The following is a 461,059-nucleotide window of genomic DNA, read 5'->3' as shown; positions in this document are numbered from 1 at the left end:
TGTATTTTTTAAATTATTATTTTAACTGGGCTTCGTGTGTTTTCAGCAAGTAGAATTTCCCCCATAATTTTGATGGGTGGACAGCATAATCCCACTCACCATATTTGGCTGCAAAAATCCACACTGTTGAGCCAATTCAAAGCTCCTCAGCCGCCACTATAATAGGGTTGCCATACTTCCGGAATTTCCCAGACATATTCAGAATACCGCAATCAGAAGAAGTGTCTGGGCGGAAATCGAAAAAATGTCCGGAAAAATCCAGACATATGGCAATTTCCCTTAAAAATTCCTGTCCTGCTTTTCACTTTTTGAAATACGGCAACCCTACACTATACTGGTAATCCCCAGTCCTACTGTAAAGAATGGCACAGCTTTGTGCCAGTCTCCATGACTCCTCTGAGCCCTAAGGCAAGGCAAAGGAAATTCTGCTCCTTGTGGGCATCTGGAAATCCTCACGGAGGAGGCAAGTGTAAAGAGGATGATACAGGGTAGGGCTGCCCATAAGCCTATCTGATGGACTCTTGTGATGGTCCACTGTAGCAGATCCTGTGATCTTCTAGATCAGGGGTCGGCAAAGTTTTTGTGGCTTGGGCCAGTTCACGGTCCCGCAGACGCTGCGGTGGGCCGGAGGGTGCGTGCATGCACATACACATGTGCAAACGTTATTTCCGGTGCTCCTTCCAGCGCGGAGGAGGCGTGCACAGCTTCCCATTGGCTGCAGGGCTTCCTGCAGCCAATGGGAAGCCGGCCAGCATTGTGGAAGGCCGTCCCCACTCTACTCCGTGCCAGTTTAGCACGGTGCACAGGAGCCGACCGAGCGGGCGGCAGGGGTCCATGGGCCGGTTAAACAACCCCCAAGGGCTGCTTGTGGCCCATGGGCCTTAGGTTGCTGACCCCTGTTTTAGATTGCCACAGTGGCTCATAGCAACTGGCTATAAAAGGTGAATCTGAGATTAAACAGGGATGGCGTAACTCAAAGATCCATAAAACAACTGATGTTGCACTATTACGTTGCACATAATGAGGATGTGTAGCAGTTTAAAAAGTGGTGGGTATGCCCATAATGGATTGATTGGGATTTCCATGTTACATTACCCCTTTACAAGCTATTATAAACTAAAGCCAGGTACATGCAAGTACCTAAATGCATGTTTAAAGTGCATCCAGCACCAGCTTATTAACCTTCTAGCACAATCTTGCAAATAATTATCATCAGGGTTCTTTCTATATAGCTATTAAAAAAGAGATGGCGAAACCTTTCCTAAAATAGGAGAATTCCGTATGCAGTGTGCACTTTATACAAGTTCTTGTGAGAAATGAGAAACCAGCAGCTATGCAAAGCTTGAAACTTTCCTCACTCACCAGCAAATAATTGGTCCAAGAAAAAAATATCATAATTTCAGGGTAGTGTACACACTTGTCAATTTCATTGGCCTTTCCTCTTTGCTCCCCACTTAAAGGAGGCTGGTTTCAAAGACAGAAGCGGGGGCAGGATCTGTGTTCTGGTTCTGTCCCTTTTATGTTTTGCATTGAGATATCAGCATATGCTTTTATTCAAATGAGACAAAAGCCTTGTTTTAATCTAGAGTGGTGAGATGGAAACAGGAAAAGGATCCTTCTTAAATTGCAACATCAGTGTTGGCGATGAGTTTCATCTTTGAAGCTGATGGTCTCAGTATCCCAGTTCTGCCAAACACAAGTTGTATCCAACTAAGGCCGCATTCACACCATACTTGTAAAGCACTGTGATGCCACTTTGACCAATCATGGCTTCCGCCTAAGAATTCTGGAAACTGTTGCTTGTTAAGGAAACCACAGGAGGAGGAAATGCTCTTGTGCTCCAATCCTGCTTGCTGGTTTCCTACAGGCATTGTGAGAACAGGATGCTGGACAAGATGGTCCATTGGCCTGATCCAGCAGGCTCTTTTATGTTCTGAGGGTGCTGAGAGGCGACCCCAGTCCCTTCCCAGAGCCACAGTTCCCAGAGTCATTTAGCAATCCCTCTTCACAAGGTACTCTGGGAATGGCAACTATGGGAGTGAAGAGGGGTCTCCTAACAATTTTCAGCACCCTTAACAAACTGCAGCTCCCAGAATACTTTGGGAAACACCCTGACTGTTTGAAGTGCTTTAAATGTGTGGTGTGTATACAGCCCAAGTCATGCTCAGAGTAAATTAGATAAATTAGTTGTGACTAGCTTAAGTCCATTTATCTGAGTATGACTTAGTCAGAGACCATTTGGGAATGTTGCCTACTAGTGGGGAAAGTTCATCCGTACAGCATCAGTAGCTTTTCCGATATCCATATTCAACTTGGGCCATCATAACATCAGTGAGAAGGGGAAATAAAGAGCAGCTTCACAGCAACCTGCCAGCTATGAAGCTTTGCAATTTTTCTGTTCACTGTTACTTCCATACCTTAGGGTGTCTGGAATAGTGGCGTCACAAAGTGGGGGCGGGGGAGCGGGTCGCCCCGGGTTCCATGTCTGAGAGGGTGACAAGAAGGCACCCCGCGGGGTGCTTGCCCTGCCGGCCCAGGCGCGGCGGCACAAGCAGCCATCGCACTGCCACAGCTGCATGTGGAGGATCCTCTGTTCGCGGCTGCAGCCGTGAGCAGAGGATCCAGCCACCGTCTGTATGGTGTTTGAGAGGTGCCGGCAGCAAACCGCTACATACAGCGCATGTGCGGTGTTGAATGCATGCACTGTACATAGTGGTTTGCCGCCAGCGCTGCCCAAGCACCATACAGACAGCGGTGGGATGCCTCTGTCGCCGCTGCAGCCGCAAGCAGAGGATCACACTACCGTCCGTATGGCTCTCGGGTGGCAAAGTGCTACGTACAACCCATGCACGGTGTCGCACATATGCACTATGCATAGCACCGCCGCACATGCACTGTATGTAGTGATTTGCCACCGGCGCCACTGAAGCGCCGGACGGACGGTGGTGGGACCCCTCCGCCGCCAACAGGAGCCGCTTACGGCAAGCCGGGGCCCCCCCTCCCAGCCTCCCTCCCTCCCTGGCTCGTTGTAAGCAGCTCCCGCTTTGCTGCTTTACAGCAAGCCGGGGAAGGAGGGAGGGGCATGGACGGGAGCCGTGGCTCCTGCGAGGACGCAGCTTTGCCAGCACCCCTGCAAAGTGGCATAGCTCCCCCCCCTTCCCCTGACGACTCGGCGTACTTGGGAGTCGGTATGGGTATGAGTGGCTATGGTGGGTATGAGTGGAGGTGTAGGAAGGGGTGGACATTCGGCGCCCACCCGCGACTCCCAAGCCTACCCCGAGCTGTCAATGTGGGGGGGGGGTGACAAAAAAATTTCTGCACCGGGTACCACCTGGGCTTGCTATGCCACTGGTCTGGAAGGTAAATAGAGCTTACAAAACCCTAAATGACAGCATTAGCACACATCTTTGCTTCCTGCAGGATTGTCATTATTTACTAAGCTTTTCTTTAAGAACATGCTGTGGTTATACACTTCAACGCAAAATTTGTTCTTATGTTTTATGGCAGTGATGCTTTAATGTGCATGTCTACTCAGAGGTAAAGCCCATTGTGTCGTGGGACTCACAGAGATGTGAGTATAGACTGTATCCACTACCCCAGGAATAAGTACTATTTAACTCTCGGCCTTACCTCTGAGCAGGCAAATATAGGGTTGTGCTACTAAGTCTTTGATCTGGCGAAGGAGGGAGGGGGGATTTTGACTGCCAAAAGCAGGTTTAAATTGGTGGGGCTGCAAATTAAATTCAAAATTCCTTATTTTCAAGGCTATTTTTGCTCAGGTGCATTTGTGTAACAACAAATTTGTGTAACAAGAGCCAGTATGGTGTAGTGGTTAAGAGCGGTAGTCACGTAATCTGGGGAACCGGGTTCATGTCTCCGCTCCTCCACATGCAGCTGCTGGGTGACCTTGGGCCCTTCACACTTCTTTGAAGTCTCTCAGCCCCACTCACCTCACAGAGTGTTTGTTGTGGGGGAGGAAGGGAAAGGAGAATGTTACCCGCTTTGAGACTCCTTCGGGTAGTGATAAAGCGGGATATCAAATCCAAATCCAAACAATTTGGAGCACAGAATAAAAAAGGAGTAATTGAATGGGAATTGAAGAAATTAAAGTATCAAAGATGGTCTTTTTCTGAATGATAGCTTTTGTAAGTTATCTTATACTTCCTTCAGTATTTCAATATTTATGCAAATATATTTAAATGCATATGATTGGTTAAAAATTAGTTGACTGCCATAGTTATAATACAAAGGGATCTACCCACCAGCATTTTATCACTACCTGCTATTTAGACCGGTCAACAAGATTTAGGAAATCAATTATAACTTGGGTGACCAACCCTATGAAACAAATTAGACTTTATGCAGATTGATGATTGAAGGTCCTACTGATTTATGGGCAGTAGGTTTAGTCCACAGTGCTCCATGAGTGTTCTTATGACAAGTCACATAATATTCTTCCTGATATAATAAATGCAATCATGTGACTTAAAGTGTCCATTAATAACATACAATTCTTGACTTTTGGGAGGAGGATGACACTTTGAAAGCAAAGAGATTCATTCATCTTGATTAGAGGAAGTGAGCAGAGAGAAAGCCAGGCCTAAAAACGTTTCACATTACAGTTGTGCTGTATCATGTGAAATCCGTACAGAGTCTTTCCATCACCTCTGTTTTTATTTTGGAATCCAGGAATAGCATTAAAAAAAGATGTCTGAATCTCTTTCATCCTTGTGCCATATTATACCAATTAGAGGCATAAAGTCCCATCCCCCTCATGTCCACTGCCAAACCCCCACAAATGTTTGATTGTTGGCTTATGTTTTATCAGCACCAACTCTCTAAAACCTTTTAGAAGTCATTCCTCGATCCTAATAGGATGTGCTTTGAATTTTCAAAATCCCTAAATCAAGTGGTTCTAACATTCTCAATGCAGGCTGCTGAAATGTTCAACACCAAAACTGAATTTTTAAAGTGCAAATGATTACCTGAAGTATGAAATTTGTGCTGTAAATCAGTTGAAAAGTTTTCATGTCTAATGTCTGGGTTTTGTTACACAAGTATGTAAGTCGCCATTTTAACTTTAGCATTTTTGTACAGTCTGTTCATAACATGACGAAATTCAACAACAATTAATTGATAAGGGATTTTAGTTAATATATTGGATTAACTAGAAACCATGTTGCCACTTGAGATTTACTTTCTGAAGTCCTATATCCATGTTTCTTACTTGATCACAGAAACTTCAAGGCTGGATCCTGATGAAGCTAGCTGACCTTTGCTCCCACTGAAATCAATGTAGATTAGCTCAAATCATGACTAATCTGTCCAACTGATTTTAGTGTGACCCAAGTTCAGTTTACTTACTCAGGAAGCAAACCCAGGTGATTAATTGCATGTGTGACAGAGGTTTCATATAGCTTCAAATGCAATATTTTTCAATGGAGGCCATTCAGACAACCAAGAATATGCTGAATGTTGAGTGATCAAGTGAAATTTGTGTGTTATACTGAAGCTAACAACGAGCGGCACTTGACTTCACATTCCTAGCACAGCTCTGGATAGCAAGTCATGTTGGTGGCTAAATAAAATATCAAGGAAAACAGGTCTGAACTGAATGTGTGTAACATGTCAACTTTACACGCATTGTTACATGACACAATATCATAACCAAAGTAATATAATAATAATAATTTATTATTTTTACCCCGCCCATCTGGCTGGGTTTACCCAGTCACTCTGGACGGCTTTCAACGGAACATTGAAAACAGAATAAAACTTCAAATATTAAAAACTTCCCTAAACAGGGCTGCCTTCGGATGTCTTCTCAAGTCAGATAGTTGTTTATTTCCTTGACATCTGATGGGAGGGTGTTCCACAGGGCGGGCGCCACTACCGAGAAGGCCATCTGCCTGGTTCCCTGTAACTTCACTTCTCGCAGTGAGGGAACTGCCAGAAGGCCCTCAGCACTGAACATTGGGTGTGGAGATGCTCCTTCAGGTATACTGGGCCGAGTAAAAAAGAAAAGCCCTTCCTACAATGAGGGCTCTCAATGTCCATTGCATTCTGAGTTGTTCCAAATCAGGTTGAATCTTACTGATATAAATCAGCAATCCATTTACCAAATACAAATTTGCTAGCTCTTTTTTTAAAATAAAAACAAATAAACATTGCTTACCTGTACTCAGAGGGTTAACACAAAAGCACAAGGCATGCCAATCAGACTTGGTGTTTTCAAACTGCTTTGCTCTTTTAGCCAATGTTTCTACGTACTTTCTTTGTTTCATTTTGTTTTGTTTTGTTTGGAACGTTCTTGGAATCTTTCAAGTTGAAAATTAACTTGCGTCGTGGTGTTTGAGGATTTCTATAACCAAATTGATCTTATTTTTAGTTATGATTTTTCACGAATAATATGCATCATTAATGCAGTGTAAGTCTGTAGTTATAAATCTGATTAATACCACAAGTGACTCCAGATATCTTTTTTTTTTATAAAGTATTTAAAACACATGGTGGCATAGGTGGCAGCCTGAAGATGAGCATGTTTACACTGAAGTGAGGTTCATAATGTTCTCTGGGGTTCCTCACAAGTAAATATGCATACGATTGTAGCCTGGTACAGACGTTTCCTATTGATAAGACAGCAGCACATTGTATTTTTCAAGAGAATCCTGAAAAACAGTTGGTTTTTTTTGGTTGGGTATTGCTACTAGTTAGGAAAAAGCTATATCATTACATGCATTGTGTATATCATCTGTGTAGATGAAGACTGTCCAGGCTTCATATTTAATTATCCCCCCCCCCTTTCCTTGACATTGTAGCAGAAATTTGTTACTGATTAACCAATACATAAATTTGCTTCAGACTGTTAGAGGGGAAAGTAAGACTCAAATCATCGGCAATGTTACTGCGCTGCAAGTAGCCATCTAATTTCAATGTGGCACATAATACAACATGCAAAGCCAAATCAATAAAGCTACTGAAAAAAAAATACCTGGTGGTTCCGTATTCAGTAAAAGACTCTTGCTATGAAAGACTCCGGCAAATGAAAGTTGGTTTGGAAATCCATTTAAAGGAAAGCAAGAAGCTTCTGTGGTTAAAGAAAAATTGGATCAGGATGGTCACAATGCTACTGTATGACCACAGGTCAAGTACATTAAAGCACTGTTGTTTTTGCTGGCCTGCAGTATGTTTCTCTGTTGTATTTTCTTTAGATGGCCTGCTGGGGCTTTCCTTCAAATTTATTGCTGCTCAGGTCCTCTTGGTATTTCCATTATAAACTCCTATTCTCAAAGGTTGCCGGGGTTCTTTTTAATAGTGTAAAAATGTGCCACAGGCAAATGTCTGGCATGCAATGCCTCAGCCCAGAGTGGTTCTTTTCATGAAATTCGAGGCAAATCAGCTTGGTCTTTCTGACATTTATGCTCTGCAAATACAACAGCAGAGAAACAGTGTGGGTGATGTCGCACTGCGAAAGCAATTCTTTAAAAATAATAACAACAAATGGCTTGGCTCTTACATAAAACTGACAATGGAAAGCTTTGAAGACCCATTTATTGAGAAAATGTTAATGCATCTGAAGAATGCTTGAACTTTGGAACACATGTTTTGGGAAGCATTGCTCCCTTTGTGTTACTGGGCTGCCGTCCGCAGATGGGAATCAAATAAGTATCAGCCACAGCTATGTCATTGGCACAACTGGTTTTCTGTTTTGAAAGAGCCAGATCATGGACTGAAGTTGGACAGTACTGTACATGTAGCGGAGCAGCACACCTATGTCCATGCGCCCAACAAACCTCCAGTGTAATGTGGGACATGGACACGCCAAATGTTATGTTGCACATGTGTTAGAACTGAGGCCACATCCTCACCACCCATTAGATTTCCAATGTGCAAGCCATTCCAAAGCAGGGAGGGGGGATTGTATCCAGGTGTTTTTCTGTTTTCCATTTCAGCACGGATGTGCTAAATAGTTCAATTAGCTTGTCGTAAGGAGTTGTCTTAAGAGGTTGGGGGTCAAAAGACTTGATCCTGTTTGCAACCTCGGCAAACTCCTCCATAAGCTGGTGGAGCTACTACTGATCCCTGTCTCCTAACATGGAACACGAGGGTGTGACTCCTATGATTCTTCCTTCTGTGCAAGGAAGCTGCATGAAATGGGCCAGTACATATACAGTGCTACCTCTGGATACGCACACCTCTGGTTGCGAACGCGGCAAACCCGGAAGTATTTTTCTGGGTTTCACTGTGCGCACATGCGCAGAAGTGCTCTATGTGCCTCGTGCATGCACAGAAGCACTCTATGTGCCATGTGTATGCACAGAAACACTCTACCACGCCGCGCACATGCACAAAAACAGCACCTCTGGTTGCAAATTCCTCGGGATCCGACTGGAGCTCCAGAACAGATCCCGTGTACAACCGGAGGTACCACTGTACATTTGTGCAGAGGAAGCTCTCATGTCATGTGCATTTGCACATTACTAAAATGAGGACAAGAGACAGCATAATAATAATAATACAGTGGTACCTTGTGTTGCATAACCGTTCCAGGTTACGGAATCTTCGGGTTACAGCCACAGCAAATGGTTTCGCCGCTCACGCATGCACAGAAGCACTCTATTGTGTCGCGTGTGTGCGCAGAAGTGGCGCCTCTAGTTACAGATTTTTTTGGGTGTGCACGGCAACCCAAAATGAATTAAATCCCTAACCAGAGGTACCACTGTAATAGTAGTAGTAGTAGTAGTAGTAGTAGTAGTAGTAGTAATTTATTGTTTGTACCCCCGCCCATCTGGCTGGGTTTCCCCAGCCACTCTGGGAGGCTCCCAATTGAATATTAAAAACATGATCAAACATTGGGGGTGGAGACTATCCTTCAGGTATACTGGGCCGAGTCCATTTAGGGCTTTAAACACTTAGCACCAACACTTTGTGCTTGGAAACATACTGGGAGCCAATGAAAGTCTTTCAGGACCAGTGTTGTATGATCTTGGCGGCCACTCCCAGTCACCAGTCTTGCTGCCGCATTCTGGATTAATTGCAGTTTCTGGGTCACCTTCAAAGGTAGCCCCACATAGAGCACATTGCAGTAGTGCATTAAATTTGCATGTTTGCTAAGCTGTGATTACACATTAATTGACAATAATTTAAACTGAAATAAATATATAAATATATATCACATCAAAATGGGGCAGACTGTGAGTAGGTGACTTGTTTGCTTGCTCAGTCCATCGTCCAGGTTCTCACCATTGATCTCTTTAAACCAGACATCCCTTTTAAAGAGAGGACTAACAGAATCATAGCATTATGAGTCCCCAAGGCTCATGTTGTCCACCCTCCTGCAATGCCGGAATGTCAACTAAATCATCCATAATAATCTAACCTCTGCTTCAAAACCTCCACAGGAAGGAGGGTTCACCACCTTCCGAGGGAGTCAAAGAGCTTCTATACTCAGAAAGCTTTTCCTGTTGTTTAATCGGACTCTACTTTCTTGTACTTGAAGACATGGCCCTGATAATTAAGAGACTCATGATCTACTGACTGAGCTATCCATCATGAGCCATCTTGCAATAGATGGGCACAAACATAATCTCTTCTTTTTTCCCTTTTTCTTGATACTGAAGAGGGTTTCAATATTACCATTCCAAGAACACAGGAAGCAACAGGTCAGTTTCTTGTCTTTTGTTTTTTGTCTTTCAGAAATGTGTGATTAATTTCTCTGCAGTGGCGTTTGTGTCCAGGGACGGAGAAACACACTCTCCACTTGGAGGATGAACTATTGTGTTTGTAGGTCTTTCCCCGCTTTTACTGTGGTATAAAAGTCATTTATATGTTGCAACTCTTAATTAAATCAAGGCTGCATAATATCCCTGTGTGAGTACCATTTTCATATCAGAATCTGAGAAGCAAAATCTGTTGAATGAATGAGTGGTTTTAAAAGGTGATTCATTTCCACTGCAATGTGATGTGAGAGTGGCAGAATAACCCCCCAAAGGGTAATTTATCACTAACTATCAACACTGATATCTGCTTATGTTCTCAGGGGGAGAGAGAGAAAATGGAAGACAGTCCAAGGTTCAAGATAACAGTCTCTCTAACTTATTTTTTATTTTATTATGGACCTAATAGACTTTTCCATTCTGTGCGGAAGAAAATAATTAAAGGATTAGCTGAGTGTGAAATTAAATAGCTCTTTTTTTCTGCTGCGTGTTAAAGAGTCTTCTGAGGAAGGGGCTGAATTGAAACAAGCTTCCAAATGGTTTTGATTCTGTACGGGAAAATGAATTCAGTGTTTTCTTTAAGCAAAAAGAAACAAAAACTCACACCAGTCTTATATCATTGATGTGGCTTAAATGACAGAGGGTTAATCTCTAACATTCAAGGTAGTAATTAAATAAACTTTCAAAGTGATAGGCATCCATATCCATATCAGTGTGAGGCCAATATGGTATTTTAGAAAAATCCTACCAGTCTATGTTCATAAATTGAGGTTAATATGAAAGGAAATCTGATATGGTATGGTAATTCATTTGCAAAGTCCTTGAGCACAAAGACACAAACAAACACAAGGGGCTGCTGACCCTGCTCTCATTGTTCTCCAACCCCACCAACCATGGCCCCTTTCCAAACACCAAAAGGGCGGGGTATAAATAATAAATTATTATTATATTATTATTATTTTCACAGCTCTTTCCACCCCCAGTTATTTATCTCCTTGACATCCGATGGGAGGGTGTTCCACAGGGTGGGCACCACTGCCCAGTTCCTAATCATCATCATCATCATCATCATCAGTGCTTTTTTAAAAAATATATATTTAGGGGTACTCTCATTTTCCTGTTGTTGTTGTTGTTTAGTCATTTAGTCGTGTCCGACTCTTCGTGACCCCATGGACCAGATCATGCCAGGCACTCCTGTCTTCCACTGCCTCTCGCAGTTTGGTCAAACTCATGCTGGTAGCTTTGAGAACTACTCCTTTTGAAATACTGCCCCTCAATGAGGCCAAACTTAGATTCACAAAATGTTTAGGGGTATGCATACCCCTGCATCCCCCCAGAAAAAAGCACTGATGATAATAATAATAATAATAATAATAATAATAACTAGAGCCTGAAGCACATTTAAAAGGAGTACCATCAGATTCAAAGGGGTTTGCTTCGGACTACACAAGCACAGGATCACACAGCAAAATGTATCTCAATGTACAGCCTGGAATACTAAGGATTCACATCCAGCTGGATTGGCAAGGGATTTATTTATGTAGCATTTAAAAAGGAAAAAAATTAGTCACAAAACCACATTGTTTGCTCACACAACCCTTAGATCAAAGGGAATCCTTGACAAACATGATTTGAAAAGCAACTATACTAAAAAAAATATTAAAAAATCCCACTTCATGTATTAACTTTCCAGCACAGGAGGTGGACTTGAATGAGCATGTGGAAACTGAATAAAGCCAGTGACTTTTGACAGTCTTTGTGATCTCTCATGAGAAATCTGAGCAGTCTTTTTATGGTCAAAAGCCCGTTTAAATCCCCAGTGAGTCACTGACAGATCCACTGAGAATTACTGGATTTGTGGAATGACTAAGTGGGGGAAATATATAAAACATCAAGCGCACTAAACTTCCCCACCCCAACTAATTATCTTGTACTAATATGTAACTTTATTAATATGGGGAGAAGGGGTTGGATGCAATGAGAATGTGCTTTTTAAAAAATAAAAAAAGAAGCTACGAAGTTCTGAAGGCTGTGACCAAGAGACCTGGTTGCCTGCCCAGTCTGCTATCAAGGGGCTAAAGGATGATGGGCAGCTTCAAGGCCACTCCTGTCCTCCCTTCTTACGGATGCTTATCTTTATACCAGGCTTGGACTAAACTACCTTTCAAACAGAGAATGCCTTCAAACAGAGGGCTGTGCTCTCACAGGGAGGGGGGAGAAATTAAATTCTGTTTGCATTTTACCGAGAAATGACATAATTCGCACCTCTCAAACTGAGCACGAGCAAATTGAAACCCAGCTACCCTTTGAAATCCAAACTTCTCTGGATTTTGCAGTGCAGTTTCTCAACCAAGTAGTGTGAACTAAAATTCATATGTTAGGGGAAAGTGTGCATAAAAATGCAATGATCGTTATTAAAAAAAAAGATACAAAAATAAACTATGTTAGCAACGATCATTTGCAAAATAATTAAGTTAATCTCTATTTGCCAGAACTGCACACAAAAATGTGAGTACTGGGGGGGGGGGACTGCACTTACGTACTGAACCATTTTTTGAGGATTTAAAAAAAAATAAAACTGCAAATTGTTGCAGAAATGTGGCAAACTGAATTTGAGAGTGGAAAGATTAGAAACCCAAATGACATGTTTGTTCATCTTTTCACCAGAACTCTTTAAATAGAGTACTGCCCCTTATAAAGTAGGACACATGGCCTTGCAACAGTGCACCATTTGTACCAGCCCCTAGTAAGGAATACCTAGATTCCAATGAATGAGTCACAGGCCCCCAACTGCTTGCATAGGCCTAAGCCCCTTCTAAAATCAGAGTCACTTAGTATCTTTGAAATACAAGGATGCACATAGTCCACAGCCTGCCTCATATTTGTTCTCCACAGCAACCCTAACCATTGGCTTCCCTGTGTTTTTTTATTAGATTTTTGCATATCTCAAAGCACATATGAGTGCTAGTGGTAGAGAGATGCCCCCCCCCCTTAATACAGGAAATCTTTTTTGCAGTCATCTTTTTTTGCATAGGTTCACCAGGAGGAGACACTATTAAGATTTGGTATTTTCATCTTTAGGGATGAAGCATTTATGCATTTGCAAAAGAAAAAGATGAGGAAACAGATTGCCAACGAAACAGCATACAGGTTAGAATGAAATTTATAGGTGTATAGGCACAAATTGAGAAGTCCGTATTAAAATTTAAATAGAAATACATCTCACCATTATGGGGACAGAGGAGGATTTAGAGCAGCGCGACTAGTTCCGTCACACTGTGTGTCGGGCCTAGGGGGCGCCACAGGGCATTGCAATGATGACAGAGTGAACTGAGGGGAATGGGAGGTAAGAAGAGGCAGGTGCAAATTTTGGCCTTGCACAGGGCACTACTGAAATTGGAAAGAGCAAAGTATGCCCCAATGGGGAAGACTGCAACCAGGTGGGTGTTATGTACTGAGTTGAATAGGATCCAAAAGGCAGCAGTCTGATTGGTCCTAGAACAATAGGATTCAGAATGCAGCAATCTGATTGGTCCACAGGAGCCACCCAATTCAGCTCCAGGTGGAAGGGAATCCGCAACCTGATTGGCCTACAGGAGAATCCGGAATTAGCCAATCACGTGGAGCCCATTGTGTAATTAATGTATATAAGGCAGACATTCAGGGGGAACTTCCATTCCTCCTCACCACTATGAGCTGAAAAAAGAGCATGAAATCCACTCTCGATTCCAAGTATATTTCAGTGGGTCTGCTGATTGGCAACCTATCAACACTGGGCAAACCTTCTGAGGATTGTCCTCACCCACTCTGGTTGAGTCAGCAAGAGCAAGGAGGTTCAATTCACCCAACACCTTCCTCTCCCCACAGTTTCACAGACAGGCCTGCTCTACTCCCATATACTCTGCCAAGCCTAGGGTGTTTTCCTGTACAGTAGATGTAGAGAACCTCTCTATATGGACTCTCCCCAACCCACGCCCAGAGGCAGCACCATGCTGGAGTGCATTTGTTTGGCTGGTATGTGTTCTTAGACTCTGATAACATCTCTTGCTTATCTGGAAAGAGGATGGACGTTTGTGCGTGTAAGTGTAGAATAATAAATAAAGACTGGAATAAAAACTACTGTACAAAGATCCATTGTTCTGCCCACTTTTGCACTGGGCCACTGTTATGCAACCCCTCCAGAGAGATGCCCACAAGAAAATGTGACACTTCGGCTGAAACTGATTCCCCACCCCTGCTGTACAGCAGGAGAGACTATCCTTCCATTCACTCAGATCAAATCCCTGGATGCACTCCCTTGCCTTCTGCTCTCCAGGGTTCCCAAGATAGGTGGGAAGAGAAAATTCCTCAGTGTCCCCCCCCCCAAGATCTCCTAAGTGTTAGAAAAACACTGAGGTCTCATTTGAATAGTAGAATGTCTGGCATCTTGTGGGCGGGGCTTTTGAATTGTGCTCCGGAATTGGCCCCTCCCTTCGTGTGTTCAGAGGCCAACTGTCATTCTTGCTTCTTGCCTCATTCTTGCCTCAGGATGTTGTTTTAGTTTCTCTCAGAGTGTATGTTATTGTGTTACAGTTTTTCTTTATTATTAAAGCTTTGTTTGACATATAAGTGAGCCGCTTACTTTGCTGAAAGAAAAGAAACTCTGCTGAAGAATGGTGGAATATCCTAAACTGCGTGACTGAGGGGATATTCCCAGTCTGACAGGAGGATTGAATTTTTTAATCCCCTCCCCCACCGCCCACCACACTAAGTGCTGCAGGCTTCTCATCCTTTAAGGCCTTCTGTGTCAAAGTGTACCCTACATTGATCACCAAAGGCAAGAGAAAACATAGTGGAAGTTCAGCTCAGTAGCAGAGTAGCTGAAGTAACAGAATCTCCAACTTTCTTCCAAAATACTTCAGTTTGCTCACATTAAGGGCTTGACAGGATTTTGGAGGGGCTTAACAAGTGACACCAGAAATATCAGCAATCAGAGTGTGGGGAGTAAATCCTGTCAGCCATTTTCAGCTAATTTTACTGTTTAATGAAAACTTTTACAGCTAGTGTGATGGTTCTTTAGCTATTGAGAGAGTAACTGTTGACAACATGGCGGCCGTGTTGAAATCTAGGAATCCCTGCTAGAACTTAGGGTTGCAAATGATGGTGTTGGGGTTGTTGTTATTGTTTGTTTTTGGCCCCAGTAGGATCATTAGGCTTAGTTCAGTGCTAGCCAATAGGCAATTTAAATTTACTATGTGCAACTTTAAATGGGTCACTGTATGCAAATGTATAATAACCACCGTTTTCTTTGGAAGACTAGAAATATATTTGCATAATGCCATTTGGTGGGAATTTATTGGCACAGGAAGCTGAATACTTTGATATGCATTGAAGGCGAGGCCATTAGGCACATGATAGAAGTCTAATATTGTGACAAAGAGTTGTTACATTGCTTATTAAATTTTTAGCAGTTCTTAGGATTTGGTAACACAATTTTTGTGTTTCTTCCAGAAGACTCACTGTCCACATGAATGTTGGGAGAGAAAGTTACCCTATGAAGATTCTTCCAAAGCAACCAGCTGAAGTGTTCCTCTGACTTCTGGACCACATGGCCTTAGATATGCATACCAAAAGACATTATTCTCATTTGTGGAAAGATAAACCCATTGACCCTGAAAATAGATCTCTTACTTCTGGCCCACATTCATAATCCAATTATTCTTGATCAGCGAAATGTAAGTCCATAATTAATCTGCCACCTGAGAGGGTTTGTTATTTTCTTTAAATTGCCTATTAATTTATTAAATTGTCCCGATTAAGTAATGTATTTGACAGTCTTGGTTTCTTGTTAAGAATATTAAATATGTACTTATATGGAACATGTGATATTAAGCTGAGGCCTAAACAGCTAAGATATTTTTGAATGTATTATCCTTCAAGACTAGGCCTTCATATTACTTGCTGATGATCAAGCTTGGTTGGCAAGCGGGGGGGGGGATATTTGAGGAGGGTGAATGAGGAAAAGGTTTGAAAATAAGAAATACTGCAGGTATGATCCTTCCATGCTTGTATGGTTGTGGGTAGAAAACCATTCTTCAGTGTTAGAGCATGCAGTTTGTATGTGAAAGTTCCTCATCAGTCTTTGGTACTAACAGTGAAAAGGGATCTCAGGTTGCAAGGGATGGGATAGACTTCTGCCTGAGACCCTGGATGGCTGCTGCCAGTCAGAGGCAAAGAGAGGTCATAGTCAAGAGACGAGCACCACACACCCTACCAGCCACTTCTCTGATGAGCAGAGAAAAGCGACATAAATATGTATCAACAGTTATAGATAGAGCACTTCCATATTAAAGTTCTGATCAGCTGAGGACACATGGAGTTCCACACTCATGCATCAGTGTGTATGTACACTCACCCACACCAAATATACAGGGGTGCAGGCATGTGTACCATGTGTGCTGGCCCACTGTCTCAGTCATGCTTTTAACTTATGAGGAGGTTGGGGTGAGTAACCAGAAGAAAAGGGACCCAGATGGAGGGGGTGGGGAAGCTGGCAACATGCAATATAGCAAGTGTTAAACTCACATATACAAACCAGTTCCTATCTACCCTTCTGCATCCTCAGCCTCAACCTACATGCTGCATAGATGATGCCCTGCCCCTCAACCTCCTCTTCCCCAATTTCTAATATTTAACCTAAATTTTTTCGCTAGTATCATGGACTACAAAGAACACACAGGAGGAAACATCCTGGGATCGTTGTTATTTAATTATTTTTTTTAAAAAAGAAAACATAGAAAGCTCTCTCACTACCGTAACTTGGGGTTTTTACTTTGTTCCTCAAAGAATTCCACCACATTCCTCTTCCCCTGCTCCAAACTATACAGCCTTGCAGTTGTATTTATTTATTTATTAAATTTATATCCTGCCCTTCCTCCAGAAGTTGCTTCACCTATTTTCTTTTGAAATGTTCATTTACTTTACTTGCTGAAAATCCTCTGTACAGGATTCTCAGTGTTAATGATCTGTTTCCTTGCTTCCTGTGATGTCAAGGGTGTTGCTCTCCTTCCAAAAAAAGAAATGTATCAGGAAGATCTTCTATTGTTTCCACTTTTATCTTTAAATTATTGCAATGTGGTGGTCTGGGGGTTTAAAATATTTTTTTAATTGAAACAACTGCAGACATCTGTGGGATGCCCAAATATTGTATTGTATGCTTCCAACATTGTGTCTCTATAGATTAGGCATCATCATTCTGCTTTCATTATAAGCCAGAGGAATATTTCCTCATATTTCCTGTTCTCATTCAGATTCCTGCAGAAAAAGAAAAGTAAATTTGTAGCCCCTTTCAAATCTATGTGTGTTGATTTGAGGGTCTAAATATAGAGCAGGGTTGGCTAGCCTGATGCTACTGATTGACAGCTCCCACCATGCCTGTCAGCTGGGGCTGATGAGAGTTGGAGGACCACAGATTAGCCACCTCTGATATTAAGCTGATGAACATGGTGCCATAGGAGGATAGAAGGAGCCCCGATGGATCAGACTGAAGGCCTATCTAGTGCAGTATTCTGTTTCCTGCAGTGACCAATCAGAGGCCCTTAGGAAGTCCACAAGCAAGAGAAGATATCTCTGATCCTACAGCATGGGGAGCCAACATGGGGCTTGTTAATTATTGTCAAAATACAATTCCCATAAGCTCCATCCAGCAAGGCGAAATGTAAACAACTGCCCTGTGATTTTTGGTTGAAGGGTGATATAGAAATTTTCATAAATAGTAATATTATCCACAGATAGATTTCAAGGGTGTGTGTGTGTGTGTGTGTGTGTGTGTGTGTACGTACTCAGGCTGGACCTAGACCTACAACAAAATGTTGCAGTGTTCTCTTCACCACCTTAGTGGTGCCAGCCCCAGCCAGCCAGGCAGCCATGCTAACCTAAAACAATATTAGCAATATGAAACCTAAAACAATATAAAATGCTCATTTAAAAAATACTGATAAAAATCAAGCATTAAGAACAAATTGAAGTAAGATTTGTGAGAATATAAATAAAAACCAGCAGGGGTTTTTTTTTAATAAAAAAGATACACAATAAAATTACATGCCTGAGAAGTTTTGCCTAAACAAGCACAGTTTTTAGCAGGTGTCAAAAACAATACAGTGTTGAGCTGGGGTGCTGCATGGTGACAGGACTGTCAGAATACAGTTCTTCCCCAAAGGTGTTATGTCACTATCATACAAATGGCTACTTTAGTCTCAACTCGTATTCTGCATTGTATATTGTACTTTAGGGAAGGGCTGTAGCTCAGTGGAAGGGAGTCTGCCTTGCTTGCAGAAAGTGCCACTTTCAACCCCCAGCTTATTCAGGTAGGGTTGGGAAACCCTAAAATCTCTGAAACCCTGAAGATCTGCTGATCAGTATAGGCAATGCTGAGCTAGATAGACCAATGGGGTATGATAAGGCAGTTTCCTGTGTTCAATCACACTGCTGTATTAGCTGCTTCTAGACCACTTACTGCCTCTCATATTCCTACCCTTTGACTCTACACACTGATTCAAACAGCAACAGCAAGATGGTCATATACCTTGTGCAGCTGACACGTTTTTGTTGTTTTAGAGCACCTAGAGCCAGTTGCAGTATCTAAATGCCGGGAATAAAACCCTTGAATTTATAAGTTAGTGGAGGAATATTGGTATTTGAAACTAGAGAGCGAGTGAGAGCGCCAAGCCACAAATAACCATGTGATGCAGATTCTTTTCTGCAAACAGTTCACAAATCAAAGGAATTTATCTAGCCAGCATTGAGAACCTCAGAAGGCAGAGGCAATCCCCACCCCCCACCCCACTCCCACAAACTGAAGATGGAATTCCAGTCTTGCCGCAGAATCTGTGAGGTTTGTGAAATTTAGGCGTCTGTGGAAGGATGGGTTCTAGCTTGAGAGAAGCTGTCTGTGACTCACAGGCTTTAATGCTGAGGCATCAGCTTTGGCATTTTCGAGCAATCTCAGTTGCTAACATGATCCTGTATTTTAATGTCACTTTGCAGATGTAAATATGCTTGTTTCAGTTTTCAGAAAAAGTTTAGCCAGTAGGTTAAAAGATGGTAAAGAGAAGCAAGTCTCCCTCACTATTTATGTACAATCAGCTACATTATGTGTTTGCTTCTCGTGCTGTGGGATGTCTCTCAGCATTTCACTTCAGGAGCTCTGAGCCAACTCAATGACAAACTTTTTTCTCCTTTACAGGTCTACTCAGCCCCATTGAATTCAAGGGGGCTTACTCCCAGGAAAGAGTATAAAGGATTGCAGACTATGTCCCACTGAAACCAATGGAATTTAAGCTAGTTGCTATTAATCTCTTCCACTAACTTCAGTGGGATTTAGTAATGATCAGATGGATTAGGGACATCGGAAACTGCCTTCCTGTATATTGAGTCAGGCTATTGGACCATCTAGCTCAGTATTGTTTGTAATGAATGACAGAGGCTCTCAGGGAGGTCACATCCCATCCTACCAGAGACCTTCTGCATGCAAAGCCGATGCTCTACCACTGACCTACAGACTGGACTCCATCTATAAATGTAGTTTGGGAAAGGTTTATGCAGGATACATATTGACCTCAGTCCAGGGAATGCTGGTTGCATTTAAACCCCCTGGAGATAAGTGGGATTTAAATATAGAGTCAAACTCTTGGGCAGAGATCCAAAGATCTATATTAGGTACAACAAAATGTATGGGGCTACCCCTCTGAATTTTGCCTTTTGATAGCTCACCCCGGTGCGATGCCACAAACAATCTGCCTTTGAAAGCTCTTTTTAAAAGAGATTTGCCTACTAGGATGGGTTACACTCAGGAGTTATTGACTGGATCTCCCACTGGAACTGATCCCTGCCAATATGGGGTTTGCAGCCCACCCCAATTAACTGAGCAGTGGGGGCTACAAACACCACATTCCTCAGGGCTCTTACTTTGCAGCCTAGCTCGAGTTTGCCATTGCAGCCTGGCTGCAAAGGCATAAAGGAAAGGCTCTCAATTCTTTCCTTCGAAATAGGGTTACCTCAGGCAAATAATCAGGTGACTGGCAGGTGAGCTTTCTCACCTACCTATCAAGGTGGCCCACAGTGTGTGGTGGGGGAGAGCTTACAGCTCCAGGGTGGAGTGAGATCTTGTTCACCAAGCCTGGCCTGTACTGACCAGAAGTGGATCTCCAGGGTTTCGGACAAGAGGCATGACCAGCCCTAGCTGAAGATACTGGGTATTGAACCTGGGGCCATCTGTGTGCAAGGCAGATGCACTGCCATTGTGCTACAGCTCTTCTCCCTGGTAACAAGCAGCTCCGCTGATGAGGAACATCTATTTTTTTTTTTTTACTCAGACTTGCATTTGTTCTCTATTCCAGAAAGCTGGCAGAAGTGAAATTCTATACAACAGAGATGGCCAAGGAGCACCTGCACAAAATTTACTCTCCTTCCCCACAATCAGTGCCCTTAGCAAATTTTAATCTATGTGTGGGGTTGTTTTTTTTAATGCTTCTGTTTTCTTTATTTCATTTTTGCTTTGTTTTTGTTTTTGTTAGCTATTAGCTTGGGTGGTTTGCATCTGGAAGTTTACAAAATATTGCAGAGGAGACCACATTTAAGCTGAACTTGACCCCATAAGATCTACTAACATCATACTTAATTATGCCCAAGACATCTAAATAAGTGGTTAAAAAAAATCTCAGGGGGATTCATTCAGTGCTCTCATGTGCACTGCATTTCATGGTATGTTACAAGTTTAAACAAAACCATATTCCATAACATACTGTGCTGACATCTTTCTTCAGACTGGGTACTTTGGCCTGGGAGCCATTAGTTCCAGTTTCCCTACTGAACGGTGTTTGTGTTCTTGCGCATTTCCCCTACTCACCATGATTTCACATTCTTCCTTTGATTCCTTCAGGATTCAAAGTGTTGTGCCGGACAGACATTTTTATTTTACTGGGGGGGGGGCTGCAAGGAGGGTGTTGGGGAAATGTGAGTAAAAATAGCACTTGTGGGGAACCTTTGGCTAACTACAGCTCCCATCAGCAGTTGCCATTGACCATATCTGCTACTGTTGATGGGACTTGTAGTTCAGCAGTATCCAGCAAGCCAAAAGTTCCCCGCACCTGGTGTAGGATGTTATTGACACCTTTCCACATCAGCTCCCTAGTGGTAGCATTTTGCCGCAGTTGACATTTCTGAATTTCATAGGGAGCACATTTTTACTTTTCTCAGTTGAAACTGTGTTTGCTACCACAATACCCAATTTCTCTCACATGCACTGACAGCTTACTGTTGACACATCACCCCAAACCTCCCAATGACCTTACTCAGGGGCTTCAGTAGTTCTTGAAGAGCAAGTAAAAAGTAGATCTCTGTAGAACACCAGATTATAAATACTATGGAGCAAAGCAGCAGTTTCTCAAATGACTTGTCAAGTAGCACTTGAACCCCCAGAGCATGGTTCCTGTTTCCATTCTAAGGTTTGGGTCCACAAATATACCCAAATGATGCTGGGAGAATTAAATTTAAAAGCAGTGTACACATTGAATGGCTAACTTTGAAAATGTGGACCTGTGACCATTTGTATATCTGCATGGGTTGAGTTTTGCAGTTTTTAAACAAAACCTTGTCCATCCATGCTTAAAATGAATTTGCCAGGAAAATACTAATAATTGCTTTCTTTTCTTTCTTTTCTTTTAAAAAGAGAATACTTTGGGCAAATTTAAAAATAAACCACCCAGAGTGAGGAGGAAAAACAACACAGTTTTCCAAATCTGCATGAACAGTCATTTGGAGAAAGACCACTCCATCTTATAAATGACACCACTCAGCCAGGAATCAGCCAAGCTGCTTTGTCCCCCTCAGCCATATGGCAGCAGAAACTAATATTTGAGTCTGGCATCCGGATCAGAAAAGCAATTTGAACCTGCTCGCTAGGCATGGCTGGGATAATTCTGCATTTATGACCTTTAATGATGCATACCAAATAATGGCAACATAGACTGCTGTACAGACACAGACACAGACACACAGACACACACACACACACACACACACACACACACACCACTTTGTTGATGTACATGATGTACACACATCTCCTAGCACTTGTATGGAAGACACATATATCTAGGTTGGGAACATTCTGTTTAATGATATATTCTAGTGAAAGGGGGTTCTTGATGTAGGAAAAAAAGGGAAGAATGTAGTATCTCCAACTCGTCAACTCTGCACCCTGTGGGCTCGGAGGAAAACGTCCTGAGCAAATATATTATAAGAATCCAGAGAGAATCATAGTTTTGGTCATTTTAGTTGGATTGGAATACAGTTATAGTACCAAGCACTTTAATGATTTTTGTGGTCCAGTCTTGGCAAAAAAATTTTTTTAAAAAATGCATAGTAGGGAAAATGAATACACAAATGTATGTTTTAAGGGAAATTCATACCAAGTACATCCTTTAGGAGGAAAAGAATACAATTTAAATGCTATTTTTGTGCAGCATGGCCAATGGTCAAGGCTGATGAAAGCTGTAACCCCAAGAACATAGATTACCCCATCCTTGCCCTAGTAGTGAACTGTCAATCTGACCACTTGTGTGCCTGGACAGAGAGATTTTCCAGACTTGTCCTGCTCAGGCTGTGCTTTTGCCTTTTACAATGATAAAATTGGCTCCAGCTCATTCTCTTGCTTGTTCCTGGTCTCTGCTTAGCAGCTGCCTACAGCTTAACCCTGACACTCTGCATGGCTCATTCTACATCATCTCCTGCAATCCCTTTACACATTCTTTTCCCTTGTCTATCCCATCCTGTGCACAATCACCAATTTGCATTAACTCAATCTCTGCATCTTCTTGTGATGAGTTACATAAATTAATGATGCCTCGTGTGAAGAAATACTTTTTTGGGGATGCCCTGAATCTCCTACCATTCAGTTTTGCTGGACAACCCAATGTGTACAGCTTTGAGAGAATATTTCTCTCTATCCTTATCTTCAGAATGTTCAAACTTTTCAGAATTTTATAAAAGGATGTCCTTCCTACTTAGTCATCACTGGAACACTGCAAAAATTAGGCCCAGGACTACTCTCAAGGATTTGGCCAGGACTACTCTCAAGGATTTACACACACGCTCTCTCTCTCTTTGTAAATTAATGATCTATTCTGCACATATTGGAAGCATTGCGCCAACAAAGTCTTAGGGAGACAAAGCATTGCAAGAATAAGCTAATAGAATCCTATTCTTTCCATGATTGGGACGCAGGTGGCACTGTGGCCTAAACCACTGAGCCTAGGGCTTGCCAATCAGAAGGCCAGCGGTTCGAATCTGCGCGACGGGGTGAGCTCCTGTTGTTCGGTCCCAGCTCCTGTCCACCTAGCAGTTCAAAAGAATGTCAAAGTGCAAGTAGATAAATAGGTACCGCTCCGGCAGGAAGGTAAACAGCGTTTCCGTGTGCTGCTTTTTTTCATGCTGGCCACATGACCCGGAAGCTGTCTGCAGACAAAAGCCGGCTCCCTCAGCCTATAGAACAAGATGAGCGCCGCAACCCCAGAGTCATCCGCGACTGGACCTAACGGTCAGGGGTACCTTTACCTTTACCTTTTATTCTTTCCATAATTCTGTTAGCTTTTTCAGTATGTCAGGACAACAGAGCCTTAGCAGCCCAGTTCCACAAAATAAGCTTCTGAAGCGCAATGTGGCTTGCATATAATAATGTGGTAAGTGAATGGTAAAATCTGGAGTGAGTTAAGAGTGACTGTGGATCTTGCAGAAATTCCCTTGGCTTGAACAGGCTGCTTCTGCCGTTTCTTCAGTGAGTCAGCTAAGAAGATGCCAAGCTAAAAGCTTGCTATCACCCAATGAGCGGCAGCTGGCCAGTGTCTCCAATTATCTCCTCTTCTTTGCTAGCTGGGTTAGGTTGCAGACACAGAGCCAATGGGAAGCAACGGGACCTGAGAGTTTTTAAAGCCACAGTCCCAGGACATACATTCAACCATAAACAAAGTAAATTGACAATTCTGCTTGGCCTTCTACCCCCACTAAGCCTCCCAGATCGATCACCTTTTATGCACTGCATTGAAAATATATCAGATTCTTCACAAATATGCAAACAGCTTTGAGTGCAACAGTGTTTGTGCAGCAACTTTTAGAGGCGCAATGTAACTTCCCTGCCCTCTCTCCTCCCTGCATGTTTTCATGGGTCTCCTGAATCTGCTCCCTAAACTGAATCTGGAACCACAGATAGGAAATAAACTTGAGGGTTACCCTACGAATGCCGCTTTGAGTTCCATCATTGAAGAAAGGCAGGAGGCATACCCAATCCAACAAACTTGGAGACGTCTTAAGCCTCAATGAGCAGATCCGTACTCAATGAGCTCGCCTAACTTTCTCTATATAGCATACCCATTCTCATTTGCAGGCCACTTTCTCATTCATGAAAACAACTTTTTAATCCTAGCACTGTATTTTAAAGTGCAGTGGAAAGGTGGGGGAAGATTAAAAAAATAAATTATGGGCAGTTTCCAAGTAGCTCTTTCCATCAATGCAAGGATTTCCAATTGGGCAATAGAAATCCCTCCACTTCTGCTCCCCTTGTGTACCCCCATAAATATGTTCTGAGGTTTTTTCCCTAACCCTCTGGAGCAGATTTGGGGAGGGTGCACACAGGGAGAGGAGGGAAGTTCCTTTGCACGAACAGAAACCCCTGTACTGATGCAACAGCCTAGAGCCAGTGTGGTGGGATGGTTAGAGAGTTGGACTAGGACCTGGGAGAAGAGGGTTAGTAATCCCCACTTAGTAACAAAGTTCACTGCCCTTGGGCCAGTCACCAGCTCACAGGGTTGTTGTGAGGATGAAATGGGCAGGAGGAGAACCATGCACACTACCTTGAGATCCTTGGAAGACAAAGATGGTATATAAATGTAATAAATAAATGAATTGCGGGATACTGCCCTATGACACCCAGAGAACCTTTTTGCGATTGGATAGCTCCTCAGTTGGATAAACAATAAATAACTCATCTTTTGCTAAACCATTCTATCCCACATCTTTCTGTCTCCCTCTTAATAGAACACTTTTCAATTAAAGGAATGAGACTTTGGTATGACAAAGTGGCCTCTAATGGTGAATAAAATGAGTATCATTAACAAGAGAAATAGTTCCTGGGCACAATTTGTACGATAAAATGCATTTTTGTGAAATATACAGCATGGAAGTGTTTGATGCTTCTTCTTTTATTATTATTTCACCTAAATGAAGTAGACGTAAAGATTTTTTGTGTGTGTGCGTGTGTATTTTAATTTAAAAGACACTGGATTTCAAGACGTGATCTCAAAATCAATCTAGGAATAGCATCTTGGTCATATTCACCCTAGAGATGTGTTCTGCCCTGTCAGACAGTTAATTAATATACTTCAGTTCTGCTGTAAAGTTAATCTCTTTTCCGTATTTATCTAGGCTGATGCTGAGGAAGCATTTGACAGTGAATGGTGCTTTTCTATTTATAACTTTTTAGGCCATTTAATTTCAGAGAAATGTTTTGTTACATGGAGGGCAGGCCCATCAATAGCTGCTGCAGACAGCTGGCCCTGAGTCCCCATCTGTTATTCAGAATTTACGTCCTTGGTGTACAAATGCCAAAAAGTGGGAGCAAATAACTGGGCATATAATATTCCCTAACTTTCTTGGTTTTCCCTCTGAAACAGCCAATGCTGAGATGTTTGAGGAATATAAGAAAAGCCCTACTGGATCAAACGAAAGACTCATCCAGCCCAGTACTCTGTTTCTAGCAGTGGCTAGCCAAATGCCTCTCTGACGCTTAGAAAATAGGCCATGAAGGCAATAACTTTCCGCTTCTTCTTCTTTCATTTGTAGACTTCTCCTGAACATGAAAGTTCTACATAGCTTTGATGAGTGATAACTGCTGAGAGGACTGTCATCCATAAATTTCTCCAATGCCTTTTTCTTCAAAATATATCCAAGTTAATTACACATTGCGTGAGGAATTACTCTCTTGTCCTAAATGTTGCCTATTTCATTGGGTAATCATGAGTTCTAGGATTCTGAGGGAGGGTGGACAACGGCATTCATTATTCTATAAACCTCTATCGTGTGTCCACTCCCTCAGCCTTAACTACCTTTTATCCTAAACTTAAATACCCTCAATCTGTTCATCTTTCCTGAAGGAACCCTTTAATCACAACAGTTGCCCTTCTCAACCTCTAGAATATGGAGATGGGATACTGAGCAAGACTAAACTTGGCTGAACAACATCACAGGGTCCCCCCACCCTTCTTGACTTGCTATTTAAAATAAATGATTAATCTATATTAGAATTATATCTTGAGCATCATCGGTTGATCCAGATATCACAATGAAAGAAATGTTCAGAAAGATAAAACTTGTTTTATAGCAGATATTCTGACTGGGGTGCACAGAGAAAGGCCATAGGTCAGTGGCAGAGAGAGCATTAGCCTCACATTTAGATGGTTCCTGTTTCCTCAGTATCTCCAAGTAGAGTTGGGAAAACTCCTTACTGAGACCCTGGACAGCCTCTGCCACTCAGTGTGGGTAATAATGAGGTAGGTAGACCAATAAAAACAGCCTCCTCTGTTCCAAACCTAACTGATAGATGAGGAATCATAAACAACTAGAAAGCTAGGAATGCCATATGCTTAAAAAATTCAGAGCTGAGTCAGGATAGTTAGATGTGTTTGAATAACCCTGACTTCTTCTGTTCATTGAGTAACTAACTTTATTTTATTTCCTGAAGCAGGTCCCTGTAGAACCTTCCATGGTCTGATTCACTATCTAGACCTACATTTATGTATGTAGCATAATTGACTATACCCATGTCAAGTAATTTGCTGTGTAATGCTTAAGAGTTTGGCTGAGGTTTTTAAAATAGGTGCAGCAGGGGAAATCCACAACTGTTCTTTATGCTGCAAAAGATGTGGCTAGGAGCAGTTATAAGAATGTTGATTAGCTCACAGGACTATTCCATTTTTCTTCATCAAAGGGGGATATTCACCATACGGATCCTACCTACATTAGCTTGAAGCAAATATTGACAGCAGCACGAGGAGGTGATTTTAAGGAAGGTTGATTGACTGATTAGGAAACACATGAACACAGGTTGAAGAGGCAGCTGGATGGATGCATGAATGATTAGTGGGATGGAAGAAACTGATTTGGGAAGTGGCTCTTCAGAGAAACACCACAGAAAGTTTTACTTGTTTTTATTCAATGAAAATTTGTAGGCAATCCCAGGCTGATCTGTGAAAACAAGAAATAGAAAAAGCGGAAGTAAGAGGATGTACCGGTAGATATCTCTATGGCAGGTGTGTGTGTAAATTGCATTCTATAAATATTTCAACTTCTTTTTTATTTTAACTTCTGTTGTTTAACTTCTTTTGCTAACTTCTTTTTGTGAAATGTGGATTGCATCCCAATAGGTACTTACCTGGGAATAAATCCCACAGAACTTATCATTTGAAAACCACCACCTTGGGAGGGCTTTGTCCTGAAAGGCAGTATAAGAGCAGGGCTGGTCCTACCATAAAGTAGAGGAAGGCAACTGCCTAGGTGACAGATAAATCATTTTATTCCAAAGCTACAACCATGCTCAAGGTGGCTTACAACATATTTGAAAAATGCATTAATACAAACATATCAAAAGTAGCAATAAACAATAAGCAAAATTTCAAAAAGCCCACAATGAAATTGAACAATTTTCATATAAATCTTGAAATCCAAACTAAATAAACTAAAAATTAACAGCTACAACAGCAACAACTCCCTTCTTCAAAACCCTCTCTAAACAGTACCCCAAGCAAATAGTCTTCTCAGCAGCCACAGGTTTTGCAGCTGGAGTCAATCAGGGCCCTGCTCTCCTAGGCCAGGTGGAAAAGGCAAGGAGCAGGCCTTCCTGGTCTCACAGCCAAGATGGTCTCAGACGCTCAAGAACAATTCCCACGAATTGCCCTCTGCTGCCCCATCGCCTGCCAGGAGTACTCCAGTCTGGCCTGCTGCCTCTGGTGTGGTGGAGAATGTCATCCCATCACCAGCATTGAAGTAAGATTTAAATGTAATGTGTTGAGCTTATTATGTATGGGGATGTTTTTACTGTTTTAATTGTGTTTTTATATGCTGTAAACACATGTGACCTTCAGGTGCAGGTCAGGTAAAAAAATACAAAATAGTAATAATTATTAACTCCAGTCTGGCTGGCTTTTGTACATGAAACTAGAAGGCAGAGCCTCTTTGTCCTTTGCGTCAGGCAGCAAAATGCCTTGGGCCAGCCCTTTATTTTTTTATTTATATAGCAATGAAAACTCTAAAGTGGTGTCTTAAACCAATAATATAAACTCAGTGGGGCGTATTTCTGAGTAGACATGTATAGCATTGGTAGAAAATTAAAGGATTCCATTTTGGAAGAACAAAACCCCAAAGCTTTAAAGATCAATAAGTGCAAGGTAACTTCCAAGCATTGTGAATAAGAGAATTGATGGTCTCCTTCAGATAGCTCAGCAGGCAATTAGAAATCAGTGGAAGAGTACACTCCAATAGTACATAAGTTGAATTTATTTCCTGCATCTATGTTCACTGCAGAGGTTTCTAGAGAGTCTTGTTCCAAGGGCACACACTATGAGAAATCAGTGTCTGGCCTTGAGAGAGAGAGAGAGAGAGAGAGACTGAGAGAGAGACTGAAGTCTCTGTGGAGGAATTAACTTGAGAAAGTAAAGAGCAGTAAATTGCCAGGAGCATATGGTATTCATCTGAGGACCCCGAAGGAAATAAAGTGTGAAAGAGCCCTGGGATTCTGATGAGCCTGTACAGTGTATGTCAGCCATGCTAAAGTGATGTCTATCTTCCAGAAATCAAAGGAGATACCTGGAGAGGCTCTGCTCCAGCTTGGCATTCTCAATCATTTGAAAGCCTGAACGAAAATTATCTATGAACGTAGGGCACTTTCCCCCACCCCCACCCCACACCCTGGGAAACCTGGAAAAAGCCAAGTGAAATTTATGAGAGCCTGAGAGGGCTTGTCCATCTCAACCCAGAAATAAGTTCCACAGTTATCAGTGTGGCTTACTTGCAGGTACGTGAGCAAAGGGTTGCAGGCTAAGGGAATCAATACCAATAAAAGTTTGTACTGTAGTTCACTTCCAGCAAATTTCATGTAAACTTTTTGAGGGGAAACTAACATAGCAGCATAACTCGCTCTCCACTCTCCACTATGCTTGCAGTATTCAGCAACTGGCTGTAGCCCCCATGAGAACTGCCATCAACCTCCCTTGCGATCACTACAATAAGACTCTCTTGGGATTGCGGGTTCACCCCCTTGAAACGCTGTAAATAAATAAAAAAGCATGCCTCAGTGGCTTGTCTGGAGTGAGGGAACTTGGAAAAGAAAAAATGCACAACAATGACTCTTCCCTTCATCCGTCTGTCATTGCCTGTTACATTCGTGTAACCTTGGGCCCAGGATTTAAGGGGTGGGCAATTTACCTTGCACTTCGTCCTTCTGTGGCTGCTGCTCATGCTTGAAGTTTTCTGTCCATGGTCCATGCTTGCTGAGTTGATGGAAGTTGGAACCCAACAATATATGGAAGTCTCTTGCCTTGGGTGGAGGGGCTGTACTGCACAGCTATGCCTCACATGAGAGTAACATGTGAATAGGGTTTTTATGATCCACTGCTGTGCCTTGTCTATTTCCAATTCACTTGCAGTGAGATGGGACAACCCACTACATCTTTGCAGTACGTGTGATGGATCAGTCAGTCAGTCAGTCACTACTGATGCAGAGGCATAGCAGAATGACTAATCCTCAGGGGAGATTACCCAGCTTGGCATTCCCACACATCATTTTTGCATAGTTGCTAATGTCCCAGCACCCTGGCAGGGAACATCACCAATGCCTGCCCTGTGCTCCCTTAAATATGATGCTGCATTCAATGGCATTGTGGGAAATTAAACTGGCAGGTGCCTGGTGCTGCCAATCAGAGGAGCACCAGTGCCATTGCTCTATAAGCCACCAGGAAATGTACTGGCATAGGAGCTAGTCCACCAGGGCACTTAGACAAAGGTCCCTGCCAACCTGAGACTACTACCTGTTCCATCTTTGCTTGAATCATTACTTTAGGCACACCTGCTTGGAAGCAGGACAATGCAGAAACTAAACTGGCAGGTTCATTTGCGTGTGGACAGTTTTAATATTTCATGCTACGAAAACCAACTTTTTCAGGTGCAGGAGTGATGAGTGCTTTCAGTTATAATTCAGAAAAAAGTATCATAAGATTACCCTGTTCCATAAGAATTCCACAAGCACCCAAAGAACTTGATTAGAGCCAAGGCAAATATTTTTCTGGCTCTAGTCTGGACATAACTAACAAACAAAAGTGAAGTTAAACTAAAGCAACATGTTCAAATTCCCAACTGCCAAGAACAAATATCACCCACACTATAACACATTACTTGTCTCCTGGTACCACCTTAAAAAATAACTTGACTGCCTGCCCCACATTGTACTTGATAATGCATTTTTGCTTTAGAGAGCTGGTGGGAAAAACGGCAGAAAGGATGTGCTAATTCTACCCCAGGAATGTTATTTAAATGATACAGTTCTTAAGGACTGGAAATTTTTCCAACCCTTCTATCCAATCTTAGTGTTTGCTTTTTTAAAGAAAAAATATATCTAGCATCAAAAAATAAATAAATGCTTGAATATGTCAAGAAAGTGGCTTTATTGTTGCTACAGACGATATAAAGCATCAAGGATGTGAGCAAAGCTGAATTAAGGATCCTGCAAGCGACGCTGCACAGCACAAACCAGCAATGTAGATTCGTAAGCCTGTACCTTGAACTCTAAGTGGCTGCCTTGTAAACCTCTGGAGTAAGAGCTGACCTGAGGCTGGATGCTGTCACTGCCACAGATCTGGTTGAATGAGTTCCAATTTGACCCTCAAGTGACAATTCTACAGGGAACGGCAGTGAGAAATGCAGGAAGACAACCATTTTAATATAGTTCTCTTGGACACAGGCAGATCTAATGTGCTGGTGTCACAAGAAATAAAAGATGGATGGACTTTCTTAAAAGGCTTTATGTTCTCTGGATCAAAGCTAAAGACCTGTTTAGATGCCATTGGAGACGGAAGGAGCCATGCGAGCTACACAAAGATTGTTTGGGAAGGGCTGGGATAATTGTCTGAATTGGAAGTCCATTTCTGTGCATTGTGCCAGCACGCCAGGTTCAGTTACAGCCCCCTTGTTAACACTGTATTATTGCTAATCTCGCAGTCCCTCCATGGCCTCCAACCTTCCCACTAATCTCTTTTTGGTAGCCACAAGTGTTAACTTGCTGTGCGAATGTTGACAGAAGCATCACTGCCATCATATTGAAGGACCACTCACTGGGAGTGCAAAAAAGAAAAGAGGAAGAAGTAATAATATCACAATTCCCCTGGAGACGACTGTATTGTTAATATCTTAGCAATTTTATCAGTTACAGCCTCGGGAAGCATTTGGCCTGAGATCAGCATCAAATCCATATATTCCTCCTTGCGTTGAATAGTATATAGGTGCAATGAAATCTGGACAGCCATTCCCGCTGCACCTGTTGTCAAAGAAATGTCTGGTTAATGGCTCGAAATGCCGGTAAATGTTTCCAGCGGGAGTTAATGGTAAGGAGAAGGTCACACAATTGCCCACCCCTGTGCATGAAGAAAATGCACACAATTTTAATTTATTTACATACCTAAAATATTTACAAGGTAGCTGATTCTTTTTTGGTAACTACCCTCACAAGGCTGCTTCCAGACATTAAAACGTGATTATAAATCCAGTATCAACAAGCGCTTTGCAAAAATAATAATACCACATCAACATACAAACCAGTCTTGGCAATAAAAGTATAGTATCAAGCTTCTAAAGAGACCCCCGACCATTAAGTCCAGTCACGGATGACTCGGGGGTTGCGGTGCTCATGTCACTTTACTGGCCGAGGGAGCCGGCATACAGCTTCCGGGTCATGTGGCCAGCATGACTAAGCCGGTTCTGGCCCGGAAATGCCGTTTACCTCCCCGCTATTTATCTACTTGCACTTTGATGTGCTTTCAAACTGCTAGGTTGGCAGGCTTCTACAATCCCATTAAAAACCAGCTAAGCCTTAACAAATTTTCATTAAAACAAAACAAAAGAAGCTGCCAGCCAGTTAAAGCCCCATTAGATGCACAGCTTCTTTTTACATAGAAGCCATTGGAAATAGGTGAGTCTTAAATGCCATAGGAGAGTCTTAAGACATGGGGCCAGCACTGAAAAAGCCCTCCCTGCCGTACTCCGTGGGCTAATTTATCTCACTGTTGAGTGTACAAGGAGGGCCTCCTAGGCCAATCTAAAGACATGGGCAGATCAGTTTTTTGAGGCAGAGAAACAAAACAAAACAAATCCTTCCAGTAGCACCTTAGAGACCAACTAAGTTTGTTATTGGTATGAGCTTTTGTGTGCATGCACACTTCTTCAGAGATTGAGGCAGAGAGTTAAGTGAAGACTCAATGCATCTTTGATTGGAGGACGTGTCTCCCTTTCACGCTCAATGATGCAGGGCAATGGATCATTTGCCAGGCAGGAGCGTAGTGCTATCAGGCTTGCCTCCACTTATGCTCTATTCTGCATATTTGAAAATGAGACAAACATTGTAAAAATAAAAGCTAGAACAGGGGTCAGCAAACTTTTCCAGCAGGGGGCCGGTCCACTGTCCCTCAGACCTTGTGGGGGGCCGGACTATATTTTGAAAAAAATATGAACGAATTCCTATGTCCCACAAATAACCCAGAGATGCATTTTAAATAAAAGGACACATTCTACTCATGTAAAAATACACTGATTCCCGGACCGTCCGCAGGCTGGATTTAGAAGGCGATTGGGCCGGATCCACCCCCCGGGCCTTAGTTTACCGACCCATGAGCTAGAACATCTCCAGTGTTCAATCTCCAAAAGAAGCCAAACCTTAGTAGTGGTTCCCCACGGCATGGATAACCAATGTGGCGCCCTCCAGATGTTTTGGACTATAATGCCCATTGGTGTGGCCAATGGTTAGGGATGAGGAGAGATGTTGTCCACAACATCTTGGCGGCACCACATTAGCTCCCTCAGCCCTGGAACTTCTCACTGTTCAGGGAAGTGAGGCAAGGTTAGCATAAGCCGCTTTGTGGCACTGAGGAATTCAATACTTTTGCCACCTCATGAGAAGACTCCCTGGAAAAGACCCTGGTGTTGGGAAAGATTGAGGACACAAGGAGAAGGGGATGACAGAGGGCGAGATAGTTGGACAGTGTTCTTGAAGCTACAAACATGAGTTTGACCAAACTGCGGGAGGCGGTGGAAGACAGGAGTGCCTGGCGTGCTCTGGTCCATGGGGTCATGAAGACACGGCTAAACAAAACAAAATAACATAATGAGAGAAACTAAATACAACATGAGGCAAGTCTGAGGCAAGAAACAAGGAGAGACAGTTGGTTCCTCTTAACGGAAACTTAACGGAACACACACTGAAGGGAGGGGCTGATTCCAGAGCAGACACAAGCCATGCCCACCAGATACTAAGCACTCTACTATTCAAATTAGGGCCCAGTGTTTTTCTTATAATCACAGCCTTCCCTATTATGGTGGAGTAAATCTTATTTCTATTTAAAATATAGCAGTTATTTCTAAATTTCCACCTATATATAAAAATTAGCATATGCAACAAAAGTATTTCCTCATTTTGTCCTCTGTATAGTGATCAGCTTCTCCTAAAACAGAAAAATGTAAGTTGTCAGCTAATGTTAGATGAAAATATTGCTTCTCATTAGACACTAGGCACTAAAACATCAACCCTGTAGCATTTCAATTATGTAATTGTATTTTATTGTAATTTCTTACTGTAAAGCTTCTGGGATATATTTGTATGACAAGTGGGATGTAAATATCTGAAATAATAAAAATTAAATAAAAATTGCAGTACCTTGGTCAGATGAAGTGGGAATACTGAGCTGAAGTTAATTAGCATGTTGACAACGGATATTTCATTGTCTACTTTTGTTGCTGTTCTTGTTTAATACTCTGAGGAGAATTCAGCAGCCCCCTTCCTACTGGTTGGGAAGTCAGGGCATTGTACAAGTTTCTTATGTTGATAATGACTGGCATTTGTGTGTCCTGTATGGTTTGTATGTGCTGTATGGTAAGTTGCCACTGGGTAAATTTACTTAGTAAGTGGCCATCAATAGTCATCATATATCTTATTAATCTTAGTGGAATTCATTAGTGTGGATGGATCCAACAGTGTCTGCTGTACAATGCAACAGACATTTTTCAGGGCATCAATTTCTGCTCCCTCTATAGCTCTCTATTTTTGGATAAAAGCAAATGCATGTCCTTCTTTTGAGTTTGTTGTTAATGCATGTGTTTAAACCACACGAGGGCACTGTTTGTGTAGCAATCTAGCCAGCACATGCTTGTAAGCCTCTTTGTCTATGTTAACTCCGCCCCTAAAAGCAGAACAATTTTGTTCTTCTCTACAGACAATATTTATGCAACTTTCTCTCATCTCTACTCATTTATAAATAGTTACTGCATGAAAAAAGCCTTTGAACTCCAGAAACTGTAAGAAACTTAATCAAATTCATTCAAGGTGCAAGGTCTGCTAACACCTACCACACCCGAAATCTGCTCCAGTGGATTGGAGGAACCTCTGAAGTAAAGTTGGGAAGTGGAATTCCTGTTGTGTGCGCAGAAGTTTGCTTGTGTGCTGTTGCACGTCACCTTCTGTAATTTATTTAGAGCCAGGATATGCATCTAAAGCAAGCCTTAACTTACATTATTTCTTCTTATTCTGCAGTAATAAACAAATACAGTGGTACCTCTGGGTGCGAATGGGATCTGTTCAGGAGCCCGGTTTGCATCCTGAAGCGAACGCAACCCGTGTCTGTGCATCTGCCCATGTGCAGGTCGCGATTCGCCACTTCCGCGCATGCACGTGACGTCATTTTGAGTGCGTGCTCCGTTACTTCCGGGTCGCTGCAGAACGTAACCTGAAAATGCTCAACCTGAAGCGCATTTAACCCGAGGTACGACTGTAATGGATCATTGTTGCTAATCTCCCAGCAGCTGGGAAAGAAAAAATACAGTAAAACTAAGATATTCTCTTCTACATTGGCTTTTATTCTCTTCCCCCTTTACTTCAAAATATCGAAATCTTAAGCTGATACTGTGTATAATATTAGGCTTTGTTTTTCTGTGTATGCCTTTTGGAATTTTGTTTTAGTAATTTTGTTTTATACACTAACTTAATTACCTCATGCACACAAAGGAATTTGTGGTTGGCTATCTACGTGCTTGCAACAGGGATCCAGCATAATTAAACAGAATTCCCTTGCTTGAAGAGTTGCAGATGCTTTGTGCACATGGGGCTGGAGTTATTTTTTGAAACAGAAACTGAATCGTCACAAGAGCCCTTCGTTAAACAAAATTATGTGGCTGCACAGTGCTCACTCTCTGCCCACACCCGTTTTTGCTAATGGCTTGCTTTTGCATTTGCAAATTCATAAACTGCATTAAAGTAGTAACGTTTAAAGTATTTCTCTGGGACATAGAAGTTCACACTCTGGAGACGCAGAAAGGGGGCATCCCTCACTGGCCACGCGATGGGCAACATTGGAGCGGAAAGCGAGTTTTGTGCCTTTATAAATGGCTGCCTCTTTCCCAGTATCTCTGTTCTGCTTCCTCCATGTCCTCCTTTGTGTAATTTTAAAGTGAAAACATACGAGTGCCGGCCAGCCCCCTCTGAATTTATTCAGCTGCACCTACTTATTCAATTTAAATTGGAAGGAGGGTTTACCAACTTTCAAAAATAAATCCTGGACCAGGCAAAAGACTGTATAAACATAGGTCTAATTTCATTTCTACTTGTTTTTAAAGAATCCATGTAAGCTGGGGAAATGGGTGGGGTGGAACAGGGAGAAAGTTACAAGTGACCTTTTTCTACTTGGGGGTGGGTGGGCAGAGGAGGACGCTTCCCCTTCCTTCTAAGGGCACAGCCAAATTAACAGGCCCTGAAACAAAACTGAGAGATTAAATTAATGGCTTCTGGCAAACTGTCATGTGGCATTAAGTCTATCATTCAACACAATGTCAGTTTGAAAAAGCTTCAGATAGGGCATTTGAATGTTAGAATCCTGATTAACTGATTAAATGAATTCCACTTTTATCGTTGAACATGCCCCCCTAAGACCAGGATAGCTGGCTGGCAAATCCTTTGTTAGCCACACCTGGCTTTACTTTCAAGTAGGAGGAGATAATCATAATGAAAACCAAAGGATTAATGCAGATTATATTTCGGGTGCAGCAATTTAAAACTTAAATTTTTATAGGCTAATTTAAATCTCATGGTGTTGTAAATGTCTCAGTTCAGAGTGACCTGGATCTGGACTTTTCCCACCTGATGTACATATTTTATTTTATTTTAATTTATTTTTTAAATGTAGGGTGATTTCTTCGGCTGCTAACTTTTCCTGAAAGAGCCTCTGTTCCTTTAAGAGCTGAATAAGAGGCCAGAGCTTTGCCTATCAATCACCATGCTCAAAATAGTCAGCTGCTAACTTTTAAAAGTTGCTTGTGAGACTTTCTGTGGATGATCTTCTCCCCAAAAAAACTAATTTATTTTGTGTTGAGGTTGTTACAGAAGTGCTCTTTCTTATCCTTTCATACGTTCTCATTGGCACCATGTTGAAAACAAGAAAGACATCTTAGCTCCCTCTGTACAAACAGTCAGACATGGCCACGTGGAGCCATGGATTTTGCATTCTTAAATAGATGCATAATCACGTAATCTTTCTCATACATGTATATTTTTCTTGAGGTCACACTATGGTAAACAGCTTGTAAGAATTCTTCTGACTAGGGGCACAGCAGAACTGAATGAGGGGATAAATGTGCATAATTTTAAGCAGGGCTAGGCTCATGAAAGTGACATTTGTTGCTGCAGATTCAAAAGAAGCAATGCATATTTAATTATGGTGGTCCATAGTTTCAGAATAAAATTCTGCTTTAAAGCATAAAATTAATTCAGTGTTAATGAAATTTCCTAGAATCGAGCTGTGTACTAATTGCTGGTCCTCCAGTATTTGGCTTAAATGCTCCTCAACAATCTGGAAGTGTATGAAACATCAAGTGATGACAACTGTATTAAGCAGCTATCAGGGGTCAAAGAGCAATAGAAAGAGCTCCTGGATTGCCTTAAACAGAATATGGAATGGAGGCATGCAACAGAGGCTTCAAGACTTCAGATGATCAAATTATGAAATGCGGCACATCTATATGCTAATCAGCCCATAATCCTCTTGTTCCTCTGATGAAGGGTGATAGATAAATTTAAGAAATGTTGAAATAATTTTGGAAGCTCAAGATCACTGTGTGTTAAGGGACAACCCCCAACTTCCCCACCACCATAATCAGGGCTTTGTGGAGTTGTGGGGCTACAACAGTAACTGCAATCCTGTTGCTCAAGAGTAGCCATGGCAGATGGTGGGACGCAGGACAACTGGGCCCAGTTTGGACTCCTTGCTGGCAGGATCCAGTGGCAGGATCCAGTGAATCCCAGGCTGGCTCCATCCTTCCAACGCTCCATTTCAGGGCTTCCTGACCAGCAGGCCTATTACCCTCCCGCACATTTGTTGGGCACAAGGGGTTGCAGTGCTAATGGAGGAACATCTCTGCAACCAGAAGGGAGGGTTTTAGTGCCCTTTTATGTACTGGAAGTACTTGGTGGATAGCATGGTAAGTAACTGCAAACTGCAAAACGAAGAGACAATTTCAGAGATGCTTTGCATTTCTCCTACATACATCCTGAAGTCGTCAATAGGGAAACAAGAGGCAAGTTTTAAAATATTGGCATGTCGGAGATGACATGCAGCTGTTGGTGAATCAGTTTCAGGGAGCTTTGCCAGTTGCATGGATCTGGCTGTTCCAATACATGAAGACCGGTTCTTCAGATTGGTTTCCTGCCAATTCCCTGTAAGTGAGTAGGAAACACTAACACTGAACTCTGTTCCAAAACAATCATCCTCCCTGTAATAAATCTGGGGCTGTGCAAACTGTACTAGGCTCTCCTTTCTGATGGACAGCTACTTTATATTTTGATATGCATTGTTATCCCTTATATTAATATATGCTATTTGAACACATTTTTGGTCAGAGAAATGTGTCCAAAAACGTGTATGTTAGGGATAAATATGCATATATTAAAATGATATCTAAAAATGAATTATATCAGGAAATATAATCGATTCACAGAATCATAGAGTTGTAAGGGAACCCAAGGGTCATCTAGTGCAATACAGAAATCTCAACATATGGTCCCCCATCTGATTTAAAACTATACCAGACCTTGCTTTGTTTTGCAAATGTGCCAGCAGTTGCTTTTTTATTGCTGCACCACTTCCTTGCAAAATATTAGGCAAAATTGCATACACAACTGCTGGTGAATTTTTGTGAGGTCTGGGGTGGGGAAAGAAACTGATTTGGAAGTGCGTTGAATTGAATTTAAGATTGGAAAAGCAAGAAACCGAGTGAAACCCATTTTGACTGATCTGCCCATCTCTACTTCAGAGATTCATCCATCCCTAGTTCAGTAACACAGAAAGATAATTTACTACCATCTGAACATGGATAATTCTACATAACAGATAAGCCAACACAATTTGGCTTCAATACAGTAGATTCTTTCAGCTAGCGCACCATCCAAAATAATAATATAATATAAAAATGGCTATGTCTCCCTATCCAGGAATCTGCGTGTTTCACATAAGGCATGGGACAGATCTAGGTAACACAGATAATGAATGTTTTCAAGAACTGAGTCCACTTATTGCTTCTTTATTCCAGAACCCTAGGTGTGTACCTGAAATCTCAAATATCAGCTGTATCTTAGATTCAGTATGCAATCTCCTTCCTAGAACGTAGTCTGAAATATTTTATTGTTAATTTTTTGGTGATAATGCTATTGTTTTATCTTTTTTGTAAATCACTTTGAGTTTTTTTCAGCAATCAAATGGTTAACAACAACAACAATTTTATTATTTATACCCCATCCATCTGACTTGGTTTCCTATGTAAATTTAATGGAATAAATAAAATGAACTAAGCTACACTGTGGTTACAACATCCAGACTAATATTTGTACGCCCCACCCCGCTCACCCACCCTTCCAGAATTTTGGAGAATTAGCACCTGGAATAGCTCAGTTGTTAGAGACTCTTGGATGTTGGAGTTCCTGAGTGATGCCACTGGGCCTATTGAGTACAATACAAGATTCTTATCTTGCCTCCTTGGCAATTTTCCTGTAGGCTTGGCAGAACATCCCATTGTTTAAGAAAACAGAACCTATATTTTCACCAAAGTGTCAGCAGTAAACAGATAGCCGCTTGTTATGTCACCAGAAAACTTCTGCTTCTCAGATCTCCATTTTGTGAGGAGAAAAGTGCATTTAAGAATATGAGTGAGGTACAAAGATGGAAATCTGAGCTCCAAACTTTCTGTATGCTCTCACACAATGCACTGCAGGAGAGCAGGACTTTGGGAAGGTGAAACCTTGAGGCAAAGAGATTCCTTCCTGATTTTCACTTAAAGGTCCTGCACATCAGAGCTGTATTCCTAGAATATGTAATTTCTGCTACTTGTTATTCCCTGTAGCAGTAGGGACCTCTTATCTCTTTAGTTTAGAGTTATGAATGGGTCAGGGTGCTAATAATTGATGCTGCCTTGCACCATTCCCTTTTCTTGTAGTAAAAATGTTGCTTTAGTCTGGTCTGGATCTAAATTTGTGAGCTTTACACACTTTCTTCAGGTACATTCAGGGCAGCACCTGGTTTATTTCCTCCAGAAAAAGATCTCTCTCTTATCTAGGAGGCATTTTTCAAGTGATACGTGAGTGGAAGGTTCACACAATTGAGGGTACACAGTAGGCATGTGTGTGGCACTGTTCCACTCAGAAGCATCTTGTGCTTCTTTCAGGACCTTTCCATTTGTAGATAAACTTCTCCATATTCTAGAGATGACTTTTGTGTGTGCAGTTGTCTTAGTACTGTACCTAGGTCCCAAAAGCTTGGTGAACAAGATAGATTAATAACTTGGGAATCGTTGTGGTTAAAGACATCCCTGCACTTTTGCTAAGGCAAATACTTTGATCTTGACTAGATAATCAAAGTTTCTTCTATATGTCTGAATAACTTCCACCAGCTCATAAATCTGAATAAGCCTTGGCTTCTTCCACCTCTTTTACGATCCCTTAATAGTTTTTCTCTTTAGCTCCAAGTATTCATCCAAATTTTTCTCTTTGATGGCCAAAACTTTGGTATAGGAAACCTGAAATCTGTATCTAGTCATATATGTGTGTGTGTGTGTGTGTGTGTGTGTATGTGTGTGTGTGTGTGTGATACACACACACACACACACACACACACACACACACACATATATGACTAGATACGGATTTCAGGTGTCCTGTATAAATTTTCTACTGAAAAAGTCCAGGTTTTAGAGCATCCCCTGAAACTTCTCACTGCTTGAAAGTGGGGTGTTTGTGCATAACAATATAAAATGTCTTTCATTGTTAGGCTTTAGTATTTTAAACCTCTCACTACTCCAGTTCTTTATTGTTTCAGTTCTCTAATTATGGAGAGGGGGGCTCCAGAATTCTATAAATATAAAAAGGATCCGGTCTACAATTCTATGATTCTGGGCGAGAGGGGGAAGCTGAGGGGAGATTTACCTTTTAGTCAAAAATGCTGAATGAAAGTCTTTTTATTACGTTATATATCAACGAAGTAAAATTGCCTCTGAAATCTGACCCCAGTATCTATTGCCACTCTCTTTTCAGAAAAATTTAAAGAGGCTGGCATGGGGTTACCTAAAGCCAGAGGGAATGTGACTTCAGCTGAGGCATTCATGGCTGGGCAAATATTGATGGTTTGTTATGCTAGGAAAGAAGCTTTATGAGCCCCTCTGGTGACTGGTGTTGTGACCTGTGCTCATATAAACTTGGAGTTAGATGTCGACTGCATTATGTGGCTTTGCTATAGAATTTCCTTTAGTGAGTGCCTGAGGTAATTCTCAGATGGAAGAGCCAAATTGTTCCTCCTGAGCTATAGCTAATAAAAGGACCTCATCCTGGCTTCTTGTCTACCAAGCATTTACCAGCTGGGTTCATTTAATAAATTGTAAGTTGTTGTGTGTGACTGTGACCATATTCGGTAATGTTGATGAATTATCCTTTGTTGATGACATATTAAGACCACAATCCTACCCTGGATTAGATTCAGTGAATTTAGTTGCATTAGCAGAGGGTAAGTGGCCTCAAGAGTGGAAGACAAGTATGTGAGATTGATGAGAGTGTTGCCGTTGTAATATTTCCATGAAATTATAATCTGTCAGAGCTAACTATGTGACAGCCATTATTACAATGATGATACAGACATTTCTGATCTGTTTATGTGGTTGCCTGTTTTGAGGTAACAACCCATTGACTCATTGCTGCCTTGAATTTGTGTTCACAGAGTGAGAAAAATAACTTTAAAATAGCCAGCATCTCTTTTCTCACCTGTTTTTTACTTCAAGATCAATGAACAGAAAAGCCCAGGGCCTCCCTCCAATATTTTTTGCCATTTTCTCTCATACCTTTAGGCACTGCTACAATATGAATTCGCTCTTTAGTCCCTTCTGTTGTCATTGCCTCTGTGTTGGCTCCCATGCAACTTTTGATATAAGGTATGGGTCAGAAACCCATGACCCTCCAAATGTGGTTGGATTAGTTACGTTGTTGTTGTTGTTGTTGTTTGTTGTTTGTTGTTGTTGTTGTTGTTGTTGTTGTTGTTGTTGTTGTTGTATATTTATTTATGCCCCACTTTTCCCCCTGATGGGACTCAAGGTGGCTTGCAAATAAAAACAAGAACTGCTAAAAACTTAGGAAAATGAACCCCAAAATACAATTAAGCATTGATATAAATAAAACTAGGCACATATATAAAATCTGTTTAAACATATCAGTAATAACAACAAAAACAGCACAGCACCAGTCATTTCATTGAAATCAGTCAGTTCCCAAAAGTCTGTTGGAACAAGAACTTCATCTGCCACTGGAAGAATAACAAGGAGGGAGTCTATGTATCTTCTCTTGCGAGAGAGAGTCAAAGTCTGGGTGGAGCCACCAAGAAGGCTTTCTCCCACGTCCCCAGCCTGTGAGGGTGGCGGCAGGACCAAAAGAAGGGCCCACCTGAAAACTCAAACCACATTACATCCCATTTAGATTAGCGGGGTGCCCAAACTTTTTTCAAAGAGGACCAGATTTGATGAAGTGAACATGCATAAGGGCCCACCAAAGTTGTTGAGCTTTTTTTACGATTTTACCCCAGTAAATAAACTGCCACAGGGGCAGGGAAAAACAGGCGGACTTTGGACATGCCTGGATTACTGTAACACACTGTATGTAGGACTGCCTTTGAAAAGTGTATGGAAACTTCAGTAGATCCAAGACGCTGCTGCCAGATTGCTGACATTCCTTGTTGCAGCAGTTCCATTGGAAAATGCTCCATTTCCAGGTACAGCTCAAAGTTCTGATTGTGACCTACAAATCCCCATACAGCTTGGGTCCATGCCATCTGAAGGGCTATATCTCTATAGATGAACCTTCCAAGGCTTTGAGATCTTCTGATTTAGGCTCCAGTCCTAAGATGAGGAGAAGTGGGTAGTCCAATGGCAGGTCTACTGCCTTAAGTCAGCAGGGTAGGAGGGAGAACAGGGGAACAAACATTGACTCCTCTATCTGTTTCTTATTAATTCAATAAGAATTATTATTATTATTATTTATTATTATCCTTCTCATGATCTGATGTTGGATCTTCCCTCCCCAGCGTTGGAGTTCTGAGGAGGGAGTTTCAGTCAGTCCTATGTCCCCTAGGACACTTACTCCATATATGCATATCCAGCTGCTTCAGTTTGTGGAGAAAGAAAGCAATATTTTAGTGCAGCAGCACCTTACACTTTGGAACTCCCTGCCTTTTGATTTCAAGCAGGCACCTTCACTGCACTTGGTCTGGCGTCTGCTAAAATCATTTTTGCTTAGCAGGCCTACCCAGCTATCTAGAATGTTGATGTGAGTTTTGATCTGTTTTTGTTTATCACTGGTTTTATTTTTTTAAAAGGTTTTAAATAGTTTCATACTGGTTTTACCATGAATGTCCTTGTTTTGTTCTTTAATAAACCACCTTGAGAATTTTTACAAATCATGCGGTGTATAATTTTATGAAAATAAGAGACCAGAGACCATAAGATTGCAACTTTGGGAAGATTTTTATTAAGCCCAAAAGTAGCTATTGTAGTATACATCTCTGGTTCACATTGATAAGACCGTTTGATACTTTCAGTGTTTTATCCCAAGCTATCTCGTTTCAGACCAATCCTTTAAATAGATTTCTTATGCAGAATTTTGTTTTAAGTTTCTGAGCAGCCTGCCTACCCGTGAAAGAGATGAATTCCATATTTGCCAAGCAGTTTGTGAGAGACTATGGTTCTTCTGCTTCCCCTTCCCTAAGTTCTTTATTGAAAGATTGCACATTAAGCCCATTTATAATCATAACCAACCCTACAATTAGCAAGCAAAATGCTTGTTTGTCAAAGCCTTTATGAATGCGCTCAATTAAATCGATGAATAGTGTTAATGAACGTATTTTCCCACACACTGAATGCTAAAGCCTGAAGAGTGTATCTGGTTTTTAACGTAAATATTTTAACAGAATGTTTTTATAAGTTGAGGGGATTTGGGGAGGACTGTTTAATTTACAGCCCAAGAACGTAGTGTGAGAATTTGAAGAGTGTTGTGCCTTGTCACCCCAGGCAAGATGATCAAGTGTTATGGTGTGGTATGACATGTGCAAGGTCAATGCCAACAGCCAGCCTCCTCAGGCACTGGCTGGGGCTCTTATGCTCTGGGAGAGACCACAGCACTGACACCTTCCCTGGACTGGCCCATCCTGCCATGTCCACTGGCTCAGACTTGCAGAGCAGAAGGGGTGAGCGGGTGGGAAGCTGCCATTTTTATATTCCCACAGTGCTCTGGATCAGCATCATGTGAGTCCACTTGAGGATTATCAAAATGGTGGGTGGCTCACAGGCAGAAGAGCAGTGTCTCCTGGAAATAATTTTACACTTCTAAAAATACCATTATACTTGAGGGAAGGCTGATAGTATACAGAAAGCCCCAGGTTCATCTTCAGTTAAAACAATCAGTGCACAATTTGCAAGGCTTGTGCCTTCAACTGAGGAGAGGTACTGCCAGCCTGAGTTGGATAAATAGACTGACCAGCTGCCTAAATAAGCTCATAATGAGCTCCAATTTATCCCACCCTCTGATGTTGCTTTGTGCTCATTGGTTTCTGTTGGCTCAAAATAATAATAATAATAATAATAATAATAATAATAATAATAATAATAATAATAGTAGTAGTAGTAGTAGTAGTAGTAGTAGTAGTTTACATTGCCCATCTGACTGGGGTACCCCAGCCACTCTGGGCAACTTCCAACAAAATTCAGAGGGGGGAAAGACAAAAACAGATATAACGTTAAAAGCTTTGTGAAGCAGAACTGCCTTCAGATGGCTACCTATAGATACCCAGGTCAGTTTATATATGGTTGCCTTAACAAATCAACTCTCTCTTTGTGACTCTCCATTTCTTTCTTTCCTTCCTTCTTCCTTCCTTCCCTCTCTCTCTCTCTCTCTCTCTCTCTCTCTGTGTGTGTGTGTGTGTGAGAGAGAGAGAATTATTGAGATTTGAGGAAGGAGAATGGTGACCTCTGGTATCTACCACCTCACACATGCTGCATTATGAAAGGAAGAATGTCTCCTAGACTATAGGGAATTTATCATCTAACACTCAGTGGAAAAAGCAACAGCTACAAACTAACTACCTCTGCATTTTGGAAGCATTAAAATAGAAAAATAAGTCATATGGTGGTTGCCCCACGCTAATTATGTTTTTTGGCTGAGAATGGTTTCTTCTATTAAGCTGAAAGTGAGACATGCCATGTGATACGCGGTGGTCTAGCAATCGTCCAAATATTTATTATCCACTGCATGGCTGTTGTGGTCAATATAAAAGAGCATTCCTTTTTGTCTAAACATAATAAATGGTGTATAGCACAGGTTTTTGCATTTCCAGTGTGTATTTTTCCACAGAATGAGGAATTCTATGGGTCCGTTGTTAAGGATTAATGGTCAGATCACTTCATAAATATAACGCACACTCTTCAGGAACACAACAGCTAGCGCTGAGACTATGATGAGTGCTGATTAGAAAATTTGTGTAGTTGGTTCATTGCTCCAAGCACTAATTAGGCCCGCGTCACTGAACATTCCTATTTAGTTTCTCTATTTTTATTTATTTATTTTGCACAAAAGCCATGTTTTATTTGCACTGAGTTCTGACAGCATAAATTGCTACCATGCTGAATTGGTCTATATGGGATAGAGGAATGATGGTAAATCACATTTTAATTCACTGTTCTTGGGGATATGAAAAAGTAGGAACATAATTTCCTGCTTTTGGGGATATGAGAAAGTAGGAACACAAGAGCTACCTTACTGATTTAGAACAAAGTGCTATCTACTGCTGCATTCTTTGGCCAAATGAGGCCAGGCAGTTGCTTCTGGGCAGCTCATGAGAAGGGCATGCCAGCAACAGCCATCTACCCCCGCCTCACCCTGCTAGCAGTTGATATTCAGAATCATGCACTCTGAATAAGTATTTTTGTCTGTCCCGAATCTATTACGAATCAGCCTCTATCAAGTCCCACCCACCCCCCAGTCACCTTTTTTTTTAAATCAGAAAGGGCTTTCCTTTATATTACAGGCAGCAACCATTTTAGGTGCATCAGATATGTGTGCAACCATATATGCGTGCATTGTGCCAAACCTGGAAGTGATCAGAAAACATCAGAAAAGTGGCACAAAAGGTTCTCAGCTAAAGAAGTCCGTTTTAGTGGCGATTTGTCTTAATTTTGTTTCTAAGATCAACAATTTTACATTTGAATTTTTGCAAGGTCCCGGTCTGAACTTTGTGATTCATTAATTTTGAATTTGTCATTTAACCCTTGAACCCACCTCTTAACACTTCTGTGGTTTGGTTGTGTGCTCCTGCGGGGAAGAGACATACAAAGAATTCATTCAGGGTTTAACTTTCATTACTTATGTTTCTATGAAAGCCATGGCACCATGCATGTGCTTCCCAGGAAGTCACCCATCCAGCACTGGCCAGAACCAGACATGCTCAGCTTCAGCCAGGTGATGCCCTCAAGTGCCTTCAAAGCACATCTTGCTTCTCTGCGGTCTCCCTCTTCTGCTTCAGTAACTCACCTTTGAACATGTGTATTGTCCAAAGGACCTACCACCTTGTTGTATTGAAAAACATGTTTGTTTTCCATTGCAAACATTGTAGCATTTGCACTCTTGCCTATCTCTTGCCTTTTTGCCAGCAATACATGACTTTTGCTGGACTCTTTGCTCCTATTTATTTTTTTCCTATTCCAAACATGTCCACTTTTTAAGGAAGAACATCTCAGTTCCATGCTGGACCTGGACTTTGTATCTTTCTGGCATTTTCTCCTATGAAATTAAATATGACCATATTGGACTTTCCAGGTAGCTTTCCAATTACTTGTAGTTTAAATTGCTTAGATAATTTAGAAGCAGAGATTGCAAAAGCAGTTGATAAGAGATGGAAAGACAACTTAAGCTTTCACAAATGAAGGGAAAATATATTGTATTTGATAGACTGGTAGATGTTGGGAGGAGGGTAAACCAAGCCCTGTGCGAACCACTAATACCCCACCCTGCCAGTTATTTTGCTACACCTTGCGTGACTTTTAGCATCACTCTGTGTCCAATGTTGCAGCTTTGGTATGTGTGGAAGCATAGACACAAGTGGGCCAAAATAAATCACATTTAGTAACTCTCATTTATTGCACTGGAAGAGACTTACGCACCTCCTGAAAAACAGGAGTTAAAATACTTGGGCTAAATCACAATTCCAGACACATAAAAGCAGTATGTATCAGCTTCTGCTTCACAACAAAACGCATTGGAAAATGTAGCTATATGCTGCATACCAAGCTCTACATTTAAAAGATGTTCTTTTTTTATATGTAAGGGCGGGAGTAAGTTATGTATTTATATGCAACCATAGTGCGTTGGTGGTTTTTTTTTTTTGTGTGTGTGTGTGTTTGCAGGGGGAAGAATGTCTCTTGAAGTTATCAAAACTCCCCTTTATCTCAGGAAGTCTGTTACAGATGCTGTTATCCCTGCCGCATAAGGACTTGCTTCAAACACTCTACTTCCCTGTCAGCAGGGCTGATACACTGTATTATAACAAGCCTCCTCCATAACAACTGTTCACTGGCAGTGCTTGTAGCTTTACACGTGCAGCCTGCAAGATTCCTTGCCAGCATTAGGATGCTTCTGCTTCTGGGTCTCTAATTAGACCTTCTCCCCTACACTAAGAGTCTCTCTCTCCCCCCTTTTCTTCTGGGTGGAGGGTGCCTTAGGGAGGAAATAACAGGGGGAGGGCTGTGCAAAGGGGGTGAACAGTAGAAAGGACTAGGTCACCTGCATTTCAAAATTAGAAATTAGCTATAGATACATAGATAGATAGATAGATAGATATAGATAGATAGATATAGAATAAAGGTTCATGCATCTTCCCCTTGGTGTTGGTGGAAAAGCAGTGAGTACATTCAGAATATGTTTCATTACTGTTTCAGGCACCTTTTAGCTGCATAATACAAAGTAATATAACCTTCATTGTTATAGCAATGTTTTTCAGGCTAACTTGTCAAAGGGATGAAGTATAGTTTGTTTGTACCCAATGAAACAGAAAGACTTATGTAGTGTTAATGAGTTTCTATAGGAATCGTAGCAGTGGAAAGACAGGGTTTTTTTTCTTGCTAAATTAGCATTGTGCCTCTGAATTTAGGAGCACAGCGATTTGCCTTTATCTTGTCTGTTGTTTTCCCCCCAAATTAGTTATAAGGAAATTCAGATTGTTCACATTGCAGTTTAGTTTGCTTTATAATTAAGAGTTGTTAATCTGTTATTTATTGGACTTGCTTTTAGGAATTCTGCAATGTTTTAGTTACTTTTTTCCTATATATTTTTATTATTTTATTTCATTGTTTCCACTTGGGGGTTGAAATGTTCCATGAAAACACTTGTGTGGGTCTGGAGTCTGGCAGTCGCTCTGGGAGTTCTTAGCCAGGGTCCTTCTCCATGGACCAACCACTCCTGAGCTTATGGATGGATTGCATTTTTCTGATTTAATTTTGCAGGCAATGCATCTGACTAAAAATTTGAATTTCCTTTTCCACCAGCAACATGACATTTGGGTCAAATGTTCAATAAAAAGAGAAGCAATCCATGAATTCTTTGCATATTTTATTTTTCATTTTGATTTCCAACTCACACACATCTGGCATATTTTACATCTTTGCAATAAAACATGGTTACAATAGCTTAAGGAATTTATATATCCAAAATATTTCACCATGATCTTGAGATGAAATGAACTTATCTTCCAGATGTTCAATATTCTCCCAATTCTAAGCTACAAACTCAAGATATTGCTTACAGACCAATGATGAATAACTTAATCATTACATTGATTCCCCATGATTTCAGAATTTTATAAATACAAACAACAATGAAGAAGGTATTTAGTGCTAAAACTTACTAATACAAGGTGGAGAACAAATAAGAATCACATCAATAAATAATGATATGTTTCTGGTGCCAGTACAAAGAATCCGTTACCTTGTTTTTATCTTTTTTAAATAAATGACTGCAAGTGAGTGTAAAGTCTGAGAAAATTACATTCCTGTTACATGCCTCATAGCCCTACCGACACAATATGTACATCTATGACAATACAGTCACCAAATATACAAAGAAGAAACATGAAGTAAAGTGTATATACCCCTGGGTGTGTTACTTGATCCGTAGAATGTGCGGCAAATTATCCTGATAGTCATCGTTACAGTATTGTCAGACATGAAGTACCGTCAACAGAGAATGTGGCTTAATGCGTGACTTTCAGAAGAATGTAAAAGAACAACCCCAATGAAGCTAAGGTCCTTTTTAACCAAGCTTTATTTCCAAGGAGATGAAGAGAAAATCTTAATTGCTCTCTCCCTGCAATGTACAGTATGCCAAATGTGATGAATCTAGAAGTCTAGCACTCTTGCTTTGGTGGGAGTCATTAAGCACGCGAGCATCCTCTCATCTCTCTTACGTGCTCCTGCCTTTCTATCACGGTACTAAATTAATAAAGGAAGGATTTTCTCTTCCTCTTACAACGCATAAATATGGCAAACAATGGCTTCATATCCAAACGCTTCATGTCATAAGCAAAAACTCCACTTAGAAGGGGGGGTGGGTTGAGATTGAAAAGAGCAAACCATATTTCAGTGGCAATGACAAAACTGCGGCTTGTGCCCCATTTCAACCCTTAAATGCAAGCTGGGCCATTAGGCAGTTCACTTCAACCTGTGAATGTCGCCGTTTCATCAAGACATTCAGGTTTAAAGTACATGCAAGTTGTAACTCCACAATAAAGTTAAGAAACATTTTTTTGTTCTTTATACAAGGTTTTACTTTTACAAAAGTATCCCTTTAAAGTTAAGATGTGCATCTGATGTACAAAGTATCAAACGTAGTTTATTTTAATCCTTTTAATTATTATTATTTTCAGCTTGAAAAGAGGCTGGAAATGGGAAATGTATGCTAGGTTCATGGCCCCAAACAATGTAACAACCGGACACAAGTTTCCTCAGAATATTCAAAAGTCTCTTGTGACGTGTTCTCCACTAGCTTTTCTCAGTAAACAAAGGTATATGAAATAATTACCAAAACATCTCCTAAGTCATTATAATTTACATGATACAAGCTCATTTCTGCAGCAGCTGGTGTTCGGTTGTGAAAAAACACACAAAGTAAAATGGTTGCTGACTACAATGGACAGCTATTGCTGGGTGTAATGGAATGTACAACGGAGGTCGATGCAGACTTGTTTTTCCACCAGAGATTATGCCTTTCAGTAGCACTTGTGCTCTCAATTTCGCCTTTGCTTTCAGTTCTTCACTCCGGTTCAATATCTATTCTGATGCTCATAATGCCACCGATTAAAATCTATATTAAAAGCTACAATGCTACCAGAAGCCATGCCAGTAATTAGAGTCCTGAAAGAGAGACAGAGACACAAACTGTACATACTGAGTTATTTCTTTAAAAAATGTTCACAGCAGTCAGGTTTTTCCACCCTCAAACTATACTTATGCTGATTCCAAAGATCATAGAATCATATTAGACATACAGTGGTACCTCGGGTTACATACGCTTCAGGTTACATACGCTTCAGGTTACAGACTTTGCTAACCCAGAAATAGTACCTCGGGTTAAGAATTTACCTCAGGATGAGAACAGAAATCGTGCTCCGGCAGCGCGGTGGCAGCAGGAGGCCCCATTAGCTAAAGTGGTGCTTCAGGTTAAGAACAGTTTCAGGTTAAGAACAGACCTCTGGAATGAATTAAATACTTAACCCTAGGTACCACTGTACAAGAACAATGATGGAAATGTGATATTCTGCTACTGCATCTAACAATCTGCATAACACAGATGTATTTCTGGGTAGGCAAGTGAGTGAAATTAGGGATTTTCATTGAGCCATGGCTGCCTCCATCTCCCCTCCCGTGTGCTGCTAATGAGAAGCCTTGGTCAATGAAATCTGAAACCATGCCAACAATGAAACATGGTGAATGCTAGCCAGATTTTTCTTTTTTTAAATTAAAATTACACATGTATATCCTGCCCTTCTCCAAAGGAAGTACAGTGGGATAGTCCCATGACCATCTTCACAACAACACTGGGAACAAGGCTGGCTCAAGATATTTAGGCATCTGAGGTGAACCACAAAATCTCCCCCTCCCAGAGAAAAACGGGTGAGTGAAGATCTACATCAGGAACAAGGGGGCTTGGAATCAAATCAACCTTACCCAGTGGTTGAACTAGGAATAAAAAGCTGTTGCAGGGGGAAAGGGGCCTACTCAGAATCATGCTGGGCGGGTGCAGAGCTCAGGAGACCCCAGAGTGCAGCACTCATCATTTCTCCCCTAGGGTGGGAGAAGACCAGCAGATCCTCTCATTTGCCAAGAGACTGCTGTAGAGGCAGCATTGTGGGGGCTACTGAGGAGGGAACAGATCCGGCCTCCAAGGAGCATGCCGCAGCCATCAGTGCTACCGCAGAAGTGGCAGGCGATGCATTCCTTGGAGGCTGGATCTGCCCCTGTGGATCCTGCCACCTGAGGTGGTTGCCTCACCTTGCCTAATGGGTGGGCTGGCCCTGCCGGGGAAGGAAGGTAGAAATAATGAGTTGCTGACACATACAAAAACCTGGTACTGCTGCTGCTTACCTGAAAGGTGTGGAGGTGGAGCAGGGCAGATGTGAGGTGAGGTCAAAGCTGTGCAGGTTCACTAGCAGAAATGCTGGATTGGCTGTCAGTGTTTGCCTGCACATCCATGAACTCACCGCCATCCTGCTGCCACGCCATCCAGGTAAGCAGCAGCGATACCAAGTGGCTCCATGGCATCAGCTGCTCATGAAATTAATGCTTGGCTCTTCTAACATGCATCATAGCTGAGGAGGGGTTTGAACTCGGAACATCCCAAGGGGGTCCAAGCGTGAGAATCTATCTGGTACCCCACATTACTATCTACAATCCTGACCGTGGGGGTCACAACTTTATAGCATTAAACCAAAGTTTCACAAGTGGGTAAGCTGGCTCTTCACACTCCATTTTGTGTTTGGGTGTAGGGAAAGAAACAAATGCATACAGATTCAGTAGTGGAGAGAGTATGCATATGTAGAATCACCCCAGAGAGGTTTGCCTGGTGCCTTCATTATAGATTTTTAGGCACCAGGTGAAAACGTCCCTCTTCAACCAGGCCTTTGACTGATTACTATTCTACAGCCTTTTAAATGTGTCTGTGGGAAGGGCGGGGTATTGTTTTTAATTATTTACATGTGTTTTTATCTTCTATTTTATTCTGTGAACCGCCCTGAGATCTTACGATGAAGGGCAGTATATAAATTTAATAAATAATAATAATCTCCGCCTTTAAAACGTAAGGAAGTAGGAGCCCAGTCGAAAATGCAGCATGAGGAGTCTACCGTAATGCAGCACAATTGAGTAAGAAAATTAGAAGCTGTACTGCTTAATCCAGAAATCATGGAGAGGTGAATTGTATTGTGTGTTTCAAAGAGAGGCTGAATTACTGGGGGGACAAATAACATGTACAAGTTTGAAGAGGCTCACTGCTTCTCTTGGGTTGCAACTTACCTCTGATCATGAGACAGGTCCATTGCCCTAATGCCAGCATCACAGCCAGGGTAAATGTAGAGCTGCTTGAAGTCACAAGCCTGCCATACTTCCACGACTCCATTATCGCCACCCGTAACCAGATTCTGCCCATCGCTGCTCAGGAGGATAGCCTACAGATGAGCCAAAATGACATTAAATGCTGTGTAGACTAACACAAACAGCTTCTGTGAGAGGATATTTCCTTGTCCAGCCTAGGACAGGAGCAAAGAAGGCTTTGCTGGAAGTCACCATGGATCATTTCTGACTTTGCCCTGCAACAAAGGTGCCATCAGTAACACCTCAAGAACTCCCTTGACTCTCTCTGAGGTCTCAGTGATGGATTGGACTCCTCAGGGCCCCGTATCCATGTCTTGGCTCCTAGTCAAGGGAGGACAGATGTCAAGCCATGTAAACTTTTAAAGCACAGACACTTTAAAATCTGTATGTCTAAAACAGATATACAGGAATCATCAAGTGCTCAGTTTTAAAAACAGAGAGTTCAATTCTAGATTGAATTAGAGCCGAGACGTTTTTCCAGTAAATGTGATCCCTAATTTTCCAGTGATCACTAATTTCTCATGAGACTTCTTCAAGCATTACTGTTGTTGTACATCATAATAAGTTCTGAGAGGAAACACTTACCCTGGTTGAGTCGTTGATCTCCATCTGTGCCAAGAGTTTTCCATTAATGCTAAAATTGCTGAACCTGCCTCGTTCGTAGTAGATGATGCAGTGGCCTTCACTAGACACTGAAATTAAGCGAGGATACAAGCAGTTTTCTGTTCCTTCAAGTGCTCTCAGCAAGTCTCCAGTAATTGTGTGCACCAGGCAAGGTCCTTCTGTATATTGACAAATAATACAGTATATATATAACAGAGAGGCACATAATTTAGTTAAATTATGCCAAATGCATGCAGAGATGGCACATAGTGGTATATAAACAGTGAAAGAATGTGCAGGGGAAACAATGTCTCTGATCTAAAGTGGTGCTTCAGCAAAGTGAAATATACATTTAAACAGTGAATCGCTTTCAAGTAATGTGCACATGTGGGTGTGTGTATTTTCACATTTCCATTGCTGAGCAGAACAATCCCAGCCCATAAATCTGCTGGCTGAAAGAGGTTAGGAATCAGGTGGCGGTTCCTTCCAGCCAACAAACAGGAGAAAAGCTGCTGGGGAGGCTACATCTAGCACAGAGGCTTCCAATACACCCACAGAAACATCCACCAGTGGTGTTTCTGCAGGCAATAGATGCTACTATAGCTGCCCCCCAGTGCTCTAAGGATGAAGTAGATGTGGTTTGGGATATATTTCATTTCCGCAAGAGGCTCCAGGACTTGGCTCATTAGCCATGCAAGTCTGGAGCTGGTCTAGGCAGTTTTCCCACTGGTTACAAATTAATTGATTAAAAAAAAATGGGGGTGGAGAGACACATTGTTTCCCTTACCCTGGTGCGTAATGCAAGCCAGGAGGTCTTTGAAAGTGGTGGATCACCCACCACTTCATTTTCCTACCTCACTTACAATTGTGGCATGAATGTTTAAAATATTTTTCTGAAGCAAGTCAGCGGTCTAAGTCATTTCACCCTGTCCATATTTATCAAACATTTCGTATCTGTACAGCAGGGACAATTTTTAGCTGAAGTTTGGTGCTATCTTAAATAGTTGTGTTTGTGACTCTGAATGTAAGAGGATGACATACTCCTTTTCGTACCCTACTGTGGCAAGAGATTTGTCATTCTGATACAAAACTCGAGATATTCAATGAACAATACATCCTTTCAGCCACATCTTGGATATCATTGTATGAAAATTATCGAGGAAGTAAACTGTAACACAGTTTTGTCTTGCTTTTAAGTATACTGTGAAGCAGATTAGCTTTTTTGAGACAAATGGTCATGTGGTGATAAATTAGTTGGATTTTAAGGTGCCACAGGACTTTTTTGTCCCTTTGGCATCAACAGAAAAGCACAGCAGCTCTTCTGGAATCATGCATACAAATTCAATACACAGAATGACTGAGGCATTTTCTTAGATGCATCCATTAAATTTGTACACACAGTTTACAGCACGTGGGCAAACCCATTTACTGCCTTCCTGCCTCTGGTCCTTCCTTCACTCATAAGCATCATTGATACTCAATTTTCCACACCTCAAAAACTATTCCCATCCCTAGGAGTTTTTAAGAATAAAACTTTCCACTTTCACCAGACCAGCTGAAACTATTCACAAGCAATTAATTATTGAATTTTCAATTCAGCAGCTTGGATGCTTGCAAACCTGCATGGGCTCATAGCAGCCCATGGCAGCTGAGGGCAGTGGTGGAAGTTTACAAGCAGGCCGGCTGGTGGCAGATGAAGCTCTGCAGAGGATACAGAAATTAAAATATATAGCATGTAGGATAATGGGCGGAGGATGGATTTATACTTATCCTGAGGCAAATCTTACTGATGAGGAAGTTTCAAATTTGTAAGACTAAAATTGACAACTGACCTTTAGCACCACTTATGACAAGTCCCAGTTCGGCACACACTGATACGCAGACAACTTCGTGGTCGTGACCAGTCAGAACGGCTCTGGGAGCAGGATAATCACCTAAAACAGATGCCACACAAAAAGATGCCACACATCTCACGTAAAATATAATCCATCAGCAACAAATCAGATTCAAACTGGCTTTGTAACTTTTTATCTTTCGTTGAACCCCTGTTTCTCCACCGATTGGCTCACTCTTTGTTGGGCTTGAGCTAAGAGTTCATAATGTCCTTTTCTATATTCTCAGAAGCAACATAAAAACAGTAGGCTTTGTAATACCTTCTGGGGGAAGGATCTCTCTGGTATTAACCTTCTGTATAGTCAAGAATAATAAAATCTTTGGGGCAAAACTAGAGATGGCCAGATTTGTCCATTTCAGTTTCTTTTCCCAGTCCTGAGTTCAGTTCCTCACATTTCCACATCAATTTGCAAAACATTTTTTAATAGAATTTCATAGACTCACACAATCAGAGAATTGTAGAGTTGGAAGGGTTACAAGGGTAATCTAGTCCAGGAATCTTTTGCCCTGCATGGAGCTAGAACCTATGACCCTGAGATTATGAATCTTGTGTTCTACCAACCGAGCCATTTTATGCATCTTTGCATATAATTTTGCCTAACATACACACTTTTGCAAAGCAATTCCTTCATCTACATTCCCCCAATCTATGCTTTTTAATGCACACTTTACATGCATTTTCATAGACATTCCTTGGCTGGAGAACTGAATCGCAAAATTCAGAGAAATGTGAAATTTGAAGTATAGCTGTGTTTCAGTTTCTGTATTGTTTCAGGAAGTGGTAGATTCACCTTCAAGTGCAAACTGAACTGAATTTCTCCTACATCTCTGGGCAAGACTGACATTTCCTTCTTGTTTTCCTTCCTAAGATTGGATTAGACATTATGATCCCTGCCAAGGTGAGTTGTTACGGTCTTCTCCATGAGAACTCACTTGCAGCAAGGAAACAATGAGAGAGTTCCTTGGGTAATGGCCAGCAGTGGCCAGCTGCTATATTCTTAGAAGCTGGAAGAGAGGTTTTGAATTTTGATACTGGTTAGTAACTATATTTCTTTTGTTTTTATACTATGCTTCTTCATGAAGCACAAAACTAACTAACTAACTAACTAACTAACTAACTAACTTACTATAATCACTTATAAGACATGTGGTGTGTTCTAATATTTTAAAGTCCAGCCATGAGATTTAGAAATGTAAGCATGGTTTGAAAATAAGCTTTTAAAATAAATATTGGATTGCAATGTACATTCATATGACACTAGGACCAGAGGTTTTAGGGAAACACCTTTTTTAAATAACAAAAAAACAAAAAAAATCACAATAAAATGCTAGGTACTATAATTTGCACCAAAAAGAAAAAGAATAGATTGAAAATAATTATTTTAAGCGGCACAGTCAACACACTTATATTTATGATGCAGGCAGGATTAGTCTGCAAGACTTTGCCACTCCAAGCAACTGCAATTTTCCAGAGGATGTGGGTGCAAATCTAAGCTCACTTGCAACAGAGCACACCTGTTACTTTGCCCAATATATTGGTGTGACCACTTGTGTCCAATGTGCTGTCTAACCAGGCTGCCTAATTATGGATGGTGCCTACCCTGGTTTCACAGCACCTTGGTTGGTGCTTATTTAGTGCTATTTAGTCACTTATAGACTGCCTTTCATTGCAAAAGCAAGGCGATTTGCAAAATAAAACCAGTTTTATAAATAACAATAAAACATAAACCAGAATATTCAGAGTTCAGTAATGCAACTAGAAAGGAAATTCTGTTCACATTTTTGTGTGTGTGTTTCACATTCTTTCTTACTTAAGCTCTACAGGAATATGTTGGCAGTAATATTATGAAGGGTCAAATTACTATGAAAACCATGAAAGTTTTTGGCCAAGATGTGGGTCAGGCTCTGTCAAATGTTCCCAAGCAGGAATAACTGTGTTGGGTTTTCCTGCTTTCTATTAAACTTTGTCATGTGTGGGTTTCTTGGCTCAGTCTAGCCTCTTGTTCAAAGGTCCCATAGGGTGTGGACTGATCTTTCAAGGCTTTGGAATATGGAAGATCTTGCTTCAATGAAGTGAGTTAGAAAAGCCAAAAGGCAGGATCCTTTCAGAATGGGTCAGTTTTGACATTAGGTCAATAGGTGACTTGGGAGGGACTCCTTGTGTTAGTACTCCACCTGCATGAGCAGTATAACATTAAAGTTATGCACTCAGGTGAAAGGTCAGCTCTTCTGTGAACCCACCACATCCACATGCTACAGTTTGATCAGGTCTCCCACTGTCCTCCCATTTCTCTTGATACCGGAGAACTTCAGCTTTGTACATTTTGAATATGTTATTTGGGTCATGACTGCAATTAGCATGCTCTATTTGGTTATGTAAATAGCAGACTCAAGGAAGCTTGAACAGCCCAGGGCCATGGGGATAGAAGGGAGAAACCACCTCTCTCTCTCTCTCTCTCTCTCTCTCTCTCCCCTTGACAAGTCTCCCATTTTTGAAGCTGCTATTTGCATTTCAGTGGAAGCTTCCACTGAGATCAAAAGAGCCTTCTCTTGAAATGTAAATAGGAACTTCAGAGAAGCCCTTTTTTTGTAAAACCATGCAGGAGAGAAAGAGTTAAACCTTCTCTGCCCACCTCTTCATAATCCTAAGGTTGTTCAGACATCCCCACAGCTGTTACTTAAACAACAACAACAACAACAACTGTTCTAGTTACAGGTAGGTAGCCATGTTAGTCTGCCGTAGTCGAAACAAAATAAAAAAAATCCTTCCAGTAGCACCTTAGCACACAAAAGCTCATACCAATAACAAACTTAGTTGGTCTCTAAGGTGCTACTGGAAGGATTTTTTTTATTTTGTTTCAACAACAACTGTGCATGTTAATTGCACATGCACAATGTCATGTGGTATCTAGTTTGCTGTTTGATCCATGCTTTAGAGTTGATTTAAATGTACATTAATTGATGTGCAGAAAGAAATTATGATTTTTGAAGTACTGTACACTAAAGACATAGGAGAGAGTGTAAAGGAATGTCTAAAAACATGATTACTGATACTATGCCGCTCCCACACTGCCCCCTGACAGCTTTCCAGTCATATGTTAATTGTAAGCATAATTCTGAAAATGGCCACTTTCAATGTGTTCCTATGTGCACTTTGGGAAGCATTCTGGGTGGTATGCAACTAAGTTTTACTCAGAATAAAACCATTAAAATTACTGGACATGGCTAAGTTACAGCCATTAATAACAATAGGTCTACTCTGAGTAAAACTTAGTTCAATACCACCCCCCAGGTTGAAAAAAACCTAAGATTTCTCCACATGTGTAATAAATGCACCCATAGCTGACATCACTTGCACAACAGGATTAAGTTTGCAAGGGGAAGCATACATTTGGAATTTCTTAAGTCTCAATGTATCACTTTTCAAGCAAAAAAAGAGTTGTTTAGAAACAGGTTTTGTTGTATGTCTCAGATTATCCACCACTTGCAATAAATTAAACTCAGTCCAAACCTCCTTTTCAAAATAAACAGATACATATTTGCCATGGAGAACAAAGACCCATATGCGCATAGAAAAGAGCCAGAGAAGAACAAGGTTATTACAGAATTTGGGGTGTACAGGGAGACGATAAGGAAAAGTGAGAGTAGTTTCCCTGTTGTGAAAGAGTATACAGGACTGGCACCAACATTGTCTGAAAGGATTGTGTGTGTGCGTGACAGTGAAAACGAGAAGGAAGCTAGGAAAGACTCTGCAATACATCTGTTCTGTGTCTCTGGGCAGGATGTGCAAGGTTTTGATAGGAAGGGGCCGTTTCTGTGGTTTACTGCATGTTTTGTTGACTCTGTATTGCTAGCATAAGGGAGATGGAGGTGAAAAATAGAAATTATGTAAAGGAATGATGCAATCCTCCGAAAGATGTTTGCATCCTTTCACCTTTCCTGACACAACAGCCCGTCACAGAGAACGACTACAATGAATGACTGCAATTTTTAAAAGTCTAGTGGCATTTGTGCATATGCTACGTGAAGCATTTGATTAGAGATGGGCAACTTGTTCAGCACAAAGAGTCATATAGGAAACACATCAGGAGACAAAGAGTCTCGGCTCAATTGCATATTTCAGAAAGATGCTAAACTACAGCTGGCAGAGGGCTTGAACTTATTCTACAATATTCTTATTTTGAAATTGCTATTCTCAAATGTGAATTACTTGAGTTGGCCCTTGAAAAACCTTGAGAGTTTTTTTGACAGTTGAAAGGAAAGCAAAGAAAGGCAAACCAGCCCATTATCTCTATTATGCATGATTCTGGAATACCAAACACACAGTTCTCACTGAAGCTGCAGGTTATCTATAATTAAATTGAATCTGTACTGTGATCCACTTCATTTGCCAAGGCAAGAGCCCACGAGGACCAATATGGTCCTTGAAAACAAATTTTTAAAGAAATCCTAGCTATACTTTGCTTTCCAAAGCCTTTAGAATCAATCATAGCTTTGCAATAACAGTGAGTATCATTTCACCCTTTAGGGACAAATGAAAGAAAATACAGTTTTAATCAGAGATATATTCTTCCAACAAAGCCACTGTGTGGGGGAGGAAATCTCACCCCACATTACATTTCACTGCAAAAGGCAGAATGTCATGGACCTTAGCAATCATTCACAATCCAGTAAAATATTCTGTCACCAGCACATCACCACTGATAGATGTAGCGAGAGGTTAAAGGCTGTGGCACCAGGGGAGCTGCAGGTGAAACTTGACCACTGTGAATTGAAACAGCATCACTTTGAACTCACAGTAATTTCCCCAACGTGGCACCTCTGTATCTGCAGTAGAATCACTTCAGGGCAAAATGATAAAATATACGAGACCAAGCTACCAAAACAGTTCCCTCAATGTAGTTTAAAATAAGATGCTCGCTTTTGTTCTCCGCAATGGACATAATATGTGATTTGATTTCTGTGGAAGACCGAATGTCTTCCAATTCTAAACAGATAAATATTATTAATCTTTTTTTTTATTCTGAGATGTGCTTGTTTCCTTGCAACCTAATATTTCAGGTGCAATGGAAACCTCTCTCTCTCCTGCCGCATCCCAGTTTTAGAAAGCACAGTAGCACACTGCCAAAAGTACTATGGGAACCGTTGTTTTAAAAAGCAGGAGTCATCAAAGCATCTCATCATTGGCAGAACAGTTTTCTTATCTGAAGGAAACCAGAGCACTGAAAACTAAGCATTTATACAATCACCTATAGACCAGGTAGAGGCAACAAAAGATCCCGAGGATCAAATCCCAGGGAAGAAGCACTGTTCCTTACTTTTCTCTACAACAGCCTACCTGTGGGTAAGCAGCCTAGGTCTTTCTGGGCTGGAGATAACCAGCAGGCCTGACATTGCTATTCCTATTCTAGTTCAGGAAAGTGGAGGCTCGGACACATGAAAGCACTTTAAAAATGCAGCATATAGCAAACAGGTGTGTGTTCCTGGCTCCCTCCATTCCCCATGTTTCTTCTGCTCCATTGCTTCCCACACATGCAGAATGGGCAGATACCCATTCCCATGCCCTGTGCTGTTTTTTGGGAGAAGAGGGAGGTCACAGCAGGATTTGCTGCCGCCGCCACCTCTCCTCTAGGAATTTCATTCCTATTTTCATTGTGAGTGATGGGCTGGAAGAGAAGCTATTCTGACAAGAAATCCAACAATGAATGCTGGGAATGGCATCTTGTGCCTTGTTACAAGCCATGGCCTGAAGTGGGTTCGCACCTGCCCTATGACTATTTCTTGGGCTCTGATAGGAAACTCCCTTAGGCCCTGGGGAGGTAATTTCTGTGTCCCTGCTCTTGATAAACAGCTGAAAGGTTGCACCAAACCTGGGGTTGCATCTGTCCCTCAATAGACAGGAAATAAGGCATACAAAATTCACATGGCTATATTTTTGTGGGAGGAAACGGTGAAATACATGGGGCACAAGCATGTATGCAAGTCTGACTGCAAACACAGATATGTGAGTCTGTGTGACCTTTTTATTAAGCAATCAAAAGTCATTTTACCCCTGAGTTGGCCTAACACAGTTTCAATGTGATTTTGAAGAAACTACACTGCAAACAACAGATCTGAGTGTGCAAACAAAGCCTGCTGTACTAGCCACCTCTCAAATAACATAAAGTCAGAAGAAATAAAATGTACGAATGCAGGGGATGTTTTAAGTCTAATGATCCTCTCCTTCCAATTTATTTAGAGAGTCTTTTAGATTTGAAATATTTACTTACAAGTGACTTAAAATACCTTGAAAAGTGTTATTCAAAAAAAATCAATGTTGCTCTCTCCCTGGAATTCTTTATAGACACATTTAGTATTTCCAATGCATGGGGCTGTTTACTACAGTCATTTATTGAAGTACTGAACTTTCCCTTTAAGCATATGTAAAATGTGTCAAGTGATACAAAATGCACTTCAGTGTCTTTAAGGGATATTTCCTATAATTGGTCCACAAACTGAGCTTTGGGCTGGCTGACACAACACGCTCATAGTGCTCAATGCAAACACGGCCAGGGAAAGCAACGTTAACTAACACCTCTGGTGACTATCTGGTATGTAATGAGAAATGTCAAGTCCCAAGATCAATGAAGTTTCAGACTCTGGGGACACAACAGGAATAGCATTGATCCTTTTAAAGAAACCAGTCAAAGGCTGAACGCAATATATTGCACAGATAGGCTCAAGAGGATAAGCGGCCAAGTCCAGCATACCTACATGACAAAAAATTCAATCAGCTCTTAGCACAAGCTGCTGGCTCCATTCTCCTTCTTTTCATGCAAGGAGAAGGTTCCAATTAAAGTGTGCAAATTAATTTTTATCACTTCCAAATTAGTTTCTGAATTTGTGTCGGTTTCAGAAGAAAACATCTGTCCTTCACTTTCGTTGTTGCAATTTCAGCTATTTGGGTATTTGCTCAAAGATTCAGATTTTTTCCTCAACCTTTGTTTTTTGTTTTTAAATGTTTGTGTGTCTGTATGATATAGCAAGTCATCTATTTAGTGCAGGCTAGAGATGCAAATGAAACGATGCAAATTCATAGTCAGAATTAGATTCACCAAGTTATGGAAATGGTTTAGGTGGAACAGTTTAGTAAATGGTATAATAAACACCTGTTTTCTCTAACTATTACTTTGCATAGCCTGATCCAAAACAGTATCTGGTACAGTGATCCAGGATATCAGCACTTCACATGCTCCAACTTTTACAGGCAGTAGTAAAGGTAAAGGTAAAGGGACCCCTGACCATTAGGTCCAGTTGTGACTGACTCTGGGGTTGCGGCGCTCATCTCGCTTTATTGGCCGAGGGAGCCGGCGTACAGCTTCCAGGTCATATGGCCAGCATGACTAAGCTGCTTCTGGCGAACCAGAGCAGCGCACAGAAACGCCGTTTACCTTCCCGCCGGAGCAGGACCTATTTATCTACTTGCACTTTTGACGTGCTTTCGAACTCCTAGGTTGGCAGGAGCAGGGACCGAACAACAGGAGCTCACCCCGTCGCGGGGATTCGAACCGCCAACCTTCTGATTGGCAAGTCCTAGGCTCTGTGGTTTAACCCACAGCGCCACCCGGGTCCCTTACAGGCAGTGGACCCTACTCCAAATACTGTACCCTCCTATCATGAAACCTCAAACTGCAGTCTGCACACAAGGGCAAAAATGAATGGGGCTGGGGCATGGAAGGTGCTGAGAATCTATAGAGAGCAGCATATTACAATAGTTCAGTGCTGTAACAGATTTGACTGTCCTGTTGTGGCAAAAGCCAATACAGATTCCTAGTTGCCTAAATAGCTTGCAGCTTCCATGGAGGCCCAACTCCCTCCATGTGCTACACAGTCCAGAGCATCAAATTTGTTACTTTAAAAAATGTAAACTCTTTTCTGCTGGAAATTTTCAGAAGTAAGAAGCTTTCAGGGGTTCCAGCTCCAGGGAGCCAAGCCTCCCCCCCATATGTTTGCGTAGGAGCCAGCCCCACAATGTCCGCAAAATGTGGAGGTGAAGCATGGAGCTGATCTCAACACAAGTCCAGTGGGCTGCTCCTTCCCCCCTCCTCCTGCTGTGGCCCTCCACAGGTTTGAAATAGCCTTCTGCTGGTGGTGGTGGTACCACGAGGAGGAGGAGGAGAAGCTGCCAGCCATGAAGCCACTGGCTTGTTGTTGTTGCTGGTTGTTGCGCACATTAACTGGCACATGCTAATACCCCTCACAGTGTAATTCCATATATGTCTCTTCGGAAGGGTTCAGTGGGGCTTGTTCCCAGTCCCAGGTAAGTATTGTGCATAGGATTGCATCCAGTCTCATGAATAGCAGAAGAACTAGCAATGGGGCGTCTTAACAATGTATATGCTACTAATTTAGTTTCTCTTTTAGAAATAATCATAACCAAAAATGTGGAGGTGAAGCATGTGTCATGTATGTGAAATTTCAAAATACAGGTTTACAAGTGCTGATTTACCAAAATAAGGAAAGGAGAGACCCTCCTTTATATGATTTTCTGAAACAACTGAAGTTCCTTTTAGTAATTGGATGCACTGAAGCTGAAATTGATAATTAACTGTCTTTCAGCTTAAAGGATCATTAGAAAGTCAAGCACCTAGCCCACATAATTACTGTAACCTGACATTTTTCTTTTGAATTCCTTACCTCCTTATGCTCTGTGATATAAAATATCTTATCTGTGTCTCCAGATGACAGCTTTTGAGAAACTAATCCTTTTCTGAAAATATCATCTGCATCTTCCTAGAGATTCATTTTAAAGATGTTAACTAATTGGATTTAACCTACACTGTACATCTCACTTTCATTTTTCTTACAAGATAAGCCCTAATCTCCTGGCAGTAAATGTACAGGAACTGTAAATGTTACAAAGAAATATTTCTTAATATAACTGCTCTGTTGACTTAACACTGTGTTGCCCAGTTTAAATATAAGATCTGGGGCTGACCATACTGCCATCACAAGTGGTGGATACAGTCACTAGTAAAATAAGTGGGGAAACCCAGTGAATTTACAGTCATACGTCAACAATGATGGTATCAAGGAAGTATGATGGAATTAGTTGGGTAGCACTACAACCTTCATGAAATATCAACAGATCACCTTGCTGGTTCTGTGGCATGGCAAATGAAGAGGGCCATATATATTGTTCCTGCACTCGTGGCCAGATGTTTTGGACTACAACTCCCATCCACTACAGCCAGCATGGCCACTGATCAGGGATCATGGGAGGTGTAGTCCAACAATATCTGGAGAGCACCAGTTGGCTATGCCAGCTCTAGAGAAAAGTGCACACCTTTTAGGGGCCCTGCGACGAAGGTTAAAATATATTGATTTGATCTTGAAAGAAAATTACAATCAATGTGATCCCACTAGAGCACAGGTGTCAAACACAAGGGCCGCGGGCCGAATCCGGCCCGCCAGACCTCGTCATGTGGCCCGTGTAGCCGCCGCCGGCCGCCAGCCTTCAGCTTTTATTCTCGCTTTTTTTTTTTGACACAAGAAAGCCGCCTCTTCTGCGCAGCAGCCTACAAGCCAGAGAACGTCTGCCCTCTAGCGGCGCTGGCTGTTCTACACAGGAAACCTCCACTTTACATGTCCTTTACATAGTCCTACAGATACAACCGGCCCTTTGAGGGTGACCAAACTGCTGATGCGGCCCCCGATGAATTTGAGTTTGACACCCCTGCACTAGAGTGTGCGCATGAGGGGGACCCCAAGATTTTGACTGCCTAGGGGCCTCCACAGGGTTTAATTTGGCACTGCTGGAGAGATCATGATGGCTGAGGTAGTAAACACTGAGGGGATGGGAATAGAACAAAGCCACAAGAGGAAGAAGATGAACAGTCCATGTATTTTCAACAAACCTCTGCAAATAAGTAACATTCATTGTTGGATTTTGCCTGTAAAGTCAAGTGGATGACTCAAATATTTAATTTTACATATATGTGTGTCAACGTTATAAGAAATTCAGCAAAATACAAAGTTATATGACTTATACTTGGGGACAATTTGAAAAAGCTACTTAAAATGTTATTTAGGCTTTAAAACTGCTTGCTCCGTTCTTTCCAAAGTGGCAAGCTATCTAGTATATGCATATTATTTTTCCTATTTGATTTTTAACTTTTTAACAAACATGTAGCCCACAATTTATGATTACTATAAAACAGTGCTTACAGAATGTGTACAAAGTTTTACTGTCATTCTAAATGTAAAAATTGATGATTAAAGGCAAACACTACATACATGCATACATACACTACAGAAATTTATGAACTTACTGCTATTTGGATTGTCACCAATGATATGATGTCGGCCACTCCAGTACCACAGCAGTAATGTAGCATCACGAGAGCCAGAGACTATGTAGCAGTCTCCGCCGATATAAGATTCTGATCTTGCAAGGCAAGTGACTACATCCCAGTGGCCAAACACAATCTGAGTTAGCTTGCCTACAACAAAGAAATCTTGTGTTACTGATGTTTTTGTTTTAGAGCATTACAAATAGAATTGCAAATAACTGTAATGTAAGGCCTACCTGTTTCTGTGGAATAAACTCGAAAGCTCTTGTCCCAGAAACCACAGATAAGAATGTAGCGATTATCGGCTGTGACCACAAAACAATGAGCATTGATCTGAATGCTTTGATCCACAAGATCTGTGATTTGCCGTTTGTTCACACCAGAATTATTAGCTGCCGAAAAAGAAAAAGCATTTTCACCATTTAATTTGGGGAAGATGGACTTAATGGTAACATGGTTGTCCCAAGCTTTTAGAAATCTGAAACTAATAGAAGTAGAAAGAAACATCATAAAACTGGGAAGACAAAATGGCCATAGACTCACAACTAACCTCACAATCCAGAAAAGATTAACATGCCTTCAGACCAAATAGTTCCTGATGATGCATGTCTCAGGCTCCAAGGAAGGCAAAAAGACTTCTAGGGCTACTGATCAATCTGTCTCAGAGGAAATTGCTTCCTTATCTCAAAACCCACCCTTAGTTTATTTCGAAAATTCCCCTCTGAGCTACCCCAACCTCCTGTCTCCAGGGCTGGAATCATATGACAGCTAAGTTTATAGTGGCTAATTTAAAGCATTCTGCAGGCAATTCTAACCATATGAAGGTTTGTCCATTTGTAGTCCTTGGCCAAGTGGTAACATGGAAGCTGAGGGCATCATAATGACTGGCTCACTGCATGGCCATAGGGGAGAAAAGATGATTGTCTTTCCTTCAGGTCAGAACCAGAACATTAGCACTTTTTATGTATCCACTATGGGGTAACAGTTCTGTGATTCCACCCCATATGTGGTAGGTTTTGATTTCCAGATGAAGTGGGATGTGGAGAAGAAGCCTTAATTTGTCCCATGTAGAAGGCATCCAACAGGCTTTATAGAATGCAAACATCCCCCCCCCCATTTCCAGCTCATACTGCAATACAGTTTCCCTACCCCACCCCATCAACTCCTCTAGTGAATTATCCTAAAGTAAAAGAAAATACACCAAGGAAACATGTAAGTCTTTATTGTTGGGTCAGCTCTGTGCAACTTGGTTCATAAGCTGAGGGAGTAGGGTGATGATTGAGAAAGATTGCTTCATTGATCTGTTGCACATTGTATCTTGCTGACTGGAGAGGTTTCTTCACTGACACCTGCCTTTGTTTTCTTACACCTACATACCTATACGATGGGGAACCAACTCAAGCAGTTTACATTTTAGATTTGGTTTGTTTATATGGTCCATTGCCCCTCCCCCCTTGCATTAGTTGCATATCTTGCCTTAGCTTTAATAAGATTAGGGAAGCTTTAAATGTTTGATGTATTACAGTATTTTAATGTTTTTTGGGAAGCCGCCTAGAGTGGCTGGGGAAGCCCAGCCAGATGGGCGGGGTATAATTAATAAATTATTATTATTATTAAACACTAGCAATCAGAATGTGGCATAAAAAAGTTGCTTCCTGCCTCACTGCTATTATGCACACTTCAATTCAAATAAAAAGTAGTTTGATTGTCACTACTTATGGCCAGAGTGACTTTCATTGCAGAAAAATTAACACCTGCTGCTGTGCCAATCTAAAACCACTAGGCTAGTGCAACACCTTTAACGTAAATTGATGCAATTGTTAATTTCAATTATCAATTATTGTGCCCCATCCTATAAATGTTTTGCCAATTTCACAAATGTGAAATTGTTCATCTTCTAACAAAATTAGGCAGCTTTGTGGATTATACCAAATTATTCAGCTAAAATCCCAGGAAACTGTACTGTTTTCTCAAACAGGGTGCATAACCAACAAATGAGATTTGATGCATACTAGAACAAACAATGAATAAATTCTAACTTCAAGCGCACATAGCTGAGATCGAAAAATGGCCATGCCAACCAGAAAAGAGTTCTTGGTCTTATGGCAGCTCAATGAAAATGCCATTTCAGTATGCAGCAAAACAGATGGGCCACAGATTTAGGGCAGCCTTCTTCACACAATGCATAATTAATTTGCAGAGCACACAATGCAGTGATGGCTACTACATTTGATAGATTTAAACAGGGAATTTAACAGATTCATGGATGATAGGACTATCACTGACCACTAAAGCGACAGGTATATGGAACTTGCATATATACTTCTGACACCAGTTGTTAGAGGCAAGGAAGCAGGGATAGCTGTTATTTCTTTGATATTAAAAACTGCAGTGTTTTTCATTCTTTAAAGTCAGGGGTGGACAGTAACAAAGGACACTTCCTTATACTGAGGCAAACCACTGGTCCATCTAGCACAGAATTGCCTGCTCTGACTGGCAGCAGATCTCCAGGGTTTCAAGCAGTAGCTTTTCCTAGAGAAAGGAGGAATTGAACTTGGGACCTTCTGCATGCAAGGCAGATGGTGTATGGTCCTTCCCTCCTCCCTGAAGTCTTCTAATTCATTATGAAGCACATTCAATATGTTTTGAACACATCACGTTCTAATAAACAGATACTTTATATTCGCTGACATACCAATCAATGGGTCCATTTCAATGGGAAGATGATGAGCTTGATCCAAAGAATATCCTGGGGCTCCCCTGAGGCCTACATAGTAAAGGAGAGAAAAAAGCCAGTGAGGACTGTACAAGTATTATTTCACTTCGCTTTTATGGGTCTGCACTGCAGGGTGATCATGTTCCTATTTTTTACCTCTTCAGGTTAAAAAGATGGTTGTCCTACTTCAAACAGCAAGAAACCAAGGGAAGATGCACAAATATTTCAAAGTAGAAAAATGGACAGCATTTTGCACTACCTTCTGGCCCTGAGCCCACTATGGCCTCCTGGTTTCTTACTTGTTCCTGGAATGTTCCACTTTTCCTTAGGACATCCCTATTTTCATTGGAGAAATGTTGGAAGGTATGGAGTTATCCGACCCTCAAGCCGTCTGAAGGCAATCCTATACAGGGAAGGGTTTTTTTTAATGTTTAATGCTTTATTATTATTATTTTATATATATTGGAAGCTGCCCAGAGTGTCTGGGGCAACCCAGTAAGACGTGTGGAGTATAAATATTAAAATTATCATTATGAAATGATGACATTACCCCCTAGGCTTTGAGAGAAGAGGGAGGCCATTTGCTACCAGGCCACTGAAAAACAGTGTTCTGGGCTCCCTTTCCCAGGGAAGTGCTGCTTAAAGCAGAGGCAGGGAATCCTTTTCAGCCTAAGGGCCACATTCCCCAGTGGACCATCCTCCAGAGACAAAAGTGACTCCTAGTAGACTACATTGCAGCTGGGCAAAAGTCAGAGGTTGCCTCACTCACATACCACAGATCTCTCCATCCTCGTTCTAGGTAGGTAAGAAGGACTGTCACTGTTTGAAGAGACATTTAGTCAGGCAAAAGCACTCAGAGGGATTGGCCTGTGGGAGAATAGGCAGCCTGGAAGTGTTCTCAAGGAGGGTCTCCCAAACCTGAGGGTCTCCACCCTTGGCCTACAGCAAAGGTGTTGTGGTGTTCTGGACAAAACGGCTTAGAAAATCAGGCAAGAAGGGGACGGTTGGGCCAAGGATACAATAATGTTTTGTTACAAGATGGAGTGGTTCCAGGTAACCTGAGAGAGTGGCAAGACCGTTCCTGAAGAAAACTACACTGTACCCAAATATCTAATTTTTTTTAAAAAGATATTTATTAAAGTTTTCAATTTTAATACAATAAAAAAGAATCAAAAAAGCAAAAGCAAAAAAGTTTAAAAACACATAAAGTTCCCAGTACTTATTTTTCTTTCTTTTTTTTATTAAATATTTATTAGCATTTTCAAGAATTAAACAAGAACAAAAAATAAACAAGACAAAAGAAAAATACAAAAATACATAACAAAATTAAACAACAAAAAAAGACAAAATAGAAAAAAAACACATAAAATTACTAATACTTATTGTTCTTAACCTTATTTCTCAGACCTCCTCACACCTCCCCTTCTTGTATTCCAATTTAAATTATCAGTTCAGCAAGTCCTTAACTTATTTCTTTACCTTAATTTATACATTTATTCTAACATACCATTTTTTTACTTTGCTTCTTTTTTCCATTTCCTCCATTTGTTTTTTACAATCTTATTTTCAATTAGTTTAAAAAAGAAGAAACCAATTTTACCTTATTAAAAACACACATCAATACTTATCCCTCATTAATTGTTCTTAAACCTTTTTCCTAAAGTCGACCAAAATTTCCCTTCCACGATTTACCCAATTTCCTTACCACTAATTAAAAATGAAAAGAAAAACAAATTATCCTTATGTACCCTTTGGATTCCCAACCTCCACCCGCCCTTTTTCCCGGTTCCAGTCCCCGACCAATGTCCATCAGTCTTTATGTTATTTATTTAGCCTGGAGACCTCACATCTGAGGCCCTTTTATTTCTCTCAGTTCCTTTCTGCCGGTCTCTTTGATGGTCCTTAATGTTGAACCCCAAGTCTCGAAGGGGCTCCGGCCCAGCAGAATCCTTGTTACTTCCAGCCAGTCTTCCATACTTGAACGCAAAGCCTATGGGGGGCTCCAACTCTTGTTTCAAATTTCTTACAGATCCAGATGTCCCCAAGGCTCCAGCTTTCACCTTCCGCAGATTTATAATCTCCCATTCAGACCAGGCTTTCCACATCCAATTTTTATTGTCCTTTTTTATCATCATGTCAGGCCTCATATTGTAACTCTCCTTTAACTCCTGCACATCTCCTGCTTCTCCTTCATTTTCTTCAAAAACAGCACCTTGCTCCATCATTTCTGCACTTTCAGTTTCATTTACTTGTTCAGTTAAGTAGGCTTCCTGTTTCAAGTCCTTATCAGGCTCAAAACTGTTGTTTACTGTCCAGTGTAGTAGTGATATCTTTGTAGACATAACATTGTATTCATCTTTCAAGTTTCCCAAGAGAGCGAGTGTTCTATCCAGTTCTGCTTGAAATTTACGTACTCCAGCCATTTTTGTAATGTAGTATCCCTATTACCCCTCTAGGGGGATTTTAGTTCCTTAATGTTCCTTTCAGCTCAAAACCAAAAGTCCAGTTATTTTGTATCAGCCCTCGTTATTTTCAAATAAAACAACAAAAACAGCAGAAACAATGTTCTCTTTTTCCAGCTGGCAACTAGCTGACTCGCAGCTCTCTTGACAGCTGTCAAAATCTTCCATGCAACAGACTTTCTCTTAGGACGTTCCCGGGTCTCGGGGGGGGGTGAAATTTCAGTCCCCAAATTCTTTTTATCCTCCAGTAAATCCTTATAGTGTCAAAACCGTGAAATCAAGATCTTTTCACTAAAAAACAGGTTCTCTCGACCTTAGTTGCCCAGTCCTTTGCTTTAAATTGTTTACAAAGAGGGGGGGTGACTTCCTTTTTAGCCCCTTCCCGCTCGTTCCAAATCCAGAATTAAGTTTTTTAACGTTCCAATCTCCGTATTACTCACGGGTTTATATTTTAGAGTCCAGTCGGTCTTGGAAGAAGTTGGCGCTCTCTGTCTATGGCTTGCGGCTTCACTCCGTAGGCGAGGGAGTACTCTCAGCACCACGCCTCACCCTGCCTCCGTTCCGAAGCCTTTAAAAAGGCTCCGGCGCGGATTGGGGGGGCGCAAATGGTGCCCGCCGAGTCTCTGTGTTCACAGGCATCCGCGCCTGTGATTTTAAGGGTCCCCGCTTCGCCGCAGCGGCCAGACCCAGACGCTACGGAGCCGATTCCCTCCGGAGCTCGGAGGGAATCCGCCATTAAACAATGGCGCCAACCCGGAAGTCCCCCAGTACTTATTTTTCAATAACATATTTCCTTGACCTCCTCATACCTCCCCTTCTTGTATTCCAATTCAAATTGTTAGTTCAGCAAATCCTTATCCGTAGTTTTTAACCTATTTCTATTTAGTTCATTTTAAAAAACCAATTTTGCCTTATCCAAACTTAAACATCAATACTTATACATCAATACTCATTCTTAAAACGTTTTTTCTAAGGTCGACCCAAATTCCCTTCCACGAATTCCCCAATTTTCATACAAATAAGAAAACAAAATAAAAACAGAACATATTGAAATTATGTACCCTTTGGATTCCCAAACTCCACCCCCCCCTTTCCCGGTTTCAGTCCCCAACAAATGTCCATCAGTCTTAATCTACTATCAGCCTGGAGATCTCACATCCGAGGCTCTTAATTCTTTCTCAATCCCTCTCTGCCGGTTTTTTTGAAAGTCCTTAATGTTGCACACCAAATCTCGGAGAAGCTCTGGCCCTACAGGATCCATGTTTCTTCCAGCCAGGCCTCCATACTTAAAAGTGGAGCTTGAATCTTGTTTCTTACTTCTTTCAAGTCCAAATGTCCCCAAAGCTCCAACTTCCACCTTAGGCAAATTTGTAATCCTTAAGTCTTCAGATCTCCACATAAGGGGATCTCTCCATTTTTCAGTCTCCATTTCAGGCCAGATTTTCCACATCAAGTTTTTATTTTCCTTTATTACCATCGTGTCAGACCTCAAGTTCTCCTTTGTCCTCTGCAAAGTTGCAGCTCCTCCTTCCTTTTCTTCAGGGACAGCATATGTCTCCTTCTCCAAATTCTCAAAGCTCTCAAGTTTCTCTTTTTGTCCAGTTGAATAGACTTCCTGATTCAAATCCTTATCAGATTCAATAATGTTGTTTACCGTTGAGTCCAGAGTTGTAACATTTGTAGCCAAAACATCAATTTGGCCTTGTAACTTTCCCAAGAGAACAAAGACTCTGTCCAATTCAGCCTGGATTTTCCCTCCTCCAGCCATTCTTGTAATGCCCCAAAACCCTCTCTAGAGGGATTTTGGTTCCTTAATATTCATTCCAGTTCAAATCCAAAAATCAAATTAGTTTGTATCAGCTCTTCCTTGTTTTCAACAAATTGTAACCAAATTGTAACAAATATAACCAGCAGAAGCAACAGAAACAAAGTTCTCTTTTTCCGTCTTGACAGCTAATTTGACAGCTGTCAAACTCTTCAGTACCTCATCAACAGGCTCTCTCGCGGAGCACTCCCGGGTCCGGGGGGGTGGCACTTCAGCTCCCAAACTTAGCTCTTTATCCTCCAGTTAAATTTCTTATACTGCCAAATCGTGAAATTAAAGTCTTTTACCAAAGTAGAAAAAAGAAGGTTCTCTCGACCTTAGTTAGCAGGTCCTTGCTTTAGATTATTTACAAGACGGGGAGACGGACTTCCTGTTTGCGCCTTCCCCGGTCGTGCCTGATTCAAATGAAAATTTTCTTTACAATTCCAATTTCCGTACTACTCACGGGTTGTTACTTTAAAGTCCAATTGTTCACAAGAAGAAGTCAGCGCTCTCCGACCATGGCAGTGCGGCTTCACTCCGCAGGAGAAGCAGTCGACTCTCAGCACCGCGCCACTCACCCCGTCCCCCGTTCCGAAGCCTTTAAAAAGGCTCCTTCGCAGGTCAGGGGGGGCACAAATGGTGCCCGCCGAGTCACCAGGTTCACAGGCTTCACCGCCTGTGATTTTTGAGGGTCCCCGCGTCGCCGCAGCGGCAAGACCCAATCCTGCGGAGCTGATTCCCTCCGGAGCTCAGAGGGAATCCACCATTAGTCGATGGCGCTAACCCGGAAGTCCCCAAATATCTAATTTTAGACCAGTGGAGTTCATTGATAGCAGTGCTGCTGGTGATATGTACTTCTGATGAGGCAGTGAATGTGCTGAAACAGTGTCTGATTGTGATAGTGGACTGGACAACAGCCAACAAACTCAGGCTTAATCCACAGAACACTGAGATGGTGCTAGAGGGGTGTGCAGCCTGCTCTAAACGGGCACACAATCACTCAAAAAGCTTGTCTGTAGTTTGGGGATCCTTCTGAAGCAACTGCTGTTGCTTGAGGCACAGGTGGCCTTGGTGGTGAGGAGTGTCTTAAACCAGCCTAGGCTGGGGGCTCAACCACAACCCTGTCTGGACAGGCATAACCCGGCTGCAGTAATCAATGCTCTGGTAACCTTAAGATTGGATTACTGCATGTGCTTTATGTGGGAGTGCCTTTGAAGAAGTTACAGCTAGTGCAGACAGGCTATACTGCCGACAAGCTCAGGGAAAATTGATCATGTAACATTGCTTTTGGCGCAGCTGCACTGGTTGCCTGTACATTTCCAAGCCTCATTCAATGTGCCTCTCCAAATATGAACCTTTGGTTGTTATGTGAGGCCCTCCCCTGGGTGCATTCTCAGAGGGTGGAGACCACTGGAAGGTCTTTTCAGTTGTAGCTCCCTGCTTGTGGAATGCTCTCCCAAGTAAGGTCTGCTTGGTGCCAACATTGACATCCTTTCAGTGCCAGATAAAAGCTTTTCTCCCAGGCATTTGACGCATCACAATAAATGTTCTGATGTTTATTGATGAAATGTTTTCTGCTGCTGACGTTTCTGCTGTTTTGATGTTTCTGTGTATGGATTGCTGTTGTGGTTTTATTCAATAAATAAAAAGTCAGTAAATGATAATAATAAAGTATTTACTTGAATGTATTGTTTCTGATTTTATGCTAGGTTTTTGGCTCTAAACTGTGGACTAGATATAGATAACCCTTGGGGTCCCAACTCTACAATTCTATGATCCTAAGTTGCTTAGAGAGGTTTTGTAGTAAGTAAACAACAACAACAACTAAAACAACTGAAGTATAGCAATAGTCCAAATAACATCTATTTGCAACTAAAAGAATTATTTGTGGAAAGTTCAAGACAAACTCTCTTTAGGGAGACATACCTACTGTGTTGTGCCATCTATTCACTGCAAAAAGTCGGCTGCAAGTCACAGTTACCACGGCAGGAATAGTAAGATGCGGAAGCGTGTTGGCTGCCACATGTGTGACAGGAGAATTTGATGGAAATTTGAGAACCATTATAACATCCTGCTGCATCTGATCTTTAAACATAAGTGGACTCTGTGGAAGGAAACACTGTTGAGTAGAAAGGAGAAGAGAGCAGAAGAAAACAGAAGGGATAACACAATTAGTGAAGAGGTCTGAGGGGAAAATAAGGTTAAGCGAATCAGGAAGCATTTGCACATACAGGGGGAGCAATGTTATATGCACATCTAAGCTACAAGAACAGGACACCAAAACCAGCAAAGCTATTGGTGGAGCATTACACAAGGGGAAATAGAGAAGAGGTATGGTTAAGGTCCATTGGGTTATCATTACAGGGTGTGAAATGATAAAGTCAGCATTAACAGAAAGAATATCTCAATAGGTACAGCACTTCATATAGTGACAGTGTCAATCAAACAGAAGCACCACTTACATCTTTCATAACGTTTACATTATCTATAATGCAGCGGCTGAAAAAACAACCAGTTAACAGTTTCATAGAAGCCAATGGCAACACTGATTTTAATGGCACCCACAGGACAAAAAAACCTACACATTTTAAGAAGAAATATTGGACTGTTGAAAATGGCAGCCCCATGTGCATTATGTGGTAAGTATGCATGCATGTGTGACTACTGTTTCAAAAATATATTTTTTTAAAGAAAATTCTAGTGTGGCTCCCCAAGCCCATGGAAACCCATGGACATCCCTTGGCTATTTGGGTTGGAGGCACATGTATGGATAAGTATATAAACAGCTATTTTTGTCTTTGAATAACAAATAAATAAAATGTTTGAAAACTAAGAGTGATGAGAACACTGCTAATGAAATTTGTTTTCAGAAGCATTATGCATTCTAAGGACATACAGGATTTTTAACAATCTTGTCCTTAATCTAACAATGTAAACTGCTTTTTATATTAAATAAAAGATTTCAGACAGCCTTGATGACTGATATTAACTGCCTTCAATTTTAACCTGAAGATTGCCACTTGTCCAGTTTTAATTGTAATTTGTTTGAATTAATTGTGGGATGTATCTTAATTTATTGATCGCTTGTTTTATGCATTGTCTTACTTGTATGATGTTAGCCGCTCTGAGCCCAGCTTTGGCCGGGGAGGACGGGATATAAATAATTTATTATTATTATTATTATTATTATTATTATTATTATTATTATTATTATTTAAAAAGGGGAAAGTTCAGTGCTGCCAAAATTATTACTTATACTATGTTTCCTCTAAGTTTTTTTTTAAAAAAACTGTCAAAAACACTATACTTTGGAATTTACTGAAACTTTATTTAAAAAATCCTGATAGTTATGATGTTCCAAACAAAGAGCAAAAATAAAAACAGATCTCATTGTTTCCAGTTTTAGGTGAATAATGGATTTCTTCTTCTTCTGGAATAAATACACAAAAGAATGGATAGGAATGATTTGGGAGTTCAAACTGAAGTTAAAAGTGCAGACTGTGTCCTCTCCAGAGAGTGGGCTGGAGGTTTCCCACATGATTTGAACTACAATTCCTCACTTCTGACAAGTAGCCAGTGTTCATAAATCACATAAATCATTTCCTAATGCTGCATTCTCTTCTTGCAATATGATCCCCACCATAAGAAAATCTTCTGGGCTTTTTTATTTTGCACAATAGTATTCATCAAATACATATTCATGATGATAGGGACTTGTTAAAAGAAAACCAAGGAATTGGGGAAAACAAAATCTGTGACTGTCAAGCCACAAATTTACCATTATACTATAATCATGCCATTTATCTGCACAGAGTAAAACATACAGTGTTTGTGGGGAACTCAGGGCACATAAAGAGAAAGTGTTACTTAAATTGGTATTTTATGACCTATAAAGGATCCTCCGAATCAGAGGAAATAAATTCCCAACAAGCAGTTATATCTCACCAGGTGCATGGCAGAGCTCCGAGGCGGATGTGGCTCAATAAGCAACTGAGATGGCGTCTGTCCAAAGTTCTGTATCTGTGCCTCCATGGCCTGCAGGGAAAGGAGAGTGATTGTCATAATCAATATGCATCAAAGAGATAGGTCAACACACTCCTTGACAATGCAAGCATATCCCAAGTCAGCCATGAAAAAAGTCCAGAAAATTCACCGGGTGCTCTTCTCCCAGGCTGCAGACTCATCCAAGTGTTAGTATTTTGTAGACAAGCTTTGCTTCTCCTTTCAAGCATGCTTCAGTTAACCAACTAACCATTCCTATTTCAAGTAGCTGGAAATGCACGTGAAAATGTTAACCTGTGAGGACATGCAGTTAAGGTCTTGTGAGATTTCTCTGCACTAAATACAGCATGTATACCTTAATAAAGGCCTTTGTAAGGAGGAAAGTTTGAGGATCCCTAATAAAATAAGCTTCTGGAATCTTAAATGAAAAAAGAAAAGAAAATGTGAAATGATTTTTTGGGGAAAACACAAATCTAAAAAAAAATAATACAACAATTTACAACAAAACTAACAATTACAAATGATTCATCTATCAACAAGAAGGCATAAGTGTGGAAGATCAAGTATGCTACGAAAACTATTTAACGCGGCATGCTTATATGAGTAATTTTGATGTGCTTTGTTCTCATTAAGTGCATGCTTTTCTAACTAAGAATATTTAGCTGTGCCCATGATAAGGTCCACATTGTTATTAAATTTATTTTAGAAATTAAAAGGAGAAATTTAAAGCAGAAGTAGAACTTGTCATTCAGACAGAAATCTTTCCAAAAAAATATATTTATTCCAGAACAAAACCTAGAAAACTGATCTTAAATCATTTTTTATAGTGGCCATTCCCACTTGGCTTCAGACTTGGATTTAGTAGCAAAACACCCAGGGATTTGAAGTGTGATGCCATCAATATGCTGATGACACTCAGCTAGCGCTCTCTCTCTCTCTCTCTCTCTCTCTCTCTCCATTTCACATGAATCGGAAGAGGCTGTGCAGGTGCTACACTGGTGCCTGGAGGCTGTTATGGACTGGATGAAGGCCAATAAATTGAGCCTGAAAATACAGAGGTGCTGTGGGTGAGTGGTTCCTTTATGTGGATTAGGGAAATGATCTGTTTTGGGTGGGGTTGCATTTGCCCCGAAGGATCAGGTATGTGGCTTAGGGGTACTACTTCCTTGATTCTAAGCTGGTGTTTGAGGCTCAGGTAGCTTCAGTGGCAAGCTACACCTGGTTCCCCACCTATAGCCAGACCTGGCTTCAGAGACTCATGCTCTAATAAGCTCCCTATTGGACTCCAATAAGTGCTCTATGTGGGGCTAGCCTTGAAAATGGTCCAGGAGATGCAGCTGGTGCAAAATACAGGACAATGTGCCACCACTTCTTAAAGCATTGTAGTGGCTGCTGGTCAGTTATTGGGCTAAATTCAAGGCTTTGGTATTGAAGCACAAAGCCCTGAATGGCTAGGGGCTGGAGCTGCCCCTCTTGCAAGACTTACTATGAGATCAGTGGGGGAGGCCTTGCTGGTGGCACTGTTGATGGGCAAGGAAAAGTCTTATCCATGGCTGTTGCTACATCAAGTGCAGGGCCAAGAAACACTAGGGAGGGGGACTCTTAAAATAATGTTAAATTCAGGATCAGTGGGACCCCACATTTGCCTAAATGCCAGTTGCTGATGCTGGGCTCTCCTCCTCCTCCAAGTCATTGGTTGTTTTTAACACCAATGGTTCCAATTAACAACCTGCATATGTTGAACATAGAAAACTAGATGTACTCTTTTTGTCCTTGTGTAGTAGGATCCATTCCTTCTGCACTGTGTGTGTTTTGCGAGCATTGGATTTGGCCTTTTACCTCATGACATCTATTGGGGAAGTCAAACACTGATACAACAATATATTCTCCAGAACTTAAATAACTTAAATTATTAAAAAAATATATTTTTCAGAAACTTCTTTTTTAGACACCAGCATTTTATCATGCACATTCCTGTGGAACCAGACTGCTCCCCCTCTCTGTGTTAAATATTTAATCATAAGAGTGTGTGAGGAATAATACAAATGTTTAATGCCAAACAATGTCTGTTGAGGATGCAAAGGTTTCCAGAAAAAGCTCTTTTGATAAACAATTCAAGCAAATAACCCTTATTTTCAGTAGTCTGACAACATTAAGGCAATTTTCTTGTGCTTTTAAAGCATCATTTTGAAATAAAAATGTTATATTGAGTATCTATATTAATCATGGACATTCATCTGCCACTTTTTATAGTAATGGCTTAAATAATGTTTCTTTTCTTTTGCAGATGCAGCAGAGAAATGAATTAAATCTTGCAAAGTGCTGCTGGGCTTTAATTTACACATTTGCTTTCATGTTGACCAGTCTTTGGCAAATTCTGATTATACAGCTACAACTTCAGTTTACACCAATGCTATTGATTTTGCCTCCCTCTTCAAACAGATTTATGTTAACAAAGAGGGAGGTTGAAAACAGCAGTAACTTCTAAATAAGATGGGTTGTTTAGATTATAAGAGATGGGCGCTTAAATTTATTTTGTCAAAGGCAACCATTATTTTACAGCTAAATACATCTTATTTAGTATGTACTCAGTGGCTTTTTACCACCTGATTTTCTATACAGAGGAGTCAATGGTAACCCTCTTAATTTTCAATACCCATATAGGCTGCAAATCAGGCCTAGCTATCAGCTTCTACTTGCCAAGCTATTATATGCTAATATAAAGATAGCATCAGATATTACTGTTTATGTTGGTCCAACTATTATTATATATTACAAGTCTCAAAATACTTTTGAATTAACATGGAAGGGAAAATGCCAGAGAGGTGATCTCAAGTTTACATATACCTGTCAAATTAGACAAATACAGATTTCTTCCAATTCCTACATGGACTGGATACAGAGAAGGTATTTGTAATTCAGAAGGAAATTGTCCCCTTAAGTTACACTAATTAATTAAAGACCAGATATTCCCATAGCTTTGTGATCTTAAAAGTAAACTAACCTACATCTTTAGTACAGTTATCATTGACATTTCAAGTCACAATCAAGAGTTTTTTCACATGCTTAAATTGGTTTTGTTACATGTCTGATTGCTGTTAACAGTGTTAGACCATGTCTTTGACACCTAAAATACAGCAATTGTAATCATCTTGACACATGATAACTGATAATGATTCCAGAGCCTTTTTATTGTCCATTATTTCATAGAATTGGCTAAAGGAAACATCATAGATGCAATCAGTTCTGAACCCACATGATACATGAAATGGAAAACATATGCTATGCTAATACATTATGGGTTGGGTCCTGACTAAGTTAATTGCTCCTAAGTTTCACGGAAATCAATGACCAAGTTAGGTGCTACTTCAGTCCCATTGCCTTAAATGGAAATGAAGGCTGCATACACACCACACATTTAAAGCAAATGGCTTCCCCCAAAGAATCATGGGAACAGTAGTTTACCTCCTGCAGAGATATAATTCCCAGCAGTTCCCAGGGTTCTTTGGGGGAAGTCATGTGCTCTAAATGTGTGGCGTGCACAAGCACTTTAGTCTGGCTCATTTAGACATACTTTAGCATGTCTTTTGGTATACATATAAATTAATCTACAATAAGAATGAACTGCAACTCCCATAATCCTTGACCATCAGCCATGCTGGTTGAGGCTGATGGGATTCCACTCTGCTCCACTGGTATGTCTTACAAATATGGGCGTTTGTCACTTATACATGTCATTTGGGGGCTGGTTTCTTTCTCCTTTCTTTTTCCACCTGCCAAGTGAGTTATCAGGGCAAAGTCCCACTTAACAAACCCTCGTTATAAAAAACAACAACAGAAGTTGGCACTCATATGGGTGTCCATTCAGCACTGACATTATATCAAAACCCCATACAGTGGTACCTCGGGTTAAGTACTTAATTCATTCCGGAGGTCTGTTCTTAACCTGAAACTGTTTTTAACCTGAAGCACCACTTTAGCTAATGGAGCTGCGCTTTAGCTGCGCCGCCGGAGCACGATTTCTGTTCTCATCCTGAAGCAAAGTTCTTAACCCGAGGTACTATTTCTGCGTTAGTGGCGTCTGTAACCTGAAGCGTATGTAACCTGAGGTACCACTGTATATAAAATGCAGCTTTGGTGTTATTCAATAAGGAATAGCAGGAAATCTATCTGGCAAACAGAGCTCCAGATGCTTTGTGGTTATACCACACCTAAGACAACATCTGCACTTCAAGCACTTCAGGGAACATTCTGGTTTACCTCAAGAAAAAAAGGGGGTAGGAAGGTTCATCTATCTTTCTTATCCTCTGCATTTGTCAGTCCTCCTCCCCTCTTAACGGCCTGCTGTCCTTCCCTCATCCTGCTTTTCATTTTTCTCCCTATGCTATCTGATGGCTCATTCTGACAATGATATTTCTGAAATGGATACAACACCTCTGTAGCCTCTTAAAAATTATGGAACACCTTCCCTATGTCATATTCACAGCCAGGTAGCAATAGAAAGATAATGCCAGGCTCACAAAATCCCCGTGGCACTAGTGAGAACCATAGCAACATCTTTTTTATTTCTCCCACGGTATTTCATGTGATCTCCATCTGGCCCTTTTGAAAAGTCTGATCACAATGTAAAAAAATCTCATTTTATTCACCCTGTAGCTACAAAAAGAAACTGTTTTCAAGAATTAAGTGTGAGTTGCACCTCAAGAAAAACAAAACCAGCTGACTACAATCAGTAGTGGATTTATAGGTATGAACAGCAGTAGGAACCCGTATGGCTGGGGGCACTCAAGATCTCAGTATACATCATTAACTGACAGGATACCCTTGAAATGTCACTACAAACAATTGCCATGTCATTGCTGGATTCTAATTTGCTGTGGTTTCCACTCTTCATTTTTCCTACTTCCTGATTAAAACATAGCTGCTGTAGAACACAGACATGTTCTTTACTAGAACTTGCCAGAACTTTCTCCTGTTCATGTTATCTTAAGAAGTGTCTAGAAAATCCAGTAGTAACTAGGGGTATTAAAGCAAGTGAGAAATCTGGCTGTGGTTTATTTCACCTGTTATTTATGTGTTATGAAAAAAATACTGTTTGATAATGTAAGAGTGGAAAGGCAGCCTGTGTTATTAATTAACTGGTTCTTATGCATTTAGCTCTGTCATACTTTTAGTCATGCATAGGTGAACCAAAAGGGCTCCTCAAAAGGACTGCATAAACCATAAATCCAACACTAACTACAATCCACTGAAGAGTATGTGTGTCATCTAATCTGAATGGGGGCTTACATAGAAGAAGTGCTTAATGGCTTGTTCCTGCTGTTTTGTGACCATGAACGCTGGAAACACTTGTAGATGAATGCTGACACTCCTCGCAATCTTTTGTGGATTTCTACATTTTAGCAAAATATTAGTAAAACATCCTAAAGATAAGAGCTCGTATATCATTGCCTTGGGAGGCGGTGGGCTCTCTTTCCTTGGAATGATAAGCACTAAGCAGAGGTTAGTGGCCATCACTGGGTATGCTGAAGATGCTAAAATTTGAGCAATGAATTGGACTTGAGGATTTCTGACTATAAGTCTATGTATGAAAATGCAGATATCATACCCTCCAACATTTCTCTGATGAAAATAGGGACATCCCGTTCCATAATGATAATGTTACTATTTATGCCTCATACATCTTGTTTCCCCAGGCACTCTGGGCGGCTTCCAACATATATAAAAACAATAAAACATTAAACATTAAAAAACCTTCCCTATACAGTGGTACATCAGGTTACAGAAGCTTCAGGTTACAGATGCTTCAGGCTATAGACTCTGCTAACCCAGAAATAGTACCTCGGGTTAAGAACTTTGCTTCAGGATGAGAACAGAAATTGTGTGGCGGCAGCACAGCGGCAGCAGGAGGCCCCATTAGCTAAATTGGTACCTCAGGTTAAGAACAGTTTCAGTTTAAGAACGGACCTCCAGAACGAATTAAGTTCTTAACCTGAGGTACCACTGTATGGGGTTTTGATATAATGTCAGTGCTGAATGGACACCCATATGAGTGCCAACTTCTGTTGTTGTTTTTTATAACGAGGGTTTGTTAAGTGGGACTTTGCCCTGATAACTCATCCTATATGCACTTGGCCATCCTATTAGAAAACCAAAACATAATCTTGCATTAAAGCAGCAAAATGAAAAATATTGTAGGAGATTGAAGAGCTATTTCCTTAAGCACATATGATAATGAATTGAAATTATTTTCATGTTTTGTCTCTTGTGCTCAATAAGTAACACTATTAATTTTAATGCTATTTCTCCTTTTAATGCTATTTCTACAAAGCCAGCATGATTAATAGCCCATAAGCACTCTGTTCTTTAGACAGGCAAGACTGACAACCCTCTGGGTAGAAATCATATGCAGTTTGAAGATGTTATTGTTTCATACTAATGATATGAGATCCTGCTTCTTTATTTGTGCTTACAGATGTTAAAATAGCATCAAAATATTTGGTACTTGTGACAAGCTAGGTGAAGAATATTGATTTCAGTTTGGCTTTGGCATCTTTAAAAGCATGGAAGAGTTTCACTGAAAAGCAAAAATGAGTCTTCAGCTGGCACTGCTGGGAGATGAAGACCAAAATGAAAATGGTGTAGAAGCTAAAAATCCTGCTTCACAAGTCCTAACAAAATCAAATATTTAAAATGTGTTTTCAGTGTAATGTATATAATGGTAGTGATTTAAGTGGTACATCTGTATGGAAGAATATATATACTATGTATATGTATATTACCCCATTGTAGGTTTTCATAATTTAATTTTTCCCCCTCCAGGTATAAAAGGAGATATAATCATTGAACCACATAAGCCTAGTTATTCCATAGTTCTGGGGCACTACTGAAATTCTATTGTCTTTAAATGACAATCTATGATTACATTAGTACTTTTCAAGAGTCACAACCTAAAAGCAACATTAGTCAAGAACCCTCAGTTCCTACAGTTCACCTTCAACTTCTCATCTTTATCTTCTGTAGCACTGACTCTTCTGAAGGGGCTGGTGGCTTTCTGCAATCCAGAATGGTGACTGTTGGCACCTGCAAGTTTAGGAAGCGGTGTGTATCCAGCCTAATGGTCCATCTAACAAAGTGATTTCAACCTTAAGTGGCGATGGATTTCCTTCCTAGCTATGGTCTCAGTCTCCAGCTGCCTGTGACCCATTACTGGATAGGCTGAATATGATATCGCACATACTAATCATATACTTCACCACTTCATTAAAAAGTAACTGGCCAGCCCACCCAGCAAAGATCATGTAACCTTCTAACGGAAGTGCTCTTAAAAAGAGATCAGGAATGGTAAAATAATTTAGGAGAGCACAAGGTATTAGAAAATATTTTTAGGGAAGCCAAGATTGCATGGTCTTAAACTACTAGGGTACAACTGGAATGAAATGGCAAGAAGGAGGACATTAGGGATAAAATTGCTATTGGTGCACCAATAAATGAGCAGGTACCAACACAGTACTGGTGAACTAAGAAAGGCATCCATTTTGAAAAGGCAGAGATGCTGCTAGTGGGAGCTTCAGCCCATCATTTGGGCAAGTGCTTCTGAGTACTTGCTGGCAGAGTTGGGAGCGCCCTGACACATGGAGGCTGGTGGAAGGATTTCCTCTTCATCCAAGCCCTCTGCAGCACAGTGGATTGGGGGTTTGGATTGCTCTGTTAGTATTTCTTTATTTTTAATATTTATATACTGCCCACTAACCAATATTCTCTACGTGGTTTACAAGTAAATAATAAAAACCATAATAATGCAAATGTCTTCAGGCAAGTCTCACATATTTTCCATCATGCTTTTCAGGAGTTACTAATGGAACTGCTTCTCATGAATGGGTCTCATATATTTCCGCCTGACCACCCACCATGAGCTCAGCAAGCCTCACTTTTTTATTTGTATAAGAAAAAGCACTGGATTTAATTATATTTTTAAGGAGCCTAGAAGCCATTGGCTGAAAAGAATTTCATCCTCATCTAAATTAAATGCTAAGATTCTGAATAACTTGAAAGGAGAAAGCTTTACTGTGAATTTGAAACTGCCCCGTCTCCTGATAAAAATGCTTTTTGGTGCTCATGAAATTTAACAGCAATTGCTTACAGCTGCCTAGTTCAGTTTTTATTTAAAGAGCTCAACAGTGGGCTTTAAAAATTATCAGCCTAAAACAGGCTTGATGCATGCCATGTTTACTTGTGAGGATTTCACTTTTCAGGCATACTTTCCATCAATGTTTGGGTGGATGCTCTGTTTGGTTTTCCTTACACTTGGGAAATCTTTACACCTCTTCTCATCAATTCTGCTGCCCCTCACATTTTATCAAGTAGTGGGCACAGCTTTGGATAACAACAACAACAATTTATTTATACCCCACGCATCTGGCTGGGTTTCCCTAGTCACTCTGGGTGGCTTCCAACAAAGTATTAAAAATACAATAAAACATCAGACATTAAAAACTTCCCTAAACATGGATTATGGCAAGAGGCTCTAATATAGTCCATAATGGCTTTTGTAAGAATATTTTTCCTGAAATATCTGATAAAATATAGCAGAGAAAAGCATGCAATATAGAATTTCAGTTAGAATAAAGATTATATTACAATATCACATTTATATAGCCATGCATAACCCCACAGCTCCTGTGATTGCTTACTCATGAAATACATGTATATTAATGGTAAACAATAAACCTACAAACTACCAGCCTTACCAGTCTACAGTCTTGTTTGTAATTTCAGTATAATGAGATTCAAGGTCTTTCAAATATTCTTTTATGGGATACTATTCAACAGAAACTGAAGCCCTTTGGTTTCAGCGGCACTTAACTACTTACAACTGTGAACTGGGCAACAGCAGCCATAGAGAATTTATAGTCTTTATTTGCAACCACCTAAAACTCATGCTCTTCCACAATTTTCTTTGAGAGATAATGATTTACTCTAATACAGTCCAACTGAAGTGTGTCTGAAACACTCAACCCAATATTTCTATCTAGAATATATAGATCCTGCCTTTCAATTTGAATAAAATTCCAAAATGTGTAACAGCGACATTACAATACAAACAATGATTTAAACAAAAATATAATGAAACAAATGATTAAAATAGCTAAGGCCTAGAGCAAACAAAGAAGAATGCTGGAAGGAACTGTGAAACAGGAAAAGCCTCCTCATACTAGGTTCGCAAAAACGTGTTGTGGTTGTAAATTTTACTTGTACTAATCTAGATTGCTACATGCAATGCCATCCTACTGTTTTATTTTGTATTGTTTCCTGGGGGAACAATATTTGAATGGTTGATTATGATACTTATTTAACTATTCTTACTGGCAGTGCTATTTTTCTAGAAAAAGAGGTGCCAGAACTCACCATGAACACCTCCCTTCTCTTAGAATGGCAATGGCGCCCACCTGAGAGGTGTCAGAACTGGGGGGGAAGCCCTGCTTACTGAGAAATCCTTGGAGGGGTTGTGCTTTGGGGGGGTATCTTCTTTCTTGAAATATACATATTTTTAAATCTAAAGAAACAGGAAACTGTTCTAGTTTAATTTTTGCTTTGGATGGGTTCATAGAGCTATTGCTAGAGCTATTTATATTAACATACTGTTAAACTTGCCACTGTCCAAGCCCATCTCTTGGGAAGAACTATTGGCTTGGAGAAATCTAAATCCCTACACTTCAGCAACCTGATCCCCAGAGAGGCTGCATGAAAGCCTCTCATCTAACTTCCTTATAAAACACAGAAGGGAGCCGTCGAGAAGAGCTGATGATAAAGGCTGTAGCCAGTTCAACTATAGAGTATTTTCACAGTCCTGTGCTGGTTCCCACAACTATAAACTTACGACAGCAGTTCTTACCATTGTTGCTTCATAGAAATCAACTAACCAGGTTCTTAAGCATTTGGAGAGTCTTTGGGAGTCATCCCGACTGTCAGATTATCAGGTAAGCCTCCTAACAACTGAACTGCAAGTAAATAAAACGTTCAGAAGTGGAGATTATAGTTCCCAGGCCTATATATATTTTTTTCTTGACTTCACTGCCTAATCCTAAAGAAAATGGAGAAAGAAAGAAAATCCATTCTTTGAAATGATCATACCCAAGAAGTAAACTAGACCAGAAATGGCAGGTGTGTGAATGTTGTTGTTTTAAACAACCCTGAAATGCAGTGATAGAATTCACTATATCTTTTCCCCAACAGGTTGGAAAGCAACTGGGAGGCAACTGATTGTAAATGCATGCTGCTCTAGTCAGATTTTTAGGCCTGGCTCCTGAGATTGCCATGCCCTGTCTAGTTTGGCATGGGAGGATTTCTGGTCACATCCTTATCAGGAAACGTGTGGTAGCCATTTCCAACTTTACAACACATGGTCCTCTATTTGAAGGGCTATCCAGTCCAAATCTAGTTTGACGATAAAGAACTGTAAAAATTGCAGAGCAGGTTCCTTGAATCTGCCTGTCAACAAGACCTGAACAGCAGACTGCACAGGTACACATGTCATCTGGTTACAATCTGCTCGACTATGGTGAAATGTATTTCATTTATAGTCAAACTGTTTTATTTTTAATAGCGCCTTTTTGTTGTTGTGGCTTATTAAATACAACATGACCATGTAAAGCATTATTTCTACCTTTGCAACCCTATATAAATTAACATATGTGAATTTCATGCAAACCAATGTCTTCTTTTGACTTCTTTTTTGGTGATGAGATGACTCCCTTACATAAATATCAGGGCATTGTGGTCTAAACCACTGAGCCTCTTGGGCTTGCTGAATGGAAGGTCAGCGGTTCGAATCCGTGCGACAGGGTGAGCTCCCATTGCTCTGGCCCAGCTTCTGCCAACCTAGCAGTTCAAAAGCAAACCTTACATAAATAATATATTTCTCAGAATGCATTGAAAGTGCATTATACAGGGTTGTATCCAGCACAGCATTCTGTTAACGCTCCATCAGCAAAAGGACTTCTGCTTGCACAACACAACATTCTCGCCCTCTCCTCCTCCCTGCACCCCTCCCAAATTTGTTCTAGAGGTTCTTCCAAGCCTCTGTGGCAGATCTGGGGAGGGTGTGAGCTGCACACAGGAGGGGGGAGGGGGGAGTCCCACTGTGGAAGTGGAAATGTTTGTGCTAACCGAATGTGGCGGGTGAGTATGAGAATCACCCACAGTGATTATTTTGGAGGGGAAAGATACTACAGCCAATAGCCAGAGGTCTTGAGTAGATGCACAAGTTGCATATTTCACTGGATCCTGGCCTACAAGGATAAAATTAATTCAATTCAATTCATTTAGAAATTAATTGAAAATAAAAATGCTAGCCATTAGATGCAAAAGCCATGTTACATTCCTCTGACTTCCACCAGAAGTCGAAGAACCTGGGCAATCTTCTTATGTATCAATAACTACGAACAGGAGAAAAGCAGACAGTTGTCACTAACAAAAGAAATACCTCACAAAGCAGAAATAAATTAATAGCGTATGTTCTAATTTTCTTTTCCTGTACAAATTAATTCAACCTACATATTTATAAATGTTTTATATCAGAAACCAATGTGATGTTTTGTTCCATTTGCTTAATAGCAAAGAATAGTTTTGTGAGACATGACACAGAGGAAACCTGGGGAGGCAGACAGAAGAAAATAACCAAGCAAACTCTGGAGAAAACCTGATGTTGAAGGAATGGCTTTTAATGGTATTGTTTGTTGTGGTGGTAGCTTATTGTAGAAATAAAGCACGATCATCTAAAGCATTATTTTTAATGCCTAGGATATGGAAACAGACACACTCAGTAAATCCAAGTATGTAATAGCCATATTTTTCTTAGGTTATATACACAAAGCTGTATTAAAAATTTAAATGTGATTTTATGTTCAGTTAGTTCACAAACCAACCTAGAAAAACATTTGACCATCTAGGACAAAGCATTTTATATAGTGGGAGGCAGTGGAAGACAGGAGTGCCTGGCGTGCTCTGATCCACGGGGTCACGAAGAGTCGGACACGACTAAACAACAACATAGTAAAATAAAATTTTGTATTCTACAAATTCATTGCACATTTGCCTGCTAAATATCTTATCAGTTCTGCTTACACAGAAATGAAGCCACCCTATATATTGCTATACAGTGGTACCTTGGATTAAGAACTTAATTCGTTCTGGGGGTCCGTTCTTAACCTGAAACTGTTCTTAACCTGAAGCACCACTTTAGCTAATGGGGCCTCCCGCCGCCGCCACGCGATTTCTGTTCTCATCCTGAAGCAAAGTTCTTAACCCGAGGTACTATTTCTGAGTTAGCGGAGTCTGTAACCTGAAGCGTCTGTAACCCGAGGTACCACTGTACTTTACTAGCCTGGACTTGGTGCATTTTTTTAAAAAAAATGCAGCTTTATTCCATTTTTTAAAATTAATTTGAAGGTATAAGTATTTGTATAGGTGAAGCACACTATTTGTTTATTAGATTGTTTAAAACTGTCCTTTCATGTGCGATCCCAAGGCGACTTACAAATACATAAAATGAAAGCAATTAAGACTCATTAAAATTGCACACAAATACCCTCACAGCAATAACAGAACACAGTGAAATTTCCAATTCCAATTCATTAATTATATTTATTATTTGCTATATTGCTCTGGTATCTATGCTAAAAGAGGGGGGAAAGTGTCAGAAACCCCACTCATTGGAGCCTTGTACCTGTTTCCCCAGCTGTGTGTATCACACAATCACAGGAACCCAGCACTTCATAATCCAACCACCACATAACTGCACTTTGGTACTTTGCCAATAACTTAATGGAAAAAACAAAAGCAGATGGCCACACCATCAGTTACTCTGAACAAGGCTCAGTAGCTAGTCAGCCTAGGAATACATGTTCTGTACAACCTCAATTCATATTTGTTGGCTGAGGTAAAAAACTACTTCTTGCTCCACCTTTCCTTGAAGGAGCCACCAACTTTGTGAAGCCTTGGATTCAGGTCTTGTGTTTGAGTCACTTCTGCTGATTATCTAGATTGTATCTATTTGCTGGCTCAAGACATTTTGCTACCTGAGGCGAAGGACAAAATAGTGCCCCCATTCCATGGACAGAAATCTGATTGGACTAGCAGCTGGATATTATTTAAACACTGGTGATAGGACAACATTCTACACCATACTGAGTGCAGTAGGCCTGTTTAGGAGGTACTTGGCAGACTAGCATAGAAGATTCAGGGAAAATAGTGGGTGACTGCAGCTGCCCTCTGGCACCTGTTGTCTGAGGCAGCTATCTCACTTTTCCTAATAGCAGGACTGGCCCTGCTTGTTTGCCTGTGTTGATCAGATCTTTAACTGCTGAGTTCTGGGTCTGATATAATACATACATTTGTCTAGAACAATTGTCACCTCTGGCTTGAACCTCAAAATCTCTTATTAATATCACAAGTATGATATGGCATGTTATGTAATCATCTATATATATACAGTGGTACCTCTGGTTGCGAATGGGATCCGTTCTGGAGGCCCATTCGCAACCTGAAAAGAGCGCAACCTGAAGCGCCGTATCTGCGCAGGTGCGCGGCGTGATTTAGCACTTCTGTGCATGCGCAAGTGGCGAAACCCAGAAGTAACCCTTTCTGGTACTTCCGGGTTGCCGCGGGATGCAACCTGAAAAGACGTAACCTGAAGTGTCCATAACATGAGGTATGACTGGATTGTAGGCAAGAAGAGATAGAGGTTGTTGCCCACACAATTCTGAATCCTCTGTTACCTGTTAGAGTCATTGTTTCTCCCTTTCTCAGGATTCCTAAACCTTTGCTTCCATTTGCCCTTTTTTCTGCCTGCACTATTGTACAGTGCAGACAAATGCTGACTTCACGCTAATTGTGCTTAACAAATTGGAAGCCAGGCGTAGAAGTGCAGTAAAAGAGTTTATCAGCAGTTAGCTACAGTTATGGGTAAGAAGGATTTCCCCTAAACTTGTCATGTGGGCATTTACTCCTGGCGAGAGTGGGAGTGCAGGTCCCCGAAACTGGCTCCCAGTTTGCAAATTGAAATTTGGAGTGTTACAACTACAGGGATTCTTCAGGCCATTGTTGAAGTTCCAAGAACAAGAAGCAGCCAACCTTGCCAAGGTCATTTCAGTCAAAGGAGCTGTTGAATTCAGCTATTTTGTATCCTAAAAATAAATCCAAAATTATTTCAGGGAATTCAGATAATGGAGCACTCCGCTGTATATTACAGCAAAAAACTTGAATCTATTGTTCATGCTGTCTTTAAAAGACAATTAAAGAGGCACATTATCAATATGTCGAATATTGTTAAGATGATCAGCTCTGCTATTTTCTAAGAGAACTATCTAAATTGTTCAGCAGTCTTTACTGCAAAAAGTTGAAGAATGCAAAACATTGTAGAATAATAGGTAATTTATTCTAAGGTAATGACTGCAATATAGCTGAAATCTGTGCTAATAGAGTAAAAAGGCTCCCAGCTATTTCTGCTATAAACAGCAGTCAAGTAATTTTCATTTTTCTTCCCTACAGTAAAATACTACTTTAAAATCAATGCTAAAATGTTTGCTACTAATTTCTGAAGTGCAAAAATTACTACCTGTAAACAGAATGTACTGGCAAATAAAAGAAAGAAGCAGCTTTCACAAATGGCATTCCTCCTACTTTTCAAATTGCAGATGGGGAAAACACAACAGCACTGGAGTATGTACAGGCCTTATTGTCTACAAAAAAAAACAATTTAAAACAATGGTCCCAGGTGAATATATAAGAAATAAAAATGTGGAGTCATATTTGAATAGATAAATATCTACAGGGAAATGGCAGGTGTTTATACAATATACTGGAGTGTAGGTCCCTAACGAAATTCCTAGAAAAGAGGATCAGGGCCCACAAAAGAGAGGACTTTCCATTGCTCATAACTAACTTGTGGAATTTGCGGCCACAAGACGAAGTGATGGGTCACAGAATCACAGAGCCTGAAGGGATCTCAACAGCTATCTAGTCCACCCCCCTTTTGATGCAGGAAACCACTGCCATAGCATCAGTGAGAGAAGTGCTGAGCACAGAGCTTGCTAAATGTCATTTGGACAGTGCTTCCAAAGCGCTTGACAATCAGGAATTTGGGAAGTGCTCCACAACTGGCAGCAGCTGCCAAGCCCCATTTGGCCAGACCTCACCTTTGTCTGCCTCACGCTTAATGCCATGTCTGATGACAGGTGTAGAGTAGGTGGCCGTGATTTGGCCAGCATGGCTGTGCAGACCAAATGGGAAGTCTTGGCATTAGGCTTGTGGGTCAGAGGTTCACCACCTCAATCTAAGCAGTGCTAGTGACCATGTATACAATAATTTCTGCTGTGAGAGCGGCATGAGTGCTCAGTCAGCCAATGTGTTTCTGTGATGGTGCTTGTGTGGCAGTAGGGATAGGATGAACTGCCCACCAGTTGGCTGGGTGGGGAAAGGATGGTACCATGAGGAGCTATTTCTCTTCCCTGCCGGTTTGCAAACTTGTATGCTAAGACAAGTCTTTCTCTGCACAGTTCTAAAACTGGAAGAGTTGGCTGTCACGGCTAATGCTGCTAGTTGCTTTATCTGTGCTGGGATCTTCTGATGTAGGATCTTTGCTGGAGTTTGCCTGCCTACTATATAGACTGAAAGTTGTGTGGGGTTTGAGGTGGGTGGGCCCATCTCCTCAGGTAATGAGGAGATTGCTTGCCTGGGCCTGGAACAGGGGACTTTTCACCACTGCTAGCTGTCCTCCACTTAAGGAGAGAACTTCTGGTCTTGTAAATTCTTCACAATTATCCATAAATTCTTCGTAGAACCATTATTATGTGGGAGAAAGCTAGTCTCTGTATATTGAGACATGTGGGAACTAACATTTAAGTGATCAATTCTGTAGATACAATTAGATCAATGGAGATCTAGAGGGATGAATTTTGATATTCCTGTCAGATTAAGAAAAGTGATTGTAAGTCAGGAGGATCAAATATGTGAATTCAAAATGTGAATAGCTTTCTTAACAATTAATACAACATAGGTCTCCTGCCTGTTAAATATCGCATTGTCTTTTTATGAATGAGTGTTGATATTTTCCACATATATGTTTCTAGGCCTTACTAGTCACTATGTAAGGCTAGCATTCCGTCTATTTTGTTAAAGATATATCTGTCTTGTTGGGTCTTGACAGCCCTATCATGTCAACCCCCTGTAGCAGCATAGAGTTTTTCAGCAAGGGGAAGAAAAAGTAAAAACTATGCTTCCAGTGGGCATATTTCACTATTGCCGATCCTGAGGGATGATTTGTTATTCCTGTCAGATCAAAGAAAGAGATAAGAGAAGAAAATAACATCTAAAAACTTGAACCCAGAAATGAGGGTGACGGCAAAAACGTCAAGACCAAAACATTATGATGCCACTTAAAATAATTTAAATATGCTGGATATCAAACACTTTCAAAAGAAATAAATGTTGCATAGGCCATATGCTCTGCTAGCTGACAGGAGAACTAGTTTTTAAGGTTTAGGAATTGGTCATAGAAACCAACTGTCAAATGCTATTCATTTACTGATTTTTTTTTCCAATTGGCCATGTGTGTTGTCAGTAAGATGAGGTCTTTTGACAGGCAACTGCTTGAAATGTGACACATATGTCACTAGGAAGTTCTTCTGCAAAGGCCCATTTAAAGATATGGAAGCTGTGCAGAGGCATGCTCATTTCATTGTGGACTTGTGCAGGAGAACTGCCTAGTCAGTTGTGTCATGAACTTATCAGTGCCTGGTTTTGTGCAAACTTACACTTTTGGCTCCAGATAGCTATTTTGACTGAATCTGCACCATACCATGTTTTGAAATTGTACAGCACAGGCTTGTAATATGTAGAATTGAATATGAGTAAGACAGCCCAGAGGTATAATACAAAGAGCAATTGTCCAATATAATCCTTCACTAGCTTTTAAAAACATTACTAAGGATAAACAGACTGCATCTAACAAACATAGATGAGGGGTTGGCAAATATTTGAAATAAGAATAAGTAAATAAAATAAACAATGTACTTGAAATCCTGACTTCTTGTAAGTGTACACAAAAAGTCTGTTTTCAATGTTGCGTCTGACAAATTTAATTACATTTGGGAGATCAAACCAACTAGTGCCATTTAGCCTCTCTAATTTTAACTTGTGCAGAAGTAATAAACCATTACTTATGTATTCACATCACTGTGTTAAATTAGTTTTGTGTAAACAAACGTCATGTCTGGTTTTTCTAGAAAAACACATATCACAATTTGTAGGAACGGTATTGTAGGAACAGGCATAACATTTGCAAAAGTGACCCAATTTCTTGAAGCCCAGTTTGTAAAAACTGGGTTTTAAAGAACAGGTACACAGGAAAACAGCAAATATAAGCAAACATTCAGCGTACCTCATGCTATTTTATATTCAACAGGACACCCAAAATCATTTGAACACAAATAAACAATCAACCTTTACAGCTGCAGAGGGTCACATTTCTATATGTGAGAGTGTGAAAAGCACATGACAAAAATTATCTTTTTTTAAGCTGTAAGGTTTTGAAATGAAATAATAGGAAAAACATTTAGAAATGGGTTTTGGAGGGATAATAAGTTTTAAATGCCTTTGTTCTGTGAATGAGTACCCTTAACACAAGTCTTGGAAGACAGCTTAAAAAGTCTGGAATAATAGGTTTGGATTATGATGTACACCAACAGTAAAGACAATTCCAAATAACATCTAGAGTCCAATATAACTGCTGTTTACATATTAAAAAGAGATACAGGCTTTGTACCAGGGATGTTCTGTCATGTTTCTCCACAGGAGAAGGCTGTCATGGTAAAGTTCATTATCAATTACTGCTTTACAAGTGCAAGATGAGTTAAGCTGTCATAATTTTCTCAGCTAGAGATCCTGTGCTGTCAAAGAATGTCAATTTTTAATCTGACACAAGGAAGAAAATTATCTCTTATTCTGACCTCTAATTTCTTGACATTTTAATGCAATAATTGCTGTGGTTAGTGCTGCAACCATGATTTCACCTGTCAAGGAAGAATGAATCAATATCCTTGAGCTGTTCATTAAATTTCTAGATTTTGCTTTACTAAATTTCTCCGTTTTTGAGGGTGGAAAGAAAAGAAACCATTGATAGGCATGCCTGAAAATGTGATATACCGAAACTACACCTTGCAACATTTTCCATTTGTTTTCACACTGACAATTGCTCCCCCCCCCCATAAAATACAATCACACTACACCAGGGGTCTGCAACCTTTAAGACAAAAAGAGCCACTTGGACCAGTTTCCGAATAAAAAACAACTGGGAGCCGCAAAACCATTGCGACATTTAAAACAAATATAACACTGCATATATTTGTTTCTTACCTTAATGTCCGATCTGAGAGCGGGCGGGAAGGTGACGTCGGGACAGTGCGTGACTAACGCACGCACCGCCCCCATGCGACATCACAGCCAGTACAGTGCCCGCCACAGTGGGGAGTGTCGGGGCGCACAATGCGCCTCCTCCCCTCGCTAGTATCCGCCTCGGAGCCGCGGCAAAGGTGTAAAAGAGCCACATGCGGCTCCGGAGCCGCGGGTTGCAGACCCCTGCACTACACTATGAATAAAGGTTTGACACTAGCAGAAGTTACTTTGTTTGGACTGAGTTCTGCATTTGGAATATGGTGCAAGTCCTAATGAAAAGAAGGATAAACGTTAATCTGGCCTATCAGAGATCTGTGCATGTATAATAGGGATGGGCATACTCATGAAAGCTTCTTTCCAGCTCTGTATGAGGAACAAAGTTGTGTCCCATCCCATTTCTGTGTGGATTTTAAAGGGGAAATTATAAAAAAAAAATCCATAGAGGAATGCACACTGTCTTGAAATCAAAGGGCAGCCATTCTAGGAAGGACACTGTGCTTCAGAGCTCTCTCTCCCAGAACAATTACTTGAATGGGGCAGTGGTGTAGCTAACAGAATGGACACTGGTGTAGCTAAGAGGTTTGATCCATTGTTTCTTCTAATACAGTGCTACATATACAGTGGACGCTCGGGTTGCGAACATGATCCATGTGGGATGCACATTCGCAACCCGCAGCATTTGCAACCCGCGTCTGCACACGTGTGGGTTGCGATTTGGCGCTTCTGCGCATGCGCGACCGCCGAAACCAGGAAGTAACTCGTTCTAGTTCTTCCGGGTTTTGGTAGTCTGCAACCCGAAAAAACGCAAAAAAAACCTGAAGCATCTGTAACCTGAGGTATGACTGTATATTTAAAACCCTATTAAAACTAGTAAAGTATTCAAAAACAAGCATAAGCACAATATTCTTGTAGATGTGTCTGAATTGCTTTCACTTCTTTGTAGTTTTCCCTCAACCAAATAATACGGGACTTGAACACAAGCACAAGGTTTTATAGTTATAACCTGTCCCAAAAGCAATGCAACACATGTACAGCTATTGCATCTTAATATGTTTTCACCAAACCTTAGTAAATGGCATATACAGTCGTACCTCGGAAGTCAAACAGAATCCATTCTGGAAGTCTGTTCGACTTCCAAAACGTTCGAAAAGCAAAGCGCGGCTTCTGATTGGCTGCCGGAAGCTCCTGCAGTCAAGCGGAAGCTGCAGAAGTCCCATTGGATGTTTGGCTTCTGAAAGAATGTTCAAAAACCAGAGCTCTCACTTCTGGTTTTTTATTGTTCCAGAGCTGGAACGTTTGACTCCCAAGGCGTTTGGGAGCTGAGGTACGACTGTAGCTGCAAATGGAATAACAAACGGCTTACAAGAATATATCTACAATTCCATGTTGGGTGTCCATTTTCGAAATGGTGCAGTATACCTGAAGGAGCGTCTTCACCTTCATCGTTCTGCCCGGACACTGAGGTCCAGCGCCGAGGGCCTTCTGGTGGTTCCCTCACAGGGAACCAGGCAGAGGACCTTCTCGGTAGTGGCGCCTGCCCTGTGGAATGCCCTCCCATCGGATGTCCAAGAATGTGAATGAGATAATAGTGGTCTACATCACAGTGCTGTTGTGGGTATTGTTAACTGTTGTGAACTACATGCATTTTTTTAAAAAAGGATTTCCGATTATTCTTATAATTACTATTGTATTTATTTATTTCTTAAATTTTTATCCTTCATCCAAGAATCAGAGGGCGGTTTACATTATAAAAGCACAAAAATAAATGAAACAATAACCCTCCAGTTTAAAAGGCCACAGACTGTATAAATAGTCAAAGGCCTGGGAGAAGAGGAATGTTTTTGCCTGGTGCCTAAAGATATGTAACAAAGGTGCCAGGTGAGTCTCCCTGGGAGAGCATTCCGCAAGCGAGGAGCCACTGCAGAAAATGCCCGTTCCTGTGTTGCCACCCTCCCAACCTCTCACAGAGGAGGCAGACGAAGAAGAGATGATGATCTCAGGCTCAGGGTCTGGCTCTGTTCATATGGGGAGAAGGCGGCCCTTGAGATATTGCAGTCCTGAGCCATTTAAGGCTTGATAGGTCAAAACCAGTGCTTTGAATTGGGCCCAGAAATTAATTGGCAGCCTGTGCACTTGGGCCAGGGTTTGTGTTATATGCTCAAACTGTCTTGCCCCAGAGAGCAACTTGGCCACTGAATTATCTCCACATGCTTTAAACTACAACTCCTATCAGCCAGAGTAAGTATGGTCAAGTGTACATATGCAGGGCGCCAGTTCCCGTGCAACTGTTTACTATTATTACAATTTCTTGGATTATATTAGTACCCAGATTATTAATGATTGTGAATGGAACAAAAGTTTTAAATACAAATGAAAGAGAAAGAGAAAGCAGTCTTCCTACATTTCTCTAAATGGAATAAAATCAGCTCATATTACTATGAAGGGGGTTTCTAATATCAAATGATGTATCAAACCACATATAAACTTTACAGATATCCTAAAAGCATTTATAATGTAAGGAATATATTTGCAAAGGTTGCAATTAAGCAAGATATAAGTTTTCAGTTTTTAAAGTTCAATCAAAAAATGCCACAAGTATTCTATTGCTTGGCAATGTATAAATTATTACTTGTTTTGCATACAACAGATGGCAGATATCATGGGGCAAGGAAGCTTGTGTATGCAGCTTCACCACAGCAACACTCATCTTGCAGCTGTTGCATCTTCACACTTTTCAACCAAATTAAATCTTTCAGAGAACGCTTTAATACTCATAGCTGTAATCTTTTAATAATTATTTTATTATGATGGGCTGACAAGACTGGAAACAAAACATGGAAGAGTAAGGTGTGCCCTATATAAACCACAAACCTTTAAAAAAATCCCGTATGAGGCAAACACTCAAGTAACTAACACAAAAGAAAGAAAATGAAATCCTTGTATTGTTTTGTTCTTTAAACATTTCATTTGTTAACCAATAAAATAATCTCATTTGATATTATGATTATTATAGGCATATTTATGAATGGATAGGGAGTTTAGCTCTTTTACTCGGTAATTCATTAGATACCCATATGTTCATATAGTCAGTAAATATACATCATATATAATTTTAGTGAATTATTCTGTATAGTTTAGTTTGCAATCCTATACACAATTATCTAGATGTAAGACCCTGTAAGCTTACTGCATAGGATGGTGCTGTCAATTTAACTTGTTCATTAATTAAATGCACTGACCAAAATCCAAAGAAGTACTTAAGACTGCCTGCAGAGTTCATTCAGAGCTGGCTTTGAAATGATTTGGGGGAGATTTTTAAAAAGACTGCCTCAAAGTGGATTCAAGTTTCTAAGCTATTCCCACACCCACCTAATTCAAAATGGAGACAGATTCCCAGTTCCCCTGTTCATCTCAGTCAACTATCCCTTAACTAACCCATCACCCGGTTTAGCTACTAAAAGTCAGTTTAGGCATATTCAAAGACCCTAAGGTACATACAATGCAAGCCTCTGTTCCATATCATAAACATTGGAACTGTATCATAAACATTTGGAAATGTATGCTATGAAACAAGGGATTTTGTAAGATAGATACAGTCCAAGGAACATCCAAAATCATTTCCATGATTCTTTGTACCTTGATCATTAATCTATTCCATTTATTTCTTATTAGTGTTTACAGAATTTGATATGGTTGGCCTGTTCTTTGGAAGAATAAAAAATATCCTATGCTCCAAATGAAGAATGCAATATATGGAGGCATTTTGCAATGAAACTTAGTAGCCCGTAAACAGGGAGCCAGAAATACCTACCTCCCTGAGCACAGGATCAGTGATACTGTCAAGGTTTACAGAACCTTCATATGTCAGGTAGTGGAAAACATTAAGTGCTCGTACTGCTTCCGGTCCTCGTTGCTTGTAGCCAAATATAAGATCAATCCACTGATGAAGCTGGCAGGATACAAATTCACTTTCCAAAGCCTGGTAATGAAATTGAGAGGATGAAAGAAATTTTGTTTCTCAGCTTTTGTATTCATTCATTCGGCATTTCATCATTTTATTCAAAAAAAGGAAATGGAATATTATGATGGTCTTCTCCACGGTGGCCCCCAAATCATGAAACTTTCTCCCAAGAAATGTTTACCTGGTGCTGTTGTTATTATTATTATTTATACTACAGGGGAAGACCATCCTGTTCTCTTGAGCTTTTAAAGTTATTTAATTACATTTAGGCTATTTGCATGTTTATTTGTTTTTATGGATTACTGTTATTGCATTTCTGGTATCTTTTGTATTGCTGCTGATCTTGGTGAGAAGGCATGACAACATGGAAATAAGTAAAAAAAGTAAAAAAATAAGTAATGTTGGAACACACTTTTGTTTTCTTTTAAGATTTATATACCCCCTTTTCTGAGAGTGTTTTAAGGCAACAAAGAGTAAAACCAAACTATAGAAGCAGCATAATAAAACATACACACAAAACAGACTATGATACATTCCGTTGGTACTGTTACAGGGTTTCTACAGGAAGTTTATTTTATGCATTTATTAAATACCTCTGTATATACAAAAAAGAAACTATTTTCCATGCCTATTTGTTATTTAATGGATTTCTAACCTGTCTATTTTTAAAATTAAAAAGGCAGCAATTGCATGTTTATCATAACATTTAGGGATGTGGTTTCTTACTTTTCCATAAAATCCCACAAAAGAAGCAAACACCATGTCCTAGTCATCCATTTAATTTGCATTAACATATTAGAATATTTGTCAAAACCAGCCAGCTGAATCAATGGGTCTAAATCAGCTTAAAACCTACTATGTCAGATTAACTAGGTTGTAGATCAAGCTGTAAGATTGTGGCTCTTTTGTTCCAGTAGCAGATTAAAATTTTCCATTTGTGTTGTTTCAAACTGGCAACATGCAGTCTTTCTGCTCTTAAAGACAGGGATTGTGTATGTAAACCAAGCACTGCTTTATTATACGGTCAATCTTTAAACTTTTATATAGAATTTTAAACAGTACCAATATTATCCAGTTATGAATATCACAACAGAGAACTTAGGTGCACAGTGGACAGCAAGATTTTGAATTCTTATGTTTTATTCCTGCCTCAGCCATTTTTTTCCAATATTTGAAACATTTTATTAACTATTCTATACATAGAACATGAACTTACTGGGGCTTCAAATGGAAATTATTTAGAACACTTCAATAAAATTGCCTTAGGTCCAGCTTATCAGTGGAAATATAACTTCCAGGGTTCTATTTAAATTCAAAGCTGGGTGAATTTATCTTTCAATACCTTTTGAAAATAATGGTACCAACCAAAGAGAAAACCAGTTAAAAGAATTGTATTCTTAAAGTAGCTCCCACAGGCCAAAAACTTACAGAAAGCTCTTAAAACATTAACAGTGCTATCCTCCACATCTATGCAAAAGTAAGTTTCACTGAGTTCAACTAAATTGACTGCCAGGTAAGTGTGTGGGAAACATTAAGCCCTCCAGATGTTGCTTAACTATAATTCCCATCATCCCTGACTTTTGGCCATGCTTGACTGGTGCTGATGGGATCTGTAGCAACAACTGGAGGGTTCCCCATTCCTGGTGTACATAAGTGAAGTCCAAGGCATAGTGGGATGCACGTTAAATGAACATGTATAGACTTCTGAAAGGCTGCAGTCTTATACTAGGGATGGCTAGCCATACTACAGCCAGAAAAACACAGATTGCTCCCTCTCACGTCCTTGCTGTGGGGTACAGTGAGCCAACACTCTGCCTTTCCCAAGGTGGAATTATATAAGCCTTGTGGCAATTCATCAACTAAGCAGAAAATGAACTAAACATCCTGGATTTGAGCGAGCAGTGGAGGCACCCATAGGCTGCCAAGAAAATAAAATAAAATAAAATAAAATTGACTTTTGTAGGAGATGACTGTGATGTTGCAGTCACATCATAAGGTCAAGCAAGGTGTTATAGTCAACTGTGATGCCTCTGCTGATGCACACTTGGTCCAGGAGCTGGGCACTCTAAATGAGACATATGTGAATGGGATATTATATCCATATTGCAAGAATGTGTTAGTGTTACACTTGGGATCCTGGTCATATCCACAGATTTGCATATTAATATTTTTATGCCTACTTATTGTAAAAGAGCCTCATTAGCTGCACTGTGGATATTTACCGTTCTATAGCAAGGGTAACTCAAGACAGAGAACTCTGAAGTTGGAGAAAATACTCTTTTTACCACCTTGTTGAATTGTGAATTCTTCATCTGCAAGATGCTTTAGTATTTATGTACACCACCACATTTACCTGATAATACAATGCCATCTAATTACAGTGGTACCTCAGGTTACAGACGCTTCAGGTTACAGACTCTGCTAACCCAGAAATAGTACCTAGGGTTAAGAACTTTGCTTCAGGATGAGAACAGAAATCGTGCTCTGGTGGCGCGTCGGCAGCAGGAGGCCCCATTAGCTAAAGTGGTGCTTCAGGTTACGAGTAGTTTCAGGTTAAGAACGGACCTCCAGAATGAATTAAGTTCTTAACCCGAGGTACCACTGTATATTTATTCTGGATGCCTTTGGATGGGGATTTTATGCTGTGCAATCCTTTCAATTTGTGGCAATTTTAGTTAAACCATGCAATACAGGTACACTATTGCTAACAGAAAAATACTGGGAAAGGGACCGTCTAACTTGCATAGACCCAGCTGTGCAGCCAAAATTAAATTAACATAGGATTAAGGAAGGGACATGGTTCCCACTGCCTCCTCCAAGTACACCCATGGATTTCATAGTCTATGGGGAGCCAGTGTGGTATAATGGTTACAGTGTCATACTAAGATCACAGAGACAGGGTTCAAACCTCCACTCAGCCACAAAGCTTACTGGCTTACCATCGCTCAGTCTGACTTACAGCTTTGTGAAGACAAAATAGTGGGGGCTGAATGCTGCCCTGAGGAAAGGCGGGATAAGAATATAATACATAAATAAACAAATAGCTGTTTGGGGCAAATTGGGGGGAAGGTAATTTGCTGAAATGTGGGCACCAGCTTTTGTGCTGGTGTAATATATCTGCAAATGTGTGAAAGCTGTATCCCTGTTCCCCCAAGCAACATAGAAACCAAGTAAACAGGGTTTTTTTAAATCTAAAAGTATAATTTGTGTTATATGTTTCACTCAGCGTTATAATTTGTAATGCACTACAATGTTTTGTGCTTAATAATCAAAATATTATTATAGTTAATCTTGGATTGTGGCAGATCGCCTCTTCAAATTACAGAATGCTTATTATACAGGCTGTGCTCTCTTTTTCCATGCTACAGTTTTCTGCCTCAATTTAACATGCTTGGCTTGTTGGCTGAATGCGTTCTATTTTTGGCTCTCAGGACCACCACAAGTCTGCTGGGATCAAAAAGCTCAGCAAGACTACGAAGTCACATCTGTGGAAAGCTTTTTTCCTGTTTTTGTAAACTGGTAGATTATGATTGATGAACCTAGCATTAGGGTAATGTTAGCAGGGACACTTACGGCTTCTGTCCTCTGTGACATCACTGAGGTCAGACCATAATCATGTTAGCATTGAACACAATGCTTTATTAATGTTTCATGGGTATGTCAGTAGTAATCAGTCTAGCTTGCTATGGATAAATTAAACTGGGCCAACAATCACTGATGTATAAATTGAATGCTCTTAAAATCTACTGAAACATCTCCTAAAAGTTACCAGACTTAATCACTTCCCCAGTCTTTCTAATGAGACCAATTTTCACAGGAATTTCTTTCAATGAAAGGCTATTTCTCTCTCAGAGCATATATTTATAAAACACAGAATATCCTCCCACTTCCTTGCCAGTAAAATGCCAGATACCTGTTTAAGCCTGAATTAGATGGGTGTAATTTATCATCTAGTGACTACAGTGTTTCTATTATATAAAACTTCTATGAATGTATAAACAGGTTGAAGATAAAGATTTACAGACTGATTAATTTATGAATGGGGTACTGAGTCAATAATCATCAACATGTGCTATATTTTACATGCAATGGTCTGCAAAATCACAAAGGTCCCAAATGAATATTTAAAATGGCTTGGGAAACATTGGATTGTGTGCACTATACCTTTTTATGTTCTGTATTTAGTAATGGTACTTAAATTATACCTATTTTCCCCTAGGTCTGTTATCAACATTTCAGCTCATAACAGAAAAGTAATGAAATTTATAATAAGTAACTCTACAGTTAAATTCATTTCATTTGTACCTTCTCCCTCTTTAAAATGGATTTCATGTGACTTTTATTGCATTATTGTTAGGTCAAGCATACAAAGCACCACGGATAGATTGTATCTGACAACAACAGTTGCTATTATTATTTGCAACAACGACTGTTGTTGTTAGCAGGGGGATGTGAATGTTTTGCATTTAGAGCATTTCAAGTCAGTTGAAATATGAACTTCTCTAGTATGAAAACCCAGGACATCCAAGGGAAAGAAAAGAACAAGAAGATGTTTTTACATGTGATTTTTTTTTTATCCCTGTCTGTACCTGTACTGGAATTGAAATTGCTTTTCTTTCTTTCGTTTTTATGCTATGGGATGTTTAATGGGAAGCGATTCATGGATGCTAATCACTGCACTGTGAAACTAGGCTTGCCTCAATAATGCAATTATTTTATATTGGGAGGGGGGAAGATAGGTATTAACAAAATGAAGAGTATCCAAGGGAATATTAGGTATGTCTTGCAGTGCAAACCCAGTGCGGAACAGAGGGTGGCTGACATTTTTAAGCCCAATGGCTGTATTAATGCTCAGATGCCCAGCCTCCAAGGATCACCTGTCAGTGGTGGTCATATCCAAAGCACAGCCATGTGTTCATGAGCATACAACTACACAAACAGCTCCTACACACACTGCACTTGTACATTCACGTCTGTGCAAAGTAGACTGATGGATAAATTGTGAAGAGCCTCTCATATGCGTTGATTTTTGCAGAGCGAGGGCAGCTCTGGGTTGTGGAAATGCATCTTAATGAGTGTCTCTAAATATTCTTATTAAAACACTAATGCCCACAAGTTCAAATTAAGATTTTTAAAAAATAACGAATATATAAATAAAATGCTACTAATCATACAAGTTTTCAATCTAAGCAGGGTGATACTGAGCTGATTTTAAATGCATCAGTTACTTTTTTATTGCTGCAGTGTCTATTCTATTGTACTTTCTACTCAGCTTTAGATATTTGAGTTAAAAATACAGTCATTAATCTGAAACAGATAAAATTCAACAAACATGCTAATGGTGTATCGTTTCAGATGGTGTAAGATAGCAGCTAGGAAAGTATGCTTGATCCCAGTGTAATCAGTTAATTCCTTTCAAAGGAACCAGTTTTGCAAGGCACTAATTTCTCTCTTTCAGTGCTCCTATATACCTTTGGCTTTTCAGAAAATTTAGCATTTTGGTGGTTCTTAAAAGCCTTCTGCTAGGGAGCAAAGAACAGATTTTATTTTATTTATTACACTAATCTCCTGTTCTTTATTTAGAAAGTTCAGAGTGGCATACAAGGGACATCCAAGAAGTGATCACAGTTTCATTATGAATCCCTGTTGAAGGGAAAGTATATAAAATCTACTGCATAAAATGTATATGCTGTCAAATATAGGGTGGATACAATCTTTCATTTGCTTTTTTCTTCCTCCCATTTTCAACTTCTGCCCTGCGGAGGTGAAAAGCTAGTGATGTGCCAGCTTGTTAAATCGTGGAACTTGTTACTCAAGCTTAACTAAAAGCCTTCTTACCATCCTATTGATGCGCACAAAGTCTTCGGGCTTCTTTGCCCAAGGGGGAAGCTCAACATCATTCACAACAACTTCATCTTCTCTCACTCCAAGGTTATATCCGTTACTGTTGACAAACATTTCTGGTAGGTAGTAGAATTCTGGAATTAACTCCTGTAGTGGAAGAAATAAATACACTGTTTCTGTAGACAGAATGTATTCAAGAACTTTTGCAACCTTGTCCTTATGCTTCATTTTCAATGCTATTATACCTTTAAGTTAATTTTTAATACAAATCATTTAATTACTCAATAATAGATGCAGCAACCGTCTCAGTTCCATTCTGCTGCAGAGGCCATTGCTTAGATAACCTTCCTTAAAATAAACTAATACAATCAGAAATATTGCTGTGTGCAGAGGCATATCAGAATATGATGCTGCCTTACCCTGACCCAGGCTGCTGCTTGATCTAACTTTCCTTTTATTGTGTACAACAGATTTCCACAGGTAATAGCATGATTGCCTGTGGACTCCCAGACTTCAAAGGGTGAATGAATGGGGAACCTGCGGTACTCCAGAGCCTGCTGGGCTCTAGCTCCCATGGGAACTAGCCAATGGCCAATGGCCAGAAATAATGGGATCTGTTGTCCATCAACATCTGGCTAGCACAGATTCCCCATCCCTAATGTACAATAATAAGGGTGTATAAAGAATTAGCCAACAATAAAACTTTTCAATAAAGATATCACATTCTACAACCTTACAAGGTTCCTAAAATATGTAAGACTAGGGACTGTGCAGTGTGTATACTATTAAACTTGGGTTTATTTGAATGTGAGAGATGTAAGCACATGCGAGATTTTAGCTCAAGTTTTCTAGAAAAATAGCTGGGACTTTAAAGTGCCTAAATTTCAATGGATCTTGCCAAACTATAATTTCAGTGTCCATGTGATATGTCCTACTTATTGTTAAAGTACATACTCCAGAAGCTGAAATGTTTACAGAACACTAAAAGTTCCTGGACAACAACCCGATAATTCTATGTGACTTTTCACAAGATGGAACCTTTCCTGTCCCCCTTGAATTCTCATATCCACTCAAATAACTTAAGATTTCTGTTACTTAATAAGCAGCTACTTTTCCTGTGGTCTTAGTAGCTTAGCCTTCTTTATTTCTTCTGAAATAAAGAACAATGCAATAAAGCTACCAGGAACTTTTAAAAGGACAAAAATGAATATTATACCAGACATTTTATGTCTTTAAATATGATCTCTAGTTTATTTTAATAGCTATGCTAAAACCCAAAGGTATTGTTAATAGTATTACATGTGTTATGTCTTTGTATGAGGTAAAAAATGCCAAACTACATTTTCTAATTTACAAGCTTTGGATAAATTCAAGCTGCTGAAAAATTAAACTTTAAAACTTGGTGTTATAGAAGGCCACTATTAACACTAACATAATAGGATACTATAAGCCTCAAAGATGACATTTCAGTTTAATATGTTTTGCCAGGAGTACACCATTTTATGGCCTCCCTCTGAAATAAAATCCAATACAGACGTTTTCAGTTTTCTAATGTAATTCACTGCAGGGTTTTAAAGCTGTTTCCCTCACCACCCCCACCTCTGCCAGTTTCCTTCTTTTCCCAAAAAAAGCTGATCCCTGGGTATCCATTAATTCAACAATCACCTTATATTGGGGGAGGAGGGGTGGTCATTCAGTTATAAGAACCTCCATTAACTATATTAATTTACAATCTGTCACCTTAATGACATTTTGTCATAGCTACCTTTTTTGACATCGACATACTCTTGTCCAAGTGCAATGTAACATGTTTGAGAAGCATTAGAGAAGATTAGTTCTTGAGCACTCTATTCTTTGGATGCCAAAATTATACAAATTGAAAGGAGTGGGGGGGAGGTGCTAGCAAATGTGAAAAATGAAATGGTCAAGTTAGGGTCATTTTCAAGTGGGGTGTTTGCTAAAGGATAATTCCACTAGTATTCATTTTTTGCTTTGTACTGATTACTACAGGGAAAGGTCAATGTTTCAAGAAAGGCAAAAATAAACCCTTTTTGGCAGCATTTTCCTTTCTGTGCTGTTACACAAATTTGTCAAATATGGCATCTTTTAATACCTGTATTTGAAAATTAAGCAGTGCAAACACACTGACCCAGTTCAGATGTAACGGTTTGTTTTTATAAGAACAACCATGTGTGGGCCTCGGGATCCTTTCTCCCCTCCCACACAAAGGGAGTAGAATAGAAGTGGTTTGCAACAAACAGTAGTTTGCCATTTTGTTTACATGTGGCAGAACAGTAGTTTCAGCGCATTATAGTTCTTAAGCGAGCTTTCTGTTTTGTGAACTAACCATAGCTTTTGACAAAACTGCAACTGATATTTGTTGTAAAGCATAATGAAAAGCTTCTTATTTTCTCCCCCTGGTTTGGAAGGGAGGAGTGAAGGTATAAGACTGAGGTGTAGGCGTACTTCTTCTCATGACAGCAAACCATTGCTTGTTTTTTTTTTTAATATCTAGATTGGGATAGTAAGCTTTCACTGTTTAATTTTAAACATGGAAATTCACCTCTCATGAATAATAGGGGGTGGGATGGAGGAAGAAGATCTTTTCCCACCTGAAGATAGTGCCTAACTACAGGGTCAACATGCCTTCCAAATACTAGGCAAAACTACAACATTTGGCATCTATTGTCACTTTACATTCTGTACCAATGGAACAAGATGTCTGGTGCTTGCAACAGCCACAACAACTATCATACATCTACAAGCATCCAGTCTAACCTTACAGTCTGGATGCCTTTCAGGGTAGATATTCAACAGGCTTTTGTGTCCTTGGAATGTAGAGAAGATGAAAGTTGACAACAACTTTGGAAATTAAGAAAGCCTATATAGCCTATATAGGGACGCGGGTGGCGCTGTGGGTAAAACCTCAGCGCCTAGGACTTGCCGATCGTATGGTCGGCAGTTCGAATCCCCGCGGCGGGGTGAGCTCCCATCGTTCGGTCCCAGCTCCTGCCCACCTAGCAGTTCAAAAGCACCACTAAGTGCAAGTAGATAAATAGGTACCGCTTTATAGCGGGAAGGTAAACGGCGTTTCCGTGTGCGGCGCTGGTGCCGGCTCGCCAGAGCAGCTTCTCTTAAGTGAGATGGGCGCGCAATCCCAGAGTCGGTCACGACTGGCCCGTATGGGCAGGGGTACCTTTACCTTTATACAGCCTATATAGCCTGCCTCTCTCTCTCTCTCTCTCTCTCTCTCTCTCTATATATATATATATATATATATATATATATATGAACAAAAATAATAATCTAGTCTTTAATTATCTTATTTATTTGATTTTTTGCAATCTTGTCCAGTATGCCAATCGCATATCGGGTCAGTATCCCAATATACTAAAGATCTATAATACATAGATCACAAAGTTGCCTTTGAGTACTTCAAACATATATTTATACATTTCAAAACCAAATAGCACAATGTAAGTGCATCAAAATGGCCTGGCAAAGTGGTCTGGCAGATACTATGGAAGTTTATAGATTCAGAGACATTTCAACTAAAACAATAGAAAGGGAAACAAAAAGTTCTGATGAAAAAACGATGCATTTCAGTCTCAGCAAAACTGCACATTTTGAAAGCAAACAAAACTTAGGGCTTTTAGCCCAAAGAAATATGCATAAGTGAATTATTTAATGTGTCAGCTGATCCTGATCAAAAAGCATTGTTTTCTTTACAATGTTGATGACATACCAAATGACATTGGTTTCCAATGGAATCAAAATCATGGCAAGTACCTGGTAAGAGTTTATGAGTTTACCAGTGGTTTTTTGTTCAACCAATTATTTCTCTCTCCTAAGTCAAAGCAGAAATTCAATACATAAATAATGTAACTCTTAGTAACATCAGTATAAATGGATTTTGAGATCGTAAGTGCCTTTAAAAAGACTCCAGCAATGTGCTTTTTAAAAAAGAAAGAAATAGTAACCAAGTTTCTATTCTTGTTTCAAATAAGAGTGAGTGCCTTGTGATAATATAAATTTGATTTCTTTTGTAAATATTTAATAGCAAGACACAATCAGAAAAGATCTAAAATCAAACAATGTGCTACTAGCACTTTTCATGTAGTTTGGAATCTATCATATTAACTGGTAATCGAGGACACTTCTTAAAATAAAGCAAGAATGTAGGATTCAGTATTCAAACATAAAAAACCTTTCTATAGAACAATGGAGGTATAATCACAATTGCGAAATTACCCTGCTCGCTGGCTGTTTCTACGTATTGTGTAGATACTGGTTTAATCTAATGTGTACTGTTGCATAATATCCCCAGGCATCGTCAAGTAAAAGCTAAGGCTTACAGAAAAGCATACATTTTAAATGTGTCTTGTCATTAATGCTTTATTAATTGCCCCAGGCAATGCAAAGCCAGAGCTCAGCAAGCTATAACAATATGACACTTTAAGGTCAAATGCAATCTTGCTCTGTTTATGGAATGGGCCAAATATTGAGTTAACAGCAGGAAAGAAAATTTATTGGGCTTTTCTCTATCTTGTGATTATTTGATTTAAATTAGAATGGTTGTGGGGTTTTTTGCAAGAACAAAAGATCTTTTGAGCACTCAAATATTGGAAGAGTCTTTATTTCTCATTGTATATAAAAATGGCATTTTAGAGAAGTGAAGTATAAAGCAGCCATTCTTTTTGCTCTTACGTGAAACAGAACTTCAGGAATGCACGAGTCGATTGTTTATTTGTAGCATGTAATAACAATAACAGTTACTCAATTATTTTGCATGCATATGTAGCAAAACAATAATCCTACCTTCACATCTGAAGTGTCTCTTTGGCTAGTTCTCCAAGATCTTGCCACTGAAGAAAAGGTTCGATCTGGGTGATCAAATTTTCCATCATTTGCATTGAGGAAGAATGTTGTAAAGGGTTCCTACCACAAAATTAAAATAAAAAAATAAAAAAATGAATACAAGTGTAATAAGCAAAGGAATCCAAAACAACTTCATAATTTGAGTGCCTTCTAGGCTTAATATTTAAAATTAATTAAGAGAAGAATTAATAAAGAATTAATCAGCACTTCACACTAATACATTGCTTATGCTTAATCTCTTGATGCAACTATTGCTACTAATAACCCAAAAGCATCTGAATCCTAGAATGGAAGGATTACAACAAATGATGTGCTAGCTCTATATTAGAATAATGTCATCAAGAGACTGGAGTATTACAGTCTATTTCACACATACCAGTCTTCCAAAATACTCCAGTAATATCTCTATCTATTTCATTGACTAAACTCCACTGCTCTTTGGAGAACTTCCCATATATTTTATTTTGTGTGTGATATTATATATATATGATAAATATATTGATAAATATGATGAAGAGTAAATTATACCAAGCCTTCAACAAAGAAATGATTCATAAAAATGAAACATGTTAAAGTTCCATTGTTTTCAGGATGAGAGATGTAAGCCTCCACTCAACTCCCTAATGAAGGAAAAATGAGAAGTGCTTAATTTTGGCAGGATGCTACTCAAACTAAATATGTTCAAACAAAATATGTAATTAAGTGCATTTTAAAAAATCAGCATAGAACTGTATCATTAAAACCTGTTTGTTTAGATGTTCAATAAGAAATTAAAGCTAAATCCCCATACCATTTCATATGTGGTAGCAGGCTGCCTTCCACCATTAAAAATAAAATAAAATAAATAAGGCTCTTTCTAGCTAGCTCTCACAAGTGTTGACTTTTGCCTACAAGGGCTACATGTGGAAAGAGCCGGCAAAAAACTCCTACGCAATGAGTAACACACACAAAAATTGGCGGGGAAGATGCAAAGCTTTACTAGATTATGGTGCCTTTAGCTCATTGTGTAGAATCAGATGATAAAGACTAGAACTTATATTTAAGCCACATACAACCATTTGACCATCAGAAATTAAAGCAGCAATGTTTTTGCCCACACTCTAAAGGAAGTAGATATCTCAATTCCGATCTGAAATGCAGCAATAATGCTGAATGGAATTTGTTCCCAGTAAGAAGAAGAACTGTTGATATGTTAGTTTCAGACTTGAAATCAGGGAACAACCACATTGTGGTGCTCACCTGACTTCCTGGCAACCAAGTCACTGTTGCTTACCTGGAAGGAGGGCAAGGGAGGGGGGTCAATGTGGTGCAAACACACTGGCAGGAGCATGGGATTGGTTCCAGCAGTGTGTTAGCACCACATCAATCTTCCTTCTTCTCTGTAAGCAGCAGCTGTCAAGAGATTCAGTGAGTTCTGCCACCCCACTCTACCGTGCACTACTGACTTCAATGATGATATGTATCCATGTCTACAATATAAACAATTTTACCCATATGGTCCTGATGGTCCCAGTAGACCAGGGATATGGAGCCTATGGTTCTGTTGATGTTGAACCCAAACTCCCATCAGACCTTGCCAGCCTGGTCAATAATCAGCAATGCTGGGAGTTGTAGTCCCCACCACTGCAGCGGACTATGTTTTCACTGCTTGCATAAGCCATAGAATTCACCTTAAATCCAGGATTGCAATCCTAAGCACGCCCACAAAGGAATGAACACCATTGAACACACTCAATAAACATACATAGGATTATCCTTAATCTCAGAATGAAATGTTTTAGAATGAATTAGCAGAGCCCTAATAGCATTTCTTTTATATAGTTATGTGAATTAATTCACAATGATATACTCCAAAGCATTCCTTATATGAAAAATTCCTCATTGAGAAGAATTGAATAATTGCAATTTTAATATCACTGCATTAATTACCATGGCAACTATTAAGTTCTGTTAATAACAGCTATGGTCATTAACTAATGAAAAGTATCCCCTAAACATTAGGCAGTTCCAGTCAAAAAAATGTATAGTCTGGAAGGTTGGATTTATAACGAACATGAAATACAACACCAAGCAGGAAGTAACATGGAGAACATGACTGTGTTTGAGCAGTGTGAGTCTAGGCAGAGGACTTCATTCCAAGTGAATACCAAATATGCAACTTGGTGATGGTTCATGTTTTTAATTATATCTCCTTTGAATAAATAAGAAAATATTTTGTATATGCCACAAATGGCAAGCTTTAAAAGAACAATTAATCTGTTCAATAAGAGTAAAATTTATATCCCATTAGTGTTAAAAAACCCCCCATTAATCTGAATACTTGACATTTATGTTGTACTTTTAAAAACCCAATAAAACTCTGTGCACCTTTACTTTGATTTGAAGATTGTTTTGAAGGTGCTTATTGGGGGAAGCTGAGATTCTAAAATCAGAAGCAACTGGGGATTAGGAAAAAGCAGTAGGAAAAAGGTAATTATAGTCAATTATGTTACAGTATAATCCTAAATTCCATGACAACATTATTTAAGAGTCTGAGACAAACACAAAAGCAAGAAAATTCATAGTCAAGGATTAAGCCTTTCATAGTTGAACACTACGGGGTGCCCCATTAGACCAACATATGGTGTCTATCTTTTGGATTTTTAATCCTTAGCCTCAACGCATAGGCTCTTCTACATTTATCATATAACCTCGGCATTAGTTCTTACCTTCAAAAATAATTTCATATCAACACACACTATATTTCTTCTTAATTTTTCTCATTTAATTATAATTACGTTCAGGTAAAGATGGCTACGTTTGAAAGAGATTAAAAGAAAACCATGGCTTTAAGAGAAAATCACGCCTGCCTTGCTCTTCCCCCAATCCTGTTGTTGCGCTTCCAGGAGCTAAGTCATGGCTTGGCTTAGCATTACATGTGAACCCAGGCTTGTGATTTGTCTCCCCTAAATAGAGCATGAGTGGTACGTCAAGAACCTTGTCCTCCAGGCTATTTAACATCCACATAAAGCTGCTGGGAGCTGTCATCAGGTGTGTGTGACCAATATGCAGATGACACCCAGCTCTAGCTCTCTGTTCCACCCTGCTTGATTACAAAATGGGGTGCTTCAAAGTTGGAATCAGACTTCATAATTATAATTGGACTACATTTTATTGCATTTTCAAGGTGGCATCCACATGAATAAATTGTGCCAATAGTGGTTTCCCACCTTCAAATATAGTGGACATTATGGTTTAAATGCCTATATTTTTAGGAAGCTGGACAACTCAGGATGGCGTGAACATCCCAAAAGACAATGGCTGCACTGAACAGTTATGCTACCACAAGCACTTTTGGCTCAGCAACAGAACTTCCCTTCCCTCTCCTTTCTCCCCCGAGTACCCATTTTGTCCCCCAAATCTGCTTTGGAGTGTTTGGGGAATCCCCTGAACATATTTAAGGGGTGCATGGGGGTACAAAGGGAGAGGCAAGTTCCAATCCACAGCAAAAAGTGCTTGCAATAGGGAAGCTGGTGATTTGGAAACTGCCTATTACTTCCTATTAGACCTAGATCTAGAGTTGAAACCCTGGCTTAAGTCTAGGGGTCTAGAGGGTCTAACCATCTTGCCTGGAACATGAGAACATAAGAAGAGCCTGCTGTATCAGGCCAATGGCCCACCCATCAAGAACTGGTAGGGCCTGCTACCACTGATGCCAAGAGAACGAGCAGATACAACGACAGAAATCATTTCTGTGGGTGACACAAGGACAGAAAACCGCAGTTGCAATATGCTTCATATTAACTGTTTTGTCTGTCCAACTCAAATGTAGTAATCATGCATAGTCTGATGAAGTAGTGTGTGATTTCCTCCCTATCAATGAAGATGTATTTTTCTTGCTTTTCCCCCTTCCTTGTCTGTTCACAGTGGATACATCCACCATGCAGTAGAGCACTGGGATTCACCTGGCTGTTCTTCAGAATGGCTTGTTTATTTATTTGCATTTCTAAGCCACTTAATATTTTTAAAATCCCTAAGCTGTGTACATTATCCATTAAAACAAAAAGGTAAAGGACCCTGGATGGTTAAGTCCAGTCAAAGGCGACTATGGGGTGTGGCGTTCATCTCGTTTGAGGCCGAGAGCGCTGGCATTTGTCCACAGACAGCTTTCCGGGTTCATGTGATGAGTGCCAGAGCCCACGGAAATGCTGTTTATCTTTCCGCTGCAGTGGTACCTATTTATCTACTTGCACTGGTATGCTTCTGAACTGCTAGGTTGGCAGAAGCCTGGCCAGAGCAACGGGAGCTCACCCCATCGTGCAGATTTGAACTGCCAACCTTCCGATTGGCCAGCCCAAGAGGCTCAGTGGTTTAGACCACAGCTCCACCCTAAATACACCCTAAAGCCAATAAAAAAGATATCAAAGTTAATAAACCAGGAATCCACACACATAAATCAGGGTCCAATCTTATGGATCAGGGGAAAGCCTTGTTGATTTGGTGACTTGATCTACTTGCTCCACTGCAATTTCACTTCTATCATGGTTACCCAGAAGCAGGGAGCCATCTAAGTGGTTACAGCAGAAAAAATTACATGGATGAGGATTCTGTAATTCCACATTTTATGAAAGTAAAAAATGAATTTGGCTTTACAGGTGAAAATACTGAATGAATAGGAGGCGACAAAAATACTTACAATGCGAACGAGCCAGCATAAGGTACAAGTAGATGTTGAATAATGAGTGTTATAATGATAAGGTGGAGTCTGGTCATCTTCCCATGTCTCATAGCGCTCTGCATAAAAGACTGCTCTCTTTGGATTCAAAGCACCGATGGGCTGCAAAGGGAATACATATACATCACTATATGAACAGCTGGAGAATGCTTTGGAAATCTATATCACACTTTTAGTTTGCATCCTTTAACAAGGATTCACCATATATGACATTCAGCAGCCCGAATGTTGATAATTCATATTGCAGTTTGTTCAGACTGCTTGAGAAGGGGTGGGAATTTTATTTCAGAGGCTTGAGTTACTAAACACATGACTGCTTTAAAAACCAAAAAAATGTATATGGCATAAGTCTGCAAAAGTTCAAGACCATTTCAAATGGGGTGGGGGGTAGTTTCCCAGTGAATTTAACAATATATTCTGGAAATATACATCTAAACCTACATTTCAGATGCTTTCAAACCAAAGTAACGTTACTCTTGTCATTCAACGTAATGACACAGCTAATGAAATGTGACTTCTGTTCAGGCAGGGTACTTTGTAATGCGCATTTCATGATGAAAAGATTTTACACAGAAGGCCTTGTGGTGTTTGGTGATCTTAAGCAGAAATTCTTGAATATGTACACAGTACGAAAAGGCAGCAGCCACTTCCAAAGACGGCCAGTTTTCACATAAAGAAACGTTCGCAAGAGGGAAAGGGGGCAGCAGACACTCCCCCTTTACTTGCCTATTTGTGCTAAACAGGAAAGGCCCAATTCTAATTCTTCCTATAGCTATTGCTGCAGTGATATACTATATAAGGCAAACAGTGGAAGATTCCCTCCATCCCTAGAAGCTCAATTCAAGTTACCAAACTTTTCTTTTCTTTTCGTTTCTCTCGCAAATCCTCCACGTTTTCTCCCAAAGGGAACAACCAAATACGCAACTCTACTCACATGCTTTTCCTTTTCCTTTGCTAGAGTCATCTTACCACTTTAGCAGTTTGAGTGTCATAGGAGGAGGCTCTTAATAAAAAGCTAAGAAATTAAGTGGGAAGTGATGGATCTAACCTGCCCCCGGCACATTCAGAGTCCCACCAGCTGCTCATCTCCTTTTCTGCTCATGGACCTGCCTCTTTGCTCTCAGACAAGGAGATCCCTAGGATCCACTGGTCCCTCAGTTGGCTTTCCCCAGAACTTAGGATTCCTCCCTAACTTAGAAGTCAAATGAATACAAATAAAAAATATATTTCAAAGGACCCATAATACATCACAGGTGCACTACAAGTGCACACCTCCAGAGCGTTACAAATTGCAGACCCAGGCGTCGTGCGCCTCTATGAAGTGCCAGAGCTACTGATGCAGATGCACCCTAGCCAATCACTGCCATAGCCACTGGACTTGGATTGGGCCTGATGCCAGCTGGCTGGGAGAGCAGCTTGGGATCCAGCAGATCCTAGGCCAGCTCCATCCCACCCTGTCCTCGTGAGGTCCCCTTTGGGGGAGCTGATGCTGTGTTCTGCCGGCAGGGATACCACAAGAGCACTGAAGGAGAAGGTCTGAGTCACTGGTGAGGCTCAACTGGCAGAAACAAGCTGAGGGGTTCCTCCACTCAGTCCGAACCCGATTCCTAGCCCAGCAGTAGCGTTTCATAATCAAAATATAAAATAGCCATTTGGTATAGATATTTTTTTCCTTTTATCATTTTTACACAATAATTGCTTTCTCATATTTTAAATATGTGTGCCTCTTCTTATTATGTTTAGCTCAGAACCATAAATGTGTTTCATAGTGCAAACTCCATGTTGGGGTGCATGGTGACTTATTCATGCCTTAAGTTCATAGTAGCAATGTGTGTATATCCCCCAACCTAAATCAAGGTGAATACTAAAAAAATAGGGAAATAAAAGATATTGACAATAGAGAATGAATCAAATGTTTATTCCTTTAATTCCAGATTATTTTGAGGTAGGTATCTGTTAAATAAATAAAATAAATAAAAATAATAGAATTGCCTACCATTTTATAGGGGTTCTACTTTGTGGATAATTATAGCTTAAGTCAATGTTGTACCAAGATTTTGGCGTCGCTAAACATTTTGATTGTTTAATACTTTGCTTTGTCAAGGGTATGCTAACAGCTTTCTCATGTGTGTAAAATATTTTAGTAATCCCTCAGGATCTAGCTTATCTGATGCAGATTGCACTGCAAGACCTCACAAAACATTCATGAAAGGAAAGCATGACCCATTTCTTAATCTTTTCCAGGCATCTTCCCAACTACTGGAACAACAATAAAATAAATATTTACATTTTTTATTTTACTCAGGTTTCATAGGCTACTCAACCTTTTCGGTCTTTTATAGTTCAGTATGGGGTACGGTAAAGGCAGGCCAGAATTATTTGGGTTGTTTGCACAAGATACCTTCAGTAAAAATATTTGCTTAAATAATTATTTAGTGTAGAAATAATAAATTGGCCGTCCTATTGATATGACAAGGTGCAAGATAGGTATGAAATGGTGTGATAAGATTTTGCAGTTTTCGCTATAGCTGCCAGAACAGCTGCTGAATTTGGAATAATACGGCTTGAAAGAACAAACTAACATTTTATTTAAATATGTTTGTGATTAGTCTTAACAGGAAAGGAATGCTGTCTAGTGATCACAGCAGGGATCGGAATCATGAGAGGAGAGGTTCACTCCTGGCTTTGATGGCACGTAGCCTTGCACACAAAAAATACTAGCATGTTTCCCTGTTTCATGACCTCTACAAAAAAGATACAAGTTCTGGGTATGAACTTGTTTTCACTGCTGCTTTTAACTGCTGCCTTTTATTGTGATAGGCCTTAGTTCAGCATTTCCCAAAGTACTTCCCCCATGGACCACTTGAAAATTGCCAAGGATCTTGGCAGACCCCTTCTTCTGCATACTGTAGCAATTGTAATGTGCTATGCTAGATGCTGTATAATTTTATTCTATTTTATTTGGCTTCTTGTATTTATTTTATATTGTGTTTTGTTGCATTCCATAGAATTCACAGTGTAATGCAATGAAATATAATGTGAGAATTAAAGGAAGCAATAAAAATACAATTTAAAAAAATCATTATGACTATTCAATGCGATGGATGTGCCGCTCCCCAACTTCAACCTCTGATCTACAGACCACCTAAATGAAGCTTGTGGACCACTGTGGTCCACAGACCAGAGTCTGGGAACCCTGCTTTGGTTGGTTTTATTGTACTGGGAAATTGCCGTGGGATACATTTTGACTAGAAAGCGGAAGAGACATTTTCTAAATAAATAAAATTAAAATGAACACGTAAAGTATTTATAGACAAGTATTGTGAAATCTAATGTCAAGTCAGAAATGTAGGGAACGAGGTCCAATACCCTCACTGAAGTACTTCAAAGATGGATGTTAGATTTATAACTACTGTGGATTGCCATTGATTATTAATTATTATCATTATTAAATTTATTACCTGCCCTTCACCAGCAGGTGCCAGGGCACATTACAACAATAACTAACTAACTAACTAACTAACTAACTAACTAACTAACTAACTAACAGGAATAGGAATAGAGTGGTTGTCCATTGTCCTCACTGTTGTTTATTATGACATTGGAAATATTGCTTCAGAATATGAGAAACAGGGAAATCAAAGGTATTGGGGTGGGACGTAGCGACTATAAATTAAGGGCATTTGCTGCTGATGTGCTGTTGATATTAGAACAACCTTTGGAGAGCGTTCCCAAAGCCTTAGAAGAAATTAACAGGTTTGGAGAAGTGGCGGGTTTCAAAATACATTCAGATTAAACCAAAATGTTGGTTAAAAGCATGGATGAGCAGCGGAAATATTTTTTAGAAAGGATGTCTGGTTTAAAAATAGGTTAAAAAGTTAAGTATTTGGGAATTTGACTGACAGTAAGAAATCTTAACCTTTTTGAAAATAATTATATTAAATTGTGGAAAGAGGTTAAGAAAGAGTTGGAGATATGGGGGAGAATGAAACTCTCCCTGTTAGGTAGAATCTCAGCCATTAAAATGAATTTACTGCCTAGAATGCTGTTTTTATTCCAATCAATTCCAATTGTAAACAATTTAAGCTGCTTCAAAGAATGGAAAAATATATTTCTAAATTTATCTGGCAGGGAGGAAAGCCAAGAAATAAATATACAATTATGATAGATACAAAAGAAAGAGGAGCTTTGCTCTGCCAGATTTGCAAATGTATTGTGAGACAGCCTGTTTGTGTTGGTTAAAAGAATGGATTGTATTGGACAATGTAGAAATCTTAGGGGGTCATGACTTAAAATTTGGTTGGCATCCATGTCTCTGGTATGGGAAGGCTAAAATCTATAAGAGTTGTATGAACCACATTATTAGGAAGAATTTGAATAGAGTTTGGGAGAAATATAAAAAATCTGCTGGAAATAAAAACACCTTTATGGCTATCTCCCATTGAAGCAATTACAATTAAGAGAGATAATATGGACAGACAATGGGTGACTTACAGGGAATTGCTGAATTTTACGGGGGGGGGACGGGACCCAAACTGAAATCAATGGAAAGCTTAAGAAGTCAAGTTAATGACTGTTTGCAATATCACCAGTTACACGAAATATTAGATAGAAAAAATGGATTTCTGGAGCAAAGCTCACAATTTGAAAAAGAACTCTTACAAAATAAGGATAAACTTTTGCCTAAAATGTATTATTTTCTACTAGAATGGGAAACAAAGGACGAGCTTGTTAAGTAATCTTATGGGGTCATTCAAATGTATTCAAATAAGCGTAGGATCTCCCAATTTAGTTGCTCACATTTCCCCTTAGTGACAGGCACAGTAGAGAATGCACAGAGGCTTACCCCTGAGCAATGTCTAAACAGGACCACAGTATGATTTATTTTTTCTGTAGAAGCAATTCTTATGACTCTTCTTCATTAAGGAGAGGTTCAATTTTTATTATTATTATCTAAAACTGTGATTTGCTATTACTTATTGTGATAACCATATAATGGTGAGACCGTTCAGATGTTCTCCATGTGTAGAAGCTATGCATGGATAACGGGACAGTGTGACTGTCTTGCTAGCCCCACCTGGCACTGGCCCTGCCCTCTGGACATCCATGAATAGGCATCCTAAGAATCAGGAAACTGCATACGCTCGGCCAACTAAAAATGGCTGCTAACACTGAGAAGTTGATGCTTCCCCTCCCCACAATATTCCCAGAAGAATGTAGCACCATGACATAATATGCTTCTGCAGTGGCACTATGGGTTTGCATACCTCCAGAGAGCCCAGGAAGTGCCAAATCTGTTTTAAAATATGCTTTATAAGCTGAGGGAACGAGAAGGGGAGAGCGGAACCTCTGCCGCTGGCTTTGTAAGTCTCCTCCACAAGGTTTAAAGACACTGTCCACTGAAAATGTACTGTTTCTTTCCGCCCCCTAAAAATGTGCCTGGAAATATTCATTCAGGACTTGATTATTCACCGTAGGCAAAGTGTTTCTAAAACATAATGCTATTAGACTAAGAGAGTGTTACTTCTTACAAATTATATGTTCCAGGCATTGTAGAGTCATTTTGTAATTTATGTACCATACTGCAATTAACAATGATTGCTGAAACTAGAGCTGTCAGCTGCTTCCCCCACCCCGAAAAATCTTCCTACCGATATGACACCAGAAGATTGCTGTTATTTACTTCCTGACATTCCATTTGCCCAGACTCTATAGTCTTCTGCAGAGAAATTCAGAAAACACTGCATAGATGTACTTGTTTACCATTTCGCTGGCCAATTTATTGTAGGATCAGTTGACCCCACTGCATAGTTCCTCAAAGTCAGCATTCTGCTACCAACAGGGGCAAGTGGATGCCTAAAGGCACTCATTGGGAAGGCAAGGAGACTGCCTTCATAGAATTTTATAGAGTTGGAAGGAACCCAAGGGTCATCTAGTCCAATCCCCTGCAACATTCTGCTGTTGAATGTTCCCAGCATCTTGTATTTAGAGAAATACTGCTTCTGTACACCTGTAATTTCCTTTCGTAGAGGCCAGCTAGCATCTCTGTTTGGGGACGGCCACTTGCTTGATTACTTTCAGAATGGAATCTCATGCAAACAGGGTAGCAGGAGATTTCCTCACTTTAGAATCAGCGACTTAACATTTTCACATCTAGCTCATATCTGTTGTCACTGAAATACTGTCCAAAGCAATCACCATTAGATAGATAGATGATAGATAGATAGATAGATGATAGATAGATAAATACAGTGGTACCTTGGGTTACATACTCTTCAGGTTACATACGCTTCAGGTTACAGACTCCGCTAACCCAGAAATAGTACCTCGGGTTAAGAACTTTGCTGCAGGATGAGAACAGAAATCGCGTGGCGGCAGTAACGAGAGGCCCCAATAGCTAAAGTGGTACCTTAGGTTAAGAACAGTTTCAGGTTAAGAATGGACATCCAGAATGAATTAAGTATTTAACCCGAGGTACCACTGTGTGTGTGTGTGTGTGCGCGCGCGCGCGCACGCGTGTGTATATATATATATGGAGCTTAGACAGAATTTCTGCTTAGTTCCCAATTAAAAACAAAAGCTCATTTAAAATAAAAGGCTTCAGCATCGCTGCAGCCAGTCTGTTGCCTGATCAAAAACATTTGCTTATATTAAGAACTGCTTGCTTGGAAAAACTCATACTTCCAGGCATTCAGCTGTGTTATTACATTTATAAACCTTAAGGCGGTATCACTTCCTTCTCTTTAAAGCAGCACAGTAATTTAAGAAAGTGGTTATGCTTATCTTCTGCCAGTCAAGCACTTTGTGCATTAACAAAATATAATTTTTCCCTTCGGCAGATGGGCGTGTGTGATGTACTTCACATATGTCAATATTAGTAGTCCTCCCCAGTAGGTGATGGAGCTACTTTATTTAGCAGGGTGCATGACTGGAAGTAAAAAGGGGGGGAAACCCATTTACACTTTAATGAGTAGCGACAATGCAGCATGTCAAAGTCATGTACTCATTGCACTTTAGGAATCAGCATTATACAATTTTGCACAGGAAAACCACATTAAAGTACCACTCTTAAAGGAAATCTAGCATACCATAAAGGTTGCAAAAATACTCCTTGTATGAATGCCTAGTGGCATTTTGTACAGGAAGGTCCAATCAAGGTGAAAAGAAGCAGATCACCTGATGGTTTGTTAGTGCAGAGATAATATATGTATCTATGACAGTCTCTTTCATTAGCTTTTCAACTTGTCAAACAATAAATGCAACCTTTGACCTCGTGTATGTCTTGAATAAAGCTTGAGAAGTCTGAAATATCTCACTGATAGAACACCTTGATCGATATTTTGGCTAACTTTTTAAACTTTCAATTAAATTACATAATTAAATATGAAGGAAGGAACTTTGACAAATGCTGCATTGTAAAGAAAATACAGTGCAGTAATTGTTCGCTAAAACACTGTTGGTTAAAGTGGGCAATTGGATATATTGAACAAAAAACAGAAGCCACATTTTATAGCTGTCAATTTTGGGCTTTTCTTTAAAGCAACAGTGAAATGCCTTGTATATTGTCCTGATTTCTAGGTCCTTAATGTTCCAAAGCACTATTCCCGGGGCTGTTTTGACTAATTATAGAAATAATTACCTACTTTGAAAGTACATTTATAGGTCACTTCCTAGAAAAAAAAGAGGGAAGGAAATTCCTTATTTTAGGGCAAAAGTGCACAAAAAAGAATACGTTGTGCGCATGTCTGTGTAGTCTAAACCTTTTCTTTTAAGCATTTCTAAATCACTTAATAGATAAAAATCCTAGCTTTGTACAGAAATACAATAAATAAAACCCAGTAAAACAGTGTTATAAAAACAGATAAAAAGAGGAATTCAGTAATAACAAGTTCAATCTTAAATTGACAAGGCAGATGACTGGATATTTGTTGGATTTTAACGAATTATTCCTTCAAACTAAACTTCAAAAATTGCCAAGAACTGTGAAAGCATTTAGCTGTCGCCTTATTCACTGCTGTGCTTTTTAGCCCAAACAGAGTAGTAAAAATGAACACTCCTCTTTATACAAAACTAGAATCCCTTGCACTTAAGAGTACATAACTAAACATCTCTGTTCAGTTCAATGGACCTTTACTACCAGATAAGTGTATATATGATTGCATCCTGCTTTGAAGTGTCTGTTTTAAAATATGATTTAAATTAAGCTGCAGCCATTTAACAAATAATTGCCAATTAATTCAGTACTAGCAATAGTCTATTGAAGTTATTAGTCTAAATCCAAAGAACTGGATCCCAAGGGTACTTTAAACTTCAAATTTTTGTCTCTTGAATTGCAGTCCTCCATGCTACATTGTCACCAACTGGGATGTTCCGGGGGGGGGGCGGTCTGCCCTGGATGCCATTCCAAAGGAGGGCTGACAAAATGCTGACCCCTGATCGGCAGCACCTCCCAGGGTGCGTGCCACGCCCCCTCGGACGCACGCCAGTTGTTCCACCTCTGTCACCAATAGGGATCCCCTCCCCCCGCGCCCAAGGCTCTTGGCCCTGTAGGAGTAGGAAGAATTTCCATTCCAATTTTGGTGGGGGACTGAAGCCTTTTCCCTTCTTGCAGTAAGCATCTGGCTCCCTAAACACTGCTACGCATACATCTATTTTGGATCCAACTTGACTTTGAGATTGGGTGTGGTGTGGTAAGTAAAATTCCAATGGTGCACCCAGCCACAAGTAATTTTCTGGAAGATGACCAATAATATGATAATAACTTCTGCATTCGTATAGTATTGTTTAATTCCCAAAGTACAACACATAGCATCACATCGTAAACTAGGCCAAAATCATTATACCCATATAGGGATTGAGGACTAAAGCAAATGAGCGCATGGCTAAAATGAGGTTTGAACTGGGGATTTTCTGGTGCACAACTCATATTTGTAGCCATACACTTTCACCATTTTAAACGCAACGTAAGAGTTGCAATGCATTTAGGCATGCTTTAAGCCTATTGAAATTCATGAGCATAAATGGACTTTGATTATGTTTGCAGTATTTTAAGAATGGTTATCGCTAGAACAGAAACATTCATAGTTCTATATAGGAATGACAACTACACCTCTTGGCACTTTTACATGTGCTTCTCCTTGCATGTGCTCTGTGCCATGTAATGGCATTTACACATCTCTGATAGGTGCATATTTGCAACAGTTTCTTCCAGTCAGCAGTTTGCTAGATATTGGACAGGACTTTAGCAGCAGCAGCACAAATCACTCTGTGTACCTTTAAAATTGGCTGAAGCTGATGTTATCAGTACTAGTATCATGACATAGTATCACACTTGAGATATTTTAATAGAATCAGCCTATTCTATTGCAGTGAGAGGAGTTTATCTTCCCAGAGATATACGTATGCATGTAAATTAAGGTTACCAGATGTCCCCGTTTCCTGGGGACAGTCCCCAGATTTACACATCAGTCCCCTGACAAAATCCATCCCCATCAACTGAAGTTGAAAAGTGTCCCCGGATTCATTGAAAAAAATCTGGTAACCTCAATGTAAATGTATATGGGTGTGGGGGTTTTTGGTTTGTGTGCTAAACACAAACACACATATACACACACATACTCTCTTTCTGCCATAAGCTAACAAGATGGGAAATTAAATTCTAACCTAAGATCACAGTGCAAATGAAACAATACAAATACTATTCATTGTATTATCCTTATATACGATATAAAGATATCGTATATTGTATATAAGGATAATACAATGAATAGTACAATCCTATTGTACTACTGTAATTTATTTCACTGATAATTAAGGTACCCCTGCCTGAAGGCCAGTCGTGTCCGACTCTAGGGTTGTGCACCCATCTCACTTAAGAGGCCGGGGGCCAGCGCTGTCTGGAGACACTTCCGGGTCACGTGGCCAGCGTGATGAAGCTGCTCTGGCGAGCCTGCACCAGCTCAGCACACGGAAACGCCGTTTACCTTCCCGCTAGAAAGCGGTACCTATTTATCTACTTGCACTTTAGGGGTGCTTTCGAACTGCTAGGTGGGCAGGAGCTGGGACCGAACGACGGGAGCTCACCCCGCCACGGGGATTCGAACCGCCGACCATGCGATCGGCAAGCCCTAGGCGCTGAGGATTTACCTACAGCGCCACCCGCGTCCCTTTCACTGATAATTACTCCCTAGTTAAATGTACACAGGAGAGAAGCCTAAACAGAGCAACAACAAATCAACATCAACAAAATGAAAAGCTGCAGAGGAAGGGTAATAAATATTTTCTGAAACTTTTTAAAAACATAAATTGAGCAGGCTTGTTGGATCTTGCTGGTGAGAGAATACAGTAGCACAGAGTGATCCTCAAAAAAGCCCTATTCTTGGTAGACTACAATCCCATAGCAGATAGTGATGGCACCTGATTTTTAACGCCATAATGAAATTAAGTATCAGATGGGGAAAATATATTAAACTTCATTCAAAAATTATTAAAACAATAGGAAACTTTATCTGCCTTCTATATGATAGACTATTTGGTACAGTAGATGTGCTGCAGATGTAGCAACCATAACTTCATTTACAACGTATCTTAGGTTATTTTTTCATAAAGGATATTAATTTAAGCAAATCAATGCTTTACATGTACAAGAAGCAACTACCAAAATGCAGAACTGTTTGGGACCTTTCAGTGAACTCAGGTTCTTACAAACAGCAGTAACTCTTTAGGAAATACAGGGAGTTAAATGTTCTGGTGGACCACATTCCTCCAAAGGAACAGCACATTACACTGAGTATTCTTGGACACCTGCACACATGCCAATTCAGTGAGTCAAAGCTGACTCATACATTACCAAACTTTCTATTTCCTCTTACACCTATCCACTTTTACTTGGTTTCCATCCAATTTTCAGGATTGGCAAGTCTCATTAGCTTATGAAAACTTATGAAACCATAATCAGAAATACAGTTAGGGAACCAAATTAATTTATCTGTTTTTATAAGAAGGATTTTATTTCCCTCTATCCCTAACAGATTATGAATTAATTTCTATTTGTTTTTGTGTGGTCTAGGAAAGCACATGAAAAGTGTGCTTCTCTACACAGTTGGGTCTAATGAAAAAATTCCTTATGGATCCTTTATAACTTTTTCACATTGAACTTAATGCAACTGTGATACTTCAGTTGGTAGAAATCTCAGGGTCATAGGTTGAAGCCTTACATTGGGAGAAAGTTTCCCGTGCTGTAGGGATTGGCCTAGATGACTTCATGATCCCATCCAACTCTTCAAGTCTATGATTCTTTGAATATTCACACTAAGTGATTACTGCTATGAGCAATTTTGCTTAATGATAGTATGTCTTGTGTTGATGACACTGTTGTCGTCATTTAAAAGGTACAAAAAGAATATGCATTCTCAAAATCTACTGTTTGGTTCCCCTCAACCCAATGTTTTAAAACAATTGATTAAACTCAAGTGCATGCCATTAAAACTTGCTAAAAATCTTGCTGTACAGACTGACATCCACCGCTTAACACCAATATCCTTGCCGTGTCTTTGGGAATCTTGCATAGGCCTCCCCAAGCAATTACAAACAGGTGTACTGGGTTTTGGAGCACCATCATCTTCAAAAACATACATGCTGCTTGAAATGATGTTGTGCTTTCATTGTGGGCCTAAATAATAGAGATCCTGCCACAGATCCTTTTATGTTGCCATCCACTTGTCTTGGGAGACCATAGAGGAGTGTGCCTTGGGGAGCGAAGTCGAACCATTGGAAAATTACAGTGTATGCTGTGGCTGTGGAGACCGAAACAGGAGAGGCACGTCCCCTTACATAGTAACAAGTAATGTTACTTTTCCTCCAAGAAGGGTGCTTTTTCCTTTCGTAAAAATAATTCTGACAAACAAGTAGCTGAAACATACCTTTGAAAGATCTCTGAAGTTTCCTGGCAAGGTTAGATCCAACTCCTCCGATTCATAATTTGTTAATACCCATGGAAATACAGGGTATTGGTTTAGATCATTATATGTACGTCCTGAAAATGGTGGAGGGAAAAGTGGAAGATATGGAATGGTTATTAAACAGGACAACTGAACAACTGAGAAAAAACAGAATACACCAATCAAAGATTTTTCTTCACATCCGTGTAATATCACATTCTGAATTTCACCTATTTTGAGAAAAATAGCTACACAAAACAATGGGTCAGTGTGTCTGGACTAGATGACCCTCAGAATCCCTTCCAACTCTACAATTCCGTGATTCTATGAAAATTATAGCATAAGCAGGCTACCATTTACATGTATTTTATTTGCACGCAAGTTATTTTCATGCAGAATAAACATGTGTTGGGGGGACGTAGAATCACAGTGGCACACACAATATACATGTGTAAACTTTCTCTCCTCAAGCAGGAATCCTGACCCTGGGGTACCTGGTTGTGCAAAGAAAGAACCTACACACAAACAAATTATATACATGTAAGCCCTGTGCAAAAGATCCAATGGACACGTGGAGATCAGAATGAGACCACTCCCTCCTCCCTCAACAGCCATTCACTCTACCCTGTTTGGTCACTTGCAAAGGACTTGAATGCAAATCTCAGATGCAACACCCTAAGACCTGTGAGCATTTCCAAGCTTAATGCAGCTCACAACCCCTGTTTTGCAGCCTGTCATGTATATTAGACACACACACACCCTTTTCTCAATCCTAGGGAGGCATAAAATCAGACCTTTCCTTTCCAAGGTAAGCTTAACGAATTGCAGGTTATACAACCTTGCATTCTTTAGCAACACCTCACACATTTAGGCAATGCAAACGTTTTAGCACTCTTGATATGATGTAGTTCAAATGTGCTGGCTGGATCAACCTGCAATAAACTCTGCCATCAGAAGAAAGAGTTGGAGAGCCCATGTTCAGGACCAGCACGCAGACAACGGAATCTGCACAGCTTACTCTGTGTGTGCATCTGTTGGGGGAAAGGAACTTGCTTCCCTTACTCTGTGAGTATCAGGCATTGCAGTTGCCTGCTGCACAGCACTAAGCCAACCAGGAGAGGCTTAAAAAGGAATTTGTTTTTTCCCCATGCAGTCCTTAGTTGTTTGTACATAAGACTTTTCATAGATGTATTCCTTATCCAAATAATGAATTGCAGAAATGCGAGCCTCTATTGGTGTATGTCTTACCTTTACTGAAGGAGCAGATTTTCCTTCAACTAGGCTTATAGAGATTAATGTTAAAGGCTGAATATTAAATATTGCAAGCCTATGACACTAATCTACTTGAACAATAAAAACTGAGGCACAGAAAATGAGATCTCAGAAATACTGGAATATGTTTCTTCATTAAAAATAACTTTTTAATTAAACCATCCAATTTAATGTTTTTATATGGCACTTCAGTCTTGAAGGTAAAGTGATGTAGAGACAGCTGACAAAGAAATTATAACTGCAATTCCTTGGTGAAAATGTTAATGACAGCAAAATATTGTTTAATTAGATGATTGCAGCATCTGGATTAACACTCTTTAAAAGCGATGTTCCTGTGCTTGTCTACTTCTTCACACTTTACAGACATTTTGTCATCTCTAGGTCATTAGGAAAGAATTTTTAATGGTTTTTCTAGATGCAAGCAGTTCAAGTTACATCTAATTAGATGACAATAATAAGCCCAACACATGCAGTAGCTAAATATATACATAATTAACCAGTGAGGGCTTGTACATCACAGAGTAAAAAAGTGGAAAATGCTAAATGGAGAGGGAAGAAGTAGGGCTGAATTCGTTACCTGAATATGTCAATTTTCTACTAACATGATAAAAATACTTTCCATCCGAAATAAAGAGAATATTGCTCACCCTTTTTAGTGTATGATTTTCAGCTAACTATATGTGTGAATATTCATTTTTACTAATTAGAGCTTTAACATTTTATATGTTTTAGTTAAGAAATACTTTCCACTTCTTATAGAATATCATTTACAACCAAGTCTGCATGCTCTTCTTTCTCATTCACTATTTTCTGTTTTGATATATGAGGTATATTATTTTTTATTTTATCTATATCTATATCTGAAGCATGATTAATCTGCTACCTAAAAACAGATGCAAGTATTGCAGTGAGACATAATTCTGGCTGCTAGACTGAACCACCTGACTCTTCCATCTTTTCCAGTGGAAGGATGTTTTATTAATATTATAGTAATTAAAGTGAGAGTGTACTGCTTCCAGTTCTGTTCTTTTTAATTGCTTATTACATATAGCATCTTTCATTTTCTAGTGAGAAAAGTGGTTCTGAATCAGTAAAAGTAGTGATTTCTCCTCCTCCTCTCTATAAATCAGGGGATTCCTGAGAATTGTGCAGAGTCAGAATTTTATAAATAATTCTGACTCTGCTCAATTCTCAAGAATTCCCAGTCAGGAAGTCCTACGTCTACAAAATGAAGACAAAAGCCAGGGGCAGGCAGAGTATAAAACTTAGACTGACTGATAAGTAGCAGAGTGCCATGTTTACCTTTGGAAAAAGAAAAAGAAACCACACAGCGCTGTAAACATGATGAAATATGTCCAGTGACAAGAGGGGCAGAGAAGAGGTGAAGACCTTGGGAGCAGAACGAAGTAGAGAGAAAGCAACTGGGTATGCTTGTCAAAAGAAGAGACAACCATTTTGACTGCAAACTACAGATACAGTTATGGAAGCGATGAGATGTTCGCCTTACTTTTATAGCAACTTCCTTGCTGGTTTGTTATTATTATTTTATTAGTGAATAGATTTTGCAGTTCTTTGATTGATTTAGAGCATTATTTTAAAATGGATGAGATTAGTATATGAGGAACGTCTGCAAATCCGTTAAGATTAACTAGAGTGCAATCCTATTCTTATTTAGGCAGAAGCAAGCCCACAATGGGGCTTACTCCCAGTTAAATATGTATAGGATTGCAGCCTAAGTCCCTCTAAACTCAGTGGCACTTACTTCTGAGTAGACATATACAGGATTACACTGTATGTAATCTCCTAAAGCTCTAATCTGTAAATGTATTATTATATTCCTATTCTGCTTTGTGAACAGATTAAGAAAGACTCATGTAGTGAATCTCATTTATGCATCAATAACTTCTATTGAGCTCACTGAATACAGATTTAGATCTGGTCCCTAACCATTATTACCATGCATGACAGCTATGTTACTTACTCCTTTATCATCAAAACTTTATTTGATGAGGACTGTAACTGCATCAAGCAAGGTGCTTATCTCCCTCAAACAAATGGATAGGCAAAAGGAAGGAAGAACGACTAGCTAGCAGTAAATGTAACACATTTTTGTTTTTAAAGGTATCCACAGAAAATCCAGAATCCATGTCAAGCTAGTTAGCTTAATGTGTATGGGTAAACTGGTGGAAAGCATGAATGAAGGAAAATATCAATCATATAGAAAAACAAGTTTTGCATAAGATGAAAAAACAAGGTTTCTGCATATACAAGTTCAATCTCTCTCTGTTTAGAGTTCTTTGAGAATGTTAAGCATGTGGATAGGAGTGTATACTAGAGATGGATGGTTTAGCCTATTTCATGTGTTTATTCATAAATTTGTTTGGTCCAATTTCTGCATTAATCTGTGAATTTTTAAAATTTAAATAGCTGTATGAAAATTCATATATACCTACATATTTTGTCTCAATGCACTCATTTCCAAATGTATTTGATCCTAAAATACATACTTTTAAATTGATGTCGGTGTGTGTCTTCATTCAAAAACTGTATCATTAAATTGAGAGGTGTAAAATCTGAAGAATTGCATTCTGATCTGTATATAATTCTAAGAGGTGCAAATTGGGTTAGTTCACTTAAATATACAAACCAACCAAAATTATCCTCCATTCCTAATGTTTACTTGGATTTTCAAAAAGCTTTCAACAAAGTCCCTCTCCAAGGCACTTAAGTAAACGAAGCAGTCATGGGATAAAAGGGCAGGTCTTCTTAGACATCAGTAATTGGTTAAAGAACAGTAAGCAAAGATTTAAGATGCAATGGACAATTCTCACAGTGGAGGGATGTAGGAAGAAGTGTGGTCCCCAAGGACCAGCGTTTTTAACTTGTTTGTAAGTGGCATAGAGGAGGCGGAGTCAACCTTTTTGGGCCCATGGGCCCATTTGCAAACCAGATAATCTATTGTGGCCACCACAACCTATTATATTGCCTACAATATAATGCATCTTTCAAGGTTATTTTCAGAAGGGGGAGGGGACTGTTGGGCACCAGGAAACAACCCCTGTCCTAGAGCTAGGATGAGCAAGAGGGCAATTCAGTGCAAGTGTAAACTGATGCACAATGGTGCAAAAAATCCTAATTTCACATATACACTGATGGATTCTGAGCTGATGGTGATTGGTCAGGAAAAGATTATGAACAGCTCAATGAAAACACTGTGTATGACAACTGTGGAAATGGCAAATTCCATAATAGGGACGAATTAAGAAAGGGACTGAAAACTTGCTAATAGCACAATATCTGTATAAAAATATTTAATGCAACATATTTGGACTACTGTGAACAATTTTGTTTGCCAGATCTCAGAAACGATATTACAGAACTGAAAACGGCAACCAATTCTGATGAGAGGAATGAAGCAACTCCTTTATGCAGAAACTGCTGGGGCTTTTTAGTTGGGGGGGGGGGGGGAGAGAGAGAACGAGACAAGAAAGGAGTAAAAATTATGCATGATGTGCAGAAAGCGAATAAAGAGACTATTGATAGGGTCATCCAATGGGCAATTCGGACAGAAAAAGTAAGTACTTCTTCACAAAGAACTTAATAAATGTATTAAATTTGCTATGGCAATGGCCATCAACTTAGATGGTTTTAAAGGGGTACTGGACAAATTCATGGAGGATAAAGTCTTCAATGGCTACTAGCAACAATAACTATATACTGCCTCCAGGGCTGGAGTCACTATGCCTCTGAATGCCAGTTGCTGGGAAGAACTATGGGAGAGGGCTATTGTCTTAAGATCTTCAGCTTATGCGCTTCCAACAGAAACATGGTTGGTCACTCTGGGAACAGAATGCTGGATGAGATGGGCCTCTGGTCTACTCCAACAGGGCTCTTACGCCTTTATGGCTAAGGCAACGCAGTGGGTTCAATGAAAGATGACCCAAGATGTCTCTGTTCATTTATTTAGGCAAGGGAAAACTCGAAAATGAAATGGTTGCTGCTAAGTGAGTTCTTACATCTCAAAGCAGGTGGAAAGGAGACAAAAAAATCTTGATAAAGGGAAATCTACAATAATACTAGGCTACCAAATGGGATAGCTATCAGGATTCTTGAGCTAATTTATGTGAATTTTTTTGAGCACTCTAAGTGCTATATAAATGCTAGATATTATCATTAAAGTATTTATAGCATACTAGCTTAAGAAAGTTAATGTCATTGCATAATGATCCACTATTATGGTAGGTTATTCTAACATCTAAAATTCATTAAATGGGATTTATGGCTCTACATAGTACTGAATTATTACTGTAATAAATCCCATGCTGCAGACTAACAAATTAATCATACTGAGTCATTTTCAAAGTGAAATGTATCTGGTCTGCATGGTTTTGCCTGGCCCAGGCCTAAGCATGACTTACTAACCATATATTTATAGAATATGATACAAAATAAATACCAACATGTTTGCACATTTTTCATATGTGTGTGTGTGTGTGTGTGTATTCCTTTGGCTCCTACCTAAGGCTCATGGACATTCAGCTGAATTTCATTCCACCTGAGAAAATTTACCTATGGCAAGATTTGTATTATTTTTGGATGCTGTGATGTTGATATATTAATGGTACAACAACACCATGCTGTTGTATGTTAACAGTAAATCCTTGTATATCATTTTATATTTCAAGCCAGCATGCATTAATTAGTTTCAAGTGCTAGTCAGACCCACCTCTCATTAAGTCATGTAGAAAGGTTTTGAATCGTGGGCCTAATTTTAAAGATCAGTTCTCATGCATTCCAGTTCAAGGTGCTAAAAAAGGGAAGATGCCGCAATTTAATCATAACACCACCTAGGTGACATCTGTACTAGGCAGGATACTACTGTTATTTTGCTGTCTAGTTGCTGTTGCTAAGAATGACGAAGTAGCGAAATTACATTTTCCCATTATTATTTCCAGACACACACTGGCAATGGTTTGTTGACTCTAATAAAGCTTCAGACAAAGCTGTCAGCAGAGGAAATGGCAGAAGGAGAGCAAAGAACAACCACCACCACAATAAATAAATTTGAAGTCTGGGTGATAGGTTGTGCATTTTTCGATAAAATTTAATGTGAGTTTTTCAGAATCTATCATACAGCCACAGCTAAATTCCAGATAGATAAGTGTATTCTATCAAGTCACGGTGCTCAAGAAGTTGACAAACATAAACATATTATGAAGGATTAAAGAGACAAAGACTTACCTGCTATAGTATTGAGAAACATCAAATACTCAAAGTTTGAAATCTCCCTTCGTTGCCAACGCTGAGTCATATTGGAAGATTTATACAGTTGACGGGGAGTGGCCAGAGAAATTCGTCTAGGAATTAAATTTAAAGAACACATTCTAATAGTTGTTTCTATATTGCAAACTTACTAGCATTTTATAACTCAGAATTATGTATTCTTTTTCACACCATTGTTGAAAAAGACTTAGTTGTTATTAGAACATATAGAATACATGTTAACAGGAACACTAGATGTAAAGACTGGATTCACAATCCAATCCAATATAATTATAGTAGTACTTTCATGAATCTTTTAAAATTTAATTGAACTTGTATGAGAGTAGCTGCACAGAACTGCAATCAGACAATGGACTGGATGAGTGCCAACAAACTGAAGCTCAATCCAGGTAAAGCTGAGGCACTGCTAGTGGGTGGTTCACGACACTAGTTTACCTGCTTTTGATGGGGTTATACTCCATTTGAAGGGGTGGGTATGTGGTTTGGGGGATACTTCTGCATCCATTGCTGTCACTTGGGGCTCAGGTGGCCTCAGTGGTACAGAATGCCTTCCATCAGCTGCACCCCTATCTGGACAAGGATAGCCTGTGCCGTCTGTGCTCTGGTAATTCTAGGCTAGATTATTGCAACATGCTATATGTAGGGTTGCCTGTCAAGATAGTTCAGAAACTTGAGTTGGTGCAGAATTTGGCAGCCAGGTAGCTCACGGGGGCAAGATGGTTTGAGCATATTTCACCGATCCTAGCCCAACTGTATTGGGTGCCAATTAGTTACTGCACACAGTTCAAAGGGCTGGTATTAAATGTTTCAGGATCACAATACTTCAAAAACCATCTTTCTCCATATGAACCTACTTGGATCATCGTCTGAGGCCCTTCTTTGTGTGCCTCCTTTAAGAGAGGTCTGGATTGTGACAACAGGAGAATGGGTCTTTTCTGTGATAACTTCCTACTTATGGAATGCTCTCTGCAGCGAAGCTTACCTGGCACATTCATATATTTAGGGGCAGGATAAAACATTTCTCTTTTACCAGGCCTTTGGCTGTATGGCCTTTAAATGGTTTTTTGGGGGGGGGGGAAGCTTACTGGTTTTTATTGTTCTTGTTTTTATTGTGTATTTTGTGTTCTCATTTTCTATTTTTATGTTGTGATCTTCGGATGAAGGGTGGTATACAAATTTAAATAAATAATAGTAGTAGTTCCTGCTTAAAATCTCACTTGTACCGTGAATTCACTCAGTGGTCTTAAGCAAGCCCCTCTCTTTCAGCTTTATTGGTCTCATCTGCTGGATGGGGATCATATTAACTCACCTTATAGACTTATTACAAGGACTGTTATATATTTGGTGTAAAAGAACTATACTCGCAGAAATCATATATGCAGTATAATTAACTTTGTATGATACAGAATGGTGGAGTAGAAAAATTTGTTCCACTCACATTTTGGAAATGTTGGAATATTTTATTTCACTCACAGTATTAGTACAATCTACTTATTTTTAGGCATTACTTGGATCCTTTAAGGGCTTTTATTTTTGGATGCTACCTTCTGATTTGACAGAATATGATGCAAAACAAATCTCTTCTGATAGCTTCCTACTGGTAAGATAGCTGAAGAAATTCATGGAGTGTGAATTACTGTGGCAGAGTTAAATAAATTATGCACAGTAAATTGGTTCCATGCCCTTATGTTTCAAATAAGGTAGGAAGGACACACTACTGTGGTGTTTTCTAAATCTGCCCAGCTTTGATCAAGTCACATTACCTTTTGGATATACTACCGCAAATGTGTATATGGAAATGTTACTTTTGTTTATTGGAAAACAGCAACATCTCAACAGACCAAGGAAACAATATTCCCTAAGCACTTGTGTGTCAGCATGACTAGTAAGCATTTCAGTAGGAGATGGGAGAGCGTTGGTTGGTGAACTGTGTCCTATGAGGCTGGGAGTTAACAAAATCTTCTAAATAACCAGTATCCCTACCATTGTGAGCATCTTTATCATGTTCATGACATTTTAAACATAAGTAAAATCCTTGCATACATTTTCTGTGCTGTTAGCATTAAACGCCAGTGAACAGGCACCCCTACATAAAAATCTAATTTCTACACAAAGGGATAGAGAGTCTCTGACTTGTAACAGTAGAGTAGGCAACATTTTTTAAAAATCAAAACAGTGAAAGATCCACACACTATTTAAACAATAATTTTCCTGTAAGTGGAACAGACTAAAATACAAAGATGGTGAAGGTGGAATTTTCTAATTATACTTAAAAAAGAATGTATATTATAAGTAACTTAGGCTGCAATTGTAAGCATACTTTCCTGTGAGTCGCCAACGAAGTCAGTGGGACGGAATAAACATTTATAGAATTGCACTGTTAAAAACTAATCTGTTAATTCCATCTTGATGACGATTCCAGAACACCTGGCAGTAACCTGTTTAACAATTATGATTCCTGTCTGAACAGGAAGCGATCTGAGAGTGAATGGACATGACACCCACAAATGATTTTACTTGAAAGTAATGCAATGTTTCCGTGACTATGATCACTGACGCATGATAGATGCTCCACATAATCGAGCTTTCATGCATTGTCATCACATGACAATCTTGTGTGAATCTACTCTGAAGTTACCACAAAAGAAAACAGGAAATAAGATATATCATGATACCTAGCTTGTGGCAAGCCATAGCTGGTTCCTACTCCAACACGAGGTAAGCTGTACACAACCTTTTTGACTGTTGCTTGGTCAGGAAAATTGAACATTACGGAAGCTGTTGGACAACCAGAATTGAGATGTTAGGAACTGACTATTGTGCAAACAGATGCTTCTGTGTACAACACCTCATGATATCTCACAAAAAACATTACATTTATTTATAAGTAAAAGTATTACTATACAGCCCACTCACATACAATATCAAGGTGCCGCAATAAATAAAATATAATAAAATGATGCAAAATAGTCACAAGAATGACTTGCTCATAATCATAATCATAAGCAACTGAATAGGTCTGTTGGCATAAAGAGTCTTCAAGAGACGTCTAAAGATTAACAGTGACGCCTGGTGTTATGCTAATAAATAAATAAATAAATAAATAAATAAATAAATAAATGCATATTTTAATAAATCTATATGATAGTGTATATTTATTTATTAAACTATTTTTAGCCCAGCTAAAAATCCCAGGGTGCAAGTAATATTTTACACATAGTATAAAATAACAGTTACACTACTGTACATAAGATCACAACCAATCAGCAAATCTCATCAAACTGGGAGGCCCAATATCAACTACAGTTTGCATGACCCAAAGGCCTGCATAAACAGGCAGCTCTTAACTTGGTGGCAAAAGAAGACCACTGATGGTGTCAGCTGAATCTCTGAGGGGAGAGTGTTATGCAGCTGGGACTCCACAGCCATGAAGCCATCTCTTTCATCTCCAAATTGATATATAGTTACCAAAGAAGGGAGGTAAGAAAAGGTCATTGGCTGTAACTTTATCCTTCTATGAAACCAAGGCACTTTAAAGGACCCTTCTCAGATTCCTACATAGAAAGGTAGGCAGATCTTTACTGTGGATCAAGGTCCTATCCTGCAGAAAACCATACTCCGGAAGAAAGGTGCACATTCACCTGATCACTCCTGTAGCACACTGAGCAGAATGCTCATTGGTTACTTTAAAAATTCACCAGAACTGCTGTTTGTTCATACCAATTACATTGCTTTAATATTGTGGTGATTAACACTGCTTTTTACATCTAAAATACATACTTGGATCCTTTGAAAAGTGACACTTGTTTTACATAATTGCTTATTTGGGCGTAAAAGTTAATTCCTGAAGTGTTATTTCCTGGTATACATATACACCACCCATTCTATAACACAATGGACAGACAATTTTCTCCTCTGATTTATAACTAATAGCCTCCATATTTTGGACTCAGTTGCGGGGGAACACATTATCAGCTTTGTATTAAAAAAGAACATTCCAGTAATTTCAGTGATGTTTGCAGATCATTTCCAGGAGAATTCACTGTGCTCAAATGAAGGGTTAATTGTTATGTTTATTTTTTCGCAATACACAGATTTTATGCTACCAACAAATTCATCAGATGGCAAAGTTACACTCTTAGCTGTTTAAGATTCATTATATTTTGAAGTCTAATAATTTTAAAGCATTATATTGATGTTTAAATAATTAGTGTGAGCACATAAGAAGGGCCTGCTGGATCAGGCCAGTGGACCATCTAGTCTAGCAACCTGTTCTCACAGTGGTCAATTATACACCTATGGGAAACCCAAAAGCCATTACCTGAGAGAAACAGCACTCTACCCCCTTGCAAGTCTCAGTATCTGGTATTCAGGGGCATACTGCCTCTGACAGCCAAGTAGAACATAGCCATTGTTCTACTCATAGCTGTTGATAAAGCATATCATGTGGCATATCAGAGACATATCAGGTAGGATCCGAATTTCACCTTCTATGGATGGAAAAGCTCCTTCCCATAGCCAATATTTGCTAACAAATAAAAACAAAATTACTTTGATAACCTGAAGTCAATCACATTTGTTGTTAATATTTCGTTCATGAACTGCACCAAATATTTGATCTAAAAACTGAGTAAAATTCAGAATATGAGCCATCCCACTACAGCATCTGGGGCTCAGTGAAGCCTCCTCTTTCCCACAGTACCATGCATTGGCATGTATGGATCATTACTTCTGCCTGGAAACAAAAAGTGAGAAACAAAATATCACTTCTGGATGCACATTTTCAGATATGGTAGGTTCTGTTAGTTTTTAAACAGATGTACAAATACTTTATTCAAAACATGCAGTGAACATACTTCTGTTTGCCATGAACACCTCCAAGGCTGTATTCTGAAGAAGGTAACGTCTTGAGAAAACAGCTCGAATTTCGCTGAACATCCATTTTCCATGAAGGCCTTCTGTATAAGCAAGAACCTACAAAAGAAAAAGAAAACTTTTTGACTTGCGATTTTGGTGCTACTAATAAAAACCGACTTATGCTTAAGTATTATTATTTTCCTGTATCTTGAAGAATTCTTTTTATGTGATATGATGCCATCCCCCCCCCCCCCCCGTTTGCTGGGCAATGTCACACTTTAAAAAGATCACCTCCTGCCAAATCTGGCGACCCTATGAATCATCAGCCACCTATTCTAAGGGAACTGAGATGAAAGAAAACCCCTGAGAAAATCCTGTTACTGAAGGAAATGCTGGTCAAATGAAAGCAAAGGGAAGTTCAGAGAAAGCAAAATTGTCTCAAGTTATTTGTCAGTGAAGTAACCAACCAGAATTTTTTTACTGGGTTACAGTTCTCCAAAAGGTATCATGCCTCTATTAATGAGAAAGCAGACAAGAGGAAAATACAGAAATGCAACATGTGGACAAATATTTCAGTTCCGCACTTTGACAACGACAATGGCAATAGCAGGAAATTTTTATCATAGCAACATGCTGGTTTTTAAGATGACCACAAGCTAGAAGCAGATACCTGAAAGCAAAAATTTTTGTTACTACCAAAAGACTTGACAATAGTATTATCACCACCTTTTAAGCTTCTTTTTTAGCCTTCCACTTTTGGGAACTGATTAATGACCTGATTTGATTTCTAAGGCTGCAATTCTAAGTACGGTATATCACCTAGGAAGTGAATGTCAATGACCTCTGTGGAACTTACTTCGGAGTAAATATACTGCACATTTGGGTTAAATGTATGGCTGTCCACATCTAATGAATATTTGGATAGAGTTACATTCTTATTTAAAGTCTGTTTTAGAAAGCAAACTTCCATGAATGATTTATTTATTTATTTTTGGTTCTCTGTCATGGAATGAATTACGGTAATAATTCTAGTTGGCTAAAAAGCAAAGAAAAAAAGTGCACAGTTTAGATGCACAGGTTTAAAGAACAGTGGGACTACAAGGACACTTTATTTGAGTCGGTGCATAGGTATGATCCCATCAGTTATTGCTCATATACTATAGCTATCCATGAATCATGTTGTAGAACATACCTTGTACTAAAGACTCCAAGTAATTAAGAATTTGCTAGGTGTGTTCTAATGATTAATTTTATTCACTATTTGATCAATGCAGCTTACTCCAGAACGAACTTTACCAGCTAAACATCGAATCAGTAGATCATGCAAGGCCTTTGTCTATCAGATTAAGGAGATTTTTAGCATCAAATGTCTTCTTCTGTGTACATAATTACACACGTATCAAGTCACCTTACAATATACCTTGATAGACATTTAGTTTTCTTTGATATATGATACTAAATACCATAAACCTTTATGCAAAATGTGAGGTAATCTAAAACAATAACTCCTCAATTTATACCAGTTTCTGTATAGGGTATTTTTTGTTAATGCTAAGCATTCAATGTCCTAGAAGAAATTAGAGACATCAGATTTAAGATGCTAAAAATGTATATCTAGGATCATATGATACTCTGTATGTCGCAGAACCTGCAGCCAGATACCCTTTAATGTTCACCTGGTTGCTATACATAAGCACCAAAATTTAGAGTTATGCTAGAATTGGACCTTTCTTAACATGTATTGTTGTCCACACAAGTTAATGGAACATATTTAAAATCTGTGGAGAAATAAACTAGAAATATTAATAATAAAGAAACCTTAGAATACAAACAATGAAAAATCCTGAGAATACAAACAGGGACATATATTCTCTCTCTCTCTATGAAACTGTGTGAAATACCTATTTATCTGTCATAAAGTGAAACATTCACATGAAAGGAAAACAAGTAGGTAGAATGTGACAGTATGCATAAATATACATGGGCAAACCATATTCATTTGTTTAAGTCAGGGAAACAATATATATTTATGTTTCTTTATGCAAGGGGAAAAGTTTAGCTTGGAGGTAAAATCATACATTACATAGCAGCTCAGGATCTGATTGTCTTACTTCGGGTCTGGATGAAATTCCCCATAGGTCAGATTTATAGGGACTCTTGCTTTTGTTTTCTGCTCTCTCCAGCATGCTATGGCAGAATTCAGCCCATGGACTGTTTTCTTCTTATAGTCATATTTGGAGAAGATATTGTAGGTCACCAAGTTCAAATTTCTGCTTGATGCAAGAAATCCAGCCTTTGGTTGAATGACAAGGAGAGCCTATTTCTCCCCATGCTAATTAATTGCATAGTTAAACTCATCTTACTACTCTGAAATTTTCTCTAATGCTGAATCAAAATCTACTCTCCTGTAACTTAAATTCATTATATCTACTCCTCTGGGGCAGCATAGGACAAGACTTCTTCCACGTAAGAAACCTTCACATCTTTGAAAACTGCTATTACATTCCTCCAGTCCTTGGTCTTCTCCAGGGTAAACATACCCAGTTCCTTTAAACTTTCCACATTGGGCTCCCCCGTTAAGCCTACCCTAAAATGGATAGTCTCATGCAGTCTCTGCAGAAGACTCCCAAGAAGACACTCCTACTGGTGCAATGATCAAGTACGTAATCTGGGAGTATTCCTTGATTCAACCATGTCACTGGATGCCCAACTAGCCTCAGTGGCAAGGAGTGTCTTTTTCCAGCCAAGGCTTTACAAGTCATGCCCAGGCTGAAACCCATGGAGAAGGCTGTTGCTTAATTTGAGCGCAAATAGCACCTTCATTTTAGTGGTAATTTTTATTGTACTGCTATTGCTGTTGGAATATAATTTTATTCTCCAGAATGCTGCCACAAGAGGGCACAGCAAACTTCAAACCTCAATAACTGAAGGAGGAGCCAGAAACACCCCCCAATGAATTATAACCTTATACTAATTTACACAGTTTATGTGCATGCACTTGTCTTCATGAACGCAGACATCCCAACCCAGGTGCTAAGCTATAACAGTTCTGTAGCCAAAAGAAGGTGACAGAAAACGTGATGGAGGTATCAGCATGCTTGGGGGAGCTCCAAGGTTTGCGGAAGAAGGGAAAAAATCTAGTGGACTATCAGCTCCTCCCTATAAGTGGCATAGGTGGATTGAGAATGCTGAAAGGTTGGGTGGGGGAAAACTGAAAATCATGAGGTAGGGGAAATACAGTGGAAAGTCTTCGGTGGTTTGAATCCCCACAATAGGGTGAGCTCCCATTGTTCCGTCCTAGCTCCTGCCCACCTAGCAGTTCAAAAGCACGTCAAAGTGCAAGTAAATAAATAGGTACCACTCCGGTGGGAAGGTAAACGGCGTTTCCGTGCACTGCTCTGGTTCACCAGAAGTGGCTTAGTCATGCTGGCCACATGACCCAGAAGCTGACTGCAGACAAACACCAGCTCCCTTGGCCAAAGAGCGAGATGAGCATGCAACCCCAGAATCGTCCGCGACTGGACCTAATGGTCAGGGGTACCTTTACCTTTAAACATCAAACAACACAACACCATTCTTAAATAACGTATTGCCCTTGTTTGCCATTCTAAATCTTTCGAGGGGCTAAGGTGATCTACCAATGTGAATAAGTGGTATGGTAGGTCTTTTTTCATTTGTACTTGCGTTTGAGTATCCCACCACACAGACACAGAAAAAACAGAGTGCCATCCTAGCCAGAGTGCCTTGTTTCCCATTTTCCTGTACTGTAGATTCTGACCCACTTGTGCGCTCTCCATAACTTGAGCTTACGACTGAGCATGCTAGAAGTGGTTTGAAAGTTAAGATCCAAGAATTGAAGCAGCCACATTCGGAGTCCTTTGGGTCTTCTCTCGCGCCCATAATTAATACTAGTAATGGAATCAGTTCGCCCAAGGCAATGAAATAAAAACTGCTTCTAGAACTATAAGTGAATCCTTCCAATGTTTGTGATCTGTTAAAGAGCTTGCATTCCCTCCTCTCCGCCTATTATTAGCCAGCATCCATCTCATTGCTGATTGCCATTCCCCTGTGGCTATTTTCTGGCCATACCCTGTTGGCAAACATAAGGGTATTGTGTGCATATGGCTAAAGATGGCTCTCTTATCTGACACACATATCCTCAAATAAGCTAGTATCCACATACCCACAGGGTGGGGGGTGTGCAAGTCCCAAGCTAAAAATAATTGTAATGTCTAATCTTTAACTTTTTAGCATCAGGCTAGGTTGCTTTCACAGCAGCCTTCTAGAGAAAATCCAACACACGCCAGATGACAATTGCAAACTAATCCCTTTCCTGCTTTTGATTTCTTTTTATGAACTGCAAAAGCAAGGTCCAAGAGACAGCCTCTGATGCATCTCAAGTCCAGTACATGCCTTTCAAACCTAATCAAGAGGGTGTAAAAATGTATATGGAAAGATGAAAGTGTCTTTGCCTTTGTAACATATGGCAAAAAGCAGGAAAAGGCTGAAAGAGATGTTCCATAGGGGAAGGTTAAGTCTGATGCTAATGCTTATTTAAAATGGTGACAGTCTGGAGTAGTGAAGCCTTGCTGGGCTGCTTTAATTTCTCTCTGGAATAGCTTTCTCCCAACCTTCTGCAGCACATCAAAGTCTCTGGAGCTCAATTAAAATTGGATTATATTGAAATGCTCTGTCTATGGGACTGTGTGCTCACTAACACTTTTCTTTCGGTAATACTGCAGATGACAGTTGCCCATCCCAATTTAAACAGTTGTCATAGAGACCACAAACTAAAGCAGCAGTAACTAACAATACAAAGGAAAGGTAAGTGCTCGGATTTCTATGAATGAAGGGGTTGGCTTTCAGCTGCACTGGATATACCACAAGCCGTTAAATGCAGCTAACATAAAAGGCTGTAATATGCCAAGCAGCTTGGCAGAGAGAAGCAAAGTAAACGATTCAAGTAAAGAATTTCATTTGTGCCTAGATAGCAACCCTGTAATTAGACAAGCATTTTGTATGTGGCTATTCTTCCACTACTTAAAATATCCAAAATTAATAGACTCTCTCTAAGGATCAGTACTGAAGGTGGGATATAGACAATAGCCAGCAGTCAGTAAATTGAAGAAGTTAATAATTACTTTCTAATTACCAGTTTAACATAATTGGAGTAATTACTAGGCACAGTAAGGGATTATTCTGTTATTTAATAAAAACAGAAAACTTTGTTTCCATGTGAATATGTAAAATGGGGAGCACCTTCATGCAATTCCATGAAAATTGAAATATAAACAGAGATTAGACTTCTTTGTATCATTTTATTAGTAAGATGTCCACTGAGAAAACAGAGGCTTATTTTATATGAGATTATATCCTGAGCTATTCCACAGACTCAGGTCAGATAATCATGTTATTCAACATAATGTTCATGATGTACAATGTAAATATAAAACATTTTAAAATAACCCATCTAAATGGGTATGTGATCAGACCTAAATAGCTTTTAATTTAAAATCTTGTTTAATGTTATTATATTGCTTCAAAGATTGTCGACTTTTTATATATAAAAAAAATCCCTGTTCTGGCACTTTTCAAAAAAGCAAAATACTGTTATGAAGACAGCTTATATTTCTGGCAGCCATGCAGAGCAATACATTTGACAGCATAGATTGCAAGTAATGATATCATGTTCTCATGTAAATGGCATGTTTCTGGCACCATAAAAACTCACGACTTTTCTTGTAATTGGCTTACTCAGAGTCCCAAGGTTTTCTTCCCCTTGTCATTGTGCTGATCACCATGGAAATGAACAATTACTGTTAGTTTACTGTATGGCTCTATTTTTCTTTAAAGCCCTGGGTAAGCATGCTCCGTGCTCTCTTGGGGGAGACTGTGTTAGGATTTTGAAGCAGCAACAAGGCAGAGAGCACAAAGTGCAGGCCAAAGGGGAGGGAAGCAAAAATGTGTCAGAAAATCTAAAAAGTGCACAGATCAAAATTTGTCAAAACAAGGACTAGGTTTAAACCAACAAGAAAGGCCCCTACAGCTTGAGCCTTGACAAAGCATGGCCTATTTTATTTATTTTATTTTATTTTAAGCCCAGCTGTAGAAAACACCATCTAATGAACCTGTCTGGGGCTGCTGTCCCCATCCTGTCAGGCATGTCAGGAAATGACAAGCACTGGGGACAGGCCGCCGCCAGTCATAGACAGGCCTGCCAGCTGGAGAGTTCAGCCCCAATCTAATCACACCACCAGAAAATAACTTTTCATGCTTTCAGTCTGAAAAGATGGGCTCAAGAAAAGGGTGGGGGGGGGGAGACTGAAACAATGTCATTTGCTTCAATTGCATATTGTTCTCCAGACAGAAATTTTAAAAGAACTTATCAGCAAATGCATTCATGCTAATTAATATTAACAGAGGCTTGAGTTGGCCACAGAGGCTGACCAATAACAGACCGCATTTATCATACCGCTATATCTTGTCTATGGATTCTAAGCTAATGAAAATGGAAGCCCAGCATTTTCCATTGTATTTTAAAATTAGCTCTCTTGAAGAAAAAAAATAAGTACTGTTATAATTTATTGTGATGTCCACACTGTTTTTTACATGGTTGCTTTTTGAGTGCTTGGCACCTACAGATCCATTCACTACACTGAAGCAGAACACCTCCACCCTACTGTAGGGAAGCTTCCCTAGGGCAAGTGAAAGTGTTGGCTTGGGAAGAAAGAAAAGCAATCTGTTTCTCGGAGGTCCTTAACAATCCTATAATCTGCAAGGCTACGTATGCAAAAATCAGTAACCTTCTTATTTTGAAGTAGTGCAACACTATAGGACACTAAAACATGTTCTGGTTTTGTTCTGGTTTTTAAAAAAGCTTCCTAGACAAAAGTCATAATGGCGTATAATTGTTCTGTGCCAGAAAAAGCTGCTATCAAGTAGTGGCTTTACAAACACTTCTAATGTAGTTAAGAAAGTACGTTTCAGGAATTTGGGGCCTATCCTAGCCAATAGTCAAATACTAAATGTTACAAGAATAACAATCACCGTGCTAAAGATATATAAGCGTCAACTGATTTTATCACAGCCCAAAGAGATGCATTGTGTGATCAGCTCTCCTAACTTCTTTCTCCTTTAAAGCAGCTATGGAAAGAGGGGGTTCAGATTCTGAGTGCAGCAGAGGTGCTTGAGGAGAGAATGTTTAACCCTTCCCTTTATACCATTTCCCCAACTGAAATAGCTCTTCTCTCTGCAGGGCTAGGTGGAATAAATCTGTTGGTATCCATCTGTCTTGAGAGCCAACGGAGTGCACCTCCAGCGGTAAAGTCAAACCGCTGCGTTAGCAACACCTAAGTGACTTCCCCAGGAAGGAGGCCGGGGCACTGTGTATGGAGATCCTGGGCTGCCCAGACAATGACCCCCATCTCGGCCTCACAGATGTGTTCCAAAGGAAAGCAGAGCTTTCCAAAGCTCTGTGTTCCAAAGGAAAGCACAGCCTTCATTTGGCAGTAGCTTGGCTACAGGGCAGTTGTCTTAGGGACTTCACTGCAGATTTGTGTTGGGTTTTCTCCTGAAGATGAGCAGGAGGTTTAGGGTCAGAGTTTTCCGTCTCCTAGATGGGCTGCCTTCCCAGGTTGATAAGCTCCCTCTGTCCCCTCAATAGCACGTGCAGAAACCACTTTCTTGACCGTTGGACCCACTATTGGTCTCATCCATTCAATATGCCAGAGCCTGCCTTTGTATGCAGGGGAAGTCCCTAACTCACCAAGGATTTAAGACCCATCAGCTGCCCTCACCTGGTTTAGCCAGCCAGTCAAAACCATTCCTGAGGTGTGGCTGCTGTCACATGCTGACAGCTTCTAGGAACCACAGGTGAGAGCTGAGTGCAGGGTGGGGATCTAAGAAGGATGAATTACCCCACAAGGAGCATGATGTGACCCCCATCAGAGGTACCACCCCACCCCTAATACCCTATATACCCCTGGTGTGGAGAAATACAGGTAAGATATTGGTACCTGCCTCCCCCCCCCAGTGGAAATAAAAAATAAAGATTTAGAAATGGCTATTCCTTTCCACAGTAAGTGATAACTTCCAATTCAATGAACAAAAGCTATTTTGTTAAATATCTCACATAGTTTCACACCCTAAAATATCAGCATGAATAAATTATACATGTCGCATTCAATCAAAACCAATTTTCTCACAGGAACTTTACATCATTCATTGTATGCAATTATCCTCCAAGATCCAGTTACTAAAAGGGGGTGGCAACTGTGATATGTGCTTTATCAGTGGCTTTCAGAACTATTGGTGGTCAGCAAAGGGATACACAGATTAAAGAATCCTAAATTCCTTTTTGGATTCACAAGGAAAACATGCTATACTGGTCATTGTCTGATACACACACACACACACACACACACACACACACACTTTCACTTGCCAGCCCGTTCCCTCTCTATTTTCTAATACCCTGCCCACATCACCTTGAACTGTCTTGTATGTCTGGAAGTAAGCCTAACTTCTTTTTCTACTGCCAAGTCACACTGAGAATACAGTATAGTTTTATTATTGTGTAGGCCTGTGTGCCTAATGATAGATGAAGGTATTCTGCTAGGAATAGAAACTTTTCAGAACAAGTGTAAACAAACTGTAAGGTATGCACATTCTGATATTTTAGAAGTTTGTAATTCTGCCAGATTTTCCTCATGGGAAGAACAGCTTGCATCTAATTATTGCCCTGCCAACCTTCAGTACTTGGTGCAAAGCTTGGACCTCGCTCAACAAGCAGTTCAAATAAAATAAAAAAAACTAAAATAAAGTGAAGTCCCACCTCACCAACCTTTAGCAGCTATTTGAGAATGTCAACAAGCATGTGTATAGGGTTGATCTGATAGACATTACAGTGGTACCTCAGGTTACATAAGCTTCAGGTTACATATGCTTCAGGTTACAGACTCTGCTAACCCAGAAATAGTGCTTCAGGTTAAGAACTTTGCTTTAGGATGAGAACAGAAATCGTGTTCTGGCGGCGCGGCGGCAGCAGGAGGCCCCATTAGCTAAAGTGGTGCTTCAGGTTAAGAACAGTTTCAGGTTAAGTACGGACCTCCGGAACGAATTAAGTACTTAACCTGAGGTACCACTGTATATAGTTGGACTTTCAAAAACCTTCAGACAAAGTCTTCACTGAAGGCTGTTGAGTAAACTTAGCACTCATGCAATGAGAAAATTACAAGTCCTCCATTACTTTAGGAACACGTATCAGGAAGTAGTGGATGATCAAAAGTAGGAGGAGCGAGTGCTATTGTGCTCAGGTCCTGCTTGGGGGATGGGAGAGGAGGAATGCAGGGGACTGTTGTGACAGGATGGAGGAGAGGGCATTTGGGTGAAGGCCTCTGCTGAGGCTTCCTGGAGAAAGGAAAAGGATGGTGGAAACTTCCAGTTTCTTGTAAAAGCATCTTACGATCATGCACAAGAGCCAAAAGTTTTTCCAGGTTGGCTGATGTAAGTGGAGGTTGGAGAACCTCTGACAGATAAGGAGGCTGCTTCATTGGCTCTGTGAATGGCAAAGTCCAAGTGGCGTTCTTTAGCGTCTGCCAGCTGGGAGTCCCCAACCTGGGGAAAGTAAGTACCTAGAGACTAAAGTGAAAACTGAAGAGTCCACATTTGGGATCTTTAATAAGATCATAAACTCAGTATTGAGAGAGTAGAATTGGTTAGAAATAGATGCTAGCTTCTTAACTTGGAGTGGCAAATCCCATTCAGATTTCGATACATTCCTTAGCAGAGCTAGAACTGAAACAGCAGAGTTAGAAGTTTTAGGTTCAACTGGCACCACTCCTGCCCCAGCATGGAATTGCAGAAAATGTATCAAACAAGCTTTATTTCTCTTTTACTGTAACATAACCTTCTTGATAATGAATAAACAGTAAATACTTTCTATAGGAAGGCTTTCTACACTTTCTCATATGACTTGTTGTGAAGGCTCCGATAGTCTGTCGTCTCCAGATTTGGTTACAAAGCAATGAGTTCATTTTATCATGCTAGCAGATTGTTGGATAAGGCTGACTAAGAGCTGTTTGAAACAGATGCCCTCAGAAGGTGGTGGACGCCCCTTCATGGCAGGTTTTGAAGCAGATGTTCAATGGCCATCTGCAATGGATGCTTTGAGATTCATGCATTGCAGGGGTTAGACTAGATGATTCCCAACTATGATTCTAAGGCCTTTTTGAACCTGTTTTGGAAGTCTAGCTGCACTTGTTGATCTGCCAAAATACGTCTAATTTCACCTAACTCACAGTGGGTTAAGATAGTTGAATTTAGGTTTCACTGAATTCATTGAGACATTAGTAATCACTTCTCATTGATTTCAATGAAAACTAAGTTCAGCTAAGTCTGATACAAGTGAAGTATCTGTTTAACTCTCCACCCCCAATAACCTATAGTAACAAGTGTGGAAAACAATCCAGTGATACAGTTGATAATAAACTGAGCATGAGTGAGCAATGCACTCCCACTGCAAATAAGGCACCATAATAATGACTTACATTACTAGTTGTTCAATCTTATGCATGTTTACTTAAAATTAAGGCCCTTTGTATTCAATAGGGCTTACTCCCCGGTGTACGGGATTGCAATCTAAGGGTATTACAATTATTCCCACTCTACTCTGCATTGATAAAGCTGTTGCGGCAGTAATGTGTTCCATTCTGGTTACTGAAGTCCAAGACAGACATAGATAAACTGGAAGAAAGCAGACTAACAAAAATTATCAGAAGTCTGTCTTACTTAGCTTGAATAAGAAGAAAAACTGAGTGAGAACTAGATATGGACTTCAAAGGGGGTCTTTTAAAACTTTTCTGATTGCTTTCAGGAAGGGTAGAGCCGAATTAAATTACAAAAAAATACAGGCTGCTGTTTTGATGCCATTGACATTATGTGGACACTGCAAAAACCTTTCATGCATGAGCAGCACAGATCCCAAAGTAAATACCCAGTAGTCTTAAAGAACGTACTTTATTGCCTACTTTGGATACCCTAAAAAATTGTCTGTAAAAATAGACAGGACATTTGGAGAACTTTTGAACTCTTAGAATGGCAAAGAATATGGTACAAAACCTTCCATGATACTTATTGATGATTGAAATAAAATCAGGTTTCATGATTATGACTGATGACAGATTGGCAATTTACAAAAGATGATCACTCTGGTCACTATAATTATTACTATCTGGTATTATGTTGAATGTAACATTTTTCCAGCAGAACAAAAATAATGGGTGATAATATTCAGTTGTGGTGTCGTGCTCATGCAATAAACTTCTACTTGTGGAAATGGAACTTTCCCTTCTCATCCTCCCCCTTGCAGTCTGCCATCTTTGCAGAATTGGGAAACCCTCCAGAACAGATGGAGGATAATGGGGGATGCAGGGGAGAGTGTAGAAGTAATTCCACCACTGGTTAAACATTGGATCATGCCCACTATCTCTGTAGAGAAAGTATGCATGTATCTGTACATACAGTATGTGACTGTACTTCACTAAGGGTACATGGACTAGGAAGGCTATGCATGCACCAATCCCTGCTCGGCCAATCTTGGAAGATAATAGCAGTATGTAATCAAGAGGAGGTAATAACAGCAAAATGAATTTTGCATGAGTTTGTATTGTACAGTCTGACACATGATGTAGCAACCTTGCTGAGACTAAGAAGGTCTCACATGTGGTCAGTACTCAGCTGGGAAGCTTCCTTAGAACCTTGTGCATACTGTCCAGAGTGGAAGCAAGGCTAGATAAGGGAAGAAAATGCACGTTTTTAGTTGTGTTCAAACATTTCTGAAAGGGATTCCACACATGAGAGTATTTCTAGCGCAGGCCATTAACATATTTAGAAAGTTGCTCCATGGTATTTCAGAGCCTGTCTGTTGATATCACTGTGTTGATTGAAAATAACCATGGTTCCCTCGTTGGCCGTAACCTAAAACAGTTAAGCATGTTTAAATCGACTAAAACCAATTATCTTACGCATGCTTAGCTCACTGTTGGATTGTGACCTTTATTTGTTAGCTTGATGCCTATCTTGCTTTTGGATTGCAGGGATTGCATGATTCTCACTTTATCTGAGTTGTGATGGATTTGACCATTGGAAATGGCCTCTTTTCACCAAATGGATAATAAAATCCATTAGGAGAAAAAAAATAGAAACAAAGGAATATTAGTAACCACAAATGAATGGAAAATTTCTTTTATCTTTTCTTTGTGAGATGAATCAAATAAATGGAATAACCAGTTAAAATATTGTTTATATGGAAGTATATAATTTTGTTGTGCACAGTATCTGTATTCAAACTTCTAATGTATTGTTTGTCATTAGCTTACATATTGCTGCCTTACAGTGGCATTATTCAATTCATTTCATTCATCCAGAAGCAAAGAAAGCTCTGACCTCCTGACCCCAATTTTCACTTAAAGAAACAAATTTCTTTTTGCAAACAAATTCAATTTTTCTCCTGTCAACCTTTAGCCTTGCTTTAAAATATTAAGCTTTTCCCCATTATAGTAAGCAATCAGGTTTCCACTATACAAATTTAACATTAATCTCTACTTTATAATCTGGTGAGAATGTTACCTTCATTTTATTCAGTACTGCCAAAAAGATTACAAGTAGGTATACCCTTGCAATCTTCAATGACACTCTAAGTGCAAAGCTATACTTTTAAATTTAATTGCTTTTTAACATTTTGCAAGGTAAAACAATCAGCTGGGTAGAGGATACAGCTCTGCTTAAAAGGGAGGAAACATGACACATGGAGAACAAAAATCTGTTGATGAAATATAAATGTATTCCAAAACAAATGGTTCCACAAGGCCACAAAGCAGTTGTTTTGAGGCAGGAATACAGAGGCCATTTCCCCACCTTCAGTCACTACCACTTTTTATCATGAAAATGAGGTCCAGGTTGGAGGTTACGGGTGGGAGGCAACATAATGTCTTTTTTATTCACCCCCCAGAGCAAAACTCTCCCAAGATAGTAATGGGATTGAAATCACTCTGTAGTAAAAGGGCAGAAATGGCAACATAACTGTGTCTGTATTACTATGCCAAATTATATTGTATTCCTAACTCAATCTTGTTCTTCAGACATTGACTTCTTTTTTTTTTAAAAAAAGTACATAACTACTTCTGATGTCAAACTCTTCTGCTTGCAGTATAAAATAAGTATGTGGCTAACTTGAAAAAAGATAATTTATTTTTAAAAATATGTTTGCTGCAATCCAAGTTCCATGAACAACACTGTAGCTGCTTCAACTCCCTGAATTCCTTCAAGGTAAGGTAAAGGACCCCTGGACTTTTCTGAACTGTTCCTAAAAGCCAGGGGACTCATCAGAGTAGCATAGGATGTGTCACGAGGAACTGCAGTTGTAAGAAGAAATCACAGAAGCCCTGATATCTCAAGGAATTTCTTAGGTGTTCATAAGGGTCTGTGGACTCCACCTGTTATTATCAGTCATAATTAAGCACTGAGGTGACACAGAGATTTGGTTTAAACATAGTGTCAAACCAAGGTTTAATGTTGCAGTGACAAGCCTAGAAGAAGCCTCTCTGACTCATGAACTCAAGTGTAGTTAGTGACTTCCTTGTTTGCAGCAAACCGTATCTGAATTGGCAGGATTACAAACATTGGTAGGGTTGACAGAAAACCTGTAGGTAAAATTTGAGCTATGTATTGGCGAAGGATTCATAAGAATAGAATTATGAAAGAGATGCAGAGGGGGATATTAAGATCCAAAATGGGGGTGGGGAGGGAAGTCAAAAGGGATTATATGTTTATGTATTTATTTTAAAAAATCTGAATTGGCAAAGGGTTTGGGGAAAACACCCTGATAAACCAGGATTGCAATCTAGGAATTCTAAACCATAGGAATAAACTAAACCATAATTTAAATAGTTCAGATCTCATCCCAGCCCCCTCCCCGTCCTGATCACAGTTAAGATTCCCCCCCCACTTTTATTGAGATGAGGCTCATTAATTAAAGGATCCATGAAGGGATTAATGTTTTGTGGCCTTAGCTATGAAGAAGTGTTTCTTTGAATTCCCATCACTAGAACTAATTGTATTGACTGCTTTTTCTGACAGAAATTCAATCAGTACAATTCTTCATTGGAATATAACGTGTCAGAAATTTCAGACTGGCCCACAAATTTTTGTTTATTAGAATTGTAGACAACTTCATAATTGACTAGATTAATTTTTGGTTTTTCTCATCTGTGAATAACACTAATGTATCTGGGTCAAGGTACATGCAGGAGGCAGGAGAACTACAAGTCCCAGAGCTCATTCTTGCGTCTCCATGTTTTCTTGTCTGCAGGCTTCCTAGGAAGTACAGTGCCTCTGCCTCACAAGCTAGAAGTAGAAAGGCCTTTGCCAATCACCCCCCCCAAATAAGTACTTGAATACTTGATTAATGAGTCACTTGCCTTGAAATGGCATATATATATATATATATATATATATATATATATATATATGGAATTCAGTTCCAGTTAAGGTTTAAGGCAATTGAGAGCTCAATTGGTAGAGCACAAGACTCTTAATCTCAGTCGTGGGTTTGAGCAAAGTAAAGTTGAGTAAAGATTCTTGCATTGTAGGAGGCTGGACTAGATAGCCCTCATGGTCCTGTCCAAATCTATGAGAGATTTTACATTCAACTAACTCTAGGGCACTCAGACGTGGGTGGAACTGTGGGTTAAACCACAGAACCTAGGGCTTGCCAATCAGAAGGTCGGTGGTTCGAATCCCCACGACAGGGTGAGCTCCCGTTGCTCAGTCTCTGCTCCTGCCAACCTAGCAGTTCGAAAGTACGTCAAAGTACAAGTAGATAAATAGGTACCCCTCCGGCGGGAAGGTAAATGGCGTTTCCGTGCACTGCTCTGGTTCGCCAGAAGTGGCTTGGTCATGCTGGCCACATGACCCGGAAGCTGTATGCTGGCTCCCTTGGCCAATAAAGCGAGAAGAGCGCCGCAACCCCAGAGCCGTCCACGACTGGACCTAATAGTCAGGGGTTCCTTTACCTTTTTAACTTTAGGGGAGAACCCTGTAAACTGATTCACCATCAGGTTTAGGCAGATTCGTAGACTTAGATAGTAACTTCCAAGCTTTGAGCTTTTGGATGAATTGCATTATGACTAACTAGTGATGCTGATTTTAAGAGTAACTATACTCCTTATAATTTTTCAATGGCTGCATCATATTGTTAAATCGTTCTTAAGAGTGAAAATCATTCTTATTGTGCTTCAATTCTTGCCTTTCAACTGTTATTAGCATTAATATTACGGAGCATAGGCTACCCATTAAGTCAGAAGTGGCTCATTCAAGAGTAACTGGCACAGACCTTGGAGCTACATTTACAAGGGTAAGGAAAAGCACAATTCCCAAACCCCTTCAACATACCACATAGAGAAGAGCTTCATATGAAAGCCTATTTAAGAGAAGAGATTGCAACAAAGAAAAGGCCTACAAATAGCTTTATGATGGTGCTGCAGGAGTACTTTATGGAAACTGAGTAGTGTCTAAAAAGTGCCCTGTCAGTTTTCGGCTCCCTCTTGCCAGCTGCATTAAAATGCGGCTCTGGGCAATTTTTTTTTTGTCTGGAATTTCAGGAGCACAGAGTACAAAAGAGCTGATGAGCAATGAATGCTTCACCCTTCCTCAATTAATCTTGTCTTTCTACCTTTGCTTTTGCTTTCCCTCTACATGAAGGTAATAATGACACCCTCATCCATTATCCTTTTATCCCTGTTATTCTCGTGAAATTGCTTAATAATATGTTACAGATTCGTCTTCACTCACATAATTCTTCCTGTCATTTGCAGTATATCATCCTGCAAACATACAGCCCACTTTCACTGGCCGTTCTTTGAAGATTATTGTCACTGACATCTTGAGGATGCGTTTGGAATCTGGAGCATCATTTCCGTTGCGATGGGGAATTACACTGACTTATCTGTCATTGCCAAAAGCACAACAAGCAATTCAGTGTTAATGCAAAGGTAACACAGGTTTTTATCATGCCGCCAGAACAAGAGCTCTTGTGAATTTATGCTAATATGGCCCTTTTATACTTTAATAACCTCCTCCCTTACTGGAAAAAAAGTATTAATGCATGCATGCACTTTCTCTTTCTCACACACATACACACACACACATACACACTGTTAGTTTGATAATCTATGTCATAGTGTGGTAAGTAATTTGTAGATGATCCTCTTGTAATTATTTATTGCAAATCTTTTTATGAATGCTAATCTCATAGAGTTACAGCAGATTGCTAGTTCTATTCAATATGGAGAAGTAGTGAGAACAACCATGTCTTATTTCTTGCAGCTAAAACAATCAGTGAAATGATTCTTGCTATGCTGTTTCTGGTTTTTTCCACCAAAGTTAAGTGCGGGATTTTTATCCAAAGCTCTCTCTGATTGCTGATTCAGTTTGCTTTCCTCATCAAGAGAATCAGGAATACTACAAGCGAGCAGTTCGCCTTGATCCAGGGTGGCATTCCAGAGGGACCAGGGCTATCCAGCATGCATGCCAAATCTGACAACACATGACAAGCCGGTCGGCGTGCAGTAATTTGACTAATTATACTGGATTAGAGCATATTAATGCAAGCTGTTTTCTCCAGAGTTAATGACCTGCTGACTGGGTTCTGTAAGGCCCCACTAGGTCTACAGACAGCTAAAAAACAAAACCTTGCCTTCTAAGCCCTCGTCATTTCACATCAGCAAATGAGTATATCAAACTACTGAGCAGCAAAATGTAAGCGACATTTTGTCTGCTACAAACTCATGTATCCTCCCTTCGCTTTCCACCTCAAGGGTTTCTTTGATATAAAATTAAAATCTGCTTTTTGCGGGTCTGAAAAATACTACCCAAAAGCAGAGGGAGAAATTGCTTTCTAGATGTTTATTTTGCAAGTTAAAGGAATAGTGGAGGGTGTTAAATATATGGAGAGACAAATTACTAGACGACATATCTGTGAGACATAGTTTATAAATCTTTCCTTTACATAATTCTTTTTTTTTATTACACAAAATGGATCTATTACCTATAGATATATATTAATAACAAGGAAATGGCTTTTCCATCTATGTCACTCTGTTTAGTTGCTTATACAGTTTTGGAAATTATTATTTATGGCTGCAATTTTCTTTTTTTCTTTCTTTCCTAGAGGTGAACTCTTTGTAAATAGTTGGCAGTTCATAATAATCTGGACAGCATTATGCAATAAATGGCAGCATCCAATGTATTTATTGATTTATTTAGATATTTAACCAAACCTTTCTCTAAAAGGTCCACAAAGGTAACAATAAATGATAAAATAACATTTTAAAAGATAAATACAATTTAATACCACCACAGTGCTAACCATCTTCCAGTCATAAAATAATTGTACAGCACTAGTTTTCAAACTTACTTCCTTGACACACACACAGAGCAAGTGAGCAATGTATTTGGTCACATTTTATATGTTTGGTTATGAGGTCATAGAATCATAGAGGTGGATTCTCTATAGTTATCTATTACATCCCTTGCTCAGTGCAGGATCTGCAGTTTAGGATGCAGCTACAGAATCCCTAGGGACGTGGGTGGCGCTGTGGGTTAAACCACAGAGCCTAGGACTTGCCGATCAGAAGGTCGGTGGTTTGAATCCCCGCGACGGGGTGAGCTCCCGTTGCTCGATCCCTGCTTCTGCCAACCTAGCAGTTCGAAAGCACATCAAGTGCAAGAAGATAAATAGGTACCGCTCTGGCGGGAAGGTAAACGGCATTTCCGTGTGCTGCTCTGGTTCGCCAGAAGCAGCTTAGTCATGCTGGCCACATGACCCGGAAGCTGTATGCCGGCTCTCTCGGCCAATAAAGCGAGATGAGCGCCGCAACCCCAGAGCCGGCCACGACTGGACCTAATGGCCAGGGGTCCCTTTACCCTTTACCTTGCAGAATCCCTGGCATATGGTTGTCTAGCATCTGCATAACTACCTCCAGCAAAGAAAAAGAAGAGACCACCACCTTCAGAGGCCGTCTGTAACATTGTCAAACTCTTACCATTACAATATGTTTCCTGATGTTTAGCCAATATTGGCTTCCCTGCAATTTCCATCTACTGGTTCTACTCCTGCCCTCTGAAGGAACAGAGAACAAGTCTGCTTCGTTTTCGGATATTTGAAGGAAGTGTCCCATCGCTCTCTCGCTAAAAAAAAGTCTATTCTCACCCAGATGCTTTCAAGAGGACTTCCACTTTCATGGATTTCCATTCAGCTGTATATATCCTTTACACAGAATGTTACTTGCTCTTCTTTTCCGCTGGGTCTGTTCACCAATATATTACATTCACAAGTCTTATCCTACCAAGTCTCAATAATACTTATGAGATTGTATTTACCTCCCTGTGCTGTTTCCATTTGTTTATTTCTCATACACCATATATAGCTATCAGAGGCATAGGATGTTGCACCTTCCCGGTTTCCCTGCTGTGTTTAACTGTAAATTACTGGGTGCCACCTCCACTGTCCTGCTTCTTGCTTTGTTTGAAAAAGACACGGTGCGTGCCTAATTAGTGATCTGACGAAAGGATACTCTGCATGAATATGCACATGTGTACACCCCCAAAACAGATGGGTGGCACAGAGAGATCTGGCAGTGTGTATCACCTGCATGGGAGGTGAAATCATTGTCTACATTTCGCCCCAAGCAAGTGGTCAGAAATAGCAAAGCTGTCCATGTTAGGAAACGTGTGCTGAAACATACAGACACTCATGTTGTGATTGCCAGACGTCAGAGCAGGCTTGCACAACTGGAGAGCCGCAAAGTGAATGCAACTCACCAGCCGTGAGTATCAGCCCCAAGGTGTCCTGGTTTTGCTACCTGCCTGGGAAGCTGTCCTGGGAAATTGAGAGGCACCTGAAAATCCACCATATATGGCTAGTGAGCTGCACGTAGCTTTTTACCTCACAAGTTCATGACAGAAAATGAGATATTATATGTATAAGAGGGCAACACAATCATCAGCTTAATATGAGCAAAACACATCCTGCTTGTTCCCTCCTCATAAGTTTTGCTTTTGTTTTCTTTTTTGCTGTCAAAGGCATATGAAATTTAATGCTCTTTTATGATTTTTCCCCTGCTCACTTAACCAACACTCTATACACAAATACAAAAAGCGTGTCAGGAATATTAGAATAAAAACCTTTAAAAAATAATAGTAAGATGTTTAACTCTTAAACCTAATCTGTAACCCAAGTAAAAATTATATAGTGTACGTGTGTAAGCAAAAATTATATAGTGTACATGTGTAAGCATTGGTGGAAATCATTAATTGCATTGATATTCCAGGATATGTGCCATCTAGCTTCACAATTGTGTAATAAACAAATGCTACACTTCAGAATTGGTTGTTCCACTTTTTTTGCATTCACCTTATTTATTCTCTGCCTTAGTAAGTCCTGCATAAAAGCATGCAAGCAAGCGTTTATTCTAATGGGGACCCATTAATCATTGTGGTTGGAGAGGGGAAGGACACAGAATGGAAAGATTATCTTTACCTCCCATATTTCTCAAGGGATAGGAGAGAGGACAAACGTGTCTCTTCCTCCTTCTATCTTACCCCCTGGAGAAATATGTGGGAAGGTGCAGGGCTAAAAGAAAAGAAGATCATAATAACAGGTAATGAAACCTAATAATAGTGGAGAAACAGCGCTCTTTCCTTCTGAAAAAGAAAAGTGCAACTTGATTAGATGGCTTCTAACCTCAAGTCTCAACTACTTGCCCACAGCATACAGGGTCATTACGTGAGCTATTGAATCCTGTACCAACAACATCTGAATTGAGGGCCACACGCCAGCAAGAATTGCTCTATGAGTTGAGCAGAACTAGGAGAAATCACACCGGCAATGGCTAACCTGTGAAACTCCAGATAAAAACAATCAGATACCTGGTGATGTAAAAGGCCTCTCCCTTCGAGCCTGGAGATCTGATGCCAGTCAGAGTAGACAGTACTAAGCTAGATAAACAAATATATGCACCAGGTAGAAGGCCACTTCCTATGGTGCACACATCACTTAAAATAATGGGATTTACGTGCAGCCAGCTGCACAATATGACAGTTATTGATCCAAGTCTAATGATGGAAAATGCTGCCAAATAAAATAGAACAAACAAAATGGTACAGGGCATTCTTGTTTTGTAAAGAAAATTTCATGGCAAGGTAGAATAGTAGTACTCTAAACACATTGATTCTATTGAACATATTGAGCCATTGTTTCTCACTTATACTGTTACAGCATCTGTTGCCTCAGTGCATTCTCAGGGAGCAGCCAAGCAGAGCTCTTTCAGGTAGTAAAAAAAAAGTTCCTATCACCTGCCTCAGTTAATAGGTGCTGGAACTTCACACTGATCTTGATGCTGATGTTAATAAATATGATCTCTGGTGAGGTGGGCAGGACAGTTTATTTGAACTCTGTGTGGTCAGGGAAATGAGAACATGCAGGAGGTGCTTCTCACTTGCCCTCTTGGCCCTTGCCCTTACTGGCTTGTTCATGTGTGTTTGTGTGTGTGTGTGTGTGTGTGTGTTGTTTGTGTGACTGGATTGATCCCAGTGGTAGTTAATGCATCCTTGCATGAGGTGATGTTTCTTATCGCTTTGAAAAAAGCAGTGGTGCATCCACTCATGGAAAAAAGCTCCCTGCACCCCGCAATTCTTGACAACTTCTGCCCAGTCACTAATACAGTGGTACCTTGGTTCTCAAATGTAATCTGTTCCAGAAGTCCGTTCGACTTCCGAAACGTTCAGAAACCAAGGCGCGGCTTCCGACTGGTGCCGGCGCCCAAGAAACAACTGCATTGGACGTTCGGCTTCCGAAAAACGTTCGGAAACTGGAACATTTACTTCTGGGTTTTCACCGCTTGGGAGCCGATTTGTTCGTCAACTAAGCCGTTCGAGAACCAAGGTTCCACTGTACTCCCTTTTCCAGGGCAAGGTGCTTGAGAGGGTGGTGGTTGTTCAGCTGCAAGCACTAAAACGTACCCTATCTCAAAACTATCTCACCCTTCCCTTTCGGTCAACTGTATCAAATTTGTCAGGATAACTATGGATACGATTGGACAAAGTTAGCATACATGTGTGTGTATTCAGATTAAAATTCTGGGTTCACAATTCAAGGTGAAGGAAGTACACACATATATACATATAGGAAAGCAGACATATTTAAGAGAGTGAGAAGGCAATAGTAAAAGTTAAATGAAGTAGGATAAGACTTGCTGGTATGGATGTACCCTTAAATGCTGCAAACTACAGTGGGACGTAAAGCTTGTATACCATATTTTTCCGTGTATAAGATGCCCCCATGTATAAGATGCCCCCAATTTTTAGGGACTCCAATTTAAGAAAATGGGGGGGAGATTGTTCCGTGTATAAGACGACCCACAGTTTTTCACATAATTTTAAAGTTAAAAAACCTAGTCTTATACACTGAAAAATACGTAATTGGGTTCAGGATTGCAGCTTAAATGTGCATGATCATCTACTAGGCTTTCATCCCTGGAGTAGACTATGGGGTCCTCCAGGTCAATGAAGGGTGAGGCATATCAACAGGACAGGGGTGAGAAAGCCTGCCTTGCTAGTACTCATGCATAAATAAAAGCCCCTTTAGTTTTCAGGGCTGTCAATCCAGATCTAAATTCTTTTCTCACACATACGAACACACACAAAAATGCAGATAGCCTGGGGGAGGCTATCATATATAACCAGGTAATCAATTTTTTAAATAAACATTTCTACAATGAAAGTACTTATAGGCCACTTTCCTCAAACTAATGGCAAAGTCCTGTCACTGTAATAAAAGTAAATAATACATACTACTATAGTATGTGACTACAGGATTAATTTTTAAATATCTTTTTTTCTTCTTTATATGAAAATATTGAAGAGAAAAGTACAGAATGAGTAAAAATGAATTAACTGCAATACATTCATAGGTAAAAAAACCCCCTTAGTTTTCACTAGCAAGATTATAGACAATGTTTGCTACAAATATGGTAATGATAGTATTGAAGTATGTATTGTTTATTGTTTTCAGTGTATTGCTACCTTCCCTGTTATGACTCTAAGAGGTACCGCATATCCACTGGAATCACAGATCAGCAGCAGTGTAGAACAATCACAGCCATACTGAGCATTTCAATAGGAAAATTATTAAATTAAAATTACATATTGAAATAGTAACATTGGATGATTTCCCACCTTATGGATTGTCTTCTGAAGCTGCCAACTAAATACCATATTTTCTAGGCTCGCTAACTAGCTGGACTAGAAGAAAGAGATAGCTTAGTTGGTAGAGCATAAGACTCTTAATCTCAGGGTCATGGGTTTGAGCCCCGTGTTAGGTAAAAGTTCCCTGCATTCCAAGGGGTTGGACTAGATGACCTCTGCGGTCCCTTCCAACCTTATGATTCTAAAAATTCTAAGTGTTGAGACACATTTAATCAGGAAATGCTTCTTCTTTTGTAGATGCCATAATGAAGTGCCAATGGCAATCTTTTTGAAATCAACTCCCAAGAAAACATTTTTTAAACAACAGCAACAACAACCAAGCGATGGTGGCGAGGAACTACTTTGGGGGAGATTAACAGGAAAAGTTCAAAATTCCATATATCATTTCAGATCATAAGGCAGCCAAATGAATAAACTGACCTTACTTAAACTTATTCTCAGCTAGCATCACCTTACAGATCCTCATGACCTCAATGATTGTTCATTTCTTTCTTTTTTAAATACATGGGTGCTAAACTCATATCAAACCTTACAACAGAGGTCCATGTATCAGTGTATAAGTATCGAATTTAGTAAACAGCACATGTTTAAACCATTGTAATTAACTCACAAGTAAATTATATAAAAATGAACAGCTGTGAATAAAAGTTTGCAGCAGAGAAGCATTTAGCTGGTGTTGTCTACACTCAGCTCTAGTGGAAAAGAGTAAGCTGCCAAAAAAAAAAAAAAGTGCTGCTGAGAATTTCAAACCATATTGTACAGAAGTCACATCAAATTAATACTGAGGACCATTTAGAGCTTTTATTCTGAAAAGCTTTTTGAAAAGGGATTAAACTATGAAAACTCGCATGATACTAAAGTACCTATTAATGGGTTTAGAAGGGGGGGGAGGGACAATGAAAGTGTTATTTTTAGATAAATCGTTACTTTGTATGTAGCAGCACAAAGCATTTGCTAAGGAGATACGGCAACAGTTCTCTGGCAATATCCCACACATCTGAACACTGATTAGCAGGAGTCTTTTTGTTGTCGTTAAGAATAATCTTCTGTGAAAACGGGGTCTTACCCATTCCCCCCTTTCCCCCTCCCGCCATGACAATTTTAGGAGTTTCACTTACACTCTTGGGCAAAACATGAGAAAGCCAAGGCAATGTAACTGCTTAACGTGAGACAAAAATGCAACCCGATGAAAGTATAAGGTGGCTGTTCTGTCTTCCTCATCCTACCAACACAGTTGGCCCAATTATATGTATAATCTGAACTAGTCTGTATATCCCACATCTCCCCAAGATCTCATACCACTGTTATTTTAAAAGTTTCAATTGTATGATACCCCTAATGTGCAGGAAAATGGTGTGTTATTTATATATATATAGCCAGAAAACAGCATGAGCAATGAGAAGGAGGAAGCTGGGTAGCTGTCATCTCGTCAAAAATAATGAATTCTCAAGAGATTTCTAACTTTATGTCTTCCCAGTCATTTGTCCAATAACAATAGGCTACCAGGAGAGAAATGAGTAGGCGTAGAGCACACACTACTTCGGCTCTGGCTCGCACCTGTAACCCCCAAACAACTATGTACCAGCTGAAACCTACAAGACAAGAGCCCAAAAGACAACTGGAAATGTTGTTCCTAGCCTGCTGTGCCTCCATTCAGTTAAAGGATGCACCACATGGTGGATGACAGCTTTGTGTCTATCCCGTCTTGCAGCCTTCCCTTCCCCCAGCCCCTTGACAGTCATGCACACAGAAAACAGTCTTATGGCTAATGATGCAAACATGAAGTGCAAAGTCTCCTTAATTTGACCCTTGTTAAACTCCTAATTGGATTGAGGCAGGCTCCGAGTGGAAAGCAACCCTGGATTATTTAAGAATGCTTTTGCCCAAGGAAGACCAATTTACAAAAGGCGTCCACTTTGGCTGTGGGACACCAAAGAACAAGCAATGAACTGCAGCTGTCACTTAAGTTAAAAATCTAATCGACTGCTTTTTTTAAAAGAAGAAGAAGAAAGGTAACTTTTTGAACAGCTTCTTCTTTGTGCAACCCTTTGGAGTGTGTTTGACCCAAATTTAATAAGCCGTTCTTAAAGCAGAAGAGCAGCTGTACAGCAAACCTTGTGGAATGATACTAGTGTGTTCAGTGTCTTAATTATTTTAAAATGATTACAACCACTGCTTCATTCAAGAGGCAAAAAGCTTAGAGCTCTTTGCCCAACAATGTCTTAACACAAACTGTCTGAACAGGCAGCATTCATTCGTCCTTCATGAACCCCAAAGGTCAGCTGCATTGCTGAAAACAACTCAGCAGTTTAATTGTGTTTCTTCTGAAGGAAGAGAAAGGGAGGGGGGCAAAAACTTGAGGATTCATCCTCTGTGTGAAAACTAGCCCCCTTTTTTTTATTTGCAAGGAAATATACAGCTTAAGTACAGAGACAAGGAGTGCATGATATGCAGACAGGTGTAAAACATGAAGTAATTATAGAAGCTCAAATTAGTTCCTGGGCCTGAGGCAAAAAAGAGAACAGTGCCTTGACAAAAGGGAATAGCAAATAAGGATAGCAAACAAAAAATGGCTTGAATGTGTAAATTAGCAAGAAAAATGAGACAGAAAAGCAGCTTTACTCTACTATTATTCCCCACATGAGAACAGAGCAGCTGAACATGATCAAGAGGGCTTTGGAAGAGAGAGGCAGGCATCAACACCGAAACGAAGCCAAAGAGTGGCAGCTCCGCACTTTCTAGTCAGTCACTCATTATGTGGTGAAGTGCTCTTGAGAAGTGCCTCTTATACTTGACCTATCATATTACTTCTTCTGTAAACATATAATCCCTGCTTGTTAGGTGGTGTCAACACTTGCATTCATTCCTTGTGGTACTCCTTTTGTGTATAGGCACTTTAGAAGTGCTGCCAAAACCAAAGAATTGACACCATAATAAAACAATTTGAATTTCAACCAGGTAAATACTAGGCTTTCCAAGGGAGGAGGGAGCAGAGTGTAAGCACTACATCCATTTCATCTTATTTGAAATAAAGCTACGGGACTCTGACTTGAGATTACAGCAAGCCTATTTTTCTCAGTGCAGGTCTCTTGGATGCCATAATGACAGGCTGCTAATTAATATAATTTAATGGACAAGATCTAAGATCAAGAATAGTAAGTCAACTGTTCAATATATCTGTACTGAGCAATTTTATACATTCAGTGGGTGGGGGAAAGCATATGTATGTTACATATAGCTGGTATATTCATGATCAGACAATAAATGAGAATGCGTTTAATTGTTGCTTTATCAGATCCAGTACCTAACCCATCATTTCCTTCAGGCTGATGTGGTAACAATATTGTAAATATGACTACAGCTTTATAAAACACATAATGGCCAGCATCCAGAGAACTCCCTGCACGAATGGGAGGCAATTTATCTTTTTGCAAGGGAGTGTGTCCTAATTCTGTGGATCGTTTGTTTCCCCCAGTACAGTCACTTGCACCATATTTCTATGCTGTTCTGGAGTTTTTTTTGGAAAGAGAATAAGAAGCTATAGTGGAAAGGAGGACACAAGACATCCCTGTTATACAGGGTGAGTCTTTTAAAAGAGGCCCTGTGGAACATGTGTACTCTGTATCTACAGGGCCTCTTTTAAAGGACACACCCTGTATGAGCAGCAGCAGCCGGCAAGTTTGGGGTGTTGGCACTAAAGTTTCCTCTGGGCAGTTGCATCACTGCTGCCTACCAGAAGGTGGAGGAAGTGGCTGCAAGGTGACAGGTCAGGTGCAAATGCACCAACAAAAGCCATCTGGTGCTCCCACCAGTGTGTCTGCACTGCACCAAGCTTGTTGCTACCACACCCCACCTCTTCTACACCTAGTAAACAGCAGTGAGGCAACCTACTGGAAGCTCTGTGTGCCACTGTCCCACCACACCATCTGCTACGAATGTACTTATGGCTTTCTGGATTTCATCCCAAAATCAGGGAATCATAGAATTGGAATGAACCCCAACGGCTATCAAGTCCAACACTCTGCAGTGCAGGAATCTCAACTAAATTATCTGTGACAGGTGGCCATCCAACCTCTGCTTAAAAACCTACAAGGAGAGTCTACTACCTTCTAAGGGAGTCCATTCCACTATCAAACAGCTCTTACCACCAGAAAGTTTTTTCCGCCTGATGTTTAGTTGGAATCTCCTTTCTTGTAACATTGGTTTGAGTCCTACTCTCCAGAGCTTGCTTCGTCTTCCATGTGACAGCCCTTGAGATATTTGAAGATGGAGGACTTCCGGGTTAGCGCCATCGGCAATGGCGGAGTTCCTCTGACTGAGAGGAACCCGCTCCGCGAAAATCGGGTCTTGCTGCTGCGGCGAAGGCGGAGACCCCTCAAAAATCCCAGGCGGAGGAAGCCTGGGAACGTGGGATTCGGCTGACACCAGGAGCGCCTCCCCTACTCGCAGGGAACCCCTTTTTTGGGGATCCGAAGCGATGTGGGGTGAGCGGCGCAGTGTTTTGAATCGACCGCTACTTTTATGGAGTGAAGCCGCACAGCCGTTGCCGGAGAGCGCTGACTTTTTCCTGTGGACAATTGGACTCTAAACAAGTACCCGTGAGTAGAACGGAAAATTGGATTAAGAAACATTTTAATTTGGCATTGAAGCAGGAAGGCTCTAAACAGGAAGTCCGCCTTCCGCTTTTGTAAATAGACTAAAGCAAAAATTGTGCAAGCAAAAGCCTGGAAAGTTGTATATAAAGGTCTAAATTTCCTTCAGTTTTAACCACCAAAACCCCTCTTGGAAGCAGGAGAAAAGAGGGGGAATTTTGATTGTTCAAGCCTGCAGAGAGAGAGTAAAGAAAGATAAATTTCCACCGTCTCAAACCTGGGAATGGGGTGTCAGAGACAGAAATTTTTGGGGAAGTTCATTGACTGTGAATGGAACGTCTTTTGACAGATAGCTAAAGAAGAGAAACAAATTGATTCCAATGTTGCCTTTTGCATTTAAAAGAAACAAAAAAGTTGAAAAATAAAAGTAATTTTCTTTTGTTGGACCTGCTTTTAAAAGATGGATACAAATAGAAATTGTCTCCTCTAGAGGGAGCTTGTTAAATTGTTGCTGGAGTTGATCTGGGGATTTCACAGCCTTGGAGATTAGGATCGTGGGACCAGACTCTGACCTTGAATAAAAATGTGTTTAGAAGAAGTTTTGGTGCTTGCTTTCTGCAAGACAAGTGCTTTGTTGGAGCAGATGCATGAGAAGATGGATTTGATGACTGTTGCAGTCAAAAACTTTGGACAAACAGCGAATACTTATATAGAAACCATTCAGGAACCAACCCAGGAACCTGTTTTGACAGAGCAAGTGCAAATGCAGAAGACAATGGAGGAGGTTGCTGCTGAACCTCAAGTAACACAAATGGAGAGACCCGAGGCCCTGTAGGAGCATAAGCCGCTGTTCTTGAAGACTGAATCTGGAGCGGGCCAGGGGGGGTCTGGAGTCGTGGGGGCTCTTAATTTTGGAGGGACTTTGAAACATGCTTTTAAATACTTTCTGGACTACACTGCTGACTGTGGGGAATGGGACTGTGGGGAATGGGCTGATCTGCTGAGGGGAGATGGAGATATCTTTGGGCTGGAGTTTCCCCGAGACCTACTCCTCAATGAGAAAGGAAAGAAACTAAGAAAGAGATCAACAAAAGATAAGGTAAAGTGCAGGTATAAACAAGAAGATCATCTGCAGAAGGGACATGGAAAAGACTTAAGAGCCTCGGACATAAGATTACCAGGTTGATAGACTAGATGGAATGGACAGTAAGGATTGACACAACCTGAGACCAGGAAGAAGAGACGTTGGAGGAAGATTGGAAGAAAGTTTTTTTAAAAAAATTATTTTGGGAATTAGTGTAAAATTAATGAGTATTAGGAAAAATGTTGGAATGAAACTATTTGGCTTTAGTAGAAATGATATAAGGAGTTATGTATAAATAAGTACCAAGTTTTAAGCTTTAAGGTATTTTATAAATTAAGGTAAACTGAACGACAGAATATAGTGAAAGATGGAAAGGATTTGCTGAGTTAATTAATAAGTTAGACTGCTAAGATAAATTACCCAATAAAAATTGAGAAAGATGGAAAGAATTTGCTGAAACAAATAACTAAACTAGAATACAAAAAGGGAGGTGTGAGGAGGTCGATGAAACAAGTAAATGAAAGATTAAGATATGGAATATTGGATGTGTGTTCTTTATTGTTATTGTATTTTTTTCTTTTTTCTTTTTCTTTATGTATTTTTTATGTATTGTAATGTATGTTTTGTTAAATTTTTTGTTGTTTTCTCTTCTTCTTTTCTCTGTAATCTTTAAATTTCTAATAAATATCATTAAAAAAAAAAGAGATATTTGAAGATGGCTATCATATCTCCTCTCAGCCTCCTCTTTTCCAGGACAAACATATCTTGTCTGGCCCAATTTTTTCCAACTTCTCCACAAGAATATTATGGGGGACTTTGTCAAAAGCCTTACTGAAATAAAGATGCACTTTGTCCACAACAGTTCCCTGATCCACCAAACTTGTAACTCTAATTAAAAAAGAAAGAAATGAGATTTGTCTGGCATGACTTGTTTTTGAAAAACCCATTCTAAGTGCTCACAGACCAATGGTTTAATTATCTGTTCCAGGACCTTTCCTGGTATCAATGTCAAGGTCACTGGTCTGTAGTTACCTGGGTCTTCTTTTTTCCCCATTTTGAAGATGGGACAACTCGCCTGTTCGCCAATAATTCTTGAACATTGTAGAGGCTCTGAGATTACATCTGCTAGCTCCTTTAGTACCCTTGGGCTCATCAGGCTCTGAATATCTGAATTCATTTAAAGTAACTAAGTGTTCCCTTAATACCTCTTTTCTGATCTTGGGCTGCTGCTACCTCCTTACATCATTTATTATGTTATCACCAGGTTAGGCACTGCTTTCCTTTTGGGTGAAGACAGAGGCAAAGTAGGTGTCGAGCAGCCAAACGGAGGACATAGATGATGCCTTCCTGGAACAGATGGCCAAGCATGCAAAAGGAAGGGAGATAGTAGTAATGGGGGACTTCAATTACCCGGATATTTGTTGGATGTCAAACTCAGCCAAGAGCATAAGGTCAAACAGATTCCTCACTGGCCTTGCAGACAACTTCATTGTCCAGAAAGTGGGAGAAGCAACAAGAGGAACAGCCATTTTAGATCTGGTCCTAACCAATGTTGATGACCTGGTTAGTGGGGTAGTAGTGGAAGGATCATTAGGCGCGAGTGATCATGCTCTTCTGAAGTTTACTATACAGCGGAAAGGAGCAGCCAAGCATACTAGGACTCAATTTCTCGACTTTAAGAAAGCCGACTTCATAAAACTTAGGGAAGTGCTTGGTGAGATCCCATGGACAGTAATACTAAAAGGAAAGGGAGTTCATGATGGCTGGGAGTTTGTTAAGAGGGAGATAGTAAAAGCACAACTTCAGGCAATACCAATGAGACGGAAACATGGAAGGTGCCTAAAGAAGCCAGGGTGGCTATCTAAAGAACTTTTAACTGAGTTAAGATTAAAAAAGGATGTGTACAAAAAATGGAAAAGGGGGGAAACCACCAAAGAGGAATTCAAACAAATAGCCAGCACGTGTAGACACAAAGTCAGAAAAGCTAAAGCACAGAATGAACTCAGGCTTGCTAGAGAGGTTAAAAGCAACAAAAAAGGCTTTTATGGGTATGTTCGTAGCAAAAGGAAGAACAAAGAAACAGTAGGGTCACTCAGAGGAGAAGATGGTGAAATGCAAACAGGGGACACAGAAAGGGCTGAACTCCTCAATGCCTTCTTTGCCTCAGTCTTCTCCGATAAAGAAAACAATGCCCGACCTGAAGAATTTGGAGCAAATGATTCAGCAGAGGAAACACAGCCCAGAATAACTAAGGAGATAGTACAAGAATACTTGGCTAGTCTAGATGTATTCAAGTCTCCAGGGCCAGATGAACTGCATCCAAGAGTATTAAAAGAACTGGCAGATGTGATTTCAGAACCACTGGCAGTCATCTTTGAGAATTCCTGGAGAACAGGCGAAGTCCCGGCAGACTGGAGGAGGGCAAATGTTGTCCCTATTTTCAAAAAGGGGAAAAGAGAGGACCCAAATAATTACCGCCCAGTCAGTCTGACATCAATACCAGGGAAGATTCTGGAGCAGATCATTAAGCAAACAGTCTGTGAGCACCTAGAAAGGAATGCTGTGATCACCAATAGTCAGCATGGATTTCAGAAAAATAAGTCATGTCAGACTAACCTGATCTCGTTTTTTGACAGAATTACAAGCCTGGTAGATGAAGGGAACGCAGTGGATGTAGCCTACCTTGATTTCAGCAAGGCATTTGACAAGGTGCCCCATGATATTCTTGTAAAGAAGCTGGTAAAATGCGGTCTTGACTATGCTACCACTCAGTGGATTTGTAACTGGCTGACTGACCGAACCCAAAGGGTGCTCATCAATGGTTCCTCTTCATCCTGGAGAAGAGTGACTAGTGGGGTGCCACAGGGTTCTGTCTTGGGCCCGGTCTTATTCAACATCTTTATCAACGACTTGGATGATGGACTCAAGGGCATCCTGATCAAATTTGCAGATGACACCAAACTGGGAGGGGTGGCTAACACCCCAGAGGACAGGATCACACTTCAAAACGACCTTGACAGATTAGAGAACTGGGCCAAAACAAACAAGATGAATTTTAACAGGGAGAAATGTAAAGTATTGCACTTGGGCAAAAAAAATGAGAGGCACAAATACAAGATGGGTGACACCTGGCTTGAGAGCACTACATGTGAAAAGGATCTAGGAGTCTTGGTTGACCACAAACTTGACATGAGCCAACAGTGTGACGCGGCAGCTAAAAAAGCCAATGCAATTCTGGGCTGCATCAATAGGAGTATAGCATCTAGATCAAGGGAAGTAATAGTGCCACTGTATTCTGCTCTGGTCAGACCTCACCTGGAGTACTGTGTCCAGTTCTGGGCACCACAGTTCAAGAAGGACATTGACAAACTGGAACGTGTCCAGAGGAGGGCAACCAAAATGGTCAAAGGCCTGGAAACGATGCCTTATGAGGAACGGCTAAGGGAGCTGGGCATGTTTAGCCTGGAGAAGAGGAGGTTAAGGGGTGATATGATAGCCATGTTCAAATATATAAAAGGATGTCACATAGAGGAGGGAGAAAGGTTGTTTTCTGCTGCTCCAGAGAAGAGGACACGGAGCAATGGATCCAAACTACAAGAAAGAAGATTCCACCTAAACATTAGGAAGAACTTCCTGACAGTAAGAGCTGTTCGACAGTGGAATTTGCTGCCAAGGAGTGTGGTGGAGTCTCCTTCTTTGGAGGTCTTTAAGCAGAGGCTTGACAACCATATGTCAGGAGTGCTCTGATGGTGTTTCCTGCTTGGCAGGGGGTTGGACTCGATGGCCCTTGTGGTCTCTTCCAACTCTATGATTCTATGATTCTATGATTCAGTTCCACCTTCTTGAGAGCCAGTGTGGTATAGTGGTTAAGAGTGGTAGACTCGTAATCTGGGGAACCGGGTTCGCGTCTCCGCTCCTCCACATGCAGCTGCTCGGTGACCTTGGGCTAGTCACACTTCTTTGAAGTCTCTCAGCCACACTCACCTCACAGAGTGTTTGTGGTGGGGGAGGAAGGGAAAGGAGATTGTTAGCTGCTTTGATACTCCTTCGGGTAGTGATAAAGCGGGATATCAAATCCAAACTATTCTTCTTCTCTCTGTCACCCAATAGCATTTCTCCGTGTTCCCCACACAAAGGACCTACCACTTGCTTGTTCTTCTTCTTACTTCGGACATTGCCGAAGAAACCTTTTAATATTATTTTTAACCTCTCTTGTAAGCCTGAGCTCATTCTGAGCTTTAGCCAGACTGACTTTCCCCCTGCAACTGTTTGGGGTTATTATTAAGATAAGACATGATTGTCTGGATTGGCCCACTCTTAAAGAAGGCAATCACAGTGCTTTAATATATTTTTATTTGCTGTTGTTCTTATGTAATTCTGTTTAACATTGGGGGGGATATGCTTAAAATATGATAAAAGTAAAGATTCCATCAGAGTTAAATTATTGTATAGTCCTTCTCATGGGACTATAAAATGATCTACTTTTAAATAGAGAATAACACAAATGTTAAATATCTCTTTAGTTGCACAAAATATTATAAACTATTGCAATGGTTAAATATTTAGTGCTTAATGTAATGAATATTCAGTGACTTTATATAATACAGATTTAGGCAATCACATTGCAATACAACCTAGTTCATCTTTTCCTGTCCGAGGCACCTGTTTAAGAAAGTAACTTGTCCGCCATATTGCTTGGGCAATGTGAACCAAAATTATTTCTGAGTTCAAACGAAGCACAAGAAGAATTCTAATTCTGAGTACGATATCAGAAAGCAAAGCTTTATAACAGTGTGAATAAAGTATAATGACATAAAATATTTCATTCATTTTAATTACTGTTATTCTGTGTACTGATTCACCATCTTATGATATTCAAGCCTCAAGTATGAAATTTTTAAAGCCCAGGAACCCTTTAAAACATAACATTTCAAAAAGTAATTCATGGAAAACTCCACTGATTCCCTGCTTAACATGATAATTTGCTTTCAGTCCCCTCTCAGATGACCTGATTTATTGTGCCATAAGCTTCTGTAGGTAATACACTAACTTTTGTCAGACACCAATGCTACCACACTCAAATTATTTATGCTGCTATAGACTAACACTGTTGCTTGTCTCAAATTATAGTTTATGCGGGATTTCTGCCTCCTGATTCAGAGGTTACAATACCTCACCTCTATTATTTATTTACCTTTCTCATTTATAGTTTAATAACATACACAATAACTTCCCTATAAATTAAGCTCACTCACACACTTATTATTTTATCCTAAATCAGAAGATTCTATGTTGCATAGTAAAGTTGATGTTCCACCCTATCTTCTCTGTATTCTTTTATGAAATTGCCTGCCCAGCAAATTTGAGTCTCGTAATTAATTACCCGGGTTCTAAAATTTAAGCTGACTTCTTGAGCCTATGGAAATGGAATGGTGCCAGACACCCTTAGGCATATCCAAAATATTGTGCATCATGTAACAGTCTTGCAGCAACTTTCAAGAATCAGACAAGAGACGAATAAATTACTCAGTGAACAAGCTGTGTTCCAGGCTCCATTAGTTGTAATTACACCCCAAATATGCTCAGCACAATGCACACATGTCAGCTGGAAGTGACACACAATAGAGCAGCCAACTTATAAACTCCTTCACGCACAGAAAGGAGTCCATAAAGCAACTGACTTTATGCATTTGGATTCATGTGATAACACCTCCTCCTGCATAAACCACCAGATCACACAGATGGGGCAAATCCAAACATGAAAATGCTTCTTTTGTTTCGGCATTGATATCTATTCAAGCAACAAACTGCGGAAAGCTGTGGACAAAGCACCGCAATCTTTGCTCTTTTTACACCCCAGACAGTGTAACTGTTGCATAAAATAATATATCATAACACACCTGCGGCTTGCAAGAGCTTTAAACAACAACAAAAATAATTGCTGAAGTCGTGTTCTAAAAATGGGCAACAAAAAGGGAGCAGATTAGAACACATGAAGCTTGTAAAAACAGTAACATTTGTACATATGCACGTAAGCTTGCTGCTGATTTGACCTTTCCAGTTTTTAAAAATAAAAATCTCTCCTGCCAACAGATCTTCAGAGTCTACTGCAGTTCCATATAAGTTAAGGATGAAGATCGCAGGTCAGTAAAACGTATGCCTGAATAAAATAGTAAGATTCAAACTGAGCTCTGCTCTGTGGATGAGGCCACATTACAAGTGTTTCCACAGAGTTACTCTGGTCAAACTATGGAATTGCAATGTTTTAATCACAAGGCTGACATGTTCTGTTCTAAGCAGCTATTGCTATTTTCTCCCTTATTGGCTAGGAATTACTATATTCCTCCAGGGTCAACCTGGCAAACTAAACAAAATGGGAGGATACCTCTTATAATTTAGCTTCCTCTTTGCTACATGATGCAGCCTAGTCATTAAACCACCCACTTCATAGTGTATTCCTAGCTATGCTCTGGCAACTAATAACAGTACTATTGTTTATTTATAAAATGTATATACTGTTTAATATTTAAAAATATATTTTTTATTTAAAAATATCTTTTTAAAAGAAGTTTATGTACAATATAATCGGAGGGGTCACTATAAATGCCAATAAATACAACTAATAAAAGCTAAATAAGAGCAGAATAAAACTATATCAAAGAAAGAGCTGAGAATTTCACACAAAAAATGGAAATAATCATACTAATTTTGTAGCACATTTCAAGATACTTCCATTCTCTAATTCATTGGTATATTTTGTGGCATTAATATACCTTTGGCCTATGACTACACTCTTGTTTCTCTCGCTGCACACATTCAACACATGGGTTTCCCAGATCACATTAGTATGGCTTTTTGTTTCCTCACCATTTACATACTGAGCCTAATTCCACCAAGTCTGGACATGGTTGAGCTCTTAAAACCATGCACATATCACAGTTCTATTATGGCTTCCATTTAAGGATTATTTGGTCCACCAGTTTGCCACCCCCAAGCAAGAGCAACCAAGGCCCAAACACAGTGATTCCTGTGAAGTAGGAGGAATTTATTCTTTCCTCTTTCTCAGTTTTACAGTGATCTGTCACCAACAGTGAAGGTGTAGCCAACTGCAAGGTTTTTGCAAAGTGTGGGGAAAGCCTGCAAGACAAGCTCTTGCAGTTCCATCCTTCTGGCCTTGGCCATAGCTGATAGAAAGACCTCTCTGTCTGTTGCTCCCTGGCTGTGATCGCTCTAGGGCCAAGTGCACTCCTAGAATGCTCAGCCTGGCAGAACCACATCTAGGCAGACCATCAGTCTGCAAAGTATTTACTGGAAGGATGTAAAAATCTTTGGAGGCTCCACTGTGGTTTGAGTCAATGATGGGCTTCCTAGGAAAAGGCAGGAGGAGGGTGGTAAACCAGGTAAGACATATAAGACACTTTCTCTACAAAAAACACACCCTTCCATTATTGCTTGAAAAGCACTTTGACTCTCCAGCTATGCTCCAGCCTCACATAACTTAGTTTCAATAAGAATCATTTTCCTTTAACTCTTTTTATGAAAACACTTATGTGGTCATTTATAATAGCAGCTGAAGCTACAACAAATTGTTGCCATGTGGGATGCTCCTGTTCAGGGTTTCAGTCATCTCAACATCCCCCTTTCCAGTATACTTCATCCCACGCTCCTTGCCTAGGAGAGCATTTTACCACCTTTGCCTGATTTACCAACTGTGGCCATTCCTAGACAGAGACGGCTTAGCAACGATGATTCATACACTGGTAATCTCAAGATTGGATTATTGCAATGAGATCAATGTGGAGCTGCCCTCAGGTTTGCTTTAACACTGCAGTTAGCACAAAATGTCGCAGCTAAATGGGACACCACACCACATACACATATTACCAAGGCTTAAAGAATTGTACTGGCTGCCAAGCCAAGTTTAGGTAACCAAGTTTGAGATAAGGGTATCTGAAAGAATGGCTCTCTCTGTGTAGAACTACCTATCCTCTTCAGTTATCAGAAGAAGTCTTCTGGGTCATGCCATAGCCTATGGAAATTCAGCTTATGACTACTCAGAGACAGGCTGCCTTTGTAACAGCATCCATCTCAGGGAATGATTTCCACCTGGATTTCAAACGGGTACAACAGTATAGATACTTCATTGGCTAGTAAAATATGCCTGTTCACTCTAGTATTGAGGGCCTTTGATACATTTTTATTGTTTCTTAGATATGTCAGATGTAACATTTTATACTCTAATGGTGTTTAGTGTGTTTAGTGGATTGACTTAAGTTATTTTACTGTACACTGCCTTGGTAACTTGTGAAGAAAAGATAACATATACACAGTTGTCATGCTTGTAACAAACAAATTGCCTTTCTGCCTCCTGTTCAACTATCAGTCAGCACATTCTGTGGACCATTTTTCAGTTTTTATAAGGTGCCCCCACCCTGCTCTAAAGATCTTTCAAACTTCTCTATAAAACCCTGGCATTTCCCTGACTACTGTGCAGGGATGCCCTTCTGAATCCGTGAAGATCCATAGTCAAGAGAATGAATTCACTCTAAGATTATGAGATCTTGTCACAAAATATGCCCATTATTTAAAAATTCACTTCAAAATATGCAAAACAAGTTTGACAAACTTTTCTCATTTGAAAGCTTCTATGATGAACATTGACAAAATGATTACACCAGAAAATATAATCCTAACTATTTTACTCATACAAGTCCCCTGAGTAAAATGCAGACATGCAGACATATAACACTAGGGGGGGAAATCAAAGACCTTGTTAAACTGAGGCATAGAACTTGGAATAAATGGAATCTGGATGAGACTACTGGAAGCTCCCAGACAGAATCACAGTATGAACATCCAAGAAAACAAACATATAATTTTAAAAACATTGCACTAGTTATATCTGTGAATACAAGTGGTGCCGGTGGGACTGGGGGTATGACGTTGCCTGTTACCGGTGGAAGCATAAATATAGCCTTCCAGGTTTCTTCCAGATAGTACAGATAGTCTCTATCCAAGGTCAGTTTACGAATTCATGCTGGCAAAGTGCCTTTACTGCTTATAGGTATTATCATGTTGATTTCCTGTTCTTGTAGCACAACAGGTACAAGAACTATTTGTGAATTTATTACTGTATTAGCTTAAAAAGGGGGGAAAGCAATAGTTATTGAAAATAACCCGGCTAATAATTTCCTTCTGACACTTGAGTTTAAAAGGTTAAATTACTATCTGAGGAAAGGTAATCTGGCTGCCTCTCACAGCAGCCTGCAAACTCGGCAATCTGCATAGAGAGGAGTATTTGTCATCATTAGCTGAACTGTGACAGCTGGTACCCAGGGTGTCCCAGATTCAAGAAGTGGCAAAGGCACTCTCTTCTTTTAACTTGCCATTAGGTGTAGCATGTTTCATAAGCAACAAGATATTTTGCAATACAGCATGAGATAACAGCCCTGAATACATCTGCATTTTATATGGCATAAAAACACCCTGATGCTGCATAAATAGTATTGTTTGCCTTAAGACTACTAGCTCCAAGCCGAACAACCAATACTTTCCTCAGGGGGGGAAAAATGGCTTGTATGAAGAACACGTTGGTCATGATTTTTCTTTAAACTATTAAATTCCGGTTTTTAAATGCAGTTTGAACCCAATAATGATCACATGTTAGAGGACATGTAATAAGCTGTGAAGCAAGAAACTCAAATTTATTTTTATGATCCTACTAAATGATAATGCAGCAACTGAAAGCTTTTAAAGAAAAGCTACAGATAACATCACATCAGTGGTGTTATTAGAAACTTAAAATGTGTTCTTAATGTGTACTTTGCAAACAATGAACTGACTTGCAGTCTTCTATTCAAACTTGGAAATAAACTTCAAAACAGATCAAATTTACCGTACATTTTTTCCAAATGGGTTTAAATGTGTGGGGGGGGGGGAGAATGCCCAAGAGATTCCAAAAAAAGGCTTTCCCTAGGAAAATCTGGAGTCAGTTGACTAAAAATCTTTCAAAGACTTTTTCTTTTTTTGAAGAGGCATACAAATAAAGGTTTGTGGGGCTTGAATTTTGGGTGTGTGTGTGTGTGTGTGTATCTCAAACCCTTGACAAGATTTTATTATGCACAGGCTTCTACAGTTTCTTCCCCTAGGTTAATAAACATAATTCATACTACACTTTGCATTATTATGTAAACTACTTTTCACAAATAAACTAATTTTTCTGTTAATGTAAAATCTATGCAAATACATGCAGTCATTTATCAGGAAAGCTGACAAGCATTCCATATTGGAAAAGGAAAATGAAACTGCCTAAAGAATAGAGGCAATTAATTATTTCTGTATTTTCTCTCTGTCTGACTTAAGGCACAAAAGTTATCCATCCAGTTAAAACAGCAAATGAAATAAAGAGTTTCTTTTTTATTATTTAAACACATATGGCTTTTGCCTGCAATACTGATCACCGCAAGGTCTGCAGATGCCCATGGCTAAATTGTACACTGGCAGATGGACACAGGGGAAAACTGTGCTAATGCGGCATGGTGAGCAAAACAAATGAAGAACTGAATTTGGTGGTGGGAGGGAGTCTTTCCCCCCATTGAGATATGCCATTTGCTTATAAAGTGCAAATTAGGTCAATAATAAATTTTGTACAATAAATATTCTACTGCTTATTCCATCAGGAGAAATTTAAGAAATCTTGTGTAACAAAAATTCAAAAGGCAGAGACAGAGATACCAGCGGCAGTGGAGATGGAAGTGTGTTGGCAAAGTAAATTTCCTACACAGTTTTATTCTGACTGCTAAATGCTAATAGCACAAATAATGAACATGTTTAATGAGTACAATGAGGCAACTATGTCCTACGTGTGTGCTGTTATTTTACCTTGGTAAGAGGCAATCTCTCAAGGTGCAGATGAAAATTGCAAACATTAAGGCACAACCTAGCAAATGTGATATTACTTACATATACTTCCTACTGCCAATGAGAAGTCTTTATTTATTAACTGTTTCGTTTTACAGGGTTATTAAAAAAACATGTAGGGTCTAAGTTAGCCTTTGATATACTTGAGAAATGATTTATAGGAGGGAGAGAGAGAATGTGAGTATGGCAGAATATTTACTGGAAATTGTTCAGTATTATTTTTCTAGCAATAACTTTTCTGCTAATAGGCCTGTAAACATGCACAAAGTTGACTTGAAATTACTCGAATGTCTAAAATAAATCACATATCCAGTTTACTGTTTTGTACTGTGCTGAATTTTTAAATGAATTTCTAGAGCACATTACACAAGCAAAATTGCTTCAAAATAATTTAGTGACACCATGCAATATTCTTAAAATACCAGAGTATTTCTACTCTAACTTTATAAACTACATCTGGAAAAGAAATATACAACCATTCCAACCAACGGTGAAAAGCATTACTCAGAACATAATGATTCTGTTAAAAAAATGTTTGCCATTGGTTGAAACCGGTATACATTTCTTTATAGAGGTGACCATGAATAAGCTGTTTCCAGAGTTAAATTGGAAGCACTATCATACATTTTACAGGGAAGAACAAACAAAGGGGATGAAAAATGGTTAAGAAATGAGCAAAGATATCCATTCAGAAGAAGGACTTTTTAATGGAATCTACCACTTGATTGTATCACATTGTCTGAATCAGATTTCACTTTTATAGCTACAGAGTTTGTAACACTGTTCAAACACATTCATGTTACTCATAAAAATGTAAATGGCTTGTTTTATATTTCAAACATCAAACCCTTTTGAAAATCGCATTCCTCTCCTCAATGTACTGAATGCAATCATGAGCCCCATGCACACAGTGCTTTCTAACTGGGGATGTGGAAAAGTGCCCTCTGAAAATTTGATGGTTTTATCAGAACACGTATGGCTTCCCTTGAGATTCATCTGATGTTCTGCCATAGAAATAACTCCTAAACTCACTTCAAATTTTGCTTTAGGACTCCTTTTCTTTTCAATGGAAGGAATATTATCTACACTCACACAAGCTTTTCGTCTTGCATGTGCTGAGAATTTCTCTCTTGTTGAAAACAAGAGATTGCTACTAGACAGACTGGAAATGTATTCAAGAGGAGTGTATCGATATAATACTTAAAATGAAGTTTGATTCCTGAATTTGAAACGTATTTATCTTGTTTCTTGTTTTAATATGCAGTATGAATTTACTTCCAGATGAGATACAACATCAAAGATTCCTGTCTTTGTAGATCTGGTTCTCCTTTTCCTACTCCCTCTTTGTTCACAAATAAATTTTCTGTGTATGTAAACAATAATACAACTCTCCAAACGTTACAGCATACGTGGACAATAAAACAATTTCCCAAACAATATAGGATGAAATCTCCATTTTGTACTTTTTTCAAACACCAATGGGAGATTATGCATGGATGGCAGGTTATTGTCTTATTTCCCCCCCTTCCTTTCAGAGAAATATCATTGTTCTAAATCCTGTTTAAATTTTGTTACATGTTCCTGTGCCTCTCAATACAACTGAGAAGGTTGTAACTCTAAAGAATGTGGTCCAAAACTGAGTAATTCCACGCAAAGAGGAGAGGAGTTGTGAGCTGGAGAAAGACACTCCCTGTCATCAAGGCTATTTGGGCCCCAAATGATAGCATTAACTCAGGAAGCACTGTAAACTTACTCTTCTCAGGAGGAGTGCAGTTCCATTTAAGACAGGTCACCTATTCAATTAGTGGACTTTAGAACTACCCACAATCCATGCCCAAATCTTGTCAGGAGTCTTTCTTAGCCCTTATCCAGCCCATTATGTCCTCAACTACCAGTCCAGCACGTGAACAGTCTCTCCTGATTCAGATGGAACGGAGACCCAGAGTAGTGTCATCCACACACTGATGACAACACACTACAAATTCCCAGATAACCTTCATCAGGGACTGAATGGAATCTTGTGGGGCCCACAACCTGTCAGAGAGCCAAGCAGAAATCACCCAATGCTACTTTGTGGTATTGATCCTGCATTTAGGAACAAAACCACTGTAACAGAGTGGCCTCAAATGTCAACCCCTAGCCCTGATACAGAAGACTGCCACAGCCAATGGCATCAAAATCTGCTGTGAGAGCAATGCAAGTCCAAGTCCAAGTTTTATTACGGCAAAAGCCAGTGACACTAAACACCACAAGATCAAACAAAAAGAAATCAACAACAACATCAGAAAAAAAAAGGATTACACAAGGGAACTTCGCAGTGTGCCATTCAACAGAGGAGATTTACGCTTCCTCATTACTAAAGTGCAAAATTTGGCCACCTCATATGATATTGAGCTTGAGGAATCTTCCAGAAGGTATTTTCGTAGAATTTCGGGGGAGGATTCCAAATAATGTTGTAGGGGTATAAATTTTGATAAAAGCGGCAAAATAAGTTGAACTCGCTCTTCACTATAAAATTCGCAAAATAGAAGGATGTGTGTGACAGATTCTACCTTATTAGACATACAGGGGCAGAGACGCGCATGCATTGGTACCCGCGTGAATTTGTCGTACAGCACTGCTGAGGGCATTGTCTCAAAGCGGGCTCTAGAGAAAGCCCATCTATAAGCTTCGTTAGTGATGTTAGTTAAGTAAGGGGCAGCTGCAAAATTAGGCCAAGCTTTTAAACATCTATACGTCTCCGGGAGTAGGGTGTCTTCTTGTTGTAATTCGACATCGTAAAGTCTCTGAGTGATAATGAGCAATACAAGTAATCTATGCGGGTGACCAAGGCTCTGTCAATGCCAAAACAAGGCCTGAAACCATATAGAAATAAGCCTCAAAACAATTTCCTCCAGGGACACCTGAAGTGGACTGGAAACGACCTATCCAAAAAAGAGGGCCTTTCTGACCCAGTGGTAGTTGTCTAATACTTCAAAGTCCAGTGATGTCCTCTTAAAGATACACACACACGTACAAATATTCATCAATCACATTCCCTTCAGTTGCATTTTTATATAAAACCTAAAAAAGGTAAAAATTTAGCATTTTTCTTGGATGAGGAAGATTCCTCATCCTCTCTGATGATTTCAAGTGGTTTCTTCAGCATCTCAGCTTTATACTTTTAAAACTTGAGGGTAAAAAAAGCACTATATCAATCAGGGGGGCTTTGGCAAAAGCCTATTTGACAACCCAAGAATATCACGTCTACGGGATGTTTTCTGTGTAAATGAGCAGCTACTCTTACCCCGAAAAAATCCCTTTTAAGGTTATGTGTCTGCACCAAATCGTTTATTTCTGGGACAAGGAGGGTCTTCCACATTTGTCTCTCTTTGCCCTGATAAAGTCCTGTGCTATTCGTTTTCATGGCACAGCATAAAGAAACTGCATGTCTTTCTTACCAACAGATGATGCATGGAGATGCATGTGAAGATGGACTTCACCCCTGTGTCTATAGAGAAGAACAGTGGGGGAGAACTGCATTAAGTAGAAAAGCTGGAAAAACCTTTCGCTGCTGGTGGTGTGTGTGCGTGGTTGTGTGTGCATGTACTCCAGCCTGCTGTTTGACAGGCATCCTGAGACAACATACAGATAAAATGAGTGCTTCCTTTAAAAAATACCCACTAACCCCCTCCCTCCAAAATCAATCCTAATTAAGGCTAGTACAGTGATGAGGTACAGACTGCACAAGCTGTTTTCAGTACATCTCTCAAGAAAAGCAGCTGGTGTAGAAGAACTTAAAACGTTAGTGAGACAAACCTCCCTTTGTAACAAGCCACATTGACCGTTCCTCAAGAAGGTTGGTTATATGTACCATTCTAGCTTTCATAATGCATTCTGTGCTTGCCAGGAAAAGGGGTTAGGCGGATAAGTCTGTAGTTTTCTTGTTTTTAAAATAAAATAAAAATAATATCTTGACCACTTTCAAGTCTTTTAACGAGAAGCCAGATTTGCATACACATGTAAGTTCAGGTATTTCACATCCAAGTTTTTTCGAGAATGTTTGGGTAAATGTTATTCAGCTTTTAATTTTGTTAGTTAGCTTTAAGTGCAATCCTTGGCAACCTCAATTTGACGTGGTTCTTCTGATGTACTACTAGAATAAAAGATGCAGCAAGGGGTTTCCCTTTGACATCTTCCATAGTAAATTTTAAAGATTTATCTACACTTAAATATTTGGAGAGAAAGAAAAAGGCACAAAGAAGAACTATAAGGAAGATCATGAAATAAGCTGTATGTGATTGAAAATGAAAAGTGAAAGCGGGCGGTGAGGCCTATGAAAATGTATCCCACAATAAACCTGTTAGTCTTCAAGGTGCCTGGGGACACTCTGTTGTTTTGCTGAAATAGGGCAACACAGCTACTGCTGGAAGTTACAGACCACAGAGACACCGAGAGTGAGTTTTACCAGCACAAAGCAAGCAGCAGAAAGCAGCAAAGAAAGAACTGCAAATGGAGACAGGATGCATGGCTGTCCACCAGCTATATAGCAATGACATTTAGGAATGGATACCATATTTTATAGACTGTTGGAGAGCACGGCTCAAAAAGGAAGAAGCAGCAAATCCTAGGTGCTAGCTTCAGCTTTTTGCAAGCCAACAGCAGTTATTTAACTTCTACCCTAAGCCAATATTTCAGATTTTTATTTTATGCTGCCCAGGTAAGCAGTTGCCTCCAGTCCTCTTGACATACTGAAGTACAATGTGGACAGTTGCTTCATCCAGTCAGTAAAAGAAGAAAGGCAGGAAAATGACATTCCATCAGGACTGACCCTACCACTAGACAGAAAAGTGTGGCTGCCATGGAGGGGGTTGGGGACAGATGTAGCAAGGTGTTGGCTGACAGAGCTTTGCCTGTCCTGCAACCCCTAAGCAGATTTTCCTCAAATTTCATGTTGTTTTGATTTTATTAGTTGTTGGTCTTAATACTGCATTGCTTTTATGTTCATCGCCCGATAGACTTCTGAATAAAGGTGTGGTTCAGACATTTTCTGAACTGCCTTGGGATGCAGTGGAGGACATTGGCAGATGGACAGTGTTGAGGTTAAGATTCAGTTATCAGTGCAGCTGCAAATTGTGGAGCAGAGGTTAGGGGAGCACCATCTTGTGCTTTGTCTCAGGCAGCTCAGTGACTTGGGCCACCCTGAATTCCACATTTTTAATCACAGCTTGATCTGCTTTAAAGTGTAGTTTGGGGAAAAACTTGCATGAGTGTTGACTTTTTGGATAATCTGTCATGGCTTCATCCAGAATTAGAATATTTAAAGAATGTGTTCCAGAGGAGATGCATTTCATATCACTCATGAAAATAATTTCTCCAGCAGTCATTAATGGGGACATTTAGAGACATTCCTCACACTGGCAGAGGAAGCATTACTGAAAGCACTGCTGCCCTGTATATTTTAAAACAGTCATTAAGGTTGCTACTGTATGCTCACTTATCTGGGAGTATGTCTCACTGAACTCATGGGGATTACTTCTGAGTAAATGCATGTAGAATTATACAGTGGTACCTTGGGTTAAGTACTTAATTTGTTCAGGAGGTCCGTACTTAACCTGAAACTGTTCTTAACCTGAAGCACCACGTTAGCTAAGGGGGCCTCCTGCTGCTGCTGTGCCACCGGAGCATGATTTCTGTTCTCATCCTGAAGCAAAGTTCTTAATCTGAAGCACTATTTCTGGGTTGGCGGAGTCTGTAACCTGAAGCGTATGTAACCCGAGGTATCACTGTATCACAGTTAGAGAGTTATAACCATTGAAGCTCAGCAAGACTCATTTCCAAGTAAAGATGTACAAGATCATTTACTTTGGAGAATCATAGGACAGTGGAAATTCTGCTTTAAGTGCTCCCCCCCCAAAGAGTAGATAGGCCAATACTGAGACTTTGCATATTAGAGAGAGAGAGAGAGAGAGAGAGAGAGAGAGAGAGAGCTTTACTATTGGGCTGCAGTTTATATTGTTGCTGTTGGCATCCATCTGTCTCGAGCATCAACGGAGTGCACCTCCAGGAGTGAAGTCAAACCGCTGTGTCCCTGGAGATCAAACCTGGGCAGTGTGCACGGAGGTCCTGGGCTGCCCAGACAACAAAACACCCCTCTAGGCCTTGCTGATGTGGTCCAAAGGAAAGCAGAGCACTACCTTTTGCACCAGCTTAGCTGCAGGAGTTGCTGGAAGGAGGCACACAAAGCACCATCTAACTGTCTTAGGTAAAGCACCCCACTCTAGATTTGTGTAGGCTTTACTCCTTAGTCCTTTCTTCTCCTGAATATATCCCCCAAAGCAGTACAGGTTTAGAACTAGAGTTTTCCATCCCTTAGATGGGCTATCTTCCAAGGTGGACAAACCCTATCTGGACCTTACTTCCCTCAACAGAATGTGCATAAACTGCTTTATTGACCGTTGGACCCACTATTGGTCTCATCTGTTCTATCTGCTGCAACCCGTCTTCACATGCAGGGAAAGTCCCTAACTCACCGAGGGTTTGAGACCCCTCAGCTACCCTCACCTAGTTTAACCAGCCAGTTGGAAGTGACTCCTGGGGTGTGGCTGCTGTCACATGCTGAAAGCTTCTAGGAGCCATAGGTGAGAGCTGAGTGCAGCATGGGGACCAAAGATGGACAAACTATGCTAGAAGGATCACCAAGGGTACTACCCCTCCCCTAACACCCCAAAAACCCCAGTTAAGACTGGTGCTTGCTATTTATTTTAACTGGACTTTTTCGTTCAGATCTGCCATTGTTGGTTTCTATATTGTGTTGCTTTAATATTATTCTAAGCTACTTTAAGTGAACTATAACTCAAAACGTGTGACACAAATGATTTTAAAAATACATTTGTTAGTCTACCATTAGGCTTCAAATCTGAAAAATTGATTTGCAAAATAGTTTCCAAATTTCAACTAAAGAATTATTAGATCATGGTATATAGAAGTCACTAAAATAAAGCTGCTGTGTTACTATTGTTATTGGCCTTTTTTGGCATAAGAGTGTGTTACTATTCATTCCTGCTAACTCTATGGTGCCAGCATGCAGTATGGTCCATACACAGCTGTGTTGCCATGACATTTCCCTTTTCTAATGCCAGTTCAACCAAAACCTCTCCATCTACAAACGTATCAAATACCATAATGTCCATAAGTCATACAATGGCCTGTGCTGTTGCAACTACTGAGAAAAGATGCAACAACGCCCAATTTGAAAAAATATATGGTTGATACATCTTCATCAGTTGCAGCAGTAACAAGGATTTTCTACCAGCCTCTGGACCTTGGCTTAACTGAATCCAGATATTTCTTTGGTTTTGTCAGGATAAGTGCCTTCTTGTTAATGGCTATAAGGAGTAGCAGTATAGTATCGAGGTGACTAGTGGTGGAGTGCTTTTGAATTTGCCTTGAACTATCCACTAAATTCGTGACACTTCTAAAAATCAGGTGTACAGCAATTTGTTGCCTTGCAGATTCTCAGTACCTAGGAATTTCACAGCTTAAATCAATGTATTTTTTAAAGTTCAAAATCACAGCATAAAGGTTTGAAAATACTGTGTTGCAAAATCTGGTTCTAACTGCAGACTTTTAACTCCAGAAACACAGATGCTGTGTGACTCTAGGCACTACTTCCAGAAACACTGGTTTCAGCCCAGTGTAATGCATGCCTAACAGTGGCCTATCATGCTCAGCTTCATACCTACAATGATTCATTTACAACTTCTGCCTCTGAATACTTGTGGCAGATTCCATGTGACTAAAAGAAAAGCTATGTATTTTTCTCACACTGGTTTCTACCTAGTATCATGCATAATAGTGGCCTTAGATGTGAAAAATAGATCTCAAAACAGCCCTTACTTGGGAGGCAAATTAAACTAAAATCAGCAGGACGCTTCCGAGTAAATGTGCTTAAGGTGAGGTAAAAATCCATTTAAGCACGAGTACTTCACAATAACTAAGGCAGCCTGTGTGCATCATGCTAACCATCCGAATAACATCTGATAGTATATGAATGTGTTTTAATCTTTTGTGCATTTTTACTTATGTCTGCTTCTAGAAATTCAGTTCCCTCTTACAAACGATGCCTTTCTGGTCATCCTGTTCACTCTCTTAAACAATACATTTTAGAAATCTTGTTTATAGGAAAGATTACTTTAAGCTTTCAAAGCTGTTTATCCAACACATGCTGCTTCATTTTCAAGGTCAGTATTGAATATTTTAGTCACTTAATCACATACAACATGAAACAGTAATGAAAGTTCTGTTGGATGACCCACTGCAGATGCAGTAGATTAAAGGGAGCTAATCCCTTCTGATTCCATGGACCATTCTGGGTTCAGGAAAAAAGAGCATTCCCAAAGTAGGATTCTTAAAACGTCACTGTTGGACTGCTTTAACTGAAATCTGGCATGCTGAGAATGTCTGCTTTTGATGCAGTTGATAAATAAATAAACCAAACACGGCAGTGCATTTCCCCATATTATCCTGCCTGCTATTTACTTGCCAGCACTACACAACCTGTTGTTGCAAAGAGGAAAGTGTGTTTGTCTTAAACATTCTTCTAACAACACTGAATGGTTTATTTAAAACATAACAGAGAGATCTTAGTGGTTGTTCTCAAGTGTCAAGAAGAACAGAATGTAGTATAAATACCATTTTGGAAATTTACGGAGATACTTTGGCTTATTTTTGGCACAGCGCCATAACTAATCTGTGAGAAACATTATTTGGATATTACCCACTATGCCTGAGCTCTGTGAGTGACATAAGACTCTGTGTGATACACAGTACTCACACGCGATTTTTGCTTGTACTGTTTTAATTCTTGCTTCCCAAGAATCATAGCACTAAATTATATATCTGGGGAAAGCAGTTAGGATAGTGCTTTGGCAGAGGAGGGGGAATGAAAAAACTGCATTTGAAAGAGACAGGAGAAGAGGCTTGAGCAGCCCATGGCAGCTATCAAAACAGATTATAAAATTCCCTCCTCAGACATGCTGTGATGGATTATCTGGGACATGGGAAACAGGAAAACAGACAACAACCATCCCTAAACATCATTACAATACTGGGTTTGGGGTCCAATTTATGGGGGCACTTCTCAGCCAGAATGCAAAGGAGGCAGGCAGAGAATTAGAAAACTGTATCAACTTAACCGCAAACAGAGTCACTGTGGAAATAACCCTGTTCACCTTTTTTCCCAAAAGCCGAATGACACTGCTGAAATATTTGTAATAGATTTGCAATGTTTTGGAGAAAGGAAGTAATGGGGGGAGGGAAAAGAGCAGAGAACATAATTCTTTCTAGACCAGCCGTGGAACACTCCCATCAGCCTCAGCCAACATGGCCAATGGAATGATGGGAGCTGTAGTTCAGCAAAATCTGGAACAGAGAATGTATGTGTAAAAAAGTTCTGGGACTGTAACTGTGTCAAGTACTAATGGTATGGCCACAGTCTTAATTTTTGCATGAGTCGTACCCTGTGAAATTTCTCTCTAAGCAACTGTAAATAAATAAACTTATGCACAAGTCCTTTGTAATATAATAATGCATTCTATCTGCAGATAAAGTATTTAAAAATTATAAACATGAAAAAAGCATTATGGACATTACTTTGATTACCCTTTTAATAGTATGTTTCCCCCCTTTATTCACTCTTAGTTTGAAAGAGTCATAACAAAAGAAATACAAAAACTCAAAGTCACCATAAATTAAACTGGAAGAAAATACACCTTTATTTTTTTTCCAATGACAATAAAAGTGAATCTGCTACAAAGATGTATGCTTCATTTCTCTAGTGCAAAAAAGAAATTTATTTTGGCTTGCAGGATGATGTGTAATGAAATGGGTGGGGGTGGAGAACTGTTAGAATATCAGATACATTAAATGAGCCTTCAAACCCACTCCAACAACAGGGATAAATAATTCAATAAAACCCACTTCATATTCTGTTTCCCTAGTGCAATACACAGATATTAAAAAACAAGACTTTAAACTTATGAACAGTGGTGTGAAGAATCACAACTACACAAAGAGAATTCAGCGTGGCATAAAGAGAAGAGCTTGTGCATTCAAAGCAAACAACACGTTTTCTCTAGCTGGAAAGCCAATATTCGTAAAATTAAAAATGAAGTTGCTAATTAATAAATTATGTTTGCTGAACACAAAATCAGTCTAGGCATACTTCTTTTCCAACTGAGATAGGCTTTTTGAATAATGCTGCAACAATATTGCACAAAATATTTAAGTGAAAGTATGGGAGCGGGAGTTCCCAGCAGAGTCTGTAAAAGTGAGCAAGACTGTGCAACAGGAACAACAACAGCAGAATTTGAAGAAAGTCACTCCTCAGACTTTCCCACACCTTTAATTCCTTACAAAATTAGCAATCCTAATTTCTACTGGGTTATTTTCATCTTGCTCTGCTGATAGAAGTCTTTATCGCTAAGACCAAACTTGATTCAGTCGATAGGTGGATGTAATGAAAACAGAAAACTGACTATTTTAAATATAGGGGCATATGTAAAGTGTGCTAACCACCTTCAAACAAGCGTCTTAATTTATATTTGTTCATCTAATGTGAGACTTCTGTATGACTATGAAGTCTAAAAGTCTTTAACATTCAGTCCAATTCATCACAAAGAGAAGCACAGGGATTCATTCAGTTTAGTTGCATTTGGATTCAGTGCAATTAAAATTGGCATAAATCCTGGCAGGACTAAATTTTAAAAATAAAATTAAAGTTCACATTGAATTTTGTATCTAGACTAGTTTTAAACACCCTTAGTACAAGCGGATGTGAAAAACTTCCAAACACCTTTAATTATTATTTTTTAAATGCCTTACAAAATGTTTGAAAATTGGAATTAATTTTAATCTAGTATGCTAAATTCTATAACATCATTGTTATGTTACACAGCTTTTCTCAGTGCCTACATGTTTTTTTGTATGCAACAACAAATTCAATATTTTTAATATAATTATAATATAATATTCCCTAAATGTTATCCTTCTATATTTATTAGATTAAGTTTACAGTTCAAATAAATCAAAATATCTGGACCAACTGCATCAGTTACTAAATTAATTTTAAAGAATCAAAACTTTTAACACTATGTGAAAAGCATCTTGATCTATAAATTTATAAAGGAATATTTATTCTAGTGAAACTGGAGTTCAATCATTGGGTTATACTGTCTGGTACAGTACTGTACATGTTTACTTGTAAGTAAGTCCCACTGCCTACAACAGACCCTATTCTCCCAAGTACACAAGCTTGCAGTTTTAGTCTCCAATTCCATACATAGTTACTAAGTAGTAAGTTCCACTGAATTAATTATATTTTACATGCAAAGTAGACATGCACAGATCACAATATGAGGTGTAGCAACATTTTGCTAATGCAGGCTTATAAATTGCTGTAATTATTTTATATTTAATGTCAATATTCTGCAAGAAACATTAACAACTTTGTGGTGTAACAGATAATTCAACCCATTTATAGCTCAATCCTAACCAATGTAAGGAATTTTAAAGGGAGTTAAACTAACCTTCACCTTATCATTATGGAAACAAGCTAAATATAAGTCTAAAGACTTCACTGTATGTGTCATCTCAGCAGCTAGAATTGCATAGAGGAGCCAGTTCAGGAGAGTGCTTTGTTGTGAAGATTTTCAGTTATCACAGAGGAGTTTTGTTGCACCTCCACTGAGAACCGAATTTCAATTTATTCCTATGTGTTTTCCCTTGTACTAAGCGGTTCAGTAGTTCACTGCACGGTTCCAGCTAAATTTCTGTATTTGGGCAACACAGCCTGTTCGCTATCAATACAGTACTGTTAAAAGGAAGTGCAGGGACTGTGCTCCGGGGCCGGGCTCCCGGTTCAGAGGAGCAAAGTCGAGATGCTTGCCAGACTCTCCTTGCGCAGGACCCTGGTCCCTTCTCTCACCGACCCACAAACACCCTCGGGATGAAGGAGATAAAATGTGAGAGCGCCACGCTAGTGCCTTTCCCCTTCGCAAGCTCAAGCCTTAGCCTCTTAGAGACGAGAGGGCGAAGGGAAATAGCAGGACGGGATGCAGACGGGTCTCTTCTCTGCGGGAAAGCGATTTGCTTGCGCAGCATCTCTCCTGGCGCCCCTCCACCTGTTGTTGGGCTGCTCGACCCCAACCTATCCGCTCGCCCATGATCCTTCCCTGCCCCACGCACATTTCTGAAGCTAAGCTCAGGCAAGGCCACGCTGGTGAGCTGCTGTCTGGAAGCGTCTCGACGCCGTTTGCAATCCCTGCCCAGACAGAAAGCAGCCGCGCAGAAAATGCGCGCCCCGCCAGATCCTCATCCTTGTCCACAGTAGGATGCGCTACTGCTGCCTCCCCGCGCCCTGGGCGGCGGCTCCAGTTTCTCCTCCTTTCGCCTCTATCTAATTCAACGACCTAACACGCCCGGAGAAGCGCGCAGTGAAGGCAACCCAAACAGATCGCTAGACGCAAAGGTGATCTGAAGGGCCAAGCAGCTACAATAGGATCCTAAAGGGACCGGGCTGCTGCAATGCCCAACACGCGACTTGTCCATGGACTTGCTTGGAAGCAAATGCCTTTAGGGCCGGGCGATAAGGAAGTTCACCATTATCTGGAAGTAGGTCTAATCAATGCAACGAAATAATAATAATGACACCCGAGCTCTGAACGAATTCTGCAAGAGCGCAGGAGGATAAGGTTGCAATCCTATTCCGTTCCTTGGCAGTAAACCCGATTGAACTCAGTTGGCCTTACTTCTAAGTAGACATGCATCAGATTTAAGGGAGCAACTGATAAACAAAGGGGCTTAAATTCAGGGCAAATCAAGCGCGCCTGATTTCTACTGAAATCAATGGGGTTTAGGCACCAGCTTAAGGCTCTCAAATTCTATATTTATTTACTTGAGAGTATGCCCCATTGAATTCAGTGGGACTTAATTACGAGTAGACGTGTATAGGCTTGAGCCGCAAATATATTTTTTTAAACACCCGTCAGTCTAGTTTTACGCTTATTAATTGATTTTAAGGGATATTTCTGAGCAACATCTTTAGGATGCAGGCTTAAATCCCATTGATTTCGAATTAACTAAAGCGCGCTTAACTTTCCCTAGACAGCACCCAATTAATTTTAACATTAAGATGCTCATAGATGCTTTTGGAAGCCGTTCAAGGGAGAGGGGAAGGTGGAGCTGCTCCAGGGCTCCCCTCCCAGTTCCGAACTGTGTTGCTTCTTGGAACAAGAGAGCAGGCAGCAGACCAGAAGGCTTCCCTGTGGCCGGCTATGCGCAACAAACAGCTCTGCTTGGAGGCACTGGAGGAGAAAGTGGCTCATAACTAGAGCTGCCCTAAACCTGGACTGTCCAAATGGGACAGAAAAGCTGCCTGCCCGCTTGACCGCGATTTCTCCCGCTTCTCCTCTGTCCCGCGTCCCCATTACAATCCACCCAGACTGCAAATACAGTCCACACGGGGGTGAGGTGGGGTGCAGAAACCTGCCCACTTCAGACCATTAAGAGTTGCCATTTACTTTGCCACAATGTCGCTGCTAATGACAGCGGAGGCGGCTGGGCACCTTTGCGACACGTGCGGTACACAAAGGCGGCGACGAGGCAACTAACTCATTGCTCGCCAGGGCTGCGCGTCTTCGGAAACTCAATCCGGAAAACTGTCAAGCCCGCCAGCGACTGGTCGCTTCCTTCAGCTGCTACCAATCTAAAGAGCCAGGTAAAAAACGCGCCTCTATTTGCATCCAATCGATTGAGACCCGTCAGCTCGCCTTTTGTGCTATTTAATTGGGGAGGAAGAAGAAAGAGGAGGAGGCTGCTGCTCCTGGTACATATTTCCCCTCTATCGTACAACCGGTGACTTTCTAACACTAGGCTAGCCCGGTTGACAAGCGGAGAACTTCCCAGCTGTTTCCAACGTCTATCAGGCAGCGCCAGTTGAAGCCAAGTTTTCGCATGTGATGTCTCCGCTTCCTTTTCCCCGGAGCGAAGCGCCTCTCCAGTTCGCCGGGAGAAGGGTGCCGGGTTCCTGGCACCTGCGGTCCCCTTTGCGCCACGAACAGGCTCCGGAGGACGCCTGGCGAGAAGAGTGGCAAGCAGTCCTTTCCCCAACAGCCGTAGCCGCCTTCCGCCTCCTCGCCTGCCCAATGGGTCGCTGGCCTGGCTGGTCCCTTTCTGCCACCAGCCCCCTACCTTGAGTTTGTGCGTTTCTCTGTCTCCCCGAGAGGGATTAATTAACCAGGCTGGAGCTGGAAGAGGCTGCCGTGACGAGCCCAGTGGCGATTGGCCGCCCGCCTGCCTGGCCCTGCCTTTATAATTTCCACGCGAGTGCATCTGGGCTCTTATACAAACCAACAGCCAGCTTCTCCTGACATATACACACACTCAGAGACAGGGAGACACACACACACACAGAGAGGGGGAGAGAGAGAGAAAGAGAAACACCCAGAAATCGCCCCCCCATCTGACTACCAACATTGCGCGCGCGCACACACTCACACCCCGTGGTGACTCCAGGAGAAAAATAAATGCCTGCTCCGATGTGTTATTATTTTGACTGGTGGGAGCCTGGCTGCAACTGGGCGCAAACTTTGCTTCCCTTTTTTTAACTGCAGCTCTTCCATGCTTTCCTCTGCTCCCTGAAGGATCCTTTCCAACAAAAAAACCCAGGGTTTTGTGTGCCTGTGCGTGTTTGGGAAAGACTCGGAGATCTGTCCGGGGCAGAAGTGTCCACCTCCAGCCTGCAAGGAGAGAGAAAGACAGCCTGCGAGCGAGCCTCGGAGCTGAGGAGGAGCCGAGCAGCAGAAAGAGCAGCGGCGGCGGCGGCGGCGAGAGCAGCGCCTTTGGGCGGCCTGGGGCTCCGCTTCCCCGCGCCGGGCGTCCGGATTCCCGTCTGAAGTTGGCTCCCGCCTTAGCAGCCGCATTGGATCCCAGCGCCTACTGCGAGACTCCGGTCTACAACCCGGATCTCTGTCCCAACATGATCGCGGCGCAGGCCAAGCTGGTGTACCACCTCAACAAATACTACAACGAGAAGTGCCAGGCGCGCAAGGCGGCCATCGCCAAGACCATCCGCGAGGTGTGCAAGGTGGTGTCGGACGTGCTGAAGGAGGTGGAGGTGCAGGAGCCGCGCTTCATCAGCTCCCTCAACGAGATGGACAACCGCTACGAGGGCCTGGAGGTCATCTCGCCCACCGAGTTCGAGGTGGTGCTCTACCTCAACCAGATGGGCGTCTTCAACTTCGTCGACGACGGCTCGCTGCCCGGCTGCGCCGTGCTCAAGCTGAGCGACGGGCGCAAGCGGAGCATGTCGCTCTGGGTGGAGTTCATCACGGCCTCGGGCTACCTGTCGGCGCGCAAGATCCGCTCGCGCTTCCAGACGCTGGTGGCGCAGGCCGTGGACAAGTGCAGCTACCGCGACGTGGTCAAGATGGTGGCGGACACCAGCGAGGTCAAGCTGCGCATCCGCGACCGCTACGTGGTGCAGATCACGCCCGCCTTCAAGTGCACGGGCATCTGGCCGCGCAGCGCGGCGCACTGGCCGCTGCCGCACATCCCCTGGCCGGGGCCCAACCGCGTGGCCGAGGTGAAGGCCGAGGGCTTCAACCTGCTCTCCAAGGAGTGCCACTCGCTGGCCGGCAAGCAGAGCTCGGCCGAGAGCGACGCCTGGGTGCTGCAGTTCGCCGAGGCCGAGAACCGGCTGCAGATGGGCGGCTGCCGCAAGAAGTGCCTCTCCATCCTCAAGACGCTGCGGGATCGCCACCTGGAGCTGCCCGGCCAGCCGCTCAACAACTACCACATGAAGACTCTGGTGTCGTACGAGTGCGAGAAGCATCCCCGCGAGTCGGACTGGGACGAGTCGTGCCTGGGCGACCGGCTCAACGGCATCTTGCTGCAGCTCATCTCGTGCCTGCAGTGCAGGCGCTGCCCGCACTACTTCTTGCCCAACTTAGACCTCTTCCAGGGCAAGCCGCACTCGGCCCTCGAAAACGCGGCCAAACAAACGTGGCGGCTGGCCAGGGAGATCCTCACCAACCCCAAAAGTTTGGAGAAACTTTAGAGGGCCAGCCAGCGGCGGCCTGACACTATTCTTCTCTCCCCCGCGAAAAGAAAAGAAAAAAACTGCCTTTCTCTTCGGAGGATTCTGCTGGGTTTACGGGGCAAACGTCGCCCTGCGTTCGGGGAAGAGGCTACCCGCCTGCGCGCACACGCACATCAAGCCAACTGCAAGTATTATGACTCTTGCCGGTATCCCGGTTTTAAAAGCCTGCCCGGAAAACGAAACGAAACGAAACCGTGTATGATTATCACCAGGGGAAATGCAATATTGGCTGCCGTTTTTAGCCTGATTGTGACCACTCCGCCTAGAAACCAGACCAATGGATTATAACGAGGCCGGGATTTTTGTGCGAGTAAGATAGAATCTGAAGATGCCACCCAAATAACCACAACCGTTAGATAGGAAAAGAAACAAAACAAACCACAACTGTCCCAACTCTTCCCCTGTACATTTTAAAAAAAAATTTGTATGGAATATTGTGATCTCACATTGTCTTTGAAATTGTGGGTGTTAGTGTTTTGTGATTTGGTGAAAAGAAGTTAAATTGCCATTTTGGATACTTCAGGACATTTTCTGCTCAAGAAGATACCGCTTTAAAAAAAGGTAGATTTTATCATGGTACTTTTGTTACTTGTCTTTTGAAGTGTCTAAGCTAAAAAAAAGTTTACATTTTTTTTGTTTCAAATATATTGCTTGTTCTATTTCTACCATTCCATAAATATACTTGAAATGTTATTTAAATATATTCAGAAGAAATTTGGATTTTGCTTATATAATTGTGAATATTGGAATTATATATTGGAAAAATGCACTTGAAATACACTGGATAATTACTTTTTGTGATTTAAATTTCTGTTGCTGATTTTATTTAATTACAAGCTAATAAATAAAAGTAAAATAAATATGCTTAAGAGTTTCAGTGCTGGATTCCATCTGGATTTGTGCAAGCCCTCAGTCTGCTACATTCTCTCTTTTTGGGGGGCGGGGAGGGGCCGTGTAAAGCGGGTCTGAAGCCCTTGACGGCCTGTTAAAAGTAGCATAATTTAAAATCAAGATAAAAATCGGTGTAGCCTACCCTAAAAAAATGGGGTGCTGAAGGCCATCGACATCGGTCACACTCCGGTGTGTGGCAATTAAGCGAGTAACATTTTTACAACCGTCAGGAAATAAATCTACTTCTCAAAAGATTTAGTGGGCCAGGCTAACGCGGCTGTCCGGTTTTGAACCAAGCTGAAGGCACGCATTACCCAAGTGAGCCTAGTTTGTAACAAAATTAACAGCACTTGGAGAGAAGGGAGGGGGAAGTTGCAACGTTCAGAGATTTGCGGGGGTCAAGCCAACAATCGGCAGGTAAAGAATGTTGCTACCTTTGCCCTAAACATCACCAGCCTGGCCATAAAGCCGCCGCCGCCAGTTGTGTTTGGGGAAAGCGAGCGCCGGCCTCTCCGGAGGCCCCGCCGGAGCAAAGGAGCCGCCTCCGCCAGAAGCCCCGTCCTGCCCTTGCAGAGAGCGCAGCAGGCAGTTCCTTCCGGATGCAAACCGTGATTCAGCCAAAGGGCAAATATCCCGGCAAGCATTGAGGGGGTGCAACAATGTGCTCAAGATCTGCCCAGGTGATACTGTTTCAAACTTCAGCTGCGCTCTGCCCGCGCTTGGATGCGCTGCAGCAAAACCGTTAGACTCGCCACGTTACTCAACTCCATGTTTTGTTTTGCTTTGCTTTGCTTTGCTTGCGTGTGTGTTTTAAAATCCGGAAGACACTTTTAATTCTTCCTGTCAAGGTTGGCAAGCGGGCAACCGACGGATGGCCTCGACATTGAGGCCACAATAGTGTGTATTTACACAAGGCTACGAAAGTGAAATTAAAATAACAATATCACTATAGATCCGGAGAGAAGGAAAATGACATGGACGTGAACTTTTGAATTCTGTAACAAGGCAAATCTCCGCTCTATCTCCTTGCTCCAGGGGTCTTCGGGAGAGATTCTGTCTTTGCGCACCCCAACCTTGCTAGTTCCTACAGGCCCGGGCTGTGCAATAGCTGCTCCGCGCGCCCCTGCAACGCGCACCCGCGCTCAAGCGGAAGCTCCAGTCCCTGGGGACTGCATCGAAGGCAGACGGAGAGGGAACGCGTCTCCTTGTCTGCCGCGGGTGCCCGAGGAAAGAGGCTGGAGTGCGGGCCCGCCATTACCTCGAGGGATTTCCGAGCAATTGGCTTAACTGCTAAATCTGCCCACGTTCATACAAAGGCCTTCGGGGGGAAGTGCGGCGGGGGGGGGGGAGAGATTTGTTAAAAAGCGAGCGCGGGAGTTAGAGCGGATTTTACATCATTAACGCGCCGCGCTCTTAAATAAAACAGCCACGGCGTCAGACGGAGGGGGGAAGGAGAGGGGCGCTTCCAGGCACTTGGGAGCATTCCTCAATTCATGGTTATGGGAAACCACCCCCTCCCCCCTCCTCTCCCCCCCCCAACTTGGGTCCTGTACTCACTTTAGGGTCGATCTTCTTGAAGGCCGGGTCCTCCTCGTCTACCTCGAAGTAGATCTCGGTGGTGGTGATGGAGAGGGTGCCCTTGGCCACCACCACCGGCGCGATGAGCTGGGCTGGCGTGCTGAGGACCACGGGGCCTGCAAGACAAGACGGAGCGGCGTGAGGAGGCTGCGAAAGGGAGGTCGGTCGCTTTGCCCGACGACGGCAGAGCGGAGCGAGAAAGCCGTCGGACTCAGGCGAGGGATGCCTACGGATCGCTGCCGGGACACCTAGGAGAGGCTTCGGGAAGCGGGACACTGTGTATGCCTGAAGCTCAAAGGATGGTCGACGGACCACCGGAACAGCAGGCCACTTTATAGGTCTTTCAAACAAAACAACACCCAAGAACTAGGGTGTGTGTAGGTCTTGCCACTTAAAGACAGGAAGATTTATTTGAGAATACTAGCGGGGTGCGGGTGGGGAGATCACAGCGCTGATGAAAATAGCCCCTCTCTTCCTAATCTCGAAGCCCGATCCCATAAAGGTCGAGTGCAGGTCCCACTCAATTCAGCAAATTTACCGGTTTGCACGTGTGTATAAAGCGCAGCCCAAGACGGGCAGCGAGCATTTAGAAAAGCAGTGTCACGGAATAAAAAACAGAGGGGCTTCCAATAAAATATATTTAGATTTACGCTTCCTGTATCTAGTCATAAAATTACAATACAAATTATGCACCACACATATCGAATATGTTTTACTTCTTTTTTATTATTCTGGACGTTAGGCAATGCAGTGTTTTCTACATCATAAAACTATCTGCGAGACATCAGATGCCAGACGAGGGCTCTCTCTGTGCAGAAAGTGTGTGTGTGTGTGTGTGTGTGTGTGTGTAAAATAAAGTGCAGCCTTTATTGTGAAACAAACAGTTGTTATAAAGAAAACGATTTGTCTCCGCAGAGACGCCAGAAACAATCTCTCTCTGAAATTTATTGTAATGTTAATGCTGAGCGCATAATTACTCCAAAACAAAAAGATTCAGAGTTATTCTAACTTGCTTACACGCATGTATATTCTACAGAATTCATCGGGGTTTACTCCCAAGTAAATGTGCACAGAATCGTAGCTCAAACCTGCAAAAAAAACCCGGAATTATTTGGGCATTTCTAGTACTGTGCAACGCAATCCTCTGCAGGTTTCCTCGGGAGGCGGATCCGGCTGTATTCGGCGGGTCAGGCTGCCTAGTTAGGGTCCTGGCGACGGCAACCTTAGAGCCAAGCGCCGTGGGGCTCCTCAGAGCAGGGGGACCAGTAATAGGAACCAGGCATCTGATGGTCTGACAAGCGTATGCCATAATAAATGTGTTAGCATTTAAGGTGCCATAAGGCCCTTTGCTGTTTGCGGACCATTATTACATTGACTCTAAGGAGACTTCCCATCCGGATCCTAAACGAACTTATTGGAAACTCCACCTCGAGATCTATGCAGATCGCATAAAAATAAATGCATGGAATAATGGGATATTGAGCCAAGACCGCCCTATGGATAAATAAACCGAAACATCTATTCGAATAACATGAAATGCAATACACTGATGCCACATTTTAGAAACTGGGAAATAATAAGGCACAGTATTATCTGGCTGCTGGTATTGTTGTTGTTTTTTCCTTTGGGTGCTGAGACTGTTAATTCCGTGTGTGTGTGTGAAATGTTGTGCTCGGTCGGATTTGGTTTCTGGTGTCTCTCCAGCAGCCTTTCCCCGGCTTCTTTTCTGTGGGGAAGGCAGGTGAGGTAGGGCTGGCTGGCTGGCGCTCGGTCCGACCACCATTTGCGCTGCCAAGCTGTGTCCTCCTCCAGGGCCCAGTCTCCTGCCTCTACGGATCCCCTTCCTACCCGCCACTTAGCCCGGCCTCAGCCCGTCTCTCGGCCTGACGGAGAGCGTGGCAGGCCTCATTTCAGCGCTAACTTCCCTCCCTTCCAAGCATCGCCTCCTTCCCTCCTCTCCACCCAGCCCTAGGCAACGCTCGGCTTCCCGCCTCTGACAGCTCTCAAGCCAGCCCACCAGGGGCTGGATAATATGGAGACAAACTCTATTTTCGTTCATTTTCTTGTTTTCCCCGCGCCTAATAGGCCAGCCTGGCCTCTTCACCCCGGTCAGCTGATGCGGACCATACGCGCGGGGCTCGGGCATCGCCCTTGCTCCGTCCTCCCTGCCGCCTCCCCCTCCGGCCGGACAGCGCCAGTGGCGCTCGGCGATCGAGCAAGCAAGCAGGCCGGCAAGCGGGCCGCCCTCCTGGCCGGCGGGGCTCCTGCTTAGGGCAGCGGATCGATCCGAAACGGCGCTTTAAAGGCTCATCAATCTTAATCTCGGTCGCTCGAGTAATTACGCGCGATTCTCTCGTGCGATTACAAGTGGATTTGGGTTTCGATTCCCCAGGCCCCTCGCCTTTGTGCGTAATGGCAGGCCGAGCTCTCCAGGCAGCAGCAGCGGCAGCAGCAGCTCCCGGGCCCTGCTGCTGCTGCTGCTGCTGCTTCTCTCCGCCCCTCTGCGATCGCCACCCCGGCCCCTCTCCTCTCCCCGCCCCCGTCTGCCTTTAACCCTTCCTCGCCACCCGAGCGCCGGGGCTTTACAGGCCTCGGCGAGAAAATAAAAAAAATCCCTTAAAGATGATGCAGTTGGGGAGCCGCGTGATAGTCGATCATGATAAGAAGGCGTTTAGTGGGCCTTGCGCGCTCCCAGAAGGAAGATCAGGTAGTTAACCCAATTACCTCCCGGCTCCCCGCTTGTTATATGGGCAAAATAAAAAGGAAGTGGCTGGTAGTTCGCGGTCAGGAGGCCAGAGACTATAACAAGAAATCTTTTTCTTCATCGAGAGAGAGAGAGAATGCCTAAAACTTTTGTGTGCGGGGCGTGGGTGCGCAAGGGAGAATGACAGTGGCGAGCCGGGTTTAATTTTCAGAATGGCTGATGGAAATAAGTGCATCGCGGAGATTTCTGAGCAAAAGGCCTGCGAGGAACCCCTCACACTTCCAAGCGCTCTGAACAAACGACCTTGTGAAATCCTATACGAGCCTGAACTAGGCAAAAACAGCTACCACTCAAACCAGCGGCGTTTCGAAGGATCACAAGATGTTTCCATTAACTTTTTTTTCCGCTAAAGGGAAGAAAGCGGTGGGGGGGGGGGTGTTACTTAGCAGCATGAAAATTTCTGATTATTTCATTATCAAAACCCATGTAAGTAAGCAAGCCTTGATATTATCCCAGCAAGGAGGTATCAGAGATGGAAAGCAGAGTCAGCACTCAGGGCCCTTGTGTCTGGGGGTGGTCTGTTAAGTACTGGTCCTTTTACCCAGCCACCACCCCTTGCTTTGGGCTTCGCCAGCCCATTGCTTCTGCCATCCCCCCGAAGCAGAGGCAGCTGCTTCCTGCTCCCCAACAAAAAGTGGGTGACTGAGCGGTGGCTGCAAGGAGCTACATCCTTGCTTTGATCACTGACCATCTCTTATCTGGCTCATGCAGGGGAAAGACATTTGGCCCAGTGGCGGCACCTGAAGAAAGTGCAATGAAAGATGGTGGCTGCCCTTTGCAAGAACATCTGTACCTCTCTCAACTCATTTACCCCCCCGCCCTGGTCTGCTGGAGAGTGGGGACTGGGCCCTGGAGGGCCACCCAGGGAGAGGTGGCAAGAGCAACCACCACTCCACTTGCTTGCTTGGCCCTCTCTTGCTGGGTGGGGTGGTAGGGAAGAGTCCAGTAAGGGAAATCCACATAGAATCATGGAATTGTAAAGTTGGAAGGGACCACGGAGTCATCTAGGCTAATCCCCTGGGATGCAGGAATACTTTGCCCAACATGGGACTCAAACCCACAACCCTGACATTAAGAGTCTCATGCTCTACCAAGTGATACTTTCCTCACTGTTGGTTTATGGTCCCTTTCCTATGGAACATGGTGGAATGCCCAAACTGGGAAGTTGCGTTAGACGTAATATTTTAGAATGGAAACCCTTCAAATATTATGTATTAACCCCTTCGCAACCAGAACCCATCTGTAAGAGAGGAATGGCCAGGGCACAACAACTTCAGAGCTAACTAGATCTATCACTAGTGATGTATGGAAGTGAGAGCTGGACCATCAAGAAGGCTGATCGCCGAAGAATTGATGCTTTTGAATTATGGTGCTGGAGGAGTCTCTTGAGAGTCCCATGGACTGCAAGAAGATCAAACATATCCATTCTTAAGGAAATCAGCCCTGAGTGCTCACTGGAAGGACAGATAGTGAAGCTGAGGCTCCAATACTTTGGCCACCTCATGAGAAGAGAAGACTCCCTGGAAAAGACCCTGATGTTGGGAAAGATGGAGGGCAGAAGGAGAAGGGGACGACAGAGGACGAGATGGTTGGATAGTGTCTTCGAAGCTACAAACATGAGTTTGACCAAACTGCGGGAGGCGGTGGAAGACAGGAGTGCCTGGCGTGCTCTGGTCCATGGGGTCACGAAGAGTCAGACACGACTAAACAACAACAGATCTATCACATTCACAAGTCACATATATAATATAAACCACAAAAATATTCCACAGAACTACCTGCTCTGGGTCATAAACAGAGTAAATGCTCTGGAATGTTAACTTCTGAGCTCGCCTAATCATCCATATCCACCAGTCACACATAGCTAGATGGGTTTCATGCATTAAGCCACAAAACCTGCTCAGAAAACAAGTTCCAATACCTCTTCAGGGCTGTAAATGATATTCTGGAAAAATGACATGGAACACCAACTTCTCAGTTAGTCATACTATCCCAGTTTACAGATGGGATTCATTCCATAATACACAAAACGACTAGGGAAACCATGCTCTGAACTCCTGTAATTTGTGCCTAGCTAGGAATTCTTACCAGCCCCCTGGCCGCTGCATTTTGCAACTGCTGTAGCTTTGGAACAGTCTTCAAGGGTTCATGTATAATGCAGGCTTCATGTATAATGCAGTACTGTAGTCCAGCCCTGAGGTTACCATAGCATGCAGCACTAGAGCCAGACCATCTCTGTCCAAAAATAAGTATTCCTAGTTACTAAAGCCAGCTTCCAGTGGCAGCGTTTGGTCTAGGAGCATTTTTAAGCTTCAAACTAGGGCAGTGCCACTCCAAACTGAACAGGTTGTTTACTCACTTCCCACAGGTGAGAGCCTGCAACACACAACATCTCCATTTTGTCTGGAATCAAATTTCAATTTATTGGTCCACATCAAGCACCTGAACTGTATTTTCTGATTCAGGTGGTAAAGCGACATAGAGTTCAAGGTCATCAGCTGATACCTCACTCCAACTCCCCTGATGACATCCTCCAACAGCTTCGCATATGTTGAATAACATGAGAGCCAAGAGTGATCCCTGCGGGTCACCAAACTTCTATGATGTCAAGTTATAGTTCAACATTGATAAGTCTCTGGAAGCATGAAGGTAGGAGTGAAACAACAGCAGTCTGGTGCAGAGGGGGCTCCATTTCCAACCCATGAAACTGCTCCAAGCTATGGTGTGCAGTATCAAATGCCTACAAGGTAGCACTAGGACGACCATGGCAGCTTTGGTGCCATAACTGGGCCTGAACCCAGACTGTAATCCACTTCTTCCAAGCACACCTGTAAGTTGAACTGACACAAAAATCTTGAGTATCATGCCTAAAAGGGATTGTTAGCAACTGGGCAATAGCAATTCAACAGTTCTAAGTCCAGAAAGGTCCTCTGAAGGAGAGGGCACAACACTATATCTTTAAAAGCCAATGGTACCCCATCCTTCTGCAATATGGCATTAACCACTCCCTGGAACTATGCTGTTAAAACCCCTCAGGTTCACTTTTGTACATTACAATGGGCAAGAGTTGAAAGGACAAGTGACCAGCCAGACCCTCTTCCAAGCAGTCTGTCAACATCAGGCTGCAACAATTTAAACTCATCCAAGTAAACTGGAACATGTGGTGCTCTAGACACCTCTGGACTAGTCCAGATAGTGGCATCTAATAGTGAGCCCACAAAACAATACAATTAAACAATTTAAAAAAATCAGGCTTTTAATTCAGTGCTTGAAAAAAGTACGATGAACAATATACTCAGCAGTAAGAGCAAATGAATATTTGCTTATCACTTAGAGGTAAGCTCAAGATATGGTTAGACTACAGCTCCCATGATTCCTGGCCACTGGACTTGTGGCTGGGGCTGATGGGAGTTGAAGTACAGCAACACCTGAAGGGTACCAGCTTGGCTACCTTAGATTTATAACCTATGTTTTCTACAGACCTGCACACTTTTAAGAACCCCATATCTATTTGGCTGGAATAACTATAAGGCATATCGAGATTTCTCAGATTATGCCCTTCCAAGATTTCTTAAATCCACAGTCTGCATCCTTCTTAATTTTCACCTTTCTAGGGTATTCCCAGTGCTGATTCCCAGTCCCCTCAAACAATACCTGATTATGTGAGTCTCATCTCTGGGGTTAAAACTGAAAATTGCAACCTTTGCCTTATGTGCAGAGGTGCACTGGTCTCAGTGGCTAAACCTGTAGGAGAACTCAACCCCCTCTCCTGAAACGAAAGGGTTAATGGCATAGTCAATAGATATCCAATAGACTTCACTTTTCTCAGGGTGAGCAAGGAGAGAGGATGCAAATGACATGGCTAAACTAGACTGCACTAGACTGATTAGCCAGAAACTGTTTTGTTGTCTTTATCACACCAACTGATGACCTCCCTCTTAATTTGCTTTTATAACTGTCTTGAATAAACTTTACGTAATTGGACTGCTTCTTTTGAGTGTATTTTAAAAAGCACTCCCGGGTCGAATTCCGCCTCGCTGCCACCACTTGAGGTACTCTGCTGGCTTTAGCACACAGGAAGAGGAGAGGTCAGGCTTAGGCTTGGCTAGGAGTTTCCGCTACTGCTTCGCAAATATGCCCCACCCGTGGCGTAGCGCACTCTCTCCCAACTTAGGCAGACTGTAATAAGGCAGAGGGCGTGTTGCCAGGGTCCAGCTTGTAGGATTGGCGTTGGAACGGTGGCTGCTCCTCCAGCCGCTTCGAAAAGGGGCTTCTCGCCCAGGGCCTGCAGGAGGAGATCATAGGATCCGGGAACGCGTCCAGCGCACAAGCTGCCAGGCAAAGGCAGGGGCGACTGCTCAAAGGTCAAGCAGCCTCTACCTGCGCGCAGGGGAGGACGATCTCCGCCGGACACGCGGAGGGACAGTGCAAGTAAGGAGGTGGCTGATGCCCCCTTCCCAGTTGCCCCTTGGCATTACAGCGGGATGGATTGGGCCTTCTGGGTGAGGTTAGCAAAAGGACAGGGATCCAAAGGCACTTGGCGCCCCTCCCCCACATCATAACCTGAGTGTAACATTTCACATATTTCACTCGGAGCCTCTGAAGCGCCCCCCTCCCGCCCGCCCGCTGAAAAGGCACCGAATGAAACGCTCCTTCTTAATAGTGTGTCATTTTTACACTTGTCCTTTGGAAATCTCCAATTACAAGTCCCAATACCACGGCACATTTAAGGAGCGCGGAGTCTTTTTGTTCGAGCCTTCAGGGAGCAAACCCGCCACTGAGAGAATACGAAATTAATCCACTCCAGCTATAGAGCGAGAGGATTATGTTCTAATCCCCTTTGGGAGAGGCTCTGGATTTTAAGGATCCGACATTAAAATGTTTACACCAGGCGTAATCAAAATAGTGCAGCTTCTCCATATGGCCCCGAGATAGCAGCGCGGCATTGGCTCCGCTTTCCAAACGGCTCCCCAAAACAATAACGCACCGGGCATGGACTGGATGGAGAGCGCGGAGAGCGCTGCCGATCCAAGCATTTCCACCCCTTTGGGGAGGGGGGAAGCGCCACACTCCCAAGTCCAAAACAGCAGGGGAAAGAAGTGACCGCCACCCCCACCCACTTATCGGCACAAGCTTGAGCGCTGCCCCTGCGGAGCCAGGAGCCGCTTTCCACGTCCACCGGGACCGTGCCAAATCGCGCCGCGGAGCTGCAGATGCTCCCACCTGCGCCCGCCCGGCCCCGGCGGCCGTGAGTGGTCCAGTGAGGCCCGTCCGCTTTGTTGTCCCTCGGCGGACGGAAGAACAAAGGGCGGCAGGCCGAGGCGAGCCGCCGCGCCGGGGCTTGGACGGAGGATCCCCGCTTGGGCGTCCCCAGCAGCCTAGCCGAAAAAGCGGCAGGCCCAAGCGGCGTAGAGGCGCCAGGGCGCACAGAGCCCGCAGCCGAAGGGCTCCGGGGCGAGTTACCTACGCCTGGGGAACACGCGTGCCGCGTCTGCAGAAAGAAACGGCGAGATTGACCTTTAGACATCTTTTCAACAAAACACACGCAAGAGTCACAGGGAATAAAGAGTCGGGTATAGATTCAGGAGGCAACACCTTCTGAATTTCGTTTGGCTTGTTGGAAGACTCCTAATGAAGGTCGGTCGATGCAAACTAAATTGTACAAGCTCACACAGCTTAAAGAGCAGAAGCCACGAGGGAGTTCTTCGACATGAGCCCCACTGAATTCCTGGTGCGCATTGCCAGGTATGGATTGTAGCCTAAGGCAGCAGTTCGGGGCGCAAGACCCACCGAACTCATTGGGAATTACTTCCGGGAAAACAAAGACAGGATTTGTTCTGCTAAAGACGGGAGCACTTTCTCTACAGTGCTCAACAGGATGTGCATTGGAAGTGCTACTGCTCAAGCCCTGCTGCGAATAAATGGAAACGCGGGTTGCACAGAAGTAGCGCTTATTGGATCACTCCCTCTTCCTGTTAATCATTAGCCCCAATTTTATGTATCTGCCAGAACAGTGTTTCTAATTTCAGTGAAGGCATTTAAAGCATAAAATAGCTAATAAAGCAACTAAATAGTACCGGACCTCTTGGTGCTATTGCAATTAAATTCTGCAGATGGCTTTACACATATTAATCCACCAGTATGGTTTTGCAGGGTTTGTTTAAAAAAGAAAGTTTTAACAAGCTGCTATGTTCCAGGGCAGTATCAAATCATTTAATAAATAGGTAATAAGGATTTTTTATAAAGTTAAAATAATTTAGGCACTTTAGAATCAAATGCTTCTTTTAACTAAAACAAAAAACAAAAATAAGCTGACCCTGAAAAGACATGTTTCAGAAGAACAATAAATTTCCAAAGTAAGGTGGGATGTAAGATCGACTTTTGTCTCTAAAAAAAAAAGTCAACCTGAAATAGTCAATTTCCCCAGATTACTATATTAAAATTGGCATTTAAAAATTGTTCAAGACTAAAAAGAAGACAGCTGAAGAACAAAATAATTTTCAGAAACAACCCAGATGTGAAGACGTTTTCCCCAAAATGACAAGGTATAGAACTTATGGTCCATTTTCACATGGGATACCTACTGGTGGACTGCCAAACCACATCAAGCACTGTTAACTAGAAGCAACAGGATTTGCTTCTAAATAAGTAACTTTAACATCAAGGTGCTATTTAGTTTAGAACAAACTTTTTAGGGCTCCAGTTGTAACCACACTTAACTGGGAGTAAGCCCCACTGAATAAGATTTCACTCCTGTGCAGGGCATGGTTTAGGATTACGCTGTAAGTCATTTTGAAAATCTATATATACAACCAGCAAGATTCTAGGCTTACTATATTGTAAAGTGGCAAGAATTAGAAGGGTGGGAGAATGTAAAGACAGTGTCAATGAACTTGTATAAAAGCCTAACAGCATATTCTTCTACAAGATGTAGACACACAGGGAACAATCTGTCCACTGCACATGTAGTGTTCACATAGAGAAGACTGCCATAGGCTCAGAACCGTATTTCTCCCCTCGTCTACAGAAATACAGGTGTGAACACAAATGAACAAATGGGATACTAAGGGGAATCAAAGGAGCATGTCTGCCACCAATATCCCCATCTGGCACTTTGTTTTCTGTCAATGTTACTCAGCATGAAAAACATGTATCGGGGCAAAAGGAATGGTTGGATGGGATAAGGGAGGTGTGCACAGACCATTAATTCCATATTTGCATTGTCCCAGTATGTGAGGGAGAGTGAGAATGGAGAGACAGGGCTCTACTGAGCCTTTGAGAATACTCTGTGAAGGCACCATGTCCATGGTCTGGATCCTGCACTTTATTTTTATTTTTGCTACTATTATGTACTTACTTGGGAGAATTTCTTGGAAATATGTTTTATTTGTATCAAATGAAATTAATTGTTCCTCAGTATAGTTTGTAAAGCTATGGATAGTTTACAAAACAAAGTAAAAATGCAAAACATAAACTAGTTAGATGCTGGAGAATTCCCTTGCTGTGTGAACAGTATTTTTAAAGAAAAATAGTCAACAAATAAAATAAGTAATATTCACTAACATGTAGTCTGTAAAGTAACGGTTATAGAAAACAATGAACTCTAAGCTCATGCAGAAATTCTAAGAATATGTAACACACCACAATTTCACTATTTTTGTTCTTTAATATTAAGATCAAGTGGAATTTGACTTTTGGCTGCATAACTGGTGAAATTTAAGTTTTCAAGAACTTATTTCCACCCATCTGTATCAAAAGCAAAAACTAAAGATTTCCAGCAACTCTGTTCCTGACAAACTGGCGAATAAACAGCTTCAAAAATGAATTTATCAGTGATGTACACAATAAAATTAACTGTGCAAAAGTGCAAAAAAAGACTATTCAGCATTAAAGAGGAAAATCTACCACATGGTATATGCATAGTCTAGATTTCAAGGGTAACTTGCATATAAATTCAGCAGCCTGTTATTTCTTCACACTTACACATATTGCATATGTTTACAGAGAAAGCATTTCCTCTCAATATATTTATAGTGCTGCAGACATTGGGACATACCTTTGCTATATATACTTGAAGGCATCTACTGAGTTGTGCTTATTTTAGTAAACTCTGGGTATTTTTCTCCCCTGCAGCAGGCTCATATAGTTATTTGCTCATTAAAACAACTCAAATCGTACTGCAGAGCCAACATACACTATAGTTTTGCCCCATGACACTGAAAAATGTTGGTTCTTTCTTTCTAGGGCAGATAAAGTTGAAACAATGCTTTTGAACTGTGCTAAAAACTAACAGTTCACATGGATTTAACATGGTTGTGGACAAAGTTAAAAGCCCCTCTCATCTGATGCCAGGTGATCATGTATCAGCAATGGCCAAGAACTACTTTTAATCATCTGCATCTGGCACAGAAACTGTGACCATTTTGGATAAAGAGTTTCCTATAAGATTCTAGATTTGTTCTTTTGTCCTCTCAAAGTTTTACAGGAACATGAGTGAAAAATATCCTTATAACGTTTTTGGTAAGTGATGATAGATGAGCTAAGGCTGGGCCAGAAAAAATGCAGCTTGCCTGCCAATCAAATTTCTGTATTCTGCTTTAGAACTTACACTCATGGCTGCCTACGGGGTTGCAGATTATAAAGGTACTACTGTCACTTGAAGCAGCCCTAAATGAAGTGGTGCATTTGAAAGGTCATTTCACATCTGCTGTATGGTACTAAGGCTGCGATCTTGTGGGGATAAACCCCAGTGAACTCTGTGAGACTTACTTCTGTGTAGAAATGCATAGGATTGTACTCTTTAGTAAAGACCCCTTACCTCCAATCAGAATATCATATCTGAAAGGGACAGAAATTTTAGCTTTTACCATTAAGTGATGGTGGTGAATTAGTTAGCCACCATCTTCTAAATCATGAACACTTCTAAATTTTAAAACGAACATACCAATTCATACATGGCCATGAACTATTGTTAGTTCAGTCTTAGTCACATAAAATAGTGACTGAATAAACATGATGAAAACATAGTATCTGTGTGTGTGTGTATATATATATATATATATATGTGTGTGTGTGTGTGTGTGTGTGTGTGTGTGTGTATATATGTGTGTGTGTGTGTGTGTGTGTGTGTGTGTGTGTGTATTCTCATTATAAAACATCCTGAAATAGAACATGGGGAAAAAATCAAACTGCTGGACAAAAGCACCTGTCTTTCTATTCTTTATACTATATTTTCACAGAACCTCTTGGTAAGTTTGCCTTTATTATTTAATTTCTGCCATTTTTGCCTCTAAGGAACATTTAAATATATTTTAATGTGGATGTTAGTATCAGAGTACGAAATAGATGCATCATCTCACATAAGAAGGGCTCATGGATGTACAAGTTGTAGGGATGTCCATTGGCTCTGTGTGTACCCCAAATAACGAGACAAATTGAAGTGATTCTGCACTAGCCTCCACCTGATTCAGTCACTGTCCACAAGCAGCCAAGACTTCACTCTTGCATCCTATGCTATGCTTCCACCCAGTCAACACAAAGTCATGTATAAAAGTATTTTCAGTGGTTGCCGCAACTGAACAGTTCTGCCAGCACAAAGACTTTTAGTGGCCTGACCGAACTTCCTCACCCTCTCTTCTCCCCGTGCACACCCTAAATCTGCTCTGGAGGTGAGTGATCCCTCAGAACAGGGAACTAAATGTCAATGAGCTAGTGAAACTGTTTAGTTGAATACTGCCCTCGGTTTGGGGGAAATGGCGAACTTCCAGATGTTTTTCATTTGGGCTCATTTTCAACGAATGGAGTTGTGTTGGTAGGGGGAAGGAGAGGCTGGAATGATAGCTTAGTTGATGTTTTCTGAGTTGTTTCAAACAGCACATTTTCAAATAGCCCTACACCAGGGGTCAGCAAACTAAGGCCCATAGGCCAGAAGTGGCCCGTGGAGGTCGTTTGACCAGCCCACATCCCGAACCAAGCTGCCTGCTCGTGCGCTGCACTAAACCAGTGCAGTGTGGAGTGGGGACTTGCTTCCGCGGTGCCGAAAATCTCATCTGCGCATGCGCTGAAAATTGTGGGTGCTCACACATGCGCATGATCCAGCCCACGGAGGGCTCTCCATGGGACTGATCCGGTCTAGGCAAGATAAACCTTGCTGTTCCCTGCCCTACACTGAACTAGAGGGCTCTCCAGTCTTCAGGATCGACTTTTAAGAAGTGCAAGGGCTGAAGCAGGAAAGTGCCAGGAAAGCCCTAGTGGGCACATGGGCCACATCTCTACATCTAAATCTGTGTTGCTAAAAATTGCTGAAGCTTGTCCAAAGGGAAATTTAAAAATTCACAAATCTTCAAACAAAAAAACCAAACAAATATTTCAATCATGTAAATATGCGTAGCCATTTAAGTAATTATCCAAGGAGGAATCACCTATTTCTTGCTCTGCTTGCCTCCCCCAATTCCTCCATCTGCCTTCAGGATGGACAGTCCCCACAGCAGTGTGCTAAGCCAGCTGTTCCTGCAGTTCTGTCCTGCCTTCAAGCTGGAAGCCAGAAAGACAGGAGGGAGCTGGAATCAGATAGAGATGGATGACATCCATCCCTCACTCCTCTCTCTCTGCTAAGAAACGAGACATAAACCTCAGATATAACCTGGCACATCACACTACTGTCCCACTTTCTCTCTGGCTGCACAGCAATGAGCTATAGTTTCCCTAGTACAGAAGCTCTGTTGAGGCTAGAGGTAAGAGCTAGACACGGATGCAGAAGACACAGAGCTCTGCTTTACTTGCCACCTCTCAAAACTGTCAGCCACCTGGATAGCAGGCAACAGAGTGGGAAAGATGAGCCCTCTGAAAAAAATGCCACCCAGCACCCAAAGAGGAGGATGGGAGAAGCTAAGTGAATGATTAATGAGACACTTACCTTTTGTGGTGGCAATACCTATGTGCACACAAGGGGCAAGGGAGCTAGTAAGTGGCAGACACCTGTGATGAGCCTGGGGTGGAATAGACAAAGGCAGGGACGCAATGCCACTGCAAGATGGGAGGTGTTTGTGCCACATCTTAATGAGTGCTACAAACAAGCTTGGAAAAGGGCCAACATGCCAAGGTACCAGAGAACCAAGAAAGCAATTTGCATAGGATAATTACAATGTTGCAGCTTTCTACAGCAAGTATCATACACCTGAATAGTTACTAAATGTTTTTCTTTCTTTATTACGGTATTTCCCAGTAAATCAACCATTAGACTTTTCCCTAGCCGAAGAAGAGTTCACAGTCAATTTATGGATTTAAAAAAATCAAAAGAATGTTACAGAACCCAGAATCACTTGGGAGGTGCATCTTAGTGCAGGTGCAGAGTTTCTTATTCAGTCTGCACAGCACACTGTCACCTACCATTTTGGAAAAGAGGGGGGAATCCTTAAAAGATCTATGCACATGTGTGCAACTGACACAATTTTAAACTTAGGGTTTTGCTTTTAAAGCTCAGAGTGGGTGTACCCGCTGGCACTAGTATGCCAACACAGCTGTACAAAATGAATTGGCTCCTATAAATTAGTCCAAAGTATTGCATGGGCGCTTGTGCTGTGGCACTGGGAAGGGGGATGAGTGAAAAGGGCAGGTTTGCTACCTGGGCAGTGGTGCAGACTTGCTTATTGGACAGCAGCTGACCATTTTAAAATTTCACACCTTCATTCTCCCATCTGGAGGAGAAAACAGAATTGTTACGACAGGAGAAGACTGATGGGAAGAGATCCTCCTGCCAACTTATTCTGAACAGAACAAGAAAAAATGGAGACCGGGCAGAAAAGACTTGGGAAGACAGAGCTTATGGTTTGGAAAAATGGGAAGTTTTCTTTTGGGGGATGGGCAGCAGAGGGAAGCGTTAACTGGGGGCATGAATTATTGGAGACACTTGGGCCAGCCAGATTTCCCTGGAAACTCAAAGATGATCGCTTTCCCCCATTTTCCTCTAGCATCTGATATTCAGAGGTACACTGCCCCTGAACACGAACTTTCCATTTAGCTGTCACAGACAATAGTTGTTCATAACTAATCTTCCACAAATTGATCTTATCATTTTTAAAAGCCTTCTAAGCTAGCAGTCATAACATCTGCAGCAGAATATTCTAAAAAGGAAAAAGAAATCTTTCAAGGGTGAATATGTGCAATACTGCTGTGTGAGGCTGCCTGAATTTGTTTTTCCCTCTGGCCTTTTTTAAACATGAGAAGTTGGATGAGGGGGAGCAATTCAGAGCATGGCATTCAATGGCATTGCAGCAAATCAGTCAAGAGGAGTCATTTTTAGAAGGGGAAATAATTTGGGGAGGAGGTGTTTGGGGCTCAGACCTCACCTCTGATTTGTATTTGGTGTGTGGTCTTGAGAATTGCTTGTCTCCATCTTTTGTCCAGAATACTCTTTCCAGCAGTGGCCAGTCAGATGTCCCCCGGGAATCTTGCAAAGAAGGCACAAGCCAACAGTATTCCCCTGTGGCTTATCTCCAGAATCCAGTATTCCTAGGAATACTGCCTCAGAACATGTAGGCTTGCTCACATATCATAGTTGATAGGAGATACTTTCATGAGAGAGCAGGGTTGGGCACCACAGATGGAACCAAGAGGAAAAGTAGTAGGCCTGGCTCAGCAGAGTGGGACTTGTAACACTCCCGCTTTTTAAGAGATACCAGGAACTCCTGTGCAGAGCCTATGCTCTGCATGCAGAGCTTCAATCCCTACTGCCTCCACTGAAAAGGATTTCAGGTGGCAGAAGAAGAACCTCTGCCTGAGACTTGCACGAAGCAGAACCCATTTGCATAGACAGGGGTGAGCTAAAAAGGCCAGTGGTCTAATACAGTGTAAGACAGCTTCATATACCCCTGTAAATTTAGTGGATGGCCTTGTTTACTATTTCTGAATCACCATCAAGGGTTGGGGTCCAGATTTCTGGTGTTCAGAAATAAACGTTGCAGTAGCAGTGCTTTACAGATCACACTTGTTATAGAAGTTACTGATTATTCAATATTCAGCCCAACGTTCAAACCAATTCTTATTATCTTTACACTATCTGTCAGTAAATGACCACAGAATGCTAGGAGCATACTTCTAAACTACAAGTTAGTAGAACTGTTATTCAGAAAATTAATGAAAATCATGTTTTAAACATTTATGACATAGAAAATAAATGGATCAGATAGACAAGTTAATAATAATCAATTCACTACAATTGTGCAAACTGAGATGCTGCTGATTCATAGTTTTAGACACCAAAAAGTACTACTAGTTATTGATTTTTCTCAAGTGATTTATCAATAAGCAACTTGCCTCTTGAAATGAACAGTCTGGGAAGAAATTTAGGAGCTAAAATTGAAACAGAAAATTATGAAATATTTATTATTATGAAATAAGGCGATGAAATACAAAGGTTTTTTTTATATATATAAAGTTGACTTCAGTTCATTAGGTGGCTACATTATTGTTGTTCTTAAAACCTTAAGAACATTTATCAGATTTTAAACACTATTTAACCATAATAAGATTTCAGCCACACATGATTCTAACACTAAAGAAAATGAAAGCATTCCTATGTACTTTAGTTTTACACAAAAAGTAGTCAAGCTGTGAAACTTGAAAATGACCAGAAAGCTCAGTGTACATGTGCTCTAGAGGTATGGCCCTTCTCTTTTCTTGTGCCAAATGCAGAGTAGCATCATGGGAGCCTCTGAGTTAGGCAACAACAGCACAAACTGTAAGGCTTCACCATAGGTATGGGTAAAAGGTATCTGCACATAATCAGTAATTGTTGGGCAGGAAGGAAAAAGAGGTAGCTGCAATGGCTGTGCAGGGAGAAAGGACAGTAGCAAGGCCTGCGAAAATAGTAGGTAGGAATGAGAACCCCAGTGGCACAGATGTGGAGGAAACGATGGTAAGATAAGCAGGAGAGATAGATGAGAAATTGATTAGAAGTACAGGCTGGGTGTTTTGTGGCATTTACCCAAATGAAGGTTTTTGGAAACTTTGGCTCTCTGTTTTACATAACGTCATGAATTATGCTACTGCTGTATTCATTGAAATAGGACCGAGACTTCAGTTAAATTAAATGAAACCAATATATGTAGATTTTGCATTAGTTAGGAATGCTAATTTGTGTATTCTTCTATCACATCAGTTTTCTTCAGAACAACAAGTGGGCATTTCTTAACAAGTGTGTGTGTGTGTGTGTGTGTGTGTGTGTGTGTGTGTGTAACACATCATGTTGAATAACCCCAATCCCTCACTACAATTTCAAAAGTGACAAAAAGTAATTTTACACAGTATTTCCTGGAATAATGAAATTTTGCATGAACAAATATTGTTCCATCTGTGCTACAATAAGCTACTTTGTTATTCCATATCATATTAAACTGTCAGAACAACCCTGAAAATGTGAAGTCATTTTTCACACTTACTTCACAGAATGTGCATAGTTCCCCCCTCGCCCCTGCAGCACACCCACCAGAATTCACAAGACTAAAACCTGTCTGCTGTAAAACATAGGTACAAAGGTTTTCCCTTTGAATCTGAAGCCTAGCTGAAAGTTTCCTTTTGATCTCTAACAACTGCCAAGTACCTTCTGCTTCCTTCAGCCTATTGAACTGTGGGAGAAAATGTGAGTTAACCTAAAACTTGTCTAGATTAACTGGTATGGGGAAATGGGAAGGAGTAATTACACTGAATGCAAGACAGATGACAGAGTAGTATGGGGTATCTGTTAAACCATACTTTTCTCCAGGAAGAGATTCCCCACCACTTCTCATTTCAAGTGTTGAAGCTACCATTAACGCCCCAGAATTAACTGCTTTTATGTTAAGAGGATCTGAATAACATTTATTTTATCATTTTATTTATGTTAGGACCAATTGCTGGGCTGGACTCTGGTTACAACTGCATTTGTGAACAAATGATACTTATTATTTACCAAAACATGCTTAGTCTGAAGCCCTGGAAAATGTTGTCTGATCTATATATACAGCAGATTGCTATGAGCCTGTAACTCCCTTCACTGGCAGTGACCTGGTCTGCATCTCACATTAAACCATAGTTAAAATAAAGTATGATTTAAGGCAAACAAGCAGTGCGATGGTGCACGCCAGTGAAATCATAGGTGTTATATGCTTGTCCTGGTCTTGCTATGCTGTCAGGAAACAAGCCATGATCTGGCTTGTCTTGTCATTCAAACCCAGGCATGGGGTTTGTTTTCTAATCTTGTAATCCAAATGGGGAAAGTTTTGAAAATCACCCTCCGCTGCCTGAATAAAATGTTCACATGGGTGGGAATACTTCTAAACATAACTGGTCAGGCTGATACATCTTATTTTCCCTTTTGTTACATTTTCACAATAAAAATCCTTTAATATGTCTAATTTACTGCACTCAAAATATACTTTCTAAAACATAGATCAATCTTTTTTTATCAGTGTATTATGACAGATGGCGTGATTGATTTGGACATGAGTCACCCAGGTTCATCAGATCTTTGACTAACCAGTATTTTATGAAGTTGTGAGGATAAATTAGATGAAAACAGTGGGGAACTTCTGCAATCTGTACCAAGCATTTCCAAAACAGCAAGGCTCACTATCTCACACAAATGCCAATACCAGACACAGTTGGCAAAGTTTAGAAAACCAGTTCAATTTTATATAATTTATTTACATCAAACTTTTTTAAAAAAAGATTTTTACCTGCAAGATTGTCAATCTCCTTCTCTTGGAGCAAGCTGACAGCATCATCATCTCCTTCCAGCATGAGCTCAGTTTCAGCATTCTGATTGACAACAGCTTGGCTTCGGAAGGTTTTCTTTGACTTCACGACATCTTCCTCAGTGCCTATAAAAAAAGGTTACAAACATTTTAGAATTCTGTTAGGTCTTTAGATCAGTCTCAACAACCTGTTTTCCAATACAAAGCAAATTAGGCTTGCCATATGTCAGGAAAATTCCTGACATGCCCTGGTTTTCGGATGTATGGCAATGCGATGGAAAAAGCAGTGAAAACAGCTCCAAAAGGTTCCCCCCCAAAAGCTCAACAATTTTGGGGTCTTCCTAAAAAAAGCTAAACAAGAACTTTGAGTGTCAGGGATTTTACTTTTTGAAATATGGCAACCCTAAACAGATGGAATCTATCCACTGATACAAATATCAATTATCAAAAATACACTTCAAAACAGCCTTTCAATAACTTTTAATGCATGGGGATGTGTGCTCTTAGAGAACAAAGGCATGGTAGTAAACTTCAAAACAGAAGGCTGGGCTCCAACTTGTTTTTAACTAGCTTGTCATTGCTGGCAGTAATCCTCTCACATCAATCTGACAATGCATTGTAGCAGAAAGGTACTGTACTAGACGCGCAGGTGAATGTGGCAAATGTGCTGATTAATGATGTAGACAAATCTTTCTGAAATCAGTTTTGTTTTACAATATTAAACATACATTTATCTGAAAGACATATAAAACTAGCCTGCTTTGGTTTGATAGAAGCTTGTTGGCTTGGCTGTTCTTTAAATTTATCACTCAGTTGAGTATACCTCAGTTTGCCACAATATACCAGGCATTTATCTAAATGAAAGTGTAGGAGACCGAAAGTTGCCCTTCAATCACTGTATCCTTTATGAATTAGAGTTCCATTTATCAAAATTACAGAAAGAAGAGGTAATGTCTCAGAAGGCTGTCTCATTACAAGGCTTATAAACACTGCCCTTACAAAGAAGTGGTTTAACACCTAACAAATCAAGAATTGATTGGGAATAGAATTTATTTGAGATAATCTATCTTCGGAAGACATGCCGTACTGAGTGCACTTCTTGGCCTCAGTACCCATTAATCAAGAAATTAACAAGCAAGTTCCACAGACCACCAGACTTCCTTGGATTCTGAAGTACGAAATATGTTAAAAACAGATCTGTCACAGATGTTCTAATTGCATACTCCTGAAGGTTTTTTGTTTCCTTAAAGGATCTCAAAAGAAAAGATACAAGCTGATTATTTCTAATTTCTCTATAGAAGTGCACTGGCAAGGTTGCAAATATGCATTTGGAATCAAACTGTACTTAGTATTGTTAGCATTTCTAAAATATAATAAAAATAATTTTATTTATTCTAAAATAGCACAAATACCAGGGAAACATCTAGACAGTGCAATCTATCAAGGACCGGGGAGCTGCAGAGTGGCAGATTCCAAAGCCCAGTCAGCTGCAGAAGAGGTGTGTGAGTGAGAGAGGGAATCTTTCCTTTTTTGCTGCACCATCTGGGGTCCTCAGGAGATTTGTGGAGCTTTGGATCTCATACACACAAAGGCTCTGCCATTCCGCCCTGACATGCCACATTTGAGGGCTTCATCAGTGGGGTCTTCTATCAGCAGTGGGAGAAGAAGTGTCAGTAGCTTTCTGTCTGCTGGGCATTGCTTGGTTCTTCTGCCATGGCAGAGTCCTGCCCTGCTAGTGAAGAGGGCCCTATGTATCATCCTAAACTCATTCTAAAGACATTACCATTGTGGGGTCAGGACAGCAACTTAAGTATGCTTATTTAACATGTTTCATAAGAGGTAAAAATATGAAAGCAGTTTTAAAATCTCTTCCTTTTAGCTTTTACAAGCTGCCAGCTTCGAGAAAGATAGTATCTGAAGATTAGGAAGCTACAAGAAAAGATCCAGGAAAATGGCTAAGAATGTTTTTCTTGATTATCCTGGATTTTTTTGTCCTTTCACTATGATTCGTAAGACAAGGTGACGATCCAGAATGCAACCCTGTTGATAGTATGAAAATCCAGTCTCTAGGTTATATCACAAAGTGCTTTTGCGAGTATCCTTTGTTTCAAAAGCTGCTATGAGAAACAGGAGTTATTGTTTGAGGGACACAAGCACTGAAGTCCCTTAGACCTGTAGACCGAGTTGTGTGGGTCTTTGGATCCAGACCATGGGCTACAAGCTAACGAGGTATCTTTTGGACACATAAGTGACAATGCACAAACTGGGGTCGGTCCCCCCCGTTTCCTTACTTAAGGGTATGCCCCACTGCATGCAACAGGACTTACTCCTGAATTGGCATGGTTAAATTTGCACTGCAAGGACTATGCAAAAGAGGAGAAAAGCAGGTCCCTCATACTGATTTTTACTCTCTGTTTGGTTCACCTAAATGATTACAGATGCCAGGTTCCTTGCAGTTTATTCTAGCCTTAAAACTTTGACCTGTGTACCTGTATTTAGGACCTTACGTAAGGACACTGGTTTCCTGTTTGAAACCTGAACTGGATAAAAATCTACAAATCACTTTCGCTAGTATATTGACAAGTAAGTATATGGGCCTAGTGCAGAATAAAGCACCTCTGGGTTTGTTTGTTTTGGTTGTAAGTGCATAATTTAAATGGTTGAAACAATAAATGTTTTCCTAAGATGCTTACATCTGACAGAGCATTTGTGATGCTACCAAAACCACAATTAAAAATGAAGGATGGTATTCAGCTAAGTTTTACTCAAACTAGACCTATTGAAATTAATGAACATCACTAAGCTAGGTCTACTCTGAGTAGAATCTAGCTAAAAGTTCTATGGCATGATAAAGGAATTGGAATTTACTAGTCTGTTGTTTTACTAACATTTTATTTGCGGAAAACCACTAAGTAAATAACCACAGAAGAAACAAATGTTGAAATCTTGAATAAAAGAAATAGAAATAAAGGATGGGAAATATCATTCTACACTATAACTCAGAATATGTCTGCGGAAATGAGAAAAATAAAGGACAAATATACGAGGTGTGCTGCAAACCATGTTAGACTTAAACATATCATTTTTTCTAGGATATATTAAGCAGGGTTCAGTATCATTAGTCTTCTGCAAAACATGACTGAGATAATATTCCCCCAAAAAAGTTTTTATTAAATAGGTTGGCCACACTCTTGATCCGAGACTAAATTTTACCTATGACAAGTGGATCCCACAGTTCTTCATACCAATTTCTAATTTTGGAGGTATTGATACATTTCTATGCCTTTGCTGTCTGAAATTTAGCTGCAGTAAGTAACTGGGTAACTGAGTCAATGAATTATCTCTGAAACAAAGACACTGAAGAGCCCTATCCATGGATCAAAAAGAATGGTATATCACTTTTGATATGATCCAGAATCTCCCTTCAGAATTTTAATAGTTTAGGGCATTTTTGGACTATAAGAGATACGTTCAAACCTGACCACAGCCCTATCAAGGCAAATTTGAACAACTCTAATGTAAATGGCTCAGTCTGCTCGGTGGGAGATACCATCTAGTAAATAACATATAGGTGGCCTCCTTTGTGTTTAGTAAGGGAAATGTGAGCACCACTCTTTTCTTTTTAAAGGGTGTATGAAATTGCAGCTAAGAGTTTAAAAGTTTAATCCTTCTCACTGAAACACAAATTCTACTCAAGGAATCACCTGAGACCAGTATATATTATGAGCAGATAGACCAAGGTACAGACCTGCATTAATCCAGATTCCATCAAATCAAAGGGAATGGGGCCTCTGATTCAGTGGAATAAGGAGTGCACTCATTATAAAGAATATTTTCTCTCTTTAAAGTACAATGAAACAGCAAGAAGCATGAAATATAATGACAGAGAGCCTTTTGAAAACGGTATTTGGCATGTCAACATTTATTTTGATAACATCCATATTTTCCTCTCAAATTTCATTTAAACTTGTAAATTCTCATTTGGATTCTTCAGGTCACAGCTGGTACTAGGTATGCAAGCTAAGCTTCAAAGATAACCTGCTGTGTCCATGCTTACAAGAAGTCAGTTCAAGGCTACTTGAATAAATGTAGACTCATAACGTGGCTGATTTCAGACATGGGTAGACTTTCTGAGAAGCAGAAGCAAAAAAAAATACAAATACAAATACAAAATTCAAACCAAGCACGTAACTCAGTTCAAACAAACCACTCAACATCATCACTCATTAACATCCATTCAACTTTTAAGGTCACTAATTTCATTTTAAAAATAGAGTGGAAATAAAAGTAAAGTTTGCTTAGAGGCCATGATACAAGCCAAGGGAGAGTCCTGCATCTTTCAGAGTTCATTCCACAGCTTACTTCAGTGAATTATAGATAAGGCAATTTATGCAGAGAGTTCTCTTTCATCTTTGAAGAGGGCTGGCAGAATGGAAAGTTAACTCATTTTAGTGTTACCTAAATGTACTGACAGGAAATTCTAATGTTTCCAAACATCTGGAAATCAGCTTCATGGGATGGTGATTTCTTTTCTTAAAGAATGCCTTTTCATATACCGTCTTTTACAGCTTTATGTGGCTCCTAAAAGAGTGTTTTGACATAACTAAAGTCTGTCTGCTTCACAATAAAATGCTGCATTTAATTTAAAAAATCTTTTACAGAATAAAGATGTTTTTGTGACGTTCTACTCTCTTGGACACTTATACGACGTTTCTTATTTCTTATTAAAGTATCTCAGCCTGTGTTGCTTTTTAGCATAACGTCCCTGTTTCAGTTTATAGTCAAGGGTACTAATGAATTGACTCTTAAGAGATAACACATTTCATTACCTGAGGTATTTGCGACTCTGTGGCGCAATGGGTAGCGCATTGGACTTCATTACCTGGGGTATGAAATGAGAGCAAGAAAACGTACACATTTGGCATGTCTTCCTTGTTTAATATTGTAAAAGTAAAACTGTGTCAGGCGGTAAACAATTAAAAAGATGCAATCATGAGACTGCAAAGTCCCAGCAGGCACTAACTTGCAGATCTCAGGGCTCAGGGCACTAACTTGCAGCAGGGCTCAGGGCAACGTTTTGGAAGAATCAGGGCAGGTCACAAACCAAGAAACTGCTGGACTGGTTATTGCTGTATAGCACCTCCCTAATAATGGCCAGAAGGTGCACTGCAGTGTGTAAGCCCAGTTGAGAATCCTGGTTTGGTTTGGCTTCCAGTCTGAGCAAATGAAGAAGAAGAAGAAGAAGAAGAGTTTGGATTTGATATCCCGCTTTATCACTATCGTAAAGGAGTCTCAAAGTGGCTAGCAATCTCCTTTTCCCTTCCTTCTCCACAAGAAACACTCTGTGAGGTGAGTGAGGCTGAAAGACTTCAGAGAATTGTGACCAGCCTAAGGTTACCCAGCAGCTGCATGTGGAGGAGCGGGGAAGCGAACCCAGTTCACCAGATTATGAGTCCACTGCTCTTAACCACTACACCACACTGGCTCTAAGCTAGTGTAGTAGCTGTACAGACTTCCCAAAACTTATGTTTTGTTGCTTGAATATCGGCTTTGCCTCACCTCACCAGAGGCCTACTTGAATCTTGCCTACCATTTTGTCTTGCTGAAAGTCTTACCTGAATGTTTACTGAACTACTGGAACAGGTTCATAGTCTCCTAGATCTATCACTAACTCTAGAAACTTCAGTGGCTAGGAGTGCCTTTTACCAGCTTTGGCTAGGATAGCCTGACGAATGCCATCCATTTGCTGGTAACCTCCAAATTAGATTACCATAATGTGCTCTGAGTGAGACAGCCCTTGAGGCTGACTCAGAAGCTGCAGTTGGTGCAAAACGTAGTGGTTTGACTATTCACTGCAGTAGAATATTGCCACCATTATCAGTTGCTAACTGCATTGGATTTGAAATTCAAATTATATATATATAATTAACTGTTTTTATACAGGTGTTTTTTTTAATTGTTTGCATATATGTAACTGTTTTAAATATACTTTTAATTTATTGTGAAATTATGTCAAGATATTCATAGGAAGCGATAATAAAATAAAGTATAATAGTAATAATAATTCATACAGGAATTATGCCCATAAGCATAAGATCCCTCAACAGAATCTCTTCATCTCTTAATGAATTGTTAAGAATTCCATAATTTTCCACAGTTGAAAAAGAATTAAAAAAAAAAAAACCAACAGAAAACCAACTAGGAAGAAAAGGATTAAGAGGAGAAATAGGAGGTAACCTATATTTGAAATAAAAAGAATGCAATTACTGGGCACTTAGATTTTCTAAGCTCTGTATAAAAATTAAACTACAGAGAGGCTATACGTACAATCTAAAGTTAAAAACAGATAGATTTAGAGCACAATCAACAATTCTAATAGTAAATATTTGATTCTACTAATTATGAGGAGAATTCATTTTTTGCCCTGCTTTCCAATAAACATGCCAAACACTGGTGGTTATTTTCATTTTGAGAGGTGTTGCACTTAAGAAAATTCAGTACTGTAATGGTGGAACAGAGCAATGACATCTGACCTTGTAAGCAACATTTGTCAATGAAAATCTCATAAGGGATATGTCCAGATAATTTAACCCATATTGTACATACCTTTCATTAGTTAACATAATGTCTTAAGTTGCAGACATTCATTATATAGCAAAGGCTAGCAAATAAGGAGGTGATTACTTGTGATTTAATGATCTTATATTACAAAATATTGAAAATGAGAAAATAATGACAAGTAGCAAAAACTACATTAATAATAATTATGCTTGAATACAGTTTAGAAAGAATAGTCATAACTGAGTTATTTTCCCAAATATAACAAATAGCTACTGCTCAGTAGCAAAGGACATCAAGGACACTTGCAAGAAAGAATTGGATCAATATTAACGTGATTTTCATTTCATGCTTCCCCAACTCCAGTAAGCTGACAATATACTCTGATTATGTGAACTGCCTGTGAGTAACATAGAAAAGGTTATTAGAGCAAGAGGTGGAAATGGAATGCACTTTTTATATTGACAGATTTGCTAATAGAGTGTACTGACTTTCAAAAGCCATGCAATGCGTTTTCACAATTTGCTTTTCCAAATACACCCTACCTACCTTCTAATACTAGTTCAAAAATACATTTTTAAAAGAAGACATATTTTATATTTATATAAAGGATAACTTTTATTGATAGGAAAGTTATTTATAAAATAGACCAAGAGAAAAAATGCAATTAAAAAAGCTAAAGATAAAGATAAAGATAAAGATAAATTTATTGTCATTGTCCATATATACACAGTATACACAACAACGAAAATCAAACACCCACCCAAAGACCGGGTTCACATACACATTTGCACGTATCTCCAACATTCTCATCCTATTCAGACATAATCTATAAAACATAACATAATCCAGAATATAACATAACCTATTTAAAGGCATAACATAACCTAAAACCTATCTCATTCCTTCCTACTTCCTGCTTGCTATTTCTTGCAACTGGCCCTAAGATCATTATTTAGTGCAATCAGAGCTCTTGGATAGAAACTATTCAGAAGGCGTGTGGTTCGTGTTTTCATTGTCCTATATCTTCTGCCCGAAGGCAACAGTTCAAAGAAGTTGTGAGCAGGATGGGTGGGATCACTCAGGATATTGTGTGACTTCTTCAAAGTGCGAGACGTGAAGATCTCATCCAGGGTTGGTAGTTGGAGCCCAATAACATTCTGGGCAATTTTAATTATTCTCTGTAAAGCTTTTTTATCCGTTTCAGAGCTGCTCCCATACCACGATAATACACTATAGGTTAAGACACTCTCAATGGTACTGTGATAATAGGACAGAAGTAGGTGCTGAGATAGATTCAGTCCCCTGAGCATTCTCAGGAAATACAACCTCCCCTGCACCTTCCTCACAACCATATTAATATTTGCAGTCCATGAGAGGTCCTCAGAGATATAAATGCCCAGGTATTTAAAACTACCAACCCTCTCCACCTCCTCGCCATTTATGTGCAATGGTAAAAATACACTTTTCTTTCTCCTAAAGTCAATTATGAGTTCTTTGGTTTTTTTGGTGTTAAGCATAAGATTGTTTTCTTTACACCATTGAATTAACCCCTGTACTTCTTTCCTATAAGCAGTCTCATTGTTCTCACTAATGAGCCCCACCACCGTTGTATCATCCGCAAATTTGATGATTGTGTTGGACTTATACAGTGGGGTGCAATCAAATGTGTACAGGGAATAGAGAAAGGGACTTAGCACACATCCCTGAGGGGCTCCTGTGCTTAACACTAGAGTAGAAGAATAGTGAGGTCCCATTCTCACTGTCTGCGGCCTATCAGTCAGGAAATTCCTTACCCACAGACAGATCTTCTGATGTATACCCAAGTTGGTCATTTTAAGAAATAACCTGTCTGGCAGAATTGTATTGAAGGCAGAACTGTAGTCCACAAACAACAGCCTTGCGTAGGTTCCCTGTCGTTCTAGATGACTCAGTACAGTATGGACAGCGATGGAAATAGCATCATCAGTAGATCTGTTTCTTCTGTATGCAAACTGGAACGGGTCTAGAGTGGATGGAAGACCAGCCTTAATATGATCTAGCACCAATCTCTCAAAACATTTCATAACGACAGATGTTAGAGCTATTGGTCTATAGTCATTGAGAGATACCACCACTGACTGCTTGGGGACTGGCACTATAATCGATGTCTTCAGGCAGGTAGGGACAGAACCCTGCAACAGGGATAGGTTAAAAATGTCCGTAAATACCCCAGCTAATTCTGCAGCGCAGTCCCTAATAACCCGTCCCGTGATTCCATCCGGTCCAGCTGCCTTCCTAATGTTAATGCTCCGAAAGGCACGTTGTACGTCAGAGGTCTGTAATAAAAATGGTTGTCTATCAGTAGTAGTTTCTGATGATGTGCTGGTAGCCAATGCTGTAGTGACGGTAGTTCCAGTTCCCACCTCAAAGCGACTAAAAAATTGATTCAGTTGATCAGCCAGGTGCGCACTGCTACTGGCCAGTTCGTTTTTAATATTTTGCCCTGTAATTTGTCGCAGGCCTTGCCATACTCGACGAGGGTCGGAGCTTTCAAAATGTTTTTCAATCCTCCGGCAGTACATAGCTTTGGCGTTCCTAATGCCCTTTTTCAATTTGGCTCTGGCTTCTCTATACTGTTGCACATCACCAGAGTGAAAAGCAGCATTTCTTGCCTTTAGCAGAAGATACACATCCCTGTTTAGCCAGGGCTTGTTGTTAGGGAACACCCGTATTTGTTTGATGGTAGTGACAACATCAATGCAGCTTTTAACGTAGAACAGTACTGTTGAAGCGTATGTGTCCACATTATTCTCCACAAAAAGCGACCACTCGGTGCTCCGAAAGCAATCTTGAAGTTGCTCAGATGCACCTACTGGCCACACTCGTATCTCTCTAGTTGATGGTCTGATTCTGCATACGAGAGGTCTATATGATGGTATCATAAGTAAAGATATGTGGTCTGACTGCCCCAAATTGGGCAAGGGCTTGGTCTTGTATCCATGCATGATGTTACTATATACTCGGTCCAGGGTATTTCCCCCCCTAGTGGGACAATCAACATACTGGTGGAACTTAGGAAGCACAGTCCTTAAATCGGCTCGATTAAAATCACCAGCAACCACAAATGCTCCATCCGGGTAGGCCCGCTGCTGTTTGCTAATAGCAGTTAGCAGGTGGCCCATAGCTGTAGTAGTGTTTGCATCGGGAGGTATATACACCGCTGTTATTATAACAACATTAAACTCACGTGGCAAATAAAAAGGGCGGCACTTCACCACTAGGTACTCCAAGTCAGGAGAGCAATGCGTGTCCATTTGTTTGATGTCCGAGCTCCAGTTGTTATTTATATAAACGCAAATTCCTCCTCCTCTGCTCTTCCCGGATTCAGCGGTTCTATCCGCTCTAATTACTGAGCGTCCTTCTAGCTGCAGAAGTCCCTGTGGAAAGGAGGGATCCAGCCACGTCTCTAAAAGGACCATAACACAGCAGTCCCGGATACTTTTCTGCCGAGAGGTAATAAGCTCCAACTCCTCTACCTTGTTAGGCAAGGATCTAAAATATGTTCTTGAATTTGCAATATGACTTGAACACTTGTAATGTGATTGTATACTATGGAAGTGCAAGATAATGTAAGAATACTCTTAAGAGAAGGTAGATAATTATTTTGAAATAGAATATAATAAAACTTGCCTTAGAGGTTACACATAAATGATAAGTATAGAATCTTCTAGTAGGGTTTTTGATTAAAATGTAACAAGCAAAAGCTAAACAAAACTAAGGTTCCAAACCTGATAAATAAACTGCCCCCCATCAATGCTTCTTGCCACTTGAGAATTAAATACAACTTGGGTTTCCTTCATTGAAAACAATGAAATTGTAGAATGAATCTGAAGGGTTGCTGCTAAGTCCAGGGAAGTAAAGGAATTCATTCACAGATTGGAGATCAAACCTCTGAACAGCTCCACATATAAATTTTGATTCTGTATTTAAATTGGCAGTCACAAGAGTATAAATGAGTATAAATGATTTTATCTTTAGAGGGGAAATTCTAAGAGTAGACCTGACTCACCACATAACAAAGCAAAAGTCTCCAAAGCAATTAAAAATATATATATCTCACAAAATGGTGGCACACATAGCTATCTTGTCAAAAGAAAAACCCAACAGGTACCTTATTACACCTGAACAGCAGCAGTCCGCATAAAAATCATAGCCATCAATTAATGAACATTTGGGGGCATTTCCCCACATTCATAGGACTGTGCTTGGAAAGTGCAATATTTTCACAAGAGAACAGCAACCTCAAAACAAGACACACCATGTATGGGAAATTATTAACAAATTGTGTACTGTACAAAAAAGGATGAACATGCAACAGTGCAATGAAATAAATTTTGAATAGCAAAGATGCAGGGTGAAAATGGAAAAGTTGATTGATAAATGAACCAAAAGCAGCAAAAAAAGAAAGAAAGAAAGAAAGAAAAAGGAAGAAAATCTGGGGAAGACAATGCTCCTTAAGTAAAACGGAATGGTTTACATGCCTGTCTTACATTGCTTCCTCTGAGATCATCACATTTAGACTGAAGAACAGAGAAGAGTTATTTGATGACATCTGGAAGCCCTTTACCACTGAATACACATTTTAAAAGAGCTCGTCACTGTAATATCTAGATTAGTATCTACATAATCTCTGTCCATGAAGTGGATGCCACTCCATAAAAGTTCCAGAAATATATTCTCATCTTGTACTTATATAGAAGTAAAAGCTCAGCATAAAAATGAACAAAGAATGTTATGCTACGTGCTATGCTTTGTGCACCGTTACATTTGAAAATATTATTTTCAAAAGACACCGAAAATGAAAGTAGCTTTTCCCCCTGGTAGGGGGGGAAAATGCATGATTCACTAGTAAGAAACCGTAGTACACATGCACAGATGGGAATGCTTAGCCATTTTAGAAGGAATGATTATCAAAGCAGTTATTTCCCCCCACTTTATCTTGTAGCATTCTTTTATGAACATTCCTAATTCAAATTGTAAGTCACAAGACTAAAAAGGCATGAGCAAATGATAAGCTGAAATCAAAGAGAGATTGCGACATTCTGTTTGCAATGGAAATCCATGTGTGCACAACCAATTTCTCTTCACAAATAGGAACATATGCATAGGATTCTGGGTGGTATAGATTTATGCTCCTTTAAACTAGGCACTAAATTCTATAGCTAAACGGCATGGATTCAGCTTGAAGCTGGTCATTCTTAGCCCCCCACCCCAAACAGATCCATACAACATATCAAGACAGTGCCATGCCCTATTCTTTGCTTCAAGCATCCATATCAACCATCTTTAATTCCCAGTGACTATCTGCTCCCATACATACATTCCCCCCACCCTTCTAGATCTTTGGGGAAAGCCCTGGTCTGCCACCACCTTTGGAAATTATGAGGAGTAGGACTTTTTCTGCTGTGACATCATAGCATAAATGACTTCGGTCATACATATATTAGGGGCCACCTTTTTTTCATCACCATTGTTGAGACAACTCAATAGTGCTTTCTTGATTATACACCATCCACATACCAAGTAAGGATATGTTCTTGGAAGCTGATCCACAGTTTATGAAACTCCTGTGCCAAAGTACATACCCGAGACCTTCATATATCCACAATTTACAACACAACCATCTGAGAGAATACACAGAATCACGAGCACTTATATCCATGTGGCAAGTAGAAATTAGTGAGCTTTCAGAAGGTCTTCTTGTATGAACATGGAATTTTGCTGCCACAAGTGATACATGATCAAGTAATTGTATTGAGCCAATCTGACGGTCATTGTCAGGAACCTCCTCACTTTCCAAAGTGGTATTTGTATTTAGTTCCTAAGGGGACTGGTGTGTGTGTGTGTGTGTGTGTGTGTGTGTGTGTGTGTGTGTGTTGTGGAGCAAATCTGGGGTTGGAGACCAAAAGCCAGATGTCTGTGGATAGCCCCACTGAGGATCAAGGGAGTCAGGTCTCTTTTCCATTTTGTACCTGCAGTGTTTCTCCTCTCACATACAATCTCAGTGCTAGAGGATGGAGCTGCTTCACACTGAATTAGCTTGCATCGGAACGGAAGAAATTAACACGGCGGGTTCCTTTGCTAAGTGCTAGTATCTGGAAGGCTCAGAAAAGGAAGCTTACAGATTGGAAGGCTCAAATCCAGTTTGGACTCAGGTCCAAGCCAAGCTCAGCTGAACTCTCACATAATCCCTATTGGCAAGGAAAATATACAAGCAGCTCTCTGCACAGTTCGCGGTCATTTTGACCTTGCTAGATTGCATAAACTGCTTAGAACACTAACAGTTGTACTGAAAACAAACCACTGTACTCTGGGGACTGTGTCATAATTTGCAACATTCTCTCTCTCTCTCTCTCTCTCACACACACACACACACAAAATGAAACAAAAGAGAATGAAATTTGATTTGGAAAAATTTAAAATATAATTTTACAGAAAAAAGAAAGTTCTCAATGATGAGCTCCTATCTTTGCATATAATTGTAAGAATTGTGATAAGAACTGCAGGTGACTGCTTCAGGTAGGCCGACAGCCCAGGGAATGGGTGTCCCAGGAAAGCAGCAGGGGTGGTGGGTGTCCTAGGCAAGCCACAAAGGAACAGTCAGAAATCTGGGAAAGTTCCCCAGCAACCACGCTGCCGCTGCATGCTTCACAACAAGGCCATTTTGGTTGCTGCAGCATTGGAGACCAAGGAGAAGGAAAACAGAAGCAGAGCAGGATGGTTGCTGGGGAGCTGCCCTGTCCAGTGGTGTGTCAGAGGCGTGGTTTGGCCGAGCTTTAAGGGGAGAGGGTGTGATCTGGCCTGGTGAGTGGGCAGGTCTTTGTGGCTGGCAGGTGGGTAGAGAGGAAGGAACTGGAAGCAGGTGGGGTGGAAAGGGGAAGGTCTAAGCTGCCCAATGCCAATCCTTTTAACCTATGGCTTCCTTCTGTGGCTGTGCCTGCAGCAGTGGGAAGGGGCTACATATGACCCCTCTCAAACTGAATATCAAGTTTTCTTCCAGCAAAAGATTAATTGGATGCATTTTACAAAGAATCAAAGATTCTTATTTTTTTTAATGGAATATATAGAATATATAGAAACTCGAGTCATCTAAGTAATCTTCATCACATTTTTGTGTGTTTCCGCTCACTAGTTAACAGCTGACGTTCTCCCCCCTGAACAGGTGCAAAAAGTCACAGACAATTTTTGCCATTCTCAAGACTTCCCTGTTCTTTGGTGACTGTGACTATCATATTGTTACTGTATCCAAGCATTCACTATCAATACCGATTTAAGTCGAGATTAGTTAGAGAGTGCTCTTTTATTCATCAAGGTCATATCTTGATGGCTGTGCAAGCTTAGATAAATCGGGTATTAAGCAGGCACATCTCCAAGGAACCTAGAAATTCTCTCATCTGCAGACCTCAGCATATCTTGTTATTTATTGCCAGAGAAATGACTGATTAATTTTGTCATCTTTGCTCTGTGTTTTTTGCTCGGCTGAAGCTGCCTGCCCTCGTCTGCAATGCCTGATCAGACCTATTTAAGCTGATGCCTTTGATCGTAGACACAGAGGAGCTTGCTGACTTAGGCTTTGACTAAACATTCCTTTGCTGCAATATTTATGCACAACCCCCCTAAATGATAACTGACAGTCAATGTAGATAACGAAAAACTACTAAGATGTTTCCCACTATTATATGGATACTCAAAGAGGCATTCATGGTACTACATTTAGAGGCAAGATTTAACAAACAACAACCCCCACAAAAAAGCGTTATGCGACTCATTACTCTCTCTGTCATTTTCCACTAAGAAGATATCCGAGGCGAGTAAACTACCTCCCTTTAAAACAAAAAACCCCCCAACATTTTATTTGTCTAATGTGATTTTCATTCTTAAAACTAAGAGTAATTTTGATACTATACCAGACAGCTATAAAAATTATCAAAATAACACTGATGAAAAATCCCTAATGAAAGTTAAGCCCCATGGAAAAAAAAATCTGTGCTTCTAGCGCTTTATTAATCACATTCCAGCACCAGAGGCTGAAAATACATCAAACTGCACCAAATCCTTTTCACATGACAACCTCATAAATTATTCAACTCATTAGTATCACCAAGAGGCATAAAAATAACATCAGTGTTAAGGATGTTTTCTTATAGGGTAAGGTCAACTAAAAGTTTTAATATTAAAATCCATAAGCACAAGCCTCAAAAAGTCCATCAAGGTAAAATCTATGGGATTTAATCTCACAGCAAGCTGTTTTAAATTCCTCTAGAAGGCTGTTGTTAATTTTGATACTGAAAGCTTCAGAAACATTTATGTTAGTACCGCGTAAGTGGCGACTTCCTTCTGTTGTGATCTGAAATATAACCAATAGTGACACCGCCAACATTTCTCCACATATGTGCCAGTCTTATTTTCTTCTTTATCTGAATACAATATTGCAAAAACAATATGAGGTTCTCTTAATTTTACTCGGCAAGGGCCTATTTTTTTGGGGGGGGGGAGTTTTCTATACCTCTTAATCCCATTTCCTTGTATACTCGCTTGCTGGGTGCTTGGCCCTAAACATGCTTGGCTGAAAATCTTGCTGCCCCTGCTTCACATGCACCCCTCAGTTTTAGACTGCTTGCTTCTAGGTACACGATTCAATCTGACACTACAGCTATGCCAATGTATATCCTATACAATGCCACAGTTGTGATCAATAGTCTTCACCCTGTACAGATCAGGATCTAATTTTAGCCCAAATACATTACTGCTTCTTTTCATTCCTCCCTGCTTCTTTCACCCTCTTATTTGGTTTTGTCTCATTATGCCCACTATCTTTCCGCTTTACTGTTTTTCCTCTTCTCTATAAAACACAAATAAAATAAAATGCCCAGTGTGACACAAGCCAGCTTTGAGATAGGGCTATATAGCTCAGTGGTAGAACACAAGCTGTACACACAATTAAAGCACTACAGTGGTACCTCTGGTTATGAACTTAATTCGTTCTGGAGGTCCATTCTTAACCTGAAACCGTTCTTAACCTGAGGTACCACTTTAGCTAATGGGGCATCCTGCTGCCGCCGTGCCGCCGGCACACGATTTCTGTTCTCATCCTGAGGTAAATTCTTAACCCGAGGTCCTACTTCCGGGTTAGCGAAGTCTGTAACCCGAGGTGTTTGTCACCCGAGGTGTCTGTAACCTGAGGTACCATTGTATTTGACAGTCACTGAGAATCCTCGGAGCGGTAGTTTGTCAAACCGTAGCTCTGTGAGGTCAGCACCCTTTAACAAAGTACAGTGCCCAGGATTCTCTGTGAGAGTTTAAGTAGAATAGTGCTATGTTATGAATGTGACTTCCAATTGCAATCCCTGATACCTCAAGGTAGGACTGGAAGGAGTGTCTGAAATTTCTGTAGAGTCCCTGCAAGTCTGGGCAGACCGGTGCCCTCCAGATGTGGAGGACTACAACTCCCATCAGCTCTCGTCAGCATGGTCAATGGTTAGGGATAATGGGAGCTATACTTTGCATCTTCTGAAGGATACCACATTGGTTGTCTCTGGTGTAGCCAATACCGATTCAGATGACCCTTGGTCTAAAGAAGTAGAAGGAAGCTTCCTATATTCCAGTAAGTAACTATATAATACTTAAGAGCTGGGCTTTTTGTTTTCCAGCTGGAGCTCAGCTCCGGCACCTTTCAGATAGAAGCCATTGTCATTCTAAGAGAACAAGGGAGAAGTTCATGGTGAGTTCTGACACCTATTTTTCTAGAAAAATAGCACTGCTTAAGAGTGTAGTATACAAAGTCCCAAAGATAGCATTATTTTACTAATTCAAACCAGGATTAAAAATAATGATTCACAGGTTCTGTATATACTTCATGAACATGAACACACACACACACACACACACACAGTTGCATCAAAGGGCTCTGAAATATCTACACAGAACAAATAATAGCATGGACCCGATCTGGTGGAATGCTCTGTCACAAGAGACTAGGGCCCTGCGGGACTTGACATCTTTCCGCAGGGCCAGCAAGACAGAGCTGTTCCACCAGGCCTTTGGCCAAGGCACAGTCTGACCCCCTCCTTTGGTAATCCTCAAAGACCTCTAGCCCAATGGTTGCCATTAATTTGATTTTGAACTGATTTTAAAATGAATTGATTTTAGAATGTTGTGTTACTTTTATTGTTGTTAGCCGCTCTGAGCCCGGCTTCGGCTGGGGGAGGGCGGGATATAAATAAAATATTATTATTATTATTATGGAGTGTGAAGTATAATTTTGAAGTGGAATACAGCAGCTTCAGCAAAACCTTTAGAATCTTAGTACATCTTAAAAACAAAATAAACTCCCAAAGCAAATTTCTAATGTTTGTGGTTATAGAGAACCTAATGGGTTGGTCATGAGGCACATGTATAAAATGTTTCCTAAGGTCCTACTTCATAGCACTGTTTAGTTGCTCACCTTGTGAGTTTTAAATATTTTTATATTATGGGGGAAAGCCCCTGGAAACTTTAATCAGAACTAATTACAGCGTGGAATCGCAAAACGTTTCTGAAAATGAACACTTTGCAAACTTGGAAATATTAAACCATAGCAAAGATTGATTAGAGTTCATTTCAATATCATTAAGCGGGGGGGGGATGTACACATGAAGAACATTCATTTATTTATTTGAGGTAGATAACTGATCCCCACAGACCAAATTTGGCCTATACATGGCTTCTTCTTGGCTGACATAGCAACTAACTGGCTGGCTTACCTCTCTCTGCTACATTGTTCTTTCTAGACAATGGTCTTATTATTATTCAATTCATTTCTATACTGCTTTATATTTTTCAGAAAAAAAGTCAAAGCGGTTTAGAGCACACTGAAGCATCAAATAAAACAAGCCAGAATAAAAGGATCAAACTGAGAAACAAAGACACACAACTTACAAAATTATTATTTTTTGCATCATCTTGCATCCTCATACCTGCTGCCCACTACTAGCCTGCGACACTGCTGTAGCTACGAGCAACTCCTTCACCAATGAGACATGCTAATAAATATCCTGCATTGGAACATACTGTTGACAATTCCCCCCCCCCTTTCCCACTCTACAATGTGATGTCGTTCCACTTTCTCATATATTTTCCCTTACTACTCCTGTCCAACAGGACACTCCTCTTTATAGTAACCTCAGATTGCTGTATCCAGTAAAGTGCTAGCAACCTTAACCATAACTGAGTAAAATCACTGCACCCAGAACCTCTCCTTTACCTGAACACAAAAGGGGTCATGTTTACAGCCATGTTCCTATTTAATAACATGTCAGCTCCTTCTCAGGGATAAGAAGGGCCTCGGAAAGTAGGAGCTCTAAACACTGAGTACCCTACAAAGCTTGTAGCTATGTGGATCTTTCATGCAAGGCCAAAAAGGTACTAAAGGGGAAAAGGGAGTAAAGTGGATTGTTCTCAGAAACATCTTACAAATAAAAATAAAGTTTTTTGAGAGAGCGGGTATGTTATAATGAGTACTGACCATATTCCACAGCAGCTTTGAGCAATGCATCAGAATGGGTGGAGCCAAAGGCGTTGCGAACAAACCGCCTCCGTCGACGCAGATCATCTTCCCAATAATCTAAGCGCCAGAAATCATGCAGTTGGCTAAGAAAATAATAACAACAATAATAAAAGATTAGTGTCTACTACACTGGGATACAGAGAAGGAGCAGCAGCTCAATAAAACATTTCCTTACTTTTTTCAGTGAGTACAAGGAAAATGTTACAACATATATTATTAAAGTGCAGTATTTGAGTACTTCTTTACTTTCATTGAAGCATTTAAGGATTCAACTTTCTCAAACCGCACTGCTTACTGCAAAAAAAAACATTAATCAGAGCAAGCCCATTAACAAATGCAGCATCAAATTACAAGTATTAATGACACAGCTTGCTTTCTTCTACAGTGTTTCTTTAAAAAAAAGATTGTAAATCATAGAATGGACCTAAGAGCAAATATTTTGAAATTTAATGATTATGGTCTCTTAGCAGACTAAACTTAAAAGTATAAAATATTGCCCACTTGAATTTTTGTGGAACTATGATTAAAATAATGTGCTGAAATATTCATTGAAATAATTCCCCATTGCCCCCAGCAACCTGAGAAAATTGCAATTTTATTCATTATTAATAACTCTGAATTAGAGCTGCAAAAAATTCCACCATGTGGTAATTGTCTAGGTAAATTATTATTCCAATACCAACAGAGTCCTTGGATGATTTTATAGCTCCCAGCTAAAACAAGTCATTAACAACCATGGCCATCATCATTTTACACTGCCTGTTTTGCATTCAGAACCAATATTAAAGTTTCACAGAATGATTCAGAAACCATTGTTAACCCATAACCTACCAAACGTGCAAATACATGCATTCATTTATATTAAATTTAGTTACTAAATATGGAAACAGTCAAGAATCTCAAAATTTGCAATATGGCACTGACAAAATGCTAACTATTATTATTTTATCTACAGGTTCCATGTCAATATGATGGGTGATCAGAACAAGATAGTGCTTAAACCTCTGACTTACTACATCAGCAAACCAGGGGTGGGGGGTTGGGAAGGAAACAAAACTAGTATTTGGCATGTACATTACATATTTACTGATATAGTAGAGTATGAATGGCACTAGAATGTACCTTAATCTTGGCTGTTTTATGCCTTCACAAATGCAAGTCTTTACACAAAATAAATACAATGTAAAAGAGGGGGGCAGGAAGACTGGAGAGCCACCACGATGGTTCATGCAGAATAAGTTTCAGTACTTATCCATCTTTAAATCACACCTACTTCTCTCAGAATTAGACTTTATAATGACAAAAAAAAAATGTTGTGAAAGTGGGAATGTGGGGTGGGAAGGCAGTTGCAAGGGATCATTAGCATGGGAGTGGATGGGTGCTTAACCCCTCCTGTGCCCATAGATTTGAAAGACACACACAGAGAGAGAGACAGACAGACAGATACCCTACAAGTAGGTTATACACTCAGTGGGCATAGAAGCCAGCCTCACATTCTCACACACCTCGCTCTCCCCACATATATAATCTTGAAAGTCAACTGGCACCCATGAACGCCACTGTAGGCTATGGGTAGGTTGGGATCACCTGATCTATCAACATCTATTTTTCCTACTGGACAGATTGCACAGGCAACTAGAAGTGAGGACATAAGTCCATGTTAAATATGATATGTACAATGGAAGACAGCAAATTATTCCTATGGCTATTCCTGTGGGTCCCCTATACAGGCAGCAAAAGTCTTACATGTGTCCAACTGACGGGCAACCATGCACGAGCACATTGCGGTGACCTGGAAGTGGCCAGAAAAGGGGACACAACAGGGGAGGGGGAATAACAGGGTAGAGTGGGCTTATGTGCGCTCCGCTGTCGTGGGTGGTGACCTGGAACACAACCCCCATGCAAATTGGGGGTTGCCTGTATAGACAAGATCCAGATCCAGCTTAACAGCTTTGTTATTAACACAGAGGATACCGGAGACACAACTCTTACTAAATTTTTAACTTTATACATATGTAATAAATTCCAAAACCCTCCATCCTTCCTCTGCAGGGCTGTGTTCACCTTCTTTCGTGCACTGGTATGCACACTTACAGAACTGCGTTTTAAGAAAGTGATAACCAATATAATTTGACCCCCAGTGGGGATGAAAATATTACTGCCATTGGCTGGTGCAAGTAAAGAGTTAGCCAATGAAAGCCACAGTATCTATTTGCAAGAAGGTCACTTCAATATGAAAGACACTAAGAAATTGTTAATGAAATGCAAAGATCAAGTCAAAATCTTTTCACAATTCTGTATGTTTTTTTAACCTGAAACAAAGATCTAACGAGCCTAATAGTTTCCTTTTAAAGAGAATCAAATTAGTAATTTGAAACATGTCTTGGTCCTTCATTGCTTATTACATTAGTGTATATAGTTACCTGTAAGCAATCAGATCAAGAAACCTGTTGTTGGCAGAAACTTTACTGGTGTTGACATGCAAGTGGGAAAATGGGAAGTCCCACTAAGAAAACGCCTATTCCGATCATTTGCCTTGAAAAAATGAATTATGGCATCTCATTTTTCAGAAACTTACATTGGAAAAAGCTAAATCTGTTGCCGATAAAGACGTATTTAGATAGATATATAGAACTGGTATCTCACAAAGGAACTATACCCGAAAGCAAGTAAGATATTTAACTGGACAACTGGTTCAACTAAGTCAGTCTGAAAACAGGCAAAACACAGATGTTTTCAAGGAAGGTGCAAGAAACTTTGTAGTTGACATTTATGGAATAAATGTCACGCCAGAGATAGGCTGCACTTAACCTCCATCAGTTAGCAGTTGTCTTATGCACTGAAGCATGAGGGTTTAATATTTTTTCAGAAAAAATATCCAGTCTTATCAAGGCAAATCTCATTGATACAAAACTTTAATTCTTACCATTCTCTTTGTTTCAATGATATGCTGAGATAGACTCAACGGGTTAATTACGTATATCGAAAATCTTTAAATTTGATGCCTTCCTTTTACATTTATTTTCTTCATTCACACAAATCATTACAAATGAGGACAGTTATTTTATATGTGACAGTAGCTGGATAATGTCAGTGTGCAGATTCTATGGGTCTGTAATAATGTTTAGTCCCCACTTAGAAATTTCAGCTTGTGTGTACTTATTGTGTAGAACATGACCCAAACAGTACTGGTGAAAGAATACCAGTGAAGTCCACTCTTCAAACACTTTGCCCAACGCTGTTTGCTTTTTCTTTACTGTTGCACAGCAAGCAGGAATGTCCATTTAGCAGCCTATATCACTATATAGCTGGGAGCATACTAATCCTATAGATATATTGTTTACATGGACATTTTCTATCATTTTTGTGCTTACAGTCGCCTATTGCCCAAGTGTCTACATCCAAAATGGTTGAAATGCTGTATCATATTTTGTAATACTTGTTAGAAAAGATAACCAGCTACTTATTCTGTCACTTGATCAGATCCTTCTGAAGTCCTTTATATTAGTATGATACACAAATTGTAATCCTCTGCACAGGTATATTGAGCCCAATGGGAATGACATCCAGTTATACATGTATAGGATCACAGCATATAATCACTCCAAAGTGTGGTACTTATGTGTATCTAAGCACCATTGCTTATTTGCAGAAATCTATTGTTAGACCGCATTTGGCTAGCTATTCACCTGTAGTTGTTGGAGGAGAAGACCTTTATATTAGTTCTAGCTTCCTATAATGTAGTTTACCTCTACAGTTTAAAGAAGAGAATGAAAAACAGCTGTACTTTAAAACATATTTCTTCTCTGATGTTATTACAACTAAAATTAATATCCATATACCTTTGGTAAAAATCTGATATCATGATGGATGATTGATCAACCTTTACTTCGGTTAACACTTGTAAGTATGATCACATGGATTAAGGCACAGCACTTTCAAGAAACTATCAAAATTCCACTGAAGTCAACAAAACACAGAGGTTAATTAGTTTCAGTAGAACTTGGATCAGGAAGCCATCAATTTTCTCCCATTCTGTTTAAATGTAGTCCAGCAATTTCAATCACTTTTCACACAAATCCATATTCCATAACACATGTGCACGCTTCTGTTATATTGTTCTGACTAAATAAAGGCACACTTTCAAGAAATAACTAAGGATTAGTCTCTCACACATACAAAAGCATACAGGGTAAAATATACTCTAAGATGAACTGTTTGTTTAGGTTAGCTGGTTTAATTTTTGAGGAATACTGTTGCTTTATAACACACTGTGAGGAAAAGTGATGAGAAAAAGCCACAGACTAATGATACGGGGGAGGAGAGATGGGGGGGTTATGGGAATTAAAGTTTTTTCTAAAACACAGAAGTTAATGAATTATAAAACATTAAAATATTGTAGTGAAATTAGCATTCATTAAGTTAAATACACACTCCTAGTGAGACAGAAAAGTATTTACTTTTCAACAACTAAAGTATTGGGAAAAATAGCAAATGCCTTTGTGAGGTAATCTTTTTTAACAGTTTATCTTCAAAAGTAAAGTAACTACTGAAAGCTGTTAAAGTTACCTGGAGTGTAAACATTACGGAAATTTAAAGAGGCAGGACTGCTCAAACTGCCACTGTTCAAAAGATGAACACTGAACTTTGCCACCAAAAGGAGACCTGAACACAGATAAATCTTCTCTTAAATTATGGGTGGGACATATTGGAAAGAAGAATATTACTAACAGATGTACAGAGAATTCATGGTGTTAAAGATCTTTTGGTTGGTTGAGGACAGCCTTTTCTAAGTACTGGAGATGGGTGTAGGTTTTGATGGCTTGTAGCTAAATACAATTCCACTGAAACTTTACACATTTTCCCATCTCCAGAAACATCACAAGAAGAATCCTCTTCAGAATTGTAATTCTACAGCCCTCACTATGAAATTTATCAGCTTCACGTACTCCAGTGAAGATAGCAAAAGAGATGGCAGTGGAAGGAAACAAATGTTTTCTTTAACAGTTTCAAAATGTTAAAATGCATTTGGGTTGTATCCAACTGTGCTCCTTCACTGATGGAGGGCACTTTGACCCAGTAAAGGATTCTGCCAACAGAAGGCAAGATGTGATCTTTGCCAATTCCCCATGTCCTTCTCCCAATTTACTCCAGAAAGTTGAGGCACCCTTTGGAGCAGAGTAGAAAGTAGTGTGGGGAACACTGAATGGGTGGATTAAATAATCTGTCAGATATGTGACAACATTGGATGCAACTATTTGTCCATTCTTTTTTCTAAATAGATGATACACTTAAAAACTAATTATGCTGCAAATGGAACTTCTTTAAAATTACAAAGTCAAAATATGGGTGGGTAACTTTTGCACGTTACTGGACAACAGACTAAAGTTGTAAAGTGTAAAAATATGACACCAAAATCGTAAGAAGCGTATTAGCAGCGTGCATATATTGACTATATAGGCCAATTCAAAAAGCAAATACAATCTCTCTACATAAAATTAAGATCAGGGTATACAATTTGACTCATTATTACATACACCACTTAACTTTTCATGTATTGGTTTTCAACCTAGCAATTCAACTTGTTGATCAAGTTCCTTAAACTCAGTGTGCTATTTAAGGTACATTGTACTTATATAAAAATATTTGCCACTAAGTATGCAACTTTTAATGCTCATTATTTATATGAAGATTTCAGAGAAACTCAACTCAGGGTCAAATGGCTGCATTCTGAATCAAGAAACTTTGAACCTTTGATTTTTCTATCCATTTCCCTATGTCATCAGTAGAGATATAGAGAGCTCATTCTTTCGCATAGAGAGCAATGAAATTGATTAAGCTACTGCACACAGTACAAAATCCATTGCTGTGTTTTGCTGCACTGTCCTATAATAAAGAGATTCTCTATAATTTAGTTTGTACAAAACAACCCAATGTGACACAGCCAATTTATAATTGCCACCCAATAGATTTTTTTAAGGGAAGCTTTCACCTACATTGAGCTCAAGATCCATTGTATTTGTAAACCTCCACAACGTTATTTGGGGTTTTTTAAAAATTTGAGAATAGATATTTGTTCCACATTGAGCTTCACCACTTGCTAAGACAATTTGTCCAGATTTGATACAGGATATTTCTTACTAATGGTCAGGATGAATTGCTGGGTTTAAGCCAACTGATTAAGACATCAAAAAGAAGTTTAACAGAAAAATACAAGTAGAGTCTCACAATAAAATGTTGCAGTTTATCCCTGGCCCCTAACTAAAGAGTGCAGCCTTAAGCTTGTAGAGCTGTTTGAGGCACACAGAGGAGCCCTTCCTTCTTCTCTACCATTCAACTGCTATGCTATACAATGCAAATGTCTTAGGATTATACTGACCCTTTCAACCTTTAATGGTCCAACTGGCTTCATAGACTTAATTGTTAGATTCACACAGTCTGCCCAACTTCTTGTTCCTTTTTTGACCCTTTCCCCCAGACTAGAAATGAGAGCTGCTTATACTAAAATGAATAAATCCAGGATCTGAGGACTGTACTGTTATGTTTTGGCAACAATATTTTCCCCATGCCACCCCACAAAAAGGTGGAAGGCAGCAAAAGGAAATTTTGAATTTATTTCAATTGATAAGTTTGTGTGTACATGCACACACACACACACACACACACTTCCAGATAAAAGGGCTCACTACTATGGGGAAACAATGCCTTGTTTTTTCTTAGCACTGTTCACTTGATAATTAGGGCCTAAGTTTACTATTAGAGGGAATGATGCAAATTAAGTGATTTTCTTTCTTACAATTCTTACAAGACATCCTGACTTTTAGGATACAGGTCCTTCAGAGGCAGCTTAAAAGAAATACATTTCAAAACAACAGCAAAGAAACAATATCAACATATAAAAGTAATCAGGGCAGCTGATGGTAGAAGAGCCCTGCAGGGATTGTTTAGCCCAGGCATAGGCAAATTCTGCCCTCCAGATGTTTTGGGACTACAACTCCCATCATCCCTAACCACTGGTCCTGTTAGATGGGTTGATGGAGTTGTAGTCCCAAAACATCTGGAGGGCCGAGTTTGCCTGTGCCTGGTCTATCCAGTGCAGACTCTGAAGTGCTGCTTGCTTCTCTTGGGATCCTTCCCACAGGACAGTGGATGGCCAATCAACTGCTGTTATGTGCTTGTGTCTGGTTACCCTTGAAGATGATATGGAAACGGCAGGCAGTGGACCTGAATGCTACAGCTTGCCTTCTTATTACGTCCGGAAGGCAGTAACACACCAACCTGTACTAAATGAGACAATTTCACTGGCTGGTTTGGGATTTCCAGGCCCATTTCAAGGTGCTGTTTTTGATAGTCTGGGATGTAAGCATCTGGGAAAGCAACTCCTCCTGTATGAACACTTTCCTTTCCTGCCTCTTGTCAAATTCAAATTTACAGGTAGAGATTGTGACTTAATATTTGTATGGCTATTGTTCCATTCATTGCATTTTAAGTGTCTTTGATCATTTTAAGCTTATCACAAAGCATAGGAATTAGATTTTAAGCTATCAGAAAGCATAGGAGAAAAAGGGACGGTGTTTTAAATTAAAATAAATGTTAAAACACTCATATGTGGAAATACAAATAATAATAAATATGCTGCCAGAAATTACACCTTATTGGTACTCTATACACTAGGTTGTTATTTGTGTCCCTTTAAAGCTAAACTTAGTGTACTATCAGTATTTCAGTAGACACTTTGTATTACGCCAGTCACAATGGACTGGAAGTACGTTAATATGCTCTTTGAGTAATGGCTGTTTGTTAAGTAACACTAGCTATTTAAAAATATACCTGACAGTAGTTTTAGAACATTTTAGGACATCTGTGAAGCGTTTGAAGAAAGGTTAGTTTCACTGAATCTAAAACGCTTTTAAATGGGAATTTGTTTTTCAAAATACTTTTGTAAATTTCCCTTCAACACATCTGGGAATACTAAGTTAAATGTAGTTGTTTCTGCCTTGAAGATGTATTTGACCCACTTTGTTTGTTTTTGCCTTATAATTATGTTTACTTATTTAACTACAGTTCAAAGGTTTAATTCCTCAGAACTTAAATCCACTCTTTTTGACAAGTCTGCGGATCCAGTGGATACATAATTTTCAAACAGTTGTAACATGAAGATTTTTTGCTAAGCTGTAATCGTTAAAAGTGTTGCATTTTCTCTGTTGTGACCCTAGTTCACTGCTTGCTCGCTCCTTTGGCCACAGCTGGCCTCTTGCTGTTCACAGCTGAAAAGTGAAATCAATGCTTGGTCTAACAAAATGCAGATGAAAGCCATTCTGATCACATATAGTCATTTCCCGTAATCTTATCAGCCTTCAGTTACTTAAATGATCTCTGGAAATGATTGTTTGTTCATCTGAATACAATACCAGTTTTTGTGTTAAGGAAAACAATACTTTCATAAAGCGCAACAGTGGTATGTGCAGCTCACTTTGATTGAGTTTTCTAATATCTCTCTTCTTTTCAAAGGAATCTTTACATTCTAACTAAATTACAAAGGTTGCAATCTAAATTCCATAGATTTTATACCCAGTTAGATGCTAGTGTCATTATCCATTTAATTCTTCCTACTTTGTAGAAAGGTTGAAAAGGAAAAAAAAAACTATTAATATGTCCATCCACATTTTCATTGATCTCAACCACTTATTTTTATCTGAGCAAGCTAAGTTGAAAAAGCTATGTTGTATCTATAGGTAGTGTTATATTGTAGCTTAATGCTCCAAAGGTCAGAGAACAACAAAGTGTTTGATGGAAAACAGTCTTTCTTCCTATTTTAAATGGTTCCTGCTTTGATTATAGGCATTTATTATAATTATGAAGAGATTAGTCTGTTATAGAATCCTAGTAATGGAACCATTTAAAAGGAATATAATAGCAGTTTATTGAATTTTGTAAAGGAAAAGAGAACAGATAAAGTGGTTCTCTTTACAAATTGATCAGCTGTTTTTAAATATGCGATTCTTATTTTGTTTTCTTTCAACTAATTTTGTTTTGTTCTATAACTTAACAATTAAATTGAAATGAAGTTATATGGGCTTATGGTTTAAAATCAGCACAAGTTTATTGTAACTTCAAATACCTACAGCACAATACCTTCTGAAGGAAAAAGCAATTTTGCCTTATATGGGCTTTAAAGTAAGGCAGGAACTAATAGATAAAATACTAATAGATAAAATAACAGTGAAAAGAAGAGGAGGCACACTTCAGAAATAAGCTTTCATTTTATGCAGGCATTTCATTCACATGAGCAGAATCTTTATTTTCCACACTCTCCTTAGGTTGTTTCAGTCCATATTGTATGCAATGCTTTGAGAACGTCCATAATGTTTGTTGCACCAAAAATAACAAATATTACTTGTGAAATGAGTCCACCCACAGAGAGGGACAATGTGGCCACACTGCTGGCCCCATACCGATGCCTATCCACTTCCCATGTGTTAGGTGTAGACATCTGAGGAGCAGAACTAACAACACTGCCCTACCACTTGAACAAACGCCGCTGCCACCAGTCCTCACAAAATCTTTGTTAGCTCTAGCAGAAATTAGTGTAGTTTAGTTTAGTTGTTTTATGTAGGAGCAAAACTGATTTTTTTGGTGTGAGGTAGCACAGTTGAAATGTAACATGACCTCCTTGCTCCAAACCACAAAATTCCACATAGTTTAATGTGTACATGAAATTACATTTTAAAATTCAAGCCATGAACTTGATGGGCTCCTTACAACACTGTGTCAAACAGCCTAACATCAAGAATATGGAGAATTTGCCAATGGCAACCAATGGCCTACATAAAATGGTGATTTATGAAAATGACTAAATCTGCTAAATTTAGACAGACTATAAGCAGCAAGACATAGGGTCACAGTATAGTCTATAAATATCTTAGCAACAATATAAATGAACTGAATTATTCAGTCAGCTAATCACAAGGGAAAGAACTATATAGCCTCAAGCTAAGTTAAAGTTAGACATTAGGAAGAATTAACTGTGGGGCCAATTGGCAGTAGAATAGATCCTGCCCCTGGTATGTAATCTGGACTTGTATGTGAGCAGAGTCATTGACCTAGAATTAGACACTAAAATTGGCTTTTGGAAACAAATCCTAGGCAATAATAAGCCTATTCTTCAGTATGCTTAATGAGACAGTAGTGGTAGTTGTAACACAGTAAGTAGTCCTGTAAAATATAAGGCATGAAACCAGAGTCATTAGTTTTCAAAATGCAACATGTATTATAGCACTGTTTGCATCAAAATACTGTGGCTGTAAATTGACATTGTGGTTTACATGTTTATATTTGTTTAGATTTTAGTCCATCCTATCCTCATTGACTCTGGGACTACTGAATAAAATGACTGTTACAGTATTATTTCTGCACTGATGATATCATGATACAATACTGCACATTCAAATTGTTCTCTGAATCCAATCACTGAAGTCAAAAGATGGCCTTAAGGGAAAGGTCCTTTTCTGGTCAAGATAAACTGACAAGAGCTAGGGGAGAAACACAGTTACAAACTCAAAATAAAGCAATTTGCTTCAAATAATAATAATATTTACTCCAAAACGTACTGCAGAAGACTTTGTTCTATTAAGAAAATGATTAGTTCAGTAAATCATGGCCTGCAATGTAAGATTCTGGTAGCCCCTTGATAAGGGGAAAGGGGGTTAGGAGAAGAGTTTGAGTGGTTCATTTCACCACAAAGTAATTATACTGAGCCACAAAGTTACCATTTATCATGGCTGAAAGATGACACTCACTGTTAACCAAGGGAAACTGCAACTGAAATGCTTCCATCCAGATCAATACACACCACATTTTTCTCCAGCAAGAAGTAATTATCCAGCAGAAAACTTCGCAATCAATACCCTTTCCTAAGTTAACTTATGGTCTCGACTAGAGGCATAAAGGTATAGTACTGTCAAATGTCATCAAGGACTATACCATTACACTCAGAAGAAGTCCGTATTCCTTATAGTCAAAGGGTTTATAGCCTACTTTAGACCATATAACATACTGAGGTACATTCTAAGACGACGCTTGCCATCTGCTCTGTTATAAAAATGGGAAAGGAGAAAAAACGCGCATGCAATCTTACAAACTAACACCTTATTGCACAGTTGTAATTGGCAGTTAGAACAGTTGTTAAAAATCTTAACACCAGAGCAAGAAATCAATCATTTAATGCAAAATATCAAGCCTCCCCCTTTAGGAAGGAAATGATTCCTGAAATCTTAAGATTGATCCCTATTGCTTGAAGCAGAGTCAAAGACAGATCCATCTGAAATATCACAGTTGATTTTTTTTTAATCTCAAAATATTTATTCTCCAAGCTCACGAGAAAACACAAAGGAGGAAATAATATTAGGTTTCAAGAACTCTGAAAAAATACAAACAATACCATCTAAATGTCTCCTCTTCTTTTTACAACTGGCTACGGAAGGTAAGCTTAGCCTTATAAACCTATCTAATATATAAGGGAAGGTTAAAGGGCATAAAAAAATCACTACTTCACTGAAAAAAATTTGACATCCAATTTTCAAGCTGATTTATCAGTAGAAAGCTAAAATTGATAGTTTGCCACTAGTAGGTAGCTGGCTGTCTAAGAAAGCTGTTACAAAGCCTTTAGTTTTGATTTAGCCACATAGATCAATACAAACCTATACTGTTTCAATTTTACAAATATTGATTTTCTGATATAACCTCAGTAAAAGAACATATATCATCAGCTTTACTGAAAATAATCTTGAAATTTATTTCATAAACTTTGTTTCATCAACAAAAGGTATACTGAAAGGTCTAGTGAAATACAGTTTAGATGACAGTGAAAATAATCGCTGCCAAAAGAGTTCTCAACAGATAGATCTGGTTCATTTTAAATTTTGAATACAGATACTGATGTTTTCCTCAGGATTCATAAAGATCTAATAGACTTGTTTCATTATAAAATAAAGGCTTCTCAGCTTTAGCATAGTGCCAAAAGACTGAAGATGTAAACTAAATTCTTATTAACTACCATAAAAATGTAACATTTTGTCTATTCACATTTCCCTGTCAATATGAAGATGAAAAGTGCTCCCAACAAGTGAGAATCTCCAAAACACTGCAATTGCAAGAGATCTATCATAAGGTAAAGGGCGATATTTCTCTCTATTCCCCCTAACCACATCCATATTGTTTCCCACCACTCCAACTTGGGAGATTTGTACACAGAAGATAGAATATGAACAATATAATGCACCACAACTGCAATGCCCATCACTGAAGTTAGCAACTTAGTACTGAAGTTAGCTATATTTTGGAAAGTTGTTTGTTTGCCTGTCCGCTATGCATTTGGAAATCTCTTAAGATACTGTAATCAAATTTGCATGGCGGTTCCTGAGATCAAGGAGCAGGTTTTTGTCTATGTTGTATACAAACTGGATGCCATTCTGAATCAAGATGGCAGGCAGAACCTTTCAAAACTGCAGTGATTTTAACCACTGAATTCAAAAATTCCCGAGCAACACCAGGTGCAAGGCAGCCAGTATTTAACACATTATAGAATTCTAAATCATTCTGATTAGAAATACATTATAAGTGTTCTTGTACATAGTATCAATATATGGGCCATCCTTCGAAATGATATGGTTCACTCTCTGAAAAAGAAGTCATGCTCAGGGCAAAAAGCAGACAACTGCATCATCCTACTTCCCAACACAGACAGCGATTTCTTTCCAAAGAAGAAACACACAGCCAGGTCCTATGCACCCAGCAAAATAATATTCATCTCCCTTCTTCCACAACACTGCATCCTGGGGTTTCTGCCTTTTCAGCTATTGTTATGCTTTCATAGCCATGCCTACCATATCCCACCAATTAGGAACCCCAGCTCACCACTGTCTTTCTTCAGAATCTCAGGGTCAATAAAATAAACTGGCAATTGCATTTCGTGTGCCTTTAAATAAAATAAAAGAAATAGCAGGTGCACAATCATAATCATGACTGAGGCAGACAGGAAGGCAGTTGATCCCCGTGATTCCTATGCCTCAATCCCAATTATACCCCCAAATTTAGTTTTGTTTTTTTCTCTTGGGGGAGAAGCTGCAATTAGCACTGGCTGCCTCTTTCTAGGAGTGTGAGAAGCGTGATCTTCACTGGGACCATTGTGCAGGTGGAGGGAGGATTAACTCCTATTCCTATGTGTCACTGTCTCAGTTGTGATCAGATTCTGCACCATACCTGTTAGCGTCTTATAAAAAGCAAGAAATTAGTGTTAAATTAGTGTGCCATGCTCTGTGTTTGGCTGCCCGTGCACTTGGTTCAGAAGCCATGGCTAGCACAGAATGCTGCAGCTAGAATATTGAGTGGTACATCCAATGCTCTTTTCTGGGGGGACGCAGGGGTACACATACCCCTAAACATTTTGTGAATCTTTGTACTTTTGTCGATTTACTGTGTTTATTTTTCCTGATTGGAACTATAAAAGGGTGATTTTCTTGATTCAAAATGAGAGTACCCCTAAACATTTTTTTTAGAAAAATATCACTGGATACATCTAGACACACACATATTACACTGGTGCTGAAGGATGTGCACTAGCTGTCTATTGGTTACCGAGCCAAGCTCACAGTTTCATTATTGGCATATAATGTGCTGAACAATATGGGTACAGGATAACTAGAAGACCACCTCTACTACTATAGGCCAAATCACCCTTTATAATAATCAGAGGAGACTGCAGCCAACAAATTGCCATTGGAAGCCTCTCAGAACTGGCCCTTTCTGTTATAGCTCCAACTCTTGGGAGGTTCAGGCAACTTCATCTGTTGAGTGTGTAAAATATCTCTTAAAACTCAGTTATTTACCCAGGCTTCTCTAGATGTCAGAAAGTGCTAACCTAATCAGCTGCTGACTTGCTGTTTTAAATGCATTTTTTAATAATTTAGTCTGGTTCCATGTGAACTATGGATGTCTGGGAAATGTTACCCTAAAGCAGCGGTTCTCAACCTGTGGGTCCCCAGATGTTGTTGCACTACAGCTCCCATCACCCCTGAGCTCTGGCCTTGCTAGCTACGGGTGATGGGAGTTGTAGTTCAACAACATCTGGGGACCCACAGGTTGAGAAACGCTGCCCTAGAGCATCATCTGTGGCTACGTAATTTCAACTCATGGCCAAATGGCATAAAATGTACAGAGACACAGCACATATAGAAATCAAATTTTCATGTACAAATCACATTTCCACAAATCAATAGATATAAAGGTATAAATAGCTATAAATAAGCTGTGATTTCTGCATCTGAGGGGGTTGGACTAGATATCCCTTGGGTTCACCTTCTAACTCTACAATTCTATGACAGAGTGGAAGAAATTAGTTTATTAGCCAGCAGGCTCTTCTTATGTTCTGATGTCAAAGAAAGAGCATGGTGTTTCTTCTCCACTCCCTGCCAGAAAAGATGCTCAGCTCTAACTGACAGTTTCCCTGAGGCAGCAGAAACAAGGAGAAAGGACACTTTGGCCCCATCCATCGGCCAAAGGAACAAGAGCCACCAACTGCGACTGAAGCAAGAACATCAACAAGAAAAGGTCACACTGGCCCAAACTGGCTATTCTTTGCAGTTCAACATTCTACCTTTGCCCTCCATCCCCTTCAATTCTGTGTATTGCAATTTTCATTTGTAAGCTTGCTGGCAGGGCCTGTATCTCTTCTTGTATTAACCGCTTTGGGAGACAATAATGGTCTGAAAAGCGGGATAAAAATGTTGTGGGCCTCCACCTGTCCCAAGAGACAATGAAGTGCGCCTCCAGGGGTGAAGTCAAAAAATGTAGCTGATAATTATTATATAAAAGGCTGTTGGCCATCCTTCGTTGGGAAATATAAGAAAATGTGTCATCACTATGTGTTTCAGTGATAATGGTTTCATGTGGCTGCATATTTCCAGAGACCATGATGTGCACTGTAATGTAAGATTAGAATGAGAAGACACTTGACTTTCCAAATAAGAATAATTTAGCAGTGGCCACTGTATGTGCTTATGGGGCATGTTCCTTTGATTATATGATCCTAAATCAACTGATGCGAAGTTAAGTTTATTCTGGAGATGTTAATAAGACTCCTTTGCTCCAGGTACCAGCCAACCTAACATCACAACAAAAAGGAAAGCCACCTCCTCACAGAAAGCACAAGGGTGATGATTTTAAGAAGCAACTATAGCAAATGTATCAAGCAACAAAAATCAGACAGCAGATTTATATTGCTTAAGGGCTTAATATTTTACAGCAGCAGCATTAATGGAAAAGTTAATGTAGCATTAAAAACAGTGTACAGCTCAGCTGCTGCCACATAGCACTTAGGTCATGGAAATAATGCATCATTTGGGGGGGGGGTTTAAATTCTTTTTTGCCTATCGGTTTTCTTAAAGAGTTTAAAAACTTTTCTACATTATGTAGTTTCCAAACAGGAAGCTCTTCTATTAAATATCCAGAAATAAAATTCCACGTGCAAAACATGTAAACTATTGCAAAATTGTAAACTGCTCTGTGATCCTCAGATGAAGGGCTGTATAGAAATTTAATAAAGAATACTCCTAATAAAATATTATTTAATTCATGTAAATGTTCAATGAATTTCTACAGGTTCCAATGAATGAGGGTTGCGGTGACTTTTAACGGTCAATTAACTAAAGGAGAAGGGGAATTTCTGTTCCTACCTCATTCCTAGTGAAAATCAGCTTTGTGTGTACTCTGTCAGCTTTGTGTAAGTACACTAGTATTCTCACTAGTCAGTCAGTCACCAACTGTGCACTTCAGTGATTAGGCCAAGACCCAGAACCCAACAAACCACTCCATGAAAGTCTGCTGAACAATAAACCCTTTCTGACAATAGTTGCAAGCCTAAGCGGGAAGGAATTTAAAAAACTTGGCTGCTACATTTAAGAAGATACTTCTGCATGATCATTTACAATTCAACAGAATCCAGAACAGGGCTTCAGCTGGAGATTCAAATGTGTGAATAGGTTATATCTCAACCAAGCTCATGGACGACACCAAAAATGTGCAAGTTGGCAATGAATTAGACACTTGTGTGCGACTAGACTTTCAAAAGCAATGGTGTGAGAAATGATTTTTTTCACCTAGATATAACCACACTCCCTCTGAAAGGGCAGGTGTATTGTTCTGGGGTGATCCTGGATCCATCTCTGTAGCTGTATCTCAGTTGTGAGGAGCAGAAGTTGGCAGCTTAAGCTCCTATGCTGCTATGACCATTGCTGAACAGAGATAGCTTATCTCCTATTACCATGCAATGATAACCTCATAAATTCCTGAGCCCCTTGGAATTAGACTATCTATGAGCTCAGTTATTTCCACATAATCTACCCAGGTCACTGTGGACTATGGATGACTGCACTGCAGCCTAATGAGGAATGGTTGGTCAGGATGCAGAGGTTGGCCTTCTCTATCATGGCACCTGCTATGTGGAATGAGTTCTCCATGGAAATCAGGAGATTACCAATGTGAGGTACTTCAACAAAGAGTTGAAGACTTACCTATTTTCTCTAGTATTTCCTGACTGCTGATATTATAAATTTGCTGCTTCTGGCTACTGTAGTTTCTGTTCTGCACTGATTATTCATCTGGGTGCTTTGGTTATTTATTTATTTATTTATTTATTTTACTGATCTGTGTATATTGTCAACCACTTTGATATTTTATGTGAAAAGTAGCATATACATTTTTAAAGCAAACAAACATATAAGCCTGAGCCAGTTCACTACAGTGGAGATCGCTCTGTGGGCCAGATTGTGTGTGTGTGTGTGTGAGCGCATGCAGCCGCAATTTCCGGCGTCTGCGCAGACATGATTTCCGGTGTCTCAGCATGTGCAGACGTAATTTCCGGCACCACGGAAGCGAGTCTCCACGCCATGCTGTGACGGTTTAGCGCAGCGCATGGGGACTCGCCGAGCAGGTGGCTCGGTTTGGGGGTGGCCCGTGGGCTGGTTAAACGACCCCCGTGGGCTGCTTGTGGCCTTAGGTTGCCTACCACTGATATAAGCAAAAGTCTTCCACAGTAAGTTCTGTTATACATTCAGTTTTACAGAACCACCATTGTTGTTCTCATCCATTCCCATGAGAGTCATCTTGAGCTAAATCTGTAAAGAAGCAGATTTAATTTTGCTCTTGACTGACACACACCATGTTCCCGGCTGTTCTTTTCTGACTGGGTTCAGTCAATTTAGTCTGATAGATTTATGATGCGGTAGTTCAATATGGAACTGCTCACAAGGTCTTTTGAGATGCTGCTGAGCTTCTTGCAACAAATCCCACCACTTCCGTCCAACAGAAGTCTCTTTCACACACATTGAACCCCCAGTTTCTCACTAAAAGCAAAGGTTTGTCCACAAAGTGCGGAGATTAAAAATGTTTAGTGTCCAAGCTACAATCACATGATACTTAAACAAGTGGCAGCTGGAATTGGAGCAACTGCCAGTGCAGGAGAACTTCCCTTTCTCCTGTTGCCACCCTCCGGACCTCTCAGGGAAGTGGTACATGAAGCTGAGTGCAGTGTCTGGGTCACTTCATTTGTGGGAGAGGTGGTCCTTGAGGTACTGTGGTCCTGAGCCATGTGAGGCTTTATAGGTTAAACCCAGAACTTTGTACTGGGCTTAGAAATGGGATTTTGGATGTGCTTAAGAAGCTTCTTTACATAAAAACTACTCTATTTGAAGTATTGATGTCCTGCCTAATAACCAGAGTTTTGGAAGCAATATACAATGTATTTTAAAAGAAGATATAAAGGATGAGTAACTTCTAAGATGAAAGAGGCAGAATCGCCAGCAACAAAATTAAAGAGCAGTGAAATGAATTGGTCAATCGGTTAAAAGTACTACCCAATTCTGTTTAAACAGCAAAGTGTTTAACTCAGCACCTTAAAATAATAAGGGGAATGAGTATGCAGAGGGAATAATACATAGGAGAAGATGCACTGCTGCCCACCACCGACCTCACCTCACCTCACCTCAACTACCACATCCTCTCTTCATCTCCTTAATACTCAGTACAATTAAAGCTAATCATGCAATTAATCCTAAATGCAAATTGATACAGAAACTAAGCACCCATTTCCTGATTTTCTAATTTCTTTATTATATAGTAAAATTATGCACTGAGAATTCTTGCTGAGAAGATGGTAAAATGTGGGCTGAACGATGTTATGGTTAATAGGATTCACAGCTGGTTAAATGACTATACCCAGTAAGTGCTCATTAATGTCTCTCTGTCAACCTGGAGAGATGTCCCAAGTGGAGTGCCACAGAGCTTTCTCTAGGCCATGTGCTGTTCAACATTTCTATAAATGACCTGGATGAGGGTGCATAGGGAGTGCTTATCAAAATCTGCAGATAACATGGAGCTGGGAGGGATAGTTTATGTCATGAGCTCAGTGGAGATATCATGGAAAGATTCTGAATAGGAAGGGGAGGATATCAAGGAGCTGGAGCTAGACAACCACGGGAAGGGGTGAAATTGGGCCCTCAAGAAATGTCTCAGCTGGAGGAGGGGGCTGGTGATTGAGAGAATCAGGAGATGGATCCTGGGGAAGGTTCAAGTGGGTTGCCAGACAGGTGTCCCACTACTGTGTTATCAAACACCTTTAGTACCTTAAAGGGATAGCTGCTGCCCATGCTGCCAGCTCCTCCTGGCACTCCTGTCAGTAAGGAGCTTTCTCCTGAGGAGATGCCTGAGAGTAATTTGGATACATGGAGATGCCAGCACTGGCACGAACAAGTCTCACAGGTCCAGCACACTCTGGGAAGCATCTGTTTGCTTCCCCAGACCAGAGAAACCTATTGTTCGCTGTGTGAAAGCTTATGCCCACCCTGTTCTTCAAAGGAAGAGACAGAGGGTTTGTCACTCATTGGATCAACATCTCAGCTTGTGCTTAACCATGCAATTCACCTACTGTCACTTTACCCATTGTAACACTTAGATTTACATATTTAAATTTCTGGCAGAAACAGAAACCTGAGTTTGAGTGAGGGCCAGGAAAGCTTACAGCATTAGATCCAAATGATATTGAGAAGCTGAAAGACTGGGCAAAATAAAAACACTGAACATCAACTGAGATAAATGCAAAGTCCTGCATTTAAGGAAAATGAAAACAAATCAAAGGCATGAGTACAGAATAATGAAGACCTCACTTCAAAGCAGTAGGTGTGAAAAGGATCTAGAAGTTTTAGTGACTCAGAACATGAGCAAGCAGTGTGGTGCAGCCACTGAAAAAGCTAATGCAATCTTAGGCTACATAAGAGAAGCCTAGGGCTATGACATCATGAGATGCCATAGTTTCACTCTGTTCTGTGTGATTCAGGTTGCATCTGGAGTACTGCATCCAGTTTTGGGTGCCATATTTTAAGAAGGACAATAGAAAAGTGGAGTATGTTCAGAGGAGGATGGCCAGGAGGGTGAGGAACCAGGAAACTAAGCTTAGTTTCGAGAAAGGAAGACATGGGCAATGGTATATACATAAATACATGTTTGTCGGGCAGAAGATGGAGATCTGTACTCTGATGCGGCAGAGGGTGGGATAAGAATCAATAGGCAGAAACTGCAGGAAGCAGCATTCAACTAAATGTTTGAGGAACCTTCCCAGCTCTGAACTATTAGAGAGTGGGACAAACTGTCTCAGGAAGTGGTGGGTCCCCCCTCCCCCGCCACTGAAGGAATTTAATATCAGGGATAGTGTAGTTGCATTTTGCATGGAAGTGGAAGAACCAGATGACTTTCAAACTCCCTTTCAACTCAGTGATGTTATGCAATTTCTTCCTCAATATTACCTGAAATCACTTTTTGTTTTAGGAGGTGGAGTTGTACCTGTGTTTCGTTTGTCTTAAATAAAATACCTGTTTTGGCAGTGAGAAAGGGAATCAAAACTCCTTCTGAAATCAATAATGTTGAGTTTCAGTATAATCTTTGAACTGTGTGCTTTTCAGTTGAAATAACTTGCTAGGATCATTGTTTTAATGTTTAGCAGACGCATTCTGCAAATCATTTAAAATGTACTACAAGGAGTTAAATTGATGTGTTAGCAGATAACAACAAACATTTTGAAAGAAGTACACTTGTAGATTGTTTTTGAAAGAAGTACACTTGTAGATTGTTCCATTTCATGTGCTTTCTTCCTTCATTATTCTAAATATCCCCATACCATATTTAATTACCATGACTTGATAATCACTTTTCAAGTCATTGATGTTGAAATATGTATTTTCTAAGAATACTTTCTCCTCTGGTTTGAATTGCTGCAAGTCCTGTCTCAATCTCTGTGTTTCAAAGGTTTGTTCATTTCATTATCGTATAGCTCTTTTATCATTCCCCACCCCCATTTCCCCACTCCCTTCTGAAGTCTTTCCTTTCTATATTATTATTTCTCATGTCTACCATTCAATATCCAGTTTCACTTTTAGTTGGTGTTTACTTAACCTTATCATTTGAGCTAAAATCACTCCTGTTGCTTCAGTTTCTATTTTCTCTTTTTATCTGGCACCATGCATTTCAGCTGACATTTTATTTGACAGCTTTTTCTCCATTCAACATCATGTCCTGCTTAGGATAGCTTTGCCTACTGTTTTATTTATTTGTGTCATTCTGATGGCTGTTTGTTTAGGCTTTTCATGATCTATACTTCCTTTCTTTACAGCTGTGTTGTCTCTAATCACTTCCTTTTAATCATTGTTTAAACATTATCTTTTCACTCCACAAATGCAGATTCATATTACCAGCCCATATCAATAAAGGGCTACCATCCTAACTGGAGAACTTGAGCTTCCATAAAGCTTTGGATTTTGGCAGAGATAGAGGTTTCACTGTTATCAGGAAACGACTCCTCCTACTGGTACTATTTTTTAAAAAATAATAATGATACAATTTATAGTCTTCAAATTCTTCCTTCACTTTTCTCCAGCTTACATTTCTTTTGCCAGAGTTTTACCTTTTTGTTATTGTTTGGGCAATACTTTCATTTTCAGAGGAAATTGTTTTCCCTTACTCTCCAAGCATTTTGAAGATATTTAGCCCTCTTTCCCTCTTTCAATTTAACAAGACTCTTTGTTATCCTTTTTAAAGTATGTCCCCATTAAGTTTCTTATGCTTTTTTTTATACAACCCCTAATACACGTAGTCTGTCCATTTTATAAAGTTTATATTCAGAGATAACCGTAACCCACTAATTCTTTTCACTGCACCAGTATTCTATTAAGTCCATTGTATCTATAGCAAGGAATCTTGTGGAATCTTAAAGGATTAAAAAAAAAATACATTATGGTGTAAGCATTTGTGAACTACAGTTCACCAGATGAATGAAGAGTTATCTTGAGTTCCAAGGTTGTTCATCCATACATCTATCTATAGATTGATAGACAGACAGACAGACAAAAGTCGGAAGTAAATAAAATGCAGAAAAGGTAATTAAAAACAGGGAAGAAATGAAATCATTACCCCATGTATATTTGTACTGCCAACTCAGGATAACACTTCATTCATCCAGTGAAGTCAAGTGAGGTTTATGAAAGCTTATGCCACAAGTGCTGGACAAAAAATTAAAACCAAATAATCTCATTCTCAAAGTATTACTATGACCCAATAATAAAAGAGAGAAGGAGAACAAAGGTGAAACTGGTGCCAAAAAAATTGATAAAAACACTTAGTTTACAAAGGGAAAAATAAAATGGGAAAACTATGCTATAAGGCCAACTATATACCAACGCACCACAGATTTTTTTCTTCTTGGCTCTTAAATCATGTGATTATAATAAACAATAAACTCTTTATGTGTTTGCATGCACACCTACTATTTTTCTTAATTTATTCCGCTTCCATGATTCATGTTTCAAAAAATGAATTCTTTGGGGTGACCTGGGGTGGACTGACAAAGGAAATGCCAGGAGATATTTGCCATGAAAGCAGGGACAATGAATTTTGCAAGATACTGAAAGGCCACTTTTGGTTCTGGGACACTGCCATGATGACTGGACCATTCACTTTATAAAATAAATAGAAATAAATGATGGCAGCAGAGTTTCTGAGTGCAAAACCCAGCAACTGACAGCAGACTCCTCATCTGATAGCAGACAACCTAAATATAAGATTCCATTCAGTACCAGAATATGCCTATAACACAGGATGAGCTGTATGATCAGCAACGGATTCTGGTGAATTACATTACAGTCTCGACTGCTCACTATAAAGACATGACACATCCATTTAAAATACCAGTTCAGAAGCATATAATTATGTTACGATGATTAACAACATACCTATGTGAGACAGCTCCCCAAGCACCATGCTTATTTGTTAGGATATTCAGTATTTTCTGTTTCAGTTGATTCGCAGTAACATGATCTCGATGCTTGGCAGCACTGATAAGATGGTCACACATCTTCTCCTCTTCCCTTCTGTCAGCAGCATATTGGGCACACTGTGACTAGAAAGGGAAAACATGTTTATTTTTTCAGTAGACAGTTTTGGAAAGTGGCTGAAGAAGACCACCCCCCCCGGCAGTGTTCCACAATTGCTACTTTTTTAAGCATTCACTATAATATATACATAAATGAAGTACAGTGACATTTGCTTAATAAACCTGCTTTGTGCTAAATATGATCCATGGAATGGATCCAAAAAAGAGTGCAAGCAGTGAGACACCTCTTCTAACCCAAGAGGGGTCTGTGATATATGCTCATTTGACCATCCAGCTGCAGCCAGAAGCACATCACATGCAGTCCCTGGCCATCAAAAGCTGCTTTGGGGTGGGTACAGAGGACTACATTCATTGGAGGCCAGATCTGCTGCCCCTGTGGATCCTGCCACCCAAGGTGATTGCCTCACCTTGCATCATGGGGATGGGGCAGCCCTGGCACAAACCTGAGGTTTGCTCCAGTATATTCACATAGCGGGAACCCATGGTGTCTTGTAGTATCAACATTTGGTGACTGTTGAGTAAATCAGAATTTACTCTTGTTCAAACTTCAAAGCTGATGTCTCCCCAGAAGAGCAAGGGGCACAGAACCCTTCAACAGATCACCACCCTGCTAGTGATCTCTCAAAGCCAGTGAATCTGGATACTCTTGTCCCAGGATAGATCCCCACAGCAGCTGCCTGGTCTCCTGGCTGGCTCTTGGTCCCACCACATACCTCCCCCAACAGGAGCAGAGGAGATGATGAGGTTACTCGAGAGGATGGACATGTGCAAGTAAGCTAGCTGAGAGCCATGAAGAGTGGAGGCTCCAGCTCGTATATGAATGCCCAATCTGAGCTGAGCACCAGTTTAACACCCACACGAGATTACAATTTAATAAAAGTAAAGTGAAGCACTCATTGTAGACCCAAGTGCAGTATGCACGTGACAAGTATGAGGAGAGAGCCAGGAAATAAAGACACAGGACATTGGTGTTGGCTGAAAATAGGCCAAAACTTTATTCATTATAAATGTCAGTAGGCTGTGGCAGAGGCGCTGCATAAGTAGGATCAACCAACCCACCTGCTGATTATTTTGGCTGGGTCGACCCTGAGTTAAGGGTCATCCTATAACGTACATCAAACCAAGGCAATCCCACTAGGACTGCCAATTTCGGAGGCTCCTATGTCCCATCGGGTCCTGTATCCAGTGACTCCTGAACAGAGACACCCCCTCCTGGACCCCTTTAGCAGGGTACCTAATGGGCTAAGGATCCAAATCAGTGCCTTATCAGCCAAAAATATGTGACCAGACTAGATGTGAAAACCACCAGACTAGATGATCCTCAGGGTTCCTTCCCAGGTGTTGAATATGGCGAACAAGTATTCCATTCCTGCTCACCTTTAGGCAGGACCAAATAATGCAGGGTGGAAGAGTGAGAATTCCCATAATGAACTGAGCTGGGAGACTCCAGCGCAATTTCCTTATATGAAATATAGGTGGACTTGACTGAGAATTGCATCCACCAGGTCTGGCATTGCAGCCAAGCTACCCAGCCCATCTCTCATTGGCCACTTTAAACAGCCAGTTCCCAGTGTCTCATGAGGCCATGGAGACATGAGCATTCCCCAATGGCTGTGCAAGGCAGGAAAGATGGTCCCTGCCAGGCTGTGCCCACACCGCAAACCGCCTCTCCCCAGCATTGCAGCAGTAAACGGCCATTGGCAGAACACTGGAGAATAGAACCAAGTTTACTTCCTACTGATCAGTCAGTAAACTATATACTAAGCAGTGTGTGTGTTTTTGTATGTGTGTGCATGCATGCAAATATATTTGTGCATCCTGCATATTCTACCCATTATGTAATGATAAAAGTTTAGCTAAATTTGTTTTGAGAGCACAGACATTATGGGGTTAATTATTTTTTCAATTTATCTTCTTGTACCAAGAAGCACCAATTAGTACAATGATCTTCTTCTGTAATGAGGTTAATATTTCATCAGCTCATTGGACAGTTAAATCAAATGTTCATTTTTCATTCTGAGCAATTACAGAAGCTAACAGAATGAATGAATGTTAACTGTGGAAATTGTGGTTCTAGAATACAGTAATTGGACTTTCTCAATAACATTTACGAAATGAGAGTTTCTACAGCTAGAGTTATGTCAAACCACACAGTTTTTGTACCTTTACACGCAGAGAATAACTGTTAACAAAAACAGAAGCAAAATAAGTAATAAATATGAAATTGAGTCTTATGTATCTAGCAGATTTTTCATTTTAAAAAATGCATGCATGAATGTAGAAACAGAAACAAATATAAAGATCAAAAGCATCTGAAATGTTGCTGTACTTTAGAAATGTCACAATCATATGCCTTGCCCTTTTAGGCAGGGACTCACAAGAATTATATGCATGTGCGTCCAAGGGCTACTAAGAATGCATCAAGATAATTTCAGATTTCTCCTTCTCTGTGCAGCTACTCCTAATTTTCTGGAACAGGTTTTCTGGGGACACAAGTCTGTAACTCAGAAGTATGTCTAGAAGTCCATCTCTAACTATGGTTATTTAAATACTTCTCTTAATATTAATTCAAATAACAGGTTTATACTGCCTGTCTAAAGTATCGTATTTTCGAAATAGCAAGATAACAGAAAAATTTGAAGAATCTCACATTTGAGAAAGATCTTGGTTTGCTTACTAGAAAATTGACTTAGGTTTTTCCCTTAAGGGAATTTGGTTAATATTCTAAATTGTATTTGCTAACTGAAGCTGGAAGCTAATTGAATATTCTCATTTTGTCTACGGTTCTGACAGATCTTATACCGCAACAAATTCTTCAAAGGGCAGATAACTCAATCTTCTACTGTCATCTTGGTTTACTGCATGATGCTCTGATAAATATCAAATGTTATTTACTGTTGAAGCAATATGAAACCTCACTCTGACATACACTTAATTGTAAATGTGATTTTTTTTTAATACCTAAACTCAAAATATCCAGAATATGCTTCGTAATAAATTTGTTGCAATCCCATATGACAAGTGACTGCTGTCTCAGATGACAGAATAAAGTAAAGGTTATATATACTGAGAAAGAAAATATCAGGCAAAGTTCTGTTTTCAATCTATGCAGAAAAGAACAAAACCATATAAGAAAGATGCAGTGAAGAGAGCTGGCCAAATGTTGCCAATAAACCTCATCTCTCTCTCTCTCTCTCTCTCTCTCTCTCTCACACACACACACACACACACACACACACACACACACCCTCTTCTCTATCCTTGATCTTATGTGACATTTCATGATAGATTATTGCTATTCCTCCAGTGGTTGAAAGTTAGTGTGACTCAACAGTGCATCAATAGTGACAGTACATCAGCTTAGGTCAGGCTTCCTCAACCTCTGCCCCCCAGATGTTTTAAAACTACAATTCCCATCATCCCTGACCACTGGTCCTGCTAGCTAGGGATCATGGGATTGTAGGCCAAAAGCATCTGGAGGGCTGAGGTTAAGGAAGCCTGGTTTAGGAATAAATTATACTGTATTTAACAGGTCCTACTACCTAGTAAGTGTGCTTAGAATTGCAGCCTAAGGTTGCAAACCTTTAACCAAGGAGCTCCAACCTTCTTGGGACAATGAGCTGGGCAAAAGATTCCTGCATTCCACATGATCCCTTCCCACTCTACAGTTCTATGATTCTGTAACCAAAACCTTTTATTGGAACCAATATGCAAGCCTAATTACAGAGAGGGAGGGGCGATGTAGCAAATAAAGAAAAAATTCAAGTCTAATTGTGGCACAGGGGTTTTGGGGGGTTTGTGTGAATCACAGCTGGGGACAGGTAAGTTAAGCCTTCCTTTGTTGGCTGTAACCCCTTCCAACACCCACACCGCATAGGATTGAGAATGTATTTTGTTGGCTACAATACATGTCTTCTTTCAGGTCTAACTGCATTACAGGAAAGGGTGGGGTGAGGAAGGGCTGCTGTGCGCCCAAGGAAAGGCACTGGTGGGAACATGTGCACCAACGACCACTGCACTGATAATCCCAGTTAAACCTACTTGCCTCATTGAATTCAGTGGGACCGCCTTCGGAGTATCAGAGTGCACCAAAAGTCTAAATAAATGACTTTTCACAGCATTTTTCAAAATAAAAAACTAGTGTTTTTTGAAAAGAAGAAGGTATAAATGCAATCACTGGAATTATATGACTAAATTATCAGTTATGTAAGTAGAGTGTAATGTCACAGGGTGGTATCCCACAACATGCGAGTGGACTTCCCTTTCCTCTGTTCTCCCCAGCAACCCCATGTGGCCCCAAAATCTGCTCTGAAGAGTTTGGAAACTGTTTGGATTGGATTTGAGGACTGTGTAGAGAGTTACAGGGGGCAAGAAAGGATGAGGAAGTCTCATTCTGTAAGCATGTGGGGTGGCCCTCTGGATCAGATTTGGGGAGCTACGAGAACCTCGAAGTGGGAAGTGAGGAAAGAAAGGCTACAGTGTAAATGCTAGCTGAATGAAAACAGAAAAATCAGAGTTTTATCAGCTGCCGGACTTACCTCAAATTCCGCATGTTTGTGTACATCTTCAGCTCTCTGCCTGTTCAAGATAAACTCCGCCTCATTTGCAACACGTACAATATGGTCCTTCATTGCATGACACAATAGTCTGGAGAGAAAAAGTTAACTGAAATCAGTCTTAATGTATCTTCATTAAAAACATTTCATACATAAAATGTAAATATACATGAAACTGTATTTGTTTATATTAGCATGAAAAAACAATAATTTGGTAATAAACTGATCTATAAAATCAGACAAAATCCACCAACATAAATTGCCATAATTACCATAATTAATTAGTAGTTGTTATAAACAACTGTTTTATTTGGATTATGTATGTCCAGAGAAAGCAACCAAATACTTTTTTCCATACCATTCAGTCAGCTGTAATGATCCTTACCTCATTTCAACATGTTACTTTACTTTATTTTAATGATGATTTTCACAGTTCTATGCATATTTGATTTTGGTTTTGATTCTTTTGTACAATATTTTAGCTATGTTATGTATTTCCATCCTGGAAGCATTTGGTAAAGGATAGATCATAATTTTAATAAATAAATAAATGCCATATCACACCTTTTATAATTGCATAGGTTTTTGTTCATTGCCAATGACAATTTGAACAAAACAAACTTTTAAATATTCCACTATACAAAATCATGGATGATTGAAATCATCTCTTCTTCTCCCTTTTCAGTTCCCCTTAAACAAAACAGAAACCAACTCTATTCTCTGGATGAAATGCAAGTGCTTAATACTGACTTAAAAGTCTGATCCAACAGAACACAATAAATGTGTTATCGCAGACTTCAGCAGAAGCAGATTTAAGCCAGTGATGAGTGCTTTGAAAATCCTGCCTTTGTGTATCTGTTCTTCAAAGGAAGACGTTTCAGGGAAAAATCTAAGCTGCAGAAAAAGTAATGTTCTCTACTAGAAGCTTCCTTATTTATAATGTGCACTTTGGTGCCATAATGAGACATGATGGCCTAAACTGGGCTGTCACAAATAATGCAAATTTAAACTACTGCCCATTCAATATTCTGCCCTATCTTCAAGTATGGCCTCAGATACTGCGCCATTCAAAGTCACTGCCCTGCATTGTTTGCAAGGTTTTTGCCACAATCTCTTAACATGTTGCAAAGAATGCAGGCATTCAACTCCGGGATCTTGCAGCAGGGCTGGGCAAGCTGTGGCCAATTAGATGTTGTTGGATGCCAACTTCCAGTGCTCTTTTCTAGAAAAAAAGGTGTCAGCACAGCATATTGCTAGAAAAAAAACGGCCAACTTCCAACATCTCCAGTCCACATAGACATAAACAGGGCCAGATTTAGGTTTGATGAGGCCCTAAGCTACTGAAGGTAATGGGGCCCTTCATATGTCCAGCTGTCCTTTGTCAACAACAAATTCTCACTGTTTTTTGTGTTGAATATATGCTATATGGTAATTTATAGACCTAATAGGTATCTATGTTGCCATGTAACCAGTCCATGAAGAATGTAGGCACCCTATATATAGAAATGAGCAAACCAGTGATATTTTTGGGAGCAGGCTAGCAGGCAGAGCCCATTACTTACATCATAGGCGCCTATACAACACAAAACAACTGTTGCTGTGTATAGGTTTTATTTTATTTGTTTTTTATCTTATATTTTGGAAAAGTACATCCAGTTTTTATTTTCCCTTAAAAAAATTTTGGGCCCCCAAGAGAGTGGGGCCCTAAGCTATAGCTTGTTTAGCTTATACATAAATCCAGCACTGGTCATGAACAGCAATGGCAGGAGTTGTAGTTCTAACAACACCTGTAAGGCCACCCATTGCCTAGCCCTGTTCTGCAGTGTTTGGCAGGTGCTCTTAGGAATATTGCCGATCAAAGGAAACATACTGGTTGCCTGTGGAAAACTAGCTCCTTCTTCTTTTTACATGTTACCTGCCTATGCTTCTCTAAAATGTGACATTGGAGCAAACTACACCATTGCACATGCCTCTACTGGACCACACCACTTGCAATATACACATACAACCTAATCCGGAAACTCTGGTGCATGGGTGGGTATCAATGCACACAAAGGTTCTGGATGGTCAAAGATGTTTCCATTCAATTTTACGGGCAGCTCTATGCATGGTGCATGCCCCCAAGAACTCCACACTGGCCAAATCGCCAACATTAAATAGAATGTGCATCCAAACAATGCTTAGCACATTTTTTTTTTTAGGCTAGTGGTAAACATATTCACTTCTAACTTCAAAGTAACTCCTATACCCACCTATCAGGGAATAAGCCCACTGAACTCAATAGGACTTGTCTCTTAGTATAGGATTGTACCATAAAGATCTAAATAAATGTACTTTTACAGCGCTTGTCAAAATGACAAAGAATGCTCTTAAAGAAGAAAAGTTAGAAATGTTGACACAAGATTTATGCATTTGGATCTGAGTAAGTGACACAGACTTGGCTACAGGTTGGTACCATTTGTGCAGGTGAAGATACATCATATTCCATTTTTGCATCATCTTTTATCATTCAGACTTGGAGCTCGCTTCATGCATAACACTGCCTTGTGAATAAGTAGTTCTTTGGATCCTGGCCCATATCCTAAAGTAAGAGTATCGCCTATAACTTTATCTAGGTCTTGATCCATAGAATCATGGAAACTCTGTGGGGTTTCCCAGGCAGTTTTAAAAATGACTTGCTTATAGAGTAATGAAACAAAACACAAATCCACTGGGCATGCTGAAAGCTGTGGGAATACTCTCTGATCATTGTACTGATTTTATACTTGACACTGTTTTTTTGGTTTTTTAAACCAACCCTAATTTTCTATGTTTAGCCTAATTTGCAATCAAAAAGGTTTAATTCTGTAAAGCAAGATGCCAGGTTTTTCTAAGATTTGCTTGATTATATAACCTTACTGAAATTAAAATAACAACTGGAAAGGGATTCCAAATCCAATTCACAAATTCTTTTGCAGTGTTCTTCAATTCATAATTTAAAATTCAATCATAAATGCATAGTAATTATATGCAATTTTACATTCCATTAACCTTGCTTTGTTTTAATTATAAAGCTCTTTTGTTGGATTCCTTTAAATGATCCAGTTTATAATTTCAGGCTGTTCAAGGGAGCACTTTAATTCTACTGCACATTCATCAACTGTTTATGTCCTGTTAATTGTTGACAACTGCACAATTGCATTCTCTAGCTATGATTGATGAATTGCATTCAAACTTTAGCTATTAAGAAGAATAAATATTTATAACAATTTCCTCTTTGCCACCAGGAGGGCAATATCAAAAGCTCAGGACAGAAAAAGTAGTCTTTTAGCAATAATTATATGCATATGATCTGATAGGTATTTTGGTTAAAACTATGGGTTAGAAAAATATGACTACAGAGATTTTGTTTTCATTCATTTATGCTCACATCAGCAAAAGCAGCAACTTTCCCCCTAGAAAGCTAATGATCAGAAACTAAGAAAATGAAAATATGTTATTTACTGAATTTATGTAGCCATACATTAAAAAATCACACAATAAATAAATTTTGATTTGTTTAGTGCTTATAGTATAGAATCAAATATACCAACAGATCTGATTGTCTCATGTGACAAAACCATGCAAAGGAATCATGCCACTAACAAATGTTAGAAGCCCCTAGTATATTCCAGGGCATAAAGGGGAGATAGTTTTCTTCGTTTGTTTGCTTAGCTAATGTATGTTCTGATCTTGCATCCAAAGACTTCTAATGCCAATAAAACTCTAGTGCAGTCTTTGACCTCTGGCACAAAGATTACAGTAAATCCATGTGGATATAAGTGATTTATCAGTGCAGGTTATTCTGTTTCTACACACAAAATAGTGTGAGGAATTTTTTTTGCTCAGAAAGCTTATAAACATTTACAAAAAGTGGCATATTTCATTCTGACTACACTTACTGTATTATTCAAACGTATCACACAAGTGATTGTAAATTAAGTTTTATAAATTTGAGATCTTACATTTCACCCTTGTTAATCTTACACCCTCAGAAAAAAATAGACTTTAAAAACAATTTTTTAGAAGGGATACTTTCTTCATTTCCGTATATAGCCATATGATTAGATTACACATACTACTCCAATAGGTCAACAAAAATATACGTAGATATGGCAAACTCAAATTTAAATAGTCCTCTTGGCAGCTTAACTAAAAAGGTGCCTCAAAGGGGGGGAGGGGAGTTAAAACAGAGTATTCAGTAGCATCAACATTAAAATCACTTAGTTGAGAGTGCAAGTCACATTCCACATAATTCAAATTAAAACATAATTAATCTGGATTGCACCCAAAGTTCTAACTGTCATCACAACGAACTGGCATGCATAAAGTATCTATTTTATAATCTAGTACCTCAAACTAACATAGGGAATTATGATAAAAAAATAGTGCTCTGTCATTAACTGCACAAATACACTTTACTATATGATGTGCAGGGTACTCCAAAGCAGATGGAGCGGCAGATGGATTTGCAGATTGGGTTTCTTAGATTCTATCTGGAGTGGGGTGGACTTTGCTGCTTAAAGATGGTGGTGCAAATCTCAAAGCAACTTTAAACTATTGCATAGGTGTTCTTAGATAAATAAACATTTGAGTTCAGTATTTTATCTATTAACTAGAGAAGTATTTTCTAAGCAAAGCTTCCCTGCTGTTAAACTGTTTAATTAAAATAGTTTGTCCTCTGGTCTTCCTGGAGCAGATGGTGAAAGTATTATCACCCAAAGGAATTAGATACAAAATGACTACTTGTCCAAAAGCTTTAAAATTAATTACCTTCCTTCATTGATGAGCTCAATAAAAGCAAGTCCTGCATTCTTCTGTATAGAATTCTGCCATTCCTAAAGGGGAAGAATAAACCACCTTTTAAAAAAAGCAGCAATTAATTTTGAAAGTATTTAATTTTGATGTATAAAGATTATTTCATCCGTGTTTTACAAGGATTTCTCTGGTTACCATATGCTCACTCTTCACAAGGTCTCCATTCTTCCACTGCATTGTAACAGTACATACTGGAAACTTATATTTATTGTAAAAATGCATCAGATGTTTAAGCAAAATATGAAAGCAATCTACTAATTTAAGATGCATCATGTAAATGTTGTGACTAACTATCGTTAAAAGAAAGAAGCATTTAACTGACGAGCAGTTCAGAATTCCAAAGTCATAAAAGAGAATATAAAATATATTTTGGAACATTTTGCAAGAGTAAGGGTACCATCCTTCAGATCCTAGAAGAACCATCAAGGGAATCCCCCTTCACCATACTGCCACCTTTGAGTGCTCATCAATGTTCAGCACTGGCTTTTCTAGTTCTTCACACAGCCCTACCATTGCAACCAGGATTGCCCTATTTTAAAAACGTGCTCCATTGATGGAGGGAAAGTGCTGAAACAGCCAGACAAAGAGGAAGTTAGGGGTGGAACAAGCATAAATGGACTAGATGGTTCTGCTCCCTCATGTAGCCCATCTCTGGAGAGGTGGTTCTGCTGCTCCTGCCCAAACCAGACCAGGCTGAATGGGCAGGACAGTATCCTTTCTTGAAGAGCTATTCTATCCTATTAGTCCAAAATTGCTACAATTCTCTTCTAATTTAATTTCCCTCTCTGGAAATTAATACATTTTGACATCAACACACTTAGGCAGCGTTCCATGGTAAAAATTACTTAAAATAAACAGTGGGACCTCCGGTTGCGGACGGGATCCATTCTGGAGCTCCAGTCGGATCCTGAGGTTTCCGCAACCGGAGGGACGGCTTCTGCGCATGCGCACAGAACACAGAAAAATACTTCAGTGTTTGCCGCGTACGTATCCCAAAGGATACGTAACCGGAGGTGAACGTAAGTAGAGGTACCACCGTACTGCAATTCAACTAATTTAAACAACTGATATATTGTTGAACCCCAAAGTTTCTAAGGGTTGTAAAATGAAGTCGCAGAAGAGATACAAATGATAAAATCAGTTAAAATTAAGAATAAAATAATAAAATAAAAATATATGATTTCATATAATAATGAAAGCAGTGGAGCTACATGTGATGAATTAGCGCTAATCTCTGGCCAGCATTGCTGTTGTTTACCTAGGAAGGACTGGGGCAGGGGAAGGCGACAGTCTCCCTGGTACACCTGTGCAGCCCTGGTGTTGCTCCCATTCTATCCCAGCCCTTTCCAGGAAAGCACTAGCAATGGGAAGGGCAGCTCCATCTGATTATATGCTGAACATAAAGGGTTTTTAACTGTTTGGCCAAATCATGGAAGAATATGTACTTTGTTCCCAAAGTCTTTCCTATCACTAAGTCATGTGTCCATGCAGTAGCCGTGATGGCTGCTCATCTCTGTATGCCAACACTCTTCCCCTTTATCCAAGATTTTCAAACCCAGGTATTCAGAACTATTTACACCTCTCTAACCTTCCATTACACTGCTAGGAATCTTCTGCAATCACTACCATTTTGTGATGTTCTTAGTATACCCCTCCCACATTTTAGTGATGTGTTTTCATATCCAGTAACCGCAGCACATGTGATAAACTTTCTCCAAGCAGTGTGAATCAGGTGCTAGTAAAGTTGTAATAAAGTGACAATTTCCTGATCCATCAGGAACAAAGCAAAAAAATTAATACTAATACAATAATAATAATAATATTCAATCAATTTGTATTTGCGTAATGAAAAACAACACTGTTCTTTTCTGAAACACCAGAATTTGTTATTTCAACACCTAATTCCCATTTGACAGCCTCTGACATCTCGCCCTAATGAGCATTGTCCATTTGTTACAAAGTTCAAACCCTCTAGGCAGAGACTGCGCCGCCTCAACATTATGTACAGTGACTTATCCATAGTTGGCATTAAACAGATATTATATATAACAACACTGAAGTAAAAATGATTTCATTTGTAAGTAACTTGGGTTTCCTAATAGTTTGAATGCCTCCAATGCACAGAGGAGAAGAGCTTTCCAAACTTTTCATATCGGTGACACTTTTTCATTTCATGACTCGGTAATTCAGTTTTACTAGCGAGAGAGGATAAAAGAGTGGAGAAAGGAGCTGGTGGGGGAAAGAACTATTTTATATCTTATTTTTATTATTTTGTTAACTGCCCTGAATGTCATTTGAAAATTAGAAGGGACATAAATTTAAATAAATGAATACACACAGAGACACAATGTGAAAGGTGGCACAAGTATCCATATTGCCATGAAATTATAAAGATCAGGAAGTCATTAAAGGTAAAGGGACCCCTGACCATTAGGTCCAGTCATGACCGACTGTGGGGTTGCGGCACTCATCTCGCTTTATCGGTCATGTGGCCAGCATGACTAAGCCGCTTCTGGCGAACCAGAGCAGCGCACGGAAACGCCTTTTACCTTCCCGCCGGAGCGGTACCTATTTATCTACTTGCACTTTGACGTGCTTTTGATCTGCTAGGTTGGCAGGAGCAGGGACCGAGCAACGGGAGCTCACCCCGTTGTGTGGATTCGAACCGCCGACCTTCTGATTGGGAAGTCCTAGGCTCTGTGGTTTAACCCACAGCGCCACCCGTGTCCCCAGGAAGTCATTACATGTCCCAATTTTGGACTTTTAGATATCAGGATAGAAATACTTTTGGGGAAATGCCATACCAGCACTAATAGTTTTCTAGAAAATTTTCTAGAAAGAAATTATTGACCTGCTGAACCATGTCTAAAAGGGATTTCTCTCACTGCTTCCTAAAAAATAATAATTCTGAATCCAATTTATACCACTATTATTAATTCTATCCATTTCCCTTTCATTCTCTTTCCCCTGTGAAGTCAAACTGAAAAATTACTCAGTGGCTATCTTCTCACCCAATAATGCCTGAGATAGAGCATCATTCAAGAGCATTTGGCGGGAACTGTGGCAACTGACCGGGGGAGATCATATTTTGGTGGCATCAATCCTCCCCCCACCATGATAGCTGCATCTCGGGCATTCTGGTTGGCAGGATTTTTACAGCTAATGAGGTTGAGACTTACCCAATCAGTACATATATTAAGAGATATCATAATATCATGACCTGCTGACTAGAGGTGGAAGGATTTATCAATTTTTTGGTTGAATAATTGCATCACAAAATTCAGATAAGTGTGAATTTTGAAAGATGGCTGTTTCAGTTCTCATAATTGTTTTGAAAAGTGAAAATTTGAAAGATTCGCTTTAAAATTCAAACCAAGTCAAATTTCTCCCCCATCCCTACTGCTGGCTTGATAAATCATAACTACTAGGCGCAAATACACACCTTGACTAATGGAACACTTTCACCTCTTGAAGCAACATCACCTTTTGACTTGACAATATCACAAATCTTGTTATTTGGAGGGTGTAAATTTTATGTGTTCTTTGTTTCTCCACGAATAAAGGCTTAATAAAATACTTGAGATTTGCCTTTAGGTTTCAGAAGCACTTGTCTAAACCATATAAATCTCCTGCCACTTAGCTCTACCAAGCTTAAGATTATATGCATTGGGATGATTAATTGTGCATGACCTTTACATCATTCCCAAGTACTCCTGCTTGCATTATCCAAGTGTCTTTAACTAGCTGGAGCTAAATATGTGGCAAAACCTTATTTTAATTTTATTTGTTAAACAATTTCTAACTCATTCAATCCGCTTTCAGACCTAGTGCCAGTACCGAAACTGCCTTGCTTGATGAAGGATCTGTGCAATGGGAAGGACACAGGACTGCAGTCCTGCTAATCCCATGGACATAGTTCAATACCATCAACCACAGCATCCTTCTAGATAGGTGTCAAATCAGTGTCTGAGATCAGTAATGGAATAGTTGAGGTTTGATCACTGGGAGCTTAATCCCAATACAGAGGCACTCTTGATGGATACTTCACCTGTTCAGGGAGAGTTTTTGTGTGTGGGTGTGTAGCATCTGTGCTAAGGAGTATCTCTCACTAGCCAAGACTGCTATGGCTATTCACGTTCTGATCACCCTAGAGTATATAGACTATTGTAATGTGTTGTCAAAATACAGCCACTAGGCTACAGACTGGAACCATTCATGGGGATATCTCACTATTTAAACAAGTCCACTGGCCCCCTGTCAATTATGTGCCACTTTGAAAGTCTAGTTTGGGACCTGGATACATGAAAGAATGCCTTCTCTCACAATCACACAAATATGCCCAGTTTTCATTCTGTATGTTATTGGGCTTCCAACTCTCTGTATCGCCAGTCAACATAGCCAGTGGTCAGCAATTGTGGGGGTGTAGTCCAGCAATATCTGGGGGACCACAGGTTCCCCATTCCTTTTGAAAACAGCAAATCAGAGAGTCCCAAAGTCTCATTATGGGGGGGGGGACTGCTTTAACCTAACATCTAATAAGAATGAAGGGAAGGAACTTAGGGAGCGAGTTAGACACTTGTGGTGCTACTGCCACAAGGAATGACCATTCACTACATTCCAGTCAGCAGAGATACCTGGAACAGGGCCTATGAAGAAGATCTTAAAGTACAGCTAAGTTTATATGAGAAAATGAGGTATCTGAAGTATCTTGAAACTAGACAATTTATGTCTTTAAAGGTAAAAAAAATGCAGCTAGTTAGTTGCCTGTTCACGATATGGTTGCACTCCCTCCAAAGGAGCAGGTGTACAGTCTACATTGCTATTGTTGGAGGCCCAAATGCCTTAGCAGTTAAAAAAAAAATCAGGAGTAAAAATACAAGATTATTGTTACCACAAATAAACAGTAACTGAATAGTTGAGGTCCTCACATTCAGTTCTTGGGTGATGTCAACAGACATGGGCATCTAAACTCATTTGTGTGTGATTTTGTTCCCAGTGCTACTTCTGAACACATCAGTAGCCACCTTCCGACCCAGCGGAAGTTTCAATTGACTCCCCATAGGCTGCCTCACAGTAATCTTAAAGTACTCTACTCTGGATGCCTCTCATTATGATGGCTGGCAATCCAGGAAAGACTGCAGCTGGCATATCAATCTAAGCAGGTGCTCTTAAGCTCGATCACTACCTGAGCATCCAGATATAGCACTGGATCCAAAATCACTGTATACAAGATAAGCTGCATTGAGTTTAGATGCTTTAGATCAATTACTGTTTATTTTTGGTAACAATGATCTTTTGTGTTTTTTCCGTTAAATACCAGGTCCATTTCTAAATATATTTTCCACAATGCAATTTTTCCTTTTCATTTGTTGCAGTTAATGGAGATAAAGGTGATACTATTTAAAGATCAACGTTTTAAAGCCACTGTTCTAAACACTTATTCTTTACTTATGCAGTTATTTTAAGTACCTATTGACCACAGCTTTTTGTAAAGACACAGTTTCAAAACAGTAACTTAGCTCTTGGGCTAAAGTTCTGTTATGTTCTCCTCCCTATGAGAGTCTCATAGGGACTCTCATCTGTTAACTATAAAGAAATCATTTTTGCTTGTTACAAGTCAAATCCCTCTTCATCAATCCTCAAGTAGTGCCTCTAGGGTGATCATGTATTCAATGTATAATATCTGAAAGTAAACATGTTCCTAAGGAAAACGATAACAGTATCTCCCCTGCCCCGCCCCCTGTGCTGGTCCTTCATTTAAAAGCCTTCAGTCAAGATCTCAAGATTATGGGCTTCGTGAAAGTTACATCACCAGAACATAAAAGTCCCTTTTGGTTAATCAGAAAAGTCAAATGTTCTTGGGAAAACGTTATGCATATTTAAGCTAAATGTGTTTTAGAGTTTCAGGTCCCAAAACAGTTTCACTCTGTTCCCTGATTAGTCACTATATTAAAAAATATAAGTGAACAATCTGTATTAAAGAATGAGACCTTTATTTTCTAGTTAAGAAAACAAAAACTACTGGCAGATACAGTACAGTACAGTTTTGTAGAAAGATGAAGACTCACAAGATCTAGCCTAATGCAGTGAGTACACCAGTATTCTGAAGAGGGGACTTGTATAACAATCTGGAAATAGTTAGATGCTATTGTCGTTCTTAAAGAGAAAAGGAACCATTACTGAAAACCAAATCTGCTCTGTATCAAAGAAGGAGCTATACTAAAAAAGAGAAGAAAAGAAATTTAAGAGAAACTTCATGGTTTATTTGAGAAATCTGCCACAAAACAGTATCACAGATGTGATAAATAAAACTAGGCTATAGGGAACAAAGACCAGCTAATAAAGGGCAGATCTTGTCAAAAACAACATCTTAATCCCACCCACCCCTGAAAATTAACTTAATTCAAATGCATTGAACATGTCATTACATATTATGAATTTTCCAGAGGACCACTGTAGCTGCAATAACCAAAATCAATCTAATTTTAACCTCACGTTCATATGTGTGAAATGCAGTGTGTTAACACAAATGAAGGGAAGCTATTAAAAAGGGACAATAGCAACCAAAATGCAAAGAAACAACAGCCATTTCTCAGTGCCAAATAACGCAGTATCCCTTTAGGAGTTTCCATAAACCTTAAAGCGAATTTTTCACAAAGACTAAATTCCTCTGGGGAAACAGACTTGATTGCATATCCTTCGGAGTCTAAAAACCTGCCCATATGAACTGAATTATCCATGACATGTACCTTCAGACGTTTGTAATGTGATATTTCATGTAAATTTAGACCATACCTTGGACATGAGCCGCTGGCAATGTTAAGTTTATTCAGGAGCTCAGATAAGAAAAAAATTCTGACATCCTTGCTAATCTGTAGTCGTTAACATGGAATTTCCAACATAAAGAGCATAAAAGCATCTAATTTGCTGTAGCAAATGAAAGGAAAACAAACTTTGCATTTCCCTTTCCTTTTTCAGAGTCTACTGTTACCCTAGTTTATGCAAACAAAATATTTTCAAAAGCCTTCTCGGTCATCTACCTTTTTGAAGATAGATACTTCAAACTCTTACATCAGACGGCAAAATGTAATTAATTTAGAACATAAAATCAAAACTACTCTTGTTCTCAAGCACTGTCTAACAGTACCTGTATCACGAAATGGGGAACTTAACATAGGGAGACTACAAATATCAATTGGAAATGAAGGTTTTAATGCAGTAGGAAGGTAGTAAACAGTATTTCCATTTTAGAGAAATATCAGCTATGTTTCCAAGAAAATACCCATCTTCATTTGATTTATCATTTTGTATGACTAGAATGTTGGACAATGAGCTGTGAGACCAAGCTTTGAATCTCCACTTAGCCTAACCTTCCTTACAGGGTTCTTGTGAGGAAAAAAGGAAGAAGGAAGAATTATAATGTCCTTGGAGGAAAGGTGAAATAGAAATGTTAACAATGAAGTAATGCACTTTGCAACTAGTTTTCTCTCCACTTCTCAACTAAGTTTGCAGGTTTTAGTTGACTGATTATCACAATATTTTACTTAATTAAAAGTGCAATCCAGCACAGTCTACTCTGAAAGAAACCACACTGAGCTCAGTGGGATTTGTTGCCAGGCAAGTGCATATAGGAAGGGTCCCCAGATTTTTTAGAACTGTTTACTTAGAACAATTATGAGTGGCCCTCCAGGTGTTGTTGAAATGCATAGAAGTTGATTAAGCATCTATGTTGTAGTAGATTAGTAAATTAGTCTCTAATATGGAAGTGTCCCAACCCTTTTTTTTCATATGGGCAGTTGCTTCTCCAATAGCTGGAATTCAGTACCAACCCACCTTCCAAATTCCAGTTCTTCTTCGGACAGTATGGAATAGGTTGTTGTTTCCAGAACAACCTAATCACAACCTGAAGAACCTGAATCATGAGTTATGCTTAATCATAATCATAATAAAAAATAGCTGCTCTAAGGGCCATCACTTTTCTAGAAGCTGGTCAAGCTATTGGTTTTGAGGGACTGGGAACTTTAGGCTGTTATTGTGAACTCTCTCTGTTGGGTTTTTATTTTATTTTACTTTCATCATTATAGTATTTTATCACTGTTGCACAGCTGTATAACACTTGGATTTTGACTTTATTGTGGAACTTTGGTTCAGGATAGGGTGAAATTCAAATAAAATAACAGTGGTAATAAAAACAAGTATCAGGAAGGCTATTTTTCAGATTGCAAGCTCCTTGGAGCAGGAGCCTATTAATTTCCATGATCACTGATGATACCAAATAAATAAAATAAAAAACCATGGCACTGTTGAAAGTGATTAGTATGATCTTCCACCAGCCTACCTTACACATGTCGCACCCTACCTTACACATGTTTCCCTCCAAAGGCCGTTGGGATGGTGAAGTGCTTGTCTAAGACATTTTGCTCCCTGAGGTGCAGGAAAAGATGGTGCCTCTTCGTATTTCACACACATAAACTCATTAGACTGACAGATGAACCTTAATTCAACACTGCTAATGGAGCAGTGTTCTCCTCCACATCTGAAGCATGTTTAGGGGGGCGATGTCAAGTCCTCCAATAAAGGATAATGGCCAGGGAACTTCAAAGCAACATCAAGGTGGCTCCTACACCAGCATCTCTTGCTGAGGCAGCTGCCTCACTTTACCTAATACCAAGGTCAGCCCTGCTCTTCAGAAAAATATGGAGTATAGGGTACCAAGTACCAACTCCACAATCAAAAGTTTTCTTAAATTCTGTGTACCTGTATTTCATTCCTATTTTTGTGAAATTTTGAATAAAATATATGCTTTGATACTTGGGGCTGAGGACTGGGAGAAGTGAAAAGGGAATTAGGTACCCATCCACCTAACATTGCCTTTCAAACCATAAAATAAAAAACACAGTGTAGCTTTGTTTGTTGCATAGCTCCACTACAATGCTTAAAAGACAAAAATAACAAAGGAGCTTAAATTTCTCACTCTTCCCCTCAATCAATATTTGAGGCAAGTTACATCTCTAGAGTCCTTAATGGCAGGAATTCCTGGAGCCAGCAAATGAGTAATGTTAAACCTATGATTAGATGATGAGGCCATCAAAACACACTAGACCCTAATGCTGCATTCCTCTTTATCCTTGTGAAATGCAGTTAAAACAAAGAGAACGTAAGAAGGTACTGGGAGTTATTCTCTCGCTCAAGAATCTGCCTATGAACTGCTTGTTAGAGAACTCGGGGGACTAAAAGAATATTTTGCTATTTCCCATGAATTAAGGACTTAAACTTTAGGTAACAAATTTTCCAAGTTCTCTGCAGGAGACGTTTTGAAGCTCAACCATTGGTGAGAAGTCCTGCTACGGATGTCTTTTCTTTACCACAAATCCACTCTGCTCACAACAACAACAACAACAACAACAACAACAACAACAAAAGGCTCAGTTGTTTCCTCATAGAATCCAAAGGAAAGTGCTACCAATCAACGAGCAAAGAGCAGGTAAGAGGGTGTAATACCTAAAACTAGGCGTAATTGGCATTAACTTTCAACTCTGAATATTGCTAAAACATTTGAATCATTCATAGGCACAGAACTGATGGAAAAGGAGACAGAGCTAAGACTATCTAAAAAATCAGAAGGAAGTATACAATTAATGTCAATTGATTATATTCACAAAAATAACTTTATACGTGAATTTTGTACTTTGGAATACATGTACTGTTTAAAACTGATCATAGAAAGAGAGAGATTTAAGTAATATATGGGGGAGAAATGAATATGCTTATTGAATTAGTAGGAGATAAAAGGACGGTTTATCTTCCAGTACTTTAATGTTAAAATCCGTATTTATTTTCCAATTAGAACTAAAAACAAAATCTCACATCCCAATGTCTTTTTTGGATTTCCTTTTTTCCCCAGCCTCAGAAATATGCCTTGGAGTGTGCTAACTCCCTCCCCACCCTGTGGTTCCTGTGTTTCCTGGATTCTAGTCCATTTAAAAGATACCCAGTTATATTTCCCTGCATCCAGGATTCAGTAGCCTACTGTATCTCATATTATTTTATCAATGGGATTTCAAATATAGCACCAAACTCTAAATGGCTTGCAAAGTAGACTGCACAAGCAATACTTCCAAAGAGAAATATACTAGAACAAGCAAAATAAGCTGTCCATTTGCAAGATTTTTATTTAATGCGGAACCATCCATTAGTATTTAAGATTGGAGTTACCGGCCAATCCATTTATCCAGTTACTAATGCAATTTTAATTAAGCTTTATAATGAAATATTAGAATGCATTTTTAAAGCCATAGGTTTTATATCTGTGTGCTTCAGCGGGAGTGTGAATGCTTGTATGGGTACTGATGCAAGAAAAATAAGGGTCTTCCTCTTCAAAAATGTTACGATGATAAACATTATACTGCATTTTGGTATGATGGCGCTGTCAACAGAGCAAGTATTATATTGCTAAAGCCATGAATAATCTTACCTGTGAACAAAGAAGCATAACAAGCTCAACCACTGAGGTGCTAGACTTCATGCAAACGAGGCCTGTAACAAAGGTGAAAACAAAGGTTCAGTCTATAAATATAAATAATAAAACTTGTTTCCCCACCCCCTTCAATATCTAGTAAATAATTCTTAGCAACAATCTAAATCAGTATTCATTTGTGACCCAATCATATTAATGCTTACTCAGAAGTAAGTGCTATTAAGTTCAAATGTGCTTACTCCTAAGGAAGTATGCATAGGCTTACAGACCTCTATTATTATCTCCCACATATCCAGAGGACTAAAAACAGTTTATTGTTATGAGTATGTACCCTGTTTTGCAGTGCAATACATTTTAATTACATTTTTGTTGTCTAGATAAAAACACACTAGAAATAGTCTTATGTGGCATGAGAGAGAGAGAGAGAGAGAGAGAGAGAGAGAGAATGAATATTCCTGGGTGCTGCAGGAGCCTCCCACCCCCCCACCCAATGCTGATCCAGAGTGCACAGGAAGCAACTGAACTCCCACAGACCAACATTCTCATCCCACTCTCATTTTGCTTGTAGTGTCAAACTTCAAGTTATTTCTAATGATCAGTTGTGTTGGTCTATCTAAAAGCTCCCAAATGGAAGCTTCTTTGGTGGCAAGATATTGGGCCCATGCCCCCTTGCAGTAGAGATAAATATCTCATTTTAATTCTTACTGAGTAATCAGAGTATCTTGCCACGTCTAGCAAGTTTCAGCTTTCTAACTCACATGGGATTAGTGTATGTGGATTGGTATATAACAGGGATGGGGCTCTTCTGACCCATACGTTGAAAGAGGATATCCAGGCCATGCCTATGCCATGCCCTTCACAGTCCTCCTTGAATGCTTTTGCCTGGCTGATATATTCTTGAACTGTGGTAGTGCCTCTCACTTGCCTGAATGCAGACGTAGGAGTGTGGGATGCTTTGGTGTGGCTAAAATGTAGCATACTATACTAAGGGCAGAGGCTTATCAGTTGCTCCACCCATTTTTGCTAACACTTACTATTTCACCCCAATACATGGCTGACTTTGTGCTGATGTGTTGGCCTCTAGTAAGAGATAAATGATGCAGTCCAACTTTTGACTGTTAATGTGTTTTTAAAATGTACAATTTTTGGACTGTTTTAGTAAGCAGAGGCTCCAAATTTCAGCATTCTAGCTAATGAGTCCTGCTTTGTAGGAATAACGTGCAGTGCCATAGAATTTCCTGGATTAGACATCTTAAACATTTCAAGTTCGTAGCCATGTGCAGTATTTCCAAAATTTCATTATGTGAACAACAAAAATATGAGTTTGTTAATTGTAACATGTCAAGCCCTTTTAATAGATGACAGAAATTAACATACACTGGTTAGGATATCTTCCCATCATTACATTCTACATTCTCCATCCATAAATAAATAAAAAAATCCGTATTTATAGTAAACAGAAGGCCGCACAATATATTTCAAGTAGTCAGAGAGAATGAAGATCTATTTCTTAATGTAACTAGCCTGCATCAGATTGGCTTGGAAATAAGCTGAGCCATGCCCCGAAAAAGAAAATCAGGAAATGGCTCGGTTCATTTATGAGTCAATACAAATTTGACCTTCCCTCTTATTTGAAAGTCAGGGATCGCTTGAAAGCCTCCCAGAGTCCTGGCTATCTTATGACAGCCACACAAAGCATTTGACATAAATAGTCTGCACAGATGAAAACTGCTGGTGATGGGGAAAAGCATCCACCCTGCTAGAGGACTCTTGAGGAAAGATGGTCCTTGGTGGGTGGCAAGCTCCTACCCGCAAGCACTTTTAACAGCTGTAGCTGTCAAAATTAGCCAAGGATTTTGGAGGCCTTTCCAGTCCTTGACTAATCCCAATGTTTTTGGTTTAGGTTCCCTATGGGGTTTCTCCTAACTGTGCAAAGATGTAATTCTAGGGCTTGAAGGCTGGTTGAGTACCGGGGTGGTAGGATGGGGCAATTATGCCAGAAGAAGAACTGTGGGGTGTTTGCACTGATTGCCTCTTTTCTGATGAGAACGTTGTTGTTGTTTAGTCGTTTAGTTGTGTCCGACTCTTCGTGACCCCATGGACCAGAGCACGCCAGGCACTTCTGTCTTCCACTGCCTCCTGCAGTTTGGTCAGACTCATGTTTGTAGCTTCGAGAACACTGTCCAGCCATCTCGTTCTCTGTCGTCCCCTTCTCCTTGTGACCTCTATCTTTCCCAACATCAGGGTCTTTTCCAGGGAGTCTTCTCTTCTCATGAGGTGGCCAAAGTATTGGAGCCTCAGCTTCACGATCTGTCCTTCCAGTGAGCACTCAGGGCTAATTTGCTTAAGAATGGATGTGTTTGATCTTCTTGCAGTCCATGGGACTCTCAAGAGCACCATAATTCAAAAGCATCAATTCTTCGGCGATCAGCCTTCTTTATGGTCCAGCTCTCACTTCCATACATCACTACTGGGAAAACCATAGCTTTAACTATACGGACCTTTGTTGGCAAGGTGATGTCTCTGCTTTTGAGAACGTTACAAGTCCCTAAAGCTCATGTCTAAACGTGTGCCAAGGCAGCTACGCAAAAGCTCTAAATTCATCTTTTTTATTTAAATGTATTTATAAAATGCTTAGTATTTTTAAATTTTCTAAATAGTGTACAGGAGTGTGTGTGTGTGTATAATATATCTATATCTATATCTATCTATCTATCTATCTATGAATATCTAATAAATCAGAGCTTTAAAAACCCTTTCAAATACAAGTGCTATAGGTCTCCTTATAGGAAAAGGCTAGGTGGAAAGTAATGTTCACTTTGCTTCATACAAGCCCTATATGAATGAGCTTAAAAGCTAAACTAACAATGATAGGATGACAAACGTGTATTTTTTTTGAAAATGAATTGTGTTCCTTTAGTAAAAATAATTGCTTGTAGCTCTAGGTTCAATTGGTATGGTGAAGAAGCAAACTGATTTAAAAAGGCGTGGATGAAGAGCCACTCAAGATAAAACTGTTTCTACAAAATAATACGTATATTTATTGCAGGTAATGGATAAATGTGCTTTTGTGCCCATTTTGCTAACAACCCCATCTTATTGTACAGCAAGACAGGACAAGCTGTAGGAAGCTGCTAGCATTCTACTCTATCAGATTTACAAGCAGACAGTTAATTAATAAAATAAGAAGTAGATGTAAAAATCTCATTTAAAGAGACAATTGCTGTAATTGATCAGCTTTTCTCATGCTCAAGAGCTGGAGGATCAAAAAGATTAATGGGACACTTATCACCTGCAAACCACATCAACTATTAGACATCTGACAAAAAGAGCTAAGCAGAAGGCATTATAGCCAAAGCACCCACAATTAGCATGATCTACTACACTGCAAGGCCCAGATTCAGGTAGGTAGCCGTGTTGGTCTGACGCAGACGAAATAAATTTAAAAATTAAAAAATTGTCCTGTAGCACCTTAGAGACCAACTAAGTTTGTTCTGGGTAGAAGCTTTCGTGTGTATGGTGCTTCCTATTCTAGTCTGAACTCTTCTCACTTCTGCCCCTTTAGTTTCTGCCAAAGCAAGGAAGAGAAAAGTCCGAACACTCCCCACCAACTGCCTAGTAGTGGGAAGGACCTTGCCTTGATTACTATTAAATATTTTAATATAATTTTTTTATTTAAAAATAGGTAATTTAAATGTTCATTATAGATCACTTGGGAAGGATCTGTATCCTCAAAAATGAGATACAAACTAACAGTACAGTGGTACCTCGGGTTACAGACGCTTCAGGTTACATACGCTTCAGGTTACAGACTCTGCTAACCCAGAAATAGTACCTCGGGTTAAAAACTTTGCTTCAGGATGAGAACAGAAATTGCGCGGCAGCAGCGGGAGGCCCCATTAGCTAAAGTGGTACCTCAGGTTAAGAACAGTTTCAGGTTAAGGACGGACCTCCAGAACGAATTAAGTTCTTAAGCTGAGGTACCACTGTAATACATAAATAAAATTGCCTGCTAATGGCAGAATGACCTGTATTAACTCTGAACTGGGGGGGGGGGGGAATGCTGCTCTCCAATGCTGCTTTTTTATGCAATGTGGCATCTGAAGAGCTTTCTGTTACCAAAGTGCTCAGCCCCTTGACTCCAGAAGTTTTGCCCTACCGGCTCTGGCCTTTGCAAAAGCACGAAGGAAGCAAACCTTGACACAGATTGGCTACCCTCCCTAACGTGAGATAAATTCACTATTGACTCAGAGGAGCCCAGAGTGCTGGATATTGTTGAAAAACGCCCTGGGTTGCCCCTGCAGCCCCTGAACTCTGAATGTCCACCGGTCTGCTTAGTTCTGGAAAAGGCATTTCCCTTCTTCTCCAGTGAGCTTCAGCGACATATATCTAATGATATATGCACACTAATCTTTTAGCGTAACACAGCAAGAAGCATGAGACATCGTAGAGCTAATCTATGTATTGATTTACACACTATGTACAAACAAAGGATTCATGGCATCCTTTCCAGCTCCGAGAGAAGAACAGACAGAAGTAAACGCAAAAGTACAGTACAATAGCTAATAAAGCGGAAGAGATAACTGTCTTCCATTCCCAAACTCTTCCCAGACAGGCATGTGATTTACACCAATCTCTTCTGCAGCATTGGAGGTGTGAAATACTAACAGATATATGGTAATGCCTAACTATACCTGATCTATTTGCCAACTGCCAACATGAACATACACTTCTATCTGGTCATTAATTACCCTGGCAAGATACATGTGTCCTTTCCAGTTGGGAGTGTCCCAAAGGTAACCTTATCAACAGCTATTTGAAGATCCTCCACCTTTGCAGCACAAGAAACTCCACAGGTATCCAACCACAGGAGTCAACTCCTAGGGGCTGAGGTCCCTTGCCCCCCTCAATAAAATATGTGAGAGGGCCAGTCCTCCCCCCAGTTGATGGACACTGCCATTCAAATGGTATGTGTGTACCATGACTGGTAGTCAGTTTTTGGGCGGGACTTACCTGGGCCTCCCCAATATTTTATTCAAGTTGGCACCACCCACCCATGTTGTGCTTGGCACTCAAGTCCAAATGTGGAAAAGGTTTAAGGAACCTTGCCTTTATTAGCTCATGAATCTCATATTGCCTGATCATTCTCTTACCTCTAAGTGCTTAACATACTATCTTTTTTCTTTAAAATAGCCTTTCCTTTCCCTAGCCCCAGCCTCAGTCTATTTGTCTCAGGTAAACCATCTCTTCAGGAAACAAGTCTTAATTGCTTGTTCTCAATATACCATGTAGTGCAGCCCACTATACTGAGTCACCTAGAAATTCAGGTCACTGCTTGACCTCCTTGGCACTTTCAGGGCCAGCTGCTCCAATCCCAGCTAGTTTACATCATTGCCTCTTATGCGCCACTCTCCTGCCTCTCCTCCATGTTAGTCAAGAACACTGAGGAGATACAAGTGTTATGTTCTTCCTTGAGGTAATCTGGTTTTAGAAATATATCAGGCGTTTGTTTATGGGATGTGACCTTTTAAATCATAATGGCTTGGAGTCAGGTTTATTTGAAAGATCGCCTACTTTGACATGTAGCTATCCAAACCTTGAGATCTTCCAAGAGAGTCCATTCCACTGTTGAACAGCTCTTATAGTCAGAAAGTTCTTACTGATACTTAGTCAGAATCTCCTTTCTTGTAACTTGAAGTCATTGGCTCAGGTCCTACCCTCAGGAGCTGGAGAAAACAAGCTTGCTCCATCTTCCATGGGGAACTGGGTTCGTGTCTCCGCTGCTCCACATGCAGCTGCTGGGTGACCTTGGGCCAGTCACACTTCTTTGAAGTCTCTCAGCCCCACTCACCTCACAGAGTGTTTGTTGTGGGGGAGGAAGGGAAAGGAGAATGTTAGCCGCTTTGAGACTCCTTAAAGGGAGTGAAAGGCGGGATATCAAATCCAAACTCTTCTTCTTCTTCTTCTTCCATGTGACAGTTCTTTAGATATTTGAAGATGGCTATCATAGCTCCTCTCTGTCTCCTCTTTTCCATGCTAAACTGCTCAGCCATTCCTCATAAGACTTGCTTTTCAGACCTTTCATCATCTTGGTTACCCTCCTCTGCACAAATTCCAGCTTGGGTGATATACACATATAGTTTCATAATGAATCTTTATCTAGGATAATTTCACCCCATGAAATTCCCAGAGTTTGTCTCAGCAATGTCTCCTTCATGACCTACATCTAACCCTGTTCAGATTGTATTGAATAATTGATACCTCATAACAAGAAGGATAACATGACATGTACTTCAGAGACAGCTGGGCACAGACTGCTACAATCCAAAACACAGAACATTTAGAAGTATTTAGGTCAGGATTTCTTTTAAAAGGCATTTCAAGAGCTTAGAGCTTTCTTTGAACATCAAGGCATAATAACTGTCTTTTGGTTTTCTCTGTCACACAGATATCATCTACTCCAATACAAGTTCCTTAGCAGTTTCCAGTTAGATGAATCAATGAAGCTAAAAACTAGGGATGAATGAATATACTCCGTTCATGTAAGACCCATTTGAGTTCAATGCAGTTTGGGTTCCATTGGAGTTTACAATTGCAGACCAAGTCCACCTCTCAGCCAATCCCACTTGCCTGCCTCCTTACTTACAACTAGTCTAAGATCTGGTATTGGCTGGCATCTTCCTCCTCCTTAGTCTCAATGTTGCTTCTGTAGAACTTGAAAGCATAGAAGAAGATAGGGAGTAAACTAGAATAAGTGGCTCTGCCTGTTATTGAACCCAGCTCCACATACTGTTGGGCTCTATGCCTTCTGCCCTACCTGCCCCAATGGGTACCAGCCACCCTACTGTAGAGAGAACAGAATGTGTTCCAATTAATCACCAGTAAGGGGGTTATTCTGGTGATCCCCCCCCCGCCCCCAAGAATGTCTGACCTTATAAGTTTCCTCGTACAGTGGTACCTCTGGTTAAGAAGTTAATTCGTTCCGGAGCTCTGTTCTTAACCTGAAACTGTTCTTAACATGAGGTACCACTTTAGCTAATGGGACCTCCTGCTGCTGCCTCGCCGCTGGAGCACGATTTCTGTTCTCATCCTGAAGTAAAGTTCTTAACCCGAGGTACTACTTCTGGGTTAGCGGAGTCTGTAACCTGAAGCTTCTGTAACCCGAGGTACCACTGTATTAGTCTGAGACCACAATTTCTTGCTATGATGGACACTACCTTACAAACAAGATATTGAAGTTCAGAATAACCTGCTGATTTAAAATAAAAAGATACAAATTATAAGACATAAATAAAAAGACACATTATCTTTCAGATTTTAGATATGTCTGTTTATTCAAGTATCAGATGCAACTGCACTACAATGGATTGTTGAGATCTGCTACTATGCACTGCAGATAAAGATTTTTCTGTCTCTAACTGGACATGGGACAATGCTTGAAGCAGATTGTGCTGCGACCAAAATGACCCCCCCAAATCCTGTGGTAACAGCTGCTGCTTAGTTCCTCCTGTGTAGCGCTTCTTTCTCCCGCCCCAATCTCTCTTGTCAAACTGTATCTTCTGCCAAACAGCATGGAAATTGTCAAGACCCTGAGCACTGCCTCCACTGGAAGGCAAGCATGTTAATGTCTATTGTGAGCATCTCTTTAACCTTTCACCATTCACATTCAATCATTCCCTGAACCTGACTGCAGGCATACTTATGTAATGCGGCACCTCTTCAGGTATATTTAACTAAACAAGATTTTTTGTATAGGAAGCATTCAGTATTCTAGAGAGTACAGAGGCTGGAAAGCCACATTCAGGTATGCCATTTCAGCACACATCTCTTATGTCAGCATCAAGTAACACAATGAAAAGCCCTGCAGAGCATATGCATCAAATTCCATTGAGCTATAGAGAATGCACACAGTAAGCAGAATCCACGTTGTTTCTGCTTATGACAGAACTAGTACTGTATGCAATTGAAAAAATATATCCCTGCTGTGAAATTTATAATAAAATTTAATTTATGGATTTCTTTTACATTATCAGCTTCTACTGCAAGTGCTCGAGAAGGCCTATTTCAATATATCTCTATATAAAAGTTAACTGAGATAATTAGCAAAGACGAGCAGATACTCAGTTACTTCATTAACTGCCTGGTGGCAATGAATTCTCAAGTGTAACTGGCTAACTTTTTTCCAGTCCCTGTGAAAAGTGAGAGAATGGGTGGTAAAATGTGTAAAGTGATGGATGGGGGAGGAATCAAAATTTCACATATACAAGCATAGGATCTGAACTGGTGGTAATTGACTGTCATGGACCGTTTGGGTGCAGAGGAATGGTGGCTACAGGTAGGGGTTAGTGAGAGGAGAGTTTAACCACGATCCTAGTTGGGACAACACACAAAGCTGAACCTTGGTCTAGCTTCCAAGGACAGAGTAGAACAAAGCAGCTGCAATCTCCTCTTTGGGAGCCAACAAGTTTGCACTAAGCCACAGTTTGGCTCAGTGTTACATGTGAAGATGGCCAATGCATCGACACCAGATAGCATATATGAATTACGTTGGAACTGAAAAATTGGTCGAGATGTCATAATTGCAAGCTCTACTTCTTTAAAAGAATTAACAATAATGATAAAGTATTACCTTCTATTAGAAGCTCTTGTCCGTGACTGCCCAGCAGAGTACGAGACAGGAAAGGGGCAAAATCCACAAAGATTTCCCGAAGGAGTGGGGCCACTTTTTCCAAAGCTCTTTCAAGCTTTGCAGTGATGCTGTTGAAAACAAAGTACATTGTGTCTAGAAATACAAGCAACGCAAGATATCACACAACTTATTGATGCTTCCCAGAATTTGAGGAATGTACGTATCCAGTTAAAATCAATGGGTCTACACTAAGTATTACTTAGCTAGATATCACCCACAGTAATTAAAATAATTTAAGCTAATACAGGAACACAGGTATCACCAAAGTGACAAAACCTCCTGCATCTTAATATGTTATATATACTAAATAAATCAGAATTTATCATTTTCTGTTCTCCTCAAAAGAGATAATATATGGATAAATTAAAATATGTCTGTCCTTCATACTGATGCATTTATACCATATAAGCATTTTAAAGTTTAATCCATTTTGTGTGTGAGTGTTAAACTTTATTCGGGAAAACACTCTACCTTAGTCATGATTTCTTTGAAATTAGTCCTCCCAAGTTCAGTTGCACCCATTTCATGTTAAATCGTACTCGGGATTGCAGCCTTGATTTTCTTAAGGCACTTGACTAAATGCTGGGCTTTTCTTTAGCATGTGCTCAGGAGTGTGCAGTTAAGTTGGCTATTTATGCTAAAGTAAAGCAGTACCAGATTGGGGAAGTGCATGTAGACCATCCCCATCAGAGGTATTTTTGTTTTAGCAGTCAAAAGACCCAAAAACCTAGCCATGGCCAGCATTTTGCATCTTGTGCCAGACACAAACATATCAGACATTGACCATTTCAACTTGTCAATCAGGTTTCTTTTTAAACATCAACAACACCACCTCAGGCAGTGCTATTTTTAAAGAAGAGTTTGCGATGGTTTATTAACTTGTTCAAATGTTTAAATCCCACAGTTTCTAATGTACAAATTAACTTAATTTTGCATTCTTTACAAGTGACATGACAAAGCTATTACAACTGTCCCATTCAAACATTGGGTCATCAATTATTGCTTCATTTATGAAGTGTATACACCGTATGTCCAGTTTCTAGTCTGATGTCCTTGCAAATCACAGCCAAAAAGTACTTTATTTTTGTAAGACATATGAACTTAGGAAGGAATGTAGAAAGTGCCTTATACCAAATCAGACCATTGGTCCATCTAGCTCAGTTCTGTCGACACTGAAAGGCGGTAGCTCTCTGGGATTTCTGGCAGGGGTCATTTCCAGCCTTATATGGATATACCAGGGTTTGACTCTGGGAACACCTGCATACAAAGGAGATGCTCTTCTTCTGAGCTACAGGTCTTCCCCATACTGTATTGTCTCTACCCACTCTCCCCCCCCCCCATTGCTATGAATTGTACAAATATTACCAAACACTAAAGAGGAAGAAGCAAAGAGTAGTTAAGGAAAACACCATTTCATTAATTTTAAAGTTTATTTCCTCTTTTCCATGTGTTCTAGGCAGATTACAAATATATATAGTATAACAAAATGAATACAATCATTCATAAGGTTAATAAAACATGGCATGAACTGCTTCTTTAAATAGATAATGTTAACCAACTTGGAGATGGACATATTTGGGCTTCTTTTCATTATTTTGTTCGTTTAGATAACAAATAAATGGAAATAATTTATTAATAATGGCAAAATAGCCACTGCTAGGTACATCCCGTATGCTTTTAACTCAATAAAAAGGAAAGCAACTTTAAATTACCACTACCTATTAACAGTGATGCAGATAGGGCTGAACTTTGTGGCTGAAGGTGAGGCCCCAAATGCCTGGCTAGAGAGCAACAGATGAGGAGACAATGATGGCAAACAGACCCAGTGTCAACATGAGCACCTAAAGGGGTCCCAATAACACTGTTAAGTTGAGAGTCTGAAGTTAACTAGTTGCACCACTTCCCATAAGCTATCTACTATAAATTCAAAGCCCTTTGACTTGTTTTTATGATGTAGCAGGTCACAGAAACTATGTATGCTTAGGACAGCTAAAGCAGAACTACAGATGATATACATTTGTAGTTGGAGCTGACAGGCTCTCTGGTCATCTTTGCAGAACCACAAGTTTGCAAAACCACCCAGGACTGGCCTAGACAGTTAAAAAACTGTATAAGGTTGTTCTGTTAATATCTGAACTGTCCTGGATCCCCAGTGGCCAAGTTTTCACATGCTTTTGGGACTGGAAATTTATTTTTACCTTGAATATAGGAGCTCATCACAACTGGATAGTTTTTGGTGCATTTGTGAAACCCTAACATAAAAACAAAATAAAACAACTATTGCATATTTAAGAATCAGAAATAGATGTGAGAGCATTGTATCTACCAAAGGCCAGACTGCATTCCACCCAGGGAGGGGGGGTGTAATCCATGTGGCAACCACAGTAGGTTCAGGAAGACTGGTTTGGGATGCAAAGCTATCAAGATGTTATCAGGAACTGCTGACCATTACCCCATGTGGTGAGCCATGTAACTGCAGTCTCTCCAGGTTTGAGGCCTTGTAAAAATAAGCCCAGAACTTGTATAGCCCATAGTCTCTGTTAGTAGGCAGTTCTAGTAGTAGAACATAGGACTAAATTCATTACTGAGCCAGGTCCCAGTGCAGTTGAGAATTCAAATGAGAGGACCAATCCACACCATAGGCTATCTATACTACTATTACTACTACTACTACTACTACTACTATTATTATTATTATTATTATTATTATTATTATTATTATTATACTGCCCTATACCCATAGATCTCAGGGCAAATCTACATATAGCAGGAGACAGGTTCAAGCCACCTCTCTTCCACTACAGTCATACCTCGGGATGAATACGCTTCAGGTTGAGTGTTTTCGGGTTGCACTCCGTGGCGACCCGGAAGTAACGGAACACGTTACTCCCGGGTTTCGCCGCTCACGCATGTGCAGACACTCAAAATGACGTCACGCGCATGCGTGGAAGCAGCAAAACGCGACCCGCACAGGCGCGTCTTACGTTCGCTTCAGGATGCGAACAGGGCTCTGGAACAGATCCTGTTCTCATCCAGAGGTACCACTGTACTGCAATGCCATATCAGAAAGAGCCTATTAATATGAGAACAGTCTCTTAAATATAAGCATTATCTATTTTTTTTATCATCCTACAGGACTCAGCTATTCCACTGCTTAGCAATAGTCATCCTTACAAGAACAATCTTTAAAACGGCTAAAGCATTGCTGGATTATAATGGTGAAATGCCTGCAGGCTCCTGCCTGCAACTCTGTTTTATAGCCCTCCTAGAAAAAGAGCATTATGAAGCAAATTGTGCAAAAACAATTCTCAGAAATTTCTGAGAGATAAGCCAGCCCCACTGCTTCTGCCTTTCAGACTTTTTAGTAAATCAGTGAAATCAGGGCTGTGATTAACATGGGAGTTATTTTGGCACCAGGTTATTGGAATCCATGGGATCCTAAGACTTGCTGTTTTCCCCTCTTTCCTGTACCTTTCTTTCCTGTTTCTGCCTCATTTTCAAGGCCTTGGGATCTCCACAGTTCTAAAGATCTACATTTTGTAACTTCATAATGCGAAAACTTTGCAAAGAGGCTATGCAGGCGCTTACGTTCAGGCTCTCATGAAGAATTCAGTGTATAGTAAACTTACAATAAAATGGCATACATGTCTATTGAGAAGCAAATCTCTTTGTATTCAATGGGGATTACTCCATGCGAGGTGGGTACAAGATTTCAGCCTTGGCTTTTTTTTTGAGTTTAGGATGGAAACGTTCATAGTGAAGGGGTCAGTACTGCTGCAAATAAAACATAACTTATACGCAGCCTACTATGTTCAAAGTCAATTTATAAAGGAGGGGTTCAAAATCAAATCATACTTTTAACACAATTAAATTATAATTTAACAGAATTAAATTTATTCTATTACATTTTTAAATCCTGTTAGCTATTCACAATGGTTTTGCCATTAGGAAAATGAAAGCAGGTTTTATTTTTTTTACTGTGCAATTAGGGAAAACACAGAATGTATGTTTTTCCTAAACATTTTGCCTGTAAAGGTAAACCTGAAAACTTTTTAAAAAATTAAATGGAGGCCCAGCTCCAGTGGCTACAGGCCTAAGCTAACTCCTCTTAGGAATCAATTCAACCTGGGAATAAGCTCAACTGAACACAAGTGGGGTTTACACACAATAATCAAGCCAGACTGAAGCCTTGGAGCTATACTAATCTGAAGGGGTGAGGTCCCAGAGAAAAATATTTTGCTTTATAGTACAAAGATATATTACTCTGGTTAAAGAAACGAATATTTGATGTGAGTTCCCTTTCGCATCTATTTTAGACCTCCTTCTGTCTCTTAACAACAATCAGGTGGAGAAGTGTAGGCTGAGAGTTGGTGACTGGGTCAAGGCAGGAAATGAGCAAAACAAGGATGAAAAAAGTGATTTTAAAATGTGGAACTGCAGGTGCTCAGAGTATTTTATTTTTGTTTATCAAGGTTGATAAATGTTTTGCAGGTGTTTTGCTGAGTTGCGAAACTACACACACGGAGTATTTTTGGTAGTCACAAGACATATTTTGTGGTACTTTATTTCAAGCATTCATTTTAGGGGGAACAGGGGCCCTATTTTGGGAAATAAACTAGGGGCCCCTAGCCACCTTGGACCAAGAGTATATTTTCTCTAACATAGTTCTACTGAGCATTTATTCTGATACAGCTTTCAAAACCTATCCTAAAGTTACCCCCCCAACCAATAATGCTCACTCAGTTGTTATAAAAACACATGGAAAGATAATAATAATAATAATAATAATAATTTATTTCTACCCCGCCCATCTGGCTGGGCTTCCCCAGCCACTCTGGGCAGCTTCCAAAAGAATATTAAAATACTGTGATACATCAAACATTAAAAGCTTCCCTAAAGAGGGCTGCCTTCAGATGTCTTGTAATATACATGGAATCAGGGCCACCCCACCAATTAGCCTCAGAGAGGCAGTTGCCTCATGGCATAGGCTGGAGACAGATCTGCCCCCAGGAGCACACTGCTCGCTGCCTCAGCAGCAGAGGAGGCAGAGGGGATGCTGGTGGAGGAAGAGGTGGGGGCGGCCCCATTTTCTGTTTTGCTTCAAGTGGCAAAATGTCCTAAGCCGGCCCTTCCTGGGATATCCAACTGAGTAAAGAGATATAAAGCTTGTATTCTTTGTGATTATTGGAATTTTCCCTTGGGAACAAATTAAAAGCATGTATATAAAACTGGCCATTACTGGAATTTTATCTTCCCGAAGAAGCGTTTTGTTTTCATTGTAACGTGCTCACAAAAGCAATGTCATTTTTACCAGAAGTGTCACAAAACAATGCAGAAGGGGAAAGATAAAGAATTATGCTGATTGCTGACTGGTTTTTTTCTTGGTTTGTGTGTGGTGTTCTCAATCTAAAAATGGCATTAATAAAAATAAATAAATATGAGAATTACGTACAACTTATCACGTAGGGAAGAGGGTTTTTAGCCCATGCAACATATATCTCTGGAGACATAGAAAAGGGGTTTAGCAATTGAGAGTTATAAATTGATTATTTTGCTATGTAAACTAAATGCAACTGTGCAGTATAGAGGCCATAGGAAGAGGAAAATCTTTAAAAAAATAAGGTTGTCTTAATATATACTTATGGAAAACCATGTTTTATGTAAAATCCAATGATATTTTGAATGGTGAAATAGAAGAAAATGTAAAGAAACATAGGGGAAACTTCTACTTATTAGCATTTTTAATCACAGAGGAAACACACTTCTGAAATTAATGCTTAAATAAATACAGTTCAACAATCACAAAGTGGGAATCAATAGACTATTCCCTAAGCAATATAGCTATTTCAATATCCAAGAGAGCCAGCCAGAAGACGACATTCCAAATGGACTATCAAAAAGCCTGTAACACAATCTTTGACTTGCTAATAACGGGCTTTTTTCTAGATTGATCAGTGAGCAAGGAGAAAATTAGGCACATAATCCGTTCATATTTTTTTTACAGTTATTTGACTAAGATGGATAGGCTTTATAAAATTTGATTGGCTATCAAGACACAGAAGAGCAGCTTGTAACAAACATAGTTTTACACACTGTATTATATTTCAATGGAAGCTGGCCATCTGCCCTGCAGTAACCCTTTTCTCACATTCAGTACACCTAAAAAAGATGCAAAATATATCAATCCCTTTGTACCATTTGCACTAAAATCCCCTCTGAAATCAGCCAGTTAGGATTTATTGGGAAAGGGGGGGGGGGAATACATTCTTTTCTATGATACAGTGCAATCTATGATACAGTTACAGAGCTCCTAAGGAAGGGTCATGTAGTCCAGCCCTCTGTACACCAAGGCAGGATTCTCTATATTGAGAAATGTACAATTGAGAAATTGTACTCTCTGATTACAATTACCCATCTATATTTTTTCTAGGCAACACGATCCATTTTAAATTGTCAGGAAGATCATCATAAATATTTAACCCTCCTGTGACCTAAGTCCATTGCCTCTTGTCCTGCTCTCAATAACAACTGACATTTATGACAACCAGCTTACATTTGAAGATAATATTAACCTACTTTATTTCCACCTATTTTTTGTCTCCAAGACATTATGGAGCAGATTTGGCCAAACTGGAATCTGCTAGTCACTTCCTTTGCACTGATAAGCACAAACATAAACTCCCAATTTCCACAGAATATTTTATACGCTTCATTTTTACCTTATTTATTTCTAAATTTATATACCAGTTTTCCATGAAAATATATGAAGGCAAATCTAGTTGTCTGAGAAAAAGGAGTAGGCTGGTTTCCGTTATGCATGGTCTAACTTTTTATTTTATAATGTTAAGAGTTCAATAGCCTTTAAAATGCCAAATTTAAAAAATGCAAATCAAAGGTTCTCAACTGGTAAATGTATAGCTATTCTATCTTGATTGTGAGTCTATATTTCTGCTTAAGGGCATGTAGGACATTTAGCTGGATGAAACAAAGATCTACCTAGCCCAGAACTCTGTTCAAGAATCCTTGTAACGGGAAGGTTCTAGGTGGTCCACTAGAAACTGCCAACCGGTCCACCTCCTTTATATTTATAAACTATACCTCATGTTTTCAGCTGAATCCTCTGGCATTGGTGCAACTGTCTGAACAGCAGGTAGGTTCTTACTGGTAGCACCATTCACAAAACTAGAGGACGACGATGACGATGACGATCCAGAATCCACTGCACCTATCCCCAAAATAGAGTACATTCAGTCTGAAAAACAATGCATCAACTTCACAGTAAATAAACATATTTTCGGAACATCGTAACTCAGGAACGATTGACTTATTATTCTTTTACAAATAGCTCATGAGACAAAAATTAAGCAGAAAAGCTTCCCCCAATGTAAGGTGCTGGGAACTAACCTATATTAATCATGCTTTAGTCACACTGAAATCAGTGGCTCTTAAACTAGTCAAAATTTCAGTGAGATTAAAGTCTGGATCCATCTGAATGTACTCAACCAGAAAGTACTCAAAAAAGTTTCATATGATTAAATCTATTTCCTTTCACATCCTGAGGTTAACATCCTGCTATATATATTTAAACTATTTCAAATTCCTCCCATAACAATGTAATGACTGCCAGGGGGGAAGGGAGACTCAATATCAAATTATTGTACTGAGGAGGAGCTAGTAAGGATAACTTAATCTACAAGAGTCTACAATACAAATGACAGGAAAGGGTTACATACATGGCTCAAAAATATTCACCTTCAAATACTATTTTCCAAACCAATTCCTGTTGTTTAAACATTCATCATGATTTAAATATTAAAATTAAAAATCCAGGTCTAAACTATTGTCATCCCCATATGACAATTCACTACTCTAACTCAGCAATACAATCTGATTTCTCATTAAAAAAAACAACCTACAAAACATTTTCAGTATCATACAAAACTAAGCAGAAAAGGGGAATTGGGGGACAGAAAATGTATCAAACAGTACAATCCTTTGCATGTTAACGCAATTTAAATTCTGCTGTAATCAACAGCAACACAACTTGCTACCAGGAAAGTGTGACTTGAACTGCATCCTAAATGACTAAAGTGAAATCTTCACTCTGCAGTAAATTGTTCAGTGCTATGTGCTGGTGGAAAGAAACCCCCCTAGGAAATATTATAAGCTGGGCAGCATCTGGATGTACTGAGAAAAGCTGCCTAGAACAGGCTAAAATTACTATGGACATTATTGTTGGCATATGTTTGCAACTGACATATAATACATACAAGGTAAATGAAAAGACATGAAGGAAAAGGATATAATTTACCCAAATGCAGCTAGCATAGAGCAAGCAATCATCCACAGCTATATTGAAATACGTGTACAGGGCCCTTGATTAACAATTATGTTATTAAACATCTGAAAACCCCATACAACAACATTTTCAGAATAGTTATTCCAGTAAATATTTCAAATGGGAAATGAGAGAAATGGTAGCAATTAACTCCCCCATATTTTTTTAATGAATGCCTATTCAGGTAGATTCAAGCACAAGACGACTTACACTAAATCAATAAAAAGTCAAGGACTCTGAGACTTCTTAGAGAAATTTGCAGGCAACCGGCACACTATAATACAATTAAATGTTTCCAGTGAGCCACAATATTTTTGTCCTTTTTCTACAATTGACTAAATTGTGTAGAAAATTTTGGGAGATCAGATGGATCCAATGTAAAATGCAGTATGTTTGCTTATCAAAATGGTTCAGCTGGAGATAATCTTGTGCCTGAGCAGGGTTAGAGAGTGAGAATGCTTAGAGGCACTTACTACAGAAGTACTTCAAACACAAAAAAGATACCAAAATTATACCAACAAAAATGAGCAGAAAGAAAAATACAAGATTCACAAAAATATCTAAGGACAATACCTGTTGTATTAATCATACTTTTTGGTGTAGCTCCTGTAGCAGCAAATATATTAGGTGTACTACTGGGTGGGAGTCCACCTCCAGCTGTGGCAGTTCCAACTGTGGTCACAGCTAGGCTTCCAGGAGGAGGTTTTTTCACTGGCACTACAACACTCCTGCAGAGGAAGAAATAAACACAAAATCAGAAAAGGTTACTGTGACAACTGTATCCCCCCTCAATCCCCTTTGTGGAAAAGGGCCAATTAATGTTTATGTTCTAGAACAGAGTAGTCGAACACACGGCCCAAGGGTCACATGTGGTCCCCAAGGCCTTTTTTGGCGGCCATCAACAATATTTGGTGCCCCCTCCAGTCCTCACACCGCTTTTACAAAGCTTGGTAAGCAAGGCACTAGGCTTTTGAGGTCCCCTGATAGGTCCTAGACTTCTCCGGCCTTCTTCCCAAAGTCAAGTTAGAGCTTCCCCAGCTTTGGGAAAGCAGTGTGAAGGCTGGAGGGGTTTTCCAAATTTTTGCCGTGGTCCTCACCCCACAATGAAGTGTGTGGCCAGGAGGTTCTGTGTCAAAGTACTCTTGCAGGCCACTTGGTATGGAAAGCTGGACTGCCCTGTTAAAGAGCAAGGGTGGGGAATGCTTTTCAGCCTGAGGGATATATTCTCTTGTGGCAACTTTCTGGGAGCAAAAGTAGCCAGAGCAATGGATGTGTACAGTAGGTTACATTCCAGTCACACACATGCCAGAGGTCTCTGCCCAACCACCCAAATCCATAGCTATCTATCCACCAACTAGGCAAATAAGAGACATTATCAAAGTTCAAAGGATTCTTCCAGCCAGGAAAAAGCATTGGCCATGGAGCATGAGGCATGTGGCCCATGAAGAGGATGTAACCTAGGGAAAGTCCAAGGACTAGATAGAGGACTCTGGAGGGCTGCATTCGGACCCTGGGCCAAAGGTCGCTCATCCCTAGTATAGTCACTACAATTTCTGACTCCAGGTTCAACCCCTTTTCCTGTAAGGACACATCATCCATCTTAATATATTCAATATCACACAACACACACACACAAGTGATGATTCATTTTCACTAGCTAATAAGAGAACTAGATTATCTGTATTAGAGTAAACATTTGTTGGAAATATAAATCAGTGACAAAATAAAAGATTTCAGGACAACTGTGCAGTATAAAGGTAAAGGTAAAGGGACCCCTGACCATTAGGTCCAGTCGTGGCCAACTCTGGGGTTGCGGCGCTCATCTTGCTTTATTGGCCGAGGGAGCCGGCGTACAGCTTCCAGGTCATGTGCCCAGCATGACTAAGCCGCTTCTGACGAACCAAAGCAGCGCACGGAAACGCCGTTTACCACCCGCCGGAGCGGTACATATTTATCTACTTGCACTTTGACGTGCTTTCGAATATAACATAAAGCTAAAAAAAAATACAAGAATTTGTGCAACAGGCAGAATATCCTACTGTGCATGTTTCAGTTTCAAAGTATAAAATAATCAAAATACAGCAAAGAGAAATTTAAGATTAGAAGTAGTATTTAAACTGAGTCGTTTAATTTTTTTAGATACAACAAAAAGCACACTTTTAGAGCAAATGATACTTTCAAGGGCCTGAACACACAAAGGCCACAATCCAAAGAGCCTATTTAGATGTTCAGGCAGGCTAGTGAATGCTTTAGAGTTTAAAATGCTATTGCTAAATGGCCAAAGGCAAACAGTTCATATGCTTGCTCATTACATATGTGGTCACGAATGTATGTAGAACAAAAGATTTAGTACTTTGAGCAATGAAAACCTTGCATAAAACACAAATATTTTCAGAATTAGTGTATTTTGAGTACTCTGAATGCAGTTAGCTTTTACATTAGATGTGTGAAAGTTACATGAAGTTCCCAGTTAAATTGTGAATGAACATTTCCCCCCCAAAAGGCAGTTATAGAATCTAGAGACTAAAATGAACACCATGAACAGTTTCTCCCCCTGCTTCTCCTGTTAATAAATCCCTGTAGTTTAAACACCACTTTGGAGGTTTAGTGGGAAAATGGGTGGAAGGGAAACTGCTTCCAAATAACACGTGCTCCATGTTGCTATGTTCTCTTTTAGGCAACCTGCTTCTTAAATTCACTGAAGTTTAAAAAGCAGCTTGGAAATCGTTGGTGCTGGGTTTATGGAAGAAACAACAACACACTGGTGTGTGTACTTTTAGCTCATGATCTACAAGTATATTTTTACATCTGCAATCTCTGTATTTTTTTTTAAAAAAGGTTACTTTAACAACAGAATGCTTTCAAGCAAGACATAGCCAACGCTGAGTAATATACCAGACCTCTTCTCTGTCAAAGACTAAAAAAAGAAGATTTTTTAAATGTATTTTTTTATTAAAGATTTCTTGGTTTACAAAAGTATGTAAACTCACTAAGTTTTTTTATAAAAAATTAGTAACTGTGACAATATATAGTATATGCATATTTGTTAATAATGTAGAGAAAAATATAAAAAGAGAATTCATTATGTTTACTCTAGAACAGTTGTAAGTCTAGAGCAACTTGTGCTTCTACAAATATGGTCCACACATTATTTTGATGTGATTTTAAGATGAGTCCAGACTCCAGAGCCAGAGAAATCTGTTTATATAGCTCATAATGTAATTACAACTACCTTAAGACAGATGAGGCAGAAGGCAACAATATATTGAAACTGATTGAAAAATGCAGTTGTCCAGAAGCACTTGTGGGGAAGAGGTCTCTGAAAAGCTGCTCAAAGCTTCAGAGTTTGAAGTGAAATTTTTGATGTTGTCACTCTCAATCTATTGAATGGCTGACGGACAATCAAACCCGTCTGGCTAGCTGGCAGCTCATTTTGCTGGCAGGTGGCAAACAATTAGACACACCAATTTGTGCCTCCTGATGACATTAAAGCATGAAACTAAGTTGTATGCAGGGCCTAGTGATTTGTGTGAAAGCATTTCAAAAATAATACTCTTTGCCGTGGCAACTCATTTCAGACTGCCACCTTCCATTATGGCTTTGAGTAGTGAAGACGACAGACTTGAGTTACGTGCAGTGCAAGGGCGCTTCTGTTCAATCCGTCATCAGCGCCCCCCGAGACCTCAATCCCTCCTTTCATCAATATCACCTCATCATTTACATTCGATAGTACTTGAACTGCTGAATACATTAACTACACAGAAGACCTATTCCGTAAGATACGCTGAAACATGTTTCTCTGCTTCTACATTTCCAATTCTGTGTACTTTAAAATGAATTATAATGTTCATAATGTTTCATAGGACAGCACTGTTAAGATTCTACCACTTCTGTTTCTTCAACATATTCCTTTCGTTATAATTTCTGTATGATTATGAGCACTTAATTTCTGTGTGATTTTGGACATTTAAACATTATTATTTTTTACAGTTTATTATTAAACTAAGCAACTGGAGGGAAAAACACCTGGTATTTAGATACTTTAATGCTCTAAAAAAAAAAAAATCCCTGTGGTGATTTGAAAATTTGCAAGAACCACCTCAATCCTGCAGAGATAGTGGTTTAGAATGCTAATAATGAGATTGTTAAGACGCTCTAGTGATATCAAAGCGGCTTGAATAAGCCCGTGGCCAGTAGCTGCATGCATAGTTTTGGAAAAATAAGTTTAGCATATTTCTTGTTAAACCAACACAGATGGTCATGTCAAACCCCTTTTTTTAGCATTGTAGGAACTAACTGTAGTAAGCAAACCTCATTTCCTCTATCACACATGTGGAGACTGAAAGCTTCCACTTTCAGTTTTGAGGAAACTGCAGTTTACCATTATGACCAAATTAGGGACACTCTAGTTTATTCTGTTTCTAGTTAACTGAGTCAAACACGTTTATGAAACCATGTGCTCAGTCCTGGTTTGTTGAACAGGGGATGGTGGAACACATTAGAGGTTACCCACTATGGTTTAGCATGATGTGTGAACTGGGCAATACCATACACAGTAGGAACTACAGCAATGAACTTTAAAAAGAAAACACATGATTTGCAAATACAGATCAACATGTATAATGAATTCTCTCCAAGTGCATTACGACTATTTTAACAAGTGTTTGAAGTTTCCTGTATACTTCCTTAAGTTTATAAATGATAATAATATTTCTAATTTTATTATTTGTACCCCACCCAAATGACTGTTTCCCCAGCCACTCTGGGAGGTGCATGTTTTAATTACACCTTCTCCCCTTCTCGTTACAATAACAGTTAACAACAGACGCATGTGAAGTGGTAAGGGTCCAGTGAATAAGGTTCTGATTGAAAGACTGCCCGATGCAAATGGTCTCAAAGCCAACTATGAAAAAATTAAGTGGCTGACACTGTGAAGACTGGGTAATTTGCCTTTGTATTTTTTGGCTCTTTTCTTTCACTTCTGTATTTCAGGATGAAAAGCTTTGTTTTATGTTGAGGAAAATTATAGCTTTATAAAGTAGATATGTTCATTGACTACTAATTAGACTTAGCTGTTAAAAGACACAATTCAATCCAGATACCTTTCCCATAAACAATAGGGACTGTTTATAGTAAGGCAGTGCATATAGATGTAAACCAGCTGTATTTTCACTGCACAGTCTTTATCAACATATTACAGACAATATATACGTTCAAGTGCCAATATGAATATATCCTAGTAAGTGAATCAATCATGCCATATACCTGTCAAAGGAGTGATACTGCATTGGGAGAATAGGCTGAGCTTCTCTCTTTAGTGCAGGATCAGGGTACGGAATAGGATCAGGCCCACATTCTGCAATTTCAACAGGGGCTGCCACCAGACTTTTCAATATTTCCTTGACATTTATGCCCTTGCTTTGGCTGATACTTGATATTGAGGATGCAGGTTTCAGAATTTCACTGGGGCTTTCTGTTAAACTTTCTTGAGATTTCTTCACCTCAGAAGACAAAGTAGACAATAGTTCACTCATAGCATCAGGACCTGTGCTTGTTTCTAAGTCTGTCCCGTTCAAGATACTGGGCATTTGCTCCTCTCCAATTCCAGAATCAGTATGAGGAATGGAGCTTTCCAGCTGAATATCTTCAACTGGTGTCGGAGTTTCTTTTTCTTTTATATTATCTGGAAATACAGCAGGAGTCTCTGCAAAACAAAATTATTTTCAAAAAAACTAAGCTTGAAAATTAGCATTCCTGTATCAATAATCTTTTTATCAATAGAGGACAAAACTCTAGGTGTGCTGGTAGAGGCACACCTAAGAGGCGCACCGTGATGAACCTGTTATGAAACTGAACTCCAGAGCCAGCCTAAGACATTTTGGTACCTCAGGTAAAAGACAGGATGGTGTGCCACAATCCTACATAGAGAAGCTGACTGGAATGAGAGTTAAATCTTCGTTTTACACTAGTAACAGGTTACTGTCCTCCACCACACTTGAGAGCAGCAAGGTAGTTATGGGGTTTTAAGATAGGCCACCTACCTGGCACACACAGTTCTGACCTCTAAATAAATGAAACAAATTCAGAGTCCAGGTAGCTACAACCTGCGTACTTGCTTCCTCTTTCAAAAAGAAGCCACTGAACAATTTCCCAATTCAAATTATCTATAGCATTCCAGAAACAGGAATTCTAGATCTTAGGAATAATATCATTCTCTACTGTTATATTTTCATTTTTTGAGCATACGGTAAAAGACAAACTATTTTTTTACATAATTATGTGAAAAATATAGATTCTGTCCTGATTCAAGAATACCAAACATTCCAAATGGCTTCCTACCATCCTAGCCACAGTTGCACAAGGAAATCGAAGATATGAGGACGCTCCATAACTGAGGACAGCCTAAATTATGAACCAGATAGTTTGCTAAGTAGATTATATGTAAACTAAGAGCTAAATATCCCAAATGTAAATATTACTTATTTGATTTCAGTCACATTTAGTTTTAAGAATGCTTAAAATCAAACATAATCAAAGAGCCCTATTTCCTGAAACTGGCAAACATATTCAGTAGCTAACATTTCAGCTTAATTCACTGCATTTCTATCCTCCCTCCCTCCAAAGAGATCAGTGTGGCATACATGGTGTTTCTCCTCATCCTCACAGCAACCCTGTGAGGCGAAGATATTTTACCTGGATCAAAGTCAACCAGTAACATTTGTGGCTGAATGAGTAGTTGAACCCAGGTTTTTCCACTCTTCAGTGCAATACTTACATCCCATTATTGTAATATGTAAACAACTTCAATGTACATTTTTTTATTAATAATAACTATTATCATAATTTACTTTCTAAACAGCTGGCCATTTTATTTATGACAATTTTGTGAAAGGCTGTCTCTACACATATTTATTAAGAGGAGCAGCATTTATATAGTACTTTCCCTGTGAGTTTAAAGAGCTGCACATATATTATTTTAGTAATGCTTGCAACAGGCCTGTTGTTGTTGTTGTTGTTGTTTAGTCGTGTCCGGGTAGGCCAATATTATCATCTTCATGCTGTAGACAGGAGACTGCACTCAAGAGAAAAGCTGCTTGCTGATGGCCAACTAGAAGGTGCATTGCTGAAGTGAAATTTACATTAAGGGTTTCACATCACACTCTTTAACCACTGTACTACATCTCATTTGACCCTACTAAGAACAATTGTTTTATGTCGACAATTTTTCAAAATATCAGAAATCCTCAGTCAAGCTTAGGAAAAAGTTATGGAAAGTTGCTCTATCATAACACTACATTGTTGCAAAGGCCTTTTAAAAATATTTACATTAAGAAGTCTGAAGAAGAAAGGGAGAGGGAGAGGTAGAGAGAACTCAAATTAAGCAAATTGAAGCAAAGAAAGTGCAACCAATTAAGCAACTAACCTTCATAACTCCAATAGAGTACTCCTAAAATGATTTTAAGGGGAGATCTCTGGCAACAGAGTATTGGTAAGGTAATTGCATGAGATATTTCACCTGTGTGCTTTTCAAGCACCTAAAACAGCTGTGGAAAGGGAGAAAGGGACTTGCTACTATGTTTTGACCCTTTTAAATTCACTCATCCCCCCCCCCCCAATTCCCCTGGCCAATTCTGATCTTCTTCAAAAGTCAAAGGAAAGGGAACATAGCAACTCCATCTTCCCAAGCCTTTATCCCATTTTAGTGAAAGAATGGTGTATGCTGCCACAGAGACTGGAACCTCTGCATGAGTGCTAACAGGCAACACCTGAGCAGACTAAACCATCACATAACGGAAGAGGTACTCATGCCACACACAGGCACTCCTCTCACCTTTCTCAGGATGCCAGAGCAACCATATTTTTTATTTCAGAAAGAACCTTTCCCCCCCTTTCTGTTAAGATTCCATCCTTAAACACCAATTTTCTCTCTTTCATAAAACCGTGTGCCTCTGATCTTTGAGTTTTATCACTTTTTACACCTACTTAGGTAGAAGGAAAACTAAAGAGGGGCAGCAGCAAAAATGATAACCAATTACATGTGTTTAGGTTATAATTTATAAACCTGCTGTCAAAGCTTTCACCGATCCTCATCAGTTTACTGTAGCATTAAGACATAGCAGTAGACAAAGGAAGAAGAAATGCTAAGCCTGGTAATTTTAACCTTGTCTGGAAGAAAACAGTTGGGTGCCAGATGCCTCTTTCCTACCATTTTTCACTGTAATTGCAGAGTTCATTTATTACACCAATGCAAAAAAATAATGACGTTAGTTATGTAAATTGGTTTCTGAGATGACCTCATCCTTTTGGTGAAGGGCTGTGGCTCAGTGCTAGAGCATCTGATTTGCATGCAGAGGACACCAGTTTCAATACCTGGCATCTGCAGGTAGGCTTGGGGATGTCTGCTTGAAACCCTGGAGACACCCTGCCAGTCAGTGTGGGCATTATTGAGATCGATGGACTAAGATTCTGATTCAGTATGAGATAGCTTCTTATGTGCTTTTCTTAGCATGCCTTGATTTGCTGAGATTTTTGAAGCATGCTTATCTATTTTTGCCTACACGAATAAATTCAAAAGAGTTGATACGAAGCTATCATTTCACTTGATTTATCCAACACATAGGTATTTTATCCGAAGCTGGAAGCTAACCATCTCTCTGTATGAAAGAAAATAAAAACAGGCTCCAATCCTTTGTCTGGCTCAGCAGTAGACTCGGATGAGGTAGAGTTATCATCTGGAAAGCCATTTCCCCTAGTCCCGGACCACGCAGGCCAAAGAATGTGGCCTTATTAGACTCCTCTAGCTCATATAACACCTGTCCAATTCATCGCTCACCACATCATTACTATTGTTGTTGTTTAGTCGTTTAGTCGTGTCCGACTCTTTGTGACCCCATGGACCAGAGCACGCCAGGCACTGCTGTCTTCCACTGCCTCCCACAGTTTGGTCAGACTCATGTTCGTAGCTTCGAGAACACTGTCCAACCATCTCGTCCTCTGTCGTCCCCTTCTCCTTGTGCCCTCCATCTTTCCCAACATCAGGGTCTTTTCCAGGGAGTCTTCTCTTCTCATGAGGTGGCCAAAGTATTGGAGCCTCAGCTTCACGATCTGTCCTTCCAGTAAGCACTCAGGGCTGATTTCCTTAAGAATGGAGAGGTTAGGTTAGATCTTCTTGCAGTCCATGGGACTCTCAAGAGTCTCCTCCAACACCATAATTCAAAAGCATCAATTCTTTGGCGATCAGCCTTCTTTATGGTCCAGCTCTCACTTCCATACATCACTACTGGGAAAACCATAGCTTTAACTATATGGACCTTTGTTGGCAAGGTGATGTCTCTGCTTTTTAAGATGCTGTCTATGTTTGTCATTGCTTTCCTCCCAAAAAGCAGGTGTCTTTTAATTTCGCGACTGCTGTCACCATCTGCGGTGATCATGGAGCCCAAGAAAGTAAAATCTCTCACTGCCTCCATTTCTTCCCCTTCTATTTGCCAGGAGGTGATGGGACCAGTGGCCATGATCTTCGTTTTTTTGATGTTGAGCTTCAGACCATATTTTACGCACTCCTCTTTCACCCTCATTAAAAGGTTCTTTAATTCCTCCTCACTTTCTGCCATCAAGGTTGTGTCATCTGCATATCTGAGGTTGTTGATATTTCTTCCGGCAATCTTAATTCCGGTTTGGGATTTATCCAGCCCAGCCTTTCACATGATGAATTCTGCATATAAGTTAAATAAGCAGGGAGATAATATACAGCCTTGTCTTACTCCTTTCCCAATTCTGAACCAATCAGTTGTTCCATACCCAGTTCTAACTGTAGCTTCTTGTCCCACATAGAGATTTCTCAGAAGGCAGATGAGGTGATCAGGCACTACCATTTCTTTAAGAACTGTGGTCGACACAGTCAAAGGCTTTTGCATAGTCAATGAAGCAGAAGTAGATGTCTTTCTGGAACTCTCTACCTTTCTCCATAATCCAGCGCATGTTTGCAATTTGGTCTCTGGTTCCTCTGTCCCTTCAAAATCCAGCTTGCACTTCTGGGAGTTATCGGTCCACATACTGCTTAAGCCTGCCTTGTAGAATTTTCAGCATAACCTTCCTAGCGTGTGAAATGAGTGCAATTGTGCGGTAGTTGGAGCATTCTTTGGCACTGCTCTTCTTTGGGATTGGGATGTAGACTGATCTTCTCCAATCCTCTGGCCACTGCTGAGTTTTCCAAACTTGCTGGCATATTGAGTGTAGCACCTTAACAGCATCATCTTTTGAAATTTTAAATAGTTCAGCTGGAATATCATCACTTCCACTGGCCTTGTCATTAGCAGTGCTTTCTAAGGCCCATTTGACTTCACTCTGCAGGATGTCTGGCTCAAGGTCAGCAACCACACTACCTGGGGTGTACAATACATCCATATCTTTCTGGTATAATTCCTCTGTGTATTCTTGCCACCTCTTCTTGACGTCTTCTGCTTCTGTTAGGTCCTTACCACTTTTGTCCTTTATTATGGTAATCTTTGTACGAAATGTTAATTTTCTTGAACAGATTTCAGGTTTTCCCCATTCTATTGTTTTCCTCTATTTCTTTGCATTGCTCGTTTAAGAAGGCCTTCTTGTCTCTCCTTGCTATTTTTTGGAAATCTGCATTCAATTTCCTGTATCTTTGACTATCTCCCTCGTGTTTTGCTTGCCTTCTCTCCCCTGCTATTTGTAAGGACTCGTTGGAAAGCCACTTTGCTTTCTTGCATTTCCTTTTCATTGGGATGGTTTTCGTTGCTGCCTCCTGTATAATGTTACGAGCCTCCATCCATCATTGCTATAGGAGCCAGCAATTACAGAATAGGGCAATGGCCCCTCAAAAGACAGCTCTTCTCAAGTCCTAGAGAGCACTAGCTTCTGTGAGCTTTCTATGACAAGCTGTCATCCACCCTGCCACTCTAGTTGGTATCTGGCAGCATTGACCACTGGATTCAACTGGATTATTGGACTATTGGGTAGGACTGCAACAGAAGACTTGACTAAACTACCACCTTGCCTTGTTCCTGCTCTTCAGGACGTGACCCCTGCCATATCAACAAGTGCCCCAGCATCAATCTGGCCTCCCCAGAAAATCTATGCCAGCAGAAGACAGGATCATATCCCAGCTTGAATGCTTGCAACCCGAATTAAGATAAGCACAGCCCTACTCCCAGACTGCTTCAAGCAGGGCCATGTTCACCTTGATCCTATGAGCTGCCTCCCATTTTCTCTATCCCAATGACCAGAAATTATCTTAATCATTGGCAGGAGGTGGTAAGCATCCTCTAGGTCCCAACAAGAGTGTCTTTTCCTGCTGGAATTACCGTTAAGGAGAGGATCCTGGAAGGGTTTTCCTCAAGCCTACTGAATAAAAAGTCCATCCAAGAGTTTTATCCCTGGTGGAAATGATATTTGTAGCATGTTTCCAGTAGAGCTAGTTCAGTCTGGTAGGAAAATGTGCAGTTGTAGGACACAATAGTGCCTTCCTCCTTCCTCTGCCCCAAAGCAAGTATTTAGGCCTTGGGCAGGAAAAGGCAGAAGCAACAGTGAATGTTCCTTTGTGAGCGCACTCCAAAATTGCTCTGATAACTCAAATCAAATAAATAGAGTTTAAAGCTTTCCAAGCCTCAACTGGAATGCATGCAAGCCATCACTGTTTTGGGGCTGAGTAGTAAGATATGCACCCCTATTCCTTAGCATGCAAAAATAGTAAAGTAAGTTGCAATAGCGATTGCATAGCAATTGCAAACTTTTATAGTTTAGTCACTTAAAATACATTTTCAATTAAAGCTTTCCTTAGAATCTTCTGTAAAATTTATACGTCTTATTAAGGAGTTATGAGCCTTGACCAAAAGATGGGAGTGCAAGATTACAAGGATGAGTTTATTTCAATCATCACACACAAAAACAAGTTCTAAGTGAAATTAACGTCAAATTCACCAGAACATTCACAATGACGATACAACAATAGAAGAATGATAATGGCAAACATTTAATGAGGGTTTTGATAGTACATTACTATTAGTCTTATAACTAGAACAGGGAATTAGCCTGACTCACACTTCTGCTGTTAAGGTCATACCATCACAGAAGGACCACCACTGGCACTCTGGCAGGCCAATCCTAAACATATTTTTTTCTGGAAGAAAGTTCCAGTGTGTCTAATTGGACTAACTTTCAGGTAAATAAAATTAAAGTTGTAGTAGCAGGTGCAGCATTGGCTATTAAAGTTACATTCAACTAGGTTAAAATGAAATTAAATAGCACAGAGACTCATTCTGGAACCAGTGCAAATTCCTAATTTAGCAACAATAAACCTTATTGACTGATTGCTTAGCTTTTACGCATGCAAGAATAATGGTTAATCCAGTGGTAGCCAATGACTGATTCTTAGGAAATCCAGACCCAAAGCATTTTTCTGCCAATGAAACTAACAACTCTTGTAAGGGTCTATCAAAAAAGATTTTAACAAGTGCTGTCCTTCATATTCCTACCAAATACTGCAGCAGAAGTAGCAGAAGTTGGCAGGCTACCGTGTGGAAAGCCACTAAGAAGTCCATGAAGATAGAATCATAGAATCATAGAATCATAGAGTTGGAAGAGACCACAAGGGCCATCGAGTCCAACCCCCTGCCAAGCAGGAAACACCATCAGAGCACTCCTGACATATGGTTGTCAAGCCTCTGCTTAAAGACCTCCAAAGAAGGAGACTCCACCACACTCCTTGGCAGCAAATTCCACTGTCGAACAGCTCTTACTGTCAGGAAGTTCTTCCTAATGTTTAGGTGGAATCTTCTTTCTTGTAGTTTGGATCCATTGCTCCGTGTCCGCTTCTCTGGAGCAGCAGAAAACAACCTTTCTCCCTCCTCTATGTGACATCCTTTTATATATTTGAACATGGCTATCATATCACCCCTTAACCTCCTCTTCTCCAGGCTAAACATGCCCAGCTCCCTTAGCCGTTCCTCATAAGGCATCGTTTCCAGGCCTTTGACCATTTTGGTTGCCCTCCTCTGGACACGTTCCAGTTTGTCAATGTCCTTCTTGAACTGTGGTGCCCAGAACTGGACACAGTACTCCAGGTGAGGTCTGACCAGAGCAGAATACAGTGGCACTATTACTTCCCTTGATCTAGATGCTATACTCCTATTGATGCAGCCCAGAATTGCATTGGCTTTTTTAGCTGCCGCGTCACACTGTTGGCTCATGTCAAGTTTGTGGTCAACCAAGACTCCTAGATCCTTTTCACATGTAGTGCTCTCAAGCCAGGTGTCACCCATCTTGTATTTGTGCCTCTCATTTTTTTTGCCCAAGTGCAATACTTTACATTTCTCCCTGTTAAAATTCATCTTGTTTGTTTTGGCCCAGTTCTCTAATCTGTCAAGGTCGTTTTGAAGTGTGTTCCTGTCCTCTGGGGTGTTAGCCACCCCTCCCAGTTTGGTGTCATCTGCAAATTTGATCAGGATGCCCTTGAGTCCATCATCCAAGTCGTTGATAAAGATGTTGAATAAGACCGGGCCCAAGACAGAACCCTGTGGCACCCCACTAGTCACTCTTCTCCAGGATGAAGAGGAACCATTGATGAGCACCCTTTGGGTTCGGTCAGTCAGCCAGTTACAAATCCACTGAGTGGTAGCATAGTCAAGACCGCATTTTACCAGCTTCTTTACAAGAATATCATGGGGCACCTTGTCAAATGCCTTGCTGAAATCAAGGTAGGCTACATCCACTGCGTTCCCTTCATCTACCAGGCTTGTAATTCTGTCAAAAAACGAGATCAGGTTAGTCTGACATGACTTATTTTTCAGAAATCCATGCTGACTATTGGTGATCACAGCATTCCTTTCCAGGTGCTCACAGACTGTTTGCTTAATGATCTGCTCCAGAATCTTCCCTGGTATTGATGTCAGACTGACTGGGCGGTAATTATTTGGGTCCTCTCTTTTCCCCTTTTTGAAAATAGGGACAACATTTGCCCTCCTCCAGTCTGCCGGGACTTCGCCTGTTCTCCAGGAATTCTCAAAGATGACTGCCAGTGGTTCTGAAATCACATCTGCCAGTTCTTTTAATACTCTTGGATGCAGTTCATCTGGCCCTGGAGACTTGAATACATCTAGACTAGCCAAGTATTCTTGTACTATCTCCTTAGTTATTCTGGGCTGTGTTTCCTCTGCTGAATCATTTGCTCCAAATTCTTCAGGTCGGGCATTGTTTTCTTTATCGGAGAAGACTGAGGCAAAGAAGGCATTGAGGAGTTCAGCCCTTTCTGTGTCCCCTGTTTGCATTTCACCATCTTCTCCTCTGAGTGACCCCACTGTTTCTTTGTTCTTCCTTTTGCTACGAACATACCCATAAAAGCCTTTTTTGTTGCTTTTAACCTCTCTAGCAAGCCTGAGTTCATTCTGTGCTTTAGCTTTTCTGACTTTGTGTCTACACGTGCTGGCTATTTGTTTGAATTCCTCTTTGGTGGTTTCCCCCCTTTTCCATTTTTTGTACACATCCTTTTTTAATCTTAACTCAGTTAAAAGTTCTTTAGATAGCCACCCTGGCTTCTTTAGGCACCTTCCATGTTTCCGTCTCATTGGTATTGCCTGAAGTTGTGCTTTTACTATCTCCCTCTTAACAAACTCCCAGCCATCATGAACTCCCTTTCCTTTTAGTATTACTGTCCATGGGATCTCACCCAGCACTTCCCTAAGTTTTATGAAGTCGGCTTTCTTAAAGTCGAGAAATTGAGTCCTAGTATGCTTGGCTGCTCCTTTCCGCTGTATAGTAAACTTCAGAAGAGCATGATCACTCGCGCCTAATGATCCTTCCACTTCTACCCCACTAACCAGGTCATCAACATTGGTTAGGACCAGATCTAAAATGGCTGTTCCTCTTGTAGCTTCTCCCACTTTCTGGACAATGAAGTTGTCTGCAAGGCCAGTGAGGAATCTGTTTGACCTTATGCTCTTGGCTGAGTTTGACATCCAACAAATATCCGGGTAATTGAAGTCCCCCATTACTACTATCTCCCTTCCTTTTGCATGCTTGGCCATCTGTTCCAGGAAGGCATCATCTATGTCCTCCGTTTGGCTTGGGGATCTATAGTAAACTCCCACAATGAGGTCACTGTTATTCTTCTCTCCCTTAATTTTGACCCAAATGCTCTCACTTTGGCTTTGAGGTTCTAAATCTTGGATCTCTTCACAGGTATACACATCCCTGACATATAACGCCACTCCTCCTCCTTTCTTGTCTGGTCTGTTTCTCTGAAATAGATTGTATCCCTCCATTATTACATTCCAATCGTGGGACTTATCCCACCAGGTTTCAGTGATGCCTATTATGTCATATTTAGTTTGCTGTACCAAGAGCTCAAGCTCATCTTGTTTATTTCCCATACTTTGCGCATTAGTGTACAGACATTGAAGTCCATTAATCATTCCCCCGTGTCTCTTATTTAAGGATTTTTTCCTCCCACCACTAGGTCTGCGTGCTGTTTGCTCCATTCGGTCTATGACATTTGGATGATCATCTTCATCAATTGATAGACTCCTACCTTCAGGAGCACTGTCTCCCTCCCCCACATTAGTCAGTTTAAAGCCCTCCTGATGAGGTTTCTGAGATTTTTTGCAAAAACATTCCTACCAACCGTTGTGAGGTGCAGCCCATCGCTTGCCAGAAGTCCATCTTCAAGAAACTGCATTCCGTGATCTAAGAATCCAAACCGTTCCTGTTTACACCATTTGCGAAGCCAGTTGTTCACTTCCACTATTTTTCCCTCTCTCCCTGGGCCACGTCGTTCAACTGGGAGGACAGATGAGATGACAATTTGTGCATTTAATTGCTTCAATTTCCTGCCCAGAGCCTCGTAATCTCTTTTGATCTTCTGGAGGCTATTGCTTGCAGTGTCATTGGTTCCCACATGAACCAAGAGGAAGGGGTATTTGTCAGTGGGTTTTATGATTCCTTGCAGTCGTTCAGTTACATCTTGGATCTTAGCCCCGGGGAGACAGCACACTTCCCGAGACATCTTGTCAGGCCCACAGATCACTGCTTCTGTTCCCCTCAGTAGGGAATCCCCTATCACCACTACACGCCTCCTCTTAGGTCTGGTCGGGGTTCTTCCGTGAGCTGTCCGTTCCAAGGTCGCCTGCACATTCCCTGAAGACTGCCTTTGCTGCTCGTCTTCATATACCTGATCGACTGTAATGAGGGAGAGATACAGGGCAAATAGATCCACAGAGGACGCTATCACCACCACTCTCCATGCTGCTCTGTCCCATCTGGAGCAGCCGGGGAGTTATGTGAGGCTGCTGTTTGTGGACTTTAGCTCAGCTTTTAACACTATCCTCCCCCATAGACTGGTGTCCAAGCTAGAGGCGATTGGACTCTCCAACTCCACCTGTCTCTGGGTTTTGGATTTTTTGTCAGAACGTTCTCAGAGGGTTAGAGTAGGGTCACATATGTCCACAGCCCTTAGCCTTAACACCGGCTCACCACAGGGTTGTGTGTTGAGTCCCCTGCTCTATGCTCTCTATACGTATGACTGTACAGCCACCTATTCCAGCAACAAAATCATCAAGTTTGCTGATGACACTACGGTGGTAGGGCTCATTTCAGGAGGGGATGAGTCCGCCTATCGGGACGAGGTGGAGCGGCTCTGTGTTTGGTGTGGAGAGAACAATCTGGCTCTTAATACGGCTAAGACCAAGGAATTAGTGGTGGATTACAGGGAAAAAAAGGCGGACATTCAGCCCTTGCATATCAATGGGGAACGGGTGGAGAGGGTGGCGGAATTCAGGTTTTTGGGAGTAACTATCGATCAGGGCATGACTTGGAGCGCAAATACCACTGCTCTGGTGAAGAAGGCCCAGCAGAGAATTTATTTCCTCAGACTTTTAAAGAAGAACAATCTGAGTGAGAGACTGCTGGTGTCCTTCTACCGAGGCTCCATAGAGAGCATTCTTACATACTGTATTTGTGCTTGGTTCTCCAGTTGTACAGCTAGGGAGAGGAAGGTGCTCCAGAAGGTCATAACCACAGCACAAAGGATTATTGGTCAACCTCTCCCATCTTTGGAAGAATTGTACGGTTCCCGTTGTCTTAGGAAAGCAAACAACATCCTGCAGGATTCATCTCACCCGGGATACAGTCTGTTTGCACTACTGCCTTCTGGCAGGAGATATAGAAACATCAAGTCAAGGACAAATAGACTGAAAAACAGTTTTTACCCGAGAGCTGTGGCCCTTTTGAATGCTGTAACTCGATAGTGTGACCTGGGAGATTGATGGGTGTGGGTGTGGCTGGAATGTGGTTTGTTGGTTGTTGTTGTTGTTTTGCTTTTGTTGTTTTTAAGGGATGGCATCCAATTTCGTTGCACTTGTGCAATGTTGCACGTGTGTAATGACAATAAAGAATCTATCTATCTATCTATCTATCTATCCTCAAATGGAGTCTGCTCTTCGTCTTCCATGCTAGGGGAAAGGACCTCAAAGCGATTGCGTATTTCTAAACAATCAGAGCGAACCCTGGGCCTCCTACTTCTTTGAGTCACGTTTCTCCATATATCTGGCTCCTGTGTTGGTGAACTAGCCTCCTTCTCAGGGGAGTCCCCTGTCTCCTCCTTGGTGGAGACGGTGTGCTCTGTTGCTTCCAAGAAGAGCTCCAGCTCTCTAATTCTTTGGAGCGTAGCTACACGTTCCTCCAGTTGCTGGACTTTGTCTTTTAAGAGGGCAATCAACATGCAATTGCTGCAGGTAAAGCTGCCTGCAACCTTTGGCAAGATGGCAAACATTGCGCAGGAACCACAGGCGACTGCAGCTGTTCCCTCACCCTCCATCTTGAGAAGGTGTCGTTGGGGGTGACTACAGCGATCCTCCATCATAAAAAGCGTGAAGACAGGACAAATAAATCCCCCCAAATAAACCTATATCTCCCCCAACAAACGTTTGAGACTAGCTCCCCTAAATCTAAAAGATGGAGCTGCCCTACAAGCTCTGACAAGCTCCTCCCACAGCTAATCCCCTACCTCAACAGAAGCCCTGCCCCCTCTGACCTTTGCACAGAGAAAGCAGCTAATCAGCCACAAGAAACTCACACAAGAAAACCCTTTTTGTTCCTTCTTCAGCCGCTGCCCTACAAGCTCTGACAAGCTCCTCCCACAGCTAATCCCCTACCTCAACAGAAGCCCTGCCCCCTCTGACCTTTGCACAGAGAAAGCAGCTAATCAGCCACAAGAAACTCACACAAGAAAACCCTTTTTGTTCCTTCTTCAGCCGCTGCCCTACAAGCTCTGACAAGCTCCTCCCACAGCTAATCCCCTACCTCAACAGAAGCCCTGCCCCCTCTGACCTTTGCACAGAGAAAGCAGCTAATCAGCCACAAGAAACTCACACAAGAAAACCCTTTTTGTTCCTTCTTCAGCCGCTGCCCTACAAGCTCTGACAAGATCAATGGGGTCAAATCTTCTAAATTAATCCCTAGGCATACAATGTCCAGCAAGGCTGCTAAAGTAATTTCTGTCCCCAAAGCAGCAAAGAAGTCAGATTGGCACTGCTGAAAAATGATGAGTCATTCAAGAATAGCTGCACTTATACAGTAACCACATCATAAAATCACAGCATGGGAGATAAAACAATGCCAATATGTGCGGCTGGATATGTAGCAAATCTGCTGCAAATCAATGGTATAAATTATTTTGCTGCTGTTTATGTACTTTTTAATGCTTGAGATTTAGCCTTAATTTTGCAATATATTTGGTGGTTTGACATGTTTTATTCTTGGGTTTTTGTTCACTACCTGGGATATTTATTGATACAAATGCTTTTAAAAGGAATCTAACTGCTGTCTCCATTAAGGGTAATGGAAAGATGCCCTCATTTAAGAAAGAACAATTCCCAAAAGCAGCAAGACCAGCCTTTACTGACTTTGATTACCCATGATCAGCCATCTAATCTAAGATTCTACACACTACTTAATTCATTATCTAATGTAGCTGCTTACACTTAGTAGTAATCCATTAGGTCAGATGTCCTCAAACTGATCTACATGGACCGCTAGCTGTCTGTATGCTCTATTCATAAGGTACATGGATAGAATGTGGAACTGTCAAGATTATCTCAACTCGGCCCTCAGTCTAGGGCCTGTGATTTTGATAATATGGCACTGGTTTTGATGAGGATGCAGGCACGTTATTGTATTTTTCTTCATATCTAATCCAAAAGTGAACCAAGTATTTGTTATACAACAGAGAACAAAGCAAAGCAAAAACTTAAGTGGTCTACCAAGTCCCACAATTTTTAATAATGGGGGCACCCAACTTTGTGAAACACTGCATTAGCTAATTTAGATCCAAAACTTTATTGTTTCATATGGATGAAGTACTGCAACCCTGGTCTCCAAATAATCTCTTAACCATACTTGGAATATTGTAAATAGATGGCTTCAATTTGGAAACATTCCTTCTGTTAATCTTCTTATTTTGTATCCTAGGAAGGTAGGTGAATCCATCAGATTGTTATTTAACCTCTGGTCCAAGGGAAAATCTGGACCTCCATTTGGCCCATAGACCTGTTTCAGGAAAGTCACACTCACTTGGTCTACATTTCACATTACATATGGGGCAGTGCTTTGCCGACTAATAGTGATTGCAAAGTCCTTTGTGCAGTGTTTTTGAAACACTCAACAACCAGGAGATTGTGACAAGCTTGGGAAGTGCTGTACAGAGCTTTTTACAAGTCCTTTTTTTTCTTTCTTCAATAATTATTGAAGTGTATTCAGGAACAGAGAAAGCATCTCCAGTGTCGTGGCTGTTTAACTAAATATAGTTAATTTCCAACAACTGCTATGGTCTTCTTGGTCAGAATGATCATACCTTCACTTCTGAAGTTTTCATTTAGTGGGGTCATTCTTACCTGCAGAGGCAGGAGGAAAACATCACAGAGGCACTTCAGACTATTGTCAGGTACGCCACCCTTTGGGCAGAGATGATTTGGCCACAGTACTCCATGCTCTGTTAACTTCCACATTGGATTATTGCAATGTGCTCTATGTGGGGCTATTCTTGAAAATGACTCAGAAACTGGTTCAAAGGCAACTGGCTGGAGTTGCCTTTAGAACTCATATATAACTCCTAAAACAGTTGCATGCATGTTTCTGAACCCAATTCAAGGTGCTCACTTCAGTGCTTACAGCCCCAAATATTTGAAAGACCAGCAGATATTCTATTGGATGGCCTCTTGGAACAGTTATTTTTCACTATCTTTTTTTCCTAACTACACACATGAAATTTTCTGCACACACACTGCTATGGAAAAAGAAAAACACTTTCTATCTAGGTCTCTAAATCATATACAAGATGGTGATTTGCAAATGTTTTGTGATCCCACCAGATTAGGGTACTTCACCCCCCCACTTGTTGACTTTTTGCTGGAAAACCTTATTTGTCAATATCCAAAAGTGATTATAGGGAAGGGAAACAAATTTATTAAAATAAAGACCTGATTTACAGCAGATCAAACTACTGGTCTGCCAACATCTTCGTATTCTGTCCATCAACCACTCTCTAATGTCTCTGACTTACGTCTTTCCCAGCTACCTGAGCCCCTTTTATCTGAAAGGATAAAGGGATTAAGGGATTGAAGCTACGTCCTTCTGCATGTAAAATATCTGATTCAGCACTGAACTACACCATTTCTCAGGCACTGCAATTTCACATAGCTATCAGAGTAGCATGCTCACAATCTAGAGTGCCTCACATATCTATGGCAATATTTGCCTGTTGGGATCTAATTGAAACACTATCATCTTAATAATTGTAGACTATCCATAAGCTTGTCTACCAAACTGAATTAATGACCTGAAATGTAACCTACTGGCCAATTCTTTTTAAAATAAAAACACAAGTTTCTAGAAGTTCCTGAAATGGTATCCAATTTTTAAAAACAGTACTTCCTGTGACAGGACTTGGTCTACTTGCAGGACCTCCAGAACCTTCTAGATAGAATGCTGAACCTTGAAGACAGGAATACTTTCCCTTGAACAATATCCTCTCTGATTTTAAGTGAGACTGGGTTGAAGGATCTCTTAAACAGACTGATCAGAGCTACTGGCAGTCTACACAACAACTAATTGTGTTGAAGCATTCCCATGCTAAACACCTTTGTCAGTAAAGCTTCTGTCTAGAAGACTCTATCACACAAAAGTTCTTACCCAAACACCTCTCCCTTTCCTTTGCCCCTTGCTACTAGTTATGTATTGCAGCCTGATTTCCCTCTAATGAATGAGTATTTCTATCTCTTGCATAGGTGCAGAGAGCTGCTACTGCTTCCTAGCTTGTGGGTCAACTTCATCTCATCTTAGTCTTTGACCTTTTCTGTTATCATGTCAGATACAGAGTCAATATAAGCCTTTGCAGGAGTAATAATTTGTATTAATTTGTCATCTCTTTCTCGCTGTTTATTTTTTGAGTTTAGCTTCTTGAAAGGTTTAAACTGGGGCTTTTCAGTTGACTGCAGAGAGTCTCTTAAATTAAAAAAGTAAACCATCTTTGCTGTGAGTCTTGGAGTACCTGCTCTCTGTCTTGCAGGCCTTTTCTCTTGTCATGATCAGATCACTTCCTGTTGAGATTTAGGCTTTCAGCACCTTTCCCCCCTCTGCAGCAGCAGGGAACCTATTAAAATGCTCCACCCTCAGAGGCTAATGGATCCAGTGAGTTTCCAGACAGCTCTGGGGGACTTTCCGGCTGACAGAACTGGTTCTCCTGTCAAAGCCCTGGCCAAACTCTGGAATATCAGAATGGCTCAGGCTGTTGAAACAATTGCCCCTGGGTGCCCTCTCCCACTTCCTGGAGTCCGCTTGGCTCCCTGGTATAATGCAGAGCTTAAGGTCTGTTTTTGTTTTAGCATTATTTTGTGTTCTCATTTTTTTGTTGTGAACCGCCCCGTGATCTTTGGATGAAGGGTGATATATAATAATAATAATAATAATAATAATAATAATAATAATAATAATACCTAAAATGCACTAAGCATTGTAAATGTTCAAAGGGGAGAACTGTGCTGTTACATAGCTGCACCATGCTGCCTGATCAGGTGGTGGAAGCTAAATATACTGTGATATACAGAAGAAGAAAGCTGTGAATAATGTCCTTTCCTGCTGTAAGAGAGCAAGATGGTTGTGCATTTGTTTGTGTGTGTGTGTGTGTGTGTGTGTGTGTGTGACTGCTCCCCCTGGTGATATCAGAAGTTTAGCTCTTACTGCTATTTCTGGTCGCATAGTCCTCCTCACTGGGATTAAAACAACTGGATGCTATAATCCAAAATAAAAATGTCTATATTAAAGACTGAAATAAATGCACAGCTAAACAATATTAAAACATACTTGTCAGGGAACTGCCATCGGAGCCAAGAGTGGAGGTAAGGCTCCCCCACGATGCAGGAGAAGGGACCAGCAGGGAGAGAGAGAACACTTCCTTTGGGGAAGGAAATCGGCGTGACACCAGGAAGAAAGGGGAGCAGGGAAGGACTTTGGAGAGATGGCTCCAAGACACTTCCACAGAGACCAGCGGGGAGAGCCCAGGACCTCCGCTGGCCACGCCCACTCTGCGCAGAAGACTTCCGCGCAGGGAGGCTAGGCGGAGACTTGGCGTCAAAGAGCTTTTATGTTGGAAGAAGTTCAGGAAACGCCCACTGACGGATTCTGCCAGTGACTGACACAGCCACGGAGAAAGGGCTGTCCAGCCAGGGAAAGGTTTAGCCAGACAACGTTGCCTAGAGCAGCAGCCCCCTTACGCACGAGCAACCCCCAATTCCCGTTACAATACTACTTCAAGAATATGGTGTTAGATATCTTCCTTATCTTTTTTAGTATTATTTTTCAAAGGTTTAAAACATATTGCTAAATAAGAAGAAAAGGAATTTAATGAAAATACCTTGTGCCTTGTATATATCATTGTGCAGAATTATACTTTTATAATCTACAGCAACTCCCTCCATTAACAAGGTACCTCAAAATCTAGACATAGCTGGGCAGAGGATTTTCATTGTATCCTTGCAGGAAATTTTATCTGTGTGTAACCCAAAGCGTATTCTTATTTACCAAACAGCTATGTTATAGTTAGATTTTGAATTACATGAAATGAAACAAGTACACCCAAACAAGTTAGGAGGTTGTGTTAATATTACCTTTGTAAAATGAGTGGGTAAAGCTCTGCTCAGGAATTAACTTGGCAAGGAATCCATGGTTCAAACTTGGGTGTGGGATAGATGGTATGACCACAACTGTGGAGAAAATCATGGAGTCAATTGTGAGCCAGCTGCTTATCGCCTGTGGCTTGGTCCACTGTGGATCCATGACACAAGTCCTATCTCACTGAAACATGCAAACATGGCACTAACGATGTGTTTCTCAGAGAGAAATCAAGAGATAGGAAAAGAACATACCTTTAAATAACGCATCATAAAAACAACATTTATAGTAAAGACAGGTATACATAGACAAAACAGGCATGGCCGGAATAGTGAAACCAGCAGTTTCCTACTCCAGCATCATGGCATAATACACAAATGGGGAAACACACAAAATATAAACACAAAATCAGCATGGCTACATTATTTAGTTGATTCATTGGTCAGATCCATCAATTAAAATATCATAATAAATTAAAGTGTTTGGATTTTTCAAAATACAAGTTTCAAAAACAAATACTGTAGGTGGCATGGCACCCTTTTAGACATTCTTTCTTCTTCCCCACACAAGGGAATATATTTTCTAGAATGGTGCCTCTTACAACATGTGTGTGTCATCTATCACAAATGAACCATGCCCCCCATCTTTTATTAAGAAATAAATTTGTGTAGTTTTAATCACAAATTTACTCGAACTATTAGAATATTTCTAGAAACAGGGAAGAACACTAAAAATTAGGTTGTACACTTAAGAACATGTTTATAGCAAAATGCTTTAATGCAGGAATATTTTAGAGTACCCAGTAAACTAACCTATAACAGTTAATAACATGGGTTTGCTTTGAATAAAGGTAACAGCATCAAATTTGGTTTTATATGAATATTTTACTAATTTTACTGTAAGGTGCAAGGTCTTCATGATGTAAACAGTATCAAAGATTAGTAAGCCAAAAACTACACCTGAAAATAAATATATAGGAACAGGTTTACATGTGTGTGTGTGCGTGTGTGCATGCATGTGTGTAATACTGAGTTCTAAACAACTTTCATTTGGAAGAAGAAAGCATATGGATACATATGGCACAACCATGAACCAATGCAGTGGAACTTAAAAAACATGGGGTGGGATTCAATGTAGAGCTAAGGAGATCACTCCATCAGCACAAACATTTCTGCTTGCCCTATGGAACAATTTCCCTGTGCGTTCTGCTAGGGGTTCTCCCAACACTGCAAAGCAAATTTGGGGAGGCACAGAGGGCATGCGGGGAGTAGGAAAGGGAAGAAGGCTCTGCTGAACTAGTGGAAGGTCTAGCTCTGGATTCTGCTTATGGAACTGAGTAACTGAATATGGCCTATGGTTCTCAGATTAATATGGTATGCGATGCAGAAACAATCTCAATGACAGCTTCTTCAACTGATAAATGAAAACTCCTGACAGCTTCTTCAACTGATAAAAATCCAGCTGAAGCACTAGTTTAACTTGGCAAATTGATAACCATGTTAATTACTAATTTTGTCCGTGCAAAAAAAAAAGTGTTAAAATGAGGAACTGTAAATACCTAAGGAACTAAACAGGAATAAAAGCTAACTATTAGATATAAGATTTCTTAGGCTTGTCTACTCAATCATAAAAAGCAGGATTCCCCGGAGTGGCCGAAGCAATAAATAACTTTTAAGAAGCATTTTAGACCACAGAGAAACTAAGTATGCACCTGTATTGACCTTACTTTAAAAAGATTAATTTAAAAAACCATTTTATGACATATAGAAGCTGTTTTCAGTATATTGAATATTTTACAAGACTTGCACTCTGAAGAGGATTCTCTTTTGAAGTTATGCAAAACTGAAAAAATGAATGCATAAAAGTAAACAAAGTTAAAGTAAACCTTATATGTAGTTAATAGATGATAGATAGATGATAGATAGATGGTAGAAACTGTAGATAGCTATGTAGATATAGATACATACACACTGTTTCTCCTCCAAAAAACTGAAAGTCACTCCTAGGATAGTTTGACCCAATCTCATTTTATAGGGCACAGACTACCAAAGAAAGACAGAGGACCATGAAGACACTTAACTTCTTTAAAAGCTTTTTTGAGCTCGTACTGAATTAAAACTAAGGACTTTGCTATGCAAAGTTGGACACCATTGCCATCAAATGTTGGCCTTCCTTTCAAAATCCATTCAACATAAATGCACTGATGCACTCCAGTTTTCCATCACTGGTAAAAAGGGATGGGTAAGTCTCACATTAATCATCAGTGCACATAAAATGCCTTATATCAGGTGGGATTATCTGTCCACCCAGTCCAGTATTGTCAAGCCGAACAGGCAGAAACTCTCCTGGTTTTAGGCAGGGGCAATTCCCACACTATCCTTTTTTTCTTTTTTTGAGTGGTGAGCCAGGAACTGATCTTCTGCACTGCTTAGCTATGGTGCCTTTTATGCAAAAATACCCAGCGACTAATGTGGCACAAAGTGTGGAGGGAACTGAGAAAAATCACATCACTTGTGAGCTTAATTAAAACCACTTGACAAGTTAAATATAAATTAAATTAACATTTTTAAAAAACATTTGTCTCTAGCTCCATTGCAGAGGAGCAATTGATTAAATGTATACTACAGAGAGGTACGATATCGGAAGATAACAGAATTTTTGACAGCCTGTCTCCTATAGTCCAAGACAATGGCCAACCAATGCTAGGAATGACAAACCAGACCAAGAAAGCAGAAATATTCTCAAAGCAACTTAAAGAAAACAAGATCAGTCAGAAACTGAATAAGGTTAATAGGTATCATTTGAACTTTTTTTTTCTATAGTCAAGTATCCATTGTCTAAAAAATTATGCAACATAAACAGAAAAACAGTGGTACCTGTACTTGTTGGTGAATTTATTTCCTGCCTGATATTTCTACCTGCCTGGATTCCAGACCTTGCAGTTTCTCGTTGAGGTTCGAGTATGTCCCGATACTTGGAGACCATCAACACAGAAATGAAGTAAACAACAGCCAAAGCTAAAAACTGAGCCTGCTTGCTATCATCCTGCAGAAAAATCATAGAATACAATTAAAATACTCAACTTGTCCTGTCACACTTAACAAATGTTTCTAGACTGAAAACTGTACTGCCAAAGACCAGAGGCACTAGCTTGCAAGGGAAATTGGGGGTCTGACACAATGTCAGGAAGTTGGGAGGAGCCAGGGGCAGAACTGAATTCAGTGGCAATGTGACTTCAGTGGCCGGCGGCTCTTATGTCTCCTGCCACTGCCATGAGGCTGCTTCAACTCTCCTTCCCCTCCATGGCAGGAGGAGGAGGAGGAGGAGGAGGAGGAGTCCATTGAAGCAGTGCCGCACTTGGTTCCACACTCACTCTACACCACCCCGATTTTGGGGGACATGGGGGGTGACCCTATCTCAAAAAAAATAGGGGGGCAAAAGTGCTCAACCCCCTTGAGCTGTTGCCCCTACAAAGAACTATAATTGCCTAAGGACGATTTCACATTTTCATCTCACTGGGAATTTGTGACTGGATATACAGAGATATAAAGATATATACCAACAGGCATTCATAATAAAGAAATAAAGAGACATACACATCTCAGCAGGAAGCGTGTATACATAAATGTGGTTTCTACAGTAGTTTCTAATGGAGGTTTTGTTTTAGGCCTGATTAAAAATGACCCCAATTCACAAGCTGCGAATTTGGAAGAGCTGTTTTGGAAACCGGGAGTGGGCAATTCATTGGCTTATCAGTTACCAGTGAGGGTTTAGGCAAGTGGCAGCTGAGCCCATCTCGAAGCTGCTTGCCACCCTTTTTTTCCTTCAACAATATCCCCTCAGAACAACTACGTCATGGTGGCCACCAAGAGGAGCTCTGCCAGTGCTTGGCGCAGCAAATTAAAGAGAGAGTGGAACTGCTTCAAAGCAGTGAGCCCCTGCCTGCAAAAAAACCCCTTTCCCAACTATTTTCCCCTGAACCTTTCCCCATCCTCAATATGTAATTTTAAGCCCCAAATTTTCAAGGTACAACTTTTAGCTCAGCTTAAGTTTTAAACTTTAAATCAGCTCCATGGTATAGTTTAACAATTCAAGGGAATACCTTTTAGTGAATAAAGTATTTTTTTAAGATAAAAGAGTCTCTTACAATTCCAAAAATAACCTGTCCATGCAAGGTTCTTGATCTTGCTAAATCTGATCAAGTCACCAAGGATGTTAAATTTCAAAAAGTGGATGAAGTCATCTTTACTTAGGGGATTAGATAACAGCTTCCAGTATAAAAATAATTTATTAAAGAAAGATGTTCCACATATACATGCATAATTACTATTTTAAGAAAAAAGGATGCATAGCATAGATTTACAAATACCCTTGTTTTTCTTCCATGGACATTACACAGGCAAGAAATCCTTTAAGAAAAGCTGCCAATGATAGTACTCACCACATCACGAAATACAACTGCTCGCAGACGATTAATATCTACATCCTGAAGAAGTCTATCGGGATCTTTAATAGGCGATAGGTTACCAGGAACATTTTCCAGTGGAGTCTAAACACACAATAGTTATATAGTTTCAGAAAGGTTCAAGCTCAAAATACTCAGCAGTTCCTATGTGTGTGTATGTCTTTGTATGTATCATCTTGTTTCATAGATAAAATATGGTATTGTAAGCTTTATGAAGTTCTCTAAAACACAGAAAGGGACCTTTAATGTCAAAAAACCTTTAAAGTGTCTCACTTACATTCCAGGTACACTTCTCAAAGCTCCACTATATAAGTGATTCACCTGCTTTGTATAAGGTTACTCAAATGAAATCTGCTTAAACAAACACAAATTTCTCACCAATACAAGTAGAGACTACAAAGAACAGTGAAGATTTTAACTTAAAAAGAAAACTTCATATATGATCTTTAACTTTCTCTACCACTTTATCATCTCCACTAATACCCTGCTTACAGACTCCAAGGGAAAAAAACTAGGCCCATATAATAGTTCAGAACAGCCATGGTAATAAGGCTAAGCAGAACTTTCCCCTGGGAAAATCAGAAGACTGTTCTTGTCTCCTGACCAGGAAGAAGTGCTTTTCTGTTGTAAAGACTGCCCCCTCTGGATTTATAGAAGGGAGTAACTTCTGTTTTACCAAAGTGACAAATCATCATAACCAATTTAAAATATTATATGACACATCGTAATTATTTCCAATTCATTCATTTTATGCAATGGTATATATTATTTTAATAGTTTACCTTAGCGGTAGTAGTTGCACTTATACCCTGAAGAGTCTCCTGAGTTTTACTGCTGATTAGTGAAGATTTATTTACCCTTTCTCTCTGTCTCTGTCGACATTCCAAACAGTTTCGCACAGCAACACAGCAAACTAAAAAGGTTTAAGAAATAGCATTGGAATACCAATCTTAATGAAATTCTTAAAGCAACAATGAAAAAAATATTGTATCCTAGTGCCTGAGATCTGCCATAATATGTTACCCTTTCATGACATAAACGCTGGATTTTACAACAGCATCTCTATGCACTAATGCTAAAACTGAGGCAGAGTTAAATATACTAATCTCTTAATCATGTGTATTTAATATTATTCAGATAAGATACTACTGTTGAACACTAAATGAGCAGCAACAATACACACAGCATAGTAGAGAACACATTTAAATGAACCCTCCTTATGCTTTTGCAATTTGTAATTGATGGAGATGGGAAAGTGGTTGAGGACTAGTATCTGAATTGATTGAGGAGGGTCAGATGAAAGAGGAGCAGCATACAAAGTGAAGCTAGGGTAGTCCTGATAAGGCGATCCTGAAGAAGGAGGATGCCCGGCAAATAGAGAACTATGCCATTTGAGGCATAAGGAATGGATGACAGAAAGCACAGAGGTAAAATGATAGAAGACCATCAAGTGATTGGCTATAGATGAGAGGACACGGTTTAGTGCTGGAGCATATACAATGCATGCAGAAGGTCTGAAATTGCCGCAATTATTAGTGAAAATGAGAGAAGTTACAGGGCTTGAAATCATCTCTGATTTGGAGAGGCCCACAGCTAGAGTACACAACGTTGCCTAGGGTTACTGATGACCTAACAATATTAGGCAGTTTCATATATGCATGCATGAAACTGACAGAAGAGATAGTCAGAAGAGGATTGTAATTTTAATCTTGATTGTGTATATGGGAAGGAGTCCAAATAAAACATTTTAAGGAGAATGGTGAGCTAAATATAGTCATCAACAGAGGAATAGAATGAGGAATCCATTAGCATGCAAGTATGCTTGTCATGCACCATAACCAAGGCTCCTTCAAACTAACAAGTTCCACTTTTTATGTCTCACAGCATGTAACACATTATCTTCCTTTTGCAGCAATCATGTTAGCTTTTTTAGTATATGTGGAAAATGTACAACTTTTAAGAATACTATGTATAATAACATAAAGCGCTCTTGCTATAGTTTGAACAGTTCTGCTACGTAGAGAAATACTTGTTATCTTAACCTGGGCTGGATGCAATTTTCTTCAAACACAACAAAATACAGAAATTTTTAAAAGGTAGAAGCTACGAACAGTTCTACAGAGCAAATGAACATATGTTCAAAAAATTTGCTAATTGGCATAATAAAAATTAATGGTGGTGTTGAAGAGAATAAGCAGATATTCTCAAATGCACAGACTTCTAGATTTTTGGAACCCAAAGAATCAAAAGCAGGTCAGCTTTGGCTTTTTTCTTTCTTTTTTTTCTTTTTTACTGCAGCCTCATTTCGTTGATCTGTAAGTAATTATTTAATGCACTGAGCTGTTCCATGCAAACTTACCAAGCCTTAGGCACTGTCGCATTAAGCCTCCAGAAGACATGTTTTTTTCAGCTTCAATTTCACTAAAATTTAGTGAGCTGGCAAATACTAGTACATCAACCATAGCCATCAGGCGGCTAAGGAAAGTCACTGCTGTCTCTGCTGACATACCCTGAGTTACTTCAATGTTCTCCAATTCAGTCTTTAAAAGAAAATCATTACATTAGACTCCTAAATCTATCACACATTTGAACGCATGAAATATACCAAAACAATCTCCGATTAAACTGAACACAAACAGTATAGAAATGGGCATGAGAAGAGATGGATTCACATTTGCATGCCATATTAGGTAATACAAAGTTCCTATACTGGTAAGTAAACTAATGCTACTCATATGAGCCAAAGCACTATGAGTGTGTGAGACAATGCAGAAAGAGTTCTCAATTTTGTCTATCTGTAAATTGTCCATATTAAGAAACAGAAGCACAGGACAAGGAGGACTCGTAGAGCTGCTATATCTTTCCTGCATCGTTGGGGAATTAAGAGAAGATGCATAGCCCACGCAAAATATAATCTTGTTCTATCTTTGGGGTACACTTGGGAAAGCATTCTTTGAAAAGTGGACATAAAGCATAATATAATTTATTCTTGGAGTACGAGGAGAAACAAATATGATTGCCAAGACACTGTCATGAGGTGAGTAAAGTCACAACTGATTATACAATCTAATATTTGTTTATTAAATTTATATGCCTTCCTTCCAAATGAACACACGGCAGCAAACAAGTGATAAAAAAATAAAAACTATTCCAATACATATTGGAATTTTACACTAGGGTGATTATTATTTTTTACTAAGTGGGATTTACTGCAGGGTGTCCTATTTGTTAGCCCTACAAAATTAAATATATGTTGTTGTTGGCATCCGTCTGTCTCGAGAGAAAACGGAGTGCGCCTCTGGGGGTGAAATCAATCCCCGCACACACACATAAAGTCACACACACAAACACATTGATTTCATGCAATGAAATAAATCTCACACACACACATACACACACATTTATTTCATGCAATGACTTGTCAGATTGTTCCTATGAGTGCATGTATACGCAAAAGTTACAATTAAATTATTTAGCAATCCAAGGGCAATCTTGCGACTAAATCCTGTTTACAAGACCGTAACTGGAAAATCCATCCTTTTCCATGTCCACAATATCACAGGATCACTTCCAAAAGTGGTATAAGTGCCAACTGTTATATTGCAACTATCCCTGAAAAACATTATTAATAGTGCCACTCTACACCCAAAGCAGTTATTCTGAAGATTATACCCAGTCATATGTTGAGGACTATAGAACACCAAGGCTATTATAAACAAGTCCAAAGAAATTTGCTCTGATTTATATTTAAACTCATTGTGTTCCACAATTACAAATTACAGTTAGTTTTTAAGAATGTAAACTCAATAGGAAGGTCCATTTTCACAGAGAATCTGACAAATATGTTGGAATATGATTTTGCTCTCATTAAAAGTTAGGAGAAAGAAGTCAACGATTTTAGGACGTGCTCCCCTTATTGTCTGGTTAAGTAATTATTTCACCAAACAGATTTCACATGCAAACTAGAATTATTTTTCTCTTTAAAATTTAGGAATGTGAAATCCCTTCAAACACCTGCCTAACTGTACCTTTTTCATTCCTTTTCACAGCTCTTGTTTTCACCCCTCCCCTAAACTGCATGAGTGCATCCCAGCCAATCAGGGGTCGCAAAGAGAACATGACAATGTTGTGGCACAACACAAACCATCATAATTAACGATGTGGCACCACTACTGAGCGAAAAATAAAGCAAATGCTTTATATTTAGTGTAAATTGGTGGGGAAACACTTCAGTTCTTGTGATGACTGCATTGTCTTACAAGAAGGCCATACAGCATTCTATTGTAAAGAAGGGACAGTAAAATACAGAGAATCCTAAATGCACATCTGGATGCAGATATTGTTCACTTACATTACAAAACTTCCAACATGATGCACTTTTGTTAGTGCACCAGTGGGGCAACAAAATGTTGTAATGGTGAGCCTGTTCAGGTTTGTAGCCACTTTCTCCTTAGATTTCCACTTCTCCACCCCTATCAATCAGTCAACATTTAATGTTCACTGGGCATTCTCAGCTCTGAAAAGATTGTTTTAGGCTTCCCCCTCCAATTATGGGTTTCTTCTATTTTGTGGTAGTCCTGCAAGGCTTAGGATTTGTGGTATCCTTCTGCACCGCCTGTGAGATGAGACCTCGGGCCACTGCTTTACAGTGGCTCTGATCGCTCTTGGAGGGACAAGTTCAGAAAGTAAGTGATGCTGGGTTCAACCCCATAGTCACTGACATGCGGCGTCCCTCAGATCTCCATCTTGTCCCTCATGATATTTAAGATATAAACTTGATCCAGGTGCCAGATCAAGCACCCAGCCAAAGTTTCTATTCTTCGTCTGCTTGCCCCACAGCCTCCGTTGCTTTTAACAAGCTTATTTTTATTGCAGTGGAACCTCAGTTTTTGAACGTAATCCATTCCGGATGATCCTTCAACTTCCGAAATGTTCGAAAACCGAAAATCAAAGGGCTGTCAGCAATTTCAATGGGGGAAAAAGAGAAACGCACATCGGAAGTTGTTTGAGTTCTGAAAAATATTCAAAAACCAGAACGCTTACTTCCAGGTTTTGGCATTCGAGAGCCGAAATGTTCAGCAATGGAGCCGTTCGAGAACCGAGGTTTGACTGTACTTTGTATTTTATAAAGTTGTTTTAAAATGTTGTAATCCAACAACAAGGGAGATCCAACTTGGGAGAAAGCCGGAATATAAATACCGTAGATTCCGGCCTATTAGGCGACTGGGCATATTAGACGACCCCCCAAGTTGGCAGCTGCAATTTGGGGGTTCGTCTTATAAGCCCAGTCGCCTAATACGCTGGGCAGCTCCACGCCGGGAGAAAGCCGCCCAGCACAGAGCGGAGCCTGCCACCGGCTGCTGCTGCTTCTGAAGAAGCAGTGGGCAGGTTCCACGCCAGGCAGCTTTCTCCCGGCGCAGAGCCCGCCGCCCATACCCGGTGTATAAGACGACCCCCGACTTTTAAACCTCTTTTCCGGGGTTAAAAAGTCATCTTATACACCGGAATCTACGGTACACTAAACAACCACCACAATATATAAAGATATGGCCTGTGCAAATGAATTCTATTTATTTATATGATCCCAAATCCACAAATTGAGCTGGACTGTGGATACAGAGCTTTAGACTGGCCATGTTTGTGATGATAATATCTTCCTTCTACCCAGCACAAAATTTTGTACCCTCCAAACTCTTTCCTGCAAAAATAGATAATTTGGGGAGGAGATAACACTTTGTCCTCCCCTCTTTTAAGGTCTACTCTATGCTAACGTTGCCTATTTCATAAAACAATGTAAATACTCAAAACAAATCTTTTACTATGCAAGTGCTAACAATCCAAGCATAAATAACAGTTAAAAAATAACCAGTCAATTTGTTTAGGTTTTTCATTGATATTTATCCAATAAAAATTAGGCCTGCAGTAAAAATAATCTTGAATGAGTATTTTCCTGAAACAACAGCATGTTTATTACCGGTAAGTCCCTTGATCCACTACACACCCACTAAGCACAGATCATGTAGGCGAAAGCACAATAATACAAAGTGGATGGTATGTCCTCCCACATTTTGATGCATCTGAATCAAAGTATTGCATGTGGTGCCCTGTGATATGTTGTGAAGATGGCATTTCCGACTGAAGATCAATATATTTACAGTGTTATGAACAATTTCATAATGCAGATATTATTTACTTCATTCTATCAAAGGCTGGATAACTGAAAAATGCATAAGAAATAAAATAAATTGTAAAAGCTATGAACTGAAACTTGTAGCAGTAATACTAACCTTAGAACCCTGGACATGCAACAGACAAAGCAGACAACAGATCACAACAAAAAGAAAAAGAAATGTTACAGTCAAATTAAAAAATACAATGCAAAATAGAAACTAATACTCTAAAATCATGTATTTTACTTTACAATTTGAATGTTTTAATTTTTAAAAGCAACCTCTTGAAAACAAACTCATTTGACCTATGCAGTTCAATATACACAAATAGATGAAAAACAATAAATATACAAAGAATAAATACGTTTTTCTTAGTAAAAGCTAGAAGTCAGAATTACCAAAAATGGGGGAGGGGGGAGCCTGGCTTGCTATTTGTAAACTTTTAATTCTTTAAAGACAGGTAAAGGCGAAGGTAAAGACAAAGACCCCATGACAGTTAAGTCCAGTCAAAGGCAACTATGGGGTTGTGGCATTCATCTTGCTTTCAGGCTGAGGAAGCTGGTGTTTGTCCACAGACAGCCTTCTGGGTCATGTAGCCAGCATAACTAAACCGCTTCTGGCACAACAGAACACTGTGACGGAAGCCAGAGCACACAGAAACGCCGTGTACCTTCCCGCCGCACCGGTACCTATTTATCTACTTGTACTGGCGTGCTTTCGAACTGCTAGGTTGGCAGCAGCTGGGACAGAACAATGGGAGCTCACTCCGTCATGGGGATTCGAACCGCCAATGTTCTGATAAGTAAGCCAAAGAAGCTCAGTAGTTTAGACCACAGCACCACCCACTCCCTACCTTCAAAGGCAACCCCTCCATCAAAGTAAAATGAAGCGCTTGGTGCCTCTAAGACGTTTTGAAACCCAAAAATTTGCCAGATGCAAGGATCTTGTGATCTGCTGGTATTTTTTACGGTTTTATATTTACATTCACCATTCTCAGCTGCAAAATAGTTCTAAGCAACTGCTGAATGGCTCCATGCCATCAATCATTTTCCAAAGAGTATTCACAGATCAGCTGCAGTACTGTGAAGTGTGCCTTGTCAGTCATTTGGCTGAGAAAGCAACATGGTTATCTAACATGCATTACCAAAATAGCGGCTGTGTGCATATTAGAACATTTCTACATTTTAAATTAAATTTCAAGAGCCCCGATCCAAATAGCAGTTTTGTGTGCTAAATGGAGCTCTAGACTTATATTTGGAAAACCACTTTTGAAACTCAGAAAAGTTTTTCAAAAGCAGCTTACAGCTTGGAATAGGTAAAAGACACATGCTGTTCAAACGAAAGTCTCAGATCCCACTGGGGGTGCCCAAACTAGCACTTTGAATCTAGTTGCTGTTTCCAAAGAGAAACCTGTTCTATTCTCACATTCCTATCAAAACCTAAAGGCAATACACTGTATTTGTTCTGTAATTTATGCTGTAAATGTTTCATGTATGACCTCAAACAAACTCCTCCTGTTTGCCAATTTGTACAGTCTATTCATGACTGTTGTGGTCTCATTGTTTTTTAACTAGGAAATCTATCTTACACCAAACTTTGCATTCTTACTGGGGGTGGGGAGCCAGGGCAGCTTTAAGATCAAGAGGATTTCTCTCTTCTACTGACCAGAAAAGAACCTGCACTTTATTGGAAACACCAGATTCTTTTTATGAAGTGTTCCAAGAACTGAGCGCATCCATAAGTGATACCCGTGCACATGAAATGCCAAGAGGCTAGTAAGACTTGTGGAAGAGTGGACTACATCACCCCAGGCTGCAAGTGAGGTATCTTTTCTCTCTCTTTTTAATATTCATTCATTTAAGCAATTTCCTGCAGGTTAATTATCATCATCATATGCATCAAGGAGAAAGGTTCTAATCCAGCCTGCTCCTCATTCCACTCCTGCGGATTTTTCAAGTAGGAATACAGAAAATGTGAGCGCCAGCTCCCATTCTATAACCCCAGAACTCTACAGCCCCATTCCCACTTCCCTGTTCTTCAACCTTGGGTGCTCAGATGTTGCTGGACTACAGCACCCATCAAACACGGCCAGCTTAGTCATCTGTCAGGGCTGATGGGAGTTGTAGTCCAACAACATCTGGGGACCCAATGTTGAACACTGGGCTAAGTGGGAAGTTAGGGGAAGATCAAGAGAAAAAACACTGATCAAAACTTAATCCTGTATTGCAATGTGTTGCTTTTAGACGGGTGACCTGTCTTATTTATTCATATTTATATTTAATAATTGTTGTAAAGAGCTTAGAGGTTTCTCTAAGCTCTTTACAACAATTCAGTGGTGTGTACATTTTATTAAATAAGTAAGCATTTTATGCATAATGTAAGTAAAGCTGTAACTGAGATCCAGAGTTATGTGCTTTGCTCCATGTGTGCAGGGGGCCTTTAGAAGTCTCTCCTTTTAGTTCTCTGTCCTGCTCTCAAAAGTATCCTTGAAACATGAGGCAGTTTCAGACACTCTTTAAAATATATTGTGATGTTTTGGGGGTAAAATGAAGGGAAGACGAGAAGTACCACTGGATGTGTGCAAGCCATTGTACACATCTAATAGGCCTCTTTGGAACTTTGCCTATCTTTGTAAAACTGATGTAAGAGTCCAGCAATAATTCTAAAGAAGGTATTTTACAGTGTTAGTGCCACAAGGAAGCAGTGGTCAAGGAATTTGAACTGTGCTTGTTTGTACTGTATCCAGCAAGAGAATTCCACATATACCACCTGCAACAACAGGGTGTACATGCTTTGTCTCTCCTGAATGCAATATGCTCCTAAATTAAAGACATATTTCTCTTGTAATGTTTAGTACCTCCATTCAGATATTTTAGAAAATCATTCTATAGTGATTCTAAATGGGATAAGCTAGGTGAATAGTGGTTTAGCTATTGGTATAACTTTCTAGCAATTGTGGCTATTAGTTTTCCCAGAGCATTTGAAAACTGTACTGTTTCAGAAATAAATCATTCCTTTAATACAGCATCACCTATGTAAATTGGTTAAGAACATGATTGATTAGAATTCACTTTCTAAACTTTTTTTCAAATGCACATTTTCTTCTTTTAAGGGAAACTTCCAAAAACAAAGCATCTGACACATTGTTCTTGGCATGCAATTTTCAACATACCCACTAGATGGAAATATTGTACTTACAGTTGGGGATGTTGCTGCAGACAACAATGGTAGAATTCCTCCACAAGCAATGATAATATTGTCTACCATTTGGGAAATGAGGTGGATAGTGTTATGTACAAAAATAATATTCTCATTGCTATTGACAAAATCCATGACAGACTTTGTGGAATGGCTACAAAAAAATAATTGAGGAAAAATGTGTTAGGGAAATTTTAGAATAGATTTCTAACACAAAGATCAAAACCAACATAAATGTTTATTAACAGCAAGAAATCACAATGAAAACTATTTTTAAAAGGTAGCCTTGCAAATAAGTTCTGAAATGCTACCATCCAACTTTCTTTTTAATAACCTGTCTGACAACACATATGATACATTAGTGACACACCTACCAATGGAAACAAAATGAACCAAACTTTTTTCCAGCTTATGGAAGCCCCACAAAGTTCCATGCAGCTTATTCCCTGACCCCGATATAAGAGTGTATGTAGCTTAAATTGGCTATTCTATAAGCTGCTACACAGGACTACAGTATTAACAAGAAACCTAATATGCTTCAAGGCCTAAGGGAAAAGAGTATTTCTCTCCTCTGTATCCCAGTTAGTTATTTTCTACATCTTCTTTTCAAGAATGTGGAGTAAGGTGGAAGGCTATTAAGTAGATTAAGACCTGGGAGACAATGGCTCAAATCTCCACTTGACCTTAAAATGCACTTGGGCTAATCGCTCTCTTTCTCTCAGCCAACCTTTCTCACAGGAGCAGGAGAACCAGGAATGTCACCTTGAGCCCCAACATTCTTGAAGCTATATTACTAACCATGCTGAATGTGTGTAGTAAATGTCAAACAGAAAATTTACTTTATGAAGAGCAGGAAGCATGCTACTCATTCAAGTAGCTAGGTAAAGGAATACATTAACAGCTTCCACAGCAGTAAGCTTAACTGCCTAGTGTAATTAACAGGCAATGATAGTTTTATTATTATACTAGTGAAATAATGATACAAAAAATGATACAAAAAAGGCCCCTTACCTTCTCCAAACATGCACATCAGTTTCTAAAGCAAAAAGCAAATCAGTAAGTAGCCTCTGGTGCATTGGGGACCATTTAAATTCTGGAATACGAAACATTGTTGTTCGTGGACCGGGACTAAACTGTCGCCTCTGTTCTTCTGTCATGGGCATTCCCCGAAATCCCAAATCAACACGCAAGTCTCTATCCTGTTGTGTAATAGATCGACCTTGCACAGCCTAAATAAGCAGTAAATATATTTAAAATCTCCAATGCAAAATTCTGGCACTGGTCACACATGGGAACTAAAACACACATATTTAATGTGATATTTCTTCATAATTAAATAAAACAATGAAAACAGTGTAAATTAGTCTCTAGCCATCCTTAATTAAACAACTTTGTCCTGTTCTAATACCACCTATGTAGCCCTTTGTAGGTAAAAGCATGCATTTTGTCTCTAAGAACTCGTGCCAGTGTGCTTCCTCCCTCCTTCCTGCCACATTCTTTGTATTTTGTGAGGCCTGACCTTCTTATCCCTGAAATTTCTAAGCTGCTCTAGGAGCCTTTTTTAGTTGAAGAGCAGCATTAAAATGCTTTAAGTAAGTAAGTAAGTAAATATCAACACTAAGTTTGACTTTATTAAATATTATAAGTACATTTTGCAGTAAACAAAACATTAGTTAAGTTTTCTCACTCTTTAAGTGGAAGACGATTATCCTGGCAGGAAGTGATACAAAACACACAGGTTGTATCATGTGAGCTTGCTAGAAAGCTATTCAAAAGCTGATTATGTGCTGTTTGGTTGGTTGATGGTTGGTTGGTTGGTTTAAAAGCAGCCAGGAGGATCCTCTAGTGGTGCTAGAGAAAATGTGTTTGACTCTTCCCTGCTATGATCTTTTTCTTGATCTAAATCCAACCCAGTAGCTATTTTCATCCTGTCTGTGTTGGGAAAATATGTATGTGAATTCCACCCAGCCCCACAGCACTGCTTTGGAATCAAAGAATGCTAGAGTTGGAAGGCATCTACTCCAAGCCCTGCTCAATGCAGGAATCTAGTAGCTAAAGTGCTCCTAGCAGATTTTTGCACCATCTTCTACATGACAGCCCTTCAGATATTTGAAAACATGTATCATGTGTCCTCTTCATTTTCTATTATCCGGCTTAACATCTTTCAACCACTTCTGTGCAACTTGGTTTCCAATGCCCTCATTATCCTGTTGCCCTCTAGTTTGTCGACAGCTTCCTTAAAATGGGACATCCATAATTTGAAAAAGTCATCCTGATAGGCTCCGATCAGCAATGTTACTTCTAAAGAAATCTGATACTTCTGCAAATTTGGGGGTTTACCCTGAATCTACTGAACTCTGAATCTACTGCATCCTCTTGTGGATGCATGTTACACTTTTTAAACAATGGTACTTACTACTTGAACAATACAAATGTTCAACTGCCTTGTCTACTGTAATGCAAGGTCACCCTTGAGGACGGCCCAGAGGCTGCTGGTAGTGCAGAATGTGGCCACTAGGTTGGGAAGTGGGGTAGCCTGAATGTGACTATGTGTCACCACTCCTTAAAGTGCTGCACTAGCTATGAGCTGATGTGCCCAACTCAAACTGTTAGTAGTAGCATACAAAGTCTTATATGACTTGGGTAGTACTTAAAAAAGCACCTTCCCTAATAACCACCATCTTGGGCCCTACAATCAGCAGGGGAGACCATGTTGGTGGTGCCATTGCTACGTAGTTTCCAGCTGGTGTTGACTAGTGACTGTTTTACACGGTTTTTAGATACTGTAAGTATATTTTTATTTTATTGTCTTACCACTTTGGGGACTGCCATGCTGAGCTTTTTTGGGATGAAGGGTGGGTTGGAAATTTAATAAATAAAAGAGAATGGTACACAAAGTATAGCTGCTTGAATGCAGGAATAGAAAGACATACACCTGACATAAGAGAAAACCAAGCCTACGCCCTACATAGTTTCTTTCCTAATGTAGAATTTTACTTGGGATTACAACACACTGAATTTTATTCTATTCATGAGCAGTCCCAATTGTCTCTAAGTGTGCATTGATGTAGACAAATGTGAACAGGGCAATCACAAATATGTTTTTTTTTAATAGGAGTGGTTGCAAGTTGTAGTACTGCAAAGAAGGTCAAGACAGCTTGCATGTAAAACAAATCTATTGTGTGATCTAGGGTTGTTTCCAGGTCTCAAGGCAACGGCCTAGGTTTCATTCACTGACAAGGAATCGTGCTGCTGTAGAGATAGTTGTCAACATTATGTTTCTGAAATAACTCCTTGAACTGCAAGCAGATAAACACAGGATTGGCAGAACTCTGTAAAGCTCTGAGTGCCATTTACTATGAGATGACTTCTATTTTTAAAGTCTTTATTTTATAACAAACAATACCCTATTAAAACAATTAAAATAGAACACATGAAGCCACATACTTTAAATTGTTTTTTGATGGATTAGACCTAATTTGGGAGATGGCCAAAAAGCTGCCACAGCATTTTGCTTGATCATTAACAAACAGGAATCACTTTCATTCCTTGACATATCAGTGTTTTATAGTCAATAAGCATAGTTCCAATTATGTGGTTTTGAACCACATTCTGTAGGTATTCAGATAGCTATTTTGTTGATGTTGATTGATTCAATATTGCTAACGTAGATTTCTGGATTATGTATCAGCCTTCACTGTATAATGTTTTATTCTCAAGGTCATAATTCAGTTTGCTTGGTAAAGAAAGGAAGAAAATGAAGTGTCAAGGATAATTACTAGGCAAATATTCAACGGCCAGCAAAAACTAATTAGCAGAATTACTTTCCAGTGCTAGACTACTGAAAACACTTCTGATCTGATCATGACCTCCAAAGTGACTGAATAAGATACTGGATCAGCATAAGGATATATGAAGTTTTACATGTAAACAGTCTAAATGCAACAAATAAAATAATTAGTTTGCATTTAAGAACATTTATTTATAATTAACCAAAGTCCAGCCCCTCAGTACTGTTTTAAAATGGGATTAACTTCTCATGAAAAGTAAGGACAGTTGTTTCTTCTACAAGAAGAAATGATTTTGATGTGCAAAATAAATGGAAACCATTGCTCACAATATTACTCCTAGTATAACTCCTTTAACTTCTCATAAGAATATAAGAGCCTGCCGTGATCGGACCAAATGCCTCTCTAGTCCAGCATCCTGTGACCAAACAGATGCCAATGGGAAGCCTATACGCAAAACCTGAGTGCAATAGCATTCTCCTCAAATTGCAGCTGCCAGCAACTGATATACAGAGGAATGCTCTCTTGGGCAGTGGAGGTAGAAAACAGCCATTGTGGCTGGTAGTAGTATCCTCCATGAATTTGTTTACTCCCCTTTTAAAGTCATCTAAGTTGGCAGCCATCACTACATCCAGTCGGAGTGAACTCCGTAGCTTAACAATGTGCTGCGTGAAGAAGCAATTTCATTTGACTGCCCTGAATCTTCCAACTTTGAGCTTCACTGGATGGCCCCAAGTTCTCTTACTATGAGAGATGGTGGGGGGCGGAATCCTTATTCACTTTCTCCACGCCATGCAAATATCCATACAAATCTCTCTAAGCCATACACACCTCTGTAATAAAACTGTAATAAGATCTACTGACTATTCCTTGCAATATACATGTAATTCAGGGGTAGAATCTGTGGCCGGACCGATGTGGCTAGCCTACAACTCCCACCATCTCTGACCATTAGCCATGTTGGGGATGCTGGGAGTTGAAGTCCAAAAACGTCTGGAGGGCTAAAATCTCCCCACATTTGCTGGAAGAAAGACTATCAAGGAAAAATGAAAGAGGGCAATTACAAAAGAGCAGCCTTTTATCCTCTATAACACAGCTGGCAGGGTCAAGGTTTCTACACACCTTTGCACTGAAAAGAAACACAGGCTTAACCTGGGAAAGGTATTTTTCTTTGAATGAAAATCTGCTCTCAGTCGGATTTGAACAAAACTTTACATGACGGACACATACGCCTTTGCTGAGGTGGCCTTGAGGAGGCATGTGCTCCAGAATGTGTTTAGAACATTTTATTCCCAACCAGCACAACTGTCTAAGCTGCAAACACTCACACTCAACACAAGAACGATAAAAAACACACACCAGCAACAGATATCACCAACAGGACTTCTTTGGATGCTGAAGGCAACTTGGAAACAGAGCCACTTAGACTAGGCAGTCAAAGAGAGAAGTGAGGCCTGAGACCTCCTTTTTACTCAAAGAAATATACTTTTTACAGGTAAGCCCAACAGCTGTGAATAAGCTCTCAGGTGGGACATACAAATGCTGGGCCCAGAAAGGGTATATAATGGCTATCTGCAACCCTAGAAGCACATTCTGGAGCACCTGCCTCCAAAAGGCTGCCTTAGCAGAGGCGTATGCATCCATTCTGTAAAGTTTTATTCAAGTCCGTCTCAAAGCATCTTGAATCTCATATAGGAGAAAGAATTGCAATGAAGAGACTCTTATTTATTCTCCATGTGTGAGGTTCTCACTTGTCAAACAGAAGGGGGGGAAATCCTGGGAGTCATGGGTAAAAGCACTGCATGTGGAGAGTGCACTTGAACTATTTTCAGTTTGAAAGGAGTGGTGTTGCTCTTCCTAACAGCATCCCATTGCAATCGATGGTGCAATGTATTTGTGCCCAGGTGGCATATCTTGAATTTCTGACTGGCTATCGTCAAAACTGATGTCATTTAGAGAATCAGTAGGCAGGGTGAGAAGAATCAGCGTACCATTCTCTAGTCTGCAAAAAGGCATTGTAGTGCCTAAGAGACCCAGCTACTACAATGTTTTGTTTTTAATAGGTGGACCCAATGTGACTTTCTATCATGAAATCACCAAGAGGTCTTCAGCAAACTAGTTTTCCTCAGCCCCACATCTACAGTATATTGATCATAATACTGACCCAGCCTGCCTTACATGCCAGAACATCATCTTCTGTAATTGTGCATAGTGTCTTTTTTATGACTGGGTAACTATCCTAAACCCCCACGTTCCTCCTTCCTTTCAGTCTAATTCCCAAAGGGATTCAGAATGAATTTATGCGATTATCTGCACAGTGCTCACTTTATGGTCTATTCCTGGCTACTGTTTACTGTTATTCTGATCTAGACTTAGATCCTTCACAGTTAGAAAATTTGCTATTCTCTGTGGAAGCATGCTTGGTCTATTTCTTACTGAAACAGTACTGAGTAATGTCTAGATAAAAATGTTTCTCCAATGCTACACGGCGACAGCTTTATTTATTATTTTAAATAAATGCCACAGAGTGAGAGTGAAACACAGCCAATAAAGTCTTTTTCAGTTGTAAAATTCTGGGAATATAGCGTTTAAGAGAAAGCACACTCTGGTTGATTGCTTGGGAGTCATGGCAGAGTGTTACAGTAGTTTCACTGCTATTTGCAATGCCAGAAGGTTTGCTCCTCTCCATGGCATTTGCACTATGGAGGTCTGCATGTTTCCATCTCATTTCATTCTTGTAGCCTCTGTCCTTGACTCGTTTTATTTCCTAGAATTGTAGAGTTAGAAAGAACCATGAGGGTCATTTAGTCCAACCCCCTGCAAGGCAGGAAGCTTTCGCCCAATGAAGGGCTCAAACCCAAGACACGGAGATGAGCAATCTCATGCTCTACACCCATTCGTATCTACATGAAACTGCTGAGTGAGGTTATCTAGGCATTTACTTCTCTTTTATAATTGATATACCTAAAATATAGACACACACTTTATTAATAAATTTAATAATATAGTAACATTGTCATTGTACCAAAAAACTTACTTGGGTTGTAGTGGTGGTTTGGATTTTTCTTATTTCCTTCCCCACTTCTTTCCCATCATCAGATCTTTCCGTATCTGATATAATACTCCCTGCATCTACATTTGGTACAGTTTTACCACTAGAAGACTCAGTCTCAAGAGTTGTAGCAACCATTTCTGCATATTCTAATCCTTTGGATGATGAAGCCAGGTCTCTCTCAGAAATTGTGCCCATTGCATCCACAGAGGTATGAATCTTGAATTCTTTATCTTCTATTATGCTCGAGCTACATGCTATGTCAGCACTACCAGTCATGTGAGCAAGGAGTCCAAGGTCATCATTCACACCAAGGTGCATCTGAGTCTCTTGCATATTTGCAATAGTAATGTGATTGCTGGACAGTTCGGGGAGCAATTTCTCCTCTTGGCTGGGTATTTTATCAAAAAGAAATGAGGTATTGTTAGAAGGTTCATCTTTCTCATCAGCGAGTGTTATCAAGGGACCATTGTCCTTCTCTTCACTTTTCTTAATTATGCCTACACTTCCGTGAACATTGTTCTGAAGTTTTTCAACTGCAGCACTATATACATTGTCCAATAAGGATTCTACTTCCACAAGGGCACCATTCTCTCTGGTTACCAAAGTCTCTGGTGATAAATCCATATCGTCCAGCTTTACTTCTGTGGCTTCTACCTTTTCTGCTTTTATATCAACTAATAGATCGTGAACTTCTACATGCACACCACCCCCTGGTCTATCTGCGCTTCCAAGCACATCATCAGATACTTTTGTTGCAATAAGTAAATCCCTAGTATCTGTACCAACAGGGTAGTCCGTTTCACTTTCTGGGCTTTGGCTTTGTGAAAGATCTTCAATTTCACGAATTTCTATTCCACCTTTTGCTCCTGTTGTCTGAGCTGAAAGGCCTGAGATAGTGCTAACATTACCCTTTTTCCCCTTCTTTATATTCTCCTCTTCTTGTCTTTGATATTCCTCGTACATTTTTGCTAGGTACTCTTTGTGAGCTTCATAGGTGACCTTAATACAAACAAATTACAATTTTAGGAGAAAAGTCAATACTTACACGTTTAACTAACATTAAAACTGTTGGAACACTATCAAGCCACTGTGTTCCTTGAGTGAAACAGAACAGAGTATGGGCCCTTAGCAGGTTATTAACAAAGGGGGGAAATGGAACTATTAGGGACAAATGTCACCAAGAACTCAGAAAAACAGATAAAGTAAAAATTTAAATGTAAGTGGAGGAAAAAAGTGATGATACTTAGCATTTAAATAAAATTGACATATAATATGAAGAATCTTTATGAAAACAATTATAAGTAGACTACATTACTTACATAAGTTTTATATCTCAGTGGGAAAAACTTTTCCTATCTGTAAAAGTAATGGCCTGTATCCAACATTATGCTCTGAGCTCTACTTGCACAATGGGACTTCCCCTTCCTATCACCTTCCCCTGAACTCCCCAAATCTCCTCCTAGGGGTCCCTCAACCATCTGGACAGATTTTGAGGGTGCAAGGGGAGCTACAGGGGAAGAAAGAGGAAGGGGGAGTTATACTGAACAACTGATCCACAAGCCTGATCCACGAGTGGAATGACAGCATTGGATGCAGCCATGATGCACTGATTATACCAACTATAAATGAAAAGATTGATAAAATCTAGGAATCTACATTCATTGCGAAATTGGTTCACTACACAAGAACTAAGGAAGGGAAATAACAGCAAGGTATCTTAAAAATTTAATTTTATTGAATATTTTATTGAATAATGCAAAGAAAATTTCAAATTTCCACAATTTAGAGGATTTTTGTATTATACTCAATTATCAGTATTTCTCCTTTATTTAACTAGTAATGTAATAATATTATTTAACAACATTTCTGTGAGTGTTCATATACACTGTGTTAAGATGTTGAATTTTGAGTTAAGATACCAAATTATGGCAAGCAGATCTATGTGATATGTTAAAGTCTATAATTGTATATTGCTATTTTTAATTGCACAGATGCAGCTGATGGAAGAGCTATAGTGAAAATAATCCAAGGCAGTGGTAACTGGTCATATTTCATACTATCCACAAGATGGCACTAAATTCTATCTATGGCATGTTGGCTACTATGAAAGCAGCTAAACTGAACTTCCGAAACTGACTCTTACCTTGGAATGGGCTATGGAAAGAGTATCAACCCAGACCCTCCATCCTCCCCACTCATACTTTATTGCATGGTACAAAAGAATGCGGAAGATATTGTACACCATCTCAGTAATCTTCTGTTCTTCAGAGTTCTTTGGGTTGATATATCCCAGAGAAAACATCCAGTCCTGCCACACTGAACACTGTAGTAAACATCTAAAATAAAATAGTTACAATATGATCACATGGCATTTGAACTTTTCCATTTGTTACAGACATAAGGAAAGCCTGAATATTTCATTCAAAATATTCATTCAAAGCATTCCATTCTAAAATATTATAACTTGTATTTCTTTTAATTAAGTTTTGTTTGCCTCTCAGCATCACATTACACATCCATGGAAAATATGCTGAGATTTGTAACTATTCTTTCTGGATTTTTTCAGAAGGTTACATAATGCTGAATTTACACAACTATAGCTGAACACCCCTCCACCCAGATGAAAATAACCTTGATGGGCTTCACAAAGAAAAGAGAATAAAGATTACTGGCATACCTCCTATTTTCACGGCTGTTACTGAAAAGTTTTATCATATCTGATAAAAACAAACGGCGAACTTCCATTAGTTCTGCACTTGGAGTTGAATTCTTTAATAAAGTTGCCACAACCTTGAGAATCACTTTAAAAGAGAAAATGCATGAATTATATTTTTGAATAATTAAGAAACAAAGTCAATGAATTAGACCCAATTGTTTTAGCTTCTATAAAACTGTGCAAATATGGTTGTTTCCTAAAATATAAAGGTCAATGGACCCCTGACCATTAGGTCCAGTCGCGGACGATTCTGGGGTTGCGGCGCTCATCTCGCTTTATTGGCTGAGGAAGCCGGCGTACAGCGTCTGGGTCATGTGGCCAGCATGACTAAGCTGCTTCTGGCGAACCAGAGCAGCGCACGGAAACACTGTTTACCTTCCTGCCAGAGCGGTACCTATTTATCTACTTGCACTTTGACATGCCTTGAACTGCTAGGTTGGCAGGAGCAGGGACGAAGCAACCGGAGCTCACCCCGTTGCGGGGATTCAAACCGCTGACCTTCTGATCGGCAAGTCCTAGGCTCTGTGGTTTAGACCACAGCTCCACCCGCATCCTAAAATATACAACCTTATAAACAGACTGATTTATGGAAATAGACAGAAAGGGAGCATCTACCATTTTAGCTACCTGTTCCAAAACAAATTCTAACTAGCATACTACACTTAATTCAAAAATACTAAAATTCTGAGCTTCTTTAAAGTCATAACCAGCAGCCACTTCTGCCAAGAGCCCAATATATTATGAACACCATCCCCTTTTCAAAAGGAGGGGATAGAAAGGATGGATCACATCAGGAAACTTCTTTCCCCAAGCTTATCACAGTTTTCTTTCCTATCAACGTTTGGCTTGTGATGGTGGAGGACAAGAAATTGGAAGGCAGGAGGAGTTCAAAAAATAGTAACATGAGAATTAAAGGAGTAAGGAAAGAGTAGAACACAACAGAGGAGTAATCCTTACATTATTCATACACTCTGGAATCTATCTAGCTTTCCATCAGGACAGAGGAAACTCTGAAACAGCATTCCTCAAGTAGTTTGATAACAACCTGTAGGCTGTCAATTGCCTATAATCAAGCATTCATTCAAAGGACTTAATGAAAATGTTCCTATATTAAGATATGATTGACTTAAAAAAAAATACAACAATGTCTCAATATCAAAATATTCTTACTTGGATTCTGAATTTTCACTGTAGAATCCGGCTCCGGGTGTGGTTTATGAACGACTTGTGTACATACTTGTTCTGTCAAAATCTACAATACAAGATTGTTACATTTCCTTCTCTGACCAGCCGTTTTACACCAAATCATTTACAAATGAATTTGATAGCACTAGAGTAATGTGTACCTCATAAAGTGTGTTGTAAGTTGTAATGGTCACAGTATTCGTATGCAACATCAATCTCTCTCCAAGAAGTGTGAACAGACTGTGAGTATGCATGATTTCAACTTTTCGCCTAGAGAAAAACATAAATATGGAATTTACCAAGAGAAAAACCTGTTGTTGATCTGTTTAATAGAGATAACAAATTATTGCATTTAAATTTTAAAAAATGTTGAAAAAAAGATTTGTGCCCATCAAAATTTGTTCAAAAACAAACAAGAGGTTTTCATTTGAGATTGGTTTAAAGAAATTTCCATTGCATCTATTGTGATATAAAATATACTTTTGTTCCAAAACAAAAATGAATTCAGCAAGTCTCAGTTTGACAAACTAGTTGCGCACTGCGTAGGTTCTCTGGATTTGAAATTCTCAAATTTTACTACCTCACATGGCTTTTGACAGGATAAAATAGATTGCTATCAAAGTATGCCACAACTTCTACACTCTGGAAGAGCGAGGAAGATGAATAAAATACATAAATTAAATAAAAAGAGCTAAAGAAAACAAAATGACAAAACTTTTTAATACAATATTTTTAAGGGTAAAAAAATGTCAGTTTTGAATGGAAAATTTTGTATCTCAGACTCTTTTGTTTAGTTGTCTGAAGAACATATTTGTAATTGAATCAGTGCACTTACTTATGACCCAGGTGTTTGAGAAAATATCCTAGCACCTTCAGTGCCTGCACCCAGATGCTCTCGCTTTTTGAGGCCAATAATTTATAAATCACTCTGCAAGATAAAATCAGACAAAAGCAGTCACTCAGAAAAACAATTCTTTTTTGGGGGAGGTACAAGTAAATCAAGACTACGAAGGCAATCTAAGCCCCTGGCCAGCACTGGTAGAGCTTAACGGATCAGAGTGAAGTCACCAAACCCTGCTGCTTGTGTTGACCTGGGTGGCTAGAGCAAAAAGAAAATATTTATTTGCCACCCAAGATCCCAAGCTGGTACAGCAAAGAGGTATGAACCAGACTCATTGCTTGCACAGCCCTACCTTACCCCCTTGATAGCACAACTGACAAATTTTCTACTGGCTATTGCCAACAGGGATACTGTAGGCAGCAGCTTTCATCCAGCTGCACGTGGGCATTCCTCAATTATGGGGTTTCCTGCTGGTACTGGGTCAGCACTGGTAAGCAAGACACCTTAACCTCATGCAAATCAATCACAGTGGTTCAGTTTACTATGAAAACCTTTGGCATGCCATACATTTTTACATAAGCATCTTTTATTTGCACATGTTTCTACAATAAAGTATGCCATGCACACTTCTTTCACTTGGTGTTTGTTATATATTTTTTACTGCAGGGATATCACTGACTACTGTAATTTCTACCTGTAAAAACTGAATGAACCACCTGTACAGCATATCAGACATAAACTTTTAAATAGAAAATATATTATATTGTTTTATTTTAAATTATTATACATTGGTAAATTCTGAATTATATGTCATGCATACTAATTAATTGCTATGATTCATTAAATCTATTTGAAGACATAGAATATTACAAATTTCATTTCTAAGGAAAATGAGAGAATATTATTGTTTTTAATTTTACCGTATCCCATTTCGTTGATCAAAGGCAGGTATCATGGATGCCGGATGTTCAGACATCAATGCCACTAGCAGCTGAAGTACATCATGTATGTTTTCATCCTAAATACCACATAAGATATTAGAGAAATACTATTTCTGTGAAGTTAACACAAAATACAAGTTAAGAGATCTGTATTTTTAACTATTACAAACTTACCTCATGCATTGTTAGCAAATAATTTAATATACTTTGTAGTTCATCTTCTTTGACACCTCGATCCTACAGAAATGATTTAATTGATCTTTGTTACAATTTGACCAATTTAAGATTTCATCATCAATTAAGTTTTAACACCAGATGTTTATTGTCATTTGCTATGCCCAATAGTATTTTAAAATGTTACCTTCAAAATCAGCTGTTTCAAAAACAAAAGCATGAATGCACGCAGTGATATGATTTCCTTCTGTGATGGCCGAGGACCTTCTGAAAAACACGAAAGAGCACCTCAAATGCAACATACACAACAATTTTAAGTGACCTCAGCATTTTTTATGTACTGCCATTGATTTGCACTTTTTAAAACTTCATGCATTAGGACACATTGCAGCCCTAAAGGGATTACAATCTACAATTTGACTTAAAGGAGACAACAGAGAGAGGAGAGTGATGTGAGTGTGGGTTACCTGGAAAATCCACTTCAGAAATGCATACACTTAGTTTCTCTCTCTTGGTTTCTCTCTGTTGCTCTAAATGGCAGGATTGAAACCAATGGCTTTAAATTGTAAGACATCAAATTTTAGCTAAACATTAGAAGAAATGCCCTAGTGGCAAGAACTGCTCAAAAGTGGAAACAGATCACTTCGAGAGCTGGTTGTCCCTCCTTTGCTGGAAAAGTTGGCATTTACTCTGCCAGGAATGCTGTGGTTACAAGATTCCCGAACTGACTGAGGGCTTGGAGGTTCCTTCAAACTATGATTCTATTATGCATCAGGATATAAAAGCAAATAATTAATAGGGGTGTCCCCACCAAGGCTCTGAAGACAAACCCCAAGTGTATAAGTAAGGATTTAAGGGAAGTCACCACATAATCAAAACTATGGGATAGTGTGGAAAGATCTCTGAGGGATACAACTGGAGATAAGAAAAACTTTTCCCCAATGGAAATAATGGAAGAGTAATTAGAGAACCAGCCAATGACAGCAGAACAGAGACCTATGGTCATAGGGGGAGACAAGAAAGATAGAATAATAAGCTGTACTGAAGGGGATAACAGTTCAAGAAAGATAAGAACTGAGTAGAGACCACAGGAGAACTATTTAGGAATCTTCAACAAATTTAACATTGTACTGTGCATGAAATTAACATTTCAAAATAATACTACAGCATATCTAAAATGTGTGGTGTTAATATTCCTTAAACAAGGGGGATTCCTTTAAATGTTTTAACTTGCTAGCAACCAATTCACCATAATACTGTACTGGTATTTAAAATCTGCATCTTAAATCTGTTCCTGCTGTTTTAGTTTCTTCTCATAATTTAATGCACTCCAAATTAGCTTTAGAAACCATATGTCACAAAACAATACTTCACATATTACAAATGTCCAAACCTCCCTTTATTCAAATTGTACTTGTGCTGCTAATTAAAAGCTTCCTACGCAAGCAATCAAAAAGAGAACATCAGTTTAAAATAGGCTTCTTACTACGAAGTTACAGAGTTCAACTCATAAGAAAACTATTTTAGCAGTGTAAATGAGCATATTGACACAATTATTTACAGACCTCTACCATTTCTAAGTTCATTATGCTTACCCAAACCTTTAGGAGTAATGCCACTGCTATCCGCAGGATTAACCACCCAGTAGTAGTATTTCAGTGTGTGCATTAACTGTAATACTGTTCCTACTCTACGTATCGTAGTGTAGATTGTAGCAGTGCCAATGAATTCAGCAGACAAGTATGTATACAGCGAGAGCTGAACCTGAAGAACATTATAAAAAGAATGGAATAAATAAATGTAATTTCTAATTTAGTTTACACTGTAAATAAATCATGTATCAATTCATTTCATTTTTCTATTTATATGGCCATAAGTCATTAGGGAAATTCAGAAGTGTGATATATAAAATAATTGATTATAAAAGTTACCCTTTGTAGCTCAACCTAAAGTAATCATTACACAAGCAAGTAGCAATTCACAAGATAAAACAAATACAGAATGGGAAGGGAAAGAGGTTGGTTGTTTATATATATATTATATATATATATTCTTCCTAGCAAGTATCACAGATCTTGCTTTCATTAAAAAAAACTAAATCACTAATAAATCCAGCCAAAATTCTGCTAACTTAGGTATAGTCATGCTGACAATTTTAAAAAACCTCAGAGCCCTCATCTGTATTTATTTAGTTTACATGCTACTTCTCACATTTTCAAACTTAAGACATCTGGCTCGAACAGCAGCTCTTTCCTTCCTTATTTTGAGAATTTCTAAGTGAGAAATGTGAAAGCACACTGCACTGCATCAGAGGTGTACTTTGGCTTGTTGTCCAATGAGAGTGCTGTACTGAGTGGAAAGGCTTGATGGGGGATGTTTTGCAAGCCTGGCTGAGCATGCTTATAATCCTCCAAGCAAATGAGAGTCCTGTGTCAGGGTTCCTAATTGTGAAGAGGAATTTAAGTGTTCTCAGCCAAACGCATGAAGAATCATCTTGCTTCAGATGTTACCTTCAATGTGGAAAAGATTAGTGGTGGAGTTGATACACATGGGGATATGAGGGGTAGGGTTGTCATGTGCAGCCCTGCCCCTTTCTAAACAAGCTCAGACAATAAAAGGATTTTAGTCTTCAGAGTATCTTGGGCAATGAATTTATAGATTTTCACTTTTCTAGACTATTCAGAAGTAGTCTTGAAATTTTGAAATTTCTATATGAGAAAAAGACAAGTCCAAGTTACTAATATGCTACTGATTTTATACTACATATAATAGAATAATCGCTCTCATATAGGGAGTGTGTGTTTGTTAATAAATTTATATTTCACATTTCGATAAAATTATCAGGGTGGATTACACTTTGCAAAACATAAGTTTTGTTGTTGTTTTTTTGCTACTTAGATTGAGCCACAGTGGAAGCCCATTTGATTATTTTAACATTGGTGATGCTTATACTGATGAATCAACAGTGTAAATAAGGACTTTATACAACACACTATTCACTGACCTTTGCAGGAGTATGTATCCAAATAGCAGGGTTGAAAAGGATATGATCACATAATTGCTTTAATAAAGGTGCTCCATGTGAGAGGCCATCCAAATATTTTGCAAAAGATAAAAACTGTTCCAGTACAGCTCTTGTTATATGAACTCTGGATGACTGAAGAAATTACAATAATTAAATAATGTAATTAATATAATTCATAGCTGTCAACGTTGCCCTTTTTTTAGGGAAATCCCCTTATTCTGAATAGGATTCCTCACAAGGAAAGGGAAAAGTTGACAGCTATGATATAATTCAGGTTTTCAGTTCATATTCACTTCTGTATCTGTGCTGAAAGATATTGAGAGCTTCATATGTTACCTACACTGAAACACATCAGCTAGACAAATATATGCAAACTACTGAAATTAAAACCAGTAACTCATCATTCAACAATATTTAAGCACAAAACATATCAAAATAAAACCAAACAAATACCAACTAAACCACTCAGAATGCTGGCACCAAGTAGCCCCAAAAGTATTTCTCTGAATATGCAGTGCCTCTAACCAGCAATTCAGAGGAAATGGATGAAATAGCAATCCCTGGCACCTGAGGACAGATGAGAGGCCATTGGACGATGCCTTCCTTCTCCGCTCGTAGACCTCCCTCTCAAAGGTGGAGGAGGTCTGCCACTAAGGGTTTCTTCAATGCAGCAATATAAAATTTCACCACTATCACTGCTCAACTTTCACTGCCTCAGAGGCAGCTGATGTAAAACAGATATGTAGGGATGGGTCAGGGGAGGTCTTGTATCTGCAGTTCCCCTGCTCCCCTGAAACATCCTCAGAAGAGGCAAAAATGTATGCCAGCCCTAGAGCTGCCCTTATTTTGAGACCAATGGGATAGATTTTTTTTTAAAAGTACCTAGCAACAACAGGGGAAAAAAGTCTGGTAGCACTTGGCACAACCAGCACATCATTTCAAGTTTAGTAAAGAGAGTAAAATAAAGAGAGTCTTCCCTAAAAGCAGATTTTAAAAAATGAGAGTTATCTGAGTTCGTGCAACTGAGGATGTGTTTACACTGAGATTTTAAACAAAACCATGTTAGTTCCTCACAGATGAATTTGAGGGTTTTTTTAGCAGCAATATTCTCACAAGACACAAAATACCATCAGCATAAAGAGACCTAAACCACATGGAACAAGACGCCAACTTGGAGTTCAAGTCTTCAGTAAGCTGATGGCCAAGTGACTAAATGCGCTCAATATTTACCAGTCCAATATGAAATCATTTGCATACAACATTTATGGTGGACTTTGTGGCACATTTATTTAATTTCAATCTGTTCTGCGTAAAATATTATTAAAATAATATTAATACAACTTACCTTTTCAAGGAGATAGCCAATAACTAGGAATCCTTTTCCACCCAGCATTTGTTCTTGCATGGCAACTGAACTCTTAAGAAGTTCCACCAAGAAAGCCAAGAGGGTAGCACTGCATATAAAGTACAGGCACAAATTAGACTGAAAGTGTTCCAGATTTAGTTTTTAGTGCTGTTAAATCCTATAAGCAGAAAAAACCACTTGCAAATTACATTCTTCTGAATATTTTTAAATACTGACACATTACAATCATGCTCAAAACACAGAGCTCATCTGGGTCAATCCCTTATTTGTCAAAGACAGTCTGAGGTTTACATGATTAACAAATTATAGGTAATCAGAAGGAAGCCTTGATAGGACTTGAGTTGACAGGACTCTACCCAAGTGCATCATCTTGCAGGACATCCAAACAAACAAAATGTGATTGTCTAAATGCTTTTCTTTTGGATATGGAAGAGTCCTACTTATGAGTGCAAGACAACACTGTGTAATATCACGAGTAGTACTGACACATTCTAATGATAATCAAGGCTTGACAACTCAAATGATGTCAAATAAAAATCAGTACCATCCTTATAGGTAGGAAGGGAGAAACTGAAGGCCTGTCATAAAGATGAAGGAAAATCTGTCCGCTTCCAAGTACTCTGGCTAAGTTTACATGTAATGACCATGGTTTGCATTCTCCTCCCCCTTCTGCTCCAATTTCTGGTTGAGGTAGACCATAGTTTACGGTCATATACAAATTTGCCAAAGCTCAAATTGGAAACCACACTTTGAAGTGAGATTCCAGTTCTGGTTTGAAGGCAAAATACAGTTTGGACAAATCATGTTCTAGATAGTTCACATGTAATGACAAAGTCAACTGTCATTTAAAAATAAATGTGACATTTCATTGTTTTAATGAATGTGGTAAGCTACACTGAGGGGCTTTTTTAACAGAAAGCCCAGATATAAATATTTTAATAAAATTAAGGCTCCCTTTAAATGAACATGTATTTAGCAAATTTCTTAATAAACGAATAAATACTAATATGAAAAAATGATCAGTTTGCTACAGGAAACAACAGGTATATCCAATGTTAGTCATACTCAGAAAACACTTGTCTATTGATTCAAATAGGTCTACTGCAACTTTAATTTAGTTTGATATTACCCAATAATACTTCTTTAATTATCTAAACTGAGCATGCTATGTGAGCTGGATAGCTCAGTTGGTTAGACCATGGTGCTAATAAGACCAAGGTTGCAGGTTTGATCCCTGTAAGGGAAGGCTGAATATTCCTGCATTGTGGGGGGCTGGACTAGATGATCCTAAGGGTCCCTTCCAACTCTATAATTCTATGTTTAAGATACTTTCCTCAATTCTCAAAACCAAATACTGAGTAGTTGCAACAGCAGACAATTAAAACACAACCCAATTATACTGACCTACACGTCATTTATAATGATACAAAAGCTATTGACAGAAGTAATGCCACATAGTTGTTACACAAGAGCCACACCAGCATAAATATACTCAGTAATTCAAAGGCTGACTAGGTAAAGCAAAAAAATCAAGCATGAGTCAATAGTGCACCAGATCTCATCTCATTCATGTGTTTGCTAAAACAACGAGATACAAACTCTTTACTGACCAATGCAAATCCCAATCACCATACAGCAAACAAATAAATAAAATTGATGGAAAGTTTCAATTCCTATTTTCCCATTCTTTGTGCCATGATAGTACATTTGGACTAAAGACAGGGTTACTTTTATGAATATTCTGAAGAAATGCCGTGTTTTAAAGGTTAACCATGTTATTATAACAAATTATCTTTCCCTTGCACAGGCAGAAGCAGACTTTTGTCACAGAGTGGTGTGTATGGAATTTCTGTCAACTCTCCATCAACAGCCCACTGCACCACACACTCCACTATTGCAAATGGGCTCCACTGACCATAAATATCAGCTTTTGAGAGAGCACTGTGGGCTACAAAGCCCTGCTCCGTGAGTAAAAATGGAAACGTTTGAGGAAATTAAACAAATCCAATGGTTTCTGGTTGAAAAATGAATGGCAGTGTGTGTAGAGTGAGCAGGGGGAAGTGGCAGTTTAAAACAACACCTGAGTGCAGAGAGAAGGGAGTTGGGAAAGAGGATATGCATTAGCACCTGCATTGTTCCATTCTCTGCTATTTCACATTGTTAAAACCGGTTTTCTTTTTCTTTCTTTTTTAAATCAACCCCTCACTGTCCCACAGCCCTGCTTTGCTCAAACCTCTGCCATTTTTAAAACCACCATTTTCAATTCAATGTCAATCCACCCCCACTTTACTCAAACTGAGGGGCACTGAAAGGGGGGAAAAGTCTCCCTCTTCCATTCTTCAGTTGCTTCATGTGAGAGAAATAAAGGATGTGGAGCTCTCAGATGTTCCATTGTACTTTCGCCCAATGTATTTGATTCTTGGTACCATGTGTTATCTTTAACATGAAGTCCCAGATTCAACAGTAAATTAGAAGAAATGCTTTATTAACAAGTAAATGCCCATATATGTACCATATCCATAAACTGAACTGAACTTTCTCTAACTGAAGAAGTTAATTGAAAGCCTTGCTCTTAAGATTCTTCTTATCCTAAAGACACGGTAACATATATCAGCATGGGGTTGTGCTGCAGAACAGGAGAAAGGGGGGAGCATGGAAATGCGGGGGTGATCTGTATGCAAAGAAGAATTGAGAAAACTATGGAGGAGAGTGGAAGGGGGAAAGGGAGTGAGGGTGAAAAGGGTGATTAGTCATTATGATTCATGGGAGGAGGGAGATGAAGGAGGTCACCATGTGGGTGGAGGCATGGACAAGGAGTAAGAGTGAAAATAGGAGTGCAAACTGGCACTACAGATTAGAAGAGAAAAGTGGCTTCAGAAATTGGGTGGGGTGAAAAACAAGCTTAGTAGTTTATGTGGTGGGAAGAGCAAGCTCCAAGGGCTTAATATGAGGAAATGGCAGAAGGCTTGGTGAGCAGGGCGAGGAGAGAGGGAGCCCCTAATATTTTACTCAATTGTTATACTTTTATACCACCTATCCAACTGTGGTCTTCAGGCAGTATACAACACATTTAATTGTGCAAACCAATAGTGCATGCCCAACTATGTCAATCCTTTATATCATCATCATATTTGTTGCTATGACATTCTCAAAATCTTCTTAATCAACACATCTCTGCTACACATAAAACTGCATCAACCTATTTCATTATGTACACAAGATTTAAAAACAAGACACGAATCGGCTATGCAAATCTTTGTCAAGTCATAAGAGCATTAATTTGTTTACTGCATTCTCTACCATAAATGTGGAACCCCAAACCATGTACAGAAACATAATCCATAAGAACAAGTATTAGTAGCTAATAAGGCTGCAATGCTAATTGATCAATCTGATTGATTGAATTTTGTACTCAATTAATCAGGAATTACACTTTTATCAACCCATGAGTCAGTGTTAAATACATATGCACATGTAGGCACATTTGTGGCACCTGCCTTTTTGCAATGTGAAAAGCCTGAAACAGCCACCAGAAGCAAAGTGGTCAAAGGTGTTTCGTACGAGCCCAATCAGTATCACTTCTACACACAGCATAAGTGTCTAACTCGCAATCTCATCAGCAAACTAATTTACAGTCAGGTCACTGGCACCTTATGCCAGCTCAGTCTGCATTGCCGATAGCTAAAGGAGATGTGCCAGGCAGCAAAAGGAGGATGGGCACCAGCATTGAACCAACTCTTTGCAGATGCTGGTGAAGAAGGGGACTCTCAGTTTCATGGAATAGAAGGAGAGAAACTTGACAAGGGCATGTAGCTCTTTGAACATGGTGCCTTGAGGATGGACAGAGAAGGAATAATCTCGCATGTATCTGGCTTTCTATTCTTGGGACGCTAAATCAAGTGTAACTCTGTTATGAGCCAGTTTATATGTTCTTTAAAAGCTACAACGGTCAACAATAAAACCTCTATGTACAGGTGCAGCACCTCTTAATAACATATACAAGTTCATGAAAACTTGTAAATCAAACTAGTGGACTAACTCAACAGAATCAATTAAAATTTCCTTAATCAATAAGCAGTCCTGTAAAACAAACATTTAAGGCTGAGAAACACAAATTAAAGTGAAGGCAGAGAATTGTCTTGATGGATCTGACTAAGGTGCATTCTAGTCCTGTCCATTCTGGTACAGAGCATACCCTATTCATCTCCCGCATAGGGTACTCCAAATATACTGTTTCAGAACATGAATTCAATTTTTTTTGTCAGAACTAATAGTGGCTGATTGAAGAATCTACCATCAATGACTCATCTTTTAAAAAAACAAGTCAGAGTGAATTTCATAAGTTATTTATGCATTGCACAAAATATCAAAAGCTGTGTTATAAAACAGGGGAAATATTTATGTACATATGTATTAATAATTTTATAGCTTTACATCACATAGAGATTTTCTCCTACACCGTCAACATCGGAAACAACTTTGCTGGAGATTGGGAGATGGCACATGCAGTCTACCTCCATATTCTATCGAAATGTCATAATATTCAAATATTGAGATACAGCAAACAAATAACAGGTTACCGTATTTTTCGTCCCATAGGACGCACCTAGTTTTTTGGGGGTGGAAATAAAGGGGGGGAAATTCCTTTATTTCCCCCCCAAAACCAGGTCGGGGAACAGCGGGATGGCGGTGCTGCGCTTCCCCGCTGTCCCCCGAGCTTGTGGGGCTGGCCGATGTCTGCCCGAAGCGCGGGGCGCTCTGCTTCAGCGCGCCCCGCGCTCCGTGCAGCAGGCTGCTATCCGCAGCCTAGGGCTCCTCAGGCTTGCTGATAGCTTCCTGAAGCCTGGAGAGCGAGAGGGGTCGGTGCGCACCGACCCCTCTCGCTCTCCAAGCTTCAGCGAAAGCCTGTATTCACCCCATAGGACGCACACAGATTTCCCCTTCATTTTTGGAGGGGGAAAAGTGCGTCCTATAGGGCGAAAAATACGGTATGTGTTATCAATGGATCCAGTAAATATACTTTTATATTACTTGAAGGGAGGTGATGAAAATGTGGACCTTGAAGTGGTTTCTATTCTTTTGATCCCAGCAAAAATGTCAAAAGCCAAGTATTGGGGAGAAATGGTTCTTCTTCTTTACTAATTTTTTTTAGAGTTTGGAATACTACTGTTATAAATAAAATTATACCCACACTGGAGAAAATATAATGTTTGAGAATGTTTGTAAAGAATTGGCATATATATCTATATCTATCATCTATCTATCTATCTATCTATCTATCTAATCTCTTTAGGGAATGACATGTTCACTTTTTTCTCTGGTTTAAAGCTAAAAATTGCTTCTCTTCTCTTTTATTTATTTTTCTTTTAGTAATTGTTATCAAATTAATTTTGTTTCTTCGTATTTCTCTCCTTATGTTTGTACAGTTTATATTAAAATGTCATTTTTAAAAAACCTGGAAAACCTTAACATCTTGATATACCAAAATAAAAGTGAAGTGCCCTTCAGACCTAATTGATTTATCTGAAATATGTCAAAATGAAGCATATAGTATTATTTTTCCATCTCCAAGGACCCCTAATAAAATAATATCAATTCATATTCAACTTTAGTTCAGGTTCATTACCATTTAGCACTGAACAGAGTAAAGATCTGTTTATAAAAAATAATAGATGAAAACTGGGGGAAAGGGGAGGAGTTCTACAAAGAAATGAAAAGCAAAAGCAAGTAACACCTGAAACCATCTAAGGATGATAATCCAACAATGAGGCCACAACTATTCAGAAACACCAGTGGAAGCACAGCCCTGACCTTGCCTCCACTTTAACCCAAAAAGCAGAAGCAGGACTGGGAGGCTGCTCTCATGCCTCCATTCTGCTGGGTAAACTGCTCCTATAAGCTGCCTTATAATTATTGGTTCCATTCAGACAACTGCCTGTTGTTGACAATATGCTTGAGGTGCATTTTTTTGTGGAAAAGTTTTTGAGGTTGTTTTTTTTTTAAGCAAGGCATTTATTATGAATCCTAATTGCCTATTACAGCTTTTTACAAAAAACAACAACACCCCAAAGGCTTCATCATAAATTCTAAGTGGCTATTAACAATTGTCCAAAATGTCTTCACAAAGTTACATGACCTCCGCCCCCCGTGAAAACAGGTGTCTTTATGTTTATTTACATTATATTTATTTATTTATTTGTTGCACTGGTAGCCCAGCTTCTACTCTAAGGAGCTCAAGGTGGTATATATGGCTCTTCCCCTCCTCAAGTAATCTCCACAGCAACCCTGTGAGGTAGGTTAGGCTGAGTGGAAGTGAATGGGGCACTGGTCCATCTAGCTCAATAATGACTACTCTAGGCTGCCAGCAGCTTTCCGAGATTTCAGAAATAAGTGTTTCCAAGCCCTGCCTGGAAATACTGGGGTTGGACCCAAGCTCCTTCACATAGCAGGTGCTTTACAACTGAGGTCTGGCCCTCTATCTAGGACTTATTCCTGGATATATGTACTTTATAATGCTTGAAGAAAATGGTTTCTCCTGAGTGACACTAATGCTATCCTAGTACTTACTAGCAAGTGAAACTTTCTGCAAAACACTAGTAAAGTAGGATCTGACTATTGTTCTAGGAGAGCCATACATCAAAATGCTGGTCCTGCACTATATAAAATCCTACTAATTTTCTTACAAGTATTTATATCCCACTCTTCAATCCTAAAATGGCTCCCAGCACAACTTAATACCATGTCAAGCAAAATAGCTTTCATGATTGCAATACCTAATTTATTCCATGAATAGCTTTTGAAATATTGAACAGAGGAGGAACATTTGTTAAGAAAGTCATCTTCCAAGATGAACATTTTTTTCCAAACAGAATTTAACTTACCAGAAACTAAACTGCATCGGACTGCTGCAGGGTTCACATTAAACTTGCAAAATTCTGTGCATTGCCATACAAAATTTCTCTCCATTGTTTCCTATTTCCAACTCCCCTAGATACAAAGGCAAATATAAAGGATACTTCAGCCCAATCCTATATCTCCTCTATACCATGTCCTATCTAGAACACAATAGTATATCTGTATATGAGCAAAACAATGGTCGATATACAAATTTATCAATAATTGCGATAGGCAACCATCTCCACAGCCCACCCCACAGTTTGTCCAGTAATTAGTTGGATTGTCCAAGTACTTGCACAATTTGAAGAAAAATTGAAATTCTCCCTTTCAGTCCCCTACAAAGCAAACTTGACCTTCTGCCGTGGCAAAGACAGGCAACAGGAAGGACTACTGATAACTAGGGAATGGGAAGAAATTCCATTCAGTTCACATTTCAAGGAGAACCTACCTAATTTGCACTTTCCAAAACAATAAGTACAGGAACCAAAACACAGCCATCCTTCAAAATTCGCCTGCGTCTCAATTCTGTGATACAGTTCTTCAGTCAAGTAATGTGTACAAAAAGGTATTTGCAAAGATGAAGTGTGCATAAAAATAGATATATTAAGTGAAAATATTAGGATAAATTTGTTTGGAAAAATTGGAGTATTTGCAAAATTGCACAGAAAAATGTGTATATTAGGAGAGATTTGCACTGTAAAGCTGGTTATTTTTCATGAGGTTTTTTCTTCTTTTCAAAATCGCAAACTGATGTGGGAATGAGAAGAACTGAACTTAAGCTTGGAAAAATGAGAAACTGAGATAAACCAAAATGGATAGATTCACCCATCCCTACTGACAACAGGAGAGGTCTTGGAGGACTCACTTCATTGATGCTCCTGAGTTTGTCTAGGACTATCTATGCCTGAAAGGAGGAGACCTCTATCACTTGTTAGTCTCTGCCATAAGTTCTTATGTTCTCTGTAAAGGTAATTTTGCTTGGAAAGCAAGGGACTAGCAAAGAAGGCTCTCTTGTCAACAGTGACATAGTGTGACAGTGTTTCAAGTATCATATTTACCTTGTATTTAGTTAAGTCACTGGGCAAGTCCCTAGTCTCCATCAGTTCAACATTCTCCTTTCAATGTTGCCTAGCAAATGCCTCCTGAAAGTTTACAAGCAGTGCATGCTGACAAGAGTGATCAAGTGCTGCTTCTTCCCAGCAGCTGTTATTCAGATGTATACTGTCTCTATAATTGCTGGTAGGGGAGTAGAGATGAAATGGAGAATGTAGGAGGAGTTTTGAGTGGGTAGGGATGAGGGAACATGTTGCAAGAATGACAGAAGAGGGGCTGGAATGGAATACTCAATTTTAGAGGCACATTCCATCAATGATTTTATCTAGGCAACTAACACACAACTGCTGATTCCAAAATGGACTGCCATTGCAAGACTGGAGTTTTACTAAAATCACTATCAGTCTGCTAAGTCAGTATGAAATATAGGACAGAATGTCTACAAGCATATTGATTTGCAAAATCCTCCATATTTTCAAAGAGGTATGTTCACACCCACTCTCTGGACCATCACCTTGTCATGGTGAGTGGGCCCTTGTGAGCGAAGCCGTAAATGTAGTATAAACACTGACAACTGGGAAACACTGGCCTGCGAGCGCTCCAGTTGGATAACTGCCTTTACCAAAGGTGTCATGAGCTTTGAAGACACTAGAACTCAGGTCACAAGGGAGAAACATGCTAAGAGGAAGGCACGCTTGGCAAATCCACACCATGATCAACTCCCGCCCGGAAACCAATGGCCCCACTGTGGAAGGACGTGTGGATCCAGAATTGGCCTCCACAGTCACTTACGGACTCATTGTTAAAACTGTGTTTATGGAAGACAATCTTACTTGGCTAAGAGTGACTGCCAAAGAAGAGAAGAAGAAGAGTATGTTCACATTTTTCCTTGGGCGAGAAAGCCTCTCCTCTTCCCTGAGGGGAGGCATTGTGAGTGGGAACCATTCCCGCGTTGGCAGGGGGCATGTTTGGCCCCCTGCATCATCTCCCCGGCTGCCACCCCGCCCTGCAGTGGGCCAGCCAATAGGCTTGGCCTGGGGGCGGGGTTTAGCCACATTCAAGCAGCCACGGCAGCCTCCGTGCCTCATTCTGCTTCCTGGAAGAGTCCTCGACTCACAACAAATGTTGTTACAAATTATACTGTTTAGTTGTCAACAAAAAGTATATTTAACCTTCTTTGGCAGGAACAGTTATTGGGGAAAATAACAATTTGGGCACAGTTCAAGATGAATTCTTACAGCACCCACCAATGTTACATTGTTTTAAAAAAAAGCAGCATAAAGTGGTCCTTACTAATTTGCTAGCTCATTACAAAAACAAAAATTCAGAACTAGGAACAGTTCTGCCCAAGGCTTAAGAAGGATCTTTTGGTACCTGAGGCAGAACTTCCAAATGTCACAGTAACCATAACAACTAACTAACTACTTACTCTTTAATGAAGTCCTAAATCTACTGCCATGTTCTACCTATGGAGCTGTCCCTGACTGTAATAGGCTCCTAGTTAATTAGGACAACAAAATAATAATAGTTTAGGGAGACAACCTTTGACTTTACATTTCTGTTATGGTACATAAATCCAACTCTATGGTAAGAAAGTGATTTTGAAATCCGATCACAATCTATACTACATGTAAACAACATATTGGAAAATATGCCAAATAGTATGAATAAAATAGCTAGTTGAAGAAATTCTGGATTTTAATCAGCAGTTCTTCTGATGCACTTTGTTAAGACCAATAGACTGATTATAGTTACAGTATGATTCTAGTATACAGCAATGATTCCCTTACAAAACATCAGTGATAAACATTGAGTTCCAATGTAGCACAAACTGGCATCTATCTGCTTTTGCAATGTGGTGCTCCTTGCAACTTGACCATGATAATAATACATTGAGGGCATCTTTTCTTATTTTTTCCCTGCAAATTTGGGGTGATATACAACATTACTCATAGACAGTATAAACCCATTGAAATCAGCATGACTGATTTCAGCATGACTAACAATGCAATGCACTCAGAAGTAAACCTTATTTAATATGATGGCCTTACTCTGAAGTAAATGGGATTAGGATTATAACCTTAGCTGGAACTCTTTTTTGGCAATAAGTGGTATATAAATTAGTAAATCATCGTCCCTCCAACACTCAGAGAAGTAAAATAACAATTATTCAAGACCTGAAAAACTACAGCAACATTCCAAATAAATTAATACTATGTTGGTATTTGGTATATTTGATATCTCAGACTCATACATAAATAGCAAATGTCAAAACACTGTAGTCGCCTAGTAAAGATTCCAACACTGGTCATCTATTATTAATCAAAAGTGGATCATTTGGAAAAGAAATTTAATGACCCCCACCATTCCTCTCAGAATTTGAATTTTAAAATGTTCCAAGTCCCACACCACCCCTTAGCTGCCTTCTCTGAACTGATACATATTTGAAGGCTAGGTTATTTTAGTTATGACTGTTTACCTGTACTTGGAAAACGACCTATTCATCAGCTAATTTGCCAATCCTCTCCTATAAACAGCAAATGCTGCCTAACCCTTCTAGCTCTGAGATTAATCAAACAATTAGAAACCCCTAGGCCAGTGGCCTAGTGGATCTCCTTGAACAAATAATTCTAAAGACTAAAAGCAGCAAATGAGAGGCCCCTATCATTTGCGGCTGCCAACGAAATGGCAGATGATCTCTAAATGATCAATGAGAGTACACAGGCTTATGTGACAGGAAGTGGTCAGTATAACAACGATTCCAAACACCAGTTCATAACTTTCATGGCTTCTCTAGTCTGAGATGGAAAGGAGAGAAACAGTTGGGTAATATCAGCAAACTGATCACATCAGACTCCAAATGTCCAGATAATCTACTTGAGAAGTTTCATGCAGATATTTTTAAAATATCTATCTCCCAATGAAACCCTGTGTCATGCCATAAAGCCAGAGATCTGGGTGTCAAGCAGCAGTTTTTGGAACCTATATTTGAAGTATGTTTAGGCCACCATAACAGTGCCCCCAAAATCCCAGACACACAGCGGAGAATGATACTACTAGTGATTGAATCAAAAACCACTGATAGATTCAGAAGAATCAATAGGTAAAAGTAAAAAGGTAAAGGACCCCTGGATGGTTAAATCTAGTCAAAGTTGACTATGGGGTTGCGGCACTCATCTCGCTTCAGGCCGAGGGAGCTGGCATTTGTCCACAGGCAGCTTTCCGGGTCATGTGGCCAGCAGGACTAAACCACTTCTGGCGCAACGGAACACTGTGACAGAAACCAAATGCACGGAAACGCCATTTACCTTCCTGCCACAGTGGTACCTATTTAGCTACTTGCATTCGTGTACTTTCTTACTGCTAAGTTGGCACGAGCTGGGACAGAGCAACGGGAGCTCACCCCGTCGTGGGGACTCGAACCACTGACCTTCTGATCGGCAAGCCCAAGAGGCTCAGTGGTTTAGACCACAGGGCCACCTGCATCCCATAGAACCAATAGGAAAATAGTGCCATTCAAAGCGTAAATATTTCAAATCTAGCATATTTAAAACCCGGCCACCAAACAGACTGAAATGAACCTAGAAAATCAGTATCAACCTAAAACCTTGAGATACTACCTTTATCAAAATCTAATGTTTTTCTATTCACTCCAAATTATTGAGCAATTTGTCTATGAATAGCTTCAAAAATAATATGGAATTTTCACATGACATCAAACCAACCATAGATTTTAAAAATAGAATTTCTAGATCATGGGAACACCGCAGACATAGTATATCACTATATCAGCAAAGAATTTGACAAACGCTCCTATGTCCCTTGCTGACAAGCTGGTAAACGCAAGCGAGATACTACTACTGCTAGGTGAACAGTCAACTAGTTGAACAGCTGTACATAACAACTGTGTATTAACAGTTCAGCATCATCCTAGATGGAAATATCAAGTGGAGTGCCACAAGAATCTGCCTTAGGCCCTGTGCTGTTCAACATCTTTAAAAATTATTTCTACAAAGAAGCCAATGGGATCCTTATCGAATCTGCAAATGATACAAAGCTACAAATGATACAAACACCATAAAAGAAAGAATCAAGAGGGTATGGACATGTAAGGTGGACACATAAGGTGAAATTCAACAAAGAAAAATGTAAAGTCCTGCATTTAGATATCAAGAATCAAAGGCACAAATGTATGATGGGGAGGTAAAGGTAAAATGTAATGGCGTAGATCAAGTTTGGCATCAGCGAATGTGGAAGTATCTAGGTGTCCTAGTTGATCATAATTGTCACAAGTCAGTAATATGAAGCAGGTGCTTAAAAATGAATGCAAACTAAGGCTGCATTGACAGGAGCACAGTGTCCTAATCACAATTAAAAACACCTCAGTGATTTGGAATCTAAGTAAAGTAATCATGCTAAGAAAGGCTGTGAAAATAAAAATGAGCTTTGGACTGTTTCTAACCACCAAGTGCCGCTTTCTTTAAACAGAAGCCAGACGTAAGAGATGGGCTCCTCAAGACATGGCCAGAGCACTTAGTGCAATTTCACCCATTTTTCTAAATTACACCAACAGTGAGAGGTCTAGAAACCAATGGTTTAAGGAGTTAGGTATGTTTCACCAGGACAGCAGAATATTAAAGGTACAGAAGTCTTCAAATATCTGAAGAGCTGTCACACAAAAGATGGAACAGAGTTGTTCTCTCTTGTTCCAGAACCTATGGATGGAAATTACAGGGAAGAAGATTTCAACTGTGTTAACAGATCTGCCAAAGTTATCAAGAAATGCCTCAAATGGGAAAGAGTGAGCACAATCAAGAATTCAGAGAACCATAAAGAGATTGAAAAAAATAGGGGATGCAGGATCATGAGATAGCACACCATGAGATAGTCAGAGTCCACTGAACTAATTTTTTGCAGTTGCTAAAGATCTTGTCCATATAAGAGTCTGAATGTTTTCATACTTACTAATGAGTACACCCCACTGAACATGGTAGAACTTTTGAATAAATGTTCACAGGATTGTACTATTTATAATATAAATACTCTAGTCTATTAGTTTCCTTAGCAGTTCTGCACCATTCTGTCTCCCACTTCTCTTATTCATATATTTTTTTCAATAATTTTGGAAGGAAAAATTCACATCTCTAACTTCTTTTACTATTTCAAAGGATAATCTGTTTCTTCAGTTCTATGGTTATAGCACACAATCTCCTAAAAGCACTTTTGTTAGGGAGAAAATATTGTAGCATTTCAAAAGCACTCCTAATTAAAGGAATATATTTATACCATGTTCAGTGGGGTGTAGAAATCTCTCAAACAGGTATCCATATCATCCATTTACCCCCATCCCTTCTGGAGGGCGTAATTTGCCCCAGGGTGCTATGAAATCATCCCAACACAGGAAAGCATGTGACAACAACTGTTCCTTTTAAGAACTTTTATTTCTGTGAATATATGCCTTTGTACTGTACTGCTTGGGTGGTTCCACCCACCTTTGGCTATAACCTGCACTTGGTTGCCTAATAAATTTATTGATGTGTCCCAGCTTCTCTCTCAACCCTGGAGCTTTGAGCACCCAATAACTGCAGAGGCAAAGTATGTTTCTTCCTTCCTGCTCCAGCTCAGAACTGGATGTATGTCAGTTTGTATCCACAGTACAAACACCCAAAGAAATACAGAGTTAAAGCCCTCAGTGCACTTCCTCTACCTCCCAGCTGGAGACAGGGCTTGTTTTTGTGCTGCTCAGAATATCATCCTACCCAGTTCTCACACAATGAGATTGCACTATGTTTCAGACATGCATCATAATGGACATGGCTTTAGATGACCAGCCCAAATGTGTAGACTCCTGGTAAATCTCACTAAATCAATGGGACAGAATTAAGTTGATATTTAACTTAGGCTGACTCACACCCAAAACAGGTACAAAATCTTCTCTTCAGTAGATTTACAGTCAAAAACGTTGGTGCCCTGAGTGCAGGTAACACAAGGTTAAGTTGATCTCAAAAAGAGCCATACATTTTGTGAATACTTTCAAATGCCTGATTATTGTAAAGCAAACTTTTTAAAGCCAATAACCCTGAAGAAAGGAAAGCAGACTCAATTGCTCCATATATTTAGTTTTTTCGCCTAAAGGTTCAGGTTTCTATGCTTTTTGCTTCACACCTTGGTAGTGCTTTTACTCAACTCACTGAAGCAGTAGCAGCAGACTGAATAAGACACCTTCTCTTTTCATACTGTCCTCTTCAGCCTTGAGGGAAGAGAGATACCAACTTTGAAGGTGGCTAACACACTCATTCTGTGAAAGTATCAGCATTAGGTACTTGGTAACTGAATGGAGAGACTCAAGAGATTTGCCAGTATTGGTTCTCTCTCTCCAAGGTCAATAAATATGAAGAGATGAAAGGAACAGCTGTAATGATCTGTCAGGCATGGAAGTGGATGGCTTAGCAGCCACCTTCCTTCAAGCTGATCCATGTTCAACTAATGGGAGGCAAAACAGAATCAACTAGAATCTCTTCTTCCCAATAAATCAAAGCTATAATGAAATGGAAGAAAGAGCTGGAGGCTTCAGACTTTAAACCAGATCTCCGCTCTTTCATTTTCTGGGAAAGATGATTGGTAGTAGATGCTCAAGTGAACTACTGGACTAGAGCGGCATTTTCCTCTATCCTTTTGTACTTCTTTATCATCATCCGAGTGCATGTGAGTATTTACTTCCTGCAAGTTCAAACTAGACAACAGAAATGGAACATTTAGCAAACCTCACTAGCAGCTAAAGGCTAAACATCCTTTGTCTTTTAAAAATGATGGACACCATTTTTATAATCCAAAATACTACAAAGGGAGACAATTCTACTACTATCAATACCCATTTGTTTGACTTTGAGAATCTTTATACACACCAAGGCTCAGCTAGAATTCTATTTAACTATTCTGAGGAATACTGAGCAATACACTTGCTGGTGTTAATACTGTGGTAAAATATCAAACTTAGCAAATGTTGGTGTTACTACATTAAACACTAATTAACAAGTCAGCTGAGTGCTGAATTAACAAGTCAGCTTAGTGAGATCAACAAATTTTATTCACAATTCTTAAGAAAATATTTAGCAGTCAATATGACAAATGCACAAAACAAGTACTCCATTTTTGCATTCACCAGTAGTTCTTAAAAACCACACTATGCCCTGGCAAGAACAAATCTTCTATCTACCATTTAGTGACAGATGTTGGCATTTACAGAGCAAAATAGACAATGTCTAAAGATTAAATTTTTCACAATTCTGGAGATATCAGAAGGATATATGCAGATTTTTAAAAGTATAGCCCATATACATATAGGTTGATAAAAATTTCTTTAAACTTCACACTCTTCCCCTCACCCCAACCCTTTCCTTAGATGTTATGGTGACAAACTGCTCCTCACAGATCACAGTATAAATTATATGGGGAAACGGAGTTGGAAGAAACATAGTAGAGTGGGAAAAGAGACTCCAGCACATTCATTAGATATAATACAAAAATTACCTCAGTCTGAGACTATAGGCTTTGCTGATAACAAATTAAACTTACCAGACTGTTGTTTCCACTTGACTATCATGTAACTGCCGATTGTCTAACTGAGCAAAGAGAGGGAAAAGAACTTGGATTCCTCCTATTGAATGAATTGCACTGTGGATCGAATGCGTCACAATTGCTTTCACATCCTACATTAAAAAAAAGGAAAGAAAACTCAGTTACATTTGAAAGTAATCTTCATGTCACTATAGCACTAATACCACTATTTTTATATATGATATGTTGATTCACACATTACCTCCTCCCCACAAATAACATTTGTATGATTGGTATCTAACCTATCCACAAACAAATCAGGATGAATACTCAGTAAAGAGGTTGCCTAGAAGAAACTTCTGTTCAATTTACAGTCATACCTCGGGTTGCAAACGTGATCCGTGCGGGAGGCACGTTCGCAACCCGCAGCATTCACAACCCGCAGCACTGCGTCTGCGCACGCACGTGACGTGATTCAGCGCATGTGCGTGATGTCATTTTGTGCTTCTGCGCATACACGAGACCAAAACCTGGAAGTAACCTGTTCAGGTACTTCCGGGTTCGGTGCGGTCTGCAACCCGAAAACGTGCAACCTGCAGCATTCGCAACCCGAGGTATGACTGTATTTAAAGGGGACAGATTTAATCATAATGTTTGCTGTGTCCTTTGATATATATATACACACACACTTTTTTCATTCAAAATACATAATTAAGATTATCATTTTATGAACAACATTAGTTAATAGCAAAAATATATTCAATGAATAATTATTCAGATTTAATAAAACGTATGTAATCCAATCATAGTAATATTTACTAATTTAAAAGCAAGAAATTTTCTAACAGCAAATGCTTAATAGAAACCAGGATCAGCACCACATGAAGGCTACACTGAAAGCCTTTTATTTCATAAAATTTTATTTCTTTATTTTATAAAAGTTATATACCTCATACCTCTTCATACAAACTTGAAATGACCCAAAGGAGGTTGGTGGTGATCTGATCCTTACTATTTGAGAACCTAACACATGGTCACTAAAGTATTTGAGATACATGGCTTTGTATGGTTATATACTGTATTTACTTGAATCCAATGCTCACCTTTTTTTGGCCAAACCACGTTGTGAAAATTAAGGTGTGCATTAGATTTGATGGCACATTTACATTCACCAGTAAATACTTTTTTTGGTTTCAAGGTTCTGAAAATTGAGGTTTACATTAGATTTGATGGCGCATTAGACTCGAGTAAATACGGTAATGCAAGACTACATGGTTTCACACCGACGAAGTATCACATTGTGTGTTACTTCACTAGAATATAACAGCAAAAGCTTTATACTGAAACATATATGCAGAGCTGACACTTTTTATTTAAAATATTATTTCAGTCATGCTCTGCCACTGAAATATGGCCCCCTTGCCTCTACCATACTGTGTTCAGGATATGACTGCAAAATCTAGGACAATCTATTCAGAGGTTATGAGGGTTAAACCGAAAGAGAAACCAAACTGTACAAACAGTTCACAGAAAATGTTCACTTAAAACTTGGCAGTCTTTACCACTTAATGGGGTATTAATTAAACATGGAAACAATCGATTTACACAAACCTGAAGCATAAGAGCATGTGGGGAGTGTACAAAAATGGAAGGATTTTCCTTTGGTGAGGATTCAAGGCATAACTGAGCATCAGTAGCCTTAGCGTTGTAAGTGAAGGCAATACTGCTTGCAAGTTTCCCATCATATAGAACCTGCTTGTGGTGCTCAGCAAGATGGATATCACTCTCAGATTTAAATTTGAAAGTACTCTGGGGATGAAAGGATTAATTTTAAAATAGAAAATTATTGTCATAATTACAGTTCTTACGTAATGTGGGAGAAAAAGCAGTAATGATATTCTCAATCATCATGTTTCAATCACTAAATCAGAATAAATCATACATGTTCCAGTTCAATATTTATTACATAGAATAATAGAATCTTAGAGTTGGAAGGGACCCTGAGGATCATCTAGTCCAACCCCCCGCAATGCAGCAATCTCAGCTAAAGCATCCATAACAGAAGGGCATCCAACCTCTGTTTGAAAACCTTCAAGGAAGGAGATTCCACCACCTCTAGCGGGAATCTGTTCCACTGCTGAACAGCTCTTACTGTCAGAAAGTTTTTTCCAAAAGTTCAGTCAGAATCTCCTTTATTGCAACTTGAAGCCTTTGATTTGAGTCCTACTCTCCAGAGCAGGAGAAAACAAGCATGCTTCCTCCTCCATGTGACAGCCCTTGAGATATTTGAATATGACTATCATATCTCCTTTCAGTCTCCTCTTTTCCAGGCTAAACATACTCAGCTCCTTCAAGCGCTCCTCTTAAGTCTTAGTTTCCAGACCCTTGATGATCTTGGCTGCCCTCCTCTACACCGTTCCAGCTTGTCAACAACCTTCTTAAATTGTGGTGGCCAGAATTGGACACAGTAATCCAAGTGTGGTCTTACTAAGGCAGATCAGAGTGATACTATTACTTCCCTTGCTCTGGACACTATACTTCTGTTGATACAGCCTAGAATAGCATTAGCTTTTTTTTCCCTGCTGCATCACACTGTTGACTCATGTTAAGCTTGTGGTCCACCAAGACCTCTAGATCCTTTTCACATGTACTGCTAGTAAGCTAGGTGTTCCCCGTCCTTTATTTGTGCATCCGGTTCTCCAAACTGTTAAGGTCATTTTGAATTCTGATTCTGTCTTCTGCAGCATTAGCTACCCATCCCAGTTTGGTGTCATCTGCAAATTTGATGGGCATTCCCTCAATTCCTTCATCCAAGTCATTTGGAAGGTTTTAACAATATTTTTGGGTGGCATGCATATCTGTGGTATGACAAGGTTAAAGCGCACAAAAGTTTTAAAAACCATATTGTCAGAAAAGCACTATTAAATGTCTGGGTCAGATATAAAGATTTGCTGGAAAATAAAACTCCTAGGTGGTTGTCGCCAATGGAAGCTAAGGCAGTTAAAAAGTTAAATATGGAGTCGAAATGGCCAAGATATTGGGAAATTCTGGAAAGGGAAGGGGACAAATTGAGATTGCAGAGTTTTGAGAAACTAAAAGGGAAGGTGAGAGATTGGTTGCATTATCACCAAATAAATGAAGTATTTAAATTGGACAGTAAAATTGGTTTCCAGGTGGAAAAATCAAAATTGGAGACTGAATTGTTAGAATCCAGTACTAAGAATTTGTCAAAAATGTATAATCTTCTGCTGAAATGGAATACACAAGATGAAACGGTTAAATCAGCTATGATTAAATGGGCTCAGGACATTGGTCATAATATTTTGTTTGCTGATTGGGAAAAGTTGTGGACCACCGGGATGAAATTTACGGCATGTAATGCCCTAAGAGAGAATATTATGAAAATGATCTATAGGTGGTACATAACCCCAGTCAAGCTTGCAAAGATTTACCATTTGCCTGACAATAAATGTTGGAAATGTAAGGAAAAGGAAGGTACATTCTTTCACCTCTGGTGGACGTGCCCGAAGATTAAGGCATTCTGGGAAATGATCTATAATGAACTGAAAAAGGTATTTAAATATACTTTCCCCAAGAAACCAGAGGCCTTTCTCTTGGGTATTGTCGGCCAGGGGGTGTCAAAGACAGACATAACTTTCTTTATGTACGCCACAACAGCAGCTAGAATACTCATTGCGAAGTACTGGAAGACGCAAGATTTACCCACACTGGAAGAATGGCAGATGAAGGTGATAGACTATATGGGCTTGGCAGAAATGACGAGCAGAATCCGAAACCAGGGAAGAGAAGCGGCGGAAGAAGAATGGAAAAAGTCTAAGGACTATTTAAAGAAATATTACAAAATCAATGACAGCTAGAATGATGTTGGACTAAAGTAAATGGTTACTATCAGTAATGGTTAAGACAAGGAGAACAAAGATGATTAGCTTAAATTTACAGTAAAATAAGGGAAGATTTGCTGAACAATTGATTAGAATTTGGAATACAGAAACGGGAGGCATGAGGAAGTCAAAGAAGAAAGGTTTAAGAAATTAGGACATGAAATGATACTTGTTTTTTGTTTTGTTTTTTGTCTATTGTTTGTTTATGTATGTTTTGTATGTATGAATATAAAAATTGCTTAATAAAAATATTATAAAAAAAAACAACAATTCCTTCATCCAAGTCATTTATAAGGACATTGAACAATAACAGGCCCAGGACAGAACCCTGCGGCACCCCACTTGTCACTTTTTTCCACAATTACGAGGAACCATTAATGAGAACTCTTTGGGTCAATCAACCAGCTACAAATCCACTTAAAAGTTACCTCGTTCAACTCACATTTTACCAGCTTTCTCATGAGAATATCACGAGATAGAAAAAGCCTTACTGAAATCAAGATACACTATGTCCACAGCATTTTCCTAATCCACCAAGTTTGTAATTTTCCTTTATAAAGAACTAAATTATTCTCTTTGTAGCACAGTCAAAATATTTTAAATTTACTGGTGGACTTGGTTTGGTTTTTTTAAAGCTAGGCTTTTATTCAATACAGTGTTAAGTAACCATCCAGTCAACACAAGGATTTCAACCTGTGCCTCTCCTCTTCTCCGCCTGCACACCCCAAGTCAATTCTAAACTTGTCCATTCCAATGTAAATTCCACTGGCTTACTCCCAGGAACATGGGCAGCTGATTTCAGAATTTTGCCTTTAATTTTTGTTAATATCTTACTTGTTGTTGTTTTTTTTAAAAAAGGAAAGCCAAACAGACACAGCTTCTGGCTCTCAGAATCACATCACCAGCCACTGAATTAATTGCTTCCTGAACTTGTTTCCTCCTTAAACAATATTTAACCACAGTACTGAAAGAACCCATTTAAATGCATGATTTAACTTTGCAGTTTACTCATTGTTGTTGTTTTAAATGTAATTGTTATTAAGCCCATTCTAATTTAGAAGAATTGCACAAGTACTGTAATAAAATGTTTGCAGATGCATAATACTCCAAGGAAGCTGTATGCAGAGGTTCTCTGGAATTTCCTTCTCTCCTTCTGGACTGAATGTGTATAATCAGGGATACGGAACTGTGGCCCACAGAAGTTGCTGGAGTACAACTTCCATAAAACCTCACCATTAGCCATGCTGGCTGGGGCTGATAGGAACTGGGGGCCAACAACTTTCGGAGGACTCGGGTTTCCCACCCCTCGTCTTTAGGCTATGATGTCAATTATATATTTCACACGCCTCCACAGCATAACTGGATTGCTTAGCCCAAGAAATATAGCACACACTTAAAAGAAAAACAACAACCATGCACATAAAGTATTAGAAAGTTACATTAAAATACATGAACTTGGTTTTTTTATACTTAGGGAATTTAATACCATCCTAAATTGAAGATTCTGCCAGTATCTTTTGATTGATACATTTATTTTCTATTTAAGCAAAATGGAACACACAGCAAGCTCTATTTGCTAAAAACTGTGCAAAGTTCTGAAAGAGCTGGAGGCGCTATACTTTAAATATATATGTATTTGGCTGGGATCTAGAGATTATTTTAAGCTGACCAATGCCTTGCAGGTGCCCAGTGTGATTTATTCAAGGGATTCGAGACTTTGAAGATCAAAAGTTATTACAATAAGACTTATGCTGATTCAGAACTTCATTTTCTGGTCAATTGACAGTGCAATATACAAAATATTTCTCTCCTGCAGTCAACTACCAACTTTGTTAGTATCACACGCTGCAGTTATTATTTTTTGCAATCATTTGACAGCCAAAGACAAAACATTTGGTAAAAGTATTCAAGATACATTAAAAGCCTGATACAATGTTACCTAAAGCCATTAGTAATCTTACCCATTTCAGAATAGCCAATTACTACATTATTAGTGCTAATGTCCATTTGCTGATTCTTGTGTTTGTGGGTATTGATGTGCTTATAATTGTTTTGTTCATTCATGATTTTTTTACCCACCCTGAGCAGGCAAATGGAGACGCAGGATTAGAACCATAATAAACCAATACAGATGTATATATAATTTCACTTAACCTCCCAATATTTTTTATCAATATTCTGCTGCTCTGCTTTATATCTATTTGATTTAGCTTGGTGCATTGGTTGGATATCAATGTGCGCACACACACACACACACATTTACATAAAGCCATAGTTATAATTTAAGAGAATTAAAAGGATTTCAAACAACATTAAGGCAGCTAAACAATTGCATTGTACATTTACTTTAGCAGTTGTTTTCTAAATTGAAATTATGACAACTACTACCTTATATCCTGGTCCTAACTGATGTATTGCAAATATCTGTGCTGGGTTGAGAGCTTCGGTGAATACATAGACTGCTCCAAGTTGACCACAAAACACTCTATTTGCATCAGCAGTTTCAGATGATCCCAGAAAACATTTATCATAGCTCTGTATTAAAAATGTAAATATTTAGAAAAATGAACAATAAAATGCAGTTTAAGACAGGCAAAGCCAAAATGATACAATGTTTTAAGAATCTGCCATGTAAAAGCTTTTCATTTCCCCACATATATACATTGTATTATTTTTTCAACAAACAATGAATCAATCCTCACTGCATATTGATAACATATCCCAGACTCCAGATAACCTCACTCAGCATTTCCATGAGCATGGGGGATAAGAACAAAGAGCCCCACATTAGAGGCTCTTTGGGGAAAACCTTCATTTCCCAAGCACCACTTTATGGAGATGGCCATCCAAGTGGAGCAATAGCACTGCAAACAATGCATCCAATTTGAATCCTCTGCTTAGAATATCATGTTCAGTGGTATAAAAAGCTACCAAGAGATCAAGAACAACACAATCCCACTATGCCTCTCCAGACATCAGTCATCATACATGGAAACCAAAGTGGTATCACGTGTCAATACTGGGTGTGACCCCTCACTGAAATGGATCTAGACAATTAGTCTTATTCCAGAGTGCCTGGAGTTGGTCATTGCCCACCCATTCAAGTACTTTGCACAGGAAGGGGGCAATTTCAACCAGCCAATAGCTGTTCAAGTATTCTGAGTTCAAGACGAGTTTCTTAAGGAGTGGCCTCACTGATACTGTTCAGACAGTCTAGGACCACTGCACCTCTCTCAGAAAAGTATTAATTACCTTCAGGGCTCAGCCAACAGTCCTGTCCCAGCTAGACATTATCAGCCATGAGCGGCAAAGGTCAATAATGCAAGTGTTCACCAACACCCATTCAAGCACCTTGTCCATGTCCTCTAGTTTTATCAACTGGAACTTGTCCATTAACACCTGACCTGACAGTGCTCTGAAAACCAGCATCACCTGTTACAATAGCAGAGTCTAAGATCCTGTGGATAATAAACAGGATTGTCCTCAAAATGTCTTGCAAATAAATTACAGTAGGGTAGTGAGGGTTTCACCACCTTCTTAGGGCAAGAAAATAAAAGGACTCATAAGCTTTGCTGGACAAGACACTAAGGTTCCAATGGTGGCAGAGAGTAACTGTTCTTCACTGCCACGAAGTAAGTTTAGCAATGTGCACACACACTTGTGTTCGACTGTATGTGTCTGGCGTCTTCCTCCATTTGCATTTCAGCTATCTTCCAACTTGTTTCGTTGCATCTCCGGTGTATGGCCACATTAAGGCTTGGGCAAGGCACAGTCGGAGAAGGTGTTCAGAGGGCATCTGTGCCAACTTCCCAAGTCATTTTCATGTTTCACAGATTGATTAGGGTTTTGACAAAGTATCCAGACTTACTAGCTGGAAAAGTCTCCAGAGTTATCTGCAAACCAATTGGATCCATCAGCCTGTGATAGCAGTCTTTTCTAACAGGTCTTTCACCTCTACAGAGGGGCATCTAAATCTCAGCAGCAGCTGCAGCTGCAGCCTCTACCCATAATTGTGGGGAAAGGGTATTTAATCCTTCTGTCCCTGCAACATTTTCCACCAAGAGAACAATCAAATATTTTCCTTTGCACTGTTGAAAAAAGATGCAGATCCTTGTACATTTACACAAGGGTGGCAAATAGCAATTAGGCTGCAAAAATGGTGCCAGACAAAGCATTTAATTTCCTCTCTCCAGTGTTGCTATTCTATTGAAATCTGAGCCTCCAAAAGGCTTTACTCAATTGAAGTAAGTTGTTTGAAGAATGAGAGAACCCTGGACTGAGGAATAATCATTGTCTCTTATTCCTCTCATAGCAGTTTCTGGAAAGAAATATATTTATGAATTGTATTGTGCATATATTCAGGTATAGTATAAAGGGAAGAAACATACATCATTTGTGTTCACATGCCAAGCCATGTCACCATAGGATACAAGCTGACCATTAACATAACAGCGAATTTCACTGTTTCTCCAGCGATTGTAGATGTGTACAATGCTAATCATGTACCACTAGAAAGAAATGGAAAACACACCATTAACATGAATCAACAATCTTGCAATTTTTAAAATATCACACTTTTAATTCTAATACATTAGATTAGTGCTTTCTTTAAAAAAACAAGAGAACTGCAATTGTCCTGTAATAAACAAGTTTCCAGTTACACTGAAATCTTTAGCTATAGTTATAGTTATCATAGAAATTAAAAATTAAGAAATATATAAACACAAACGACCTACAAACACAATCTAAACTGAGAATTCACAGACTTCAGGTTCTAGACTACATGTTTAGCTAGAGGTTCCCCATGAGAAAAGGCAAACAGTTCAGCAGTTCCAAAAATTGTTTTTTATATGAACCACCTGACTGCTAATTTATGACTACTACTACTAAATCACCTAAATTGGTCTGTTTAAAGAGAAACTTGAACCCTAGCTACTGTAACAATTGGCCTCAATTACCTATATATGAAAAACTTTCCTCATGTGTATGTATTTTTGCATTATAAGCTTTATATATGCTCCTAACCACTGGTGATTTTCTTTTCCAATTTCCCAATACTTGGAGTAAGGCATCCCCAATCTACTTAAATCAGTAGGACTCATAACAATATATGTAAAAATACTGGTTGTGCTTGGAGCCTTATAAGCATATACTTTGCATGCAGTTCTTATTTATTTTAAGTCAAAACAGTAAGAAAAGGGGCTGGACCCCAACAACCCATAATTTACAATATGGCTATAAAGGTCAGTCAAATATTGTGGGGCCTGGCAACGCACATTCCATGTTCACAAAAACTCTTTAGCTCTTAGTTTATTTAAGAACATGTTTTGTAATTAATAAGTTGCTATTTTAAGTTAAGCATTGCCATACTGTTTTCTTCCATAAGAGGCAGTTCTATAAGAGGTACACTGGATGGTGGCTGAATTACTGGGTTTGTAAAGGGAAGCTAATTTGTTTGGAATTTAGATCTTTTTATTGGGGAAAAATAAATACTGCATTTCATTTAAACCTCATGATATGCTTTATATTCTATTTATTTTTGGCATTTTCAAGTAGATTATAATATAATCCTAATAGCAATGGAACGCCGGTAATCCTGTTACATGTCACCTTTAAATACTTTTTACCTGCATTCTTTTGAAGACTGGAAATGTCACTGAACAGCAAATATAGGCATACAACAGACACCCAGACCACTATTATGCATTCAAGTTGGAAGGAAGGAATACTAGTATCTATATTTTCCTATTTGTAGAACAGCTAGAATTAAGGTTAAATGTCTTCCCAGCTGTGCTGAAGGTCAAGGTGAAAAACACCTTGAAATGAAGGCCTTCCAGAAATTAAAGCAGCAGCAGCATTTGTTGAAGGACGTTATGGCAAGTCCTTATGCTTGCAAACAATGGTAACCAGGTAACCAGACTATCAATTCACACTACATTTGCGATTGTAGCAAGCTCTCTTAAACCGAATGAGATAGGATTTACAGACTTTGCTTTTTTATTTTATTGAAAATAGTCTGTTCCAATCCATTTTCTTTTTACATTGAAAGCAGAGGAAACTCTTATAAAAAGGACCAAAATAAATGCATAGAAATTTTATTATGTGGAATGTCTGTTTTGACAACCTGTTACATACATTGTGCAACTGATCTGCTGAAGTGCTTCATTTCCAGATTAGTTCAAAATAAAATTAATAATTAGAACAAATTAGCTGTTCTTGAGATTACCTTTATGAGTTTAACCACAATTATATGAAATTAAACTGACTGCAGGGGTATCTGACTATTCCTTGCCATTCATTATATAAGCATTTTGTGCTTACCTTTCGTGGCTGAAAATCATACTTCACACAGTGTTGAAAACCTTTGCCTTTTGACTTCAATGATGTGACTATTAAGCAGTTGCCAACAAAATGAGCAGAATACCCAACACCTTTGCTAGTGCGAAAACTGAAATAAGAGCATGTTTTTAAAAAATATATGAGAAAATTACCTTGATCTAGCAAAACCACGACATGCTTAATTTAGATAAAAGGTTAAGAGTTATAACTGTCCATTCATGCATTATAATAAGTACGCACTCCACTCCACAGAAACACAGAAAAGTCTTTCAAATGGTTGATTGTTGCTTTAGTTATTTACAATGATCAAATCCTGGAATCTAGAATAATGGAAAATAGTTGACTGGCCTTCTGCCACTATCTGCACAATGCGGTATGACATCTTTTCAAATGCTTCGGGCATCTTCTAACTTAATAAACATTTTAAACACTTTGCTATGCTTGTCTTTGCACCAGCTCTGACATACATCACTGACATCCCCTTTTAGAGATCAGGAAGTGAAGCTAAGTTTTAAGGACTTTTTTGCTACTATCTCATCAGTTCATGGCAGGGGAGGGATTTGAACGTGCATGACCTTGTTCCAATAATTTGTCAAAACAAGAAGTAGTCAGGTCCTTCACAAAAGAGGGTAGATTTGTTACTCTGTGTGTTCTGAATCCATTATATTTGCTTTGTTACAAATTTTTTTTTCCAAGTCTGTGTGGACAAATTTGTTTAAAGCCTTTTCAACCTTACTTTGTTGTGTCTGTTACCATTACCATTCAGTTAAAATTCTAAACAGCTGTTCTACTGAATGGTGTTAATTCAGATTATCAAATTTAACATTGGCTATTATTTCTACCTTTCCATAATCAAAGGCACCAGAAGTAGAAAAGCAAGAGCTCATCTGCCTACTTTTCTTGTTTATAATCACTAAAAGATAATCCTCTTGCTTCTATGTGGTGCTTTTTGTTGCTCTTGTCATTTACGTTAAACATTTAGCGCAGTATAATAAAGAAATATATACAAGAGAGCTTTACTAAACAGTTACCACGGGTGCTTTAATTGAGATTCCTGGATTACATGAGGTTAAACTGGATGAGCTTTGGGGTGCCTTCCAGTTCTAGAATTCTATGATTCTATGACCACAGGGTAATATCTGACAGCATGTATCTGCCGTGACGGAATGGCTCTTACTTCCCACCAGCAGCACCCTATGCACCACCAAAATCTGTTCAGGGGAACTGACAGATCCTCTGACGATTTCCAAACATCTTCAAAACTTAACAGTCTTCATAAGCTTAAACTGTTAATTTGTAGCAAATTGCGAAAGAGTTGCACTTTACCGCTTGTATACAGGCATCCCCTCACTTACTTGTGTTTGACCCATATGCAACCACGTAGACGTGCAGCGCTGGGAAATAGATTGGCCACTCCTACCTGTGGCTCAGATCCCCCCCCCGAGCACTTTGTGGCACATGTCGGTGCACACCCAGCTGTGGCACCAAACAATAGGTGAAAGCAGGCAGTCAGAGCCGCCACCACCCATGTGCGATCGCCCATGCACTGTGCAAGTCCTGAGCCACCACCACCACTGCCAGGCCACTCAACCTCAGACAAAAGAGATAGGCAGGCAGGGGGAGGGGACCAGAGCACATGGGATCAGCGCCTGCCCACTGTGCCCCGAAGCACCCCTCAGGGGCACCCTAGAGAATGAGTGAATGAGTGACTGACTGCCCAACTAGCCATGCCAGCCCAAGCCAGTGGGAGAGGAACAAATCCGTCTCCAAACCAGGCAGGGCCAGAGCATGGAGGAGAAAGAGGGTTGTGGGAAAGTGTGAGTAGCTGAGCCGATAGGGGAGGCCGAGGGCAACAAGAGCAGCTGGGTCAAAATGGGAAGGGGAGAAGGAAAGCAAAGAAAGTGAACTACTGCTACTCAGAAGTTACTCAGGGCCACTACCTGGAAGTGACTGAAGGGAAGGCTAGAGGCAGCAGCCCCAAGTGGAGGGGCAACAGTCCTGGTGATGGACGTCTCTCTCCCCCTTCTCCTCCCTGCGCGCCCTCACTATTAAAGTGGCATGCTCCCCAATTTATGTGTTTTCAATCCCAGAACACAACCCCACGTATGTGGTGGGACACCTGTATAAATTGGGAATCCATATTTTTTCGTGCTTATTTAGGGTGTATAGAGTTAACTTGGAGTTCCAATGTATGCCCTAATGCTCATAAAGCATCTCTCTCTGGGGTCAGGAGATTTAAAAGCTCTAAACTTGCTTGCAGGGAGAAGCATGTGACTGAAAAGGGAGGTCTAAAAAAGACAAACAGACAGAAGGCAAGTAGATAAATGCAGGAGTCAGCATGATGAGGAAGAAAGGTTGTTTAGGGACTGTTGTTGTTGTTGTTTGTTGAATTTATATACCTATATGAGATTTAATCCAAGGAAAGTGAATGTGTTTTAATCTACCTTGTTTTGACAATTTTTCTCCAAACCCCAAAATACCAGTTTTCTATAACTGATTCCTCTCTTTTAAAACTCTGTATTTCTTCATCTTAGTAAACTCATTGTTTAAACCTCCACAGCTGGAGACAGCAATGCTTCCAAACACCATTTGCTTATGGGAGTGCTCATGTGCTTAGATCCTGCTTGACAGATTCCCAGAGGCATCTGGTTGGCCGGTGTGAGAATAGGATGCTATACTAACTGGGTCACTGGCCTGATTCTGCAGGGCAAATCTTATGTTCCTATAGTCTCAGGTTCTAAACCCTCTAGCATTTGGAGCTTTAATTTCCTATCTAAGGAGCCTTCAGAGACCCCTTGGAGGCTTTTTGATAAGGGACTACCTGTAAATAATCTGGTAGTAGCAATTACGGATAGGTAGCCGTGTTGGTCTGCCATAGTCAAAACAAAAAAATTTTTTTCGTGTGCATGCACACGAAAGCTCATACCAAGAACTAACTTAGTTGGTCTTTAAGGTGCTACTGGAAGGGAAAAAAAATTTTGTTTTGACTGGTAGTAGCAAGTACTTCAATGAGGGAAGGGGAAAATACAAGAGAGGGGTAAACTGTTGTGGCCAGGTCTCCTTCTCCAGGTGGCCAGGAACTAAAGGTGGCTGGGTCATAGTCATCACATTAAGTAATTAATGATAAAAGAATGTAACATTTTAAAAAATCACTAAGTTTATATCAGTTGCAGCTCCAACTAACCATTTAAATATCAAGTTCTGCCACCTCTGATCACATACGAATTGAGGTTTGGAGGAATATTCCTTCATGTTAGATTTTGCTCATTTGAATGGGAGCAGAAACATGTCCTCCATTCACCTCGAAATATGCTGCAGAAAACTTGACATTCTGCTTTGATTTATTTCCAGACATTTGAACAATCTCACTCCAGGATATGCAGCAAAATCTCTAATTAAATCAATTGTCAACTTGTGAAGAATTCCTGCATGTCAAAATAAGCAGCACCAAAAATGAAGCAAAATGCACCAAGCTTATCCCAAGGATTTCTTCATATACAACATTTTCCATGTATAAAGCCACATGAAAATTATGTGTCTTTTATACTGGAAAGCTAGAGTAATTTTTGAAAATGTGTGCATGGGTTTATGCCCCCCCCCCCATTACACCCATGTAGGAAAAATGCCATGTACTAACTAACCCAGATTTCTGGATTGAACTGTCTTGCCTTAAAATTGGTAAATTCCCTCAGCATCAACAGTGCTCCCGAGGACCAGCCTGACACTATGCTCCACTTCAGGACACAGATTTTGAGAATGGTTAGGGATGCTGTCACTCTTTAGATCAAGGTGTGTAAGTACTGTAGGATTTGCTGCCTGTAGGATTTGCTGCCTGCTAATTTTGCTATTTGAAGCAGCATTTATATATTCTATCACTCACATTTCATGTAATAAACCAATTTTTAAAATTGCTTTTGTGTGAAAACTTATTGTGGGCATCAGGTAAACACATATTCATAACACAGGCACTTCGTAACTCTAGCAAAACATCCAAAACTTCTTGGTAGTGTGTGTATGAATTCACATAAGTGCTGGACACACGAGTGGGTTCAGACACATACACTGTAACAGAGCCACCATACTCCAAAAGTTCAAACTCAGTATATTGGGCTTCATCCGGTCCACCACTGCATTAAGGCACCAGTCCAGGAATTTCACAGCCACACCTGATTCAAATGTTATGCAGAAACAGAACTGTGTTTCATCAGTATACCTATGGCACCATGCTGCAAAACTCCTAATGATCACTCCAAATGGCTTCATATAGATGTTAAATAACTCTTGGGACATAAAGGTGCCCTGAGCAACCCCACAGAATAAGCGCCAGGAGCTCAAAGAATGCTCCTCCAATGTTACTGTGTGGACTTGAGTATGCAGATAGGAAAGGAAGCACTATAGTACAATGATCATCACACTCAGTCAATTATGAAGAATACTGTGGTCAATGGTAAGAGTAGCAAGGTCACTGTAGCAATTCCCCCTGTCTATCTCCTGATACAAGTCATCCATGACGGCAACCAATGCCAATCTTAAAACTAGGCCTAAACCTAGACTGAAGGGGATCCAGCTAATCATTACCTATCAGGAACACCTGCAGTTTTTTCTGCTACCACTCTTTCTACAACCTCCTCCCGCAAACACAATATTGGAAAATGCTTGGTAGTTATTTCATACCAATGGGTCCAATGTGGGCTTTTTAAGTAGCAGCCACAGCACTGCCTCTTTAAGGGTGGCTGCTACCCCTACATCACACAATAATGCATTCACAACACCCTGGACCTACTCAACCACACCACTCCAGCTAGCTTAAATCAGTCAGGAAGGGAAGTAGTCCAGAGGGCATGTGGTTGGATCAAGTATCCTAGTATCCTATCCACATGATCAGACAGGATAGTTTAAATGAAATGATCTTATAACATTGGACCAAATACAGCAATGGACACCTCTACTAGATTTGCTGTGATAGTGGCATATAAGACACTATGAAGTCCAACAACTTTGTCCTCAGAGTCTTGCAAGGCACTTGACTGAATCACAGTTTGGAAATCCTATAGGTGACAACAGCCACATATTTTTTTAGAAAGAGAAGACTTCTGATCCTTAAAATAACTGGCACCAAATTGCTCTTTGCCAGGGCTACTTCACATATTACACTGTAAAAACTATGAGTTGCATGTACATTTCTCAGGGAGCCAGAGGCTACTTCTAAGATCCAATTCCTGGCATGCAAATCTATGCAGCATATACACATATTCAATGAAGTGTTTTTCAACAACACATTTACTTTTTCGTAATCTAAGATTGTTATTTTATAAAATCTTGCAAAATGGGCCTTTAAAAAGTTCAGGTAGAAATTCAGACGGACAAAATTTTAGTCTCATTAATCATTCAGGTTTTTCTTTCAAGTATATGACACTCTTAAAACCTATACTTCACCATACAAATAGATGCTAATGAACTGAATGCTAAGTAAAGACAGAAATCTAGAAGCCATAAATGTATTTTGATACAGAATTTGATTCCTGCAGAGGTGAAAAGTATGAAGGGTATCACAGGCCTGGAACAGGAATGAAGTATCAAAATATCTATTTTTCTCAACTTTTGATAACATGTTTATTTTCATTATGAATGCAACACGGGACAACAATTTAAATTAGCTTAATGAAAATGCTGCAAGTTCAATAAAAATCATATAAAATTATGTGCAACCAAGGTCCAGCCTCCATTCTGCCTATTGGCTATTGCTGATCTAAGTAACAAATCACTTCAATAAATATTAAAAATGAACTCATTAAATTTTTCATTTCAAAAATAGACTCAAAATACATTGATTTTACTTACCAATAGAGATACGGTTTATCCTTATCTACATTAATATTGTTCAATGGATCCATGCGAAACCAAGTGTTAAGCGTAAACCCATTTTGATAAGGCCACTTGGCAATAGGAGGCAATGCAATTGCCTATAAAAAAGTAAAACAACAATAACATGTATTGTGCTAGAATGCTAAATTATATTTTTAGGCAATAAAACTATTTCTAATCTCACTACGAGCAAATCTGCATATCCCACCATCACACACCTTAATACTAGAATAATGAGTTAGAGGTGACAAGAGGACTTTAAAACCAACTGGTCAACAATTTTAGTCAGGGCTTACTCTTTTTCACCTCTCTTTTTTTTTTAATATGCTAAGAACATACCAAACAATGGCATAGCGTAATAGAGGAGGGGAGCCCACAGTAGTTCCTAACGCAAACTATTTTACTGGGTAAAATATATTAAAAGGAATCTTTATCCCAAGTGTTATAGTACTGAAAAATAGTACTATTATATGTAGAATATTTACCAAATATATTCCCTCAAAGACTGCAAAATACATTTGCCCAATAGATAAGGATTTCATTTCTTATTTCTTATGAATTTTAAACTTTTAATTTTCATTTAGGAAAGATAGATATTGTTTAAAACTTACTGCAGCACTGCAGCCTGGGAAGTTGAAAAAAGTGTCAGGACCATGTCTCTGTGGCATCTGATTAAGGACTGACAAGAGCTTGACTGCATGTCTAGGCTGTCAAAAAACACAATTGTGGAACTGTAAAATACAACCACCTGATAATGATTATCTTTGCAATGCATTCGCTATTTGCAAGTTTCCTAACAAGACTAGAAAATAATTCTGCAAGCAGTTAGCAAAAACAATATTTAAAACAGAGACAAACTTTTAATTTCACACAAATCTATGGACAAATAAAATAAATCATAAACATCATTGCACCAGATACAGCTTACCCATATTCCATTTTCACCACGAAGCATGCTGAACAAAAGTTTCAACTCCTTGACAGTGATGCTGTAGCTGGCAAGTACCCCCAACATGTCTACGAGAAGATCTTCAAAGAAAAATAAAAATACACTGGAATTTGTTCAAATGTTGTTCAAGCTGGATTTTAAAATTAAACTTTCTGACTGCTAGCTTCCCCAACCCTTAATACTGCCTCCAGCTATAAAACTCCTACTACCATTACATGCTATTAATAAAATGATCCTGCTTTTAAATGACTAAAAGTAACAAACCAACACATTTGTTAGAATGTTCTCTTATCTGGTTTCTATTTTAATATGTTGTTCACCATTTGGGGGCATCTCAGGTCAAAAAGCTATTTGTTTATAAAACTTTATTCCTATTGCCCCGTAAGAAACAGAAGATACAGTGGAACCTCGGGTTGCGAATGTGATCCGTGCAGGAGGCACGTTCGCAACCTGCAGTGTTCGCAACATGCAGCGCCACGTCTGCGCACACGCGGGTCGCGATTCAGTGCTTTTGTGCATGCGTGAGAGCCGAAACCTGGAAGTAACCCGCTCCAGTACTTCTTGGTTCAGCGCAGTGCGCAGCCCGAAAACGCATAACCTGAAGCGTCTGTAACCCGAGGTTCCACTGTACATCAAGCTGAAAGATTATTTATCCTTCCTTTCCTGTGACTACTAATATAGACCCTCCAATACAGATCCTCCAAGTCTATATTTCAAGAGATGTGGGTTGCGCTGTGGTCTAAACCACTGAGCCTTTTGGGCTTGCTAATCAGAAGGTCAGCTGTTTGGATCCCCGCAACAGGGTGAGCTCCCATTGCTCTGTCCCAGCTCCTGCCAACCTAGCAGTTCAAAAGCATGCCAGTGCAAGTACATAAATAGGTACCGCTGCCGCGGGAAAGCAAACGGCGTTTCCGTGCACTCTGGTTTCCTTCAGGGTGTTCCATTGCGCCAGAAGCGGTTTAGTCATGCTGGCCACATGACCCAGGGTTTGTAGGGAACATGAACCATCATACCACAATTTAGTCTACTTCACATAATTGTGTGGGAAAGGGAAAATTCAACATGTAGTTGCTATTTTTTATTAGCCACAAAAGATACTACAGTGGTACCTTGGTTTACAAACTTAATCCGTTCCAGAAGCCTGTTCTTAAACCAAAGCTGTGCTTAAACCGAGGCGCGCTTTCCCTAATCAGGCTTCCCACCACCAGTGCCCTGTCACCGTTCGGCTTCCAATCGTAGACGGAGGTAAAGTTTGCTAATGAGAACACTACTTCCTGTTTTGTGGAGTTCATATACTGAATAGTTCATAAACAGGGCTGTTCTTAAACCAAGGTACCACCGTACTGGCTATTCAACTGCACACTGCAGGAACAAACCTTGGTTACTGCTCATGGTTTGTTTGCTATCCCAGGTTCAGATGACATGACAAGTCAGACTTCATCTTATTGTGTCCCGAGTGTGGCACCAGCACAGGTGAGGGAGGGAAAATAGGTACAGGAACTTTAGAGCAGTGTACTCCAGCATTACAGTGTGTTTTAAACTGTGGTTTAATGTGATTTGTAAACCAGGTCACTTTTTCATTGCTTCCATTAACCAGAGGAAGTGCAGATAGAGAAATAATGGTTTATTAGGATTTTGTTATATTCATTAGTGACAGACACAAGTCCCAATTCAATATCCCAGCCCCGGTCAAATCTGCATTACTTCAATTAAGAAATATGAATTCTTCACTAATTTCCTGGTAAAAGGTACAAAAAGCTGCAATTGAGTTGAGTAGGGTGCCACTTTCATGGTAGTTTGCTCACTGACTAACTAGGGTAATATGTGCCTTTGATACAAAATTACTATACCCCCCCCCCCACGAATTCAGATGATAGCTGAGATTCAGCACTACATCCACAGTGTTCAGAAATATTTCGATTCTACTCATCAGTTTGGTGGTTTATACCTGCGATCATGTCATCCACAGTACTCATCTTCAGTAGCACTTGCTCAATTAAACCAACTTCTGTGCTGGTCTGTAAATTGCGGACACTTTTACGGAGGATGGCGGTGAACATACTCCAAATTTCTGCTTGACATGTTACATCACAGTGTTCTAAAAGTTCTGACATGCATGTTATACTTTCTGCATCTTGGATTATAAAGTTCATCTCTAGATCGAATTCTCCACCAACCAGCTGAAAACAAACACACAGAAAAAGAGAAAATGTTTATTTACTTACTAAGCAGTTTTCAAGAAGATTCAGGCACACTACCAAAATCACTCTTAATGCTTACTAAACACTTTGTGACCTATACAAATTGGTCTACTTTGCTAGGGCTATCGTGTTTCCTTTTTCTGCTGGCATTCTGAAAAGGCAAGCGGAGAAGCAGCCAGAACATGACGACAGTTTTCACTTTGTTGTGTTAGTCTTCTTCTTTGGCGATCACTCGTAGCCAAGTAAGATTGTCTTCCACATAAACACTTAGTATTCTGATGAAAATCAGACATACTTAGGGCCATCCCTATCAGGAAACTGAGCTGTGGCAGCTCTGTCAGATGGCAGATTCTTTTATGCTATTAAATGGCAAAAAACTGTCATTCATATCCAGTATTTACATTTCTTTTACAGAAGAAGTTTCCTCCATCACAGGAAAGGTTCCTTCAATGGAGGAAGACTCCTTCTCCTGAAGGAAGAGAATTATTGCATCCAACAATATTGGTTAATGCATCACTTGGATCATCCTTGGACAAGCCCCTCACAGTAATAGGAAACATTCAAAGAAGCATTCTAAAATACAGTGTGAATAACAGTAAAGAATTTTGGTCAATGGAAGTCAACAAACATACAATTTTACACAGTCATTAATCCAGAAATATGCAAACCAAACTTAAGGAAATAAGTGGCATATCAGGCACCATCTAGCAAAACATTATATTGGTGTTAAAAAAATTAATGCCACACATAAATTTTCCAGAATTATAGAAAAAAATAGTCCAAGACACTCATAAAATCTACCACACCAAACAAAATAATTCAGTTTTACTAAGCATTAAATCTGTCATATCAGAAAAAAGGAATTGTTTCCTTATATATGTCACTCTAATAAAGCTATTATAAACAGTGAGGGAGGGAAGACAACAAAATTATCTGTAAACATTGAGCTTAGATAACTGTAGTAATTCAAATATCTATTAGCAGACAGTAAATTATAAGCATTAGCAGTTTCTATAACAGCTCAAACACAATAAAAAAATTGTTCTTCTCTATCTAGTGTAATAAATTCATCTTCTGCTTTAAATCTTAGAATTTTATTTTTATTGTTGATGAAACATGAAGTGTCTGATTTATAAACATTTCTGGTAACTATTAAGTCTTCTGAATCAGTAACCTGTGCTTGAATAAAGTCATATAATTTTGTTCAACAGTTCTTTAATTAGAGAATATAATGATCAAACAATTTCTAGTTTGAAATCAGACCCAACTTGATCTATGGAAACTCCAACTTGCTTTACATCATAAGTAAAAAATAATAATTACTAAGTACCAATAATTATTCTGCAACGTGCTAGTCCTTCAGGATGGCTCACACATATGTATTCATAAATACAAACACTGACAATCTCTTAGGTAGGTATACATGCCTATAGTTGAAAGGGTCAACCCATTGAAATTCATGGACCTAAGTTAGTCATGTTCGTTAACATCCATGATTCTACTCTGAGTAGGACTAGCATTGGATACAACCCAGAGACCCGAATCTTGCAAGTGAACATATACCCCAACCTCCATGAAATACTAAATACTAAATTTATGTAAAGCCTGTAGGAATGTTTGAGTCAACCTGTAGAGGTAGAGGTTCCCAAGCCAACAGCTTTAGGGTTCAAAATTCATGGGAAAACACACAATAACACAAACACGTAGAGCAGAGTTTTCCAAACTGCGTGTCATGACACATTAATGTGTCAGCTGAAGTATGTAGGTGTGTCTTATGAACGCTCCCCGCACTCCTCCCGGGGCTGGAAAGGGGTTAGTTTAACCTTCAGTTTCCCAGTAAAACTAAATTACTGTATTGCGAAATGATGCATGTCTAAAAAGTGTGTCACCAACATGAAAAATTTGGAAAGCTCTGATGTAGAGATTCCAGGCAAGGAACCAATAAGCAAAAGTGTGCTGTTCAAAAGAACAAGGGTTCATTGAAACTGCATTCTCATGGAAAAATAAATATGCAAAATATAGTTTTCATTAACATACCCAATGGTTGTATGAAATAAATTTTAAAAGTATGTCTACTAATGTATACAACATATTTTGATAAGGTAAATCTCTGGCCGACACATTGCTAACATAAAAACAAACCCATGTGTACATGGGTAGAAGTAGCCCATTTTAGTTCATGAAAGGCTATTTTCAACTGTATAACACAAATTTAAAAATATTTTTTACTGCTTTAGATTGGTAATCCATCAAACCCAGCATTCTACCTCTAACAGACAGAACAATGTCAGAAAGCATAATCAATTTACAAATTGTTTATTTCTCAGCAGGCATTAAACTCCTTTAGAGGTGTCCTTCAAAACTGCTCTGGGATAAATGAATTGTGGATTCTGAGTTGAGAAATTTTCATCTGAGGTAATTCATGGCACAATCTCAGTAAGTGGTTGATTCTTGGAGAAAGCTTCCTGCTCCAAAATAAAGGCATCACACCATGTTACTGACCTTTAAAAGAATCAAAACTTTAAGTGAAAGGCATCACTTGCTAATTTTGTTTTGACTTCTCATTGCGTGTATGCTCTGCTCTTAAGCAGAATTAACTCCATCTTATTTTATTATTTACAGGACTATTCAAACATCTGAGGTGTACAGGGTGCTGGGGGAGTGGTAATACCTCTGGTGGAGGACAAGTCATCCTGGGGTAGGTTGTACACCTTTGGTACCCCACCCTGCACTCAACTCTCTGTGGCTCCTAGAAGTGGTCAGCATGTGACGGCAACCACATCCCAAGAAAAACTTCGACTGCCCAGCTAAACCAAGTGAGGGTAGCCAATGAGTTTCAAATCCTCAGTGAGTTAGGCACTTCCCTGCATGCAAAGACAGACTCCAGCAGATTTAGGGGATGAGATGAGTAGTGTGTCCAACAGTCAAGAAGGTGGTTTCTCCACCTGCTGTATAGGGAAGTGAGGGGTAGATGGGGCTTGTCAACCTGGGAAAGGAGCCCATCTAGGAAAGGAAAACTCTGGTCCTAAACCTCTGCTGCCTTGTGGGATATCTTTGGGAAAAGAAAAGGCTAATGAGTATACCCTACACCAGGCATGGCCAAACTTGGCCCTCTAGTTGTTTTGGGACTACAACTGCCACCATCCCTAGCTAACAGGACCAGTGGTCAGGCATGATGAGAATTGTAGTCCCAAAACACCTGGAGGGCCAAGTTTGGTCATGCCTGCCCTACACAAATCTAGAGTGGAATTGCTAAGACGGTTCTATGACACCTTGTACGCCTCCTTCTGAAAACTCCTGCAGCCAAGCTGCTGCCAAACGTATTGCTTTTCTTTTTCTTTTTTTGGACCACATCGATAAGGCCAAGAGGGGGGTCATGTCATAGGGGCAGTCCAGAACCTCCATACACTGTCCAGGCTTGCCCTCCAGGTAGGTCACTTAAGTGCTGCAAATGTTGTGGTCTGACTTCACCCCTGTGGGCACACGTCACTGTCTATCAAGACAGACGGATGCCAAATATTTACTAAAATATGGTGACATGGTTTGTGTTAGTATATAAAAGCTCTCAAATTTGTTCACTACCTGTAACTAGGATTGTCAACAGAAGCTTTAATATTACACATATGAAGCCCAAACTAAAGGATCTCTAGCACCCTCATAAGCAGTCATGTTTCAATATTCAACAACAGTTCCTAATAGCCTTCTCTTTCTTAAACTATAGAGGAACAAAATGTATTTTTCATATTACCCAGACAATTTATTTTTGACTGTATACACCACATATTTGATATACTGAAACCACTGCACATGGAAATTTGACAGACCTTCATAATTTAGCAAGACCATTCATGTTAAATGCCAAAACTTACAAGAGTAATAATTAGTACTAACAAGATCTTTACTTAATTAGCTGCGTGCCTTTAACATATTTGACTTAGCCATTATCTCAGTCTGACTTTACCTCATAGGGGTGTTGTGAGGGTACTACTGCAACTGTTTTAAACCATGGGTTATATGAGTTCTAAACTGAATCCGAACCAGTAACCTGGCCACTGCATTTTGGACCAGATGAGGCTTTCAGGGCCACATCCATTTGGAGCAGGTTTCAACAGTCTAATATAGAGAATGCAGCACTCCTGACCACCATGGCTGCCTAAGCATCCAGTGATAATCCTGGATCTATGAGCACGCCCAACTATGAAACTGTTCCTTCTAGAGAAGATCAACCCATTCAAAACAGGTAATCTCTCTACCTCCCAGAGTGGAGTACTCGGAACACATAATATTTATGGGTTTCATATCTGCAACCTGAGCTTAACTGGAGAAAGGGGATGATTTATAAAGGTAAGTACTGAATGGAGAAGGGGCAGGTGTGGAAATAAATAGAGCAGTCAGGCTAATTGGACCTCTGCATAATTTGGAAAATACTTCTCTTTTTACCAGTCATGGACTTTCTACAAAATGCATAACTCTAATGAACACCCAGCATAGTAAACTTCTCCCTTCTAGCCAGAAACGCATCAGCTTTGTCTCTTGGGATACTTTGCTGGAACAGGCCTGGAAAATGCCAAGCTTTGAAGGCTCTGGTCATTCTTGGAAAGTAAGGCCCAGAAGGTCCTGCTGGGAGACAGCTACCCTACTCCACCACATTTAGCCTACGAAATTCCACTATTTCCCTTCCTGTTTTGAATGCCATCAACATCTACATAAAGCCATTGGAGGTGATTTGGGCTGAATAGTCACATGAATGCTAAAGACAGTCTGTGCTGCATCCCACTTTCTCATTTTTATTTGCTCCTAGGGAGACTACAAATGCTCAGAAGCAGTATTTGTAGGCCGTGATGGACTAGATGGAAGTGAACAAACTGAATCCAGTTTAATCTACCAGGCAGCAAAGATATGACTCTTATCAAAGGGAAGGTCAGTTTTGAATGTGATTATGTAGTTAGTTATCTTTGCAGTTCCTGAGAAGTGTTTGCTGAACTATACTGTATTGTGTTGTTTTTGTTCAACTGTGTTTTAATTGTTTAATGGGTTGTTAGCTGCACAAGGGTCACATAACATAATTTATATAGCAGGGAACAGATCTGCCACGTCTCAGGCGACTCACTTTTTGAACTGCAAGAATACAAGAGCATATGTGACAACATAGGGGCATAAAACTTGTGAAAAGGGCCTAACACAAAGGGAAGACTTTGCACAATTTTAACCAGGAAAGGTTGAATGAAGAAAAGGCAACAGCACAATCCCATATAAAGTCACGTGTGTGTTATATGCAGGTCTGCCTCTCAAAAATGTACGCTAGATCAGAACACAGAAGCTATGCGGCAAACGGGAGCCAACCTCGTATAATGCTATCTCTGAAGCACCGTCACCAGCTGCTGCTTGAAACATAACTTAAGTGCTTACCAATTAAAACTCTTCAAAATCCTATATAGCAGCCCATGCATCAAGGTCTTTATCAGAGACCCTAGTGCTGCTGCATTCCAACGTTGGATACCTACTACCTGGTCACAGGTGAAAGGGCCTTCGGAGTTGTGGCACACCATCAGAATGCTCTACCTCAGAAACCTCACTTGGTGCCTCTTCTTATGCCACCACAGTCTCAGACAATCACTACTTAATTTTCTGGACCTTTATAAAATCTGTTTGGTTTCAGTCCTCTGCTGTTTTAACTATGTTGCTGGCATTTGATACATTGCTTAAACTCTTGATATTGATCAATTGTTCACTAACCTAGATGTCAGAGAATATAAATCTTTTTAAATAAAGTAGAATTTGGGTTTTAAAAAGAACCTATTACACAATTTCTTTAGTATAGTTGCCTTCTGGACAGATAAAGAATTAACTTTGGAGTCTGTACAGTCTAAGTAAATGTTACTTGTGGTTCGAGGATCCGACCCCCGCAATGTGAAATGAATACGCAAGGACACGTGACTCGCAACGAGATGACTCAGAGAAGAATGAGGCCGAGGAGGAGCTGGCGCCGCAGCAAAAGGCTGCTGTAAACGCCCCCTCGGAGGCACCTGGTTGGGTGCCTGCCGAGGGGCGTGGGCGCCAGCCAGGTGAGAGGAGGAGGCAGGGGGCTAACGCCCCCTGCTAGGGGCGGAGCTCGGGCTCCCGCCCACAACCACTCCCCTCTCTTCCAGGGAGGAGAGTCTTTATGAACACTACTAAATTCCTGGCTATTAATATTTCAACTGTCTATAGAAGAACAGAAAATGCATTTTAAAAAATAAACTCTTAAAACAGATGTAAGATGGATGATTTCATTTTTAAAGTTCAGTGCATATTATTTGACCTATAAACACCAAGCAGATTTAAGTCAGAACTCAAGAATACAAATCACTACGAATATGGAAGTCTTACTTATGGTATTGCATGCAGTACCTACACAGGGGAATTTCTGCTTTTGTAATGTTGGTATCAATTATCAAAATTACCACAGAATAGTGGATAAACATTACCCAGTGCACATCAAGCCTATTTTTGTAGCAGCACGGTTGAACAGACAAAGCTTAAGACTTTTTCCCTCTGTAGTCCCTTGCAGAACAAGGCAAGCAAAAGTTCAATGTAAATGATATTCAACTATATAAATAGAAATATGGAAACATGAAAACCTGTCTGGGTTTACTCTTTTGTTTAAACAAATAATGTTTGAAATCCCTCGGCATGCTGATGCAACTCTCCTGAGATGTCTGAGATCAGATGATATTAAGGAACTAACAGGAACTATTACTACAAGTAATAGGAGGATTTTAGGATTGCGTATTATATGTAATATGAAAGTCAAATCCAGTTCTCAATAAACCAGTAATTATACTTTACACAAATTCATTTATATTAGCTTTCTAGTCTAAAGGCAATCCTTTGCTGCACTGGAGTAAAAGTGTAAAGTTCATACATTTAGAATTTCAAACATCTGGCATGTTTCTGAAATAAAAAGAAAAATGGAATAGAAAAATTCCAAACAGTAATTCTTTCATTAAGATGCAATATCTATTATAAGAGAATGGAGGGCCCAATATGCAGCTAGAGTTGGGAAGGATTCTTGCTTGCTCTACATTTTGGAGCAAAGCTTCTCATTTTGCTCCTCTAGAACCATACATAGCAGAGTGATTTGCAGATTAAGCATAATCAGTGGACTGAAGTGACCATGTGTCCGCACTGTACAAGGACATGATATGGAAAAGAAAATATAAGATGGGTAGCCATCTTTTTTCCGTATAATTCTCAAGAAAGGGACTGAATGTTATGATATACATTCAATTCCTGGAAGCATTTTAAAAGGTAGAATGTCTTTTTTTCCTCATGACAGGTGAGGTAACCGCTCTAAGAAGCTTACAACATTTTAAAAGTGGAAGAAAGGAACTACCCTCATAAGTACTTTGTTTTTAAGGCAGATTTTGAATTATTTTTATTTCATACTTTATTTCATAAAATTTCTATACCACAATGGTAGAAGAACCTCAAAGTAGTTTTCTGTCCAAAACCTATTTGTTTGATGAAACAAAACCAGCTTGGGGGGAGATATATGATCTCTCTATCTCTGTGTGCAGCTGATCAAGTTTTAATAAAACCACCAATCCATGGCAAATTTTCAAACAGAAACTCAGCAATCTTTCATGACAATGAACTCCACATTAGCCACCATTTCTTCATTTTGTGCAGCTATGGGCCTTCCACTTTTGGATCATCTCCATGGCTATCTCTGTACCCTGTATAATGTTCAGCTGCCCAATTTTCAATTGTGGGGAATGAGAGAGAAGATCCATGATAAACATTCCAGCTAAGGACAAACATCCATTGTCAATATCTATTTACACCTTCTTTTATAAAAAATATAGAGGTGTATTCAATTACTGCCCCAATCCAATTTGATCCAATGGAGCCTTCCATCAATGAACAGATTCCTCTTTTTCCTACAGACCTTCATGCTGTTCTAAAGTGTTTGCCAATGCTTTGGATAAGATGGGGAGGGGGGGAAGAAGAATCACAAATCACCCTCATATCATTATTGACTTTCATCAAGAATTAAAAACATTCCTGTTTACTCTAGCATTTAGTGTCTGAAAGGTAATGTTCCTGGAAACTGCAAAATCATTGTCTGAGATAATGATATTGTTTTGGGGGGGCACTCTTTATGTTGTGTTTGTCATCCCGGGCTCCTTTGGGAAGGGTGGGATATTAACTGAATTACAAATAAATAAATGAATTTCATACAACCCATCATATTTTATTATCCTCTTCGCTCTGTTGATTTCAGCTTAATAGCAGAAAGTGGTATTTCTTACACTGGGTTCATGAGTAACAGATTAACAAAAGGTAGTTTAGAAAGTTTAATTATGAAGAGTTGATATTCAAGTTTTTAACCTTGCTATTCATTAAAAACAGTGGTTTCCCCAACTACCATAGTCTCCAGATCAACTAACTCGCCATAAGTGGTTCAGTTTAAAATGATCAGTCACCCTGTGGTTTCTTTGGCTGGTCTTCACTGTAACCTTAGCCATAAAGGCACTAATGTTCCAGGGGTCTGAATACTGGAAATAATTTGGTCTGCAAAGTGCAGCTAGAAATGTTTGCAGTATAAGAGCTGTGAATAATCAAGTGACAAGGCAAATTACCATAGAAGAAAAGCATAAGGTTACTAGAAATCATGCACTGGGAATGTACATTTCCATCAAACCAGCAGTTCTAAAGCCTTGGTGGTGGTGAGCCAGAAAGAAAGTAGGGTTCCTTCTCCACATCTCCTTCAGAACTGGCTGACTGGGGTGAGGTATTTATGTTTAGTCTTGCTTTTAGAGACAAACCCTCACAAACAGGCTACCAACAGTGCTACAATGTTAAACAGTATGTCACAATATATAGGGAGAACTGACTAACTGACCAAAATGCCCAACTGGGGAGACCCAGATTCACATTCCTAAGCCACTGTGAGAACACAGTGGGTGACAAGAAAACTATGTAATGCCACCCCGAGCTCTTTGGAAGACGGGAGAAGACATAAACATAATGATTTTTAATAATCTATTATTTTAATGTATTTAGTTTTATTGAAAGATATCCAATGGTGTTGCTCAGCAGATGGCAAGGCTTCTGACAGCAAAAGAAGGGAAACCATTTCCATGATTCTCACCCACTCTGCATCCACCCACTAGAGCAGCCTTTCTCAACCTGTGGGTCCCCAGATGTTGTTGAACTACAACTCCCATCACCCCAAGCGAGCAAGGCCAGAGCTCAGGGATGATGGGAGTTGTAGTCCAACAACATCTGGGGACCCACAGGTTGAGAACTTCTGCACTAGAGAGTTGGAGCAGATTTAGGGGCACAGGGGAAATGCTGGAAGCATACTGCCTATATTCTGCAATAGTAAAATCCTTTGTCTGTACATTTCCAAGATCACTTATTTAAAAACTAAGGCTGCAGAATCCTATGCGCACTTATTTGGAAAAGTCCTCTTGAACAAAGTGAGCCATATTATATGTATATGGACACCCACAATAATGCATACATCACTGCAGGCATGTGCAGAGCATGTCTAAGACGCAGAGCAAGAGTCTTGTTAGAATGAAGTTATAAACTCAAACTGTTTATAACTGCCATAAACTCAAACCAGCTGGTCCCTGGCAGGGCCCCCCAGCGAGCTTAGCCCTCTGAGGCCTGGGGCAAGGGCACCTAGCTGCCCCCACCCTGCACTGGCCTGCATGACTGTCACTGAAACTGTTATAAGTCCTTTAAAGAAATCTACACTCATCATATAACCACATATAGACAGTTACATGTTTACATTCAATTCATGTTTTATTTTAAATCAGATTTTTAAAAGGAAACACACAATTGTTTTTTTAAACGATAAAAATCTGTTTAATTTTTTTATATCAATTTTATATCAATACCTTCCTTGGAACTCATGTCAAATTGAAGAAATATAATAGAAATCTAACAGTGATTTACTGCTTAATACTACTCTTATTTCTGATTAAATCAGGAAATCTTGATACAAATGCACATCAACTTCTGCTGCTCAGGTAACTTTAGCTATGGTTTACAAGAGAGTCTGAAAAGCACCGGAGGCTGCTAATCAGATGTAGTCCTTACTAAATAGTATTAACATGACATTATCACATGGATTTCTTCTGTTTTAACATTAAGTTAATGCATGCTTAGGAATGTGGTCTCAAAAACTTTCATATGTAACAAACTGAAGCTCATGAACAGAAGCTGTTTTGTCAGTTCACTATACGTATTATGAATCCTAAATGCTTCAAAAATACACTAACCATATTAAAGACCAAATGCATGTTTTCAGACCTCAAAAATAAAATGAAAATACTAATATATAATATAAACAAAATACTTCAAGTCTTTAAACATCACAATCAGGATTTTATGTGGCTAGACTATCTCTGATCCTACTTATGTGCTTAAATCACATGATCAAGCTCAGAATGCAAAGGTTAACAATAATACCTTGTGTTGCTTAAGTTTTTGTTCACTGTGGACTAACAAAGTTGATAGCCCAAATCTAATCTAGACTGACTAAATACACTCCACAATTGCAACAGGAATTCAACGACTACTTTAAACAATATGCAGTCCACACTTCATTAAAGAGAATAAAGGAAGATTCCTACATCAGCTAAAAACTAGAGGAGGAGTTTATATAGACAATATAATTACCCAAATGGGAATTTATCAAGGACACCCATGCAACCATTAATGATGCTCAAAATACCCTGAGGTTTAATTAGCACAATCGCTTTAAAAAAGTAAAAAAGAGAATACATATTACACATATGTAATATAAGTCATAAATTACCACCAAAATTTGGCAAACTAGAGAATTGAATTATTCTTCATTTAATATAAACTAGAGGTAATTTTTTTCAATATTCTGCCATTTTGTTTTTGCTCTCATTTCACCAAGTTGCATGTACCGTAATATGTAAATAAAGTCTCTCAACAAAGTAAAAAAAATAAAATTAAAACTACATCATAGTACTCATTAGTTTTGCATATTTATAGTTTAAAACAGTTTGGGGAATTCCCTCATATGCAGATTTGAAAATAGCACCACAAAACTAATATAGTTAAAAATATTTATAATTTTAACTTTTTGTATAAATGTGCTAACTTATCAGTCACCTCAGTAAAGGAATACACTGGCATACCTCTCATGTATCACTGACTAAATTACAGCCTCTTAGTGCAGACACAAGCAGGAAGAAGCCAAAGTAAAGACCACTGCCCCATGCAGTCAATAATAGGGACTTTCACAGCTTTCGTTTTGCTTTCACAGAATCCTGATTTATAAATAAGTAAGAAACAGTGGATGTACCGGTAGTTTAAAACAATCTCTGGCCTGTTTCAAAACAAGTCCACCTCAAACCACGAGTTATGAAGCTGACTAATTTATCTAACCAAAGTTTGTTGTAAATCACCTCTGGTTTGTGCAGAGCAAGCTAGGATTCTCTGAAAGTGGCACTAAATGTCACAGACATCTTTCTCCTAGCTATGTGGGAGTAGCAACGGAGGAAGAAAGCATGTGGAACAAATAATACTTGTGTATGCAAGGGCCTCTCGAAGCTACGAACATGAGTTTGACCAAGCTGCAGGAGGCAGTGGAAGACAGCAGTGCCTGGCGTGCTCTGGTCCATGGGGTCACAGAGTCGGACACAACTAAACGACTGTTGTTGTTGTTGTTTAGTCGTTTAGTCGTGTCCGACTCTTCGTGACCCCATGGACCAGAGCACGCCAGGCACCTCTGTCCTCCACTACCTCCCGCAGTTTGGTCAAACTCATGCTGGTAACCTCGAAAACACTATCCAACCATCTCGTCCTCTGTCGCCCCCTTCTCCTTGTGCCCTCCATCTTTCCCAGCATCAGTGTCTTCTCCAGGGAGTCTTCTCTTCTCATGAGGTGGCCAAAGTACTGGAGCCTCAGCTTCAAGATCTGTCCTTCCAGTGAGCACTCAGGGCTGATTTCCTTAAGAATGGATGCGTTTGATCTTCTAACTAAACGACTAAACAACAACAAATCCAATTGCCAGCGGAGTGGGGGAGCTGGCAGTAAATAAGGACTAACACAAACTGGTGTTGGATTAAATTAGGTCACACAACTTTATTGATTACAAGACAACAGGTTTAGCATAGGAATTTGGTATGTATCCACACGATCAACCAAACCACCTGATGGTAGATGAGCTGTCATTCAACAGTTGGGGGTGACCACTGTTGAAGTCCCCCATGGCACCAACTGCTTCCAGATGACCTTATCCAGTCACTGGTAGAGGGCATCATGGGCCCATCAGCCCCCAAATGGGCTTCTGGGGAGAAAGCACTGCTCTCCAAGATCCCTTATGGGTATCCCTGCTTGAATAAAGCAGCGTGCCCTTACCCTGCTCCTCCATACTAAAGATTAATCCCAATATCTTAGATGTCATAGAAAAATTGTGACACTTGCTATGAGTTAGGCAAAACCCCACGATCATCCTCTTAGGGATGAAATTCATCCCCAGCCCTAATTCCAGTGACTGGCTGCTGTCCATAGCTATGCACTCGATTTAGGCATTCAAATAGTATGAAAACACAACAATATTGAATAAGCACTAGACTGACATAGGGACGCTGGATGAGCCTGCCTTTTATGCTCCAGGGTGGACCAGACATCAGGAGTCTTCACTCCAGTCCACCTCCAGAGCCCCAATGCCTGGGAGCCCCATGATGAAACTGATTGGCTCCCAGCTCCCCAGGCAGTCTCTGTCGTCGTCATACAAAATGCTCCAAGCTATACCAAAGGATCTTGAACCCAACTGCTTCTGCCCTGCCAGCCATGTCATGCTACAAAAACCACCTCTGGTAAGCTGGGAACGGGGTATTATTCTAGCTCATGCAGGTAGAGCTAAACCATAATTTAGTATTACATGTGAACAAATAGTTATAAGTGATGATTACTGCTTCTTCAAACATCCTATAAATCATTTCCCCACTTTTCTATAGTTTATTCCTTTCTGCAGTCAATGAAGGTTAAGTGCAAGTTCTCTGGAAGCTTGCAACACATAAGTAAGCTGTGAATTATAGCACATGTTATTCAGATTACAGTAGAATTTCTAGTACACAAAAAATCATAACTAGCAAAGCTGCAAGAAAGTTTGAAAAAACTGAACCATATTGTTTCTAGTTGGGATCACCACTACTCTATTTCAAAACTATGGAAAAACTTTACTAGTGGGAGAGGTAGGTTATTAAAAACTGAAAAAATTTAATCGATTGAAAAATCATATCTGTACTGGCATAGGTGTCATTTGCATTACACACTCACTTGTTGGTTTCTAATAAGGATGTTGAGGAGCTAGAAAAAGTGTCCAAAAGGGCTGCAAGGAAATTTGACAACATTTAGAGCTTTTTAGTTTACAATAAAAAGTGGGTGAAGGGAGATATGATAAAGCTGTGTTATATTATGCATACTGTAAAGGAGCTGGAGAGACTGAAGGAAGTTTTTCTCTCATCGTACTATTAGGACCAATGGTCATCTAATGAAACATCCAAGGAAACTGAATGTTGCAAGATTTAGGACAGACAAATTGGGGGGGGGGGGATTACACAGCATACTTGCTATCAAAAGATTTGGATGGCTTCAAAAGGAGATTAGACAAATTCATGAAGGATAAATTCATAGGGGATATTAACGGCTACTAGTCATAATGGCTCCATTACCTCCAGCATTCTGAGATTCATTATTATGAGTAGGTTAGAAATATTATTAAATAAATAAAATCACAGGCAGTATGCCTCTTGAATACCACCTACTATAGATTATGAACAGCAGAATGCTATTGCATGCACATCCTGTTTGTGGGTTAGTTACTCATAAGGATTTGACATCTCATAATTTTGTTTTTATTGCATTTTTATTGCTTATTTCTTATGTTGTATTTTATTGTATTACAGTTGGAATATGGAATTCAAACGGTAATACAAAAAATACAATATATATGAATTAAATGCAGAAAAATATAGTTAAAATTCATACAGCATCTAGCACAGCACATTGCCATTGCTACAACAGGCAGGGAAATCGTTAAGTGTTCCACTGAGATCCCCAGCAATTTTCAAATGGTCCATGGCAGAAAAGGTTTGAGAACCACTATTCTAGAGTTCTAAACATAAAAATGGACTCAAGAGTTCCAATTTAGAGTTCTCAATGAGGCCTTCAGCAACACAATCCAACCTACAGGTGTAAGGTTTGCCTGAATTTTGAAGCAACAATGAAAACAGTTTTTCTCCAGGAAGAAAATGCTTTTGAGAATAACTGAAATATGTAAAAAATATTTTTGCACCTAGCTTAAACTTGTTTTGCTACTTTAAGAATATGAAGCATAATGTGTAAGAAATTTAGTCAGAACAAAATTGCATAGAGTTCAATGGAACTTATAGCCAAGTATGTACAGGACTACAGACTGAGCACATATAAAAATGCAATTTTATTCAGGGAAAACATTTTATCCTTCTCATTTATTTGTATGAAATATCCAATTAATATATACAATTAAGTTTTTAAATGCAGTGAATCTGGTATCTCCAGTTAAAAGTAGTAGGTATCAAGTGATGGGAAAAACCTTTACCTAAGAACATGGAGAGCTGTTACCAGTCTGAACAAGACAGTACTAGGCTAGACAGACAAATAGCCTGACCTAATATATGAGACAAGCAGATTTATATGTGAAAATGCAAGTACTCTTATCCCAAACCATTTGTACTGTGGAGAGCTGTGAAACTGAAAAGTATTAATGCCTCAGCTGTATTCAAACAGTTTTTACCAAACTATATTATCCTGCTGTAAGACTAACTTTTTTTAAAGACTGGAATCAAGCAGATAAATTCATATAGCAGAAAAATGGGACTTTAAGGGAAACTTCTCAGATCTAGTATGGCTTAAACTATGGAGCACACTAGATATAAATTTATTGAGAAATTGCTGCAATAACAGATTTCATGTCAATGTACAACTGCATGTCTCTTTTTTTCTACCTTTGAAGACCTTGCCTCTTACATACTCACTTCTATGTCCCATATTTCTATATGCCAAAATCAGTCAAGTAATAGCAATTTAACAATCTCCGCACCCAATCCAGTCATTAATATTTTTTCTTTACTGTTTTGTATCATAATTATTATCACTAATGTAATGGGAATTGGGGGTTGCTCGTGCGTAAGTTACCGCCACTCTCAGCGAGGTTGCCTGGATAAACCTTTCCCTGGCTGGACAGTCCTGATTCCGCGTCTGTCTCAGTCACTGGCAGAATCCGTCAGTGGGCGTTTCCTGAACTTCTTCCAACATAAAAGTTCCTTGACGGATAGTCTCCGCCTAGCCTACCTGCGCGGAAGTCTTCTGCGCAGGGTGAGTGTGGGCAGTGGAGGACCCGTGCTCTCCCCGCTGGTCTCTGGCGAAGAGTCCTGGAGCTATCTGTCCGAAGCCCGCCTCTGCCTGCCTTTCTCCCTGGTGTACGCTGATTTCCTTCCCCGTCCGCTGAGTCCCCTCTTTCCCTGCTGGGCCCTTCTCTGGCATCGCTTGGGAGCCCTTCCTCCACTCCTGGCTGCGATGGCAGTTCCCTGACAACTAATCTTTTTAAGTTCTATATTTATGAATGTATTTCTTATGGTCACGTTCTGAAATCCTGTCATTTTTCTCTATCTATGAAATAATGAAAATACGTTTAAAATTACAAAACCTATCCAGTGTTAGATATGTAGCTGCAAGTTGTGGCACTCCAAGAAAAAGGATAAAACAGAGGTTCCAACTTGAATCCATAAATGTTGTAGTAAGCAAAGGAAAGGTTTTTATTTTCTTAACCTAAGAAACACTTGACAAAGTGGTAAGTTTCAGCAGGGTTCTGGCCAAAATTTTTACAATTTAAAGTAACAACTACCATACAATATTTTTGTTTATGCTTAAAATCAATGGTAGCCAACATGCCAAAGAACATATTATAAATTCCCCTTCCCCATCTCTATTATTTCACTTAAATTTCTATTTTCATTTTGCACACTGAAAAACAAACAAAAGCAGTTTTTATTTTCTATTCTTGCTTCCTTGAAGTTTCTCTCATACTTTTTCCTCCAGCACTCCTTTCCTCTACTGTCCTACAGCTCTACCCAAAATATGCCACAGATAAAATCTTCTCCAGATGGTTCACTTTATTCCCCCCTCCTGCAACAACAGGATAGTTGAGCCCTTAAAATCAATGAAACCTTTCCCACTGGCTTTTACAGGAAATGTACTAAATGCATTGTTAAAAATCACAAATATTCTTGTAGATTTTTTTATTTATTTCAGAATTTAATCCAGCTCAAAGATGGATTAACCATGGCACAATTCTTTAACTATATAAACAGAAGGTTTGGTCAGACAGCTGTTTTAGTTTTAGTTTGAGATCATGCCCTCACTCTATCTGATGGCATAGTTCTCTGGATGAAACATTCATGCCCATCTGTCAGAATATTAAGAGTGCCAACTGATATAGCAAAACTATATTCATTCAAGAATTTATCTGCCTACAAGTTTGGGTTTTTAAAAACATGCTAGAAACAATGCAACGTTTAGTAATGTCTGCCCTTGCCAGTGGAGCTCTAAGGTTTTTGTTTGAACAGCAACCCTGTTCTGCAATGCTTCACAAACATCTTACATTTTTATTTACTGTATTTAAAACATTTATACATTTTAAGAGAAATGCTATAGATTAGGATTAGAGCATCTGATTAGCATGCGGAAGGTCCTAGGTTCCAGCTTCTCAGCTATGGGCAAGAACTCTGAAATCCTGGAGAGTTGCTGTCACTCAGTATGAACAATACTGACTTGGAGCAATTGTCTTATGTATACGGCAGCCCCCATGTTCCTATGTACCCGGCCTTTCAGTCCTAAAAACATCCTCAAGGTTTTAAAATTAAAACACATGCAATAAAAACTGAGTATAAAAAAGACCATTAAAACAAAACTCAGCACATTAAACCAAAAATACAGCAGGAATGAAATTCAGCACAGACCGAACACCTGGAGATGTGAAACCGTATTAACAACCTCTAGTGCCCAACAAGCTCTTTCTCTCCCTCCCCTCAAAAAAAGGATTTAAATTATCTTCCTGCACTGCTCCTCCATGTACTCATGGTCCTTGCTAGGCCAATACTGCATGCAAACACAAACACACACCCCTCCCTTCCAACTGGATGGCAGGTCTTTGAATTGCTTGGAAGCAAGAGAGATAGGTGAAGGAGCTCTGCCTCTGTGTATATGTTTCTATATAGATAGAGGAGACTGGAAGGAAGGTAGGGTGTCCCTGAAGAACAGGTAGCACCATGAGAGGGATGTGTGCACTGGCTTGTGAATGGACGGGTAAAATGTAGAGTACAGTGGTACCTCGCAAGACGAATGCCTCGCAAGACGGAAAACTCGCAAGAAGAAAGAGTTTTCCGTTTTTCGAGGTGCTTCGCCAGACGAATTTCCCTATGGGTTTGCTTCGCAAGAAGAAAGCCCATAGGGAAAACTCCGGGGACCTCTTAAATGCTGGCGGTGGGGAGCAAAGCCTTTCGCCCCCCCCTCCGGCCTTCAGAAGAGGTCCGGGGACAGAGGCGAAGGCACGCTGCGCCTTCGCCTCTGTCCCCGGAGCTTGCGGGGCGGGAGGTGGGGAGAAGGGCTTTTCTTCCCACCGCCAGCCTTCAGAACAGCCTTCTGAAGGCTGGCGGTGGGAAGAAAAGCCCTTGTCCCCCCCCCCCAGCCTTCAGAAGAGGTCGGGGGACAGACTGTCCCCGGACCTGGTCTGAAGGCGGTTTCCATAGGAACGCATTGATTGATTTTCAATGCATTCCTATGGGAAACCATGCTTCGCAAGACAAAAAACTCGCAAGAAGAAAAAACTCGTGGAACGAATTAATTTCGTCTTGTGAGGTACCACTGTACATATATGTTAAAGGTTGAGGAGTTATCCTGAAAAGGGAGAGAGACAGATTTGAGGAATGACTTTTAGCATTTCTAGGAAGTCGAGGGTAAAATGCCTTTATAAAAACTACTCAATGCTCTTAACAATGTAGAAACATTTAAGACAATATTTAAACTTAAATCAAAACAATACAACTACAATGAAGAAGTTAAAATCAGAGGAGAAACCAGCAGCACAGATACAATTAGACGAATAAGGTTACAGCCTAACAGAAAATATTAATGATCTTCACATATATTAAAACAACCATAAATATATCATTTAATCAAGGATATCTGCTTCTAACATAATTATATAATATCTGACTATGTATTTTGTTCAAGTGTCAAGGCCAAGAGAGTCCACTTAACTCTTCATCAGGACACTGTAAATAAAGGAAAACAGTTATTCCCCTGTATAAGTTTAACAAAGGCAGATGTGACACATGCTCTAGACACCTTTCTTTCCTCTGATTTTCCAGCTGTGGGCTTTTGTCAAAGTACTAATAGGCTCCAAAATTCTCTCAACTAAACCCTGTTATCTACCAATATATTTTTATGTGTTAGTTTCGTAACAAACACCAGTAATTATAAAGCAAATAGCACTAATCTAAGGGCCTATGGGGAAAAGTTTCAATAAAAGCCTTTGATGATATTCCTGCTGAAAGAAATTGTGCTCCAACTTGGCATTTGCAACCTTTTATTTAAAAACATTGTTTTGAACTTTAACTTACTGTTCTATACTTTTGTAGTGGAAGACACTACAAAACTTTGTGTTGAATAGTGGAGTAATAAATGCCTGCATAGTATATATAAGAAAAAATAACTCAGGATCCCAAACCAATAGATTCAAATTGCAAGAAAAATGGGTGCAATTTACAAGAAAGGAGATTCCGACTAAACATTAGGAAGAACTTTCTGATGGTAAGAGCTGCTCCAACAGTAGAATGGACTACTACAGGTGATTGATTCACCTTCTTTGGAGGTTTTTAAATAGAGATTGGATGGTCGTCTGTTAGGGTTTCTTTAGCTGTGCTTCCTGCATTGCAGAGGTTTTGGACTAGATGGCCCTTGGGTTTCCTCTTCCAACTTTACAGTTCTATGATTCTAACTTCAAGAAATAAGGAGTGTTTATCTGCTTCCAGGTTAATGCACACTTCATCAAAGATAAGAGAATTAACTTTTTTTTATTCATGAACTCTTAGACAGGTTCCCATTTCTATCACATAAGGCTCCCTGGCATTAAAACGCATCACACTTAAAACAACACACACACATTACAATTTCTGGCTGCTTAAAAATTAATGCTGCAATTCAATGCACACTTACTTGGAAGTAAGATGTGTTGCACTCATTACCAGAGGAGCAAGCTCCAAATGCATTGTTTACAAGCCAGCTGTTGACAATATAGTTTTCCAGCATAACCCTTAAACCATCTGTTCACTATCTGGCATAATTATTATATAGGGCTGCCCGCTTGTAAATCACCTGTCATTTCTATTTTAAAACCCTGGCTCATCAGCTGATGAGTAAGGGGTTAAATCATGTTGCTTTGGCTGCATGCACCAGTTCCATACTGGGAATAGGCATACAAAGCAAATGCAGCATTTAACTCCAGTCATTTGGTTGCATCATGGGTGATATCAGTTGATGGTTTGGGGGAAATGGCCTCACAGGCCAAATTGGACCTACTGGCAGGTCAAGACTGACCTATAGACAAGAGCTTCCACTTCTCTGTCCTAAGAGCTCAAGGTGGTATACTTTGTTCCTCAATGTGCTTCATGGCTAGATGAAGATTTTAACTAGATTTTCCCAGTTCTAGCCCAACATTCTAATTATACTACACAAGCTCCCCTACTAAATATTACTAAAATAATAACAATAATTAGACAATTTAAGCAGTTCTTAACTTTTTTGGAAGGGAGACTATACAGATGATCTTTAGTCTCCAAATTTATAAACTCCATCATATCCAAGAAAATCTATGAAAAACCTAATTTGAAATTTCAAACACTCTCTGTCCTTGTTTCACCAGTCTCCTATTTAAATAAAGCCGTAGCCTGTTACTTAACAGGATATGTTACTTCATAACTGTGAAGTATAAACATGTGAAATGCTATCCAGTAGAAACTAATCCGTTACACAGAAGTATAGTAATTTACTACCAATGGATCACAAACCATCCCAAAATCATTTTTTATTTTTAAAACAGGACATTTAATTGCACATGCTGATGTGTACAAGTGTTCCTGCTCCTACAAGTGCATTAACAAGCTTTCTCCATTGTGAACATATTTTCTGCATTGCCTCAAATATGTTTTGTTGACTTTTAAACACATCTTAATCTATCTTTACTATGAATTGTCAGTTTTGAAAACTACTTTGGTTTCATTTTTAGAAGAAACTGAACATTTCAAGCTACTTTTGAAGAGACTGTCAAATGGAATTCATGTCTTGTTCATACGTCCTCAGTAAGTTATACAGGCTTTGTCACTTCTTATTCATGCTCTATAGTTCAGTTCTCGGTCAAATACAACATAGAAAGCGGCTGTTTGTGGAAGAGGTACTTAAAAAATGAAATCTTAATATATAGTACAAAACTGAAGTCACTGAATACTCATTAAATACTTATTAAATACTTATTAAATAAAAAGGTCATATTTTTAAAACATACTACTAAGAATACATGTAAGTTTTGATTGTTTAGAAGTTTATATGATGTGAAGTATTCTGAATCTTTTGGGGCACAGAGCAGCAACTTTCTTTGATCAAACTAGAAAAAGGTGCAAATAATATGAAGAGAAATCATATGTTACTCTGAAAAAAGAGCCCTATCCATGCTGGAAAAAACCTGACAGCCCCTCACTAACAATAAATTATCTATTGACAAAAATGATTTTCTGGGTGTGCTACAGTATTTGTAGTCATAGTCCATGTGGATTCTTCAGGAGACCCCTGTGGTTGCCAAGGCCTTATCTCTAGGTTCTAAGAGGCAGAGAGGCCATCCTGCAACCGAACAGGAAGTGACCTGCACAAGACACCATCAAGCATTGCATCCCCATGGCAATAATGACCAACATAAAGGGAAATTAAGGAGAAACTAAGCTGGGCACTCTACAATAAGCTTTGAGACACCCCTAATTAGACACGCACACCTCCAAGTAGTCTCCTCTATGAGACAACATGGAACTGCTTCCAGCCCATATTCATTTTGGATGCAGGACCCTGTATCACTGGGGAGTGAACCCAGCTTATTATGGGATGCACACCTTCAGTTCTATCCTAAATAGGGTCCACAGAGAGGTTCACAATCAACTATTTAAAAACGAAATAGCAGCATCAAAAACATCAACAGCCAGACACAGTACCAGAAAAGGTATATTCAAATAAAGCTGTTACATGATTGTATACAGGGAAGTTGTTTGCTGGGTCTCATGGGAACAGTGCATTCTATAACCTATTCACTGGTACTTCATCACCCTCTGCAACTCAGGGTGGTGGGACATGTGGCAGGACTTCCTGCTGAATTGTGTGATCAGTTTCATGAAGAGCTGGTCTTTCAGATATCTAGGTTCCAAACATGTTGACATATGCAATGCACAGAGAACTTAAGGGAGGAAGTCTCTCACCATGCTGAGCACTTGGAAGAAGGGATAAATAACATTTATCAAAGTTCCCCTCCCAAAATAATTATCTGCTATGTAGGTGCCCCTTCTGCTACTACTTCACTTTGTAATCCTCTCTCACGCTTGCTGTTTACCCTTCTCACATGAATCTTCTTCCAGGAAGTGATGGAAAGGTTTTGAGATCTGGAAGATGCACGTGGACATGTTTTTCTAGTAGCTATTCTAGCTTCTTGCAGGAAGGGTGGAGGGTGCTGCTTTCACCGAATATTAGTGTAACAGCATGGAGAGAGTAAGAAAGAGGAACTTGGTCATTTGGTGCAACTCTAGTTAGTTGCAACTAAACATAAACCACTGTTCTAGGATTCCAACTATGATGTAACCTTTTTCTAGATTTAGTGGATCTCTGTTTTTCACATGAGACTGGATTCATGTGAGTAGGTAAAATGCCACACCACTCTCTCACTATCAGTCCTACTTAGACAGCTGTTTATCATTTTGGTTGTTAGTTCTGAAGGTCAATGGTTTAACTAACTTCTATATTTTCCTCACACTCGGACTGGAATTTCACCTTAACATTCTTAGGCCCATAGAAATCTGATCCCTCCCCTTTACCTTTAATTGATATAACCATAAGCCCAGGCAATAATATTTACTTCAACCTGGAGACCACTGAGTGTTCTGATTTCGAAGCCAGTAGTTTACAGAAGTTTCTGTCCCATTTCCTTCAAGCCTGGGCATGACATGCGCAAAGAAAAAGGATAAGCCCTTTTGTTATTTAAACACCTCCCTTGAAAGAAACTTTTCCAGAAAAGCATTACAATAGAACAGAAACCACCTGTTTTAGATGACTGCTTTGTTTCAGCAAGCCTATCCTAACAAGTAAACAAATTATGTATATCTGCATTAAAATTTTCTGATTTTATTTGAAAATCAATGCAGTAATTGTTTTATATTGTTCTCTGTACACCACTTAGGGATTTTCCACTAAAACCCTTTATAAATTCTTTTAAATAAATCAATGCAATATAATACAATAAGATTAAAAACGTAAACAATAAATCAATAATGCCAAATCAGTATTTTGGCAAACAAGTATAAACCTCATGAAATAAAAATAATAAAGTTCAATATTTGATCAAAAATTAAGATTTTACTTTTCCTAAGTGATTTCCACAGATAACACGGGTCTGATGCTGCTGTGGCTGTGGACAGCATTATTTAAATCAGCTATGCATGCACAAACATTAACACTGGAAGTTTCTTGGTAATGGGAAGATGAAGCTTGATCTGTGATGTTCTGCAGTTGACCAAAATCTAACCAAATTCTACAAACATTACCCAATCCTGTAGAAACCTATGAGCACAGCACTTCTTTAGCGCAAGAACCTCAATTACATAATTCTACACAAATATCTAATTGCTTATTCACACTTTTAAATGTGAGTACTAATTTCATTAGTAACAGGAAGAAACGCCTACTTTCAATGGCCCAATACACATATAGCACCATCAAGTACACACACATTTAAATGGTTTTCCTACATTAAAGGAAGCAGTGAGTGGGACAGGATCAAACCCTTTGCAAAAATACCACTAATTTACAATACAAGTACAGTATAGTGGTACCTCGAGTTACAAACGCCTCAGGTTACAAACGCTTCAGGTTACCAACTCCGCTAACCTGGAAGAGTTACCTTGAGTTGAGAACTTTGTCCCAGGATGAGAACGGAAATCGTGTGCTGGCGGCGCAGCGGGAGCAAGAGGCCCCATTAGCGAAAGCACACCTCTAGTTAAGAACAGTTTCAGGTTAAGAACAGACCTTCAGAACGAATTAAGTTCGTAACTAGAGGTACCACTGTATTCATAATTTAGTAACTTAAAGTATAACTGAATAGAAAATAACAAAAATGTTATTATGTAAATATATACATATACATATATATATGTATGTATGTGTATATATACATATATACATATATACATATATATATATAACATGCCTAGGTTTAATGTTAAACAATGCAGGACACATTTTCATATTTAAATACAGTATTAATCTCTACTATTGCACTCTTTTCAGATCTTCACCATCACACACAAGAAGCATTTTTTACATAAATCCTCAAATATAGTTCAGGTACTTAGCAGAAAAATGCAATGCAATACAAATCTAAAGCTTTTTGGCTGCTACAGTTTAGGTTATTACTGTAAGCACACTTGTACTGACTTCAGTGAAACTTGGAAGTCTTTGGTATGCAGGTGTTAATTTGAGTCTTTTAACTTTCAGATCCTCTGTCATTACAATCAGACAGTTCATAAACATTGCTCTCAAATTCCATTACATTGTTTCCAGCACATAATTAGGTAGTCATTTTTTCACACAAAATGAATTGTGAGAACTATTTATCGGGTATTAATGTGATACAATTTTTTTGGAAGTCCATTATCAATTCCAACAATAACACTTCAAACAGAGTACTCCAGAATTACCACTATGCAACCAATAAAATAACTGAATATGCAATTGTCAGATAAACAAACACACAGGAGTATCTTTTAATCACTCAGAAAGCAGTCACATGAGATAATGATTCAGTCATTCACATTACAACTACAGAAAACCCACTTAGCCTGACCACCAGTCTTTCCCATTCTCATGCTTCTGCCTATCTTGCCTGCTTCCTCTAAGTAAATATAAAAGAAATTAATTTTATGTTAACTGCATGAAAACTGTATTAATAACACACCAGCAATAACCTTTTGCTGCTGCTGGAAATAGACCATTATAATTTTGTTTTCTAGTTTTTAAACCAGAATGTATTTCCTTGCAAAGAGTTTATGATTCTTTATATCACACCTGAAGCTGTGTTCTTCACGGGTATCGACTGTACCAAAAGGGAAACTACCCAATGTTGTCTCAGTTTTCTTCCCTGTCCCATCTTGACATTTGCAGGAAGTAATTCTAGTATAAAATGCACTGCTATCAAAACAACTTCTGAACTTTCCCCTTTACTTGAAATGCATCCTCTGATTTCTACATATTTATAAGCAGTGACAGAAGATATTCTCCCAAAAAAACTAGTAACTGGGTTATGAACATATAAAGCATTACTTGACACATCAACAGGTTCTCAGAGGTTTAATTGCCAAAACAAAGGATGAAAACAACAAAAGAAAAGAAAAGGATTAAGCACCTTGCCTCCAGGGCATGATCTCCTTGAAACTGCTCAATGAACTATTTTTCTGTATTACCTTATTCCATTGCTACGTTGAAATAAATTGACAATTACTTTAAAAATACCAAGTTACAGCAACTTAAAAAACAGGTGTTTTATTTAAAAGGATAGCTTTGAAAGCTGAGAAATGGATATGAATTCTGAGGAACCATTCATGTTTATCATTATTTACTTAGCCCCCTCATATCTCGAACAGAGCTGTAACTCTTGTGCATTTATTGCTCAAATGTTGTAACAGCCAATCTCTAAACATTTGCAGAGGTTCTACTATTCTGTTAGGCTGGGCCAGTGGTAAATATTTATTAGACAAAAAAATGAAATATTACTTCAAAGTGACCAATGTAACTATATCACAGGTCCTGCTTTTGCCTACAGGTTAGCATAGGATGGTTAAAAATTTGTTACAAAAGCATTTTAAGGTATCTGCCATGTAGCAGCTCTCCTCCTCATTTTATATCCAGAACAGGATGTTTCCATTCAACTGTTCCATGAGCTTTGCTGCAGCAAATCTTGCATTCAGGAGAGGCGTCAAATCTCTCATAATTAAAGTGATTCATTTCTATACCCAGTTTCCTCGCTCTCTCTTGTGTAGATTTCTAAACCTCTAACATAGGTAGAGCTAAAACCTTGCCATACAACTCTGCAATTAATGCTTGAACTACAAAGTGACTATGAGCTAATTTAACTAACATGAAATGTTTTTCCCATGTATTGGGAGCAGCACAGGGGTGGTGTGTGTGTTTGTGTGTGGAGATCAGCACCATTTAGACAGACAGCAGGCAAGAAAGCTATTTCAAACAATAAAGGTGACAATGAAGCTACCTGGTGTAACAAAGTAGTAGAGGCTCACCCAATCAACAGATTGTAAGAGACAAAACCTCTCTTCAACATGTCAAACCCAATGGGCTGCAAGGTAATAGGGTTAAATCATTCACACATTTCAGCAACAGAGGAAAGATGCCATCTGGGGCTATTCTTTAATCTTATACAATTAAAAATAGATGTACTATCAAATCCCTCTGCTTGGCAACAGACTGAAGTCACAAGACTATCTGAGAGCACCTAAAGTTGAGAATAATTAATACAATTAGATCCACTTTTTCAGATCAAGCATTTGCAGAAGCATGGGTTAGAACTGTATGGGCCTATGTGACAGAGCAGTATTCCATACACTCTCCTACTCAACAACAAAACAAGAAAGTGAACTAAAAAGGGCCAGGAGTTGGACAGAGAGTGAGAACAGGTCATAAGCACAAGGTGGAAATGTAATCTGAAGGGATCCTGGTACAAAAGCTGGCAGGAGGAAGGAAGTCGCCGTTGCTACCCCCAAAAAAAAGATCTGTGTTGGAAGAGAAGTCATCACTAATTAACAGTAAAGAAAAGGTATTACTTCCGGAGGTGTGGGATTTATCTGCCTCAGGCCTTGGGAAGTGTCACTAGGTAGATATGAGAAACCTATCAGGAGGAGGCACCAGGGATGCCTTGAGTAGGAAAGTGGGCAGGAGCTTGTTAAGCAGGGCAGAGTAGAAGCATATGGCTAAAGGGAGCAAGCTCTCCAAGGACCAGCGAAAGATAAAGGGAGACATCCCAGATTAAATGACAAAGTAGCTCATGAAGAAAGCCCCTCCCTTCAGTTTCCATGTTGGGGAAGAGGATGGAGAGGGAAGGCAGATCAGGAAGAGAACAGGCACCTGGACCAAAAAAAAAAAAAAGGAGGGGGGAGTGGGACAGAGCACGAAGGAGCACTTAGAGGACACCAGAGTAGTTGGGATCCTGCGTGTTGTGGGGGGGGGGAGGGGACGCCTGAGGGATCCGCTTTCTGTTTTTTTTTGGGGGGGGGGAGCGAGAGAAGAGAGGCAGCCCCATCCCCAGAGCTCTTCCTACAGGGGAGCTGCGGCAGGGACCCCTGCACCCCTTACCAGGTTCAGCACGGTCTCCACGATGTCCCGGTTGCTGACCTCGCCGACTTGGATGAGTCCGATCAAGACGGCAAATTTCATGCGGATGTTGCGGATGGGCACGGACGGGTTGATCATGCCGGCGGGAAGCACCACGGACCCGGAGCCCGACGCCCGCAGCTCCCCCATCACGGCCGCCGCCGCCGCCGAGCCACCTCCACCACCTCCTCCTCCCGTCGTCGTCGGTGCTGGTGGCGGTGCTGCTGCTGCTGCTACTGCTGCTCCCGCGGCGCCTCCAACTCCTCCGCCGCTGCTGCTGGCCCCGACAGGGATGAGCCCCGCCGGCTGTGGCTCCGGCCCCGACCCCGGCTTCTCGCTCGCCATCTAGCCCCGGCCGCTGCCAACACTACCTGCCGCCGCCGCCGCCCTGGCCGAGAAGCTGCGCATCCACCGCAGCGGCACAACAGCAGCAACAGCAGCAGCAGCAGCGCCCGGCGGGGCCGCAGGGAGCGGACCGAAGCCGCCGCCGCCGCCGCCGAAGGGCCGTCCCAGGAGCCGCTCCCGCGCCCGCCTCTATAATGAGGGATTATTATGGGCGCCGCTGCCCCGTTAGCCGAAGCCGCTCCTCCGCCGCTTCTCCCCTCACGGCGCCACAAAAGCGGCCGAGACCGGGGGCTTGAGCGCTGTGGGCCGCCGGGAGAGGCTTCGGGGCGGCGGCGGTGGGCTGGAGGGGGGGGGACGGCGCGGAGGAGAGCGGGAAGCTCGCCCCGCAGCCCCCGCTGTTGTTGTGGAGCCGGAAAACGCCGCCGCCGCCGCCGCTCACTCCGCCATGTTGCCGCCCCCTGCCTGCGGTAGCCGCCAGGGCGCCTGCGCTGCGGAGCCCGTGGGGGGAGTGGCCGAGCTCCCTCAGCAGCAGCAGCAGCAGCCCCTGCTCGCTCGCCCCGCTCCTCCTTCGCTCACTCTCGCCCGGGAGACGCCGGGAGAGGAGGCGCGGAGCTTGGCCCAGGATTCTCTCAGTCGCGGCCGTCCACCTTCTGGGTCTTGGGAGGAGAAGGAGAGGGCGGCGGCAAGACCGGGGCTGTTGTTGCGACTGTGAGGGGATTTGATTACACAGCGCGCGGGGTTTTGTTTTGTTTTTTTGGTTCCTCCGCCCGCCACAGACACCCCGTCCTAGTCTTCTTCTCCCCGCAATGGACACAGCAGAAGGCGACGAGACCCGCGGGCACAAGGATGCCCACAGGAGTCCGCGGCGGGTCCCTCGCAAGGACCGCGGGCCGGGTGGATGGGCAGGTGTCGTTCGCGCCTCTCCGCACACCGCGCGCGCCGGCGCCTGCTGCCTCTGGGAATCCAGCCGCCTGCCAAAAAGCGCGGGCTTCTGCTGCAACCGCGAAAAAAAGCGTTTGTGGAGAAGGATGCGTTTGGTTTTACGTAGAGGCTCCCCAATCCTACCATCGAATGACGGCTCGCATCCCTGTCTGTGAGGACTATACTGTAAAACATCGTCGTGGGTTTTGGCTGGCACGGCTTCCCTCCAAAACCACGATCCTCCCAATCCATGGTGCCGCCAAGGTCTACATTTTTTAAGCATAGGATTCCCCCACAAATCAATTGGCTCTTATGGGCAGCCGCGTAAAAGTCATGCATCCATTGTGGCACTGCCATATGCAACTGAGGCATGGATCCTGGTGGATTCTCAATACTGTATGGTTGTATGGTAGTGTTGTCATCCGTCTCTATTGGCTCCAGCATTAAAAAAACACACAAAACAATCTAGTGTTTGCTCGTGCTGCAGGTGTGGGGAACATTGGATACTCTGGATGTTGCTGAACTACAACTCCCATCAGCCCTGGCCATTGGTCATGCTTGCTGAGGCTGATGAGAGTTATGGTTCAGTAACATCCAGAGGGCCAAATGTTCCCCACACCTTCATTTCTGGGTCATAAAAACACAGATATTTGTGGGTTATAGTCTAAAGTCCACCCCAAATCCACTATCAAAACACAATTTGCATCTATTTCCAGGTGTTACATTGTGCAGGGACAGCATAGGCATGTGCAGCACATTTCAATAGGGTGTGCACTGAGGGATGGTTTTTTTAGGTGCACGTTTATTGCGTACAAACTCATACTCAAATCATAAAAGGTATTATTTTTATGTCTGCAACAAATCCTCTAGAGGTAAAGAAAAAAGATGCAACTACTACACGATTGGGTTATTTTACCTTCAATGAAAGGTTAGTGTGGGGGGGGTGGCTTTAGCTTTACAGATTAATTATTATTATAATTATACCCTGCTCATCTGGTTGGGTTGCCTCAGTTATTCTGGGTGGCTTCCAACACATATAAAAGCATAATAAAACATCAAACATTAATGAAATTAATAAAGAATGGCTAGTGGATGACAAAAGGCATCTGAACAACACTGAATGGCCTTGAAATAAATTAGCCTTGGTGGTAATGTACCCCCACCCCCTCCACTATAGCCATATAAATGTAGTCAATTCATTTAACCTAAAGGGCTTTGGGAAAGCTCTTGGATAATTACATACTTTGGAATTACCTACTTTTGAGGCATATCAGCAAAGGAGATGCAGGACTGTGAATGAAATGAGAAGGTTGTAAATAAAAAAAATCAGAAATGTGCCCAGACATTCTAGGCTAGTGGCCAGACCATCAGCAGCTTTTACTTACCATCTTAGGGGCCCCTTCAACACAGCAGCATGTCAAATTCATAACTTGTCAAGAATAACCACACCTCCATTTTCTGTATAAGTTCCTATTCTTGCTTCAAGAATGAACATTCTGCTGCTCAGCCTGCAAATGAGCTGCCCAGAGCTTCATTGACATTGATTCTGCCAAGCCTGCAAATAAGTCCAAAGAGGCAGGGTAAAGGCAGATTTCCAGACACATACAACAAACCTAAATAATGACGTGTTCACATTTTTTCAATCTCTTTTCTCCACGATAAGTCATGCTAACTGGCATGTACACTATTCTATACCTGTTAACTCAGAAACTATGTTAAATTGGTTAACACTGAGTTTATTGGAACTTGCTTCCTACTAAATGTGCTTCAAGTACAGAACTCATTTCCAAATTGACAGCCTATGTATTGTAAACATGCAGTCATTTGGATTCATATGGCTCCAACTTGCTTGTAGGACAGAGACTGCATTAAAAGGGTTGGGAAAAGTTTATGGGCACAAAATGTTGTCATTGTACTTCATAGTGAAGATGTTCCAGAATTCTGATTATTTTCCAGCTCTATACTACCCTTCTGAGATGTAGCAACCAGAGCAACGGAAAAGTGTAAGCTAATAATGTTTGTGCAGGTTTGCTAATCTTACTATTACTATGGAATAAATAACAGATAGAATTAAACCAGTAAAAGAACACCAGAAGGGCCTGCTGAATTAGGCTAAAGGCCCATCTGGTCTAGAATAAGGTTACCAGACGTCCCCATTTCCCAGGGACAGTCCCCGGATTTACAAATCAGTCCCCTGACAAAATCCTATAATTCCTACTGAAGTTGAAAAGTGTCCCCAGATTCATTGAAAAAAAATCTGGTAACCTTAGTCTAGAATCACTTTCTCACGTTGGCCAACCAGATGTTCAGGGGAAGCCTGCAAGCCAAACCTGAGCGCAACAGCGCACTCCCCAACTGCAGTTTCCAGCAACTGGTATTCAGAGGTGTCCTCCAACAGTGGAGATAGAACTTAGCCATCATGGGTAGTATCCATTGACAGCCTTATCCTCCATGAATTTATCTAATCCTCTTTTAACACCCATCCAACTTGGGTGGTCACTGACTTAAAGCCACCTGAGTTTATTGCCTCTTGTGGGAGCACATTCCATAGTATAACATATCTTCTTTGTTTTATGCTTAAGAATATAATTTCTTGTGTCTTTTAAAATCAAATCAAAGACCTCGCTATTTATGCAGAACTAGCTCCAGTTTACGTTTAAACAATTTAGATCTAATTTATGTCAATATTCACAGAAAACTATGATTTTTTGGATTAATCATTGCCTAGGATGGCAGTGGAGGGCGCTGTACTCTGATAATTCCAGCCCTATCTGGTAGGGTTACTACAGAATGTGGTTCTAAGGGTACATCTTCTCTGCCTTGTGCCATTTCTCTTACCTCACATGCTATTTTGCACCTATCTAGAGTGTATGGGCTAGTAAACTCCAAAGATGCTGATGGAAAGCAGTGCAGCTGACCATGGACTTGGTATTCTAACTGTTCTCAATAGGGCTTCACTTCTCCTTAAGAGTTTGTAGCTTGGAAATGCTTTTAGAGTTATCCTTGCTTGTGGATGCCCATGGGCACGTGAAGCTTGGAGCACCTTATACCTTGTACACCCCTCCTAAATAAATACAATCTTGTCACAGTTGTCCACATACTGGACAAATCAAGGTTAGATGCATTATATGTGGGAATGCCTATAAAAAGTGAGTAGAAAAGTTCAACTGCTTCAGAAGACAGCAGCCAGATTATTAACCGGGACCTTCCTTGCTAAATGAATTTCTTGGATATTGAAACTGGCTTCCTGCATGTTTCCTGGCACAATTCAAAGTGGTGTGTTTAACCTGTTGTTGTTGTTTAGTCGATTAGTCATGTCCGACTCTTCATGACCCCATGGAGTCCTGTCTTCCACTGCCTCCTGCAGTTTGGTCAAACTCATGTTGGTAGCTCCGAGAACACTGTCCAACCATCTCGTCCTCTGTGGTCCCCTTCTGCTAGTGCCCTCAATCTTTCCCAGCATCAGTGTCTTTTCCAGGGAGTCTTTTCTTCTCATGATGTGGCCAAAGTATTGGAGCTCCAGCTTCAGGATCTGTCCTTCCAGTAAGCACTCAGGGCTGATTTCCTTCAGAATGGATAGGTTTGATCTTCTTGCAGTCCATGGGACTCCCAAGAGTCTCCTCCAGCACCATAATTCAAAAGCATCAATTCTTCGGCAATCAGCCTTCTTTATGGTCCAGCTCTCACTTCCATACATCACTACTGGGAAAACCATAGCTTTAACTATACGGACCTTTGCCGGCAAGGTGATGTCTCTGCTTTTTAAGATGCTGTCTATGTTTGTCATTGCTTTTCTCCCAAGGAGCAGGTGTCTTTTAATTTCATGACTGCTGTCACCATCTAGAGTGATCATGGAACTCAAGAAAGTAAAATCTCTCACTACCTCCATTTCTTCCCCTTCTATTTGCAAGGAGGTGATGGGACCAGTGGCCATGATCTTAGTTGTTTTTTGATGTTGAGCTTCAGACCATATTTTACGCTCTCCTCTTTCACCCTCATTAAAAGGTTCTTTAATTCCTCCTCACTTTCTGCCATCAAGGTTGTGTCATCTGCATATCTGAGGTTGTTGATATTTCTTCTGGCAATCTTAACTCCGGTTTGGGATTCATCCAGTCCAGCCTTTCGCATGATGAATTCTGCATATAAGTTAAATAACCTATAAAACACCAAATAATTAATCAAAAAGAGCAGAAAACTAAAGGAACAGCAGCAATCAAAAACCTCTCAAAACAGATAAGCTGAATGCTGCAAGATTCTGGATAGGCTAGGGTCACATCCACACCATGCATTTAAAGTACCCTTATTCCAATTTAATAGTCATGCCCACCCCCAAGAGTCCTGGGGACTGTAGTTTGTTAAGGGTCTCCTAACAATTCTCTTTACACACTGCATAATTAAGCTGTGGAATTCACTGTTGTGAGATATAGTGAGGGTCCCCCAACTTTAAAAGCCATAAGCCTCTGAATACCACTTGCTAGGACTCCCAAATGGGAAGAGTACTATTGTCCTTGTGTGCTGCTTGCAGGATTCCCAAAGTCATCTGGTTGGCTACTGCGAGAACAGGATGGGCCTTTGATCTGATCCAGTTCTTGTTATGCTCTCCACAAGTTCCAAACCTCTCTAAGGAAGCAATTTTACAGCTTTGAAACATTTGCAGTGACGGCCCTGCTTTGTGTTAACCAACTGAAGTGAACATATCTATACATAGTCCATAACTTGGTCATCAGTAAACTTTGCCTAGGCATTCATTGAAAAAAGCATTGTGCTTCCTCCACATTTTTTGGAGAGGCATACATTTGCTTTTAGCTTCTGATTTCTCAAAAAAAGTAGAAAAAAGTGATCCTCATAGGAGCTGAGTCTGTGTGGAGCTTCTGGGTTAATTGCTAGCATTCTTTCTGTTGCTGACACAAAAACCAGACAACAGCTTTGGTTTTTTGGTTTTTTTAAAGGTGGGTTTTTTTTAGTGGTCTCTTTGATTCAATGATTTTCCTAGTCCTGAGGGGAAAGCAATTCTCAGTTAGTCCCAAGACTACCACTTTCTCATTGGAGCTTGTTGTGCTCATCAAATATTTTCTGCATAGCTGAGGTAATTTCAAAGACTTCAAACTTTTAAGTGAGATTATAGGCTTTTTCAGCCTTGGTAGAAATCCACTATCATTTCTGAGATATGCAATGTTATATCACCAACATAATGCACTGCAGCAAAAGCGTTTAAGGCAAGTAAGAACATAACTACTAGAGTAGTTATTATCTGTAATCAAAAGGTCTCACAATGTGCAGAAATTCTTTTTTTAAGACTCCAACTTGGCAACACCATTATTAGACAGAATCCAAAAGAACAAATTATGTTGCTTCCCTTACTTTTACCATTTTCTTTTGTCCCCTGTCTGTGTAGTAAAAAAATATATCTGTAGGTGATGGTGAAATGTTTTGAATGAATAATTTCCCATGCTTTTATTTTATTATATCAGTAATTTAGTGAAAGTGATGACAAAAACTGAATTATAAGGACTGCCTGAACCAAAATGATATCCTGCTGCTCTGAACACTTATACAGTGTCTTTAATATCCTGAGTATTGCTGTGGTGGTGAAGAATAAATTGCAGCAACCACAAATTATTTTTCATTAATAAAATAGAACATTATTCTTGTTTAGTCGGGTTTTTGCTAGGTTCTGTTCATAAAAGGTTGTTACAACTGATGGATGCATATACTTGAAAGTAAACAACAATGCTTTGCAGTCTCAATGAGGCAAAATGGACATTCTGTTCCTCTTTGAATGTTCAGCACAAAGAACCGGGGGAGAGAGACAAGCTACAGTAATAACAATATTACGCTATTTTGGCCCCTCTTGTTCCATCTTCACTCACAGTATGTAATAGCCTTCCACAGTCAGATTTATAGCCGATTGTGTCACATTTTGGCCTCTAGCATATCACCCAGACTAGTGTTTGATTTGGTAGTTCATCCTACAGCTACTGGTCCTAAATCAAGAACAGATAAAAGCATGGGCACGGATGATCAACTGATACCAACCAGTAGTTCTAGTGGTAAAATAGTTTTTAGTTGGTAGGCAGCAAGGCAGCAGGGCAACAGGATAAAGGCAGCTCTATGGCAACAGGATAAAGGCAAGTGCAAACTGTGCATATCCCACAGAAATGTTCAAGTTAGTGCTGTGCTGAAAATTTCCCCCTTGTTTTTTTTCTACCGTTCTCCATCAATCGATGAGAAATGGAATTGCATTTTAAAAGTATATAAGGCAGAGAACATTTTGGGAGAAAAAAAGCATGGGTGGGATGCCGGGTTTTGTTGCATTAACCTTATATCAAGCTGGCCAATGTTTGAATTCTGCAAATCCACTCTTGAGCAGCCTGCATTCTGCAGCCTTCCTGGGAGCTCACATTTCCTGGAAATGTGGGTTGGGGTATTATTTAGGAGTTTGTTATTATTGTTATTGATATTAATTTTTGTATATTTATATTTAGATCTTACTATGATTTATATGGAAATTGTTTCAATTTGGTTGTGTACCTATTGATGTGTTTTGTTTATTGTTTAAGACTACTTTTGTTATACAGTAAGCCCACCGTTTAGGGACGTGGGTGGCTCTGTGGGTTAAACCACAGAGCCTAGTACTTGCCGATCAGAAGGTTGGTGGTTCGAATCCCTGCGACGGGGTGAGCTCCCGTTGCTTGGTCCCAGCTCCTGCCAACCTAGCAGTTTGAAAGCACATCCAAGTGCAAGTAGATAAATAGGTACCGCTCCGGCGGGAAGGTAAACAGCGTTTCCGTGCACTGCTCTGGTTCGCCAGAAGCGGCTTAGTCATGCTGGCCACATGACCTGGAAGCTGTACGCCGGCACCCTCAGCCAATAAAGCGAGATGAGCGCCTCAACTACAGAGTCGGCTATGACTGGACCTAATGGTCAGGGGTCCCTTTTCCTTTAAGCCCACAGTTTATGCAGGGGTTATGTTGCGAGGATTGCTCCTAGAGCCAAAACTGCAAATGCATGGGGTTCAATGATGGGTGGGATTGGCAAAGTATTTTTTTCAATGGATAACAGCCCCCTTTCTGTTCCCCTTTTTATTTTTTGCCAAGCACATGAAGCTCCATGTGCACATGTGCTCTATGTAACTTGTGGGCTGACTGTATTTGTAATTATGTATTTTTTTCATGTTGTAAACTGCCTTGAACATAACAACAACAACAATTTTATTATTGATATGCCACCAATCTGACTGGGTTGCCCCAGCATGGTTTTAACTATGTAAAGGAGGCATATAAATAAAGTGTGTGTGTGTGTGTGTGTGTGTGTGTGAAATCTCAGGTGAGATTTATCAGAAGCATAGGAAACTAGGAAACATACTGTGCACCTGACAGCTGTTCCTTTTTTTAAAAAAAAAGAAGTATTTTCCTTTTTAAAGAAAGCAGTGCAAAAAGTTAAAAGGAACAACTTTCTTTACAAACAATAACAGTGAGTACATCAATCTCAGGAGCTCAGTAGCCAGCATCCCCAGCTTTCTGAGCTTCAATTAAAGCTCCAGGAAGGATGTTTTGAGGTAACACCTCATGGGGCTTTTTCAGATCATGAAGCACAGGGCAGCCAGGGAGGCTGCAGTGTGCTACACACACCACCCACTGCTATCTCACAAAGATAAAGCAAAACTCAACCCTACATCCACCAAAACTCTGTAGAAATGTGAAAGTTCCCTGGGAATGAAGGAGAAAAATGAAGCCAATTTAATGGAGAAGAAGACTTTTGTGAAACTGGAGGAGAGGTTTTTACACAGCATTAGTTTAAGTTCATGGGGACAAGTCGAGAACTGGGCATATACGCAAATACAATTTTCTTAGCAAATGAAAACATGGTCAAACAATCAGGAAATGTGCTTATGCTTAGAGAAGCTTGCTTGCATTCCAGGAAGGGTCCAATTTATTTATTCACATTTACTAAGACAAACTGTAGTTCAATAGGGCTTGAAATAGCACACACACAGCAACCCACAATTTATTGCGGTTACCATTTGAAAATAAGCTGAAAAGCCACAATTCAGAATCAAATCTACCCACCGTTCAAACAGAACCACAGGGCAACAGATACATAAAATGGTTTTCTGTTGAGAAAAAAATCTGCCTTCCTTCTAAATATTCAGCGTTGGTTGCACATGGGTCTCTTGGGTGAAGTTCCACAGGACACGTATTCCATTGTTCCTTGTGTAATGATGTATGAATCAGTAGCGTGCCTGTGCAATTAGGATTGGAAGCAAATGCTGAAGGCACCGGTGTTAGCAACCACTCTACTAACTCTGGTGGGTTCCAGCAATCACCCTGACAAATGCTAACAACAACAGCTGGTTTAATGGGAGCAGCACGGAAGCTTGTAGCCCCCGAGGGGGTTACGCATAAGAAGTGGGTTTAAATTACAAGTCAGGATACAGCAGGCTTCTGTGGCTGCCAGTTCAACAGTAGGCCTGGACATGTTCTCCCATATATCAGGCCCTTCTCTTCTAGGGATTTTATAACACCACCAGTTTGCTGCCAAACTGTTAATAAGGATCTTCTGCTTAGAGTTGAAGCAGAATCTGCAGTGGTGCCTCAGCAGCCTTCACAGACCTTTTCCTAGGCTATAGTCCTCGCTAGTCACAGTCACATCATACATTTAAAGCACCATTTTTATAGTCACAGAGAATCCTGGAAACTGAATTCATTAAGGGTGCTGACCTCACAGAGCTACAATTCCCAGCACCCTTAAGAAACGTCCGTTCCCAGGATTCTTCATGACTGCTAAAGTGGTATAAATGTGTGTCAAATGTGTGGTGTCAATGTGACCTCTCTCAGCAACATCTGGAGGGCCACATGTTCCTTATTCAGGTCTTAGATGAAGCACCCACTCGATGTGGTGGTAAGTTTCATACAACTTAATTGAAAGCATACAATGATTCACCTCCAACTGTCATAAGGCAATTAGTCTTCAACTGCAACTACTATTGTCACGCATTTGTTTAGTCAAAGTGTCTGCTAAGCGCTGTGAGCTAAACAAAAAAACTGATACAGAGACCTGTGTTGATGTTATCTGTCTTGGATTATTCAAATGAGATATGCACAAACCATATGCCCCTGTTCACTCCTCCATCCCTCCTCCTTTCTCAGTGCTTCACTGCTTAATTAATTAATTAATTAATTAACCGCTGGGTTAATTAAGCATAGTTTCCCATTTTGTGTTAACTGAGGAACAATGGTTAGTGAATTTGAAACAATCCTGGTTTGTTCTGAACCTAATAACCACAGTTTCCTGGTTAACAGGAAACAATGGTTAATGAATCCCATAAGTCTTTAGTCATGGCACACCAATAAGAGAGAGGAAAGAAGTAGGCATGAAGCTCATAAATATCTTTCCTTAATAAACTGAGGTACTTGTGGACTGAATCAATCTCTACTCAAAGGTAAACTGAGTCGTGTTTATAGTAATGTTCATATCAGTGAGTCAGTATAGAAATAATGGGTTGCAAATACAATACATATTATACTGAATAATATAACAAAAAGAATTCTGAAGCATTCTCTCCAACATTATCCCAGTAATTAGTGTTTTTGAAAATAAAGTTACATTTGCTATGAAAAAAACTTCAGCTTCTTAAAATAATCAAACTAGCCTTCTTTATAAGCAAGTGCATTGTTTGCATTTAGCTGAAGAAACAGGAAAGAATTCTTTAGAAACAATTTTTTTAAAAAAATGCATATGTGTTGCATGAAACAGGAGACAATGCAAAATAAAGTTGTGTGCTTGCTTTAGCCACCCCCCTCCCCCAATAATTACTATAAAATTATAACTACACTGAAACATCATATAGTGTGTAGTTTGTATTAACAGAAACTTGGCCACCAACAACTATTGGCCACTAACCTAGATGGCTTTAAAAGAGGATTAGACCAATTCATGGAGGATCGAGCTATCAATGGCTACCAACCCTGATGGATAGGTTCGTCCTCCACTGTTGAAGGCAATATGCTTTTGACTATCAGTTGTTGGAAATGGGAGAATGCTGTTGTGCTCAGGTCCTTCTTGCTCCCCATAAACATCTGGTTGGTCACAGAGAGAACAGAGCAGTAGACTAGATGGGCCACCATTCTGTTCCAGCTGTGCTATTCTTACATTCTTTTTAGGACTTCGTTGTTTTTGAGAAACTGCAGGACTGTGGTTATAAATTGCTTAGAAGCATACTCTCATAGAATTGCAGAGTTGGAAGAACCCACAAGGATCATGTAGTCTAACCATGTGCATTGTAGAAATATTTTGCTCAACACATTTTCATGTGCAAATGCAAGAGTTGCTAATTCAGATCATTATAATTCAGCCCCTGTAGCTGGCCCTATCTAGTCCATTAAGGAGAAAGGTCGTGGACCTAACTCTGCCCTTGGTAGCCATCCATCTCCAGTAGTGAACCACAGGATTGGATTCCATACCATATCAATATTGGCTAAACATGTCTGTTAAATCAAACATAATTAAACAGCATCTAATTTGAGCATGGACATATTAAAGACACATAAAGTTTTCTTTAATATGGGTGCTTTAGTAAAAATAACAATGCATTTCAATCCACACTCTAATTTCCACATTGTATGTCCCTGGACTGCATGCCTGGCCTAACTGAACCTACTTTTGACAACAGCATTATAAAAATTAAACCAAACCAGGTTTCCAAACTGCTATTCCTTCAGGACCTATCTTTCAGATTGCAAACAGCGAGACAGAGTTTCTAGGCACAAAACAGTTTTGAAATTAGCTGTGGTATCTTGATTTTGCTTTTCAGAGGCCATCAGATAGCAAGAAGCTGTGCTTGGATATGAGTACTGAAGATGGTGATCTGAATGAATTTGCACAAATTAAGGAGCCTCATCCTGAAAGGTACTCTGATAGTGCGCGCATATTTACATTATAAAACTGTGGCCTGTGTGTGCACGTCAGGAGAAATTTTTTTTGAGGTTTCTACTGCAGATGATCACCTGAGGAAATGAGAAAGAAGCCAGGGGAAAAGTTAAAACCCTTCATGAAATCCACAGAATGCAGAAGCAGATGTGCATTTGTTGGGGCTTTAACTGGTCTCTTTCCACTGTTACAATATAAGTGGCTTTTGGAAGTTCAGAAGAATCACCATTGTGGCACCCATGGGCATCGGTGTGCCAACTATTACCTTCTATGGGGCCCACAAAAGGTCTCAGTAAATATCCACCTCCCTAAAAAAAATCCACAGTACATTAGAGACAGTTTTCTCTTCTTTAATTTGGGTTTGCAATGGCTCAGTCTTTCCTACATTGAACATGCGCCCACAGAAAGCACAGTGGTGGCTGATGTGGTTGCCTGGTTATTATTTTGTTTTTATTAAGGGAGGCAGTTGATGGGGTGTATGTTAAAGTTATACATTTGATGAACATAAAATGCTGTATTTAAGTGCATTATGGGTTTTTTTAAATATCGGGACAGAACTGGGTTTATTTTACTTGGTGTGGTAGGCGGTCTTGTGATTGCATCATAAGCTTTAGATCTTGTGACTCAACAGGAGATCTGAAATCTGAGTACCTGCACACCTCTCTCTCTCTCTCTCTCTCTCTCTCTCTCTCTCTGTGTGTGTGTGTGTGTGTATGTAAATGAGACTGCGTGCAACACAGAGAGACACAAGATACTGAGCTGCCAGCATGCAGAGGAAGGAGAGAGACACATTTTGATTTTAGCAATAAAAGCCTTTAAAGTTTCTTAGGTTCTCTCTGGGACCAGAGGGAGATGTACTTTATGGAACTGAACCATCGCAAGGTTTTTTGTTTTTGTTTTGCATTGTACAGTATATTTTTTTGTTATTTAGTAACATTTAAGTATTAAAGACTGTTTTCACCTGCAGTAAAGCTTGAAAAGTCATTTCTTGTGGTAAAGGAAGTTTATTTCTGCACCTCTGGGTCTACCATTGTACAACTCTAACAGGAGGGCATGCACTGACCATTTTGTGCTCCTGCTCTTTTAGATGTGGCAGCCATTTTTTGTCATGCCACACCCCATGGCAGCCATTTTCTGACTGGTGCCCATGGCACTTTTTCAGAATTCTGTGACTCTGTTGACTCAGAAATTTGGCAATCCTGGTTCAGAGGGTACCTCTAATTTTGCAAAGATGCCAGATGCATGAGTGTGCTTTATGGGGAAAGAGCAGAAGGCGGAAGAATGGGGAGAAAAGGCAGCCATAGAAGAAGCAGCAGCCCTCTTTTGGAGACAGTGGGAACTCATTCCCCACTGCTGGATGGCTTCCTTGACGTTGGGCTTCCTCATAATTTGCCAGGAAAAGGGTGTGTCTGAGGAAACACATATGCAAAGCACAGGAAGGAGTCCTGTGGTTAGAGATTGAAAGCCAGAAAATAAACCCCTCCCCCCGGGCTGAAGCCAAAGGCCCCCAAATTCCACTGCTTAAAAAATTTTCCTGGGAAAATATTCCCAGGAAAAGATGGATTGTATACCATCATTGGGCTCTGACGTTTCTGTCAGGAATGAACGAGATCATTTGGAAGCACTTATGTACAAAGTTCCGCAGGCATTTCAACAACACTTCCCAGTTAAATATGTGAAATGCTGTTAAAAGGCTTAGAAATGTCACACAAAGTTATCCACTTTTCAATATGGATCTATAGACATAAAATTGGAGCCAAATATGTTCTTTCATACATGGAAGGGCAGCTTTACACATTGTGTTGGAGTGGTTCACAGTAAGGAACTCACTGCATCCACACTTTTAGTATAGTTTGATTTAGTATAGCCTGTTTTTCTGTACACACATACCTGGGAGCAAATGCCATTGAACTTAATGAAACCTACTTGGGCTTATGCATGCCTTGAATTGTGCTGTAGACAAGCCTATATGAAACAAATACACCTACTAGAGAGCACAAATCTTTTTGACAGTTTTTATGTGCCAATACAGTGCTATAGTTATTATATGGTACCCAAATAACCACTGCTCTTTTGCCATTTAATCTTCTGAATGCCTATTCAGACATGAGCCTAACTGACCCTTGGACCTTCATCTGAGGTCCTCCACAGGTCCCCCTCTGAGGAAGGTTCAGAAGACGGTAACAAGGAAGAGGGGCTTTTCAGTTGTGGCTCCCAAATGTGGAATGCACTCCCCAGTGAGGTTGATCTGGTGCCTTCATTGACATCTTTTAGGCTCCAGGTAAAGACTTCTCTTTTTTCTCAGGCTTTTGATAGACTTAGGTGGTTTTGTTTGTTATTAGTATGCTTCCAAAGCTTCCTGTGGCTGTTATGTCTTCTTCTCCATCATCTTCATCTTCATCATCTTCATCATTGTTTTATGGTATTGTCTTGAATATATCCAAGAGTAGGTCATCAAAACAAACTGAATATCACATTCCCCCCCCCATCCCTGCCTGTCAGTTCACCTGGATTATAGGCCTTGCCTAACTTTGTTCCTTCCTACTGGATTTTTTTTTAATGAACCCTGACCCTAGGTTGAGTTCTGTCATTCTAAGAAGAAGCTGTACAATAATTTCTTTCTGCTTTTGTAAGCTGCATTGAATAAATGCTGTGCAATTCTAAATGAAGTTGTTGCATTGTTGCTTTCATTTTTTTTTAATTCTAATATTATTTTTGGCATGAAGACATAGAAAATTTATTTTCCCATTTGTATGCAGAATTAGTTCACTATATTTAACAGATACAGTTTTAGTATGAGACAAAATCAGGAGCTAATTTGGCTAGAACTAGAAACCTTGGGTTTTATATGTAGCTATCCTGCTTAGAGCATTTTGTTGGCAATGAAGAACGGTCAGGCTCTGGTGTGGCCCTGCCCACTCAGGTTGGTGACTGGACACTCCTGAAGCAGGAAGGGTGATGAATGACTTCCTGTCTGGACTGGAACCTTGCCTGAGATGCAAGATCTTCTAGGGTCTGGTGTGTTCCCTGCTTTTCATGCCCAACTTCTGACATTGTTCTTTGGTTTTTATCTTTGCATTTGCCCATATCTCTTGCTGCATGTTCTGGCTCTTGTTTTTCTCCATGTCTTCTTCCTCTGGCTTGTTCCTCAGCCCTAGCTCAATTCCTGGTTCTTGGCTCCCAGCTCATCTTGGACAGCTGTCTGTAGCTCAGCCCAGACAGATAGGATTATTAATGGACCTAGTAGAAGCCTTTTCTCAGTTATCTTTTCAATTACCTCCTTAAACTTCTGCCAAAAATTATTTGCTTCTGGACAAGTGAACTATATGTGGAAACAACAACCTTCCTCCTTATGTCACCTGCAATCAGGGATGGAAAATTCTGTCAATTTTTGGATTCTCATTCTCCCCCCCCCCCCATTCTACAGTTTTCACACTTTGGCAACAATTTGTCATTTTTCAAATCCTCAAGGAAATTTGTCAGCTTCTTAGAACAGATTTCTCTTAATATGCACATTTTTAAAATGTCATTTTGCCTGATATGCACACCCCCCCAAGCAATTTCCCCTGATATAGTGCTTTTTATATGAGATTTTCACCATTGTGTGAATTTTATGCACAAACTTCCCCATGATTTAGATATTTTTGTACACATTATTTGGTTGGAGAACTGCATTACAAAATTCAAAGAAACGCGAATTTTTAAAGACAGCTGTGTTTTGGTTCATATGTTGTTTGAAAAAGTGCAAATAAGGTTGTTTGATTATAGGTTTTGCCTGTCACCTTCTCTCTCTCTCTCTCTCCCCCTCTGCTGTACTATACCACTTAATGCATATTTTTGTAACCACTTTGGCAAAATGGAAGAGCTCGCCTCCTTCCCCAGCAAGCTATTAAGTGATGATGTCAGCTTTCCATTGGGATGGAATGTTACGTGTTTTTTAAAAACACTTATCCCAAGATGTATGCTTAACAATTTTGACTTCAGTGGAAACACCTCCAAAACAGAAGATTAAGAATGGTGAGGGAGAGCTTGCTTGAAACTGTGCATCTGAACATGAAGAAAAAAGCAACGTTACAAATTACCTGTTGTGCTTGCTAACTAGAGGATGTCTCTGTTTAATAATGCTTGGGAATTATTTTTGTTGGTAGGCTGCCAACGTTCTGTTTGTAAACTGAATTAGAACAGTTTGTTAAGGGGGTGGAAAGAAGTACAGACTGCAAAGGGGAAGCAGAAAAGGAAGATGGTGAAAGATTATGTTGTTCTCCGACAGAGTGATGTTGACTGACAAAGGGCACAATCCATTGGGAATATCTTACACACACACACCAAAAAAAAAAAAAACCCCACATGGAGGAACAGTGAAAAAAACAGTGCATATAAAAGTGTGCAAAATATGATTTCTTCATCTTTAAGTATCTTAAACTTGGAAGAAGATAATAAATACATGTTTTCACACTTTAATAAAACAATTTAACATTTTGACCAGGCAACTAGCCTTAATCATTTTGTTGACTGGATGGCAGCTAACCCACACTCCTAAATTAAGATGTTAAGTTACTGGCTCACAATCTTGTCCAGGGTCACCAAGTCCCCCTCCCCAAGCTCTTCTCCTGTGCCATTAATGGCACTTGGGTATGTAGTCATTTAAAAGGCGATACTTTTCTTGGTGTGAAAATAAAGTGACTAAAAATATTTGCCCAATTTCCGGATGTCAAAGACACAGGTGCCAGGCCGGCAAAATGCTGGCAGTTCTAATATTGGTCACATGTCTATGTTCCAATATATGCCTGTATTTATTGCTAGGAAGCTAGAAAAGAAAAGTGATCGTAGAAAACTGCTGTCGGCTTGCCACAAGGGTGATCAGATGCAATGGCACAGCTCCTACGCCTAAGATTTGAGCTGAATTGGAAATTCCAGCAGGTGCACTTACTGTGTCTTGCAAGCTTGTGACCTGGTCTCCACTAGCAACAAAATGGGTTGGCAGAATTCTGAGGTAATAGAGTGGGCTTCTTGATTTCATGTGGCAGGCGGTGGATGCTATTTTTAATGCTCCTATGCATTTAAAAACCCCACTACTTGCAAGTAAGAAAACTTGTACATCAGGTAAAAGATGTCCCTTGCTGTGCTAGTTTCCTCCTTTGCCAGAGATTTGTCTTTTAAAGAGAAACCCCCTCAAGGGAGCATTAAAAAACAAACACACTCAATATAATCTCCCCTTTACAATCTCTAGTGACCCAATTCTTCCAAGCTCCTCTTTTCTGCTGCTACATGTGTAACCATGCCATGCAACTATTACAACAAACAGGGACCTTGTCTTCCTTTGTGTCTAGTCCTTTGTGTCTTGTCACCAGAATGTAGCCTGTTTTGCAGAGGAATTTCCAGTCTAAAATTAGAACCAAAGATACAAGTTGGACCAAAAACAAATGCAAAGGCTTGAGCCACTTAGCCTTGTAGCACATGATGTGGGAAGATGTCACAGTAAATGGACCCTTTAAAGTAGGAGATATATAAACATGACTTGCGGAGCATTTTCCCCTTCATGGTACCCTCTTCAACCAAGGGTAGAGAAATCAGAAAGGGGTTGTTTGCTTAGATGGACAAGCAGGTGGCACTAGGGACGCAGGTGGCACTGTGGGTTAAACCACAGAGCCTAGGATCAGAAGGTCGGCAGTTCGAATCCTCGCGACGGGGTGAGCTCCCGTTGCTCTGTCCCTGCTCCTGCCAACCTAGCAGTTCGAAAGCACATCAAAGTGAAAGTAGATAAATAGGTACCGCTCCAGCGGGAAGGTAAATGGCGTTTCCGTGTGCTGCTCTGGTTCGCCAGAAGCGGCTTAGTCATGCTGGCCACATGACCCGGAAGCTGTCTGTGGACAAACGCCGGCTCCCTTGGCCAATAAAGCGAGATGAGCGCCGCAACCCCAGAGTCGGTCACGACTGGACCTAATGGTCAGGGGTCCCTTTATCTTTAAAAAAATAATAATTCACTATACATATTTAAAAAAGAAATGCCAGCCTAACTGGGACATTCATTTTCTTTTACAAGTACTGATATTTCATTTTGCATTGCAGAAATCTGTGAAATCCGTTACGTTTGAACCATGATCTAAGTATTTGATGTGAGGATTGCAAAAGAAATCCAGAAAAAGTGGGTGCCCACTTCAAGAAAACAGTTGGGCAAGGGAAACCCTTTTGAATACCAGAACAAGTCACTTGTGCTTGTTGTAATGGGCTATGGAAAAATCAAGGAATAGGATTTTTGATGTTTGATGTTTTATTGTGTTTTATATACAGTGGTACCTCAGGTTACATACGCTTCAAGTTACATACGCTGCAGGTTACAGACTCCACTAACCCAGAAATAGTACCTTGGGTTAAGAACTTTGCTTCAGGATGAGAACAGAAATCGTGCTCCGGCGGCATGGCAGCAGTGGGAGGCCCCATTAGCTAAAGTGGTACTTCAGGTTAAGAACAGTTTCAGGTTAAGAACGGACCTCTGGAATGAATTAAGTACTTAACCCGAGGTACCACTGTATGCTGTAAGCCACCCAGGGTAGCTGGGGAAACTCAGCCAGATGGGCGAGTTATCAACATTGTTGTTGTTGTTGGCTTGGCTCCCCCATCCCGCCAGAAGACATGATTGGAAGTGCAATACAAGCAGAAGTATTTACAATGGATTGTCTTGGTTAAGCTGAATTATGACAAGTTTGAAAAAGAGCAGTGTGGCAGGAGTCAGGTATCCTAGGGTTAGATAAAGGCTGGATAAATGTTTCCACTGTGTGCAAGGAGTATAATGTGACTTCTCAGCTATGCATAATCGGTTTCCTGAAAATGATATGCTATATTCTATGGGTAGATTTATACCACTATTTAAGTCATGGCTGAGTCTGGACTAGGAATTTCCAAAGCAACTAACACCATTAATTTTTGTTTTAATGTTTTATTGTTTTTTTAAAACAACAACAACAACCTCATGCAGTATTGGCCTTTTCATTTGTTTATTGGTTTGCTTGATAAACTACCATTTACTTCCAAGATAATATCTATATTTCTCTTGGGGGGAACCTCTGTAAAAATGCCAGCATTCTCATTAAATGTGTCACATAGACAACTCAGAAAGACTGGAGTCAATCATTTTTTATGGCGTGAGCACAACTCAGACAATTCCTTATCCTGACAAGCATCCATCATCGAGGATTAATTGTGATTTTGAGCGAACAGTTTAGCATGTGAGCTACAGCTCTCTATCAACATCCAGTTGGACTTTACAGTTTATTTTTAAAGCATTAGTCCAGATAAGAAAGCTGCCCTGTTTTGTACACAAATCTGCTAATTTCCCAGGGAAGCTGGTCTACAGTGAGGTACAGTCAGAAAGCTAGAAAGGTGGCGGCGAGGAAAGGAGTTAAAGCAGGCATAGGCAAACTCGGCCCTCCTGATGTTTTGAGACTACAATTCCCATCATCCCTGACCACAGGGCCTGTTAGCTAGGGATGATGGGAGTTGTAGTACCAAAACATCTGGGGGGCTGAGTTTGTCTATGCCTGAGTTAAAGCGAGGTAACATAAAACTGGCAAGAAACAAATGGAGAGCAAGAGACAGGGTGGCCAGAATTAGTTAGTTAGTTAGTTAGTTAGTTAGTTAGTTAATTAATTAATTAATTGTAAGGGTCAGCCTATAATCCGGGCTCACTGTATGAGTGGGCATCAAAGAGGGTGAGAGGCAGGAGGGAAGGGGGTGGTTTCCTATTTGCTGTATTCTGAATAAACCAAAATAAACTGTTAAGTCCAATAAAGCTGGATAATTGTTCCAGACTTCTACCAACACGAGTGATGATCAAATCTGTTTGAAGCAACAAGATTACTGTGTAAACTAATATATGGTGAAGCTATGGAGTACAGTTCTTTCAAATGATATTGGAGGAAGTGCATCAAAGAGAGAGGGAGATAGAGAGATAGGGATTCACAATGAAGACAGTTCTTGGCAGTTGACTTCCTGAAAGGGGCAGACCATTGGTTGGAAAGTTCTCACTTCAGCATTCTCTCATTTTAGAATGTGTTCATTTATGGTTTGGGAGTCATAAAAGACGAATCTGGCAGTATTAATTTCTCTTAGTTTCTCATATATCCAACTTTGAGTTAAGTTCCTTTTGCATCAGTTTGTGATATTTGTTTTAAAAACGACGTGTGAAAATTTATTATATATGCAGTTTATTACACAATTTCTCCTAATAAATCGTTTTGCAAACATTCCCCTAATTTGCATTTCTCAGTAGGTCATTTTCACTAAAACATACATGTGGGGTGCACTTTCCTCAAAATTTTTTATTTTTATACACATTTTTGTTTGAAGACTTTTATCACAAAATGAGAAAAAGTGTGAGTTTTTAAATGTTAGTCTTTGGTTTCCTTCAGGAACTGTAAATTAGGTAGGTAAGCACTGAAATGCAAAACAAATGCAACTTCCATAATGACCGCTCCCCGCTTAAAACGGGGGGCGCCCTTTGCGTGGACGCGCGCAGCCCCTAGATCTGGAGCGGCTCCAACAGCATAGGCTTGTTTTGCCTTCCCTCAGGTGGGATACCTGGAGGTCTCCGCCTACCTCAGTCAGTTGTCCAATCCCACCTGGGGGAAGCGTTGCCAGGGAGGGATTACCTGCCCACACAATAGAGGGAGGATCTTACCTGGGAATCCTCACTTGGCTCCAGAGCTTCTCCCACCCTACCCACCCTCAGTTAATGTCTTATTTGCAGGTTAACTTTTCTTCACAGGTATGCGGGCGCTGCTACGTTAAGGTTGCTGTTAAAGGGCCGGAAAGGAATTTCCCTGCATTGGCAGGTTTCGCCTTTCCCATAGCAAAACGTCACAACTTTGGCGGTATCAGGCCTTGGGCGGAATCCTTTAGTTCACGGGTGTCAAACACAAGGCCCGCGGGCCGAATCCGGCCCGCCAGACCTCGTCATGTGGCCCGTGTAGCCACCGCCGGCCGCCAGCCTTCACCTTTTATTCTCGCTTTTTTTTTTTTACACAAGAAAGCCGCCTCTTCAGCGCATGCGCGGCAGCCTACAAGCCAGAGAATGTCTGCCCTCTAGCAGCGCCGGCCGTTCTACACAGGAAACCTCCACTTTACATGCATTCAGGAAACCTCCACTTGTTTTTATATTGAGCGCATGCCATCCTGTGATGTGACAGATCCAACGGCTGCCTGAACCCTTCTCTCCTCTACTGTAAGTCCTACAGATACAACCGGCCCTTTGAGGGTGACCAAACTGCTGATGCGGCCCCCGATGAATTTGAGTTAGACACCCCTGCTTTAGTCCATCTTCCTCTTTGCGGCGGCGATACCAGGGTTCCCCATTAAAGGGGTTTCTGAAGGGAGGCTTTGACTGTACGCCGAAAGGTCGTCATTGCTCTCCCCTGCGGCGGCGGCGTAACGGCGGCGGCTATCTCTGCTTGAACATATGTTCTCCAGAGCCGGCCCATCCCCCCCCCACTGGATAACCCTGATGCTCCCTAGGTCCCCGGCTGGGGACTGGGGAGGGAGAACACCCAATGCCTGAGCCAAGGTCTACCCACATTTGAAATTTAATAAAGTTGTGGCCAATTTAATCCCATAGCACGTTGTCATGAGTCGTTATTCCACATGACGGGGGGGGGGACCGCGCGGGATCTGGGGACTCCGCCTGTCCACGCAACTGGAGTTGAAGCAAAATCTAAGTTTGATATTCAAGGAATTGAATATACCGTACTTTTGCTTTCAAGCCAGGCTAACTCAAAGATCCAAAGAGCCCACAGTTCCAGCGTGGGAGCAATGACCTCTAATAATGAACTTTCAGCAACACCACAGAGCTATGTTTCTACACAATACTTTGGGAAAGTCATGGCAGTTCAACTGGTTTGAAGCTACCTTAAACCTGTAGCATAATTATGTCCTGAGCTGCCTTCGTTTGATGTGGGATCACTACATTTTGCTAGCATTTTTAATGGGTCTGCTCTAATGCCTTAAACAGCAAGCTGACATAAAGAAATCAAACAGATATGCTTTCCCCAACAATGCAGCCCCATGGCAACAGAATATCTACCTGCTAAATTTCTACATTTCCACCTTCTGTTTTAGAAGCAAGTATTAGACCAGGGGTCAGCAACCTTTTTTCAGCTGTGGGCCGGTCTAACCGTCCCTCAGACCATGTGGTGGGCTGGACTATATTTTGAAGGGGGAAAAAGAATGAATTCCTATGCCCCACAAATAACCCTGAGATGCATTTTAAATAAAAGGACACATTCTACTCATGTAAAAACACGCTGATTCCCGGACTGTCCACGGGCCAGATTGAGAAGGCGATTGGGCCGACCCAGGCCACGGGCCTTAGGTTACCTACCCCTGTGTTACACAGTCACAAGAGCCACAAGAACCCTGGATTGCCATAGGAAATCCAAATAGCATCTGTGAAAACAATCTTTTGGTCAGGGCTGCCAACTTGAATAAAATGTTGGGGGGGCATGACACAGTGTGCACACACCATTTGAATGGCAATACCCATCAAACTTGGGGGAGCAGCCCCCTCAAATATTTTAGGGGGGTGAAGGGACCTCGGCCCCTAGGAGTTGGCTCCTTTGCTTTCATTTAAGCAAAGATTTAGGAGATCTGTATTAATCTCTTATGGCCTTTACCTCTCCCCTTTATTTTTCCTCATTAAAGGCTGTATTAGAGATGCCACTCAGCAGCTATCAGCACTAATTTGCTTCCTTCTCCTTTCTTAACAGACACTGTTTGCAAGTTGCCCTTTACCCATGTTCAGAGAGACAACCTACTTTCTGAAAGGAGAGGTATGGGCTTTTTTAAAAACCTTGTTTGAGAGCCACATACTCCGAAGGCCTTCCTTCTAACCCCAAATTTCTAAAGGACAAGTGTAGTTGCTCAGTGATTAGGAAAACATATAGTGCAGCTGGTCCAAGGCACTCCCTTATTATTACTTCACAAGTTTCATGATATCCAGTGATGATAACAAGTTTTGGTGGAGAACGCCTTTGCTTCTGATTAAAGTCACACAACCTGCTGCCAGTCAAAACCTCAGCTTGACTTTGGTCTCTTTCCCTCTGATGTGATAATAGAGTTGCCAGATCAAGACCCCAAAGTGCTCCTTGTAGCTCAAAGGGGTCTGAGATGGCAAAATCAATATTCAGTGTCTCCCACTGAAAATCAGTCAATGAACAGCTCTCTCCAATCTTTGTCTATTTCCAGCTGTAGAAAGCAAGACTAGTTTGTGGGAAAGCTGCTGAACTGTTGAGTAAAACTATTGAGACAGGAAGTACCACTGTTGCCTCATTGCTGCAGAGCTTTTAAATCGGGCATAGGCAAACTTGGCCCTCCTGATGTTTGGGGACTACAACTCCCATCATCCCTAGCTAACAGGACCAGTGGTCAGGTATGATGGGAATTGTAGTCTCAAAACATCTGGAGGGCCGAGTTTGCCTATGCTTGTTTTAAATCCACCCCCATGGCCAAACCTGCAACTCTATGTAAAGAATGGGTTACACTATTAAAATGATACCTCGTAAACTCTCTTTTTAAAGTACAAGGGAAAGGCTCTGTAGAGTTCCTGCTGTTGTTTGTTTAATATTCCAATGGTACATCCTTTACTTTAATATGGAGGAAAATAACTTGAAATTAGAGAGGAGAAGGTATGTTCTTTAGTGCGATAAACATATTCTGATTTTTGTGTGCCATGAACATTTGAAAAGTGAACAATTCCTTAATTTTGCTCAAGTATCTGCAGTCAGTACTAGTGTACCAGCAGATTCCTACTTGTTTCATTATTTTTTTAAAAAATTTTTATTAACTGGCCAATCACATCAAATTAAATCACATCACATAAATTCCAAATTACAAAGCCAAATTTTTAAATTTTGTTGGGGGAACCCATACTTCAAGATCCAAAGGGGGATTCAAATCATTTTCTTATTACTGCGTTAGTGTCCAAATCAGTCCCAATCAGTCCAGACAAAGTTCATAATTCTATCCAGTCTTATCTTGGTGTTTCCACATCATATCTTGTTCATATAATTTCTATTTTTCCTTTACGATCTCTTCTGTTAGTCTCCTTAAGCCGATAAGCAAAATAATAATCCTGTGTGGATTTCCCATTCCTCCACTAAGTCCAGATGGTTTCCATATATCTCCTTCGTAGATAACATCGCTCTTTCCATCATAAATTTGGCATTTGTCACTCTTAAGTCCCACCGAAAAGTTGATCCACGATATGTAAGCAACTCTATTTCTCTCTTTCTCCTCCCAGACCCAAGAGCTCCAACAATGCCTCCCAAAATGGCGACGGCATTTTTAACTGCGTCATTCTAAAACTCTTAGCTTTCCAGCTTCATCTTGAAACATTGCTTTGGTTCGAAAGTTTATCTCCACACAGCCTTAAATCCACAGCTTAAGTCCTTAGTTTCTGACTCATTAGGGGAGGGGATTCTTGTTAAATCACATAAGGAAAAGGAAGGCAGGTTTTTCCCCCCCTCCCCCCTCAGTCATTTGTCGTACCGTATCTTGACGTATCTTCTCATATTTTATTCTTGTCTCATATTTTATCAGAGATCTCTTCTGTCAGCAGTCTTTACTCCCTTCTTTCCTTGAAGCATGTGCAATTTATCTCATCCAAATTGTTTCTTTTGAAGATGCTTGCAACTAGCGGCGCAAATCAGGGACGGCGTCCAGGAGTGCCGGAATCCCACAGGAGGGCTTTGTGCCTAGTGCCCCCACCCCCACAAATTCGGGGGTGGTATAGGGCACAGCAGGCAAGGGCCGTCCCCCCCACAATCCTGGGGGGGTTAAGGAGGCTAATTACCCCTATCATAGCCTCCAAATTACCTCGTGTGGGTCGGAGAGATGTTATTGTCAGCCATCTTCTGATGCGCCACCTAGTGGCCCCCCTACTTGTTTCATTTTGGTATGTTGTAATGGCAGAATATATATTTTGACTATAGACTGAAATAAGATAAATTACAGCACAATGGCAGAATCATACATTTGTTGTTTTTTTAAAAATATTTATTAAATTTTACAAAAACATAAATATAGAACCACATAAGAAAAGAAAGAAAAAGAGATACATCAAAAAAGAAAAAGTAAGAATATATAAAAAAAGTACAACTTACAAAGATGGTAATAAGAAAGCTGCATTCAAAAAACAAAGAAAAAATTAAAAAAAATTAAAAACAATACCAATTTTCATAACTCTAAACTCCTTAACTTGTTTCTTTGGCCTCCTCACACCTCTTTTTGTATTCCCGTTTACATAATCAAGTCAGCAAATCCTTACCCTCTTTCCTTTACCTTCACTCTGTTCCTTAACATTTTATAGCTCTATAATTTCGTCTAATATCTATTCATTTTTACATATTCTTATTAATTTTGTTGTTAATACCACTTATTTTCAATCCAACATCATTTTAACATTCATTAATTTTACAATGTTTCTGCAAATAGTCTTTAAATTTCTTCCAATCTTCTTCCACCAACTCTTCTCCCAGGTCTCAGATTCTGCCAGTCATTTTCGCCAATTCCATATAGTCCATCACCTTCATCTGCCACTCTTCCAGGGTGGGTAAATCTTGTGTCTTCCAATACTTTGCAATAAGTATTCTTGCTGCTGTTGTTGCGTACATAAAGAAAGTTCTGTCCCTCTTTGGCACCAATTGGCCGACTATGCCCAGGAGAAAGGCCTCTGGTTTCTTCAGGAAGGTATATTTAAATACCTTTTTCATTTCATTATAGATCATCTCCCAGAAAGCCTTAATCTTTGGGCACGTCCACCAAAGCTGAAAGAACGTACCTTCATTTCCCTTACATTTCCAACATTTATTATCAGACACATGGTAGATTTTTGCTAGCTTGACTGGTGTCATGTACCACCTATATATCATTTTCATAATATTCTCTCTTAAGGCATTACATGCCGTAAATTTCATACCGGTGGTCCACAACTGTTCCCAGTCAGCGAACATAATATTATGGCCAATATCTTGTGCCCATTTAATCATTGCAGATTTAACCGTCTCATCCTGCGTATTCCATTTTAGCAGCAAGTTATACATTCTCGAAAGTATCTTAGTTTTAGGATCTAACAGTTCTGTTTCCAATTTTGATTTTTCCACTTGGAAGCCAGTTTTTTTATCTAAATTGTAGGCCTCTCTTATTTGATAGTAATGTAGCCAATCTCGCACTTTATCTTTTAATTTCTCAAAACTCTGCAATTTCAATTTGTCTCCATCCTGTTCCAAAATTTCCCAATATTTCGGCCAGTTGGCCTCCATATTGAGTTTTTTCTGAGCCTTTGCTTCCATTGGTGACAACCACCTTGGGGTTTTTGTTTCCAATAAGTCTTTGTATCTTATCCAGACATTAAACAATGCTTTCCTGACAATATGGTTTTTAAATGCTTTATGTGCTTTAACCTTGTCGTACCACAAATATGCATGCCACCCAAAAACATTATTGAACCCTTCTAAATCCAAAATGTCTGTGTTCTCAAGAAGCAGCCAATCTTTCAGCCAGCAGAATGCTGCTGCCTCATAATACAGTTTAAAGTCTGGCAGGGCAAATCCACCTCTTTCCTTTGCGTCAGTTAGTATTTTAAATTTTATTCTGGGCTTCTTGCCCTGCCAGACAAATCTAGAAATATCTTTCTGCCACTTCTTGAAACAGTCCATCTTGTCCAAAATTTGCAATGACTGAAACAAAAATAACATTTTTGGCAATGCATTCATCTTTATAGCTGCAATTCGACCCAACAAGGAAAGCTTCAAATTTGACCATATTTCCAGATCTTTTTTCACTTCTGTCCAACATTTCTCATAGTTATCTTTAAATAAATTTAAATTCTTAGCAGTCATATTAACCCCCAAATATTTTACTTTCTTAACTATTGTTAAATCTGTCTCCTTCTGAAACCTCTCTTTCTCAATTGGTGTTAAATTTTTCTCAAGAACTTTAGTTTTTGACTTGTTCAACTTAAATCCTGCCACATGACCAAATTCTTGAATCAGTTCCAATACTCTTTTCGTACTAGATTCTGGCTCCTGTAACGTCAAAACTAGGTCATCTGCAAAAGCTTTCAATTTATATTGTTTGGCTCCGACCTGAATGCCTTTAATCAACCGGTCCCTTCTAATCATATTTAGCAAAACCTCCAGGACTGAAATAAAAAGCAATGGGGAAATTGGGCAGCCTTGTCGTGTACCTTTCTCTATATTAAATTCCTCTGTCATCACATTATTAACTATTAACTTGGCCTTTTGTTCTGAGTATATTGCACTTATACCATTTTCAAACCCTTGGCCTACCCCCATTCCCTGAAGATTTTTCTTCATAAAATTCCAGGAAATATTATCAAAGGCTTTTTCTGCATCTATAAAAATTAAAACTGCTTTGGTGTTAATATTCACTTGCAGCTTCTCCAAAATATTAATTATATTCCTCGTATTATCAGACAAATGTCTACCTGGGAGAAAGCCGGCTTGGTCTTTATGTATCTCTTCAACTAATACCTTTTTAAATCTATTAGCCAGAATATCAGCAAAGATTTTGTAATCCACATTAAGCAGGGATATGGGACGGTAGTTCTTAAGTTGTGTCTTTTCAGACTCAGTTTTCCGTATAAGTGTAATGTAGGCTTCCTTCCACGACTCTGGCGCCTTTTCCCCCTCCAAAATTTCATTGCAGACCTCCATTAGTGGCTGAATTAACCAGTCTTTCAATGATCTATAATATTTGGAGGTTAAACCATCCGGCCCTGGAGATTTACCCAACTGCATGTTCTGAATGGCACCTTCCACCTCCTGTTCTGTAATTTTATGGTTCAACATTATCTTATTTTCTTGAGAGATTTTTTGTAATCCGTTTGTTCTTAAAAATTGGTCTAATTCAGTCTCTTTCTGTGGCCCTTGTGTATATAGTTGTTTAAAATATCTCTGGAAACACTTTCTAATCTCCAATGGATTCTGTATGTTCTTTCCATCCACATCCAAATTTGTGATAGTGTTTAATTTTTGTCTTCTTTTCATCTGCCAAGCTAGCAGTTTCCCACATTTATTAGCCGATTCAAATGTCTTTTGTCTCATCTGTTTGATTTTCCATTCTACTTCCTGATTTATCATTTTCATATATTGTACTTGATATAACTTTATTTCTCTCAGAATCTCTTGCGACTTTGGTTTTGCTCTTAATTTCTTCTCTCCTTCTTTTATTTTTTCCAGAATTTTATCTTTCTTCTCATTTTGAATTCTCTTCTTTATTGCATTCTGTTGAATCAGAAACCCTCTCATAACCGCTTTACTTGCGTCCCAGATTACTCTTTTTTCAACCGTAATATTCAAATTTATCTCAAAATAGTCTCTCAAGATTTTTTGGGCCTTCTTGATAACTTCTTGATCTCTAAATAAGGTGTCATTCATCCTCCATCTGAAAGAACCGATTGGTGTTAGTTTCATCTCCATCTTCACCGCGTTATGGTCGGAGCAGGTTTTTGGGCAAATTTCCACTTTTCGAGTCTTAGACCTAAGGCAGAATCATACATTTGGAGGGGGCTTATAGGCCAACTAGTCCAAACTTTTGCTTAAAAGAGGAAATCCAGAATTAGAGCCCCTGTTTCAACACCTACGTGCTCAAAAGTAAGTCTCGGGTAAGCTTGAATGTCTATAGAGTGGCTTTAACAAAGTCCATCTGTTTTACTTTAGATGCAGTCCTGCCATCAGTTACATGTGAACAAATCCTGTTTTATTCAATGGGGTTTATAAGTTCCTAAGTGGGTATGGAACTGAAGCCTTTGACTATACAGCAGACTGCTTAGTATCTCTCAGATCTTGAATATATGAATTACACTAATCTTCTAGATAGACCAGTTTTGCATGTATGTCATGCATAAAGCCTCACCTCAATGAAACCTGTTATTCCTTAATAACTGTTATTTCACAACAACAGATGGGAACTAATTGTGTGATACTTGTTTTAAACAACGCCAATCAATGAACAATAGGATTATATATGAGATTGGCTCTCACCATTTCCCATCACAAGCCCAGAACATGAATGTGCATTACCTTTTTCCAGGTGAGGTCAACGTTCTCAGTCAATAGAAGGGACCAGGAAGCCAATCAGTTCATTTTTCCCCATTTAAAGGGAAAGACCATCCAGCCACCAGTATGTCTGTGAACCATTGCAGTTCAGAGCATATTGAAACACAGGCAAAGAGCAGAAACAGAAATAGGATGAGTGATGGGGCCTCAGAAGGTAAGCAGCAGTAGGAGGTGCGGCATTTGTAGCCTTCCTTGCTGTTTACTTATTGCTATAACTAACAGTGTGTGATCTCTAGGATGACACTCTTGAAAACATCACTGAAATCCCTGCCCAGATTTCAGACCCTGGTTTGAAAAATGTCTGTCACAAAATGGCAATATGAATTGGCCCCAGTGGGTTTGAAATCACGAGTCTTCACCTGTCTAGAAGAGCTTATGTTGTAAATGTCAGTGCAAGACACCTGACATGGGATGTGTAGCTCAAAACCTCAGGGAAAACAACTAACCTGCTGCCAAGTCCCTGCCACACTTTCATTAACAGTGATCCTTTCTTGTGGTTGAGATACAAGTGTGACATTTTTGTCTAATAAGCAGAGAAGAGAGCTCTTTTCAGGTCCATGCCGATAATAGTAGGTACTTGGCTTTCCGCTCAGGTACCTGCATTTCAAAAAAAGAGCAGCAGCAAGCAAATATTAGGTTGTAATACTCATAGCAGCTCACTGCTTAATCCAAATCTAAATTTTCAGTATTTACCAAAAAGACATTGCCTTGATGTGTGTGTACACAATTGCTTAAGATTTACTGAACCAGATACTAGCTGAGAACATTTTCCCACATCAACAAGGTTCATTGCAGGGAGGAGGAAGGCCTGTTGCTTTGGCGGGGAAGTCGCTGAATAGGGAACTGTTTTGTTTTTTAGAGTAAGTCATTTGTCTTGTCTTTAAGGCATCCTTTAAATCAGGAATGGGGAAGCTGGATCTCTCCAGCTCCAATCAGCACCAACTGGCACAGCCAATGCTCAGGGAGGATGATGAAACATTTGGAGGGCCACAGGTTTCGCACCCCTGCTTTGCTGTTCTTTACATCTCAGATTATGTGTTTGTTGGGTGAAAGCACACTTTATATTATTTATACAGTAATTAATGAAATACCACCTTCTGACACATGTACACCCACCCATCCTGCCATAGCCTCCTCAAAGCAGCTAGGGGAGAAGTTAGAGGACCAGGATACCTCAGATCTTCCTGTATTTTGAGCATGGGCACTTCCTATGGGACACCAGTAGAGTTCCATGGTCACAGTCCTACTGATTCATGCAAAGCAGGGAGTGGAGCTGCCCTTGCAGTGGCTGGGATGGGGTGGGGAGAGACAACTGCTAGACCCTCATTGCTAATGGGCAACACAGGAAGAGCAGGACAGATCCACTAACCCTACAAGATACTGCAGGTGACTGATGGGTCAGTCCATGAAAGACCCAACAACCAATGCTCTCGGTTTCTGGCTGTTGTGGATACTGGATATATCACACATTGGGCCACTTCCCTAACCCTTCCATCATTCATTGCATCCAGTACATATGAATTTATTAAATTTGGATACTGCCCTTCATCCAAATGTCTCAGGGCGGTCCACAGCATAAAAACACAAGATAGAAACACAAAATACATAATAAAAACAATGTTTTGTCGGTTGCCAGCCATCAGTAAGGTAGTGCCTCTTCCCTTCTACACAGTAAACTTCTAGAAGGAGCAGTGCATGAGTGTACAAGGGCTTGGGTTGCTGGATGTCTGGCTGGGCACAGATTGGCACAATTGTTGGATGGTGGCAGTGAACACCTTGCATGCTCTGCAGATGTCCTTGGATGCCTATTTGGTTGTCCACAGGCTTTGGTCCTGTGTTCTCTGCACACATAGGGCAGGGCTGGGTTGTCCCTGGAGTTATTTATTTGCTATTTTCCCCAGGTAGTTTAAGTACTTGTATCTTAAGGAAGCTTAAGCCAAGCAAAAGGCTGCTTTTATAAGAGAAATGTGCACTGCAGAACTTTCCATATTCCAAATAATACAGTAATGGTTCCTTAGTAACAAAGATATTACATAGGACTGTGAATAAGGTAGAATTTAGTCAGGTCTAATCAGCAACTATTCATCTCCTGAGTAAAGGCAACATTAAAGCTTATTTAATCCTTAAATGTTCCTCTCCTGGTTCACCAGGGCAAAAAAGGTCCATTTAGGAACACACACACACACACACACACACACACACATCCAGCTGCTTTATACATATATAAGGTAAAGGTAAAGGTACCCCTGCCCGTACGGGCCAGTCGTGACCGACTCTAGGGTTGCGTGCTCATCTCGCTCAAGAGGCCAGGAGCCGGCGCCGTCCAAAGACACTTCTGGGTCACGTGGCCAGCGTGACGAAGCTGCAACTGGTGAGCCAGCACCAGTGCCGCACACGGAAACGCCGTTTACCTTCCCGCTATAAAGCGGTACCTATTTATCTACTTGCACTTAGGGGTGCTTTCGAACTGCTAGGTGGGCAGGAGCTGGGACCGAACGACGGGAGCTCACCCCGCCGCAGGGATTCGAACCACCGACCTTACGATCAGCAAGTCCTAGGCACTGAGGTTTTACCCACAGCGCCACCCGCGTCCCATATTTATACATATATAGTATTGATCAAAATAAATAAGCACAACTGTTACCTGCACAAAGATAAATCTACTTGTATGTTAAATGAATTCAGCTTCTGCCACAGTTTGTCCACTGAATTTTTCTATCATTCCTCATAAAGCACAGTAGATTAATGATATGTTCAATGGCCCCAGACCTTCATTTTTAATGTGGCAGGTTAAGGCATGAACAGTTTCAACATCAATAACCAAAATGCAAAATGAAGCAACTCAGTTATCACAATGTTAACTTTAAAATTGCAGTGAAGCAGAAGTTCCCAGAATTCTTAGATTAAAACTGATATGTACTATGCAATACAAGAAAGTGACCAAAATTGCAATCAGGTTGTTAACACAGTGTTTAGGGTGTATGTTTATTATATATTATTATCATTAGCTAGAGTTGTATCCCGCCTTGCTGTCAAATGGTGCTCAGGACAGTCAACAAAGCGTGTTCTCCCTAACAGAGAGCACGTGTTGCGGTTGGGGGAACAAGCCACCCTGCAGTGACTAGGCAAATTTGGTAAGGAACCCAAGCCTTTAAGTGGTTAAATTTGGGTTGCTGGGGAGTTTTGATTGTTGCCAATTTGGAGGAGGGGTAAGAGTCTTTAAATACAGGGGCCAGACGTTGGACGTCCTCTTGGCCGTTTTGCACCGGATCACATGGAGCACTTGGACAATCTTCTCATTGTCTGGTTACATTTCTTTATTTCTGTATTTCCCCTTTCCTTTTAATCCTCTCTAGTCCCTTAAATAATTTAATTCCCCCCATTTCCTGTTCAATTTCTCCCCCACCCCTTACCCTGCCCTGTGGGAAGATTCTCCCTGTATCTATGGCTTGCCTTTCCCAATAGGGAGAGAGCCCCCGTTAGGGGCTTTCTTTTGCAAAAAGGTTTCCCCCATTTCTCTTGTTGAAATTGTGGGGCTAGTTAGGGCTGTTCCCAGCTTAGCTGGAATCACTTTCGTTTATAGCACCCCCGAAGGTTGCCTTTATTTGAGTGTGTGCAGCGCTGTTGGCCAAATTTTAAGATAGCCTTGGGTGGGAGCACTATTTTGAGTTCCTTTAAAATTGCTATGAGACTAAGATTCTCAAGATCAGAAGCAGGGAGGCCTATTCGGCCTGCACATAACTTCCAAGCCTAAGTCTGTTACAGGTAGCAGTTAATTGTTAAGTCTCTGTGACACGTGACTCATTCTCGCTATTGGAATGTATCTGCTTGCAGGCCCAGTTGCTGTTAATGTATATCTGAGGCAGACAGAGGGCCCCAGGGGCTCCCTGTGCCTCCAAGGACTATGAGCACTCTGTATATGCTCTTGAACTATGCTGTTTCTGAACAAGTTTATTTTCTTTAAGTTTGTTTTGCCCTGATAGTGGCGACTGCCATTTTAGAGACGAGCCATTGTGGCTTAGTGGCTAAAGTATAGGACTAGGACCTGGGAGACAGGGTTCATATCCCCCTCTTAGCCATTGTTATAACAAAACAAAACAAACTGCTCCTTTTGGGCTATTCTGTTGCTGGGTAGTTCAGCCCACTCGTGATAAAAGAACTTTGGGTTTTCTTGAAGGGGTGCTTCCCTCTAAAAGGGCAAGCAGGGGTACCTGGACAAGCTGTGGGCTACCTCAACTCTGCTATTTCAGTGGAAACATTTATGCCTGGCTTAGCAGGTGATCCTAGGGCTTTGCCCTAGAATTTAATGGCCTGGAAGCGTTTCCGGCCTGAATAGTGTCCCCATGTGGTCCATGAAGCATTGGTTTCACTGGGTCAGCGCATAGTGCCGGTAATGCCTAGGTTGCAGGATTGGTCCCTGTATGGGACAGCTGCATGCTCCCCCATTGCTCTACCTGGACACTTAGGTCCTTTTGGTGGTTACCTCACTGCGAGGGATGTAACAGGCGCCACGTTTGCAATATGCAAGTAGGAGAAAGCACCTTTGCGTGCCCGCATTGCAGTTTGCTCTGTGCGTTGCAGGGCACGGCGCTGCACAGGCTGCAATTGCATTGCATTGCATTGCGTGATAGATTTGCAGTTGCATTGCACGGAGGGTGTGTGCATTTCATGGAGGGTGTGTGTGCATTGCATGGAGTGTGTAGTTGCATTGCACGGAGTGTGTTGTTGCATTGTACGGAAGGTGTGGTTTCATTGCACGGAGTGTGTGTATGTGCATTGCACGGAGGGTGTAGTTGCATTGCACAGAGTGTGTGTGCATTGCATGGAGGGTGTAGTTGCATTGCACAGAGTGTTTTTTGCATTGCACAGAGTGTGTGTGCATTGCACGGGGTGTGTAGTTGTATTGCACGGAGTGTGTAGTTGCATTGCATGGAGTGTAGTTGCATTGCATGGAGTGTAGTTGCATTACATGAAGTGTGGGTGCATTACATGAAGTGTGGGTGCATTGCATGGAGCGTGCTTTTTGCATTGCACGGAGTGTGTAGTTGCATTGCATGGAGTGTGTGTGCACTGCACGGAGTGTGTTTTTGCATTGCACGGAGCGTGTAGTTGCATTGAACTGAGTGTGTAGCTGCATTGCACGGAGGGTTTGTGTGTGCATTGCACAGAGTGTGTAGTTGCATTGCACGGAGTGTGTTTTTGCATTGCACGGAGCGTGTAGTTGCATTGAACTGAGTGTGTAGTTGCATTGCACGGAGCGTGTTTTTTGCATTGCACGGAGCGTGTTTTTTGCATTGCACAGAGTGTGTAGTTGCATTGCACAGAATGTGTAGTTGCATTGCACGGAGTGTGTAGTTGCATTGCATGGAGTGTGTGTGCACTGCACGGAGTGTGTTTTTGCATTGCACAGAGTGTGTGTCTGAAAAGGAAGCTGGCTTGGCGGCAGCTTTGTCGGGACTTCTTTAGGGGTTCTGGCCAGCGTCAGCCCTGTAAATTTACATATCATGATGGCAGCACAAGATGCCCCCTGCCCAAGCGGGGGCTGGAAGCTGGCAAGCAATAGCTCAATACCTTTTGCCCATATTCCCATTTTATTTAGGGATCCAGTTGGATATCGTTGCTAAAACATACCACTTGCCTATGGAGAAGCTGTCTGCCTTGAAGGAAGTTGTTTTGTAATACTTCCTCTGTAGCAAGTGATGCTTCATCAGATCCGATTAATCTTCCCACTAGGCCAGGCTGCCTACGGCCTGAGGTCCCCTTACCTTTGTGTACGCCTACCAAGTGTGGTGAAGGCAGATATCAGGCGATGGTAGCAATTCCTGAATGTATGCAATAGTAGTTTGCCATGGCAGGATACCTTGAACCCGTACAGGGATTTTCAGGTTCATGCTGGTGCTGCTGGATCTTTGCCCTTTGGTTTTTATTTCAAGGGCTGCTGGTGTGCAAAGCTATGGCCTCAAGCCCGGTGTGGTGAGGCAATCATGTGACATAACTTTTCTTGAGTTTTCCCCATTGTAGTAGCAGTTCACATGTGGCCCGAGGAGTTCAGTGACCATCAGATCTGCTTTTGGTTTGATAACCAGGTAGTGGTGAGCGTCTTGGCAAAACAGTCCTCACGCTCTAGCACAGTCTCTGCCCCTCCGCTCATGCTTTCGAGCTGCGCCGCTTAAGGTTTAATATTGTGCTTTCTACTCTCCAAATTACGGGATCCTCTAATGATGTCGCTGACACTCTATCCCTTTTTCAGATGAAGCGCTTCAGATCCTGAGCTCCAGACTCAGCTATTGCCAGACTTTTCCAGACCACCAGTGGCATTTTGACAACAATTAGTAATTACAGAGAGCAGCAGCTTCCATTTCCCCTTCTGCTTTTAGCTCTTATGGGAAGGCCTGGATGGATTTCTTAGCCTTAAGCTGGCAGTCCTCGGCCATTCAGATGAATTGGCCCCCATCCTCTGAGCAGATCCTGCAGTATTTGGTCCACCTGCTGCAGATTGGGCATGCGGTTATAACTATCAGAATTCAGTCCGCTGCAATGTCTGTTACACTGAAGCTTTATTTTTCGGAGACCCTTGTATAAAGTTTGTAGTGCGCAGGGCCTTGGAAGGTTGGAATAGGCTCCAACCTCATAGGACAGTGGGCAGGAAGTCGGTCAATTTTTACATATGCAGTATCTTCAACAAGTTAAAACTTGTCTGCTGGTTAAAGATCAAGGCGAGACTCCTTTCAGTAGTCCATTGCATTTTTGCACTGAGGGTTGGGAAATGGTTGTTGGAGCCAGCACGGGGCTGAGAGTCTGGAGGCTTATTGCTTCAGGACTTTTCCTTATCCTTTGGAGCTTGTCATTAGAGTTGGGAACTCAAAAACAGACTTGGTGGGCAGGAGTGCCACAATCAGGCTTCCCGCCACAGGTGAGGAGGGCCCTTGCCCGGTTATGGATAACAGAATATTTGGCTTTTTATTCCCTGGGGGCTGGCCCGCTCCTAGTGCATGAAAATGGGTTCCCGTTAGCCAGGCATCAATGTGCTTACGTCGTGCACCAGTTATTACGGCCTATGGCTTGCTTACCGCTGAACACGCCTCATTCCTTACGATTAGGTGCTGCTGCAAAGGCCGCACACTGGGGGCCTGTCAGGAGACAGGATTGTGAATACGGGTCATTGGAAGTCTGATGCTGACAAGGGTTATATCAGGAAGTGTCACAATGATGTCTGTGCTGATGCTTGTCTGTTATTTCCTTTTTTTTTTTTTTCCCATAGGAGCAGCTGTGCACATTTGGGCCACAGCATTGTACACTAGGCTGGCAAGCATGTTGACAAGTTTGGACTGGGGTGCCATCTCAGTCTTCCTGCCCATGTGAACATATACAGGATGTCCAGATGGGGAATGCTTTGTGAGGAGATGCTTCCTTTGGTGCGGTCGAGTGTGACCTGTGCAGGTCCGCCCGCAGTGCTGGTAGTACAGCTGGGCGAGAATGTTTGCTGTCTTCCTCCAGCATAAGTCTGCATCCCTGCATGCAAGAGGGCTTGGATTGAGTTGATGGCAGCTCTCCCTGGACTCAAAATAATTTAAGGCATTGGTTCAAGGTGGTCTGGAGGGGGGGGGGTTGGAGCACCTGTTCCCTCCAATGCGCAAAGATATTCCATTAAGGGAATCCAAGGATTCGCCATGCTTTTGTCGACCCCTTTCGAGGGGTGGGGCCACGCAAGAGTCCCTGGGAGCATTTGGGGGTGAGCTTGAGTCTGATCCTGGTTCATTGCTCCCCCACGCTGTTTATTTGTACTGACGATATGGTGGGGCCCAGTCGTCAGTGCTGCCCTGCTGAGGTCAGGTGCAGCTAGTCGGGAACCAATGCCTAGACAAACTACCACCGAGCAGGCCAGAAAGCATGTTAATAAGGTGGTGGACAATAGAATAAAATAAATAAAGTAAATAAAATAAAATAACAAATAAAATAGGTCCTTGCTTTAGGTGGTTCTGTAATATTGCACCCTGCTATTTTCTTCAAGGCTGTTGCCCTCTTTAGGGCAGATGGGGCGCATCTTTCCCCTATGGGGAACGACACCTGGCGGGATGCGGTTGCCTTGGGATTCATTGCTCCCCCACAATGTTTGCTGGTACTGACGATATGGTGGGGCCCAGTCGTCAGTGGTGCCCTGCTGAGGTCAGGTGCAGCTGGTTGGGAAGCAATGCCTAGACAAACTACCACCGTGAAGGCCGGAAAGCGTGTTAATAAGGCAGTGGAAATAAAATACAGGTCGTTGGAAATTGAATGCATTCAAAGGTTATGTTCGTTAACATTATTGGTGTCTTTCAATTTTTGCTTGTTTTATCTTAGGTTTAGCAGCTGTCCGCATCTGGATGGTGGGGCACAGCCTCATGCATTGGGCTGGCATCAGTGCACGGCAGTCCGGATTGGGACCGGGTCTTGGCTTTCCTCCACATGTGCAGTTGCCTTGGCTGTCCAGACGGGGAATGCGCCGGCCAGAATTCCTGCCACTGATCCGGAGGCAGGTGCTGCTGGAAGGGCCGCCCACTGCTGTTGGGGTGCAGCTGGGTGAGAACGACCTGGTTTCCATGGACTGTTTTTTCACCACGTGCTGCAATTTTGGGTGACCTGGAGAAGCTGCGGGCAGTGGTGCCGACAGCAAAAATATTTTGGTCAAAGCTTTTGCAACGATGTGTTTGGAAGGGTAGTCGTTGCCCAGCTGCCACTGAAAGGGCCAGGAAGCGCATCAATTCTGCTGTGTCTAAAAAGATCGTTGAGCTGGGTGGAGATGTGATTTTTTCACCCTGAGATTCTTTTTCAGGTGCCATCCTTTTTCCGAGCTGATGGCGTGCACCTTTCTGCTTCTGGGAATGAGGCTTGGATAGGTGCGGTGGTGGCCAAGCTGAGGTCTTGGCTGGGGCTGTGAGTGGTTTGGCGGTGAGCTGTGGGCTCCATGGCGGTTAGGCATTGGTTAAATTGGTTCTTGGAGGGGTAAGTGCCTATCCCTCCAAATGATGCGGAAAGGGAATTCCGTTAAAGGAATCCAGGGGCTTGCCATTCTTTTCGTCCTTGTCCCCGGAGTCGGACTTGGGCCGTGCAAGCCCCACAGGAACATGAGGGTGAGAAGTGAGGGACTGTTGCCCAGCTCCATTTCCTCACCCAATACTTGTTTCCCACGCTGGCTTCCGCCGGAGTCCGGAAGGCCAGCTCTGTCCCTGAGGGCAAGGACAGATAGTCATAACCAATGCCTAAGCAACCACTCACATTTTTTGTATTTTGAATAAAGTTGTGGCCAAAATTATGCCAAAAACCTTAAACAAAAATTGATGTGTGAAGTGTGAATTTTTTTTGGGGGTGGCATTGTGGGACTCAACACGCAAAGCGTGTTCTCCCTAACAGAGAGCACGTGTTGCGGTTGGGGGAACAAGCCACCCTGCAGTGACTAGGCAAATTTGGTAAGGAACCCAAGCCTTTAAGTGGTTAAATTTGGGTTGCTGGGGAGTTTTGATTGTTGCCAATTTGGAGGAGGGGTAAGAGTCTTTAAATACAGGGGCCAGACGTTGGACGTCCTCTTGGCCGTTTTGCACCGGATCACCCGCCCTCCCTCCCTTTTATAGGGTGGTTTTTCTTGATCACTTGACCTTGCTATGCCTGTCATGGGGTCGTCCGCCTTGGAGCGGGGGCCTGGTAGGAATTTTGCCATTTGGCTGATTGGCTGGTGCCATTTGGTTTTTGCCTACTGCGTAGCAAATCGTCACAACTTGTAAGGTTGGCGGTTAGGCATTGGTTAAATTGGTTCTTGGAGGGGTAAGTGCCTATCCCTCCAAATGATGCGGAAAGGGAATTCCGTTAAAGGAATCCAGGGGCTTGCCATTCTTTTCGTCCTTGTCCCCGGAGTCGGACTTGGGCCGTGCAAGCCCCACAGGAACATGAGGGTGAGAAGTGAGGGACTGTTGCCCAGCTCCATTTCCTCACCCAATACTTGTTTCCCACGCTGGCTTCCGCCGGAGTCCGGAAGGCCAGCTCTGTCCCTGAGGGCAAGGACAGATAGTCATAACCAATGCCTAAGCAACCACTCACATTTTTTGTATTTTGAATAAAGTTGTGGCCAAAATTATGCCAAAAACCTTAAACAAAAATTGATGTGTGAAGTGTGAATTTTTTTTGGGGGTGGCATTGTGGGACTCAACACGCAATAATACCAATATGATAAAATACAATGAAATAGCAATAGAACAAATTGCTTTGCATACAAGGCATTCCAGCTTCCATCTCTGGTATCTCTAGGTAGGCAATTGAGAGCAGTTGCTGGTTAGAGTAGACAAGGCTGAGCTAGATGGACTAATATAAGGCAGCATCTTATGTACCCTTTCCCAACACTCCTAAAATATTGCAGATGGCAGGGTGAGAGTGAGTGGCTTGCCTAAGGCCACCTGGCAGAGGAAACATTTGACCCAGGCATTTCTCGATCTTAAACTTTATGCTACAGCAGTTCTAAACATCTGCCTCGAAGGACGACATCCATCTTGTTACATATATAAATAAAATTTATACACTGGAGAGTTGGCTTTGATCACTCTGTTTTTGGTGTTTCCCAGCTAGAAATACTCTTTGGTGTCCCATGCTGGCCCTTGCTTTAGACTAGATTTACTTGGAATAAATCTCTTGTTTTCGGTTATTCCTGAGAGAAAGCGAAGCTATTTTGGTCTTGCATGCTTGATCTCCTTACGGAGGAACTTGCCGTTGGTGTAATTACAGTGTATAGCCTAACTAGATATCACACAGGTGTCAAATTCTGAAACTGCGTGTTCCTCAACCTGCTGAGTCATTGTTCTGGCACCGGGAATCTTTCCCCCTTCATTGACTGCTAATTATTCATGTACAGCATCATAAAGTATTGTGCCACTATTACTATACAGCTCAAGCTGGTTTATCCCATTTAACAACCAGCAAGGGATTCAGGAGCGAGAGAAGTCATTAGGATGGGATTTAAAAAAACACACACACAAAGGAAATATTTTCTTCCAAGCAAAATATGCTGAAATGTGTGTCTCTAAATTTATAACTGGTATAAATCAAAAATGTGAGAAGTGTAAAGGTGTCATAACTTCATCGTCAGAGAAATTGCTTGGAAGCCTGGTGTTGGAGCCAATGGGATGTTATGGAGAGTGCCAAACCTAAAATTTAGTAACTAATAATGATATGTGAGGCATTATTATTTGTTACTATTGTATATATTTTTGTGTTTTTATATGTAAACTTCCCTGTGATCCTTGGATGAAGGCCAGTATAGAAATGGATGATGGCCAGTATAGAAATCCAATAAATAATAAATAACTAGGACGGTTTGGGTTCAACAAGGAATGAAGGTAAGCAGATGGCCTTGGATTGCCATCATCTCTTACCTAACTTACCTAAAATGGGATTGATAACACCGTCATGGATTCCTGACATCCTTGGAGGAAGGATGAGATCCAAAATGTAGATGGATGCTTCTGCTGTGTGGAAGAAAAACTTCAAGCGGATTAGAAATAATTATGTAATGCTGGCATGTAAATTAAGTACTCAAATTGCAATGCCAAATGCACTTACCTAAGGGTAAGTGCCATTTAGAAAGTGAATAAGGATCCATAGGAGCAGACAACTGTGAGTCACTTGTCTAATGCTGCCATGTCAATCACCATTTTTTAAAAATTCTTTTTTTTAATGCATGACGCTCTCACACGTATGTACCTTTTGAGCATTTGTTTCTGACTGTTTCCAGTAACATGTTCAAGAGTGACACACCAGACTGATTTGGGAACTAATTGACTGAAGTCCTAAGGGAAAATCATCATAATAAAATCCACCCTCACATCTGGAAACTAGGTCAGTTGATGCTCCTGTCAGTTGCTGAGTGAGACCACTGTGTGTGTGTGTGTGTGTGTGTGTGTGTGTGTGTGTGTGTCTTGGAGTCAAGAATTCATAGCCTGTATTTCCCATGAGGCAGAACAGTGGGGTCTTTCATGTTGGGATGTGAATAGATGCTAGGAAAGGATCTATTTATTAGACGTTATTATGGCTCAACTGTGAAGGGGGGAGCTTGGGAATTGGGAGGCTGGGTGGGAACGTGTTTGGATGGAAACTTTTACAGTGGTACCTCAGGTTACATACGCTTCAGGTTACATACGCTTCAGGTTACAAACTCCGCTAACCCAGAAACAGTGCTTCAGGTTAAGAACTTTGCTTCAGGATGAGAACAGAAATCGCGTGGCGGCAGCAGGAGGCCCCATTAGCTAAAGTGGTGCTTCAGGTTAAGAAAAGTTTCAGGTTAAGTACGGACCTCCGGATCGAATTAAGTACTTAACCTGAGGTACCACTGTATTTAATCCATGCCAGAGATGAAAGTGGGGCTCCTATACCCCCCTCATTATAAGCCTCTAGATTTGTATCTGAACCCCAGAAGTATAGCTTTGCTAGTACCTCTAGCATTTAATAGAAGAGTGAGTTAGAGCATTCCGCCCCTTATTAGTATCTCAAAAAAAAAAAAGACATAAAATTGGTAGTTGTCTCTACCTTCAGAACAAATAGATGATCTTTCTGTAAAGGATACTTTTGTGGCCTGATCTTATATGAGTTTATTCAGAGGTTACGTCCCATTTTGTTCAATGGTCCCTCCCCCACCATACACACAATGTCAGCGTGCACAGGATTACAGCACTAGTTCCCATGTCTAGATTGGTTTGAAGATAATGTGAGCTAAACGTTCCCAGGCTGAGTGGCACTGATGCTGGGGGTTATTACATAAGTGCTTGACTGCAAGCACATTTTGCATCTCAGTCTACGTTACTGAGCCTCGGCAGGGCCAAGTCACATGATTGCCAGGCTCATGGTAATCACACCAAATTCCTGAATGTGTCAGCTCATTGTGTGCGGCTGAGCTGGCATATGCAAGGTTAAGCTTTTCATAACCCACTGCAAACTCCCCCCCCCTTTTTTTAAAAATGGTATTTGCTGTGTTGCGAAAGCTTAATCCTGTTCATGGCAGAGGCTGTGTTACATCATGGGGCACCCATCCCATGGCCTCAAACACTATTGATCTCTGGCCCTGCCCTGCTTCGAATGGGACCTGATCTGCAGCCTCCTTGCATTCTTCCCGCCACTCGCAAATTCAGGACTTAGATGACCTTTACACAATAGCCATTTAGTTTACACTATCCATACTGGGATAGCATGGATCAGGGAGGAAATACAATCGTTTTATGGGGCGGAGCAAAAGGACCTTCTTTGGAGGTCTTTAAGCAGAGGCTTGACAACCATATGTCAGGAGTGCTCTGATGGTGTTTCCTGCTTGGCAGGGGGTTGGACTCGATGGCCCTTGTGGTCTCTTCCAACTCTATGATTCTATGATTCTATGAGTGACAAAGATGCATGAGATTCTCTATAGGAATCCCACCCACAACAACACCAGACTTCCTGACAGTAGAGGTTTGGCAGGAATCATACCTGCCTTCTTTGAAACATGGCTTAAAAACATTGTCCTTTGAAATGTAAATTTACTTTTAACCAACCAGTATTTATTTTGCTGATGTGTTACTAATGTCTTCATTGTCTTAACTTGTATGGTTTATACTGCCTTCTCATATATATATATATATATATCAAACGAAAGTGTGGTTTGTAAATCTTGCATATAATAGGAATACAAGAGCGTCATCAGTCTGTTTTCATTGGCCTCTTTCCAATGTTGCAAAGGCAGCGGCGGAGGGAGGTGGCTCTCAGTAAACAGTGTGACGATGTGGCAGCGGGGGGTGGGGGTGGGAGAGAAGCAAGTGAGGGCAGGTTAAGACTGCATGGCAGTTTTAGTCCTCTGGTGACTGACAGGAGGGGAAAAGGAGGATTTGGGGAGGAGGCAGATAGAACTGTCTGGGAGTAAAGGGGACATTTGGAGGAATGAGAGGGAATATTGGGGGGGGGCAGAGGTAGGTGTGTGACAATTGTAGGCTGCTTGTGCTGGAGGAGGAAGAAATCTGGAGAGGTGGAGGAACTCAAGAGGAGGCAGGTGGAGGTGGTTGGGTTAAAGGGGCATTTGCAGTGCTACAAGAGCCAGTGTGGTATAGTGGTTAAGAGCGGTAGTCTCGTAATCTGGGGAACCGGGTTCGCTTCCCCGCTCCTCCACATGCAGCTGCTGGGTGACCTTGGGCTAGTCACACTTCTCTGAAGTCTCTCAGCCTCACTCACCTCACATAGTGTTTGTTGTGGGGGAGGAAGGGAAAGGAGAATGTTAGCCGCTTTGAGACTCCTTCGGGTAGTGATAAAGCGGGATATCAAATCCAAACTCTTCTTCTTCTACTACAGAGGAGCAAGAAGGGGCATCAGAAGGAATGAAGGGGAATATGTGTCAGAGGCAGGTAGGTTCTGGAGAGGGTTGTGTCTTTGATAAATGGCTGAAGGAGGTTTAAAGGAAGATCTGTAGAAGAGGAGGGGTGTGTGTGTGTGTGTGAGTGAGGGGGAGAGAGAGAGAGAGAGAGAGAGAGAGTGTCCCCTGCAATGAGATTTCATATTTAGACTAACTGTGGCACCACCTCTGTGACCCTCTCTCCTCCATATGCTTCCCTGCTTCTATTTTGTAGTCACAGAGAGTGGAAAACTGAATGAGTCACTTCCATGCATGGAAGGGAAGGAGGATCACATTTGACGTAATGCCAAAACGTTGCATATTCATACAGATCCCTATAGGCACTTGCTCAATAATTCGTCACTCCTATAATCTCTAAAATCAGGGGAGATGCAGTGGGGGAATATTGCACATACTGATGGATTCATATAGGGCTGTTTTTAAATTGGCTTTTACTGTTGCAATTTCTTTGAGTCTGACTTGCGCAGGAAAACCGTGTCCTATGTTTTTCAAAGACACAGAGATTTGTGCCTTAGTTTATCGGTTGAGTGCAATCACTCCCCTAATTCTCTATGAACACATTCAAGGAGCACAACTGTTTCACATCACATATCATTGCTGGAAGCCTACCATTTAGACCTCTATAAACCAAACACGATGAATATAATGGGCATTCCCGCAGAGCCAAGGTAAAGTAGTTTATATATGTGTGTGTGTGTGTGTGTGTGTGTGTGTGACTGTTGAGAAACGCTCCAAAGAGATCATTGAAAAGGGCAGATGAATGCCTGGCATTCTCATTCAATACACCTTTTCCCTGCTTCCAGAGGGCTGCTGCCATTTTTTTCACCTAAAGAGCCTCCGATAATGGGGGAAAAAACCATATCTATCAATAGAGAAGCGCGTCTTTGAGCATGCAACACAACTACCAAAGATACAACTGAACTCCTCTGCAAAGTAAAGAGGTCATGTAAGTTAATTATGTCATTTCCTTTCCCATTTTATAAGAAATAAAGTTGCCATGGAGACTGACTAGATATAGAATCCCACTTTCATGACTAAAACAACTATGAGGAGAGAAGTAGGTGGAAGCACAATGCTTGTTTTGCACAATGCAACAAAAAGAAAGAGCAACCTCTAGGACCTTTTTCAAAGGGAAGACATTGGGGGTGGGGAGACTTTTCAGCACATGCAAGAAGTCTATTATCTCTGGCTATACTCAGTCTTACTGTTTCCAGTCTGGAATGATAAATAGTAACATACTCTCCAAGGCACATGTTTTAAGATGTGGGCAGATATCAGGGTTTCAGCTATTTCTCCATCAAAAAAACCCCTCATCCAGCTAACCAGTTTATGTATTCCCACCCCAGAAATATATCTTGGCTAGTGTTATGCTGAGATCTGTCCTCCAATTTCACAAAGCTTTCTTCCCTTGCAAAAGATGCTTTCATTTTTTTTCCATTCCTAATTCTCATGGAACATAGAATTGTAGAGTTGGAGGGGAACCCGAGGATCATCTAGTCCAACCTCCTGCAATGCAGGAATCTCAACTACACCATACAGGACAGATGGCCACGCAGTCACTGTTTAAAAACCTCCAAGGAAGGAGAGTCCACGTGCCGAACGGCAATATCTTCAGTTACAACATTTGTTGGTGTTTATTTATGGACCATCTGCTTTGAGTGCTTCAGCATCTCCTATATTGTTGGAGGAAATTATTATATCCTTACAGAAAGTCAAACCCATAACTGTTGTTTATAAATGCTTAATGGACCTTTGAGGAACTTAGAGAGTTGTTGAATAGGGAATTAGAAGTATTACACAGCCTAAACAAAATTTGCCTTAGAATTTTTATCTTTAGGATTGAAATTGGGACTGATCCAGCAGAAATTAACATCATGGGTATAGTGGACTCCACAAGATCTGTATAGAAAGGCACTGTCCATTGCAGATAGATTCTGGACATTAGGGCTGCCATAAGTCCGGAAAGTGGGTGGCGCTGTGGTCTAAACCACTGAGCCTCTTGGGTCTGCCGATCAGGTCAGCGGTTCAAATCCCCACTATGGGTTGAACTCCCATTGCTCTGCCCCAGTTCCTGCCAATCTAGCAGTTCAAAAGCATATCAGTGCAAGAAGATAAATAGTGGGAAGGTAAATGTCGTTTAAGGGACACGGGTGGCACTGTGGGGTAAACCACAGAGCCTAGGGCTTGCCGATCAAAAGGTCGGCGGTTTGAATCCCTGTGATGGGGTGAGCTCCTGTTGCTCGGTCCCTGCTCCTGCCAAACTAGCAGTTCAAAATCATGCCGTGCAAGTAGATAAATAGGTACTGCTCTGGCGGAAAGGTAAACAGCGTTTCTGTGCGCTGCTCTGGTTCGCCAGAAGCGGCTTAGTCATGCTGACCACATGACCCAGAAGGTGTACGCTGGCTCCCTCGGCCAGTAAAGCGAGATGAGCGCCGCAACCACAGGGTCATCCGCGACTGGATCTAACGGTCAAGGGTCCCTTTACCTTTACCTTTTAAATGTCATTTCCGTGTGCTCTGGCTCTTGTCATGGTCCTCCATGAACCAGAAGCAGTTTAGACATGCTGGCCACATGACCCAGAAAGCTGTCTGTGGACAAACGCTTGGTCTGAAAGCAAGATGAGTGCCACAACCCCATAGTTGCCTTTGACTGGACTTAACCATCAAGGGATCCTTTACCTTTTAACTTTTACCTTTATGTGTGGTCAATCGAAAAACTTTTGGGGTGTCCTAGTTTTTACTTGGCAGGTGTAATGCTGAATATGCCTAATGGAGCTACATGATGAGGGATAGTCCAGTGATATACTGCATTCTTTTTGGTCTGAAGTGGGCTGTCCTTAAGAAATTTGCATTGGTGAAATCCTTGATATTTGCAGACGCTCATGATCTTTTAAGCTATATTCCCACAGTATGGGGTTTAATGCCAGGATAAAAAAGTGGATTTTGCAAGCCCTTATGGCCACTAAGAGACTTATACTTTCAGCCTGGAATGATAAACACCTGTCATCTATCACACAATGGCCTGAGGAACTCAACGCCTTGGATACATTTGAACATATTTCTTCCAGAAATCCACTTCATGTGGGTTTCTATTGGGACACCTGGAGGGCTTTTATTAACCTTTATGTTTAACCCAAGATGGATGCACTGATTGTTATTGCACCCTTAATGTGAGCCGATGGTGGTGTTATTATTATTCTTTCTTTTTCTTCCATTCATTCTCTTTCCTGTTCATTTTTAATCCCTTTCCCCTTTTTCTTTCCCCTTTGTTAAATTTGCAAATAAAAAAATTAATAGAAATTTTTAAAAAACCAAAAAAGAAAGAAAATGCAGAGGATTTGGGCGTATGTGCACACTAGAGTAGAGCTCATTTAACTGCGGGCCTTTGACAATAAAGTAATTGAAATTATTTTAATTCTTATCATTCGTGTCATAGAGGGAGTCAAACGTGCTTTTTTCATTAAAATACGTGAATGATTAAATGGACTAATCCATGCATTTTAAAATAAAATTAGTTATTGGTCTGCCAGCGATCTTTGCAAAAAGTTAATAAGAGTGCCAACATTCAATGAGATTAAGATGCAGATTATATTTCTGTTGGTGTAGGGAAAAGATCTAACACCCACTCAGAAGACCCACTGGTTAAATGGAGCTTATTCCCAAATAACTATGCATATGCATAGCAGGGGTAGCCAATGTAGTGCCCTCCATATATTATGAAATTCGATTCCAATCATCCCTAGGTTTCATCGACTGGCTGGGTACAAAGGAGGCACCAGCTGGGGAAGCCCCAAGGGAACCCTGAGGGGAAGAACGCTCAGACCCAGGGGATTGGTGGTGGGATGATGATGAGTGGTCAGTGGGAGGAGAGGGAGCAGACTGGGAGGATGAGGTGTCAGAAGCTGAAGATGTAACAGGGTTTAGTGAGCAAGGAGAGGCTGTGGCAGAGAGCAGTCCAGAGGCAGAGGGAAAGTGGAGGCTGGAGAGGAATGGGGCCAAGAGGCAGACATCAGGCAGGTTGCTGAAGAAGCCAGGGAGTCTCCCCCTCCTGCTGTGACCAGCTCCCCTCCCCTTTGGTCTCCCAGAACACAAAGAGGAATGAAGAGGGCAGAGCAAAGAGAGACAAAACGAAGGAGCCTCAGGTTGCTTGGGAAGGACTTGACGGAGAAGGAATATAGTTGTGGGAAGGTGGGGACCTTCAATCCTCGCAACTGCCTCATTGGGACAAGATGTACTGGCAAGAGTTACTGGGCTCCTTAGGCCTGAGCTGTTTTGTTTCATGGAATAAAGAGTTAACTTCGCTGGCGCCTTGTGAGTTTTATTACTGACCTGACCCTGGCACCCGACTCTAATGCTAGGGTTGATGGGAATCTTAGTTAGCAGCAGTGCTTTTTTCTGGGGGAATGCAGGGGTACGCATACCCCTAAACATTTTGTGAATCTAATGGGAGAAGAAACCTTTTTTTTAAAAAAGTTTCTTCTTTAGCACGGTGAACTGTCAGTTCCATTGCTTCCCCCAATGGCGGCCTTATTTCCTGTCACGTTGTTTCCTGAGTCTCAGAAGGAAGCGAGCATTTAATGAGTGAAGTAGGAGTCAGAATCTAGCGTGGTGATTGGTCAGTTTCGTTGTTACCACCTCCTATGGCGGTTTCAGTCCCTTTCCCGGTGATTTTCTTGAGTCAAAATGAGAGTACCCCTAAGCATTTGTTTAGAAAAAAAGCACTGGTCAGCAGTATCTGGAGTATGTAACATTGACTGCCCCTGGTGTACAAGATTATATCCTAAATCTAGGGGCCATCATCATATATTTTAAGACCAATCTAAGTCTTCCCATGCTCCCAGAGCTGGAGCCAGACACAATAAAGAGTTGCCAGCTGACTCAGCATAACCTTGAGGTTTTCAGGATGCCAAAAAACAAAAACTGCAAAAAGAAAACAATGAAGGGGCAGAAAAGAACCCAAACTGTTCTATAATAATAAATGAATTTCATGGAATGTTTGTGTGTGTGTGTGTGTGTGTGTGAGAGAGAGAGAGAGAGAGAGAGAGAGAGAGAGGGAGAGGGAGAGAGAGATTGCTAATTGGGTGGGAGTGTGGAGCAGAGTGTGATGGCTGGAACAGGAGGACATGCACACAGAGGGTTGGATCCAGAATGAGTCATGTTTAGAGTAGACACATTGAAATAAAAGAGTTAAGCCTTAAGTTAGAACATAGGAAGAGCCTGCTGGATCAGGCCAATAGCTCATCTAGTTCAGCATTTTTTTCTCACAGTGGCCAGCCAGATGCCTGAGAGAAACCTGCAAGCAGGTTTCAAGCACAAAATCACTCTCCCCTCCTGTGAACTGGTATTCAGAAGCACTGCTTCCTTCAACTGTGGAAGTAAAGCATAGTCTAGTATCCATCAATAGCCCTCTCTTCCATTCATTCATTCATATATTGTATTGTAGGTAAAGGGACCCCTGACCATTAGGTCCAGTCACGGATGACTCTGGGTTTGCGGCGCTCATCTCACTTTATTGGCTGAGGGAGCCGGTCATGTGGCCAGCATGACTAAGCCGCTTCTGGCGAACCAAAGCAGCACATGGAAATGCCGTTTACCTTCCTGCCAGAGCGGTACCTATTTATCTACTTGCACTTTGATGTGCTTTGAACTGCTAGGTTGGCAGGAACAGGGACCGAGCAACAGGAGCTCACCCCATCGCGGGGATTCGAACCGCCAACCTTCTGATCGGCAAGCCCTAGGCTCTGTGGTTTAAACCACAGCGCCACCTCTGTCCCTTATTGTATTGTATTGCAGTGTATTAATACATATGCATGCACATATGTATAAATAGATAGATACACACATGCACACCAGTCTGCATCCTCCTAGGGGGAAACAATATTTGATAACAGGCTTTTAGGGGCATTAATTAAGCTGATTTAAATCCAGCTGGCTGAATCTGTTTCGAATGTCATTATATTTGCTTTGAATTAGAAAAAAAAGAAGACAAGATATGCTTCCACTGTACACCCTCATTTCCATTGACAGGCAGAGACTTTTTATTTTTTGCGGCTTTTCCGTTTTCTGTTTCCGAAAGCACATGATCATCCAGCTTTGGCCTCCTATTGATAACATTCTGAAGTGGCTGCAATTCTAAGCAGCACACCTGCCGATGCTATGTTTGCTTTTAACTGAAGTCCTGTTAGCCTGCCAGAGATAACATGAACAATTACGGATGCACAAATGGATTCTTGGGAAAGCTGAAGCTGGGACCAGGCATCGGTTAAAACAACCAAATTAGGTGACCTTGAACAAAGCATTTAGAGGGGAAGTTTCAAAGAGATGCCTTTGAGTGCTTGGTGTGTCTCTCTGTGTGTAAATAATTTGGCAGGGCAGCTTAAAATGCTCAGAAAACAAGGTTACTCTTCAAAGCATATCTTGGCCATCTGTTTTTTCTTTCTTTCTTTTTTAAATTGGATCTGTTTTTGGGTTGCTAAATCCATCTGGATACTCAGGCTTTAGTGGACTTTGGAGGCACTGAAATTCAGAGCTGGCTCCTTTCCAAACAGTCTAGGTCTGTTTCTGCTTGTCTGTTTCTCCTGCTGCTACTCTCCTATGCTTTTCAAGGTCATTTCATTAGTTCTCCCTTCTAGCACCTGCAAACTGTGGACACAGTGCAAAAAACTCATCAGCAGGTGTGAAACAATGGAAATCTTCTTAGCATTAACTAGAAGGTGCAGCTGACTGGGACACTCATTCTTAGTTGTTCCACGAAAAACAACTTTGGACTCAGCTATGATGATCTGAATGAGAGAATAGATGTTCTCACCCACCCTGAAACTTCCAAAATCCAACATTTGAACAATCAGCTTTCCAAAGTATCATTCAAAACCTGCCATTCAAATAGCAGATCTTCACTTTTATTCAGATTTCCGCTTTGAAAGTGTGCCAGGACCAGCAGCTTCCTCTATTGTGTAACGAAAAGAGCTAAATCCCTTTGAGTTAAATGAGACTTGGAAAGGGGTCAGTTCAGTGAACAGGATGCTGGGTGGTCCAGTTACAGAAACCATCATGTTCACAGCACGACACAAAACTTCACTGACTGCTGCAGGGAGCATATGTGAATAGCTGCCATAATGTAATGTGGGCTCATTTCGCAAGGGCAAGCTGGCGATTTTCACAAGCTGCTTTTTCTTAACCTCTCCGCTTCATTGTGAAGAAATGGAACGTTACTTAGCTACAGATCTCAAATGACAACCACATTATTTGGCTAACAGAGATATTTTCCCATGGACAAAACTTAACCGTGATCCTGTACTTGCTGGGCAAGAAAGGATCTTTTCTAAAATCCCTTTATTATGGAAAAGTGTCACGTTAGAATAAAAAGAAACGCTGCTGTAGCTATATCCTTTTGTTGCTACAATATCCTCAGTGTAAGATGCAAACATTAAGTTAACACACTTCCACACATAACAGCTGCAGGCAACTGGTCTCACCTCCTCTGTCCCTGCCCCACAGCTGTAATGGAGAATAGGGTTCTTAATAGCTCTGCAGCCAATCATGGCACACAACCAGAAGCATCATCCATGAAGCTCTGAGTTTGGCCATCAAGGCATAGGATATGGAGCTATGGCCCCACTGATGTCCCTAGAACTTAAAACATACTAGCAGAAATTTGGTGACAGCCAACGCTCACAGCTAAAGGGGAGTAGGATGATTGCTAGCACTTGAAGGCTACAGAGTTTCTAACCTTCCTCCATATATCTGCCTTTTGAAAAGCACCTTGATGAGATGAGCTATAAATGAATCACCGTATTTTTCGGTCTATAAGACACACCAGACCACAAGACACACTTAGTTTTTGGAGGAGAAAAACAAGAAAGAAAATATTCTGAATCTCAGAAGCCAGAACAGCAAGAGGGATCACTGCACAGTGAAGGCAGCAATCCCTCTTGCTGTTCTAGCTTCTGTGATAGCTGCGCAGCCTGCATTCGCTCCATAAGACGCACACATATTTCCCCTTACTTTTTATAGAGAAAAAATGAGTCTTATAGAGCAAAAAATACGGTAAACAAACAAACAAACAAACAAACAAACAAACAAAGTGGAAATTGTACTGGTTCAAATGCACCAGCAGGAGCACTGATATAGCATGTTCTAAAGGCAAGATTTTAGGCAATATTAGGCAGTAGCACCAGACAGACAGCCTCACATTTTATGGCGCATTTATCCTGGAAGCTGTCCAGCCAGTTCCTCTGCTTCAGGAGCAGAGAAAAGGGGAGCTCCGTGCTTGTGAAGTGAGTGCTCCACCTTATAACGCTAGCTTCTGTCTGTGTTCATCACCATATTTCTCAAGGTAGACCTCTGGGTAAACTTTACTTCCCAGGATTCCATAGGGAAGGAATGGGCTTTAAACATGGTGTTTATGTTCATCAACTGCCTCATCTTCCTGGGCAAAAATAAGTCCAGGCCCTTCTTGGACACTTTGAGTTTTGTGAGCCTGGTGTGCACACAGTAACATGCTTCCTGGGTGGGATGTGTGGCAGGTGGGATGAGGGGACACACACACACACACACACACACACACACACACACACACAAAGAACCTGCTGGATCAGGCCAATGTCCCATCTCGTCCAGCACCCTGTTCTCACAGTGGCCACTCAGATGCCTGTGGGAAACCAGCAAGCAGAATTTTACCACAAGAAAACTCTCCTCTCCTCTGGCTTTTCCAGCAGCTGGTATTCAGAAGCATTGTTGCCTCCAACTGGAGGCAGAACATAGTCATCATGTCTAATTGCTCTCTCCTCCATGAAATTATCCAATCCTCTTTTAAAGCCATCTAGGTTGGTGGCCATTACTGCTTCCTGTGGGAGCAAGTGCCATAAATTTAACTATGTGCTGCATGAAGAAGTCTTTTGTTTTATCTGTCCTGAATCTTCAACTTCCAGCTTTGCTGGAGAGAGCAGCAGGAGCAGCAGCAGCAGCAGCTAGACTGGGGAGAGGAGGACTTTGGTCTACTAACCTCTTCCCACTGCTCTCCACAACAGCTCAGCCACTTCTGTTCAGCCAGAAGCTGCTGATACAATCTCCCTGATGAGGCCTACCAATCTCAAGGAAGTGAAACTTTTTAGACTGTTTTCGTTGTTGCCTCATTTGCGTTTTCAGACCCAGAGACCTCCCCCCTAAATAAATTCACACTTGACTCAAATTTTAGTTTGGTTTTTGGCAGAATTTAGGCCACAACTTTATTGATTACAGAAAGTGAGTGGTTGCATAGGCTCTGGTTCAACTAGCTCCCTGCACTTGCAGGTAGCACTGACCCAGGGTTCCAGCATAGGTCAGCTAAGGGTGAACACCTGGATGGGCAAAAAGTTGGGAACAGACTATGTCCACCACCCAAATGTCCCCCTAAACTCAGGCACGGGCACAACTCCCTCTCAGGGGTTGACCAAACCATTTGAGTCCCTGGATTCCTTTAACGGAACACCCTTCACATAGGGAAGGCGAGACCGCTCCCCCTTCCCTATCACCTGAACCAGAGTCTATCCGCAACCTTACAAGTTGTGACGATTTGCTATGCGGCAGGCGAAACCCAAATGGCAACAGCCAATCAGCCAAGTGGGGAAATTCCTGCCGTGCCCCTGTCCCAACGACAGGTGACACACGACGGCATAGAAAGGTCAAAGCACAATGGCCTAAAAATAGGGAGAGGTGGGCGGGTGTTCTGAATGCACGCGCCAAAAGAGGAAGCTCTGGGTCACGTGCATGGGTATAAATAGGTCCCTCAATCCATTTGGACTGCGCCCCATTGGCCAGATTGAACCCAACATTGAGGGGCCTACCAATCGGGTGTTGTGGCTAACCAATCTTACCCACCCACAACAGGGGATTGGTCTCCAGGTCTCACCGCAACACGTGCCCTCTTTTAGGGAGGACATGATTTCACGATGTAAACTGCTCAGAGAAACTTTGTGTTGTGCATAAATATTCCAAATAGATCAATGACTCATTCAGTAAAAGAACTTTGAAAGTGACTGTCTCCAACCCATGCTTTCAAAAAAGAAATGTCTCACCTGAAAAGGGGCATTGTTTTTATTAAAAACACTGATTTCCTTTTTGCCTTTTTCATGAACTGCCAAGGACCTCATTCATCTTTATATTCCAGGCAGAGTTTCTCGTGGGTGTAACATTATTATTATTATTTTTTAAATTACTTTGCCTTCAAGGAGACTTGCCAATTCCATGGGACATCTATCAGCATGTGGGTGGAGTTTCAAACAGACAGATGCCTGTGGGAGGATTCTCTAGAATACATAGCGATAGAAAGAGACAAACAGGTCATTTTCTTGCTAATGTTGAATGATCTCCTCGCTCAGTCATTTTTGACTGGCAATTCCGCACTCCCTCATGCAAAATTGACAAGCAGACGGCGCAGTGGGAGTTGCATTATCGTTTTCTGGATTCTATTTCCTTTGCTCTTATTTAATTCATAAATAACATATTCCCTTTTGCTCAAATGAAGTCTCCATATTTAAAAATTCCTGAATAGTTTAGGATCCCTATGCTGTGTCACAGTGAACATCATTCTGGCGAAGGCAGTCCTAGTTTTTCAGAAAGGCCAAGTATCTTTATAGAAAAGGGAACTCTGGGAACTCTGGGAAGGGCTGTAGCTCAGTGGTAGAGCATCTGCTTTGCATGCAGAAGGTCCCAGGTTCAATCCCCAGCATCTCCAGGTAGGGCTCGGGAAGATTCTCTGCCTGAAGCCCTGAAGAGATGTTTCCTTCAGTACTGAGCCAGATGGACCAATGGACCAACTCATTATAAGGCAGCTTCCTATGTTCCTTATAAGCAGTTCAGTATCTGCGTCCATCAGCAGGTACAGGCAGGGATTCTACCACAA

At 40.3% G+C, this 461,059-nt stretch overlaps 2 protein-coding genes and 3 long non-coding RNA genes across 10 annotated transcripts; 3 read left to right on the top strand and 2 right to left on the bottom strand.

Annotated features, from left to right (window-relative positions):
* The first annotated feature begins 14,181 nt into the window (after positions 1-14,181).
* LOC128412736 (uncharacterized) lies at positions 14,182-15,518 on the top strand. Its single transcript, XR_008330149.1, has 2 exons — positions 14,182-14,269; positions 15,207-15,518. It is a non-coding gene; the product is annotated as an uncharacterized LOC128412736 (long non-coding RNA).
* A 14,391-nt stretch (positions 15,519-29,909) lies between these two features.
* Positions 29,910-33,308, bottom strand: LOC128412737 (uncharacterized). Its single transcript, XR_008330150.1, has 2 exons — positions 33,187-33,308; positions 29,910-31,329 (listed from the first exon to the last, which is right to left on the bottom strand). It is a non-coding gene; the product is annotated as an uncharacterized LOC128412737 (long non-coding RNA).
* A 14,900-nt stretch (positions 33,309-48,208) lies between these two features.
* NBEA (neurobeachin) lies at positions 48,209-407,507 on the bottom strand. Of its 6 annotated transcripts, XM_053386038.1 has the most exons (60): positions 406,448-407,507; positions 379,444-379,675; positions 377,475-377,575; positions 377,158-377,253; positions 376,523-376,644; positions 370,664-370,790; positions 368,731-368,850; positions 366,731-366,877; positions 362,052-362,249; positions 360,459-360,592; positions 344,913-345,021; positions 343,547-343,699; positions 342,138-342,306; positions 340,730-340,809; positions 340,543-340,605; positions 340,348-340,445; positions 339,422-339,514; positions 338,748-338,856; positions 338,572-338,653; positions 337,363-337,486; positions 336,829-337,021; positions 334,668-335,684; positions 328,854-329,071; positions 327,843-327,996; positions 324,762-324,770; positions 320,834-321,014; positions 319,257-319,387; positions 318,451-318,558; positions 316,886-317,054; positions 314,006-314,101; positions 296,094-296,532; positions 291,402-291,556; positions 289,589-289,715; positions 284,689-284,742; positions 282,431-282,558; positions 273,799-273,860; positions 263,280-263,344; positions 258,471-258,579; positions 253,772-253,938; positions 231,399-231,523; positions 213,278-213,421; positions 210,879-210,914; positions 194,780-194,916; positions 137,274-137,391; positions 135,093-135,195; positions 132,376-132,491; positions 125,845-125,957; positions 113,885-114,025; positions 109,150-109,269; positions 104,326-104,478; positions 98,338-98,505; positions 76,017-76,106; positions 73,998-74,190; positions 67,782-67,853; positions 65,323-65,478; positions 65,066-65,236; positions 54,695-54,796; positions 52,845-53,041; positions 52,182-52,333; positions 48,209-50,024 (listed from the first exon to the last, which is right to left on the bottom strand). In XM_053386038.1, the coding sequence occupies exons 1-60, from the start codon at positions 406,808-406,810 to the stop codon at positions 49,934-49,936; spliced, it is 9,000 nt and encodes a 2,999-aa protein (XP_053242013.1). In that variant the 5' UTR covers positions 406,811-407,507; the 3' UTR covers positions 48,209-49,933. The 6 variants fall into 6 exon arrangements, with proteins under 6 accessions (XP_053242013.1, XP_053242014.1, XP_053242015.1 ...); XM_053386039.1 differs by lacking the exons at positions 210,879-210,914; positions 284,689-284,742 and adding an exon at positions 76,429-76,491 and having other exon boundaries at positions 406,448-407,506; XM_053386040.1 differs by lacking the exons at positions 210,879-210,914; positions 284,689-284,742 and having other exon boundaries at positions 406,448-407,499.
* On the top strand, positions 77,017-78,484 carry LOC128412735 (uncharacterized). Its single transcript, XR_008330148.1, has 2 exons — positions 77,017-77,140; positions 78,361-78,484. It is a non-coding gene; the product is annotated as an uncharacterized LOC128412735 (long non-coding RNA).
* On the top strand, positions 189,361-192,508 carry MAB21L1 (mab-21 like 1). Its single transcript, XM_053386042.1, has one exon. It carries the CDS (start codon positions 191,210-191,212, stop codon positions 192,287-192,289), a length of 1,080 nt encoding a protein of 359 aa, XP_053242017.1. The 5' UTR covers positions 189,361-191,209; the 3' UTR covers positions 192,290-192,508.
* Positions 407,508-461,059: the final 53,552 nt, after the last annotated feature.

Source organism: Podarcis raffonei, chromosome 4 (genome assembly GCF_027172205.1).
Source record: "Podarcis raffonei isolate rPodRaf1 chromosome 4, rPodRaf1.pri, whole genome shotgun sequence".
In the NCBI taxonomy this organism is placed as follows: domain Eukaryota; kingdom Metazoa; phylum Chordata; class Lepidosauria; order Squamata; family Lacertidae; genus Podarcis; species Podarcis raffonei.
Note: the sequence above shows the minus strand (reverse complement) of the source record. Positions and strands in the feature narration are given on the sequence as shown.

What these genes read in the sequence shown, in the direction of transcription:
- MAB21L1 (XM_053386042.1), top strand. Translation starts at nt 191,210, where the DNA reads ATGATCGCGGCGCAGGCCAAGCTGGTGTACCACCTCAACAAATACTAC.
- NBEA (XM_053386038.1), bottom strand. Translation starts at nt 406,810, where the DNA reads ATGGCGAGCGAGAAGCCGGGGTCGGGGCCGGAGCCACAGCCGGCGGGG. An exon ending in ACAAGAGCTTCTAATAGAAG is followed by an intron (nt 273,861 to 282,430) that starts GTAATACTTTAT and finishes CCTTTGTTACAG; the next exon opens with GCCTCGTTTGCATGAAGTCT. An exon ending in TTGTGCGCATCAATAGGATG is followed by an intron (nt 98,506 to 104,325) that starts GTAAGAAGGCTT and finishes TTTCATTACCAG; the next exon opens with GCTTTGGAAAGTGAATTTGT.